Here is a 576716-nt window from a genome sequence, read left to right as displayed (position 1 = left end):
ACACAAGGTCAAAGACAAGGAGGATAAATTCCCCGGGGCCGTTTCCAGCGCAGCTCTGTCAGGAAATGTTCACCAAAGATGTCCTGATGAAAAAAGCAGAGCAGTTGTACATGGGTATTCCTGCAAAATGTACATAATTCCTCAGGCTTCTGTCGGTCAATGGTGAGCCTTGAATCAGAAAGAAAACCAGGGTAGATGTAGGCCTGCAGCGTGAGGTCAGAGGAGGGAGGAAGGACTATGAAAGTGACAGTCAAGGGGGTCTGAGGAACTGGGAAAGTTCTCTGCATAAGGATGACTTTATTACTGTCCCCAAAATATGAGGGACGTGTGTCCCGAGAAACATCCATTCTGTTTTTCTGCCTGTGTGGACAAAGGCAGTGACTGGACATTGTGCGCAGTGAGGTGTGATATGGCAGGAGGCGTAAGGCTAGGGCCAATGGAGAGATGGTGAGACCCGAGGTAGCCCTCTTATATTGCTTTGCCAGGACACTGGGATTGTACCTTACAGCCTGAAACATGAAAATTAAAAATAAGATGTCCAGGGGCACCTAGGTGGTACAGTTGGTTGAGGGTCGACTCTTAGTTTTGGCTCAGGTTGTGATCTCAGAGTCATGAGACAGAGCCCCGCATCTATCAGGCTCTGCCCAGAGTGGAGACTTGAGACCCTCCCTCTCCCTCTGCTCTTCCCTGCTGCTCGCTCTCTCTCTCTCTCTCTCAAGTAAATAAATAAATCTTAAGAAAAAAAGATGTCTGCGTAACATGAAAATTACAAATGAAATGGAGCTTGAGCTCCAGTGCGTTGGAGAAGTGTCAACCCTTGGGGCATCTTGGAGAAGGCGAATAACAGCTTTTCCGTTTTGTAACAAAACATGGCCTCCGATAAAACTACACTGCCAAAAGTGGGAAAGAACCAGACTGGAAACAGTAAAAAACAAAACAAAACAAAACAAAAAAAACAACAACCCTGAAGAACTCATGGTGGAAAAAGCACAGGACCGATGTGCAGTGACTGGGAAGGGAAGGGAAGTGGAAGGTGATACGCACGCGGACTATATGGGCAACCTGAAGAAACATAAGATTGTCCAGAGCTTGTTGAAATATTTCTTACTTTTCAGAAACTGGGTAAAGAAAAAGATGGTACAAAAAGAACATCTTTATCTGCCAGTGAATCCGATAATAGCAAATCAGAGAAGGATCTATTGCTGACAGAACAAGAGGCTTGTCAGACGTCAGTCAAGGATCTCAAGCGAGTAATGGGCACCACAGTCAGCAGTGGAGACTTCATGTTTCTTGTGAAATGGGAGATTCAGATGAGGCACACTTAGCACGGATAAAAGAGGCAAGTATGAAGTGGTGTCAAATTGCAATCCCCTTTTATGAAAAGAGACGAACTTGGCATTCTTGTCTGGAAAATGAAGTTCAGTAATTGTTCACAACTACATACGTAATTATATTATATAATTATTTATTCGATTCTACATAAAATCTGGATCTTGAGTTTTGATTTATGAGTGTGAAGAAATAACTACATTCGAATGAAAGCCAAACTTGGTATCTTTGTTCTGAAATAGTATTGCGGGAGTTGGGATTTTATCTGTAGCACTGGTCGCTTTGGACAAATAAATAAAGCTTTCTTAGTCGCTTCCTTTATCAGGAAAGAACATTTGATACCATGGTATACTATTTCCTCTGCATTAGAGAATAGCTTTTTCTAAATGTTGGGGAACATCTCCATAGTCATTACTCAATCAGAATTTTTGTTTAACTCATATATGCCTAAGGACCGTCTGAGATTTTTTTTGTTTGTCTTTTTGTGGGAATGCGCATAAAATACGCATATAGATGGCTTTCTTTTTTTAACTTTCACCAAAGCCAAAACAAAAACACCCTTTCACAACCATGGACAAACCTGTGTTTTTGGAATGCCATCACTCAAAGCAACCTGAGAAATAAACCACTTCAAACTACGTTGAAAACTTTTCCTGATGCCTTAATATTTCTAATTAAATAGATGATTCTGTCATTAATTGAACAATTTAAGTGTTGTAGGCAACTCAAATTGGACAATTTAAAAATGGCCTTATCAGAATTCATATCTGTAATTACAGTCATATAAATGCAGGTTTATTTGCATAACCCCTAACAGGAAAATTTGGTCAGTTCCAACAATCTCCCCTTGCCCCCAGAAGAGAAAAGTAGGCAAATTCTGGTGCATTTTAATTAGCCACACAAAACTTAGTCAAATGGACATCTAAAGGTTCCTTCTAGCAAAACTTTCCTTTACAAGGAGTTGAAATCCCTGGGCTATATCGACTAAAAGGTTAATGTGTAAGACTTTGTTCATGGAAACCTAATCAGATGGTTAGAGATGTTGGCAATTTGAGATCTGCTGGAATGAATGATTGAACAAACTTTTGTAATCTAAACTATTGATCTGCATGTTTTTCCTTACCCATAGCTCATTCTTTACATGTGGGCTCAATCTTTTCAGTATTTGGGTTATGGGGTCAGCAGAAGCCTGGAAAAACATAGCTTCGTAGTAATGAGAATGCTATCCAACTGTGTATTGTTTATTATAAATCGTGGTGAACAGTGGTCAATAGTTCTATATTTTAAAAAATGAATATGTGAACTTTACTTTTGAAAATCATCAGTAGTTTCTAACATTTTAGCTTTTAATGTCCTCCTTTGTTAATTATTTAAAGAACTGTAAGCAAACATTTGAAAATATATTTCTTCAAATGTTCCTGGGACCCATTATAACACTTCTGCTATGGGAATGATTTCATCCTTTAATCTATCAGCTTGCAAATTTATCTTTAGGTGGTTAAGTATTCTGTGTGTGCCCCCTCCCCTAAAATTTCCCTAGAATTTTGAGGAAAACCACTGGTTACTCCATCATAGCTCTTCAGCCTTCTGGAGTTTACCCTTAGCCTCTGTACTTTCTCAACTGGATCATCAGGCCATAGAGGCTACCATCATTGGGAAACTATGGGAAGGCAGTCCCCATTGCCTGCCTAGGGTCGGGGCACCAAGTGGAACAGGGAGTAAGAAAAGTCTTCTACCTAACAACAAAGTTTTAGTCACCACAGACAAGAATCATTATAGATGTGCTTTTCTTTGGGAACATTGTCATACATGTAGATTAAGTTCTAGAATGCTAGGATGATAGTGTTTAACCATTTATTTGTGGTTAAGTGAATTTTAGTGGCTCACCTGGGGACTGAACTTCTTTGAAAGTTGTTATATACATGTGCATATATGTTATATATCTATTATATATCTAGTTATATTTTTATATAAAACTTCTGTTGAATAGTCATTTAATCTGAACCTTTGATTAAGAACAACATATTGCCAATTACACTTGATGGCAGAATTTGCCACATTTAAAATTGAAAGAATGAGGTGATGTAAGAGTTACATGTTCAGAGAAAAATAATGTTTTTTTTTTAATTATGTCACCCTATTATAAAATCTGGGCATTGGTCTGAGTTCTTTCATCTTACAAATTGTCCTTAACATTTAGTTGAATAACAGCTAATGCATGGTTCTCTCTACCAGGCTCTTACTGAATCATTCAATTTTGTATGGGTAAGAGTTGTTTCACAAATAATTTAAGTCTTTTCAGTATTTAAAAAAATGGTTTTGTACCTCAGGTGAGTTCCACACATTTGTGAATAAATAATTAGTGAAAGTCTGAATGGGATATTGATTAAAATATGTTTTTAAGACATTCTTGAAAATTTGAAGACTCTTGGTAGTATCGGTATTCAAAAATGAGATGTCCATAATTACTTTGAGGAGAAGATTTTTCTAAAGTCTGCAACAAAAGAATTTAGGAACTCTGAAATAAAACCTGGGCAATGTAGTTCTTGGAAATGGATTTTAGGATACATTTAAAATGGCATTTTCCACACTTAAATCCTAGGATTTATTTCCAACAACAGTTTATTAAGGTATGCTTGTCAATAGATCATTGTTCTTTTTAAACATAGTTTTAACCCAGGTGAGAAGTTGATTGTTGCATTAGTTTTTGAGTTCTGAGGATTACAGATATGTGCCATTTATACTCTCTTGCACACATAGAGGAAAAAAGTAATTTTGAAACAGAAAACTGCTTCATTCCATAAGCATGCCATTAATGCATGATCCAAGATGTCATAGTTTGGATGAGATAATCAAATTCCTAGATGAATCAACTGAAAGCAGCTGCTTAGTTTAGAAATGATTTGGAGATACGTAAATTGAAGACAGTTGATTGAAAGAAAAAAATGAGTAAGTGTAAGGTTATTACTGAAAATGCAGAATGTTTAAAAATCATCATGACTGTTAGGTCAATTAAAAAATGTTATGCTCATTCGTCTTTCAAAGAACTGCCTCCAAATGAAAGTACAGCTCTAGTTCTACTATTAACATGTTTGATATCGACAGATGTACATGCCATCATTTTGAGACTATGAATTTGAAACCCTCGGGAATCATCATAGAATGAATGAACTAACATTCTTTGAAAATACCAGTCCAAGAAAGTTTGCTCACAATAATAATTCATGTTTATAAGGTGCCTTTCATTCAACTCTTAAGACTCTGTGTATAGATGTGTTTAAATATGCATGGTCATATATCACTGTCTTCATACATCACAGCCCAAATGTTTCAATTCCATGGACATAAAGCAACTCTTTATTTCGTGTGTGAAAATGCAATCTCTACCCTTGCCACACAAATTCTCTACAAATGGCACCTTCTTATTTATGCTTCGATATTGCTTGTGCTGAAGGATTGTTAATGCAACCTTTTCTTAAAGCAATTCTTAAAAACTTCTTTAAAAACAAAACACCTGTGTTTTCTGGCAGGACAACAATGTATCAGCAAAAATAGCTTTATTTAATGACTGAGTGTGGTTAGCTAGCGCCCCATAATTCATTTCATAATTGGAAAAAAATGTAACATTTGCTGACATCATCTGAGTGCTGATCTGGACCCATTGAACAGGGAGTTTTCCAACAAAAATGATTTAATTTTCTACTTCACAATTCAGGAAGAATTTAGGATTAGGGCATTCATGGAGTCCAGAAAGGATTTTCATTTTCAGGATTATAGGTCAAAATTTGGACAGGAAGGAAGACTAGAACATAGTTTAATTTCCAAGGCAAAATTTCATCTGTAAAATTTCACTTCCTTTTTGTATACTGATACCAGTCTGAGATCAAACATATTAAACTCCGAAGGAAAAAAAATGTTAGAAATGGATGAGGAGAGATAGAGTTACACAAAATTCTATTCTGAAAGAGTTTCTTAAACAAATATGTACTCACTTGATTCCTGTCTACCCAGATCTCCAGTTTATTTTGGAGTTGGCAGTGGAAAATACACATGAATTGCATCAATGATTATTTAAAAGTGATGCATTATCAGTTGTAGTGGCATTATTTGATATTGATATGGCAATGGGTTCACAATTTTATATATTACACTGCAAATATGGGTAAAGAATATCTAACCTAATCTTCCTTAAGAAAGCTCATCTTTATATCAGAGAGGAGGCAGAGGAACTTATTTCTAAAGTTGTCATCATCAGTATTTTTGTCTCATCTCACCTAAACACTGTCTTATGAATACCCTTAATTCTCTGTCTACTCTTGGCTGGACTTGTCTTCCAAAGTCATGACCTGGGTTAAATCCATCTATCTGCTGAGGCTGTGATGGCATCTGAGCAGCTGAAATGGCTGGGAAAAAAAACAAAAACAAAAAAACCCACAACTGTGTGTCTTGGTCTCTCTTGAAGTTCCTATGGCCGCAAATCTAAGCTGGGCACTCAACATGTCCAGAATCTCACTCAACTTTAATAATATTTTCACCTTCCTACATTCCTATCTTAGTCTGCTCAGGCTACCATTAAAGAATACCATAGACTGGGTGGCTTAAACACAGAAATAAATTTCTCACAGTTTCAAAGGCAGGAAATCTAAGATCAATGTTGGCTAACTCCATGTCTGGTGAGGGTATCCTTCCTGGTTTGCCGGTGGCTGCCTTCTCACTGTGTCCTCACATGGCACAGATTTTCTCCCTCTTTCTCTCTCTCCCTCTGCCTCTCTCTCTTGTTATAAAGCCATAGCCCTATCATGTCAGGGCCCCCTTTACGGCCTCATTTCACCTTAATTAGCTCCTAAAAACCCTATTTCCAGATACAGTGACACTGATGGTTAGTGCTTCAACACAAAAATTTGGAGACACAATTCAGTCCATAGCAATTCCCAAGTGATCATTTCACTCCTTCTCTTTGAAACTGTCACTCAATCTCTCCATGACCCTCGCTGTTCACTATAAGTTTATATTTATTAGGAAAGTTGAAGCATTTAGACAGGAACTCCCTCGTCTTCTCCCATGAAAACCTGCCTCATGACTCCTACAACTTCCTGATCTTTACTATGGATGATGTGTCTTGGCCCACGTCCAAAGACAGCCTGGTCAAAGACTTCCACGGTGTCCCAGATCCTTGCCAGTGACTGTTTCTATAATTATTTGCTCTCAGATCCCGCCGTTTGAATTTCTGTTCCATTTTTCTGCTCCTCTTCATTGAAATTGTCTTCAGAGTTATCTAGAATTGTTGTCTTTACTCTTTCAACTCACATTCACTCCTAACTGACCTCAATTGGACATCTGTCCCTATAACTTCCTTGACTCTGTGCTTGTCTAGTTATGGATAACCACCGTAAATTAAACATTAGTGGCCATTCTACCATTTTTTTCTTGCTTGCCCTCTCAGCAGTATTCAACAAAGTTGGTCAACACTTCCTTCCTTTTTCTAAAAAAATACATGTTTATTTAAAAAATTTATTGCAGGACTGCTTGGGTGGCTCAGTTGGTTAAGTATCTGCCTTCGGCTCAGGTCATGATCCCAAGGTCCTGGGACTGGGCTCCCTATTTAGCAAGGAGTCTGCTTCTCCCTCTTTCTTTGCCCCTCCTCCCCCCACTTGTGCTCTCTCTCTCTCTCTCATGCTCTCTCTCAAATAAGTAAAATATTTTTAAAAAGTTTATTGTGGTAAGAACACTTAACACAAGATCTACCCTCTTACCCGATTTTTAAAGTATACAATACGGTATTGTTATCTATAGGCACAATGTTGTACAGCTGATCCCTAGAATATATTCATCTTCCTTCTTGAAACAGTTATTTTCTGGGAGTCCATGACACCATACTCTCCTGGTTTCCTTTTATTTCACCAGCTGCTTTTCTTAGTCTCCTTTGGGAACTCCATCTTCTCCGTTATGTGAATGCTATAGGTATGAGCAATCCAGGGCTCTATCTTGGTCTTCCTTCTTTGCTCTATTTATGCAGTTTTCAAATCAACCTCATTAATCCCATGGCTTTAAATACTGTATGCTGATGATTTCCAAATCTTTATGTTTAGCTCCGACTTCCCTTCTGAGCTCCAAATTATATATCTAGGTCCCTGTTAGACATCTCCACATTAATTTTAAATGGGTATCTTCAATTTAACATGGACCAAATAAAACTTTTATCTTTCTTTCCCAAGTCCAACCCCACTGGGTCTTGTCTTTCAGTATATGGCATCAACATCTACCTAGTTGTTGAAGCCAAAATTCTAGGAGTCAACATTGATTCTTCTCCTTCTTCATTCATCTTCATATCTGAACCCATTTTAAGTCCCACTGACTTTACCTCTAAAAGTATTCTGAAAACTTTCACTTTTCTCTGTTTCCACCATATCCTTTTATCCAAGCCACCAGAATCTCTCTTCTGGACTATTCCCATAGTCTGCTAACCATACCAGGGCTCTCTCCTATTCCCTACCCCCAGGATAAATGGAATCCAAGTGGAATGGCAATGTGGTAGAGTATTTTTTAAAAGTAAAAATCAAACCGTAACCCTCCCTTGCTTGAAATTCCTCTGATGACCTCTCATCGAGATTAGAATAAAATCTAAAATCTTGACCTAGAAAACTCCAGGGCTTGCAGCATTTTCAATGTATTCTTTGATGGAATTATGGTTTACAAATGATTTCACCACTAAGTATGATATTAGCTGTGAATTTTTCATAGATGTTCTTTTTTTTTTTAGATTTTATTTATTTATTTGTCAGAGGAAGAGAGAGAGCACAAGCAGGGGGAGCTGCAGGCAGGGGGAGCTGCAGGCAGAGGCAGAGGGAGAAGTAGGCTCCCCACTGAGCAAGAACCCCGATGTGGGACTTGATCCTGGGACACTGGGATCATGACCCGAGACATAGGCAGACACCTAACCGACTGAGTCACTCAGGTGTCTCTATAGATGTTCTTAATCAGGCTGGGCAAGCTGCCTTCTATTTCTAGTTTGTTGAGTTTTTCTTTTTTAATCCTGAAAGAGTGTTGAATTTTGTCAAATACTTTTTCTGTATCATTTCAGGTAATCATGTGGTTTTGTCCTTTCTTCTACTAGTATGATGTATTAGATTGATTGATTTTTATATGTTGAGCCAACCTTGCATCACTGGGATCCATTTTATTTCATTACAGTGTATAATCTTTACATGTTGTTGGATTTGGTTTGCTGGTATTTTTGTTGAGGAATTTTTTGTCTTCTCATGAAATCTTTGTCTGGTTTTGGTAGTAGAGGAATATTGACCTTATAGAATGAATTTGGAAGTGTTTCCTTTCTTATTTTTTGAAAGAATTTGTGAAATATTGGTGATAATTCTTCTTTAGGTTCGGTAGAATTCATTAGTGAAGTTACCCAGGCATGCACTTCTCTTTGTAAGATATTTTTTGATTACTAATTCAATCTCTTCACATGTCATAGGCCTGTACAGATTTTCTATTTCTTCTTGAGCCAGTTTGGTAGTTTGTATCCTAGAAGCATTTGTCCATCTCAACGGGGTTATCTGATTTGTTGACATACAATAATTCATAGTATTCCCTTATAATTCTTCCTATTTCTATACATCAGAAACTAATTACTATTTTAAAATCTTATTTTGGAGGCACCTGGGTGGTGTAGTCAGTTAAGCCTCTGACTCTTGGTTTCAGCTCAGATTGTGATATCAGGGTCGTGAGACTGAGCTCTGTGTTGAGCTTCACATTCAGCATGGAGTCTACTTAACTCTCTCCCTATCTCTCTCTGTCCCTCACCCTTGCACTCTCTCTTTCTCTCTAAAATAAATACATCTTTTTAAAAAATCTTATTTTAGTTATCTGAGTCTTCTCTTTTTTTGGTTGTTTGACTAAAGGTTTTTCAGTTTTGATGTTTTCAAAGAACAAACTTTCATTGATTTTATTTGTTTTTCTATTCTTTATCTCATTTATGTTTGCTCTAATCACTATTATTTTCTTCCTTCTGTTTTCTTTGCATTTAGTTTCTTCCTCTTTTTCTAGTTTCTTGAAGTGGAAAGTTAGGCTATTGATTTGAGACTTTTCTTTTTTAACCAGTGTTTATTGCTATAAATTTCTCTCTGAGCATTGCTTTACCTCCATAAATTTTGGCATGTTCTGTTTTCACTTTCATTCACTTCAAAGTATTTTTAATTTTGCTTTTGGTTTAGTCTTTGACCTACTGATTATTTAGCAGTGGGTTGTTAAATTTCCACATATTTGTGAATTTCCCAAATTTTCTTCTGTTACTAATTTCTAATTTCAATTTATTGTGGTTAGAGATCATCCTTTGTATTATTCCAATCCTTATTTAGATTTGTTTTGTGCCCTAATATGGAGAATATTTCATGTGTACTTGAGAAGAATGCGTATTCTGTTGTTGTACAGATTATTGCATAGATATATAATAGTTCTATTTGGTGTATAACATTAAGTCTTCTATTTCCTTGTCGATCTTCTATTTGTTCTATTTATTATGTAAAGTGGGATATTGGAATCTCCAATTATTATTATTATTAAACTGTATTTTTCTCTCTTCATTTCTGTTTTTGCTTCATGTATTGGGAGCTCTGTTATTTGGTGTGTATATATATATATGTATATGTATATATGTATATATATATATATATATATATGTATTTTAAAGATTTTATTTATTTATTTATTCGACAGAGTAGAGACAGCCAGCGAGAGAGGGAACGCAAGCAGGGGGAGTGGGAGAGGAAGAAGCAGGCTCACAGCAGAGGAGCCTGATGTGGGGCTCGATCCCATAACGCCGGGATCACGCCCTGAGCTGAAGGCAGACGCTTAACCGCTGTGCCACCCAGGCGCCCCTGTATATTTTTAACATAACTATATCTAACTTGTGCCATTTCATTTTAAATGCAATTTTCTTATTTGAAAAACTCTATAAAAACCACGATACTTTTTTGAGGTGCCTGACTAGCTCAGTAGGAGCAGCATGTGACTCTTGATCTCTGGGTCATGAGTTCAAGCCCCACATTGGTTTATTTATTACTTAAATAAATAAACTTAAAAAATATTTAAGAAAAAAACCACAATACACTCATTCTTATGTTGTATATCTGATCACTATGGTTTCCTATTTCTTATTTAATAAACTCTTAGAAAATAGTCATTAATGGGTAGTAAAGCTTAAGTCTTTTACATTTCCATCTGAATTTGTAAACTTTGAATTACGTTTCCATTTTGTTTCTTTGATTGCTGTCATTATGCACTGTGTTTTTTCCTGAAAACAAACAAAAATTGCCCGAATCTGGGAATCTAAACAAAGTCATCTAGATATTCATTTTTGTTCTTTCTCTCTCTTTGTATCAATCTCTCTGTCTTTCCTTTTTCCATTTATTCCATCTTGGTGTTGGCTTCTTTTTTCAGGTGGATAAATTTTCCTAAATCCAGAGGAAAGAGACCTCCTCTTTCCAATGGTTTCAACATTCCAGGATTCAGTTTTACACCTATCTCTGAACCAATCAGTGTGACCAGAGGTATTGATAGATTACAATGATTGAACAGGCCTGGGACAGAGACCCCCTATGGAGCTGGTGGTAGAAACAGCCCCGACCACCCACAGGAGCTGAGAGCTGGGGAGGAGGGCTTTCTCAAAGGAAAACTGAGGTGCTTTTATTAGAAGAAAGAAGAGATGTCGAGCAAGCAGAAGCAACAGATGATCGATGTCCCTCATGTGTCAGATCATAAGAATCACCAGAACAAGTGTTGAAAACAGAGATTCCTGGGTGCTACCCCATTCTTATTGAATCAGAATCACTTAGAGGAGTTGTCTAGAAATTGGTATTTTTAATAGTATTCATGACGGCTCCCCTTTTGTCACTGCTTCTACTAAAATGTAAACAAGTACTTGGAGTGTTCCCTTTCCATCTATCTTGAAGATATACTTCTCAGCTAGGCTACACACCCATGCTAAAGAGGAGTGAACAATTACTGGCTGCATTTAAGTTGTGTAGATGTGCCCTTGAAATTGGTATGGGGATGATCTGAAACAGATATCGATACTTCTCTAAACCATCAGGGAATTATTCATTCCTTTGACTTCTGTGGTCTAGAACCAATGACATGTTTTATTTTTAAAATAGGACAAATGAAAACAAAATAGAAAACTCTTCTAATTAATTTTTTTCTCCCAAAGGCACAATAGATAAATGGCTGTATTCTGGATTTGTTAGGAGGGGAGGCCATATTTTTCATGTCTATAATTATACCTACACTCCTTATTACTAAACATCTGTTTAATCCTCATCAGTAGAAGACATCCTCAGTAGATTGAAAAGTCATAGTGAGCACCAATGAGTTACTTGCTGGTCAGCTTTGTTAGTTGATTTAAGTGTGTGGTATGTGAAGTGGCTCTGACAGTAGAGGTTCACTGCCTCTCTTGTGCTTTCATGAACATGCATTGCCTTCTCTGGATTCTATGTACCTTGTGGATCTGAGTTTAAAGCCAATATGTACCAATGCTAAAGAAACTTGAGCTACAATATGTACATATGGACAATTAGCACCATGGAACTCAGGCTTTAAAATGTCCAACAAGAATAACAGTAATAACAACAATACCAACAGCATTAAATTGAAATTAAAATAACATTTACTGAGTATTTTCTTTTTTAAAAAAGATTTTATTTATTAATTTGGCAGAGAGAGAGAGCACAAGCAGGGGGAGCAGGAAAGGGAGACGCAGGCTCCCCACTGAACAGGGAGCCCAACACGGGGCTTGATCCCAGGACCCTGGGATCATGAGCTGAGCCTTACAGACTGAACCACCCAGGTGCCCTATTGAGCATTTTCTATGTACCTACCTTTGTGTTAAACACATAACATGAATAATCTATTAAATCCTTACAGCAACCATATGAGGTAGTTGCTATAATTATCCTTATTTTATGGTGAGGAAACAGAAGCACCAAGAAATCTACATAAGTTCACATAGCTATGAAATGGCTGAGACAAATTTAGTACAATCTGTCTCCATCTATATCTACCTACCCTCTCTTCTTAGTGAGTAATGGATATACAATGCCAGTGGGGATAGATATGTTTGGTAATAATGTGTTTATTTGACACATAGGAGGACAAGGTTAGCAGAATCATCTTATGTATATCTGAACTAATGACCTTGACTTCATTAACTCAGTATTTCACACAGCTAAATGAGCTTAGCACACACTTGGGTGTTTTAGAACACTTGGAAGTGATTAAAGTCTTGCCTCTAGGTTGAAGCTCCTGGGCTGGAAAGGAATGGACTTCAGGAGGCCCTGCTGTCTATTGATGTGGGGTAGACAGATTAGATTCACAGAATAAAGGCAAATGAACGTTCAAGTAGAAACCTGCACCGTTCGAGTTCAACGAAAGCAAGAATGGAACTCGTTCATTTATGGCCACCACCAAGAAGTCCTCACTTATTCAACCTGTGTCTCCAAGGAAAATTTTTGATTTTTTTTTCATAAAAAAGTTATTTCCACATTCATTTTATTTCTTCAAAAATGATGGTCAATTTTTTTCAAAAACTTCTTAGTCTTTTTATTAGCTTCTTGGAAAGTTAGAAGTAGCCCCGTTATATCCAAAATTGGTTTGAATTAGGTACACAATTAGGAGTCCATCAAGCTGGAGAGAAATTTGAACTTTCCAACACCAGTTTATCATCCTTTTTTATAAAACAGGTATCAACAAAAGAAAAAGGGAAAGCTTGCCTCAACAATCCAATGCAAAGAACCTCCCAGTTTGTTTTTTCTTTAATTATTGTCAGTCCTTGAGAAATGTACATATCTGTTGCAATAAGCAGGAGTTGTGGCATGCTCTGTGAAGATGGGCCAAGCCTCCTGCGGGACTGTGTGAATGGAATTCAGTATACATTGCAGCCTAAAAATATTGTAAGAGCATTCCATTCTTCTCATGAGACTTTCTTCCTTTCTTATTCAGCTGCATTCAGATCTCTGTGGGGAGCAAGTGAGAGTCTGTGGATTCAATGAAATGTAAAAGCAGAGGAGACTTCCAGAGAGCCTTCTTTCTGTCCCTAAAGGTCTTCATTTGTCTACCATGCTTGATAGATCAGTTTAGTCCAGAATTCACTGATACACGAGAGATATTGACTTGCCCTATTGTGTAAACATAGAAAGCCCCAAATCGAAACCCCTGCCAGTGACCCCAAGCCCCAAGCTTTAGGAACTATGGGATTGAGACAAGAAATTGTGAGAGTCAACAATGGCACTGACAACCATACGTTATTGACTCAGACTGATTAGAAATTAAAGCACCAACCCCAGAGGAAAATTTGCAAAGAAATCAGGGAGTGCTCGTGTGCTCTATATTCTCAAGCTCTTATTTTTGTCTTGACCGAATCATTACCAACAGAGGCAAGTAGAAAACCTGCAAAGTACTTTTGTAACTTCTTTCCCTTTAAAATAGTTGTCATTGACTAATGCCCCATGTGAAAAGCGGGGATGGGACTTGGATGATTTATATTAAATTTTGCCTCTACTTCTGAATTGATGTGACTATAGAGAATTCATATCACCTCTGGATGCCTCTATTTTTTTACAAAGAGCTAGGTAATCATATCTTCCTCCTTTCTAATCCACCAAGACAGTTATCAATCAGGCTATAGGCAATGATGTATTGAATTCTGAGCAAAGAAGGCTCTGATGAAATTCAGGGGAATACTTTTTCACCTTCCTGTTGTATTTTCCCTTCATTAAGAATCAGTGTTGTTTCTTTGCATCCAACAGACAGCAGAGAAGCACAGATATGTCCTGTCTTGTTCCTGGTATCTTCCTTCTCTCCAAAACATTATCAGTGATTTCACCAATAGGAAAGCAGAGTTTGGGAGGTTGGATTTGTCAGTTAACTTGTACTCCCTCTGCTGGTTGAATGGCTCGTATTTCTCCTGCCATGACTCCCAAGCTCTAAGATTAATTAATTAATTAATAATTGACTTATTTATTTACTTCAGTGAAGTTGAAAATTCCATGCATTTTTTAAGAGAATGACCAACTTACAACACTATGTTTCCTAGTACTTGGAAGAGTTGTCATCTTACTTAGCACAAATGAGAAGGATAGGTTCATAAAACTAGGTTTTAGCAAAGTTGTGTTATCAAGGATTAGCAAATCTACCCAACTCCAACCTTCTGATGATACATACAAGTAAAGACATAGGCAATTAACCATTGCTTTTAAAACACTGGATGGGTAGCTTGGTACACATGGGAGCAGTCTGATAAAAACAGCCAGAATCATCAAATATGTTTAAATTCATGGGTTCATAATAATATGAACAAAACCCCTAATCAGTCACCTTTAAATGATGATAAAGAATCAATTAATTATTTTGAACACTGGTAAAATAAGAGGAAAGAATCAAGCAATTATCCTGTCTTTTCTGTATGAATTATACTACTTGAGTAATTTAAAGTAGATGAAAGAAGTATTTCTTTATATAAGTATTCCCTCCAATAAATGTAAAAGAAATGATAAAGTTAGACTATCACCATCTTTAAATCCCTAATCAATTCATGTATCTAGGCATCAAGCATCAAAGGCTACTTACATCACAGAAAGAGCCAGATCATGTGCCTCCTGATAAAAGAATACATCACCACCTATGAACTTGCCAAAGGCGTATAACCTGAGTCTGATCAAGCCTCTGGATCCAGCTGCCAATTTGCAGGAAATATGGAGGGCAGAGGAAATGCTGAACTACATCATGAGTGTGCAATCAGCAAAACTCAGACTATGGGAATCTTTACAGGTCACATGCCCTGGGTTCTTTGGTAGATAAATTGCAAAGATAAGAAATGGATAGAGAGGAAATCTCTACACTAAAAATGACTTAAAAGAGATACCATTTTTTTTAAAAGAGCACATCTTAACTGGAGTGTTTGAGGTACACTCTTGGGTAATAAAAATATGAAGAAACAGAGGAATGGTTATGATGCTAGTCATGTTGGTGCTTACCTCTGGAAAAAGGGAAGGTGTTGAGATTGGAATGGGACAGGTGAAGGTGCTTCAGGATGTTACCAAAGTTCCATTTCTTGACGTGGGTGGTTGTTACAGGGTGCTCACCTTATAAGAATTTACTAAGCTATGAATTTTGGTGTGATTTTGGTTTCTGTGTTTTATTTTATCATAACAAGTTTTTAAAACAGGCATCCACAATGAGAAGAGTCCCTATTCGCTGCTCACTCAGTCCCCCTTCTCCCTGTTTCCTACATTTCTCTCCCTCTCTTCTGTTTCTCTGTCTCTCTGATTATTATCATGATTACTCTTCCCAGTTCCCGGCTCTCACCACCAAGCTCCCTCATGTGGCTTTTTTTTTTTTAATAAAGATTTTATTTATTTATTTGATGGAGAGAGAGACAGCCAGCGAGAGAGGGAACACAGGCAGGGGGAGTGAGAGAGGAAGAATCAGGCTCCCAACGGAGGAGCCTGATGTGGGGCTCAATCCTGGGACTCTGGGATCACGCCCTGAGCCGAAGGCAGACGCTTAACCACTGAGCCACCCAGGCGCCCCATTTTGTGGCTTTTTTAGATCCAAGTTGAAGCTCTTGTCTGCTTGTTGGTTTTGATGACTGCCTCTGCCTAGTCTAATGTCACAGCCAAATGGAACAGCTGGGAAGAGAAGAGAGAGTGAAAAATTCACTTCTATTCCCTGATTTTCAAGCTCTGCCACAAAAACTCAATTTCATCAGAGCTCATGTTGCATTGTGCTTGCCACTGTATAATTGGTACATTTACATGATTTCATATTTTTTTAAAAATCTGGCTTATCTTGTTAGTTTTTGGTAAATTTAACTTAGATTTAAATGGTAGACTCAAAAAGGATAAATCTATTACACAAAGGTGTTTGAGAAACAACTAATTAGTTTTGAGTACCTTCCATAAGCCATTCACCAGGTTTCTTTTCTTTATAGAGGTTATAAAAAATAGTAGCTACCATTTATTGAGTATCAGGTATGTGCTAGGCAGTTTACAAATACTGTCTCTAATCCTAAAAAGGACATATCATCTCTACAAAGTGGGTATCATTATCTCTATTTTACAGATAAGGAATGTGAAGTTCTGAAGGGTAAGATGATTGGTTCAAAGTCATACAAATAGTCACTTATGAAAACAAAATTGAACCCATACCCTTCTGGCTCCAGAGTTTGCTTTTTTTCACCCTGAGACAGTGACTGAATATTGACCTACGGACATGGAAGTTTTCATTGTATCTTTAAAGTGTCATTTTCTAAATTAACCTCATGATGAAGTATGGCACTGGACTTGAGTTTTCGTATGAGCTCTAAGATCTGTGGAAGATGATGTGTTGGGGGTGGCTGTCCTTCCTGCCACGAGTGTAAAGCACAACTGTCATGGCAAATAGATAAAATCACAGTTGAGTATCATAAATTAATGCTAATTTGAGAGAAGACTTCCTGATTGCCCTGATAACTGTCCCTTTTCCTTTTCAGAATCTGGCACCACCTTCCTTCATTCATGATTTCCTTTTCTCTTACTACCGTGTAATGGAAGCTTGATGTGTTGATCATACACTGTTGATTTCTTGGTAAATCAATGGAAAATGACCTTTCTTCTGGACTGCTAGGTATTGATAAAGAAGTAGAATACTTAAAGGAAAATTGACCCCTTATTATATTCAATCTCAGAGCTCTTTTGCATTTGGACACACAGGAGATGGTAAAGAAGATCAAACTAAAAGAGAACATACTCGTTTTATTGTAAAATTTGTTCTTCATATGACTTATTCCTCACTTAGCAAAAAAACCACTTGGTGCTGGGAGTTTTCTATTCTGGGGATTTGCACAATCCAGTTTATTTTTTGCACAGAAATAAATATGCATAGACAGGGGAATAAGAACTTGGCTGAGTTTCTTGCTTAGTAGCAGTTTTATGAGGAAAAAAAAACCTTTTATTTCATTAAAAAATTCACCTTTAAAATTTTTCTCTTATAGCTTTTCAGATGGAATTTGAAAAGGTTTATGATGATGGTGGGGGAGAGAATCATTTTTTGAGTTGCTTAAGCATTAATGGATTGGCACGGTCTATTTAATTAATCTGCCACAAATGGAGCAGAGCTGCATTAAGACACACTTTATTTGTATGACTCTTACCTTCATAAGGCTACATATTTTTTCATTTTTATAAAAGTGTGGATGTTGCTGATACTGTTTTCTTCTTTTTAACGAAATCTAAATCACACAACACACATTTATGTAAACCAAACAAAAACCTGTGTTTTTCTTACTGAGTTTCCTTGAAAGAAGAAGCCCTCTAATATCTGAGAATGAGTCTTTGGTCATTTTTTTTTTAATGCAACTAATGATAGATTTTTAAAGTGCTAAACACGGACTTGAAAACTGTTTATATATTAACACCTGGACTTACTGAATATTTCCAAAACAATCAAGTTATATATCTTTCTTTTGAAGAATCTGGCTACCACTAGAGAAACTCACATTCCACGGACACAGTAATGACATGTATACCTAAAGATCACTTGAAAAACAAGAGTTTCAAGTTTCTGACCCTACCATCCGTAATGAAAGTTATTTGGCCAAATGAGAGGCTTAAGTGAGTTAAGTTAGTGGGCGACAGGAAAGAATATCTCACAACAATGAAAACCCAGAGTTCTAAAAATCGGAAATCCCTCAACAGGCAGTGGTTCTTAGCCCAGCTATCTATTAGAATTAGTGGGAGGGAGTGTGTGTGAATGCTTTCAATAAATACTGATGACCTGTCCGTCCCAGGTCTTTAGGTGTGGATCACAGGCAACAATATTTTTAAAAGCCCTCCAGATAATCTCCATGTGTGGCCAGTGTTAAGCACCACAGATCTACATGATAATTTCTCAACACGTTGCAAATTCTGGGGAGTGTGGAATGATTTATTCCTTGATCAGAAGGTCTGATTTAAATATGGAAGGCAGTCAGCAAGGTTTGCTCACTGGCAATTCCTGTATTTCCTGAAGAAGGCAATGCTGCATGGGGGGGTTTATGTGAAGGCTCCATAGATATTTTGCCAGACGTCTGTGGCACCAGAAAGTGTGGAAACTTTTCAAAATGATATGTTCCCAGACTACAGAAGGTTTATTCACTCAGGAGCCTGCGAAACAAGTGTTTCTGGGGGTCTGGGAAGCTTTTTACATAAGGGCATTGAGAGCAAATGAAGCTAGGGAAGGTTCCTTGCCTGCCTTTCTGTTTTTATTTTCTGAAATTTGTCAGTGGTACCTGGACTGATCGAGATATAATGACAATCACATGAATGACCTGGAATGTTGTTTCCCCTGATGAAGGGCAGTTTGGTAAAAGCCCAAAGATCACACTTTACATCAAAATCCTGATGTTCATGTTCTCCCAAGCCGTCTCTCCCATTGATAATATCTTCCAGTTTCTTTTGATATAGTGGGTAATTTGCTATGTTGGGAGGTATTTTCTTCGCTTAGCTCATCTGATCTGAAACAAGGGTGGTGTGTGGGGTGGAATTGCTTTCTGGACACTGTGGCATTTTAGGGGAAAAAAAAAAAAAAGACCAGCCTGTGTGGCTCATTCTAATTTATCAAAAGCTGCCAGGCTTGGCTACACTGCAGATCTTGCAATCTACTTCAATGTAAACATTTTAATTACTATTTCTAACATTTGGCTTTCATTAAAAGTCAGAGAAAAACTTAAAAAAAAATTCATAAAGTAAATACTGGAAAACCCCTTTAAAAAGCCCACCCCCCATCACACAAATGCGCACACACACACACACACACACACACACCCCACACGGTTTTGATTTAAAGACAAAAAGAAAACTCTATAAACAAAAGAAGAACAAGAAAAAGAAAAAGAGTGGGAGAGAGGGAGTGAAGGAAGGAAGGAGGCAAGGAAGAAGGAAGGATTATAGAAAAGGAAGATAATAGAAAAGAAAATTATGTACCCCTATCTTAATACCACTCATAAAAATTAACTAGAAGTGGGTTAAAGAATTAAGCATAAGAAAGAGCTGGTATGTAAAACTCCTAGAAGAAAACATAAGGAAGAAGCTCCTTGACACTGGGTTTTGGCAATAAGTTTTTGGATATGATATCAAAAGCATAAGCAATCTGAAAAAAAAATCAACAAGTGGGACTACATCAAACTAAAAAGCTTCTGCACAGAAAAAAAATAGTAAAATTAAAAGGCAGCCTATAGAACTGAGACAATATTTGCAAACTACATATTGGGTAGAAGGTTAATATCCAAAATATATAAAGAACTCATACAACTCAATAACAATAACCAAAAACTAATAATCTGATTAAAAATAGGCAGAGTACCTTAGTAGATATCTTTCCAGAGAAGACATTCAGATGGTCAACAGGTACATAAGGATGTTCAACATCACTAATTATCAGGGAAATACAAATCAAAACCACATTGAAATGTCACCGCACACCTGTTAGAATGGCTATCACCAGAAAGATGAGTTAACAAGTGTTGGGCAGGATATAATTGTTTAAGTCACTATGGAGAATATTATTGAGGTTTCTCAAAAAATTAAAAATACGACTACCAGGGGCACCTGGGTGGCACAGTTGGTTGAGTGGCCCACTCTTGATTTTGGCCCAGGTCGTGATCTCTGGGTCGTGAGATTGAGCCCAGAACCAGGCTCTGTGATGGGTGTGGAGCCTGCTTGGGATCCTCTCTCTTCCTCTCCCTCTGTCCCTCCCTACTCATGCTTTCTCTCTCTGAAAATAAATTTTTAAAAATAAATAAATAAATAAAAATACAACTACCATATGACCCAGCAATCCCATTCCTGGGTAAGTATCCAAAGGAAATAAAAACAGGATTTTGAAAAGAAATCTGGACTCTCTGCTCCTCTCTGTTTGACAGACAGCTGCATCTTCTGGTGCAGTACCAGCCACATCCCTGAGACAGTGTGGTGAAGATTAGAGTAAACGGATTTGGTCATATTGGGCGCCTGGTCACCAGGCCTGCTTTTAACTCTGGCAGAGCGGATATTGTCACCATCACTGACCCTTTGTTTGACCTCAACTACATGGTCTACATGTTCTAACATGATTCCACCCATAGCAAGTTCTATGGCACAGTCAAGGCTGAGAATAGGAATCTCGTTATCAATGGTAAACCCATCTCCTTCTTCCAGGAGTGAGATCTGCCAACGTCAAATGGGGTGATGCTTGTGCTGAGTACGTTGTGGAGTCACTGGGGTCTTCACCATGGAGAAGGCTGGGTTTCACTGGAAGCATGGGGTCAAGAGGGTCACCACCTCTGCCCCTTCTGCTGATGCCCCCATGTTTGTGATGGGAATGAACCATAAGAAGTATGACAACTCCCTCAAGATTGTCAGGAATGCCTCCTGCACCACCAACTGCTTGTCCCCTCTGGGCAAGGTCATCCATGAGAACTTTGGTATCCCTGGGGGGGACTCATGACCACAGTCCTTGCCATCATTGCCACCCAGAAGATCATGGACATCCCCTCTGGGAAGCTGTGGTGTGATGTCCCACGGGCTGCCTACAGCATCATCCCTGCTTCTACTGGCTCTGCCAAGGCTGTAGGCAAGGTCATCTCTGAGCTGAATGGGAAGCTCACTGGCATGGCCTTCTGTGTTCCCACCCCCAACATGTCAGTCATGGTTCTGAGCTGTCACCTGGAGAAAGCTGCCAAATATGAAGACATCAAGAATCAGGTGAAGCAGGCACCAGATGGCCCCTTCAAGAACATCCTGGGCTACACTGAGGACCAGGTAGGTTGTCGCCTGCAACTTTAACAGTGACAGCCACTCCTCCATCTTTGATGCTGGAGCTGGCATTGCTCTCAATGACCACTTTGTCAAGCTCATTTTCTGGAATGACAATGAATTTGGCTACAGCAACCAGGTGGTGGACCTTATGGTACACATGGTCTCCAAGGAGTAAAAGTAACCATCAGACCCAGCAAGACCAAGAGAAACAGAGAGGCCCTCAGCTGCTGGGGAGTCCTTGCACCAACTCATCCCCTACATAGTGAGAATCTCCCAACCTCCATAGTTTCCCTCCCAGACCCCCTGAAGAAGAGGAGGGACGTGGGGAGCCATACCTTGTCAGGTACCCTCAATAAAGTATACTGTACCTAGTCAAAAAAAAGAAAGAAAGAAAAAAGAAAAGAAGAAGGAAAAAAAGAAAAGAAATCTGCACTCCTGTATTTATTACAGTATTATTCACAATAGCCAAGATATGGAAACAACTTAATGTCTATCAGTGGATGCATAGATAAAGAAGATGTGGTATATGTACAATGAAATATTATTCAGCCATGAGAAAAAAGAAAATCCTGTCATTACCAACAAAATGGATGGATCTTTAGGGCATTATGCTTAGTGAGATAAGCCAGTCAAAGAAAGAGAAATATTGTATGGTATATCTTATATGTGGAACTTGTAGAACGGACAAATTTGTAGAAACAGAGAGTAGAATGATGGTTACCAGGGGCTGGGGGAACTGGGGAGATATTGTTAAAAGATACAAACTTGCAACTAAAAGATGAATAAATTTTGAAGATCTAACACATAGCATACGGATTATAGACAATGCTGTATTACATACTTCCAAATTGCTAAAAGACTGGATCTTACATGTTTCCACCACAAAAAAAGAAATGACGTGTGTGTGTGTGTGTGTGTGTGTGTGTGTGTGTGTGTGTAAATTAGTAGATGACTCTGTCCCTTCCCCCCAAAAGAAGCTGTAGTATAATTTGATGAGTTCTTCCCATCTAGCTCTGAAGGTCCCTGTTAAGTTTGATTTCACAGAATGTATGTTATTGGATAACACAAGATACAACTTCATTTATCCTCCTATACCAGGAGTGTTAGTTTCAGTTGACATGTGTTTCCTGTTCTGATATGCAACTCTATGCTATATGGTTAGTCTTAGTTGAAAGACTATATTCTAGAAAGTAGTAACATATCAAGATCATAGTAATTCTTCACAAAGCCGAGAAGGAGCAAAATAGGTTCAGGAGGTAGTGGAGGATTATAGTAGGCTGTAAACATTGGATATTACCTTGAGTGCCATGAAAAACCACTGAAGGGGTCAGAGTAGAGGAGTAAAATAACCTGGCTTATATTTTAAAGAAACCACCTTGATTATTGGGTTAAGAATAGACTATAGAAGATAAGGACAGAAGCAGAAAGATCAGTTGAGAGAAGACTGCAATAGTCCAGGAAAAAGATGATGTAACTTGGACCAGGATGATAACGATGGAGGTGGAAAGAGGTATAGGTATACTTAAAACATAGATGCAACAGGATTTGGTGATAGATTGGACGGCAAAGAGAAAGAGGTTAAGGAGTCAAGAGTATAAAGTTTTGTTTTTGGAGCACTTAAAATGACAGTAGACATTAACTGAGATGAAGGAGATCACTGGAGGAACAAGTGTTAGGATGGAGATTTGGGGTTTCCTTTTGGATGTGTCGTTTGAGAAAACTATTGAGCTCCTGAGTGGAGAAGGCAGCATTTGGTGGCATACAGACTCAATTCCTCAGGGAGTCTGGAGTTCAGGGGAGAGGCTGGGGCTGGAGATAAGAATTTGGGTCAGATCCAAACAGTGTAGCATGTCGTGTTGCTGTAGAATATTGGAGAAGGCATTGCTTATAAAAAGGTGACTTTTAAGACTATTATATTATGTCCTTTTGAGTTGTCTTTTTTACTTTAGACTCTTAAGCTATTATAATTTAAAGGTTTTAGCTTTTTTATTTTCATCTTTTATATGTATTTTCTATGACTTATTACAAATATCTATGCTTTATGTATCTCCAGATCTACTCTATCCCGAGAAGTGATCAACACATATCTGGTAACTGCATGAATTTTATGTTTTTGTGTCATCTTTAAAATGGAATCTGAAAGGTTTTTTATATTGCTTGGTATGATTTGTGAATATCTTTAATGTTGAATTTCTCCCAGAAAAGCTAATCTCTCACATTATATGAAAGGTATTGGGAAAATAGGATTCAGAACCTTGAGCAATCTATCACATGAGGAAAACTGAAGCCAGAGGCCACTATTTAACCTCCTTCCCCCACTCAGTCTGGACACCAGTCATGACCTAATGCAGGACCTAGGTTCTGGTAGTGTGTGGGATGGAAATGGCCCTAAAAATTCTGGCTAAGTTAGCCCAAATTTAACTACGTGAATGCTCAAGAGGCCAGACTATCATAGCAGGTCTGGGGGCAGGTACTAGTAACTGATGTCTTTAGAACTTCTGGACCAAGTGTAACCAAAAGAACAAAAAAAAATGTCCACGCAATTTGACTGATCAGCCCAGGTAAGGTTGAAATAGTACTTCCTGTGTTCTTCTGGAATGGAGAAAACTTAAGGTTTGGTTGGTTTTCTCAGGTCTCTTGCAGGTGGCATAGTCATCTGCTGAGAGATACAAGGAACCAGAGGTAAGTTGGCACTTGCTTAGATACTTTTGGCATCTTATATTTTATACTTCTGAAGACATTAAAGTCAGAAGAAAGATGGGACTTAAACAAAAACAGAAAGGTTGTAACTTCACCACTTGGATTTTGGCTTTCTGTGCACTACTTCACTCAGTGATGATTTATTGAACCCCTACTCTGTGTTGGGGGCCGTGACTTATAAATTGGGTTTTATTATTGTTCTTGTCAATTGCAATGTATCAGTTTATTAAACAGTAGAAAATAATGCCTTTATGACTGTTAAAATTAATAATTCAAAGCAGCGGGGCACCTGGGTGGCTCAGTCATTAAGCGTCTGCCTTCGGCTTAGGTCATGATCCCAGCGTCCTGGGATCCAGCCCTCCATCAGGCTCCCTGCTTCACTGGGAGCCTGCTACTTCCTCTCCCACTCCCCCTGCTTGTGTTTCCTCTCTCGCTGGCTGTCTCTCTCTCTCTCTCTGTCAAATAAATAAATAAAATCTTTAAAAAAAATAATTCAAAGCAGCTAGCATCAGTAATAGAATTTTGACAGAATTTAACTACAAGCAAATTCTTCACAGTGAAATAAAAATATTCAGTGAAATAGGATATTAAAAGACAATAAGTTGGAAGAAAAAGTTTTGTCCTTCATACATGGCAAACAAATGGATCTTCTTTGTAGAGAAATATCATATGCATTGTTTTTATTATTTTTAAAGGTTTTTTTTTTTAATTTGAGAGAGAGAGAGAGAGAGAGAGCACATGAACAGGTGGGGAGGGGCAGAGGGACAGGGAGAAGCAGATTCCCCACTGAGCAGGGAGCCCGATGTGAGGTGAAGTTCAATCCTAGGATCCAGAGATTATGACCTGAGCTGAAGGCAGACACTTAACCAACTGAGCCACCCAGGTACCTCTGCTTTTATTTTACTTTATTTTTTCATATGCATTGCTTTTTAAAAACTGTAAATATAGAAAAATAGATAAAAGTTAAATAATTATTCAAATAAGAAACATAAGCAGCTGATAAACATGAAAAAACTTGAATATTACTAGTAATAAGAATTTTTGCAACTACAAATAACAACAAAATACTATTTTTCCCCATTAACTTTTTATGAATTGGGTTTTGAAGGCTGCATGTAAGTTCTATCTATCTATCTATCTATCTATCTATCTATCTATCTATCTATCTATCAGATGAGTTGAATGTAAATTAATGAAGTGAACAAGAGGGTGAGGATCCAAGAGAAGGATCTAGAGTACTTGAAGTCTGAAGTAGTATTTTGTGTTCAGAGATACATGAAAAGTTCAACACTGCTGGAGTTTACTGTGCAAGAGGGAGAAAAAGTATGTAGAGTGAGGCAAGGTGAGTATGAAGGGTCAAGATTATGGAAGACTTTGGGTAGGTAATGGTGAAGACCTTGAATGAATCAGGAGGGGATCAGGAGCGAGTGAAGGATAGGGGAAATCCCAGGTGGATTACAGTTTTTAGGGAGAGCACTTTGACCCTGCAGGCAGGGTGAGGCTGAAGACCGGATGACCCCTCAAGCATTACAGGTGTTCCAGTGAGATGGGGGAGCTTGAATCTAGCCAAGAAAGAAGGGCTGGAGAGATCAACCAGAGCAACCAGCAGTTTCTGCAACACCTCTCCTCCAGTTTACAAGGATTAACTTGTGATACACACTTACATTCAAAGGAAAACACCACCAAGGACACAATTAGCCTCTTCTCAATTTTAACATAGGTTCACCCTTCAAAGTTAACATGCCCCTCCCTCTGTTTCCCCTAGAATGACCATGGGATGGGGATAGAAGGCTGTTTGTTATTCCAGAGCCGGGTGTCGCTTGTGGTCAGTGAAAATTGTGGGCTACTTTCTGCGTGTCACTGTGGTTAGCTGGTCCTCACCCGGGCTGGAGGTATCTGATAAAGCAAGGATTTGGACTCGAGTTTTAGGTACCTCCTATCTTAAGGCTCCTGCCCAGACCCTGGGGAGTTTCCTGGAACACTGAGCTCTATTGCTATACTTTAATCAGCTCTCCTTGAAATGGCAACCAGGAAGAGATGGGCTCTGAGGAGAAAAGAACGCTGTAAGTCTCAAGAAAGACTGAGAGGTTTTCAAATTCGTATAAATGGAATGTATTTTTTGCCTTTCCATGAACATACTATATCTGGTTATTGCCGTCCTAATTCATCCTGCATAGAATGAGGATAACTAACCTAGTTTATAGCTAACCCTCCTCTAGCACTCCACTTCTTCTTTTTAAAGAAAAAATATTGTCAATAACTTCATAAGTTGACCAAGAAATATACAATTTCAGTTTTAAATTATGAATTATCCTTTAAAACGTATATGACTTACATTTTTATTTATTTAAAAAAATTTTATGGCCACTATTTTTTAAATGACAGAGAACAGTTAGTGGATCTAACTATAGCTAGGTTAGCAGATCTATAGCGAATATTCAGAAATACGTAGGAGCTGCTTCACGTTAAGTTTAAGCTGAGCCCCTTGGAGTTAGTAAGAAAGTATATGAGTAGAAATTTGGCAAAATTAAGAGTCAAATACTAACTAAAGTAAAAGCAGTTCTCTGCTGGGTGATTGGGAATGAATCAGAAAACCCATAATGTGAGGATGGGTGTTTCAGAGGTGAAGGTGTACAGAGTACAAACCGGAAGGGGAATATGTGTTCTCTAGGTATTTTATAAGTAAGGAATTTGAAAGCTAAATCAGTTAACTGCCTTGGCAAGGTCACATACTTAGGGGCAGAGCCTGGATGAACATTTATCTCTCTTGACCCAAAGCCCATGACTTTTTCCAGTATCCTATGTTATCCTGTGATGAGGTATGGAATTGGAGATTTCAGTGTCTCTGGAGCTACACAGATAAAGTCACCAGAATAGAAAGAGAGGTAAGATTCTATGAGAAAATAACAGAGACAGAGCTGCAAAACTAAAATCATAGGTCTGATTGTAGAAAACGACGGCTGTCTCCCCAAGCATGAAGAGAGGAGGAGGGTGGGATTATTGACAGAAGGGCGCTCTGGGCCTTATTTGGTGTTTAGCCCAGAAAATGGTGTAAAAGTCCAACTTTAAGAAAAACCTTCAGGTGATATTTTTCACACACACACACACACACACACACACACAAATAGTAAAGGATGTAAAGGTCCAATTAAGAAGCTTATCTGATAGAAGACTCTAGCGCATTGTTAAATAATTATATTGCTCTTCTAATTGCCAGGGAAGAGGGTGGAGATCTGTTAAACTGTACAATAGACAAGGCACTACAAGGAATCCAGATAACAGCCAACAGAACTGGTTATAAAAAGATTAGAAGCTCTTGAAGTTAACCAAACAGAAGGAGCAGATAACACACATCTGCAGGTTCTAAAGGCATGAGCAAGGGAGGGGTGAACCTTAGGACTGCAGCCTACACAAATGGAAGGTTGAGGAAGAATCTGACTCACTCAGGTGTCAACTGTCTAAGATATTTTGGTAAAACAATTTTCTTTTCTTTAGAAAGAGAGAGAGCAAGCATGTGCCCATGGGGGGGACGGTGAGGATGAGGGGCAAAGGAAGAGAGAGATTTTTTTTTTTTTAAGATTTAATTTATTTATTCGACAGAGATAGAGACAGCCAGCGAGAGAGGGAACACAAGCAGGGGGGAGGGGGTGGGAGAGGAAGAAGCAGGCTCATAGCGGAGGAGCCTGATGTGGGGCTCGATCCCATAATGCTGGGATCACGCCCTGAGCCAAAGGCAGATGCTTAACCACTGTGCCACCCAGGTACCCCAGAAGAGAGAGATTCTTAAGCAGGCTCCACACCCAGTGCAGAGTTCCAGCAGCAGCTCCATCTCACAACCCTGAGATCATGACCTGAGCCGAAATCAAGAGTCAGACACTTAACCAACTGAGCCACCCAGGTGCCCCTAGGTAAAACAATTTTCTAAACAAAGTTGGTCTGAATGATTGGTCTTCAATTTTGGACAGTCTTCTGAAACTGAATCACAAGACTTTTTAAAAATTTTTTAAAGATTTCTTTCTTTTTCTTTTACTTTTCCTTCCTTCCTTCTTCCCTTCCTTCCTTCCTTTCAAGAGCATGTGAGCTGGGGTCAGGGGAGAGGGAGAGGGAGAGAGAATCCCAAGCAGAGTCAAGGACAGGCAGGAACCCAACGCAGGGTCGGGGGTGGGGGCAGGTCTCATGACCTGAGATCATGACCCAAGCTGAAATCAAGAGTCGGAAGCTCAACTGACTGAGCCACCCAGGCACCCCACAAGGCTTTTATGATAGGTGTGGGAAAGAGCACTCCAGGGATCTATGACTCATAAAACTTAAGGGTAGTGCTCAAACAAAAAGGAAAATAAAAATTTAGATATAAAGCATCTCCTATAACAGGTGATCGCTAGAGTCTTAATTCTAAGACCCTGCCTTGATGTTATCCCTATTGTACAAACCTCAGAAAGGGTTGATTGATTTGGATGAGGCCATCCTGCTAATAAATAAGTGATGGATAGGAATTATTCCTGGTTGTGTCTGATGCCTGTCAATTTCTCATAATAGCACAAAGTAGACCAATGGGAAGAGTTACAACTCCTCATTTTCTCCTCTGTCAAGACTGGAGCAGAGGGAGCAGCAGAAGATGCTTACAGGAGGCAGGTCAGTTCACCCTGTGTCAGTTAATATGTGCCTGGAAATCATATGCTACAACATTTTCCAGGTAGTTTTTAAGGGAACTTAGAAAGAGGTTCCCAGACTCAGGCCCCCAAATACTGTGCAGATAGCAATCGTTCCTCTATAGCTACAGGATAAAATTTAGCATCCAAACTCTACATTTTGGCATTCAAGACCCTCACCAGTCTGCCTCTAATCTAGCAATTTTGCCTAAACATTTTTTTTTTATTGTGAACTATACCAAATGCTTAGAAAAGTATATAAAACATATATGTACAGTTTAAGACATGGTAATTATTAAGAGTAGCTATTATATTCTAGGCACAGTGATCACAGTGCCTTCTTCCTATTATCATACTTGATCTTCACAAAATCTTAAGGTATCCTTATTGTGTAGACTCTAAGGGTGGGGGGTGTGGTGGAGTTTAAGTAACTTGTTCAAAGTCATTATAGCCACACAGCTAGTTAGAGAGAGAGAGGGATTTGAATTCTGGTCTGTCTGACGACAATCATGTACTTCCTGTCTGGCAGAAAAATGTCTTCCCCATGCTGTTCAGGCACATCATCAACTTTTTCTTGCCCCATCACCATTCTCATCAGACTCAGCCTCAGTCACAGAGTCTGTTCACCATAGTTGTCCTGAGCCTAGGTGAGGGAAAATGTTCATGGGGAAGAACAGTCATGAAGTCAAGATTTATGCACGAGGTTGGTGACCATTTTGTCATTGCTTATTTGCTTTAAGGCAAAAAGAAAAAAATCTTTACAGTTGTGAGCAGGATATTGTTTGATTCCTAATAGTGTTGACAGACAAGCTGTCAGTATAAATATGTTCTAAATATTTCATGGGACTAAAAACTATATCCTGTTTATCTGAAATCCAAATCTTATTGTGTGCACTGTATTTCATTAGCTAAATCGGCAATCTCTGAGGAGAAAGGCTTCCCATTGCCTCCCATTCTCGGAGTAAAAAATAAATGAAAATAGCTAAAGCAAACATAGAGCCAGAAGTAAGCAGTCCATGCTCCCTAATTACATGGAGCAAAACTCTTCTCCCGCAGACCTCCCTCAGCCTCTGCTACGTGGAGCACTACCACTGAACGCAGGTGCTTTAGGAAACGGATCTGCGTGAACTGGAAGTTGGACTTCTAACTTTGCGTAAGCTTGAGCAATACACTTAATCTCACTGAATCTGGTTTTCTCACTTGTAAAGTTAAAACACTGGACAAGATAACCTCTGAGGTCTTTCCAGTTCCAAAAATATTCTCCTTTTTCTAAAAGAAGTGAAAGGAAATAAAAAATTGGTAAACATATATGGAGTGCCTGGTATTATACAAGGTATTTCAATATCTTATTTAATTCTCAAAATAATTTAGAGAAGCAAATTGTATTATTCTTGTAATAATACCATAGTGGTGACCTTCATTGTCTCCTACTCCCACTCTGAAGAAGGACTAAGTGCTTAGATGCCTTGTAGAAATGGGTTAAATTGCATCGCACATTAACTAGAAATGGATAGCTCACTGAAGATTTGGTGGATGACAAGTACCACCACCACACCAGATCCTTCTATTCTAAATTGTGAAGTTCCAATCTGGTACCAGCTATCATCTTCTCAATTCTCAAGTTCCATTCTTCCCAAACCTTATCAATCATATTGTCCCCATTTGTCTTCTTTGGTGGGATTAGACTCAAAAACAAGGTAGAAATCAGGGCATTTTCAAGGTGGAGAGAGGCTGTTTGAACTGGCCAAGAACTAATTTTAAGCACTGAACATCTGATAGTAAAAAGCTTTTGGCTGACTTTCAGAAGAAGCTCTTTAACTTCCATTGATAAGCAATTTAATCAAGGAGAAAACCACAACCACAACTATGAGTTTAACCAAAAAGAAAATGCACACAAAAACCTTGCAGTCTGCAATATGCCTCTTTGTTGTGTGGCAATTTTAATTATGTTAAAGAGGCTAAGTTCAGAAGCACAAAATCATATAGTAGGAAGCCTGTGGCTTTTACTCAGCACAAAGCTCTTGAGAACTCACACCATTTTGCATATCAGTAGTTGGACATTTTTTATTACAGAGTAATATTCTATTGTATGGAGGTACCAAAATGTGTTTATCCATTCACCAGCTGTTGAGGGTTTAGGTTGTTTTCAGCTTTTGGTGCTATGACTCCACCTGTTACAGACATCTGTATATAGGTTTTTGTGTGGAGCTACTTTATTTCTCTTGGGTAAATTCCTAGTAATGGAATTCCTATATTTTATGGTAAGGTTATGTTTACATTTAATGTTTAACCACTAAACTCATTTATTTATTTATTTTTAATATCTTTTTTAAAACATTTATTATGTACTGCTAAACTCATTTAAATATGGCTGTGTCATTTTACATTCCCACCAGCACTGTGTGAGAAATGCAGTTGTTCCAAAGCCTCAACACTCGCTATTGAAAAATTTTAGCCACTCTAGCGGTGTCTGGGTGGCTAAGTTGAGTAAGCAACCGACTCTTGATTTTGGCTTAGGTCACGATCTCAGGGTCATGACCTCAAGGTTGTGAGATCAAGCCCTGTGTGGAGCCCCACACTGGGCTCCTCGCTCTGTTGGGAGTCTGTTTCTCTCCTTCCTCCTCTCCCTCTTTCCCTCCCCCCTGCTCTCTCAGTCTTTCAAATAAATAAGTAAATAAATACAACTTTAAAAAATATTTTAGCCACTCTGATGGTTGTAAAATGGTATCACATCCTGGTCTGTGATACTATTTGTATTTTTGCAACGACTGACACTGAGCATCTTGTCATATGCTTATTTGTCATATTTATATTTCTTTTTTGCCATAAACTTTATTTCTTTAGTGAATTGTCTATTCAAATCTTTTGCCTATTTTTTTAATTGGGTGGTTTGCTTTCCTACAAATTTTGAGGGTTTTCCTATACATGCTGATACAAGTTCTTTATCAGATATGTAATTCGTAAGTATTTTCCCCAGTCTGTGCCTTGCTTTTTAATTTCCTTAACGTTGTGTTTCAAAGAGGTAGCATTTTTAATGAAGTGACTTAATGAAGTCCAATTTATCAATTTTTTTCCTTCACGGTTCATGATTTCTGTGTTCTAAGAAATCTTTGCCTAACACAAGATGACAAAGATTTTCACCCATTCTTTTTTCCCAAGAAGTTTTATAGTATTAGCACCTTGTTTAATTCTTTTAACCATTTTGAGTTAATTTTTGTATATGGTGGCAAAGATCAATGTTCATGATTTTTGCATATGGATATCAATTTTTCTTAGACCATTTATTAAAAAGACTGTTTTCCCACATTGAGTAATCTTTGTCAAAATTAATCAGTTATAGGGGCGCCTGGGTGGCTCAGTCTGGTTGAGCGTCTGCCTTCGGCTCAGGTCACGATCCCGGAGTCTGGGGATCAAGGCCTGCATCAGTCTCCCTGCTCAACAGGAAGCCTGCTTCTCCCTCTCTCTCTGCTCCCCCCACCCCGCCCCACTCATGCTCTCTTTCTCTCTTACTCTCTCACTCTCTCAAATAAATAAACAAAATCTTTAAAAAAAAATTAATCAGTTTATATATGTGTTGATCCATTTCTGACTGTCTTCTGTTTATCCTTATTCAAATACCACATTGCCTTAATTACTATAGCTTTATCCTAAATCTTGAAATCAGATGGCAGACAACCTCCAGCTTTCACTATACTCTTTATAGAGTCATCAAATTTGGAAATTCCGAGAGGGGAACTTTTTCTCACATAATTACTCTGAACACTTGTACATATTCTGGAAGCATCCCTTTGCTTATTATAATAATTTACATCAGTTGCTATTAAGCCTTAAGTATCCTAAGAATTCATTATAAGTTCTTGCTTTCATGTTCTCTTGCGAATGAACCCCTTAAATGAATCACTTCATGTCCGTGATGTGTGTGATTTGTCATGGAGGTCACAAATACCAGGTCTCCACACCATGGGAGGCAAGTGGGCGGCATTACTGAACAGCTCTACTTTTCAGACTGTCAAGTTATCTTGCTCTCCCATGGTCTCCTGAGGCACGGGAGCCTGGCACGGCACTTCAGAGGTTTTGAAAACAGGTTGTGCAGGTTGCATTTGAAATGGCAAAGAGCTCACTCTTAAGTCTTAGGAATTCCAGGGAAAGTAGAATCACTTGCACCAATTCAATCCATGGAAATGAGGAATCAAAAACATTAGTCATGCAAACTATTATGTCACAAAGCAAGGGGATTTATGCTGAAGACAGAGCCCTAGCCTTGTCTTTCCAATGCAGGAAACCTCCCCTCTGTCACCAAAGGATTCTTTTGGACAGAAACTTTTTTTTTTCTGGCTAGAGTATTTTCACAGTGAAAGAAGTGTATATTGTATCACACTTAACCACTCTATAATTATTTTCCTATCTGTAATTTTCTCTCCCCAAGCAGTGACAAACAAAACTTGATAAATGTGACAAATGTCTTTGTATACTAGCAGTGCGTTTTTCTGGCAACATTATTGAAGAAATGTAACAAAGTACCAGCTTCAAAACAAAACATTTTTTTCTAAAATGAATTGTACGCTCGTCTTCATAATGAAATATGCTGAACAAATTTAATCTCGCCTGGGAACTCAGGCACTATTGAGGATGTAGTGTTGTTTGTCCTTGTGTGAAATTATTGTACTTTTTACTTCCTGTGTTCATTTAATAGCTTCCCTCCCCTCCTGTTTGTATTGGCCTTTTATATTGCAAACTGCTATCTTAGACATGGGATAATTGAGCTTGCTGGAGTTGTGAGAGAAATAAGAGCACATGGGTTCTGTGTGGGGCCCAGAGGCTTCTCCTATGAGTTCATGATTTCTTTTCATTAAACTTTGTGACATGTTTTGCCTCCCCGGGTGACTCAGATGATCTTGGCTTTGTAATAGATAGTGAAAATCACTAGAAATAACTAATTATGTGTGTGTGTGTGTGTGTGTGTGTGTGTGTGTGTGTGTGTGTGTGTAGGAAGGTCTGGTGTGGTATCTGTGTGCTAAATATGTGAGAGGTAAATACATGGATATATATATACACATGTATTTTAGGTTCCTCAAGAGTATCTCTACATGCCTGTGTCTGGTATAAGCTAATCCCTCAATAAATGTTAGTTGAATTAATGAAGAAACGTATAGACTTGACATGTATTGATGGGTAATAGTCATAGCAACATTGACAATTTTATAATTCTTTCTGCAACGTGGGAAATGTGCTATATCACCCTGGAATGATGCCCCAATTCCTTTTGGAAGAGGTGGTTATTCTGATAGCATTGTAATGACCACTGGCCACACCAGCTTTGGGGGCTAAACTTCCAGGCAACTAGCTTTGTGTAGAAGGGTGTTAACTATTCCATTCATGCCCACCCAGCTCAAAACCCCTCTCTAGGGACCAGGGGCACCTTCAATCTAATTTTCCCTCAAAAAAGAAAAAGCTTATTTGTCACTTTCTAGTTAATAAAATGTTATTTAGAATATTAATATCAAAGGCAGTTGCAGCATCAAGATTTTCATACTGCTATTGGATTGAAGGAGAGTGGATTCTTTAACTGCTAATGCTATTGAGTCAAGAAATGAAAGTAGAATGTTATGGTTTAAAAGCAATTAGCTGCATTTTCCTCCTGGAATCAACCAGTAAAACACAGTTGGTCTGAGACTGGAGAAGGATCTGGAACCCCACGTCCCACTGATTTCATCAGTGATAAATAATAAAATTAAGACTAATAAAATTAAACTGTCTCTACCATAAATTATGTATTTGATTTGACAGAGTCTTGCTTAAAAATTATTTCCATTATTTTTTATCCTTTTTTAATGACATTTGGGGGTCTTCATCCATGAAGAACCAGTTATTTCCAATGGTATCTGGAATACTTCTTCTTTTAATGTTTATTAGATTGGTTTTGCATTCACATCCTCTTCTAAATTATACTAATGTACCTTGATGCTTAAAATGACTAGTTTTGCTCTCCAAATTGCTTGGAGTTGATTCTGATTTTAATAGACTTACTTTACTGACAACACATTGTATCAGCTGCCAGCGACCGCTTAGATCGTACTGTGATCCCTTGGGAAAAGATTACAGGGGAGGGAGAACACAGAAGAATACAGCATCTCATGAACGACTCCACCACGAAACCTTGGATGATCTCTTGGTAGGCTCGGATGATCTGACCTTCAACAGTCCATATGTGCTTGTCCTTCTAATCGGAATAATCCCAAAGTTGTGATATCTGCTGGGACTCAAATTCGAGATTAAGTGCCCCCACCCTGTCAGTTGGAAAGACATGATAAAGAGGTAACTTTAGGATATGCAAGTGTTAACAGGACCTGAATCTTTGTAAAACTGTAACAGACCTCCTCCTGCAGAGACATAGTCCCTCATGAGTCTGGGCATTGCGCAACCAACTCAAACTGTGTTCATGCGGCATTCATCTTGTAGGAGAAAGATACTGTTACTAGTGGTGGATGTACTGGTAAGCCAACTAAGCTTAAATCTCAGGGCCCCTCTCTTGCATGGGCCCCTTCTAAATAAATCATCACATCAATATATAATTTTGTATTTGTTAAATTATTTTTCTGAAAGAAGGCCCCAATATTATGCAAGCATCTCATCCACAAGACGTGGCTTCGCCCAGCTGTTACTAACGGGATTTCTACCTTTGGAAGATGTGACAGAAAGGGCAGATTTGTGAGCAGCGGTCTTCTCCACACCACGCACATCTCAACATTACCCTTTTGTTTCACTGTCTGACTTGATTTTGTTTCTGCCTCTACTGTTGCCCCCCAGTCTGCAATTATCTTCACACCATCCAAATAGCATTTCCCTAAGTCAGAGTTTCTCTTTGTCAGACCTGTCTCCCTGCCTCTTAGATTTCAGAGTAAGTCACGAATCTCCCCCGCAGCTGGCAACAGCTCAGGCGTTCTGCTCGCAGCTGGTCTGGGGCAGATGGGTGACAGCCTCCTGTGGGGTTTGGTGGCTGGACTGTGACACATGGGAGACTCGCACGTATCTGCAAATCTCCAGTGCTCCTCATCCTTGGAGCTGTGCCTACCCGTTGCATAGAATTTGCAACTGTTTTTCTCTGAGTCAATTGTCCCTCCAAATATTACCAAGTACACTGTTGCAACTGTTTTGTGTATTTCAGTGTCATAGAACCTCTAATACTATAGGATTTCTGGGGTTAGACTGGGAAGGCAAAAGTTTGAAAATTTAGGGCAAATTATTTTGTTATGACAGAAAGCCAGGGTTTTTGTTTTGTTTTGTTTTTTTAATAAAAGTGAACACCTTCTTTCTGATCTTGCAGACCCAGCTTTTTTTGATGATTTAAAAAACTTGGGAGACATTGAAAGCTGTGCAAATATTTGAAAATTGTATCACCTTCTCTGAATTAAGGGAATTTTAATACTGCCAGTTTAGGAGGGTGCTGGTAAGATTCATTCATAATCGTGGTGGTGCTGTGATGTTGCTAGCAGTTTACAAACATACTTCCCTATCTACCCGATGGCCAGTGTCCCGATAGAGGCGAGGATTCTCTTCCACATTGCTTGGGCTCAGCACTCCAACAGCTGGCTTTTCAAGTGCGGCTGAATGGAACAGAGTGTGAGAAAACCACTCTTCTGGGCTGATTTGCAGAGCCATTAGAAATGGTCAGAGTGCCTCTCCCTGCTCTGCAGGCTGGACAACAGCTTCCTTTCACCAAGACAATCAGTAAGGACAACCACTTTGAAACACAGCCCTCTGGCTACAAACTATAGGAAGTTTCTTGAAAGTTCTGAATATGCTCTCCAATTAGAGTCAGCCACCGCTGTCCCTTCTTAGACTGAATGTCCCTTGAGTTCTGTGGACATTCTGCCTGAAGGAAGTCTCTGGGATTTGCTTTTAAAGAAGTTTAACATTTTAAATTGTGAAGTCTGAGAACGATCCTCACACCCATCGAATGGCTCCTTTTCTTTTCAGACTCCTATGAAAATGAGGTGTCTGTTATGCCCTAAGTATGGGATGATAAATAATTATTAAAATAAACAATTTTATACAAGGGAGAATTATTTTTGTCCCCCTCTTCGCCCATTTACTTAAAACCCTTTCTGAGCCTACATGGCACATCCCAAGGCTCTTCTCCAAGAAAGATTAAGAATTAAGTCCCTACCCTTCCCATCTGTTTCTTCTTCTTAAAAAAGTTCTCAGGCCTTCTTCCTGCCACTCTTCTGGGCTCATGACAAAGGTACACAGATGAAGATTGATTTCAAAATAAGCATGTGGGCACAAAGACATGAATAAAGAAAAACCGAATGGCGGCCTGAAAGAACGCGGAGGTTTACAGAAATGATGTACCTCCCGTAAAAATCTTAACTGCTCCGCGAGTCTCGGTTTCATGGAATGCCTCTCTGGAATGATTTTCTTTTGCAGTGGCTGCAATACATAAAGGCCCCTGAAACTTGGTGCTACCCTCCCCCTGCCTTTTATAAACCCCTCAAGTTCGGGTCAGCTTTCATGCATCTAAGCCCGGGTGGCAACCCTGGTTTAAATGCCATTTCATGCCTGATAAAATTTCATTAGGCATTTTAACTTTTAATTTCTTTTATTGACTTATCGTGCAGATGGAGAGAAATGTTTAGAAAGGGGAAAAAATTTAAACAGGGATTTACTGAAGTCATGTTTCAGTAAGGAAGGAAATACCATTGACTTTATTACAGCCGCCTAATGTTTTCCACAAACTGTAGAAATAATGCGTTGTATCTCGGTGACCTACAATAGCAGCTGACTGCTTGCACATGATGGAAATGCAATTTTGGGTTTGCTAAAAATTAACTATTTAATGCCCTGGTGTCTGTGTCTTACTGTATCTTGTGTCTGGTTTGTTCTACAGGCTATTTCAAGTTGTGGACAGTCATTGGCTGCAGGTTTGAAGGGGGTCTGCAGCTTCCTAAGAGGCGGCTGGGGTCGCATGGGGAGAGCCCACACCAGACACCCATGTGTCTGTTTGCTGTCCCTACATGGTCCTCACAGCTGATGCGAAGATTTCCTCTGCCTTCTTCCTGTGCCCCCTTCACCTGCCCCCCTCCCCAGTGCAAACCAGCCAGACCCCTCCCTCACTCCCTTGCTCCCTCGCTCCCTCCCTCCGCTGGGCCTTATCTGGTATGTTCAGTGATGCGATAAAACAAAAAGGGAAGTTTTTGATTGCACGAACACACCCTTTGGAGAGATTCCAGCTAGAGAAGAGTCCGTGAAGGAAAGCGAGAGCCGTGTAGGGAGGCCTAGGTGCCAGGACCGAGGAAAATGCAAGCTTAGGAGGAAAAAATAATAACATGCTAGAATGGCAGTGGTGGTTTCCAGAGGTCTGGAGGGTGGAGGGAGTTCAAAAAGGAACTTGCCTAATGAGGCCTCTCTGAAGATTTACTGCTGTGGCCGCTGCTGAGAAGAGGATCCGGAGAAAAGATGTTCTGCCCTGACTAGCTTCACAGGAAGTCAGACAGGGCTTGTGTTCTCCGGCAGGCAGCGAAGAGACACTGCTCAGCCAGCAGCATCTACGGACTTCTAGTTTAATTGTTTTTAAAGAGCCCCCTTCCATGCAGCATTCGTGACCCTTATACATGCAGTTCTCAAGGCAGAAAACCAAATAGAGAAACCATTCTGGATGAAAGCCTCTCCCATTTGTCCCAAGGATGACCACATCAATTCCCGGGGTACCACTTCCTCCCCTAACTGCACCTCTTGGGGGGCTCAGGGCTCATCCTAGTGGCCATTAGTTTCTTGGCTGAGAGGACACAACAGACCATCCACGGAGGTTGGAACACTGTCTGTCCTTTGCCCAGTGGACTGGGGGCTGGCCTCTCCCCTTTCTCCTCAGCAGAACCCAAAGCCCCCCCTCACTTCCAAGGACTGGAAATGAAACTCTGCAGTGCAAATTCCACAGCACGGGGGCCTGCACTCACATGGGATGCTCTCTGCACACTGACAGAGCTACAAGGATGAAACCACTCGTGGAAAATACTCCCTTTTAGGTGAAAGAGCCCCGGCTCCCCACCTTTGGAGCTGATCCCATCACTGCCATTTTACTTACAGGGAAATAAGGGCTTAGTGAGCATCCGTGATTTGCTCAAGGACGCAGAAATATTTGGCCTTAGAACACCCCTATCCCATTTGACCCCCGGAGGCCACATGCACCCTGCTCCCTTGGACTGGCTGATGTCATCTTGAGAACTCCTTCTGAGTAATAAATCAGAGGGCTTTGAGGGGAAGAAAGATAAATGGGGTTCTGGGTGTTTTCTCACAAAAGACAGGAAAGCAGCCCATCTGGTTCACCGTGTAAATCCCAGTACGTGAGGCAGAATATGGAAAGAGATCCAGAGTTTGGGATTCCAATCCCATCCTACAGATAGGCTGAACTGGCTTCGAACAAAGCGGTCCCAGCTCGGGGAGCTCAGGTGGATCCCAGGAAAGGCTGAGCACAGCCATGGTGTGTGCTAGGGGCGGGGGGGGGGGCGCAAAGGAATCCTCCAAGACAGAGAGACGGAGAGGCAGGAGGAGGGGAGTCTCCCCTCCTTCCTCCAGTGCTATGTGGCAGCAGATGGAATGTTCTGTGAGGGCAGGTGTGCTTGGGGCAGGTGAATGTGGGTGCTGGGTTCTGTCAGCAGTTCTTGAATCAGCCTCAAGTGCCTTGGCAGTGTTGTGCACATGTGCGTGTGTGTACATTGTACGTGTGGGGGTGAGCATACGCCTGCTTATGAGGGAGACTAAGAGGCAGACAGAGAGAGAGAAATTCACAAACATATGGAAGGGGGTATTTCATATACATGCTTCTGCCTTCTTGAATGGATAGGTGTCACAAAGAACTTCTTCCCAAGGAAACCTCAGCAGAAAACAAGTGCTTCATCAACATCTGTTCTCATAAAAGATAAAGAAGACTGTCAGTTGCCTACTGAACATGTTTTTCTCTTCTTCCTTAGTGACAAAAACCTGATTTTGGGGGGTGTGAAGGAAGCAAGTTGCCTAGGAAGCTTTTATTTCTCTACCTCCCTTGTTGCTGAGTTCTGGCCAATAGGATGTAAAGTGAATTTATTTGGTGGAACATCTAGGAAAGTTCCTTAAAAGGAAAACAGACAGATGGCAGCTCTCTTGCTGTAAAGTACAAAGCTAGGTGCTGAGGATGCCAGAGCAGGAAGGTAGAAAGCCTGTGTCTCTGATGGTGTCTTGGTGGCTACATAAAGAGTCTGGGTTTGCCTTCCCAGATTTCTCTTACAAGAAAGAATAAATCCCTACTTTGTTTAAGCCACTGTGACAGGATCTGTGTTACTAGCAGGCAAAGTCAATTCCTGACTGATACGGAAGGCAAGCTGCTTTTTTCTCAGTACAGGGGTAGTACACACGACACGAAGAAGTGAATGTCCAGACCGTAAAGTAAGTCAATAAACATAAGGGATAGGTTCGAACTCAGTGCTATTAACATCCACCCTTTAGATGTGAATGTCATAACCGTTAATGTCATAGACCCTTTTGAGAAACTATAGGAAGCTGTAGACAATCTCCTTAGGGAAATGCTTATGCATATTTACACAGAAAATCTTCACACACTATCTCAAGCATTTTATGGAATCAGCGAAGCCCATCCACGAAGCCCTTGTTAAGGATTTCTGCATTAGGTTACAATTCCTTCAAAAGGCAGAGAAGAAGGGACTAGATCTGGCTTGGCTAATGGTCAGTGCCTTCAGAGTCTTTTTCTCAGGGAAGCTCAGGGGTAAATTGGGTTACCTGGGTAGTCATAGACTTCCCAGGAACTTCTTGCAAGAGCAACCTGAATCTTTTGGGTTTGGAGCTGGATGGTGAGACCATTTGGTGCAGGAGAAATCAGATGTCACTCTGAGGCCTGGTAGGCCCTCCTAGGACCAAGGAGTAGGCCAGACCATTACAGGGAGCTTCAAGAGCTTTTGAGGCTAGCTGTAGTCCAAGGTGAAATAAATACATAAATAAATAAGCAGATTCATTCTGTAAACCTGAGCAAAGGATGTTGGAAAGGGCTTTGTGACTGAATGTGAACCATTTTGTACAAGTATCTTGTTCATTGGATTTTAGCAGATTTTGAATAGTTTCATGGGACTTTGTATGTTTGTGGGACACACTGACAAGGCATTCTGAACAGCTGGTCGCTTAACGAAAATGTAACAAGATATTTTACTTATAGAGCAGCTGTTCCAATGTTTGGGCATTCCATGTCAAGCTGCTATGAGCTGATCTAGTCCAAAGAGGCTTTACTGAAAGTATGTTGTAATAACCAGTGTTCACTGGGTGAATTTGCCTAAATAGTTTTTTGTGTATTATGTCTGTGGGAAAAGACATATGATATTTTGAAAGCTGTGTTGCTTTGATTTCCCAGTGAAGTAATCCTTCTCTCACAAATTCTAATTGTATGACGCTGTAAGAACAGGCTTAATCCAGGTTGTAAAAATGTGTAGGTCCTACTTTATTAATCCCCCTTTGGAGGATATGTACAATTCATTCCCTTAGATCTTTGTCATACACGCTTTCCTCTTCGACTATTTGCATACCTTCCGCTCCTTAAAAAAAAAAAAAAAAAAGCTTCACAAACAAAACAACAAATATCCTGATTCTATTCATTTCAACCTCTAAGATTATATGAAGAACATGATAACATAGTGTTTGTGGAGCATTTTCTCATATTTTTATAGCAAACTAGGATATTCTGGGGCAGTTGTTCTCGAATTTCGGCGTGCAAAAGAATACCTGTGGAGCATGTGAAAATGCAGATTCCAAGGCCCCTCGGGGCTCTCATTCAGAGGGCCATGGTAGAGTTGGTAGTTGTTGTGCTTTAAGACAGCTGTAGTTTGTATTATAGAACTGAGTCCCTTTCGATGAAAGGGTAAGATTATGGGCTTCCTTTATTTGATTCTTTCCACGGGAAGACCTTGGAACACAATGCACAAGCTTTGAAATAATCTGGTGCCAGACAATAATGGAAATAGCGACATCAGGGAAAAACCAGGAGGCAAAAAGTTTGGTTCTCATAACTGCTTTGCCTGGGTAGGGTACAGGGTGACATTTGACAACACATGGGATGATGTGTATGCCAGGAACCTAACTGATGCTCAGTCATTGGGGTGAATTCTGAACTACTCCATGATTTCTGTGGTGCCTCCTAACACCATGTCACCTGAGGTTTTGAAAATGTCCTTCTCAGAGCACTCAAGTTATGACTGAATTGATGACAATATCAGGAACAGAAACTTAAGCCCTTCTCAGATACTGTTCCATCTGCTTCACGTCATAAATCCACAGATGGTCTCTTCTCTCTTTAGGGGACTTTAACATCCTTGTTTTACAATGTTAGGAATTATAATATATACAATATGCTTCTCTGAAAGTGTCATTTATGTTTGTAATATACTGTCCTTTAACCTAGAAGCATGTATCATGTAAACTACAGATGTCCGGTTTTTTTGCTTTTATGCGGAGGGTCTCAATTACTTGCTGTCTGCTTTCACTAAACCTTAGTGTGGAAAGTTTTTCTCTATATGTTTGATTCCCCTTGTGAGAGGCAGGACAAAGTGAGGCAGAGGAATGGGGATCCTTCTGAGAGGGGCCAACACTGGGGAGGAGTGGAGTAATCCATAGTCAACAGTGCTCAAGAAAGAGAAAGATCAAAATGGGAGAAGCCCAGTGCATCCATCATCAGGGAAGAGTGGAGTGTGGAGAGCCCAGGACAAGAAGAAGGGCTGAGATGATAGCAGGGGGCAGGAGTTAATAAGAAAGGTAAGGAAGTGAGAGGGTCCAGGTCATTTTTCTATGAGTGGGTCTGGGATTCTCAAAACTTATTTTTAGTAGCATAAAATTCCATTTTCTGGATAATACAAGCCCTTGTGTGTCCCATTTTAAGTCATCATTCCGGGCATTTAGCTCTTTGAACTACCTCCAAACACAGAATCTTCAGCAACTTTGGAATTTATTCACAGAAGGCTGTGGGGCTATTTAATGGGAACTCACACCCAATATACTCATGTGATATTTCTATAGCTTCTCTGTTGGTTTCAGCCATCTATGAAGGCATTGAAAGGTACCACCATCCCAAGGCCAACTGATGCTTTTGGGACAGAGGTCTCTCAGTGCTTTTCAAGCTGCCAGTCTTTAACGTGCCAGGGCAGGTGCAGTGCCCTGAGCTCTCTGTGAAGGAGAGAATGCTGCCGTATCTAACCTCCCAATATGGAGAGAATGGGTCTTCCCACCTGACTGTTCTACTTGGCCACCAGGCCCTAAGCAGTATGGCTCCTAACTCCAGCCTCACGGAGTTTCTTCAGGTTTGGCCTCCTCGGGCTCAGATATGAGTCTACAGGGCTGAGGTAAGGAACTAGAACCCATGACACACACTACATTCTTCTCGGCATTCTCCCTTCAAAAGCCCACTCTCTCTGTTCTTCAGACACAAACCCTCATCAAACAAATTCCTGGGACCTGTTCCACTGCTTCATTAGACACAGCTAATGCGCCTATATCCCACTTTGTGGAAAGTCAGACCCTTCTGCTTCTGGGGTTTACGTCCATATCATTCACTGGCTTGGTTTAAAGCCTCAGAATCTGTGTAGACAGCAGGAGACACCTTGTACTCACTACTCTAACACATGTAACTTTCTAGAATTTGCCTTTGCTTTCTCAGAAGACTGGGAAGCAGCTGCGGTAAGCCATTGAGTCAACTTCAGCCATAGGGAACATAAGATTTCCACATTATGGCTAATCCATACTTGCTAAAACACGTCTGTATCTCAGGACCTTGGTATTTCCCACACAAATCCCAAGGTTCAGTGATAAGCCTCCAAGGATGAGCATGTCGCCTAGTATCCTGGGTTGTCCTAAGTGACTTTCAGTCAGAAAGAGTAAAACTGGAAAAGTAAACTCTATGAGTAATAATTACCTTCCCTCCCGAATGGAGTGTATTCTAAACCTTACGACGTAGATGAGGTTGGTGTGGTGGTACCACCAGCTTACACCTCCCTTTGCTCCTACCCCCACTTCATCCCGTCCCGGGAACCCTCTGCTCCCGTGGAAGTAAAGGCCAGAAGTATTGTGACCAGAGACAAGGCTTTGGGGTCAGAAAACTGTTTCAAAGTTTAGCCTTGCCACAGATCAGCTGCATGACCTTGGGAGGTTCCTTAACCTCTGCAAGCCTCAGTTTCTTTATCTGTCCAATGGAAATAACCTCATAGTGTTGGCATGAAGGTTAAATGGGATAACGTCTGTTCCACAGTTAGAACTCAATAAATGAAAGCCATTATTATGATTAGCTTTCCCTTGTATGATTCTCTCTCCCAAGATGCTCTGTGTTCCTAGACACGCCCTTTCCTTTCCCCACAAATAACCCCTGCTCTCAGAAAAACGATTCCTTATCTATAGCTGTTAAGTGCATTGTGCAGAAGGGACTCGAATGGTTGTGGCGCATAGTGGACATCTAAATACCTCGAGTCCATTAAGGTTCCAGTGACGGATGTGCAGACTATATTATTACTGAAGGTATTTGCATTGTTAAATCATGGTAAGAAATCTAAAAGTGTCTCATTCATTCAACAAACTCTTACTGGGCACCTGCTTTATGTCAGGTACCGTGTTAAGTACTCACTATATGTATCGTAGTATTAGAAGCTGATAAAAGCTCTGTACTTGAACTTTGAATCTAAAACTAAACTAAAAGATGAAAGTAGTGGGATTGCAAATACTGGCGACGGTGTAGCATATGAAGGATGCCTCACGCATCGTCCTACTCACAAATCACTATATTTTATTTCGTAGTTTGTTAGGGATGATGGAGGAGAGAGTTTTAGAGGAATTAGGAAGAAAGATGGTAAATAATGGATTAAAGGAGAAAAACTAAGTGAACAATTTGAATTCTAAGTAAAAGATCATTCTGACAGGGTGAGAATGATCACATACAAGCAGCCCTAATGTCAAATCCTCTCTTGATTACGATTCAAGATTGCACACTTGCTCCCCAAAAGTAGTTGGGTCTCAAATTTGGTCAAACACACCTTTATGACCTGAGGACTAGAGTCATTCCACAAAAATGAATATTCTGGAAAAATGAAAATTGGCTTGTAAGAACTTGATTTAAAAAATTCTCTTCTTCAGTAATCAAATGAATGTACTTTCTTTTCCCTCTATTATTAAATTAGGATATACAAAAACCTAATGAAATTACAAAAAAACACAAAATTATTCAAACTTTTATCAGTTATTTTGTATAAAGCCACCATACTTCACTTAAAATGGTATTATATAAGAACAAAATCTTTTATTATAAATTAAAATTTTGGAGCTCTGGAGGGGCTAATCATTTTTCGTGCAAGTGTAGTTTTATTACTCTCCAAATGAGATTGTTTTTTAAAAAGGATTTACACTTCATAAACACTATTGGCCCCTCCCACTGTGGACCAGGCACTGTGGTAGACACATTTATAGAGTTTTTCTCTTTTAATCTCATTTAATCATTGACATCACCCAGTGAAGTAGATTTTATGCTCATTTTACCAATAAGAAACTGGGGTTTAGAGGGGTTAAGAGAGTGGCCCAAGGTCATCTGCCTAGTAGGTGGGAGAACCAGCATCTGTACCTCCAGCCTAGAGTTTTGTTCACTAGACCAAGTGGTGGTACACATGTCTCTATGGCTAACAATCCTGGCAGTTTAGATTTTCCCTTTTATCTGAAAATGGCTCCTAGTTTATTCTCTGATGATTTATAATCTGCAAAGGATGGGGATGAAGTTATTCCATGGAAGCAATCAGTCCGATTGTAAAGGGAGTTTGAACCACCTCTGTGTGGCAAAACCATAAAATCCATTATGATGTGAATCCTGGGTTGTAAGAGGAAGAAAAAAAAAAGAGGGGAAAGGTAGACAAAGAGCAACAAGTAAAGAGAATAACAAGCTTTTGGTGTAGCAGCAAAGAGTAAGGTTCTCCTCTGATTCCCACGAGAAATTCCTAAATGAGTGAGGAAGAGACCCGTGCTCAGTCCTTTAGGACCTGGTTACCTGCCTAATGTAGGTTCCTGAAGGCCTTGTAAACTTTTATACTGAGAATGCAGCTAGAGTGGTATCAGGACTCTTCACTGGGAAAAGAGTGGGCATTAGAATTCAGATTACTTCTTACAGCAGGAGGTTAGCTGAAACTTAATACTTTGTATTCATACTCCTACACAAACTAAAGCTGCTAAACACAGTAAGATTCTAGACAATTCCTGGAAATAAATGACACTTAGTTTCAAGTATGTGCAAACAGTAACCAGTTAATTTCCATTTCTATCCAATGCAGAAACTAACGTGATAGACCAATTTTATCTTAGATATATGTCTAGACCTGTATTGTATTTTGATATGCCAAACACTACACAAACCAGGAAAAATAATAAACTAAAACCTACTACAGAGGTATTTGAAGTCTGAAATCAGTATTGACGGTATAGAAATGATCCAGGCTCCTGCATGACAGGTGATGGGCAGTTACTTGGATTTGAAGGATACTACCCATTTGGGGCATGTATACTTTCAAAAGTAGGAAAATATGAAATATAAATTTGAATTTTCTATGTTTAAATTCTCATTAAGATTTCAAACAAAATCTTTTTGTTTTTACAAGAAAGTAATACATTTATAATTTAAATTCTTTTAAAAGTTAGAGCATATCTGTTGGCAAGATTGTACGTTATGAGTGGATGTCCACTTTTACGCGCCTTCTCCAAAAGTGCATTGCGTGTGAAACTGGGTTTGCAGTGCCTGACTTTATCCCTCGCTCAGCGGTTTCCTAGCATCTGGAATCTGCCACTGTCATTTTCTATGGGAAGCGTAGAAAAGGCAAAAAGGAGGTAACATGATTTTTTTTTATCATCATCCAAGCTCTTGCTGGTGGAAGGCCTCATACTTTAATATTCCAAAGGGCTACACTGGCAGGCAGGAGAAGCTTTGGGCCAACTTGCCAATGGATGACGAGATGCAATGACCTGATAACAAACGTTATTACATATGATGAGTGAAAACTTCATGTGTGACACAAACACATACTGCAGACCACCAGCCAGACTTCATGGTTGCTTCTGAGAGGCACAGGGTTAAGACAGATGGGTTTTTCCACTCCCACTCTCATCCCCCAGTTACTGGGAACATAGTTACTGAGAAACATGCAAAGCTGAATTTCAAGTTATTTCACAGGGACAGTTTTCCTTTTTTTTTTTTTTTTTCTTTTTCTCTCTCCCTACTTTCAACCCCATCAAGGAGGGCTTTCTTGTTTGTGGGTTGCTTGACTGCAAGATATCTTTATGTGAATTTCCCAAGAATGCCATCAGGAATAGATAGGTTATAAAAACACATATGGGCCTGCTGCACTTTCCCAGATAATCTGCCTTTTTCAGAAATGCGTCCATTCTTTCACCCTCTTTTTAAAAATTCATTCATTCACAGGAATAAAAGGCACAGCATAGGGAATAGAGTTAATGATACTGTAGTAGTGTTGCATGGTGACAGATGGCAGCTACGCTTGTGATGAGCACAGCATAACACAGAGTTGTCGAATCGCTGTGTTGTACAGCTGAAGCTGATGTAACATTACGTGTCAACTGCACTTAAAAAATTCATTAATTCATCCATTCATTCATTTCTGCAAAGAATGAGCCCTTCTATGTATACACATGAGCTCACATATGCACACATGTGTGCAAGCGCGCACACACACACACACACACACACACCGGTACTGGGATGGTGCAGCAGGCCCATGCAGTCAGCCACTTACTACAGAAACCTAGGCCAAAGAGAACTGTGGTCCTGTAGCCCTACAGAGGAACTCATATGTGTCCCCTGCTCAGAATCTGTGCAGGCACACAGTCACTGTGAGGGTGAAAGGCCCATCTGTAAACCGATCTCACACCAGTTCTCCTGCTGCCCCAGCAGCCAAGCACTGGAGCCAGTGAGACCAGGGAAGCGCCTTCCCCTGAGGCCAGCCAGGCAGAGACTCAGTAACATAAAACACATTCCAGCGGTTGGCATCTGAGAGCACAGCTGCCAGGAGCAGCCAGTGTGTGGCCTTGAGGCCTTGGGGTGGGCGGTGGGGGGGGGGGGGGCAGGTCCCCGGCCAAGGCCTGCAGAAAGCCGCCTGTGGGCCAGTTTGGCTCTAGAGGCTCCAGCCTCGTTACTGAGAGTAATAGTTTTATCTAGAAAGTGTGCTGTGGGAGGTTGGAATCCCCCCTGAGGGACAAGGGCGTGGGGGGAATAACGTTGGCACGCCTGGGGCTATGGAGCGGAGGAGGACTCCAAGTACCTCTGTGCTCTTGACTCAGGCCAAAGGGAAACCCCAGAATTACCACAAAGCTATCCCAATTCTGGCTTGGCATCACCAATCAGCTAAAAGCAGTTTTTGGAGGATGCTTTCATCTAGCACTTAGGAGTGCATGTTTGTGTCCAAGTACGTGTGTATACTGGAGGCCTGTTTTTAAGAATGAACTCTCTTGAATTTAATTTTTGCAAACAGAATGGGAGGGGAATGCCCTAATGCCTGTTAGAACGTCAAGGGGTTGGTTTTCAAATGAGAGAGCTTCAGAAATGAGAAATTGTTGAAATAATCTGGTAGCAGCTTTTGAGGGACATTTACCATGTATTTACTTTCAAAATCTCATTTCATTTGAACGCTGGTATAGTTAAATTAACCAAAATTTAAATTAAAAAAAAAATTCCTTGATTCTTCCAGACCTACTTCACATCATCAAACTAGGCCCCCGCTGGAGGCCCCATTAAAATGGCAGCTCCCACTGAGAGAGAGACAAAAGCCCCCTCTCTGAATGGGGATGCTGAAACAGTGATGGGCTCTCAGAACTGCTTTTTTTTTTTTTTTAATCCATTAAAAAAAAAAGTTACCTCTGCATTGACTGTGAGAGAGTATTTATTTAGCTCTCCACACTGTGGGAAACAGGGGCGTTCTCCCTTATAAGGACACCCAGACCTTCTTGGGAGAGGAGAGAAATATGAATCCATAACATGGCTGAACAAATTCCTCCTCGCAACTGAATTCATGGAATGTTTTGGATGTGAACAGCTTAATTTTGGTGTGGTCTGGGACAAATTAATATGACTTAAATCCCACCTCACACAGGAAGCTTCTCCTGATGATGTGGGTGGGGTTAGCATACTCACTTCCCTCAGAATTGGAACAGTCCTCTCTATTACATTTAAATGTGGCTCCCCCTCTGCCCCAGCAAGAAAAACTTAAGGAATAGAGAAATCAAAAAAGGAATAGAGAAATTAAGAACAAACTAAAAGCGTATCTAAAAAACCTAACTGTGCAAAGTGTTCAGTGTATGTCTGTGATATTTTAGGCTACATGAATGTTATAAGAGTTTTCATGCAACAGAATAAAAGCTCCTAGAGGGTGGTCTAGCACCTTTGTATCTAGGGAGTAAAGATATTAAACACAAGGATTGCCCTTCCAGCATTTCTCATGAAGCCCTTATTCCAATCACACAGGTGTAGGGACTAACAAGGAAGTATCATCCTCCTCTTCCAGAAGATGAACAAGGCTTTCACCTTAACCCTTAATCAGACACTTCTGTCATAGATGTTTCAGTCTCTTTAGCAGAGAAGGATGATTACCTGCATCTTAAAATGAACTTTGATGTCAGCCTTTCTAGAACTACATTTCTTTACTTTTGCACATTGGGAATAAAAAGAATTACTACCTCATATGCGAGTAGGTTCTCAGGTGAAAGCTACTGCAAATATCAGCTATGTGCTTTGGATTTGGGAACCCACTTGCAGATTGCTCACACACTTTACCTCTTTAGTTACCATGTATTTATAGAAGGGAGTAGTGAGAAAGATTACTTCTTGATGATCAATAATAGAAATCACTTGTATTTGGCTTTGAAATGCATCATATGCTTGTTTGTTCTGTAGACATATGCACATAAGTATGTCTGGGTTCAGTAAGTGTTAAAAGTGGATTACTTTCCCTGAATAAGTGATCATCAAAGGAAGGTCTCCAAGAAGCAAGATGGGTTGTTAGACACTTAGGGGTGGAAGCCCAGGCAAGATGCCATTTTTGAGATGCCCTTAGACTAATGTAACTAGATGAGGGTGGTGAGACTTAGAGACCATGAAATGTGGACAGAACCCAGCTGACAATAGCACTTGATGGGACCTATCTCTGTAGTTGCGGAGGGGTGTAAAAGCAATCTAAGACAGGGCTCCTATTCCAGACTAGGCTTCTCAGAATGCATGTCTCTTTCCATATGCATCTATAATACATAATTTTTCTATCAGAATAGTATTTTGTCCAAGAATAGTACAGCCATGTAATTTATTATCACTGATAGAAGCCTCTGAAAAATGTTTACCAATAAAAGGTACAAATTTATGTGTTCCTTTTTTACTACAGGAATTACAGGCTTTTGGAGATAGAAAGAACATCCTTGAGAATGGGTTTTCAGATGCTTTTTCCCCTAGTAGTAGATTCCTTTAAAAAATAAAATAAAAATAAATACAGGCCTACATGGAATTCTAATATGTAAAATAACACCAGTGCATCTTATTGAATGAGGAAAAATTTAAGGTTCCAGAAGCTTGTTTTGAAAACCACCATGTTAACATGGTTTTCAAACTTCCTGAACAGGAAGTTGCACCAATCACCTGAGAATGCAAAAGGACAGTAACAAACAGATGTCCTCATATATCAGGGAAATGGGGTCATTGTAAAATAAGAGCACTTAATACAGAGATGGAGAACGAGGGATTGCAGCAAGTCGCCAAAGGGTTACACAACTACTTTGTGACAAACCCAGGACCCAAATTCATTTTTTTTCTCCCACTTGCAAGCCACCGTACGATGCTGTCTTTGGAGTCTGGAATGCCTTTGAAATCAGACTGTATGACACTCTAATCAATTTTAATGATCTACAGCTTTTAGAAGCTGGTAAAAAAAAAAAACTGATAGCAAGAACAACTTTTTACATTTTTCTTTGCTGCTGCAAAGCTGATCATGATTCTCAGAGATATTTTTATGTTTCTTATATTTCTTTGGTCTGGTGTGCACGGTTTAAACACCGTCACTTGCATTCTGGAGTTGGACATAGGACATGACATCCCTGACCAGTAAATCCCTTGAATGAGTGCATTTTCCCCCTCTGTGCATGTCTCCTTCTCGTCCATTGTCTGTCTTCTTTTCATGCCTGTCAGGCGGTGGCCATGACTGTGCACTTATAAAGGTCAGTGACCCAGCAGAGAGGGCAGGCCCTGCAGAAGGCCTGTTGATGAAGCATTTCAATGCACACTGAATTTGTTAGCTCTCTGGCTTACTCCCAGGGGCAGGGTACAATTGTTTCCTGTGTGGCATGGCACCCACCCGGAACTCTTATGGTATGGACCATTCCAACTGGGAATCTCTAAACCACATCCTACAAAAGAAACACCCGATATTTCCCAGCTTATTAAATTCTTTTACCTGGCTCTCCTTCCCTTAATTTGTCTAGTATACCTGGTAAAACAAATTAAAACAAAAGCTTCCCTTATTTACATAAATGGTCAGTCATAGAGATGTTTTCAAGGGATTATTTATAAAACGGAGAGGCCACATGGACAGTAAATACCCATCTTTTAGGCTGAAGAGTTTAGAAGGCTATTGTCCTCAGCTTCTCCCTATTACAAACACTAAATTAAGCAAAAGCAGACTTGGTATTTCTTTTGAGATTGTCTCAAGGAAGGCAAGCATTTATTTCTCTGTTTGGAGCATATACTTTTTAGTAAAGCAATGATGATCCAGGTGGAAACCAGTGATTGAAAAACAAAAGGCTCATCCCAAATTTAAAACTGCTGCAATCTTTGCTACAAGTAAAGAAGGCAGCTCATACTTGGGTGAAATCAAATAAAAAAGTTATGGGCTGTATGTTCTGGTTCTGGTCATAATGAAGTACCATGTATAGACTTTCCTTCCTATTGACAGCAGTTAATAAAGTCTAGACAAAAATATTAAAGGACAGCTATTTAAACATATTGGACAGAGACCAAAGCAGGCAGAAACCAGAGGGAATTTGATCCTTAAAGTAAGGAACCATACTGGATGAGCATGATATGTTTATGGATTTTCCTGAGGATGCTCTAGGGTCCACTTGGTACAAGACAACTAAAACTAAAGCAGAAAGTAATAGTCTTACTGGCCTGAGGATTTGGGGAATGGCGTTTGGGAGCTATCACAGTGACTGGAAATTGAGGAGTGAAAATCCCAGAAAGAGGGACCACAAAGGGAGTAGGCCCCAAATCTACTTATATCATCCTCTCAAACCCTTGGCTGACCCCTGAATTACACACATGCAGGGGAGATTCCAAGTTGCCCCATGGAAAACTATAGCTGGGAGGTTGAAAGAACAGAACAGAGATTTCAGCTCCTGTCCACTGCATGGAGACAGAGTATAGAATCTGAGTCATGCCAAGTTTGAGGAGCTTTGTAATTTTTCAAGATTTTTACTTAAACTCTAGAAAGTCATACCCTAGATATAAAGACTAGATGGTATATTTAAGGGGTTTGTCATAGGCCTAATGACAAAACTGAAACAGACCCCATCAAAGCCTCAAACCAAGTCTTTCCAAGTTCAGGGTGATCAACCAGTAACATAAGTACCAACTAGAACAAAATTCAATATTGCTCAGAGAAAAATAACAGAAACCAGAGTCTATAATGAATCCTCTACAATGTCCAGTATATAATAAAAAATTACTAGACATACAAAGAAACAACAAAAAAAATGTGATCAAATAGTAAATGATACAAGATGACCCAGCTGTTAGAAAAGTTAATGTAGCTATTCTATATTTGTAAAAGGGCTTAAAGAATAAGATAATAATAATGGGCAGACATGTCGGGAATTACAACAAAGATATGAAAAATTTAAAAAATGAACCAAATGGAAATTCTAGAACTGAAAATTATAATATTTAAAACAAAATTCAAAGATAGGCTTAAGAGTAGTTGAAAAGGTCAGGAAATTTGAAGACATCAATAGAAACTATCCAATCTGAAGAAAAGAGAAAAAAAATGTTTTACAGGTACGTGAAAAGAACTTCAGGGTCCTGTGGGAAAATATCAGTCTAAAAATCATTTAATTGGGTTCCCAGAAGAAGAGAGAGAAAAAGAAAAAAAAATAAGAAATAGATGCAAATCACCCAAATTTGGTAGAAAACATCAAGTTATAGATCCACATAGTTCAGCAAAAAGCCCACATCTAGGTTCAGTTTAGCCAAGTTTCTGAACACCAATAAAGAGAAAATCCTGAAAAGCTGTCAGAGGAAAAAGACATCACATAAAAGGAGAGTGATACAGATTATCACTGACTTTTCAACAGAAACAATTGAACATCTTTCAAGTGCTGAATGATAAATTTAGTTCATCTAGAATTCTACAGCCAGCAAAACTATCCTTCAGAAATGAAGGTAATGTCTGCCTTCCTAAAGGAAGCAGAACAGAAACAATAGCAGGTACAAAACTCAGATCAATGGAAGCAAGAAAGAATACCAGTAATAGTTACACAAAAATGGATAAATGAAAAATATTTTTTTGTGCCAATAAAAAAAAAGAGCTCACTGTTTGAAGCAAAGTATGTAATATTGTATTTTGGTATTTATAGTACACATATATGTAATACGTAACTGGGAATTAATGGAATTTTACTGTTACTGGATTTTTATATTTTACCTGTAGGAGTAAAATATTCACTGTAAGGCCATGGTAAGTTAAGAATGAATAGTATTATTCCTAGAGCAATAACTTAAACAACATAAAAAGGTGGATTTTAAATCCATAGAGAAATTAAAATGAGTATTCTAAAAGTTGATTAACCCAAAATAGTGTAAGGAAGGAGAAACAAAGGGAAAAAGATAGGCAAATAGAAAACAAATAGAAAAATGGTAAGCCTAAATTCAACTATATCAATATTAAATATAAATAAACTCAACACCAATTAAAAGACAGATATTGCCAAATAGCATAAAAAAGCAAAATTCAATGATATGCAGTCTATAGGAGCTATAAAAAGACTAGCAGGTTGAGAATAAAAGTGAAGAGACATTCATGCAAATTGTAAGCAAAAGAACTATGGTGCAGCTATTTTAACCCAACCAAATGTGAAACTTGTACAAAGGGTATTACTAGAATTTAAAGGCATTCCATATTGATAAAATGCTCAATTCAATTGAAAGACATAATAATCAAATGTTTATGCAGTTAATAATAGAGGATTAAAATACATGAAGCAAAAACTGACAGAACTAAGGAGAAAAATAAACAAATCCACAATCACAGAGACTTGAACGGCACAATTTCAGTAATTGATAGAAAAACTAGATGAGAAGTCAAGAGTATAGAAGATTTGAACATTATCAACCAGTTTGACCTAATGGACATTTATAAAATGCTACACCCCAAAACTTCAGAATACATGTTCTTTTCAAGTACCCATAGGATATTTATCAGGATAGACCATATGCGTAAGTCAAATTTCAAAGGATTGAAATTTCACCAAGTTATTTTCTTAAACAGTGGAGTTAAAGTAAAACTTAACAACAGTAAGATACCTTGAAGACTGCAAAAGGAACTGTGGGTCAAACGAGAAATAAAAAAGGAAAATTAGAAACTATTTCAAAATAAATGAACATATAACATATCCAAAGTGTGGAATGCATCTAAATCAGTGTTTAGAGGGAATAAACATTAAATGATTATATTTTAATAAAAGAAAGATATAAAACAAATGATGTAAGATTTCACTTTAAATTGCTCTAAAAGAAGAAATTAAGCCATATATATAATTTCCATATATAAAATTTTTTAAAAGAACAAAAATCAATAAAATAGAAAACAATAGAGTAAAGTTAACAAAAGCCAAAAGAAGTTACTTTGAAAAGATTAAATAAAATTTATAAACTAGCAAAGCTGATCAGGAAAAAAAGAGAAGCACAAATGATCAATATCAGGAATGAAACAGAGAATAATACTATTGATCCTATAGACATTAAAATGATAAAAAAAGAAAATAAGGGAGTATTATACCTTTATGCTAATGAATAGTACTGGAACAACTGGATAAACATATTGAAACCACAGGAACCTCAGCTCCCACCTCATACCACCCACAGAAATTAATTGAGATAGTTTTTAGATCTAAACCTAGAGTCTAAAACTAGAAAGTTTCTAGAAGAAAACATGGGAGAATATCTTTGAGACCATGGGTTGGCAAAGATTTTTTTTGAGGAAACAAAAACATGAAACATAAAAGGGAAATTTATAAATTGGACTTTGTCAAAATTTCTGAACTTCTGCTTATCTAAAAGACCCATTAATAAAATAAAACAATAAGCCACAGACTGTGAGAAAATATAATGCACATGTCTGAGAAAAGACTTATATAGGGAATACGTAAAGAACTCCTACAAATCAACAATTAAAAACCAAACAAGAATTTAAAAATTCACAAAATACTAGAACAGATAATTCACAAAAGAAAAGATATATATAAGAATAAATAAACATCTTTCATTGTCACAGAATTGCAAACTAAAACCATAGAAATATATCATTTCATACTGAAGCTTGGTGAGATTGTGGAATACCTAAAACTATCATACTGTGTTAGTGGAAATATAAAATGGTACCATCTATATGATATTATCTTAAGAAGTTACGTATATAACTACCATATCATTCAGTAATTCTACTCCTAGGTACTTACTCAAAGGAATTAAAACTATGTCCAAAAAAAGATGTGAATGAGAATATTCATGGACTTTTGGATTTACTGGAAGTGGCTGACATGGAATTTTCTGAGGTGATACAAATATTCTCTATTACAGTTATCAAAACTCATTGAATTGCACACTTTAGATATATGAGCTTCACTGTAAATGAATTTTTCTTCAAAAATTTTTTTAAAAAGCCAACATTGTCAAAATGTCACTTCTTCCTAAACTTGATCTATAGATACCATGCAACCCCAGAAAGTTCCAGCAAGTTATTTTGTGGACACTGGCAAACTGATTACAAAGTTTTTATGGAGATGCACAAGACCCAGAATAGCTCACACAACATGGAAAAACAAATCAGAGGATGGACCCTACCTGGCTTTAAAATTTACTAGAAAAGCTGTAATTATCACAAGAGTGTACTATTAGTGAGAAAACAGGCAGATCAGTGGAACAGAATAAAGAGGCCAGAAGTAGATTCACATAAACAGAGCCAACTGGTAGTTGAAATAGGAGCAAAGGCAATACAATGGAGAAAAGATAACCTCCTCAACCAATGGTGTTGGAACAACTGGACAACCACATGCAAAAAAAAAAAAAAAAATCTAAATACTACCTTCACAAAAATTAACTCAAAATGGATCAAAAACCTAAATGTAGGGGCGCCTGGGTAGCGCCGTCATTAGGCGTCTGCCTTCAGCTCAGGGCGTGATCCCGGCGTTCCGGGATCGAGTCCCACATCGGGCTCCTCCGCTAGGAGCCTGCTTCTTCCTCTCCCACTCCCCCTGCTTGTGTTCCCTCTCTCGCTGGCTGTCTATCTCTGTCAAATAAATAAAAATAAAAGAATCTTAAAAACAAAACAAAAAAACCTAAATGTAAAATGTGAAACTCTAAAACTGAAATTATAAAAGATAATATAAGAGAAAACCTGGAGGACCTTGGGTACGGTGATGAATTTTTAGATACAATACCAAAAGCATGGTCCATGAAAGAAATAATGGAGAAGCTAAACTTATCAAAATTAAAAACATCTGCTCTGTGAAAAATAATGTCAAGAGCATGAGAAGACCAGCCAGAGACTGGGAGAAAATATTTGCAAAAGACACATCTGATAAAGAACTATTATGCAAAATATACAAAGAACACTTAAGTAAGAAAACAACCTGATTAAAAGATGGGATAATACCTTGACGCCTCACCAAAGAAGCCATACAGATGGCAAATAGGCACATGAAAAGATGCTCCATGTCACATGTCATTAGGGAATTGAAAATTAAAACAATAATGAGCTATCACTACACACCTATTAGAATGGCTAAAATCCAGAACACAGACAACACCAAATGCTGATGAAGATGTGGAGGAACAGGAACTCTCATTGAGCATTGGTAGGAATGCAAAATGGTACAGGCATTGTGGAAGACAGTTTGGTAATTTCTTACAAAACCAAACATAATCTTAGCATATGATCCAGCAGTTGCACTCCTTGGTATTTACCCAAAGGAGCTGAAAACTTAGGCTCACACAAAATCCTGCACAAAGATGTTTTATTCATAAGTGCTAAAACCTAGAAGCAACCAAGGTGTCTTTCAGTAGGTGAATGGATAAATAAACTAGATACATCCAGACAACAGAATATTATTCAGCACTAAAAATAAATGGGCTATCAAGCCATGAAAAGACATGGAAGAACCTTGAATGTCTATTACTAAGTGAAAGAAACAGTCTGAAATTGACTACACACTAATGATATTCTGGAAAAGGCAAAACTATGCGGGCTATAAAAAGATTACTGGTTGCCAGGGATTTGGGGATGGATTTATAATGACGGATATTTATCATTTGCTCAAACCCATAGCATATACAATGCTAAGAGTGAACCTTAATGTCAGCTATGAACTTGGGGTAATTATAATGTGTCAGTGTGGGTTTATCAGTTGTAACAAATGTACTACTCAGTTGGGGGCTATTGATAATGGAGTCTATGGGGTAGGGAATATTTGGGAAATCTATGTAATTTCCCCTTGATTTTGCAGTGAACCTGAAATTGCTCTGAAAAAAAAAAAAAACAAAGTCTTTTTTAAAAAAGCCGTTATCATATGGTTTCACTCATTTATGGAACATAAGAAGTAGGAAGATCTGTAGGAGAAGAAAAGGAAGAAGAAAGGGGGGGTAAACAGAAGGTGGAAGGAACCATGAGAGACTATGGACTCTGGGAAACAAATTGAGGGCTTCAGAGGGGTGGGGGAATGGGATAGGCTGGTGATGGGTATTAAGGAGGGCATGTATTGCATGGTGCACTGGGTGTTACATGCAAGTAATAAATCATGGAACTTTAAAAAATTTAATTAACTAAAAAAAAAAGCCAAGACACAAACCAATTTCGTGCTTGCCACTCTTTCTTTATGAGATAAAGTAACAATTTCATAAAACATTGAAAGAAAGACGTAAAAGGTTTCTTAAATGATGATCCTTTAGCCTTTGTATATTCTCTATTCACCACTTCTAGTTGCTTCTATTTGCTATAAACCTGTAACTTCTTAGAGACTTGGGAGGACACTTTGACAGGGCCTATCAAAGCTGTACCTGCTGTACCTTTGACCCAGCTATCCCCCTTGTAGAAACCTGTCCCTAGAAATATTCACATTCAGTGCAAAAAGATATATGGGCAATGACCTCACTGTAGCAAGGCTTGGAATAAGAAGAAATTGGAGACAGTTAAATGTCTATCTATAGGGCCATGGTTAACAAATTATGGCCATCTAGGTTAATAAATACTGTGTAGCTGCTACAAGAAAGTACAAATATTAGATGCGTATGAAATACTTTCATGTTAAAGAACTGGGCTATAGAACAACATGAATAATATTTTGTCAGTTCTGTAAAAATAACTCCCTTCTTTCTCTTTGCTTGTCTCCTTCCTTTTCCTTTGTAAATGCATAGGAAATGCCATAAAGGATACACATCAAACTATTATGAGTGGAAGGGAGTGGAAAGATGGCAGGTGAGAACTTTAAAGTTTTTTTACTTTCTATATGCTACATAGTTTAATTTTTCTTCTCAATGAATGTATGGTTGTTTTGTAATTAACATTTTTTTCTAATTTTCTCGAGATGTAATTGACATATAACATTGTATTTGTTTAAGGTGTACAACATAATGATTTGATATATGTATGTATTGCAAAATGATTTCCTCAGTAAGTTTAGTTAATATCCATCAGCTCACATAGTTACAACAATTTTTTTCTTGTGATGAGAACTTTCAAGATCTGTTGTTTTAGCAACTTACAAATATACAGCACAGTATTATTTACTATAGTCACCACACTATACATTACATCCCCAGAACTTAATTTATCTTATAGATAGAAGTTTGTACCTTTTGACCGCTTTCATTCATTTCCCTATCACCCCCTCTTCCTGGCCCCACCTCACCTCTGGTTGTTTCAAAAAGAAAGGAGGAAAAGGAAAGGAAGGGGAAGGAAGGAAAGAAGGAAGGGAAGAAGGGAGAGAGGGAGGAAGGAAGGAAGGAAGGAAGGAGACAATAGTTATCTGTACTGCAGAGTCAAAGGACCCATAATTCTCAGTGTTCATGATTGACCAGGACTTAGAAGAATGACTTCAGGTAGGGCCCAGATTAGATCCCAATTGCAAATATTTCTTATTTTTAAAGACAGAATATTAGATCCCACAATTTCCCTTGGTAACCATTTTCATTTGTTTTTTTAAATTTTTAAAATGTTAATTTATTTTAGAGAGCGCGCGTGGGGGAGGGGCAGAGGGAGCGAAAATTCCAGCAGACTCAGCTGCAGGGAGCCCTCAGCTTGATCTCACAACCCTGAGATATGACCTGAGCCAAAACCAAGAGCCAGATGCTTAACTGACTGAGCCACCCAGGCGCCCTGGTCACCATTTTCATTTGTAATCGTCTTTATAATGAGATATTACTTTCTTATATCTGAGTACCTCTGTCCCTAGTGTAGAAACAGAACAGCTGATTCGCATATATTAACACACAGTGTTAACTTTCAATTACCCATATTAAGGTTAAGGGAGGAGCAGTGACTTGGATAAGAAAACCCATCCCCACTTCCTATTTTCATGTTTCCTTTTTTAGAGCCCATCACTATAAAGCGTAAGAACCTGAAGAATAGAGGTGCACTGCACAGGCACAGCCTTGGAGGCCCACACAACTGGAAGTTCCGCTCTGTCTCCTACCACCTGTGCGCCCTTGGGCAAAGTAATTAACCTTCCTAAACCTCAGTCTCCACATTTGGAAATGCTTATAATCATAATGGTAATGGTGATGGTGATGGTAATGGTAATGGTGATAATAATCCCTCCTACCTTGCAGACCAGTTGTAAGAATTATAAGAATGAATTAAAGCATCTTGCTTGTAATAGGTGCTCAATTGGGATTACATTTAATCCAACCCTCTAAGGTAACCTAGAGTGCTAGTGGAGCAGAGTGGAGATAAGAACTCACATCTCTTTAAGTCAAGGATAGGTCTCTTCATTACAGGGTTTCTGTTAGAGAGTCTCTTTGAATCCGATAATTTTTGGGCTATTACTACCTTACCTGACCGTTGCTCATCGCCGTCTCCCGTGTTGAGATCCACTTTGTAGTTGAGGAGAGCCTTATATACAGTAGTCCTGGCTTATCTGCCGCTTGGCTTTCTGTGGTTTCAGGTTCCCGCCATCAGCCGGACAACCGAGATCCGGAAGCAAATGATCCTCGCTCTGAGGCACGCCGTCGCAATGCTTACGTCATTCCCTTCACTTCATCTCATTCCGTAGGCGTTTTATCATCTCACATCCTCATAGGACGAAGAAGGGAAAATACTGCATAAGAAGATATTTTGAGAAAGAGACCACATTCACATAATTTTTATGAGAGTATATTGTTATAATTGTTCTATTTCATTATTAGTTATTATTTTTAATCTCTTACTGTGCCTAATTTATAAATTAAATATTATCGTAGGAATGTACGTACAGGAAAAAACAATATATATAGGGCTCAGCGGTATCCACAATTTCAGGAGGGTCTTAGAACGTATCCCCCATGGTTAAGGGTGGGAGGACTAATGTACACGTATTCCAGAATGTAAAGGGTTATTTTCTACATGTGGATGGTGGGCAGTTTATTCCTTCGACCTCACTAGAAAGGTTCACGCTAAAGGAAATGGGATTATTTTCACCAGGAGGGATTTAGATTAGACGGGAAGAAGAACTTCCTGACTGATGATTTCCTTCCCTGCAGTCCTTAAAAATAGAATAGTTGCCCACTTTTTCAGTTTTTAATATGCAGGCAGTTAGAATAGATGATTTTTCAAGATCTCTTTTAATATTAATATTACTTTTGTCACAGGCTGTGTTTCTAAGAGGAACTCGCTTTATGCACATCTATGAATTAAAGAATATGGAGGGTATTTGTTCCCAAAGCAATGCGAAGTACCTCTTTTGTCTTGATGTTGTCTCTTTAAAGGCCTATAAAATTATACACAACAGTTTTAGCAAGCTAAAAACTAAGCCATGGGAAATACACAGAAAGAGATTTAGGAAAGCATTGTGTGATAAAAATTTACTTTTGTATAGCACATTAGAATTATTTATTATAATTATTATTTTTTATAGGTATTTGAAGGAAACCTCAAAGGGCTCTGGACTGAGTCTGAAATCTAGTTCTTTGGACTAGGTGGTCTAACCTGTAATTTGACGCCACCATGTGGGCAAATGAAAATAAATATAAAGTAACACTGACATCTAGTGGATTCTCCTTGTTACTGCCATTGTTTGAGGTGGAGCTTAAACTCAAATTTAACTCCAGTGTCTTAGAAATCCGACTGGATAGGACCTGAGAGTCCCTTCTCCTCATTTTAAGAGTATATTTTTAAAAAGTTTCCAAACATATGTTAGTACCTAAGAATTGTTATTTTATTGTTGTTTTTTTAATTTAATTTTATTGTGGGAACAGAATGTGATCTGTGTGATGGTGACTGAGAATTTGTTGAGACTTCTTTTGAAAGCTAACCTGTGCTAGCTTTTTGTCATTGTTCCATGTGCTTGAAAGGAAATATACTTTTGTTTTATTTTGTTTGTTTTTGTTTTTTGCAGCGTTCTTATATATAACTGTGCAGTCTAAATACTAGTTTGGTTGTCCAAGTTTTCTATATCCTAAGGATGGGGCAGGGGGCATGGTGAGGGAGTTACTCAATTTATTATATTGTGATACAAATAAGATAAAAATCTTCCTCCATGATTGTGGTTTATACAAATCTCTTTACGCTTTTGTTAAGTTTTTTTGCTTTTGTATGTACATTGTTAAATGCACATAAATTCATGGCTTTTAAATCTTCTTAGTGAAATGGTCTTTTAAATTATGTAGTGTCTCTCTTTATCCCCATTATTGCCTTTTGCCTTAAGTTCCATTTTATATTTCGTTAGTATTGCTACAATAGCTTCCCTTAGGAAATAATTTGCCTGGTATTTCTTAAGTCCTTTTATCGTTATTGACCTTTCTTTGTCCTTTTATGTAAGTTATGTCTCTTGTAAGCCTTCCATGGCTGGCTTTAAAAAAAAAAAATCTGACGATCTCTATCTTTCAACAGAAGTTATTCTCTTTACAAATACTGTGATTTCAATAGTGAGTTTATTCTCTTTAAGAATACTGATCACTGATATATTTAAACTTACTTCCACCACCTTATTTTGTGTTTTTTTTATTTACTGTTTTTTCTTTGTACTTTATTTTTCTTTTTCCTATGATCTTTTGGGGGTATATATATATATTATATTATATATATTAATATATAATATAATATTTATATATAGATAGATATCGACAGATATATAGATAGATATAGATATAGATATAGATATAGATATATGTTCTTTTCTCTATTATTTTAGGATACATTGTACTACTAGTTTTCTTTCAGCTCTCTTTTTTAAGTAGGCTCCATGCCCACTGTGTAGCCTGATGTGGGGCTTGAACTCATGACCCTGAGATCAAGACCTGAACTGAGATCAAGAGTCAGGCACTCAACTGACTGAGTCACCCAGGTGCCCCTCTTTTAGCTCCTTTTTTTTTTTTTTTTAAGATTTTATTTATTTATTCAACAGAGATAGAGACAGCCAGCGAGAGAGGGAACACAAGCAGGGGGAGTGGGAGAGGAAGAAACAGGCTCCTAGCGGAGGAGCCTGATGTGGGGCTCGATCCCATAACGCCAGGATCACGCCCTGAGCCGAAGGCAGACGCTTTAACCAATGTGCCACCCAGGCGCCCCCTTCTTTTAGCTCTTTTTATCATGAAATTGTTCAGCTATAAATATAGCTGAACCCCACGTGCCCTTCTCCCAGGTTTAAGAAGTTTTAATAATCCTAGCATTTGACTGTAACTGCCTCAAGTTTATTAAATAAGAAAAAAATTACAAATTCAGTTAAGTCTTTGTGTATCCCTCTTCAATCTCATTTTTCCTTCTCTCTCTCTCTCAAGGATTCACCTCTATTATGAATTTGATGTCTATTAATTTCACATATGCTTTAAAATTTCATTTTGTATTTTCTAGTTTTAAGTGTTTTTTTTTTCTGGTTTAAACAGCTATATGAGAATATCTTTCTTATCAACACTATGGGTACATCCATTTGTGTTCTTTGGTATGCATCCGTTTCACCCCTTTAATTCCTATATAGTAGTATTTCATTTGTTATACACACATTTTAGTTCTCCCTATTCTCCTGTTGATGGATAATTAGTTTTTCCCTAAGTTTTTCTTATTTCAAGCAATGCTAGAATGATGTTCTTTCACCTTTATCCATGTGCACCTGTGAGAATTTTTTAAAGCAAATTTTTTTGTCTATGTACCCCTAAAATGACAAACATGTAATTTCTTGCACATTTTAAAGATAGTATTTATATGTTTTCATTTAAAATATGAATAATGGCAAATGATGTGATTTTCAGTTTATTGTAAATATCAATATTTTAAAATACAACCATTCAAGATATACAAATGTCAAAGCAGGTTGATAGGCACCATTACCATCAATATAAAGAAACATAAGAAGTTGTTATACAATCTGAAATTTTCACATTGCTCCTTTTCTAGCTTCAACTCAGGTGTCTCATGCACTCTGCAGAGTTTCATCCTAATACATTTTTTGATGTTTGAAAATATTTTCTCTATTGCCCTATCATACTTCTCTACAATGAAGTGTACATCAAAAATTTAAAAATGTTTTTTCTCTGTGATCAAAAGACTCTGAATATTAAAACATTTTACTCTGAATGGAGTTATCACCATTATAAGCAGTACAAAATTGGTCAAGGCAACATAATAATTATGTTGGTGAATGGTTATTAAGCAAAAATATTAAAATTTTACTAAAAAGCATATTTGATAAAATATATTTGAGTGTTTTTTCAGTTAGTTTATGTATCTATGAAAAATAATAATTATTGCTAGGAAGTTGTGACTTCAGCATCAATCTTAGTCCTGCTTTTTATTTTTACAGCTGAAGCTGTTGAGAATCTTGTTGATATAAAAAAGTGGATGAGAATGGAGTATTTTGCTAAAACTATGTCAATTATTTGAACTTATGATGAATTATACTGTAAAAAATAATGTAATTTTCTGTCATAAGTGTTAATGGTCTGTCAGCTGACAACTCGATTAGATCTGCCTTCAATTTTGTTGAAACCATAGATCTGGAAATACCCCGACTTACAAAATATTTTGTCATACAGATATTATAGTCATCTGCTTTCTCAGATTTTGGGAAATATACCAGAAAGTCTTTAGCAGTCCTATGGAAAAATCATGCCTGTTGCTGTTTTACTTAGAGGCATCTTGTTTAAACCCATATAATCAGAAAGTTCGGGGAAAATAAATATATTGTTAATTTCAATACAGCTTTGCTAATATAATTTTTTATAAATAGCTATAATTTCATGTTTTAAAGATATTTTCATCAAAATCTTAGAGCTGTGGATTTATCTACTTCAAGTCATTGAAAATGGCAGCCTGGAATTTAATTTGCAAAGCTATCAGCCAATTAAAGCTTCTGTTAGAAAAAATGTGACTTCATTTTAAAAAAATTAAAAGTGTGTTAATACACTTTTCAAGGTATATTATGAGAGTCAATCAGAAATAAAAATGCATCTTGTAAAATAGACTAATAGAAGAAGAGGAGGTTAATGTGATATATATATATATCACTGTGATATATATGGGTATATATAAATATAGCTCTAATATAAATTATTCTTTTCATAAGTCATAATATAAAGTAGGACAGTAGCGATGTTTTTCATTATTTATTTTGAAATAACACAATGTAACATGTAGCCAAAATAACATGATATATGTGAAAAGGAGTAAGCAAAGACATGGAACCTCTTTTGGTAAGAAAGAGTGTGTGTGTGTGTGTCTGTGTGTTGAAACTCCCATTTTATCTTCTGGAAATAATTAGGAATCATGTAAAAAATTAGAAATAATTTTAATACTTTCAATAAACATCGTATCTTTTCTCTCTATTAAAAACATAAGGATTGGGGTGCCTGGGTGGCTCAGTTGGTTAAGTCTCCGACTCTTGGTTTCAGCTCCACACTCAGTGTGGATTGGAGTCTGCTTGAGATTCTCTCCCTCTCATTCTGCCCCTTCCCCTGCTTGCTCACACTCTCTCTCTCTCAAATAAATAAAATCTTTTTTAAAAAAAGGGTATATTTCCTGTAAATACATTGAACCACACAATTTAATAGGAACCAGAAACATTTTATAAGGTGACATCAGATCATCTTATATAATTATTATTATATAATTATGTAAGTGGTATAAATAATTCATAATACAATTTGATAAATATACTTTATCTTATGGAATATTTATTTACTAACTTATTTGTTGTTTAATAGAAAATAGTGTTTATTCTGTTCCAAGTGCTCTGCAAATGTTAACTGATCTCTTTGTCATAACAATCTTATGAGATAGCTCTTGTTTTTATCCCTTTTTTATAGCCAAGGAGACTAAGAGACAGAGAAGTACCTTGAACACTTACACAGGTAGTAAGAGTCACAGTAAGTTTATACCGAACAATGTACATTGAATCTGAAAGATAGCCATTCAATTGTCATTCCTAATTCCATGCAGTATATTTTGAAATATCAGGTAGTTTAAATATCTTTCCCGTTTCTTGTAAATGAAACAACATCACTAACTTGTTCTGCTTCAGCTGTTCAAAGACTCATTTGTTTTCAGATGAAGGCACTTCCTAGGATTTTGAGACTAGCTGATAGGAGTTAATTACATGTGGGGCTCCTGGGGGGCTCAGTCCATTAAGCAAATGACTCTTGGTTTCGGCTCAGGTCATGATCTCAGGGTCCTGAGATGGAGCCCTACTTTGGTCAGCATGGAATCTGCTTAAGATTCTCTCCTTCTCCTTCTGCTCCTCTCACCCTCCCACCCCTTATGGTCATGTGCGTGTGCTCTCTCTCTCTCTCTCTAATAAAATGAATAAAATATTTTTAAGAAAGAGTTAACTTCATGTAAATATGTGAGAAAACCCTCTTTGGCACTCACTATTTCTTACTAATGGTCTCCTTGCACTGCTCTTACAGGACTTTATTCAGGAAGGATTGTGTGCTAATGGGAGCGAGCAGGACTGAAGAGATGAAGTCGTCAAATGAATGTCATTTCTCCCATCTTCCTCCGCCACAATTTCAGTTCACAATATCCCAGCATGGGCCAAAATATCCTGTTCTTTACACTCTGCTTCTCTATCTTAAAACAAATATGTATAAGGCACTAAAAGTCCTTTGGGTTATGGTACATTAGTCAATCATTAAAGAAGAAACCAATAATTCAAATTGCTTCTTTGTTTGGTGCTCCTGAGGTTTTTACATTGGCGCCAGACACCATATAAAGTTTAGAATGGGAAGAGCCTTGTCCCTCTATCAGCCAGGATAGTCAATTCATGCTGTAGTAACAAGCAACCCCCACATTTCAGTGGCTTAAAACAACACAGTTTCTCCTCCCGCATTCCATCTTGGGTTAGTTGCGCTCTGCTGTACATTATCCCCACTCTGGGCCCCAGGCTGATATAGCTGCTTCCATCTGGGGTGTTGCCAGTTATTGTAGCAAAGGAAAAATTGCTCTGGAGTGGTTTGCTTTGGTAAGTCAATGCTCCAAGCTTTCTAAAGTGGGAAGGATATTTGTAAAAGTCAGAAGAACAGGAAAAATTAAGTGAGCCTTAGAGTGGATGAAACAGGCATTGCTTTTAGGTAGATCACTTTTAGGAAAGAATGGATATGAAAATTGAAAGTCTAAAACAGATTTCTTTTCTCATACACCCTGGTATGCATTGAAAGGCTTCCATATACCCTCAAAAACCACAAGTACCCTGGTTTGAAGATCCACAGGTCAAGGGAATATAATTAGAAGTGGAACTGCTTGGGGCGCCTGGGTGGCACAGCGGTTGAGCGTCTGCCTTCGGCTCAGGGCGTGATCCCGGCGATCTGGGATCGAGCCCCACGTCGGGCTCCTCTGCTGGGAGCCTGCTTCTTCCTCTCCCACTCCCCCTGCTTGTGTTCCCTCTCTCGCTGGCTGTCTCTATCTCTGTCGAATAAATAAATAAAATCTTAAAAAAAAAAAAAAAGAAGTGGAACTGCTGGATTAGAACATGCATATCTTCAACTTTGTAGTATATTGCTAAACAATTGCACTAGTGTTTGTTCCAATTTTCACCTCCGTTGGCAGTGAACCAGCATTCCCTTTGTCCTACATCCTTGCCAACACCTACTATTGGAAGTCTTTCAAAATTTTTGCCAGTCTGGTAGATGTGAATTATTATCTCTTTGTTATAGTAAGATTCACATTTTTCTCCTCGCTACTGAGTTGGAGCATCTGTTCATGTGTTTGTTGGACGTTCACGTTTCTTCTGTAAATTGTTGTTTCTTTTGTCCCTTTTTTCCCGGACTTTTTATTTTTTTTGCGGAGAGGGGTCTCTTTCTTGTCAATGTGTAAAATATTCATGTATTATACCTTTACATATATACAAACATATATATGGCTCATTTATGCTCCTGCTTACTCATCATCTTCACTTGGATGTCTTTCTTTTATATGCATCTTAGACCTACTATGGCCAACATGGAATTCCTGATCTTCCCTCAATACCAACTCCATCTGCAGTCTTTCCCATTTCAGTTACTGCAAGCTCCATCTTTCCAATTTGGCTAAAACTCTTAGAATCATCATTTACTGTTCTCATTCTCTCCCAACCTATATTGCATGTGGTAGCAAATTCTGTTGACTATACTTTAAAAATACACCAGAAATCTGACTACATTTAGTCGCCATCATCTCTGGCCTGGATAATCACAGTAGCCCAGAGCTTGTCTCCCTGTCTCTCTCCCTCCTTGTTCCTGTACACTCTCTTCTCTAACTCTAGTCTACTCTCAAAATAAAGGTTTAGGAAAATAAAAAAGATAGGTAATTTCAACAAAGTTTTGCTAGAATGATAATTTTTGCTAAAAGCAACCAGAGACTCTCAATGGTTTCCATCTTACCCCGAGTAAAATCCAATGTCCCACTGTGGCTTATGCAAACTCCTCAGGGCAGGCCTCTGTCTACCGTCCAACTTCATGCCCTGTCACTTTCTCACTTGCTTACTCTGCTCCAGCTATGTTGGCTTCCTTTTTGTTCTTCAAATATCCCCAGTCTGTTCCTGCTTCATGGCCTTTGCACTTATTGTCTCTTCTGCTTGATAGATTCCACATGATCTGCTCTCTTATTTCCTTCAAAGCTTGGGTTCAGTTACATTAATCACCTTTTCAGTGATGCCTTCCGTGAACACCTTGTTTTAAATTGTAATGAACCTTCCACCCATACTCTCTGGCCTGCCATTCCTTATGCCCTTTCTTTGCTTTATTTTTCTCCTTAGGTTTACCCTAGGCATATACTAAATAATTAACTTGTTTATTAACTGACTCCTTTTACTAAATTCAAGTTCTGAGAGGCCAAACAATTTTGTGGGTTTTTTTTTTTTGAGATGATGGATATATTTATTATTTTGATGGTGGTGATGGTATCACAAGTGTATGTGTATGTCCAAATTCATCAAATTGTATACATTATATGTGTGTAGCATTTCATGTATTAATTATGCCTCCAAAAAGCTATAAAAATACAATATAATTAATAAGGTAGATAATATAAATATATAGCAAACTGTAAACCCTAATAACAATTAAATCTTATTTTTAATGTTTTGGTTATTAATTATTTTCTCCAACTTTATTCTTTTTTGAGGATTTATTTATATTTTTAAATTTAAATTCAATTAATTAACATACAATGTATTATTAGTTTCAGATGTAGAGTTCAGTGATTCATCAGTTTTATATAATACCTAGTGCTCATTGCATCATATGCCCTCCTTAATATCCATCACCCAGTTATCCCATCTCACTATACCCTCCCCTCCAGCAGCCCTCAGTTTGTTTCCTATGATTAAGAGTCTCTTATGGTTTGTCTCCCTCTCTGATTTTGTGTGTATTTTTCCCCCCATTTCCCTGTGATCCTCTGTTTTGTTTCTTAAATTCCACATCTGAGTGAGATCATTTGATAATTGTCTTTCTCTGATTGACTTATTTCACTTAGCATAATACCCTCTAGTTCCTTCCATGTCATTGCAAATGGCAAGATTTCTTTTTTTTTTTTTTTTTTTTTGATGGCTGAATAGCATTTCATCTCCCTATCCATTCACCTGTTGATGATCATCTGGGCTCTTTCCATAGTTCCGCCATTGTGAATATTGCTGCTATAAACATTGGGGTGCAAGTGACCCTTTGGATCACTGCATTTGTATCTTTGGGGTAAATACCCAGTAGTGCAATTGCTGGGTCATAAGGTAGCTCTATTTTCAACTTTTTGAGGAGTCTCCAGACTGTTTTCCAGAGTGACTGCTCCGGCTTGCATTCCCACCAACAGCTTAAGAGGGTTCCCCTTTCTCCGCATCTCTGCCAACATCTGTTGTTTTCTGACTTGTTAATTTTAACCATTCTGACTGGTATGAGGTGGTATCTCATTGTGGTTTTGAATTGTATTTCCCTGATGCCAAGTGATGTTGAGCATTTTTTCATGTGTCCGTTGGCCATTTGTACAGCTTCTTTAGAGAAATATCTGTTCATGTCTTCTACCCATTTCTTGATTGGATTATTTGTTTTTTGGGTGTTGAGTTTGATAAGTTCTTTATAGATTTTAGATATTAGCCCTTTATCTGATAAATCATTTGCAAATATCTCCTCCCCTTCTCATTTGTCTTTTGGTTTTGTTGACTGTTTCCTTTGCTGTGCAAAAGCTTTTTATCTTGATGAAGTCCCAATAGTTCATTTTTGTCTTTATTTCCCTGGCCTTTGGAGACATGTCTAGCAAGAAGTTGCTGGGGCCAAGGTCACAGAGGTTGCTGCCTGTGTTCTCCTCTGGGATTTTGATGGATTCTTGTCTCATATTTAGGTCTTTTATCCATTTTGAGTCTATTTTTGTGTATGGTGTAAGAAAATGGTCCAGTTTCATTCTTCTACATGTGACCATCCAATTTTCCCAACACCATTTGTTGAAGAGACTGTCTTTTTTCCATTGGATATTCTTTCCTGCTTTGTCGAAGATTAGTTGACCGTAGAGTTGAGGGTCCATTTCTGGGTTCTCTATTCTGTTTCATTGATCTGATAATTTTGTGTTTTGTTCACTGTTATATTCCTAGCATCTAGGACTGATGCAGAGTAGGAACTCAACAATCCTAGAATTAGTAAATAAAAAATATTTTGCTTTTATACAGGCAAACATATGCATATTTTCTTTTTTTTTATTTATTTTTATTTTTTTTAAAGATTTTTATTTATTTATTTGACAGAGATAGAGACAGCCAGCGAGAGAGGGAACACAAGCAGGGGGAGTGGGAGAGGAAGAAGCAGGCTCATAGTGGAGGAGCCTGATGTGGGGCTCGATCCCAGAACGCCGGGATCACGCCGTGAGCCGAAAGCAGATGCTTAACCGCTGTGCCACCCAGGCGCCCCCATATGCATATTTTCTTTCATAGTTTCTAGTTTCCTGTCTTAAGATTTTCTCCCACTTAGATTGCACTTTTACTCTCATAGACTTTTTTAACATTTTTATTATTTTGAAATTCATTTTTCTAAATATGCACCTACCATCAGAGCACCTAAAGTTATTAAGCAAATATTAATAAACCTGAAGGGAGAAATAATACAATGATAGTAAGGGACTTCAATACATCATTTTCAACAATTGACAGATCATACAGACCAAATGATAAGGAAACATTGGACTTGAAATGTATTTTAGACCAAACGGACCTTACAGACACATACAGAACATTCCATTGAACAGCTGCAAAACACGCATTCTTCTTAAATGGACATTCGACATTCTTAAGGATAGGTCATATGTTAGGTTACAAAACAAGAAGACTGAAATCATAGCAAGTATCTTTTCCAATCCAAATGGTATGAAACTAGAAACCAATAACAGGAAGAAACTGGAAAATTCACAATAAGTGGAAATTAAACAACACAACTCCTGAATAACCAAGAGGTAAAAGAAGAAATCAAAAGAGGAATCAAAAAATATCTTAACATAAGTGAACACAACATACAAAAATTCAAAGACTCAACATGCAAATTCAAAAATATAACATGCAAAAATTTAAAACTCATGAGATGCAGCAAAAACAGTTCTAAGTGGGAAGTTTATAACAATAAATGCTTATATTAAGAAGAAAGAAAGATCTCCAATAAACAACTGAAGTTTACACCTCAGGGGACTAAATAATGAAGAGCAAACTAAGCCCAACATTAGCAAAAGAAAGGAAATAACAAAAAAACAGAGTAGAAATAAATGAAATAAAGACCAGAAAAACAATAAAACAAAGAGCTTTTTCTTATTTTGAAAGATAAATAAAATGGACAAACCTTTAGCTATACTAAGAAAAGAAAAGGAAGACTCAAATAAATAAAATCAGAGATGAAAGGGGACGTCACAACTGATACCACAGAATAAAAAGGGTCATAAGTGACTACTGCAAACAATTATAAGCCAACAAATTGGATAACCTAGAAGAGATAGATAAATTCCTAGAAACTATGAAAACTGAATCATGAAGAAATAGTCTGAACAGACCATTAATGAGTAAGGAGATTGAGTTAGTAATCAAAAACCTCCCAACAAAATCCAGGGCCAGGTGGCTTCACTGGTGAATTCTACGAAACATTTCTAGAACTATTAATGCCAATTCTCAAACTCTTCCAAAAAACTGAAAAGGAGGTAACACTCCCAAACTCATTTTACAAAGCCCACATTACCCCGATACCAAAGCCAGGTAAGGACACTATAAAAACACTACAGGACAATATTCCTGATGAACATAGAAGCAAAAATTCTCAACAAAATATGAGCAAACCAAATTCAACAGCACATTAAAATAATCACACATCATTATGAAGTGGGAGTTATCTTTAGGATGAAAGGGTGGTTCAACATACACAAATCAAAAATAAAATATACCACAATAATAGAATGAAAGATAAAAATCATATGAGCATATCAATAAATACAGAAAAAGATCCATTTGACAAAATTAACATTATTTCATGATAAATATTTCAACAAATATAGAAAGACTGTACCTCAACAGGCACAAGACACTTAAAAGTTGTTAATATAGCAAACCTTAAATATTATTAGCACACACACACAAAAATGGAGTTCAGTTTCAGTATGGCCTAGAATTTAAACACCACAAGACTACATGAAACTGAAAAATTGTTTTCTGCACTTTGCTATAGTTCCTACTGCCACTTACTCAGCAAAAATTACCATGGGGAAGGATTCACGGGTTGAACAATTTATTTTTTTCTGCTTTTGGAGGTCTTCCAGATTCAAATCTGTCCTCCACATTGTCATTGAAAACGTGACTGGTTTCTCCTTGTCCTTGGAAAATTTACTTCTCTGACTATGCCTGGCCTAATCACTTTCCACCAGGTGTGGAAGCGACTGCTCTTCTTTGCTCACTTATCAGGGGCTTGTTCCTCTGAAGAATGTACTTCATTAAGAGTAAGAGCATCTGTTGCTCTTTATAGTTTTAATAAAAAGAATACTCTTAAATTTATCTCGTGTTTTTCTGCTACCACGTGTAGGATGGTTTTATATATCCTACATCTAAACTGGAAGTGGAACTCCCTTGCACCTTTCCCCCCTTAAATTCAGGGTTAAGTGACACACAATTAACTGTACACGTTTAAAGTATAAAATTTAATGTGTTTTGTCTGTTTACATTTTTGACTATTCATTTTCTCTCCTGTCTTTTTGGATATCTCTCCCACATGAATTTAAATGTTCCCAAGATTATAAATCATATTCTGCACTGGAATATACTTTCCATAACGGACAGGTCTTCATCAGCACTTAATCTCAGGGCTTGGAAGAATGTCTGGTATAAAGGAATGAAGAGTCTATATGACCTCATAGAAGGTATACAGATTTTGATCTGGAATCGATGTCTGCTAAGCCACTTACTAACTGTGTGACCCTTACAAAATATTTAGCTTCTTTGAGTGCTGTTTTCCCCACCTGAATACTAGGATGAGTGTATCTACCTTGTGAGATTTGAATTTAGATATGAATATAGGACAGGAGTTACCTGGCTTTGTAAGGATTTGCATGAAAAAGATGTGAGTGTTGTAGTTGGTTCAGTATCAGTCAGGATGATGGTGTGGACTGACTGCTAAAAAAGAAGGCAGGTATACTCTTGGTGACATCAAGAAGTTCAACGACTGTATAGCAAGGTAGCTTGTGGGTTCGACTGGTTAAAACATGTCTCCTGAATTGCGTTTTATACCGAGCATGAATTTTAGGAGTGAAATGAACACTGGAGTACAGCCAGGAAAGAGCTACAAGCATAGTGAGGAGTCTAGAAACTGTCTCGTGTCCTCATAGTTTTAGATCTGGTGATGTTGGGTGATTTTTGTGGATGATTTTAAGTGAAGACATGATTACCTTTGGCTAATATTTAAACTGTTCTGTGACTAAGGAGGGGACCTGTTCTGTGTTTTAGAGGGAATGCTTGGTAGTAGCTGGTGTCATGCACAGAAACATACATTTTGAACTTAATAGAGGGATAAACTCTCTCACACGTGGAGTGCCTGGCAAAATAGGGCCTTGCCTGTTACCTGTAACCATTCAGATAGCTGAATGACCACTTGTCACAGAAATGAGAGCAGGGCTTCTAGCAGGGAAGGAAAATTGGGCTAGATGGCCTTGACAAACCCGTTCCAACTCCAAGTTTCTGGGATTCGACAACTCACAAGTTGGAAGTCACTGAATTATACCACATGGAATGCTGAAGGCTGATTACCACTTAGGTAGGGTTCCTAGAAGAAGATAAAAATAATTGGATAAAGATCAACTCAGCTGGAGGTCAGGATTTGTAAATAACCAAGGAGGCATCCCTGATGACGAAGAAATGGATCATCAGAGCTTTTGAGTGGCTGTTCCTAATAAGCAGCCCCTTATGAGACATAACTTGAAATACACTGGACTGGGAAAACTTGACTCTAAATCTCTACATTGTCACCAGATACACTGTTACATAAAGTTCTACCATTAAAGGTTTCTTTTTAAATCTTAAAGAGTTTTGATTTGTCAGTGGCTACCTATTTGAGTTAAACCAGTGCCTAAATTTTTTTTTAATTGGTGAAATGAAATTTTTTTCAAATAAAAATTTATATGGGACAATAGCATATACATTTTTAAAAAATGAGAAGTGTTCTGGATAAAATGGAAAGCTCCACCTACTGAGGTTGTCTTCATTTTTGCTGTACTTTCTTCTTCAAAGACCCTCCACCAAAATTTTGGGTTCTTCAGGACAAAGATGAGAAAACAGTCCATAAAATTACTGTCAGCAATTAGTTAAGGGAGGGTGATACAGAATGTCTGACCTGAGGGGTGGGGAGGAGGAAAAAAGCCAGATGCAAATTTTTCCTATTTTCTCATTTTGGTAAGCCTGAGGCTCTAGGCTTCTTAGTACCAAGAATGAGACTTTGCTTTAAGGTTTGCATCCCTTTTGGAACTGCCTAACCTCATTCCAAGTTAGTCATATTCAGCCCCTAGGAGGTGCTTCAGAGCAAGGCAAAGAGTGTACACGCATCAGTAAGACCCCAGCAGGAAATAGGTGACACATGCAAACTAGGATAATTTGGGGGAAGATTATTAAAGGGAACATATACAGAGGTGTTAGTATAGGAAACCATAAGCACTGTCCTGGACTTAATGTCAGTGGAGCTGTTCCCCTTGAGGCCTAAAGAAATGAATACAGGGGAAGGTTTTAGAACCCAAAAGAAAAGAGTCTTGTCAAGCAGGCTCACTGGAAAGTACTTACCTTTAGCCAGGAACACAGCCAGAAAGGTGACTTTGCAAAGAGGAAGCAGGGTAGTAATTATCCTTACTCTTCACCTTCCCCCTCATTTCTTATTGAGGTGTCTTAACAGCCAACCCCAACTGGAGGGGTTGGAGTGGGTGAGAGTATGCCTGTTGATGTGGTCCATACAGGTGAGTATCTTGGGCAGAGAGGAGGGTGAAGAAGGTGGAGAGCAGACCCATGGGACAAATGGAAGTTATCAGAACAATAAAAACCTTTAGAGAATAAAATCTACTGACTAATAAACAGGGTTTGAATGCTGGCTAGGACAAAAAAATGCACTAAATATAGAGCAGAGGAGGAAATTTTCCAAAACCTTCAGCAATGATTCAGATGAGAGGACTTCTGGGCTTTGGGGTGTTGACCAGTGGACTCTAGCTTCTACAACCCTGCAGTGACGTGAGCATGCTATTCTCCTCATTGCATCAGTAGAGCCTGGAGCATTAACTAATCCCTCAAGCTTCATCGTTACTGTTTTCCTTCTAAGTCTTAAATGCCAGAAGTGTGATAGAGGGAAGTGGATCTTCTTCTACTGTATCCCATCCAAATTTACCACAGATGAAAGTAACTGCAGTGCTATACCATTCCAGGGGCTAGTAACAGTTATTTTAAGTTGTATGTATTATTCATGCATATATTCCATATATATTATACATGTGTGATACACACACGTATGTGTAATTATATACACATTTATTCATTTACTCGAGCTTACCTAAGTTATAGAAAATCTACAAAATTGACTAAAAAAAGTAAGTTTGAAAAGTCTTATGACCATTAAGGAAACTGAAATCATGGTCTTAAGCCTTTCTACTAAGACAACTGATAGGCCAAATAGGCTTACGTACAATTTCAGGAAATTATAAATTAAATACATATGTATATGTGAATAAGTTTTGTAAATATAAGTTTATATATACAAATTTATTAGTTGTTTTCAAAGTTGGTGTAAATTAATGATAGTACTCTCTTAGCTTTTTTAAATTAAAAAACTCTGGAGGGAAAGATTATAGATTCACGTGCAGTTGTTAAATAATACAGAGAGATCCAGTGATATAGTCAAGATACAGATAATTTTATCTCTATAAGGATCATTACCCTTTTATAACCCATTTTTCTTTCTGCTTCCCCAGACTGGGACTTAACTCCTGGCAACCAATAACCTATTTTCCAATTGTATCATTTTGTCATTTCAAGAATGTTACATGAATCGAATCACTCAGTATATAAGTTTTTGGGATCAGGTTTTTAAAAAAATACTCAGCCAATTCTTCAAGTTTTTGAGCATATAAATAGTTTGTTTCATTTTATTGCTGAATAGTATTTCATAGTATGGATATTCTATAGTTTGTTAAGCTATTTACCTGTTGAAGGACATCTGGGTTATTTCCAGTTTGGGAATATTATGAATAAAGTTGCATTAAACAATTATGTACAGGTTTGGGGATGAACATAAGTTTTTGTTTCTCTGGGATAAATTCCTAGGAGAGCAGTTGTTGGATTGCATAATAGTTGCACAGCTAGATTTTTAAGGAACTGCCCAACTGTCTTCCAGAGTGGCTGTAATCATTTTATATCCCATCTGTGATGCAAGAGTTTCTCTGCATTCTGCCAAGATTTGGTGTTGGCACTATTTTTTTTTTATGTTAGACATTCTGATATGTATGTAGTGATACCACATTGTAGTTTTAGTCTGTATTTCCCTAATGGCTAATGATGTTGGGCATCTTTTACGTGCTTATTTGCCATCCATATGTCATCTTTGAATGAAATGTCTCAATGTCTTTTCATGTCCCTAGACTGTTTCTAATTGGAATGGTGTTATTTATTTTTTTTAAAGATTTTATTTATTTATTTGACAGAGACAGCCAGCGAGAGAGGGAACACAAGCAGGGGGAGTGGGAGAGGAAGAAGCAGGCTCATAGCGGAGGAGCCTGATGTGGGGCTCGATCCCATAACGCCGGGATCACGCCCTGAGCCGAAGGCAGACGCTTAACCGCTGTGCCACCCAGGCGCCCCTATGTTTTGTTTTTTAACAGTTGAGACTTGAGGGTGCTTTATATATTCTGGACAATAGTCCTTTGTCAGATATGTGGTTTGTTAATATTTTTTTCCATTCTGTATCCTGTCTTTTCACCTTCATATAGGATCTTTCATACAAAGTCTTTTTATTTTAATTACATCCAATTTATCAATTTTTCTTTTCACGGATGGTGCTTTGGATGTCAAGTCTAAAAATGCTTTGCATGGCCCTAGATACTAAAGATTTTCCCCTATGTTTTTTTTTCTAAAGGTTTATAATTTTATAAAGATAAATATTTATTATTAAACCTGAGCCTTTGACTCATTTTGAGTTAATTTTTGCAGAACTTATGAGGTTTAAGTTGAGGCTCACTTTTTCAGCTTATGGATATCCAATCACTCCAACACCATTTGTTAGAAAGGTTATTCTTCCTTCATTGAATTACTTTTACAACTTTGTCAAAAATTTATGTGGTCTATGTACAAGTTCTCTATTCTGTCCCATTGACTTATGTATCTATTTCTCTGCCAACACTACATAGCTATGATCACTGTATAAGTCTTGAAATCAGATATATTGATTTCTCCCACTTTATTTTTCTTTTTAAAAATTGTTTTAGCTATTCTACTTCCTTCGCCTTTCCATATAAATTCTACAACAATCTTGTCTGTATATACAAAGAATCTTGGCAGGACTTTGATAGAAATTGCATTAAAACTATATATGAATTTGGGAAGAATAGATACATACATATACTATGTTCAGTCTTCTAATCCATGAACATAACGTATCTTTCCATTTATTTAGAACTCTGATTTCTTTCATTAGCATTTTGTAATTTTCAGCATAACAGTTATGCACATGTTTTGTTAGACTTACATTTAAGTATTTCAGTTTTTTTGTGTGATTACAAAAGGTATTGATGATTTATTTTAGTGTCCATGTGTTAATTGCTCATATGTAGAAAGACAATTTTTTATTTGAATATAGTTGACCAGGGTGATATTATTTTCAGGTACAACATAGTCATTCAACATCTCTGTATGTTATGTTATGCCTACCACAAGTATAGCTACCATCTGTCACCATGCAATGCTATTACAATATTAGTGACTCTAATCCCTGTACTCTGTCTTTTATTCCTGCAACTTATTCATTCCATAACTGGAAGCCTGTGTCTTCCACTCGCCTTTGCCCATTTTGCTTATCCCCTCATCAGTTTGTTCACTGTATTTATAGGTCTAATTCTTTTTGTTTATTCATTTATTTTGTTTTTTTTAGATTCCACATGTAAATGAAATCATGTGGTATTGGACTTTCTCAGTCTGATGTATTTTGCTTAGCATAACATGCTCTAGGTCCATCCATCTTGTCACAAATGGCAAGATCTCATCCCCTTTTTACATCTGTGTAGTACTCCATCATGTGCATATACACTGCCCCCCCCCCCAACATCTATATCCACTCATCTATCAGTGGACATGGAGGTTGCTTCCATATCTTGGCTATTGTGAATAATGCTACAACAAACATAGAGATGCATGCATTTTTTGAATTAATGCTTATGTTTTGGGGACAAATACCCAGTAGAAGAATTATTGGATCATATGGTATTTCTATTTTGAATGTTTCGAGGAACCTATATACTGTTTTCCATAGCAGCTCTATCAATTTACATTGCCACTAACAGAGCATGAGGGGTTTTTTTCCTCCACTTCCCTGTCAATACTCATTGTTTCTTATCTTTTTTATTTTAGCCATTCCGACATGTGTAAGGTCTCATTGTGATTTTAATTTGCATTCCCCCAATAATTAGTGATGTCGATTTTTTGTAGGTTTATTTTGTATCCTGTGACCTTGCTGAACTCACATATTAGTTCAAGATGGGTTTTTTAAAATAGATTCCTTTGGATTTTGTATGTAGAAAATCATGTCATTCTCAAATGGTAACAAATTTATCTCTTCCTTTCTGATCTGTATGTTTTTATTTGCCTACTGCATTAGCTCAGACTTCTAGTTTAATGCTGAATAAGACTGGTAAGAGCAGCTCTGTTTGCCTTGTTATCAGTCTTAGGGGGAAAGGATTCATTTAGTCTTACATTAAGTATGATGTTAACTGTAGGATTGTTTTGTTTTGTTTTGTTTTGTTTTTGTAGATGATCTTTATTAAGTTGAGGAAGTCCTCCTCTATTCCTAGTTTCCTGTGAGATTTTATCACAAATGAATGTTGACTATTATCATATACTTTTTCTCTGTTGGTTGATATGATCATGTGATTTTCTACTATAGCCTGCTAATAATGGAAATTGATTCTTTTTTTTTTTTTGGTAGTTGATTAATATTTGAGTATTTAATCAGTCTTACATCCCTGGTATAAGTCATACTTACCATGGTATATAATTCTTTCATACGTTGCTGAATTATATTTGCTTATAATTTGTTTAGAATCTTTGTGTTCGTGTTCATGAAGAATATCAGTCTCTAGTTTTTGGAGGAAGGCGTTCTCTCTGGTTTTGGTGTTGGGGTAATTTCAGTTTCATAAAATAAATTAGGAGTCTTTCTTTTATTTTCTAGAAGAGCCTGTTTAGAATTGGTGCTAATTCTTTTTTAATTTCTTGGTAAAATTCTCCCAGTGAAACTATCTGGGCCTAGATAGAGACTTCATTTTGGGAGTTTCAAAATTATACGTTCAATTTCCTTAGGAGTTATAGGGTTATTCAAATGATCTATTTCACATTGAGGGAGATAGGAGTTTGTGCTTTTCTGAGAATTGATCTGCTTCATCTGAGTTGTCAATTTATGTGTTCCCTTATTTTACATGTATGTAATATTCCCTTATTATTCTTTTGATATCTTCAGAATATGTAGTGATATGCCTCTTTCATTCTTGATATAGGTGATTTATCTCTTTTCTCTCCTTTTTTTCCCCCCTTTATCAGTCTTGCTAGAGTTTTTTCCATTTAATGGAACTTTGTTGGAAAATTCTAATCTTTGGGGCACCTGGCTGGCTCTATTGATAAAACATGCGACTCTTGATCTCGGGTTCATGAGTTCAAGCTCCACATTGGGCATGCAGCCTACTTAAAAAGTGAAAAAGAAAGAAAGAACATTCTAATCTTTTTGTTATCTTGGTGTTGACATCAATCAATTGCAGTTTTTCATTCATGTTAATGTTTCCCTGGTTCTCAGTATGATGAATAATTTTTACATTAAAACCTGGTATCTGGGTACTTTGTCCCAAGGCTTTAAACCTTATTTAAACCTGTTTTAGTTGGCTTATTGTGATACCACTCTGTCAGAGAAAGGGGGTGTCCCTTGCCTTATTATTCCTAAGTGGGGATGGAGATCCAGCTTTCCCACTTGGTTTCCGTTGACACTTGATTGGGGGCATTACTACTGAATAAGGTGAAAGTTCTGGTTTCCCAATAGGTGCTGATAACACCCTGGCATTGTGTTACTTCTTTGATCTCTAGGTGTCTACCTTTCTTCCTCTACCTTTCAGAGCCACCTTTCATACTTAGTGGAGGAATAAGAAAAAGTATAGTTTATTCCATCTTCCTAGAAGATGAAATCTATCTTTTTCACTTTAACTGTAATTCTGTATCTTCTTCATTCATTGTAACTTTAATAATCTTTGATCAATCATATCAGAATTTTTCCTATTTTATTAGTTTTTTCAAAGAACCAGTTTTTGCCTTATTGAGCTCTTCTGTTTTCTTCTTTTCTGTAACATTAATTTCTGCTTTTATCTTTTTTATAATCTATCTTTTATTTTCTTTGCATTTATTCTATATTTTATAATTTCTAAACTTTATACCTAACTGATTACTTTTCATTCTTTTCTTATTATTTGGAATAAGTAATTAAGGCCATGCATTTCCTACTGTGCAATACTTTTGCTACATTTCACAAATTTTTAAATGTAATGTTTAAATTTTTATTCAGCTATAAGCACTTTAAAATTTCCTTTTTGATTTTCTCTTTACCTCATGAGCTTTTTTTTAACTTCCAAATATATAGTGGTGGTTCTATTTAGTTATTTTTATTATCCACCTCAAACTCTCTTGCATTATAGTCAGAGAATGTGAGTCTCTATTAAGCTTATTACTTGAAGTTGATTAAGACTTCATCTTTAGACAATAAATTACCACAAACTCAACCAAATACTAGCCCTAATTGCAATTTCCTTGACAGTTGTGGCATCTTTGCTAGAGAAGATTAAAATTACCTCAGGCATTTTAGCTATTACCTATTTTCTAGCCCTATCAGAAAGAAGGATCAGAAATGGACAAGAGTGTACATTCATAGTTTTGCCCCAGATTATTCAATGAGAAAAGTATATTTGTTTCCTGTATATTCCATGGAGCCTATAGCATCTTCTTCACTTTCAATAAGACATCTATCCCACCAGCCCAGAAAACTTGTCTGCTTTTAAAACTTGTAGACTTCTCTGATATAGTTCTACTTGAAGTGGCAAACTAAGCCTCAATTTGAGATCTTTGTTTTGTGCTTTCCCTAAGGGACCAAATATATCTGCAAATTTCTTAAAATATACAGTCATCTTTCTCTGAGTTTTGGCCTGTTCATTTTGTTTAATGTCGTTCCTGAATTTTAGAAGGACAAAATAACCATCAAAAAAATCAAAGGATTCTTTCAAAGAAAATTGTAAGTTAATTAGATAAGGAACAAAGTTCTTAAGGTCTAATTTAAATTCATTCTTTGGATCTCCAGGAATATCACTACTGATAATGAAATTGATCATATTTCTTTTAGACATTTCATTTTTATTGCCAAAAAAAAAAAAAAAGGAATGAGCTGAAGAATCTGGATTATGTAGAGCCCAACTTCTATTTCCCCTTGATATCCAACTATATCGTAAGTTTTGTACCGTATTTTTGACTTCTGAAAACCTTTCCTTCACTCCATACTCTCTATCTTCACTTTGCTGTTGAGATTCTTTGAATGCACTGGAGGCATATACAGCTACATCCAGAAGATCAGTTAAATCATCAAGTGAAATGTTGTTTCTTCCATTATCCTCTATTCCCCATCTTATTTTACTTTTGTAGACTTGACCCAGTGTATCTGAGGTATAAGAATTCTCAGGTTCTATTTTTTTTTTTTGCTTGATTTGCCTAATTTAGAGTATTGCAAAGTCCTTCTCTTTAATGTGGAAGTATCTTGCAAAGGCTTGGCAAATGAATGTATTTTGACTGAACCAATGAAGACCTTCAAGCAATACTTCTTTAACTGACACATTTCCCTCATTTCTATGTAGTGCTTTAATAAATGGGGGAAAATCAAGTTCCAGTTTTACCTTCATGTTCATTATGCTCTCTGGGGAGCAGCAGTGTTTGCATATCTTGGAAAAATTTACTTTTTCCTATACCCGTATCGTAGAGCACATTTTCTGTTTGCATATCCAGCATAATATGACTTTAATCCAAATGATAGCTTATCTTCAGTTCTTCCAGTGAGCAAATGACATTCAAAGGGTGAATAATACATATTACACAGTACTTCCCACATTCTAATTTTTATCCGAATTGTACAGTTAGTGCCTATCTTGTCTTCAAGGTTTTCTGTTCTGCAGAAAGGCTTCTCGTTTGTGATTCCTAAGAGTTTTTCACACTATGATAGTGAGATAGTGGTATCAGGCATATATGAATTAAGAAAAGCCAGTAAAGAAAAGAGTTTTGTTTCCTTGGTGGAAGTATTTTGTCTTTTCAGGATGTTCCTGGCCACATTTTCTTTTTTAAATTTCTTTTTATTTTTTTTTTCTGGCCACATTTTCTAGGTATTTTTATTAAAAATTGTTTCTCATAATCATGAAGAAATAAAAATCTTTAAATGTTTTATGTTGTCCATCAATATTTTTTCTATTTAAGCTCTTTTCTTTGGGAGATAGTTGTTATATTAGGATGTTATCATCTGAAATCTTGGTACTTTTTTCAGGAGTCTATGATGTCATGCAAATTAGGAGGATCACTGGAGGTTTCTCATATTGAATGTACTTAATAGAGGCCTTGAGAAGACAGCCATTATTTTGTTCTTTTTATTTTTTTTTAAGATTTTATTTATTTGAGGGAGGGAGAGAGAGAGCGTGCACACACAAGTGGGGGGGTACAAAAGGAGAGGGAGAAGCAAACTCTCTGCTGAGCCAGGAGCCCAACGCGGGGCTCAATCCCAGGACCTGGAGATCACGACCCAAGCAGAAGGCAGATGCTTAGCCATCTGAGCCACCCAGGTGCCCCTATTTTGTTCTTTAAATCATCAACAAGGAGCCGTCCAAGTAAGTTTTCCTAATGGTTGGTTGCCCCGAAGGTGATTAAATTAGTCACTGTTCTCCAATTTCAGAAAAATCCTGTCTTGGGGCGCCTGGGTGGCTCAGTTGTTAAGCATCTGTCTTCGGCTCAGGGCGTGATCCTGGCATTCTGAGATCGAGCCCCACATTGGGCTCCTCCGCTGGGAGCCTGCTTCTTCCTCTCCCACTTCCCCTGCTTGTGTTCCCTCTCTTTGCATTCTTCCCAAAGAATGTGCACAGCCAAGGTAGTTCCACCACAGCCTGGATGATGATATGGATGAATAATTTTGGCACGTGTTGGTTTAGGAGAATCTGCCCAGTTTTGAATCATTGCTTCAAGTTTTTCTTATTTATCCTTTCTGATAGAAGAAAAATTGAAGTTCCACCATGACACTTTACCACCTCGATAGAAGTCTTTTTCTTTTGATGCCAGAATTCAAATACTTTATTTTTGTCCTTCTCTAAGACTGTACTTTCATATTCATTTTTACAGAGACTTTCCAGAGTGGTCATGACAACTTCTTCCTTTTTCAGAAGAATAGTTAGATGAGCCAATGGATGGCAAAAATCTCTTTAAAGACTGAATGACAGATTTTAGTTTAAGAATAGTGCCATTTATCTCTTCAAGATTTAAGTCAGAAATGCATTAGCTTGATAATTCATTTTGCTGGTTTGTTAATTTTGCTTCAAGTTGAACTTTTCATCCCTGACATATGTGTAAGTGTACACAAATACACAATATATTTTACATTCCTTTGAGATCTTGGTAGAAACACATAAGGTCTCAAGGAGAGATCTCTTGGGTCATCCATGGAGGAGAGTAATAGAGTAATAGAGAGTAATAGTTTTTCTCTTTGCCAGGATCTTGGATCTAAGGATTTATATTTTTCACTGTTAAGGTCTAACCTGCCACTGCTGAAAATCCAGCTGCACTGTTAAGAAACATTCAGACTAGAAATCCTTGCATTTTGTATAGCTTTCCCTTCCACATATAGACTTGGAAAGTGAAGGTTTGCTACTTGGCTTTCTTTGCAAGCTTTGACTGCCCCCTTGCTCACAGATGTGGGATTAAACTCCAACAGAGCAATTTAATTTCCCTTAGGAGATCTAGGTGTTTTATTTGATTCAGACGGCATTTATTTGTTACAAGAATGTGTACCAGTTATGGTATGAATTATCAAACAAATCCTGATTTCCTTTCAACAATTTAACAAGTGTTGGTCCCCTACTCTCCTTTTTACTCGTTTTTATTTTGCATTTTCCTTCTGCTGCTTTTCCAGATCTGCCAGTGCTTTTATATCTAATTTAAATGCTCTGAATCGGCATTATTTTTCATGATGTCCTTAGACCTGCCCCCCTCTTGCATGAAGACTAAGTATTTTGGATTTTGTTTCCATGTTGTTATTGTGATTTTGCATTTTAGTCTGGAAATAATCATGTTCACATCCAGAGTACTTTGGAATGATATTAACTTCAATAACAAATCTGTCAGAATACTTACTGTTTGGCAGTAAAATGTCTACAAATCTTGGCTCTTTCTTTGCTTTTTGGACCTGATGGTCTTCAAAATACGGGTGGATCATCAGTTTGAATGGTCAGTGAGAGCTTCCTTGGTGCAACTGGTGACTTTCATGTCAATGGTTTTTCCATGGAGTTTGCCTTTGACTCCAAAATGAATGATGCCATTGGTAGGTGAATTTTCACACAAGCTGAAGCAAATTGAAAAACTTCATCGCTAAACTTCGCCTTAACATTTTTTCTGTGGCTGTTTATTTGTGAAGGCTTTGAATTCATGTATTGGATTAATGAAATTGAGTAGTGGTCCTGTTTCAGGCTGTAGACTAAAATTCAATTTGTAGGGATATGGGTCACAAATTCATCAAAAAGGTATTGATACACATGTCAGTTCTCTGGATGGCTGCTTTTCCTTCGTGTCATCTATTTCATCTTCCACAAACTTAGTTTTTAGTGGCTGAGAATCTTTAGTAACTGTACTCATTGTAGAGGCATTAACCATAGCTGATTTCTCTTTATTGCTTTTGCTTTGAAGGTGCTCCATTTTCCTCTTGCATCAAAGGTTGTATTTTAGGAACAGTTTTACTATCTTTTTCATCTTGCATATCTGAATAGGATCTTCAGAGGAAGTTTTCTGCAATTCTTTCAATAGCTGTTCTACTTGGTTAGCTCATCCATGTGTTATGCCCATATCAACAAGGTGATTTTTAGTTAACCACTTCAAGATTTCTCCATGCACATCTTTTGCAGTCAAGGTTTCCCTATACTTTTGATGAATTCTATGATTTTCCAACCATCGATTTACATCTTTTTTTGTCCACTCATCGTATTTCCTGTCAGGTTCAATGGTGCTGCTATTCTAATACTTGTATATAAAAAAGAAAAATGATTTAGTATTTTTATAAGTAAAATGTCAAATAATTAACTAACTTTAATAGGTTATATAAATTAATATATATATAATTATACAGTTTTCTTATAAAATTTAGAATGTTTAAAAAGATATACATGCCATCAACTTATCCTCCTGAGAGGAAATTACCATTACCGGTTTCTTTTGTATCCTATCAGAAAAATACTTTCAAACAAATACATAAGCACTTTTTTTTTCACACAAAGGACAATATGCTAGACACAATTCCCTTTCTTGTTTTATTCACTAACTGTATCTTGGTGATGCTTCCAGTCGATACACAGAGAGAGACATTTTATCTTCATTAATGGTTGTTTGCTATAATGTGCGCTAGCTGTATTATTTGAAAATACTCAATTCAGTTATGGAAAATAAGAGAAACAAAGGAGGACATATGAAACTGAATAGAGAAGGTTGTATGAAGTAAGGAGAATATGGAAACTAAGTATAGAAGCAAATAGTTCGTGAATATTATGGTAGATGTAGATAAAGTAAATAGAGCATATGAGTGTTAAATATAGTTAGGAAGGGATGGAAGTGCCATATAGATATCAAATTTTCCTAAGACACACTTGAAGCATTTTATATTTTTGAGGTCTTAATTGGGTTACCCATTGGTGACAACCATTCTGATCCCTTCTATCCTCTACTCGAGGAACATAAACAAGATCCACAGTAGCTTATCAGGCTAATTGATGCATTATATCTGTGGTCAGGCATATGTGCCTCTCTGCACCTCTCTGATTAGAACAAATGTATGCATTGACTTCCACCTGTGGAAACTCCTTGGACAGACCTCAACTCTGGTTCTCAAAATTACACAATCAGTGGAGAATGCTGATACAACAGAGAGGGGAGAGAGGATATATGAACTTGCATAACTCAGGTAATAAAATTCTTCTACCCTTCTTGTGCCTTATCCAAAGCATGTTACCCATCGCTTCCCCTCTACTTTTTGCTGTGTATTTTTAATTGATTTAAAAAAGCATATGTCTCCAGCATCTTAATTTGGTCTGTGAGCCATTCTGTCCCATGACTTCTGAGATAGCTTCTTGGGTAGTGGTCTTGGAGGCTACTACTATATCAGAGTAATTTTTTCACATAATAACTGATAATGACTGATTCCTGGGCAATATTTGGTTTGTAAATTGGCAGTCTACTCTTTGGAAAATTAGTGGCATTCAGGGTTATAGAAACATAGCAATGGTTAGAATAAACAAAATCCAAATAGTAATAGTTAGCTTTAAGTATGATCCAAAAATGGCTAAAAAAATATGAGCTATTCCAATGAATCAGTCATGAGAGAAATCAAACTAACAGAGGGCATAAGTCTGGAGAATTATGGCAAATAGATTATAAAAGCTCACTTCCATGAAATAATATATAGGAATATTGCCTCCTAGTGGTAGATACAAATTCAGATCAGGATTTACCTTCCTTTCCAGACATAAAGGTGACACAGCAATGGTCCAAAGTTAAAGGGCATTATTCTTTTGATTAGTAAATCCTGTATGCATAGAAAGGGAATAAAAAACATACCTTACAGCTACATTAATGCCAAAGAAGCCAAGATATGCAAAACTGGTGGAAATTTGATTCCCTACAATACTAAGACAACCAGAAACCTAGAAGATGTAATGCCTTCTAAAAAAAAGTGAGTTGGGTGAAATTTCTTTCAGTAATTTGGCCTATAGAGATCAGGAGACTCACATTTAAAATAGGTTGGGAAGAGAAAAAAGAGAATGGAGGGAGGCAAATTGCTTTAGGTATACTAATCTTTAAAGTAAATCCCTTTTGTAGGACTACACCAAACAAAGCCTATAGTAAAAACACAACAGGTGAATGGATAAAGATGTGGTTCATATATACAATGGAATATTACTCAGCCATCAGAAAGGATGAATACCCACCATTTGCATTTTCATGGATGGAGGGGATTATGCTAAATGAAATAAGTCAAGCAGAGAAAGACAATTATCATATGGTTTTACTCATATATGGAACGTAAGGAATAGCATGGAGGACATCAGGGGAAGGAAGGGAAAACTGAAGGGGGGGAAATCAGAGAGGGAGACGAACCATGAGAGACTATGGACTCCAGGAAACAATCTGAGGGTTTCGGGGGTGGGGATGTAGCCCAGTGGTGGGTATTAAGGAAGGCGCGTGTTGTAATGAGCACTGGGTGTTTACGCAGATAATGAATCATTGAACACTATGTCAAAAACTAATGATGTTAGTGACTAGCATAACATAATAAAAAAAGAAGACACAACAGAATGAAAAGGCAAGCTATAGAATGGGGGAAAATATTTGCAAATTATATATCCGATAAAGGGTTAACATCCAGAATATATATATATATATAAATATATATATTTCCTACAACTCAATAACACAAATAACCTAATTAAAAATAGTCAAAGACTTGAATAAACATTTCTCCAAAGATGATATACAAATGCCCAACAAGCATATGAAAATGACCAACGTCACTAATCATTAGAGAAATGCAAACTTAAACCACAACGATATATCATTTTACATCCATTATGATGACTCTTATTAAAAAACAATAAATAATGAGTATTGGTTAGGATATAGAGAAACTGGAAGGAACCCTTATGCACTGTTGGTGGGAATGTAAAATGGTGTAACCTACACAACCTGCATTAAAGGAATGGTTAAAAGAAGCTCTCTAAATGGAAGGGAAATGATAAGAGAAGGAACCTTGAGGGGCACCTGGGTGGCTCAGTTGGTTAAGCGCCAGACTCTTGATTTCAGTTCAGGTCATGATCTCAGGGCCCTGAAATTGAACCCCATGCCAAGGCTCACGTTGGGCTCCACACTCAGTGGAAAGTCTGCTTGAGGATTTCTCTCCTTCTCCCTCTGCCCTTCCCCAACCCTCTCTCTCTAAAATAAATAAATCTTAAAATGAAAGAAAGAAAGAAAAGGAAACTTGAAACATGAAGAAGGAAAAAAGAACACACTAAGCAAAAATGTTGGTAATTACAATAAACTTTCTCCTCTTCCATTTTCTAAATTATGTTTGTTGAAGCACTGTCTGACATGGTTCTAAATGTATGTAGTGGAAATATCTAAGATAATTATATATGTGGATAATTATAAGTGGATAGGGTAAGGGGGTAAAAAGGGAAGTAAGATTTTTACACTTCATTCAGGCTGGTAAGAGAATACCATTAGACTGTTGTAAGTTATGCATATATAATGTAGCATCTACAGCAACCACTGGAAAAGGCTCTATGAAATCATACACTCAAAAACACTGTAGATAAAAGTAGAAATGTAAAAAAAATTTCAAGCTACCACATGAGGTCAGGAAAATAAGACAGAGAAATGAAAACCAGAAAGAACAAACAGAAAGAAAAAAAATAAAATAGTAGACATAAGTCCCAACATACCAACAATTATATTACATATAAATTGCCTACATACAGAAATTAAAAGATGGAATTAGTAGAGGGGATTAAAAACATGATCCAACTATATCTTTTTTTGTAGGATAGTCATTTGAAATATAATGATATGGATAAAGATATGTAACAAGCACAGGAGTGGCAATATTAATGTCAGATAAAGTAAACTATAGAGCAAAGAAAATGACCAGAGACAGAAGAATATTACTTAATGATAAGTCAATCCAACAAGATGACATAGCAGTCCTAGAAGTGTGTATGCCAAAGAAGGAAGCTGCAAAATGTTTGAAGGAAACAATGATAGAACTTGTTATTTTAGACAAATCCACAATTACAGTTGGATATTTCAGCACCTTTCTCCTAACAATTGATAAAACAACTAGACAGAATATAAGTGAGGCTATAGAAGAATTTAATATCATCAACCAACAGTTTCCAAACCACAATTATAGAATAGTTCATGCAACAACAGCAGAAAATCATTTTTTTAAGTGCCCAAGATAGACCACATCCTAAATGATAGAACAAATTTCAACAATTTAAAATAACTGAAATCAAGGGGGCGCTTGGGTGGCTCAGTCGTTAAGCGTCTACCTTCAGCTCAGGTCATGATCCCAGGGTCCTGGCATCGAGCCCCGCATCAGGCTCCCTGCTTTGCTGGGAGCCTGCTTCTTCCTCTCCCCACTTCCCCTGCTTGTGTTCCCTCTCTCGCTGGCTGTCTCTCTCTCCATCAAATAAATTAAAAAATAAAAAATAATAAAATAAAATAACTGAAATCATACAGAATATGTTTGTCAATCATGATGGAATCTTATTAGAAATGGGAACCAGAAAGATACAAGGAAAATTGCTAAACACTAACACTACACATTCCTAAATAATTCATGGATCAAAGAAAAGTCTCAAGTGAAATTAAACAGTACATTGCAATGAATGAAAATGAAAATACAACATGTCAAAAATTGTGAGGCACAGTTAAAGCAGTTTTGAAAGGAAAATTTATAGTGATAAACCAGATAGAAGAAATTAGATAGATAGAAATTAGATAAATTAGAAAAGAAGGAAACTTGCAAAACAACCATCTAAGTTCTAACCTCAAAAACCTAGAAAAGCTTGAAAAAGAAGAGCAAAATAAACCCAAAGCAAGCAGAAGGAAGGAAATAATAAAGATAAGAGCAAAAACCAATTAAATTGAAAATAGAAAAATAATGGAGAAAATCAATGAAACAAAGATTTGCTTTCTTGAAAAGATCAGTAAAATCGACAAACCTCTACTAAGAATGACAAAGAAAGAAAAAGGGCAGACACAATTTACCAACAGCAGAAATGAAACAGTGGGTATCATTTAAAACCAGGTAGGTATCAAAAGGACAATAAGGGAGTACTATGAACAGCTTCAAACACATAAATTTGGCAACTCAATTAAAATAGACCAGTTCCTCAAAAACCACAAGCTTCTACAACTTAACTCCCTCAACTCACTCAATCTGAAATAGATCCTTTGAATAGTCCCATAACTTCATAGAAAACTTTTTTAAATTAAAAAAAAAAAAACTTCCCCCAAAGAAAACTCTCCAGGCCCAGATAGATTCACTGGAGAATTCTACTGAATATTTATTTATTTATTTATTATTTTTTTTTTAATGATTTTTTATTATATTATGTTAGTCACCATACAGTACATCCCCGGTTTCCAATGTAAGGCTCGATGATTCATTAGTTGTGTATAACACCCAGTGCACCATGCAATACGTGCCCTCCTTACTACCCATCACCAGCCTATCCCATTCCCCCACCCCCCTCCCCTCTGAAGTCCTCAGTTTGTTTCTCATAGTCCATAGTCTCTCATGCTTCATTCCCCCTTCTGATTACCCCCCCTTTCTTTATCCCTTTCTTCCCCTACCGATCATCCTAGTTCTTATGTTCCATAGATGAGAGAAATCATATGATAGTTGTCTTTCTCTGCTTGACTTATTTCACTTAGCATTATCTCCTCCAGTGCCGTCCATGTTGTAGCAAATGTTGAGAACTCGTTCTTTCTGATAGCTGAGTAATATTCCATTGTATATATGGACCACAACTTCTTAATCCAGTCATCTGTTGAAGGGCATCTCGGCTCCTTCCACGATTTAGCTATTGTGGACATTGCTGCTATGAACATTGGGGTGCATATGGCCCTTCTCTTCACTACGTCTGTATCTTTGGCGTAAATACCCAGTAGTGCAAGGGCTGGATCATAGGGTAGCTCAATTTTTAACTTTTTAAGGGACCTCCACACTGTTTTCCAAAGTGGCTGTACCAACTTGCATTCCCACCAACAATGTAGGAGGGATCCCCTTTCTCCACATCCTCTCCAACAATTGTTGTTTCTTGCCTTGTCTATTTTTGCCATTCTAACTGGAGTAAGGTGGTATCTCAGTGTGGTTTTGATTTGAATTTCCTTGATGGCTAATGATTTTGAACATTTTTTCATGTGTCTGTTAGCCATTTGTATGTCTTCATTGGAAAAGTGTCTGTTCATATCTTCTGCCCATTTTATGATTTGTTTATTTGTTTCTCGTGTATTGAGTTTGAGAAGTTCTTTGTAGATCTTGGATACCAGTCCTTTATCTGTAGTGTCATTTGCAAATATATTCTCCCATTCCGTGGGCTGCCTCTTAGTTTTTCTGACTGTTTCCTTGGCTGTGCAGAAACTTTTAATCTTTATGAAGTCCCATAAATTCATTTTATCTTTTGTTTCTCTTGCCTTTGGGGATGTGTCATGAAAAAGGTTGCTTTGGCCGATCTCGTAGCGGTTGTTGCCTATGTTCTCCTCTAGAATTTTGATGGATTCCTGTCTCACATCGAGGTCTTTCATCCATTTGGAGTTTATTTTTGTGTATGGTGTGAGATAGTGGTCAAGTTTCATTCTCTTGCACGTAGCTGTCCAATTTTCCCAGCACCATTTATTGAAGAGACTGTCTTTTTCCCACCGGATGTTTTTTCCTGCTTTATCAAATATTAGTTGCCCAAAGAGCCGAGGGTCCATTTCTGGGCTCTCTATTCTGTTCCATTGGTCTATGTGTCTGTTTTTGTGCCAGTACCATGCTGTCTTTGTGATCACAGCTCTGTAGTACAGCTCGAAATCCGGCATTGTGATGCCCCCAGCTTTGTTTTTCCTTTTCAACAGTTCCTTGGAGATTTGGGGCCTTTTCTGTTTCCATACAAATTTAAGGACTGTTTGTTCCAGTTCTTTGAAAAATGTCCTCGGTATTTTGATCGGGATAGCATTGAAAGTGTAGATTGCTCTGGGTAGCATGGACATTTTAACTATGTTAATTCTTCCAATCCATGAGCATGGAATATCTTTCCATCTTTTTATGTCTTCCTCAATGTCTTTCAAGAGTGATTTATAGTTTCTAGAATATAGGTCCTTTACGTCTCTGGTTAAGTTAATTCCAAGGTAACCTATGGTTTTTGGTGCTATTGTAAATGGGATGGATTCCCTAATTTCTCTTTCTTCGGTCTCGTTATTTGTGTATAGAAATGCAACTGATTTCTGAGCATTGATTTTGTATCCCGCCACGTTACTGAATTGCTCTATAACTTCTAATAGTTTGGGAGTGGCTTCTTTTGGGTTTTCCATATAGAGTATCATGTCATCTGCAAAGAGAGACATTTTGACTTCTTCTTTGCCGATTTGAATACCTTTGATCCCTTTTTGTCGTCTGATTGCTGTTGCAAGGACTTCTAGTACTATGTTGAATAATAGTAGCGAGAGTGGGCATCCTTGTCGAGTTCCTGATCTTAAGGGAAAGGCTTCCAGCTTTTCCCCATTGAGGATAATATTTGTAGTAGGCTTTTCATAGATGGCTTTTATGAGATTGAGAAATGTACCTTCTATTCCTGCACTCTGAAGGGTTTTAATCAGGAAAGGATGCTGTATTTTGTCAAATGCTTTTTCGGCATCGATTGAGAGGGTCATATGGTTCCTGAGTCTTTTCTTGTTGATATGCTGTATCACGCTGATTGATTTGCGAATATTGAACCACGCTTGCATCCCAGGTATGAATCCCACTTGATCATGATGGATAATCCTTTTAATGTACTGTTGGATTCTATTAGCAAGTATCTTGTTGAGGATTTTGGCGTCCATATTCATTAGGGAAATCGGTCTGTAATTCTCCTTTTTGAGGGGGTCTTTGCCTGGTTTGGGGATCAAGGTAATATTGGCCTCATTGAATGAGTTTGGTAGCTTTCCTTCTGTTTCTATTTTTTGAAATAGCTTTAGGAGAATAGGTATTATTTCTTCTTTGAATGTTTGGTAGAATTCCCCAGGAAAACCATCCGGGCCTGGAGTTTTGTTATTTGGAAGGTTGTTTATCATTGACTCAATTTCTTCATAATTAATTGGCCTGTTTAAGGAATCAATTTCTTCCGGTTTCAATCTTGGTAGTTTATAGGTTTCCAGGAAGGATTCCATCTCTTCCAGATTGCTTAGTTTATTGGCATATAGCTGTTGATAAAAATTTCTAATAATCCTTCCAATTTCAATGGTCCTAGTCGTGACCTCTCCTTTTTCATTCATAATTTTAATAATCTGGGTCCTTTCTCTTTTCTTTTGGATAAGTCTTGCCAGTGGTCTGTCAATTTTATTGATTCTCTCAAAGAACCAGCTTCTAGTCCTGTTGATCTGCTCTACTGTACTTCTGGTTTCTGCTTGATTGATTTCAGCTCTAATTTTGGTCAACTGCTTCCTCGTGCGTGGATTAGGCCTGTCCCTCTGTTGCTGTTCCAGCTTCTTGAGGTGAGAATATAAAAACTGCATTTTAGATTTTTCTATTCTTTTGAGTGAGGCTTGGATGGCTATGTATTTCCCCCTTAGGACTGCCTTTGCAGTATCCCATAGGTTTTGGACTGTTGTATTTTCATTCTCATTGGTCTCCATAAATTGTTTAATTTGATTTTTGATTTCCTGGTTTATCGAGTCATTCCTGAGCAGGATGGTTCTTAGTCTCCAAGTGTTTGAGTTTCTTCCAAACTTTTTCTTGTGGTTGAGTTCCAATTTCAGAGCGTTGTGGTCTGAGAATATGCAGGGGATAATTTCAATCTTTTGGTATCGGTTGAGACCTGTTTTGTGTCCCAGAACATGGTCTATTCTTGAGAATGTTCCATGGGCATTAGAATAGAATGAGTATTCTTTGGTTCTGGGGTGTAGTGTTCTATATATATCTATGAGGTCCAACTCGTCGAGTATGGCATTCAAAGCCTTTGATTCTTTGCTTAGTTTTTGCCAGGGTGTCCTGTCTATTTCTGATAGTGGAGTGTTGAGGTCCCCTACTATTAATGTATTTTTATTTATATGTCTCTTTATTCTGGTTAAGAGTTGGCTTGTGTATCTTGCTGCTCCCCTGTTGGGGGCATATATATTTATAATTGTCATATCCACTTGTTGACTACTTCCCTTAAGAATAATATAGTGCCCTTCTGCGTCTCTAACTATAGTCTGTAGTTTAAAATCCAATTTATCTGATATGAGAATTGCTACCCCAGCTTTCTTTTGACGTCCATTTGCGTGAAAGATGGTACTCCATCCCCTTACTCTCAGTATGAATGCATCTTTGGGTTCGAAATGAGTCTCTTGTAGACAGCAAATGGATGGGTCATTTTTTTTTATCCAATCTGCAACCCTGTGGCTTTTATGGGATGGTTCAAACCATTTACATTAAGACTGATTACTGAGAGATATGATTTTAATAATGCCATGTTGCCAGTAAAGTCTTTGTTTGTATTGGCTGTGACTTTCTGTTCTGTATCACTCTTGGGGCCTTTTTACTTTTATAGAACCCCCCGTAATATCTCCTGTAGGGCTGGTTTCGTGGTTACAAAATTGGTTAGTGACTGGTGATTCTGAAATGTCTTTATTTCTCCATCAATTCTGAATGACAGCCTTGCTGGATAAAGGATCCTTGGCTGCATGTTTTTCTCTGAAAGAGCTTTAAATATGCTCCCCCAACCCTTTCTCTCATTCCAGGTCTGTGTAGACAGGTCTGACGTAATTCTGATGCCTTTGCCTTGGTACGTGAGAAATTTCTTTGCCCTGGCCGCTTTCAATACTGTATCCTTGCATCTAATATTTGCAAATTGCACTATGACGTGACGTGGTGTAGGTTTGTCGTGGTTGAGCTTGGGAGGGGTCCTCTCTGCCTCTTGGACACGAATGTTTGTTTCCCTTGCTAGATTAGGGAAGTTTTCAGCTACAATTTGTTCAAATATCTCTTCTAGACCTCTGTTTTTCTCCACCCCCTCGGGGATGCCGATGATTCTAACATTGGATAGTTTCATTGAGTCAGTAATCTCCCGTAACCTACATTTGTGGGTGTGGATTTTTTTAAGACCATCTTCTATTTTCATTTTTTCCTCTATTAACCCATCCTCCAATTCACTAACCCGTTCCTCTGCTTCTGCGACCCTGGCCGTCAGAGCCTCTAGTTTTGCCTGCATTTGGCTCATAGAATTTTTAATTTCTGTCAGATTCGTTCTCATTTCTGTCCTTAGGGATTCTATATTCTCAGTAACCTTTTTATTAATAGTTTTTTCAATTCTACTCATCATTTTGACCATCGTTACTCTGAATTCCATTTCTGATAATTTGGTTACATCCATATCCATTATTTCTGTGGCAGAGGCCACAGGCTCACTGTCTTTTCTTTGCTGGGGGGAGGCTTCTCCTTCTTGTCATTCTGATGAGGAGAGGTTGCGGGGTTTCCAGAGCCCAAATTATTGACTGGGTCCCAGGCCGTGCCCCTTGTTTTATAGGGATCTTAGGGATGTGGGCTTCTTCTTAAAGATTTTATTTATTTATTTATGTGGCAGCCAACCAGCGAGAGAGGGAACAGAAGCAGGGGAGTGGGAGAGGAAGAAGCAGGCTCCCAGCGGAGGAGCCCGATGAGGGACTCCTTTCCGGAACGCCGGGATCACGCCCTAAGCCGAAGGCAGGCGCTCAATGACTGCGCCACCCAGGCGCCCGGGTTGTGGGCTTCTTGATTTTTCAGCCTGCCTTCTGGGGGAGGGGCCTGCCGCGCCGATACTCAGGCAGCCCTGTTTGGGTAGAGTCTCGGCGTCCCCTGCGAGGGGGGATGGGGATGGGCACTCTCTGAGCCGGTATTTCCCGGCTTTTGTTCTCTGGCGGCTTTCCCTGGCGGTTTGCTGTGCCTCTTCTGAGAGTCAGAGCAGCAGCGGCCGAATTTCAGCCTCTGTCACAGAACAGAGGGATTGCGGCCCGTTCTCTATTAATGTTCTGGCCACTTTAAGTCTGTTACTGTTGGTGCTGCTCAACCCTGCAGCGTCCCGGGATGTGTGCCCCACACCCGGCATCCCAGCCCTCACTTCCAGGGCCGGCGCGTCTCTGTCCTTTGTGTTTCTAATGCCGCCAGCCGCCAGCCGCCCCGCGCGCGCTCCGGGAGCTCCGGGTCCCAGTCTGGATCCAGTGAGCGCACCGGGATTCCGGTGTTCCGCGAGATGCCTGGTGGCGCGCGCACCCGGCTCACGGTCTCAGTCTGCTGTTTTGCGGGTGCTGTCCGCGAGCCCCGCCTGCTCCCCCGTGCAAGTGGCTACCGCTTCCCGGCGCCCGAACGCGGCAGCTCCCTCCCCCTTCCGTTTATCTTCCGATATCTGTGCACGGTTTCATGGCTCCCCACTTCGTACCTCAATACTCAGCGCTGGAGATGTTCATTTGTAGAGATCTAGATGCGTCTTCCTGCGTCTCAGGCTGGTTCCGTGGTTGTTTAGGCTGGTCTGGTACCTATCCAGCTTGACTCGGGGGACCGGCTGAAAACGGTGTCTCCTACTCCTCCGCCATCTTAACTCCTCCTCCTCTCTACTGAATATTTAAATAATTAATGCTGATTCTACACAATCTCTTCTAGAAAACAATAAAAGAGGGAATATTTCCAAATTAATTTTATACTGTAGTATTAATCCTGATAGCAAAATCCCTGCAGACCCAGCCTCCAGGAGGGCTTCCACGGACCCAGGCTCCTGTCTCACCCCAATGCCAGGCCAGCTCCCATGGACTTAGGCACTCTGCTTGCCTCAGTGTGGGGCCAGAGCCCATAAGACCTCGAAACTGGCTCCCATGGACCTGAGCACATGGCCTTCCTCAGCACCATGCCGAATAAAAAAAAGAAAAAACACAAGAGACAGCAAGTGTTGGTGAGGATGTAGAGAAAAGGGAACACTTGTGCATTGTTGGTGGGAATGTAAATTGATACAGACACAATGAAAAACAGTATGGATATTCCTCAAAAAATTAAAAATAGAACTACCATATGATCCAACAATCCCACATCTGGGTATATATCCAAAGGAAATGAAATCAAGATCTTGAAGAGACATCCATACTCCCATATTCATTGCAGCATTATTCACAATAGCCAAGATATGGAAGCAAACTTACTGTCCACCAATAGATGAATGGATAAAGAAGATGTGTTATGTACTACTCATCCATAAGAAAGAAGGAAAGAAGTCATTGTGACAACAAGGATGAACCTGGAAGACATTATGCTAAGTGAAATAAGCCAGAAAGAGAAAAACAAATACTGTATGATCTCACCTTTATGTGGAATCTAAAAACAAAACAAAACAAAGTAAGTTTCTAGGAGTTTTCATAGAACAGTGGATACCAGGGGTTGGAGGGGGAAGGGATGGGCAGAGGTAGGTCAAAGGGTAAAAATTTGCAGTTCTGTAAGATGAATAAGCCAGAGATCTAATGTACAAGCATGATAACTGTATCTGATATTACCACATTGAACTCTGGAAATACCCTGAGAGTAGATTTCAAGTACATTCATCACACATAATAAATGGTAACTGTGAAGAGATGATATGTTATTAGCTTGACTGTCGTAATCATTTCACTATGTATATATATATCAACTCATGTTGATTACTCTAAATATACACAATTTTAATTTAAAATGCTGCATTTGAAAACCTGTAAAATACAGTGCCACCAATACTTGAAGGGAATTTATGGCCTAAATGCTTTTATAAATTTAGAGGAATAACTGAAAAGTCATTCAATTGAATGAACTAAATGTCAATTGAATAAATTCAGAGAAGAACAGAATAAACCCAAAGGAAGTAGAGGAAGAAGAAAATAAAGGTAAGAGCAGAAATCCATAAAATGGGGGGAAAAGTTACAATAGAATACAAAGAACCCCAAAGTCGTTTTTGATAAAGAGTAATAAAATTGAGATGCACCTGGGTGACTTAGTCAGTTAAGCATCTGCCATTGGCAGGGTCCTGGGATTGAGTCCTGCATCGGGCTCCATGCTCAGTGGGGAGCCTGCTTCTCCCTCTCCTCCCCACTTGTGCTCTCTCTCACTATCTCTGTCTCTCTCTCAAACAAATAAAATCTTTAAAAAAATATATTTTAAAAAAGAATAATAAAATTCACACATCTGTGGAAAGAGTAACCAAGAAATAAAAAAAGATGACACAACTAACCAATATCACATGCTGTAAAAATTCTAAGGATTAGAGGATATTGCAAACAACTTTATGAATAAATTTGAAGACTGAGCTGAACTGAAAACATTCCTTGAAAAATAGAACTTACCAAAACTGACCCAAGAAGCAATGGAAAGGTCCCACCTCCCAGTGTGATATCATAGATCGCAGCAGACCACACACACTCCCACTGCAACAGCTAGAAAAAATCAGATAAATTATAAAACTTATGTTTGAAGTTATCACAGAGTTGGAGCTGGACTTGATGACACGGACTGGATAAGCTAAAATTCCAGAGAGGGGTGACCCCTACCTAGGTAAGCTATGGAGCATTTGTTGATTCTGGACTTGCATTGAGGACCAGACTTGGCCTACTGGGTGAGAGAGAAACCAGTGGGGTTTTTGACATCACATGCATGGATATGATGGATTGGAATCTAGAAGTGCTCCAAAATCTTTAACTATTATGGAAATGCAAAGTAAAATTACAATGAGGTAATCCTACATACCCAGCAGAATGGCTGAAATTATAGACTGACAGTACCAAATGTTGGTGACAATGTGGAGTCAGTGGAACTCTCACACGGTGCTGGTGGGAATATAAATTGTTTCAGCCAATTTGGGAAATGATTTGGCAGTTTTAATAAAGTTAAATGTACACCGACCCTATGACTCAGGAATTATAAAGAAAAAGACTAGAGTGCTGATAAAGGCAACAACAAGGAAGAATCTCACACGTATGATGTTGAGTGAAAGAAGCCAGTAACAATAGAAAACATATTGTAGGACTCCATTTACATGAAGTTCAAGAACAGGCAAAAATTAGTCTATTGTTGCAGAAATCAGAATAGTAGCTACCTATTGGGAAGAAGATATTTTCTGGGAAGGGACACAGGAAAACTAACAGGATAAAAATATTTATGTCTTAATCTGGTCAGTGGTTACACTGATGAATACATGTAAAAATTTTGTAGAGCTGCACCCTTCAGATTTGTTCCTTTCATAAACATTATACTTCATTTCAAAGGCAATGATGCCTCCAAAATGCGTGATAAAATAAACAGATGAATAAAATAAAAGAGGTACTTGCATAGAAAAAAATGATGGTGTATTAGCAATCAAGGATAATGATTAATATAATTCGGGCATCTGAGGACTAAAAGTTTTGCTGGAGATTTATAATTGCAGCCTCAGATTATATGCAGATAAAATTTTGGCCTCAGAAAGCTTTTGGTTTCACATGCCACTGTGGATTCATATCGGTCTTATAGTTGTCTTTTTACCCAGCCCTCCTCCAGTTGCTCTGCTATCTAAGTCATTTTCATGTGTCCATCTGCTAAGTGCCATCTACTTCACCCCATCAAATACAGCTCACTTCAGTTGCACCCTCACCACTGTAACACCTAAACCTTGGGGCCTGATCACTCTGCTGCCTGATCAGGCTCCTGCATTCTGTACACCCCACCTCTTGCCGCATCCTACCAGTATACGTCTCTTGGGGTCTCCGTGACTTTCTCTCCGGAGAAATTGTATGAGCTCAGCCTTTACGCACGAGCTGCATATCATACACATGTAAAAATAAAAAGCCAGGTTCTCATATAAGGGTTGGGCAATGGGGAGCTAGGCCTGCATGTTTGGTTGGGAATGTGAGCAAATGAAAAAAGAATGGCTTTCAACAATTTTCTCTACCAGATTATGGATCTTTACATTGTGATCGAACAGCTTTCACTTTCACACTGCTTCCCTCTACAGCCTTTGCCAGAGTCTTGATAGCTGTACTTTTCAATAACTTAACTGTTCAAAAAATTGTTGAAGATGCCACTCTGGGTGAATATACTGTACAAGAGTGACTGCTGTCTAACATCTGGTTTTTCTCCATTTATGCCACCGTTCATAGGTATTTCACATAGTCATGGTCCTTTATACCCTCCCTTGTCCCAAAGAGAGTTTTTATATAATTTAGGAATCGATATGGGATCGCACATATATGAAAACGCTTGGGTAATGAGGTCAGGGGAAGGCTAATGGGGGAAAGTAGGAAGGAAAAGAAAGCCATGGAGTAAAGTGAGTACCTAAAATAACTGTTTGCAATTCTATAAACTTTACTAGAAGTGGCCTGGAATTTTGGGTCTGAGCTTAGCAACCAGTATAAAAAAAGGAAACACAGTTTGTTACACAACTGAATCCACATACATTCTTTTATCTCTAGTGCTAACTGTAGGGTTTGCTAGCTTTTCTAAAGACAGTTGAAGATCAGGCCTTTATCTAGAAATGTAATCCTCTCACCCCCTTGCATTACCTTGTTCCTTGCTTTGGGGGAAGTTAGACATAAACCTAGGATTTTACCAGGAAGAGAAAGCTGCCATAATTTCAAGGACTTCCTGTAGTAGTCTGTCTCTGTCTCTGTCTAACTCTGCCTCTGTCTATCTGTCCCTCTCTGTATATCATCTGATCGTAACATCTGAGAAGCTATGGGGGAGTTTTATATTCTGGCAGCTGCCTACTCCTTAGAGTAGATGGTGGAAGATACATTTGATCAATGTGGAGTGCATCTTTAAATATTCATCATATGTTCTTTCTGAAGATGTTGCTAATGCTTTGGGGGATTTCATCAATAAAATTGTCTCTAGTTTTCAATGACATCTTTTATGGAATGTTATGACTCATTTTTCAACTAATGCAAAGCAGACTCCTGTCATAGTAATGAATAGTCTAGAATTTCTAGGCTTAAAATATTATTTTTTTGTTTTAGGGTGTATTTCAATCTTCTAATTGAGAAGTAGACTCCTTCCTACTCAATGAAATGCTGTAATAGTAACAATAACATTAATAATAGATATTATACTCATCCAGACTGTCTTGCAAATTTCTTCTTCATAAATAAGGGGGAAACCATGTACGTCAGTGCAGAAAACATCTAACATCTGTGTTTCTCCCTACAATGTTAGAGGAAAATATTTTCTTCATTCTAGTTTTTATGAAAGTTTATTTATCCTCTGCTTTTAGGTCAGTTGGCTTAGAAACTATAAGGTGTGTCTCAGAAATGAGTGTGCTGAAAACTGGCAGGTGGGGGGAATGAAGCCTGCAGATCTGATTTCAGTTTTGGTTTCTTAGATCTGAGTTTACAGAAGTGACTTTTCTCTATGAAATGCTTTTTTAGTAAGTAATTAATTACTCTGCCCCTGTCTGGTCTGTTTGGTCAACATCCAAAGTTTTAAAATCTGTTCTTTGTTTGAGAGTTTTGAGGACTGCAGAGAGCCCTATTGTCTTGGCTGCAAACTCCCAGGTATTCTGAGTGGATCCCTTTGGGATAATGATTTTCCTTGCCATTGGGAGCCTGCGGAGCTCCGGATAGGGAACAGCATATGCTGGTTTATCATTGGCCTTGCAGAGTGGACTAATCATCCATCTCCGTTTCTAAGTGTAAAGGAATGGCTTTCGGGGACTCTTATGCTAATGGCCTCTGGGTTAGTACTGTAGGGCAGACCAGGGTTAGATGGCCACATTGCAGGGATTTCTCTTTTTAAGGTCAGTCTCAGGGCCAGGTAGAGAATGGCCTGAGTGAGTTTTGACTAGCAGCAAAACTAGTCAATGTTTTAAAGATTAACATCAAGTGCTAGCATTTATTGTGCATGCTCAATTAGCTTTTGGTTTCCACATTCCACTGTTGATTCACATGGTTTTATATGGTTTTTAAACGCTTATCTTGCACTTACTATGTACCAGGCACTGTTCCAGGGGTTTTATATTAACTTATTCACTGCAATAATCCTCTGAGGTAGGTGCTACTATTATCTCCATTTTATAACAGAAGAAACTGAGGCACAGAGACGTTAAATAATGTGATTCTCTCTCTCTCTATATATATATATGTTTAAATGTTTATGTATGTGTGTGTGTGTGTGTGTGTGTGTATATATATATATATATAACATATATCTATATTGATATATCCTATGGGTTATGGGTTCTGTTTCTCTGAAGAACCCTAATACAATCAAGATTATAAAAATTAATGTCTGCTCTGCTCTCCATGCTGTTTTATTCCAGTAGCTTATTTAGTTGCTCAGGCTCCCTGTGAAGCCAGGTCCTAGGCCCTCAGTATGAGCGAACCCCCTCTTCTGTCCTGTGTCTCTTTCCTTATGCTGCCTCTCTGACCACCAGGCCAGTTCTTCTCAATTTTTTAAAAATCCCATTATATAATCTCAATTATATAAAAATCCCTTAAGGAACAACCTAGTTGTTCCCCTACCCCCTTGAAATTTTAATGCTGCAGATATACTGTATATCTGTGCTTTATAAATGAAAAGGAGAACATCATATGTCATCAGAGAATAGCAAATTAAAACAGCAAGATACCACTACACATCTATTAAAATGGCCAAAATCCAGAACACTGATAACACCAAATGATGACAGGTATGTGTGGCAATAGGAAATCTCATTTGTTGCTGTTGGGAATGCAAAATGGTACAGACACTTGGGAAGGCAGTTTGGTGGTTTCTTACAAAACTAAACATACTCTTACCATACAACCCAGCAATTGCACGTCTTGGTATTTAGTCAGAGGAGTTGAAAACTTACAAAAACCTGCACACTGATGTTTGTAGCAGCTTTATTTGTAACTGCCAAAACCTGGAAGCAACCCAGATGTCCTTCAGTATATGAATGAATTAATAAATAAAATGTGGTGCGTCCAGACCATGGAACATTATTCAGTACAGAAAAGAATTGATCTGTCAAGCAATGAAAAGACATGGAAGGATAGTAAGTACATATTATTAAGTGAAAGAAGCTAATCTGAAAAGGCTGCTTACTATATGATTCCAATTATATGATATCCTGGAAAAGACAGAACTATGGAGACAGCAAAAAGATCAGTGGTTCCCAGGAGTTAGGGGAGAAGGGAAGGATGAATCGGTGGAACACAGAGGATTTTAAGATAATAAAATTATTCTGTATACGATAATGGTGGATATATGTCTGTACATACACACACACACACACACACACACACACACACACGTATACATATATATATGGTATGTATTTGCCAAAACCCATAGAATATACAACACTGACAGTGAACCCTAATGTAAAATATGGACATTGTGTGATGATGATGTGTCAGTGTACGTTCATCAGCTATAACAAGCATGTTGCTCTGGTGCTGGATATTAATAGTGGAGGAGGTTGTGTGGGGGGGGGGCGGGGTGGGCAGGCAGAGGGTATATGAAATCTCTGTGCCTGCTTTTCAATTTTGCTGTGGACCTAAAACTGCTCTAAGAAGTAAGTCTTTCCTTTTTTATAACTCAGTGATTTTCCATTGTGTGTGTGTGTGTGTGTGTGTGTGTGTGTGTGTGCCACATCTTCATTATCCATTTGTCTATTGATGGACATTTGGGCTGCTTCCACTTCTTGGCTATTATTAATAACGCTGCCATAAACATAGGGGGGCATATATCTTTTTTGAATTTGTGTTTTCATTTTCTTTGGGTAAAACCCAATAGCAGAATTATTGGATGACATCGTATTTATGTTTTTAATTTTTTTATGAAACTTTATACTGTTTTCCACAATGGCTGTACTAATTTACATTCCCACCAACAGTGCATGAGGGTTCCTTGTCAACGCTTGTTGTTTCTTGTATTTTTGATACTGGCGATTCTCACAGGTGTAAAGTGATATTTCATTGTGGTTTTGATTTGCATTTCCCTGCAAATTAGTGATGTTAAGTATCTTTTCATGGGTCTGTTGTCCATCTGTATGTCTTTTTTGGAAAAATGTCTATTCATGTCCTCTGCCCATTTTTTAATAAACAAATAACAGAGTCAGACCTATAAATATAGAGAACAAACTTATGGCTGCTGGGGGTGGGGGGATAGGGTGGTGAGAGGATGCACAAAATTGGCAAAGGGGAGTAGGAGATCAGGCTTCAGTTATGGAATGAATAAGTCATGGGACTAAAATGCAGGCATAGAGAATGTAGTGGGTGGTATTGTAATAGCATTCATTGCATGGTAACAGATGGTGGCTCTGCTTGTGAGTATAGCATAGGCTAGAGCTGTTGAATCAATATGTTGTACACCTGAAACAAATGTAACATTGTGTGTCAACTACACTAAAAAAAAAGTCTATAAAAAAAGGTACAACATTTTTTTTGCTCCCAAGAACCAATTTTCACTGCCTTGAAGGTGACAGTGCTCCAGTTGAGATGCATGATCTAGATTTGCATATATTGACTATTGGGATTTCTCATTATTTCACCCACCCTGTTGGCTCAATCCTGCTATTGCATATGATTTTCTTGGGGCAATTGTTTCCTGAAACAATCCTGCAGAAAATAGAAGCCAGTGATAAAGGACATGTTCAACTATTAATGCTTGTGGGTCCCGCACCTGGGGTAACAAGGAAGCTTGGCTTTTACATTTACCAAGGTCAAAATGACTCCGCAAAACCTCAAAGCATGGGCTCTTAACTCTGCCCCAAGCACACATTGAACATCTGCTTCATTAAAGAAAATAACCAAAAAGGAGTATTTTGAACACAAAAGATAAGAAAAAGGAATAAACTTCCTTCGTTCCCAGAAGATTAAAGTCATACAACTCTGAATATACTAGAAACTTAAGATAAGAACTGCAACTTTCTGAAATGTCCTTTGTCTAATGATTTGCAACGTTTTATGTAAAAATGTATGTAACCTACACCAAATGTTCCCTTACCAGAGCACTCCCTTCTTTTTTAAAAAAAAATTTTAAAATTTAAATTGAGATAATTAACATATAATGTATTATTAGTTTCAGAGGTAGAGGTCAGTGATTCATCAGTCTTATATAACAACACCTAACACCCAGGGCTCATTTATCTGTAAATGGAAGGAAGAGGGCAGAGGGAGTGCAAGCTTGTGACTACTTTGTTTTCTGTTCTCTTCCCCTTCCTGAAGCAAGGAGATGGGAGAAGGGCAAGGAGTACAAGGAATTGTGTATGTATATGTATAGGTGGAGGGGTGGATGGAGGAAGAGAACAAAATATTTACCTTCCATATATATTTATTGATACCAAGATGAGGTAAGTGGCACATTGGTGTGGCTCCCTCGGTTTGATTTCCAAAAACTGAGGCGAGGCTTTTCCTTCCATATTCATCTTATTTAAATCTCTACTTTCACAGTGAATAAAGTAATTCACAATTCAGTATATTCGTAAGGGTGATAGAATTAAAACAGATTTTATTGATACATAACCAGTTATGATGTGACAGTGGATACCGACTGAATATGTTAGTCTGAAAATGCATTTTTTAATTTATAATAATATTTTTTTATTATATTATGTTAGTCACCATACAGTACATCCCTAGTTTTTGATGTAAAGTTCTATGATTCATTACTTGCATATAACACCAAGTGCACCATGCAATACGTGCCCTCCTTAATACCCATCACCAGCCTATCCCATCCCCCCCCCCGAAGCCCTCAGTTTGTTTCCCAGAGTCCATAAGCAAAATATATATATTTTTTTTATTTTTTAAAGGTTTTTTTTTTTTTTTTTAAAGATTTTATTTATTTATGTGACAGAGAGACAGCCAGCGAGAGAGGGAACACAGCAGGGGGAGTGGGAGAGGAAGAAGCAGGCTCATAGCGGAAGAGCCTGATGTGGGACTCGATCCCGGATCGCCAGGATCACGCCCTGAGCCGAAGGCAGACGCTTTAACGACTGCGCTACCCAGGCGCCCCGCAAAATATATTTTAAAACATTAAACAAGCAACCCTGTTGTGTGCCAAACTCTGTGTGTAGACGCATTTCATGCCCTCAAAAACCTTATAATTCATTCAGCGACATAAAAGCAAAATCTGTGATTTACAGGTAAGCCAACAATGTTATCAAAATGCCATGGGATAGACAGAGGGAATAAAATCATAGATCATGAATAAACATATGTGAGTTAATGTAGCTTCTTAAATTATTTCTATGTCATATGCTTGGGGCCCTTCAATGGAAAATCCTAGGTAGAAGGACACTCTTTCTATGTTCCCACCACTCCTGAGTGGACCCGAATAAACAGGTATCACTGGTATTTTAATTTTTTTCTCTGTTCCATATTCCATAGAGATTAGCTTGCCTTCGGCCTGACCAGTTAGACGACATAAGAGGTCTTTGACTTCTTTTTTTTTCCACACGTCTCCACTTGGCAAGAGAGAATTTACATTTTGTGCTTTATTGAAGTATTGCTCTGTCTCAGCCTTGCAAACAAGACTGTGGAGCCCCTTCTTCTTCCCCAGGTAAAACAGGGTGCTTGCTTGCTTGGACCTGCACATGCTTCTATACTGCCTCTTGAAGGTTCTGTTTAAGGATGAAACATACTTTTCCATGAGTTTGGAATCTTCATCTAGTTCTTGATTTTCTGGCCAGAACAGAAGGCAGGCCAAAAAATAAGGGTCTGGATATTGATAACTTGGTCCTATGGATAGCAACGCTTCTCGGAGCAGTTTTTTCAGTATGCTAAGTGGTTGGATGGACTTGGAGTGGGGTTTTAGACAATTAAGAATAATGTTGGCTAAAATGAAATTTAGTTTCTCCTTTGTCAGCTGCTTATTTTGGTTTTGCTTCAGGAGGAAAGAATATTTGTTCACTATATTTTCCATGTTGGTTGCAGCCTCTCTGTGATTTGGATTAAGATATTCCAGGAGTCCAGAAAACCTATCTGCTCTCAAAGCTTCTAGACCTTTCCTGAAACTCTCCTCTTGGAAAAACTGACTCTCTCTACTTTGTAGCAAACCCAAATCCAAACAGCAGAAAAGTTCCCCATATTTCCTGAAACAACGAGTGATTTTCTTGTTTAAGGAGATTTCTACTGTTTCTTTTTGGGTGTTCCTCATTTGCAAAAGAACAATATAATCATTAAAAAAGTCAAAGCACCTTTTCAAATCTGATTGTAAATTTTCTAAGTAGGATGTGAACTTGCTAAGGGCCAAATAATACTCACATTTTGGATTTGTGGGTGTCATCCCCTTTCCTGATAAAAAGTCTGCCATAGCTTTTTTAGATAATTCATTTTCTTTGAGGAAACAAGGTGTGAGCTGGAGAATCTGAATAGCATAAAGACCAACTTCTATTTCACCCACGAAACCGGCAGTGTTGTATGTGTCATATTTTCTTTGCAACTTCTGTGGTCCCCAGGGCTCCGTTTCGCAGGCTTTCCTCTCGGCTTGTTCTTGGGATTTTTTAAAAGCTTTTGAGGCGTTTTCAGCGGCTTCCAGGAGGCATATTAGATCATTAACTGTAATATCCTTGGCATTTTTCATTTCATCCAACCGCCATTTGATTCGACTTTTGTAGACTTGACCAAGTGTATCTGAGATATAGGAATTTTTAGGTGCTTTCTTTTTGGCCTCGTTTGCCCAATCTAGAGCAGTACTAAAATTCTTCTCTTTAATGTAGAAATATCTTGCTAAGGCCTGACAAATGAACGCATTTTGTGGGAATCGAAGAGTCCCAGCCATCAAGACCTTTTCAATTTCTTCGTTCTCTAAAGCTTCGATTAATGGGGCAAACAAAGTGTCTGTTTCATCCCCATACTCCTTGCGCTGTCTTGTAAGCAGAAGAGTTTGCACATCATGTTGAAATTTTTCTCTTCCTATTCCAGAAACATAGAATAAATCCTCCTTTAAGATCTTCAGTGCAATTTGACACTTATTCAAGTTATAGCTGTTTTCCAGTTCTTTCAGACAGAAGATGGCAATCAAAGGATGAATGATGCGCACACCTGTGTATCTCCCAAATTCTGCGACTTCTGTGTTTATTAGAAGTGTAGAATAGGCTCCCATCTTGTCGTCTAGGCTTTCGGGTTCCCAGGGGGTACTAGTGTATATGATTCCCAAAAATATTTCACACTGTGATACTGAGATTGTAGAATCAGTAACATAGGAGTTGAGTAAAGCCAGGAAAGAAATGAGCTGTCCTTCCTTGCTGTCCACATTCTGTCCTTTTAGGATATTCCGGACTACGTTTTCTATATATATTTCATTAAAATTGCTTTTCAAGATCATGAAGGAATAAAAGTTTTCACAGTTCTTGTGTTCCTTCTCAATTTCTTCCAGTTTGGCCTCAAAAGCTCTTTGTTCCTTGGGAGAAAGTTGGTAGGTTAGGGCAACACTGTCAGCTAATTTTGCAGTTTCGTCAGGATTCTGGGATCTCATGCAGTTTAGGATAATCACCAGTGTTTTTTCATATCTCAAACCCTTCTCTGCTAAAATGGAATCGATGGCATTCTGCAGGACATAAACGTTTTCCTGGTCTTCAAAATCATCCACAAGGAGAAGTACAGGAAAGTAATCTTCAGGGCTGGTTGCCTTATAGGTAATTAATTTGGTCACTTGTTCTACAATTTCTCCAAAATCCGTTGTTTTGTTTTTTAACACAGCACATCTAAAGCTTTTCTTTAGGTCCCAGAGAACATTCATAGCCAATGTAGTACCCCCACAGCCTGGATGGTGATAAAGATTGATAATTTTTGCAAATACTGGTTTAGGAGAGTCTGCCCAGCACTGGATCAGATCTTTAAGCTTTTCATAACTATCCCTTTTGACAAAAGCTGAAGAATAGTTTTCAGAAGAAAAATAGAAGTTCCACCAGGATACTTTGCCACCTCGATAAAAGTGTTCCTCTTTTGATGTCTTAAATTCTTGGAATTTAGATTCATCTTTCTCTATGTCTGTGTCTTTACACTCATTTTCACAGAGGATTTCCAGTGCAGTCAAGATATCCTCTTCCTTTTTCTCTAAGATAACTGAAGCAAATCCATGGGAGGGCAAAAATCTTCTTGATGACTGAGTCACTGGTTTTAGTTTAAGAATAGTACTGTTTATCAGTTCTAAATTTAAAGTCGAAATACTGTGGTTTGTTAATTCATCTGCTGCTGTCAGTCTTGTTTGTAGCAGATCCTTCCATCGTTGATAAATCTGTGAGTTTACACAGATACACAATATATTTTCCATTCCTTTGAGAGCTTGGTAGAAAGCACAGAAAGTTTCAATAAGGGGATCTCCTGGGCTTTCCACTGAAGAGAGTAATAGAAACACTACCAAAAATTTCCCTCTTGTCATTATATTTTCATCTGTGAGAAATAAAATCAGCTTCCTGACTTCAGAAGCTCTTTCTCTGTGCCATAAATGTGGTTCTAGAGGCTTATAGCTCTCATTTTTCAAGTCTGACCTGCCATTGCAGAAGATCCAGCTGGGCTGCTCATAAAGATTCAAACTAGAAATTTTCTCCCTTATGTTATTTGACTTTTCTTCAAACTGATTTGGAAAGTGAAGATTTGCTACTCGGCTTTTTTTGTAAGCTTTGACCACCCCCTTGCTCACAGATTCGGGATCAAACTCCAGCACAGCAAACCATTTCATTTCCTTTAGAAAATCTAAGTTCTTTGTTTGATTTGGATGGCATTTATTTGTTACAAGAATGTACCAGCTGTAGTATGAATTATCCAGTGAGTCTCGGTTGCCTATGAGAAGTTTCACCAGCTTTTGTCCTTCACTCTCCTTCTTATTTGCCTTCACCTCATATTCTTCTTCAGCCACTTTTCTAGATGCTGCTACTGACTTAAAATTTTGTGAAAATTCTTTGTAAGCTATAGCCCGTTGCTTGACATTGGCCAGGATATCCTTAGAGCTGGGCCCATCTCTCACAAACAGTGAAAGATCTTGGTTTGGTTTCCATGTTTCGTTTTTACAACTTTGCATCCTAATTAAGAAATATTTTTCTCCACATACAGAATATTTTGGAATAACATCTACTTCAATGACAAATCTGTCAGATGGTGTATTGTTCTGCAGTAGGACTTCCACAAACCTTGGCTCCCGAATGCACTTCTTGGCTTCATTGATCTCATTTCCTTCAAAGTATTGTCTGATCATTACATTAAAGTGGTCAATGAAGGCATCCTTACTGGTGACTTTCACACCAACAATTTGTCCATGGGGTTTGTTCTTGACTCCAAAATGGATAGTGCCATTGGTGCGTGAATTCATACAAGCTGATGCAAATCGGAAGACTTCATTGCTAAATTTCATCTTAATGTCCTTTTCTGTGGCTGCTTCTGTGTTTGTGAGGGCTTTGAACTCATGTATTGGGTCTATGAGATTGAGTGGGCCAGTTTCAGGTTGTAGAATACTATGTTCTATGTAACGTTGGCTGTTATGAAACTGATCAAAAGGATATGGCATACAAGTCAACTGTTCAGTTTCTGGCCTATCCTCATTTTGGTCTTCAGTGGTCACTCCTTCATTTAATGCATCTTCTTTCATAAGAATCGATTCTTGTTCTTTGGTATCTCTCATCTCTCTGAGATCATGATCATTATTGGATACCACTGATTTTTCCTCTTCCTTTTTCATCTTTTGTGGGTTTTTTGGGTGTTCTTTTTTGGAGGGTTTGGTATGATCTAATTGTCCAGAATCCTGATTGTTACTTTCAGAGGAGCTGTTATTCCATCTGTTATATGTACGTTTTATCAAAAGTGCCGGACCCCGTGGTAGCCCCATTTCTCTAAGATCATTTTCAGTTAATTCCTGCAGAACTAATCCAGTTACTTCTTCAGTGAGCAGAATCTGCCCATATTTTTCATCAATCTTAAGGTCTTTTGTTACCCATTGTTTCACATGCTCTTTGGTCCAGTCGTTGATAATTTCAGGTAGATTTACTTGTTCACTCATTTCAACTTGCAATTTTCTTCCTTAGAAAAAGTAATACAATAAGTATTTTAGTATTATACTTTATCATGGAAATCACATAGTCAATTACGTATGTAATTTGATATAAACAACACATACAAAATATTGTTCAAGGTTGACTTTTAAAGCCACTTGATACTTATTTTTAATGTTTTATAGTCCCAGTTAATGTCCTTATTTCCTAGATGATTATAATTGTGATTATGAAATGAGCAGTAGCTTCTAACTAGGGTGACATATATATTTTTTCATATAGTAATTTTCCTGTATAGGCTTAACTTGGTGAAAGTTGGGTTTTTGTAACTTAAACCCAGTATCTTAAGTAACACAGGCATTGGTGCCCATGGCTGAATATTGCAAATAAACTTTAAAATATAAAACTGGACAAGTGGGGGGGTGCCTGGCTGGCTCAGTCGGTAGAATGTGTGACTCTTGATCTCGGGGTTGTGAGTTTGAGTCCCAGATTGGGTGTAGAGATTAATTAAATAAATCTTAAAAAAAAAAAACTGGATAAGTGGAGGTGGGTTGGGGAACAGGAACCTCCTTTCTCAACTAGGAAGAAGGCCATCTTTGTTACATAGTGATGAAGCAGCCAGTTAACTCATCACTCACTGTCTTTTGGAACTCAAGCTGTTAGGCTACCAAGGTGGAAAGAGATGTGGCAGCAAAATGGCACGATAATCAATTTGGTTGGCTAATTCTTGTGGCTCTCAGAGGTACCAAAAGAGTTAGCTATAGTTCAAACAGGTCTGGCCTGAGTGAAATTAGATAAGAAAAATAGTATGAGTTTTAAAATTTGTTAAAACCATTTCAGCCTATGTAGCAACATTTTCCTAGATATGTCTTCTGAGGCAAGTGAAACAAAAGCAAAAATAAACTATTGGGAATTTATCAAAATAAAAAGCCTCTGCACAGCAAAATAAACAATAAAAAAATTTAAAAGATAACCTATTGAATGGGAGAAGATATTTACAAATGACATATCTGATAAAGGGTTCATATCCAAAATATATAAAGAGCTTATACAACTCATTACCAAAAAAACAAATAATCTAATTAAAAATGGGCAGAAGACATGACTAGACATTTCTCCAAAGAAGACATACAGATGGCCAACAGACACATGAAAAGATGCTCACCAACATCAGGGAAATGCAAATCAAAACTATAATGAGAAAGAAGAGAAAGATGGCAGCAGAGAAGGAGGACTCTAGGTTTGTCACATCCCACAAACACAACTGGATAATTATCAAATTATCCTAAATACCCCAGGAATCAACCTAAAACAGCAGAATACACATTTTTCTCAAGTGCATACGTAACATTCTCCAGAACAGATCACATATTAGGTCACAAAACAGATCTCAACAAATACAAAAAGACTGAAATTATACCATGCACCTGACCACAACATTATGAACATAGAAGTTAACCACAAGAAAAAAACTGGAAAAACCACAAATACATGGAGGTTAAACAACATGCTACTAAACAATGAATGGGTTAATCAGGAAATCAAAGAAGAAATTAAAAAATACATGGGAACAAATGAAAATGAAAACACACAGTCCAAAACCTTTGAGATGCAGTAAAAGTGGTCCTACGAGGGAAGTATATAGCAATACAAGCTTATCTCAAAAAGCAAGAAAAATCTCAAATAAACAACCTAACCGTACACCTAAAGGAGCTAGAAAAATAACAACAAACAAAGCCTAAAGCCACCAGAAGGAAGGACATAATAAAGATTAGAGCAGAAATAAATGATATAGAAACTAAAAACACAATAGAACAGATCAATGAAACCAGGAGCTGGTTTTTTGAAAAAGTTAGTAAAATTAATAAATAAAATGAACCTTTAGCCAGACTTATCAAAAAGAAAACAAAAAGGACCTTAATTGTTCACCATGATCAAGTGAGATTTATTCCTGGGTTGCAAGGTAGTTCAATATTTGCAAATTAATTTGCATGATACATCACATTAATAAAGGAATGGATACCTGAGGCAACTGTGTGGCTCAGTCAGTTAAGTGTCTGACTCTTGATTTCAGCTCAGGTTATGGTCTCAGGGTTGTAAGATCCAGCCCTGCATAGGGCTCTGAGCAGGCATGGAGCCTGCTTAAGATTCTCTTCCACCCCTCCCCCTACCTCCCCCCTCCACAAGAAAGGAATGGATTAAGAACCATATGATCATTTCAATAGATGCAAAAAAGCACTTGACGGTGTACAACATCCATTCATGATAAAAACTCTCAACAAAGTAGGTTTTGAAGGAACATACCTCAACATAATAAAGGCCATATATGAAAAACCCACAACTAATATCATCCTCAAACTCTCCATGGTCAGGAACAAGACAGGGATGTCCACACTCACCACTGTTATTTAACATAGTACTGGAAGTCCTAGCCACAACAATCAGACAGCACAAAGAAATAAAAGGGATTCAAATCTGTAAGAAAGAAGTAAGACTTTCACTCTTTGCAGATGACATGATACTCTATATAGAAAACCTGAAAGACTCCACCAAAAAACTGCTAGAACTGATACACGAATTCAGTAGAGTTGCAGAAATCAAAGTACAGAAATCTGTTGCATTTCTATACAGCAATAATGAAGCAGCAGAAAGAGGAATTAAGGAATCAATCCCATTTACACCAAAAACAATAAGATACCCAGGAATAAACCTAAACAAAGAGGTGAAAAAATTGTACTCTGAAAAGTATAAAATACTGATGAAAGAAATTGAAGGTGATACAAAGAAATGGAAGACATTCCATGCTCATGGATTGGAAAAACAAAGTTTGTTAAAATGTCTATAATACCCAAAGGAATCTACACATTTAATGCAGTCCCTATGAAAATAGCAACAGCATTTTTCACAGAACTAGAACTAACAATCCTAAAATTTGTATGGAACACAAAAGACCCCAAATAGTCAAAGAAACCTTGTAAAAGAAAAGTAAAGCTGGAGGCATCACAATTCTGGACTTAAAGTTATATTACAAAGCTATAGTGATCAAAACAGTAATGGTACTAGCACAAAAATAAACACATAGATCAGTGGAACAGAGTAGAAAACCCAGAAATGAACCCACAACTATATGGTCAATTAATCTTCAAAAAAGCAGGAAAGAATATCCAGTGGGAAAAAGTCTCTTAAACAAATGGTGTTGGGAAAACTGGATAGCTACATGCGAAAGAATGAAATTGAACCACTTTCTTACACCAAACAAGAATAAATTCAAAATGGATTAAAGACCAAAATGTGAGACCTGTAACCACAAAAAATCCTGGAGGAGAACACAGGCAGTAACCTCTCTGACATCAGCTGTAGCAACTTCTTTCTAGGTATGTCTCCTGAGGCAAAGGAAACAAAAGCAAAAATAAACTACTGGGACTTCATCTTTCACACACTGAAGGAAACAATCAACAAAACTAAAAGACAACCTACTGAATGGAAGAAGACATATCTGATAAAAGGTTAGTATCCAAAACATATAAAGAACTTACAGAGTTCAACACTGAAAAAATGAATAATCTAGTTAAAAATGGGCAAAAGACATGAATAGACATATTTCCAAAGAAAACATCCAGATGGCCAACAGACACATGAAAAGATGCTCAACATCACTGATCATCAAGAAATAAGTTTCAAAACTACAATGAGATATCCCCTCACACCTGTCAGAATGGTTAAAATCAACAACCCAAGAAACAGGTCAGGATGTGGAAATAGGGGAACCCTCTTAAAACGCTGGTGGGAATGCAAATTGGTGCAGCTACTCTGGAAAACAGTATGGAGGTTCCTCAAAAAATTAAAAATTAGAACTACTATATAATCCAATAATTCCATTACTGGGTATTTACCCAAAGAATATGAAAACACTAATTTGAAAAGATAGATGCACCCCTATGTTTATTGCAGCATTACTTCTAAGAGCCGAATTATGGAAGCAACCAAGTGTCCACTGATTAGATGAATGGATAAAGAATATGTGTGTATATGTGGTATATACACACAATGGAATATTACTTGGTCATAAAAAAGAATAAGATCTTGCCATTTGCAACAACATGGATAAATCTAGAGGGTATAATGCTAAGTGAGACAAATCAAAGAGAAACAAATACAATATGATTTCACTCATATGTGGAATTTAAGAAACAAAACAAAAGAACAAGGTAAAAAGAGACAAACAAAGAAAAACAGACTCTTAACTATAGAGAACAAACTGATGGTTACTAGAAGGGAGGTTGGTTGGGGGGAATGGGTAAAATAGGTGATGGGGGATGAAGAGCACACTTATCATGATGAGTGCTGAGTCATGTACAGAGTTGTTGAAAATTACTCTATTATACACCTGAAACTAATGTAATACTGTATGTTAAGTATACTGTAATCAAACTAAAATTAAAAACAAACAAACAAATAAACAATTTCAGCCTAAATCATTGATGTGAGAGTAATTCAGGTCCCACAGTTACATACTTTGCAGAGTTGCAAGAACTTAGTATCCCGGAACACCCTGGAGCAGGGATTCTCAACTTGGGCTGAGCATTAGAATCACCTGAGACTCCACATCCTGATAATTTAATTGGCTGAGAGAGTGGGAGGAGAGTTCAAGCATTAGTACTTTTCAAAATCTGTTGGTGTCATTCTCTTGTGCAGATGAGGTTGACAGCAGTTCTCTACACGTAGTGTCCAGATCAACAGCATTAGCACCACTGGGAAGCTTTGAAAAAATGTAAATTCTCAGGTCCCACCCCCGACCTAGTGAATCAGCATTAAAAAGGAAATCAATAGAGTGGTTTAAATAAAGGAAAACAAGAAGTGAAAATATTATAAGGATAAATAGATTAAAAGCATTAAGTATCAAACAAAACAAAAATATTAAACTATAAAGAGAAAATACAAACATTTTAAAAGATTTGTAATTTTTTTAAATGAAAGATTTGAAAGATCCTAGTTTAAAAAAAGATCGTTTTACATGAAAGATTTAAAGATCCTAGGTTTTTATATAACAAGTCACAAAGTCTAGCCAAACTGTAAATTTGACCCATCTGTGTTTGGGGTTTCTTGCAGAAGCTTTTCCAGAGGGTTTTCTTGGGGTCATATGTGAAGGATGAGCTAAACTGAGGCCTCAGCCTATAGCCTATACCAGCCAGAGAAGAAACGCATGCTAGTCATTTATGGTGTGAATACCATAAACACTTTAGAATAATTTATCCCGTCTATACGCATGCTACTGCCGGGCATAGCAGCTTCTGCTTGCTTGCGTAAAACTTTCCCAGTGCCTTAGTGTCTTGAATCCTCTTAGTCACTTTGGCTTCATTCTGCAGGACACACCTAGTCCTGAGCCAATTAGCAGAACTATAAGCAACCGGCACAATGAACATTATAAACATATTTCAGATTATCAATTCCATTCACTTACAGTGTAGTTGGAAGGGGTCTTAGAATTAGCATACATATCACAACCAGAGATAAATATCACTTGTTTGTTCACTTGACAAATATTTATTAGGCACCTATCAGGCATCATGCTCAAGAAAACTAGTGGTGACCAAAAGAGATGTGAAGTTCTTTCATAGGACTAAAAGTCCATTGGGGAAAATTTTAAAAAGAAGGAAGAACCATACACACATATATTCAAAACAGTTTATCATGACAAACTGTGATAGTGCTTTGTGTAAGAAACGATAAGGGGCAAAGGACTGGGATCTGTGAGGAGGAGTGTCACTAGGAGGAAAGTGGGGACACTGGGCAGGTGAAGTTAAAGTGGAGCTTCTGGAGTAGGGTAGGAGGAAGGTAGAGGGAGCAAGTCTGGGGGACAGAGTGAAGGGAATAAGGAATAGTCTACCTGGTAGAATTTCCAAAGGCCTATCTAGTGGGTCCAAGGAGATGGGTGAGGTGGTGCTCCGCAGTGGGCTGTCCCTGCGTCTGCCCCCAGAGCCAGGTGCTGGGCCTGCCAAAGAGAATTCCTGGGCAGGGGGAATTACCAACCAGGACATGACTCCTTGAACCCAGGAGCCTGGAGGCTCATCCCTGATCCTCCTGTCTCCTCTGCAGAGTCCCTAAGTGTCACCTCAGATAAGACTGAAGGAGAGGTTCTGCCTTACCTCTTTACAAACACTATATGGAGCCAATAGGATAAGCAGTTATTAATAAGCATATTCTTAATGAAAGATTTTTTGAAGTCACTTTGGAGAAAAGGCTGAATAAAAAATGATTACTGTATTATTTTTAAATTTAGTCTTAAAATGTTTCATACCTTAACAATTTGCTGAATACTTGCTTTTTATATATTTTAATATATTTTGACCTGCTTTCTGCAGGCAGCTGAGGGGAAGAGGCACTCATGCCCTCAGACACTATTCTCATCACAATTTTTGGTGGCTCCATAGACACCTAGATGATCCTTCAATATACTGGCATTTCTCCATCATGACTGCTTCTCGTCCAATGATCTTAACCTCCCCCCCAAATCCACTGCTATGGTCACACCATTGACCTTATCACAAACTGTCATGCGTTGATTTGTGACCCCCTCCACACAAACTTATGTGTTTGTGATAGGTGAAATGGGGTCATTTATGTCAAGGGGTTTAAGATGGAGCCAGGAGGCCATTAAGGAGATGGGCCTTATGCATGTCCTCACTGGTAGAACCATGAACTTTTAAACTGGGCCAAATAGAAAATATTCCAAGGACTCAGTCCTAACACTTGCAATTTGCTACTTGCTAGCAAGACGTTTTCTTAGTGATAGCCTTAGCAATCAATTATATTCAATCAAGATGAGTTTTCTGCCCCAACACCAATCAAAAATTCTTTGTAAGCAACGTATATAGGCATTCCCTTTTTTTTAAATTAAAGATTTTATTTATTTATTTGACAGAGAGAGACAGGCAGCGAGAGAGGGAACACAAGCAGGGGGAGTGGGAGAGGAAGAAGCAGGCTCACAGCGGAGGAGCCTGATGTGGGGCTCGATCCCATAACGCCGGGATCACGCCGTGAGCCAAAGGCAGATGCTTAACGACTGTGCCACCCAGGTGCCCCTAGGCATTCCCTTTTTGCCTGACTTTTGCTTGGTGGGACACTATCTGGGTTGCTACCCAAATCTGTGTACCCCAAATTGCAACTCTTTGATCCCAAATAAACTCTCTTGCTTAATGATCACCTCCCGCCAAGTTTAGGTTGTTGTGATGAAGTCCTAGCCCCAGTACCTTGGAATGTGACCTTTTGGAACATAGGGTCATTGCAGATGTTAACATGAAGCTGTTAGAATGAGCCCTAATTCAATATGACCAGTATCTTTATAGGAAAGTGAAATTTAGCCACAGAGGTTCACACACATACAGTGAGAATGCCACGTGCAGAAGAAGGCAGAGATTGGGGTGATCTATAAGCCAAGGAATGCCAGAGATCGCCAGCAAACCACCAGAAACTAAAGGAGAGACAGGGAATTCTTCTCTTTCACAGCTCACAGAAGGAACCAACCCCACCAACATCTTGATGTTGAGGACTTCCAGCCTCCAGAACTGTGAGACAATACATTTCTGTGGTTTAAGCCACGTAGTTTGTGGTACTTTGTTACAGCAACCCTAGCAAACTAATAGAATCACCAATGGCTACAAGCCTTCCAGCATCTCAGATTCAAATATCTCCCTCACCAGGATCTCCTGCCCCTTAGACTCACTATGTTTATTTTTTTTTTTAAGATTTTATTTATTTATTTGAGAGAGAGAGATAGAAGGAGCAGGGGGAGCAGGGGGAGAGGGAGAGAGAGAATCTCAAGCAGACTCCGCACCTAGCAGGGAGCCCCACATGGGGCTGGATCTCACGACCCTGAGATCATGACCTGAACCAAAATCAAGAGTCAGATGTTCAGTCGGGTGACTGAGCCACCCAGGCGCTCCTAGACTCACTGTCTTTAGTGCTCAAATTCTAATATTTCTTTAACACCAAGACCCATAACTCAACGATTCTAGATTCTATTACTTTCTCACTCCCGTCCCCCTGCCCCTGCATCTCCTCACTGCCTCTCCCTTGTAACTAGCTTGATTTTTTTTGTTGTTGTTGTTCATTCATTATAATCACTTGCTTTCTCCTCCCTCAACTTGTACTCTGCCCATGTCAGGAACATGGCTGGACAATGACCTTCTATACCCGACTGGTCTCACTTTAAAGTCATGACCACTGTCTTCCAGCAGGCTGTTAGTGCTTTGAGCTACCATACTGTTTCCTGCTGTATTCATTCTCTCATTGTCCTAAACTATTTTACACATTCTCCTCTCTCATCAAATCTCCAACACCTCCTCAACATTGTCACTTTCCGCTGTAACCCTACTTCCTACTGCAGCTTGGAAATTGAAGCAATCAGAAAAGAGCTTCCCTGAGCTCTTAAAACCATATCTACCCCTGTTCTGTTTCTTGACTTTTCTTCTGTTACTAGGTCCATACATTCTATTTTAGTTTCTGTTCTCTTAATTGACTGTCCGTACCTCTTGCTCTGGAGAGGAGGCCTCTTCTCTGGAGATGCTCTCATCACTCTCCACAGACTTGTTCTGTCCAAGTCTGTGGCAATATCTTCTCTTAGTCAGAGTCCTCTCTCACCTTGTCCTCTGGGTGCCCCAAATATTGTAAGGAAGAGCTGTAGATTTTCTCTTCTGATTTAGCCAGTGATTACAGCAATTCCACTAGACCCCAGCACTCTCCAAGAAGGAACACATGAAGGGTTTCCTGCTTATCAGCTACTACATGCCCAGAGACACACATGTGTATGTGTAATGTGGGGATGGTGGAAGGGCTTGTCTTTGTGGTACCTCCCAGGGAGGTGACGTCCCCCTCATTTCTCTTAATTGTTTGAATTCTGTCGGAACCACAGGGAGATGGGAGCACTCTTCTCAAATTGGAATGGCATTTGTTCTCCCCAAATCTGTCTTTTTATCTCTATTTCACAGGTTGCCCCATTGTTCAAAGACGAAGACCCTTTATAACATCAAAACATTTCTTAGCTGCTAACTGCTATGATGGGAGCTGAGAAGATACATAATGATTTGAAGTTACTATATATTTGGTAACACTTTCACATGAATTTTGCACTCTGTCAGTTATACAAGCATCTTATAGAGTCTATAATCCATATTTGGCTGGAACTATGTATTTAATTCAAGGCGACCATTATTTGGGCAAAAACATTTTAATAATGCTTTAGTATAACTCTGTGGCCCAATCCGTGTCTTCAACCTTGTTTGGGGTGATGATTTGTAAATATTTATATAGAACTTTAATGTATTTCACTGTTCTGAGGCTTACAAAGACCTTTCATGAACATTCTTTGATAGATTTACATCCTGGAATATTGGCATATTTTTTAAACATGAGGGACATTTATGTTTGGCAAGAGGCTACATAGTGTAAATAAAGGGGGAGGGGTTGTGATCAGGAAAACAGTATCGTGATTAAATGTGTCTCCTCTCAGCCAACCTGTTTTCATTGTATAAGTGCATGAGACCAGAACCAGTGTTGTCTTGGTTGGCATTTGGTTTTGTTCTGCTTCTTCAAAAGAAAAGCACATGAAACCTGTATGTCTAAAATGGATAAAGGTGTTGCTCTGCTTTCAGTTGGGGAAAAGACCTCTACCTTATCTCCTTTATTCTGTTCTGCGAAAATTTTGAACCCTGGAGTTCTCCTTATGAGTACTTGATTTCAGACCCATTCCTTAAGGACTTTTATTTTCTTTCTTTGGGGCTGATTAGGAAGGCTCAAACCAGCAGCTTTTAGGGCAAGCACTGGTGCCTACTCCAGGAAGCTGGGCCTCAGCAGCCCACAGGTATCTTTGCCTCTAGGAAAGAAGGCTCACAATCGGAGACCAGAAGGCCTACACCTGTTCCGATGTTCTTCAGAGCTGAAACTGCCAAGCAAGTTAGTGACATTTTCTGGAAGTGCATGTTGAAATGATGTATTTCTTCCCATAGTCTTTGTACAAGCTTGTTGTGAAGGAAGGCCTTAAATAAAATAACTGATCTTTAACATTTGATATCATCTTGAGTTTATAGGACAGTTTGCCATAGCTGCACACGGTTACAATTTTCTACACAGATTGGTATGCTTCAAGTCCTGATCCTCTGATCTACATTTTACTTAGGTCTTTCTAGCCTCATCTCCAGAGTGCTCCAACTCTAGAAACACTCTGCACCATAGTTGCTAGAAGGTTTCTTTTTTTCTTTCTTCTTCTTCTTCTTTTTTTTTTTTTTTAAGATTTATATATTCATTTGACAGAGAGGGAGATCAGGGGAAGGGGCAGAGGGAGAGGGAGAGAAGGAGTCAGACTCCCTGCTGAGTGAGGAGCAGGACCCCACCCTGTGACCCTCGGAGATCACAACCTGAGCCAAAATTGAGTCCAACACCCAACTGACTGAGCCACCCATTTTTAAAGACTTCTATGGTCAGTGCAAGTTACATCTAATGATATATGTGAAAACGGCAAGATTCTCGTTCCTTTTAGAATCGTTCATTAGAAATAGCTCAGGTACACTTGAAAATATATTCACTTTCAAAGTTCTGCTTTAGTTTTTAGAATTCGTTTTTAAAGAAAGCTTTTAAAACAAGTTGATGAAGCAGGTATCTATAATGATTAGAAACTTACCAAGGCTTTTCTGAAAACTTCCTTTTTACATCAGCAACTTGAAATAGGTCTTTATGAGGTTCTTTGATCTCAAGCTGTTAGATTAGTTGCCTTTTCTTGAAAATTTGCAGGAGTCATGTCCTGGAAATCATCTATGTATGAGGAAGTAAAGATGTAGGCAGAACAGATCTGGCCCTTTTCCAGTTTTGCCTTTTGTTGAGAATCTGTTACCTCAAAAAAAAAAAAAATGATATCACAGAAGATTAAAATGTAATTGATTGGACTGTTGCTTAGGAAGTGTTTATGAGACAGATTTTCCCAACTTTCTATTGTGAAAAATTTCAAATATATAGAAGATTTGAAAGAATAATGAAAAGAACATCCTCCACAGAGATGGTATCTCTTCCTATATTTAAATACTTTTTAATATTTAATTAATTAAAAAATTAATATTTAAATACTAAATAAATTAGATAAACATCCAAAAATATGTTGCAGGCATTCTCTTTCCTCCCACATTCCACATTCAGTGTGGAGCAAGTCTGTAGGTAGGTGGTCTCTTCAAAACACGTCCCACGTCTGACCACCAACCACCACCTCCACTGCTACCAACCCGGCCAAGCCCCCACCTCTCTCCTGGATGACAAGAGTGGCTCCCTCATTTGTTTCCCTCTTGCTATTATTGATCCTGCTGGGAACTTCCCCAAAATAGCAGCCAGAGTGACCCTGTCCAAATGTAAAAAAAAATGCCAGTATTCTTTCAATCCCCCCAGTGGCTTTCCATTTGACACAGAGTGAAAGCCCAGCTCCTTATTATAAACTATAAGGCCTCACATTACCTGGCACCCTGCTACCCCTCTGGTATTACATCTTGCTTTCATTTCCCTTTCTAAAGCTGGTCCGGCCCCCTGGTTGTTCCTTGCAGGCAGAACCTGCTTCTGCTTCTAGCCTTCTGCTCGGTTTGTCTCCCTGGGAGGTCCCTGGATACCTGTGGGGCTCCTCCCTCCCTTCTCTCAGGCCTTTCATCTCCTATCTTCTTCTCACTGAGGCATCTTTGGCCAGCCTGCAGAAAACTTCATTCCATCTCCAAAGTTTCTGATCTCTCCTCTGGTTTCTTTCTTTTTTTTTCCCTTCCTTTAAATATATATACTTAGGATTTATCACAATAAAGTATTCCACATATTTCTACCTATTTATCTTGTTTCTTTTTCTGTCCATACCCATTATTCTGTGTACTTCAGGAGGACAAGGATTTTGTTCATTTTGTTCACTATTTTACAGTGCCTAGCACAGAGTAGCTGCTTAACAAAAATTTGTTGAATGAATAACATTTTCTCAGGGTAGTTTAAAATAAGGACTTTTTGAAAACTCTTGAGTTAGCAATGTCTGGACAAAAGGACCAAAGGATTGTGCTCATTTCACTAGGGCAATTCTTTCACTTGGCTTGAATCCCAGACAGAAATCTAAGAATATTTGTTTACTGTGTCGCTCATTAGGCAAGAACTAACTCTAGCTTCAATCATCTGGTCACAAAGAAGTGAAAGGAAATTTTGTCAAAAGGAAAGAAAACTTAATAAATATGTGTCTCCTGCAGTCCTTCTAGGCACCCCAGTTTCACAACATCCTGTATCATTTCTGCTGTGTCACTCACAGTTCCCAAATAAGGTCATTTCTCATAACGGGCTGGGCCTCTCTTCTGGGTCCTCAGTGTCAGAGCCTCAGCACCTCTGCTGTTCTCATTTGCTGCTGGTGCTCTGGAGAGCTGATCTCCTGGCAAGGGCCTTACCCATTTCCACAGACGTGCTCTGTTCAGCTCTGCTGCGAGATCTTCTCTTAGCCAGAGTCCTCTTGCAGTATGTTAACCATCTACCCCCTCTCTGAATATCCCTAAAGACCAAGAGGACAGACTCCAGAGTCTCTCTTTTGTTTTAGACAGTGTTTATAGCAATTCCAATAAGGCCCAACAGTCTACAGTTTTTGTTGTTGTTGTTGTTTTTTAATTTTTAGTAAGCTCTACACTCAACGTGGGGCTCCAACTCCCAACCCAGAGATCAAGAGTTGCATGCTCTTCCAACTGAGCCAGCCAGGTACCCCTTTTAAATTTGTTTTAAAGTTTATTTATTTCATTTTTTTAAGGCTTAACATGCTAGAAATGAAGCAGCACATCAGGAATTTCCCTCTGCAGCTTTCAGGCCTCTATACACAGCCAGTGACTCACTGCGTGCTGTGTTCAGTGCCGCAAGGGGGGAGTTTTGTGCCACCTAATAGATGGCAGCTTTCTCTCACTTCTTTTTGTTCAGATTCTACCAAGAGATCCCAGGGAGATAGATATACTCTTCCCAGATAAGGTCACAGACATTTATTCCCCAAATCTGGAGTCTTCCTTTGTTAAATGGAAAAATCAGCAATACCTTGTCTTAATATGATATACTAAACTCTTTAATAATGTCCTTGGTCTATTAGAATGTCAAAAGTTTCTCAACCTCCCTCTCCTGTTCATGACAGCAGTTGTGAACATATAACAATTTGAACCTATTATATTCGATAATATTTTTAAAGTAGTTTATACTCTATCAGTTATAAGAGCATCTGCATATATATTGTTGGAGCTAAGTAAAGATCAAAATGACTGATGTGGACAAATTCTGAGGCTAACTTGACATAACTCTTGGCTTCCTAGGGACCCCCATCTTCCTGTTTTGAAACAATTATAAACACACATCTTATTAGTAATAACATTAATTATTGGCAAAGGAGTTATAGGATGCCATTCTCCAGCAACTACTCCGGTTTTCTCTCTTTAGTTATTGAACAAGAAGCACCGAATCATCCAAACACGGTCGAGCACTGGTGCCCACCTACCCTCATCTCAGGGGGGTCCTCCGAGCACCCCAGATATCAATGCCCTGAGGAGTTCTGTTCTGCAGGACTCTTAGAGCTGATGCTAGGGGAGAGATGTTGTAGAATCCTGATGTTAGTCTGGGAGGGCTATACACACCCCCTCTACAGGTCTGACGAAATGAAACTACACACAAGCAAGTTAAGTTTCATTTCCCGAAGTTAAGTTTCTATTTCAGTTTTTAACCAGATTGCTGTAAAAAATGAATGTGAAGGGAATTCTAACAAAGAAAAATAACACTTCGGAGAGTATTATCTTTGACTAACCATAAAACTTCTAATAACATCTTAAGTTATGGAAGACAGAATTTTGTATAATTGCACATAACCACAGGTTCCTTTACAACCTTTAACGTTTATATTCCTGAACTTTGCATTGTTTCTCTGTTGTCTTTCCCACTGCCCTATACGACCCGGAAAGCTCACCACTCCAAGTACACGTAACGGTACATTTCTTTTTAGAGGAACATTCGCAAAGTTAGCCTCAGTTTAATATGTTGGTACACATGTGTTTATATAAAAAGTACAGCTGGAATTTAAAAAAAAATAGCTGTCCCATAGGCAGAAAATATAAAGGTTTAATGATGCAGCAACTTACCAAGATTTTCCTGAAAACTTCCTTCTTTTTATATCAGGAAATTGAAGCAGTTGATTTTAACCTTCGTTTTCTTAATCCTTTCCTGATGGCCAGGAGACAAAAGATTGTAAGATCCTTTTGAAAAACTAAGCAATTAAGTTGTGGAGTTCTCTGGTCTCCCGATACTCTGACTCCTCTGAGGGTGTGTAAGCTCTGCAGTGAAGAAACAGAATGAGGAAGTAGAAATGCAGGGAGTTTCACTTTTGCTTAAGAATGATTTATTTGGATTTGGAAGGATGTAAAATATCAGAAAGTTAACATCACAGAAAATTATCAAAAAATTTGAACCATTGCTTAGAAACTGTTCATCAGACAGAATTTTAAGTCATAAAAGTTAAGAAATTGCAGTGGGAAAACACTTACAGAAAAAAAAATAAACATTAAAATCTCAATGTGATCTAAGTGCCTATTATGGGATGAATTGTGCTCCTCCAAAATTCATATGTTGAATTCCTAATAGAATGTGACTGTATTTGGAGATTGGGTCTTTAAAGAGACAGGTAAATTGAAAGGAGGACACTAGGGTGGACTCTAATCTAACACGTCTGGTGTCTTTGTAAGGAGAGATTAGGACACAGACGAACAAACAGAAACAGAAAAGACCACGTGAAAATACAGGGAGAAGAGAGCCATCTATATATCCCAATGTTGTCACACGAGTTTACACTCCATTTGTAGTGTAATTACACTGGATTAAAAATTCTCCTTATTGGATTAAAAATTCTCATTTTACATCCTTGCAAACTCTTGGTATTATGAGACTTTCTAATTTTTGTCATTCAAGTCCATGTGAAATCACATCTTGTTTTGGTTTTATTTCCATTTCCCTCATTATTAATGAGGTCGAAAATGTTTACAATGGTATAAAAGTGATATGCTTTCAGTAAAATCCATAGTTGGGATTTTGAAAAATTTTCCTATGTTTAGGGCTGTTTATGTTTCCTCTTCTATGAAATTCCCATTCATTTCTTTTGCATATTTTCTATTAGATTGGTCATGTTTTTCCTATTTATTGTAGGGTGCTTTAATATATCAATTCATACTAGAAAATTTCCAGTGATTTTCCAGCTAAGACTTTATGAAAAATTTTGAAGTATTTCAAAATACTTTAGGAAAAATTTCAAGATATTTATACAAAGATGTTTACTGAAGCGTTTTGGTAATTCCAAAGAAAAATTAGCAATAACCTAATTGGCCATAAATAGAAATTGGTAATATAGTCATACAACTGAAATATAGCCATTAAAAATAATTTTAATCCATCCCTATTGAAATGGAATGATTTCCAGTATCCAAGGGAAATAATTCAGGAGTAGAATAGGATTTATTGTATAATCCCATTCATGTAAAAATTTTTTTTGAAGAATTTAACAGTATGCAAATATAGACTCTGCATACAAACATGTACACATAAGCTGGTATATGCATGAGAACTTTTGATAGATAGCAGGAAATTACATGGTTACATCTAAGGAAAGGGACTGGTGCTTAAGGGTAAGAATAGATTTACTTTTTTTTTTTTAAGATTTATTTATTTTAGAGAGAGAAAGTGTGTGCATGCATGAGCTGGGGGAGGGGCTGAGGAAGAGGGAGAGAGAGAATCCCAAGCAGACCTTGTGCTGAACACAGAGTCAAATGCAGGGCTCAATCTCACGACCACAAGATCATGACCTGAGTGGAAATCAAGAGTCAGAGGCCTGACTGAGCCACCCATGCACCCTGAGATTTACTTTTAATTGTATTTTTTTTCTGTTCTATTTTTTTTATGTCATGTATTACTTTATATTTTATTTATTTATGAAAAATTTGGACTTGTTAGAATGCATGATATAGATATACATGTGTGGAGGGAGGGAGAAGTCTTGGATCATTTCTAAATTTTTAAATTTGAGAAACAGGTTGAATGGTGGTCCAACAAATCAAGTAAGGGAATACAGGGGAGAAGCCTCTTAGGGGGTCAAGATTATGAGTTAAATTTCAAGATTATTGCAGGCCTGTGTCAATTGTCCTACCTGTTGCTTCTTTTATATGTAATGTTCCCTTGAGAAAAGTTTATCCTTGAGCTCATCTTTTCATAGCAGTTGCATCAGGGAAATAAATTGTGGAACTTCTTGCCCACATTTTGTGACAGAAAGTATAGAATTTATTATTTATTTAGTTTTGTTATTTTATTTTGTTTTATTTATTTAATTAAAATTGATGGATTAACATATAGTGTATTATTAATTTCAAAGGTAGAGTTTAGTGATTCATCAGTTGCATAGAACACCCAGTGCTCATTACATCAAGTGCCCTCCTTAATGCCCATCAGCCAGTTACCCCATCCTCCCACCCACCTCCCCTCCAGCAACCCTCAGTTTGTTTCCTATAGTTAAGAGTCCTTTATGGTTTGTCTCCCTCTAGATTTTGTCTTATTTGATTTTTCCTTCCCTTTCCCTAAGTTCATCTGTTTTGTTTTTTAAATTCTATATATGAATGAAATCATATGATATTTGTTTTTCTCTGACTGACTTATTTTGCTTAGCATAATACCCTCTAGTTCCATCCACGTCATCACAAATGGCAAGCTTTCATTCTTTTTGATGGCTGAGTAGTATTCCATTGTATAAATATATACCACATCTTCTTTATCCATTCATCTGTCAATGGACATCTGGGTTCTTTCCATAGTTTGGCTATTGTGGACATTGTGGCTGTAAACATTGGTGTGCCCGTGCCCCTTTGAATCACTATGTTTGTATCCTTTGAATAAATACCTAGTAGTGTAATTGCTGGGTCATAGGGTAGCTCTCTATTTTTAACTTTTTGAAGAACCTCCATACTATTTTCCAAAGTGGCTGTACTAGTTTGCATTCCCACCAACAGTGTAAGAGGGCTCCCCTTTATCCACATCCTCACCAACATCTGTTGTTTCCTGAGTTGTTCATTTTAGCCATAGAATTTATTATTAATGACAGTGTAAATTAATGCTGTTGTATCAGATAGAACATTAGTTCATTTGCTCAAACTGTTACCCAAAGTATCAGAGGATTAGTAAGGATAGAAGTTTATTTATTTTTCTTTTCATATAAAAATCCAGGTAGATATACAAAGGCTGGTATGGAAACTCCATAACCATCATTTTCCAAGCTTCTTCCATCTTTTAACTCCGTCATCCTCAATGCATGGCTTCCATTGTGGGACCCAAGTTGGCTGCTCTGACTGCTGCCATAATGTCTGTTATAGCCATGGTAGGTGGGAGAGGGAAATGGCAGGCATTACTTTATTTTGAGAGCATAATAGAGAAGTACAGACATAGGGTCACATCTAGCAATGCAGCTAAATATTCTATTGCCATATATCAAGGGACAATAGACAATTAGCCATGTCTTCCACAGATGTCTATTCACAACTCTGTGATTGCTAAATTGCATATATTCCCTTAAGTGAAATTGGAATCTATGAAAACTACCTTCCATATGATTCAAAGTTTTCAGATCTAATATGCTTGTCTACTGCAGTAAAAAGTGGGATGAGAAATAACACATGAAACAGAAGTTGGGGTTTGTACAGTGAAGTCTTTTAGCATGTGGAATGGTAAAAGAGAATAGAAGTACTGGTGGCTTCTGTGAAGAGGGAAGCTGGGAAAAAATGGGTGTTTAAAAATTTTTTTTAACTTTTGTCATTCGAGGATCGTTGATACACAATGTTACATTACTTTCAGAAGTACAACATAGTGATTTTCCCAGTCTAAGCCTTATGCTATGTTCACCATAAGAGTAGCCCCCATCTATCACCTTACAACACTACTATTGACAGAATGTTTTTACATTTCACATTATGATTATGATGGGCCAAACTCAGACTCAATAATACAGTACATTGAGGACCAATAGCTAGAGTCAGGTCTCAATACAGATTGAGCAGGAAAATTAGAGCCTGAGAATACATACCCTGCAAAATTATGTCATATTTACCATCAGAAACCTGGGTAACACACGTGATAGTAGATCTTAAGGGCATTGCATAGTGGTGTGAGAATGGCAGAATACAAGCCTGACTGGGGAAATTTATTGCCAAGGGGACACTTTCTAATTCTAGATTTAATGTCCTGGTCAAGATCCATCTTATACCATAGTAAAACAGGTAGAAATGATGGAATTACCTTGGAAGAATATTGAAAAAGAGATCACAAGGTTCACAGAGAAAATACATTTATTATATGATCCTAAAGAACCCACTATTTGTTTATTTTCCCTGGCAACTTGCTAGAGGTCACTCCTTTAATTAAGGCAATATGGAATGCATTGCTAAAGAATTTTAAGAACTCAGTGATATCTATCTGCTGAAAGCCAGCATTGATAGGAGGAGATATAGCCATAGAACCTGGCTCAAGAAAGAGGATGGTGTTCTGGAATGGCAGTGTCCCAGGGGCAGCACTTATATGGAGAAGCAAGGTGGAAAAAATAATAGCAAGCAGCAAGAACAGAATGGTATCTAGGGTCTGTTGTTTGTTTAAGAGATCAGAGTATGTTCCTAACGCATGAGCAACCCAAAACTATGATAATTATGACAAGTATAACCAGACTTGCATAATCCAGAAGATTAGCAGCTGGAGAGCAGATGTCAGTCAGCACATTAGACAATCATGTTCCTATAGCCAGTTTTGAGATCTAAGCCAACTCTCTCTTCATAAAGGCCCTGCAATGCTACAGCAATAAATAGGATAAATATTTTCTCAATTCTTCCCCACAGGGACCTGTACACATTTACCTGAATGTGCAGTGAAGAAAGGGGGATTACCTAAACCTCATGAGGATTGTTGGATGTAAGTTCTGAGCTGACACTGATGTCAAGGATCCTAAATGCCACTGTGGTGCTCTGGTTAGAGTGGGGGCTTATGGAGAAAACAGATTAATAGGGTCATGGCCCAAGTCCATCTCACAGGTGGATTCAATGCATTTGCAAACTCACACTGGTTATTTCTCCAGTCCTGAGTACGTAACTGTGATAAATATTCTTATCAGCTGGCAAAACTCTCACACTGGTTTCATGACCTATTGAACAAGAGTCATTACAGTAGAATGGACCGAGTAGAAGCTCCTAAAATTGCCCATACATCCTCCTGCCAAGACAGTGAACCAGAAGTGATATGTCATCCTGAGGAGAGTTGCAGAGATTAGCACTCCTATCAAAAACTTAATGAAAGAATGAGTAGTGGTCTTTATTTCTCTATTCAAATCTCCTAGATGACCTTGGCAAAAGTAGATAAATCAAGCACTGCAACTGATCAACGCAACCTCTGGGACTTGATATACAGCTATTGATCTGGTTAATGTATTCTTTTCAATCTCTATCAGTAATGACGATCAAAACCAGGTTGCTTTTACACTGGAAACAGTGTGAGCAGTACATATCCATGCAGTTGCTCCAAGGTTATAGTAAGTCTCTTAATGTAGTTTTAATATTGCCTATGAGAAACGAGATCATGTTGCTATTTCATAGAACATCACATTTGTCCACTGTGGTAACATCATGCTAATTAGACTTAGTGTACAGTAAATAGCAAGTACTCCGGATTCCTTAGTAAGATGAATACATGCCAGAGGTGGGAGATATACCACACAAATTCAGCACCCTGTCACATCAACAGTTTAAAGGGATTATATGGTCTATGGAGTTTAGAGGAAGAAGGAGCTTGGCAGAAAATCCAAACTGTGGTGTAAGCTGTTCTGCTATTCAGGCCATGTAGCCCAACAGATCCCATGATGCTAGAGCTATCCATTGTAAATAAAAATGCTCCATGGAGTCCCTAGAAAGGCCTAATGTAAGAAGCACATTGTAGATTCTCCAGGGTTGTGGACTAGTAGCAGGACTTCTGTAGCAGAGAACTATTTGATGTTTGAAAAAGAGCCCTGGAAGACACTGAGTGACCACAGGATATTGAGTGATTATGTGACCAGAGTTTCACAACATAAGATATACACCATCTGATCCAAAAAGTCATGAGGTCAAGCTGATGAAACAGCACTCGGTCAAATGATAGAATGGTACACTTAGATCATATCCAGAGGAAGTCCAGAGGTCACAAGTAACTACAGACTCAGGTGTATTAGTATCAGAAATAAGCCCAGAATTCCATATCATCATCTCAATTGCACTGCTGCCTGTCCCTTAAATTATCTTTATGACATCATAGGGGATTCCTCATGACAAACTGAGATAAAAGGTAGAAAATAAGGCTCAGTCCACAAATGAGTTGGCTGAATATATTGGGCTAATCATGAGTCAGCTCAATATATTGACGCTAATCAAAAATGGACTGACACCACCCTACAGCTAATGTAATCCTGACAAAAAATAATGAAGAAATCCTTCCAGTGGGCAGAGCTATAAGCAGCACAGCTCGTCATTGATTTTTATAGAGGGGGGAAATGATGTTAGGTATGACTATACATAGACCCCTCCCCACCCCGAGCAGTGACAAATGGCTTAGGTGGCTATTCAGGGACTTGGAAGAGCAAAATGGAATATTGGAAACAAGAGAATTTGAGGAAGAGGCATATGGATGGATCTTTGGGAGAAATCGGAATCTCTGTGGATCCTTTTGCCTTACATTATGTCCACCAGGGAGCATCTACTGAAGAGAAGGCACTGAACGACCAAACAGTCCTACCAGACAGGGCAACTCATGTAAGTTCTTCTGTTCTCAGCCACTGCAGTGCTTATACAATAGGCCCTTGAATAGAGTGGCCATATGGCAGGCTTGGAGGCTATTCATGTACCCAATAGCATGGACTCCTCTTAGAAAGCTGGATATAGCTACCGCCCCTGCTTATTGACCTAACTGCCCATAGCATAGACCGGCGCTGAGCCCTCAATATGACACCATCTGTCAAGGATACTACCAGGCACTTAGCAATAGGTTGATTATATCAGGCCCTTTCCACCCTGGACTAATTTATCCTTCTGAAATTGAAACCCTTTTGCATAGGTGTTTGTCTTCCTGACTAAAGTGCCTCTGGAGTTCATACCACCAGAGTGATTACAGAATGTATGATTTACTGACATGGGATTCCACACAAAAATGCATCAGACTCAAGAGATCCATTTAAAGACAAAGAAGATTTATTGTCCTGGAAAGACCTAAGAAGTTCTGATCCAACAATATACTAGTCTTGTGATCTTGGCCAAGTTATTTAATCTCTTTTTGTCTCAGTCTATCCATCTATTAAGATGAAGATGACAGGAATCTTGTTAAGATCACGTGAGATGAAGCCATGTGTAAAAAAGCCCTTCAGATACCATCATGTGTAATGATAGGAATGCATTCTGGATGTGGAGCTGTGATCTACAGGAGGAGCTTGTGAGGGAAGTGGTATTACATGTTACAGGATTTGCCATCTGGTAAGGGAAGGAAATGTGCCTGCAGCAGTTCCTATGGCCCTGAAATCCTGTGGTTTCTTCTAGCATTTAGAAGCAGATCCCAGGTGGACGCAGCTTTTTGCTTTGTTTTCTCAGGCAACTTTCAGGTATAGTAATCATTCCAAGTTGGTGTGCTCCTTTTGTTTTCTCTGAATACCTGGACTCTGTCCAGTTTCCTGCAAAAGAACTATCTTGGAGCCTGTCTGTTTCCGTTGTAAATATAAACTTTCTCAGGGATTCAAGAATTTTGGAGCTTGAAATTGATTGGCTGAGTCATGAGCCTATGAGAATCAGTGTTCATAGTAGAAGTTCTACCTCATTCAGGTTGCACAGCAAGTAGTACTTCTGGGGGATCTGACCCAGGTCTTCCAAAGGACAGAGCCTATGAGCACCAGAGGCTCCTAATGACCATACCCCTCAGTTTTGCAGCTCCTTAAATAGTCATACATGTGTCCTTCTTCCTGAATTATCCTTGAACATACTGAGCAGAAAAGTTTTTCGTTAGATATGTATTAAACTTTTTATGTAAGCTTCTGTGTAGATTTTATTTAAATGGCACAGAACAACTATGCAGAAACAAATAACTAGAAAAATAAAATGATCTGTTGTATTTTTATTCCTTGCATCATACCAGCCAAATTATTATCTATGGAGAAAAGGGGATCTATTGTCACTGTTTTCTGAGGGCATATGTTGGTGGTAGTGGTTATTAGAACCCAGCAGTCAGTAGGTACTACTCACTGTATTTTCAGTATTCAAAAAAGTTCAATTTTCCTGTGTCATACCTTGAAGGACAGTGCAGACCCTTGAGAATTTGAAAAAGATGGGATCAGGTAAGACTATCTTAAAAAATTACCCTGCTGTGGGATCAAGGTTGCCTTGGAGTTTGGTGGGAGAAGATAGTGTAGAGGTTGGAGGAAAGAGCCTGAGATACTCTCAGTACAGTGAGTAAAGGGCAGTGGGAAGCTCCCTCCCACTCACTAGGACAATAGGGGTGGAGCACAGGACATGAGGATTGGTAACCAAGCAGGAATAGGCTCCAGTCCTCCAAGGATCATAATTTCAAGAGTTGTGAAGTGAGCTGGCAAAGGGTTCCATAGTGTCAGTGCCACAAGTGATTTGGTAAAATAAGGGATCACACTGGGGGATGAACTCAAATCGCCCAAAGAGGAAGGAGTCACTGAAATGTTCTGAATCACTCCCACCAGGGAGTTATGAAGAAATCCCATAGGCCACTCTCTAGCCAACACAGAATCACCCATGCAGCAAGAACAGGCCACAATCATTGGAAAGCCACTGCACATTAGGCAGGAATGTGGTCAGTCATTCTGTGAAGCTGGGCCTATCATCTCACAACCAGGAACCAACCAGAAACTGAAATGACAAAACTGACTTAGGACTCCTGCAGTAACAACTTCAATAATACAATAGGAATCTTGAATGCCAAGTGGAGGCAATTGCAAGTCTGCCAAACTGGGACTGGTAAACTGGTGAAGAGAGAAGAGAAATCGAGAGTTAGAGAGGGAGGGTGAGAGTGAGGGAGAAGGAGAATGAATTCACTTGAAGTAAGTTCACAAACCCAAATTCCATGACGAACCAAGCAGCTAATGTCAAAAAGATAGACAACAAAATTGACTATGAATCTATGAATTCATTTCAAATAAAAGTAACTGAAATTTTGACAAGCATCTTTAGGATTGTTAAAGAGATAAATGAAGAAATACTATCCATAAATGCAACAAGAATTTATGAAAAAGAAAAGATAGAGAGGAAATAGTTCATTGAAAATCTTGGAAATTACACACACACACACACACACACACACACACATACATATGTATCAATATATATTATATAAGTAAATACATAAATGTAATACATTTGGCAATTTTGTTGTATATGTACATTTTATGTTATACATGATCTACGTATACATGTTACATATGTATTATACATAATTGAATATGCACATACATTTAATATGCATATTGTGTATATTTGTGTTTATTCAATAAACATGATAAATTCTGATTATAGTAAAAAAGAAAATTTGTGCATTGAAAGATACTTTTGAGAAATTTCTTCAAATGAAGCACAAGGAAAACAATAAATAAAAATATATGAAAGAACCATAAAAATACATGGTGAATAGTTGGAGAGACTTCAACATACGTCTAATTATTCCAGAAAAACTGAAAAGAGAAAATAATGGCAATGTAATATTTACTGAGATAATGGCAGATACTTTCTAGATTTTAGAGAAAAACATGACATCTTTGGTGGAAAATAAAGAAAAATAACAAATAAAAACAGAAGAAATAAAAATAAATCCATATGCTGGACATAGCATAAATGAAACTGAAAAACATTAAGTATAAATACAAAAAATATAAACTCCCAAAGGAAAGTCTCAAATAATCTACAAAAGGCTGAGGACAGGACTTTCACCAGAAACATCTGCTGAGAAAAGACAATGGGGTAACATAGTCAATATTTTGAGAGAAAGTAGCCATCAGCCTGGAAACGTACACTTGGGTAAACAATAATTCAAAGGTAAAAATGAAATTAAGACATTTTTCAGACATACAATTTCTAGAGAATTTGTCATTAATTGATTCTTATTGAAAAAAAATGATTACATAGTGAATTATAATATAATAGTAAGAGAAGTAAACCTAGAGGGAACACACATGACTTAAAAAATTGCAGACACATAGGACATTGAGAAACATATAAAGGCACACAAATTGATAAAATATGCTGAAAATTTAATTCTCTAACTAAAACTCCAGCCAGCAATAATAAGGTGTGTGTGTGTGTGTGTGTGTGTGTGTATGTGTTCTGATGAAGGAATATTAAAGTGTTGTATTTTTGAGGGAGGGCTATAAAGAAATGGATTAACTTCAATTTTTTAAAAAAGTGATTCAAAAAATATAGGATACCACTAAGGGAAGAGAAGTACATTCTACAGCTTCCATGAGAGTAGAGGATATAAGAAATGCAGAAAACTTTATCAATTTAACAAGAGACAGGGAACAGAAAAAAAGAACAAAGAGAAAGGATGATAAGCAGAAAACATAAAATATGAAGAGAATATGCAAATATATACTGATCACAAGAGAAAATGCAAATATATACTGATGACAGTAAATATGACTGGATTAAACTCAGTGAAATTCAGTCTGGCATGTTGACTATATGTAGCTTACCAGAGACCCAGCTAAAATAAAAATCACACAAATTGAAAAGAAAGTATTTAAAAATATACCAGGAAAATAACTAAAGGATATATCAATGTTAATATCAAATAAAATAAAATAGAATGTAAGACAAAAGACTGATAAGAATGAAAGAAAGAGAATATAATAATCAATTTGTGGGCATCTAAAAACAACCTTGAAACATATAAAGCAAAAACGAGATTACATGGTGAAATTTACAAAATGCAATGTAGTTGAATTAAAAACCTAAACATGTAATGAGAGGATTTCAGAAAAATATTTAAAATGTGGTACTTGAAAAAGGATTTTTGTCAGAAAGCACAAAATCAAAACCATAAAGGAAAATATTACATTTTTTTTTTACATTAAAAAAGCCTTGTTATAACAGAAGATGTAACCAAACTCAAGGGGTTCACCACTTGGGGTACTTTGAATTGAACACAACCCAAGGAAATATTGAAAGCAAAGAAATTTTTTAGTACTTGTTACAAGCAAGGGGATAGGAAGATAGCTCTCAAAGCACTATCTCCCACGGGGTTAGTATTGGGAGCTTTTATTCAATGTATTAGAGGGTGGGTGCAGGGAGTTTGCACAAGCACTTCGGTTTAACGTGCATGCCTAGCATGTCAACATGCTAGTGCATACATCATATATTTTAAAAAATGGCAGAAAACTCTGCCCATGGGAGGAGATCTTAGTATTATAATGAGCTAAAGGTAACTTCAGGAGAACTCAGAGAGGCTTCTGTACAGGTCCTCAATTCCAATCTGGCTCAAACTGGCTCATATAAGGGGCTATCAGGAAGGCTATCAGCAAGGGGTGATCAGGTGAAACACCTACTTGAGGTCTCCTCAGCTGCAACTATTGGTTCTGCAAACCAAAACACACTCCTTCCGTGCATTTGTCACTTCCTCTTTCTCCCTTCTGCTTAGAGCTTTCAGACCTATTATTTGAGTAACTTTCCACTGTACCCTAGCTAACAAAGATAACATATAAGAGAGAAAACACAAGTTACATAATCAAAATAAGATTATAAAATCAACAAAGGACTAATAACCAGTATGGAAAGAGCTTCTACAAATCAATAAAAATGACATCTTATTAGAAAAATGGACAAAAGATGAGAAGAGGAGAAAATCTGAATGGCCGATAAACATAAGAAAAGATTTCATCCTCACTAGTAATCAGGGAAATATATATCAACACTATACAAGGTACTATTTCACATCTATTACATAGGAAAAATAATATAAAGAATTGGTGCAACAAAACACTCATAGGTTCCAGAGCATATAAGTTGTAAAGAGAGCAATTAGTCAATATTAGAGAAGCCAAAGATTTCCATGACCCTAAGGTGGATTTTCAGCTTCTAGGTTTATACAATAGAGAAACTCTCACAGAAGTTCATGAAATAAATGAATGAGAATTCTTATTGTTCTAGAGAAGAAAAGAAAACATTCAAACATCCTACAGTCAGAGGAAAGATAAATACATTGTGAGATGTTCATACAATTTAATATTACACAATAATTAGATGGGTAAACTAGGCCTATATGTATCAACGTGAATAAATTTCTTTTTTTAAATTAAAAAAAATTTTTTTAAGATTGTATTTATTTATTTGACAGAGATAGAGAGAGCCAGCAAGAGAGGGAACACAAGCAGGGGGAGTGGGAGAGGAAGAAGCAGGCTCATAGCAGAGGAGCCTGATGTGGGGCTTGATCCCACAACGCCGGGATCATGCCCTGAGCCTAAGGCAGACGCTTAACCTCTGTGCCACCGAGGCACCCCCAACATGAATAAATTTCTAAAATTTATTACTCAGGATAAAAGTGAGTTGGAAAATATCTATAATATGGCACCATTCATTTAAAATTTAAAAACTTGAAAACAATACTATAAATTGCTTGTGATTACTGTTAAATAACAAAAGTTCAACTGAACGAATTTTAAAGATATAATTGACTTTATTAGTTGATTCATGAATCAAGCAATAAGTATCCCATCTAGAAGTAAAGGGGGGGTCTTATCATGCAGATTACCTCATCTTCCTGGGGAATGAAAAGGCCCATGTGATAAACTCACTGGCACCCATCCAAAAATTTCTGACGGACCAATTAAGACTAGATTTTGGGGGGAGTTTGAAACTGAAATCAGATTACATATGAAACACCAGCTTGGGGACTTGGCCAAAGAGATGCCATTTTGGACTTGTGGTTTTCTTTTTAACACTATAATCTTAAACAAATGTAAGAAATTTTAAGTGGGGTGCCTGGGTGGCTCAGTCAGTTAAGCATCTTACTCTTGATCTCAGCTGTGGTCTCAATCTCAGGGTTGTGAGTTCAAGCCCCATGTTGAGCTTCACGCACAGGATGGAGCCTACTTTAAAAAAAAAAAAAAAGAAATTTTAGCTGTTGTATTGTGTTTAAAATATTATTCTGATTTTTTTTTTTAAGATTGTATTTATTTATGTGACAGAGACAGACAGCCAGTGAGAGAGGGAACACAAGCATGGAGACTGGGCGAGGAAGAAGCAGGATCCCAGCAGAGCAAGGGAGCCCGATGAGGGGCTCCATCCCAGGACTCTGGGATCATGCCCTGGGCCAAAGCCAGACGCTTAACGACTGAGCCACCCAGGTGCTCCTCATTATAATCATTTGAACATTAATTTCTTTTAAATAATACCATAATAAATATTCTTATACATTTCTTTATCTCTCATCATTTCCTAAACACAAAATTACTAAACATTTTTAAAGTCTCATAATGCATATTGTCAAATTGCCCTCCAGAAAGATATTCAGTTCATTTAGTCAAACCCCAAAGGCAAAATGTAATTGAGTGATAAGTATGCTAATTTAAAACCAGAATACTGTTTCCGGTTTCTAGAATTTGTTTTCAAGGAGCACTTTCTAACTTGGAACCATAGGTGGCACTAAAGCATCAAGGAATGGAACCTAGGATCCTCGGTTGGCAGGGATTATGAATGGATATCTCAGCCACCCTTTTATAGCAGGCAAGCTATATTTCTAGAAACAAAATCCTTTATGTTCTTAACATTATCTAAAAACCACCTTCTAATCTTATACTTTCAGTCTTAAATGACATACTTGAGACTCTCTAACAATGTAAGCCTGTTTGCATGTATCTCATCCTCTAGTCTGTGCGGTACACTTCACCATGCCATTTGCAAACTATTCCTTAAAATACCAATTGTCTTACGTGGCACTTTTCATTCTTCCGCTTCTATAACTTTTGTTTGTTCTAAGAAGGAAACAGGTCATGGGTCAGAAAAGCAAAGAAATCTCACATGATCTGGTCATGATGATTAGCACTGTACCACTCTGAATATGAATTGATATGACATATTTAATTTCCTAAATTGTATAGTAACCCTCTAGTTTTGCGGTGTGAAAATTGTGTTTTAACAAAACATAAAATGCCAAACTGATGTGTCTTGGTAGAAATGGTTTTGCATGTTCCCACTGTCCACTGTTGACACTGGTACTGGGAATTGCTCAGCTATTCTTGCCATCCATGTGAGTTCTGACCCAACACTTCTAGATTTCAATAGGCCAAAGACTGAGAAGCAAACAGGCTTGCCGAGCACCCGCTTTTCTTAGAAGACCAAATGGCTCCTACTGATAGAGATGGGACATGCATTAAATACTGCTTGCCTCGACTTAGTTTGAAATGAAAATCTTGTAGTTGGCTTTCCCTCTCTAACTTCCTTCAGCAATGACAGTAGAAAATGGTTTTATCATCCCCAGTTTATGGTTGGAAGATAGGAAGGGAAGAGAAGCAATAGGAAGCATTGTGTTAATGCCTTTTTGAAGATATGTCACAAAAAGCTAACCCTTACTACCTTGCCACTTACAATAAAAATGCATTAGATTCAGAGGATACAGGAATTGAGTCTACCTGTTAAAACTGCTTTACACTAGTTTAAACAAGTACCCACTACTTCAGAGATCTTTCAGAGTCACATTAAATACATACACATACACACATCCTTCAGCTGGGCCCTCTTGTTTCTATATAAATAAAGGTCTTACTGAAAACATTCTGGGAGCAGCTTGGTATCAGAGATATAAGTTAAAATTCTGGGTACCCAACTCTAGAACTTTCAAGAACACTGCCTTATATTTTTCTCTTTGCAGATAAAGTAGTTTACTGGTCTGCCTCGCTGCAGTGGAAACATTGCCTGAATACATATAAATATGTATATAGATGATTATATATTGAAATAAATATATTTATATGTATATGTGTATGTATTACATACATAGCAAGAGAGATATACTCCTTTTGATTATAGTTTGTTGATTCTGCTTAAAAATTTTTCATTTTTTTAATTTCTTTCTGAAAAGTGAAAACTACCTGAGCACTGAACAAATTAAACAGTTGATTAAACAGTTCCATAACTGTTTAATTCCAGAGAGTTTAGAGGCTAGAGCTGGGGACATTGTAAATAAACACATGGCTTCATGAAGTCTCTCATACAATTTCACAAAGCAGTCTTTGCTGGATTGGCTGAGAGGGAGCTGAGAGAGACACAGACATTTACTCATCAGTTAATGCCATTGGATGGGTGACCTAACTTCCCTGAAACTCAGTTTGTTCATCTATAAAGTAGGGATAATGTTATCCTGATGATTAAGGGAGAAAAGTTCATAAAGTTATTCTGATGATGAAGGGAGAAAAAACATACATATATGTTAAAATATATGTATATATGTTGTAAATATATATATAAAAATATATATATTTGCCTTTTTAAAATTGAAGTAGAGTTGACACACCATGTTATAGTGATTTAACAAGTATGTAGGTTATGCTGTGCTCACTGCAAGCGTAGCTACCATCTGTCACCATACGATGCTATTGCAATATCACTGACTATATTCCTTATACTGTGGCTTTCATTCTCGTGACTTATTTATTCCATAACTGGAAGCCTGTACCTCCTACTCCCCTTCACTTATTTTGCCAATTCTCTCCTGCCAAAGTTTCTACTTTGTTCATTCATTTTGGTTTTTAGATTCCACATGTAAGTGAAATAATATGGTATTTGCCTTTATTTCACTTAGCTTAATACTCTGTAGGTCCATCCATTTTGTTGCAAATGGCAAGATCTCATTCTTTTTTGACAGAGTAATATGTATATATACACACACACAGACACACACATGCCCCATGACTTCTTTATCCATTCACCTATCGGTTGCTTCCATATCTTTGCTATTATAAGTAATGTTGCAATAAGCATAGTGGTGCATATATCTTTTGAAATACTGTTTTCATTTTCTTTGGGTAAATACCCAGTGGAATTACTGGATTGTATGGCATTTCTATTTTTAATTTTTGAGGAATCGCCTACTGATTTCCACAGTGGCTGCACCAATTTACATTCTTACCAACAGGGCATGAGGGTTCCTTTTGCTTCACATCCTCTCCAACACTTGTTATTTCTTGTCTTTCTGATGTTAGCCATTCTGACAGGTGTAAGGTGATATCTCATTGTGGTTTGGGTTTGAATTTTGGGGGAGAATATATTTTAAGTAACTAGCAGGGGTTGGCATCTATTGCAACAATAAATTAATTGAATCTATGAAAGACCTCTTCCTCAGGTTCGTCTTGTGGATCCCAATTCAGTGTTTCAATTTAATTTTAACTCAATTTAGTTCAATTCACTTCAATGACAAACTTTCAGCCATAAGAAGCAAGACCCCAGTGATTTTATATTTTTCACTAACCCTCTGACTAACCTTGCAATTGCCTTGGTAGCGAACATCCCATCCTCTCTTGGTAACAGAAGCTTCTTTACTCCAGGTTTCACCCTTCTTCCTTCTTCTATGGTCCAGTAGGAGAAATGACCAGGCCATTAAAGCCAAATATCTATACATTCTGTTGAAGAAAGAAAATTCTGGGTTTCAGCAATAAAATTTTGTTTTAAATATCTTATTGCTGTGGTCTGAATCTTGATGTCCTTCTGGTCCTTCTGTCTTGGGCACAGTTCCTCTCAGGTGGCCAGAACCACATAATTAGTTCAGAATCCTCCATTCAGCGAACCCTCTATGCCCAGAGCCACCAGCTGACACAAATGTCCCCCATGCACACTCTCTGATTTCTACCTTTCAGGGATCTAGCTTGGGGGCAGAGAGAAAGGAATTAAAGGCAGGAATTAAGGAGAAATGAAATCAGGAAAAAAGAAAAAAGGAAAACTATGAGGAAATGGACAAGGAGAAAAAGAAAAGCAGGTAAATGAAAAGGACGTAACAATGTTGAACAAATGGAATTCCAGTCAAATAAATGATTTAGAGTATTAGGTTCTCCTTATATAAATGTTTTTGTTTTTTACTACTGTAAACATATATATCAAGCAGTACAAATTCATGTAAAGTAAAAAAGAAAAAAAAATATAAGCCTTTCCATCTACTCCTTTCTTCTCTCCAATGATTACTAACCATTCATACTTTAGTATGTTTCCTACTGAATATTCTCTTCACATAAAGAAATAAAATTTTTTATTCACATAAAGAATCATAGCATAAAACTGACCTGTGACATATTGTTTTTCAGCTAATAATATGTACAGGACTCCCCCCCCCATGTATTACATATAGATTTATCTCTTGCCTTTTAATAGCCACAGAGCACCCGAACTCTATTTGATGAGTATTTACCTGGTCACCTGTTGGTAAGTGTTTAGGCTGGTTTCTTGTTCTCTTCCTATAAACAGATAATTTAAAAAGGAAAAAAAATCCAAAAACATTCTAGAAAACGTTTAAACATTTTACTGACATAATAACTTATTATGAGAATTACTTATCAGTGCCTCCACTGAGTAGTGGGCATAAAAATGATAAGGGTACGAGTGAGGTGACATGCTGAGTTCTCAAATGAGAAAACACATTTTATGTCCAGTTCCTGGTTCGGTTATTTAAGCAAAGGTTAAGATTTGGATCTGACAATATCTGTCTGCTAAGAAGATATAGATATTTTTAGTAAGTTAAACAAATCATAAGCTATGGATGGAATTTAAGGAAATTTAGGAGCTTGTTTGGTCCTACCCTCTCACATTAGAGATTAGACAATGGTGGCTGGGCACAAAATAACAGTGCTTGGTTTTGCCTGGACATATACACAGTTATTTTGCTAATATCATCTAGGTTTGTAACCTAGTAACTAAATATTATTTCATTCATGTAAAATTATTTCATCCATTGTCTTGCAGGGGTAAGTAGACATATATGACCAGTGCTCCAACAGAGTTCTGTGGGTAGCACTATGTGCCTACACAAGAGTCCTGGGTGTTTACTGGGGCAGCTGCACAGCAGAGGTAGTATTGAAACTGATAATCTTGAAAAATAAACAGGAATTTTCCAGAAGGACAAGGAGACAGATCATGGAGGTTTTCCACGTACAGTCATTTTATCATGGGACATTTATTGGGACATTTTTGAGAGTAGACAGCTTAAAACAATGCAATTTTAAGTGTGTATGTTGGAACAGTGGGGAGGTAATGAACAATTTCTTTCATGAGATGGGAAACTAAATCAAGGTTTGAGATTATTTGATGGATATAGAATCAAGCGAATATCTTTGTCTATCAACATCCAATTATGACCACTTGGCAAGTTAGTCTCTATTACTGAGGGCTTGAAACTAAGAATCAGAACTCTCACTTGGTAAATTTCTTAAAATGAGAAGTGATAAAGTTAAAAAATTAAATTAAAAAAATTAAGTTATATGTTAATTAGACTAATAAAATTTCACTAAAATAGAACTGAGAAAATGTGGTTTTAGGTGGTGGTCACTGTAAATCCAGGAACTTCCTTCACTAGGACAAAAATATAAAGGACCACCCTCTTTCTTAGATATTTATGGATATGCAATGATAAAATTTGTGTTTAATTTCTCTCTCTCACTGCCTTTTAAAGTGTGCCCAGATGATCCTTAATGTTTCTTGCCAGGGTGCCTGGGTGGCTCAGCCGTTTAAGCATCTGCCTTCAATTTATGGCATGATCTCAGGGTCCTGGGAACGAACCACGCATCGGGCTCCCTGCTCGGCAGGGAGTCTGCTTCTTTCTCTCTCTCTGCCCCTCCCCCGTCTGCTTGTGCTCTTTCTCTCAAATAAATAAATAAACAAAATCTTTTTTTAAAAAAGTTTCTTCCCAAGTTCTCTTGCTTCTTAACCTTCCTTGGCTTCTCTTCAATTTCCTAAAGTTGGTCTTTCCAAGGGTGTTTCCCTCCTTGTTTGCTCTTGATCTCATCCTCTTGAATCCATTTCCACTTGTTCCTCATTTCCATAAAAAACTTCAATTATATTTGGTGGTCCACTCTTCCTCCATCCAGCCATGTGCTTCTGGGAGTGTTGACGTCATCTCCATTCCAGGGGATTAAATTCTGATTATTACATCAATGTAATCTTGTACCTCTTGCCACCCTTCAGCAATTCCTTGTTGCTTTGAGTGGAACCATGCTCTAAGACAGTCTGTATATTTGTATGTGAGAGAGCAATACAAAAATGAGAGGAATTACAAGTGATTGAAAAGTTTGAAAAATAAAAATATGTGTTTGTATTTCCTTTAGGAGAGGGCATGTAGCATAGCCAAGGAAAAACTACTAGAATTCTGGTGGAGGCTGCTGGGAAAAGTTTCTTTATACATAAGAAAGCGACCTAAGAAAAGGTGGTTTTTTCCATATTCTGGATTTTGTGGTGTCTAGATATAATTTCTGGAACTGCTGCAGCCATCTGTAACCATAAGAGTAGAGTGGAGAAATGGAAGAGAACTGAGATTCTTGAAGATACAGTTGAGTCATTAAATTAACCAATCCTGGAGTCTACCTTGCATTTGAACTTCCTGTCATTTGGGATAATAAATTATTCTAAGTCAGTTTTAGTCAGAGTTTTCTGTTATTTGCTGCCAAAGGCATTGTAAGTATATAAAAATGATTCAAATTTATTTCTTAAACCCAGGCCTCTCCTCGAAGTTCTCATGTTGGATATACAACTGCTTATCAGGCATTTCTATTTGGAGTCCTGACAAGTGATCTGTGGGTCATAAACTAGTTATTTTATAAGTAATAAGGATAAAATTTTGTGGTTACAGTCAGTTATAGTCAGACCCTGATAACTTTTCTTTCTGAAGAACAAAATAGTCTGATAGGGTCTCAGTGAACTGCAGGAAAAATAGCTCCCAAAGTTATCAAGTGCCCCTGAGAATCAGTCTCAGAGGAACTTGGTTACTGCAAACATGGTATTATTTGCCTCCTACAAATGGAGTCTTCATTAAATATAGAGAGGGCAGGTAATCTAATTCAGTGCAGTTCAAAAAACATTTATTGTCTGTGTTCTTAAGTATATATGCTGGGATGGATGCCATATGGGACACTCAGAAGAGCATGCTATCTTGGAGGTCTCTGAATTCCCCACCTCCTGGGACAACTGCTTTATGTGGAATTTAAGGAACTGACTGCTCTGAAGCTTCAGAAACCTTGTCATTAACCTAAGGTGGAATTCTGCTGCAGGGAAGATGCAATCTGCCAGTTTATGCCCTATTGTATGGCAAGCAATTGAGCTGTCATCTTCCCTAGGAGCTTATACAAGTGAGAAAGTTCTCAGACACAAAAACAAATAAACTGTTCGCTGGAGGCCTAGTGGTATTTGAAACTAATGAAGTTCCTCAAGTAGGGCTGACAGAAGAAAAATTGGTGTGCACTCCACTCCAGGGTGGCCTGTCCAGAGAAGTCATGTGGTACAGTGGAATAGACCCTGGACTTGGAGCCAGAAGCGCAGCTCAGGGATCGGCTCTGCCACTTGGTTTGATGATTTTCAGAGTCTTTTCACTTCCTGAGTCTCTGTTCATCTATTAAATGGGCATGCTTGTTCTAGCCCACAAGGTTCTTGTGAAGATCAAAGCCGGTAATGGATATGAAAATGTTTATAAACCTCAAGGTTAACATGGTAATGCCAATAAACACTATCTTGGAGATGAGAAGAAAGGAGAGTAACAGTGTTAAATACAAGTGCTATGCCTGATTTCCATGTCTGCTTGTGAGAAAGAAACCTTTGCTTTCTTACTGTCTCATGAAACTAAAACACACACATTCATGTATATTTGAACATGAACTTTGGAGGAATATATAAGAATAACTGATGAATTCACAGGGATACACAGCAATATAGAAACAAAATACAAACTTTCTAAAATAAGTTAAATCTTTAATACTATATAAACTATTAACCATATGTCATGTACTGTGTTATCACTCAATTTTATTATTTTAACAAAACTTTATAAGGTGCTATGATCTTGTAAAACTGAATGATCACATGGACTATCTTTGAGTGTGTGTATGCAGTTTAACTGAAATTGTCTTACTAACATGGAAGTGCACAAATGTCAGAAAAACAAGGGAAACTGTTTTATTCACAAATATTTTATTAATTTTTGTTTAAAAGTCTATCAGCAGGATATATTCTTTAATGAACACTAGGAATACAATTCTATTACAAGTTAGAAGCAGTAATAGAAAGTTAAAAATTTTAACAAGAGCTCAGTCAGCTAAGATTATGTTTAGTAATAAGAAAAGAACTTTCGGCTGGTTTTTAAAGATTAATTTGTTAATTTGGTAAACATCTGGGTTTGGTTCATCACTTCCCTTGGAAACCTTGGTTAATTTATGAGGATTTCATCCCCATATACAAAAAAAGCAGTGAGTCACCCGGTGTTACACACCATTGACAGCAAAAGTTAATTGGATTCTAGATCCTTTCACATTTCTCCCTTCAGCAATTCCTTGTTGCTTTGAGTGGAACCATGCTCTAAGACAGTCTGTATATTTGTGTGTGAGAGAGCAATACAAAAATGAGAGGAATTACAAGTGATTGAAAAGTTTGAAAAAATATAAATATGTGTTTGTATTTCCTTTGGTTTGTGGTAAGATACTCTGGAGGGATACACAAAATTAGCCAAACCAAAAACCAAAACCAAAAACAAATACAAACAGCTGTCTTGGCACATTTTATAAGATTTTGATTGTGAACCATGTGAATGTATTGTTACCTATGTAAGAAAAGGCTGGGATTGAAAGTGTTCTAGAGTTGGGTCTTGGAAGGGGAACACAGAGATACAGCTGTAGCTCATTGTAGTTAATCTTCTCTCCAATTAAGAGATACAATGGCCTTAGGGAAGGAGGGAATTCAAGATTGAGGAAGGAGAAGAGAGGCAGATGGAACTTCGGTGAGTGGTGGCCAGGAAAGCTGACCTGCTCTTTTCCAGCCCTGTGAGGAGATTGCAATCTTTCTTTGGCTCTGACAGTTACAAACTGAGTTCAGTTTAGAAGTCCCTCCTTAAGACATCCACCTGCATATGCCGTGTGATCTTGGTGTAATAAAACAATAGTCAAGAGATGAAGGGGAATTCATCATACTGGTTATTAACCTCATTTCTGCTTTCAACTTGCCTTTATAAACTCTCATTGTTCCTTCATCCTGTTTTCTTTATCAACTTTATTTTTTGGGTGTATTTTATCTTGTTATATTATGCATTTATATGAGCTACCATAAATCCTTTCTGGAACTAGAAGGTGTATGAGAGAATACATGCATAACTAATCCAGGAAAACGTTAACAGGTTATTTCTGAGAGGTGAGAATATGAGTGATTTTATATTATTTTTCTAGCCTTATTGAGATATAATTGACATATAACATTGTGTAAGTTTATTTTTTTTTTAAAGATTTTATTTATTTATTTGACAGAGATAGAGACAGCCAGTGAGAGAGGGAACATAAGCAGGGGGAGTGGGAGAGGAAGAAGCAGGCTCCCAGCGGAGGAGCCTGACGTGGGGCTCGATCCCAGGACTCTGGGATCACGCCCTGAGCCGAAGGCAGATGCTTAACGACTGAGCCACCCAGGAGCCTCTAACATTGTGTAAGTTTAAAGTGTGATGATTTGGTACATGTACATATTGTGAAATAATTTACTACAATAAGGTTAGTTAACACAACCATCACCTCACATGACTGCAATTTTCTTTTTTGCTGTTGTGAGAATGTTTAAGATCTCTCTACGGGTGATTTTAATTATCTTATGGTTAGCCATATGCATTTCCAAGTATGTATGTATATATATTATATATTTATTTACAGTGGGCATTATTTCCTTTTCTGATTATATATATATAATCTCAACATATAATCTAATTATATTACATAATCTAATTATATATAATCATATATATGTGTATATGTATATGTGTGTGTATATATATATGTGTATATACAATGGATGGTCTATATATATACACATACATATACATATACACATACATTATACCAAATACAAAAGAAAATGTTTGTGGTAGGACTAGTGGACTTTATAGCAGAAAAATACATAAGGTGATAAAGAAAGAAGACCAGAAAGGGGTTGTGGGACTTAGTCTTAGTTTTCCTTTCACCATGTACTCTGTGAAAAAATGGGAAGTACAGTGTAAATACAGTGGTTCATTTGAAATACTTTGAAAAAGAAATGCTATTCTTTTGATTTCTTTCTTGTGTATAAAATAATAGGTCATGAGACATTGTCAATAAATACAGGTGTATATCTTCTTTTTTAATAGTTGCAGTGTGAACCATTGTATGGATCTAATGTCACTTAAAAATTCCCTATTGTTGAATATTTGGGTTGTTTCTACCTTTATTTGGCCAGAATGAAATCCTAAAGTGTGGCACTGTCAGGTCAGAGTGTTTGTAGCCAATGTCATTACACATAAATATTCATCTTTCGTCTTCAAGATCTACAACTCAGATGACCATTCAGTGCCCACTCCCTGGGCCTTCTTGTGTCCTGCACAGTTGCCTTGTGCTACTGCATACACCTGCTTCTCTCTAGGTCTCAGACCACCTTCCCTTCACAGAGTTTCTGCAACCTGATCTTTGGTCATCTAGTTTTATCTGGTACTATTTATCTAGCAGTTTTGGCTAATGATGACTGTGACCTGAATCAGTTATTTCACCTGGAGGTTGTAAAATGGTGTTTTCTAATTCTACCACTTGGTATCTAACTGATTTTTTATACAGCAATATACAAGGAGGGAGACCTTTCCCAGAATCAGCAATTCAATCAAGTAAAACTTTCAAGACTGAAAAAAAAAAATAGCCATGAAAGAGCAAGATTCTTATTTTAGTATTTCTCTATAATCTACACTTTATTGCACACTGGGAAATAAGGATAAAAAAATCTAATTGTACAATCTGACTTTTATGTAAAATTTTTGCCCTACAAGAAAAAGAGTCAAGGCCATATAAAAGCAAAACCAGAATAATTTATTTGAATCCATCTTTCCTTGAACAAAAATAAAAATAAGACTTTAGTATGTCATTTCCTTCAGGGTTTTATGTCTTCTCAAAAAAGCCATTGGTAATTGATAACCTAGGAGAAGGCAAGCCTTGCTGTTGTGAGAGCCATCCTTATTGTGTGGTACAAATAGCAGGAAGAAAGTTTGGGAATAAAATTATAAAAATTAATATAGTAATTTAACAGTAATGAGAATTAAGAAAACAAAGCCTACCAGAAATTTTACAAATATAAAGTTTCCACATTCATAAATTAGATAGGATAGTCAATGTTGATGAAGGTGAAAGTATAGATTAGAACTAATCGAGCTTTTTAGAGAAACTTGATATGAAAAGAGTAATTGGAAAATCCCGTCTTTTTTTTTTTTCCTCTCAGTCACTATGATAAAGACTGTCCACTGAGGACTACTTCCCCACCATGTTCCTCTATAGCACAATGCATTGTGTGTATGCTGGAAAACCTTCAGTACAATTTTTATAAATGACCCTATTCTGCATTTAAAAGGAGTAATGAGCAAGAGGTATTGGGCTTGATTTCTTCACTGATTCCAGATGAATATACATTTCCACTGTTTTTTCTCAAAATGTTCCTTCATTATTTCACTCCAATGCACTGCTTTACCCATGAATGCTCACCTGGCAAAGAGATGTTACAAGATATGTAAAATATTCTACAAATTTCCAGTTCCACAGGTAGAAGAACCTTAAATTCTTTTATTCCTTTCAATAGCTGCAAATAATAGGAATGTTTTGAACTAGTTCAAGAAAATTACTTTTATAAACCAATAAGTATAAGGAATAAGCAATCACTAAATTCTGTAGATAATTTCTTTTTGAAAGTAAAGGTTTACTTACTCCAATGTCCTGATTTTAAGATGCTAACAGCCAGTCACAGGTTCAAAACAAACTGTGCCAGGAGCATTTAATGAGGTCAACAGATAGCATTTAAAGAAATGCGGCCATAAGTTCAATAACCAAATAACTGAGCAGAGTACTAAAATATGAAAACAGGTCAACTTACCAATTTGTTAAACAGCAGTCCAATTAAGTAACAGACACATGCAGTAATGAAAACAACACTGTTAGAATAGTCTAAGAGCCAAAGAAAAGAAATTTTTGGCTGTCTTTCCTATCTCAGAAACAACTGTCAAACAGAGGTACAAGAAAGCAGAAAGTTATTATTCTTTACCCAGAGCTTGCACATTCACTTTAGGAAGCAGGGAGGAGAGACATTCACTAGCCACCTGTAATACTGCATTATTCATAAAATTGATCTTTGAGTTTAATTGGACTTAAAGAATAAAGCCATAGGCAATCAGGAGAGAAAAATGGCCTCTGCATGTTTAGGGAATATTTAATTATTGAGGAATAGTTATTCTACCAAGGACTGCTAGTCTTTAGTTATAATAAGCAAACAAGAGCCCATTAAAAATGGAATCCTTAAAAGACTCAGACTTACTTAATTTCTACCTCTAGCAGATAAAGTTCTGGAAATGTTTGTAGATTGACTGTAAATAAAATAAGTGCAAAAAGGAAAATTTTAAGAGATTTTAGAGGGAAGGGAGATTGTCTTCCAGAGAGAGAAGAAAAGAGAAGGAAAGATTGAGAGAGGGCAGATATTGAAGGATGGAGGTAAAGGAAGAGAGAGTCCTTGGAAGACAAAGACACAGGCAGGGAAGCAAAGAAAGACTAGGAGGACAGGGAAAGAGGTGAGCTGAGGCAATGGAGACAGAGGACAAGGACCGATGGTGGGAACTGGGGTTTTCAGGTTGCTGCCCCTTGAGGAAGCATGTCCTCAATAGCAGTTTTGAATAGTCCTTTATGTGCTTAAAAAATAACATTTCTGCTTTATTTTCAACCTTCCAAGTTTATTTCTAAAATAAAGTCTTATATTCCCAAGAAATTCTAAAGATATTACTCCTATCTGAAAGCAGTCTAGTTTCAGAGAGTGCTTTTCTTTTTTTACTTAGAGAATCATGTTTTTGTTTTTTTTTACATGCAAAACCAACTTGATCACTTTATTTTGTGTTCTGAAACCATAGCTGTCATATTCTACAGCTTTATAAATAAATCAGCATTTATTTTATTATTGGAGGCTTTAAACGATTAACCGCAAGTTTTCATTTGGTTTGTTTATATTCTAAATAAAAAACAGATAATGCAGTATAAATGACATATAGAAAAACATACAAACTTAAATAGGATAAAATTCTTAATTGGATATTATCTTAAAATTGGGAAACAGACATACTCTCAAAATTCTTTCTATTCCTTACATTTAACAACAACAACAACAACAACAACAACAACAACAACAACAAATCCCTTAATTTTCTATTCCAGAAGTAGAGAGTTAAGTATCATTTTAGAGAGGTGTTTTTGTTTTTTTTTAACTGCCATGGAATAATATTTCACTCTTGTGTTCTACTAGATTAATAATATAATTCTTCTAAGATTTTATTTATTTGAGAGAGAGTGGCACAAGGGGGAGGGGGCAAAGGGGGGAAGAGGGACAAGCAGACTCTAGGCTCTGAGCAGTGAGCCCTACCTGGGGCTCCTTCCCAGGCCCCTGAGATCATGACCTGAGACGAAATCAAGAGTAGGACGCTAAACCAACTCAGACACCCAGGTGCACTAATAAAAAAATTCTTTGAAACATTTTCTTTTCTTTTCAAACCAGAAATTCCCAGCTCTGTCAGGGTCTGCTCCTAATTTACCTGACTCCCTTTTCTCCAGGCTCCCTGGGTCAAAGATGATGCACTGATGGGGTTCTCTGAGGTGTCCTGCCACTTAGCCCTTAAATGACTGCATAGTCGCCCCCAGGACTGGGTCTCCTCCCCCTAAGATGATTTCCCATGCATTCATCCACTGCTAGCTGTTATTTTTGGTATCTATCCAGAGGTATGCATGAATTACTTCACTAGACTGTTTCTTTTGCCAGAGGGGAAGTTCCTGTGTGTGGTTATTGATGTTCTTTTCAAAGTCAATAAATGACAAATAAAAAAATGATGGAAGATGATTTGTGGCAGTTATGCCTGCAGGCAGCTATAGCACAAAAAAGGGAAGTTCATTTCATTATTTCAAAAGGCTGTAGGCTTAGTTTCTCCGTGGCTGGGAAGGGAGGGCAACTCCTTAGTGTCAGCCCTGAGGTTAACTGGATAAGTAGTTTCCTGGCTTTGGCCTCAGCTCAGATTTTATCCTCTCTGGGTGTGAGGCCAGTCCATGCTGTGATTCTGTTCACTTGAGAGTAGACTGCTTTGAATCTGCAAGAGGTTGGACATTTGATGGTGACAGTGCTGTGCATATTTTGTAGGTTTTTTTTTCCTTGTCCTATTTGTAGTGACAGATCATTGGCTCTAAAATCACCACAGTCATCAAGATAACCAAGATGGCTTGAGAACCGGCCTGCAAATCTCTTTCATACCCAGACTCACTGGGGAAAAATGCTGGATTCCAGAATTCTACATCTAGTCGCAAAGGCCCAGGTGCACAACCCTAGAAGATTTGTGTGTTTGTCTATTTTTTTCCCTAAAATTATTTTCCAGTGGGGAAGTGTGTTCAGATGTGCAGAAGCTATAATTTCCTATTTTAATATTTGTCTTCGGAGCCTTTCAATAAATTCTGGGGAAAACAGGGGCTGAATATTCAGCCCCTCCAAAGTAGCATCACCAAATGCAAGTTCATACTTACTCTGGACGGTCATGCTGTTGGGCAGGGATGTGCTGAATGACTTCGTAAATTGTACTGTGCAAATCTTGTCCTGATACACCATCAGAGGTTGGAACAGACCTACTTGGCATCTAGAAAATATGGCACATTAAAAAAAAAATTAGCGGGCTAGTAAACAGTATATCTACTCTGCTGCATAGTTGAAAACAACTGGAAGTAGTGATGATTAATCTGTTTATCCTCCCTACAATGTCCATTTTCTCCTTGCTATAGTTTCCTGCACTTACCCTATGATAGTTTGTGCAGCAGTACAGCTATGAACTCAGAAGAAGAATAACTTGACAATGCTATCGCTTTTTTTTCTCCATTTAAGAAAAAAGCTGGCAGTACTGCAAAGGAAATATAACAGAAAAAATAGCAAAAGAGAATATATCAGGACAGCTTAGAATCAGATAGCATATGAAATTATCTTTTATATTATATCTCAATTAGCTTTTTGATGCTATTTGCCAATTATATGTGCAAGGATGGTTGAAAAGAAAGACTAATGTATAGACAAAAGCCCTCATCACACTGCAAGTTAATACAGACAGTACCAAGAAATACAGAACACACAAAAGGAGATGTTTGGTTTAAATGCATTCATTGGCTCTAACTAAAGGCTTAGAAGAATGTGGGAAGCACTGCAAAATATTTCTGTCTGGTAAAAACCAACATGTATTTTACTGAAACTGGCATTCGTGTTTTATTAACTACCCTTCCTTGTATCTGATAATTTTCTTCTTCTTGTAAACACTGCCTTCCAATTAGTTAGCTAAAGTCTGGTTCCCCTCCTCATCCCAAGCTCTTCCAATTTTCATCACACTTCCAATGGGTCACTTTCAGTTCTTTGTATTTATAGAGCATCACCTAGAGGACTCTTTGCCTTTGATAAATCATCTGAAGAGTTTGTTATCTCATTCCAATTTAATGTGCTATGTTGTATTGGAACATCTTAGCTTTGTGTTTTCTTTGGAGACAGTTTCCATTTCACTTGCTAAAGTTCTCACGTGCAGTCCTGGGATATGTGATTCATCCTATCATTTTTGTGCCAAGGAGATGTGGTTTACAGTTTGTACAGTTGCCCCTTGAACAAATTGGGTTTGAACTGCACAGGTCCACTTATACATGGATATTTTTCTATAAATATAAGACAATACTGTAGATGTATTTTCTCTTCCTTATGCTTTTCTTATCATTTTCTTCTCTCTAGCTTACTTTACTGTAATACAATATATAATACAAATATGCACTAACTGACTGTTGATGTTATTGGTAAGATTTTTGGTCAACAGTAGGCTATTGCAGTTAAGTTTTGGGGGAGTCAAAAGTTATAGGCAGATTTTTGACTGGGTAGTCTTGGCACCCCTAACTACCATGTTGTTCCAGAGTCAAGTATACTTAAGACCAACTATTGAGTTTCTTTGGTATGGGGGTGTTCGGGGGCTATGATAAAAGCAATCTATAGGTAATAACTTATTCACCTAAGATCATATCAGAGCTGGTAACAAGTAATAAATTTGTTCATTTCATGCCATTGCTTTCTGTCCATTTACCTAAAGAGGTGTTAAATGGACAGTAAAATCTACAGCAAGTAGAGAGAGGAGGAGGATTCCACATGTCCATGTACCACAAGCTGAGAGATGATTCTTATTTTTAAAAACTCAAAAAGTTAGTAATTCAATTTATTTCCCTTCTTAACTTCAACTTTGAGATCTTGGCTTTATTATTATTTTTCCTTTTCTTCTCAAAGCCATTGCATTTGAGGGCTAATCTTCACACATAACTGCCATGCTGGCTTCCTCTAACGCAGATTCTCCTACACATGTCCTGTTCTTCACCCTTTTCCTTCCATTGTTGGTGTTGATTTCTCACTTCTTCCCAAAGCACCTGGCACCACCAATGAAGAACTTTAGCTGATTCCCTGGGAGTTTTCAGCTTTGAAGATGGGCATGGCTCCAAATTAAGTTATTCTACTTATGACAGAAGTAAGTGGGGCATCTGATATGTAATCAAAGTGCTCATTTCTCTGCCCCAAGTTCTTGAGGATGATAGCATTTTGAGCATACAGGTCCTCCCAATAACATCTTGAAACTGAGTACTAATTAATCACAAGATTAAACTGAAAGTTTCTTACATAGATCTCACTCCTTTCTCATGAATTCCTAGGAATAAAAACTGCATTATTTTAAATAAAGAAACTCCCAGCTTCAAAAATTCAATTCTAAATCTTACCGGCTCTTCAGTTTCCTGCTCTCCTACTTAAAAGCCACACCTGAGAGGGGGCTTTATGCTGTGGTGAGAAGCTGTTTGAAATAATTGATCTACAAATATTTATTTTTGTCTTTTTCGTTGTGGAAGTGAAAGGTGAGCCAGTGCTATCTGAGACTGAATAGGGCAGTGTGAAGCTTTGCAATGCAGTTCCGCCCTTCATCTGTGATGATGGTGCTACCAGTGTACCCTTAGGAGGATGAAATCCAATCAGTCTCCCTCTATTACTCACATAGCATTTGTGAAGTCAAGTCTGTGGCTAGGAAAATTACTCTATGAACCTTATGCATTGATAGAATTCACTGAACAGGTGAGGTAACCAATCCCTATTGACAAATAGTTCTTTAAAAAAAAAAAAAAAGGAAATGAAAATGCCCTGATGCAAGTAGTCTGTTTATGGCCCTTTCCCGAAGTGAACTATCATAAGGGAACAAGGAAGCAGAGGTAAGACTGGCCCTACAGAAATCTATAAAAATGCTAATGAGCTGATTAGCTCAGAGAACATTCTTTAGCCTGTTAAACAAAACAGATTGTTTTAAAAGACCTTGTCTTTGCAAACTGAAAAAATGTTTCATAGGTGTAAAGGTTCCCCTTCTCACATCTCAGGCACCTTTAGGATAAAAAATAAAGATGTGTACTTGCATACTCTGGGTTTATACGGTACCTTTCTTCTGAAGAGCATAAGGGCATGATTAAGGGTATGATCAATAGTCTTCGCAAGCTGTGAGGGGAAGGAAAGGGAAAGTGAGGAACAGAGAGAGTTCAGTGAAGTGACAGGCTGCAGCCATCAAGGTGATGCAGAATGATTTAAATCAGGGTCCCCTGTTCAGTTCTCTTGAACTTCAACCTAGTTAGTTCTCTCTTCACTGAGTTTACCAGGTAAAGAATGTTTACGAATTAGTGTAACTTCCTAATTCGTGTTAGCCTTACTTATAAAGGCCAAGAAAGATGATTTAGCTCCTCAGATCCAGCAACATCATTCACTACAGAGCGAGTAAACCCTGCTGAGGGTAGCACAGCCATTTGACCACACTGCCCAAGTGCTTAACTTAATGCCGCTTACACCTCTGGTTAATCAGCCACTAGGAAAACCAACCCTGGGAACACCAGAAGCATCTGGAAAAGCAACAAATTCATATATTCCGAAGTCATCCAGAGCATCTTCATGGCCTGAAATGTAAAACAAATACTACTTACAAATCAAATGCCTCGAATTGCTATTGTATTTTTTTAAGCCTTTGTAAAATTTATATTTATTGTTTGCTTCAAGTGATACGTGTATAAAACCAATTTAATGTTTCCTAATCTCCTGTAGTCATATTGCTACTAAGCAGTGTTGGAAACCACTCCTTCTGAAGCTGAGAATTGAAACCGAATTGGGACAATTATTCTTAAAGCCTGATGTGGGAACAGTGTATTCTATATTCAAATGATCATGTGTGGGCAGGCTTATCCTTTGTAACTCTCAGTTACCAAAGAGCACACCAAGACTTCAGCCTGGGAGTCACAGCATCTCTTAATCTACACACAATACGTACTGCACCCTACCAGATCTAAAACAGAGATCATCAGAACTAATAAGAACACATAATTAAATATAGCTGTCCATGTGTCCAAAATATAATACAAGACAATATCAAAATCACCCAAACTATCATCTGTAAAATGATGGGAATGGGGTGGTTGGGAGGAACCAGATGGTCTCTGGGGCTTGATAAGAGGAAGCAGACTCACATTCACTAAGCAGCCAGGCATATTAGGGACTCCACCTACATCATTGTATTTAATTCTCATAGCAACCCTGGTGTGTGTGTGGGGGGGGCCTTATCTCTATTATATAGATGAGGAAGTTGAGGTCAGGAAAAATTAATTAGTTTTCTCTAGGTGACACTGGGAAAAAGTGGCATATATGGCACTGAAACGCAGCTCCATGTGACTCCAAAGCCTGAGTTAAAGCCCCATTGTTAGTTTATAACAACTCTGTAGGGAGTCAGTAGTGAATGGCAATGAGGGGCACGCTGGGGACAAAGAAGCAGCAAAGCTGTCAAACCTCCCTTTCCTCTTCTCCCTGGGATGGAGCTGCCAGCATTGTATCTGCTTTAGGAATGAATAAATTGAGAGGGTCCTGGGCATTTTCAAAATAATACAAGGATCAATGGATTAGGATTCAAAAGAACTCAGTGATGGTGGGCAAGTGACTTAATCTCCGAGCCTTGGTTCTCTTGCCTGTAAAATGGAGTTGAGTGCCTTTCAGGATTATTTTATAGACTTGCATGATTTATATAAAATCAATACAAGGGATGGCACTTTGTAAAGGGAAGGCACTATTCAAAGGTAAGGGACTGTTAGTATTATATCAATATTAGCTTATGGGAATTCTATTAAATCAATAGTACATTATATATAATAATTAATATCAACAATATTAATTCATATCTATTAACATTGATATTAGTCCCTTTCAGCATGGCCATTACCTGAAAATGTTTGAGCTTTCCTGTATTCTGTTTCTGGCCTGAAAAGACAAAAAAGGCATTTCTGTCAGTGATAATAATTGAGGATAAAGCATTCAGGAAAAAATTATTTTTGTAGAAACATATGCATTACCTGCCTTCTAGCTTCTGTTTTATAACTAAAACCAAGAGAAAAAAAAAATAGTAAGGTACTTTTTAGTACACATATAAAACAATTTGTTAATTTTCTAATTTTAACCTACCTTTGTAGGGTTGATATTTTTTCCATAGGAAGAGAAGACACATGGATATAATCAAAAAGAGTGATATTCCAGTTATACTTGCTAAAGGGGACAATGATTTCCCTTTTTGTGCAAGCTTCTCCAGTCCTAAATAAAAAGACATATCTTAAATATTTTTATTAAAGATCAATAATAAATTACTATATAGTTTGAGTTGTTTATGTTTTATCTGGGGACATTACCACACCTATATATTATATATTATTTCTTGTGTGTGTGTATATGTATGTGTGTGTGTATATATATAAAGAGAGAGAAAGAGAGAGAGAGGGAGAGAGAGTGTGCGTTAGCAAGTGAGAATGAGAAAATCCAAGCAGAAGGAATGTACTTATTTTAGAAAACACAGCCATTTGACCACAATGGCCTAAACTCTCTAAAGATCTCTGTGATTGGAAATGTGGTAAGCTGCCCAGGATAATACTGATGTGCTGTACTAGATGTAGCAAATAGCTACGTCATACTTTCCAACAGTGTTCGCTGTGTTCACCACCATTTAACTTAGATCTGTTGATCTCATTGTATGAAACAACCCTAGTTGCTGCATTGTTCTCTTTCCTTCCATCTCACTCTTTCAGTATAATTCAGGTACGTGGATTTTCTAGGCAGGTAGTATGTAATTAAAGTGCCAAAGTGGAAGTGTTTATTTCAAATACCCTCTACTAATTTTTGACTAATAAAGAAATTTTAATTCCTAAATTAGGATATGTGTGATTGTCAATAAAATATTTAAAGTCCCATGCTGTAACTAAAATTCACTTTGTTTTGTAAGTCATTCCTTTTATTAATATTCCTATATAAAATATGGGGTAATAGCTAACATCTGCTGAGTGCTCGTAATACATCAGGCTCTGTTTTAAGAGTGTATGATATATATTAATCCACTGAATGTTTGCAACAACCAATAAGGAAGTAGTATTATTATTATCATCCTCTTACAGATGAGGAAGCTAAGGCTTGCCCAAGGTCACTCAGCTAATAAGTGGGAGGAGTCCAGATGTGGCCCAGGCTCTTGACACTTTGTGCTGCCTCCCTTTGATGTTATTTTTTTTTTGAAGATTTTATTTATTTATTTGAGAGAAAGAGAGTTCACAAGTGGGTGGGAGGGGCAGAGAGAGGGAGAAGCAGGCTCCTGGCTGGGACCTGAGCCTGAGCAGAAGGCAGTTGCTTAACTGACTGAGCCACCCAGGTGCCCCCCTTTAATGCTATTTAAAACCAACTTATTAACCATGGCTACATTAACACCACTTTTAGACTATGATACGTTTAGTCATAGAGTTAATCTATAAAGTGGCAAGTAGTTGTGACCTGCAACAAATGTGAGTAATAGATGTCTTCCACGAATCACGTGAATCAGGTATTGATGTGGAAATGAATTGTGGCAGTTGCCCGTCCCAGACCAGCTTAATGTGGGAGTCAATGTCATGGGATATTGCTTCCAACCTGGAGTGGTGAAAAAAGCCTGGATAAATTTGGGTGCAGTGAAGAGCTTGGTGGCCACCGAGCTCTGCAATAAATATCCAGGCTATACTGTGTTGTCTTCTCTAATAAAGGCTCTGCTGAGGTCTCTAACAGCAAAGATAAGGAAAAAACCTATTTCCCTTCTTTCACTGTGGCCATATACATACCTAGAACACTTTCATCTTTTAATCTTCCCAGAATTTTCTCATAATATCATATAGATCACATATGCCAAATTCCAGTTAAAAAGTCACGGAATCAAATTTTCTCTTCTAATTTTCTTATACAATGCTGTTCACATATTCCCCTTAAATCCTTAAGAGTTAAGCTAGGTTGTTTTGCATTATCACAAATCTTAACTATCTCTGATGCAAAGTTTATAAATTTCTGATACACATTCAGAGAATTGTGTTCTTAAAATGTTCTTTCTGTGGGATTACAATACTGGTGCAATATTTATTGCTTTTAAACATATTTTAAATTAAACTCTTAAGCTTTGGATGGAAGAAATAAATGCAGTGCAAGGTGGTTTAAAATGAATGAGAATGGCGATTTTTGGTTCTAGATTTCCACTGGAACATCAAAAAACTTACTAGAAAGATGATTTTTCCTTCTTTTCTCTGTTAATAATTTATACTTTCCCACTGTTGGAAAGCTGACCTTTTAGTTTGGAACTACTTTAGCATTTGGGTGATCTCTTTGTGATGTCTGAGCCTTTCTTCAGATACTCTGTTCCTACTTCAAGGGTTTGTCCTTTCTAAAGAGCTGGGCAACACTGGGTGAGTCGCTTGAGTCTGACGGCCTTGATAGTCACACTAGTGAAATGAGGAGGTTAGAGTGAGGGGCCTTTAAGTTCTCTTGCAGCTCTAATATTCTAGAATTTGGCAGCCAGAGAGTTTTACATGAAGTATATTATGTAAATATGACACTAGCCAGTGGGTCCACCAGTAACCGAGTCTCAAAAAAAAAAAATGTATGTGCATATCTACACACAAAAGTTACAAATTTTAATGATAAAAAGTGTAGCACATAACTTAGAATATGTGTTATGTAAAATATGCAATACTCTTCATTGTTAATTACATATAGCTAACTGATTCTCATGAAATGCATTTGTTGATTTTTGCTGAACTCTTATATTTTCCACCCATGGGTGAAATTAAACCATATTTTGAAAAAATTAGACTTCAAATAACTACTATGATTACTATGCAATTGAGCAAAGAAATAGCTTACATCATATATGAACAAGTATAGTTTCAACATGGATGTTGGTTGATACTTAACAAGATGAAAATGAAGTAATGACACACATTGGAACTTCATACATTCATCAATGACGTGAATAATAGTTTTTGATGCTGGAAGAATATGTCCTCAATTTTTTGTGCCATATATAATGTAATGGCTACAGACACAATATACTTTTAAATTAAATCTGTATTTTTTCTTCATCACTTTCTTAAGTGTAGACAATTTTACTATAGAACAACAACTCATGAGTTTTTCAAAAGTAGTATTTTCATGATCATTAAGTTCAAAATATTTTATAATTTTCACTGAGATTTCTTATTTGACCTATGGGTTATTTAGAAGCATGTTGCTTAATTTCCTTAAGTTTGGAAGTTTCCTAGTTTTGCTTTCTGTTGTTGATTTTTAGTTGAAGTCCACTCTAATTAGAGTGCAGACCCTGTTTGATATCAATCATTTGAATGCCAAGATTTTAGAAAAATGACCATAGACATGGTCATATGAACAGAGGGTATGTTCTACAGTTGTTGTATGTTATATTCTATATTATTGGAATTAGGACAGATTGTTTTTCTCTATTCCTACTAAGTTTTTGTCTATACATTCTATCAGTTACTGAGAGAGATATGCTAAAATCTCTCTGATTATGAATTTTTCTTGTTAATTTTTGCTGTTTATTAGATGTGCTTTGAAGCAATGCTAGTAGATGCATACAAATTCAGAATTTTTATATCCTCATGCTGGATAGACCACTTTACTCCTATGAAACATCCACTTTTTATCTAAAGTAATACTTCTTACCTTAAAAAATATATCTAATTCTTACCTAATTTGCCTGACACTAGTAGAGCTATATCAGCTTTCTTTTGGCTATTTGTATGGTTTATCTGTTCACCCTTTTACTTTCAATCTTTCAGTATCCGTACATATAAGGTGTATATCTTATAAGCATCAAATTATATATTTTTTGCTTCAAATAGTATTTTTAAATCCAGTTTGACAACATTTGTCTTTTGGTTGGAATATTTAGTACATTAGCATTTAATGGAATTACTAGTATATTTCATTTGTATCTACAATCTTATTATTTTTTTCTATATTTCCTCCATTTTTATCTCTCCTTTCTTGTCCTAACTTGGATTAATCAGGATTTCATTTTATTCCTCTTTTATTCTCTCCTTACTTGGTAGTTGTACATTTTTCTTTGTCTCTTAGACTTTGGAGATTAAAAAAAAAAAAACTAACCAAAATTAATACTTTTATTGCTTGCCACTTCCACTGGCCTCCAAAACACAAGAATAAGTTCCATATTAAAGATTAGAAAGCTAGGACTCCAGGATACAAAGTTGAACACAATAATGTCTGACTATAATTCTGTGCTCTTTCCAACACTTCCTCCTGATCATTATACAAGAAACAGAAGTCCTTCCACTTATTAAGCCCAAATCTACTAACAAATCTTTTTCTGCATGATGCCATCTCAACTGTTTATTGAAATTCTCATGTCTCCCCTGAGAATTCTCTTCTTCAGACTCAATATCCCCAGATGGTTTATTGTTCTTTGTATGACTGATTTCCACATTCTCTACTGTCCTAGAGATAGAATTTCAGAAATTCAACAAAAGCTAATCTATTTTACTTCTAAAATATAAATTCAGAAGGACCCATACTCTGGTGTGGTTGTTAATAAGATAAAGGCAAATAGAATACTCTTGAAACACCACCAGGGATAGAAAAGCAATGTAGAAGAAGAAATACTAAATAATAGAACAGCATAATTTAAGATATATGATTTGGACATCACTTTTAGCAAGTAAATTCTCTATTTCCTCATTTTGGATCCAATATTAAAATCAAAGCTAGCCAATTTTCAGATATGCACAATTAAATGTATAAGCATTATATGTATATAAAACCAAATGCACATTTTTTCCCATTTATTGGTATAGATGTATCATTTCAGTAATAATGTAAATAATTTAAAAAAATTAAAGTACCATTTATAGATACAGACAAAGAAATAGTCTCAGAGAAACTAAAATATTTGCCATGGTCAGTAAGTTATAGATCTAAGACTGGAACATAGGTTTTTTCCAACTGGTACATAGGTTTTTTTCCTGCTGCAAGTTCAATTTTTTCCTGTTAATTCATAATCAAAGAATGGTTTTATAATGCAGGTAGGCTCCTATATGTCCAGTTTTACCTCTAACCTTTTCTAACACCAGACTTGATGTTTTTCAGCTCTCTCACTTCTTGATAGTTTGATTGCCTTCACCAAAATTCCCCTAGCCCCTCAAAAAAGTATTGAGTGCTAATTTATTCTTGTCAAGTTTCTGCTATGTGCTTTACCATGAGAAAAACTGCAGAAAAACATTTTAGTACAGTCTTAGTTGCTTTTTCCCCCTTAAGCTTGAAAACATGCTAATAATTATTATTTCTAAGTACTTCTCATTCTAATGGTGAAGTTACACTCTTGGATACATCAGCTCTTTGCCAGGCACTTCTGTGATTCTGAAGCTCAGTAGTTGGTTTAACGTGAAATTTGCTCCCTTTCACAAAATAAAAAATGCCAAATATGTTAAGGATCAAATCAAGGGGCACAGTTGCTGCAGTCTCAGTTCAAGGCAAGTGTGTTTTGGAGAGATGGACTTCCAGACCCCAACTTGAAAATAAAGCGGCAGGGAAGTTCTGATCTTATTGCTACAGAGAATGTATAGGAATTCTGAATGCAGCTCTGGACACCCACAGGAGTCCCATTCTTTCTTTCAGAGAGTTTTCTACTGTTTAGCTCATAGCATGCCATTCTCTTCATTATTTAAATATGACTGACTCATTTACCAAAGCCCTAGTGCAAATGCTATTTGCCCCCTCCTTAGGCAAACAAATAAAATGAAATAACATATTAAGTGCAAATATGGGCAAGAGGTGTGGTATCCATGGTATCACAGCCCTGCTGTTTGAGAGACTGCACCCAGAACAGGGAACAGGACAGCCATATGCTACCAGTCTGCCTGTCTATTCCTAGATCAGAATGGAGTTCTGAGATCTCTCCCATCCAATCTGTTTGCTGATTATGGTAGCTGATTCATGTCGCTATGGAGATGAAAGCACCATATTGGGGGGTGTGCTATTTCTTCCATACTCCTCCATGGACCCACCCGACAGACACAGTTATTCTGTGTCCAAATGCTCATGTGCTAGATGCTCATGAGGATGTCACCTGAGGTCTTAGGGTCTGGAAGTCAGGGCTGTAGTTCTTTCTCAGCCATTTTCTCCAGTGGCCCAAAGTGAAATACATATCCTTAAATCTTAAACAGAAGAAATTCTAGATACAAGAAATTAGTCAATTCGTTTTCCTGCTTTGGGTCATTTTTTCTCTTCTATATGAAAATATGCACAATAGAAATAAATATAAAAAATGATAGATTTCTCAGGATCACATGAAAATTTGAGATATTTCTATTATATCTAAATCTCAAACTACAGCCATGTAGCTCTTGGGAACTCCAATAATTTATATATTTGAATGTCTTCATTAAATGTGAACACTTGAATTCTGATCATAAACATTTTCGTTTTGTGTATGTTGCATGTTACAGTACTGATTTAGACCCCATTAAAATTTAAAGCATGGACACCTGCATTCAAGGAAGTCCTTAATCAAAGAAATAAAATCATTGATTTTTTCAAAATACAAGTGGTAATTGATCATTTTAATTGCTAGTCTTTCCTTGAAACTTATATTCTAGATATGATTTTTAGTTACAGATTTTCATAATTTCCCATTAATATGAAAGCATACACATGTCATGTACAAACCAGAGTATCTCTTTGTATACAGTACAAAATTAGTTAAGGTGATGAGAAAATACACACTATCCTATATATGAGATCTATCTTTTAGAAAGACCAGTCTTGTTGATATTCTCAATCAAGACTGTCAAGGGAGGCAGTTTATATAGTGATTATAAAAAGGGATGTGAATTCAGATATTATTTTATCACTTACTAGCTGTGTGACCTTGCCTATTATCCCTGTTTTCTTTAGTGTATCTCCACTGAGACAGAAAGGTCAATTAATATTTCAAATTAGTTGTGAAAAATCGCCCATGAGGTGGAAGGCACCATCAGGTTGAGTCCTACCCATACAAGAAACATGGAGCCAATCATCATGTTCTCCAGCCTTCCTCTCCCCAACTAAAAGTACCTAATAAAACTTTTGATTATTTCCTGACCTTGTTATTTTCTTTCCTTATTTGTGGTCTTGGAGTCATCTCTGACTCCTTTGTTGCTCTCTACAGCTCATTGCTGAGACTTTTTGGTTGGCCACATTATTTGCCTCAGTAAAAACAAAGAAGTTCGTCTATTTCTTACTACTGGACTCTGGTTACATCAAACACAACTTGGTTCTGAAAATATCTCAAAGGCAGGTATCTCATCCCTCAAAATTATTTCAAATTCTCCACCGATCTTTTTTTTTTTTTTTTTTTTAAGATTTCATTTATTTATTTGAGAGGGGGAGAGACAGAGCACAAGGGGGCGGTGGTGGAGAGTCAGAGGGAGGAGCAGACTCTGTTGAGCAGGGACTCTGATGACGTGGGGCTCAATCCAGGGACGCTGGGACCATGACCTGGGCTGAAGGCAGACACTCAACTGATTGAGCCACCCAGGTGCCCCATTTTCACTGATCTTAATATAGATTGCTTATCAGAGTGGATGATCAGTCAGTGCTCAATTGGTGATTTCATTTTTTCACTGTAGGTTAGTGTACACTTAATCTCCAGTGCAGAGATTCATTAAATTTGGAAAACTTTAAAAAAAATCAGATACATAAGACATATTACTCATTTACTTTGCCATTTGTTGCTGTTTGAATTAAAGTTCTGTGGACATATGGGGGTTGAAAAATAGCTCTAAAAACCACAAAGAGGTCACTAATGTTGACAACTCTGAATCCCTCTGAAAAATAAGCACCTGCTCTTCTTATTTACTATACTAACAAATACCTAGTCTTTGTACAGGTCAAACAGGTTTTTTTTATATTTTGCAAAAGGCAATTATTTGATATAAAGACTGTAGCTGTCTTTGGGCCTTGGTAATAAGATCTTAATCAAATATTGGGGGCTTCTGATACTGTGAAAATACTATGGCTAAATATTAATGGAGAAAGCACCTAATATGGGCCAAATACTGGGATAAGCATTGAGAATGCCAACTGAAAAAAAAATTCCTGCTAACAGAATGATCACAACCTAATATGGGTAGCAGGCATGTAAACAGCTAAGGTGTATCCTTTACTTTCTATTTTACTAAATTTTTAATAGGCTTAAGTTTTTTACCTCAGTGGCTAACCAAAACATAATTTTAAAGCAAGCCATAATTAAGCATATAAAATCGTTTAGTAGCAATCTGGTTGTCATGTTAGACATGTTCCTCATGCTCATTGCAAGTGAAAACATGGCTACAATATGTGCTTATATATCTCACTGAAACCTTTCACTCTGCCTGAACTTTCTCCATTAATATTTAGCCATAGTATTTTCACAGTATCAGAAGCCCCCAATATTTGATTAAGTCAAACGTATCAAAACTGAACCATCTTCTTTCCCCCCAAATTACTATTCTTTCTGTATTCCCTATTTAAGTGAATGGCCTTACTATCTACCAACCTGAACCAGATAGCTAAATGCCACTCCAGACCCCTTTCTCTTGCTTATTGCTCTGTCCATCATCCAGTCACCAAGTTTATCCATTCTCCTTCCTTCCTGCCTCTGACTTATATGCTGCCTCTGGTATTTCAAATTGGAGACACCCAGAAGGGAACTGGGTATACAGTTTTAGAGCTTTAAAGATATAGATTTGGGATGCACCAGTGTTACATGAAACCATGGGAGTGAATGAAATCATATAGGAAAATAAAATTATACTGTAGAGAGAGAAGAGAAGACTCGGAAAAATGAGAATTTGGTGGACACACACAAGTAGTGATACTTAACTTTTTGTGGATCGATGAGCTTTCTGAAAGTCAGATGATTTCTAAAGAATGCAAAATTTCACAGACTTACAAAATGTTATAGTTTCCAAGGTGTTGAGACTCCTGTTGAGAACTTCCAAATTTCAGGTGTTTAAATGATGAAAAAGGAAGGGAGGCCCATGAAGGACGTAAGAAGAGGAATCAAATTAGATAGTAGGAAAACCAGATTTCCAAATCATGGAGATTTATTCACCTGAGCTAATGCAATAGCAGATATTAGCCAATTTAAATGAGTAGCCTGCTTCTCTTCTATCCCTGATTTTAAAATCAGGAAAGCATAAATGCATATTTAAGTCATTTATTGAATTCTCTTTTTCTTCATAGTTCCTCAGAGTTAGTAATTGAAGTCTCTCTCCATTCTGTTTTGGGGTTTCTTTCTTTGACTCATAGAAGCCATGGATTAGTTAACTCAGGAAAGAGAATTTCTTAGAGTTTATCAACAATCCACAATAGTTTTCTCTTTCACACAGGTATAAAATAGGGCTAGAGCAAGGCCAGCTTGCATTTGTGTTTCCTTGGGATGTTGCCTTCTATGTCACACTTACCTACAGAAGTGATGATGACTGTGAAATGAGCTTCATCTCGCCGTCCAGTTACATTGTTGTAAGCACAGCACACATAGTCAGTTGTCTTCTGGGCTACCTTCTCAGATGCAACTTCCAAGCGAGGCCCGTGTTTAATGACATATGTTGTATTGTCAGTCCTCCGGATCCAGGAGTAGGTGTTGGGGGGATAAGAATCAGCAGAACAATAAAACAAGATGGCCTCTCCAATGTCAACAGTGAACACTTCCCCTACTTTTAGCCCTTTGTCAGAATTAACTTGAAGTCCATAAGGTCCATCTGCATTGATTGAAGAAAGAAATAAAGGGATGGCATAAATACTCACAACATAGTTATAGAGTTTGGGAGAGCTCAGCAGCATTTTATTTTCTATGAAAGTCTTCAAATTAAACTTGGGCAAATAGGTCCTCATTTAGGTTCCCAATAAATCATGAGAACCTAAAAATGTGTTATTCTGATACCCATGACAATGGAAACTATTTGAGATGTGATTGAACTTATCTGAGTTAGTGAAAGCCCTGAAACCTAGCACATAATTTTAGAGACACTGCCATCATAACTGTATGCTAAGCCTTTTTTTTCCATTATCACTTTTTTAAAAATTTAAATTCAATTAATTAACATATAATGTATTATTTGTTTTAGGGGTACAGGTCTGTGATTCATCAGTCTTATATAATACCCAGTGCTCATTACAACACACACCCTCCCCAACATCCACCACCCAGTTACCCCATCCCTCCATGCCCCTCCCCTCCAGCATGTATGCTAAGCTTTTGAGTAATTAATGTATTGATAAATTTGCAAACATGTTAGACAAGTACCATCTTTCTGAAAACATAATTGCACTTGAAAGCATATTAGAAATATATTATGGCCATTATTTTCTCATTAACAACCATACTTTGAGTATTATCTGTTTTTCTTTTCAGTTCTTGGGTAGGTCATGCAAATATTTATAAAATACATAGTTTCACACGGAGCACAGATTTGTGCAAATAGATACAAAAGTGTCTCATATTTTCATGACACATTAACAATTAAGGAATTTTAAAAATTTTTCCTGCAAACCAAGCTTAGAATCCTGTTTGGGGGGCGCCTGGGTGGCTCAGTCGTTAAGCATCTGCCTTCGGCTCAGGGCGTGATCCTGGCATTCTGGGATCGAGCCCCATATCGGGCTCCTCCGCTGGGAGCCTGCTTCTTCCTCTCCCACTCCCCCTGCTTGTGTTCCCTCTCTAGCTGGCTGTCTCTCTCTGTCTGTTAAAATCTTTAAAAAAAAAAAAAGAATCCTGTTTGGAAAAAATATATCTTCATTATCATTAACAAATATTCATTGATCATCAATAAACTACTTAATCAGGGATATCTCATGGTGTTTTTCCTTACTGCAATTTTCTTGTGGCATTTTGCTATGTCTATGGCACCAGATTGCCTGCAGATGAAGACGTATTTCGCATTGCTTTCTTCAGAAAATAAAGACAGAGATTGAGAAAATTTCCCAGCTAGATAAAGTCTTTCTTATTCAGTCTAAATTCTGGTTTATACTCTAAAAACTTTAAGGCTTAGACATGATTGTGTTCAGTTTTCAGCTGATCATCCCCAACATCTATTGGCTACTTTCCATATGGAAGCACTTTAAGTACTTATACAGACACAACCATATTTAATTTTTAAAGCAACCCCATGAGGTAAATGTTATTATTCCATTATAAGATGAAAGAAGAGACATTTAGAAATTAATTTTCCCATGGTCCAAAGTTTTTACATAGCAGAGCTGGAACTCTAAAATATATGCTTTTGGTCATTCACACTACCTTCAAAAAAAATGTATGTGGTATAATTTTCTATATCAGAATATTTTCTTGTTGTGTAACTACAGTATTAGCTTTATAAGTTAAAATTGTCTAATTATATATTAATTCTGTACTCGATCAAGTAATCAATCAACAAATACTTGTTTGAGAGATACTATTAGACAATATATTTAATATAAGAGGAAAAAACGTGTAAGATACAGTTCCTACTCTCAAGGAATTAATACAATGGAAAAAGCTATGGATGGTTTGCTCAGTAATACCTAATCTCAAAGGTTCTGTTTTTTTTTTTAAAAAGTACTATCTCTCATTATAGGGATTAATATGATATAATGATTACACAGTAGTCATTATCAGTTATCACTAATTAAATCCTGATTTTTCAATATTATTTAAGTGTTCTTCAGAAGTCATTTAAACTTTTAGGTCTCACTTTTCTCACCTTTGCTACAAAAAGGCTGACTGGACGAATGGCTGCTAAAGTTCTTTCTCCCTTTGAAATACCTCTGAATGCTTGATGCCATGCTAAAGCTATTTTGGATACTGGCAAGCCAACCTTAAATTTGCAGATTCCCAGAGTGGTTCTCTTTTATGTCAGCATTTTCTGACCAATCTACCATTGAGGAAACACATTTCCTAAGATAAAACAGAAACTGAAGATGCAAAACAATAAATTAAATTTAGCTAGGGAACATGAACTTTACACGTATTTACTTCCTAAAGATACAAACATCTGCAGGGAAGCTATAGATTTACATTAATATGTATACATGAGATGATCCTGATTTCAGAAGGCAAATAAAGACGTTAGTACCTTCAAATTTGAAGTAATCAGGAACAGGAGATGGAAGATTAAAGTGAAGAGAAATGAATGCCCTTTCCTGCACTTGCACTAGCTGTACTAGAACCCTGTCATATGGCTCTCTCATTTCAGGCTATGATACAATCTCTGGGGAAAACCACTCTTTCAGAACTGTGTACTAAGTGGAACCCTCTTATTCTGAATTCCACTAAACAGTAGGTTGTGTAATGGGAATGAAGAGTTTTTTCACTCACTCATCCAAAATCAATAGAGATGTTATTGTGTGCGTAGTATTGTTCTAGGCATTGTGAGGGAATCCAAGTGTCACAGACACAATTCCTGTGGTTGTTCTCCCAGGCCCCGTGCAGCAGTAGGGTCCCTTCAAGTTGTCACCATTGACAGAACATTAAGACCACCAACTGGTAGGTACTGGTTATGGTTCACATAGTAGGAAACCAAGAGGAGGAATCAACTAAAGTTTGGAATAACAAGAGACCCGAGTCTGTGCACAAAAACTAAGGTCTGAGAGAGATTTTCTTCAAGCAGTGATAAACAAGAGAAGTGTGGTCATAAAAATACAGCCACTCAGTTTAAGTCTCTGCCTTCATTGGCTTTCAGGGTTTACAGAATGTGACTATAAAAACAAACTGCTTGATAATTTGACACACATAAAAATGAGTAATATTCTTTTCAGCGTGCTGACATTACTCAAAACTTTTTTGGGAACTCCTCAATTGGAATTGCCTTAGGACCCTGCAACATAATGGAGTATTCTCAAAAGTAGTAATTCTTTCATTTTGGAGAATGAGCTCAATTTGTAAAGGAAGTCCGCATCACTTACTGCCAAATTTGGTGAATAAGGTTAATTATCTAATTTAATAATATTGTTCCAGTTTAAAATAAAACATGCTTCTAAAGAAACGAATCTCAGCTTATCTTCCCTATATGCATGCATATTTTGATTTCGCTACTTCCCCATTTGCTGGGTTTCATGATTGGCATCAACTTTTCTCCTCTGTCTTAATTATGTGCTATATCTGGTTCTTCAGAGTTAGCTTCAAATCCATCAAACTTTCCCAGCCCCCATACAAGCATTTCTCCCAGTTCTTGGAGCCTAATACCTTGAAGCATTTAAGCTCCTTGCTTCTGATATGATTTCTTAAAATATAACATACTTTATCTGATTATATAAGAAATACATGTTTATTGCAGGAAACCTTGATATTCAGAGAATCACAAAGATGGAAAGAAAATTCATTTATAATTTTACCATTCGAAGAATGAATATCCATATTTCAATGTATGATCTTTCAATCTTTTATACTTCTCTCTCTCACACACACACATCTCCTTCCTTCCTCCCTCCCTTCCTTTCCTTTCCTTTCCTTCCTTCCTTCCTTCCTTCCTTCCTTCCTTCCTTCCTTCCTTCCTTCCTCTCTCTATACACTGCTTACAGTGTTTTCTTCTTACTACACTATGATGTTATTTCCTTTTTAGCACTTCAGTCTGACCATCTCTTACTTTGAGGTGCAGCTGAATGCATTATTCATGAGAATGGACAATCCAATTGAAGACATTCAGAGTGATTCAACCAGTGTGGCCTCTGACATTGAAAATGAAAACAGAAGGATAATTCTATTTTGACTTTGGATTATGGTTCAGTTTCTTGCCTGTGGCAGAGAACTCCCAATAGGAATAAACCTTTTGCCTCAGAAATGGCTGTTTACTAAGTGACTTGTAAAATTACATATCATCTGTTCTCTTTAACAATTTATGGCTGGGCGGGAACAGTACCGAAATTTCCATCATGATGCTGCTTGCCACCCTGCTTGGGAGCAGATGGTAAGTATTTACTGTGAATGACCTTTTTTTTTTTTCTTTAATTTTTATCACTTAGAGTACTTCCCTGCAGCAGTGCCATATGTTGCACACAAAATGCAGTGGTTACTGGGTTATTATTTACCACAGAGCTGGAATGCATATACATTTCATGGACTAAAAGTAGGTATTTGTCTGAATTACTGAGTTGACGTTATATTCAAAACAAGTCCATTACTAGGTTATGACATCATAACCTCATACATACATGGCCAGTCTTGATAGATTGTTAAACTTTTTCTGCCAAAATAAAAAATAATTCCTGCTTTCATGAAGGAAGCTGTCACAGAAACAGTGCCTTAAGAACAGAGTCGTTGATTAATGCTGAAATTCTAAATTATGATGTGGACCTCCATGGGGGAATATTGGAATATGACACTTTTATTGAGAAACTTTGCTAAAGATCAGAAACAAAAATAAAAACAAAAAATTAAACGAAAGGCCAAAGCACTATAATTAAGAAGCTGTTATCTTATGATGGGAATTTAGCCTTGCACCATCAAGTAACACTGGAATCTGAAAGGGATATGAAGAAAGATCATCCGTTCCATTTTAGTCAGGTTCAAGAAATCTGTATTGAGTTCTTAAGTATTGCCCTAGGGATACAAAGATGAATAAGGAGAGCTCCTATTTGGGGTTGGAGACCAAAGCAGAAAGACTCCAGTGCAGTGAGTATCAGGAAAGAAGATGCTAAGAAGATACCAGCGAACCTCTCAGTCACACTGAAGAGCTGAAACAAGGTCGGGGCAGATGAGCCTTTCTGGAGAAGATGATACTATGAAGGAAGAAGAGGGTATAGTCAGGTGAAGAAGAGAAGTAGGAACATCAACCAAGGCATATATTCCCAGTTTATATAGAATGATAAAGATTGCAAAAATGTTGACACCACATCAACAGAAAGGATAAATGGCAAATCCTTACATTACATACTTTACTTAATTATTGTAACCCCAAATTAAACCAAACCAAACAAAACCAAAAACAAACAAAACAGGGCAAAAATAGCAATAGAAAGAAAAATGTAAAAATTAAAGAGTTTGAAAAAAGTTAATGAGTCTGGGTTGTGTTTCTATATGTTATGTGATAAGTAATAATTGTTTAGCACAAACAAGACCAGGATGTTTGATTTTTGAATCGAACAAACTAGGAGCACGAGTGACTAAGTGAATGAATGAAGGTCAGTAAGATGAGATGTTGACTAAGTGAAGAGTTTTGCATTTGAATGTAAAAATAGTCAAGAAAGTAATTTAATAATAATATATTCACAATTATCACTTAATAATTGTTGTTAAACCATCTAGATAATTCATCTTTACAATGTGTAAGTAGAACATACATTTGTAAATTTTCCAAATGTTGTTCTTCCTACTATCTACTGTTAGTTAGTCTTTACTCATGACTGACGTTTCTCTGTGAGATTTCTGTAGGCTATGCTCTAAAAGAATGTAAAGAAAAAAGTTCAGTCCACAATAGAAGACATATTCTGTGAAATCTGAATTTATTTGGATGGGGATATTTTCATTCTTTAAAATAACACAGGATAAGAAAGAAGATTTAGGAATTTAAAGCATAATATTTAATATTTATAGGTATGATTATGGTTTTTCCCTCATTTTTATTCTTTATACCCTGTGTATCACCATATTCTATGACAATAATTGGACTGGGGGATGAACTTGTTAAAAGAAAAATTGGGGGCGCCTGGGTGGCTCAGTCGGTTAAGTGTTTGACTCTTGATTTCAGGTCAGGTCTTATGATCTCAGGGTTGTAACAATAAGCCCTGCATCAGGCTCTGTGCTAGGCATGGAGCCTGCTTAAGATTTTCTCTCTCCCTCTCCCTCTGCCCTTCCCCGCCTCCTTCTTGTGTACACACACACATTCTCACTCCAAAAAAAAAAAAAAAAAGAGGGCACCTGTGTGGCTCAGTTGGTTAAGCATCTGCCTTCAGCTCAGGTCATGATCTCTGAGTCCTGGGACTGAATCCCACATTGGGCTCCCTGCTCCTCGGGGAGTCTGCCCCTCTGCCCCTCCCCTGGCTCATGCCCTCTCTCTCACTCTTTCTCTCTCTCAAATAAATAAAATCTTTTAAAAAAAAGCCTTAGTCTCACTTTGTCAGATTAAAATAAACTATATAGCCAAATAAAAGTGTATTTAAAGATGCAAATAACTTTCATGTACTTGTAATTGTTTATATGCAATTTCCCCCAGGAATTTTTCATTTAAATCTATGGCTAGAGTTTAAAGATAGGCAAATAGATGGAGAGACAGAAAGATGTAAAAAAAAAAAAAAAAAAAAAAAAAACTGATGTAAAGAAAATATTTTCATGTAAACAAAATAATGTTAACTACTGGTAACGTTTGGAAAAGAAAATGTTCTTCTCAAGGTATTCTTTCAGTTTTCGCTTTGGAGGCATCTTGTAAATGATCCAGGCTCTCCATAACTTCTTGCTGCCATGTTCCTGATTATGTCAGCATAGTTTTGGCTCACAGGGAAAAAGAAAAAAAAAAAAAAAAAAAAACCCAAGAAAGAAAAAAGGGGGGGGGGGGGAAGAGCTAAGATCATTGAGTTCTTCCTATGTGCTACTCACTGACCTCTTTATTCATAAAAATCTCACCTAATTCTCCCCATCCATCTTGAGACAGGTATTAGACTTATACCAAGGTCAGTGGAGATAAAGGGAATGAGGAGACTGATGCACAAAAAAGGGGGTCACTTGCACATACTGCTAATGGCAGAACCAAGGCTTTAGCCCAGGCAGTCTCAATTTTTAGCTCAGGATCATAACCACTGTGCTCTCCACTGCACTCCCCAAATGACATGATATTAACTAGAATTTAATGTGGTTGAAACAAAAGATCAGCAGTTAACAAGGAATGCTCCAGCACAAGCTCACTGCCTGCTGTCTCTCACCACACTGAATGACGGGTTCCTTGGGATTAATATTCAGTAGATGATATCTGGCTGCTTTAATATCTTGTTTTGCATTTGTACCTTCTATGTGAAGGTAAACCATTTAGACCAAGTAATAAAGAATAACATAAAGATGTATCTACATAGCCCTAGATTTGATTCTCTTTGCCTGCTCACATTTTTTTTTTCACTGTGTTTAAATAACTTCAATACTTAGGGCTTGTGCTATTTGCAGTTGAATGGAAGTGTTAATTCATGTCAGAATAAACTTATTCAGTCAAGAAGATAACTGCATTTATAAATAGACCGCACCAAATCTGAATTTTTCACTCCAATACATTAGTCATACAGATAGGCACAGTTTATACTTCCTTTTTGAATCTATTTCTCAGTCAAAGCATTAAGGCAGACAGAATATTTTCACAATGTCATCTGAATATAAAATTATATAGAACTGTAAAATTATAGCTAAAAGTTCTGCTATAAAAATAATGCCATTGTTAAACATAATGTAATTAATGACTGTAACAAAATCTCAAGCAAGTTGCTTGCAGTGTGTGGTGTTCTGGTATTTCTTGGTGAAAAAATGTAATTTCCTCCTTGTTCAGCATTTTTAATATAATTTCTTCTGTTTCCACACGGAGGGAATGGTTCATCTTTGAGACAATGAATTCTGGACTAGGTTGGACTAGGAGATAATCCTCTTTGGTTCTCTTACACCAAAAATGGATTATATAGTATATGAAGTTTTTTCTATTTCTATGTGGATAATACTTTTCAGGAAAAAGGTATTTTCAAATTGCTCTTAAATATGTTTAATCACTGTATATAGTTCAAAATTGGTGACTTTTCCTTTCTGTATTATTGGTTAATAAAATATATCCTACTTCCCTTTTTTCCTTTTCTATATATACCATTTCTATAATTGTATGATGTTTGTGATCTATCTTGAAAATGTGCTCTCTTGACATTTTTTTATTTAGCCTAGAATATGTGTGTCTAAGTTTTAGCTTATAAACCATTTTCTAGTCTTTTTTTTATTTGAACCTTCGTTTAAAAAATAATTCTTCCTCATTGTTTACCATATAAGGCCTGGTGTTCAAAGCTCTCCAGGATTTAACTCAAACATCTATCTGACCATCTAGTCTACCATGCCCCTGTCTGTATCCTTTAACTAAACTGGACCATTTACCTAAACTTTGACCTCTGCTTTGGGTTTGGGTTCCTGCTGTCCCCATTGCCTAAAATGGTTTTTCCAGACATTGTTACTTGCCCCAGTCATGCCCATTGTTCAAGATTCATCTCAAATGCTACTTTCTACAATAACCATTCTCTCTAGCCAGAAGTACTGTTTTCCTTCTCTGAATCTCCAAAACCTCATAATATTATAGTGATAATAATGGCTAATAGTTGTAGAGTACTTATTATGGGTCAGTCACTGTTCTAAGCAATTTACATGTAGTAACAGATTTAATCCTCACAGTAACTCTGTGAAATAGGTATTACTTGGTATTATAATGGTGTATATGGATGAAGAAGTTGAGGCACAGATAGGTAGGGTAGATCCAGGATTTGGACCCAGGCCTCTGGCTCCAGAGTTCTTATTCCTAGCCATTACAATCGTTTGTAGACTTCACTATGGTATTTATGACATTCTATTTCATGCATTTTATTGTGCACATTTTCTCACTTCTGCTTAACTATAGGACAGCTTCCAGTTTCAAGATTCGATGATTCGATTTTTCTTGGCTTAATTTTGCTGGTTCAAGCAAACCTCCCCGGATACCTGAATCACACTATTTCACTCCTCTCCCTGTAGTTGCTTTTCCTGCCCCAATCCTGGAGCTCAGTTTTACTGTTGAGCTTTATCTAGTTGCAAAAACCTACATTTTGTACATATAATGGTGCTTTTTTCCAAAAAGTTAATAACATACTTTCTCAAGAGAACTCCATCAATTTTCTATTGAAGAAAAGAGAATCAATAATATAAAACAGAATGCTTGCTTTGTGTCAGTCATTGGCTATTTTTCAGACACCTTATCGAGCCACAGCAATGTGGTGAGGTATTTTTAACTATCTCCATTTTATAGATGAGGCTCAGAAAGGTCGAGGAGTTTCTTAACATCTTATGGGTAATGATAGAACCCATCTCCTCTGTCTACCTCCTAAGCACCTAAACACTAGGCTTTGGGACCTTTCCTAGTATTATTATATAGATCATATTTGACAAGTAAGTAGATACAGTTAATTCTGCCTAATGGTTCATCTAGCTGAAACCTCTACCCTCATGCCACAGGGTTGAGAAGTTTTCCTTTGCCGCACCCTTGTTGTTACACTGCTATTGTGGCTATGCTCTAAGCTACATAGTGACTGATGAGAAGACTTCCCAATGTGATAGGTCATTGTTTTCAACTAGGGGAGATTTTGCACTCCCAATAACAGGGGACATACGGCAATATCCAGAGACATTTTTAGTTGTCACGATTGAAGGTGGGGAGGTCAGAGATGTCATTAAGCATCCTATAATACATAAGACAGCCCCCACAACAAAGATTTGTCTAGCCCAAAATGGGACTAGTATGGACCTTGAGAATCCCTGTGTGAAGCTGAAATTAGACTGCAAAATTAAACATATTAGAGGTGGTACTAAGGAGTAGAGAGGACTGAGAAAAATAATATGATAAAGAAAGAAGGATCTTGCTTGGGCTGGGATGAGAATATGACACAAACTGAAGAGTTTGATGAATTTAACTCTGTATATGAGATTAAATGATAATAACAGCAAAAACAACGGAAAAAAATAATAATTACCCATCCTCTGGGAACCTTAATACCTTACTGCAGAATAATTAAATTTTCTCTAAAAATGGAGCTGAGAAAATAGGCAGAGAGAACAGCTATGCCCTGGGATGTAGTACCCATGTATAATCTGGGAACATTCTTTCTCCCTGTGGTCAGCTATAGAGCACCCCCCTCTCCCAGTTTATGATCACCAATTCTTCATCCTTAGAGTAAATAAATTAGTGCCTTCTGCATTGGTTCTCTGTTCTTAAAATTGAGGTTCCTACTTTTCACTGGATATAAGGTCACACAGCAGACCAAATCAGAAAATGTATCCTAAAAGGCTCACAGCCAGTATCTCAACTTGATTTTCAAGAAATAGGGTCAAGAAACTAGCTATATTTCATGACAAAGACTGTGTATAGGAAGTAAGATTACAACTAGTACTCTATTAAAATGATGTAAAAAACAAATGATAGTTTGTGTTGATATTCTCTGGGACTACCCTTGTGTAAACTTCCCAGAAGAAAAGTCGTGAATATACACTTTTTAAAAACTTACAATATATGGTAGGCATAATGATGTCACTTTCCATCTCACTGATAGGATTTTTCACCAGGCAACTGTAATTCCCAATATCTTCTTTGGTCACTGGAGCAATATGAAGGGTATTGTTTTGCAGAGAAAAGGAGGTGGTGGAGCTGGTGTGGACAGGCCTTTCATTTTTTAGCCACTGGTAAACCAGCCGGGTGCCCCCTTCCACGAGGCATGTCAGGGTCATGTTCCCCACATACTCCACAGCTCCAGAGGAAGGCTGAGTCTGTACCACTGGTTTTGTGACAGGATCTGCAATATCAAAAGAGATAGAAATGGTTTTTGCCACCATGGAATTATAATACAAGTCTGTGTGGTCTTTCAAATATCAAATCCTGGGGAAGTGATCCTAAAATTTTACATTTTTGTAGATGTAGACAGTTCAGAAAATAAAGAAGAGAATAAAAAACAATTAATGTAAAATGATAAAAATATAAAAATATCATTTATAGCAGGGATAACCAAATTCTAGAATGTACTCTTTAAGGATCTTCTAATGAAAACCTTTACTTTATAGATAATGCAGTTAGGGTAGAGAACACTGACTTCCTTATTTCCTGTTCAGGGTGCTTTTTCCCACACCATAAAAGTATACTTTCATGGGCAAAGTGTACATGGCATTCCCCTCTCTTGATCTGTTCTAGCATCCCAAGAATAGCTGCTTGGGGTAGATGAACCTAAATTTTTATCCACCATCTGTAAAATATAAGGCTCATATATATTACACTTGTGGAATATGGAGAGAAAGTTTTAGAGAACCACATTTTCACCAGTTACTTTCCTTTTTATGTAAGTGAACTAATTATATGTTTTAATTGCTGTGCAATTGCAACATTATGTTAGCCACTTTACAAACCAAAGCCTATATTTCAACACTGATTCAATTTGAAAACAGGATAAAATGTGTTATTGTGATTACATCCCATTAGAGAGACAAAAGACAAATCCAATAGTAATACCTGTTGGAACTTCAAGCAACAGGAAAATAGTTTTATCTCATGAATCTGGTACACGGTGCTATTTGTCAAATGAACAAATCTCCAAGAATGAGTAAATATTTCCTCCCTGAGTTTTAACGGTAAAATTATTGGGTAAGGGTTGGAATTATACAAGTATCCACAAACATTTTCAGCAAACTTCATTAATCTTTGAGGTTCTTGGTTCTATTTGATAAAAGACAGTGACTTGACCAGAGTTACACAGCAGTCAGTGACAAAATGAAGAGGGCTTTATATCTGGCAATGTTTCTCTCCTGCATTTTGGAGAGATATATGTTTAATAATCTCCTTCTATGCATCATCACAGGACACAGAGAGAGTGAGATGATAGCTAAGTGAGAAATGATTAGCTCCGATATTTAGGTTTCAATTTCCTACCAAGCTTTAAATTGGGGTTGATGCATCTCTGAAGGTATATTCCTCTTGACTCATGCACTCATTTTCCTACACGGAAAAACGTGCTTTGGGGAATAAACAGACTCAATCCTTTAGCCCAGAGAATATAGGAGAAAATGAAAAATAAGAAGAAAGGAAACTGAAATAATTTGCAGGGGACTTAAGGAGTTCTGAAGTCTCCAGTTTTTCTTAAGGTGGGTACAACCAACTTGTTCATTCAATTTAATCTTTTAGAGTCCCTGGCAAGAACAAAGGATGTGAAATAGCTTTTGTTTACATTATTATGACTTAAAAAGAAAAATGAGTTGTGTACATTTATTACACAGGAAAAGCTTATGTTTCAAATATCTCTCTGTGTTGAAACAGATGTGGTATGGCATAAGTCAAATAAGTAATGTCAAAGGTCTTCTACGGGAAGAACCAATCAGAATAGGCTGTGATTATATACCTGCCTTAAACAGTGTGACTCACATATGGAAGTTTCCTAGGAAGATACTTTACATAGGCCCTAAACCCCTATTAAGACTTTTTACTTGCATTTCGCCAAACAGATCCAATTTTACTAGATATTAACATGTAATGAATGTTCCATTAAGTTTTAGGGAGAGACAGGATGCTACCCAGGAGAATTTCATGAACATTTTCCCCTTTTCTCTTTTCATAGTCGCTCTATAGGCATCTGCTTCCACATCCTATGCCTTTGCTCCCCTCAGTCTTTCTGGTCTTCACTCATTTACTCCACACACACAGTTACTGAGTGCCTACTAAAGGCAGCATCAGCTTTTAGGTGCTGAGGACAAAGCAGCAAGCAATATAAAGTCCCTGCTCCCATGGATTCATATTCTAGGTGGGGGAGAAAAAAAAATCAAATAAAAATATATAATACATCCAGGTGGAAATAAATGCTGTGAAAAGAATAAAGCAGAACTCAAGATAGATAGTAACTCTCTCTCTTTGTTTGGGGGAATCTCTCTCTCTCTGTTTGGGGGAAGGAGATTATCCTTTATAAGGTGGTCAGGAAAACCTTTACAGATAAAGTGACATTTTGGCTGAGACCTAAAGGAAATAGGGGAGGGAGCCATGCTATTCACTCGGAGAAAAGCAGTCTAGGTAGACTGACTAGCAAGTACAAAGGCCATGAGGTATAAGTGTGTTTGGCCTGTTCTAGGAAAAACTAGGAGGCCAGTGTGGTTAGAACAGAGTGAATGAGGGGTAAGGGAGGTAGGAAATGGGGTAAGAGATGTGCTGGGTATGCTGGGAGGGATCATGTGGGGCTTTGTAGGACATTGTTAGTACTCTGGCTCTTGTTCTAAGTGAGACAGAAAGCCATGGGAAGGTTTAAAGCTATAGGAGGTGGGAGTAGAAGCAGGAGCTGGGTAGTAGGCTATTAGGGATAGTCCAGGCCAGAGCTGGTGTGGGGCTGAGAGAGGAGGTAGAGGGGGTGGTAAGAAGTGACGGAACTCTGTAAAGGTAAAGCTGACAGTGATAACTTGTGGACTGGATGTGGGCTGTGAGAGAAAGAGGGGGTCAATGGTGATGGCAAAGTTTTGGCCTGAGTAACTGATGGAATGGAGTTGGTATTTACTAAAATGGAGGAAATTTTAAGTAATAACCTGTTAAATAATCAGGTTTAAGGGGAAAAATCAGAAGTTGGGATTTGGACAAAGAATATTTAAGGTATGCTACTTATATACCTCAGTAAGGAAAATAAAGGTCTGAAATTTAGCTGCCTCCATAATCCCTCAGAGGACATTTCCAGCACCTTCTATTGTTCCTTAAGTACAGTCCTTGAACAAATCTCATCCTCCCCCAAACGGTGTATCAAAATAAAAGGTATTCATCTGACAGAACAGGGCTCTTCCCAGGGTGTATTCTGACACTGAGAAAATAAAATTTCCTCCATCTTATTGTATCAGCAGCTTTACCCTTGATAGTTTCCAGGCAAACAAATAATAAGTTCTGCTTACTACTTGATTACCTTTCATTGGGCACTATGCATATACTTTACATGCATGTCTTATTTAATAGAAAGCCTCCTGATATATATAATGTAATGTGTGCCATGAAACACCGAGGCTTTGAGGGTTTATTAGTCTGCCCAAAGTTGCAGAGCCAGGACCTAAAGCCCAGGTAGTCTAATCTCCTGAGCTGTTACTAACTGCCATGCACCCCAGTGGCCTAGGTCACTTATAGTAGACTCACCATCAACGGTCACTTGTATCTTCTGACTAGCTGATAGTGTTCCATTTCCCTGAATGTTGACCTTCACGATGTAATTTCCTTCATCAGTGAACTGCAATGGATTGATGAGCAGAGATGCATTGGGCGGCATCATGGTGAACTTGTGTTGGTATTCCAAGTCAGGAACCACAGACTTGTTCACGGAGCCCAGTAAGTATTTGGGCATCGTGTGGGGTCTCTCAAACAGCCATATGATCTGGATGTCCGATGCTGGAGTGTGGAATCCATAGTGCACGGGGAGGTAGAGGGCCTGACCCCTGATGCCATGAACGGTGTGTGAGGGCACTGTCACTTTCAGTCCCGAGCAGGCACCTGCTATGAACGAAAGGAAAGTTGTAATGATCCTGAGCCACATTTCACAATCTAAGGGGCAATACAGAGAGAACCTGATCGGGTGATAATGCTTACAAAGGAGAGAGGCTTCTAGGTACTGATTATTCTAGTACCTGGAGAGGTAAATATTTGTCTCTGAAACCTTCTGCATTTTAAAAACTCCACCCAAAGACTATGTTGATTGATTGGCTTCTTTAAAGGCAAGATGAAAAGGAAAAGCAGAAGTTATTATCTATGGCTGTTAAAGATAATGGGAAAAAGAGAACTAGGAAAGATTATTAGTTCTAAAGTCCAATGAAACCTCTAAAAATTATGAAATTGTGTTTGAATCATATCATATCCCAATTAAACTTTTTAAAGAAAAGTTTGAGAAACATTGAGGGGCTACTTCCTCCTTAGAATCTCCCTCCAAAGTCTTCTGCAATGGCTTACTAGTCCATTATTGGAAGTTTTCCCCTTTAGCCAAAGGCTTGTCACACGGAACTATCCCAAGAAGAATGGCATTAAACCATTATCATTCATGATCAGTCATTCCTGCCCAGAAGCAGGAATCTGGTTGGTGTGTTTGAGGAACAGCAAGAGGGAGCAGACTAGAGGAGGGGGGGAGTGTGGTAAGACAGGTTAGCAAGGTGGCTGGGGCCAGATCAAGCAATGTCTTAGGGTCATGGCAAACTCTTTGGCAATTTTACCCTGAGTGAGATGGGGATGAAACTAGAGTTTTGTAAGCAGAGACAGGTATGATCTTTCTTCTTTTTTTAAGGTATACTCTAGCAACTGTGAGAATAGACTGAGATAGAGGCAAGAGCAGGAGCAGGGAGACCACTGAGGAGGTGACTGCAATAAAGTAGGCAAGAGATGTTTGTATGACAGACCAGTGTGGTAGTAAAAGATATTGTGAGAAAGGCTGGTGGTGCTAATAGGATTTGCTCACACATTGGGGTGAAATACAAGAAAGAAAGAAGAGTCAAGAATGATTCTAAGGTTGTTGACCTGATCAAATGAAAGAATGGATGTCATTTATTAATGGACAACTAATAAATTAACCATGGGGAAGACTGGGGAGAATAGATTTTTGTGGGGCAGATTAGGAGTCAGTTTTGGGGAATAGGATAGGCTGGTGATGGGTAGTAAGGAGAGCACGTATTGCATGGTGCACTGGGTGTCATACGCAACTAATGAATCATCAAACTTTACATCAAAAACCAGGGATGTACTGTATGGTGACTAACATAATATAATAAAAAATATTATTATAAAAAAAGATATATATACTATATACCTCTTTCGTATATTTATAATAAAATATATAAAAATGTGAAAAAAAAGGAGTCAGTTTTGGACATGTTCATTTGAGATGCCCACTTGACATCTAAGGGGCAATACTGAAAGGATACACTGGGCATGAAAGCCTGATTAATGTGGGTTTAAGACAGAATAAGAGCCTGGAAGGCCTTGGGGCATGGAGTTCTGACTAATGCATGGCCCTGGCTCACAGCCTCCTTCCTGCCTGCCTGTGTTGTTTGGACCCATGCACTCACTGCTATGTCTGCAGGTTTCTTCCTATTTTTTGGCACCTGGAGATTTCCACACCTTTACCTTGAGCCATGATATATATTTTAAATTTTTATTTAGTACTTTTATGAATTTGCAATTAAGAAGAGACTCCTCCTTAGTTCAAATTACCATGTTGCTTGAATTCTAATTAAAAGCTTCGACATCATTTTAAAAGGGAGCAGTATACTACCAACAGCCTATGAACATTTGAAATAGGGAGAGAATGGGGGGATTCGAATGTGAAGTATTTTAAACATTGAGGGGAAAAAAGAAAGAATGGTAACTGTAGACAGAGAGTATAGACAATGCTGCTGGGGAGTTCTGCTGTGAAGGGGAGCAGAAAATGTTCTTTCTTCTCTGTTTCTTTGGATGGATGCTGAACATTATGTTTGTAGCTACTGAAATGATCCACTAGAAAGAGAAATATTGATGAAGCCGAATACAGATGAGTGAAGGTGGAATAAAATCCTCGGTAAGAAAAGATAGAAATTTGGGAGATATCTTACAAAGAGAGATATCTTACAATTTCAATTTTCTCATATAAAAATGGTTATTGTCTTTAATTGCTTTTCCTTTTCATCCCTGCTAGAAAGAGGCTCTTCAAGGTTTATCTAAGTGATGTTATAAAAGGCCATCAATATTAGGAAAGGGGAGGTATAAAAGGTCTGTTTGTGTGATGATTTCTTTGGGGAAACTGAAAGATGTAGTCTGCTACTATGAGGAATCAAATTCTACCAACAGCAAATATCTCTTTTACTTCCCAGGTTGGAGGTGAGAGTAAAGATCATTTTGGTCCTCAGTTAGCTGTTGGTAGAGAGTGAGACCTGGGTCTGGCAGACAAGTTAGAAAAGAACTCAGGAGAAAGCACAAAGATGAAGATCACATGACGTTAGAGGGAGAAGGATCTCCCAGATGTTCACCTGAAACTGACTGTTCAGACTGAGTATTTAGGTGACTCTATGGGCAAAATAAATATGTGCCTCATAGTATCCTTGGACTCTGCGTGTATTTGTAATGGACTTTGTAATCTTTTTTTTTTCTGAAAATGGGCTGTACCTGCACATTCATTTTAGTGATTTGGTTCATAACAAAGGAATTACAAAGGTATGAGGATTTGCTTCTGTTTTCTTTTCCGGCAAGTGCAAGAATGTTAAATTTGTAGTTGTTCCTAGTTTGAATCATTAGAAAAAGAAGGAACTGGTGCTGGGAATTCTAAAGAGGAGATAAAGTGGACTGCAGAAAAGGAGTAGTGGTTTCTGCAAGGAAATCATAAGACAGAGAAAAAACAAGAGAAGGTAAATTGAGGACTTAAACCGACTAATGTCTGTGATATGTGAAACAGGGGCCAACAGAAGACAGTAAAGTCCTTCAAGTCACAGACTGAGAAAGACATTGGGCATTTGGATGGGGGACCAGTAAAGGAAAAGAATCCTCTTAGCATATGCTTAGCATGCAAAAAACAACACGCATTACAAGCTTTTCATTGAAATTGGGGATAGGAAGCTCCTGACAAATTCCCGGTAGGCAATAAATAAAAACTTATTTTTTAATACCCATTATTACTAACTTAAGATACATCAAACGTAATTTTCACTGTATTTATGAAGTGTGTTGTTGTCTCCTTTTATACTTCAGTGAATATGAAAGTATTTATGAGGTTTCATGGTTCACTCTTGATCTTGGACTTCCTTGTCCTATTCTCACCATTTAGTCATAAATTCATCACTTATAAATTACCTTGAAATAAGAGATTTTAGGAACGTAATCTCTAAATTTGCAGAGAGATTTCTGTATTTGACACTTTAATAAAGTTAAAAATTGACTGAAATGCAAGGTCTTAGTAAAGAACACACCCTTGGGATAAAATGGTGATTGGCCAGTTACGTGGCCTTAGAAAAGTCATTCTAATTCTCTGGACCTCAGTTTTCTCATCTGTGAAAGGAAGGTAATATTAGATGAGGTCTAAGTCTCTCCCTACTTTTTATGTTTGTTCTTGACATCCTGAGGTGCTTTTCTCAGAAGGGTAGCAGCTACCTTACTTTTGAAGGTGAAGGCCCATATTTAATTGAAAGGGCCCACAGAATTTTGAAGTATTGAGTCTCAGGTTTTAGTCCGCTTAAGTCACAATCCCTGGATGTCCTTTACTAAGGCAGTTAGTCTGTGTTTTTTACCAAGGAACCATGGGGGATATTGGGATCCACATCACTGCCTTGAGAATGCTCTGGAAAAAGCTGCATGGCTGCTGACTTAAAAGTCGGTAGTTGCCTTTGACAGTGAGCTATAGATATAGATGGCCTGAATGCAATTCTGGCCAATCTGTTCTTGTTTGGGGAAGTCCGAAGTCCTTGTTTAGGTTTTTTTTTTTTTTTTTCCCTTTTGTTTTGTTTTTTGGAAAAGGGGAAGAACTGTTTTTCATCTACTTTTTTTTCTTTGGTAGTTGTAGTTTAAAGATTAACTAAGATTTTAATAGTCAGAAAATGGTTGGGAAACACTTTATTACTATGGAGTGCTAGTATGACTAGAATAGAAATGTTGGTGGCTTTTGGATCTTGAATCAGAATATTGAATCTTAAGTATGAAAAGACTGATTGGAAAGTCTATGATTGAAGTTATGGGAAGTAAATTTTATTTAATGCAAGGTTAAATACAATACAAATATTGCAGCCCAGAAATAATGAACTACTTTAGAAGAAAATAACATTTTACATGGTACTGACAATAATTGTTTAAGTGGCGTGAACTAGTTCTTTGGGTTATTTTAGAAATTGTGTTATGTAATAATGCTTTAAATAATACATTGCTATCAATATCTCTGAATGTATTCAATGTTTATAATATCAAATCATATGAAATCATATCATTTAATTTTTTTCAAATATATGTTTTTTCAAATATACATATGATAGTGAGAGATAGCACAGCCATTAGAATAGCTTTTTCCTTAGATTGCCTATACCCTTTTATCAGATAAATTACAGATAACAAGTTATAAGAATATCAGCAAAGAATGTAATTTTCTTTATACAGTATCTTATCCCAGCTACTAAAATTTTTTCATTCTGCAGAAAAGAATCTATTGATGTGATGTAATCCTTACTTGTAGTGAACTTTGGTGAATAAACAGATGATTAGATACCTCCTCTACATCTTAAAAACACACTCTTCCGCCACTGCTGTATTTTGCACTACAGATGTGATGAATCTATGCTGTCCTAGAGTAGTGTATTAACTTTAAAAAAATTAGCTTCATTTTGAGAATTTTTCAAGCTCTCTTTTCTAGTTGTATGAGAAAACCTAAAGAACTAAAACTATTGATTTTAAAAAGTCAACCTCTGTATGAACAAATAAACCTTAAGAAAATAAATTTTAAAAACTGATGAAATTTAATTTCCTTTTGATATTTCAAATAATTGGGCTTAAATAAAAATTCAATTTTATTATTAGATTCACCAATACCTATTTTTTTAATATAAAAAGGAAAAACTCTCAGACTTTTTGCATATAAGGTAATCACATTAACTTGGAGAAATATTAATAATCTAATATACAACATTATGGCAATAATCTCCCTTTTAGAGACTCCCTTAAACTGTATAACAATAGCACTATAAAGGAATGTCCAGTGTTTAGAAACACTTGAAGTCATACTGTAAAATTTATCTGTATTCCAGAAACAAAAGACTCCCTAGACCAGTTTCACTGTATTGAATATAAACATCAGACTTCACAAAGTGACCTCTAGCTGCACTTCAAAATAGTTGGCATTTACTTCCCCTTTATCATGTATGATATTAGCAAGCATAACACAACTACTGTTGACTGAAAATAAACTCCTGCATCTTTAGAGAAAATAGAAATTATGAAGTTGTACTTTGAATAGACTTCACAAACTACATTTTGGGCTTCAAAATTTTTAAGATTTTTTTTTTCAAAAAGAAAAACAATCAGATATCCAATATTCTAAAAACAAAAAAATTTCCACATTACATATGGTCTTTACAACACACAATCAATGGAGAAAAGTGAATTTGCGTAAGAAAGATTAAGGGATAACCATCTTAAGTACTTAGGAACATGCTATCTATTTCTATGTATTAGTAATTTTAATTTTATTTTAGTCAAAGTCCTCAAATAAATTGTTTTTAAGTTCTTAAAGCCAGCTTCAAATATATTACTTACAAAATGACAGCATGCCTATTGTTATAAAATTAAAAATAAGTGGGGGCACTGACACACAGGATACTTTCAGACCCCAGAAAACCGCACAAAGATAAAAAGTCAGTTATGGTAATTGTTGATTTTTTTCTAAAATTTTCAAAAACTAAAAACCTATATAGGTTTGAATTTGACAACATAATACTGGAATAATCACCAACTATGGGAAACTCAAGCACTTTTTAGAAAAAATTACAAACTGAACATTTCAAATACATGGAATATATACAACATTATGTATAAATTTGAATAATAATCACATTTACAGTGAAAACTATAACAAAAGATACCAGTGAAAGCAAGGCTCTAAATTACTGCAAAAGGCTAAGACTTAAATTGCTTATATAGCTAATCTGTTCTTAAAATTTAAAGAATAGCCTTTTTTGAGACCCTGTCTGTTGACTATAGATAAAGCAAGAAACAAACTTGACTTTTAAAACTGATAAATAGGAAGGATGAAAAAATGAACACCTGGTGAAAAAAAAGATGACATAAAAACATTGGGAATGTTGGAGAAAGACTCTTAAACTCTAAGAACGAAGAGGAGAAAATAGTAAAGTCAAGGGGAAAAAAATGTAATTGGGTTAACCATTGGGCAAAGAGAAAGGCTAAAGGTATTTTGGAGAAGTAATACATTTTAACACATTTCTTCCTACTGTGTATACAATATTTTTTGTAACTTTGGAACTTCGCCTTTTTCCACATTTCATGATAGGTAATTTAAAATGAAGCAGAGCTGACAGTTTACTACAATATCTTTAATTAAAGCCATTTTCATAAATTGTTATGAGTTTCATTAAATTCATGGCCTATGTGAATATTTGCCAAAATAAAATGTGTTAAAGACTATTAAATCTGTATGTAAACTCTGTAAAAAAAAAAAAAAGAAATTCATCAGGTTTTTAGAAGGTCTTAACTTTCTTAATGAGTGCTATTGACAATAATTGCTGTTCTAAGAAAACCACAATCATCTGTTTATTGAACCTCATTTCTCCTAAATGTTCCTGCTTCTTTGCTGGAACAAAGTGTGTTATTGTTTAAAAGGTTCTGAGCCATTCTTCAATTATCTGAGTGAATCTACAGCTTAAAGCAAATATTTAACTCATGCCCACAATTAAAAACAAAACAAAACAAAACAAAACAAACAACAGCTGAAACATAATTCATGCAGTGCCTTACCTAAAAGAAGGAGGTATATTTTGCACTGAAAGCCCCCAGTTGTGCTGCTGAAGGACTCCATGAAAGCATCCTGTACCATGCATACAGTGCCCTGTTCCCGGTGGCAACTTGGTTCATGGACCAGCAGCTGCTGGTTTATTTGCTAGGGAAATTAGCAGTGAGGTAACAGACCCTATCCTGTCTCTTGCTTCTGTGATTTGAATACAGAATGAATGTGTATACAAAGGACACAGGGAGTGGGAACACCTGTTATATACTCTGCAAGAATACAGGCTTATGACTTTAGAATAGCTCCTTAGCAATTATCAGACTATGGGTAATTGTCAGTGTATCTCATGAATCATTCTTGGTTATTAAGAATCACATGAAGGAAAACATCCTTTTGGGTGACTTTACTGAAAAATAGTATGCTTTCATAATGAGAGCATATTGTGAAATTTCCCAAAAAAGGTAAGTTGGTTTCCTATCATGCAAAATTATGCCATTATTTTGAAATTAAAATTATTTTTCTATGAAAACTGAAGTATTTCATATATCTGCTAAAGTTACAAATCATCATGAAGTCACTAAGTAACATGTAAAAGTTATACCAAAGAATCAGAGCACCTGAGTACCTTTAAAAATGTATTTTCCTATGTATTATTTTCTATTATAAACATCTGGTATGGTTTTGTTGAATCTATGGATTCATGTTATTTTTAAGAGCAAACCGCAGGTGTGTTTCCAAGCGACAGTGAATCATGGACCATGCATAATTATAATGAAAACAGATAATATCCAAAGCCACATTTTCACAGCCGAAGCATAGAGGAAGTAAACCAATGGCCCAGAGAAGCTCTTGTCTCTACTGTGGTGTCTGGGCTACAGCTTTTCAGCCTGACCACTTCATTACCATGGGAGCGGGCAGTCGTAGCACTTCCACTTAATTTACTAAGTTATAAGTTAACTCCCATTTAATTTCATTTATTGCAAGAAGGCTCTAGTCTAAGGCTGTCAATATATAAGTTAACTCCCATTTAATTTCATTTATTGCAAGAAGGCTCTAGTCTAAAGCTGTCACTATATAAAGTATGCCACTATGTAAAGTATATAAAAAACATATATAACATGAAGCATATAACATAAGGTATGTAATAAAATCGGCATCAAATCCAGCAAAATTCCTTGCCTAAATCATTTTTAACACTAAAGGCTCACTGAAGGAGTTCAATGATAATAGGAAAAAAGACTATTCCTCAAGTGTAAAGTAAAAAAAAAAAAAAGATAGTTATTTTAGCATCCAAATTTGGAAACAGTTTTTGCAGTATGGCTCCCAACTCTTCCAGTAGTGCTTCTATAGGCCAAGAGAGTGCTTTTGGAAAACCTGAGGCCTCTTCAAAGGTCTTTATAATCTCTCCATGATTCAGAAAAACAGCAAGAGCTTCTCCCCAGGTGATTACTATACCACAACTTTCTCCGTGCAATCTCTAAATCTTGGACATACATCTATTGCAGCACTTATCTCACTAACCTCAATTAATTTTGTTGCATGTTTATTTTTGCTCTGGGCAACTCAAATACAGAAACTGTTCTAATTAATTATGGATCCTTAGCACCTCACTAGTGCTTAACTAGTGTTTTTGTTAAGTTGTTCCCCCAGAAATAAACCCCAAATGCTCCTTGGCCACTGTCTTCTGATTCTCAGTTGATGTTAAGAAATGCTTATAAATTCTTTTTTTTCATAATATTTTTATTATATTATGTTATTCACCATACAGTACATCCCTGGTTTTTGATGTAAAGTTCGATGATTCATTAGTTGCGTATAACACTCAGTGTACCATGCAATATGTGCCCTCCTTACTACCCACTGGTTTGCCCAAAACATGATTCAGAAATATAGACATTCTACAGATACCACATAGATTCCCCTCACATGTTTTAAATCAATTTTAATTTCTAATCGCCTTTTTAAAATAAACTCTTTTCAGGGTTTTTCAAACCCAGCGCTGGCTCATGATGAAGCTTTTGGGTTCCTAGGCAAATTCGTGTTATACTTTAAAATGTCCTTTCGTGTCATACTTTAAAATGTCCTTTCTTTTATGACATAGGTGATAATGGACACTACATAAATAAATGCCAAAATGAATCAGAGTTGTGATCTTTTCACGTCATGGTAAACATGAAAAAATGACAATACCGGTACCAAACGCCTTGGGAAAGTGCTACGTGGCATATCGATGACAAAGCGCCCTCTAGAGGCAGGTGGCCGGCATAAAATTTTACCTGCAGGAGTAATTTCTGAATTCAGGATGTTTACGCAGGAAGCCACACGAGGTAATGCTAAAAAAAAGAACTTCAACTCTTGTCAGTTTTTACATGATTGCTAAAAATGGTTTAAAGTGTTTTATTATTATATGAGAAATTTCCCACCATCATATCTCACATCTGACTTGTAATCTACAGAGGGGTTCTGCTCTACTATACTCTTCAGGAGCCCATTTATTGATCTTAGTTATATTTACATTTAAAGTGAAAAGGCTGATTAATTTAAGCAATCCATATCTATGGTGATTAAATTTCAAGCAATGAAAGGAGCTGCTGTGGGGGGGGTAGTTTTTTTTGAGGGGGCAGGCTTTTTTGTCACTTCCCAAGTCACACTATTTATTATCTAGTTTGTTTAAATTGTAAGATTGGTCTTGTTTCATAAGGCAAGCAGTCTGCTACATGCATTTTAAACACCTACATTCATTATTTATTAGTAGCATATGAATATTTTGGAATGGTAAGAAGAATTGGAAAGGTGGTAAAATGCCAATGCCAAGGTCAACGTAGAATAGTGGGGACTAAGAAATGGGGAAAGAAAGCACTGTCTTATGTTGTAATTAGACAGATCCTAGGAAAGGTTACAGTTTACACGTTACTGGGAAGAACTGGCTTGTAGAGGTGGCCATCTTAATCGCCTATGCCTGTGCTAGTGTTCACTCCTTTATAGTTACGTCTACAGTGCTACCTCTGAGGAGCCTGGATCTACTGATGTGGCTGCTAAATGACTATGTAGCGTCTTCCTTCCTGGGCTCCTCTCCAGGTCACCGCTTTACCTTCAGCAAGTGTTTTGTTTTCTGCTACTGCTTGCTCAGAAAGTGTAGTTACCCCATCCTGGAGAGTCCACAACTTTGTGCTACTTTGATATTTATTTATAGGATGATTTGAAACATATCTTTCTAATCAAACCAGCTTTTATTTAAGTTTCCACAGGTTCCTTCGATTTGGGCCCTTATCCTACTTTACTGCTAATGCGCTTCCTTGAATCAGAACAACTTAAACTCCTAGCCCTGATGTTTCGATCTGCAAAAATGGGGCTGGCAGTCCTTTATCAAGGAACAATCATCCGGCAAGCTTTCCTCAACACTTGTTGGCAGGCCATTCAAACTTTCTGCTAGTTGCTCTGGCCTATCACTAACAGCCTTCAGGCAAATGTAAAAGTCCTAAATAAGCCTTATGTGCATATAGTTTATTCACACAACAGCAATGATTTACATGTTTTTAATATTATAGTTACAGACTTTGAACTTTTAGAAGACTAAATTGTTCATTTTTAGTTTATAAGAAATAAACTAAAACTTAGAGTATTAGAGTAAAACAAAGTTTTAATGCTTTCTTGACTTTTAAGGGTTAAATAGTTACAGAAAATATTAATTTCCTCAATTAGGCTGATAGAAAAATACAAAATAAACATGGAATAAAAACGTTTTTTGTTTTGTCACTTGTAACTTTGCGTATTCACTGTATGAGGGGGAAATTCTGGGTTTGGATCTAGGTTCTAGCTCTGATTCAAGCTCTAATTTTAAAATGTGTGACCTTGAAACCTTAGATGGATCAATTTTCTCATTTCTAAAGAATGGATTTGAAATGCTGGAGCAGGCTGCCTGTAAGAATCACTGAAGATCTTAAACAGAACCAAAAGAAAACAATAACAATGGCATACTCCTCAGGTGCATTTAAATGTCAGGTTTGAGAATTACTGGTTTTGGATCAGCTCTAATAAATGCTTTTCAACAAACTGTAAACTCCCTGAGGACCAAAACGCTATGTTACTAATGTAAAGTGCTTAGTATAGTGTTGCCTAGTGCCTAACAATCAAAAACTGAATTGGGTTTCACTTTATATGCTAATATAGTCAGCAGGTTGTTTCTTTTGATGCTTTGAGGGACTTTTTTTTTTTAAGATTTTATTTATTTATTAAGATTTTATTTACTTACTTATTTATTTTAGAGAGAGAGTGTGTGAGCAGAGAGAGGAGCAGAGGGGGAGGGTGGGAGGGGGAAAAGAATCTCAAGCACACTCTGCACTGATCAGAGAGCCTGACACAGGGCTTGACCCCATGACTCCAAGATCATGACCTGAGCCGAGCCGAAACCAAGAGTCCCACACTTAACTGACTGAGCCACCCAGGCACCCCTTCAAGGACTTTTAAATATTGAATATTTTCACATAATAAAAACTGCCTGGCAATAAAGACTGGAGCAGGTAAAGATGAACTAAACTAGGACTGCCCAAAAGTGCCTGGAATTTTTTATAGGGTTAGAAATAACAGAGAAGCATATAGGTAAACATATATTTTTCAAAAGCAACTGTTAAGCACAATGATAGAAGTATACCACAAAGTGGTTCTGTTGGAGCAGTGAACTGGGCAGACTTGTGACTGTAATTCTTCATAATTGTAAGGTGATTTACAATTTATAAATTGCATTCACACACATCATCTCATTTATCCTTGCAAAATCTTAGGTCAAATATTACAACCTTATTTGTAAAAACGAGACAAAGGCAAAAGACAAGACTCAGAGGTCAAATGACAGAATTTCATAATTGGAAATAACCTCTATATAATGTCCTCTAAACTTCAGTCATTTGCAAACCACTTTTTATTATTTTTGCCACATCTTTCTACTACCCGTACTATGGTTTACCTAATATTTTTCATTAGTTTGGCACACTTTAACACTTTTTCAGTTGTCCTAAGAAATATTTTTGAAGTCACGGGTTTTCTAATAAACATCAATTAAATGTAAATTTAAAAAAACTATTGGTGCCATACTTCACGACTCACTCTTCAACACCATACATGAAACCCTTACTTAAAACAACATTCGGATAATCACTCCTTCCGTTTCTGTTTGCATGTTGTAGTAATCTTAGACACATTACTTAATTTCTCCATACCTTAGTTTCCTCATCTTTAAAATGGGGATAAAAGAAAAAATAAATTGGGGATAATTGTACAACCCCATAGGATGCTTATGTGGATAAATGAGATAATATATGTACAGCAATTAGCAGAGTTCTTGACATGTAGTAAGTTCTCAATAAATGCTACCTGTGTTAACTCTGGATTGCTTTTTGTTTTCCCCTAGTATTCTCATAATTGGAAAGTTCTTTTTTTCTTTTCTCTTTTTCTTTTAAGAGATTTTATTTTTTAAATAATCTTTACACCCAACATGGAACTCAAACTCACAAACTTCAGATCAAGAGACGCATTTGACTGAGCCAGCCAGGAGCCCCTGGAAAGTTCTTTCTTAAATCAAACCCCTAACACCTTTCCTATTACTTTCGTCAGTTTAATTAAACTGCTAAAAGTTGAAATGAGAACTTTACAGTGTCATATATACTTATTATTGTTACATTTTCTATCTTGACTTGCCTTAGATCAGGTGCGGGTTAAATCCTTGGGTTTTACAATTTCTTGCCGTGGATGTCAAGACTGAGGAATAACAGCCCTAACCCTAGACCGCTGTCTCTTGGACCACACCTCTCCTCAAGCCAAAGCCCAGAGCCAGCTGGAGAGTCCCAGGTTCTCTGGTCACTTCTGGGAGAGTGCCTTTCTGTGAGTTCCTGTCATGTCAGTCAGTCTCACGTCCTCCTACCCCGCCCCTCTGGACCAGGTCGGGTTTCCTCATCTACACTCTGAGGGGGAAATCACGTCAGTCCGGTTTATATACTGTCTTCTCAGTGCTTGTTCCTGTCGCTCAATGCCTGGTCACCTATGAGTTAGCTTTTCGCCTTACCGAAGCGGGCTGACCAAGAGCAAGTACCTCCGTAAAGTCGGGCGGTCGCCGTGGTCACTCAGAGCAATAAGATTTACCGGCTTAACTGAAGCGTCCGCTGTTTTGCTTCCTGGGAAATGTAGTACCTGAGCTGTCCTTGTCTGCGGCGACCGGAAGACTACAGTTCCCAGCATGCTCAGCGCAGGAAAGGATGACCAGGGTCAGCAGCTCCACGTGACTACTCACTATGGCTTCTCTGTGTCCGGGCCAGCTGTCTGGTGGTTCGGCGTGATTTGTTAGTGCTTTGCCGCAGGATACCGCTCTCACGATTTCGACATGCAAAAAATCAAATCTCTTATGACCCGACAGGTATGTCGCGGAGGCTGAAGCAAAGGCCTCCTTCGTCTCTGCTGGTGGAGGAGCATAGATGTTCCGTCTCTGGGCTGGGGCGGGCGGAGACCTAAGGTATGGCTGGTGGCAGGTATCGGGGGCACTGGGAAGCCGGGGCACACCCTGGAAAACTCACCTGAGTCACTGTGATCTGAGCCCTGCTCAAGCGGGTAGCGGCGTCCCAGAAACATTCCTTTACATAAGGTCAATAAGCGAGTTTCAATGAGGGCTATCTTTGTCTCCCCTCCTTTTTGCCATCGTTCCAGTGACAGCCCCAGCTACCCTGTAGGCCTCCCTTTATCTAGGCTGTGTGTCGTCTGTGAGCAGGTGGCCTGGGCAGGGAGGTGAGGTCTGTGCAATAGAGATGACTGGAAAAAGTGAAAAAAACGGATGAGTTGACAGAATTGGTAGCTTCATGACTTTGGGCAAGTTCACAAACCTTGTAGCTTAAATTTCCAGATGTGAAAATGAAAATAATAATTATTTTGGTTAATCTTAGCTTACAGTTCTATTGTGAGAGTCACCAATAAGTTAATGCATGTGAAATGATACTTTAAAAAAATCTTTGTTATGGCAAAATAGGCCTTTTATTTTTTGCTGCAATGATAATTCATGAGTAAAAACTTAAGCTGTTTTTTTTTTAAATTCCATCTCAGAAATGTTAGGGACTTCCTAATGATGTCGCAGCTTCCTTCAAGGAAGAAGTGGCAGAATTTCCTTTTACACACTTATTGGTTATGACTTGGTTTTAGATACCCTTACTTATTCAAATTTAATATTTCACCACAACTAGCCATTCTTTATTATCTTTATATGAGAGAAGTATAATTTAGAGTTTTAAATCAGAGAATTTTGAGAACTTTGGAGAATTTGGAGGATAATCATTTAGTGAAAGGTTCATTTGCGAGTTTTGTTGTTGTTGATTAGGAGATTACAAATTCCAAATTAAACTCTTATTTGAGAGATAATCTGAATAGGTTACAAATGGTAGATATCTTGTGAAGAATACGAGTCCTATGTGATTATTTTATTCCTTTTAAATTATATTGTTAATGTCATGAAAATAAAATTTAAAAGTTCTATGAATAATAAAAGATTTAAGTAAGTGGTGATCCCTCACATTTGTTGAGTACTGGTGTTATGGTTCGTACCACTTGTTACTTGAGGATGTTTGGGTCCTGCTCCATCCTGCCTTAGTTATGTGACCTTGAAGGAGTCAGCAAACTTTTTAGAGCATTTGTTTTCACATCTTTAAAATAGGAATAGTAACGTGTATCTCATGGGGTCAGCCTGGTGGTTATGTTCATATGATATGATGAAGATAAAGAGATAAAGGAGTTAACACATCTCCTGGGTCTTATCAAGGAAGTGCTTGATCACAGAGGTCTCCTAAATGTAGTGAAATTGTGAAAATGGTGACTCTTCAGCCTCAATCAGTTGCTTATTGGACTTGAGCAGGTCAAATCAGTGCTTGGTTGGTATAGAAAAAAACTGAAAAACACATACAAAAAGCTGGAACTATACTGTGTAAAAAGTGAGGTAAAATTAGGAGTTTTACACAGATTTTTTAAAAAGGTTTTATTTATTTATTTTAGAGAGAGCGAGAGCTCGAGTGGGGAGGGGCAGGGCGGAGGGAGAGGAAGAGGGAGAGAATCTCAAGCAGACTCCGTGCTGAGTGCCGAGCCCAACGCAGGGCTCGATCTCGTGATCCCAAGATCATGACCTGAGCCGAAACCAAGAGTTGGATGCTTAACTGACTGAACTACCCAGATGCCCCTACACAGATTTTAGAAGTCATCCTAATTATGTTTGTTTATGGCTTGACTTCCACATGTTTAATCATTACTAATACACATTTCATGAATTTTTGAGGTATGAAAGTGGGGTGCTGCCTGGAGTTACATTGGAGATTTTTATTTAGTACTGTTTATTATTGGGTTAAATATAGTAGTATTACAAATAATGTATTACAAAGTATTACAAAGATGTTTCTTTTTTGTGAGGCTAAAGAATCTGCTGATAATACATTAAGATAGAGAGATATGAAAGGTCTATGAAACTTAGGGTTTTTGGCATTTCAGCTCTGCAAGGATCTTGGTTTGGGAAAGAGTGGGAGGGTGGGCTTTGTTAGCACTCTTTATTTAGATGAGATCTGTTCAGCTTTCTCTATGATGCTGGCCTCTGTTCTTTCAGTTCATTCAACAAATGTTTACAGAGCACTGTGTGCCAGGCACTATTCTAACTTTGGGGGTGCGGCAGTGAACAAAACAGACAAGTGCTCAGGCAGACATAGGGATTAATGCTTAGGAGGAACAGGGGATAGGGAGGCCTGGGAGTGGTTGGCAGATTCGAATCATTTACAATTTTAGATATTGTGGCCATGGAAGGCCTCACTGAGAAGGTGACGTTCGAGTAAAAACCTGAAGAAAGTGAGAAAGCGAACTATGTGGGTATTTGGGAAGGAGCATTCCAGGTGGAAGGAAGAGCAAATGCAGAGGCCTTGAGGCAGGAGCATAGCTGAGGAACAGCCAGACGCCACTGTGGGTGGAGTAAAGTAAGTGAGGAGAAAACAGTAGGAGATGAGGTCTGGATGAGGTCAGAGAGCTGAGAGCAGGAAGCCAGATCACACCTCATTCACACCTCAAAATGAGCCAGGACCTCATTTTGACCTCATTTCCTACTACTTTTCTTCTCACTAATAGCAAAGCCATGCTTCTATTTTGATTGAAATAGCAAGCAGAGGATTGATCTCATTTTACATTTATGGACTTCAGAAAGTTCTTTCTGGTCTCTTTTAAAAGAATAGTTTGAAGAGGGGAAAAGAGCAAAACCAGGAAGAACAATAAGAATGCTATTGCAGTAATCCGAATGAGAGAATGTGTGGGCCTTAACCAGAGTGGTAGTGGTGGAAGGGCTGATAAGACATTGGATTGTGGATATATTGTAAATATAGAGTTGACAGGATTTCTTGGCAGATCAGATTTGGGCTGTGAGAGAAGAAGAAGCATCAAGGTTGATTCCAGATGGTTGGGCCACAGCAATTGGAATTGCCATTTAATGAAGTGGGTAAGGCTGAGGAAGGAACAGATTCAGGGAAGGCAGGAAGTTTTTAGACTTGCTCATTTGAAAGCTTCTTTAGATATTTAAGTGGCAAGATAAAATAGGCAGTTGGCTAAGAGTCTCGATTTCTGAGGAGAAGCACCGGATAGAGGTACAAATTTGGGACTTACAAACACATATAAGGTATATAAACTGTCTAAGATCACCAATGGAATGAAACAGAAGTCCCGTCCACACTTGGAACTTTTGAGATTTTACTGTTGCAAGATTAGGGGAAGAGGTGGCTCTAGCGAGGCAGATTGAGAAGGACCAGCCAGTGAGGGAGGACTGCAGCGTCTCAAGGATCACCTGTCCCGTATCAGATGCTCAATAAATATTTGTTGGATACATGGTGGATAAAGAGAACTACCAAGTAGAGTAGGTCCCAGAAGCCAAGTAAAGAATTTAAGAGAGAAGGGAGTGATCAGCTGTGCTAAATGCTGCAGATGGGTGGCAGAAGATGAGAATGAGCCTTTGGACTGAGCAGCATGGCGGTCATCAGGTACCTGACAGCAGCACTTTTCATGAAGTGATGGGGAAGGAAAGCCTGATTAGGGTGGGTTCAAGAGAAACTGAGGACTGAGTATAACCAGTATGTTGAATTTTGCTGAAAAGAGGAGGCAGAAATCACCTCACATGCTCATTTTGATCTTTGGGACGTAAGTTGCTGTCTCATGAATGGAAATAGAAGATTCATGTAGACATAACAGAAGTAGTCTGAAGTGTTAATCTGCTTCGAGGAAAGAAATGAAGTGCAGAGACAGGTAATATTTATGCTGAATTTTGTATAAATTTAAACTGGAGAAATTTATCAAAACAAATACCAAATACCAGAGAAAATCAATAATGGTTAATGATTACAGTGAAAGTGTCAATTTCGTAAAAGCAGAGTACCACAGTCATAACCATGACTTCCTGCTTTAGAGAAGTGAGGATAAAGATCATGACTTCAGGGGCGCCTGGGTGACTCAGTGGTTAAGTGTCTGCCTTCGGCTCAGGGCGTGATCCCCAGGTCATGGGATCTAGCCCCACATCGGGCTCCATGCTCCGCTGGGAGCCTCCTTCTTCCTCTCCCATTCCCCCTGCTTGTGTTCCCTCTCTCGCTGGCTGTCTCTATCTCTGTCAAATAAATAAATAAAGTCTTAAAAAAAAAATCATGACTTCATTTTTGTCAGTAGAAATTTGTAAAATTGCTAATCAAAGGGTTCAAGATCTATAATCCTGAAATACACGTGTCAGATGTGCTCTGAGACATTTATATAATTCTTTATTTCTGTTTTGATAAAAGTATTTCTCTGTGATCACAGTAATATTCAGAATAATAGTTAGCACTTAAAGAATGCTTGCCATGTCCTGGGCACTGTTTTTGGCCTCTCGCATACGTTATCTCCTTTACTTCTTATTATTGACCTCTGCATTATTGTCATATTCATTAGAACATAAAAACAGGCAGGTTAGATAAGTTGTTCAAGACCACAGAGCCCATTCCTTGAATCACTGAGCTCCCCTACTTGCTGACATGTAATAGGGTTTCCAGTTTTTACTACTTTTATTTTGTACATTTGGTAGAAAGTTGCCATATATGAGTAGCAAGTTATGATTGCATGGGGCGACTAATTTGGAGGTAAGGCCTTTTCCTATATATTGATATACATCACTTCTTTACATTTTAGGCATTGGTTTCTTTACAGAGTAGCTCTAGGGAGAAAGAAAATTACCTGTGGTAATATTCCTCCAAGAATTTCTGTTAGATTGGTTAAACACATCTATAGTTTTAAAAATGTTTGTTTGAAAGGCATGGCAGGGGCACCTGGGTGGTGCAGTAGATTAAGCGTCTGACTCTTGGTTTCAGCTCAGGTCATGATCTCGGGGTCATGAGATTGAGCCCTGTGTTGTGCTTTGCACTCAGTGTGCAATCTGCTTGGGACTCTTTCTCTCTCTCTCTCTCCTCGTCCCTCCCCCTCTGCATGTGCCTGTGCTCCCTCCTTCTCTCTTTCTCTCTCTCAAACTTTGTCTTAAAAAAAAAAAAGGCATGCAGTTATGTTTTAAAAATGTTTTTTGGGGTGGTCATGATTTTTAATCAAATTATGAAGTTTTGCACTCGTGTATGTGTATATGTGTGTATGTGTGTGTGTGAGAGGGAGAGGAAGAGGGATAGAGAGAGAATATGAGAGAAAGTGAGAGAAGCCTGGGTGGGGTGTTCTGGGAGTAATGGAATAATTGGGGGTGAGGCATATCTTAAAAAAAAATTGTAGTCATGACTGGTTGTATCTTATAATAGGGAAGATAAAATACAAAGCTCTATAATTTAAAAATAAGTCGTGCTGTAAGTCTCAAATGGTCAACCTAAGTATGCCGTATGTTTTAGTTACTGAGGACATCAAAGGGCCAATATAGGGCATCTAAAGGACAAAAACACTCTTCAAATTTATGTTCCAGCTAATTTTGTTTACAGACTAATATTACAGGGACTTTACATATCTGCTTTGAATAGCCTATATTTAAAAAGAGTCCTATCAAAGCAAAGTGAGATTACTAACTTCTTTCTCCCTTGATAACTTTCCTTGGTTCAAATGAGACTTTCAGAATCCCTCAGTTGATGTGAATATAGAAATTACCGGGTACCAAGGAGCTAAAGAACAGTAGAAAGCAGCAAGATATGAGATTTAAGTCCCAGTTGTACAGTATAAATTGGGTACATTGGTGAGAAATAATCGGGTAGAATCAAGGGTATTTATGTATTAATTAAACAATTCGCATTATTTAAAAGTCTTTGGTTAGCTCAGCTGGTTGGGGTATTATATCAGAGAATCATAATACTTGGTCCTTCTTACCAGGTGAATTTGGTAATGATTAATATATAAGTGCTCTTACAGAATGCTTTTTGTCACCAAATTTTCTTTTCTTTTGGTTGTTTTTAAACCATGGCTAAGTTAGACGTCAACCATTAGTTGTGAAGCTGCCATATAATACTTTTATTTTAAACTTCCAAATGTACATCTTTACTTGATTTAATAATAGTACTATATGTATTAAGTGACATTTGTTTTTAGAACATATATTCTATATATTTTAAAGCAGGAAATTTTCTATTTTTAAAATGGTGATTTCTATTTTAGTAAGTATGTTCTATCATTTTACAGTCCTGCAGTATAATTAAAATTCTTTTTATTTTATTATTATTTTTTTAAGGGTCTGAAGAGCCCTCCGGAAAGCCTTGGTGATCTTGGTGCCATTGAGAGTCTCCGGGTCCCTGGAAAGGTATGGATCTACATGTGTGAGCGTGACTTTTCACTTCCTTAAGAAATAATATTGCCTTTGGATAATAATTGATTCACAGAAGCTTTTCCTTCCCACAGGCAGATGGTAGTTATGATAAAGCTAGGTAAATTTTTATAGTATAGTAGGCTTAGGGCTTGTTTTTGCTTTCATTACTCATTGGGATGCAGTATGGTTTATTATAGTGGAGCAGAAAATGTAAAATTGATAAATTTTGAGTTTATTATTATATCAGCTTCTTAGCCTGAAAGCAGTTTTATATACGGACACACACATACACACGCACATATATATGTATGTATGTGAACTTGTTTTTTCTGCTGTAATTTGGAGAAATAAAATGAAATAATAACACTGTGAGTCAAAAATCATTGTTAATTATGTTTTTTTATGGAGCAGAATTTTGAGTAAGTAGCTAAAGCATAATTTATACTAAATTGTAGATATCTTAGATTTTAATCCCCTGATTCATGTGAACGTCTCAGTTTACAGTTTTAATAGGTGTTATTCGAAAGCTAGCTGGCTTTCCCTCAGGAGAATTATTAACCATTATAAAAAATAAATCAATAAATCCGTGCTGTTTCTCACCGTGGGGTGTTGCCACTTGGAGCTGCCTCTCTGAATAGTAGCTCCATCACAGATCAGTGTCTTCTTCTGAATGTCTGCTCTTTTGATTTTCAATTTTGAGGATCATATTTGAAAGTACTATTTGTTCTTTCTGTTTGGCATCTTAGTACATAGGGCTTGTTTCTCTTCGTCAGCAATCATAAGGCCGTCGTGACACCTCAGTGTCCGATGCTCAGGAAAGTGATCTCCCACCCCTCTGAGGAGCCTTACCCCCTAACATGAATCTTGTATTTATAACTTAGCTTTAATTTGGGTCAGACCCAAACATATTCTCCAAATGTGATAAAATTCTAACCAGGCAGTTTGCATGAAATGACTCAGAGAAAAAACTTAAAGAGGCATTTTGAACAGTTTTGTATGATGTTATAAAAGATTGTTGCATCTGATGAAACTGGGAACTAAGTGATAACAGTAAATCCTAATTGACAAATAATTCTTCTTATTTCTTTGATTCAAGAAAACAGATCGTGCATTATGAACATGCCTTGAATTAGATTGCATTGGATGTTTCAGAACCAGTGTAAAATTGATGAGTGAGCCTCTTTAAAAAATACATGAAAGTATTGCATAAGAACTTTCTGTTATTTTTAAACCTTGTGCGAACTTTTGTTGTCTTTGAATGATGAACCTTGATGTTTTTCCAGCAGGGGTAGGTGGTGAATTTATGATGATTTCATTACCCCATCATCTCACTGACCCCCCACCCCAGCCCCATCTGTGGCCTGCGGTGTGTGATTTGAGATGACTGGCTCTGGGTAGAGAGGCCAGTCTGGGATCGCAAGGTCAGCAAATGTAAATACTTCAGGTGATGGTTAAGCTTGGGGTATTAGTCTAAGAAGCTAAGTTGTTAAATTATAAAACGGTTAATAGTAAAATTAGTATCAATGCAATCAGCTTAAATGTAGCCTCACGCTAAGAAAGCTCATAAGCTCCTTATGCTTGTTCTGTCTGCATTCTCTTGAAACATCCCAAGTGCTATAGGGTGAGTTGTAGTTTTGATTTACATTTCCCTGATGATGAGTGATGGTGATATATATTTTTACATGATTTGTTTTTATACAGTTGCCTTAAAATTGATGTTCTTGATAACCTGAACTTCTGTGGCCTCAAAAAATGACCTTTATATTGAGTTTTTCAAACCATTGAAAGTATTTCAACAAAGTCTAAAACTTTAATTTGAAATGATTATTATTTTATTTTTATTTTTTAAAGATTTATCTATTAGAAGGAGAGAGTGTGCACGAGCAGGGGGAGAGGGAGAGGGAGAGAGAATCTCCAGCAGACTCCCCGCTGAGCACAGAGCTGAAGGGTGGGGGTGGAGGGGCTCAATCTCACAACCCTGAGATCATGACCTAAGCCAAAATCAAGAGTCAAATGCTTAACTGACTGAGCCACCCAGGTGCCTTGAAATGATTATTTTAAAATAACTTTTTCCTGTAATAAAAAAAATAATATATACTGTGAATAGAAAACACAGTAAACAGAAAAAGATACCTAAAAAAAAAATCACAAAATCACCAATATAGTCAAGGTTAACATTGCCTTTTGGTCTTTTCCCTATGCATATTCAAAAATTTATTGAGCACCTGTTTTGTGCTGGACATTCTCTAGGGACTGAATATAGCAGTTAAAAAGACAAAACTCGTCTGTTGCTAGGGAGCTTAGCTCAAGTGGAGGGAAGACAGGCAGTAAACAAGGTGTTTGCAAAGTATGACAAATACCATAAAGTATTAAATAAGGTGATGAGTTAAACTCTGAAGCCAGAGCTCTTTCACATGAAGTAGTCAGTGTAGGTTCCTCTCTCCTCCATTTTTTCTTTTTCAAAAATGGTGTTAAATTCTATAAATTATTCTGAAGTTTGGGTTTTAAACGTAGTAAAATGTATTGCAGAAAAAAATGCTTACAGTATAGTACTAGGTTTGAAAAGCAAGCTACCCAAAAGTTTGGCTTAGGTAGATATTTTTTTAACTCAATTTATACCTGTTATATTGTTTGTTATCAAAAAGACAAGAAGTAACAACAAGTTGGTGAGGATGTGGAGAAAAAAGAGCCCTTGTGTGCTATCATGGGAATATAAATTGGTACAGCCACTATGCAAAGCAGTATGGAGGTGCCTCAAAAAATTAAAAATAATAATATATAGAGTTTAACAGAAAAAATTATAAATATCATTACTGTATGATCCAGCAATTCCACTTACAAAGAAAATGAAAACAGTAAGTTGAAAAGATATATTCACCCCCATGTTCATTGCACCGTTATTTACAATAGCAAAGACATGGATGACATAACCTAAAGTGTTCATAGATAGATGGATGAATAAAGAAAGGGTGTGTGCCTGTGAACGCTCGCATGCTTGCACACATAGGATAGACCTTGAGGGCATTTTGCTGAGTGAAATAAGTCAGAGAAAGACCATATGATCAAATACCATAGGATCTCACTTACATGTGGAATCTAAAAACAAAACAGAAACCAGCTCATAGATACAGAGAACAGATTGGTGGCTATCGGAGGCAGTGGGGAGGGGGCAAAATGAATGAAGGGGTCAAAAGGTATAAACTTCAAGTTACAAAAGAAATAAGTCATTGGGATGTAATATACAGCATGGTGACCATAGTAATAATACCATATTGCATATTTTAAAGTTGCTAAGAGAATAGATCTTAAAGTTCTCATCTAAGAAAAGAAATTCTATATGTCTGGTGATGGATGTTAACTAGACTTATTGTGATTATCATGTTGCATTGTTTACAAATATTGAATCATGTTGTACACCTGAAACTAATAATTTTACATGTCAGTCGTACCTCTCAATAATTAAAAAAAATGCCTCACTGTCTTAGTTTGGGTTTCCCTGATATTCTAATGCAGGAAGTAAAAAATAAACCCAATTTATGCTATTTAAGTAGTCAATGTAAATACTTGTATAGCAAAACTTTTAAACGTTAACTTCATCTAATAGCTCTGACTCAAGTATATGTATGTAGAGCATTAAAAAAAAGGCATCCTTGTTCTTTAGATATGGACCCGTTTCTTCTTCCCTTTCTTGTCATAATGTCTAAGTTGTAATAGGAATTGAGATTTCGGTGGGGTTATCAAGAAAGAAATACTTTAGCTTGGGTTGTGTTATGTTAAAGGTTCTGGTATAGGGGCACCTGGGTGGCTCAGTTGGTTAAGCGTCTCACTCTTATTTCAGCTCAGGTCATGAACTCAGGGTCATGGGATCGAGTCTCGAGTTGGGCTCCACACCCAGTGGAAAGTTGGCTGGAGATACTCTCTCTCTCTTTCTGGCTCCCTCTTCTCCTCCCCCTGCTTGTGTCCTCTCTTTCTCAAATCTCTCTCTCTCTCTCAAATCTTTTTAAAAAAATTCTGGTATAAAAGATAAATAGAAGAGAAATATTAGGATGAATCATTGGAAATGGCTGTTTCTTCAGGTTAAAAATAATCTAATACAAACAAATTTCATATGGTGTAACTCATTAGAAAGAGGAGGATGGTGAAGGAAAACTGAAGGACGTTAGGTGTGCTTGAGAATCCAGAAAGGACTATTGATTGATTTTTTTTTTTTGAGAACTATATAAATTCTGAGTGGGAAGAAACCTTAGAAATCATCTGGTACAATTTCTGCATTTTATGGACAGGATGACACTGTATCCCATTTTAAGATACGTGAGTCAAATAATGATCCATATACTGGAAATTTGGAATTTTGGTAGAGCAAATAGAAAAAATATTAGGTATCTTTTCAGAACTTTCTGTAGAAGAGGAAACTTTGAGAGAGAGCTCAAAAATCTTAACTTAAATTGTTCAGAGTCAATGTCAGTGGTGTACGAGCTTTGCTGCATATTAGAATCACTAATAACCAGGCCCTACCCCATTCTAATTAAGTCACAGTGTGTGGGGTGGAGCCAGGTGTCAGCAGTAAAGTTTAGTGATCTTCAGGTGATTCCCGTGTGGAGCTGAAAATAACATTTTGCAAGTGGAGGACGTGATGACAAGAATGGAGAAAGGGGAACTATAGGAACTGCTGCAGAAAAAAAATTTGAAGTTTTATGGACAGGTTTTGTGGGAAAAAGTACTTAGTGATGACCTAAAATTTCATTACTGGAAAATGGATTCTGTTATACTTCAAATTAATGGGATTTCCATGCTGAGGTAAGGATATAAGAAATTAATCTTTATAGTATTTACTGACTAAATTTGTTACCCATTTAAAGAAATTTATACTTTTTGAATGATGTGAATAGTTTTTACTTAATTTAATTGGTTATAAGACTTATGAAGACTTGAGACCAAAATTTATTTTAATATATAATAATCACAGTAGCCACAGGGTTAGTAGTTACAGAATTTATTAGGACTGTATTCGAGAGTATGTGTTGAATCATAATTAAAAATATCAGTATTCAGAACCTTATAAATCTGTGTCTTGACTTTAAGTAAACACTTTCCATAGTTCTTCTGTAATGGTTATATATCATAAAAAGTGCTGATAAAAAGAATACTAATATTTATTTTTTCTGAACTGCCTTCTGATAGTATTCTTTAAAGATTAAGGTTTTTTGTTTGTTTTTAAGACCCTGATTTTACAAACTCATAAATACAAATAGGATTCAGCTAGGTTTACTATTACATGATTGGTTTAGCCATGCCTTTGATTTTTTTCATTAAAGAAAAATACAGGCCCAGGGAACAAAAGAAATCTGTTTCAGTCAAAACTTGAAAATATATTTGTCTAAATATAAGAAAGTATTTTTGTTTGCATACTTAATGCATTCCACAAATATTTATCGAGTACCTTCTCTTATATAACATTCTGGGAGTTTGCCCAGAATGTTTTCTTGCTTGTAAAATACTTCTGTGATGTAAGATAAGTGGATTTGACTTGACTTCTTAGCATTCATGAAAAGAATCCTAAAAACACAGTAAGTACAGAGCTTGGTTTTCAGAACTTTTAACAAGATAAGAGGAAAGTATGCTGGGGTAAGAGTCGGAGAGGTAGTAGGTTCAGGTGTTGACGTAAAGATTCAGCTTATGAAACGGAATTGCGTGATTAAAAAGAAGATAAGAACGTGAAGTTTAGGTTAAATTTGAGAGATTTTTAAAAAGCAGAAGTTAGGACTGAGGATTTTATTGGATGTGGAAGTGAAGGTATTGGAAAGACTGGTTTCTAGACACTGAGGTTGAAGGTGTTGTGATGTCTTTTCTCAGAATACATAGTATTCTTTTGGAGAGTGGGTCTGATGAGATGTTAAAACTAACAGAAAAACAGAATCCAGACTATACACTGAACTTCTCTCTCCTTACTTCAATTTGTGACGTGCCTTTTTTTAGTATTAGCGTCCAAATGGACAGGCATGTGGCAGACAGCTTGGTGTTTTTCACAGAAGTTGAGAAATTTTTAAAGATAGATTAAAAAAAAAATATTTGGTATCTCTAAAGTTACTGTCTTTAATGTTTTCCTTTTCATAGAAATAAATTTAGAAAAATACTTGTTAAAAATATAACTGTTGAGTAAGAGAAGTAAATAATTTGGCAGAGTATCACATATGAAGGATTTGCTTTCTAATTTTGTGTTTTTGGTATATGTTAATAGGTATATTTCTATGAATAAAATCGGTTCTTATTCATGATCTTTTTCTTTAAAAACAAATATTTATTTATTTGGATGCTTTTTTGTATAAAAAGTGATTCAATACGTTATTTCAGTCACTTAAATGTGTTATAAATCTGGATTAAAATAATGCCACTTTAATAACCTTCTAGAAAAATCTATAAATCATTTTATGGAAACCTCCCTTCAAATTGTAACCTCACCAATATTCCACTAGATGGCACTGAAAGCCTGAAAAACAACAACAACAACAACAGGTAGGCTTTAAAGGCTGTGTTTTATTTAAAACACACAAACACAAATGGATGATGAGCCCGGTGCTTTGATGGATCATTATTGTTGTTCTAGTGGGATTTTAAGAAAATGTACCATTTCCCCCACGTAATCAGACATCTGTCAATTCATTACAAATTTACATGGTGTATGTATGGTTTTAGGTTATCTGATCTTGAATCCTGTTTCATTTGAAAACAAAACCAATTTTTGTTCAGTGATTTATGATTTTTATAATACTGATTGAGTATTGAAAACTTCATGTTTTTATTCTTTCTTCTGTATAGATTTTGGTAGCTAAACATTTTTTGCTCATTTAAAGCTCTAATGTGATATTAACTTTGATAAGACTATAATTTTTAGAATTTATTATAGCAGAGTAGCTTTTTTGTGTTGATTGACAAAGAAATGCAAACAGTAAGAAAAAAACCTTTGATAAGATTTCTCTTGGTAAACCCCAATACATGCTTTACAAGAATAAAATTTCTTTTTTTTTCTTCCTCACTCCCTCTCAACATAATGCATTCTGCCATTCAGGGTTGTAATGTGAACTGTAGTCTGTTAAACTACATACAGAAATGGAAGTTGTTTTGCATTTCATTTTTTTAATTCTATACATTTTTTGTGGGGCTTTAAAAACTTGACCTATGAAATGAAGATTTTGCATTCATCTTTTTTGTTTGAAAAAAAAAAAAAACCTGCTACCGAAGATTATAAGTTTCCAAGCTGTTCTGTTCTGTGAGTTTAAAAATTACGTTAAATTGCTTTTCAAAATTAAAGAGAAAATTGAGTTTAATAATGATAAGGAGAACTGTGAAGTTGTCATAACTCACTTTTTACACTTATGAAAGTGAATAGAACTGAAAGATTGGAACTTGAGTTGGCATTTTTAATTTGTGTGGTATTTTGTATAATTTAAAAGTAGTGGTTAAGTGCAAAATTTATAGTCTTTTTTTTTTTTTTTGTCCTAACCTTGAATACATTCCCTTAAGAGATGAACTCTTAAGTGGGAAATTGCTTTGTAAAGTTATAGACTAGTTCCTTAGAAACCATAAATAAACTGGAAATGTTTTAAAACGCCTTACACTTGAGGGCTTCAATTGTTTTATAGACTTGAATCCCCAGTTCTCATAAAACCTTTTATTGTTTATGTTGAGAGGAAAAATGACTTGGCTAAAACAAAGATGTTCACTTAAATTTCTGTTACGATTGTTTTTCTTCATTTTTCATAAAGTTACATTTATGATGTGCATTTTATATGTATGTTCATACAGCTTTATCTCAGAGCTGATCAAAATGGAAAAATATAGGCTAGGTAGAATTAGATATAATCCTACAGTGTATTGTGACTGCTGAAAAGACAGCCTCTAAAATATTGACTAACTTCTTTGTTTTCTACCACTTGCCTAAACTAATCCTGCTTGGGTCATTATGTTAAGAAAATATTGAATATTTATGCTTACTTTTTTGATATAGCATCTGGCACGGTGATGTGTGTTAACGTATTTTTAGTAAAGGAAAAATATGGTTCAGGATATATAAAAATATATTGGATTAAAAAAAATCTCTATTGTTGCATTTTATTGCCTCTTGGTGTCCATGTAGGTGCTCCCCCTGACATTTTTCCACCCTGTGAAGCCACCCTCTCCCGTTTAACCTGTTGCGTGCTTTCCCACTACAGTTTTTACTCTTGCTTTGCTTTGTATTTGTTACCTTATTTCCCCAAATTTCTCAAATTTGAAATTTCACCTGTTCTCTCTTCTCTAAGTGGCACTTCTTCCATCAAATGTGAACTCACTGCCCTTTGATGCCCTAGGTTTTATTTGTTCTCCCTTAGGTTCTGCCTTGCAGGGGCATTACTTATGCATCTGACCTCTCCTATTACTTCAGCAGCTATTTTTTTACTCACCTTTGTTTCTGTATGGCCTAGGATAGGGAATTCTTACATAGTGGGAATTTTTTAAAATGTTAAATTGAAATATGTGACTCAATTGAGAAAGGTATGATAAGAGAGCTTTGAAAGTAGGTGGGCTATTTCCTAATGATAGTATGGAAGAGAGACTTGATTTGTTCTTTTTTGCCATTGGATTTTTATTTTTATCCCGTTTACAATTAAATTCATTACCTTAATTTTAATTTTTCTTCAGTTTTAATTTTCGGGTAAGCAATGTACTCTTTCTTTAAGTGTAATTGTGGCGAATTTTGATGGTCTATAGTTGTTGATATATTGTTTTTGGATTTTCAAGTTTTATAGAACATTTATACCACTTAATGATAACATGTACTTATTAGTTACTATGTGACTTAAAATTTACTGTAAAATAAAATTCTTTGAAGAATTTTTATAGTAGCAGTCTGTTAGACTGAAATATTTGATTCTCAAACTTAGCTTATCAAATATTATTGTAACTCGAAAAGAAATCACGTATTTTAATATGGTATAAGAAGTTTCATTTGTTATTCTGGTCCCCTGATTTTGCCTTTTAAATTTTTTTGTAGGAAATCTTTCGTTCATTTTGTTTATGTAAAATTTTGCCTCATACATATATATTGGCTTGCAAAATTGGGTTTAGGTGAAAAATTATGTATTTTTCTATATCTCCAATTCGAGGAAACCAGTTTATATAATGGCAGAATTATGGGGTAATTGTGGTAAGAATATACAATCTTGCTGTTTCTGTTTATTTTTCTAACTTACATGCTTAAAGTATCCCTAAAATCACTTAACATTTTTTGTTATTTCTAGCTAGAAGAGAGCTTTTATTAAGAGTTCGTAGGAAGTTTTGATTATCAGAACAACATAATGTCTTTTCCTTTCTTTTTTTTTTTTATACAGCTCACTGTAAATTTTAGTTAGATCATTGATTGTTATCTTCAATGTATCTTGGCACTACAGAGCATAATGATGGAGAGTAAGGAGAAATCTCAGTTCTTAAAAGGTGTGTTATCAGATTGAGCAGGGGGCACTAACCGCAGTGAAACATGTAGGGAATGATCAGGTAGAAGCAGAGTCTTGCATCAGGTGCAGTGGGATTCAAACAAACAAGGTGGTCAGAATCTAGTTAGAATGAAATTTGTCTAAATGAGTTCAGGTGTGTATTTTCACACAGGAGCAACTAAATTGTCCGAAAGGAGAGGTATTTTATGGGGAAAAATAGTTTGGGCATTTGTTTTGGATTGAATTCTACTTTGTGTGCTATGTTTTTTTCTCTGCCTTTCTTGGTTTTATCCCTCTCCTTAGTCTAGGTTACTTCGAGTGTCAAGTGTTATGTGTCTGTTCTTGAAATTATACGGGTTTGTCTGCTGTCTGTGATATATTTGCTTAGTTCTCCAAGAAGAAATGGCACTTGACCTTTTATATACATATACAGATTGTACTCTTTTTACAGATTCATTACATTTGTGAAATGTAGACTTGCGAGATATTTATAAATGAAATAATGTTTTCCCTTTGACATTCTTAATAACTTTGGATATTTGTTTCACTGTGTGTGTGTGTGTGTGTGTGTGTGTGTGTGTCCTTTACAGGTGAAAAAAATGAGGCACAGAGAGACTAAATTGCCCAAGTTAATACCAGAGTCACAACTAAAACCTAAGGGTTTTAGATGAATTAATTAGGTAGTGTATGGAGAACCTCAGCATGGAGTTATATGTCATTGGCATTTCTATATTTAAGATGAAAGTGTTCATTTATTGCAGTCTATTTGAATTTTTTTGCTTGATTTCGTACTTGCTATTTTCAATCTTAGCAATTTTTATGATCATTCTTTTTCTTTTTTTTTTTTTGGAATGGTACCGACTATATTTGTTTGTTAGTGGTGCTGTGAAATTCCTAGGGAGGCAGCATTGCCATATCCTCACCTGGGTCTTTTTCCCTGCCTCAGCTCGCAGCATCTGAAGCTGGTGTTTCAAATGCCTGTGGACTCTTAGGGAGATTGCCAGGAATTTCTGATCTCGTTTTCCATTTCATGTCTCACTCATTTCAGATTTTATTAAATGCTTGGAGGTTGCCCATGAGTAGTCAAGTTGGAAACCTTTCTGTAAGTGGTGTGGTTTTAACCCAAGTCTGTTTCTTAGTGTCATTGTCCAGGGTGCAGTGCAGATTAGTCTGTTTGTTGTCGATAACCACCCCCCCTACACACACACACACACACACACACACACACACAGAGAGAGAGAGGAACACAGCTCCCACTGTTAGGACACTGGATTTCTTACTTTACTCATAGTATTTGATTGCATGTTAAATCACTGATGACTGTATATTTGATCCCCCCCCCTTTTTTTTGGTTAATATATTTTATTAGTCGAGTTTGGTACAGAAGAGGCATTTTCTTTCCCATGCACTTTCAATTATGTAGATTTGATTTTTGTATGACTTTGCCTTCTCTTTTAAATTTATTGGAATTTTAAATATAAACAACTATTCTCTTGAGTTTCAGATTTATTGCTCTAATATTTTCTTTTAGCTTGAATCTAAGAGGAGATAATTTTATAATTAATAATTTTACATATTTAAATTATAAATTAAAGTCTAAAAGATCTATAAGCTAGGTTCTTTTTTATAAATGGAATCTATGCCCTGCAATAAAATAATCTGGAGTATTTCTATTTGGAAAACAATATTCTCTAATTGACATTATAATTTCTATGTATTTAATTAATGATGATTTATTAAAGATTCTTGTTACTATTTTAATGACTATAAAATTATTTTAAATATGAGTTTCTTTTGTGTTCTTAAATGTATTTGAGATTAATATGAATAAAAAAAAGGACTAAATTGTTATATGTCTCTAATAATGTGTTGATTAATTAGTATGGCAGAGAGTGGCTGTCTGAATTAATGAAATTTCCCAGTTAACTAAAGGTTTATCCAATTATGCAGTGAAATTGTATAAGATAAGAATGCTGACATGAGGGGTAGGGATTTGTCTGTCAAGTTCTTTTTAGTTGTATAGATCTATAGAAGTTCCATTCTGTATCATTAGAAAGAAAGTGTTTCATCAAATACAGAGCTTTAGATTCATAATTAGATCATTAATTGCATTATCAGCACACTTTGAAGGAAGCCTCATAGGATTACAGAGCTAAACTTGTGAATCTTTTCTGGAGCCAGTGTTTCTTAGCTGAGCAGTGAGATTTCCAGCTCAAGGAAGGATGTCTTTCTGCTCAGGGTTTTAATGCTGATTGTGACCTGCAAGTCATTGAGATATTCCCTGGTTATCTGTGCTGAGACAGATTTTAGAATGTTAAATGATGGAAAAAATATATATATATAGTATGTATGTATGATAGATACTACATAGTCACTTTGGTTTTTCCTTTTGTTAAACTTCTAAGTTCTTTCACCTACCAGTTGGCACACACACAACTGAATTGAAAATAAAATCTGAATCTTCAAACTGGCCAGTTTTTTTTTTTTCTCCAATAGATGAGTAGTTTTTAGTATCTTAGTGTTTTAGTAGTCCTAATTTTCCATGAACCCTCCTGTTTTCTGTCAGTTTATCTCCTTGCTTGGAACGATTCCCAAGAGATTTGTGACTGTTAAGACAGATGATTGTTTATATCCATGCAGGTAGAATTATAACCAGTACAAGTACTCTAACTGCGATTTTTTTTTTTCTTAAAGGAGGAATTTCGAGAACTTCGAGAGCAGCCTAGTGACCCTCAAGCTGAACAAGAACTAATTAATAGTATTGAACAAGTATATTTTTCTACGGACTCATTTGATATTGTTAAATATGAGCTGGAGGTAAAACAAAATTCATTAAAACCATTTAAACCCTATCTTGTTCAGTGACTGAATTGGTGGATGAGATTTGAATGCTTTTTTAGGGGTGTTCATCTGTCCTTCCTTCCTTCCTTCCTTCCTTCATACCAGGACTGGTTTATGATGACCACATTGCGATTTACTGAACTGTCCACATTGTTTAATGATGAAATTATTTTTAAAAATGTAAAATTAAGTGCAGCTGTAGAATATTGGTCCAGGAAACATTTCTATATTTTTGGTTTTTAACTGCTAGCATACAATATGTTGGTGTGCTGCCTCTATCTTATTTTATTTTGTCAAAATATGTTTAGAGAAACTTCAAGACTTTTAATCATGAATGTGTCTTTACATAATTGTTTAGCCATGATAAAGACCTCTATGCCATGATGTTTATAATGTTGGCATTTTAAATTTTAAATTTATGGGAAATTCAAAAAAGAATAGTAAAATCTGGTTTTAGAGGAAACCAAATACAGTATGCGTACATACTTTATATGCACTGTGTACACAGTCAGCCCCTGCTCGTTTTGAGTTTCATCAATCCATTGACTGAAACTTGGAGTTTCTAGTATACACAGTGGTATGCATTTTTGTTAGTTTTCTATCTTCTGAAAGCTGATGTGGAATCTAGAATGTACTCCAGCAACTGTTACTATCACACTGTAGCGATTAGTTACTATTCCTAGTATTTCAGAGGGGAAATATGTTTTGAGTTCTGTGGTAGAAAAGTAGGGATATACCTGTGGCTGGTAAAGGGGGAGGTTAGGATGTGGGACTTTCTCCTGTTCTCCTGTCCTATATCGCTGGGTGAGGGATGGAACTTGAGCCCCAGAGGGTTGGGCAACAAACATGTGGAAGCTTTTGTGTCTGAAGTCTAGTGGGGAAAGTGGGGAGGCCAAGAGGAGTGGGTGGGAATGGGTGAGACTATTTTACATGCACAGAGTATAGTAAGTCAGAGTTATGCAGGTAAATGAAACCAAATTAAACTATTTTTTATTCTTTATTTATGGGTATTTTTTAGAAGCTCCCTCCTGTTCTCAATTTGCAAGAATTAGAGGAGTACAGAGACAAACTGAAACAACAGCAAGCTGCAGTAAGTAAAAAACACCTTCCTTTCTGATACAACTAAATGAAACAGCAGGAAGGTGTAATGTTTGCAGATTTTATGTTTTAACTTAACATGTTAAACAAATATTATTTAACATGACTCAGACTCAATGATACATTTATTTAAAAATTTAATGCCTATTCAGTTTCCCTCACATTACCTTGATATAGATTTGCTTCTAGAACTGAGGGGTTTTTCCTCTGGAATCCTGAATGTGGTCAAAGATTTTTGAACTTTTTTTTAGATTGCTAAGTATTTTTAGGCTCCTTGTCACTTCCCTACTATAATTTCTTACCTCATAATAAAGGCCCCCACTTCTAGTTGAAATAGGTCCAATGAGAAAAGAGAGCTAAGATTCAGAATGTTACAGTTGTAGTCACTGATTAATTGTCTGGCATTGGACAAGTCACTTAGCCTTGCTAAATCTGTGAAGTGACGGGTTAGGCTTGCATTTTCTCGGATGCTGTAAAATTCTGTGATTCTGTGATTTTCCTTGCACTAGGCTGAGCTCCTTTAATAAAACTCAGATTATACTGTAGAAGATTAAATAATGTTAGTACGGGATCTTGTTAATTTTTTTAATACTAGAGGAGCAGTAGTAATTTATCTGTTTGAATTTAAGATGTGATTTTTAATAATACATCTGACAAATAAAGGAAGCTGTACTTCTCCTTCTTTTGTACTACACTCCGAAGTCTCAGTGGGTGCTGGGATCTCCCTGGGGGTAGCAGCAGTGGTGTGGGGAAGGGACTTGGCCAGTTGAGGGCTGTGTGGTAAAAGTATATTGTGCTTTTGGAGAACTAGATTCCAGTGGATGGTGACGTCTTTTGCCTTCTGTTGGTTTCAGCATGTTTAAATATGTACATATCTGTCTCTGTGCTTGATGTGGTAGTATTCTTTAGGGAATGAGCCCCATGACAGGGGCCAGATAGCACAGTGACCTTTGGAATTTGGAACACCTGGGCTTGAATCCGGCGTTGCTGTGGGGGCTGTGGATCAGTTACTACTATATTTAAGGTCTTTCATCTGGAAAATGAACCCATTTTTATAGATTGTTATGAGTACTAATTGAGATAATGCAGGGAAAGCACTTAGTACACTGCCTGACACAGTGCAAACTAACAACTATATTGTCTATTTTAAACTATTTTAAAAACGCAGTTTGATAAAATTAGGTCGGTTTCTGTCTATATATAAATTCCTATCTATACAAATTCAGAGGAGTTAAGAAAATATAGAAGGATTAATGCAGTAGTTGAATGTGTGTGTAATGCTTTGTTCTCAGTTGTTTGGGGAAGGGGAAGGGAAACTGAACTAATTGAGTTTTTGGAGCAGAAATTCACTAAATGCTTTGAATGTGTCATGCTCCATGGTACCTGTAGGGTAGTCTAGCCAGGTGCCCCTGAAACTGAAATGAGAGCTTCATATTCCAAATCGTTATAATTCTTACTTACACTAACATTTTTCATGGAATTGACCAAGGAAACCTTAGGTATGTTCATAACATTCCAAAAAAAGTCCCCCAAAAAACACGTTTTCAAGTTTTCAGAAGTAGAGGACCAAATTACTCTTTGTCTTTTTGTGTGGTACAAAGTTTCTAAAGGGTACAGGATGTTCTCTGTTTCCCAGATACTGTGTCCATAAATTCAACTGATTATTTATCTTACAAGTTCACATTTTGTAAAAGCAAATCTTACACCCTTAAGATCTCACACCTTGTGCATGCTGGCAATCAGATGATTCTCCTATTATTAACAGTCATAATGACCATTTATTGAGTTTCTATTAAGGACCAAGTATTATGCTGTCTGTTGTATCTCTTTTATTAATTTCATAGCCCAGAGCATGCCAATATCTGCTGTAGAAGTTATTCGGAAGACCTAGGAATATTCTTACAAAAATTTACAATGTAAAATGGAACAGGAAGTATGCGGCTTTTTCTTTTACTTCCTTTGTTTGATTGCATGTTTTATAGGTCTCTAAAAAAGTAGCAGATTTAATCCTTGAAAAACAGCCTGCTTATGTAAAGGTAGGGTGATATTTGTTATTTTTAATAGGAAAATTTAAAAAATGCCTAAGTGACTTATACTTGAAACTGTTGAAGTAATTTATTCTCTTGTCTGTAGTTCTATAGCAACGTATTGACTCTATTTGGGGTGTGGGGGGGGCTATATATGTATGTTTTTTTCTCTCATTTGGGGGAATTTACCAAACTGATGAAGTGAGTTTTGTAATTGATTTTAAAGTAATCTCTTCGGTTTTTCCAAACTTTAGAAGACTCAGTGAAAATTCCTTCTGTGTACTTTGTAACATGTATATCATTAATAATGACTGCTCAATAGCAGTGTAACAGTCTGTCTTTAAATATAATAAAATTAGAATCTTATAACTGAATCTGTCTTTGAATCAGAAAATCAGAGACTCCAAAATCCATTGAAATACCTACCAGTGTTCAAATGAAGACATTTGTTGTCAAAGCGTCTTAGCAAACAGAAATCATACTTGTCATATCCTTGATTATCTTCTGAAGTTCTGTTGGGTAGAGACATTTCAATGGATGTATTATTAGTATTTGTTTATGCCTGTATAAAACAGGTTGGATCTAGATTTCCTTATAAGCAATCCTGACTAAATATTTTATCTTATGTCATTGTGAAAATCATTTGAAAGTTGACATTTTAAATCATTTTGTGAAAGATATACCAACAGTTTTCAATTTTAGCTATCTTTGCTGCTACTTTGTTTTCCAAGAAGGCTTTTCTTTGAAACCCACTAAAGTTTTTTTTAGAGTATCATATGAATAATAAAGAAAAATAAAATGCCTCCTCCACAATAACCTATACCTGATTTTTCCATAGGAACTTGAAAGAGTTACCTCATTACAGACGGGTCTTCAGTTAGCTGCTGTTATCTGCACAAATGGGAGGAGGTATTGCATTTGATAAATATTTTGTTTTTTAAGCTGGAAAATATTTCAAGAAAAATTGTGAAACTGTCATTGATAATTGATTTTTTTATTATGACTATGGTTTCTAGAATACTGTTCATTAACTGAATATATATTATCTAAAAACTGAGCTAAGAAAGTATGTGTGAAATGAAATATCTGTAAATCTCATTATGGCTTTAACATATGACTGTTTTTATATTGTTTAGATTAGTGCTTCTCAAACTATAAGGATCAGTTTTTTTTCTTTTTTAATTTCCAACTTACAACAGACTATTTTTGTAAAATGCAGTAAAAACAAAATACTAAGAAAATAACCAAGGGCATAGTGAATATAGTCTCAATTTTTTTTGTTATTAATTCATCAAACTTAAAAGTATTATGTCAATTTTTGCTCTAAGTGGTTTTTTTTAATACTTATTCTCCATTTCTGTACTTTTCTTGTAATGGATCAGTAACAGTTTGAGGACTGGCACCAGTCCACCCACCATGCTTTGAGTAATGCTGGTTGAGATTGAGCCGTTGAATAAATTTGTCAAGTAGTAGTCGCAATTCCTGTTTTTAAGAGTAATTGAGGATACCACCTCGTCAGTTGCCTAATTGTTCTGTGAATAGTGTTCTTAATATAATAGAAAAATTTAAGTATTCTTTTTTTTTTTTGCAGACACTTGAATATTGCCAAGGAAGGTTTTACTCAAGCTAGTTTAGGCCTTCTTGCAAATCAAAGGAAACGTCAGTTGCTGATTGGACTTCTGAAATCTCTGAGAACTATAAAAACATTGGTATATACAGGTTACTATTTAAAAATGAAGACTTAATTTTATGGTTGAGACAGATTTTACCTTTGATTTTTTTTTTTTTTTTCCAGCAAAGAACAGATGTGCGCTTAAGTGAAATGCTGGAGGTAAGTAAACAAAGTTTGGAAATTTGGTGATCCTGATACTATTAAATAGAAAAATTATAGTGGAAAACATTCAGATGTGCATTTCTTTCAAATTGCTACCTGGTATAAAGAACATTTTTAGACATGTAAAGGTACTCGCTCTAGAGCATTTTTCTATTGACATATTTCATTTAGAAAAATTTATTTGGGGAAATGTTTACCTTGTAGCAATGTGGGAATGTTAACTTCAGTACATTGATTGTATTTGCACCCAAATAGCAATAAAATTATCTTTTGTATAAAACATGTAGGAATAATTTAAGGAATATGTCATATTTGAGTTTTGTTTACTATTTCATATATTAATTGGTTTTCTGAGTGAGCTGTTTTCTCTTTGATGCTTTGTTAGCATTCTCTTTGTTAGACATTTGTTACTGCCTACTTGTTTTATAAAGCATAATGTAATGTGCGTGTTTCCCATAATACTTGAGGTCCTTCAGGTAGGTACTTTGTCATTATTTTAGCATCCCCTGGTTTGAAGTACACCTATCCAATATAGAGATGAGCATAGGAAAATTTTTTTATGGTTTTCAGTAATCACCATGTGACTTCTAACTTAGATTTGAGAAATGCATATGAAAATTTCATTTGGCATTAAATTACTGTTTAGATGATAAAAACATTCCAAGGCTATTAACGAATGTTTCACTTTCTCCCATCCAAGTACTAACCAGGCCTGACCCTGCTTAGCTTCCAAGATCAGTTGAGATCGGGCGCATTCAGGGTGGTATGGCCATAGACTGAATATTTCACTTTCTAACAACTTTATTTGTTTTAAAATATTTATTGATATCTCGGTGGTAGAACCCTTGAGTGTTGATTACAAGTGGAATTCATACTGGTTTGGAACATTTTATATAAACATTAGAAAGAAGATATATTAACAGTTAAAGAACACCTTCCCTGTGAAGCAGCTTAGTATTTTGTGTAGGCTTTATCCACATGTGATGGTCTTACAGGGCCGTTACTGTGTATACAAGGGAAAACTATTTTTTCTATGCATACGTTTTAGGCTTGGAGCTAGTGGTCTCTTTATATTTTATTAATTATCATTGATATTCTAATCCTTAAGAGGAATTAAAATTTTCTGGTTCTGTAACTTTTGGATGGAGAATGAACAGAGATTTCTTTTTTTCAGGGACTTTAAGAAAAATGTTTCCTTTTTAATGACTTTTGTTGTTATCTTAAGGAGGAAGACTATCCAGGAGCTATTCAGTTGTGCCTGGAATGTCAGAAAGCCGCCAGCACTTTTAAACATTACAGTTGCATAAGGTAAGGTAATATAAAAATTTTAAAGCTGACTCTGTTGTCAGTTTTTAACATATGAGCTGTGTAACATACAATGTTAACAAACATTGAAAATTAATATTAAGTGCTATGTTCTAGTTTAACATTCTTGTTCATAAACGGGCAGTACAATGAAATTAGAAATAATAATTCTTAAGGTGTGAGAGATCAGATACTTTTTAATCCTACCCCTTCTTTTCACCTCGTTGAAACTTTTTTTTTCATATTCTTTCCAATTTATAGAGTAGTAGAGAAGAATAAATTTATCTGTTTATGTTTCTCTTGCATCCCTTGGGAATTTTTCTTCCTTAACTTTCCCCGGCTTATAAATATTGAGAATGTTACTGCAGTTTGTTTTTCAGATCCAGACAGTTCAAGTGTTTGGCTCTTCCTGATAAGAATTATTTTGGAAAATTTAAGTGTGATTTAATTTTATGTAATAATCATCTCTGTCATATTTAAGTGATTATGTATTTGATGTGTTACATCTTTCATTTGTAGTTATTTATAAAATGTACAGTGTAAAAATGGCCATTACAGCCTTTGCTATTAGTTCTACTTTATTAATGGGTTTTTGGTCTGCTTAAAATGAAGGTTTTGCATTACTGGTGGCAGTCCCTTGGGGAGGCTCAATCCCCAGGTATAATTTCCATCATTCCTCTAAAACCATCTCAGGTAAACATACAATCTAAGTAAAATCGTGTGCTTGCCAAGCAAACCCAGTTTCAAATTAAATTCATACCTATCCTAGAACATAGCCGCTCAGTCTGTCCTGTATGGAAATTCTGGCAGTCAGTAAGCATGATGCACCCATGGTGTAGATGTCGATTGTTAGTATCTGAAAAATAAAAGGATTAGGAAGGACCAAAACATTAATGCAGATTTAATTAATTTTTTTTCTTTTAATATACTCCCACATCACAGGTCTCTACAGGATGTACGATAAGAGCTAGCTATTTTCCCACTAGAGATGCTATTTAATATTTATGGTATTTTTTTCTTTAGGATCGTGCATACTGAATCAACATACTTTTTATTTGATTAGGAAATGTGTAGTTGGGTAGTTCCAGGGATATTTTGTTTTGATCCATTGTGACACTGATTAACTGTCAGTATTAAAGACTTGATTAAGTTATTTAGATTTTTTTAATTGAGTAAATAGAGAATTAGCTCTAATATGTTGAATGTATTTGAAAATCTCTAACAGGGGCCTTCTGGGTCCTGAAGAGACCTAGCACACATTTAGTTTGTTTTGTGGTGCTAAATCAGTTATCATGAGAACAGCTTATATATGATTGGGTGAACATAATTCAGGCAGTTGTACATTACTGAGTGTGTGTTATATGCCAGGTGCGTTGCTTTAGAATTGGCTGAATAGTGTTGGACTATGCATAATGTAATCATTATAATTCTGGTTTTCTAGATTATGTAGGTAATCTATCAAGAAGGGCTTGGATTGAAGAAGGCAGAGTGAGTTGGTGGGATGGGGTCTTAGGGAGATGGGTGTTGAGCATACAAGGGAAGCATTGGGATCTAACTCTCCTTCGGGGTCAACATTAAGGAGGACTTGAAGGAGGGGCATAGGAGTTAGCTATGACAAGGTATGAGGGTTGTGGATAGGAGATTATGGGTTATCATGATGGATGAAGTCTCTTTTGCAGAGATAACAGGCAAAATGAAGACTGAAAGTATCTATCCATTGGATTTATAGCAAAGAAATCATAGCTGACTTTGTTGGGACAGGTTTGCTTGAAGCATAAGTATAGGATGAGGAAATTTTATAAAGAGGGGAGATGTGAAATTGAGGGGGAAATTTGCATATTTGAAAACCTATGGGAAAGTGAGAGTTTGAAAATAAAATAGAGGACATAATATTATGCTAAGGCTTTGTAGGGATTATAGTAGAGTTGACTTTGAAAAGGTCACCTTCTATTGTAATAGGAAAGAATGGATGTGGAAATTTGGTGGCAGGAATTTGAGGTAGCAGGTGACATATATTGGCACTTAGTTTTCTCTCAATAATTAAGAATTTGGGCTGTGCTAAAGTATCTACTTGATGAGAGTTAACTATACAAAATGTTTTTTAAAGGAATTTTTATTTGGGCTTCTTAAAGTTAGTGTGAATTAGCTTCTGAGTACTTTCTCATTAAGATATTTCGGGGCGCCTGGATGGCACAATAGTTAAGCGTCTGCCTTCGGCTCAGGGCGTGATCCCGGCGTTATGGGATCGAGCCCCACATCAGGCTCCTCCGCTATGAGCCTGCTTCTTCCTCTCCCACTCCCCCTGCTTGTGTTCCCTCTCTCGCTGGCTGTCTATCTCTGTCAAATAAATAAATAAAATCTTTTTTAAAAAAAAAAGATATTTAAGTGATATGTGGTGGAGAAGCTGTGACTACAGTTATCTGACCTGGTGAAAAGATTGAAATTGAAAAAATCTATAATGGCGACTTAGAATAATAATTGCTTTATTTTAGGGAGTGCATCATATAAGAGGCATGCTGTGTTTACACATGTGAATTGTACATGTAATAAAAAGAAAAGTTTGTCTTATCCTCTGAAAATAGGTAAAAATACATGCACAAATATATTAAAATGTCCCAAGGAATTAATTTTACCTTCGTCTTGGCAGGACCTCTGTTAGAGTTGTGTTTCTAACTTGGTGATGTAGCGACAATGTCAGCGTGGCTCAGAGAGCTTTGCTATTAGTTGGAATTGTTTGATGGCGATGCCAAGTCTTCCACCGGAATTCTTCCTCACATACCAGCATTTTTTGCTCTGCTGACCACCATTCATCCTGCTTAACCCAAACCCCCTTTCCCTTTTTTTACACTTTTGTTCCTACTTGGGACAGCATGTGAAATTTGCTTACTTCCTGTAGATAATGGGATATGAGATACAGTGATAGAGGTAGTTGACGTGTAGGTGAGGTTGAGTCCACAAAAATGAAAGGAATTTTATTCTATCTTCCTTTTTTGTTTTTATTAATTGGATGTACCTTTTTTATTTTGTGCATTTATTTTCCTTTCTTTTGCTCATTTTCCTCTGGTCTTCTAAATATAGTACTCTACCTGTTCTTGAGCTCTCTGGTTGGGACTGTTCAGACATGATTCGTCAACACTTTAAAAATTCATTTAATTTATCTGGAGCTGTGGAATTTAACGAAAGGCAGATTTAATCTTTGCTTGGACCTGAGTGAATCAGAGTGAAAAATCATTTGACATTCTGGTAATCTTAGGAATAGTAATTAATTTCCAACTGTTTATACTCTCATTTTCTTTAACATTTAAATGTATTTTCATTTCTGTTGATGATTGGAGAATCTTGAAGTACATTCCCTTTAGAAATGTCCATAAGAGAACAGCATGTGATGCAGAGCATTTCTGGATTCTGATGTAATTTTTTTTAAATATACTTCAGGCAAGTTCATATGCACAATGTACGTGCTTGTCCATGTCTTAATTTTTCCTAGGTAGAGTGTATGTTCCTCTTTTCTTTGCTAGTCACAATTGCTCTTTTGTTGGAAATAAGGGTTTTGGCAGATGGCAGAGACCCTGTGGTCTTAGCAGTAGATTACATGGGGCAACTGAGGGCTGAGTCTTAAGATTCTGAAAGCATGAAAACAGAATTCATGTATTTGCTTCTGCACAAAGAGCCCTTGACTGTATTGTCTCAGGTTATATGACTGTGTAGTTTAATACATAAAGTACCAAGTAATAGGATGTCCCCAGTTGATTGAAAACTGAAAGAAAACTTGTACCCCTTCAATACCTTGTATTTTCCTTGAGATATGGTATGTTTCGACATCTTTAATAAAAGATAGAGTAGCACCAGTTTTGTTCACTTTTATAACTGACAGGGAACATTTTTACATTATTTGACATTTCTTGAGTTGATCGACAGAGTCATGTATTTGGGATTTACTGGGAATAGGAATCAGTGTGTTTACGTTAAAGTATGTCTGCGAATGAAGCATTTAATTTCTTTTTCACTTGAAATTTATCTAAATTAGTTTCAAGAAAAGTTATTTTTAAAAGTCAAAACTGCTTTATTGTTTTTTTATTTCATTTGAAAGAAACTACTTGAGGGAATCTGAGAGCATTCTGGATTATGCACTCAAAAGTTTGTATACCACTGGAACTAGAATATCTTTTTTGTGTACTATACTTTAGCATAGACACGTGTATTTAATTTCTCATAATCTTCAAAATACCTTTCTTTCCCCCTCAGAATATGAACTTGGCAGTGGAATAAAGTTGTAGATTGTAGAACTTCTTTAAATCATAGAATAATGAACACAGGTTTTTGGTACAAATACAGCAATACTAGGGACTATGCTTCCCCTGTTGCCCTTGATTCCCTTCTAGCAAGATGTCATGCTCTGTCTTTGTCTAGGTTCATGCAAGGGGAACCTAGGTAGGAACACTGCCTGGGGTAGTGTTCAGGGCAGTGAGTGTTTTGGCTGGATTACCAGGCCAGCTACCTAGACCCATGAGTAGATCTGGAGTCCTTGTTGCTCAGTCTGTGTGGGCGGAGTTATTGACAGCATGGTATTCGCATACTGTCTGCAGTCCTTATCTTTTACTTTGATTTGTTTTCCTCAGTCTCCCTCCCCCATGCTGCACCATTTTGAAATAATGTAAAGTAAAATCTGATGGCAAAACATAATATTTAAACAAAGGTGTCTTAAACAAAAGGTGAAAGTTTCTTTCTGCCTTACCCACCATTCTCTTTCCTACTCCCTGGAATAAACCATTTTTATAGCTTATTAGTTTTTTTTTTCCAGTAGATTTCATTGTAATTTAAAATACTGTGTTAAAATATCTTTTTCCTGATTCATCACTGTAGATAGTTGTTGATTCTCTGACTGTTTACTCCTCCTATGAAAATATCAATAAAAGATAGAATTTGGTATACTTTCTTTTACTTTTCTTCTCTGTCTTCCAGGATATGTTAGTGAAACTGTTATTTTTACTTGGTCAAGTTCGTAACATTTATATTCTTTTTGCAGCTATAATTAAATCTGTGTTTTCTCCATAGGTTACTTCTAGAAAAATTAACCTAATAGAAATTGTATTTACTGTGTAGTGATTATATAAATATTATCTGTAGGACTAAGTAGAGTTATTGAACTTATAAAAAATGAAAAGTAATCCTTTGTCTCTACATGAAAATCAAAATCCATTGGTGTTTTTTTTTATTTGTTGAACATTTTTCACCTTTTTTAGGTCCTACTCAACTGCTACCATTTCTATAATGTTTCTTTTTTTATATGTTCCTCTGTTTTGTTTTGTTATAGTTTTGTTACAGTTATCCCTTTGAGAATTTTTTCTAATATGGAATATGTGGGAAATCAATTTTCAGATTTTGAAATGATGTTGATTTAGTCCACACCCGTGATTGAAAGAAAATTATTTTTTTTTTAGAAAATGGAATGCATTGTTCAGTTGTCTTCTGGCCTTCTGTTTATAGGACAGGGTCAGATGCTGTTCTCATTCTCATAAATAATGCCTTTTTTTTTTTTTTGAGAAACTTTAAAGATTTTTCTCTTTTTAATTGTTGTTCTAAAATTTCCTACAGTAGTTGTGTAGGAAAGTCATCTGTATCAGATTCTTTACTCCTAGATGATAAGACAAGAATGAAGTAGTATTTAATCCTTGTCTGCATGAGATGCTGTGTTACTTCTTATACCAAGAGCTTTTGAAATGTGTTTGTTCTCTAGGAGCTTATAATAACAGGCAGTTAACAGGCAGGACTGTGGGATAATATGCCAGTTAAGAACACAGAGTACATAAACAAAAGACCATCAGAAATGTTCATGCTGTGAATGGCTTGCTTCTTATACCCCTACAGGAATAGAAATATTGACATGCATAAGAATGTGAATAGAAGCTAGGCATTGTTAGCTTTGACAGCATTGACTGTACAGTAACTCTAAATTAGACTTTAATAAGGTTTTTTTCACTAAAGCTTCATATTTTAGCTTTTATAAATTGAATCATGATGGTGGTCATAGCGACAATGGTTGTGATAATATTTAACATTTTTTGGACTTTTCTGTGTGTCAAGCACTGTGCTAATCATTTCCCTTGCCTTTTCTTATTTGGTATTGACAGAACATTACACAGAGACATTATTATCATCTCTATTTTATAGAAGAGGAAATTGATGCTTTGTAAAATAAGTGGCAGAGTCAGGATTTAAACTTCGGTCTCCTGGAATGCAGAGCTTGTTGCTCTTAACCACTACTACACTATACTGTCTGATAATGTAATAACTGTTATATACAGCGGAAGCTCATGGCGAGGAGGCCGATTTTTATTCATCTGCTCCAGTAGCTGAGTTAATTGTATTTTTTTCCCTAAACCTGTTTCTACCAGTTGTGTTTGTTACTGTATTTATGTTGTTTAAGTAAATAATGAAACAGGTTTATGAAAGTAGGTGAGACAACTCATAAAAATTGGGGGACATAAGGGAACTAAATGTGATTTGGCATTTGAATTGTTTTGCATTTCTCTTTAAGTTCCTACCTTATCATAGAGAAACTGAAACTTGAAATTATTGACAATTTATGTATGATTTGGCTTATATAAAACCAAGAAGTTAAAGCTCCACTCAAATGAGAAGATTTTGGGTCTAAATCAGAAATGAGTAAATGAAGTACGGCTATACAATTGTACTTAAAACATTCAATATACATGTAAACAGACATGCACACACACACGTAAATATTTTCATTTTAACTTAGATCAGTTGACCATCTGAAAGGTCTGCTGAACTTAAGCACAGGGTGGGCAAACTTTGTCATTAAAGAGCCAGATAATAAATATTTTAAGCTTGTGGGCCATAAGGTCTCACTTGCAACTGTTCAGCTCTGCCCTTGTGGCCTGAAAGCAGCCGTAGATAATATGTGAATAAGTTCACGTGGCTGTGTTCCAATAAAACTTTATTTAGAAACATAGGCTGTTGGCTAAATTTGGCTCCTGGGCCTGATATTTGCTCTAGATTTAGAATTCATAATGTTTGGAAATGTTTTGAACATCTGTAGTATTCTTAGTAGTGGACTCTGATTTCTGAACAGAGTGAAGACAGAGTGGTTCTATTCTGAATAGAGTAGATTCACTGTGATCTTAGGAGTTCTTTCACGGTCTGTACATGGTTTGAAGGACCATGTGGACACTTCATGGTATCTCACCATTGTTGGTTTAGCTTCAAAGTATTTGAAAGTCAGGTTTGCTCTGAAGAATGTTAATAAACTCTGTGCCAGCTGTGACTAGATTGAAACCACTGGAATAGATCTCTGATCTAAGTACCTGGAATATCCAGGGTCAATGGACATAAAAGTATAAACTTGGAAGTATAAATTTTACTTTAGCTAATTTTATAAGTTTTAGCACTCTTCTGAATCATATACAAAGATGCAGTAATTGGGTAACTGATACTTAGCCTGTAATAGGATCTTGAAACTTAAGAGTGGGAGACAGCCTTTTGGATCTAGCACACTTCTGATGCCCGGGAATATTAAGAGACTTAAATCACATGACTCATTAACAACAGACCAGGGAAAGAGCGTTAAGATGCTAATTACCTCTGTACCATGTTGCTTTTCTGTATGGTCAAATTGTTACAAAATTCTGATTTATATGCAACCTTTCCAGGACTCATTTTATGAGCGTATATGTCCTAGATCAGCTATTTAAAAGAACAATATTAGTTATTTATGGATATGTTATATTTAATATTTTCTGTAGTGATGTTAAAAATGCCCTCCAGAATTGTTTGCTTGATTTTATTCAGCTTGCAGATAGCCTTTAATAGCTTTTAGCCTTGCATCTTAGAACTGGTAATTTTTTTTTTTTTACCATAATGTAGCTTTTATTTATCCAAATGTTTATGTGTAGATCCTTTTAGCATACTTTGATTAATTGACTGAAATGACTTGAATTCGTGTTTCTAAATGATGGCTAAAGATTTCTTTGAAGGCTGTACAGTTAATATATACACTCCTTACTCACATAATTGTTATATATGTATTTTCAATTAGTACTAAATTATTGTCAAAATGCAGTTGTAGATTTCAAAAGCATTTTTTTTTAAGGAGGGAGAGAGAGGTGGGGGAGGGGCAGTGGGAGAAGGAGAGAGAGAATCTTAAGCAGGCTCCACACCCAGCATGGGGTCCGACACAGTGCTTGGTCTTACAACCTAGCCAGGATCAAGAGTCAGATGCTTAACCAACTGAGCCACGCAGGTGCCCTTTGAAAGCCAAAATGTTTGATTTATAGATATTATATTTAAAATATTATACATACTATTTACATTACTATGTTTACATTAACTCTTAACACATGGATCTAGAGTCATTTTAGTCATAAATAATAAAAGCAGTAAAACCATCCAGATTTGTGATAATTTTATAAACACTAAAGCCCGTTTTTTCCATTTGAGGAGTTGAAGAAATCATTACTCTCAACTGCGAATGAGCTTAAATGTATTTCTTTTTCCACCAAACTCAAAATACTACCTGTAAGAATATGCTTACCAGTTCTAACCTAGTTATCATTCCAGATATTCTTGCCTTTCTGTATCTGTATCTGTATCTTCAGCCTTAGGTGAACTTCTCAGTCCTATATGATAGAGGAGTGGAACTGCTTTAGTTCTGCTTATCTCTCTTTTCCTCTTGCTAAGGCACCTGTAGACCCAGAGTTCAATGCAGTTCTTTTTCTTCTAAAAGATGCTCCTTTCTCTTTTTCTATCTCTGAGTTTTATTTATTGAGGTAGAAAATAGGGGCTAAAGGAATGTGATGGGGAAATTTCACCCTTTTTCTTCGAATCACAAATTTGACCAGTGAGTCAGGCAGTGAGTTTAGTTAGTCCTGGGGAGTCCTGGAGAATAAGTCTCTGATTAGGGGTACAGTCACAGATACTCGCTTCTATCATGTGGGATTCTAGAAACAGAGCATTGTGAAACTGAGCAGAACAGTCTACAGGGGAAGACTTCCCAGAAAAGATGACATTAGGATGGGCCTGGAAAGACGGATGGACATTTGTGAGTGAGAAAAGGAGAATGTATGTTCTAGTTCTCATGAACATTATATAGAAGAACAGAAGGTGTGAAGGTCTGGGGTTCTTAGGGGAATTGCCCGTAGTCCACATGACTAAAATGTAGGCACTGAAAAGTGAAGGGGAAGTTCATTTTTCATGTCATTGTTAAGAATTTTACACGCCATACTAATTTGGGGCTTATCTTTGGTTTATTGGGGGAGCCACCAAAGATTTTAAAGCAGTGGATTAATATGAATTTATTTCTGCTTTAATTAGGAGCTGCAAACTCAGATGTTTGTGGAGATAGGCAGGTAACTTACACGAAGCTGCCAGATGTGAGATAGCAGGAAATGGTCAGGCCTACAGGACTGATCTGGCTTTTCCTGAAGCCTTTCACATAGAAGCTAGAGGAAAAACTGTGTCTGCTGGGTCAAACAGAATACTGAGACCCCTGCTCAGAACTATCCCTGAGAGCTTTTTGGAGGATGTTGTACAATGTTTGGTATATGGTAGGTTGATGGTGTTTGTCAAATAAATGGATGACAGATTGAAGGATGGGTGTGGGTGTTGTGTGCAGAGATCCATTAGGAGACCATTAAGATAATTCAAGCAAAAGGTGGTAATGCTTGAGTTAGGACACACAATTGAGAAAGGAGAAGCATAGGTGAGTATGAGAAATAACTGAAATGGTAAAATTGTCAGTATTCACTTCAGTTAACACAAGAAGAGAGGGAAGAATCAAAGATGACCTAGAGATTTCCAGCTTAGATTGAATGGGTGGTGGTGATATGAATCAAAAGAGAGAGAATGTGGGAGAAAGAACAATTGCAGGAGAAGATACTGATTTGAGGGTGAGGGTGTGGAGCTGAGGAACTTATTATTTCTAAGTACTAGGGTACTTATCATGACCATCATTTTTGGTGTATTATTTTGGGGCCTTTAAGTCTCATTTTCATTCATTCATTCATTCATTCATTCATTCATTCATTTATTGTTTGAACAGAAGTTTTCCCAGAATTATTATTATTATTTATTTTTTTTTTTTTAAGGAAAATCTCAGTCCTTCCTACAAGTATTCCCTTAACCCATGTCTGTGGCTGTGGATGTTTTTCAGGCGTAAGTCCTGGTTAGAGACCTTAATTTTTCCAATAAGATATCAACTCTGTATTGTTGATTGTCAAAGTACATAGTTTTGCTCACTCTCAGTTTTTACTAGAGTAATCTCCAGTTCTCAACTTTAATGAAAAGTGTGCTTATGACAAGTAGTATTTGTAGCAAATTGTCTAATTCCTCCATATGTTTGGACATTTATCCCTGAGACCATCAAAAAATGGGTACTTGTATTACTGGCTTTACTTTTCTGATACATTGCTTTATATCCATGTATCTATATCTGTATCTATATATATCTCATCACTCTGGTGTTATTTCCTCAGCTTGCATTAAAAGTTTCTGTAAGAAGCAAATGCAAGGAATCCGTGACTCCATTATATATTTTGTAAGGCTATTGTCAAGACTGTTGTACCTTAGGAGATAAAAGGTCATTGTTCCCTTTTTCAGGACTCTGGTAAAATTTTCTCCCATTGGTTTTTTTGTTTTGTTTTTCCCTTGAGTGCTGGTATGTTTTCATATTATGGACACTAAATTGTGTACTTGGACCCTCCCTATTTGTTTTGGCTGCTAGGACCTTGAGAGTCAAGTTCATGACAGATAACAGTTGTAAAAAATATCTTGTATAATTATACCTTTCACTTGTTCTATTTTATTTTAGTTTGCCTTAATTTTTTTTGTTAAAATATTTTCTCTATGCTTGTATTTATTTTGTTAGATATCACAGATCGTTTTCAGTAATGGAATACTATAATTTAAGTAATGTCACTTCTGGTTTTTAATTTTTTTTAACTGACCCAGGGAAAATTGAAGAAAATCAGATTCAACTACATATCCTAAGTGTATAGTAAATATATTTTTACAAAGTGAACATAGTTGTGTAGTTACATCCCAGAAATGCAAATAGAACATTTCTGTTAACTCAGAAGCTTCCTTCATACCCAATCTCAGTCCTTATTCTCCCAAGGTAACCTAACCAGTGTTCTAACTTCTGTCACTAAGGTTAGTTTTGCCAGGTTTGAACTTAATATAAATGTTATCATGTAGTGATTCCTATATAGTGGACTTCTTTTGTCAATTTGTTTTTGAGATTCAGGTGATATATTTTCATTGCTGTAGTATTTCATCATATAAATATATCACACTTTATCCATTTAATTATTCATAGACAATTGTGTTGCCTTAAATTTTGCCTGTTACAAGTAATGCTGCAAAGGTTGTTTAAGCATTTCTGTAAGATATGTATCTAGGACTCCTGGAATATAGAGTAAATGTATGTTGAGTTTCAGTAGATGTTACAGTTTTTCAAAGAGGTTTATCAATTTCCTCCAACATTGAATTCAGTGTTCCATTTGTTCTGCATCCTTGCCAACATTTGTTGTCATTTTTTTTTAACCTTTAAAAAATATTTTTAACCATTCTGGTTGTTATGTTCTTATTGTAGTTTCAATTTGCATTTCCTGAATGCCTACTTGGAGTGCCTATTTTATGTCAATTGGCCAATTAGGCATCTCCTTTGTCAAGTATCTGTTCAAGCCTTTTGCCCTTTAGTTTTATTCTTTTTCTGTTGATCCGTTTATGTATTCTTCTGTTTGTACTACACTATCTTATTGCTGTGACTTTATTACCTTTACCTTAATTTTAGTAAATGTCCTCCAACATTGTTCTTCAAGATATTCCTGCCTATTATTAATCATTTGAATTTCCACATAAGTTTTAGAAGCAGCTTGACAGTTTCCATACATACACAGAAAGAAAAACCTGCTGAAGTTTTAATTAAAATTTCAGTTATTTTAGATCATTTTGGTGAGAACTGATATCCTAATGATATTGAAAGTTATACTTTGTTTCCACAGTATTTCAGTCTTCTTTATTTTAGCTCAGTTTTGTATTGTTTATTTTTTTTTAGATTTATTCCTAGGTATTTGGTTTTTTGAAATGGTATTTTAAAAATTTTCATTGTCTAATTCTTTGTTCTTGGTATATAGGAAATTGATTTTACTTTTGAAATTTTACTTTTTATCTATATTATACTTTTTAATCTTTAAAACTTGCTATCAATTTGGAATTCTTGAATTCTTAGTTTTTGTCTATCGATTCGTTAGGAGTTTTTATCTATACAATTCTGTTGCTGCCAGTTATGACTCTTTTATTCTTTTTTAATTCTTTTCTTTTTATTTTTCTTGCTTTATTGCACTGTCTGTAGAATCAGCATATATTATCACTTATACTATTTGTCTGTGAATTTATGAATTATTTATTCAGCTAGAGTGTATTTATTGAGCACTTTGTCTCTTTTAGAGAGTCACATATAACTCTGTTTTATTTGATAGTGAATTGAATTCAAAGCTTCAAGATACTTTGGAACAAATTGAGGTAAGGATTACATCGTAAGTTAAGTGGTTTTCTCTTCTCAGAGGTTTTTGAATAGTACATATGCATCTTATGTTTTGATTTTTGTGTTATTACCAGTGTTCTAGGTCACAGCACTTTATTGTTTTTCTTTTATTTGGGATATCTGTGCATGGTCGAGTTAATGTTCATCTTCTTGTAAACTCAATAATACTTTTGGAGTTATGGGATCTGAAAATGGTATTTTGTACCTGAAAACAACCATATCTAGAAAAATCCCAAAACTGTTAGTCATAGATATGTTTTCATGTAAATTATAGCCAAAATATTTACCATGTATTAATTATTTTTTGATTATTAACTTTTTTAGTTCAGTGAGTTGATTTAAATAAGAATAATTATTGGCTGATGAGCCCTCCTAAATTCCTAAACCTTCTAATATTTCATACAGTTCATTGAAAACGTAGAAATGGAAAGGAAAAGATACGTCATTATGAGCATGCAGTATTACTTTTCCTCCTAGATTTATTCAGAGTTCATCTCTTGGCAATCTTTGCAAAGCAGGGTATTCATTTTAATAAATGTAATAAGAATTGTTATTTTCTGGTATTTTAGTTTATCATTTTTCTGATGAGAGTACTTAACAAAAATTGAGGCTGGACTTTCAAACAACCTTTTGTGAAAGTAGATTTACATCATAAATGCAATTATTTACCAATTGGAAGAGTGGCATGTTTATTTGTTAAACATGTTTATGTTTATTTGATAAACATAAAGATGATACTTTGAAAATCCTTTAAGTAAACAATCACTTGAATATTGAGGACTTACTTTTGAAAGCTCAGTATTTCTTCACTCTCAACATGCAATATTATTCTGTTGATTTGATAAACATAAAGATGATACTTTGAAAATCCTTTAAGTAAACAATCACTTGAATATTGAGGACTTACTTTTGAAAGCTCAGTATTTCTTCACTCTCAATATGCAATATTATTCTGTACTTATGTAGAGAATCATTTTATTTTGAAATGAAATCATTGAAATAGAAATCCTTAAACAAAGGGGGCGCATTTAGATATAAAAGTACATATCTTGAGGTATGTCCTTTTAAGGTCAACGTAGTTTTGTTGAGAATTACTTTTCAGTGATTGTAGAAGGACTGTTATTATATTTTAATAGTCCTACAAATTCAGTTCATGTAATTGTAAGATTTTAGCAGGTGCTTGAGGAAATGTAACCTAAAAATAAAAAATAAAATTCTTTTAGTAACTCTTATGCTTATTTTGTGTCCCTTGAAACACTAGGCATGGGTCTTTAGATTACTCCTATTTTAATGACATCTTAGTAAACTTGATTATAGTTGGTAATACATGAGAATTACAATCTATTTATATTTTTATTTAAATTTGTTTTTGACTCCTAAATCTAGTGTGATAGTAAATATCTTTAGATATTAATTAAAAATGAAAAATTAGTCTTAGTACTTTCTTATCATTGCCTTGAAAACTTAATTCCTTAATTGCTTCTTGCCTCTTGTTTTAATTCCATAGGAACAGTTGGATGTAGCTCTTTCCAAAATCTGCAAGAATTTTGATATTAACCATTACACCAAGGTTCAGCAAGCTTATCGACTTCTTGGAAAAACACAGGTTGGTTTTGAAAGAATGTTTGCTTTTTTCTTAAACAGGAATCTGTTGATCCTTATGAATGCTCAAGCCTGAATATTACTAATGTCCTGTCCTTAAAATGTTTCATTAAACAAAGTAAATTTTTATGCCATATTAACATAGGTTCCTATAGTCTGAGCATATGGAGTGTGATTAAAACATGACAGAAGTTTGTTTTGAGCTATGAAGTGTTTGTCAGGTTTAATATTTTCACAATTTTATGTAGTTTTTCTTTAAAAAAGTGTTATAAAAGATAATTCCATTGGAGGGGTTGTGTAGTCTTTTACCTCAGTTCTTGGTCCTGAATGAAAACTTCTTAATTTGTTTCCCTGGAAGTGGTATGTAAACTTTTGTGTAGTGTGTATGTTTATCTATAAAGCAGCTCCATTTCATTTATCAGATTTTTCAAAGGATTCTCTTGCTCTCTGAATGACCTCGCTACTCCCACGTTGCGTGGCTTTACATTCTCTTACTGCTCAAACGCTTCCTTGAAAAATTTGCAGCAAGGGTAATTGTTTGAAAGTTAGTTGTACCTTCCGTAGGTACAGGATTATACATTCATCTATAAAACAGCTAAATGTGGTAGATGTAAATGTTTTCTTCCCTTAAATAGTCTCTTCTCTTAGAAGGAGATCTAAGAATTTACCAAACCATTGAATCTGTTTACATTTTAAAGTCTAAATAAAGAAATTTGGTTGTCTACTATACTTAATTAATTTGCACCTTAAGCTGCCAAGGAGAAATTACATGATGATAGACACTTGGCAATTTTGGACAATTTTAAAGATCTTTGAAAATATGATTATAACTTCTAATTATTCTCATTAGACTAATTCTTTTACTCATTAAATATTTAGTAGCCCCCACTGTGCGCATTGCTCCAGGCACCTCGATACGGGCCCTCATCTATCTTCTAGTAAGGGAAGCTAACATTAAAGAAATAAATGGACGGGGTGTTGGGTTGTAACAAGTGCCATAAAGAATTGTATATCTGGGTAAGTAGATAGAGTCATGGAAGGTACTGATTTATACAGGGTAGTCAGGAAGGGGTTCTCTGAGAAGGTGACCATTGAGAAACATCCTGAACAATGTAAGGGATTCAAAGGTGTGATTATACATGACATGTCTAAAAAAGAGCAGGATGGATACCAATCATAAATACGAAGCAACAGAGCAGTGTTCACGATTCAGATTTATTTTTAGGGATATGATGTTTTGGTTATTTGAAGGGTTATTTGCAAATAACAGTACAATTAAAATTTTATGAATAATAGTGACTTTTTAATGTATCTGTAGTTGGTAAAGATTTTTCCTGTTTTCAAATCCTTTGAAATTTATTTATTTTAATAACATGAAATTATGTTGTATGTTTTTTTTCTTTCCACAGACAGCAATGGATCAACTTCACATGCACTTCACTCAAGCCATTCATAATACTGTGTTTCAAGTTGTTCTTGGTTATGTGGAACTATGTTCAGGAAACACAGATACAAAATTCCAAAAGCTGCAATATAAGGATCTCTGTACAGTATGTAGTAACTTAATGCTATTCATATTGCCTCTCTTTTAGTTTTTAAATTCATATTCTTTTTCATTGCATCTATTATTTGAAGATCCTACTGACCTAGAAAGAAATATGTTTGCCAAAGCTATTTTTTCTCTCATATTGTTCTTTTTCTCATAATGGAAGATTCAGTCACACAAATGGTAAAGGTTGATGAGATGGTACAGATTGATGGAGTGCAGTTGCTTCTAAATGGACTCTTTACTCTGTCATAGCTTCTTTTACCCTTTTTTCTCAGGCTCTTAATTCTCTTCTGTGATTGCATCTAAGGTTCTTCTAAGCAATCATCTTAGCTGGTTTCCTGTATACACTTTCAGTCAGTCTTTCTGTGTGTATAAATGCTGTTTCTGTCAGGTTTGTAACCAATTTCTTTTCATTCTTAAAGAAACAGAGGTCTGTAGGTAATATAACCACAGGGGAGAAGTGAACTGAGTTGGGCTCTGTTTTAGAATTGGTCCTGTTGATGGATTAATGTAGGGTGTGAGGAAAAGAGAATGATGAACAACTGGGGGAACAGTGAGTGGTGTCATTTGTGTTTACAAGGAAGACTGATATGTAGTGAGAGGCATGAATTCTGTTTGATAACTGTTAACATTCAAGGGGGCTGGTTGAGGAGGCAGTTGGATAAGAGAACTTATGGAGATGAGAGCTGAAGTGATAGAGTCATCAGAATCTAATTGTACTTAAAGCCATGATACTTGATAAGAAGACTGGGGAAAGGAGTGTAGATAGAGGGGCCCTTGGGCCTTGTGACATTCAGGGATTTGGTAAGGAGTAGAGGCCAGGAGAAGGGCCAGAGAGAGAGCAGCGAGCTGATGGGGGAAAAACTAGGAGATGGTGGAACAGCCTATGGAAGGGAGTATTTCAAGAAGAATTGACTGTAAACCTATGTCAGATGCTTCTGAGAGTCTGCATATGGTGATATTACTGAATTGACCACTTGATTTGACAATGTGGAGGTCATTGTTGACCTTGGTCTCTTTAATTCTGGCTCAAGAATGTTCTGTGTCTCTCACTGGAGACATTCTTGAATTATTTGTAACATCAACTCAGAAAATAACAGTTCTAGAAAGTGGATATGTATTCTCTACTGTAATTATGTCCAGGAATTAGTATAAAATTAAGCTAACCTTCATTCTTTAGTGAGTTTGTCAGAAGTGCAGGTTATATATGTTCATTGGGATCTGGAGAAATCTTTCTTGAGTTATAATAAATATTTCAGGATAATGTGATTATATATGATAGATGAAGGATTAAGTTAATAATGACAGTGGATGTTTGTTAATATAGCTAAAAAATGTCTTTTTAAAATCATTTCATAAATCATGAGGACTCTTTCACAAATTTAATGATTATTAAAGTGCGATATAGTTGCATAATTTTATTTTTGAATATCCAGTTTTAAGTACAGCCATCATTTGTTAAATTTCAGTGATTTTGAAATGTGTTGTTGTCCTTATTCATATATTTTCTTAGGTTGATAGTATATTTTTTAAATTAAATATATAAGCAGTCAATTTCATTTTTTGATACTATTAGTGTTGCTGTCATGAAGAAGATGATTTAAATGGTGAAGGAATTTATTACAAGTTAGTGATTTCTCTATTACAGCAGAAAAATAACTTTTAATAATTAAAACAAACATTTTTTAAAAATTAGGCTTTTGTCCTTCAATCTACTTTGGTTAAATCCGGTGTGTGTTTGTGTATGTGCATAGTGTACTTTGTTACCATTAAACTTTTATATGTTTTTGAAAGTCAAAGACATATTTGTGCTCCTGGATCTTGAGAAAATCTTCTGTACATTTATGTAATACTATGCTGAAAGTTGTACTTATAAATGTTTATGAACAAAAATTTGTGCTTAAAGTGTTTACCATAGGTTTTTTTGGGGGGAGAGTTTCTTTCACTTTTTTCCTTAAAGCTAACTTTTGAAGTAGCTGTATGTATACTTAAATTATCAGATAACAAAGGGTTTATCTTTCTTGATTTTGAGTTAATGCTTGTTAAAATTACTACAAGAAACATCTGGTAATTCTTTATAAAATTATCCATCTCTGTGTGATAGTAGTGAGGTATATATAATTAAATTAAGGAAATAAATGAGTTATTGGTATACTAGAGCTTAGTCATAGAACCCTCCCACCCAGAACAGCCGGCACATGTGTTATTATTCACCCAGTGCAGTTATACACTTCTGGTTTATAGTCAAGCTGTGCTAAAACATTCGTTGAAGGAGTTTTGAAGTGGTGAGAATAGTAGCAAACGTTGATGATGGCTTCATGGAGGAATTTCGTTTGAGGAAAGGATTTAACAGAATTAGGTATGGTGGGCTCTTTATGTTGAGAGAACAGGCTTAGGCTTGCTGAATAACGAGGTGAAGCATGGGATGCATTTTAAGATGGCCCATTTTCTTTGGCACAATTCTCAATAAAAAAATTAAAGTTCAGAAATTACCCCAGGCCTCTTAGAAGTATTTAAGTCAGTGCTGCCACAGGCACACAGGGATGTGGCTATCTCTTTGAAACCTAAGTTTTAATTTGTTTTATAATATCGAATTCTATTTGACCTGTTTAAGCCAGGGAAGATTAGGAAGAAATTATTTCTCATCAGATTTGTTTATTTATTAGTTTAATGAAAAGATGTGACCTTTTAGTAACTGAGTTCTATGAATGAAGCTGATTAGCTCAGGAGAGGAAAAATGGAAGCAACCCTTAGAAATTTAATAAATAAACTGATGAAAGGAAATTTCAATATGTTTTCCTGGTGAGAACACATATAAAGGATCTGGAATGGCACAGCTCAGGCAAGGGAGATGATTTGTGAAGGAGTCTTGTAGTAGAATGAATGTAAGGTTCTTGATTTTTCAATATGTAGCATTTGGGAATCATTTTAGCCCTGATTAAAAGTAACTGAGAATACTTACTGAGGATGTGCTAGTGGGAGAGTGTATGTGGCAATGGAACGTCAGGTAAGAAAGAAGCAGCAGAGCCCTCAGGAGATGTGTGAGGTGTTGACCGATAGATTTTAGAAATGAGAAGAAAGAGTTCAGGCATTTGGGCAATTGGTTTTCTCTGTATAACAACAATATTTTGAAGGAAGTCCTTAATCATAGAGTTTAAATATAACATTAAAAAATGAAATACATGAAAGTATACTCATCAGAGTTGAGAGAGGGATGGAGTTCCTATAAACAGGAACAATTGTGTTTCCTTTAAGTGGAAAGGGATTGGAAATGAAGAGTCTAATCATCTGCTTGCCCTTGTTCATAGTATTATTTTAAACCACTCATATCTGTCTATTACTAAATGGGCTAGAATGAAATTGAACTAAATCTTTTGATATCTCTTGATACAAAGAAATCCGGGGCAAAATTAGTGTTCTGTTTCTATTTACTCTGGTAAACCGAGAACTTCAGAGTTCTTAAGGGCGGCAGCATCCTACCCCATTATGACATTTCTGCCATTTGTGTCCTGTCAGCCATTGCTCCGAGTTTAAAAGTTTAGTTGGTTTTGAGCTTTTTGAAATTATTTTGTAATTGAATATACTTACTTTTCTTTCTTTACTAAACAATGTTTTCTGAATGATTTAATTAGAAGCACAATTTTTCTTTTTATAGTATATCTTTCAGTCTGGTTTTCCTGTTTTTCTTGAATGTTTTGGCGTACAGTTGTTAGATAAGTAATTTAGGCTCTTTTAAAAATGTGTACATTATTTTGAAGCACAAATAAATGACTAATACTTAGCAAAATTTTCAAATGAGAATTAAACCTCATTCATTTCTAGAAAGGGCCAATGTAAAGGGGCTTAGTGGTCATTTTATTTACTTTAAAAAATTAAGCCTTGTTTGTGATTGCATGAACGTTGATGTACCCCTACATGTTGATACCAGTCTGTGGAGAGATTTATAGACACCAAGTGGATGCTCTTTATTTAATGACCTTGCAGAGAAACTTGTTGTAGGTCATTTGAAAGTTTATGAAGTATGCATCGGTTTAAAAAAAATTTACAACCTTCTTTGGCAGGCTGTTGGATTTCCCTGGGAAGCTTATATTAAGATGTTAATTAGGATGTTATTGATTAATTTTATGATAATAGAGCTGGCTAAAGCTTGCTGAAGTTTTCCCATTTTTCAGTTTTTCATTTCCAAATGAGCTTAATGAGTTTTGCGTTCTGTTTTTGAAATGAACTTGATAATGTAGTAATAACTTTGGTGGAAAATGGAGTTTTTTAGAAAAAACTTTTTGAAATCATTTCAGTTTATGTTTTCTCAGAGTCTGGCACATTGGAGGTGTTTAATAAATATTTCTTGAGTAAATTGGATTGCCCTCTTTGTCTCTAATTGGTATGGTGTTGACACAGTTCAAATTTATGTTAAGTATGAGGGAAAGAAAACCAACATTTTACACCTTTTGTGTTCCAGGTACTTCTTTTTTTTTAAGATTTTATTTATTTTAGAAGGGGGGGGATTGTGGAGTGGAGGGGCAGAGGGAGAGAATCTCAAACAGACTCCGAGCAGAGCACAGAGCCTGACTTGGGGCTTGATCTCACGACCCTGAGATCAGGCCCTGAGCTGAAATAAAGAATTGGACACTCAGCTGACTGAGCCACCCAGGCACTTCTGTGCCATGTACTTTTACAGATGCTTTAGGTGCATACATCATAGAAAGACAAACTGACAGCTGGTCTAACGTTCTATTCTTCTAGGCTTTAACATTTTTATTCTTATAAGTAATATCTCTTGATACTGGATTCAGTGTCAGGGGTTTAGTAAATATCTTTAGTAAGATCTCTGTTGAACATATAGTTTATTTTGATGTTCATATAGAAACCTAAAGACAAATTCCTCTTTTTAGTCAAAAACATGTTTCTAGTCCCAAATTCTCAGGGCATTTTTTGTTATGAAGAATATACTGTCTCTCATCAAACAATCTTGTTTTTGCTTCTCTATAGAATGAACTGCCTCCTTATCCTTTTGCTGACTGTTTTCTGACTTAAACTAGTTCTGTATTTATATGTTCTTACATTATTTAGAGTCTTTATAGAGTTAGACGGAATGTAGATTGTATAAATAGTTGCATGAATTAAGCAATCATTAATTAACGTAATGTTTACTCTTAAAAATATACGTTTGAAATCCTACAAGTAAAACATTAATTGTAGAAAAATATACATAAGCAAAAAGAAGAAAATAAAAATTAATATTTATACATGCAAAGCTGGTTCTTTTAATGTGTATGTAAGCAAATAGTTTTTAAAAGTAAGATTATGCTGTACACACAGTTTCATAATACTTTTCCCACTTTCTATGTTATAAATAATTTTTCATTTCAGTAAATATGCTACCCACATAACTTTTAATAGCTTGACAGTATTTCAGTGTAAGATCTTATGGATTAATTAACCAGTTTCCTCTTCTTAGATATTTATTTAATTTCTAGCTTTTGTCATTATGAACACTGTAGTAAATATTCTTAAAGCTAAATCTTTGCACACATCTTTATTTAGGATAAGCGATGAGAAATGAAATTGCATTGTCAGAGGCTTTGCATTTATAAGGCTCTTGGTTCATTTTTCCAAAATTGCCCTCCAGAAAGTGTGTTTCAATTTATACTCCTCATCAGTGATGTCTGCTTTTATCCCTTTCCCTGTACACATGAATGCTGATTATTTTGTATTTATTAGCTTAATTGTCAGATACCAGAAGGTAGCATATCAAGAATAATTTATGTTGTTTATCACTCAGGCATATTTAGGATGTGAAGGAAATTAAACTGGGACATTTAATTGATCATTGGGGTTAATTTGGTTGACTTGTTGGATAGGTGAGTAGACCTTTTCTCTCTTCTTGGAAGCTACAAATTTGAACATTTGCTCAATGAGGTGTTTTCAATTCAAATAATAATACTATATACATTTACTTGAGTTGCTTCCTCAGGTCACTTTTAGAATATTACAAAGAATAAAGCTGTCAGATTTATTATCACATATTTGTACCATCACCATGCATATATTTTCTTACATATGAATATATATTGATCTAAAGGATCTATGGAAGGCAAAACTATTTATTGTTAAGAGGAGGCTGCAAGTTTTGAGGGTCTTGGATTTCAGCAGGCACACTGTCTGCTGCTGGGTCTTGGGGGTAGTAAGGAAATCTGAACAATGACAGGAGAGGAGGAGAGCATAGGGCAGGTGAAAGGAACCGTAGGTTGTCTGGGTAGGTTTAACTGGATTCTCCATGTGAAGATTTGGTTGTTTTCAGTGTTCTCTGGGACTGAGTGCCTCTGGAGTGCATGCTTTGGGCTGTAGTTTTCTGGGTAGCCAGTCTTCCCTCTTTGGCTGGAAACGGAGGGGTTTCCTGGTCACTTGAAACTGGCTCAGGTATGGCAAAGCCCCTGGCCTACCCAAGTCTAAGAACCTGTCAGTGTAGTGTAGACTGCTGGGAGGTGTGTGTGTGTGTGTGTGTGTGTGTGTGTGTGTGTGTGTGTGTGTGTGTGTGGTGTGGAGGGTTGGGAGTAAATGTTGAAGAACCAACCTGTCTTTAGAGCGTGGCATGACTGCCAGCAGAAACAAAAAATAATTTACTGGTAGAGAGCCATTCTTGAGACCTGTCAAGAAACCCTATTTTTAATTTGAAGGTGCTTTTACATTTAAAAACTGCCCTTTTTTGGTGATAATCTCAGTTTAGGGGTTCACAGCATTTTATCATTTATAACTTTAAAAGATAAATTATGTAATTCTGATTACACCTGCTTTGCTTGTTTTATGTTTGTGTTTTTAAATAATGAGTGAATCTAGTTTGGTACGAGGAAAGTTTTGCTACAGTTTATGTGTATTGTCTTCGGAGAGTCATAGTGTTTATTTTTTCATTTTATTTTTTTTTAAAAGATTTTATTCACTTATTTGAGAGAGAAAGAGAGACAGAAATAGTGACAGAGAGCATGAGTGGGGAGGAGAGGGAGAAGCAGGCTCCCCGCTGATCAGGGAGCCCGACATAGGGCTCGATCCCAGGACCCTGGGATCATGACCTGAGCTGAAGGCAGATGCTTAACTGACGGAGCCGCACAGCCACCCGAGTCATAATGTTTAAAGCTTCATAGAGAATGTAGGTTATTTGCTTTATCCCTAAGGGTGTTTAGATCAATGAAGCCGTATTATAGCATCATGACCAAGTAAGTCACAAAGTTGGGCCCCAAGCCCAAACGTGTGCTACCCACTCCACTATACTGTGCACATCTCTGGCTTCCAATGGCTAGAAAGTACTGAAGATGTTCATATTTTGTACAGCTTGGCCCTTACAGAAGTAATTAGAGCTTGGAGAGATCTTGTAATTGCTTGGCCCAGCCACTTATATAGGTCCAGAGGTCAGCCTCCCCAGAGGTGTTTTTGGCTCCTGGGCCTAGTGCTGTTTGGATCTGCAGCATACTTCCTGAAGCCTCCCGGACAAGCAGTGGTCCTCCCCACCAGTTTCTGGTGATAGAGCTCACAGTGCTAACAGCATTCATCTAAAGGTACTGCTAACTCTTTGTTGTTTTTTGAAATCCATCTATCAGCGTGTGTATGAAGTTGGGGATGGGGGATGGCAGCGCTGGGAGTTTTGGATCCCTGTGAGGATGCCAAGACATCTGTTCCCTTTATGTTTGTCAGGATGTGATTAGAGTGCTAAATCAAAGTGAAACAAGAACAAAAAACACCTTAAGGATACTACTAAGAATTTTTATTTTGACGTTGTAATCTAAAAATCATCTTCCTGAAATTCGTGTAGGAATTTGGTAATAGAGATTTCTGATAAGCATAAAAGCAAATTAATAAGAATTAAAAAGCTAAATCTAGAAGTCTCCTTTTTTCATATTTACCACTTAGCTCTGCACTTAAGCAACTTTTAAGAGATGGTATTTTTTTTCATTGTGTGCTTCAAATTGGGAAAGGCTGCTCATATTCATTTCACGTTCTTTGAAAATGGCCTCTAGATTCTTTTTGTTTGTTTATAATTAAGGCTGAGATGTTGCTGGTTTTACTAAGCTAATTTCATCCTTTTTATTTTAGCAGGTAGGTTGGTTGAGGTAGATAAATAGCAGAAATGGAAGGTGCAAAGTGTTACTCTTAGCTGACAATGATGAAATAAGATATCTGTGGATTTTTTTTTTAAGATTTTATTTATTTATTTGACAGAGATAGAGACAGCCAGTGAGAGAGGGAACACAAGCAGGGGGAGTGGGAGAGGAAGAAGCAGGCCCATAGCGGAAGAGCCTGATGTGGGGCTCGATCCCAGATCGCCGGGATCACGCCCTGAGCCGAAGGCAGACGCTTAACTGCTGTGCCACCCAGGCGCCCCATATCTGTGGATTTTTTAAAGTGTTAATCAAAATTTGATTAAGATGCATATTTTGATGTTTGAATAGTGAAGCATAGTGGAAATGCTATGTTGGGCTTTTTACATTATAACATCCAGATTTGTGAATATTCTCTAAATCCTGCCCCTTAGAATATTTGTTACCTTTTATAATCCTCAGAGATACTAGACATGTATGTTATCTGTATAGAGGTTGTGGATTTTTAAAAAAATATAATTTTTTATATTACTTATAATATTTTATATTTTATATTAATTTTATAATTTTTATATTTTATAATTTTATAAATTTTAATAAATTTTTAATTTTATTTTTAATAAAATTTTTAATTTTATAAATTTTATAATTTTTATTAATTTTTATAAATTTTATAAATTTTATATTATTTTATAAAATTTTATAATTTTTATATTACTTATAATATAATATAATAATTATATTACTTAAAATATTCTTTCTTTTCTGCATGTTTTTTGAGACATTTCTAAAATACTTTCCTTTTTTTCTTTTCCGCTCACCTCACAACTTTTGCTGGATATGTTGACACTACTGGCTTTCAGACAAAGAATGGCAATGGAGAATAGCCCTAGAACACAGAAAAATATTTGATAATTAAATTTCTATTTCCCATGTATTCTTAATTTTTAAAATAGAATTTAAAGACATGTTTTAGTACTTTGGGGTGTCTCACTGTGAATATTTTCTAAATGGATCAATTCAAGACTTTCATCACTATTTATAGGTGATACAAACATGGAACTGGAATTACACTGTGGCAGTCCCCTGCCTTAGTATTTCTGGTCTTATCCTGAATGAATTGTCCCTTAATTGGGACTTGAACTGAGATGGAAGTTTTAGGTATTTAGTAATTAGTGGGTGGATTAAACTTGTAATGAGGTAGGCAGATCCAGGAATCTCTAGTACTGTTTTATGAAAGGTGAAACTTCAGTCCCCAGTGGTTTTGTTGTGTAAGGGCATGTAACCCCTATGTTGCGGAAGTAGTGCAGGCTGGGCCCAGGGCTTCTAGTTCCTTCTGTAGGCCTCTTTCTATTATGCCCTGCTGGCGTGAGAAAGAATAGATGTCTGAGTGGAAGTTTCAATGGGCTGTTAATTCAGAAACTCAAATTCGCTTCTTGGCCTTTTATTTTTTGGTTACTTATGCAATTATTTGTTTTATATGCTGGTTTCTTTGAATTTCTTTTGTTATAGTTATGGTTTACCCATGTCCATGTGATAAGATTCTCTACTTAAAATTTAGAGGTGATTTTTGTAAATTGATGAGAGAACACTAATTGCAAATGATTTTAGTAATAAGGTGTTAAAAGCATGAGAAGCATTTGTTGCTATGAGAGTTGACATCAGTTGGTTGCATGGTACAGAGGAAAGTGGTTTTTGGAGTCCAGTTTTAAAATGAAATGACTCTTTTAACTTATTGCCAGTATGGTCTTCATCTGCAGAAGTTAACACATCTGGGCTTAAATGTATTGAAAACAATATTTTTTATCTATTCCACCTTGCCCTCTTTCCTTAAACTATTTACTGTATATGTATTTAGTACAATGAATCTCTACATTTGTTTCTATTTTAGAATATAAATTTAGGCAAGAATCATCTTGTTATCTGGTGCTCAGTACATCATAGTCTTATTTGTGAAGATAATGCAATTTGTGTTCTTTTGGAAGACTTTCAGGCATGTGCAGTGGTTTAGCTAGATTTGTGAATTATTTACACTTGTATCCGTTTGGTGAGAAAAAACTTGCTGTAACTTCAGTAATTTCAACTTTTTTTGGAAAAGAGTTTACATATACATCTTTGTGTATCTCATCCAAACCCATTACATTTCAACAAATCATCAAGAGGTAACATAGTAAAGAACCTCCTTTTCCTCAAATAAATAGGCAAATAATGTAGCTAGACTGTGGCCGGGTAGAAAATAGAAGGTAGTAGTAGTTCTAAGGTTCAATTTTCTGGTTTGTTAAACTGTCACAAGTATAATAAAAATTAATTGGTGAACTATAACACAGTTATTTGTATAGTTGTAATTTTTCTTTGGGAAGAAATAAGACTAACACTGTCTTCCTTTTATCTACCCGAAAGAATGTTGGGAAATAATTAGATTAAATTTATTTGCATGAACTTATGTAAAGTTGAGTTTATGAAGGTGAAAAAAAATTGACTTGTAAAAGAGTACCTTTATTCAGGTGAACGATTGCTGAGTTACAGCCCAGAACTTTTTTGTAATTTTTTTTCTTCTCTTTGCCCTCTGCTTTTAGCTTTTTCCTGACCTTGTGCATCAATATCAAGTTTTTATTACATGTGTCTGCTATAAGAGATATGTAATGGTGGGATAAAAATAAACCAAGGAGGGAAAAAATTCAAGACTGGTTCATTGTAAAGGTGGTAATTACAAAAATAAACATGAAACGTAAACATAAGAAATTACTCCAAATTATGGCTTAAGTATGAAAAAATATTTTATATTAATCTCTGCAAGCCATGTGTAAATCTGGATGGTCATTCTAATTCTTCTGTGAATACGTACTTATAGCCAATGTGGTATATTTAGAGAAGTGTCCCTTCTTACATTTCTTTCATTTCGTCCCCAACCTCACCTTGTAAAGGTACCTAACTTCAGTGTTTTCTTGTTTATCTTCCCTCTGTTTATTTTTGTGATATCAGATATATGCATCGAATTTTTTCTATTTCTTATGATATATATATATATAATTTTAAATATATATATTATATATATATGGTACATATAACATATATTATACATATAATTTAAAATTTTTCCCTTTCTCATATATGTATGTCATGAAGGGGAAGTTTTTAAAAAATTTTAATTCCAATATTGTTAACATGCAGTGTGTTATTAGTTTCAGATGTACAATATAGTGATTCAACAATTCAATACATTACTTGGTACTCATCAAGATAAGTGTACTCTTTTTTCTTTTTTTTTTTTTTTTGAGAGCAAGAGAGCATGAACGGGGGGTGGGGGGAGAGGGAGAGGGAGAGAGAATCTATTGCAGGCTCAATCTCATGACCTGAGCCAAAGAGTCGGGTGCTTAACTGACTGAGCCACCCAGGCTCCCCCAAGATAAATGTACTCTTAATCCCCTTCACCTATTTTACCCATCCCCTTACCTACCTACCATCCTGGATGGAGCTTGAGAATATAATGCTAAGTGAAATATGTCTGTCAGAGAAAAAATTTATGTGGACTTTTAGAAACAAAACAAATGAACAAAGTTAAAAAAAAGAGACAAACCAAAAAACAGACTCTTAACTATAGAGAACAAACAGATGGTTACCAGGAGAAATTTTTTTTAATTAAAAAAGTGTAAATATGCATGTATCAGCTTATTATTTTTCATAGTTGTGTAGTACTCTTTTGTGTGTATGAACAGTAGTTTATTCAGCCAGTCTCCTGTTTGGACATTTAGATAGATTCCAGTATTTCACAGTTACAAATAATCCTTCACAATGAATAACCCTGTGCATATATAGTTTCGCATTGTTTGAGTTGTATCTTCAGGATAAATTCCTAGAAGTAGGATTCCTGGGTCAAAGGGAATATACACATGTAGTTTTGTTAAACAATGCCAAATTCCCTCGTATAGGGTTGTATCATTTTTCATTTCCACCAGCAATGTATGATAATGGGTGCTTTTTCACAGCCTTGACAACAGAATATATAGAGTGTCAAAGATAAACAAAGCCAAATATTAAAGTTGTATGAACAGATTTTAGCCAGTAACATGCTATCGAAATAGGGAAAAGAATCCGGTGTGAATGAGGCTCAACTTCCATTTGTACAGAGGTGACTGGGCATTTTAAAGGGAGGAGGATGAGGTGGGGCTCAGAGTCAGGGATTGAAAAATTACAGAGAACAGGAAGTGGTGGTTAGTCCCTGTGAAGTCCATCTGTGTTTGCTAACTGGGGCTTACTTAAGTTAGACTCCCATTCTCTCCCTCAGAGGCTGGGAGACGGGGGCCCTATCTTCAGGTGTTGGCTGGAACAGACAGTAAATTCTTTTGGCAGGCTTGAGTTTTCTCAGGGAGGCACTTTAACGGGGACTAGGGTCAGCCTAGGGATGCAGCCTTGAGCTGTTAGAAACTATGTTAGTGTTTTGTTCAAGTCTTTATAGGCCAAGAATGAGGACTGGCTGAGAAGAGAGCTTAGAGGATCTTGGCTAGATCTTGCCTAAGTCAAGGAGAGTATTTTTGTTAATGGTCAGCTTTAAAATTCCCACCAATCTGATGAGTGAGAATTTGTGTCTTATTGTAGCTTTAATGTACATTTGCCCTATTAATGAGTGACGTTGGACATGTTTTCTTAGGTTTAATGGCCATTTTTGTATCTCGATTTGTACAGTTTGCTTGTGACTTCTTCCCATTCTTGTATAGGATGTTTGGTCTTTTTCTCCAAAACTTTTAAGAGTTCTTTATAAATGCAGGATATTGACTCTTTGTTGTGATATATGTTGTGAATATTTTTTCAGGTTTGTCATGTCTTTTGACTTTGCTTATGGTGTTTTGTTTTGCCATGTAAATTATTTTTTAATGTACTAAAACATATCAGATTTTACATTTTACTACCTCTAAAGTTTGAGTCATAGTTAAAAAGCCTTTCCTTGTATCAAGTTGAGAAACGAATTAACTCAAGTTTTCTTCTAGTGCTAGTATAGTTTTATTTTTTGCATTTAGATCTCTTACCATTTGGAGCTTATTCTTGTGTATGGTATGAGGGGTGTATTGTTATTTATATATATGAATGCTATTGTTTTTTGCATTAATTTTATATCCTACTTTACTAAATTATTTTACTGAGTTAGTTATATTATTGATTCTCTAAGAATTATATTCTAGATATATTATGTCATTTGCAGATAGAAATAGTTTGATTTCTTCTTTTCCAGTTTATTTGCTTCTTCCTCTCTTCTCTAGTCTAATTGCATTGGCTAATACTTCCAGAACATTGTTAAATAGTGGTGGGGATAGTGGGCATCCTTGTCTTGTTCCTGACCACAGTGGGTATGCCTTAGTTTCCTTATCTTAAAGAAATATCCATCCATTTTTTTATAAGTTATTATTAGGAACAGCTGTTGAATTTGGTCAAAAAGTTTATTCCAGCTTCTATTAGGATAATCATTTGGTTTTTCTTGTTAGACTATTACTATGGTGAATTATATTAATAGATTTTGTTAGATTGAACCATTCTGCCATTCTTGGCACGAAGCCAACTTGGGTAGTCTGACTCCAGAGTTTAATAACTCCTTTATTTTACTACCTCCTAGTTGAGTTTCAGAGATTTGACATGCTTGCACAAAAGTGAACTGAGCCATACAAGTTCATGTTTTTATTAATTGCTTGATGAATGTTTTAATAAACATGGAACTTAGAGGCGGGAAAGATCATTATGGAGAGAAAAAATGTTTTGAAAGAGAGGGGACCACTACCAACCTGTGCTATCTTAAGCATCAATCACACCATAGCTATATTTGCTATGTAGCTTATTTCTACTAGCTGTTTACTTGGGAGGGCTTAATATATACCTGTCTTACTAGCCTTTCAGTGTTTTATCAACATGACTGGTTGTGGTAGATTGATTACAAAAGGAAGAAATGCTACAGAATCTCAAATGATGAAGCAAATGCTCCGTTATGACAGACAGAAAGCCTGCCAAATAGAATGGAGGCATCACTCTAACTGTGGGGAAAAAAGGGCAGAATGATAAGCTGGTAGTTTATACAAAGGACAGAGAGGAAAAAAATCTACTCACTTTCATTAGGGAGATTTGAGACTACATATTGTTTCATAGCCATGTTATGTAAAACATTATTTTTAAATGTTATTAATTGATACGAAATATTTATAAAATATCCCCATGGTTTCTAGAATTTAGACATTGTCAAAGGTACTTAACACAAATGACATGCTGGATTGATTTCCTTTTTGCAAGTTGTGATAATTTTTAAAGTTGGGTTTTCTCATTTTCTTCAGCATGTTACACCAGACAGCTATATTCCATGCCTTGCTGACCTGTGCAAAGCACTGTGGGAAGTTATGCTCAGCTATTACAGGACTATGGAATGGCATGAAAAGCATGACAATGAGGATACTACTTCTGCTTCTGGTAGGAGATTATTTTAAAAACAACTATAAATATGCTATATTTCTGGAATAAGGATAAAAAAAAAAAAAGGATAGCCATTTCAGGAACTTTAGTGACCCATAGGTAAAATATTCACCAAAGAAAGTCATTCAGCTTCTATAAAAGCTCCATTACCTTTGGGGATTAACTGGGCCAAAGGACTTCTTAAGTGATAGATATTACCAGTTTTCAGGAATATGTGGTGATGGCTTTAGACCTAAATTATTAACAAAGGGCTTTTAAAAAAATTAATTGCAAATTAGGTAAGACTTTAGTCTGTCCAATTTACGCTTATGTTTAATATTAAATCTATTTGCTAATTTTCAAGTTGTACTAATAAAGCTAGATTCTAAGAATTAATCATTATACTTTTCTGGGGTGCCTGGGTGGCTCAGTCAGTTAAGTGTCTGCCTTTGGCTCAGGTCATAATCCCAGGGTCCTGGATATAGCCCCATGTTGGATTCCCAATAAATAAATAAACAAATAAATAAAGTCTTTTTAAAAATTAAAAAACATACATACTTTTCTTCCTTTGAAAACACAGTAGGACTTAAAATTTCCTTTAAAAAAAGGCTTTAAAATATTAATCTTTGAATGGAAAACACAACTTTAAATGACTGTGGTATAGTCAGCTACATAAAGAACAAATCTTTGAGAAATTATATTAACTAGACATTATATTTAAATTACTTCATTTGTATAATTATATATCTTAAGTGATTATCCTTGAACAATAGATTAAGTATTCAAAATACTTTTAAGAGTAATAAATATTTTTATCAGCATTCTGTTTAATATGAACAAAATAAATTATACTGCACAGGTTTTTTGTATTGCATACAATTTAATGTAGCTAGTCAATTAAATTATTTTAGTAACTTCTAATTTCTGAGGTGCTTGGTTTCTGTGTTTGGGTGGGTGGAGGAAAACATATCTTAATGTAGGATTCTGGTAGTATAGAAGATATAAGTTTAATATTTGTCTTGACTCATAAGAAGGTGCTTATTAATAGAGATAGTAAATATAGATAGCAAAAAATAACATAGGAAAATTCTATAGAGGGCTTTTCATCCTTTTAGAAATATTGCTGGAGAGATGGTAAAGGAAGGGAAAGAGGAGAAAGCAGAGAAAAGGGGTGGGCACTGAGCCATGTTTCTAGGCCAGACTGTTTTTACCCAGCTCCTATACTCCCATCCCTGTACCACCTCTGCGAGCATCGGCATTGCAGTCAGAGATACCTGGCTTCAGATTTTGATTGCCATTTTCCAAAGATGAGACTGTGAAGAAGTTTATCTTCTCCAGGCCTCAGCTTCCTTCTTAAAGTGGGAGGTTAAAAAAATCAAAACAAACAGCTCCATAGTGTAGTAACTCATCTACTTGTAGGTTTGCTGTAAAGTTTAGGGATAATGTAAAGTGCTTACACTGGTTGTTGTTAATATCAAAGGAAATGGGTCCAGAGACAATGATGATGATGATGAAATGTCCACAGGCTTTTTTTTTTTTTTTTTTTTAAATCTCAAGTTACTTAGGGAATTGCTGGACTTACTGGGACTCCAGAGCTTCACAAGTTTATCCAGTTTTGGCAACCTTTATTTTTTTCTAGGTGCAGAAACTATTAAGACATTTCAGCATCTCTTTTCCCTTTTCTAGTGCATTATTTAAGGAGAAACCAGAAAGGAAGTTTGAAACAAAGTTAATACACACTTTAGATATAAGAGTTCAGGGGACGATACACATTCATCATAGTGAAGTTTGCTTTTTTGCTTCAGGCTCATAGTTCGCATGTATTGTTTTATATATGTATGTATTTTCACTGGGGTGTAGAGTCAAAACACTGTTTGAGCCTTATATACTTAGTACTGTTTGCTAGAATTCCTTAACCTGATTCTGGGTATCTTAAGAATATTCAGGACTCTGATTAGCCTAACATCTGACAATATATTGAATTTGAAAAAGTCATTTATTCACCTGAAATTATTCCTTTCATATTCACATTAAGGAATACAATTGTGGGAGTGTGTAATTTGAATCTTTTTCTTCACAGAACTTCATAAAGCTGATAGGGTCTCAAGAGGTCATCTGCTGTAGCACTACAGTGATACTACTGATATCCTAACACTTTACCATTCTAAAAGAAAACTCAAAAGCTGTCATCCAGGTGCACTGTCCTGAGCTTCTGGGTCCATAATAGCCAGACCATACAGACAGTAAAGTTTAAGCCGTTGGTCACATGTACACGCGGCATGAATATGGGGCCTGGCCTACGCAAGGGCCTTTTGCTGGTTACCATCGCTCACCCTGCTAGCCTAAGATGAAATAATATCCTCGGTTGTTCCACACAGTTTATTCACAAAAAGGCATAATCTTTTTAATAAACATATATATACATGTATTTTCAGTTGCTTTTAGGGGGAAATTTGTTTTCAAGCAAGTCATTGCTCTCACCTATTGAACTGGACGTTGTTAGATTATTTGTCTAGACTGGATAAGACTATTCTGGATCATGAAAAATATAAAACATGTGCATCATTACCTTACTGCATGAGCAGTTCTGCAATCTGTACTCTTGTTAACATGCACGTTAACTGATAATTAGGTTAATGGGTCTTGTAATGCCCCGACAGCAGGTAGTATATCCCATCTCTGGGATCACACTATCCAACTTGGAATCCCAGCTCCAATCGCATATGTACTGAGTGGTCTTAGGTATAAAATACTTAACATTTCACGGTCTAAGTTTATGTATGTTTCGAATGCGTTTAATCCTAACACCTATTTTTGACATTGTTTTGGTTGTATAAATATTGAACATATTTTCTATATTTTACAGAGGCTTACAATACATGAAAGTTAAAATGATTTCTTTTTGGAAAACAAAAAAGTTGTGAAGCAAATCTGAAAATGTGTATCCTCTTTTATTTTCAGAAGGGAGTAATATGGGTACTGAAGAAACTAATTTTGATCGTGGCTACATAAAAAAGAAATTAGAACATGGACTTACACGAATATGGCAGGTTTGGCTTTTTTAAATTATTTTTTTTACAAAAACAATAAAAAGTTTCATGTCTACGTTGTTTTAGAAATTCAGTGTTTGAATTTTCTGTACTTACTTGCGTTCCTATAGAGTTAATTCTGTGTTAGTTTTTCTTTGGACTAAATCTATCCTTTAATTTCTATAATTTAGTTCACAGTTATATTTGACTATAAATCTTTTAATTTGAGAATCTCCATTGGATATATACATATATTCCTTTAATACATTTTTGCTTTTAGTGTCCTAGCAAATGTATGCTTTCCTAAATAAATTCCTTTCTTATTGAGATACTGTTTATTTCATTCGTGTTTTCTTTCCTTTTTTATTAATTTTAAGAAAAGGATAACTAAATAGGTGACATATTTGGGCTGAAATCTAGTATAGATGAAAAAAATATTTTCTCAGTCAATGATTTTTGTGCCTTGAGGGCATCTCATGTGTTTATCGGCTGAACGTATCTTCTTTAACTTTTCTTTTGCATAGTAGCATAGTTGTTGTTATCAGATAATTAAATTTGTTAATTTGTTAAAATTTATTATTTCCTAGATAAAAGTGTAATTTCTTTGAAGATAACTCTTTTTTGTTCTTTTTGGACTGCTCTTTCGGATCATATGGTAGTTCTGTTTTTAATTTTTTGAGGAACCTCAATCCTGCTTTCCATGGTGGCCTCACTGATTTACATTCCTACCAATAGTGCACAAGGGTTTCTTTTTTTTTACATCCTCGGCGACACTTGTTACTTCTTGTCTTTTTGATTTTAGCCATTTTAACACTTATAAGGTGATATCTCATTGTGGTTTTGATTTGCATTTCCCTGATGATTAGCGACATTGAGCATCTTTTCATGTGTCTGTTGGCCATCTATATGTCTTCTTTGGAAAAATGTCTGCTCAGGTCCTCTGCCCAATTTTAATTGGATTATTTGGGTTTTATGGTGTTGAGTTGTATAATTTCTTTATATATTTTGGGTATCAACCCCTTAAAATTTTACATGGGCTTACAATATATGAGAATTAAAATGATTTCTTTTTTGGAAAACAGAAATGTTGTGAAGCAAATCTGAAGATGTGTCCTCTTTTATTTTCGGAAGGGGACAACATGCATTTGCAAATATCTTCTCCCATTCAGTAGGTTGCCGTTCCATTTTGTTGATGCTTTCTTTCACCATGTAAAGTTTTTTATTTTGGTCTAGTCCCAATACCTTATTTTTGCTTTTGTTTACTTTGCCTGAGGAGACATATCTACAAAGATGTCGCTAAGGCTAATGTCCAAGAGATTACTGCTTGTGCATTCTTTTAGGAGTTTTATAGTTTCAGGTCTCACATTTAGGTCTTTAATCCATTTTGAGGACTTTTTTTTTCTTTAAAGATTTTATTTATTAATAGAGCGAGAGCACAAGTAGGTGGAGGGAGAGGGACAAGCAGACTCTGTGCTGAGCCCAGAGCCCAGTGCCAGGCCCCATCTCAGGACCTGGAGATCATGACCTGAGCTGACATCAGGAGTTGGATGCCTAACTGACTGGTTATCCCACCCAGGTGCCCTTAATTTGAGTTTTTGTGTATGGTTCCTCAAAAAATTAATGAAACTGTGGTGGTCCAGTTTCATTATTTTGCGTGTATAGCTGTCCGGTTTTCCCAGCATCATTTATCAAAGAGACCGTCTTTTCCCCAGTGTATATTCTTGCCTCTCTTATCATAGATTAATTGACCATACAAGGATAGGTTTATTTCTAGGATCTCTCTTCCATTCCATTGATCTATGTGTCTGTTTTTGTGCCAGTACCATACTGTTTTGATTTTGATTTTTTGATTACCATAGCTTTGTAGTATATCTTGAAATCTGGAATTATAATACCTCCAGCTTTGTTGCTTTTTCTCAAGATTGCTTTGGGTATTTGGGGTCTTTTTCATGGTTCCATACAAATTTTAGGATTATTTATTCTAGTTCTGTGAAAAATGCTATTGGCATTTTGATAGGGATTGCATTAAATCTGTAGGTAGCTTTGGGTAGTGTGGACATTTTAACAATATTAGTTCTTCCAGTTCACGAACATGGAGTATCTTACCATTTGTTTGTGTCATCTTCTGTTTCTTTTGTCAGCGTTTCATAGTTTTCAGAGTAAAGGTCATTCACCTTTTTGGGGTTAAGTTTATTCCTAGGTGTTTTATTCCTTTCAGCACAATAGTAAGTGGAATTATTTTCTTTATTTCTTTTTCTGCTACTCTGTTATTAGTTTACAGAAACGCTGCCAATTTCTAGGTATTAATTTTTTGTTTTACAACTTTACTTGAATTCATTTATTATTTCTATTAGTTTTTTGGTCAAGTCTTTCAGGTTTTCTGTGTATAATATCCTGTCATCTGCCAGTGACAGTTTAAGCTCTTCCTTACAGATATGGATGCTTCTTCTTTCTTTTTCTTGTCTGGTGTGGCTAGGACATCCGGTACTGTGTTGAATAAAAGTAGCAAGAGTAGCATCTTTGTCTTGTTCCTGATCTTGGAGGAAAAGCTCTTGGTTTTTTTACCATTGAGTATGTTAGCTGTGGGGTTTTCATATATGGCCTTTATTATATATTAAACTACTTTTTAATTTACCATTAATTATGGGTTTGGGCTGACTTTTTTCTGAATATTATGTATACTGGAAAGGAAAATCTCATTAAATATACATCTCATACTCATTTAGATATACATCTGAGGTCAGATATGAGTTGTTTCTGATTTAATCTCCTGATTTAGTCTCCTATTAATAGACACTAATTGTACATAGTTGAAATTGTAAAATCCATGATAGAATTTCTGGTAATTCTGTGCTTTGAAATATTGACCTGCTATTTTATATAGCTAGTTTCCATTCAGTCTGGCAACTTTATGTCATTCCAGATATAGGAAAATCTGCTAAATATGAGGTTTAGTAAAACCATTCTCACTTAAGCATTTGGCCGGTTAAAGGACGTGATCATGCTTTTGACTATAGATTATTGTGTTGTAGATTTCAAGGCTTTAGAATATCTTCATCTCCACCACTCCCAAGTCTCCTTTGCCCCCCACCCAGTTCTCAATAGTTCTAAAATAGAATTTTACATACTTTAGGAACTCATTGAGTATTAATTGAAATTATAAGGCTTAATTCAATTGAAAAAAGCAGAAGCTCTGAAAAACAAATGTTTTTGATAACACATTCAGCAGGCAAAACCTCACCTGATTTGAATTCATTCAGCAGCAGAACCAGACCTGTATTGTCATTAAGCTTTTTTGTAGTATTTATTTATCTCATTAAAGTGAACATTTATATGTTGCAGGAATATTAATGTGTTTTGTTTTGGGATATGCCTTAGACCCCATTGGGGGTATTAAATGTGTATGCTATATGTGCCATAATACATTTCTAACATCTGAAATCTTGAAATCCAAAGCACAAGTTAGCATGTGACAATTTATATACATTTATTATAAATTTATTATAGAGATAATAAAAAATGGAAAGCATAAGAAGATACTTAACTTTCTTAACATAAAAATAAACTCAAAATCAGAATGACTGTGATTTTTGATATGAACATTTTTAGAATATTTTCCATGCATTTTGACTCAAATAGAAAATCTGTAAGAAAAAAGGTTGTATCACTTGTACCGTTTGGCGGACACTGTGGATTTAAGAACATGGTGGTGAACCCATTGGTACTTGACCTTATGGAGCTTACAAATCTAACTATATGAAAGTCTCGATCTTCCAAGATTTTCATTTTCATCTTTATATATTTGATATGTAAGAAATTATTCATATTACTCTTACGCTTCTTATTTCTTTTTACTGTAGAGCATTGGGGTTGCAATAAATCTACTTTTTGTGAATTTGGGATTTTCTTTATATCCTAGAATGCCACCCACTTTAAAAATTTTTGCTTGAAATCAGAAAGAATGAGTTCTCAACATTTGCTACAACATGGACAGCACTGGAGGAGATAATGCTTAGTGAAATAAGTCAAGCAGAGAAAGACAACTATCATATGATTTCTCTCATCTATGGAACATAAGAACTAGAATGATCAGTAGGGGAAGAAAGGGATAAAGAAAGGGGGGGTAATCAGAAGGGGGAATGAAGCATGAGAGACTATGGACTATGAGAAACAAACTGAGGGCCGCAGAGAGGAGGGGGGTGGGGGGATGGGATAGACCGGTGATGGGTAGTAAGGAGGGCACATATTGCATGGTGCACTGGGTGTTATACACAACTAATGAATCATCGAGCCTTACATCGAAAACCGGGGATGTACTGTATGGTGACTAACATAATATAATAAAAAATCGTTATTAATAAAAAAAAAAAAAAAAAAAAATTTTTGCTTGAGCATTTGGAAAACAACCGTGTATTTCTTCTTTGTGGTAGGAGTTAAGTTCTATGTGTATATTAAAGCAAGCTTATAATTAATTGCATTATTCTAATCTATCTATATCTTTATTTTTTCTTTGTTTCCTTGGCCTTTGTAATTCTGTGGGAGGAGTTTTAATCTTCCAGAAGGATTGTAATTTTGTCAGGTTTTTGTTTTATTTCTAACGTTAGCTTTTGCTTTTTATACTTGGATGCTATGTTGATTGATGCTGCAATGCTAATAACTACTTTACCTACCTTCTTTGTATGTAATTCCCTTCATTAATTTAAAAAAATATATAGTTCTTTTGTCCTGAGGCATTTTGCCGTGAATTCTAGTTTGCTTTATTATTACCATTGCTGTATTTATTTTGTTCATATATTTTCCTTTGAGTGTCCCTTTATTTTAAATGCTTTTGGATCATGTTTTAGTTGTGTCTTCTATAACGTAAAAGAAATATTTTTTTGAGAGAGAAACTTTATCTTTTAATTGGGCAATTCAATTTGTTCATATTTTTGTTAGTGTTTTAATTCATAGTTCTTTAATTATTAGAGAAGCTGAACATTTAAAAATCATTAATTATTGATTTGTGAATTATTTGCTCATGTTTTTTGCTTATAGGTGATTTATGTGATAATGATTTATATGATAATGGGTAATCTTTTGTATGTCATTTGTCTGTCTTTTTTCACTTAACTATATTTTCAATGTGCAGATGGTCAGCATTTTTATGAGGTCAAACCATTGACCTTTATCCTTTGTGACTTATGCTACATTTCTTCTTTTTTTAAAGTTAAAAATTCCTTAATTTTTTATTCCTGGTACCGCTACCACAATTTACAGGGCTATCTACCTGATGTAATGAAAAGAGAAAGACAAAGCTGTACAAGATGAAAAACCCCGGGAATGTACATCTAATTGACACTACATTGCATTAATCAATAGCTGTGGCTATGGCCATCCTAAACAAGCAGGCTTTCCTGTTTAAGCTGCAGTAACTTCTCTGACTGTGGATCATTGTTCCTTCTGTGGCAGATTTTTACAGTTCCTCTAATGCATTTGGGACGACTGTCTCAAAGTAACCTGCAGCTTTCCTGACAACTCCTTGCTCTCTCTCCTGCTAAGATCTGTAGCCCTTTTCTTCTGAATTATTTTAGAACCCGCTGCTACCATATCCACCACTTCCACCACCAGATTCAAAACCACCACCATAGGGACTGCCCAAGCTTCTTCCACCAAAACTGTCCCCCTTCATGGGTCCATAATTTGATTGCTGTTGTCCACTAAAATTTCCAAAATCATTGTGGTTCCTACCACCACCATAGTTACCTCCAAAATTTCCTTCTTCATTGTAACCATCGATCCTATCCTCTACCACTGCCACCGTATCCACCTCCTTACTGTCCATATCCTGGTCTAGCACCACCATCGCCTTCTCTACTACTATAACCACCACCATAGTTGCCACCATCAATTCCAAATCCATTATATCTACTACCATCACCTCCTCCATAACTACCTCTGCTGCCACCACCTCTACCACCATAGCTACCTCTTCTAAAGAAGTTTCCACCACAACCCATAAAGTTGCCAGAGCCACCTCCATGATGTCTTGTGGTCCAGCAGACGGCCTTTTTTTTTTAGAAAGGGTCTTTTTCACTTCACAGTTATGCCCATTAATAGTGTGGTATTTCTGAACAAGAATTTGATCAACTCTATCATGATCATCAAAAGTTACAAAAGCAAATCCTCTCTTTTTTCCACTCTGCCTGTCTTCCATAATTTCTTTGGTTTCAGTCCTGCCATACATTTCAAAATAGTCTCTCAAATTATATTCTTCTGTATCTTCTTTAATGCCACCAACGAAAATTTTCTTCACTGTGAGATGGGTGCCAAGCTTTACAAAATCATCTCTAGAAATAGCTCTCTTTGATTCTGGTGCAGGCCCATCAACCATGTGTGGTCAAGCACAGGTTGCTCCATCCACCTCTTCAACACAAACATAAGTCATAAAACCAAAACCCCTGGAACATTTTGTTTGGGGATTTCTCATCACCACATACTCCGTAAGTGTTCCCCAGTTTTCAGAATGTTCTTTTAAACTGTCATGTGTAGGTTCAAAGCTCAGACCACCAAAAAAACTGTTTTCTTGACTGCTCTGGTTCCTTTGGATCTTGGTCCTCCTTCCACAGCGGCAGTGGTGATGGCGATGGGGGAGGGTCGGGCTGGGGGCGGACTGGGCAGCAGTGTTACCTCTGTTTTGAGACCAGACTTGCCTCTTCCAACTTGAGTTCAATTATCTGTGCTACATTTATTCTTAAAATGCTTTTTCCTATGTAAAGCCAACATTCATCTGGTAATATAGATATTTATCTAAACTTTATATTAATTGCTATATCCCTAATACCTGGAATATTGCCTAGAACACTGAATAAGTACTCAGAAAATATTTTTGCTTTATTGGATTAATTTTTAATCTTTTGCAAACATACGAAAACAGTTATCTAATCCATTTATATGTCTTTTGGTATGGGATATAAAGAGAGAGAGGAGTTTCTCCCCCCCAAATCTAGTTGATTTTTCCTCTACTACTTTCTGAATAATCTTTTTCTTTGTGTCTTTATGTGTGATGCCTCTTCATAGCAAGGTCTAGTGGAGTGAGGAGACTCTGAAGGTAGAGAGACCAGGATTCAAGTCTTAGCCTTGTCATTCACGGGGCATGTGAATTTAGGCAATTACTTGACTTGTGTTCGGTTTTTCTTCTCTTAGAAGGTTAATAAATGCCTGTTCAACAGAGCTGCTTTAGGATTAAAGATAATATGTAAAGTTCTTAGTATAATGCTGATTAAAAAGTAAACAATCAGCAAACAGTAGTTTTTACTGTTGTTTATTAAACTGTTGTATATATATTAGCATGATTTCTGAGTTGTTTGTCCTGTTTTCTTGATTCTTTGGGCATTGGTAGTACTCTTTTTTAAAAAGTAGTTTTTAATAAATTTAGTACAGTTAGGACAAGTCCTTCAACGTCATTTACAACTTTTACTCCATCTCTTCAAAGCTTTATATTTTAAAAAGAGGTTTTTTATTCAGGGTTGTTTCTTATTTCTGGTGAATTTTAGAATGATTGTTCATAGGAAAAGTTTTTTTTGTGATTTTGGTTAGAATTTCACTGAGCCGCTACATTAATTTGGAAAAGTTGACGTCTTTACACTCACTCAGTCCCTTGACTCTCATTTTATTGACATTTCTTTTGTATCCTGTTAGAGTTATTAGCTTTTTCTTACAGGTGTAATGTTGCCTATTAAAGTTATTCCTAAGTATATTATATTTCTAATATTTATTTTAAATGGAGTCTCATTTTAAGATACTATAGCAGAAATACACGAAAACTTAATTTTTATGTATTGCACATAATCATGTAGTTATCTTATTCTAATTATTTTTGAATTGATGATTCTAATTATTTTTGAATTGATTATTTTGGGGTTTCTAGCCTACCAAGCCACACATAAATGATGATGACTTTTATTGTCATATCCAAGACAAGGATATAATTTTTATCTCGCATATGTGTATGTATTAATAGTGATGATTGTCACCATTACTATTTTTATATCTGTTGTTTATGGAATTTTCTTTGTGCTATCACTGTAAGAATATTGATTATTGGACTATATATTCTTAAGAATGTATTCCTGTCTCATTTTAATGTGTAACTATAGAATAAATGGTTCTGGGAACTTATAATCTATATTTTGGGTTTACTTGAAATATTTTTTTGTTTTGTTTTGCAGGATGTTCAGCTAAAAGTAAAAACCTACTTGCTTGGAACAGATTTGTCTATATTTAAATATGATGATTTCATCTTTGTTTTGGATATAATCAGCAGGTACTGTGTGAGATCTTATTTTATTCTTTAGTTTGAGTCATTCAACGATGATAATCAAAGAAATCATGAATCAGTGAATTATGTATAACTTTTTCATGGAAATGAAGACAATTGAACATTAATTTCTGCTGGAGGTGTTGTGAGTGTGTTTAAATATTTCTGCCCTTTGGGTGTCTGTAAACCATAAGGAATTTGTAAATGTTAGAATTTCTTCGAACATCCATTTTTATGGTTTGTTATCTTTGAAGAAAGATGACCTGGACTACTTTTGTTCTGTAATAAGGATCTTGCTGAAATTTATATAAATCTTTTTATCCAACTAGGTTGATGCAAGTTGGAGAAGAATTTTGTGGTAGCAAATCTGAAGTTTTGCAAGAGTCCATTAGAAAACAGAGTGTCAATTATTTTAAGAACTACCATAGGTAAGAACTGTCATAAAATATGAATAGACTTATTTAGGTAATAAGAATACTTTGTCTAATGCTTAAACCTTATAGCATTAATTGGTTTAAAACAATTACTTTCGAATTTGAAAGAATTTGTCCTTTGTAGCTCTTTTTGCAATGGTTAAGGACTTTTTTTTTGCCAAAAATGTCATAAAATACTCTCATTACTTAATATTTATTGTAAATTTTAATAGATTGTCCTGAGAGATTCAAAATGTTGAACTAAATATTGAACCAAGTTCTTTATGGGTGAAAGATGATGATTATGTTGGAGTTCACCGAAAGATTTTGGCCACTATCCTATATCCGCATATATGGTGAGAGCTAGTAAGGAAGTTAAAGTAGAGGCAGCACTCAGTGAGGGGTTACTTGAAAGCATCTGCGTTTTAGGAGTAAGAAGGCTTCTAAAGAAGACGATATGATATTCAGAATCTAGCTACAAAGTTAAGATTTTGTATTACATTGCAAAACAGTTACTACTGACTTTAGAAAGGGTGATCAGGAATGGTTTTGGGAATGGAGGAAGGTGGGAAAGAGTGTTTAATTAGCAATGTGATTGTATGCTTAAAGCCTCATTAAATTGAGAGAGCTGTTTATTAGACCTTTCCTGGTATAAGGTGGAGACTATCCTATATCCCTTATATATATTTCATCATTTGAATTGTTATATCTTTTTATTCTACATTTTTATTTTTTTTTAAATTAAGTTTTGATTTTGTTGTTATTTTGTGCCAGGGAAAGTGAGGATTTTATTTATTTATTTTCATTTATTTTTATTTTTTTAAGATTTTATTTTATTAATTTTTTTCTTTCTCAGTGATTTTTATTTTTGTTTATTTATTTATTTTATTATGTTCAATTCTGCTTTTCCTTCTTGTTCAGAGTCAGTACCTGGTCACAGTGATAGGTGCCATGTCAGAAGAGAGATTACTAGACATCAAACCAATGATTAATTAATTATTAAATATATTTAAGTACAAGTGTTCTTTGTTATTGTGAACTATTAAATATGTTTTGAAAGAGATTTAAATTGATCCTGTACCAAAGCAGAGCCTTTGAGTTTTGTAGTTGAATTGAAAAGAATGTCTAGAAGATTAACAAATATTTTTTTCTTAATTGATTAAACCTCAGGAAAACAGTGGTAAGGGGATAGCATGAAACCCTAGCACTGCCTTTATTTGTATACTTTTTTTCCTGTTAAAGCTTAAGCCCTGCTGAAACAGATGGCCTGGCTCATACACATTGCTGTACAAAAGGGGGAGTTTTTAAATCATAAATGGGAAAAGATAAGGAACTATGAAGGAGCCAGAAGCCTCACTTACCTGTCAGAATGAAAGCATGACAGATGTCCATTTCCCAAAGATTACTTTTAGTCAGTAAGACAAATGGGAAACCTTGTGGTGTTCCTAGTGACTGCATAACGTGTGTGATGAAAAAAACCAACCCATTCTACGTTCTACTTTACTTATTATCAAAAGGTGTCTGTCATCTATGGCAGCCAGGTCTGAGCATTTCTAGACTATGACCATGATGGAGATTCCTCACCAAAGTTTACCTTGATGAAATTAGAGACTATAGAAATGAATTATTAAATGTTTCCAAAATACTCATCGTTTTAATGGACTTCTCTTAGAAATATGTGTGAAATTTGTTTCCCATTGAAGAGACTGTACAGTACTTTTAGAAGGAGAGCTGGACTGGGAGATCATAGGCTTGGGTTCTTATTCCACTTTTGGTGCTTGCCAGCTCTCAGACACGGGACAAATCATTTACCTCTCTGGCTGGTGGTTCTATCAGCTGTGAAATGGGCTAAGTGGGGTGGCTAAACGAAAAGGTCTCCATAAGTGTTGCCTGTAGATCTTGCCTTTTTGTTGCTGTGTTGTATATTGGAATATTGGAATAGGTTAAAAAGTGAAGATTTAACTTTTCTAAAAGTATTCTTCTCTATCCCCAGTATCAAAACGAGTCCAGCTTATATACTGGCTATGGTCACTATCTCGCCAACAGCTGCTATTTGGAAAATTACAATAAAAATAATTTGGTAAAGTTAGTGCCAACCATTAATGTGTTCTGAAATAAATCTTTGTCTTTATAAAGCAAGATAAACTTAACAGGTGGTTTAGAAATGACAAACAGGTGGCATCATTTCTAAGAGGTGGTAAAGCTAGTCACATCACATTAATGTGATGAAAGTCATCACATTAGCTGGGGATGAATCTAAATCTGTTAAATTCCAATTTAATATCTTCTTCACCAAATCATACTACATAAATATTTAAAAGCAGTATGAAATATAGATCAAATGGGTTTTAATTTTGTTAATAAAAGTGTTAAAATATGCTTATAATTTGTTTCATGATGCTGTACTGCCAAATAGAGCTCCTGAGAGTCAAGAAATGTTTAGACCAAATTATTGTAACTTAGAGTCCACTTAGGCTATGGGTTTAAAGATAGCGGCATAGTTAAAAGGTGGAAATAGAAGCATTTTACTCTTTGGGTGGAACATTTATTTATATAAAGTGTACTCATGTTGCTTGTGTTAGTTGTATGAAAGTCTGTATGCCATTATCTTTTTCTAGGACAAAATTAGACAAAATAGACAAATTCCTATATGTTCAGTGCTGAGTTTGTATACATCCAACGCTATCATTCTTCTGCCAAATGTTGCAGAAGCCCCCAAAGCACAAATTATATGATTTAAACAGTAATGACATAGAAATTATGTAGAATATGTAATTGCCAGAAATTCTATTTAACAAGTGGACTTTAACTTGTAATTACTCTAATGATCAAATCTTATAAAATATTTTCGAGGATCCTAAAGGTACGCAACTGGTGTTAAAAGAGAGGAGAGGTCCCGTGTCCTTTTAGGGAGGAAAACTTTCCCATTGCCTGAGTGGGAAATGTGTGTTTAAATGGGTGTCTCTAACATCAAGTTTAAAGATGTGTGTTTCTAGGATCAAGTTTATTATGTATATACTTCTCTTTGTTTTCTGTCTGGACCAAGTGATTTAATCTTTTTTGTTTTTTTGAGTACTGGGCCTTATATCTTCTAGAAGTCACTTGCTTTTTCTCCCCCCATATATTCTCTGCTAAGTACGTGCTTTTGGTTAAGGTTTCAGAGAGGGCAGTAAATAAGTGATCCGTAGTTTTAGTTTTTTTATGATAGATCTGAGATTTTTTTTTAAGGAAATAATATAACAAATGTAAGGGTTTAAATTTATAAATATCCAACTTATGTTTTAACTTCTATTGTTGTGTAACAAATTATCCTGAAACTTAAGGGTTTAAAACCATCATTTTATCACTATTTCATGTAATCGGGAATTTAGGAAGAGATGAACTGAATGAATCTTCTGCTCCTTAGAGGATTGGCTAAGGTGACTGAGTAGCACTCAGCTAATGGTAGGGTTTGTCTAGAGGATCCAGGATGGCTTTGCTCGCACCTTGGTGGAGATGTGGCTAGAAGGAGGTACACAGCTGAATTTGTTAGCCAGAGTGCCTGCATGTGGTCTTTCCAGTATGATGATCTCAGGGTGGTTGGACTTCTCTTATTGGTACCTGGCTTCCCACAGCACTAGTTTTCCAAAAGACCCAGCCTTTTCCGATGTAGGTTTAGAAGTCATGCAGTCCTTCCACCATATTCCATTGAATGCAAGCATGTCATGAGGCTACCCAGATTCAAGAGGAGGAAAATTTGATGGGGGGAGTGGTAAGATCATGTTGTATGAGATAATGTGCGTGGGATAGGAGATAATTGTCACAATTCTTTTTGCTATATTCCTTGGGAAAATAGGAGAAATATTTTTAGAAAACAAATGTTCTTGGACTTGGTGGTAATGGTACCAATAAATTATCTTTAATATTTTTTTATATTTTTTAAAATAATATTTTAGATTATTTAAAAGTAAAAATGTTTACATCTCTCAACTCTACAATAGGGCTTAAATTTTGGAGTTAAAATGAGAACAAAGTCTTATGGTATCTATCTGATGTCAGACTAATTTCCTCTGCCATAGTATATGATAATAGTACCACTCTTAAACTCCTTTTAGTTTATACTGTTGTTATTGATTTCCACTTTTCTTCCTGCTGATGAAGTGTTTGGGCCAGTGTGGTAGTATCAGTGGCCTTGGGTTCCTACCTCTGTACTACTTACTAGCTTTACCACCTCTGTAATTAGGTTTTCTTATTTCTCCGAGCATCAAGTTCCTTCTCTTTAAATGTGACAGGCTTGTAGTGGAATCTTTACCTTCCTTGAAGTGTTTGATTTTATCATTTGTTTTTAGAACCTGACTTTTATTGCAGCAAGTCTTTTATCAGGTTAATTAAAAGATCTGGATTTCACACAGTTCCAATTGGTGGATTTTTTTTCCCTTTAATTAGTAGGTCAGCATATTTGAGATGCCTCTTAGATTGGTTATTGTCTTCTTTACTATATTTGCCCTTTAAAATCTTTTAAATTTTATTTTAATTGTACCTATTCTTTTGTACACCACAGGAGCTTCTTTGTAGCCTATTTGTATCTTGTTTCTTAAAGACATAGGGGGCACCTGAACTGCTTAAATAGTAAAACTAGGATTGCTTTTCACATAATATGTCAGCATTCATTTCTGTTATTCAGCATCTGATTGCAGTTTGTAGTTTATGTACTCACTGCTTTTTCATCGTAACTGTTATTCTTTATGTGTATTAATAGAGTCAAATAGAAGAAAAAAGTAAAATGCAAATCTTCCAATTTGTGTAAAAATGTTCTTGGGCAAAGAGATGTAAAGGAAGTTTTCCGTGGCTTTAATGAATCAATTTGGATAATATTAACGAATTTATCATTCACAGTCACAAAATAAGTCGATTTTTGCCTTTGACTATATTTTTCAACAGTGGTGCAATGAAAATAACAGGATTTGGAAATCAGGGCCCCTCTGCTGTCTACTAGTCGTGACCTTGTGACCCTTCACTAGTGGATTGATGTTGCCTAAGGCCCTCTGTGGCCGTATTTTTAAAACAAGCCTGCCTTTATTGCAGACAATTTAGTTAGGGGAATGAGAAGATTATTAAAATTTTTTTTCTTTTGAAAAAATATATTAAAGTGTTATATAAAAAGTACACACATCTTAATGTACAATTCCATAAATTTTTACATATATGTGTACCACATAAACCACCCAGGTTAAGATACAGAATTTATGTACCCTGGAAGGGTACACTACCCTGGAAGGATCTGTTGTGTCCTTTCTCATTCAAAACCATCCTTAGCGATAACTGCTATTTTGACTTCTATCACTATTGATTAGTCTTGCCTGTTTTTAGTATTGTATAAATATTTTTTATGCACTTCTGAATTGTTTTGCTTTTTATTTAAAGTTTCCAGATGTTTCTTGCACATACACATACCTGTATACACATACAGATATATGCCTATTTAAGTTGATTTAGTATGTTGACCTGAAATTCCTGTGATTTGGTGGTTAAAGCATTTTATTAAACCTAATAGTTGGGAGATTCTTTTGAATTTTCTATGTATACAGTTATACCATTTGTGAATAATGATGGTTTTATATATTCATTTCTAATCTTTGTACTTACTGGTTAGGACCTCTGGTACAATTTTGAATAGAACTGGTGACAAGGGGTGGTCTTTATTGTGCAGTACTTGGTCATTAGGTATGATATCTGTGGTAGGCTTTTATAGATACTTCACGTCACAGTAAAGACATTCCTAAGAGACAAAGTATACTTTAAGGCAAGAAGTATTGCTAAAAATAAAGAGAATACTTTCATAATGATAAGACAGTGTTCACTAGGAAGATATAACAATCCTAAATTTGTATGCCTGTACTGACATAACTCCAAAACGTATAAAGCAAAATATTCAGATTAAAAGGAGGAAGAGACAGTTCTATAATGATAGATTTTTTTGTATGCCACTTTTAGTGATTGATTGATAAAGGAAGCAGAAAAAAAATCACTGAGGATATGTGTTCGACTAACATATTTAATAATATTTGCTTCTTTTGTATGTGCGTGTGTGTGTGTGTGTCTGTGCGTGTGTGAGAGACACAACAGTTGCAGAGTACATATTTTTTTCAAGAGCACACAGGAAGTTTATCAAAATTGATCATCCACTGTGCCATAAAGCAAGTTCTTTAAAAATGTCAAAGGATTGAAGTCATAGAGCTTACATTCTCTGACCACAGTGAAATTAAACTAGAAATAAATAACAGAGATAACATGAAAATGCACCAGTGTTTGGAAATTAAACAATCTATTTCCAGTGGTCAAAGAAGAAATCATATTGGGAATTAGAAAATCTTTTTAAATGAATAATAAAACCGTGGCATCAAAATTACAGGATTCAAAGCAGAGGGGAAGATTTTTAGCTGTAAGTGCATTTTTTGGAAAAGAAGAAAGTTTGAAAATCAGTGCCCTAACCTTCCATTTCAAGAAGTTACAAAAATGACAGCAAATTAAACAAAAGGAAACAGAAGGAGGAAAATTACAGAGCAGAAATCAATGAAATAGAAAGCAAATGTATAATAGAATTCTATAAAACTACTAGCAAGGCTGAGCAAAACAAACAAACAAACAAACAATATCAGAAGTTGATGTATAGATCCTAGACATTAAAAATGTGATAGTGTGTCAACTATCCTTCAGTTTAAAAAAAGAATACAGTGAATGTGTAGTGATATAGATACATAATAAAATGATAGGAACACCTTTATGCTAATAAAATTGACAATGTAGATGAATTGAACAAATTTCTTATAAAACCAAACTTAATAAGCAGACAAAATAAAATTGAGAATATCTGATAGACATGTGTCTTTTAAAGAAATTGAATCTGTACTTTTTAAAAAAAACATTTCCATCTCTAGGCCTGCTGCCTCCCCTGGTAACACTTAAGGAAGAAATATCAACACCAACTCTTTCAGAGAGTAGACAAAGAGGGAATTCTTCATAACTTATTTTATGAAGGCAGCATAACACTGATACCAAAACATAGCAAGGACATTACAAAAAAGAAAAATTATAGGGGAGTATCTCATAAGAACATAGATGTAAATTTTCTATACAAATATTAGCAAATCACATTCAGTGCTATCTAAAAAGGATAATGACGTCACAAACAGGTAATGTTATAGAAGTACAAGTTTGGCTAAATATTTAAAGTTAATTTAATTTACTAATTAACAGAATATAGGAAAAATCCTGTAAGAATCATCATAGTAGATGAAGAAAAAATTTTGATAAAAAAAATTCCACCCTATTTCATAATTGTAAGAAATCATGCTTGTGTATAATTTTTACTTTCAGTCTAATTATGGCCTTATATTTAAAGTGTGTCTCTTGTAAACAGCATATAGATAATCTTGTTTTGTTTTGTTGTTGTTGTTTTTAAATCCAGTCTGATAATTTTTGTATATTGTTTGAACTGTTTTTTTTTCCTATTTCCATTTAACATATTTATTGGTATAGTTGGGCTTAAATCCATCATATTGCTGTTTTATATCTAAGAGTGTTATTCTTTTTCCATTTATATTTTGTCTTCCTGTCTTTTGGATTGATGATGCATATTTTTTATTTTAATGCTATTTTGTTTCTCAGTTAGCTTTTTAAAAATAGAGTCTTGTAGTGGTTACTGTCTTTTCAGTATACACTCCTGTTCTGTTACAGTCAACTGTAGGTTAGTATACTTCCAGAATAGTGCAAGAACTAACTTTGTAACTGCATTTATCTTTTCTTACCCTTTTAGTGTTTTTATATGTTTTTATCATATACTTTTACTTTCTATCTTGTTTCCTGTATACTCTTTATGCAGAGGGTTGACTAAGCAGCTTTTGTCTGTGAGTTGGTACCTTTTTTCACTGTAATAGTTTTATATTATTATGTAATAAATTGACATGAGCTTAACAGCTTAAAACAACATCCATTTATTTATGTCACAGTTCTGAGGTCAGAAGTCTGGATCAGTTTGTTTAGGTGCTGAGCTTTTCGGTGTTTCAAAGGGCCAAAATCAAAGGATCAGCAGGGCTGGGCTCTGATCTGAAGGCTTTGAGGAAGAATCCACATCTGAGCACATTCAGGATGTTGGCAGAATTCAGTTTCTTGTGGTTTTAGGACTGAGATCCCTATTTTCATGGTGGCTATCAGCTAGGGAACATTCTCACTTCTGGAAGCTGCTCTCCAGTCCTTGTGCGCAACCATTTCCATCTTAAAAGCCAATAATGGCACATGGAGTTTTCTTATTGAGAGCTTTGACACAGACAGGGGGATTTGACACAGATACACGGGAGAAAATATTGTGAAGACTGGCAGAGATTGGAGTGCTGAGGCCACAGGCCACAGAATGGTCGTAACTGCCATAAGCTGAAAGAGGCAAGGGACAGATTGGTAGATGATGTGCAGAGCTTCTGGAGAGACTGTAGCCCTGCTGGCACCTTGACTTCGACCTAGTGATACTGGTTTTAGACTCTGGCCTCCAGAACTATAAGAGAATAAATTTCTGTTGTTTTAAGTCACTGTTTCTGGGGGTTTGCTACAGCAGCCACAGGAGACCAATACAAAGTGGAATTGCTGGTAGCTCTACGTTTAACAATTTGAGGACTACCAAACTGTTTTCCAAAATGTTTCTGTCATTTTAAATTTCCATCAGCATTATATAAGGACTCTAATTTCTCCAAATCTTTACTGGCACCTGTTAATTGTCTGTCTCTGATTATAGCTATCCTAGTAGGTCTGAAGTGATGTCTCATTATGTTTTTGACTTATATTTCCCTAATGACTAATGATATTCAGCATCTTCTTATATGCTTATTGGTCATTTGTATATCTTTGCAAAAATGTCTATTTAAAGCCTTTGCCCATTTTTCAGTTGGGTTGTTTGTCTTTTTATTGCTGAATTGTAAGAGTTGTAAACTTTTACAGTTTTAGTTCTTACATTAGGTCTGTGGTCCATTTTAGTTAATTTTTGTATATGATGTGAGATCTGGGCATAATCACTTTTCGGATAATCTCTGCCATTACCTCTTCAAAACTGCTTCCATTCATTCTGTCTTCTCCATTCAGTTGTGTGCATACTAGGTGTTTTGACTGTGTCTCATGTATCTTTTATGAGCTTTTCTGTCGCTTCCATTTTTGTTTTCAATTCGTGCTTCAGTTTGGATGATTTCTATTGATCTGTCTTGAGTTCATTAATCCTGTCTTCTGCTTAACCAAGTTTTAGATTTGAGGTAGTTGTATTTTTCAGTTACAGAATGTCTGATTCTGTTTTTGTTTGTTTTTATTATTGCAATTCTTTGAACTTCTCCTTTCTATTTGTACATCTTTTTCTCTATTTTATTTAACTTAATTATAATAGTTATCTTAAAGTCCCCTTCTGTTAATTCTAATATTTGGTGCAGCTTTTGCTTCTTACAAAGTTACCCATTTATTGCCTCTTTACTTTAGAAATGTGAATTTAAAAAAAATCTAGATTTTGTTTTTAGCAGGTTAGTAATAACAATGAAGCTGTTGCAAGAAGGGGAAAAGTAGGGCAGGCACTGGCCTTTTGTTTTCTGGGTCAACTGGAAGGAAGTAGTTACTTTTCTAGAACTGCCTACATAATGTACTGATTATTCAGGATAGACAGTAAACCACAATAGCATTAAAAAAGAAAGAAGATATCAATGTGATGTAAGTGGTTAGTGCAATGCTGGCTATGTAAGTGCCGTACTTGGTAATTTAATTTGTAAGTGCTGTGTAGAGATAGGCCCTGAGCTAAATATATTTGGAGAGTGATAATTATCTTGATCTTGTGGCTTAGTAAGTATGATTAAGATCTTTGCTATTTAGCATAAAGCATTTATTAGTATTAATGATCTCATAAACTTTGTAAATTGTTTCTCTGTTTTTTGGCATTGATATATGATTAGCTAGGGATATTTTAAGTACGTGAGTCGGGGAGTAGCTTTTAGTTTCATCCCTTAATAAAAATATCATTTCCTGTACATTCATTATTTTTGTAATATAGTAGAGATATTGTGAGGTTAGTAAATATTTGAGAGTTTTTTCTCTTAAAGATGATAAAATATTAAGTAAAAGTAGATGTGTTGTGTTGGTTTGAATGGATTCTCAAAGTTGATTATGATTATGATAATTCTATAATGTATTTTATTTTCTTAATTCTTGTGTGCAGTGTACTTTTCCTCTAACTTTTTGGAATGTTTGTTTCCTTTTTTTAAGAACACGGCTTGATGAACTGAGAATGTTTCTAGAGAATGAGACCTGGGAGCTTTGTCCTGTGAAGTCAAATTTCAGCATCTTGCAACTTCATGTAAGTGTCTGTTAGGAACAAATGACTCTGTCTTTTATTTAGTTGTCTTTAAAAAAAAAAATCCAGATATTAAAAAATCATTTATAAAATCATTAAATTAAAAAATGGCTCCTTTCCTTCCTTGCTTAAAAGTGAGTAATAGCCAGTCTCTTTTATAAGAGTGATCCTTTTATGGATGTCAAAATCTGTCTCTTTTTACAAATTCAGTTTATATACTTCAGGAAAACTCTTTTGCCTAATCTTTTTCTTTTAATTTCAGAAAGAGATCTGCTTTATTTAAATTTTGCAGAAAATTGATCAGTTGTATTTTGATGGTCTTTAATGAAAAAGCTTATAGTCGCAGAATGCTTGTGATTTCTTGTTTGTTTGTCATTTCTCAAAGGAACTAGTAGGCTCTTACTTTATGTTGCAACTCATAAATGTGCCTGTAGTGAGACAATGCCTCAGAAATAAAAGAGGCACTTTAACAAAAAATACTCTTAACTTTTATTAGTTAACTGATTCCTTGAATCCTCACAGAATATGTAATCTGTGAAAATATTAACTGATTCTTTTTCCCTTGGTTGAAACACATTGTAGATAAACACTCCTTGTGTGATAGGTGGTGTCCTACAAATACCAAATGTCAAAACACAATGTATAAACTTAGGTCCCTATATAGAAGGTCCAGTATGTTCAGATTTTGCCTTTGGAAGGAATAGCTTTCTAGAAGCAACTTTCTTATTCTAGATAAATGTAAAGAATACATGATTAAAAGTTTTTAATAGAGATAGTCTTTGTGCTTATATTGTATAGTAGCTTACTTATCCATTCTATTATATTCCTTTCCTAATGTGGAGATATTAAATACAGTGAAACATGTTGATTAATAAATGCTTTAGAGACAGCAAAATTAACATTGATTTTAACATTGTTTTTAGAATTCTTTTTTTTAAATATTTATTTATTTTAGAGAGAGAGAGAGAGCTAGCGTGCACGGGGCCTGGGGGGGGGGGCGGGTGGAGAGGCAGAGGGAGAAGGGGAGAGAAACTCAAGCAGACTCCACACTAAGCTTGGACCCTGACCCAGGGCTCAGTCTCACAACCCCAAGATCACAACCTGAGCTGAAACCAAGAGTTGGATGTTGGCACCCCAACATTATTTTAGAATTCTTAAGTAAGATGATTCCTTAACATTATTTAGAGTTCTAACATTGATTTTAGAATCCCTATAATAATTTTATTTGAATTTTTATTTAATCATCAAATTACGTATGAGCACATATACTTGGTATAACTATCAAACAATTTTTTACAAGGTACATTTGAAATATTTCCATCCAAGTGAGCATTATCTCCTGTAAAGTAGTTACCTTGAATTTCTAGTAGTCAAGGTGGAGAAAGATCTACTGTACAAGATTTCGCCTATAGTTAACAATACCATATTATGCACTTAACAGTTTTTTAAGAGAGTAGACCCCAGGGCGCCTGGCTGGCTCAGTCATTGGAGTATGCAGCTCTTGATCTTAGGGTGGTGGGTTCCAGCCCCATGTTGGATGTGGAGATTACTTAAAAATAAAATCTTTTTTTTTTTTTAAAGGGTAAATCCCATGTTAAGTGTTCTAACAACAATTTTAAAAAGTATTGAAAACTATTCACAACTGAGACAGTGTTCTCTTGACACATGTATTCCTATAGATTCGGTTTAAAAAAATCATTAACTTATAGTTCACCCCTTGTTTAGAATCATAAAAATAATGGCATCATTTTTGAGCATTATGATGGATGTGATTTAATGTGTAGCTGCAATTTAAAAATAAACACATCATTTGGAACTTAACAAACGTGTAATTTTTAAGATTATCTTTGACTATGAAAGATTTTAAATTTGAGATTAATATTAAAAAGATTAAAAGGTGTAAGAAAAATGTGTACCAAATTTTTGTGAAAAATCATCAAGAGTTTTGTAATTCAAAGGAACTTTATTTATTTATTTTTAAATATTTTATTTATTTGACAGAGAGAGTACAAGCAGGGGGGAGCTGCAGGCAGAGGGAGAAAGAGAAGCAGGCTCCTCACTATGGGGCTCCATCCCAGAACCCTGAGATCATGACCTTAGCTGAAGGCAGACGGTTAACTGAGCCACCCAGGCGCCCTTCAAAGGAACTTTAGAGATTATTCCATCTCTTCCACTAATGAGCAGTGTGATCTTGAACTTGGCACAGAATCCCTCTGGACTACCTTGGCTTCCTCATCTGGGAACAGCTCTTTGGTTTTAGCATTGTGGTTCTTGTACTAGAGGTTGACTGTCTCCTTTAATTCATGAAGAAATTGAGGCACAGAGAAGCCAGGTGACATTCCCAACATTATATAGGAAATTAGTGGATTAATGGCAGACTTTAGGTCTAGAAGACATATCATCTGACCTCAGCATGTGTGTTTGTGTTGTCTACTTCTAGGTGTATGAAGAAAAAGAAATGAAGGTTGATAGACATCAATATAACAAGGAAAGATTCTGATGTGTTTTTACAGAGTACCTTAAATGGTGCAAACATATAATTAATTATTATTAACAGTGATTAATTTTTATTGTGGTCTTTTTATTGCCTAAAACCATATTCTGGTGGGTCTTTGATGCTATGCTAAAAATTTTAGATTATTCATATTTAAGTTATTTTCAAAAATTTTCTGTGCAGTTCCATAAACTAAGCCAAAAGTAGCTTGATGCAGATAATAATTTTCAAAGTGATATCAGCAACTGAGTTGTTTTTAGGGAAACCTTTGAGCACATATTTTCAAGTTTGTGCTTTCAGACAACTACCAAGATTTAAAAGTGAATGACCTGAAGAGTCAGGATTAATTTTTTTTCACTAACTCTACATTTATATTGATGGAATGCTATGTACTTGAATTTTATTGTTGTCGCTAAAAGGTATCTCACTCCTTTTTTTAATGTCTAGGAATTTAAATTCATGGAACAGTCTCGTTCCCCATCAGTTTCACCTAGTAAGCAACCAGCTTCAACATCCTCAAAAACAGTGACCTTGTTTGAGCAGTACTGTAGTGATGGGAATCCATTTGAAATCCAGGCTAACCACAAAGATGAAGAAACAGAAGATGTCCTGGCTTCTAATGGGGTATGTAGTATTCTATTGTGGAACATAAGTGAGATTTTCTTATTGAAAAGTGTTCTACCCAGTGAGCAAGGTAATTAGCTAGATTTATTTATCCATTTACTACCCACCTTCCTACCTATATGCTTATATACCTGTGATACCACACTTGTACAGTAATGGCTTTACAGCATGCTTTGTTGAAAATGTCGTTTTGAAAAATACGTTTTGCCTTTACTTTGTTCTCTTATTAGATTATTCTATGTTCTTAACTAGATTACTAAATCGGGTAGGAGTATAGTTTCTTCACTGCATATTTCTGTGATTTGTTGGATAGATGGATGAGGGAATAGATCATCTGCACTTAGTTCTCAACTCCACTCTTAGGCATCCAGATCATTTTGTTCCATGGCCCTTTATCGGAGAGAGAGTAACGTCTTGCCTGGTTACCCACGAGGGATATTTTTAGGATTTAGAAGTACAATGTTTTAACACTTTGAGCAGCTCAAAAAACATAGTATAAACCACAGGTTGTGTGAGTTAATGGAAAGGATTTGGAGGCAGTTGAATGAGTCACCTTTATTAACTCTGTGGCCCTTGGCAACTTATTTTAACTCTGTGACCCTCAGTTTTCTTATATTTACAATGAGTGAACATTTACTCCACAGTTATCTGTGTTTTTACAATATTTAATATGGATAGGTCCTTCTGGTCTTCATGATTTCCAGGGTACCCTGTATGATTTTACTTTAGACTTGATGAAGCTGAAGTGAAAGCTGTTCAGATTTGATGAAAATCTGTTGAATTTGTATATGTATTTTAGTTTTGGCATTTTCTTTTTTGCTTGGTCAAGATAAAATTTTTAAAAAATTGTCATGAAAGTATATCGTTGTCATATTTTATCATGAAGTAGAAATTATTTCATAGTAAGCCATATTTACAAATATAATTTAGTGATTCTTAGTGACACTTTGCCTCTCTAAAGTAGACTAAACTGCAAGGAATTTAAAGTCTTTTCAATATTTTTGAAATAATATATCCCTCTGTACTGGTAATTTGCTAATTTAAATCTCATAGCATTCGATTCTCTTTATTTGTGCCAGTTGTGTTCTATAAAGTCCCTTTGAACACTGAATTAGCAAATGCAGAACCATTGTTCCTAAGTGAAATACAGGATTAGGTTCCTATGAGCCTTTGATCACAACATTTTCATCAACTGATCATTGTATAACCTTGTTTTATGTGTGTTTTTGCTTGAAGACATCTAAGTTAATATATAGTATTGAACCTTGAACTCACAGCCAACGGCATTAGAATTCTAGCCTGAATGAAGCTTATCTAACACATGTATTTTTGCCATAAGACATATTACAGTCTTGCACTTAGGAACACTAGATAGAATTTTAGTCCTACACTTGGGGGCCTTTCTAAACAGGGAAACCACCAGCAAAAAGTGCAAATATTTTTTTAAATGTGACACTGGACTGTGACAAGGATATTTAAGTAGGAAAGCTGAAGCAAGAAGGTAGAGCGTCACCTTGTTTGCACTCAGCTAGGAATGTGCGTGTTAGATAACTCAAAAGTTGCTCCATACTCTGTACATATCCATGATTGACTGTGAAAGTGTCATGAAATATTAATGTTGGGGTTACAAATAATATTTAGCAAGTATGGAAATTTGCAAATACAGAATCCTCAAGAATAAGGATCTCTTGTACTGTGGAATTATGAAGCTCTTTGTTAAAAACCAGGAGAGCTTGGTTTGTGTCGATCCTGTTTCTGAATGTTATCAAGATCACAGTGTGTACAAGTGGATGAGAATGCCTGGAATGCTCATTTGCAGTTATTAATGTGTAATCTGATCTTTCCAGGTACCGCATAAGTCCTTGAGAGTCAGGGTCCACATCTAACTACGACCTGTCACACTGCTTTAAGCTCTCAAAAAATGGTTTTTGTATTAGGAGACTAACTTCTTTTCACGTCTTCATGACATGGCTCCTCAACTGGCATATGGGATAAAGCTTTGTTATAGAATTGTTCTGAAGATTCAGTGAGAAAATTTATGAAAGCACTTAGCACTTAACATTAGCAAAACACTTAGCCATGATTTAATCATATTAATTTATAATATTAAGCGATAATGCTGCTGCTGCTTTCTTTCCTGTGCATGGACTCCACTGTCCCCTGGCATGGGGCCATGTTGCCATGAAGATGATGACAGAGTTAGGAAGGCAATCTTCCTCTCAAGAGGAAATATGCCATTTTCATCCTTGCTCTCAGTAGTCCCTCAGTGCTCAGTATAATTTTCTAAGGCTCCCTTGGAATTAAATCTCATCATAATGAATTAGGACATTGGCATGTGTGTTTTAAGAGTTTATTACACTGAATTAACATTTCCACGGTACCAGAATTGTATACTCAGCCTCTTTACAGTGAATTAGCAAAATGGAAGTAAGTATGATGAAACCACTTGGAGGGAGAGAAGATTTTTTTGTTGTTGTTGGGGTTTTTTTGGTCAAATGTACACTCTTTTTCATCTCCGAAAGGCCCAGCACAATGTTTATGTTTGTTTGTTTGTTTTCTTTACACGGAGATTTGACTTTTGGGGGAGACATTTAGAAGCTTTTGTAGGCATAAAATGTTTGTATTTTATTTTCCTTTTTTTCTTTTGAGCTGGTTAAGATGGATGAAGAAGAAGAAAATGGAAAGTTAATATTCTTGATGGCAAAATTAGAAATGAGTTATTAAGAACTTTCTTCCCTAAACTATTTCTTAAAAATTGGATACTCTTATTGTGTTGAAAGACTCCAAGAAAGGTTGGCTGTTCATACTCATTGTTGAATATACTGTGTTTTCTCCAGTATGAATCTGATGAACAAGAAAAAAGTGCCTATCAGGAGTATGACAGTGACAGTGACGTTCCTGAGGAGCTGAAACGAGATTATGTGGATGAGCAAACAGGTGATGCACCTGTGAAAAGGTAATTGTTCTTAGATCGTATGGTATTTCGTATTTTATATTTTGCACTTAAATAAAGGATTTCCTTTAAAGGCTAGGAAAAAAACAAAAATTAAATATTTCTGTAGCTTTTGATGTCATGTGACAGGAGTCAGCATGTTTTAAAATGATTCCTGAAAGGTTGAAAATGTAGTTTTTTGATATTGGGCATAATCAAAGAGCTCTTAATTTAGAGAGCAGTGGTTTTTGCATAAAAACAAACTTGCGATTTATAAAACCAATACTGCCTTTGGAGGCGATTCCTGCTTCGCATAGGTTAGAAAACCTCAAGGAAGAAAGTAGTTACTTGTTTTGTATGTGGAATTCCTGCCTCAATCTAGTAAATACAGAGTCTCCACTCATCTTTCCAAGGCCAATTACATTTACTCTTTGGGCCTCCTGTTAAGGTTCCTTCTGTTGTTTTGTTTCTGTGATAAATCGTCCTCTTCAAAAACTATGATCATTATGTAAGAATTTTTTGTCACCTTCTCCCTGTTAAATGGCCCTTATATGCAAGTGAGTTAATTTCATCACTAAGTATTAGACATTTAGTGACCACAAATATACTTAATTTTTAATGAGAGACTTAAGTACATTTTGCCCTACCTTTTACTCCCAAAGTACCTAGTTAGTACCTATTTAATTTGAAACCCTGATTGATATAATCTCCCTCCTCAAAAATGAGCGACTCATGTGATTGTAGATATTTGAACTGGGAAAAACTGTTTCCATTGGTTTCGATGTATGTGTGATGTTTAAATCCATCTACGGTCCATTATGAACAGAACAGAACTGTTTTGTTGGAGTTCTTCATTGGAAGTTTTGGGTATATTTTGGCTGAAAGAAAAGCTCTAACTTAAATGAACATGTAAGATAGTGTCTGCCAGTATATGTGTATATATTTGCATTTTTGGTAAGGTTATGCAGACAGTTACTCTCCTAAGCTGTCATAACTTACCACTAAGACCTATGAATAATATAAACACAAACTGCATTCAACCAATTAGTATCAATTCCTACTTCAAAGTGTCTCTTGAATTTATCAAAATTTCTTGTATTTCACTGCTACCATCCAGATTTATGCAAAAATCATCTCTGTGCCAGATTATTGGCTCAGCCCCCTTACCTTGGCTTTCTGTCTCCAGTTTTGCCCCCTCCTAATCCCTCTTGGATACAAATTTAGATTTTTTTTTTCTCATATACAAATTTGTTCATGTCATTTTCCTGGTTAAAATTTGCGTTCAGGGTTAGGTTCGTACTCTTTAGATTTGATTGCCTTCAGTGGTCTGGCCTTCCCTTACCTTTTTTCATGTCACTTTTCCCTCAGCCCACTCATTCTCCATGTGAACTCTTTGTGCTTCTCTCAGTACCCTCGCTTCTACCTCTGACCTTATTATGTATTGTCCCCCTTTTTTTATGTACTTACCATATAACTTCAATTTTTTCTTTGAACCTGGTGTCGTCCCCAAACCCAGACTCTATCCTCTTCCCTTATACTTTAGATATTAGAGATTCTACGGAGGGTGTTTTTTCATATTTATAAGTCTGAAATCAGGATACTTGATACATTTGATATATAATCTCCCTGGAACATCTGTTCTTTTTAAAGTGACATAGCTTCTTTTAATGGTTGATAATGAATGTCTTAGAATCAAAGAAATACACTATAGTACTTTATTTCTTTGCTTATGAATTTCTCTTTCCCTCTGGACTTGTAAGCTCTATAATTGCTGTATCCCCACCTGACACATGGTAACAGTTTCAGTAACTAATTCGTGAACGAAGGATAGATGCTAATCAGAATAACTTACTGATTTACTAGTTGACAACCCTAATTGCAACTCTGTTTTGTTTTTCCATATTAAGCATTTCTAGAGAAACTCTAAAAAGCAGGAAGAAGTCAGATTATAGTCTAAATAAAGTGAATGCACCCATCTTAACAAATACAACATTGAATGTAATAAGACTTGTTGGTAAGTAGTCACCTTTTTAAAAAAAACATTATTAGTTAAATTAGTCTACTTTGTTACTTTATTGGGGTTTTCATTGTACACTCCAGTGCGCACCACTAGGAAGGTTTTAAGATTGTGATATGTCAGTGCTTTCTCATCATAATTGTTCAAATAGAATAATACTAACATTAATGTTAGTTTTTCTTTTTTCAGTTAACTACTTAGTATTTGTGTCTTCTGCTTTTTCTAAAATATTCCAATTAATTGAGATGTAGTGAAAAATCCTCTATGTGAGTTGGAGGTATATGTAGGATGACGATAGTACCCATTTTACATTTACACAATATTTTGTGCTCTATTGTTTCATTGATCTTCACAATCTTCCTGTCAGATAGGCAGAGTGAATAGTGATTCTCTGGCATTTTCAGACACAAGAGTTCTACAAGCTAAATGTTCACACCCTAGGAAGAGTTGTTCTTATTACAGATAAGACCTTTATTGATGATTTTGTAGAAGGCAAATAACATGAAGAAATGCCATTTAAAATATTTAAGTTTGAAGATGATGTGGAATTTTTAATGTCAGTATTTCAGCATTTTATATGCCATCTTAACCTTTATATCTCACAAGTCAGTCTGTACATTTGACAAATAAGTTATAGAGATATCTTCTCAAATTAATTAAGTCATCTATACTAGTCAGGAATTTTAATGTGCTTTATAAAAAAAAAAATCTCTGTATTCTGTTTATATGGAGATGATAATGTCCTGCTGCCTAGTTTGATTACTCTTGGCTCTGATAAAATGGTCTGTGTTCTTGAAGATAATTTCTAAATTTCATTAATGAACAGGGTAAAGTAGACAAAATGCTTCTTAGAAGCCCCACTTTCTTTAGGAAAAATAGTGGAAAAGAAGTAATGAGTTGGGAGGAAAAGAAAAAATATACATTATGATGACACACAGAAAAATGACAGATTCTAAAAAGTGTTTTTTGGCTGACCATTGCCAGGGAAATTAACTTTTCTTCTTTATCCAAGAGAGCTAACTGAACATAACATCATGAGTTACTGTATGGAATTTATAGAACCGCAACTGGAAGGGTTCTGAGAGTTCATCTGGTATAAATTCCTATAGAACTAGGATTTCTTTATCTAATGCCCCTAAGTTGCGATGGCCAACTAATCTTTGTTTCATGTCTCACAGTCCCTGGATAGATATTATTTTGCAAGACTGTTCATTTCACTCGCTATTAGACTGATTTAATTGGTAGAAATCTCCTCCTTATGATAAACCAGAATTTCTTTTTCTCTGTAATTCTGTCTGTTGGTCTTAGTTATACCTTTAAAAGCAAAAAGAGTAAATCTATACTTTTTTCTCCTATTCTCCCTGTGATCACTTTTTAGGTATGGGCGGTAGTTATACTGTCCTTCTTCCCTTATGCTCCCCCAGTTCATTCTTCAGGGTCACTGTGCTCATTATCCTTAAGTGGTTCTTACTGATAAATGTTTTAAAATCCTGGTCATCCTCCTCAGCCTTTTGGACCCACTGTAGTTTTTGGTTTCTGAACACACTGCTTGGGATGTAGTTTAATGAATTCATCTTTTGCCTGGTTATGTTGAAGGAACAAACCACCCTAGCACGCGAGTGGCTCTCAACCACAAAAGTTTACATGATGCTTATTGGCTCCTGATCACCTTAGTTCTGTTCCATGTGTCATTCTGAGATGCAGGCTGAAAAAATAGCACTGGTTTGGAACACGGGGAAAAGAGCAAGAGCCAAACCGTGTTATGACTCTTAAGGCTTCTGCTCTGATGTGGCACCCTGACTTCCTCTGCTGTAAGTCCCTGGCCATGGCAAGTCGGGCTTGACTATTGGAGAGAGAAGTACACTTCTGCCCCAGGAGGGCACTATAAGTGCAGGGCATTGGACAAGGAGGCATAATCTTTGGGTAGAGATAATGGGGGGAAAATAGTACAATCAACCGCATGGAAGTGGTAGTTTATATTTTTTTACCTCACCTAGTTCAAAAGGAGCTAGAGGTCATCATGTCATGTTGCTTTTACTCTAAAAGACATATATTTAGTAGAATCAGATCAAATCAAATCTATAAGGCTAAAACAATATTGAGGAGGGGGAAAATCATGTTTCATTCAGTTAAATGCAGACAACCAATTCAAATCTTCTTGGTAGACATAAAGAAATGAAAAAACAATGCATTCTGCTGTTCATTATGTAAGAAGGGGATCAAATAATGATAGAAATGTGCTATTGGTGCTAACTTCAGAAGTCAGTAACAAATTCTTATCTAAGGATTACTGATTGACATAGTGGACATTGTTTTCTAATAGTGGATTTAAGCAACTGAGAAAAGTTGCGTTCTTATGGGCCTTTGCTGTGTCAACCCTATAAAGCAGAACAGTCCTGAGTAAACCTTACTCAGTGAAGAGATTCTAACCATTGTGATTTCAGCCTTCGCCACCACCAGATGTTTTACTAGAATTGCAATTAGGAAACAATGCCTCGTATGCTTTTAATTCTCATGTCTTCCCATTTAGAGCTGGGATTAGGTGCTTCCATTATTCCCTCCAGTAGACTTTTATCCCTACCGCATTCTCTCCCTGGGATGTCTTTATCTTCAATTTGTACATATTCATAAAATAGAACTTTAAGAGAACCACTCGCTAAGGGGTCTCCAACCAGTAAATGCTATTCTATGCCCTGTTATTGCATAGAGGTGCTTGAAGATAATAAACGGGCAGAGGTAATGTCTCTTCTTAAAAAGCCAGAAGTACAGTTGTGTAAATAAGATTGATTAATTTTGGGTGCCTGGGAAGATGAAGGAACTAATTATTCAATAGTTGGGAGGCACATTTTAGAACATTAAAGGCATATTTAAAATGTCCTTTTCAAGTAGTATTTATTTGGCAGGTAATTAGGAGAGATTAAACAAAAAAGTGTTAATGGGGCTTCCCAGCCCCAGGTGGTACCTAAATCTGTTAGAAAGGCCCAGGGAGCCATTCACAAGTGTAGAGAACTAATCAGAATGCTTGCTTGTATAAAGAGAAAATTCTATCAGCCTGACAATTTCTTGCAGACAGAGGCAGAGAAGTTTTAAGGAATGTGTCTCATCACTGAAATAGCCTTGCTATTCAAGGTTCTGTCTCCCAGAGGCAGCTCTCACTTGAGCAGGTATGATAGGTCTGAGAGGAGCAGAAGATAGGTTGCCAGAATCCATGCTTGTAAAAACTGTAGACCTTAGGACAAAATTATTAGTTCAGCAACTGAAAAAAAATAACACACCAGCACATCATGCATCCAGATTTAACATGAAACCAGAATAGTTATCTTTTAAGAAACTTAATATTTTCATATGCAATGTTTTAAGGAAAAAAATAATCATTGTTTAATTTAGATTACATTCCAGTATGTCTGTTTCTCTAAAAATACTTATATTTTAGGGGGTGCCTGGGTACCTCAGTCGGTTAAGTGTCTGCTTTTGGCTCAGGTCGTGATCCCAGGGTCCTGGGATCTAGTCCCACATCAGGCTCCCTGCTCGGCGGGGAGTCTGCTTCTCCCTCTTCCTGCTGCTCTGGCAAATAAATAAATAATCTTAAAAACCCCACCTTATATTTTATTTGCCATTTATATGAAATATTTTAAGCAGTTTTAAAACACTTTCTGAGCTGGTTAGCTGTATATACAATATGATATTTTGAGAGAGTGATCCAAGAAGTGTCATCCTTCAGTACGATATACAAGAAAATGATATTGGAGATTTGGGGAGGCTGATAGAATATACAAACAATAATAAAAAATAACAGAATACAGTGATAGGATAACAATAAAGTAATAGAATAAAAGCTCTCAAAGAATGGAATAAAAGCTAGGGACTTAGGTAACAGACTTATTAATTTTTTACTCTGGTCCTTACTTCATTGTTCAATGCGTTTTTCTAAATTGTTTGAGCTGAACTGACTTTTCCTTCCTTTCCTTTATGCCTCATTTATAGCATTTCCAGTTCACCTTTCTGTGCTATTTATATCCATTGATGATGTCTCAACCTACTGCACTGTAATAAGAATAATGAACATCCTTTCAGCTTGGATTCTGTTCTTGCTCTTCCCCATCAGATTGTCAGCTCCTACAGATGCAGCATATAGAGCATCCAGCCAAGCACTTTTCACTTTCGTAGGTGCCCAATATACTGGACTGACAAACCTTAGTTTTTAACACCTTGACTATTGGAGAAACACATTTTCCTCCTCTCTTGTCCTGATCCACAGTGGAGGAACACACACTTTCAGCCCCTTCTCTGTACCTGGTATTTACTCCTCTGCGTAGGAGTGGGGCTCACCAATTGAATTTCCCCCGGCCACCTCTCAGGTGGTGATGGCGTGTCTCTCTGTGCCCCCTGCTGATGAGCTCCAGGTTCCTCTGGAAGAACTACAGTTCTCCTCCATGCTGTTCTTTGGTTGGTTTCCCTCTGTGGCTTCTCCCCATGAGTGACTCATGGTCCAGATTTTAGGGTAATAGTTTTAACAGTGCTTCCCTTGTGAAACTCCTCATGAGGTTAGGTTTCTTTTACATAGCATCTAAACTTCTCCATTATTGCGTTCATCATAACCATAATTATTTTAAAATAACAGCAGTAGCTAAGATTTCTTGCTCCCTTGTTATTGGCTATGTAAACACTTTACATGCATTTTCTCATGAATTCTTCATAATACCCTTTTTAATGCACCAAATCTTTAAAGCCCAGAGATAAATAACTTGCCTTAATGTCACACAGCTGCTAACTGGTAGAACCCAGATTGTGCCTAGAACCAGTAAGCTTTTTTCATGCTTCATGATTAGTAGAGGACATCAGGAAAGTTAATTCTTACACCTAGACAAAGTTCAGAGCGGTTACAATATAGGTTGGAAGCAAGAATAAGAACTTCTCACAGATGATCATTTGGAAAGAGATGCTTTTCTCAGTTATCTTAAGGCAGGAGGGGAGGGAAGCTTAGCAGACAAATTCACCAAAGCAAAGCCATTTTGGTTTTAGGCTGAACCTTAACCTAAAAGTCAGTAGGTCATGAAGAATCATAAGATCAGACTCATGGAAAACCGTAAGACCCACTCCCTCTGGCAATAAAAGCCACACAGCCTGGACATTCTTAAAATTGCTTCCTGTGGGTAATTTCATAACTTTAAGATACGGAAAAACTAACTGCCTAGTGTGAATGATAAGCCCAAAGTTAAAGAGTAAACCCCTCCCTACACCGTTAGCTAACTTAAATAAAACGTATAAAACCCTTTATTAGAGGCAAAGGGGAGGTCCTCTTCCTCACCTGGGAGAAGAGACTGCTACTTTGTCTATGAAGCAGTTGCCTTCTTATTTCTATGCATAATAAATCCTTGTCCTTTCCTCTGGATGGCTTGCTCCTGAATTCTTTCTTACATGAAGCCAAGAGCCCTCTTAGCAAGGGGCCAAGGCCCTCCCTTCTGGGGTGTCGGCCAGCCTGGCATCAATCTGGGTATTAAATAACCTTCCTCCATGTTCTCAAAGCACACTGTGTGTCCACTCATCTCACCTCTCCTCTCTAGGGAACTCTAGAAGGGAAGAAAGGGAAGGTGAAGTGCATCTGAATGAACCACAAGCTAACTTCAGAGCCATGCTTCTACATTTTTATTAAGGTAGTATTTTCACTGTAACACAGTGAATAGTAAAGAAAAGGTCGTGATGAAAAACAGCATTCTCCCACACCAGGTCCCCCTGCCAGCAGCCTACCTGCAGGCAATTTCTTGGTCTGTTTCTGCTTGCCTTTATTCTAGTTAAAATTTCCAGAAAAGGGTGATAAGAGGTACAAGTTTTGAATTCTTGTCAGTCTGAATATATCTGTATTTTCCCATTTCACTGAATGACAATTTAGCTGTATATAGAATTGTAGATTAAACATTATTTTTCCTTAGAACGTTGAAACTTCTAGTGTTCTGTTCATTTTACTGTAGATGAATTTCTTTTCTCTCTCTCCCTGGAAGCTTTTAGTATTTATTCCCTTAATGCTTCGGAATTCTCTGGTGATCTGTCTAGGTGTGAGTTATTTTTCATTAAGTGTGTTGGGTAGTTCATGACCCTTTCAGTCTGAAAGCTCTTGTGCTTCTCAGTTGTGACTACCACTACTATTTATTTGATGATTTCCACCTCCCCATTTTCTCTACCCTCTTTTTTCTTTGACTTCCTGTTGCTCAAATGTTTAGTCCCTAAGATTGGCCCCTTCCTGTCTCCCGTGTTTTTTCTCCATATTTTTTGTCTTTTTGCTGTACCTCCTAGAAGACTTCCTTTTTTTAATTTATTTTCTTTAATTTTTAATGTTAAAGATCACTTCTAAAGTCTTAAAGAGCCCTTCCATATTCTCTGTTTTTCCCTCCCGTATTTTCCTGCTATAGGATTTTATATAATTATTATATTTGTTTAGCTTGAGTAGTTGCCACAGCATACAAAGCCTAAAACCACGTACTCTGTTCCTTTACAAGAAGGGTTTGCCAACCCTTGGTTTAGAAATTTTTTGAGATTTCTCATTTTCTGTTGATCATACCTACTCACCTTTACCTCCTCATCCCTTTGTCTTCATAGATACAGGCTTAATCCACTGTAAAATTCTTTTAATTCAGTAATTCTGAGGAGGTACATAAGCCTCCTCAGGCCTACCAAGGCCTACTGTGCCCTCTTGAGCTGGCAAGACAGAGTTCTTATTCTTATATGTTTTAATATGTTGGCAGCCTGCTTATCAGTGGCTGCCTTCCTTATATGACCATCTAAGGGACTCTATCTAATTCCTTGTGTCTTAATGCAAAGCCAAGGACATAGTAAGCCCTCAAAAAGTCTTTGTTGAATATTAAATGAATAAATGAATATAAATATGTTTAAAAGTTTTTTTAGAGTGATGGGTTTTATCTAGATTTTTTCTTTTGAATGCAACATTTAAAATAGCTTTTACCTATTAACTCATTTATATATTCTTAAGAATAATTATATGAACAATGGCTAATCTTATTATTAGTAATGGAGAGGAGCTTTGTGTTCTGGATATGTATCAACCCAGATATTTGCATTCTACCTCATTTTACTTATTATCTCTCTTTTTTCTTTTACAGGTTAAAATAGTATAACATAGTATTTTTCCTTTTTTTTCCACAGTGTCACATTATTTTATGTGTGAATAGTTGCAGTTTAAAAACTGCATGTTTGTAGTTGATAAAATATCTGCATAGTGATCCAGAATGTTCTAGGAGCATAATTTTCAAATATTTTTCAATTGTCATTTTTAAAAATGTCTGTGTAAAATAATTATAAAAGATGATTCTGAAACAAAAGACTTGTAAATAAGAGTAAGAATAGAATCTGAGTTGAATGGTTTCTACTTTTGGTGTGTGTATTTCTCTTCCTGACTATCTGAGTATTATTTAGAATCATTGCTCATGTAAATTAAGACGGCTGTACAGAGTTCTTAAATAATAAAGAAATGGTTTCGATAGTAGACATTTCCATTAGAGTAAATTTGTCATTTTTTTCTACTGCAGTTAATGTGTTTCTCTTGAGTCATGGTGTCTTCAGTAGTACCAATTTAAAATTTGTAACAGTTGCATTAAGTAGAGTGAGCACCTGAATTATTTGCTCATTTGGAAATTAGGCAAGTGGCCTGTTTTAACATCTGCAGAAGAGCATTTTTTATGAATGTGCTCCTTTCTCTTTTATTTCCCATGAAACAGAAACACATTTAGGGATGTGTTATTATTTATTTGATTCAGCCCATCTCCCATGCACCCTTCAAATACATTAACAAGTTTATAAATGCAGAAATTTTGGTTTAAAAAAATTTTTTTGGTGACTGTATCATATGTTTAGAGAAAAGAGAACGTAATATGGGCATCTCCCAAAGGAAGGAATGAGGAGGACATTTTCTTGGCACTTTGAGAGTCTTGAGCTCTTGAGCGATATGGTGATAAAGAAATGTCCTAGGCCTCTGACACAAGACTTCACAGGGCTAGGATTCAGGGGAATAGGAAGTGCCTTCCATGTATCCTTTTTGTTCTTCCTTTTTTACTTTTGCTATGTGTATATAAACTTATGGGGGGAAAAACCTGCTTTTCTCAAGTACATTGTCTTTTGTTTTATTATACCTAAGCATTTTTGAGGAAATTATTTTAAATGGAATCTCCAAGAATGTGGAACTGTGTTGTGTGTTTGTGCAGTGTCGTTTGTAGAAGAGTATAGATATTCCATGAATATTTGACATGTAGTAAAATATAATGATATAAAAACATTTCTGTAGGTAGTATGTATGTCTGTGCTGTCCAATATAGTAGCCACTAGCCACAAATGATTATTGAGTACTTGAAACATGGCTAGGGACTGAGGAATGTAATAGTTCATTAAAAATATATATTTTGGTAAAGTGTTTTTTTCTTATTGTCTCTTTATAATAATAGACTAACATTTTAATTTTTTTCTAATTTTGATTTTTTTTTTCTTTTCAGGTAAATATATGCAGATGATGAACATTCTTAAACCAATTGCCTTTGATGTTATCCATTTCATGTCTCAGCTATTTGATTACTACTTGTATGCAATCTATACCTTTTTTGGTCGGAATGATTCAGTAAGTCACCTTTGGAGAGAAAGTCTTATTTCTTTCAAAATATATTTATTTTTAAAATATAAAGTTTTTCATTCTCTTGGTATAAAATACACAAATAATATTATTTTGAAAATGATCCATCAGAAATCTAACAAAATTTTTGCTGTCAGCTTTTCGTCTGCCTAATTACCTTATATATATTAATTTTAACCTTTGAAATGATAAACATATTTTATGTTATTCAGATTTTTGGCAGAAAAAGTTCAGCATCTGTTTTTAACCTTGACATATTTTGGCAATGAAAAATGTGTGGGTTGCCTTGTTTAAATCCGGCCCGGTGTGTAATTACTACACAGTAAATGAGACATTTTAAGTATTGGCTTACAAAACTTAGCAGGCACTACTACATTCAAAAATAATGGCAAATACTTATTAAAATAATTGAAAACCTTTGAACTGAACCTTCTGGCTGCTACAGAATTGTTTCCCGTATCTCCTTTTTGTGTTTCCAAAGCTCTTACTGATTTTATCTTTTTCTACTCCTAACGAGAACAACACAATATTAGGTAACTTATTGGATATTTAGTAATTATTATGTGGCTCACCTAGATATTTGATAGATTTCTATGTAAAAGGATACTGTAGGGTCCTATGATTATATCATAATACTAAGTTTCATATGCTATATTATGTATCTTTTTAAAAAAGTGAATTTTAATGGTAACTACATTTATTATATAAATGTTCATATCCTTGCTGTGATTACAATTACATCAAAGACATGATCTTTTATTTAAAGATTTCATTTATTTATTTATGTATTTATTTATTTATTTGAGAGAGAGTGTGTGAGCAGGGGAAGGGGCAGGGACAAGTAGACCCCTGTGCTGAGCAGGGAGCATGACACAGGGCCCAGCCCTATGACCCTGAGATCATGTCCAGAGCCGAAACCAAGAGTCAGACACCTAACCCACTGAGCCCCCCAAGCTCCCCAAAGATATGATCTTTTAATAATAGGATCTGGGGGCGCCTGGGTGGCACAGCGGTTAAGCGTCTGCGTTCGGCTCAGGGCGTGATCCCAGCGTTATGGGATCGAGCCCCACGTCAGGCTCCTCTGCTATGAGCCTGCTTCTTCCTCTCCCACTCCCCCTGCTTGTGTTCCCTCTCTCGCTGGCTGTCTCTATCTCTGTCAAATAAATAAATAAAATCTTTAAATAATAATAATAATAATAATAGGATCTGAATTTCTTGTTCTTAAGTCTCTATAATATGCCTTAGAAAGAATACTAACAAAATCAGAGTGTTGCTATAGAATTTAGGTTACTATAAAATATGTACTAATTCATTGCTCTGAATTTGGAAACTCGATAAATAAATATTAGAGAAGAAAGACAATCTAGAATTTTAGCTAATTGACAGAATCTTCTAAGTCTTCTAGATGAGCCTTACTCTCTGTTCTGAGCTGAGCCTCCAGACCAGCAGTGTCCAAGAGAAGTTTTGCCGTTGCTGAAATGCTCTTAATTTCCACTATTATGGTAGCCACTAGCCACATGTGACTGTTGACCACTCTCAATGTGATTAGTGTGACTGAGGAACAGAATTTTTAATTGTATTTAATTTTAGCTAATTTATCTCTAAATATAAATAGCCGCATGTGGCTGGTGAATATCATATTGGATAGAACACTTGTGGACCACATTGTTGATAAGATGTGTTAAAATAGGGTCCTTTGGAAGCTTTTGGGAACTGATGCTTTTGGACATGACTTTCTAGCTGATTATATACTGGCACAGATTTGTTTACATACAGTGGAGTTCACTAGGACCTGAGAAAGTTAGCAAAGTATAGTTAGGTGTTTATTGTAAAATATGCTACATATTTTATTTAAAATATGTCATGTTTTAGAGAACACGTTAACCTTATATATATTTTTTTCCAAATCTTTTTTTTAATGTTTTTTTTATTATATTATGTTAGTCACCATACAGTACATCCCTGGTTTCTGATGCAAAGTTCAATGATTCATTAGTTGCGTATAACACCCAGTGCACCATGCAATACGTGCCCTCCTTACTACCCATCACCAGTCTATCCCATTCCCTCACCCTCTTCCCTCTGAAACCCTCAGTTTTTGTATTAAAAGCATTTTTAATCTTATCACTGTATTCATATAATTAGCTGTCAGTTATAAGCATTTCTGTCCTTAACCTGGGTGTCTACACATATGTCATATTAGAAACATTTTGTATTATATGAACCAATACAATGTGCCTATGCTTGAGGATGTGTGAATAAATATAGCACTTATTCTACCTCTTGTACTTTTTAAGAAAAACTTTTTCTATAGAGTATGCTTAGTAATACTAGTTTTTATCTACCATGTGAATATTGAAAATATACACATCTTCAAATAGAACAATTTACAATTCGGACCCTACTATATTCGATTCTGCAAAACTGAAGGAAACACTATTTAAAGCAAAACAAAGACTGAATCTCTATAAAAAGGGGTTTTACAAATTTGTAAAAAGAACCACTCTGTCTTTCTACCCATATTTTGCTTTGCTTAATTCTTTTAAAGATTTATTTATTTGAGAGAGAGAGCTCAAGTGGAGGCTGGGACAGAGGGAGAGAGAGAATCTCAGCAGATTCCCTGCTGAGCGTGGAGACTGATGCAGGGCTCCATCTCACACCCTGAGATCAGGAGCTGAGCCAAAATCAAGAGTCGAATGCTCAACTGACTGAGCCACCCAAGTGCCCCTTGCTTTGCTTAATTTTATATATATTTAAAGTTTTGGGGGGTTTTGCCTTGCAAGATTATATTTTTAATTTGCTACTTTAATTTAAATTCCTTTTGGAACAAGACAATCTAAATAGCATAAATAAGCATATACAAGTATATAAGATTGAAATGGTAACTTTTAATTTGCTAAGAAAATACCTTCAAGTCCATTAGAAATCCGAGAAATTTTGATCTTCAGATATGTACATACAGGCATACATACATACATACATACTCCAAATTGCCCTGTTAGTTGTTGAACTTTAAGTGGTAGGAGGAGAGGAGTAATTAGGTAATTGGTAGAATGGGAAGAATACAGTAGTACGTGATTGCTCCTGCTTTTCTTCCAGGGAAGAAAGACACTCCTATGAGTGAATTTAGATGGATGCTGCCTGTAGAAGAATAAGCATATGTTTCTCAGGGTTTCTAGAAAGTTATTGGCTGGGGAGCCATAGTGTATGCAGTAGGGTAAGGGATTCTTCGTGTTCATACTAATTCCTTCAGAAGTTCTTGCTCTTCACTGAACTGTTTATAACCTACTACATCATGCTCTATGATATATCTAATCCATTTGGCTCTATTATAATAATGTTACTTATAGTGTTGCTTTATTTTGCCTTGCCCCCAGCCTTCCATTATTCACCTCTTGAGTTATATTTTCTATGGTTCTTCCTGTTTATATTCTCTCCTGAAGAGCATTCTGTATCTTACGTTAACACAGTAGTAAGCATATAGTAGATTCTTAGGACACATGTAGTGATGTCCTAATTATTTCTTATCCAAGTAAATCTGATAAGTGTTCTTACTTAAAAATAGTTTGTGAGCATCATTTAAAGTTACCTTCATTAATGAGATGGGATTTTTTTGTTTTGTTTTTTGAGGTTTTTTTTTAGAGAGAGTCTGTGATTCCGTTTTTAAACTTTTAAGAATGAATTAACTTCTGCTTCTGGCTATGAAGGACTAAGATTTTACTGGATAATAATCCCTGAAGAAAATAATTATAAAACCTAACTGTTATACAAAAGGCAACTATCTGAAGATACCGGAGAGTGAACAAAGCATATAGATTCTGAGGGTGGTAGGGGCGCAGTTCATGCTAGTATGTAGGTTGTGGAAAAAGGAGCTATAAAAATAAATTCTGTCTCCATGGCCTCGTAGCCAGGATTAAATACAGTTCACACAGCACAAAGGTGGAGGCAAGCATAAGAAAACATTCAGTCTTTATGGATTGGGGAACCAGAAAAGTGAAACCAGGAAACTGGGAACACTGAAAAGTGTAGGGGAAGTTCAGAAGAAAAAGAGGCTGAGAGGGGATCCCCAAAGTCTTTTCCTCTCATATTTGATTAACCCATAACCTGTTTATATGAAACAGATTGACTGGAGCCAAAGAAAAAAAATATCTAAACAGAATGAAGCTGTTCCATAAGAGACAGTTTGTAGTACAAGCCCAGCCGAGAAAATTACATAGTGAAAACAAAGGAAACAGTGTCCAGTGGAGAAAAATATCAAAATCCAAAATCTTCAGAATTAAATTGATGATACAGTCTAACTTTACCCAACATACATAAAACCAAAAAAAGTGGAGTACATCCTTAAGTAAAGAGAAAATCAATTTAGTTTAACCCCAAGATGTTGGAACTAAGGGGTAAGAATTTTAAATGGGCTACTATACATCCCAAATAAAGTAAGACAAAAGATGTTTTAAATGTATGAACATCTCTGTAGAAAAATAGGAAGTTCTAGTAGAAAATTAATTTAAAAGGGAAATCCTATAAATAGAATTTCAGCAATTAACAAAAAATTTACTGAATGTACTTTACAACCAAATAGACATGCCAGAGGAAAGAATATGTGAACTTGAAGATTAATCAATAGAAATTATTCAAAATGAAGAACATAGAGAAAAAAGATTGGAAAACAAAATGATCAAAGCCTTAAGGACATGTTAAGTTATATCAAATGATCAAATATACATGTAATTGGAATACCAGATGGAGAAGAGAGAGAATGAGGTAGAAAAAAAAATATTTGAAGAAACACTGGCCAAAAATTTGCAGATACAAGACACTAAATGAACAGCAAGCAGAGTAAGCACAAAGGAGCATACAGCATGATAACCTCATGTTGAAACTGTCCCTGGAAAACTACAATAGACTTTTTACATAAAGGGACCAATGGTCTGATTCAGCTGACTCCTCATGCAAAACTGTAGAGGCTAGGAGAGAGTTAATACCTTTAAGGTACTGAAAGAGAAGAAAAGAATGTCAATCCAGAATTTATATCTAGCAAAACACCATTCAAGAGTGAAGGTGAGGGGCACCTGGGTGGCTCAGTCAGTCAAGCGTCTGCCTTTGGCTTGGGTCATGATCCTGGGACCCTTGTATTGAGCCCCATGTTGGGCTTCCCACTCAGCAGGGAGCCTGCTTCTCCCTCTTGCCCCTGCTTGTACTCTTGCATGATCTCTCTCTCTCAAATAAATAAAATCTTAAAATAATGGTGAAATTAAGACATTTTTAGATAAAAAGAAAAAAAAATCTAAGAGAACTTATTACCAACAGACATTAATACTGAAATGCTGAAGGAATTTTTTTTAGGCTGAAGGAAAATGATACCAGAAAACTTGGATCCTCAAGAAAGAATGAAGAGCATTGGTAATGGAAACTACTTGGGGAAATACAAAAAATTATTTTTTTCTTTTTCTGATTTCTGCATAAACCATATAGCTGTTTAAAAGTGAAATCATAACATTATTTTCTGGAGTTAATAATATATGTAAATGTATTACATATAACAACTATAACAAGATATGCACTTATAAGATGGCAAGATTTCGATATATTATGTTAAACAGAACATCTTATTTATTTATTTATTTATTTATTTATTTATTTATTTTTATTATATTATGTTAGTCACCATACAGTACATCCCTAGTTTTTTATGTAAAGTTCCATGATTCATTACTTGCGTATAACACCCAGCGCACCACACAATACGTGCCCTCCTTAATACCCATCACCAGCCTATCCCATTCCCCCACCCTCCTCTCCTCTGAAGCCCTCAGTTTGTTTCCCAGAGTCCATAGTCTGTCATGGTTCATTCCTTCTGTTTATCCCCCCCTTCCTTCTCCCCTTCTTCTCCTACCGATCTTCCTACTTCTTATGTTCCATAAATGAGTGAAACCATATGATAATTGTCTTTTTCTGCTTGACTTATTTCGCTTAGTATTATCTCCTCCAGTCCCATCCATGTTGCAGCAAATGTTGAGAAATCGTTCTTTTTAATGGCTGAGTAATATTCCATTGTATATATGGACCACATTTTCTTAATCCAGTCATCTGTTGAAGGGCATCTCGGCTCCTTCCACAATTTAGCTATTGTGGACATTGCTGCTATGAACATTGGGGTGCATATGGCCCTTCTCTTCACTACATCTAAACAGAACATTTTTAACAGCAAATGGGTTGTGAAATATCAAGAGTGTATATTGTAATTTATAGGACAATGACAAATAATATTGAAGACTTTAGCTCTTTTGCCAATAAGAAAATTAAATTAGAATTCTAAAATACAATATTCATATAATCAGAAAAGGCAAGAAAAGAGGAACCAAGGAACAAAAAAGAGATAACCTATAATGAATGGTAGCTTTAAATCCAACCAACAATCACATTAAGTGTTAATGGACTAAACACAAATTAGAAGGCAGAGATTGCCAAATGATTAAAACAACAAAAGAACACTTTAAATATAAAAAAACACACATAGGTTGAAAGCAAATGTATTGAAAAGATATGCCACGCAAATATAAGTGTTTGCTTTCTTAAGAAAGCTGCAGTAGTTGGGGCACCTGGGTGGCTCAGTTAGTTAAGAGTCTGCCTTTGGCTCGGGGTGGGGGAGGGGGGACTGGTCCAGGGATCAAGCCCCACATCGGGCTCCCTGCTCAGTGGGGACTCTCCTTCACTCGCTCCCTCTGCCCCTCCTCCTGCGCATGTGAGCACGTGCTCTCTCTCTCTCTCATTCCTTCCCTCCCTCTCTCTCTCAAATAAATAAAATCTTAAAAAAAAAAAGTTGTGTAGCTATGTTAATATCAGATAAGATAAATTTGAAACAAAATGTGTTATCAGAGATAGAGGGATTCATAATAATTTAAGGGTCAATTCATTTGGAAGGAATAGCAAGCATAAATGTATATCTGACTACTTAACAGAGCTTCAAAATACATAAGACAGTAATTGACAGGATTCAAGAGAAAAAAGAAATTCCATTATAGCTGGAGATTTTAAAACCACACAGTAACTAATAGAACAAGTATATAGAAAATCAGCAAATACATAGAAGATTTGAACAACAGTTTCAACCGCCTTCAGTTAATTGATGTTTATGGGACAACACACCCGACAGTGGCAGTATATACATTCTTTTCGTGTGCACAAGGTATACCATATTCTGGATAGACCATATTCTGTGGGCCGTTAAGTATGTTCTAGTGAATTTAAAAGATTAAAATCATACAGAATATGTTCTCTGATGACAATGTAATTGAATTAGAATCCAATAACTAGGAAAAATCTAAGTGTTTGGAAATTAACACACTTCTAAATAAAGATTGGTTTAAAGAAGAAATCATAAGAGACATTAGAAAATATTTTAAAGTGAATAATAATGAAAACTTTCCACAATTGTGGAATGCAGCTAAATTAGTACTTAAAGGGAAGTATCAAGCTTTAAATGCCTGTAGTAGAAAAGAAGAAAGTCTCAAGTTAATGATAAGCTTCCTCAAGAAACTAGAAAAAAGTGTAAATTATGTGCTGTGTTTCTTCTTAAAAGGGCACCAAACCTATTATGAGGACCCCACTCTCATGACCTCATCTAAACCTGATTACCTCCTAAAGGCCTCATCTCCAGATACATCTCATTGGAGGTTAGGGCTTCAACATACGAAATTTGAGGGGACAACAAACATTCAGTCCATAAATGGAATAACTAGAATTTACATACATTGCTTGTGGAAATGCAGATTGGTACAGCCATTGGAAAACAGTATGGCCTTATAAACTTAAAACTATGCCTATTACATGAACCAGAAATTCCACTTTTAGGTATTTAACCAAAAGAACAGAAAATGTATGTCTTCTCAAGGACATATACACACATATATATATAAATGTTCATAGTGACATTATTCAAGTAGCCTAAAACTGGAACCCAGATGTTCATCAACTAATAAGTAAACAGATTGTGATATATCCATGTTATAGAATACTATTAATAAAAGAGCAGGAATTACTAATAGGCTTACAACATGGATGAATCTCAAAAGCATGTTAAATACAAGAAAGAAGTCAAACACAAAAGACTATACATATATGAGTCCGTTTATATGAAATTTTAGAAAAGGCAGAACTGCAGTGACAGATCAGGGATTAAGGATGCAGGGAGGGAATCCATGCAAAGGGCATAAGGACATTTTTAAAGGTGAGGGAAATTCTACATCTTGATTGTGGTACTGGTCATCAGACTGTATACAGTTACCAAAATTTAGCAAACTATATACTTGTAATGGCTGCATTTAAACATACAAAAATAAGACCCTAGTGAAAAAAGGGAAAATGAAGTAATACAGTTTATAAAACGTAATGAAAATAAAATGTATTTAAAATTACCATATCAAATGAGTTCATGTTTTACTACACCATGCCATCACACAACTACTTTAGCTTGAGGCTTTCCGTCACATGATGTGTAAGTAATTCCTTGTCCTCATCTTTGTCTCAGATAGGGAAGGATGAGGAACAGTAAATGTGTGTGCATGCCACGTATCCATATCCATGTGTGTATGTATGTATATATATATATATATATATATATTCTGTGAATGAATTACTGAGACAATATATTTTATGTTTACTGTTAACAATGTTTTAAATTTTTTGGCTCATTTAGAACATTTTAACATTTTTTCAGATGTCTGTATTTATGATTACCTCTAAATTAAATTTCTATTTATCAATTGAATCATCACCAATGAAGGGCCAGCTGGCTTTTCACGTCTTTTTTTTTTTTTAAGATTGTATTTATTTATTTGAGAGAGAGAGAGACAGCGCACAAGTGCACGGACAGAGAGAGGGACAAGCAGACTCCGCACTGAGTGCAGAGCCCAGTGTCAGGCTCTGGATCTCATGACCATGAGATCACCACCTGAGCTGAAACCAAGAGTCTGATGCTTAACCCACTGCGCCTCCCAGGCACCCCAGCTTTTTTTGTTTTAACAGTTGAGTGTCCCTTCTCATTTATTTCTTGCGTGAGGATGTTTACAAGTGCTTTGGCTCTGATGTAGTAAAGCGAATTCTATACTGTGAAATGTTTACTGAGCCTAGTAAAATTTTTTAATTTTTGGACAAGGACTTGGGATATCTGTAATTTGTGTTAGAAAATTTAAAACAGGGGCACCTGGGTGGCTCAGTCAGTTATGCATCTGCCCTCGGCTCAGGTCATGACATCAGGGTCCTGGGATCGAGACCCCACATTGGGCTCCTTTTTCAGAGGGGAGCCTGCTTCTCCCTCTGCCTTTGCTGCTCCCCCTGCTTATGCTCTCTCTCTCTCTATCCCTCTGCGTGTCAAATAAATAAATAAATCTTAAAAAAAAATTTAAAACAGTCTACATTATGGTTCTACATAAATACGACACAGTGCACTATCTTTAAGTATCTGAAATCATAAGTTTTAGAACTAAAAATAATAACTCGTGGGAAAGAAATACTGGTGAACTCTCTCCTGATAAATTTATTAGATTGACAGATGCTAGTGTGACCTGTAAATGCAAATGTGTAAGTAGTTCTCTTGTTCCCTTAAGGGCTCAGGTTTGACTAATAAGCTTGATGTTTTGAAGTTTTTAAATACAGTTTGGAGACCCTCTGAAGGCTAAGTATCTGAGTGAGCACTCATCAGATTCTTAACTTTGGTTAATTTGAAGTTATAATGTATGAAAGATTATCTCCAAAGTGATGTAGCATAACTTTCTTTTTCAGCTGGAATCAACAGGACTAGGCCTTAGTAGTAGTAGACTAAGAACAACTCTTAACAGAATTCAAGAGAGCCTTATTGATATGGTAAGTAACCAACTGGAATTAATTCTTCTGGGTTAAGAAAATAAAAAGTAGCCATCTAATCAACTACATGTAAATGTATGTCTGTATATATATTGTGTGCCTCAGTCCTCGGTATTACACTGTGTTATTGTAAGGAAGTAAGTAGGGGTTTCTTACAGTCTGATTGGAGAGAAAAAACTGGTATCATGGAAGAGTATGATGTTGGCTATACATCCAGTACAAGTTCAAGGGGAGGAAAGGTTTATGTGGAAACGTGATTTCAGAGAATGACTGAAGGAAGAAGTGAGATTTGTGCTAGTCTTTGAAGAACAGGCATGGGGTTAGTGGGAAAAAGAGAAAGATCGGCTTTCAAATGAAGGTTCAGAAGCTGAGAAAGGGCCTTGAGGTGGGAGAAGGCCTGGCCCAAAGTTTGGCCATCTTTGTGATTGGGACACTGGAATATACTGAGTAGTCAGGTTGCAGAGTGTTTAGGACCACTTTATAAATGGCCTTGAAATTCAGGCAAGAGGTTTGGGTTAGTTCACTATGCAGTAGGGGCTCTGGATTCTTGACTGTTGAGTCACATGATGTAATGTGTATTTTGAGAAAATAGGTTAGGCAGCAAAACAGGGCTGAGCCTTTGTAGTGCTTAAGCCAACATAGGCATCGAAAGCAACCAAGTGTTTTTCTTGTGAAGGGTCACTGGAGCCAGAGATTGTTCAGCACATTCCCCTGCATCTACATTAACCCCAGGATCCTCTGGTCTTTCCTCACCTACCTAAACAAGCAGTTGTTTCCCTCTTTTCTCTTAAGGTCTATTATTATGTACATACATCTGCTATTGAAGTTTTAATAAAGCAATGTAATCATTCTTCTAAGAAATACTAATCGAAATCATATTTGCTGGGTGTGGTAGTAGTGTTGGGCATTCATCAGTGCACAGAAGAGGTAATTCCTGTCTTGGAACTTATATTTTATTGAGGCAGAGAGACAGATAAACAAATATGTAACATAGTGTCAGATACTGGGAAGCGCTAAGAAGAAAATGAAGCAGAGTGAGAAAACAGTGGTCTTTGAGCAGAGATGTGAGTAAGATGAGAGAGGCGTGTGTTCATATCTCGAGTGAGCACCCTTTACACAGAGGAAATCACCTGTATGCATCTCATCCATCTCCCTCATAATTTGAAGATCTTTCTGCCCAGCACATATATGTGTATATTTGCACATATATCAGCAAACTGCATTTCTTTAGTAAATGTTCTTAGAATAAATGAATAAACTCCAATCCATGAGTTTTCTTATCTTCTGGCTTAACCTGGCTTGTTTTCTTGGCTTTGCTATCCATTTAATTCTGATTTTCATGTTCAGAGTCAAGGCTCCTTGTTTGGCCCAGCCACTTATTTATTATTTTTTTGTCTTTGTTTTGTAAAATCCATTGACTTTCAACTTCGTAAGAAGTTATCCATGTTTCTGTTTTGCTTCTTCTTGACCATCATATCTTGTTTTCCGTATCTTAGTCCACAGCTTGAGTTTTTCTTGTTTCTGGCTGAAAGCCTTGAAATTGATGGACTGAATGGTCATGATCAGAAAGTCCAGAATGGGGTATAGTTACCTCTAGAACTCATTACTGTTAACCTAATCTGGCCTTCAAGACAGTTGTGGCAGTGGATTCCTTAATAATAAAATCATCTTCATCATCATCATCATCATCATCATCATAATAATACAGTTAAAATATTGATAAGTCAGAATTTACCACTAGAATCATTCAGTCTGATGTCTCTGTCATCTCTGCTGGTTACTACCTCATGATCGTCAAACTGCAGTTCCCAATTTGACCCTTAAGGCATGGATTTGATGCTTCAGATTTTGCCATATAGTGTGTAATGAAGTATCATGATCGACTAAACAGTGGGACCAAACTAGCTGTTCGAACCAGCTGCCACCCACCAATGGATAACAATGTGTCTGTCGCACCTGTCTGACAAGTTCTGTGTTCGTTCGGTTACGTTTTTCCCAGAACTAGTAGTCAGATTTAGAAATATGTTTTTAAAAACCCCTCCCCAATAAATGAATAGATAGATATGCCTGCTTTTTTTTTCCTTTGGCACCTGGTCTTTTAAAGATATCTTTTCTTTAAGTCCTTATCGTTACCATCTCTTAAAGCAGACTGCACCTCAGATCAGAAGGCGGTGAGAGCAGTTGTTCCTTCTTCTGTTTGTAAGTAGTGCTGAGCTTTTTGACAGGACCTCCCCAGAGTCCTTACTCCTACAGCAATACAGAAGTTTTTCTCGAATTTTCTGTTGGTTTCCACTGTTACATGTTAAATTATTACTCATACTGATAAGCGTTGGTTTATTATTTTAGAAAATATATTTGTCATTTGCTAGACCTTGATCTCAGGTTCTTGTAAGCTGGTATATTAATTTTTCTTCACTTCATTAATTTGCATCTGCATTGGCAGAGAACATTAATTGGTTTCTTGCTATTCAATACAGTCTTTGGCTATTAAAGTAATTTATAGCCTAATCAATCTGGAATCACTAGATGAAAGTTGTACTTTCTCTTGTATTTTCCCTATGTGTTGCTTTAAAGTTTAATAAGCACATTTCTGGTAATTTCATTTTCTTTGTATATATCTTCTAAGTTTTGCTTCTCTTTAAGCTGTAAAAGGCATCAAGGAATCATTATGGTCTTAAAAATGCCACCTGAAATTGTTTTATCATATCTATTCAATGTAAATAAGAAAATTTGACACATCAAATAGAAGTTCAAGAAAAGGAGTCTACTAGGGGAAAGAGGAAAGGGAAGCTGGTGTAGGTCATAGTGGTACCAGCACTGTGAATTTTTAGTTATGTACTTGGTGATGCTAAATTGTTTGCTTTAAGATCTTTGACTAATTTGAAATCTTTGACAATAAAAATATGTTTTAAATTGGTGTGGAAAAGTCCATAAAAATGACTTCTCTTTGTAGTAGTAAATTATTAGTGGCAGAAGAGATTAAACATTGTGACTTTCACTGTGAAACTAAAGATTTTGATTAAGGTTTTATTTTTCAAAGTCTTCAAAGGGTTTTGTATCTGTTCCTGATTGTGCTTGTGTAATCTGAAACCCCGATCCAGTTTAGGAGATTTTCCATTGAACTGTGAAACAAGCACATACCATTTATTTATCTCAGCTTGACATTTTTGTGACTCTCTTGCTCTCTTCAAGCATATTTCCCTAAGTGTAAACACAGAACTTTAGCCTTTAAGCAGATAATTACCATAATTTAGTGCCCAAAATGTCAGTGTTAACTAGGAACAAAGAATGGCATCCTAATGCAAATCCTTTGAGGTGGGGGCAACAATTTCAGTGATCACTGCAGGAATGTTTTTGTGAAAGAGCTCTGTGAGTAAAGGGAGTTCAGCACATTTGAATGGCAGGTAGGTAAGAAGGAGGTGAGGAGGTAAGGATGGAGTGGGTGAGTGCTTGCGGCCTTTCCCCTCATACCCATTCATTTCTCTCACGCTACAGATGTAACTTCTCCTTGCCTTCTGTCACCTTCTAGCACCACCTCCCGCCTCTCTCCTAAATTAGCTAGTTAATATCTGCATTCACAGAAACTTTTAGTTTTTAAAGATATTTTTATTTTTTACATGTGTGTGTGTATGTGTGTGTGTATATATATATACACATATACATATAGTGATATCTAGTCATAAAAGAATGAAATTCAAAAGTAATTCTGCTAGTATCAATGTGTGGTATTCATGGTTATCCTGGAGCTATTTTGAGTTTGAGATTGTGCAATATTAGCAGAAAGTTCATGTCAGTTTTTGTCAGTACGAAATATTTTAAAAGAGGGTGTGTTTAGGGCCTGGTTGGCTCAGTCAGTTATGCGGCTGCCTTCAGCTCAGGTCACTATCCCGGAGTTCTGGGATCGAGTTCTGCCTCAGACTTCCTGCTCAGTGGGGGAGTCTGCTTCTCCCTCTTCCTTTCCCCCTCCCCACCGCTCATGCTCTCTGTCTCTCACTCGCTCTCTCTCTCAAATAAATAAATAAAATCTTTTAAAAAAAGAGAGAGAGAGAGTGGGTTTGATGCTTAGAATATACTTGTGGGGTGTAATTCTCCAAGTTTCTACTCATAAAATCAAAGAAGGAAACTAATCTGTGTTCATTTAACCTACAGTTTTTATACATTCTGAGTAGCTGTCAACTTCCAATCCAACCTCTTTCCAATAGGAAACTCATAACCCTCCCTGCCTTATACTTCTGCCTGATAGAAAGTGCTTTATTGTGAGGCAGCCAAATCTACCTCTCTGGAATTATTTTCTGTTATTCCTGTTTCTACTCCATTGGGGCCACTTTGGCTAGCTTAGCCATCTTGCCCAAGCCGAGTTATCTCTTCCTAATTCCTTTATTAGCTTTTTTTTTGTTTCACGGTTTCAGTTCTCTTCCTCACCATCCTTTGACTTGCTGTGAGATGGATATTCACAAGGAGAAAATACAGAGGATTAGAGGAGGTATTGGAAGGATAGTACTGGAAGTAGATGGGAGGCAAAGAGCTATGTGAGGAGAGTATAAGACTCATGGGGCGCCTGGGTGGCTCAGTCGATTAAGTGTCTGCCTTCCGCTCAGGTCGAGATCTCAGGGTCCTAGGATCAAGCCCCGCATCAGGCTCCCTGCTCAGTGGGGAGCCTGCTTCTTCTTCTCCCTCTGCCACTCCTCCTGCTTGTGCTCTCTGGTTCTATTTATCTGTCAAATAAATAAATAAAATCTTTAAAAAAAAAAAAAGACTCAAGGAATACACAACAGTTGGATAGCTATCTCTATTATTAATTCATTCAACAAACACTGAGTGCCAAGGTACTTTGTAGAAGACCAGTGGGTGGTCCTTCTGGTAGAAGAGGCAGATAAGAAATAATGAATATCCAATTTAATGTCAGATTGCATCAGGAATTACAAAGAACTAGGAAAGGATAGAAAGAGGGGAAAAGGGGTATGATTTTGTTTAGGTGATCACACATGGCCTGTCTGGAAAGGTAACACTGAAGTAGATCCCTGAAGGAAGAAGTAGAGGAGTGAGCCACGTGGATGAGAATTCATTTATTTAACAACATGTATTTAGTGCCTGTTTATTGAACACTTTATATATGATGCTAGAGGATACAGTTTTGGTGGAGAGAGAGCAATCTGACAAAACTCCCTACTCATGTGCAGCTTGTTTGCTAGTAGAGAGGGAATATTTTGGGGAAAATGTCTCAGGTGGAGGGAACAGGGAATGCAAAGGCCCTGAGATGAAACCATGCTTGACCTATTCTGGGAACAGCACAGAGGTGAGTATAATTAGAATGAAACAAGTAGGAGGGTTGGTGACAAAACCAAAGAGATAGCCAGAGCCTACATCATGTAAGGCCTTTGGATTTTACTCTAAGGAAGACAGGAAGCTGTTGGAAGAGCTTTAGCAGAAGAGTTGACATGATCTGACTTAGTTAGGTAAAAGAGAATTATTTTCACTATAGTGTATCACAGTTAAGGAGAGAGGTAAGGTGGCTTATACCAGTTTTAGTGAAAGAAGTAGTGAGACATGGTCAGATTCTGGATCTGTTTTGAAGGTAGACCCATCCAGATTTGTTTATGGATTATAAGTGGGGTATGACCCTGAGAGGAGTCAACGATGACACCTAACTTCTGGAGAATGGAGGTGCCATTACTGGAGATGGATAAGACTTTTAGGAAGGACACATTTGAGTTCAGCTTTCAGATAGGTTAAATACGCTAAAGATGGGAGAGATGTCAGGGCTAGCATGTAAATTTTGAGCTCTTGGCATATGGATAATATTTAAAATGAGGGATGAAGTCATCTAGGGAGTAGAATTTGAGAGAAGTCTGAGGACTGAGCTCCAGGACACCCCAGTGTTTAAATGTCAGGGAGAAGAGGACAGACTAGCAAAGGAATGTGAGAAGTGGCTGGTGGCATAGGAGAAAAACCAGGAGGCTATGGTACCCTGGAAACTAAGTGAAGAAAGTGTTTCAGGATTAGCCAATGTAGGGTGCTATAGTAGTTTAAATGAAATAGGTATTCAGAATTGACTATTGGATTTGGCCATAGGGCACCATTGGGGACCTTGATAACTGTTTCTTTGGAATAGGGCAGACAAAAGCCTGATTGAAATGGGCTTGAAAGAGAGTAAGAGGAGAGGAAGTAAAGACTCTCTTATCATCTCCATCAATTAAACTATTTGAGGGCCTGCTAGTGCCAGGAGGCATGCCAAGGTCTTGAGATACAAAGATGATGAAATTGGTCCCAATGTACCCAGGAACTCACAGTGAGGTGGAGGGGTCAAGAAACCACAACTGACGAAGTGCACTTCATGCCATATACAGACATAGGTATATGTGTAGGTAACATTAACACAGGTAAGATACTGGGTGCCCACATGGCTCAGTTGATTAAGCGTCTGCCATCAGCTCAGGTCATGATCTCAGGGGTCCTAGGATCAAGCCCCACATCAGGCTCCTTGCGCAGCAGGGAGCCTGCTTCTCCCTCTCCTTCTGCCTGTTGCTCCCCCTGCTTGTGCTCTCTCTCTCTCTCTCTCTCTTTCTCTCTCTGTCAAATAAATAAATCTTTTAAAAAAAAACACAAGTAAGATACTAATTCTTGGGAGACTGAGAAAGTAATAGAAAGGAGGTAAATATGACCTCAGACTTAAAAGATGAGGAGGACAGAGCTAGGCAGACAAGGAGCAGGGAGCTGGTAAGAGAAGAGTGTCGGTAAGACAGATATAACAAGTAGTCCAGTGCGTCTAGACCTAGGGACATTGAAGATTACTTGGAAATGAAGCTGGCAAGGAGGCTGGTATCGCTGTAAAGGAGTAATATCATGGTGATGAGTTTAGGCTTTTGTCTGTAGGGAATGGATAGTTAATTGAGACTTTTAAACTCTGGAGTGGTGTGATCAGTCTCCATTTTAGAAATATCACTTGGGTATTCTAGAAAAATCAGCCAGTGAACTGTGTGCAAAGTGAAGTAGAAATAGGAGAAGCCAGAGGGAGAGGTCTCTATTTGGGGACTCTTAGTCCAGGTAAGAATGCTGTGGGGCCTTGGTCCTGATGAAGCAGTGACTGGAAGAAGTGAAGGAGAGGTGTATGCTTAGGCATTATGGAGGGGGGAAGGAAAGGGGAGGCACGAATGATTCCAGGGTTCCTCATTTGGACAATCTGGTAGATGGTAATTACACAACCACCGGCATTAGATGAAATAGCACAGGCAGCCATACCAAACAGTATGTAATTTTGTGACTGTGTGTGTGTGTGTGCAGTAGGGGGGTGATTATTTTCCTTTTTAGTAGAAGGAAATAAATAATGGATCAGTGACATTGATTAACTCGCATAGTTTCCTTATCCTGATTCTCCCTTAGAGAAAGCACAGTTGTTCCCAAAATAACTTTTAAATGCTAATTGAGTAATTAGAGATTGAAGAGAAACAATATCTTTTGTAGAAGATAGGGTATAAAAAAGAATTAAAGAAGAATAAAACCATTTTCTCACTTGGAAGGTTTTATAATGTTTTAGTTCCATTTTGCTAAATTTATAAACCTGTTATGCTCCCAGAGTCCTGTGTATTTGATGTCTCTTTCATTCATAAGGCAAGTGTTGGAGATTTGTGACTATGTAATTGATTTAAGAAGTAATCTAGATTTATATTTTGTACACTTTTAGATTTGTTTGTGTCCAATTTTTGTGCCATAGTTTTCTTGGAGGATCTTTTAAAGGTCAATACACTGTGCTCTCCGGCCATCCCTTTCTTTTATTCCCATTAACCATCTTCCTTGTCATCAGTAACATGACCCCAGACATCTACCAATACAGTTAGCTTAGTTTCACTTTATAAGTGCATTCTAGTCCTGCCTTCTTGAGATTCTACCAAAGTTATCTTTATTAAGGTGTGGATGTGAAATGGTTAACCACACCATAATTTTGGAATGTGCCAGCTCAGTCCTCCGGAGGCAATCTCTCTCTTTTCATTTACAGGTTCTCGAAGGGCATCTCACTGTTGTCTCTATGAAATATCTGCCAGTTCATAAAGATTGCTTGTGTTGGCTGATTTTAGGTCATACGCAGATGATAGCATATCGAGTTGGATCATTTTCACTTAGTATAAAAGGGAAATTTCCAGTAGTTAGAAAATGTAAAAGAAGGAAAAGAAAGTATAGAAAGTAAATGTAATTAATACATATGCCTACGAGTATTTTAATTACAGGTACAGTTTTGTAAAACCACATGGTTTATTGCTATTAGATTTGATTTCAGGCTCTGTGTACATGTGTTGTATTTTCAGGAAGTTTCAGCTGATCCTACCGCCACCCTTACAGCAGCGGAAGAGAGAAAGGAGAAGGTACCAAGCCCACACCTCAGTCACCTAGTGGTTTTGACATCTGGGGATACATTATATGGGCTGGCGGAAAGAGTGGTAGCCACAGAATCCTTGTAAGTTGTTAAAAACCGTTGCTTTGCCTTTAAGTATTGAAGGAAAGTTATAAAAGTAAGCATTGTATACTTAGATTTCTAGCTGTATCGTTCTCCTACTTCTGTCACTTACATATTTCTGAGAAGTTTATCCTAAAATAGATTACCAATCGATTTTTAAAACTGCTTAGTTGGTTTTCAGTTACATAAATGGAAGAAGGGAAATCTTTTAAGGGTTTCAGTCTTTAGCAGCATGATCCTTGTTTTAAAGTAAAACTTTAAAAAAGACCACATTATAGCATACTTTGTATTTTCCTATGAAATGTGATTCTTGAGAAACTAGTTACAATGTCAGTTTAGTGTTAAATATAGTCAGCCCTTGACATCAGCAGGAATGCTTCCCGACCTTTATAAATCCCCCCGTTTTTAATACACCTAAAGCACATGAGTTCTTGCATAAAATGTAGTCCAGTATAAGTTAAGAGTTTTTGTGTACTTAACCGAAAATAGAGAAAAACAGGGCAGCTGCTGGCAATCCTCCCGGCAGATGAGTGCACTCCCGCATACCAGCCTCCTGACCTGAAGTTCACGTGTATGTCTCAGCCAAGTTACAGTTGGCTGTGTGAGGTTCCTTATGAGAAATGCCAGCCAGATGTTAAATCTGGGGAATTCAGCTATCTGTTCTGTATAATGAAATGGGATCCTTACAGGAAATCCTTTCCAAAAGAACGGTTCCATTTTTTCTTTGGTCTTTTCTATGATCTGTGCTCCCGTGTCACTCGTGGAGCAGCGTAGCTCTACACCTTGTGCTTTCCAGAGCCCTTTATTTGAGGTCTCCTTCTTCCAGCTCTGCTCACATTCTGTGATAAGCTCAGCAGTAACTTTTGGATAGGCTGTAAATGAGCTAATACAAGGTAGTTCACTCAAGCAGAAAAGAATTTTAATGGTCCAACTTTTGCTTAGAGATCTTAAAGATGACTTATACAAAAGTATGGACAGACAGTGGATCCTGCACTCTGCTTTCACGGTGGGTTCTTTATTTCCTTTAGGGTATTCTTGGCTGAACAGTTTGAGTTCCTTCAGCCCCATCTGGATGCCGTGATGCCAGCCGTCAAAAAGCCCTTTCTTCAGCAGTTTTATTCTCAGGTCAGAGAAACTCTTGGATGTCATTTCAACTGTGAGCACGTTATTTGGGGTTTTTTAGCTAGTGACCAGTCTCCAAATTCCAGGAGAGCAATTAGCATACGTTTATTCACTCATGAATTCCTGTATTAAGTAAATACTTACTGAGCACCTCCTCTAACTTTTAGTCTGATGCCCATTACAACTGTATTTCCAATGAAGTATGATAAGGGAAAAGAAACAGCAGCAGGGAATTTAACCTTGGCTGGAGGAGGAAAGGATAGTGTCATCAGGAGCAAGTTGTCTAGAAAGGCTGTCTGGAGGAAGGATGTTTAAACCTTCCGGGGCAGCTGGCTACAGTCGGGAGTGTATTGCAAATGGAGGGAATGACTTACATGAAGATGAGGCGGCGAGAGAGAGCATGGCGCGTGTCAGCAGCTGAGGAAAACTCAAATTGTCAGAGCTAGTGGTGAGAAAGATGGCTGGAGGAGGAAGCAGGGGCCACATGGTATGCAGTGCTCTCAGCCAAGAGGAGGACTCTATTTCGAGGGTACGGGGAAGGGACTGGAAGATTTGAAACAGGTAAGTGGCATGGTCAGTGTGTGTTTTAGAAAGAGTAGTTGGCAGCAGTAGATGGCAGGCCTCCAGGCAGGGAGACCAGCTTGAAGCTGTTACAGGTGTACATTTGAGAGATGATGAAATCTTGAGATGGGGCAGTTGGAGTAGAAATGGAGAGAAGTGAAAAAACATGAGAAATATTTGCTCGTCTCCATGAAAATCTGTGGTTCTTTTATTGTCATGGTACCGGTGGACTCAAGTTGACTGTATGTTTCAAAATTCTATTTTGAGTAAGTCCTTTGGCAATGAACTAAAATGTTTTCATAATTTAAATCTCCAGATATATATGTTTTATTTTTAGATGTGATGTATACTAGAAAAAGGCACAAAATATTTTTTTATAAATTTGATAGTTTTAGAAAATATTTGTTTTCCTTTCTGTGAAATGTATTTCAGACAGTCTCAACTGCCAGTGAACTACGCAAACCAATTTATTGGATTGTAGCCGGTAAAGCTATTGATTATGAACAGATGCTGCTTCTAATGGCTAATGTGAAGTGGGACGTAAAAGAAATTATGTCACAGCACAACATCTATGTAGATGCGCTGCTAAAGGCAAGTACGCGAAACACCTTTGTTAGAGAGGAGTCTACCAGGAGAACTATTCCTATCATTGCACTTGGTCTAAAGCAGTGAGACTATAGTTATGACCACATTTCTAGCATCATGATATTAAAGCCCCTGAATCAGAATAGACTTGCTTTTTCAAATTTTGTGTTCTTTTAGACCCAAGAATTCTTCGTAGATTTTTTGTTTTTGCTCACTAATTTCCCATCTTGAATTAGAGTTTGATTGGCATGTCTTGGCTGACTTTCATATTAAGTAATTTCAATAACCATGACTGTGGTGACAAGGAGATATTTCTATTTAATTAGAAGATATTTCTATAGTTGTAGATTTATTAGCAAGAGACCAGGCCCCTGATTATTCTTTGTTGTTGTTGTCGTTTTTCCAGAAGTCACATTACTTTTCCAATGTGTCATGCAAATACCTTTGCATTTAAAACTTACATTGAAAAGTTTTCTGGAAAAAACTATGCATCAAGAGATATTTGTAGATCACCTACATGTGCCACGCACTGATCTAGGTGCTGACAACATAGTTATGAGTTAAGGAACTTACATGCCCTCAGGGAATTTACATGCCAGTACAGAGATAGCAGTAGACATAAGTTATGATAAAATATGTCAGATAATGAATAGCCCTGTGAAAAAGTAAATAAGCAGCAGAAGAGGGATAGAGAGTGTCAGGATGTGAGTTGGGGGCAATATTGTTTATTTACGTGTGGTCAGAGAAGGATCCTGGTGAAGTGAGAGTTGGGGAGAGGCCCGAAGGAAGCAAGATGAGCCATGTGGATGTCTGAGGTGAGGAAAGGGCATCTGAGGAGATGAAACCCGCTTTCAGAAAAGTCTTGTTTTTCGCATTTGTCAGTGAAAGGAAAATTGGCCCTTCTTAAGCTCCTGACTTTTATCTCGTTCACACAAACATTCTTACCTGCTTAGTCCAGGGCAACAGATGGTAGCCGGGGACACTTGGGAACCAGTAAGCAAAGCTAGAGATCAAAACAGAGATGGCGGCAGAATTCATCATCTCTCTGCCTGGTGCCCTTCTAGAGCTCTGTGATGGAGACTGCGAGACCCTCCCCAGACTCCAGACCTAAGGGGGAGATCAGTTAGCAGTGTCTAGGGGTTACTGTCGGGTCTGAGGAGAGAGTGACAAGGGTGCTCTGTAATTGCCACCCTGGGAGAACTTTGATGTTTAGGGTCCCCACGAGATTTCAGTTGGGAATTTTAATTTGGAATGTGATAGACAAATGTAATTTATAAATAATCATATATCCTTTTATTTTTTAACAATTTCGTTTTTGAAAACTTGATTTTATTTTTTATGGCATGCTAACCATGATACTCATAGGGATGCAAGAAGGAAGAGATTTCTGCACTCAGTGAATATATATACTAGAAGGACCCCACTTGCTTTAGTTCTTCTTGTTTTGTTTTGTTTTTTTAAGATTTTATTTATTTATTTATTTATTTATTTATTTATTTATTTATTTGAGAGAGAGCACGCACCTTGAGCAGGGAGAGGGAAAGAGAATCTTGAGCAGAGTCAGCACTGAGCTGACACAGGGCTTGATTCCACGACCCTGAGATCATGACTGAGCCAAAAACAAGAGTCGGATGCTCAACCGATTGAGCCACCCAGGCGCCCCTAGTTGTTTTTAATTGTAAGAAACATTAATATTGTAAGAAAGAACGAAGGTTTTTCAGATTATTACCCTGAACCCAGTTTTTAGCAACTTAAAATCTTCTTTCCTAAAGAAGCTTTTATATAACTTTTATCCGTGCTATTATTTTTCCAAGTCCACACCTTTAGGTAAAAAGCAATCTGCATTTTTGCCCCCCAGAAATCTTAGGTAAAATGAAATGGTTTTATTGTTCATTTAACAGCAAACATTCTTGAACATTGAATTTAGCAATGAGTAGAATGACATTGTTTACAGTTAGCATATAACTTTATGTTTTTAAAGATTTTATGTATTTATTTGAGAGAGAGAGTATGAGCAGGAGGGAGGGAAAGAGGGAGAGGGAGCAGCAGACTCCCTGTTGAGCAGGGAGCCCAAGGCGGGGCTCCATCCCAGGACCCTGGGATCCTGGTCTGAGCCACCCAGATGCCCCAGCATATAACTTTATTTTTAAAATATTTGTGGAAAGTACTGAATCATGACTGGAAATCTAAAGCAGAGTTTACTGCAGTGAAGCATAGATATAAATGCAGTAGCAAATACTAGTGTTCTACTAGAGTCATACAATGAAAAGGATGAAGAGCAATTATTTATTTAACTTTGATTTTCAGAAGTAAGCTTAGTGGATTGAAAATTCACTTTTTCATAAATAATTAAAAGCAATTAACTGCAAAAAATAAATTAAAAGATTGTGATTAGCAAAAGAGCAAAAGGATAATAAGTAATCATGTGGTAGCTTGAGTGGTGATGATTAGGGGTCTTTTTTCCTCCTGTGTGTTATTAGAGAATTTGAATACATGTCAGTCTTGACTTGTTAAGCATTGTGTAGCTGCTGTCTTGAGGAAACTAAAGAAAAAAATGTCATTTTAAATGTTAAATTTGTTTGAATAAATTTGTTAAATTTATTTGAAATGTATTGTCAGGGAAGAAACGATAGCATTTACTTTTGTAAATGAACATATTAAGATGACAGTAATCCAAAGAAACTAGAAATACATGTATTGAAGGGTAAACTGCTTTCTTGTAATGGTTAGAATTTGTCTAAATTAGTTACATATATTTTTATTTTTAGTAAAGAGGTATCGTAAAAGTTCCTAATAAGTAATAAAAATACTCAGTTTTTCTATAGGAATCGGGATGTATTTTATGTTTTATTTTTTCCTTTGCGTTAAAAATTTGCAGCTATTACATGACTTTCAAATCATTTGGAATATAATAATTTATTGACTTTTAAAGAATGTTTAGAAAAGAGGATAATTTATCCAATTGTTCTCTAAGGAGTATAGCCTCAAATTCTAAATGATTCACAGTTCACTCTGAGTTGAAAGCTTACCAAAATATTTTTTTAAACTGGGTTTCTTGAAGATAATTTTAAAGACGTATTAGGTTGTTAAGCTCTTTTAATCCATACCGACAGTCATAGAAAAATTTGAGATGAAGAAGCATTTGAACATTGTTATTACATTGTTTAATCTGTTAATGACACTTATTTCTTTTTGAGATGAAATGTAGTGTCCTCTGTATCACAACATAGTTTATTCAGTGTGAAATACTTTAAAAGTCTGAGTTTTCTTGTGCATTCTCTCTTTTTGTTTTACTCGATTTGATTCTGAGTCTTTCTAAATCTTCTTCTTTGCTGGGAAGATGGGAGAGCAATGTGGCATTATAATTATATCCACATATGGCCATGATTTTGTCTTCTTAGGAATTTGAGCAGTTTAACAGGAGGTTAAATGAGGTTTCTAAGAGAGTTCGGATCCCCCTGCCCGTGTCTAATATACTTTGGGAACACTGTATACGTCTGGCCAACAGAACTATTGTGGAAGGGTAAGTTTTAATGAAAGCATTATCTGAGTCTTCAATGATAAATCATAATATACAGACCACATTGTATGTTGTTGTCATTACTACAGAGCATAGGTAGAGAAAGTCATAGATAGCAGACAATCCTACAATAATTCAGGTTTGACTTTAGAACATAATTGAAGAAACCTTAAACCCCTCTGTTCTTCCTCTGTGCTTTCTTTTCTCCGTGGTGACCTAGAACTAGCTAGTACGGGAGAGTGGAAAGTAGCATCTCATGGTTATGTGAGAGTTAAACTTGTAATAGGTATTATTACTTAATGATACAATTATTATTATGATGATTATGCATAACATTATTGAGCACTATGTGTCATTTACTGGATCAAGCACTTCACAGGATTCTTTCACCAAATCCTAACCTAAACTCTTTGATAGAACCATTATTCTCTCTGTTTTATCAAGGAGAAAACCTAGCCTCAGAAAATCAAGGCTTAGAGAGTTTAAATAACTTGTGCAAGTTCACACAGTTTCACACACCAAGAAGGTTTATGAACTTCTAATGGCAAAATCAGGCCTCATAACCACTATGTCTGTTAGTGGTATCATTATTAGATCATTGTAAACTGTATAAGTCTTTCATATGTTGAGTTTAAAGATCTATCAGTACTAATTTTCCCACTTAGAGATGGTACTTATATCTGGAATATAAACTATCTCTGGAAAGCAAGCCACTGTCTGGAATTGCACATCAGTTGAATTTCCACACTATCACTTATCTGATTTCTTTTCAGTTCTTCTTTGATACAAAGAAGAATGTATTAGAGAGTGGGAAGGTGACAGTGACAAGCTGGCAACAGTTTTGGCACTCTGTATTGAAACCAGCAGTGCTGGAAATCACAGAACAGCTCTGTGTCAACAGTCACGACTGAAAAGTATTTTTAATAAATTTGTTTAATAAAGTAGAAAAGTGAATAATGTTATATATCTATACAAAACACTTTTTATTAAAAAAAAAAAAAAAGCCCAGTCACTTCAAATAATATGCACTTCAGTGTCCTTGCAGATTTCCTTAGGGGAAGTACCGCATTCCTAGGGTTGATTCTTCACATTTTGTATTGTTGAAGGAATGAGACACTGACTTATGAGTAATAACATGTTGTACTCTTAGGGTTAATACATTCTTATTACAACTCCACCTTAGAACACAGTTTCTCAGTAGTGTGGGGTGTCAGAACAAGTCTGTAAGGTTTATGACAAGTATGTATATCCTCTTTTTCTTATATGCTCCCATGTTTCTTAGGTTCAGCTCACAGTCCATGGGGGAAATTACTTCATTTGTTTCCTTTGCATCCAGTAGTTACAATATTGAACAGTTTTATGAAATTAAGATTCCTTTGGAGTATTCATAGCTCACTTTTTATAAATAATTCTTGGCAGTCAGATTTACTGGGAGACCACTTTAACTTTCTTACAGATGATTATGTTAATTGACGGGGGGGGCGGCACTGTAGTCTGTGGAGCAGCAAAGAACCTCAGAAGTTACTCAATCTCTTTGCTTTGTAAATGAGGAAGCTAAGGCCCAATTGGCAGTGACTGCTGAGTGCCAGGGTCCCAACACAGCCCAGTCCTGATCCAAGGCTCATGTGCTCTTTTTCCTAGAATCTTCTTGTGTCTGGAGAATCTGTCCAGGTATGGGTTAAAGAAGAGTTTAAGTACCTACAGGTTTCTTTTTCCATCCCGTCATTTCTGTTTTTTTATTATTGTGTATCTTAGATATGCCAACGTCAAGAAGTGTAGTAATGAGGGTCGTGCCTTGATGCAATTGGATTTTCAACAGTTTTTAATGAAACTTGAAAAACTAACAGATATTAGACCCATTCCTGATAAAGAATTTGTGGAAACCTATATTAAAGCCTACTATCTAACCGAGAATGACATGGAACGCTGGATCAAAGAGCACAGGGTGAGAGCTGAAAAAGTTAATTAAGTTTTTATTCCTTTTCCTTTGTGCTGTTCTTGTCTGGTGTATTATATAATTCAAAATCATGAGAATGAAATATAAAGCATCAGCTGATTCTTTACCATATTCACACTGTGTCTATGCAGTGCCCTTTGCGGTAATCAGATTCTCTTGAGATCTTTCTGAACTGCAACAGTAATTATCTGGAAAGGTAGCCAGAGTTTGAACTTCAGCTGTGTTTATCCTGCAACTGTGTTGTGGGAAAAGGCTGAAGTTGGTTAACATCAAGACAAATTGAAGACAGCAACATTGAAGTGATTCACGAGCTAACGTCTATTATATAACTTAAACCTTATAGCTCTTAACAGTGAGTTGGTGTCATCCTGACCACACTGACATGTATTAGTGATGATTGAATATATTAATATTTAAATGACTAAATTTAACTTCCTCCGACATTAAATTTTACCTCGAGTATAGATGTGATCATTTTTCTTTTGTGTGGATATACAGATAAGTAGAGAAAAGTATTATTTATTACGTGTATTTAGGATGCTGAATTTTTGACACAGTTAAACTCAACATCTATGACCAGAGCATGCTCAGTATGGGGAGCTTTCCTATATGATTGTTCATCGCTTGTCTAGGTAGACAGAATGGGAAGACAGATTTAATGAAAATATGGGAAGTATTAAAATTATCACCTTGTTTTATTCCTTCAGTAACTCTAGTGATCACATTTACTTATGCTGTAAACATCGTGGGTAAAAACTAAGTAACTTTTTATTTCATTTGACTGGATAAGGAAATAAGGAATTATTTATATTTACTTTATCAGCCTCATCCAGACTGGTTTCGATACTCTAGAAAAATGAAATGAATATTGCCTGAGTTTTGTGGAAATGTGCCCACTGTGGGTCAGTTTCAGATCTTTAGGAGCAAGGTAGAAATGTACATATTATTTTCAACGATTTTGATCAGTACAGCAGAATTGAGAAAAATGTCATCCCTTTTAGTCCCATTGACTTCTGACATTTGAAAACCAGAATGCTAAACCAGGAACAGATGGACTGCTGAATGTTGCTGGAATCCATTTAGTAAAGTAAGCTGTAAACACTTTGAGGTTGCTACTGAGGAAGGAGTTCAGGGAAAGAGTTCAAGTAACCGAGGAGAAAAAGCACAGCTCTCAGATATCCATTATTTGATGCAAGAATGATACCCATTTTCCAGTTTCCTCTTGTAATATAGTGCACCAAAATTTTCAGCTTAGCATTTTGTGAGAACTTTAACTAGCTGATATTTGTACTTCAGTGAAATTTTCTCAGGAGCTGACTATCCTGTCTTTCAGGACAGTGTTTAGCCCCATGCTTGATGACAGTGGATTCTTGTTAAATGTTGACTGATTAAGAGAATTTATCAGATGCTAACAGGTGCTCTCAGAGCCCAGATACACAAACTGAACAGTTTGCTGGGTTTTTTTAATGGACTCTTTCTCATATTTTGGAATTATCTTTAGTGCTATCTTTAGTGGTTACCTCCAGTGAAGACAGATGACTTTTCTAATTAGGTGGTAGTATAGAACTCTTTTTCCTTATCTGAACTCTTGTTATTCATCCTCCAGAACCAGATCAATATGCAAACCTTTCTGGTGAATCCCTATTCATTCTTTTCTTAGGAACACGTTATCTGAAATTCAGGAACCAAGTAGGTTTGTGCAGCGTACAAGACTTATAGTCTTAATTTTACTTACTAGCTACAATGACAATACGGTTTCAAAGCTGGTAGCTTTCTGATCCTTGTTACCTTACTCATTTATCATATCTCAGAAAATTGTTCTGTTAGAGATTTTTTTCCTTTCACCTAAAATGTTTGCAAAATATAGAGTGCCAGAAAATAATTATTTAGTAGCATTTTAAAAATTTGAGAGGTCAGTGTATTTTAATAACTTAATAGAGACTGTCACAGAGACAAGCATAAGGTGTGTGGTCTTAAAAGTAACAAAAGCATAGGCATGTCAGATTACTCTGCCATATTGAAGAGATTCTAGTCCTTTCTGTTTTGAGGTATCCTGCAGTGTCCTTGGCTGAGTAAACAATTTGCTTCTGTGTCTCAAACTATAATTTCCTCTGCTTTTCACTGATTTGTAGTGCCCGGTCACTGTCCACTGAAAACTGAATATCTGCCTGTTCTTTCCTTGCATTGATCAAATACGTGTCTTTCAGCATATTAAATTTGGATCTTTTTTTTCCCCTCCCGAGCAGGAGTATTCAACGAAGCAGCTGACCAATCTGGTAAATGTTTGCCTGGGATCCCATATCAATAAGAAAGCAAGACAAAAACTTCTAGCTGCTATAGATGATATAGACAGACCCAAAAGATAATGAACACTTTCTTTTTTCTCAATGGCATTGATCTTCTCTCAACATATATGACATGAAAGCCAATTTTTCATGCACTCCTGACTATTGTCTGCTAAGAAATCTTTGTGCATGTTCTTTCCAACTGGAAAGTGGAAAACACTGAAGTTCGTGTGGTGTTCTCAAATGACTTTTATATGCTCTGGTCCTTCTCTTCAACTTTTAGTCTCATTTATTGTATTCTTTTTCTGAAATGATATCATTGCCTTGTCATAAGTATTGTTATGTGACTACAGTTACACATTTTACTGAAGAATGCACTGTAAGTATGTAATTAGAAGGAACAGTGATAATGCATCCTTAGGCAGTTTTTGGAGAATGAATTTATGTTGGTATTTTTTTACTCTCTCTGCTTGGTTCTTAATACATAAATGAGAGGGTTTATGTACAGTATCTTCTAATTATGAGCACTGCATGAGAATTGAAAAGTACATGTAAGCAAAATAGCTGAAAAATCAGTATGTTCTCTGTGTTTTTAAATGTCAGAGTTTAAGTGAGGGTTAATTTGGTTATAACAGTGATCATAAGTGATGAAATTGAATAAATATTGTACTCTAACACGATCCGCCTATGTGAGACTAAATTTTGATATTTTTCCACAGCAGGCAGAATTTATGAAACTATAATGGAATTTTTCAGTGTGTTCCAACAATTTTAATGATCTTACATCCTGGTACCAGTGGTGAAAAGTAATTTCATTGGGTGTACCTTTTCAGAGCCTGAATAGCACCCAGAATAGTGATTATGGGATTTTTCCCCCTTTTCTTTTCTTTTTCTTTTTTTTTTTTTTTTAATGTGGGACATTTTTTCACATAAGCATTGCTTTCTTTGAATTCTGCTTTTGTCTTAGGACAGGAAAACCTGGCTTAGCTGACTTAGGGAGAGAACTGTTAGTGGTCAAGCATAGGTTTATGGTCATATGTTCACCTTTCTTAGCAATCTGCTTTGTATCACAGATGTAAAATAACATGAGCTGGCTAGGGATAAACTTTGGAACTCAGTTAATTAGTCTTTAGTAACTGTACTTTGCTTTGAAACCAGAGATCTTCTATCAACATATACAACATAAAAATCCGTTTCCCATGCACTCCTGCCTGTTAAGGAATATTTTGCATGTTGTTTGTGACTGGAGAGTAGGAGACTCTTCAGTTTGTGTGGTGTTGGTCCAGGTGTACTGGGCATGACCTGTAACATGAGTAGCTCCCAGAATCCTGAAGCATCATCTCATGAGAAATGGGCCTTGTGTCCTGTGAGTCTTCTGGGAACTGAGATGCGCAAGTGGAGGGCGAAGGTGGCATGTGATCAAGCATGGAGGCGAATAAGGAGGTGATTGCCACTCAGTGTCTGCCTTTCCCTGCAGATATTCATAACTGGCGCCGTATAATACAAAACGCTTTTAGAATATATCTCTGTGTGGGTGTTAGTATGTGTGTCTGTATGATGAGTTTTTGTTTTCAGCCTCTCACTTTGCAGTTCGTTTACTGTCAATATTGCTAGTAAAACTTTCCTCTTGTAAAAAAAGGTGTGAACTTGATGCTGTCATGGTCTGCTTATGGCATTAGAATGTGTACTGGGAAGGCAGCTTCCGCCAGTAGCCATTATCCATAGGCAGCCACCGGAAGAAGACAAATACGAAATAAGCTTGGTCCTTGTGTTTAAATGACACATTCAGCTGGGACATAAAAAGCTAATCAGTCTCATTTATTTTTCAGTTGATTATGAGCTGCCTCTTTCTTCTTTTTTACATGGACTTTATAGTTGGCTTTCTTTAGTCTCTTGTTTGCCCTAGGTGGTATGAACAGCAATTGCCTACCCGGTGGAGTGTTTTCCCGGATGATAGGAATTGATACAAAAGAATTACTTGTTAGGGAATCAGCCATGCAGTCAGACAGACCTTTTAACTTACCTATACTCTGCTTTGATAAATAATTTTGAAAAAGCTTCCCCCCCTCCCCATTTCAGGGTAGCTTAATAAGTGCTCATTAACATCAAAATAGTAACAGGATACTTGAATTGTGAAATTACCTAATAACAAGAGAGTTCAGACATTTCTCAAATACATTATGCAGGGATAATGAATTATAACCATATAACACTTTGTGAAACTAATTTTAAGATAAATAGAATTGAAGAGCTTGAGAATATAGATGGAATTATCTGTGTTCCAAAATTTTTACTGTTACAAAAAATTTCTTTTTGTGTCTAAGTTTTCCTTGACATTTTATACGAAAGTGTCCTATGAAATTCAGGATTTTAAGTTGATATGGGAGCATGGTAAAATAACGTCCCCTGAGAAAGAATGATTATTTCTATAAATACATTGTCTTGCATTAAAAAATGCTAGGGAGATACATAGCGGTTCAAATGAATTAGTTTTTCAGTTTATATAGCCGACAGAGATCTCGTAAGTTCATTTTGACTAGTAAGCTCATTTGCTCAACTTACAAAATGAAAGAGAATTTTGCTTGAAGCCAGTAGCATATGGTATTTTATCATATCTTTAAGCAGAATTTCCTTTGAAAATTTCTATTTAGCTGAGTGCTAAAGTGAACCTTTAAGTTAGATTGAATAGCTTTTTCTTTACCTGCTCACTGAAATTCAATTCACTTTGAAAGACTTGTAATTCAATTCACTTTGAAAGCATAGTTATCTTTTGTAATGAAAAAGTGGACCTGAAGATGAAATACAAAATATGCTCCAAGCAAAATGAAGTCCAGAGGAAAAATATTTATATTTCTATATTTATTTTTTGGAGTAATTTTAATACATACTTAGTAGTTAACACAAATGATATTTAACTCTTGAGAATGATTAATGACAAGAAAATTATTAATACTCTGATATGATCTTTATAAATATTAAGACCAGTGCAGCTTTCTGGAGATTTTTCTTTTTAGTATTATGGAAAATATTTGCTCAATTCTTATAATCCACAAATTTTTTTTTTTTAAAGATTTTTTATTTATTTATGTGACAGAGAGACAGCCAGCGAGAGAGGGAACACAGCAGGCAAGTGGGAGAGGAAGAAGCAGGCTCCCAGCAGAGGAGCCCGATGTGGGACTCGATCCCGGAACCCCGGGATCACGCCCTGAGCTGAAGGCAGACGCTTTAACGACTGTGCTACCCAGGCGCCCCTATAATCCACAAATTTTTAAAGGCCATCAGAAAGTTCAAGGTGCACAGCATTCCCAAGGACAAAACTATGCCAGATTTTATACATGAGAATTCTTAACTTGTTTGAAAATAATGGAGAAAAATAGTTCATAACTCTGATAGACTTTTTTTGATTGGTGCATCCTTTTGTGAATATTGCGAAGTATACCTGCATCTTTTGTTCAGTTTGAAAACAAACCCATAATTAAATTCTCTCCTTTATTTGCTAGGGATGTTGGGGGAAGAGGCAGGAATTTGGGGAAGAAGGATAACTAGTCTCTCTATGGGATTTTAGTACTTTATTGATATGATTTATTTGGAACTTTTTTTTGTTTTGCTTTTTGTTTTTGATGAAGAACCATTTTTATGAGTTCCTTTGGTGATTACTTCTTGATTTCAAGACTGATAAGACCCCACCCAGCTGAGGATCTCCAGATTCGCTCTTTACAGAGTTTTTCACAATGAGCCGAGCCTTTCAATCCAGAAAAGAGATCTTTCAAAAATCTACAACCTATATTTTATTCTGTTTCTTCCCCCATCCCTTGTTTCTTGATTCTGCGTACCAGCAACTGAAAGGATTTATGTTTTAAAGAAAAGACATTTCTATACTGTGGGCATTTTGGTCCAACTACCACAAATAGCATACTAATCTTTGCCTTAGCTTTTTAGTCAGGGTTTCCATTTCAGCAGAAGTCCCTTCTGGAGCCTCCATTAAAGTGTAATTACACCCTTGGGTAACTATTGGAAGACAGTTTTTGCTACTGCCTGCTGTCTACCTTATCTTATTTCTACTTCCTATCATAGTTCCACCTTTAAGAACCCAACCAAGATGCTGTAGTTTCTATGAAACCTGTCCTTCTCAAGAGTAGGTGCTATGGGGAAGAAGTAATAGGGAATGGTGTTTGTTGTGGTGGTAATAGAATTTTAACAAGGAAGATTGCAAAAGATCTCTCTTGGAAGGAAGTGAGGAGGCCAGCCACGCAGTTATCTCAGGTAGAGTGTTGCAGGCTGAGGGAGTAGTAAATGCAAAGTGAAGGCTTCGGGTGAAGGCTTCTGGTCTGAGAACTGTAAGGAGGCCAGCATGGCCGGCACAGCAAGTGGGAGAGAATAGGAGTGGAAAGAATGTGACAGGAGTCACACAGTGTGAAGGCCTGTGAACCATGGAAATGACTTTGGATTTTACTTTCAGATAGGAAGCCTTTGGAAGATTGTGAACAGAGCGGACTTAGGACTCTTGATTTCTGACTTAGGTTTTTAGCAACATCTTACTCTACCTGTGTATTGAGAAAAGGCTGTAGGGGACAAGGACTGAAACAAGGAGACAAAGTAAGAAGCTAATACAGTAAACCAAGAGCAACATAATGGAGGCTCAGCCTGCAGTTTTGGTGGATGCAGTGAGCAGTGATCAGAGTCTAGATGCATTTCAAAGGTGGAGACAGGGATTGTTGATTGGTTGTTTTGATGTTTGAGAAAAGAGGAATTAAAGATGATTCCAAGACTTTTGCTTGAGAAGGTAGAAGTCTCTGGGAGAACTGGGTTTGTGAAGATGATCAAGAGAACAGTTGGACAGCTGAGTTCAGGAGACCTTGAGAGATACCACTGAAGGTATAGAAGAAGCATCTGTGCTCATGAATCTGGAGAAGTCAGGGCTGTAGATTTAAGTGTGGGAGTCATCAGGATATAGCATAAACCTTTCTATAGGAGGCATAAAAATCATACTTGGCCCATGAATATTAATAAGCATTGGTCATAGAGGTTTTGTCCCTTTAGAGTTGCCATCTGCCTTGCAGTTGAGCTTTCTCAGGGAAGAAGAGGCTTTCCTGGGGAAACTCACAAGCCTGGGAGAGCAAAAAGAGCAGGCATTGTCTCCAGGAGAGGTGAGACAGGGCTGGGAGCCTGCAGAGATTTTGTGTGGGGGTGTGGGGGTGGCAAGATGTTAATAGCAAATGTGAGAACAATCACCATCTAGTGACCTGAGGCCTGTGGACATTGTAGTTATTTGGCTGGGAAGCAGAAGCCATCTCCTTGGAGCAGATGATTTCCGGTGCAGCCCTTTCCCTAGCTAGCTCATCATTGAGGCAACCAGAGTCAGCTCCAGAGTCCTGTCTTGTGTCATGCACTGGCTGGGCTCTAGTGGATTGGACAAATGGTTCCTGTCCTCAGGAGTTTAAATCTAGTAGGATAAACAGATGTAAGAGAAACATATTCCATTCTGGGGAGTACTCCAAAGGAGAATTCTGGAGTGGGAGTCAGGAAAGACTACGCTGAGGAGGACATGCTCAAGTGGAGACTGAAGAAGAACAGGTGTTAGGAGAGAAGGCTGACGGGAGAGTGTGCTTAAGGATCAGAAAGGGCAGTGTGGTTGGCACACAGAAGGGGCAGGGAAAGGGGCACAGAGAAGACGGAGGAGATGTGGCGAACTCAGATACCTTGTGCAGCCAAGCAGGAGACGCAAGTGAGTAAAGCAGCAGATCTTACTCAGTAATGCGTGACAGGCATTTTGAGATGTGGGCAGTGTGGGCCCAGCTCTACCGACAGGCACTCCAATTCGAATTTTAATCTCCGCATGCAAAGGAATGAATGAGCTCCACTCGCCCATCAGCTACGGGGAGAAGGGAATCTGTATAGAGGAGGGAATTTCCCAGAACATCTATCTGTGTGTTCCCCTGTACACCTTGACAGCCCTTAGCACACAATCTTACTTCTCTCAGAACTATATGATGGATGGAGTGGTCGAAAGGAATGCAAATGCTCAGGCCCTTTGAACTAGAATTCCTCCCTAAACTGTCTGAAGTGCTGCTTGGTGTCTCTGGGGCAGGACTGTCGCAAGTGTGCTTCCTTACACCCCACAGCTCCTTGTACTGGATCAGACATGTAATTGCTGTTTATTTGTTGACTTCTCAGTATTGTGGAAGGAGGATTAATTACTCAGTAATTGTTGAAGAGAGGTGCACATGGGCATTGGAAGCCAAAACATTAGCAGTTTAAAAAGAAGCAATAACTCACTTCAATTCCTTAAGTTTTTATCACATGCAGACTGCCTGAGATGAAGCTTGACATGTTTTAATAGACTGCCCTAGACCTTTAATAGACTGCCCTAGACCAGTGGTTCTCAAAGTATGGTCCCAGATCACCAGCCTTAGCATCATCTGGGAACTCGTTAGACAAGCAAATTCTCAGGCCCCACCAGAGACCTGTGGAATCAGAAACTCTTGGGGAGGGGGCTGCAATTGGTGTTTTAACAACCCTGATGCCTACTGAACTTTGAGAACCACTGACTTCAAAGACACAATGAGATGAGATGATGCAGAGAAGGTGTTCACCTGGAACTTTCTTTCCCCTCGTGGGGCTATAGGATAGCTATTCCAGACTGCTGAGAAGCCCCCCCCCCTTTTTTTAAATGTTTTTAGACAATATTTAGTGTTTGAACAGGCCAACAAACATGTGCGTCTCCTTCACATTGACTTGTGTGGGAAGAGGTTTTTCCCAGGAGATTTTTAATTGGTTTAAGAGTCATGTGCAATGAGACCGTAGAACTGGAGGAATAATGTATCATTTTACAGAGATTTGGTCTTTGATTCTCTCAGCAACTAATGAAATCAGATGGAGTGAGAAGCCAGTTGACTATTTGATAAGGGAAGCTGAATGTGTGTTGGTGGCTGGGGTTCTGTTGAGTTCATATTCTTGCACCTTGCCTAGTCTCGAGTTACTCTTTTGTTCCATCATTTTTTTTTTTAAGATTTTATTTATTTGAGAGAGAGAGAGCACAAGCAGGAGGAAGCGGTAGAGGGAGAGGGCGAAGCAGACTACCCCCTGAGCAGGGAACCCGATGTGGGGCTTGATCCCAGGACCCTAAGATCATGACCTGAGCCAAAGGCAGACATTTAAGCTACTGAGCCACCCAGGCACCCCATGTGCCATCATTTTAAAGAGTATTTCTGTATCTCTAAGAGGGGAACAATAATAGTACCTACTTCACAGGGCTTTTGTTTTGTGCAGGTGGTTACTGGGGCCTAGGAGGCTGCAGCAGTTTTCCCAAAGTCACACTGCAAGGGACGGGATCAGAACTTGAGTCCAGTGTTCTTCCTGTCACTGCTTCTAGCAGCCATGTGATCCACACGTTGGCCCCTGACAGACCTCATCACATTTCTTCGGACTGCTGGTCTGCCTGAATTGCATCCCAGTAGCAGTGCCTTGGCCATACATTTGCTTGTTTGCTGAGGAGTTATTTGGCACACTGCAGAATGTGTGTGTCCCTGGTCCTCATTGGGATTCCTTACATTTTTAGTGCTTCCAGATTTAATAGCAGAGCCTATTACTGGTGAGTGATGGGTCTTGATTTGGGGGAGTGAGAATCAGTGTTTATGCCATTATGACAGGCAAATGCTCAGGAGTATTCTCCTCTATGCATTCTCTTGGTAAACCATCCAAGGGACCCTTTTCTGACTCTTGAGGAATTCAGGTGTGATTCATGTGACAGTGATAATGTTTCTGCTGCCATATCAGCTTCTAAGGAAATTCCAAGTCTTCTGTTCAGTTCCACCTCAGGTGTAGGGAAGGTTTTCTCCATGTGGGGTCTTAAAGTCTGGGGATTTAAAGCGATAGGTGCCCCACAGATAAAAGAAATGTCCACACGGGGCAGTTCAGCACTTAGTCTCTTCTCTCCTCTCTTGCCCTTGTGCAGAATTGCCTTCCCCCTTTTCTGCTTACTTCTCTCCATACCTTCCTTTTCCATCCCAGTCACCCCATTGCGACCTCTTTCCCTAGCCCCAATCTTAGCATGTTTTGGGGAACAGAAGAAGAGTTCTGTAAGTGGGCACATTTTTGTTCACACTTTAATTAGGAGTTTCTTAGACTCATTAGTTAAGCTTCTTTGAGGATTGAAGGAGAAAAATCGTATTTGGATGTGTGAGAAGCACAGAAAACCAACAGAGGCATTAATGGAGGTATAACCCTGCCATTTATCAGTATCTTAAGATTGTCAGGAGAGTATTCTCAATTCTTGTAGTAGATTTCTTTGTCGTTTGTAAATTTATAAATGCAAGGACCTGATATTTTCCTCTCCAGGCTCATATGTTCACACACATCTCCCTGTGCCCCCAACTTCATTGACTAAACAAACAACTGTACTACGGTATCTGTTTCTTCAGATAATGGAATGGTTGTTCTAAAATTTATTTGGGCTGAGGTCCATTGTTTACCTCTTCTCAGTCATTAATCTTTGAGACAAGGCTTTTTCCAAGCAAACTACCTGCAGTTTGGTCCCTGAAACTTAAGTATGTGTCAATAATAAAATTGTAAATGAGATTATAATTAGCACACACCAGGGACTGAGATTTGGCAGTACCTGATACACTTTTCTCAGTAAGTACTTTATCTTTATGTTTAAAAGCTCACTTGTTGGAAGCTGGTTTAAATGCTTTTCTAAGCATCTTGTAGAGGAAAGCCAAGGTGATCCTCGTAAGTGAAGTTCCATCGCTCACCATGAATACATTACAGCAGTTTTCTACATGTTGGCGATTTGAAGTGTTGTTTGGCTGGTATTTAACCATAATAATAGGAACTTGGCTCCTGTGGTTTAAGGCATTTTGATGGCTGCTTTTTTCATTTTAAGAGGAAATGCTCTTTTTTCTTTGACTCTTCTTTTGCTTTTAGCTCTTAGAATTCATCTTCAGGAGATTATGAAGAGAAACTTTGGGACGAGATCATGATGTAATCAAAATGATGGTGGCATAGAAGACTTTGTGCTGGGGTTGGGGTGGGCAGGTATTGACCAGTTGGTGTGATGAACTGCTCTTCCCTAAGCTTCAGGGACACTGCGTAAATGACAGAACTGTAGAATTTGAAATAGGAAGATTTAGCAGTGACAGCATCACACTAGAATTGTCCATCTAGCAAGGTAGAGTTGGAGAGTCAAAAATAGTAAAAACAGGGAACAGTTGAACATCCAGAAAAAAGACAAACAGAGATGTCTTCACCATGACTTGGGGAGTCCACAGTGGATCTGTAGAGTTGGGAAAGTGACAAGTCGGCAGGAAGTGTCCAGGAGTCTTTTGTAAACCCAAAGTCCAGTAACACCCTGTTCACCCAGGATCCAGTGAATCTGCGTTGGAGGCAGCATATGGGCTCAGCAGCAGGGAACTTAGTATGTAGCTCCAGGAAATAAGAAGACAAAGTGCTGAGAAGCTTCCAGAGTAAAATCTAACAGTTTTGAAGGTAGTAAGGAGCTTAGAGGTCACCTAGTGCAACCATTCACTAGGAGAGTTACGGATGTCTGTAAACTGTGGGTATTCACATGGGAGGATATCCTTCACTGCATTCCTCCTCACTCCTAGCTACTTCCTGAGAATTTCCAGCAACAGGTAACTCACTTTTTTACAAGCTCCGATCATCAGAGATCTTCCTGGATCTGAAACTACACTCCATGGGGTCTACTCTCATTGTCTTCTGTTGTGCGCTGTAATCAGGGAGAATGTAGAAATGCATCTGTCATATCAGATAAATGGCTAGTATCCAAAATCTATAAAGAACTTATCAAACTCAACATCCAAATAAACCAATCAAGAAATGGGGAGAAGACATGAACAGACATTTCTCCAAAGACATCCAAGTGGCCAACAGACACATGAAGAAATGCTCAACATCTCTCATTATCAGGGAAATACAAATCAAAACCACAATGAGATACCACCTCATACCAGTCAGAATGGCTAAAGTTAACAAGTCAGGAAATGACAGATGTTGACATGGATGTGGAGAAAGGGAAACCCTCTTAAGCTGTTTGTGGGAATGCAAGCTGGTGCAGCCACTCTGGAAAACAGCGTGGAGGTTCCTCAAAAAGTTGAAAATAGAGCTACCCTATGACCCAGCAATTGCACTACTGGGTATTTACCCCAAAGATACAAATGTAATGATCCGAAGAGGTGCCTGCACCCCAATGTTGATAGCAGCAATGTTCACAGTAGCCAAACTATGGAAAGAGACCAGATATCCATCAACAGATGAATGGATAAAGAAGATGTGGTGTGTTACTCAGCCATCAAAAAAATGAAATCTTGCCACTTGCAATGACATGGATGGAACTAGAGGGTATTATGCTAAGTGAAATAAGTCAGTCAGAGAAAGATAGTTATCTCACTGATATGTGGAATTTAAGAAACAAAACAGAATCATAAGGGAAGAGAGGGAAAAATAAGACGAAACCAGGTAGGGAGAAAAACCATGAGAGAGTTTTAACTATAGGAAACAAACTGAGGGTTGCTGGAGGGGAGGTGAGTAGAGGGATGGAGTACCTGGGTGATGGACATTAAGGAGGGCATGTGCTGTAATGAGCACTGGCTATTGTACAAGACTGATGAATCACTGACCTCTACCTCTGAAACAAATAACGCATTATATGTTAATTTGAAAAATAAAGATTATTGGTTGATAATAAAAAAAAAAGAAATGTGTCTGTCTCCTCTCCATTAACGCCACCAGTAGCCACATTGACTGATAACCAGATCACAAGCAGAATGTCAACTGACTTTGAGCTTCTAGTGAACTAAAGATCTGAAGTTATTCAGTGCTGTTAAAATCCTGTCCTCATCAGCATTTGTATAGATTGTTTTAAATGCCAATATAAGATCTTATGTAATTTTTATCTAAAAAATGTTACTTTGTTACTTTGGACCTTGTTGCAGCCTAGTTGGATTTTTTGGTTCCAGATTCTGTCATTTAGAATGTGAAGCATGTCCTACTTTGCTGCCCAAGCGATAAAGTATTTCTTGTAAGTCTTCAGTCAAGTGGACAAGAATGTGAGTGGGACAGAACCTAGGACAGAACTCTCAGCCAGGGCACAAGGCAGCTCCAGTAATCAGAACTCTTTGAACAAGTGTATAGAGCCATGGGTGCACTACCTTTCATCACTTTCCCCATGTTTTTCCAGTTCGGCCACAAGGTAATATGAAATTTTGTGAAATTCTTTGCTGGGAATATAGTACTAGGAATACCCTCAAAATGGAAAGTGAAAATATTTTGATATTCTTGTCCTCAACAAAAGCCTCACATAAAGGCTTTTGATGATGACATTTTAAATTTTATATGTGCTCACAAGCTATTTTTTAATATTTTATTTTTGAATTCTGCCAGGTATTCTATGGTAAGCTCACCAGACGGTTGTGTGGGAAGCCTAATTTCTTTCAATATATTAGAATGTTATTCACCTAATTCCAGGCTTCAGACATCTCTCTGCCGTTCATATAATTGTGCAGAAATTTCTGCTAATTCTTGTTCCTTTCTCACCACAGGAGGAAAACTTGAATTACGTGTTTGTGTACTTTGGGATATTATCCATCTCTGATTTCCATTTGTCTTTTTTTTTTTAATTTAAATTCAGTTAATTAACATATAGTGTATTATTAGTTTCAGAGATAATTTAGTGATTCATCAGTTGCATATAACACCCAGTACTCATTACATCAAGTGCTCTCCTTAATGTCCATCACCCAGTTACCCCATCCCACCACCCGCCTCCCCTCCAGCAACCCTCAGTTTGTTTGATTTCCATTTATCTTAATCATGTTTGTGTTTCCCTTTCTTACTGTAATGAACATACTTAAAAAAAACCAACCTAATTAATATTACTCCATATGCTTCAAGCAGCGATGTGTTTTCTTCCTTCTTTCTGCTTGGAACATATAAGTAAAAACCCTCAGAGTTGTCCTGAAGCTTCTTTTATCTCAGGTCATACTATGCTTTAACCTCCTGAAAGGTCCATTGTCACTCTTGTATTTCACTGTGGTTATGCACCTACGTTTCTTTTCATCTTTTGTTATTTTTAGCAGTGTGAAATGAGCAGAATATTCCTTGGGAAGACACCTGATCATCTTCAGACAACTCTGTCTCCTTCCTCAGAATGATTGCTGGGAACTCCATAGTCAAATTTTCGGTCCTTTTGTTTTTTTCGTGTTTTTTTTTTTTTCCTCTCTCTCTCTTTTTAAATGTTCTTCTAGAGCTGAATTCCCTTTCAGTCTCTGGACACAGGGCTGTGATATCTTTTCCTGACCATTTTCTGACACCTGCTCTCTTTTGGGGGAGATAGTATATAGGATAGTGGTTAAGCAACTCAGCTACAGAGTCTAACATGCTAGGTGAACTCAGACAAGTTACTTAACCTCCTTGTGCCTTAGTTTCCTCATCTGTAAAAGTGGAATAATTGAATAATATGTCACATTTTGTGGAGGATTAAATGAGATAAAATATGTAAAATTCTTAGTAAAATGCCTAGCACAAGATAACATACATTAGTTATTATTGCCCAGGGGCCACTTTTTGACCATGCTACCATGAGTCCTAGGCATTTGGTTCTGTTTTTCTGGCATTCTCATCATCTCCACTTTATTAATCAGTTCTTGAAGTTAAAAAAAAGCTGCCTCCAGGGCTGCGTGTTGTGCCCTACACAACTGCAGGGGGCAGCACTCACATGGACTGCACTGGGAATAGAGCCTCCTATAGTAGTGCAGTGCATGCACACTGGTCCGTAGTCCTTCCTGAATGATGAAACCATCAGCAAGGTAAAGCAAGAATTCCTCAGGGGCCTCTGCCTTTAGCAGAATAAGCTTTGAAGAGTATGTGTTCCATTTGAGGTCTGCTTCTATGGTATAGTTTCATTGGAGCAAGTGGAATCCAAATTGGAAAAAGGAAAGGATGGAGTAGATGAAGGATGAACTGGAATGTGGGATATATGTACAAATAGAACCTGCAGTTGGAGTTAGATGTTTTCACCTCCCTTGAGCACGTTGCCTCCTCCCCAAGTGTGCTTTGATTCCTACTTGGTCACCTCAGCCTCTCACACTCAGGCTGTGCAGTTGAAGACGTATGGGATGCTGTATGTTCCACAGTCCTGCGGCTGGATAATAATGAGTTTAGCTGGCTTTGCGTCAATTTCCTAGACTTCTCTAAAAAGAGCCTGTCTTTATGGGAAATGAGTAAGCCCTTATGATGTCTCTAAGATGTGTTACATTTTTCTGAGTCACATAATAAACACTTTTAACCTTAAGCCTGTGTAGGCTTTCTCTTTGTTTTAGGCAGTCTCTATATTTTTCATTGGCATGGGAGAACAGAAGCTTCCACCTCGGGCAAGGTGTTCATACTCCATAGTGCACCAGGTCAAAGAGATGACAGGTTGGAAGGACTCATCATATTTGCTCTACAACAGTCATTATGCAATTTGATAAAAAAAAAAAACAACAGTGCTTTAGGATTTATTCTGAAAGCAAGCCTTATCGCTAGTAAGTTGGTATTATTATTAACTGTTAATTGGGTGTTGGTTTTTCTTTTTTCCCTTTAACCTGATTTCTATGTCAGTAAATTGGAAAATAGACTTAGTCACTGTATGAATTGGTAATAGAGCAAATAGGTAGCACAAGACTCGATGCCTTGACCACTTGTGATGTCTTAGGAATCTTACAAGGCAGACCAAAACCCAACCCTAAATTGCCTTTGTGTTGGCATGTTTCTAGAGCCTGTCCAGGTTTGTAATGTAATTGTACCTCTGGCTAGTGAGGGAAACATAGCCCACATGTAATTTCTTCTTTAGCCTGTTGATGTGTGGATTACATTGATCTTTTGAAATGCTGAACCAGCCTTTCATCCCTGGAATAAACCCCCCCTTTGCCATGGTGTATAATTCTCTTTATATATCATCAAATTCTATTTGTTATTATTCTTGAGAGCTTGTTTGGAGGTTCTAGCAGGGCTGTGCAGTTACTCATGTACCTTGACCGAAGAACAGTCCTCTATCACAGAAGGTTGTCCCCTTCGACCCAGCGTGCAGCTTCAGGAGGGGCACACACAGAGCAGTGAGGGGGGGAAGGGGCACCTGCCTAGCGAGCCAGATCAGCTGAACCGATGCTGGTGATCAGTGAGGTGACATGTCACAGCCAGATCGCCCTCACATCCTATTTGTTAATATTCTTAAGGATTTTTGTGTCTATGTTCATGAGGAGTATTGGTCTATAGTTTTCTTTTTTAAACTTTGTAAAGCGTTGATATCAGGATAGTAGTAACTTTATAGAATGAGTTAGGAAGTATTTTGTCCTCTTATATTTTATGGAAAAGATTGTTTAGAATTGGTGTTCATTCTTCAGTGAAACAATCTAGGCCTAGAGATTTCTTTTTTGGGAGATTTTAAATTACAAATGCAATTTCCTTGACATATATAGGGCTATTCCAATAATCTGTTTCCTAGTGAGTTGTAATAGTTTGTGTTTTTGAGTATTTGCTTCATTTCTTATAAACTGTCGGATTTATTTGTATGGAATTCTTTGTAACTTTCCCCTTATTAGTCTTTTGGTGTCTGCAGGGTCTATAGTAATACCTATTGTTTCATTCCTGATTTTTTTTCTTTTTCACTTTTAAGTCTTGTATTAAGATTTGTCCATCTTACTGATCTTTGCAAAGAATCAGCTCTTTATTTCATTGACTTTGTTTTTCTGTTTTCAATTTCATTGAAATCTACTCTTATTTTATTATTTCTTCTTTCTGTTTGCTTTCATATGACGTATTTTCATTTGGTTCAATTTATCTTTCGATTTTCTTTGAGAATTCCTCTCTGACATAAAGATTATTTAGAGATATGTTGGTTAGTTTCCAAATGTTTAGAGATTTTCCTATTATCTTTCTGCTTTTGATTCCAGTTTGATTCCATTGGAGTCAGTTCAGTGGAGAAAGGATAATGCACAAAAGCATTTGAAAAAATGCATCATTCATGATGAAAACTGTCAGAGAAAGGAATAGAGGGGAACTTACTCAGTTTGATAAAGAGTATCTACAAAAACACTGTAAATAACATTATAATTAATAGTGACAGACTGAATTCTTTCCCCTAAGATTGGAAATAAAGCAAGGATGTATGTTCTCAATAGTCATTCACTTTGACGTCAAGACTTATTATATAACTGCAGTAATCAAGATGGTTTAGTAGTGCTGTCAAGATAGACATATAGACCAATGGGACAGATTGGAAATTCCTGAAATAGACCCACACATTTGTGGTTATATATTGATTTTTAACAAATCACAGAGGCCATTTATTGGAGAAAAATAGTCTTTTCTATAAATGGTGCTAGTAGAGCCATTGGATATCTATATGTAAAACAAAACAAAAAGAATTGATCCATAGCTTGCATCACATATAAAAATTAGCTCAAAAAAGGGGGCACCTGGGTGGCTCAGTTGGTTAAGTGTCTACCTTCGGCTCTGGTTACGATCGGGCTCCCTGCTCACTGGGGAGCCTGCTTCTCCCTCTCCCTCTGCCTGCTGCTCCCCTTGCTTGTGCTTTCCCTCTCTCTCTCTGTCAAATAAATAAAATCTTAAAAAAAAAAAAATTAGCTCAAAATGGATCCTAGATCTAAATACAAAACCTAAAATTTTTAAGGTTCCAGAACAAAACATAGGAAGAATTCTTTGTAACTTTGGATCAGGCAAAGATTTCTTTTCTTTTCTTTTTTTTTTTTTTTTTTTAAAGATTTTATTTACTTGAGAGAGAGTGTGTGAGAGAGAGAGCACAGGCAGGGGGACAGAGGGAAGGGCAGAGGGAGAGATAAAAGCAGACTCCCTGCTGAGCAGGGAGCCCGATGCTGGGCTTGATCCCAGGACCCTAAGATCATAACCCGAGCAGAAGGCAGGCGCTTAAATGACTGAGCCACACAGGTGCCCCAGGGCAAAGATTTCTTAAATTCAATACCAAAAGCATGATCCATAAAAGAAATGTATAAATCATACTGCATAAAAATTAAGAACTTTGAAAGACGTTGTTAAAAAAAAGACAAGCCTACAGACTGAGAGAGCATATTTGCAAATCACATATCTAATTAAGGAATTGTACCTAGAATATATTAAGAACCCTCAAAATTCAATAATTAGGAAACAAAATTCCAATTAAAAAGTGAACAAAATATGTGAATATATACTTCACCAAAAAAGATATGTTGATTGCCAATAAACACATGGAAAGATGCTCTAATTCATTAGCTATCAAGGAATTGTAAATGTAGTTTATTGCATCAATTTTGCTCCATTAAGCTATTAAAAAACTTAAATATGTTTATGTTCCCACTTGGCAAGATATTAAGAAGTTTGGTTTCAGTTATGTTTCCTGGGGCCTTTTTTTCTACTAAGGTCGTGGAGGAATTATAGGGTCTTGCATGGCTCCTGGAAAATGGGTTAAGGTCAGTTGACCTTGGCCACTACAGATGTTCCTGCTACACTACAGTTTGATTCTTGGGTCTGTGTTCTTGGACCTCAGACTCTAGTTTACCTCAGAGACAACCTACTCACCTTTTGTACAAATCAAAAGCTCAGACCCGGAAGCCTCCACAGCACCTATGGGCTCTGTAGCTATCCTCCATAGGCTCCTTGCCTTCATAGCCCCATCCAGAGTCCTGGACAAAATTGGGACATAAAGGGATGCTCTCCTCTTTCACAGGTGAGGACATTTCTTCCTTTGTGTGTCTGTGGAGTCCTTTCCTCTTTCGGAAAGTCAGCTTTTTTCCCCTGCATGAGCCTGAGACCAAGCAAAAATCCCATGAACCTTTGTTTTTTGAGAACAAGCTAAACAGGAAGACCTTTAGCTTGCTACACTCCCGTATGTCATCACATTGGATATCACTGAGGCCTGTCTGACTCTAAAACTCAAACTGCATCTCTGAACCCTTTGGGCTCAATATTTATTGACAAGATATTTCTAAGTATCTCAGTGTAGTAAATGCACACTCGTTGGTAGATAATTGAGGGGTTTTTGTTATTTGTTTGACAATGATTAAAGACGTTGTAGTAACTCAGAGTCATCACTCAGAATTCTCAAACATGTCGACATAGGTGTAAGAGATCAACTGTATCTGTCTTCTCTTGTGGGTTGGCATTTTGACTAAATGTCATGATTTGTGCTTCATTAACTGTATTTTGTTTCTTCTAAAAAATATTGGAAAATACTATTTAATCAAAGCTTCTGGTTATTTGAGATATTACCTTATGGTGTGTTTTTTTATATATATAAGGTTTTATTTATTTGAGAGAGAGAGCACGGGGAGGGGCAGAGGGAGAGAGAGACACTCAAGCAGAATCCATGCTGAGTATGGAGCCCAATGTAGGGCTCAGTCCCTGGACCCTGAGATCATGACCTGAGTGGAAATCAAGAGTTGGTTGCTTAACAGACTGAGCCACCTAGGTGCCCCTAGGCTGTTTGGTTCTTCATGAAGGAAGTTTACACGTTTCTTAAAGTCAGGGACAGTATAAAGATCCCCAGTTTCAAATAATCTTAATGTCTCAGTTCTATAAAATTTCATGGTGTATAATTCAGATTGTACAAAAAAAATCATAACCTAGAACTTCCAGTATTTCCGAGGAGCACACTTAACCGTCTGAAAATGTCCTGAGTCAAGTTGTTACTGAGCTCAAACTTGTCCGTGTACCTGAGGCTCAGTAAGCCAATGTCTGAGATGCTGGTTTTGAAGCAAAGAAGGCTTTATTATCAGAATTGCAGGGGATTACTCCCAAAGCTGCCTGGCCCCGTTGAGCCTAGGGACAGTTTACATACATGAGAGGGGGTTAAGGGGTTTCTTGAAACCTTGGCGGGGAGGGGCCTTGAAACAATAAAGAGATATGCATTCTTCTGGACATTCTTCTATTTAAGAGCTGATAAGATCAGATACATCAGATAATTTGAAGACAAATGTTACAGTCCAGTCCCCATTAGGCTTCTACAATGAGTAGGTACACAGAGGGTAAGGGGTGAAAAGGCAAGGTTAATGATTGTGCATACGGTTAAGAGGTGCATAAAACAAGTAGGGACCACAACAGAATGTGGAGCTAAGTTAATAATGCGACTAATTTAACTATAGTCCTGCTTACGCTTTCAAAACAAGTCCCAAAACCAAGTGTCCAGCCTCAAAGTAGCAGTAATTTTTGGGTGAAAAAGGCAAGCCCCTGGCTCCATAACCTCCATCAAACAATTAATTTGGGGGTATGGCTTAAGATGGTTGTATTTGTAAATGTGATGGTCAATTTTTTGTGTGAACTTGGCTAGGCCATGGGGTACCCAGATATTTGGTCAAACCTTATTTTGGGTATTTTTGTAAGGTCATTTTGGGATTAGATTAACATTTGAATCAGTAGATGGAGTGAGGCAGATTGTTATCCCTACAATAAGCTGGTCTCCTGTAATCAGGTAAGGTCTGAATAGAACAAAAAGGCTGACCTGCCCTCCAGGAGGAGAGAATTCCTCCCATCTGACTGCTTTTGAACAGGGACGTTGGCTTTTTCCTGCCTTTGGACTCAAACTGAAATCTCTGCTCTTCCTGGGTCTCAAGCCTGTGGGCGTTTGGTCTGGAACTAGACCATCAGCTCTCTGGGGGCTCCAGCTTGCTGGTTCGCTCTGCAGATCTTGGGACCTGCTGATTTCCATAAGCACTTGAGCCAATTCCTTATGATCAATCTGTGTGTGTGTGTGTGTGTGTGTGTGTGTGTGTGTGTGTGTGTGTGTGTGTGCAGATCTCCTGCTGGTCCTGCTTCTCTGGAGGACTGTGACTAATATAGCAACTTTTCCTTAGTTTTAATATATCCTGTTGGACCCTACAGAAATATGAATATTGACTAGTTTCTCTGGTCTCATGTCTCCTACTAAGTGCAACTACTTTAACATCTAAAATAAGCAGTTTTAGGAAAAGACTGGTGATTTCAGAAAATCCTTGCTTTGACTAGAGCCTCATCTCCTATGTTAGGTGCAGAAAGGGTTCCCATTCAGAGTAAAACCAAAAACTTCATGACTCACCTAGAAAATAACACATTTTTCCATTGCCAGAGGTGGTAAGGTATGTCTCTTTTTAGACTGATAACACCTTTCATTTCTATTGGGGTAACCAGGAATCTCTTAATAATCAAAAAATCGGAACTTAATCTTTGTTGGAAACTCCTAGGTTGACAAGCCACATCTAGTTGGGCCACAGCCAATGTAGGACATGTTCTAAAACAGGTTTGCAAGTTTGGGAAGAATGCTTTCTTCTGCTTTGCTAAATATTCTAAGAGGGCCCCTTGAAGATTCGTGGTTAGGGGATGTCTTGAATGGGTGGGAGGAGAAGGGGCTAAAGAAGGAAATTGGAAGGAAAAAGAGAAACTACAGCAGTTCCTGAAAGTAGTTCCTTTGGAGTTCATTCAAAGCTTAAAGTTAGGGTATCACGTCCTTTTCCAGAGGGATACTCTCTGGGATTTCCTTTGTGTCTCTCAGATTGTGAAGTGACTACCTCTCTTTCATAGGAAGCAAAGTGTTCAGAAGAGCACATGGGAAGGAATGCCATGATGCTAGATCTCCGGGCAAGCCTTGTGGTGAGGCTTTCTTCCCCTGGCCTTCTTTTCCGTTTCCGTTGGTGTTTAGTTCACCCCCATTATGTGAGGCATGAGTTCAAAAAGATCATTCACTGTTAAGTGGGGTCATGCCTGTTTCCCCTGCATGATTCGACGGTTTTTCACACAGCAGCATTGTTCATGATGATTATGTACAAACGGAAAGAGTTCCAAAAAGCCACAAAATGTTCAGCAAAGAATGATATCTTCAGCAAGAGATTGGTTATGTTCTAGTCTTCCAAGTAAACTGCCCCATATCATCGTAAATGGAGGGAAGAAAACCTCGCAGTCCACCTTTGGGATTTACATTGGCTTCTTCTGTGTCTCCCAGGCGGACCTGTGCCAAGGCTGCCATAGGCTATTATTATTACACTAGCTTCACTTCTTGGATTCTTGGGACAGTTTGTGCTCAAGGTCATGATCTCTCATTATTAAAAAAACAAAAGCAAAACAGTTAAAAATGTACAGCAATATGGATTTGCTTTTCATATAAGGTTTTTTTTAATGACAATAAATATGAACATCTGAAAAAATATCCTTAGTAGAGCACTGCCCTGTTTTCGGAAAGCATGGTACAACTTGGTTCTCTGATGCCATCCGTTGAGTATGCCCTGTGCACCTCTCTGGCCTCAGCTGAGGCTCTGGTTTTGCTCAGTCTGATCCAGCCACACTGTTCTCTCTGTTACCCACACGTATCAACCTCTCCCTCCGGGGCCTCTGCCAATGCTATTCTCCCCAATCTTCCCATGGCTGGCTCTTTCCTGTTCGTCAGGGCTCAATGCAGATGTCATTTCCTTAGGCATGCTTTCCTGGCAACCCTATCTACTGTATCATACCTCCCTCAGCCACCTAGTTTTTCCCCATTCCATCCCCTCGTTTTGTGTTCTTTTTCATAGCATTATCACTGTTGGAAAGGTTTCCCTTACTGTTATTCTTGTCTACTGCTTGTTTTACTCTACATGAATATAAGGTTCTCAAGAACCAGGACTCTGTCGTTCTTATCTGTTGCTGAACCCCTAGAGTTTAGTATCCAATACATAAATTTTGAATGAGAGTGGACATTCAAAAATAAATATTGAAAGAATTAATGAATTCCAGGCACTGTGTTTACTTGACAGAGGATTTTTAGCCTTGGAGAGTCATGACTTACCAGAATTTCTTCATTAAGAGGATGACAAATCTGAGACAAAGCACAGTCTTCCCAGAGAGCTGCAGCAGCCCCTGGAAGTCGGCTAGGGAAAGCCTGAGTCTGGTAGTAGAAGGAGCTCTGCAGTTGGGCACGCCATGGGTTCAAAGGTCTGTGGCCTTGGATGAATTGCCGGGCCTCTCTATACCTTGGTTTTCATAAACGAAAACCAGGAATGCTGATGACAATAGCTCTAACACTGACCATCTCACCAGATTACTTTGCATACTGGAGAGAGCAACATAAATTTCAGCTTCTCATTGGGTAAAAATGGCTCTTCGGTTCTTTCTTCCTTTTGTGTCACTGGGAGTTTTATAGAGTTTTTTGTATCAAAATTTGATACGTATTCTTTTTTTTTTTTTTTTAAGATTTTATTTTTAAGTAATCTCTACATCCAGCGTGGGGCTTGAATTTACAATCCTGAGATCAAGAGTCACAGGCTCCACCGACTAAGCCAGCCAGGTGCCCCTGACACATACATATTCTTGAGGTAAAATAGCTTCTATTGAACCATGGATTTGTTTCTCGACCTTCCCTGATATAGAAAAACTCCTGAAAGGTCTCCTAACTTGTGCTGTAATAGGAATGACTGGGCCTATAAGGAATAAGATGTAGCATCTAGAAAAACATTTTCTGGTTTGATATTTATAAATATCTAAAGTATTTTAATATTGTATTTTGTTGTAAAATATGCCCCGTCATGCTTCCAAAAGTAATTTGAAGCAGTCTATTAGTAAAATCTACATATAAAAAGTAAATCAGATATCATATGAAGAGAGAAAAGAGCTGTGCAGTTTCACTTACCAGAGAATTACTGAAATGATACAGAAGAATTTGTGTCATCTTTTTGCCAGCAAAGCAAAAGGGAAAATAGGATATGTCACATTGATACCAAGTCTACTTTCAGGCTAGTCCAGGTGCATTTACAGGTACCAGAATAAAGTTGTACTCATTCCCTCTTAGGCAACTTTTTTTTACAAGACAGCTTTGTATTGAAAGATAACCACTCCTTGCAGGCAGGGCACACAGAAGAGGCCTTGGGGAACCTGTTCATTAGAATACATTTACTACAGTGTTGTTTGTTTGTTTATTTATTTCCTATATCTGCTTTTGGAGATATGGAAGGTATAGGGACCATAATAGAATAGAACCTTGTCATGTGCTGTGATAAAAATCTGGACATTTACTGTTCCATTTGACCTGCCTTCTTTCCCTTCTTTTGGCTCTAATTACTGGATCAATCAGAGATCTTTCCTAGGATTTTGAAGTCTGAGTTCAGAGGGTGCCAGCCCAGTACTCTTTCTTGGGTGAGGTTGGGAGAAGAGATACTAGGAGCTGTAGGTCACCATGTTTCCAGCATAGAGGAAGTCCAGTCTGAGAAAATGAGACTGGCACTCAGAGAGAAGCACAGAGATGGAGAGAGAGATGGACCTGGCAGTATCTTTTGTCCTTGAAGCCCAGCTGTTCTCCTGCTCTGCCCGTGGTTTAATTTTCTGACCCAAAAGTCTCCATTCATTATCTAAGTTAGAGCTGGGGTTGTTACATGAACCAAAGGGTCCTGACTACTTTTGATAGAGATCCGTAGGTCTCGCTTGCCCAGGACCCTTCTCTCCTTTCCCGTAACAGCACTTTGATTTTCCTTTTGGGAACCACCCTACCTTGGTCTTTGTAGATGGGGTCACACAGACTCTTACTCACATACCCCTTCTGGCAAGCATGGAAATATGATCCAGACATGACAAGTGAAACTTATTTTCTGGGTTTTAATTGGAACTAGGGAGAAAGAGAAGCTGGAAATGCCAGGGATTATTAAATGAAGAGGGCCTGCCAGTGAACAAAGCTAACTAACACAGAGGAAAGCAAAAGTCAGAGAGGAGAAAGGAGACTTAGTCCAGATGGTACCTTGAACTTCTGGATCTTTCTATGCCTAAACCTGATCCAACCTTGGCTTCTTCAGCTATATGAGCCAATCATTCCTTTTTCCCCTCACACTGGTTTGAGTTGGCTTTCTATCACTTGCAATTAAAATCCCTGGTTAATAACAATATCTGAAGTCAGCCTTACATTAATTATTAAGTGACTGGGAAGAGAAGCCCCAAAGCATCTTTACTCCATACACAAATTTAGGAATTTTCTTATGCTGGTTAGTCCACAAGCCGAGTCACCAAAAAGTAGAAAACCAGATTTGAATAAACTGGAAACTAACAACATGGAATGTTATTGATTGATGTCTACCCAGAAATAAATACTTTCAAACTTCCTTAGTGAGAGTGCCAACAATAAGCCACTTAAAATTAGACTGTGCTATTTACACCGTCCATGGGAAGAATAAATTAATTGCAGTATATATCTTTTTTTGTCAAAGACACAGGAGTTACATTACTTTCTACTCAAGTCTTTCCTAGGAGGATGATTGGTGATAATCCATTTTTATTATATTTGATCTATTTGGTAATGAACATAGAATATTCTGAAAACTTTTGGCTGCAAAATGAGTCAATGCTTCAGTTAAATGAAATGAATCAATGTTGCTCTTTGGCAGGGACTGACCTGTGATTTATTTTTTTTAAAAAAGGAAAAACATTCCCTGCCAGATCTATGTAGACAGACATTTTTCTAAGATAATTTCTCCTTTATAAATAATTTCTTAGTCCTCATTCACTATTGATAAATATCCTGAGTTCATTATCCAGAAGTGCCATTTGCAAACGTTTCAAGTTTCGATAATGACAACTTTTCCTTATCACATCACACCTTCTTGTTTTTGAGAGTTCTTTTTGTGGTTTTAAGACCTTTTTAATGACTGTGTGTTTCCTTACTTTTGGTAAAACTTCGGTCTTTGGTGGACTGATGTTACTCTGGCTGTCTCTGCTGCCTGGATGGATAAGAAGGTGTTTATTTGTTTGCTTTTTGTTTTAATGGAACCGGTGGGTTTTTTCCATGTTTACTATGGCATATAGAATACTTTCTTATTCTTAAAAAAATCAGTAAGAACTTATATCCCTTTTGAATTCATAATATTCTTTGTAAAATTATTTTTATTGATTATTTTACATTGCCTAAAGATTCTAAAATTATATGAACTTCTGTAATTCAGATCGTCAGGAATAGAATAATCACTCTTAGGTATGATACCCTCGAGAACTTCTTTCCCCAGCAAGCAATTGAAGACTATGTGAATTGCAGAGCACTTTGTTATTTTGATGCTATGTCAAAGCAAAAGCTTAATTATTTTTAATTCTGTTTTTAAAAGGTAATCTTTAGGAATTTGTTATGTAAATAAATTTAGTTTGGCACTCTCTAAACCAGATGATTTCTGATAGGGTATTCCTAAAAGACTTCACTTTTTAGAAAGTACTTTTTAATTTTCACTTATGAAAAACTTAGGTCATGTTCAGATTGAAAAATACTTTTTGAAAATTGAAAATTGAAAAATTAAGAATATTGAAATGATACAAATGATATGATACTCTCTAAAAACTGAAACCAATCCATCCAGAGAAAGACTTTCACAAATAACTTTTGAACTAGAAAAATAAACCCAGAGAACAAAAATCCAATTGAAGTTATTAGTACACAGAAAATTATATTAAAATCTTAAATGGGAGATGGATTCTTTTTTTTTTTTTTAATTATTAAAAAACATAGCCCAAGGAATTCAATACTTTTGGGAGGCAGTATGTTCCTTCCATCCTACTCTGGCGAGTAATATGTTCAATCCTGACCATCTCGTTACCAGAGAGATATAGGCAAAATTGGAAGGAGTTCATAGATAAGTGGCAGACATGACCAAAGGGCCTTGAAAATCTTATCCACAGCGAAAAATAGAGCAAAAGCGTGCTAGCCTGCCTGGAAAGACTGGACAAGTGGTTTGAGCAGACACTGGGGTGATAATCAGGGTCATAGCAGGAAGCAGCAGATGGAGGAAATAAAGTGCAGTGAGCCAGACCCATTAAGTCTCAGAATGGGAACCCACTGAGATTGTGGAAGGGACAAGACCGAACAGTTATACCTGGATAAATGAACTAACAAGCATGTGAAGGACTGTTAAAAGATAAACTTGGGCACATTAGGAAATTTTAAGAGCTTATTTGAACAGAAATCAATTCAAACCAGGCAGCTTCAAAACCAGAAGGGGTTAGGAGCACTCCCCAGACAATAGCGGGGGGTAAGACTTGTACAGAGAAAGTGCTAGGTCAAAGAAAGGAAATTATTTGACTGACTAGAGCTTAAAGCCCAGTTTGCTGTTTGTGATTGGTTGTCCTTAGTGTTTTGATTTTGTAACTTTCATAACCTAAGCCATTTATAGCCTTAGATGTTGGTCTAATTACCATGGCAGTGGAGCCATCAAGGGAACTTTACAGTAATGTACCCCATTTATTAATTTTTTTTTTTTTGAAAGTGGAAGTTAACAGCATGTTTTTTCTAAACACCAGATTTGCTACATGTCTTTGTTATAGGCAAGACGACCTACTGCTTAGTTTCCAAAGTGCGTGGGCTAAATGAGTGTCAATTTCCTGTCTTTTCAGCCAGCTTGGAGTCAACTCCGTACATTCAGTTTCTGTTTGTTAACATGATTAAACATGATCCTGACTTCAGAATTCTTTTTGACAGTTGAGTAGCTCTCTTTGAGTGTCCTCTCAGTTGGAATAAAAAATTGAAGCCCAAGCTTTGTCTTTTGGCTCTTCTCAACTGGGTTGTCTTCCTTCCAATTTGGGTAGATCTGAAATACCAACAGAATTTTCCACTCCCTCCTTCAGACGAACAAGACTTGAGTTAACATGAAGTTGTCAGTTCAGCCTAATTTTCCTTCTTCTCTTGAGGGCTACTCTGTTGTCTTCTACACAGCCACAACAAGATCTAATGTCTGCTGACCCCCTGGGGTGATACCCCACTGGTCCCTGCTCATCACAGAATTCTTGCAGGACCTTGGCTCTTGCTCTTTTCCACCAAATTTCTCTGTTCTCAAAATTCTCGTGTATTTATAATTAAATGCATGGTTGTTTAGTATTGTGTTAACCTTTCTCGTTCACAAATTTGCATTTGACAATAGTCTTCCTCATGCAGAGTCTTAATACAAAATGACTTACAAGGTGGGAATTTCAAACAATATGGCATATGGACTACATTTAGTCCTGTACCAGCTAGTTTTTTAGTCTCTAAGAGGAGGTAGTTTTCAAACAGAAAAATCCAAGGACTGTTTTCACAAGGGACTTTGTGAGACTCAGAGCACAAGCAGAAATATTTAGGTCCAGGTACTGGATCTGTTAGGAAATGCTCAAAGTACATTGTATTCTTTTCTTTACCTAGAGAAGGACATTGCATCTGTCTGGTTATGTATCACTTCAGTGACTATGTCATGTCACAACTGAAAGTTGACTATATGAACAAAAAACTTAGTATTTTTAAAAAATATTTTTAAATAATCTCTACACCCAAACTCACAACCCCAAGATCAAGAGTTTCATGCTTTACTGACTGAGCCAGCCAGGAGCCCCAAAACTTAGTATTTTGATCATTATCTTAGGGGGATTTCTTACTGATTAAAAAATCTTTAAGGAACTCTCCAGGGAATGCCGAAGTAGAGGCCTTTTTAAGTAACGTAATTTATCTTACTATAGTTTCTTAGCTCCTTTCCTTCAAGATGAAAATGGGATGAAAGTGTAAAGAGCCAAAAGTTAGTGGTTTGGGGAAGGAATGATACTTTTTTTGGGGAAATCAATTCTCTTATTAATTGGAAATTTATTCACTTAGGAAGTGAAACTTCCTGGGGGTAAAAGTGTCCTTACAAGGGATGCAGGAAATTACAGACCTTGGAACATTCTTACAGATGTGCAGATACAGCTATGTTTATTATTGATCTTGTAGGAACAGTTTTCAGTTATACAGTAGACCCTCGACATGGTAGACTTTAAAACATGCCATTTGGACCACTCACAAGCAATCCAAAGGATCAGAAATGTATGGTTCACTGAGGCACACATTTGAGTGGTTTTCTACTGGAAGGACGAGTGAGGAAGGGTATCCCTTATCTTTGTAGGTAGATTAGCAGACATTCAGGTTGAGGAAAAGAAGGGGAGAGTTAAGTTATTCGAACACAGGGCCTCAAAGGAGAGATACTCCTGCTTACCTCTAAAGGTGGTGCTTGGACCTCTGGGGTGAGGGCTCAAAGGAGTGGTGCTTGGATCTTCCAAGGGGAAGAACTCAACAGGAGGCGTGCTGTGTGGCGGGTGCTCACGGCTCTGGGGCCCACACTGCACAGTGCTTGGATCCCTGATGCAGAGCAGCTGGCTGGTGTTCTGGAGGGTCTTAGTGTAGCAGGTGCTAGGGGGGAGTGCTGAGAGAAGCTAGAGCTGGAGGGTCACCTGCAGTGGAGGAGAAGGTTGGGAAAGGATGCTGAGAGTATCTAGAAACCTTCTAATCACCAGCCAGTGACTCCTACTGACAAATCTTAGTAGGAATCCAGCTGGCAAGGAATCTGGAATATGTAGACTCAGCACCCCAGAGCAGAATACAGCTGAGAGCCTTGGTCTGAAGAGGTGGTTAGCCAGTAACCTGTGCAGTAGTCCACCTCATCTGTAGAAATGTTGGCTAACTTATGTAAAATTACAGCTGAGAAGTAGAAGGGTTGGGGTTCTTGGGTGAGTATATGGGATGGAAGAAGCCATTCTCTTTTCATGATATCAAGCTTCTGAGTGAAGAAAGTGTTTTGCTTTTAATTTGTTTTTCTGAGAAGAAGTATCAACCACATTAAAAATGTAACGTATCTCAATGGTGGCACAAATGGCTATTACTAATATATGTACTTTATTACCGGGGTTGAATAGGGAGGAAATTTTTCATGGATGCTATGTAATATATATTATTGAAAGAACTGTGGTCCACTTTATTTTTCAAATTTGAAGCAGCATTTTATGAATATAAGAGTAATATATGCCTACCGTGAAAATTCAGGGAAAAACAGAAGTATTTAAAGAAGAAAATAAAAATCCCTAAATAGAGGTAACCTCTGCTAACTTTTGGTAACTATTCTTTCAGTATGGTATACTGTCAAATGAAAACAATCACCACACTTATTTATTAAGTATCTATTTAAAATAACATGAACCCATTGCATAACATAAATAACATATTATCTAACTATATTTTCCCAAAGAAAACAGTTTAGTGAGAAGCGCAGCATTATTATACATTTTTGCGTTATCTCCCCTGTGACTAGCTTAATGAAGACAACTGAATTCTTATATCTGCTTCTTCATTCAACCTGTTGAATACATTGTTTTTGGTTGAAGTATATAAAGAAAACCTAGTCTCACACAGATATGTAGTAGAGAAAGGAAGAGTATTTTAATAGCTCTTTTGGATAATTGTGGCTATTTGATTCATAGCCTAACATCTGAAAGGTTAGGTGCTGCGCAATCACTGTGTTCATATTTTTTGAAATTTTATCATTGCTAAGGAAAATATTCACACAGTCTAGAATTATAAAGCCAGAAGGAACTTCATCTCAGATATGGAAATCAAGACATAGTATGTGACAGAGCTAGGTTGAGAACACTGGTATTGGGACTCCCAAACCATGACCCTTTGAACAGGCTGCCCATTACCTCAGGTTTATCCAGCATGGTTTTTTGACAAAAGAAATCTTCGTTTTTCAAGAAAATGAATATATTGGTAAATTGTATTTTTTTAAATAATAGATACTAAATTTCATTTTTCATGTCTGCTTCCTCCAAGTGATTCAACTTTCTGAAGGGAGCAAGAGAGTTGGTTGAGTATTGCAGACTCTGAATCAAGCTTTTAGGGCCCTCGTTTCTCCAGGAGATGAGGCCCCATGGTGCAGTACCATATTTTAACCACTAGTAGGCACTCAAATACTTGTCAAGCTGAATAAGTCTTGAATAAATAACGACTGAAATTAACACCTCAAAACGTTTTTGTTTTTGTTTTTAAGATTTTATTTTTAAATAATTTCTACACCCAACGTGGGGTTTGATTTACAATCCCGAGAGATCAAGAGTCGCACTCTCCACCAACTGAGCCAGCCAGGTGCCCCTGCAAAATGCTTTTCTGCTAGAGTGCATTATGAAGTTAACTTTATTCTTTAAAATTCTGTCAACTAATAATTAATTTAACAAAAGTAGAAAAATTTTGTGAAATTGAGAATATCTTTTAGTTGTACTATTGTTCAGGAAGAAAAATTTAAAAACATCTGGATTCTGCTTTCTTGACTTATGATAGTAGTTTATTGTGTTGCTTTATTATCTTTAAATGGTAAAATAGTGATTCAAAGAATAGGATAAAATACAAATGTGACTCTTCTTTTAAGTCTTACTAATAGAGAAGGGGATCTTTTGCAGATTTTTTTTTTAAGTTGTATTTATTTAAGTAATCTCTCTACACCCAGTGGGCTGCTGAACTCATGATCCTGAGATCAAGAGGTGCTCGCTCCACCGACTGAGCCAGCCAGGTGCCCCTCCAGAATTTTAGAGGCTAGATCATTCAGCAACGTTTTAATATTTAAGATTCAGTAAAACTCAATTTGTGTTTGGTTTCATACTTCTATTTGTAATTTTTGATGTTGCATCCCTTTCAGGACTAATGTGATATGTATGTTTGATTCATGAGCATTCAAAAATGCACAAACATTATAAATTAATAAGTATGACAGAATTTCAAGCATGAAAAATATTTCTATTAATAAAGATAAGGATTTTGCCTTCAGTAAATAAAGTATGGCATGGGCTTACCTCCCCCAGAATCTGTTCAGAAATCTTAGAATTTGAACACTTCATTCTCTCTTTTGCTTCACATTCCTTTTGGGAAATTTCCTTGAACTACAATCTAAAGAAAGTGAGAAGTGAGGTAGTTTTCTCTTCAGACTGGTTATATTTTCTTCCATTTAGTTGATTTTCAAAATCTTGATTGGAAATAAGAATAACTGCTCTCTCTTAGTCAAATGTCTCCTGCCACCTACTGGTTGCGTGTCATTGAGCAAGTTAGCTGGCTGAGCCTTACTTTAGTGATCCATGAAATGGGAATAATGTCTTCCCTGATAGGGAGTATGAGGGGATAAAATGAACTTATGTATTGCACTTAGCATAGCATGTGATCAAAGTAAAACCTCATTTGTCATTATTGAACAAACTCTCCTGATTTTCCAGATGAAACTGTATTCTTCCTTTCCCATGTAAAACACACTAGCAGATGCCCATGGCATGCTGAATGCTCCTGGCTAGAAGATACTCAAGAAAGTATGGTCAAGGACTAACAGCATAGGGATCACCTGGCATTGCCTTGTTAGAAATGCAGATTTTTAGGGGCGCCTAGGTGGCCCGGTTGGTTGAGTGTCAGGTCATGGTCTTAGGGTCCTGGGATCAAGGCCCTGAGTTAGGCTCCACGCTCAGTGGGGAGTCTGCTTGAAGATTCTCTCTTCCTCTCCCCTTCCCCTCTCCCTGCTCACATGCTTGTGTGCGCCCTTTCTCTCTCTCTCTCCCAAATAAATAAATCTTAAAAAAAAAAAAAAAAAGAAATGCAGATTTTTAGGTCTCAACCCCATACCTGCTGAATAGGAATCTATATTTTAATGACCCTCCCCCCTTCCCCAGGTGATTTGGAAACACATCCAAGTTTAAGAAGCACCTTGACAAGGACACCCGCTTAACAAATGTTTGCTCCCAAATCATGTGATACCAGTTGTTCTTGCTTTTGTAGTTATATAATTTAACCAAGCATCACATAAAGCTAAATAAGCATATGAAAAGAGAGTACTGTCTTTAAGAAAACTAAGTTAAATGCTTTGAAACAACAATAATGATGAGTCATAAAAATTGCCATTGAAATGAGTGGGGGGGTGAGACAACTGTAAAGATTGGAAAATGGTAAAAAAAAAAAAAATGAATTTGAGCTTTGCGTTCCTCTCTTGCATGTGTTAGCTTCTAGACTTCATTTTAAAGAAATTGAGTCATTTAGTCAATTAGCCATTGGCTAGGGCCACTCTGAGAAGAGTGTGTGCTCAGCTCAAAAGATAAGGAGGACCTGGAGTTAACAGCTGGTGGCTGCCAGCTCACCACATGTGTGGGCAGCCAGTCCTTTCCTAAAGGAAGAACCAAACAACACTCGCAGTGTCTGCCACAAGCCCAATCTGTTTCTGTTTTTGCTTTTAAATCTGTAAACTGACGGATACATGCATGGTGTAAATAATAAGCCTGTGAGACCAATGTCTTATATACGTTGTTGGGCAAAGACTCCTACAAATGTGCAGACTTTGAATATCCTGAGTGCAAAAATAATTATGCATTTTAATGATGGGGTTTGGAACCTGACCAACACTCAGTCATGCTCTCTGGATACCAGTCTTTATAAATATAGTCATTAACAGCTATCCCCAGAGCTATGAATTCAATCGTCACAGATTTTCAGATTATTGTGAATTTAATAATCAAAATTCTGCACACAGATGGGCTCACTCAGGACGCATGATACATGTCTAAACCACCAAGGAAATACCTGAGCAGAGTCAGCAATTTGTCTTCCACCATCTCTACTAAGTTTAATAGACCAGGAATAGCCAGTGGAGAAAGATTTTATGGATGCAAATGACATATCTGATAAAAGGTTAGTATCCAGATTTATAAAGAACACCCCAAAACCAAATAATCCAGTTAAGAAATGGAAAGAAGACATGAATAGACACTTTTCCAAAGAAGACACCCAGATGGCTAACAAACACATGAAAAGATGCTCAACATCACTCATTATCAGGGAAATATAAAACAAAACCACAATGAGATACCACGTCACACCTGTCAGAATGGCTAAAATTAGTGACACAAGAAACAACAGGTGTTGGCAAGAATTCAGAGAAAGGGGAACACTCTTGCACTGTTGGTGGGAATGCCAACTGGTGCAGCCACTCTGCAGAACAGTTTGGAGGTTCCTCAAAAAGTTAAAAATAGAACTACCCTACAATCCAGCAATTGCACTATTGGGTATTTACCCAAAGGATACAAAAATACAGATTCAGTGGGGTACATGCACCCTGATGTTTATAGAAGCAATATCAACAATAGTCAAACTATGGAGACACCTCAAATGTCCATCGACCAATGAATGGGTAAAGAAGATGTGGTACATATATACAATGGAATATTACTCAGCCATCAAAAAGAATGTAATCTTGCCATTTCCAATGATATGGATGGAGCTAGAGTATATTATGCTAAGTGAAATAAGTCAGAGGAATACAAATATGATCTCACTTAAATGTAGAATTTAAGAAACATAACAGATGAACATATGGGAAGGGAGAAAAAAAAAAGGAGAGAGGGAAACAAGCCATAAGTGACTCTTAATGATAGAGAACTGAGGGTTGCTAGAGGGAGGTGTGTGGGGAATGCGCTAGATGGGTGATAGGTATTAAGATATTAAGGAGGGCACTTGTTGAGATGAGCACTGGGCGATGTATGTAAGTGATGAGTCACTGAATTCTCCTGAAACCAATTTGAACTGTATGTTAACTAACTAGAATTTGAATTTTAAAAAACCCAAAAGAAATAAGAAGGAGCTATGTGCAACATCTATCACAATCTCAAGCTTTCTCACATGAAGGCAAACTGATGTGGCAAAAATAGTGACACTTAAAGTGAGAAGACCTGTGTTTGAGAATGGCCTCTGTTATTTAGTCCCTGACTTAGTGTCATTAGGAAATGATTGATCAGTCTTTACAAATTGGCTTTGCACAGGAAAAAACACTACCAAATCAGTCTGGCTAGAGATTCTGGAGGCCTCTCAAACCTTTTCTGTTGGTGTGTGTTTTCTGGATTTGTGTGCATAAATTCCCAATTAGAGGGATTTACTCCCCCCCCCCCCCCCCAGGAGTTTGTAATCTCTTCCTCCCTCTGGTGTCTGTCTGCAGTACTGCAGGTTCTCTGGAGCTGCTGCAAACCTCCCAGCTTTCTTTTGTTCTCAGCAGCCCCCAGGCTCCTAGAGTATTCTGGTCCCATCAGTGCCCCTAGTGCGTGACACAGAAACAAGTCTCTCGGGTATTCTCTGGCCCCAAAAGCTGGAACATTAGAGGTATGCTCCAACTTTTTCCTTTCCCAGGGAGTAGCCTCTAGCTGAGTTGCTTAATGACTTTCCCAGAATAATTCTGCCTTTGGTTAATTTTCAGAGTTCTGAAAATATTGATTTTGACAGATTTTGCCAGTGTTCTCATTGCTTTTATGGAGGAGCAGATTTTTGGAAGTCCTTACTCTGCCGTTCTGGATGTGCCTCTTCTCTATTTTGCCTTCATTCTTAAAAGATCCTTTGAATTTGTGCTTAATCTAGATTGACATTAATTTTATTGTATCTTATTGATTCTCTCATTCTACTGTCATCCATTATTAATGTTGAGAACTAACTAATTTGCTCATTAGGAAGTTAGTCTGTTTATTGTCATTGGTTGCTTTTTAAGAGTTCCTATTTTTGGATTTCTGTGAATTTAGTCTGTATGACTATGAATTTCTTTTTATTTACTCTTCTTGGCTTTTGTCAGGCTCCTTATGTCTGTGGATTGATGTGTCTCAAGTTTATAGAAAATTCTAAGCCATTATCTCTTCAAATACTACTTGCAATTCATTCTCTTTCTTCATCCTGTTTGGAGCTCTGATTAAACAGATGTTAGACCTTCTCACATTTCTTAGCTTCTCTTCTACCTACTTCTTCTATCAAATTGTGTGAACTACAGATATTTTCTTCTCACTCTTCTTTTAGTCCATGAATCCTCTATATCTCTGCCTTATTATCCATTAAACTCATATACTGTCTCAAATATTATTTTATTTTTCATTACTGAAATTGTATTTGATTCTTTTACATACTATTTATATTTTTTATCCTCTGTAGATATCTTCATTCTTTTTATATGTTTAATATAGTCAGCAAAATTATTTCATAGTCTACACACAGCAATTTCAACATCTGGTGTCTTTGCAAGTCTATTTCTTTTCCTGTTCTCCTCATGAAACCTAGTTCCTATGTGCCTAGTCATTTTTGACTGTGTGCTGCACAGCATTATTTATTTATCTATCTATCTATCTATTTATTTATTTATTTATTTATTTATTTATTTACTATTGGCAAAACTTATACTTAACATTTAAAAAAATAGAGCATTTGAGTTTGCCAGAAGGTTTGGGTTTGCTTTTGCTGAAGCACAAATGGGGAGCACAAGTGTTTCTGAAGAACATAAACTAAATTCAAGAGTTGAAATTCCCTAATTTATCCTGAAGAGTGGGATGGAATGCAGTTCCATAAATTATTTCACCTTAATTCACCCTCATCCTGAATTCTGACAGTTTAACCTTTTGGCGATGATAGCTTATTGTGGGGAGGGATTTCTTTTGTTGGTTGTCTGTCTTATTTGTTTGTCAAAATTAAGGCTCACATCAGCAAATGACCTCAGTGTGTGAGTGGCTTCTGAGAGCACTTATCATTTTGGGTTATTATTTTCCATTCACTTTTGATTTTGTGCCTTGGGTTTTTTTCTTGTTTTCATTTTTATGTTTTTAACAAGATGATTTTAATATTTTATCAAAGTTTTTAGTTGTTTTCTGGAAGAATTAATCTGAACTACCTAAGGAACCATTAATAGAAATAAAAATTCCAGGGGTGCCCGGGTGGCTCAGTCTGTTAAGCATCTGCCTTCAGCTCAGGTTATGATCTCAGGGTCCAGGAATCAAGCCCCATATTGGGTTCCCTGCTAACAGAGAGTCTGCTTCTCCCTCTCCCTCTGCCCCTCCCCACCCCACTTGTGCTTGTGGTCTTTCTAAAATAAAATAAAATAAAATAAAATAAAATAAAATAAAATAAAATAAAATAAAATATAAAGAAATAGGAATTCCAGTTGAGCATATTTCTTCATAATGTGCTGTATCTCAGAGAGCTTAATGAATACCATGCTGATTTCTTTAGATTCTTTTTTTCCCTTCCTCATTAGGTCCATTATTGGTTTTATAGGCATATCAATCATTTTTCCATATCTTTTCAATATTTTATTCTGGTCTTTCAATTCTTTGGTAGTTGAGTTAAAATATATGTATATGTATGTTTGGCATCATTACACACACATGACATCACATCTTTCTATTGTTGGCTCTCCAACTTTCTGTAACATCTGTGTGGTAGTACTTCTCTTATTTGTGTTAACATTTCTGATTCGCTTTGTTACTGCCCCACTTCACATTGCCATATAGTCTTTGTAGGATAGAAGAATTATTTCTGACTTTCCTCCCAGATACTTTTCCATGAAACATATCTTTTCTTCTTCGGTTTACTTTATTTGGCATACTGGGGTCCTCCAGAGAAGGTTATGGATCTATATCTGGGCACTATTACTCCTTTTATTTTCATTTTTCAGTTCAAACATTTTTTGATTTCACCAGAAGGTTTTCTGCCCAGTAGAATCCTCTCAGCCTTTAGATAGAGCAGGCAGGTCCTCAGCAGAGACTCGATATACTGTTGTAATAAGATGCAGAGAACCAAATTCATTTTTCATTCATATCCTCTCATTTTATCTTCTTTCCCTGACAAAGCTGCTACCATCATTTGGGAGAAGAAATGAAAAGCATCTGTGCTTCCATGACCCTCAGCTTCTTACCTAAAACCCTCTGACAGGGATCATTTTTTATGACATTACTATTCGTTCCTATAGAAGTAAGAAGAGTATGTCTGGTGCATTTAATGAGCCTTGGCAAGTTTTGTTCAGGGCTTAGACATATGTTCTAAGAAGCCAATTATCTTAGGGCACATTGTGATATTTGGACAGGAATCCACTGAAACTATTTCAAGGAAAAGAGAGATTAATTGTAAGAATACATGGCAATATTATAGAATCCAATTGTTGGAAATACAGCCAGGTCTCCTGAGAGATAGAAAGCAATCAGGCAGCTATTTTTTCCATTTCTCTCTTCCTCTCCCCCCTCCCTCCCTCTCGGCCTCTCTCTTGTCATGGTTCCTTGTCTCTCCTATTCCCTCAGCTATCTATTTTGTTCTCCTGATTCTCTTTCTTATTTATCAATGTATATCTGGTTGAAAATGTCTGCCAACTCAGAATTTTTGTGAACTTTTATCTCCAAAGTCCATCACCATATAATTAATAGTGTTTATGTTTCTTAGTTAGGATTCCTGAGACAGAATTTCATTAGTTCAGTTTAGGTTAGTTATCTTCTCATGGTCCAATGTGCTATGGCAAAGACAGTGAGATCATGTGGTCTAAACAGCTGCCAAAGCATGGGTGGGAGACAGATTCTCTTAGACAGTGTTGTGAATGGAGAGGTGATGATTGGCTCATCAATTCATCAACATACTGTTCTACAATGGAGATTTATCTACTTTTTAAATGCACAAAGTATCTTCTCTGATTCAATTATTTCAACATATGCCAAGTACAGGGGTAGGCACGTTATATCTTGTTATTAATTGAGTTTTAGATTGGTAGGCTTTTCAGTTATCATTGCTAATTAAATGCTTTATAGTTGTCATATAAATCAGGTCAAGAGTTATCTTTTTTTAAATGTGCTTTTCTAGTCACTAAGTTCCAAACTTTGGTTCTGCTTCCTTTCTAGTCTTTCAGAATTTTTTCCTCTTTTCTTGCTAGCCTTCCAATGAACTGGAGGAGGGTTGTTTTCCCCCAGTACCTGTCTGGTCCTAAAATGGATATCATCTGTGAAACTTCTGAGTCAGTAAAAGATAATGCCCACTTTGCAGGTTCCCCTCTCTCACAAGATGAGCTACAGACCTTGGTGGTTCTCCCTGGAAGTAGTCATGTTCCCATGTCTAATAGTGGCCTTGTTGTTCTAGTAAGGACTTCTCTGCTAACTGAGGGGTCTGTGCGTATCTACATATACTTTTTAACCTCTTGGATGACCTCTTCTGTAACCTGCTTGTGCATATCCTATGCCAATATTTTTCTTGTTGATTTCCTGAAGTTCTTTTTATGTTCTAAATATTAACTCAGTTTTATCTTCCATTCTATCATTTGCCAATTAAAGATATTTATTTAACAAGGGACACTATTCTTTGTTGACCAGGTATTTTGATATTGATGTAAACAAATTCATCTTTTTTTTTTTTTTTTTTTGCCTTTCGGTTTATGCTATTTGTTTAAGAAATCTTTCCCTGCCCTCAAGCCATTTGCTTATATATTCTTTTCATACATGCATGTATTTATCTTTTATAGTTAGATATTTAATATCCCTGGACTCTACTTTTTTATGTAGGATTAATAAGAGATCCAATTTTATTTTTTCCATGTTGTGAGCCAGTTTTTCCAACACCATCTATTAAACTAATCATTGTTTTTTCTTGATTTGTGGTACCATTTTTGTTATATATTTTGGAAAATCTTGTACATTTGGAGAATATTTTATGGTAGAAATTAACAATTCCTCAACAGATTTGATGTAACTTATCTATAAAACCATCTAAGACTGTGGTTTTTGACTAGTTTATTCAAGTATTCTATTTTTGCTACCCAATTTGTCCATTTTTATGTATTTTTTTCTGGAAATTTAGTTGTCTCACTTAAGTTTTTCAAATTTGTTAGTGTATAGTTGTGCTTTGAACATATACATATAGACATTATAATGCTCTTACTGTTTTTATAATCTCTGTGGTGTCCTAATTATTCATCATTTTATTATGTTTTTTAAATTAAGCATCTCTCTTTTCCTTGATCAGTCTCATTAGAGGCCTTTTTTAAAATAATTTTTTTTCAAATAATCAATATTTGATTTTGTTGCTCTTCTCTTTTTTTATTCTTTATTTTATTGACTTCTGCTCTGAAACTTATATCCCTCTGTAATACATGTTTGGTAAGTTAGTTAGAACGTTCAATTCTTCCATAGAAGACAAGGAAAGTAAATGAGAGGTATGAATAATAATAGATTAATAACCTGTGAGATATACTAGATGTAGAATAATCTGATTAGCACATATGTGTGTTTAACATAGACTATAAGATATGGAGGAACCACAAGACACCAAGTATTTATGATATACTAAAGATACCAAAGCATACAAACCCCAGTGTTAATGATACACTACATATGCATGAGGCTTCTAAGACAAGAGATTAGTCGTGGGATAAGATATACCACCCATATGACATCTATTCTAGTTCCTGTGTCCTCTGCCCAAGAAATACAGATAAACCCATAGCTGTTAATTATGGTAGTTGGCAAGCTGCAATTGTAGCCATGGGTACTTAGTCCTGCATCTCCCTGGTAGAGCAAGCACAATGTATTGGCTCTAGGCCACTTCCATCTTCTGTGCTCAAACCTCAACTCTGGTCCTCATATCTATGCCTTCAGCAGGGAATATGTGGCCTATAGAGGAAACGTGAACACTATCTAAGGATTCATGTTGTATGGTTAGTCTCTCCTGCTATACTCTACCCTAAGGTCTTCTTCTCCAAGCTTCTCACTGAGTGTTGTCAGTTGATTAGATAAACTGCACGATTTGAGCATTGTAATTTGGTCTTTATGTAAACCTTGGCAGGCCATGACTTCCAAGATAGCTTGCCTGATAGTGTACTTGGAGAATACCATCTCCTCAGAGAATTTTTCACATAACATTTTCCTTCTTATGTTTTTCTGCTTTCATTCTGTTGCTCACCTTCTTATTTCTTCTTGGCTAAATATAGCTAAAGTTTAAGTGTCCTGCCACTACCCAGTGGGGCGCACAGCACTGATTTGGACCATGACTCTGCACACAGGCCAGAAACGTACACGGGACCTTAAGCTCACCTTCCTTACTTGTATCAAATGACGACCAGTATACTGATCTTCCATCCCTTTGCTTAAGGCAGGAGATGGCTTAAATAAATAACTTAGATTGGAAAAAATAAATAAATAAAGTTTAAGTGTCCTTCAAGGAGCTGCTGTAGTATGTCCTGTAAATTTAGAGATGTACTGCTAACTAGCATTAATAGTTAAAAACTAATATGACAGTGATGTAAGACAGTCACCATCCTATAATTTTTCATATTCTTTTAAAAGTAAGGGTTATATTAAAATATTTATTATTTCTAACATCAGACTGCTGAACCTACAATTTTGTTATTAATTTCTAATTTTATTGCTTTATGGTCAGAGATCTTCTGAATGGTATTAATCATTTGGAATTAATAGAGGTTTTCTTTATGATCTTAAAGATGACTGTTTCTGTAAACATTCTGCGTATACTCAAAAAGAATGCATATTTCCTGTTTGTTGAGCATAGCCAATATTTTTTCAATAGCTTGAGTTTGATCATTGTATTTTCCAGATATTCTTATAACACTCTTAACATTTTATTTGCTTCACCTATCAGATTCTGAGGCAGGTGTGTTAAAATCATCAGCTACAATTGGGGTGCCTGGGTAGCTCAGTCAGTTAAGTGTTGGACTCTTGATTTCAGTTTGGGTCATGATCTCAGTATCATGATCTCAGGGTCATGAGATCAAACCCCGAGGCGAGCCCCATGCTCAGTGGAGAGTCTGCTTGAGATTCTCTTTCCCTCTCCCTCTGCCCCTCCCGACCCCTCTAAAATAAATCAATAAATCTTTTTAAAAAATCATCAACTACAACTGATAAATTACATATTTCTTCCTGAAATTGTTTCAGTATTGATATGTTTTAAAACTGTATTTTAGGGTGCATGTGAATTTATGATGATTATAATCTTCTTGTTCAATTATTACTTTTCTAGTACATAAGGTACATTTATTAGAACACAGTACATTTCCTTTCTGTTCTTTATGATTTTTTTTGTTTTAAATTCTATTTAGTCAGATATTAAGAGACAACCCCACATTTCTGTGGGTTCATATTTTCCTAGCAAAACTTTTTCCATCTATTTTCAATCTTTCATTTTCTTTTTGTCTTACGTGTATCTCTTGTTGCCTGTATGTTGGGGCTTTATTATTTTTTTAATCCGAGATTCTCTGTTTTAATTGGTGACTGCAACCACTGTACTATAATTAATTTAAGACTATTTCACACATATTAAGACCCATATTCATGTTTATTTACCCATATTGCTTTCTTAATTTTCCCAATCTCTATCCTCTCCCCTCCCCCCAAAACCAGAAAAGCCTTAACCTGCTTGTTTGTCATGTTGATCTTGTCCCCAGTCTTGTCAGTATCAACAAGAATTTTAGTTTGGGGTATTTATTTGTTAACACTTGAATTTTCTTATTTGAGGTCTATTTCTTTCATTAATTAAAAAATGTATTTCTTCAAATATTTACCCTTCCCTGTTTATATGTTTTTCGTCTCCTTCTGGGACTCCTGTTGTCTGCACATTGGCACTTCCACCTCTGTTTTCTATTTTTTGTCCTTTCTGTTTTCTACCTCTTTACTCTTTTCTGCTTCCTCTGGGGGAGATTCCTAATCAGATCTTCTTACTAATTCATTTAGAAGCTGTGTCCATCTTACTGATTAACTGTTATTCATTGCCATTATTGCATATAGATTTATTTCAGCTATCGTATTTCTTCATATACAGTATTCTCCCGTGTTCTTTTGTATTATTTCTTGTTCCTTTCTGTATTGCTAATAATCTTTATGTCCTTCAATATATGTTTTCAAGCTTATTTGGAATTTTTCATCAGCCTTTCCTAATCACGCCGGCGTATTGTAAACTTTGTTTCGTTTGTTGGCTCTCCTTTGGAATGGTTGTATTCCTGAGACGTCTAATTGTCTTGGTCTAGGAGCTCCTGCCTTTGGAGTAATTGGTCTCTAATGTCTCTTGGGGAGTGGCCAAGGGCCAAGCCGTGGCTTTGTGGATCCTGGTGAATTTAAGGAGAATGGAGGGAATGAGTCCCAGGGTAGAAACCAAGTCATCTTGGGGTATCCTGGATACCTTCCGGGGCTGCTACTCCACAGGAACACTTACACCTGGCTGCTGGTGTGAAGCATCGGGATAAGACACTCCCCTCCCCATCCAAGTTATAATGCACCAGTTTTACAGTGTTGGAGAAGATTCGAAGGGCAGGAATGGATGCCCAGGGGGGCTGCTTAGTGCAAACTTATTTGTTTTCATGAACTCCTTACTCCTTTAGGGCTTTTGTGCCTCCCTGAGAGTATTCTGTGGACCCTGGGACCAGCAGTGGGGCCTGTGGCTGTAGGGGAGGTCCCAGAGCCCCAAGAAGGTGAAGAGGAGAACACAATACAACTCTTTCCTCTGTCCTATGCTTTCTTGCTGTGGCCTCCAGCGGTTTTCTAGACCCCCTCCTCTCTCCTCAAAGTACTCACTCATTCAAGAAACTGAGAGTTTCTCATTTTTGTTTATTTCTTTTTTCCTTTTCCTTTTTTTCCCCATTAAATACTAATTCCTGACATGCATGTGTACCTTCTTTTTCTGTAGTTTCGCCAGGGTTGATTTCTGGAGTTGGAGCTGGCAGTCCTACCTACTTTGCCCCCTTGGCTGGCCCTGCAGTTCCTCGAGCCTTTTCCTTCTCCGCTCTGCCTCTCTTCATCACCTGATGCCTAGTTCCGTGGGTAAGTTCGTGTTCATGGTCTTTATTGTCCTATCTGTGTAGGCCTCCGTTCTTGAAAATCACTAAGTGGAAGTCATATTACAAACAGCACTAAAATCAGCCCTCCTTCCTCTTCTTCAGCTCTGCCACAGGCCTCAGGTTAGGCCTGGGGTGTCCACTGAGAGTTTCCCAAAGCATGTTTTGTCTCCCAAATGTCTGCACAAAGACCACATCTGAAATGGAAAAGCTGCAAACCAGCACTGTGTGTGAAAAAAAAATCCCTGGGTAGAAAAAGAAGTCATCACTATAGTAAGAAACCCTCTAAGCTATAGAAAGCTGAATTTCATCTAAAGACCCCTCATTTTTGAAGGAATCTACGGACCATGAATTAAATTAATTTGGGACCAGAAAAGATACATGTTGCAAACCACCTCTATCCTCTCGGTCAACAGGCGACAATGATCTGGTACCCTTTAGAGCTAAGAAGGGAACAGTCTTACTTTGAGAGTAAAGGATGGTGCAACCATCCAACCAAGATGGCAATTTAAAAAGCAAAGGCAGTGGGTACCCTTGATTCAAATCCTAGCGCGGCCACTAACTACTAATTGTGTGACTGTGGTGGGTGCATTATTTAAGTTCTCTTTCACTTAGTTTTCTCCTCGTTAAAATGGGATAAAAACAGTTTCAGTTGTTACAAAGAGTAAGTAAGCTAGTGTCTAGGAGTCTCTTCATATTGGCTACTGTGTTTCAATGATTGGTGTTCCTAGCTTTTTTTCTTCTTAAATCATCTCTATTTGAGGGATACTCTCTGTAACCCTAACCATCATGACAATACCCCTCTTGTGATGACAGCATGCAGAAGCTGTCATGCTTGGGCACAGGAGGGAAATGCTTGCAGCCCTGAGAGTAGCCACCCACCACCCACCGTGCTGCGTGCACATGTCAGGGGTTTGCAGCTGGGTGTACGAATCGGTGCAGGGCCTCTGTGTGAGACCGGTGTGCTAGCCTTGATTAGCCTGTCTGGCAGGGGTGGATGGACACTGGTTTCCGTCTATTCTGAATGCATTTTGTGCCCTCTCCTCAGTAAAGACATCTCAACTGGTTTTACTGAATTTCCATTCAGCACTTCGCTTATAATACCCTGAGATTTTGTTTGGAAGCAATTTTTCCAAATTAAAATAAGATAAGAAGTCTCTTAAGTAGAGGAGATGGCAGTGACATGCAGCCACATTGCTGGTCAGTCAGCCAAGAGGGTTTCTGGAAAGTTAGAGAGAAGGCATTGAATTTCTCTAAGTGGAAATTTCTGTAAGTCTGATCAGTGACCTGAGAGCCTGGCTGGTCAATGCTTAAGATAATGGAAAAATCTCTGAAATCTTTCCGAGTTGCTCACTAATCCAAATGGAGGACCATATGCTATTAGAAAATCTTCCTGACCTGAGTTAGACTGTGTTTTCGCTCCTTCAATGCTTCATATTATTCACAGGCAGTAAACAGGTGTTAGTCCTACATCCAGAAGAACAGAAGTAATCAGAAGGTTAGTTCTTACTACAAAGTGGTTTCTCCACTTTGCTTGACTCTCACAAGCACATATCATTCTTTCTTTTATGTTTCTAGTTATTGTTCCCCCCCTTCCCCCCCTGCAGACACGTAAATTATCTACGGATTAGTTCACTACAATCAATTTTATGTAAGCTTAAGCGAGGAGTGAGGCATCTTGTCTCCCCTCTCGGAATAATAAATGGGGCTTCCTTCTGAGTTTACCTGATTGCTTTTCTAAATATGGCTTCTGATCTCCCCTTTTCACGTATAATAACCTTATTTTAAACTCTAAAGTGTTAACTCCCCCGATAAGCCGCTGAATGGTAATCTAGCCAATGGAAGAATCACTGTTTTAGACCTTGTTTCTTAAGGAAAATGAGTCCTCGCTAAGTGTTTATGTGGAGATCTTGTTCTGAGAATGTTTCTTATAACTTGGGCTGTCCTACCAAGCACTAATAAGGAGGAAAGGTCACATTCAGCTACCCGTTCCAACCACATGGACCCTTCGTTCTCCCACTGCAAAGATATCAGTGGTTATGTTTTTAGGGTAATGGTTCACTTAGTAGGTTTTGATTTGTACCATTGACACAGGAAAGAAGCAGTCACCACTGTAAAGAAACTTTGCCATGATAATGACTATAAATAAATATTTGTCATGGAGCTAAATGAAAAGTGTATGAAATGTCTGTTGAATCAAAGATAATGAATGAAGGAATGAATGAGCAAGGCTGGAGCTCCATGACGATAGTGTTTCTGTCATTTCTTTTTCAACATCTTTCCCTCTTTCAAGAATGGTGATATCTATGTGTACCAAAGGCCTGTTTTGTAGTGGCGATCAAAGCAGGTGGGCAACTGACCATCTGAGTTGAATTTGCCCTCTTGAAGAATCAGGTTTTTTGGTATGATGGAAAATTACTTTTGTTTTTCAAGATCACAAGGGTAATAGTTTCTATCTGTATTGCCTACTGGGGCATAAGGGGAAAGATGTAGCCCTTATGTATCTTTTCTGAAAAAGTTCTTCAGCTCTCACGAGGACAATAGTTGAGTAGTGTGTGGAACCTACAGATTGTTCTCTTCCCCTTTATTAGCCTATCACAGTTCTCATTTAATCCTCATTTTTTCCATTTCATGCTTTCCAGATCTGAAAATCTTTCCAATAGTGGCCTTTATGCATTCTAATGACATTTAATTAGTTGCCTTTTATCCCGCCTTAGTCTCTCTCCCAGACTATATTAAAAATCAATGATTGTAACATTTCTAATGATCTGATGTGATGTTGGACAGTTCAAGTCTGGTCCCAGAATAACGAAAAAAAAAAAAAAAAAAGGCAAGAACCATAACAGGATGTGATACTTCTTGCCCTAGATTTCTTTGCTGTGCTTCCCAAACTTACACAATAGACATCAACAATTGTGTGTGGTTTTTGCATTATCAAGGGTATGAGAACTGTGCTTTGGAGTTTATAGGAAAGTTGAAGATGGAAGATGATTATACTGACAAAGACAATAACCTCGATGTTTTTGCATATGGTTTTCCAACCTCTGCTTTTGGATTATCTTTCCCCCTCCTGCTACCCCAACTAAATGGGATGTTAGCCACCCATGGCTGAAATGAAAAAAATGAACATGGAATGAGCAGGAGACAAGATGAATGAATGAAAGATGAGAATATATTTCTTTAGAAAAATATGCACATATACATCTTTTTGCTTTTAACATACTCTGTATTAATTTATACATATACATAGCGTAAGCAGTTCACATCATTTGGCACTATGTATAATTCTACGGTAAGCTGTGTTGTTTCGTCAGCCCCTACTATAATAGCACAATAATGTCTAGAATATTTAGCAATATATTATCACATTTGTACTAGAGCTGCCTCAAATACTCTGTTTTCCATGTTTGTAAACAAAAATAGGAACACCACTACATAAACACTGTGATTGGAAAAATACCTTCTTTTCAATTCCTCCTTTACGTTCAGTAAGGAAACATAAGTCACTTTAGTATCCAAAATACATTTTCACTGAAGGAATATAATTTTCTTTGGGTGCACTAAATATGTAACCAGAACAAATAAACTTTTTGTTTTTCCACAGCTAAATCACCTCTGAAAGGCAGTGGCATTGACATAGACGAGATCTGAGATTTGGAGGGTTTCAATGGATCTCCCCATTTAGCACAAAATCAAATGATGGTAACTGTGATTACTGTTGCAAATTCACAAATGAACTTCAGGTGCCAGTAATGAGAACTGGTTTATTCAGGGATTTCTGGAGATTTTATACTGAGGGTGTACGGAGAGATGTGGGAATATAATATTGGATTTTAATAAGAACCTCTACTTTTATTTTAAATGAACTGGTAGATGGTTCAACTCATAGCAGTTACTTTTCCTCCTCCCGTTTTGCTAATAGCAGCAAACAAGAGGTCAACTACAAACCGATTTCTAATTAGCCCTACTGAATCTTCCTGGAAAAGACCGAGATCTTGTTAAGCTTTGAAGCTGGATGGAAGGCAGTTAATGGATTTATATGGAGTCTTTTAATTACCAGTCTTAAACAAATTTATCTTTTACTGCTAGATAGCACCCAAGGGCAAGAGGTAATCTGCTTTATAAACCTTAGAGTGACCTGCTTTATAAATCCTGGAGCTTAAGAAAGTGGAAAACTCTCTTTAAAGAGAATATTCTCTTCCACTAGAAATTATAGTTTTGGCAGTTTTGTGAAAAATTTAGTGATGGATTCTTTGTGACCTCCCAATTTATAAACGTCAGTGACCAAAGCACATTCAACGTGAAGGCCGGTTCCTTATGGCAGTTAGGGCCCATTCAATGGACACCACGCTGAGCATACGATATTAATAAACCAATTAACAAATTGGCCCATCTAATGTTTTGAGCAAACTGACTCTAAATTTCTTTTTCATTCAAAGCATTACATCTTCCTGCCAAATGCAGGTCTCCCCCCCCCACCTTCTTAGTCACCTCTATATTAGAAAGCCACCTGGTCTTGCAGAGGTCATGTAATTTGTGCGGTTTACATTGTGTGGATGGTAAAACATCTGAGTAACGTCAGAATTGATTGAAATAAAAAAATTAAAAATCAGATCCATAGCCAAATACAGAAATATTCTAATTCAAAGTCTAGAGTTAAAAAGAAAAATAGTGACCGTGATTTTAATTTTTCAAAGTTATAAATGGCTCAAGATTAACAAGGAGCACCCTGTTTCTGAACTAGGTCAATTTAATTGTGTTTTTCTTGGATACTTTGCTTGCATTACTATGACATCTGCATCTCAGTCCTGGATGAAAGATGGAGTTCACAAGGGATGCAGTGGGAGACCCCATTCCTAGACTGTCTCCCACAGCAATAGTACCAAGGATTACTTTCTCCAGAGTTACTATGGACAAATTCACTTAATAATTCTTCACAAATGATATGCTCAGCTCCTGGGAGGATGGGAATCACTTTAAACGCATGGTCGGTCTGTCTCCCAGGAAATGAAGGCTCAGTGATCACAATGCTGCGTTAGCTTCACATTCAAGCGGATGACTCTTGCTCAATGATTTCCAGAGCAATGACCTCGGCACCCTCCTCGCCCAGGTTGTTGGCGGCTTCGTTCCTCGGCTCCTGATGGCAGATGTAAACCGGGATGTCCCCGGCTTCGGCAGCGGCGGCAGCGGCGGCGGCGGCGGCGGCTGCGGCATTGGCTGCGGAGCGGCGGGGGTTCCTTCGCCCCCAGCGCTGGTCCCACTGGGTTTTAAACTGGGCCCACTGGCGCTTCACGGTGGTTTGGACCTGGAAGAGAAAAGGGAACCTTGTTTTCGTATGGCTGTCAGAAACGACCGGAGCCAAGCTTATGGGCACAGTTCGTGTTGCTTATCAGAGGTTAAAGGAGGACGAATTGTAATTCTGATCCAAAGGACCATGCAGTATAGACGCTCTGGTTGGGGAATATACCATCTTGGAAGAACTTGCAAGTCGGAGAAATGAGTTGCTTGCCTAAGTACTGGCAAGGTCGTTTGCTCTTTTGAGCAAAAGTCTCTTCTTTAGCTCTTCTCTCCAGTGAATGAAATTTGCCTTGGTTTTATACCCAATATGGTATATGTGTTCTATCAGAGGAAACAATTTTGAAAAGTTTTTATCTGCTACCACCTCTGATAATGCAGAAGCTTTAATCTAAGCCTGCACATTACTGGTCATATAAAAAAATATATATGTAAACCACAGCACAGTTCAGGGTTTCATGATAAGGGCTTCATACTATCGATTTTCCTTTCTCCAGCACGGCTTGAGGTGGGGCACGCTGGATGAAACTCTGGTGAATGGAGTGCCAAGTTTTAAGAATAAAATGTCAACCTCTTCCTATGGAAAAACTCATAATATGTAAACAAACTTACCAAACTTGCTTTACAAATATGATAAACTGTATAATAGAGAAGGAGAAGACGCTAAAGCCAGGAAGCTCTAAATACGAAAACTGTGATAGCCACTGCGGAAAAGAACACCATGGGCAGTAATGCTGCTTGTCCAGCTCCAATTTCTCCAGAACTGAATTCAATTTAGTCATTAATTCATCTTCCCTGTCATCTCATAACATCTTGCTTTTCTCTATAGCTGAGCAAAACTAAAATGATTAGAGACTATTGCTATAATATCTACTCTACATTTCTGAGTTTCTGTTGCTCAGTACATGAGACAAGCTTTTATACAAAATATTTGCATCGACTTATTAATACATCTTTCGTTACTTTGCTACTGAACTTGGATGTAAGACCTAATCGTTATGGGAGCACAGGACGGGAAATCTGGAAATAGTATGACATGAGATAAAGCATGTGACAAGTTAATTGTGAAAAGCCAAATTTGTATGAATAGAAAAGAAAATATAAATGATAGCACAACCTATTAATGTTATAAAGAGATATGCCTGATAGAAGGCTGAATAATTTCTGTGGCAAATACATTTCTGTGTTTCATAGCAGAACAGTCTTTCCAAATAACTGTTAGTATTTGTCATATCATTTTAAATATTTTACTCAGAAAAAGGCAAAACAGTCAAATGATTCATTGAAGACAAGAGGGTATGAACCTCGTAACTGGAGAGGTTCCTCTTCAGATAGCAGAGCAGCCATCAAGTTCAAGATGACAAATGGCAGAGGAATTTGGTAATCTGATCATTTGGAATTACTGCGGCAACAAACTGTTTTGTGGTTTTGGTTTTTCGGAGGTGATGAGTGTGTGGGTGTACTCTCTAATGTGTGTCTATCTGATTTTATTTAAAAGAGACAAAGACCAAAACTTTAAGTGCCATGGTCGAGCTGTGTGCCATGCAGCTGAACCTTGCCCTGACAAAAGACGTACAGAGGACTGCGGAGGGGATGAAAAGTTGTAGCTGTTGCTGTTATTTACTGAGGGCTTACCACGTGCCATTTTCCAAGCTCTTGATAGTATGAACTTACTTAATCCTGTTGATTTAACGACTACTCCCCTCACTTTACATATGGGGACTGAGCTTATTTAATGTGTCTAGGGTCAGACAGTTGGAATGTGATGGAACCACCAGGCCGGGGGAAGCCTGTGGCTCCTGACTGTGCTGGTGGGCCACAGCATACACTATAGAGAGCTGACCATCAAGTTTAAAACTGAACTGAAGGTAGGATTTGTTTCTTGTGGTCATTGCATAGGCAGGAGGAGAGCGTTAAGTGTTAACGCATCTGCTCCGAAGACTGTGCTCTTTGGATTTGGGTCCCAGTTTGTTTCCTGCAGGTTTTTTATTTTTCTTTCTTTCTTAGATTTTTCTCCTTTGTAAAAAGGAGTTCATGACATGAATTCAGAGTTATGAGTTGGATTTACTGAGGTTATTTGATTCACCTCGTATGGTGCTGGTGCATAGCAGTAATTCCCTACTTTTTCTCCTATTCTCTCCCCACGCTGACCCCACTCCCCACACCACCTCCAAGCTTCTTCCAGTCAATGTGGCTGGATTTGTGAGAGTCAAGTAACTCCCTTTTGATAGTCTGGCACCTTCAAGCTCCTATCTGGGCTCGTTCTTTATTAGGGCTATTTACTGGTTGAAAATTGATGCATGTAAGTGTTTTGCCTCCTATTGTTTCCTAAGAGGTACAAATGGAAGGTGTAATGTAGCTAGAGGGGACAGGATGGATTGGAAGAGGCAGAGCTGAGGAAGAATGAAAAAGTAAAGAAGGAAAGCAATTAGGACAGTTTATCCACATTTAGTGAATAACTCAGCACTGACTAGTTTGTTCACCCTCTGAGACATTTCTATCTAGAGGTCAAGACACAAAGAGAAGACAAGTCTAAAGGATTAGGTCCATTTTTTGTCTCTAACTGAAACAATGTGCTCTTGCACATACCGGCTTCTTGTGCTCGGCTGCTGCCATTCAAAACAGCAGAGGGTGACTTACTCCAAAGGGGCTGAACTTGACCAGGGTTATTCTCTTCAGAAGGAATTCAGTCCACACCCAAAGTGACCTGAAATCTTGGTTTGATGGTTTTGTCCTTCAGCGATTAACCAAAATGCCTCCATTTCAGTCACCTGGCCAGGCACATATAGAAAGGATTTGGGTCCTGTAAGAGCACTTAGACACCAGGCACAGAGCTGCTGTCAGGGGCAGGAGTGAAAGATTCCCATCATTCTACTGCTTTTGTCTGAGTTGGCTCATATCTCTGCCAGAGTGGTTTTTAGCCACTTATGGCCCTGACATGAATTTTCCAAAATCAACAAATTGCTTGTCTCCCTCCACCAGCTATATCATTTCTTCCCCTCAGGCCTCTCTGCTCATATTACTCCCTTGTACTGGAATGGTCCTCTCCCACCCTTCAGTGATGCCAAAACTGGTTTTTCAGGACTCAACTCTGCTTCCCCAGGAACCTTTTCTTGACCCCCTGATACAGAGTCAGGAGTCTCTTGTTCATGCTCTTGTTGCAGTAACCTGTATTCCCTATTGCTCTTACTATGTTATCCCATCGTGACTCGGTATATCTCTCTCTCCTCCTGTACCTGGAAATTCTAAAAAGCAGGAACCATGTCTTGTTCATTTTTATATTCCCAGAACGTGTCATGCTGTTGGGCATATAGCAGTTATTCAACCAATATTTGTTGACTGATTGTCAACATCCATTCTAGAATGAGTTCATAACTCTTTCAGCCAAGAAAATGATCACTAATGACCATAATTAGTGCACTGGTATCCAGTGGTACTAGGGTGGGGAGCTGAAAGCATCTAGGGCAAACATAATGGAGAAATGGGAATTTTCTTTCATGCAGACATGAAACACTGGGTTTTGATACGAGACCTAGAATCAATGCTTTTCGAGAACTTGACTTCCTTCTGGAGGTGTCCTGTAAGCCACTGGGTGTTAGATCATCTACAACTGTTGCTAGGTCTTCTCTCATGCCATGGTGTGTGTTTTTGGGAACTGCTCCTGAGCTCCAATGAGTTGTACTTTTGGAAATGATCAGAAGCAGGCACTTGTTATACTGCCCAGGCAACCAGCTGGGCGGGAAAGGAAGACTGTCATTGGGTAACATCACACCACCTTTCTGTTCTTTTTGCACCTACAGCATCATTTCACCGGGTCTCATTCAATGCCATGAAAGAAAGGGCTGAACTTTGGGTCAAGAAACGCACTCTGCCCACATTAGCCCTGTAATCTTGGGTAGGATAGTTAACCTCTCTGAGACTCCTTTCTTCAGTACAACTCTTCCACCTCACCTCGCTGTTGGAGGATTAAATTGTGACAGTATATATCAAAGTGGCGTCTAAGCTTTAAAGTACCATACAGGGAGGCTACTGTTATTATTGCTATTTCCGTACTGTTATTAGGGCTGGATGTTGACCTCAAGTCTTCAGACTAAAATGAAACTCTTCTGTCATATTCTTTTTTGGAGGGTGGTGGTGCTAAGAAAATACGAAGACCCCTCAATGACACACATAGTTTCTGATCTCATACATTCTAAACTAGGTCTCCACAGAGTGCTCCATGGCCCAGGCTTGCTTCTTCCTGGATTTTTTTTTTTTTTCTGTACAATTTATTTTTCTGTAGGGACTAGCCAAGAGATGGCATGGTTTTATTTGGGTTGTACTATCTATTAAATGTAGGTCCTTAAATGCTTTAAATGCCAGGTTTATAATCTAGGAACCATCCAATGCCCTGTTGAGGAATTAGGAAATATACTGCTTCAGCATATTTTTGGAGAAGCGATGTCCCCAGACAAAGGGATCTGATAGTTTCCGTGGATTCAGCATCTCTCAAATACCAACACTGTCTTTATAGCTAAAAGTTACACAGATATTTAGAGGTATCCAAAGCAGACAGTTTAAGTGTAGAGTGAGTTTATAAAAGTGCCCAGCAGACCAAAAAAAAAAAAAAAGTCTTTGTTTCTCCTCACCTGTTCTTTTAAAATAATCCCCATTGGAGTATACATGCATATTAATGAAGTACCCTGCCCGGCATGAGGCCAAAGGGTTTGAGGCCTATTTTATATTTTTAATATTGTTATTACAGAAATGTTCATAGCCTTTTATAATTGCATTCCTGAATTATAATCTATTCTTCTGTGTGGAGATGGCAATCTGCTTCAATTTGTAAACCACACATAAGAATAGGCCCTTAGCAGGATGTAGAAGACACTTGAATAATTATAGTTTAACAGGGCAATTATCTCCTACAATACCACAGGTTGAGCTTGATGCTGCTTTGATCACTAGAATAAGGGCATTGAATCTGTTTGGGGAAAAAAACAAAACAAAACAGGGAGACTTTTTATTGCTCCTGAAAAGCATCAGAAATGTTAGGAGTTGCCAATATAACACACCAAGTTTTGAATTATATAGATTCATCACTCATTATAAAAGCAATTAACACAGATCACTTTACATTTTCCCTAATTATATCAATTTATTTATTACCAAGTTCAAAAAATAGAGCCTGGTCTGATGGTTTGAAGACGTAATTATCACACCTGGCTCAATTATTAACCATCTATCTGAGTATCTTGGTATACTTGGGCCTCCGTTTCTACATTTGTGAAAAAGAAAATCAGGTCAGAATCTTCGCCATTGGCCTGGAATGCTTTTATCTTTGGCCTTTGTTTTCCTGAAGTTCGGTCCAGGCACCAGCAGTTACATACTGTGGCACGGAAGGCGGGGTTCATCCCCAGGAGTGCTGACTCAATGGATAGATTTGTCAGACCTGCGTCCTCACACCGTCACTTGGTGTCCCACAGCTCGACAGGCCTACTGCGGTGCAAATTTAAGATTAAAAACCACGAGTTTTATAAACACGTTAAATCCACTTGGAGGTACGCTTTAAATGCTTGCATATCACTTTTTGAAGCGGAATCCCTATTAAACTCCATTAATTAGATGCTGAAGGATACTTTGGAATATTAGTCATGAAGTTGTCACTGATATTTTTTTTCACCCTGTTGGAGCATGATCTTTACTGGTCTTTATCTTACAGAACGTACATGCCTGACAGTTTGGGGTGAATTGGGTACTTTATGATTAGAAGATCAAGGCCTTCTAATTCCCTTTCACTATCTACCCCCCTACGTCTGTAGAAGCTTTCCTGTTCTAGAAGACAACAATAAATAAATATCATCTATAATAAGGTTAATATTTTTGAAAATATTTAACTATTGTATTTCCTAAATAACATTCCCCTGCAACACCCTCATTCATTAAGTCAAGTTCATTCACTGCTTGAAGAACAACTTGGATTTTGTCTAGAGTAGGTTCTCAAAGTGTGTTCTCTGATCATCAGCATCAGCATCACCTGGAAACTTGTTAGAAATGCAAATTCTCGGGGCGCCTGGGTGGCACAGCGGTTAAGCGTCTGCCTTCAGCTCAGGGCGTGATCCCGGCATTATGGTATCGAGCCCCACATCAGGCTCTTCCGCTATGAGCCTGCTTTATCCTCTCCCACTCCCCCTGCTTGTGTTCCCTCTCTCACTGGCTGTCTCTATCTCTGTTGAATAAATAAATAAAATCTTAAAAAAAAAAAAAAAGAAATGCAAATTCTCAGGGCACCTAGGTGGCTCAGTCGTTAAGCGACTGCCTTCGGCTCAGGTCATGATCCCAGGGTCCTGGGATGGAGCCCCTGCATTGGTCTCCCTGCTCAGTGGGGAGTCTGCTTCTCCCTCTGCCTGCCACTCCCCCTCCTTGCCCTTGCTCTCTGTCAAATAAATAAATTAAAATCTTAAAAAAAAAAAAAAGGAAATGCAAATTCTCAGGCCCCATCCCTGTCCTACTGACTAGGAAACTCCCCTGGGAGGGGCCAAGCACTCTCTGTTTTAGCAGACTTTTCAGGCGATTCTGATGCACACGAAAGTTTGAGAATACTGGTCTAGAACAAAGAAATAGTTGCTTAGCTTTGAGTCTCAAAGTTGACTTTCTTAAGTCTCTAGAAGGACAACAGCTTTGAAAACCAGGTTTTATTGAGTGAGAGAAAGAATTTCTAGATAGAAAAGCTTATCTTTGCATATGAAGTGAAAACCATACTACTCTGGAAATAGAATTTTACTAAAAGCCATCGTGTAGAGAACATGCAGGATATGGCATAGGGAGAGTTCCTGCAGATAGGAAGGAACAGTGGTGAGTACAAAGTCCTTCCACTCCTGAGAGGGAGGGCGAGAGAGCTACAGAGACACAAATGACCTTGCATTTCCCATTCATGGTGGAAATACTTGGGAAAATGGAGAAGACAGAAAGCAGGAATAATAGAAACACCCCAGTATAGCAAGTCTTTCTCTGATTCTGAGAGCACAGGTCTAGAAATTGATAGCCATGTAAAGAAGTCCCGCATTTGGCCTGCTACCATGTCCAAGTTGGTGCCTGAGCAGTGGAGTGGGAATGGCTGTGACATGTGCTGAAGACAGATTCACAGGCCCATCACGGTGTAAAGAGAGGAGGCTGACTCTCCCGGCTCCTCCGGTGGCTTGGAAGAGAGAACCGATGTAGCAGAATGGGGCCGGGGCCTGGTCAAGGAGGCTACACAGTAAAAGGATGTCTAGGCTCCTCAGAAGTGAGCGGAGCCTCTTCAACAGGGGCTTCCAATCGCACCTTTGGATAAGGGCTTTGGAACTAAATATTTTCTAGAAAGAGACTGCTGTCTCTTAGAAGCCGGTGGGATGGGCTCTCTAAAGCAAGATAAGTTACAACAAAGAAAACTAGTTGTAGTTTCCATCCACTCCAGTCTGTTACTGTTAAATTGAGATCTTTCTGATCATGCTACTTTGAGCGATGAACGATTTTACCCACGATGCATGGACAATAGCAAGAAACAAGAAAAAGGGAGAACATGTACTGTGTTGTTGGTGCTCTCTCAATTTTTAAGCTGCAGCTTGGAAACGCGGGGCATCTTTACAGGCATCATCATCTTTTCGAGGTCCCTTAGATAGTTAATTATTTACTGAAAGGTATGGGTGGTCAATGTCCACACTCTTGGAAGACTTGTAGGAATTACATGACCCATAAGCACGCTCTCATGGGTGCTTCCTGATTCCTACTACTGTCATCCTCCAAATTCCTTCCCTGCTTCTAGTCTACCTGTTAACTATCTGATCCATTTCCATAATCGCAATCACTGATAACATACAGGTAAAAAATGAAAATGCAAGCCCCAATCTGCACTGTCTCACTGCCATCTCAGCCCCTAGGTCAGTGCTAAAACTCAGTGTGCTGCCAGCGCAGCCCAGTCCCCGCTCTGCGGCAGCTGCCGCTGCAGGAACATCCTACAGGCCCGCGCGCCCTGCCGGGTTCATGGGGTGTAGACAGCACCTTCACAGAGGCCCAGCTGTGATGTTATATTTGGCGCAGTACACACTTTCTACCTTATTAGAAATGTCACACTTGTAGCTTCCCCCGGTAATGGAATCTTAATTAAAATGGAGATGGTTTCTTGACTTCGAAAAGCAGAGATAACATACTCAAATGAACTAGAGACATTCAATTGTTAGAAGGACTTCTTGGCTTGCTTTCTATGCCTGACGCTTCAAAGACAGTGTCATGGCTAAAACACAGGAAGTACTGAGGTATTTTTACAAATGCCTGCAAGCCTCTCATGTTTTCAAGGTATGCCCCTTCTGAACCTGACTTTTATATTAGCCCTATATAGATATTGCTTTAGGTAGAAAAATTTATTTGTATGAAACATTTTATTTGTATGAAATTTTATTTGTATGAAACAACTCAAAAGACAGAGATATATGTTCACAGAAATTGATATAAAGATGGGATGACCTAAGCCCTATTTATTTATTTAGTTTTTGCTATTCTTAAAACAAACAAAAAAACCCCAAAGAGACACTTTAATAGCTGGCAGCAGAAGGCTGTCTTTCCATTTCTATCCCGAGCCTTCAGTCTAGCCCCTAGTGATAGTGAATGCACAAGATACTTCTGCCGAATGAAGGAATGAGTTTATGGATAAATGGATGAAGGGAGGGATAACGTGTGCCAATTGAAAAGGAGAATGAGAGCGACAAAAATCTTGCAATGCAATGACAAGGCTGGAGATAAAAAGATCACAGAACAGCAAAATATTACAGGTGCTCCCTTTTTAACTGAAGAAATAAAGGGTAGAGAATCAATTAAATATCAATTGATTCTGGTTAGAAAACCTTTCTAATTACTAACAGGAAAATCATATGTTTGTTGATCTCTTAACCAAATGTGATTTTCCTTGGTATAGAATTATTCTTAATAGGAATCAATGTAAAATTATAAAAAATAATTGTACATTACAATTCATGTGGTATATAACTAGAGAAAGTATACTAACAAAGCTCCCGGGAGGAATCATAGACATATTACAGTGCAGTGGAAGATCTAGTTAATTTCATTAAGAATCAGGAAATTTGGGTTCTTGTCCTGGTTATATAACTATGATTGTGACATTGTGCAAGTCACATGTTCTTCCTGGAGTGTAGATTTCTCACCCGAAAAATGAGGGAGCTTACATACCATGTTTCATGAAGCCCTGGACATTGTTTGGTACAAATTTAAGCAGCTCCACTTTTTTTTTTAATTCAAATATAATTAACATATATATTGCAAATGGCAAGATTTCACTGTTTTATGGCTGAGTAATATTCCATTGCATGTATATACCACACCTTCTTTATCCATCCACCCATCAGTGGATGCTTGGGCTGTTTCCACATCTTGGCTATTATAAATAATACTGCTATAAACATAGGGGTGCAGATATCTCTTTGGATTAGTGTTTTCATATTCTTTGGGTAAATACCCAGCAGTGGAATTATCGGATCATAGGACAGTTCTATTTTTAATTTTCCAAGGAGCCTCCGTGCTGTTTTCCACGGTGCCTGCTCCAGTTTGCATCCCCAGCAACAGTAAGCAGCTCCATGTTTCTGCTTCACAGTTAGGGTCCCAGGCAAGAAGATTTCATCAGAAGAAAGGGAACTCTGGCTAAACCCCCCTGACAACACTGGTCATATGGATCGCTAGATTTTACTGAGCTAAATATTCAGATAATAAGTTACTTATTTGAGAATCCTTTTTGGGTCTTAACTTCAGGGGGACTGTCACAATGTTGAAGAAGTAGTATGACACTGGCACCAAGCAACGGGACAAGAAAGCAGTGAACCAGTACAAACTGGCTGGATACTGGCCCCACGCCAGTGAGGAGCTGGGTCTTCCCAAGGAATGGCAGCATGACTTCTCTTTCTATGGGAATCCAGAATAGCTCTCACTCTTGCTGCTCAAGGGACTGATCGGTTTAAGGTGCCATCCAAGGAAATCAGAACTTAGCTGCCAGTGTGGGTAATATCTACAATTCTCCCACAGAAACATAGATAAGATTCGGCCTGCAGTAGTGGAAAAATACATGATCCTGTATGTCACGAAACCCTGCGAGGTCAACTGCAGAAGTGAGAGCAAATGAAATGTGTCCAGAGGCCCTTTGGGAACTGTAAAGTGCTGGCTTTATATCAACGAGTGATGGTATTATGTGAAATGCATGCTTACCTCATTGTTGCAGAAGCAGTAAATCACGGCGACGAAGAATCCCTAAAAAGAGGAGGAAAAATAGAACTAAGGTTATTTTTGGGTGCATGTGTTGTTTAGGAATCAATATAAATAGCCTGGAGAAGAACATTTCACTGTTGCATTAGCAAGTCAAGGCTCAATGAAAGACAATTACTAGCACACATATTCAGTGCTTCACTATAAGAATATCCTAGTTTAAGAGGGATATAGCTTCCAGCTTGGGGTCCAGTGGAGGCACTTCCTACTGATAGGAACATCTGTCTCTCTGCCCTGTGTTTTCCTGGCTTTCGTGATTATGATGCTAGCCATCCAGGTTGGGAAACTGGCATTGGTTATGTTGATCTTCAAAACTCCCCTTCATGAAGATAAAACAAATGTGGCCCTCAAACTACCGGATAAGGGAAGGAAAGGATGAGAGGATGGTGGGAATAGAAACTCTGTCCTCAGCACTCAGTACTGTGCAGTGGGTCCAGCTCTGGACAAAATATTTGTCCTCAGAAAGATGTGTTCTCAAAGCTCATACTCCCCCTGTTTCCTTCCTCAGTTTTGAGATTTAAAAAAAAGAGGGAAACAGGCAATGAGGAAGAGAGAAGTTTTATCCCTTCCAGATTACATATATTTGGAAAGGTCCTTCTGATCACAGATGGGCCTTAGAAAATGCTTCACCCTATGTCAACTAGCTAAGCCAATAGTAGAATAAATACACCACCCGCTTCTTTACCTGGAAATGAATCAGAGAGTGCATCAGGTAATCATATATCTTCCCAAGCATCTTGTTGGAAGGCCTCCAGGGAAAGACGACGAACTGGATTCCCAGCAGGGGCACCAGGATCAGAGTGGCCCTCACCGCCTTCAAGTACATGTGGGATTCCGCCTCCTGGGTCTCCCTCATCTTGCTCACGAGCACCCGGACAATGTTGAGCAGGAAGAAGAAATTGACCTGCAAAGATACGATGTTATAAGCGAATCATCCAGGTTGGACCAACTTAGGGATGCCCGCTTTCCTTGGTTCTTGTTTATCTCATTCTGGGAGCAGATGTCACCCTCACAGCACAGAAGAGATGGCCTGTGAGGTGGTGTAATTCTCTTAGCATTGCTGGAAGCATCCGTACAACCAAAGACCAGCCCCAGACCTGAATTAACATTTTTGTCCAAATGAGAAAATATTTTTTTCCTGTATAAGTAAATGTATTAGGTTTGATTCCAATGAGGGTGTTTATTCTTTACTTTGATTTTTATGATTTTTACAAAGGAGGGTCATAAATTACACTGTTAGATCTTGCTTTCTGGTCATTTCATTATGAAGATTTTTCCCCTTAGGCAGGACTACTTCACAGAAAGTGAAATGAGGACTGAAGAATTTATCTGTAAAGTTTATGTAGTGGAGACAGCTAACCCAGCCTTCTTTTCTTTCTAATAACATTTTTTAAGGGAAATAACTTCATTGAGGTATAAGGCACATTCAGTAAATTGGAGATTTTAAGTTTATATTCAAGTTTAGAGAAACGTATGCACCTGGGTAACAACCACTCCAAGCAAGAAAAGAGCATTTTCATTACCCCAGAAAGTTTTCTCCTGCTCCTTTGCAGTCAACAACCCCCTCCCCTCCACTTTAATCAACTACTAATTTCTATTACCATAGAAGTGGGGTGTTATATAGTATGTACTCTTTCTTGTCTGGCTTCTTTGGTTTGACATATTATCTGTGCGATTCATTCATGTTATATATATTAGCATTTCCTTCATTTTTATTGCTGAGTAGTACTCCATTACTGTGGATAATACACATAATGTGTTTATTCATTCTAGTGTTGGTGGAAATTGGCATGGTTACCAGAATTTGACTATCATGAATAAACACGCTATTAATATTTGTATACAAGTCTTTGTGTGGACTTACATTTTCATGTCTCTTGGTAAGTACCCAGGAGTAGAACTGCCTGTTGATATGGTAAGCGTATATTTAACTTTATAAGAAACTGCCAAACTATTTTCCAAAGAGGTGGCTTCATTTAATGTTCACTCCAGCTCTAGTTGAGAATTCCAGTTGTTCTCTCCCTTGCCAACACTTGGTATGGTCACACTTTTTAACATTAGCCATTCCAGTGAGTCCCAAACTACTTTTGGCTGTGAAGATTAGTTCTGAAACCAAAGTCGTTTTTAAAATTTAACTGGTGATTTATTTTTAAGTGATCAGAATGATTTTCCTGCCCGGAATAGAAGTCAATATTGTTGCCCTCAAAATTCAAGAAAGGAAAGAGACCTTTAGTAATAATTAAACTCTTATGAGGTACTAGAAACATTCAAGAGCCACGTCAGTGGGTCTTTGTGAGGACAGTTGGGCTGGTTTGTCGTCACTGCTCCGGGGGAGGGCAAAAGAAACCGACTGTGCACTGGAGAGACTGGGGCAGTGGGAACTCAGGCTGGATGATGACTCGGTTTGATTGGTTACTAATGGAAAATTCTTCAATACATGAGCAGAACATGGTTTATGGCTCAGATTGTTTCCATTTTTCTTTTTCCTGCCCAAAGAAGAAACACTGTCTTTGAGGTTAGTGGGAAAAATAATGTCTAAATATTAAATGTGATGGTTGTAAGGCTGGCTACCGTAGAGTAAACTTTGGGTCAAAACAAAGAGCTTGGAAATAGATGCAGATGGTCATATTCTTCCCGACCCCAACTTCTCACTAGTCATGTGATTTGGGTGTGAGTTTTTCTAATGAGTAAAAGCAGTCCTGATGTACTCTGAAGGGTTGCTGTTAGGAACAGCCTGGCAACGTATGTGAAGGGCCTGAAATACTTTTAAGTGCATGCTGAGTGGTAATTCCGACGACGGCTCAGGGACCAAAGATGAAATGAAAGATGGTTTTGTTTGGCAGAGATCAGGGCAAAAGGTGCAGAGGGACTGGTTTTTCACTTTCTTTATCAGTCACATCTTCTTACCATTTTTCAGCCCCTTGGTCTTTACCTTTAATGAGGAGCATATAGGTATGGCATTGTTTAAAGAAAACCGTATTTTTGTGATGGCGGGTGTAGAAATGAACTATGCCCCTTCCCCAACTGTGTTAAATAAAAATTATTTTTTTCATTTGAAGACCCTCAAATCGAATTGTTACAGATGATCTCATTATAGATCTCATTACATTAGCCCAATTTTGAAGTTATGATACATATGTGACACAGAGCCGTCTTCACAAAGAGATAACACTTAATAATGGATTTAAAAAGCAATTCTCAACAACAACAACAAAATAAATAAAAAGCAATTCTCACCACCAGTGCTGCCATAACGGGGCCGTGGATGATGTAAAGCAGATGGGTTTCCACACTCAGCCAGCAGCTGAAAAAAAGGAGGAGGGGGAATATATAAATATGAATGCATCTTTTTTACAAATATGTTCACTTAAAAACCACCAAAATACTTACTTGTCATTGAAGTACAGCGCCCTAGTAATCGCATGGATAGTGGTTGGCACCAGTGGGAACCCTAAAAATGAGAAAAAGCAGAAATCACGCCTGATTTCTTGGTCATAAGCCACAACCATGATTCCATGGAAAATGGTAGTTTATTTTCAAAAACTGTGGCAAATTTTAATATCTCTGTCAACATACTTCCCTGACATTTTTACACAAACTATTTTTGGCCAAACCAGATAAAAAGCTCTTGTTTAGAACATCATGTGCTTTCAGAGTTTCATTAAGAGCATCCGATAATTGAAAGCCTTTTACAAATTACCCAGGATGGTAGTAGGTACCTTATTACTCTCGCTATGATCATTATACCACTGTTTCGTCTGTGGTGATAACGATGATGATGATGACGGTGACTATTAGTTGAGACCAGAAAGCTCTTCACTGCGTGTGAACTGAACTTTGTTATAGAGAGGAGTTGGGTCACCACGGAGGGAAATGACCTGGGACAGCTTGTGGAGACAACAGGCTGACTGCTCTGAAAGCCTGGTGATGTTCATTGTATTGTTTGTAGGCTTTTTGTTTTCCTGTTTGTATCACGTGCATTGGTCCTGTTTTCTTTCCTTAAGAATACTTCAGGGTGCAACTGCGTTCCCTACCCTCTGTAAGTTCTGCCTGCAGAGCCTCTACTAAGGCAGCTAGCCATCCACTTCCCTGACCAAACTCCAAGTGCTCGTAAAAAGCAACTTTGAATTTATAAACGAATGACAGGGGTCGTTACCGGCAATGCATTCTGTCCCTCTTTTTAATCATTTTTCATTCTATAAGTGTCATCTAGAATAACGTTGTGATTCTTGTAAAATGATTTTTTTTCTCAGATGTACCCCAGCCCAACAGAATATTGCTTGATTTGGTTGAGACATTTGTAGAAAGAGCTTTTAAAATTATCATCAGATTAAGAAATGTATCTCAGAAGTGAGTTAGATCTCCACACTTTTATTTTCTGTGAATTATGCAAAAAGAGAATGCCTCAGAATATTGAGTTTTCACCTGAGAACAACCTCAGCTTCTTAACCCATGAAGCATATAATTCAATAGGGCCAGTGATTAAATGCTTGGCCTGAGAGAATTTTGAGTTAGACTCTTCACACAAAACATAATTGTGTTTTAGTCACAGCAGTTTTAACGTATCATTTCCCCACTTGGGTTTTAGAAACAGAAATTATTTTTTTTTTCTCTCGATTTATTCTGAAACATACATTTTAGAATTAGACAGCAGAAGAAGCACTCCCACCTCATCATTTTATAGAGAGGAAGATGTGTTCCTTAACGTACAGAGGAGTGCAGGCCCTGTATCTGCTCATTTCCAGTGCTCTTTGCCTTGCTCTAGCCACAATCCCTCTTTTGATGCAGTTTGTTTCCCCTTCCTCTTCCTCTCATCCCCCAGGCCCCAAGAGCCAGGCCTTCCTGCCACTGAGGTTGGGGAGGGTAAAAATAATCCCTTCTCCCTAGGATTCTTTTTCTGGGAGGAGAGTACTAGATAAATTCTATGTGTTTGTTATAAAAGTCCACGGGGGTAATTTCCTTCTTTGATTTATAACAAGAGGGGAAACAGCAAGCTGAAGAATCAATCTGGAGAGGGTTGTAAAATAAATGATTTTTTCTGAGAACTAAACTTCACTATTTGAAGTTGCCTCTGTTTGAGAGAAATCAACTAGTAAGTGGCCCATGCAGAATTGTAAAGGGAGTAACTATCGAAAGAAGCATTCTTTCACTTTCTGTTGGGGAGAATTGTACCACTGGATACTTTTCTCCCAGAGGGTGATGTTTCTCATGTCCCTTATAATTTTTAGGATCTGTCCCAGATCCTGAAGCAGGTAATATTATTCACAGCTGAAGTGAATGGTTGGGATGGACATCACCTGCAAACAAAGTTAGGTCTCAGGACATAGCTTTCTTGGGCCAAATCTTCTGCTGTCCCACTTTTAGACTCTTTTCAAAGCCCAGGTTATGCCTTATTTCATGGCACTGTAAAATTTAGGACCTATCATACTTTTTAGGTGTGAAAATAATTTCAAAAGGACAATAAATACATTATCCAGTAGAAATTTTTTCTTCTTCTCTGCGCCATTAAATTCTTTAAAGATTCTGTGACACTATTTTTCTTGAGGAGTTATTTCAGTTGTACTTTTAGCTGTTTTCCTCCCACCCAAAGATAATGCTTGCCCAAAGTTCTAAGACAGAACTGTTGCTTCAAAACACATCATCGTGGCTGTCTCTCAGTTTTGTTCTCAGACATGGTAAAGAGTTTAGTGGAATTTTGCAGCATCTGTGCGCACGCATGTGTGTGTAGGGGTGGAGAAAGATAGATTTAGGTCTGGCCTCCTAAAAACTAATTACAGGTTAGAACTACATTGGTTGACTATCTGTCTTTCCAAACATCTGTCTAGGGGGAAGTGCAAATCCTCATTCTTTAAAGTTTATGATTCCATGCTTACCTTACTGAGTGCAATGTTCCTTAGGAGCCCACTTCAATCATACTGATAAAGTTTTAAGTCTTTTCTGATTAAGAAAGGTTAAGGTATCATAAATATCTTTACTTATTTTTATTGCCTTCTTTTTGATACAGCTGAGCAGCTCGTTCCTCTTCCCCTTTGAATTGTTCATGTGTGTTAAGCAAATGTCTTCCTCGAACTATCTATGATGATGTCAAAAGTTTTATAACTAATTCACAATGCATCAGAACAGAGAGTAGTTACAAATTGTTCCTTCCAGGGTGCCCTCATCTCTGCTGAATGTCACAGGCAAGAATAAATTTATAGCCTTTTCCTCCATGGAAGATTTTCCAAGTATGGCAGATAGATGTTTTTGAATAGTCAAAACCAGTATAAGAAATATGCCATAGATTCTATTTTAAAGGAAATAAGTAAAACACATCAGACAGAATGGGGTGTGGTGTGTGTGTGTGTGTGGCAGGCCAGGGGTGGGATGTTATTTTCAGGTCTTCAGTTGGAAGGCATCTGACTAGCACCAATCATTACTATTGTGATGATGAGAATTACTACTGGGGGCATTGAACTGTCTTCAGTTGATTCCCGGTATGATTAGCTTCGGAGGACTAGAAATCTCTGACAAGGTACGTGTGAGGCTGAGAAGGTCAGGGAAAGGTAAGATCAGCCTCTTGTGGAAGACTGCGGCTAAAAGAAAACAATAATAAAAGGCCATGTTGATCTTTGTATTCTGACCTGTTTTTAGGATGAGGAAGAGCAAGAGAACCTAGCACTGGATGTGACACTGGCAGGACAGTGACAAGACTGCTTTCTAATCTCGCCAGATGGTTAAGGTAACAGAATGAGGGGGTCATGGGGGAACAGTGGTGAGGTGGTTTGGGGTGTATTCTAGATGGGCTGTCCAGTTCACAAAGACCCCTCTCCCATTCTTTCTGGATGGGTCACCCATCTCCAGACATGTCTGCACTATGTGATAATATCCCTCTCAAAGTCCTTGGCCATGATTCATTGAACCATGGCTGGCCTCCTGACTTCAGCTGGACCAGATTCTCTTGTCCTGCTATTCAGAATTGGGACTTAAAGACAAGCACTTAGTCTTTTTATGTACCTGGAACAGAAAATTGTGAGCTCAGGAAAATTTGGGGTAGCCTGTATTGACCATTAGGATTGGGGAAGCAGAGACCCTGTGATCTATGGTCTGTAGAGAAAGAGAAGGGTTAAAACAGATGCTTAGGGGGGAAAAAAAAGATAGAGACAAAAGATAGCAGGAGAGTGCTCCTGGCTTTCTAGTCCCAGAGTACAGCCCTTGTAGTAAACTTGGCAGCATTTCAGCCCTTGACTTCCAAGAGATACTCTAGATTCTGATAATTTCTCTCTTCTTCGTTAGAGAATCTTATTCTCTGTTACTTGCAACCAAAGAGACATAGCATCCTCATTTCATTGATGACACAATCCAAATATCTGCCCCACTAACCCACTATTATAGATCTGTCCTATTGGTTTTGGGTCATGTTTTCTGTTAAAGTCTGTATATACCTGTTAGGGAGGGTCTTATGGAAACAACTATCGCATAGGGCCAGTCCTGGTATAGACTGTGAAAGACTTTAGGTCACTGACATGACTTTCCAGACATATTTCTATACAGTTGGTGACAATGCCTGTTGAGTAGGGGTTTAAATACAAAGGTTGATGTTTTCAGAAAGCCTTTGGATTATCTTCTCTCCTCATTAACTCTTTCCTCTCCTATCAATATTTTTAGGGGCTCTGTAAAATGTTGCATTAAAGAGCAGGCTTAATTGAGGGTAATCCACAGCTTCTGCTCCAAAGGCCGTTGTCACCCTATCAATGGAGAACAAGGGCAAGCCTTTGGCTCTACAATCAGGATCCTCCTCTGGTTTGGGAGGCTCACAGGATATGTCTGTTTTTGATAAGGCAGCATGCTTTTTTTGTCCCAGATCTTTTTCCCTCTCCCTGCCTCACTACCTACCTAGTTTCCTTCCATCAGAGTGAGCTAGACTTTAGCATCCCCTGGGTGAAGGGGAGAAATTCTAGAGTGGCCCCATCTACCTCAACACCCTACCTTAGTCAATCCGTACAGAAGCAGCCATGGTTTAAGCAGCCAACCACAGGCTTTTCAAAGTCATTGCCATTCACTATGGTGTCAGGTAGGCTCCACCCGGAGTCCCAGGAGGTTATTTATGTCTATTGTTCAGTGGGATTCTACCTCCTGACCTTTCACTGGAGGAGTCGTGCTGATGGATTACTAGGAAGGAATGTTTTTAAGGGAGGGAAGTGGAGCCTAGATAGAGGAGATACAGAATTCAAAATGTGAAACTCTCCTTTGCTCCACAAACAGGTGATAAATAAAGCTGAAGGGAGGGTCTAATCAGATCTCTCCGTCAGGGCACATTTGTCCATCTGGTAGCGGAGAAACGCATAATCACACCCCTCCTTCTCTGCACGGACTCCCATGCTGATCACAATCCATAGGAACTTGTTAAAGGGCTTCTACCAAGCTCTCTTGGAGACTGAACTCTTGCTCTCACCTGTGTCCCATCATTCTTCACAAGACCTAGGCCCCTAATCATTTTCTGAGACCAAGACTAGAAGGAGACTGTAAATATGCAGACAGAGGTGAAGGTGGCTCAAAACTCAGCTGGGAAAATACATACCCCAGCCCAAGAGATAGTACCACCGCAGGTGCTGTTCCTCAGTGAACACGGCCACCACGATGAGTGTGTGCAGATAGATTCCTTCACAGAGCATCCAGAAATAGTTGCATGCCATCATGTACTGGTGAAAGAAATGCAGAATCTTGCAGCTCAGCTGTCAGAAAGAAATGGAGAAAGTCAGTGGAAGATATTGGCAAGGATGTAACAGTGAACAGAGAGTAAATGTGAAAACGAGCCAAAGCATTTGCAGTCAGCCAGCGAGGGAGTTTCCCCAAGCCATCTGTGGACACGTGCCACCCTCTGTACCCACAAATCAGAATGACAGTGCATAGAGCATTAGTATTACAGGTAAACAGCCATCTAGGGCAATGGAAGACTTGTCCTCAAAATGTTCTCTTCCTGTTACATTCTGGTGACTTCTATAGACTAGACAGGTTGATTTCCCTGCAATGTTTCTGAGGCCCATAATTTCTGAGAGCATCCAAGGATTTTTCACATGACTTTTATGGCCCTTTTTCTGTGGCCAATGAGGCGAATAACCCAGAAATTGTTAATGATGCTCCTAAAGTTCATTGATCTGTCGGTGACGTCTTGTTAACCATACAGAGGAGAGGACCAAGTGATACATTTCTCATATATGAGGCAGGAGTTAGGCTGAACCCAACTGATGTGAGTGATTTTGTTTTCATAGGGGAGGCTTAGCTTCTATATTGGGATCTAAATGTTTGGTGCACAGAGATTAGGAATAGCATCCTTGTTTAGTACTCAATGCAGGTGTAGGAACCACATCTCTGGGGAAATCAGATCAGCTACATATTGTTGTCCGTAGAGAAATAATCATTGCTTAAACTGCATAACTGAATACCCTAAATTATTTTGTAGTCACTTTTAGAATAGGGCTTCTCGTCTTGGTACTACAGATATTTTGGACTGGATGATCTGTCGTTGTTGTGAGGTGCTGTCCTGTGCATTGTTGGGTATTTAGAAGTATTCCTACCTCTGTCCATTAGACACCAGTAGCAGCCCCAACCCATTCATGAAATCAAAAATGTCTCCAGACATTACCAAATATACTCTGGGGAGCAAAATATTCCTGCCTGAAGATCAGTACCCTAGGATATTTAGCTGTGCTTAACTCTCTCTAACAACACTGACAACAACATTTACTAATCAAGACGTGAAGTATTAGAGATGATTATTTGTATTATTATTTTACCAACTGCCCTGCTTTATGTTATGTTGCTCCCTATTGCATTTTGAATCTGACTGATTTCAGGCTTTCTTTTTCACAAAGTAAGAGAGCCATAACATGACCTTCAGTGCTGTACTAACCTTTTCAGGACTGCACATTTCTATTTAATGCATAGCAGTAATAATTTATTTACTGAGAATCCAATGTGCTCAGTCCTTTTGGGACTCATAGAACATAGGGAAAAGCCAGCTGGGTCCATAAGAAGGCAAATATTGCATTTTCAGAGACAGAAGCAACTTCTGATTCTGACCAAAGTGGAACAGTAGTGCAGAGAATTCAAAATATCAGGTAATCCAAAATAATTTATATTTGGCTTAGGAAGGCACTGACTTTTTTTCCCCATCTGAATACTTTCCTGGTTGGAATTATTTGATTTAATTTTATATTAGTTTGCATTTGCTAAGAAAATACTTGCTAGGTGCACATGAACTCAAACATATAAGTGAAATAAGAAATTCAGTTGATACTCTGCATTCATTCTGAAGACTACTCTTCCTTGAAAGCCCTATACCTTCTGGGTCAAGAATCCCAGTGTAGATGCTTAGGTGGCTGCCACTTGTAGAGGAAGGGATAGGAAGAAGATAAAGATGATAGCCCTGTGCAAATATGTGGCTATTTGTCATCCAGAGCAGTCTGGCTTCATGTTTTATATATAGTCAATTCTCATTATTTTCAGTAGTTATGTTCTACAAAGTTACTGCAAAAACTGAATTAGCAAATACTGAGCCATTGCTCCTAGGGAAAATACAGGGTTAGGTTCCTATAAGCCTCTGGTCAAAATATTTTCATCCACCAATCAATATGTAACTTTTATTTGTTTCTGTTTAAAGATACCTTATTAATATATATTGTTGATTTATTAACACTGAACTCATGGCTAACAATACTATAACTTCTGCCTGAGGGAAACGTATCTAACATATCTATTTTTTCTGTAAGGTACATCATAGCCCACTTGTGCTTAGGAATATGACAGCTCTTAGACATTGTGCTTGGGGGCTATTTTAAGCAATTATATCACCAAAAAAAAAAAAAACCACAAAAATGTGAGGAACAGGGCATTAAGTAGACCATGAAAAGGACATTTACACTCTGAGAGATGAAATAAGAAGACAGAGTGTTGCCTTGCTCAACCTCAACTGGGAATGTGTACATCAAGTGACTCAGTGTTTTTTGCTACTCTGCATATCTGTGAATGACCATGAAAGCACCGAGAATATGGATTTTGGACTTACAAATAAATTTTAGCAAGTAGGCAAATTTGCAATATGGAATCTGTGAATAATGAGGATCAATTGTATTTGGGTTCAGGGTAAGATACTTTTTGAGGAAAAATGGCTCAAAAGTTCACAAAAGTTCTGAAAATAACCAGTCTGTTAGTTTTTTCCCAATATATCATGGACATAATTAGATACATCTAGATCAGGATGATTATTAAAATTTTTATAAAATTGGTCACCACTTAGATCAGTGGTTCATAACTAGGGCTGTTTGTCAGTATCACCTGGGGAACACACAAAATACATGGAACCAGACCTCATCTCCCTTGTGTATTTTCAAAATATTTTAGGAGTTTCTAATGTAGGTTTCTAGTGAAGAGTCACGTGCCTGAGATATTTAAGGTCATTCAGTTGCATTCAACAAACATTTATGGAGCACCTACTGTGAGCCAGGAACTGTACTAACTCTGTGAATATCAAGATGAATAAGGTATAGTCATATAATCTCTGACTTGATTACAACCTTTCCCTCAAGGATAGAGTAAACCAGGTATTCAACAGAGAGACAAGGCCTCTTGCCTAAGGTTAGTCCTTCCCATCATTCTGGGATGGTTTTCTGCTTAGCAGCATGAGGTAATAAGAGATTAACTCTGAGATCAAATAAGCTTAAATAGCTTTTTGACTATTCTTCTAGGAAGCAGTCATAATACTGTAATTTTGTTTAGAGTAATGATTTCCAAATTGCAAGAAATAATCTATATTCAAATATAACTAGATCACTCCCAAGTAAAACAACAAATGCTCCAAGCCAAAAATATACGGAATTTGTGAATTATGCTCTATTTTATTTTCTTCATTAATATAGGCAACAAAGAGATAATTCTACTGGGAATTATCGATATGTATCCTAAGAAGTAAAAGCAATGATATCCACTTTGGCTTCAGATGAATTTTATCACCATTTAGTGTCTTCATTATCTGTTTGTATTTCAATAAAACATAAAATTTGTTGAGCAATAATGTCACTTAGCAAGAGAAGAGATCCTGTAGTTTTCTTGATTGGGTATACTCATTAGACAAATCTATGGTTTCCATCAAATGGCATGAAGAGCTTTTATAGTAATTTGATTAAAAATGGAATTATAGAGCAAAGATTTTGTTTAGTCTAATGAATTAAGTCAACCTCAAAATCCTGTAGAATATTGATGTTCAGTTGTGGATTTTATTCCGATTATATCTCCCAACCACACATAAGAAAATTCTTCTCATCTGTATAGCATGGAAACTATTGTGTGTCAATGTGTTTAAGAACCATTCAAAGGGGTGCACTTGGGTGGCTCAGTTGGTTAAGCATCTGACTCTTGGTTTCAGCTCAGGTCATGATCTCAGGATCATGGGATTAAGCCCTGCATCAGGCTCTATGCTCAGCTTAGAGTCTCTTTGGGACTCTCTCTCTCCCTCCCTCTGCCCCTACCCCTGCTCATTCTCTCCCTCCCTCTCTTTCTCTCTCTCTCAAATAAATAAATAAATCTTAAACAAAAACAAAAACAAAAACTATTCAATGGGGGAAAGAATGCCTCCATATGAAAATTGCTTTGGAATTTTTTGGGTTTTTAGAAAAGACCAACCTTAGAACAGGTGGTCAGTGTTTTGAGGTGTTCCTCTGTTGTGCTGGGGACAAGGGAAGGATTTTGGGATGAGAAGTAGAAAGGAAATCAGCACAGATCTATGGAAGCAATGCAGGCAACAGTAGGTCACAACATATATCCTACCTTTCAGCCATTGAAGAATCTACCATGAACCATTCTTGGTACCATTTGCCCTATGGGTATGTCTAAAAGGTCTAAAAGGGAGCTAGGGAATACCATCTTGCCTCCCAGAACTCATTCCACCATCTTCATAATGTCTGAAATGCCACATGATTTCATTTCTTTAGCTTAAGACTGTTTTCCTTATTAAAATGCCATATCTCTGGAAAGGATTACACATTTAATCCTATCATTCACAAAAACCTCAGAGTGGAAGGACTGGAGAAATGAAAGGGAATGGGGATGGAGGACCATAGGAAACACAGATATGGAATGTGGCATAACAAATACTTATTAACCTTGTACTGGAAGCAGGCGTTAGTCTGGAAGATTAAAGCTGTCAAACATTGACTGTACTCCCAAGAAACTTAGAGTCTTAAAGGCCCTGAGAAGTGCTGCCAAAGGTGAGCTTTCCCCATTGGAGACCTTTGGCAAGGGCCAAGGCAGCGCATACTTCATCACATAGTACGTTTTGTATGTGACCAAAAACTCTTCTCTTTTACAAAAAATACTTGCAATTTCTCCCTTTCATTGGTAAAATGGAATATCAGGTGAATAGGTTCAGCTTCTATATTAATTCTGTCAAGTCAAAGCTGCCAGGTTTGTCATGTTTTAAAGCAGAAAGTTTGCTCTGGGTTCAGAGTGATTTCCAGTGATTAAGCATGATTATTTATGTTTCCCTGAAGCTTCTAAAAATGTTTTCTCATCAGCTCATTTTAGCACAGAAGGAAGAGTGCAAAGTTATATTTATTTGAGCCAGGGAAGATGAATCGATAGGTCAATCTCTACATAGTTTGCTTGAAGGAAAAGATATTTTTAAAAACCCCGAATAATAAAGACTTCTGGTCTCCATTGGTTAAATTTACCAGGGTAATTTCTTGTTACATTTTACTTAATGGACATTTAGATTCCATATGGAGTGAACATGTAATTGCTGTTAAATATGTGTTTGCCTGACCATCTTTTTGTCTCTGCTGTTTCTCCTATCGCGACCCTCAGAGTTTAAACCCAACAATATTTATACAGAAGGTGAGCAGTAGATGCTAATTAAGTCTAAATGAATATGGCTTTGGGTAGTGTTTATAATGCTGTTCACTGAAAATAATTTTATTTTATTATTTTTTTAAAAGATTTTATTTATTTATTTGACAGAGATAGAGACAGCCAGCGAGAGAGGGAACACAAGCAGGGGGAGTGGGAGAGGAAGAAGCAGGCTCCTAGCAGAGGAGCCTGATGTGGGGCTCAATCCCATAACGCCGGGATCACGCCCTGAGCCGAAGGCAGATGCTTAACCGCTGTGCCACCCAGGTGCCCCCCACTGAAAATATTTTAACACCTAATTTGATTATTTCTCAAGAACCCGAACAAGAGCTGCTTAATCAAGATTTGACAGATAAATTCCAGGGTCTTTTTTCCTAACAGACCTATGGTTCTTGCAAATGTCTGAAGGGGTCAGACTACTGGCACCAATAATAAAACTTACAGTGCCGGGCAGGATCCCTGGCAGGGGGGCCCTCCTGAGTCTCTGCCATGTTCTTCTAAGTTTTGGTATCTTTAGAAGGTAGCATTCCCAAGGTCAACAGTTCACCGTCATTTATACCCTGTAGCCCTGCTAAAGCAGCTCCTTCTCTTTGCACAGAGGTCTTCAAACTGGGCATACAAATTCATCTTTCCGAAAATACTTCCAATCTTCATGATTTGCAGTTTATCTTAATACATTCCCAGTCTTGAGATAATGATTAAATAACATATTTAAAAATATAGTCACCTATAAACCTGGGGTAGTTTAATTTTGATAATACATCTGCTTTTTACTCTGTCACAATGGTTCACATTTTTTAATTATTTACACTGCATGCAAATCATACAGAACTTTTCAAGGCCTTTGAGCTTATTACATGTAAAATTCATAATCACTTTTTTTTTTCTCATAAAGGAGAGATGCAAGACTTATTATCAGCTGAATTCAATTGCATGTGACAGGAAGATGGATGCTCCCCATTGAAGTACTATTTATATATGCAATTGAAACATTTTTCTACAATGGCCATCTTTATATGAGGCCTATTTAAAAGTATGTCTTTTGCTGCTTCCCTTATCATTTCAATTAAAAGAAAACAAGCTTTTGTCTGAGTCAAATATACTTAGTATCTCTTCTCCCCACCCCATCATTCCAAACAGCACTTCTTTAGAAAACAGAAAATCAAGAGCACACATGCTCTTAAATGATTGAAAAAGGTCCTACTCTATGGGGCCCTTCATCAGTCTGCCCCCTATTTGTGAGAAGGAATTTTGATTTCGGGCTCATTTTAAAGTATTCTTATTGGAGAGGGTTTTCATAATTAGCTTTTGGTTTTACGTGAAAAAGTTTACAAGTGTTCCCTTTCTCTGTGATACGATGGGGAATGTGTGTTTATTTCTCATTCATTGTAAACACTATTGAACCCAGTTATAAGACCAAAACAAAATGGGAGATACTAGATCAGAGACAAGGGATGCTGAGAAGAGTTTTATTTCCCTTACTTAATTATTTGAGGTTGTGAACTGTGTCTGGAGACATGTTATGGGAGAATGAGGTATCTGAATATTTTGGTATATAACCAAAAGAAGGTAAATTATTTTACATTTTTAGAGTCAAGGACTTACTTTTTTCATCTTTTCTATTGCTTTTCTTTCCTTCTAAAATAGTATCAGTTTTACAATGTTTCCAAAAAGACTTAGCAAAAAATTAGTGATGTTATTTATCACTGCCATTTTCTCCCTTTTGTAAGTGGTCCCTTATCATTCTGGAAACTATTTGAAAGCAAGGAACTCATCATTCCCAACAGAGAAAGTTGCCCAGAAAAACAACCCAAAGTATCCTCAAACTTCTGTGTGCATAAGCATTTCTGTATAAGGAATGTATATTGTACTTGATAGATGATTTAAGGGATTTCTGGAGGACAATTTTGATTATTCGAGAATTTTATTTTTATATGCAAATGTTAACACCCATCACCCTTAGTATCATACAACTCCACAATACTGTTTCTCTCTTTAGGCCTTCATTTTAAGGAGAATAATTTGTAAATTTATAAGCAAAACTTTATATTATTTATTTTTTAAAAGATTTTTGTGTATTTGAGAGAGAGAGAAAGAGTGCATGTCCACATGGAGGGGAGGGGCAGAGGGAGGAAACAGACTCCCCGCTGAGCAAGGAGCCTGACGTACAACTCGATCCCAGGACCCAGGATCATGACCTGAGCCGAAGGCAGACACTTAACCGACTGAACCACCCAGGCGCCCCAAAACTTTATATTCTTTAAATCAACTTCTTTATTAGGTGACTGATTATTTCATGCTGTTAGGAATGTTATCTGTTTCCCCAACATATCAACCATTGAATTGTATTCCAAATGTGCAGAGTTCAGAGGGAGAAATGAGAATGTTTCTCTGGAATGTGATATATTTATTTCAAAGGTAGCTTACATCTGGCCTGGTGCTTCATACCCTCAAATTTCAGGTTTCAGTGAAGATCTTCACCTTCTTGTTTTCATCCTAGGTTTTTCCTATCACATGTCTGCTTTTCAGACTAGCATTTACCTTGCTCTAGTCACAGGAGTGTAATTTTCTTTTCGGAGGTGTTTTTATTTCTAAATGATATTTCTAAATCCTCAAGGTCTCTTTATCTTCCTATGAGGGAGATTTGTGATTACTTTTTTCAGGGCAACTTCTCTTTAGAACTTTTTGGGGAGCTGCAATAGTGCTACTCCGGAGAAGTGTTTTGTGTCATTCACGGGTGTCTCAGGATGTTGTGTGAATCAGGAAATATCTGGAAAGGGCTTCTTCCATTTTCTCCAGGGAAACATGCCACCCTGGGCCTAGGTGCAATGGAAGACGTATTTTATGCTTTCAGAGTCAACGTGGGGTTTCCTTTGGAAAAAGCAGTCAGGCCTGTAGGGGCAATGCAGTCTCCTGTGAATGACTGCTTGGATTAGGGCTTTGTCCATGTTCTAGTCACTTCCACACAGACCACCAGGATTGGTCACAGGTGAAAACTGGGATGAAACCATCCAGAAGAACTAGGAGATGGGGAGGAGTGGTGGGTAAACATGTAGAGAAGAAAATCCTCGTGGGAGAGAGGTAGGTTAATCACAACTAAAAGCCAAAACAAAAAGGATTCTGATCTTCCAGTTGATTTTGCTGGAGTCTGATAAGCTTCTGGAAATCACGTTTTTGTTCTTCTGTGAATGTTCCAGGAAGAGCTGGCCAGCATATATATGTACGTCAACAACGCACCAGCCGGCACTATGTCTCCGGCTTGTTCTGCCTCTTGTATGTACATGATGTGTAGATCATTCTGTTTTACGTGGGCACAAACTTTTGGGGAATGGAGGCTGCATCTCCATGATCTTCCCTGAATTATTTGGAACTGGAGTGAACAACACAGTGAATTTGTGGGCAAACATTTTGTTTGCCCACCAGGGAGGATGGATTAAATGAGACTAACATTTAGTTAGGCTGGTTATTTCCCCAGCTCTCGTCTATTGAAGTGAGAGGGTTATTTTGATACATGGAGAACTAAAATGGAATATTGTGTAACTTTTCCTCTCCATCCCTCCACTTATCTTACAAGCTTGGAAATGCCCTTTAACCTACTCCTTTTTTAAAAAAGATTTATTTATTTATCTTACAAGGTTGGGGGTGGCAGAGGGAGAGAGAGAGAGAATCTCAAGCAGACTCTGTGCTGAATGTGGAGCCCTATGTGGGGCTTGATCCCACACCCTGAGATCATGACCGGAGCCAAAACCAAGAGTTGGACGCTCAACCAACTCATGCCACTCAGGCGCCCCTAATCGACTTCTTGATATTAAATTCTAAAAGGGGTGGCTATGGTTTACTTACAGGAGTCTGAGTTCCTGAAAGCATTTTATAATGCATCCCTCCAAATATGTGTGGTTCAAATGTAAATAATAAAGGCATCTACAGTAATTATCTTCCTATGGGGGTGATTTTCTCAAATTTTAGCATGCATCAAAATCACTTGCACAGCCTGTTAAAACACAGGTTCTTGGGCCCCGGTAGTAGAGATCATGATTTAGAAGGTCTAACGTGGGACCTGAGATTCTGCATTTCTAGGGAGTACCTGGGGTCTGTTGGTGTTGGTCTATGGGCCACTCTGAATAGGTTTAGAGTATGGAAGGAATTTCCTCAATACCTGATTTCTGTTTTGGTTACTTGCTGGCCTTTCAGGGCTGATAATCCTAATTGTCTAAGTTCCAGTAGACTCACAGTACAGTGGGAACGTCCTGACTTTGACTCACATGTATACTAAAACCTCATGAGACGGAATTACAGTACTTTTTGTCAAGATGCCAGTGCAGTTGATAAACGAAGGAGCAAAAGGCACTCATATCAACTTGAAAATTGTCAACTTGTACAGTCTTTAAAGCTAGCTGAATGAAGGAGAAAAATTCCCCAGTCAGAAACTCAGCACTAAACAACTTCGTAAGGAAGTACTGCAGTCTTTCTCCAGAGGAATTAAGGATGTAACATTTTCAATTAAATGTGAGTCTGTCATGCAATCCTGAGCTGATTTCTGATAAAGCCTCAGAGAAAATGAGCTTCAATCTGTGGAACTGTAGTCATGATTTGGTGTGTTTGGGGTGAAAAAAGCATTGGAGATAAAAGTCCCATGTAAGATAAGAAAGTTGGAAGATGACTTACAAATTGGCAAAGGAAGCACTCTGGAAGTGTTCAGAAAACAAAGCCACAGTAAACAGAAAAGCAGGATACACACAGGATGGAAAAAAAACCTGTTAGAAATGCAACAGGGGAGGGGCGCCTGGGTGGCTCAGTCTTTAAGCGTCTGCCTTTGGTTCAGGTCATGATCCCGGTGTTCTGGGATCCCGCCCCCATCAGGCTCCCTGCTCAGCGGGAAGCCTGCTTCTCCCTCTCCCACTCCCCCTGCTTGTGTTCCCTCTCTCGCTGGCTGTCTCTCTCTCTCTGTCAAATAAATAAATAATATCTTAAAAAAAAAGAAATGTGACAGGGGAATATAAATTAACAGCTTGCTACGCTCCAGAGTCCTTCTCTATATGGTATAATGAGGATATTATGTCACTTTGCACTAGAGGTTCTCAAGCCAATACTGACTTAGTTTTATTTTCTCAGACCACCGCCCTTTTGGTCATTTCTGATTTACTAACCTCTGAGTATTCTCTGCATTGTGCTTTTACACTTGGTCCCTTTTGGATTTAAGCAGTTTTTTTTGTTTTTTTTCAAATGCTCTGAAGTTTCCAAATCTATGCTGTGTAATGCAGAAATGAAACTAGGTGCCACCGTGAGAAAATGACAAGTGCTTGAGGCCTAACGACAATGGTAACAACTAGAATGTAAATAATAATAGCTAACATTTGAGAGTTGTTATGTGCCAGACTGTTCTGAAGATTTTAAGTGTATCAGTTCACTTAACCCTCACAAACGACTCTACGAGGAAGGTGCTATTATCACCTGCACTTTACACATTAGAAAAGTGAGGTTAAGTACGTTAAGTTGCTTAACGTTGCAGAATAATCTGTAAGTAAGGGTAAGAGCTAAGGATTTGAGATTCTGTAAGATCAGTAAGATCAATGCCATAGTATCTGGAGCAATCCCGCTAAGCACAGCAAATCTCAAACTGACTTGCTCCATAGCTTCCCAGCAACGAACCAACAGCGTGTACCACCAAGGGAGAACACAAAATTCCTTCTATTTCAACTAGAAGCTTTTTGAGAATGAAAACAAATCTATAAGAAATTCATGATAGCCTTTTCCAAGCAGGGGAAGCTAGCTGCAAACGTTGACATGAAGCCTCGCTACATAAACCATCTCACAAGGTACCATTTGTAAGTCACTCATTTCCTGTGCAGAGGAACCACCCAGATTGGCCAGATGAGAGAAGCTATAGGTTGGGCTGAGGTTTTATAGCCATTTTAGCAATAAATTCTTCAAATCCATATGGGAAAGTGGTCAGTTATAAATAACAAATTTTAAAAGAAATAAGGAAATCCTCCATACTTTTCTGCACCATATGATCTTGGTTAAAATACCATTTATTGGTTTTGATGTATAAGTAAAGTGAAATGGCATAAAAGATCGGAATAGGATATTTCCTTACCATCATTCTCTCTGCATTGTCCCTCAAATCCATCATACTTTTTCATTCCCAGTCTAATTTCTTCCATAGACTACTAAAGTGGGTAATTCCAATCTACTTTTACCTGCACTGATCTCTCTCATCTCAAAAACTCTGCTGTCCCTGTCATCTCTCTCACACTGAGATGCCCTCCCTTGCACCAGCCTCCTCTGGGCTGGGTATGAGGAGTCCAGTTTCCAACCCTGGGTTTCATCTGTCTCTGGTGTCTCAGTTCTCGGTATCCATTCCAAACTGATCTTCCTGCGATAAGAATGAAGTTCTGACATAGTCTGGTAGCTCAACTGTCCCAAACAAATTAGAATTAGAAGAAATTTACTTTGTTTTTCCCAACTTGGGACCCATCTGACTTTACTTATATAAGAGGCTATAGAAAATGTGACTGGCTTATTTTGGCTTTTGAAGTGCAAAGGGCCCAGCTTCCCGGTAAAAACTAATTTCCCTCTATTGTCCCTTTTAGACCCAAAGAAAAGGTGCAGAGAGACATTTCTTTCTAGAAAATGACAAATATGCTGCCAGCTTCCTTTAGATGCAGTAAGAACAATGCTTTTAATTCTGCCTCCTGACTCTCTACATGAAGATCATCAAATAAGCAGATAGAACAAGAAAATGAAATTTTAGATATTATGGAAATGAAATGCTCAAATGACACAAATGACAATGGGCAATTTTCACATCACTCAATAAACTGAGGCTCTATTCAGCCCTTATCTATGCCATGAGTTATTCTGAGTTTAACTTTTTAAAAAAGAATGTCAAGGAATGAAATTCTCACCCTTGGTTTTACAGGAGAGAATCTGCCTAACTAAAAAACTTCCAAGGGAAGAAACTAGCTACTTTGATGGGAAAGGGACCACAAACCCATGGGGATTCCCTACTGAGGAGTGAGAACATTGTTTTCTTCTGCCCCCAGCAAAATAAACTCTTATAGAAGTAGTGCAACAGCATTTGGGATGATGCAGCCTCCTTTTACAAGAAATAACTTTCTTTTTAATATATTCCCTTGGGCACTGGGAAGGAAAATCTTTCTGCCTCTTAACTGCTGATTCAGTGACCTGAGAATTGGGTCAAAATGAAAAAATAATCCACAACTCTGCCTTTAGTTTGCATAAGAGAAAAAGTGTCTTTAAAAATTATATATTCTGTTTTTTTAAAGGAGACACATACCTGAATCATAGATAAATGGAATGCTGATAAATATGCTTTAATTTATGGCTGCAGTTATATACTTGGTATATATATATATATATGTTAGTTGTAACTGCAATTGGTACTTGTAATTGACAATGTCCAATAACTTCCCCTTTTCAAAAATTTCTTGTGGGGTTGTTTTTTTTTTTTTTTTTTGGTCTTTCCTTGGACTTTTCTTTATTAACTCCACTCTTCTTGGCTATGGATAAACCTTAATCTAAGTTTTCTGGAATGTCACTTTTTCAAGAAAAATGCAATATTTCAAATAATTCATTTAAAGTAAATTTTAAATATATAATTTTGCATGTGACTTAGTAATATATTGATGACCTGAGTCTCAGTGTTGAGATATTATTTTGTCTGTCTCTTTAGAGGTGGAGAACTTTACTCTTAGGAAAGATGGGGCTTTCCTACTTAAACTTTTCCTACTTCTTGCTTATCCCCTATACATTTAGCTATATTATTACAACAGGGAAAATTTCTCCTTTCTTGATGCCTGAATTTATAGTTTCAATTGCAGTTCACTTTCAGAGTCTTCTGGATGGGAAGTGATACTTAACAAATAAATTGGGCTTCTATGAACACATTTATGACAGAATATGTATTTTCAAGGTGAGCTATAACACAGATTTCAAGATCTGTGTCTCTCTCGGAAATAAGCAGTTTCAGGGATGAATAACATATAAGACACATCTACTCGAGGGTTCTTTCTTGCCCTTTCTTGAACTGACTTAGTTTGCTTAGAGACAGCAGGTCTGTGTTGTTGGCATACGGAGGGTTAGAAAGGAGATTTAGCAGCATCTCACTGGAAGACAATGACTGTCGCAAACAGAAAACGTACTAAACACAAATGACCTAGTTTTGGGGGGCCAAGTGCATTATGCTTTACAATTTACAAATATGAAATAATTTTTGTCATTGTAGCCATTTCTTTTTAGCCGACACTATTTATATGTATTTGGTAGAGGGTGCAGATTTCCAAATTTTGTCTTATGGAATAAAAAGACTTTTGGAAATGTGAAAGAGGGCACAGGGTGTTCACACATTATGACCGTTCCCTGTTTCCCACTGTCAGTGGCTTATTATTGGTGGCTTATTCTCATTTTGTCTGCCCTCAGAGGAGACGAGGCTTCTCTTTCAGGAACACAGTCTTTTTGCTCCTTTGTTTTCCGTTAAAAAAAAAAAAAACTTAAAACACTTGGAAATAGGTAAACAAAGGGCTGAATCCCCCATGTATGGTTTTGAGACATAGGAAACCCTGTGCGCATGAGGTGTGGTCTATTTCTAGGGATTGTGAAGGGAATGTCATAAATAGCTATGTTCCCCAAATTCTATGAATTCAGTTCAGCTTAAAGACTAAAATTTGAGTTTGGGGCACTCAATAAACACTTGATTGATTGGATTAAAGTCTACCTTTCAAGATTTTACTATTTTTCCCTAGGAAGTTTGTTCTCGCATAGCTAAAAGTAACAAGTCCGTTAGGTTAACAATATATTGATTGGCAGCACCAGGTGCTAGTCATGCCATAAAGATAAGCTTCTTTCCTGTTTTTCAAACTTAGGTCATTTTGAGAGTGCCTAATGTGTGCGACAGAGCCACCCTCACTCCTCCATGAGAAAGCTTCCTGTTAATATCTCTGGCTCCTCTATGCTCACACCCTTCATTCTCCCAGGAGATCAGCTGCATGGTGGTTGAACTGGGTCCCTGGACATCTGCTTACAGGCTTTATTATAGGTTTCCGGGCAATAGAGAAGCTGCAAGGCAGAGCCGGGTGGACCTGGTGATGGCTAAGAGGCAGTCTGTGCATGGTGACTGGCAAAGTATACAGGCACGTCTGCCCCTAAAATATCTATAAAAGTGAAAAGACCCCATGATGATAACTCATGAGACCGTTAAGAGCAATGAGTAGACTAATATAGATGAGTTAGGGAAGCCAAGTGCAGAGACCTAGGGCGTTAGTTGCAGGGCAAGAGTTAGCAGCAACCCTGTGAGCAATCATTTGCAATATTGCGCCCTTGGGAATTTTTAAAAGCTTTATGCTTCTTTTGGGACTCCAGGACAAGCTCTTGGAAGTAACCAGGGCAGTTTTTATTTTCCTCGTTGATGGATAAGGTTAAATGGCTTCTGTAATTGAACAGCAAATTCAGAAAAATCCTGAATTTAGACTATTTAGGGAAGACCATACTAAACTAGTATGGTCTTACCCAATGGATGAGAAGCCCCCTTCACCCTACAAGCCTCTAGAGAGTGGGCTGGTGGAATGACATGTGGGTATGAGACCCCCACAAGAGTGATGGGAGAGAGCCTACTCAAGAATTTATAATACTTTACAATGTGACTGAACACCGCATTGATTCTTTAATGACTAAAGTGCCATTTCCTGTCCTCCTCCACACAGTTAGTAACTTTTTCAGGATTTCCACACTTAATGGGGTATGGGAAACCAAAAATTTGAGTCTTTTCTGCTGAGAAATGCTTAGTTAATTACTTCTACATCTTCGTAGGAGTCAGCTTCCCTAATTAAACATAGCGTATGTATCCAACTATGGACAATTACCACTTTGGAATGGCTCAGCCCATTTCTTTCTTTCTTTCTTTCTTTCTTTCTTTCTTTCTTTCTTTCTTTCTTTCTTTCTTTCTTTTTTTTACTTTTTAAAAAATTTAAATTCAATTAATTAACACATAATGTATTACTGGTTCAGAGGTGCAGGTCAGTGATTCATCAGTCTTATATAATACCCAGTGCCCATCACATCACGTGCCCTCCTTGATGTCCATCACCCAGTTACCCCATCCCCCCATCTCTCTCCCCTCCGCCAACCCTCAGTTTGTTTCCTATGATTTCTTATGGTTTGTCTCCCTCTCTGATTTCATCTTGTCTTATTTTTTCCTCTCTTCCTCTATGATCCTCTGTTTTGTTTCTTAAATTCCACATGAGAGTGAGATCATATGATAATTGTCTCTTTCTGATTGACTTATTTTGCTTAGCATAATACCCTCTATTCCAGCCACGTCGTCACAAATGGCAAGATTTCTTTCTTTTTTTTTTTTATTGAGCCCATTTCTTTAAGAACACATCTTCCTCAAGAAATAAATCAAGAGCACCATGTGGTATATAGGAGACAGGATGGGCTTCTGAGTGAGACATGTCTGGGTTTGATCCCATCTCTAAATTACCACAGTAGAGAGGACCTGTCCCTTTACTGAGCCTCAGTTTACTCAGTTAATAATGGGAATAATATCCATCCTTTGCTAGGGTCTTGGGAAGACTAGATGAAATGAAATGATTTTTATTAAAATCAGCTGACATTAAAAAAGAAAACTCATCAAGGTAACCCATTGGATCACATTCTGCAGGTAAGATAAGACTGTCTCAGATAACAGACACCATGGTTTTAAAAGACGGACCATAGTATCTTTCTGGATATATCCACATTGCAAAAATGATTAACACTGTGGATTCCTTAGAAGCCAGTTGAGCTGCTTTCCCATGCCATGCCACTGCCACGCAGGATGCACGCTCTGGGCAGATTTCACGCATTTTTGTCTTTGGGTTGGCAGAGCTATCAAATGCCAGTTTTGAAAGATGAGGCTATCTACAGATGCTTGCATAACACAGTTAAGCAGAGAAACAAGAATGAAAATATCCCTTGGTCATTCATTGTGTGCTAGATAGCTTCTGTTTGTGCTTTAAAATGCACCCTCCATCCTGCTCCCACTGCCCTGGGTCCAGAGAAACCCATCTGTACATCTCCATCAGGGCTTCCTTGCCCTCGGTTTATGGCTGAGCTCAGTCAATGGGGATCATCAGCAGAGACTGGGAAATGAGAGTGAGCGAGCTCGGGGTATTTAAACCTTTTTCAAGTCATGCAGACATAAACATGACAGTGTTTATATGGCTTACCACAGTAAATGCATAGCTACTTATAGGTCAGTTGACTGGTGCAAGCCCAGCCCCGTGTCAGGATGCGAAGGGGATTCCTATATAGGCTTACCTGTAACCCATTAGTGACACATTGAGGCATTGTCTTAGTACACCTAGTATTGCCTATGTTTACAAGATGTGCTCAGTAAACTTCCCATGGATGTGAGTACATTTTTGATCAGTAGTAAAAGTCATGATTTGTTATATAATTCTTATTTGGTTATGACTGAATTATTCCCAGCCCTTTACTGCACATAGCAATTACTTCCGATCACTATACAGAAATGATACACCATGCTTTATGCAAAACTCAACTGTAAAAGTAAATATGATCACACATATAAACAGCTGTTTGAGTCAGACAATAGCACCATGGTCACTATTTATAGATACTATGTCCTTAAGAATAAATCACAAGCAAATCATGCAATGCTCACCGGATCCCTTCTCACGAGCTCTCCATTGGGTACGACTTCAACCAGGTGGATGATGATAATCATAGAATTCAGGATGTAAGTCAGAAACATGTTCTTGTGCAGAGTCACCCTTTGGCAGCCAAGGCTCCTGGAAGAAAAAGTAACCGAAAGCAGTAATCAGGGCCACAGTGTTGAAGTACCTGGAAAAAAACCAACAACATGTTGGTAATATTTGTAATATTTCCTTTAGCAATAGATGAGAGACCTATAAGAAATAAGTGAAGCCAGTCCCATCTTTAAGACTCAATACCACTTTTCTGCCTGATTTTTAAAAACAGTTTTCCCGTCACGGTAGCTCATAGTTTTCAGTCCTCAGGGTGACTTCATACAGTAACTGAAAGAGTGAGGGATAAAATCACTTACAATTATAACAAATGTCGTGAACTTGATTAAGAGAAGGACTCTTACAAGAGCAACCCTTGGAATTAGGGTCTGGAGTGTGCTTCAGATGAAAAGTCGAATATTCATTGATGTAACCAGGCAGAAATCGTGTGGCAAACGGGATAACAGAGCATGAAGTCGGGACCAAGGCTGCCCTTGACAAAGTACTGAATTCGTGTCCTTGACCCATCCCAGACCTTATTAAGTCTCTGTCATTCTTCTCTTTTGCCATTTCTTCTTTCATCTTCTTATTTCTCATATTCCAACTAGAATCAACTCTGTGGTTCTCCCTTTCCACATCCTCCTGATGGTGGAGCTCAGACACAGTCAGAGAATTCTAAATAGGCTCAAATTTGATCTCGTTAGGAGGCACAGTGTGGTCTGCATCTGATGAAACCCATCCAAGCATTGCCGCTTGTTGGCATAGCCATTTCCTACCTTTTGGACACTAAACAATTTGTTGGATTTTTTATTCCTTTCTCCTCCACTCCATAAGCTTGTACATATGTATTTGTGTGAATAAGCACATACATAAACATTAGTTTGAATATCCTATTTCACTTTTTGATGCAAATGGAGAGAGCCCTGCAGGATGGCTATAACAAAATTGGAATGATTATCCCTGATGAACAAAAATCTTGCATTTACCATAATTGATCCAGTCAAAAATGTTCAGCATAATGTGAAAATTTAAAACATTCAGTTAATGATGCCAATGATTAATCACAGTAACTATTCCTTAAAAATCTTCATGGAATAAAGTTAGTATTCCAGGAATTTTGAAAAGGGAATTCCGGGGAAAGATGAAATAGGAGAATGGTCTGGGTGTATTTACAATGCTTTCCTAAATTTCATATCAAAAGAAAATGCAATTACCTGTAGTAAAAAGTAGATTTAAGTCATGAGGGCATCTGTTAGAGCATATTTTGATTATTGTAGCTATGTCTTTCAACTCTCAGGAAGCATAACCATTAGTAAACAGTCAATACAGAATATTTTAAAATTTGCAACTTGAGCAGGGATGGAATGCAGAACTTTATATCCAGGAAGGGTTTAGAGAAGAACTTAAACACACACACACATACACACACACATCCATGTACTACTTTATTTGGCAGCAGAAAGCTCTGTTAAATAAACCAAACCTAATTGGTTTTATAATAGTATTATAAAAGTAGGCTGCAAACTTAAGGCTTTAAAAAGAAAAAAATATTTACGTGAAACATCATACCCATTTATACTGCATAAACTCTTCAGTACTGCAACTGCTACATTAAACCTGTGACCTGCCATTTTCCATAGAGTCATAATAGCATTTTATAACTCTTCTCACTGGGGGCAAATATCTGTGGTCTTATTATCGGATTCAGCCTGGCTTAAACCAACAACAGTTGACATTGTTGAGTATGATGAGTATGGTACGATGAGTATGGATGAATGCATCAAACAGAGCTGCGATTCTCATGTCTGGTTTTCTTTTGACCAGGTAGAGTTCAATAATCTGCCGACGTACGACATCAGCTTAAAGAACTGGTTAATGCTCAGTCTTCTGTGTAAATCAAAAGTATACGTCCTCCACTTCTAGCTTATTACTCCCTGGCCCTCTTATCCCTGCTTTATTATTTTTTGTTCTTAACACCACCTCCTGACATATCATCTATCTGTTTATTGCGTCTTATTTTCTCTGTTTCTCTCACCAGAGTGGGGGTGCTAAAGGAATTCGTTTTGTCCACTTAGAAGAGTGTCTGACACCTTGCAGAGTTTGATACTCATGTTTTTAAATTACAAAACCTTTACATAAGAGCAGTTTACTTTTTCAAGCTGTGACCAGTAAACAGCTCTCCAGTATATCAGAGAATTACATTAAATGCTAGATTGTCTCATATCTTATACTTTGTATCATACTGAACATTTGCCAAGTTCTTGCTATAGGTATTAACTAACTAACATTGGACATTATGCTGTTGTTCAACAGTAGTGAAAACCGATATCCAGTGCAGTATTATGTACATAATGAGAAAATGACCTGGTTTAAAGCCGGATAAACTGTTAGGCTCCAAAGGAAGAATATGACTAGTATAGAATATGAGTTTCTGTGTCTTGAAGTTTCAATATAATTCCTGCTTATTGAGTTTAAGAAATTTTATTACACTTACTTGATGACATTTACACTCAGCTTTTTGAAGCAAGTTAGAAGTACTTTAAGTTTATTAAAATTCATTCAGTAATCCAATGCATATTACTGTGTACCCATTTAATAATCCAGCACACATTACCATATGATTCAGACCTTCTGGTAGATGCTAGGGATATATGGGTGAACAAAACAGCTTCTGTCTACAGGGACCTTATATGCTACATAATTGTTTATTTACTCTCATTAGGATAACTGTTCTGAAGGAGAGGTGTAGGGTGCTAAAGAGGTTAACTGAACTTAATATAAGTAATTAGGTGTTCAGTTGTTCTCAATGCAAAAATGTCTTGTTGCTTGAATGAACAGATCTGTCAGATCTGAAATGTCGTAAGCAGAAAATAGCACAAACCTGGGGTTAGCTATACCTCATTCCTCTTGATGAAAAGAAATAGCTATTTAGATAGACAGAACATTGCTTACTTTTGAGAACCCCAAGTACTATAGATTCTCTAATAGCAGGAGGAAAAGACAACCCAATCTATGTCTGTCTTGGCCCAACCAAAGTGTCACTCGTATGTGAGGAAGAGATAATGATTTACTTCGGTATGAATCTCAAGATGCCATATTTTAAGGCGAAAACTAAATGTTATTTTCATGGTTTTAGTTTATTTGGTGTAAATCTTCCACACTAAAAAATGTTTCAAGTAATTGGGACCCTATGTATGTATGTGGGTGATCTGGGGGAGCTTGTAGTTATAAGAGAAGGCATTTAATATTTGCCTTGAGTTTTGCAGATTGCATAAACCAGTTTGATATCACAGGATAAGGAAGAGCAGTGTTCACTTCTTTAATAAGACTGTAATGATAGTCACATTCAAAGTAAAGAAGGAAAGAAGCAAGTAATAAAACAAGTAAAAGTTGTTTTGAGTTTACCGTGCATGCGAAAATATGCATTGGAATGACTGCTGTGATGGGTACAAGCAGTTGTAGTTTTCAGCGTTTAACTCTAAGGTTTCCTCTATCTAGCTACCGTATCTTGTTCACAGTGGACAAGGCAAGTGAGGGGAATGGAGGGAATGCAGAATGGATTGCATTAAAACTCCTAGGAAAATTCGAAACCCAATATCTTATATAGCTTTCCTCTCCAACAAGAGACTTTATACCCTGGGATTTAGCACAAAATCTTTATCCTTAAGGAACTCCTTTTTCAATAATAATTCTTGCTTCTTTTCCTATTACTACTGTTCTATGAGTGAACAGTTTTCCAAGACATGAGCGACAGTTATCTTTTGTGTCCTGTCATGTCAAGGGAGGGTTGGGAGATAGGAGGCTATCTTTGGTGCCATTGACTTAGTGGCTTTTCTGGAGCACTAGGAAGGCAACCAGAGATATATAATAGTGGCTACTATACAAGTTCAAGACAAAGTGTTATCTACCCATCCACTATGTAGGTGTGACAAAGAAAAACAGTGCATACTGAGTGAGTAGAGAGGAATCAGTATTGCTTCTGAAGGTCCCTATGGAAACCCTGCTTTTGTGCTGATGTGGCCAATGTAATAATGCAATGCAATAAAAACACCCCCTGCCTTCCAACATATATCTCTATTCATTTTCAGGCAAGAGTAATTAATATTCAAAATTTAATAATCAGTAAGGCATGAGTATCAAGCAGTCAAAATGGGTGTTAATGAATGTTTGACTGTGGTGCTTTCTTGAGAGAAAACATTGAGATGTTTTAGTAATTTAGGACTATTCCACAGAAATGTCAATTGATAAATTCTAAGTGGAACTGATGGGATAAGTGAATTTTATTGCAAACTTGCTTAAAATGGTCAGGGAACAAAAACAAATAAGTGGCCACTTATGTGACTTTCTCAAGACAGTCTTCCCTAAGGGTATCTTCATCTTAACTCTCTTGTTGACATTTACTATTGGCATCTAGTAGTGAGGAGTCTTGCTGAATAAATTTGATGTTTCTATTTAATCCCTCTCTGTATTGTTGCTCCTAACTATTTTTCCTGTGAAGAAAATGAGTGTATATATGAGTAATTTCCCAGATTTTTAGCAGCAAAGTATTGGCAGTTCCACAGCCTCCTGTATATTTAGTAACTTTAAATTCCTCTGGAGGGTTTCTTAGCCTGCTGGTTTGAGGGGGACACCTGCAGGGTTATTCCTATTTATAGACCCTATAAGGCACATTTTATGCGTTGAGAGTGAGATTTCAATGGGATGATTATGAATGGGGGCATTAGGTCTCAAAAGTGGAGCTGGGTGTAACTTCTCATTTTGGTTTCATGAAAGTTTTATGAAATTGATTAGATTTTGCAAAATAACTCAAGCGTGGGAATGTAGAATTAAGCAAGGGAGTGATGATTATATTTTTGCTCAGGTTTCACACAGATGATGCCACTTAAGCGCATAAATCATAAAAGCTTCCGTTGTAATATGCAGTAAAGACCTTAAGGGTGATGTTGAGCATTTGAAAACAATTCTGGGAAAATGTTGCTAATTAAAAGATAAAATCCAGTGATAGATCAGAATTACCTTTTATTTTTCGCTCTTAATATTTATGAAATGCAAATGTACAGGAAAAAAATCTGAAGATTCAGAAACATACTTTAATTTTTTTTCATACTTTGAAGAAAACGGATGCCCTTGATATTTTTAGTTTGGGCAGTTTAAGATAAAATTAAGAACAAGTATAACACTCAGATGTGACTGCTTTTAGATCTGAAGATTTGATATCTCAGCATGTGTGGTTTTCATATCCTATCCATCTCTGGTTGTGTGCACTCTGCAGAAAGAGCTATTGCAGTCTCTGTCTTCCCGTTACCATATTCAGATTATAGACCAATATGACTTGATTTTCCTCCCAAGAGTTAAGTTGCTGTTTGGTAGGCCTTTGGAAATGAGAGACAGTAGGACAAAATTAGGTGCTGCCCCCAAATTCTCTCAAGGGTTCAACCAGATTAATTTTGTTCTGGGTCTGACTGGAGTTGAGAAATATTTTACTTTACTTATGTGCTGCACTTTTAAACACACATCTTCAGTGGCTTTAATACAGAAATGAGTGTTGAAGGAATATTCTTATTTTCTTTGCTGATTTGGCTCTTACATCACTTATTTAAGTGGCTGCAGAAATAAAGAACGAAGAAATGTCCTGTTGACATTTTTTTATCTTTAAACTCCTGAATACATTTATTAGTTGCACCATTACAAATTTGGGGGTTGTTTCTTTCCATTTTTTTCCTTTCAATTTTTTTTATGGTTATATTAAAAATTTTAAAGGTTAGACTCTTAGTGACAGACTTTTTAATCAAAGTTGTACGGGAGCCATGATGATGTATTTATTCACCGTGGTCAAGTGCAGTTGAAAAATGAACAGAAATTCCAAGATTAATCATGCTGTGTGTTTACTCCCCCATATTCTGATCATTATAATTGAAAATACTCTTCTATTCTAATTCTAGTAATTAATCCCTTATGTCTTGTTGCTTTGTTTATATCTTTCTCCAGTTAAACCATATATGGAGGGAGCTCATTCTCTGTTTATTTAAATTATTATTTATTTATTTACTATTATCTAATTATTGTTATTCAGTCAACAAAAAATTGCTATTCAGTTACGTCGCGTGGTCAGAGTAAGAATCTTGACTACATAAGATACAGACCTACTGTGATAATGGTATAAGATGAAGACAAAGATTAAAAAGGATCAAGGGAACAATAATAATAGTAGTTGTGTTCAAGGTGTGCTCACAGGTGATTCTCCCCTTGGCTTAATTTTTAGTAGTATCATGATAATGTTTTAACAAAAATCAAATTAAGATTCTGTTATACTATGTATGAATCACAGATATGTACGATCAGATCTTTGAAGTGTGGAGGATTATTTGTAGTCTAAGCCTATGAAGGAGCTTTTCTTGACCATTTGTATAATACCACAACTAAAGAATACATTAGTTGAAGGACACAGCCCAGTAGTACAGAAATTAGTCAGAATTCTCATGAAAGGGTAATGTAGTGCCTCCTGCCTTTGATTTGAAGAAATCACACTAAATTTAGGACATTTCTAGGACTGAATTTAATATACATTACTGTCTCACATGCATGATGAAGTCATTCCTGAAAAAACAGACTCAATGTTTCAAATTCTCCATTATTACAAAATCAATATTTATTTCAACTTAATCATTTTGCCGTAGATAATGTAATCAAGTGCATAGACATGGCCTTGGAATAGAAACCTCACTGGGATTTTACTCCTCAGAGTGTTAGAAGGTAACTGTGGTTGACAATGCTCCGTTTGCAAGGGCAAAACACTGACACTTAACTCTTCTTCCAGAGATTCTCCTTGGTCCCAGCTGAGTGAGTCGGGACCAGAAAGGAGCCTTACCTTCCTTCTATGGCCAAACACTATTCTGGGCTCACTAGCCATGCTTCTCTTCTGGGCAAATCCACCTGTGGTAAGCTCATAATTAGGCAAGGTGCATTTGAGCTTCTGGCCATGGCCTCCATATTTTAGGATGAGGGTGAAAGAAGGAAGAGGAGCCTCTCCTCAGTACTTCCTGCAACCTTAGCCATGGTTAAGTGGAGCTTTTCACATGTTAACACAGTGTACCTATGGGCTCACAGGACTGTTTCATTTTGGGAAGGAGCCATGTTGCCTTTGAAAATTATATGAATCCATCTTATTTTCCTCAGAGATAGGGTTAAAAAGTATGTTTTAATTAATTTCATTTTCCTTGCTACCTCATGACTCCCAGTGTTGCATTTATCTTGTGGTTTACAGACCACCCTTCCCCGAACTCTTGCAGTTTACCATTTATTTCAGTACCTTGAAGAAGAAAATAAAAAGCAGATGCTATGAGGGTACTTACTTGAAAAACACGAAAATCCCCAGCGAAATCACCAAGGTGAAAATTGACAAAGAATGGCCCACAATAGCCAAGTAGTACAGGACGTATGCATTCTGGAACAACAACAACAACAACAACAAAACAGTTATAAAAATAAACAGGCAAATAAATGATAATAGAGGAGGGAAACAGTTTCTGTTTTTAATGTCTGTGTAAATCAACAACTGTTCTCGTCCTTTAAAAAATCTACTAAAATTACAACAAATGTTTCAGAGAATTAGATTATATTGAATCATAATATTTGGGGTTAACAGGTTAAATATTATAAGATTATCAGTTATACTAGAATATTCATGATGTGGTGGGAAGAGCATAAGAATGGATTCATCAATGCTGTTCTTTACTTGGGATACTAAACATTAAGTCTTTGTGTGACTCTTATCAGTCAGTCACTTCACCCCTCTGGATCTCAGTAGTCCTCATCTCTCAAATAATTTGGTCAAAACTAAATGATTTTTAAAACAATATATGCCGCTTATAAGAAACAACGTTAACTACCGGGATACAGAAATACTGAACATAAAAGGACGGGAAAAGATGATATGTAAACACTAACCACAAGAAAATTGGTGTTATAGAGCTCCAGATGTTAAGTCAGGAAGACAGAACATTTTTTCATTTCTATTCACCTAATAATATAAACTCAAACCACATAAAGCATAAAGCAAAAAGTGACACCGCTTAGTAATCAATAGAACATATGATACAAATGCAAGACATGTCAGAATAAGTTGGATCATTTCTATGCAGTTTTTTAATTCCTGGGAGAAATGTGGCATTTATGTACAAATCATTACGCTTCAACACTTGATTCTTGTCAATTTCCTTGTGAAGAGCCTGATATGGAAGCACTGATTCTGCTAAACGGCTTTCGAAGCATGCAGAGTCTTTTGTTTGGTGATGTGCATTAATGCTGGACAGAAACAAATACTGCCTTTCTAGGCGTTAGAATTTCAAAATGAACTAATCAAGTCCTCCTGAATTGTGGCTGTTGCACCACCGGATGGGGCATCTACATATTATTTGCACTTTCATTGATAACTACTCTCCTAACAGCAACCCTTTTATCCTTACAGAAATGATGACAATGTTGGAATAGCTGGTTTATAGCTAGAGCTGATAAAGACTTCAAAATAGCTTATACTCCCTTTCTTAGAAAGTATTTAGGAATCTTTGCAAGAAAACTAATACTCAGCTCCTGTCTTTTCTCTCACCAATTCCTTTTCTGGCTACTTTTCTAACTTCACCACTAGACAAAACCAGGAGTGGCACTTTCTAAGAGTTTTCCTTTTAAATAGTTCACCATATAGAATCCCCTTGCCATTTAAAATACTGTTTTTAATTTGGATATATAGCCATGCCCCTAACCTCTGTCACTTTATTTTTATCTCTGTATATTTTATTTCTAAGAAAACTTTATATAACCTAATTCATTTTCTTTCAGTTGCCTCCAGAATACTTTAAAAAATATTTATTCTTCTGAAATAAAGTTGTCTAAATGTGTAAGATTAAACCAACAGCTCATAATTTAGTTGCCATTCTTGGTGTCATTCTTAAGACTGAGAAGTGCTTCTTCTTCTTTTCTTTTTTTAATAAATTCTAAGTTGGTTTCTTCAATTTTTTTTTTTTTTGCCTGTATATAGCTGGAAGATTTGTGCAATGAATTTTAATCATTATGTTAGGTGCTTGGAGGGGAACATTTACTCTTAAAATACTTTATTTCTATCTCAGACATGGCCAGAGAGAGAGGTCAAATATGGCAGCCTAGGAATTATTTATTTGGATTTGCACTCTTTGTAACAATTCATTTAATAGGTTTACAATTTTTTTTCTGTAAAATTATAATCAGCACTGATTCAGGAATTCCTTACTTGGTGACATGTAATTTCAATCAGATCTTATTAAGTAAATAGCTCTCCATTAGGATGTAGACATGCATCTGATTCTCAGGGGGTGACTAAGTAATTTGTGAAGAGGTAACAGGCTTTGGTGCCCCCAGCCTATGCACGTGACAAGATATTCCTCTGGTCTTTAGTCAACTGGTCTCTAAGCTACCTATTCATCTTGTTTGCTTTTTGTTCTTCCTTGTTTTGTTTTAAATAAAAGGAAAATTTTCTGTACTCCTACATCTGCTCTATAGTGTACAGAAGCACTGATGTGCTTTCAGCTTCCAACTTAGTAATTACTTAGCACACAAGCCTATCTTTGAAGGAAACAATAGGCTTCCCTTGTAGCACCAGGGCTGCTCAGGGATAGCCTGTGTGGTTTAATACTGACCGACTGCTTCTCCCAGCAGCATGGGGAGAGGAGGCTGATTGTGGGCTTCGTGATTTTTTTTCAGATTTCTCCATGCATTTGGAGAGTAGGTGTCTGGCTTAAATGTTTCTAAGCAGAAATGATATTATGAATATTTAACAGGCGGTAAGACACAAATACTAACAAATCGGAACAGACTAAACTGCCACACCTGTATCAACACGTAGATGAGAAGCCTCATTCTAAGGGTTCCTTCAAGGCCTGATAGTAAAACTATAATGGGTGTCTTGGGGCGGGGAATGGGGGGCAACTGTCACTTTGTGACTTGGGGCAAAAAATCTGCAATTTTGGAACTCTTCCAGTAGAAGAGAGATCTTAGAGCGTCCCTGGAAATGCTGCCTAAGATCTGGCATCATGGGGAATCCCATCATCTCTTCCATGGACACTGTTTCCCTCGTTATAAATGGCCTGATTCTCATGGAACTCTTGACACTGAGTGCCAACCAGAAAGTAAAATGTCATTTCCTCTAAGGCTACTTCAGAGAGTCCTTAGAACTCTCAGGCCATGATCTGATTTCCTTCTTTGGAATAGGCTGGCTTCTTGGTAGCAGGTATTTTAAAGTTATGCATACATTTATAAGTGAAGATAATGGCACTCTCACCCAATACTGAAATTTGAAATAGAACCTACCTTCAGTTTCTCAGGAGTGAAAGCATTACACATAGTGTAGTTGGACCAGGTTCGATTGTTCTCAGGATGTTTATACCAATCCCCATTCTCGTCACAGTATTTTGTAACCTTTTCTGTTAATGAAACAGTTATTACATTGCCATCTCAAAATACCAAGAAGGAAAAATAAAGCTTAAAACCATTCCACAGTGTGAATCACTTTATAGAACATGAATGTGAATATAGGCCAACGGAGACTACCGTGAATCATGCATTTTACAAGATGTTTTAGTACGTGTTGTTTCGTTTTGTCTTCAGCAAAGCCATGTAAAGTGACGTTGCTAGCTCCGCTTTACAAACAGGAAGCAGAGAGTGAGAGAGGTGACAGAGTTTGAAGTCACTAGATAGTGGGTCAGCTGGGATTTAATCTCAGGTCCGTTGCACTAAAAAGTGCTAACTATACTGTGCCTCGTATTTTTATTTATTTATTTATTTATTTATTTATTTATTTATTTATTTATTTATTTATTTTAAGATTTTATTTTTATTTATTCGACAGAGATAGACACAGCCAGCGAGAGAGGGAACACAAGCAGGGGGAGTGGGAGAGGAAGAAGCAGGCTCATAGCAGAGGAGCCTGATGTGGGGCTTGATCCCAGAACTCCGGGATCACGCCCTGAGCCGAAGGCAGACGCTTAACCGCTGTGCCACCCAGGCTCCCCTGTACCTCGTATTTTTAAACCAACCTTACATTTCTGATTTTAGATGGGAACTATGTGACAGTGGCAAGACCATACTTTTCTTCGTTATATGCAATTTGTATTTATTAGGTTGAATGTATGAAACTGCAGATTTTGTGGGTCAGATGGTCAAATACTGGCAATTTAATACAGTTAAGTCCACTAGAACAAAGAATTCCTAAACTAAAGGATGTATCTAGAAATCATTTTCACGCTTCTCAAAAAGATTTCATTTGAATCTTTTCTGTCGGTCCCACAGAAGGTATATTAGGGATTTAAAGATTGCGCCTTTACTATTTACTTCTTGAATCAACTCTTTGGTGATAGTGAAATTTGCTGATTTGGCTGGATTGGGATATTAAAGATCTCTACCTTGCTATGGGCCAGGTGTTGTGCTAAGCACTTTGCAGAATTGTCTTCTTCAGTGTTAATAATGACCCTTTAAGATGGGTACTGGTCTTTTCATGGTACATATGAGGGGCTGAGGCTCGGAGAAGTTAAGTGAATTCCCCTTCCACAGCTAGCAAGTAGGAAGGCCAGGGCTCAAATCCAGGTCTAGTCCACTTGATTCCAAAGCTATTGTGGGGCTACTAAGCTCTGTATTAAGCCTCACAGTCCAGTGGCAGTTACCTACACTTCACTCAGTGACCCAGAGAATCATAAATAATTTGGTTGACTGCAAGATAGTATTCAAATTTTAATCTGATTGGCTACACAATTGGAAGAAAAAAATTATATTGAATTAAATAAAATACAAATAATGAACAAGCGAACAATAAAATGAATGCACTTGCCAAATTTAATCTGAGTTGTTCAGACTTTCTCTAGTTCTCCAAAGTACCTCTGCAATGTGTTTATGGCCTCAGACATCATATAGTAACCCCAAATTGGTATAATATGCAAACAGATTCAACCCTCAAAATTTTTTGATTTTTTATAATTTCTTGGCAAAAACATTTTTGAAGCATTTTTCTTCATTGGAAAAGGTAAAGAGCTGTCACACCAATGGATAACCCTTTTATGTACGGCTTTTGGGTTTTTTTTTTTTACCAGAGATGTGGAAGTCTGAATCACATACTAATATTTGGAGGATACTGTTATTGTTTTAAAGGCTAAGAAAACAATTCATGTAAAAAAACTTGTCTGAAATATCACTGACATTAAGCAATGATGATTCTAATAGGTTGTGTGAAAACATCTTTTCCTTGAAAAATGTGTTTTTTCAGCCTCTTGAAATAATTGTTGGAGTACAGTGTGGAATACATATAAACAAATCTACAGTTTTAAGTTTGAATCTCGTGTTTAGTTTGGTAGTACCTGTTTCAGTCATACAATGAAAAATTTTGAATTACACTTAAAAATTGCCAAAGATAAAAGAATTTTCATACTAGCTGTTAGCATATTGATTGACTAAGCAGAACTACTGATAGAAAATTATTTTAAAAATTATCAGACCTCAGTGGTATTTCAGACAAGTTTTTTTACACGAATTGTTTTTTACGTGAATTGTTTTACAGATTCTCTGGCCCAATCCCCAGAAATTCAAATTTGCTTATCTGAAGAGATAACCAGGAATCAGCATTTTAAAAATCAGCAATTCCAAAGGGTATCAGGGTTGAGAATCATGGTCCTAAACTGTATGTTGACCTTCTTGACTCTGTGCCAGTAAAGTTCAACATTAAGGGCATCGCCTTAAATACATCCTTGTTAAGTGTGCTTTTTACTTTTTAGCATATTCCTTCACGCTACCAGCCTTTTTTGAATTTCAATGCTGTTATTCCCTCTATCATGACCTGTCTTTTACCCAACACTTCCTCTAAAATGAAATCTCTGTCATTTCATTAAACTGTTTTGTTTATCATTAAAATATAGTGTTGGGTCAATGGTAAAATCCTAAACAATTTAAGTTTGTTGATACAGGTATTTTCAAGATGTGTTTTTCTTTTGAAGCGTATCTGTCCCCCACTTGAGAGGGTTCTTTCTAAAAATCAGGCTGAGAAGATGGATCTATGCCTGGAAATCCCTGTTTTGCTGACCAAAAACTTGCCCTTTAGTTAGTGATTATAGCCACTTTGGCAAGAGCCCGTTGCTGCTTCGGAATGGCCTTGTAGCCTCTATTGCAGAAAAGCTCTTTATGCCAATCAAGTTATCTCTAAAGTAGTTGTCAAGTCAAGATGAATGAAGCATCATTTATTGGGAAGAGTCATTAAAGCCAGAAAGCTGATCATCAAACAGCATTCAGTTAGAGTTTACAGGAAAGTAGGGCTGAGCAGGGCAGGGCTGAGTAGCCCTTCTCGTTGCACAATGAAAATTTTCAGAAGTGGCTGGCCTGAACTGGTTTTTAAAGTAGCCCCCCACCCTACTCTCATTTTCATTATCTCTGTCTTACTGGGGTGGAACTTTGGATCTCATCCTTATTGGGAGCACCAAAGCATCTCTTAAACACTGACACGGGGTAGACTAATTTCTCTGCTCTAATCTGGATTCCGGAAACTTTCTTGTCTAGATTTTACCATTTGACGATTGTTTTCTCACTTTCAGTCTATGTGCAGTAACCTCTTGTCATTCATAGTCAGTGAGCAAATGTAAAGAGATGGGCTGGTTGACCCTGAAAGGTGGTAGAAACTCTGACCAAACAACTCTTGGAAAAATCTGAAAGTCAAGGTTAGTTTTTCATAGTCTTTTAAGCATGAAACAAACACTGATTCCTCTCTTCAAGATGCTATTTCTAGTCCAGACCAGATAATTCAATGAAGATCCGTCTTGTCAGAACCTTGGCATTCCCTTCCACTGACTGAATCTTCTCTCTTCCATGGAACCACTTCCAAAAGGATACTGAAGGAAGGAGGAAAATGAGCACTGTGGGGTGTGGAGGGATTACTGTGTTCCATTGTATCACATCTTGTTAGAGGAGGTCTAGAGCTTGAGATGGAATGATCTGCTTACCTGGGGTCCTGGCCCACGGCCAGCCAGTTCAACATCTGGAGCCACTTAAACACTCAGCAGCCTCAGGCTCACTCCACTCTCAGCAACAAACCCCTCCTGCTAACCAGGGCTTAAGTGGTGTGCCTGTAGCTTACTTTCAGCATCTGGGTCTCTTTTATAACTAAGATTAAGTGCTCCCTTTTCAGCATCTTAATCTCAGTCAATATTTCAATGGGACAGATTTTCTATCTAGTTTCTTGGAACAGAGTTTTTCTGGCCCCAACACCTGTGGTCCCTGAGGCTAGGTGGCTACTGCTTTTTACCCCTCTGGTACCCACATTCCTCCGTTGTCTGGATCAGTCTCATCTGATGCTGTGTTCCACCTCCTACTGGCATAGCTACTTGGTATATTGCTTGAGCTTTTCTGGTATCCGCCACTCTCTTATTTGGACTTCCTTTATTACTTAACACATTTTCATCTTGGCTGCACATTTTGTCACAAGCAGAACTTTAAAAGATCCTCATGCCCAGGTTATACTCCCAACTAATTAATTCAGAATGTCTGGGGTGGTACCAGGCATCAGGATTTTGTTAAGCTTCCAAGGTTCTTAGCCAAGTTGAGAATCACTCACTACTAACACCTATCCAAATCCATTCCACTGACCCCCGTGTGTCTAGTCTCTGGACTGAGGCTGTTACACCAACTCAAATATCTCTTTACACATTCCTCGCTTTGCTCCTGACCACTAACCACTGAGCCTCTTGGATCCCAGACCTCAAATTTATTTGGATAGCTGATGTTTCTGAGATACATCCCATCAGCCCCCTAGGTTCTTACCTACTCCACTTGGTAGCTGGTACTCCTAGACCTTTACCCTGCCTACGTACGCATCCTAATCCAACTTCCAATTATACCAGTGTGGCTAGACTGAGGCCTGAAGGAAAAACACGTCTTCCCTAGGAAGTTCTAAAAGTACTTCAATCTGCACAAGTGTGTGTGGGGATTTAGAAATACTGTTTCTCAAATGCTTTTCCAAGACTGTTGATAAAGAGAGGGTTAGGTAAGAGCTCCAGAGACTTGGTTCACTTGCAATTTTGTGTCAAATATTGTGTGAGTATATAAATTTAGATAATATATATGAAAATGTTTTAAAAAGTAAAAAATGATACTCAATAAGAAGTATTCCTATGTTATGTTTATAACTAAAATCAATTTGGTGTCACTTGTTTACCTAACACACATTTGTTGACTGCTCGTGTTGTGCAGGGCGTGGAACTGGATGTTCGTATGATCCGTTCATTATAACATTAGTCTTATTTACTGATCATATATTAATAATCTACTGTTGGAACAGAAATCTAGCAAGTGTCTAGAGTTACTACCTTCTGACTTAGTTCCCTTTACACATGACAGTTTTATATAACTTTCAATGTTATCTAAAATTTCCATTGTGCGTGCTCTATCAGTCCAGTATACCCAAAGTCTAGACCAAATACTTGCGTAAGTTACCAAATGTGTGACAGTTGAAAACTGAAAAACAACATTTAAGTAAAACTTCACACAGTTAAAAAAATTCATTTAAAATTTTAATAAAATTTAATATTAAATATTTAAAATATATAAAAAATTAACTTTCATTTAGAACTGAAGACCAATGTGCACAATGGACCAGTAATGTGACCTAAAAAATAAGGAGGGCTTGAAATATTTGTACAACTCGGTGATATTTCAAGTAAGGAAATGCTTCAGAAAGTGCTGAAACATGTAGAGAGTATGATTAGACAGGTATCTTTTAAATCTGATTTTCTTCAGAACCATTACAGTTCTAAAAGCTTCATAGCAAAATATGAAATAAAAAGAAGTATTTTACCTGATGGATCAAAGTCTGGAAAATAATCTGGGCAGTACTGCTGGGACAATACTCCAGCCGGTGTATCATCCCAGCATAGCCATCCATCCCAGGTGCGGTTGCAATATGGACCTGATGATTCAGGAAGAAATTAATACTGATGTTGGAAAAAGTTGCAGAATCATCAGCAGGATTTAACAGTGTTCAATAGGATCTAACTACTTAATAGTTATTCTGGAGATCTCTCCGTGCATATGGAAATATTAAAAAGAACAGCAGCAGCAACAAAATAAAGATATTAACTTTACCAACTCGAAATCAAATTTAATTTTTATAGGGTTTTCTCCATTTGCTCTTTAAAAGACATACATGTCATCTGTATGGAATCTTTCCTCCAAAATCTTTCCTTTAAAATATCTCCAGAAATGCTGCAAAGAAATCTTGTGAAAGTAAATGCAGTATCAGCCCTGGATAAGAGGCTTACTTTAAAAAAACTATATGGCTTTAGAACATATAGATCCTACTAACCATTAACCTTAAAAAGGGTTGCCTAGGATGGCTCTATTCTTTTTTTTTTTTCCTTAAGATTTATTTATTTATTTGAGAGAGAGAGAGAGAGAGAGAGAGAGCACGCACAAGAGCAGGGGGAGAGGAAGAGGGGGAAGGAGAGAGAAAATCCTTAAGCAGACTCCCTGCTGAGTGTGATGCTCCATCCCAGGACCCTGAGGTCATGACCTGAGCAGAAATCAAGAGTCAGATGCTTAACCGACTGAGCCATCCTGGTGTCCCTTGGATAATTCTATTTTTAATCCAAGGGTTTAAAATTAAAATTCCTATTGGAGATGCATTTGTAGACAGTTAATAGATTATGTATAAAACTAGTCTTATTATTTTAGAATCACACTTTGTTAGTGGCTAAAATAATGCTCGGTTTGAGCAGTTTTTGTATTTATCAGCATTGGCTCCAAGTAGTTTCTCACGCCTTTCAAAATTTAATTTACCCTAAAACATAAGGTAAGATTTGCCTCTATAAGGCTATTCAAAAGAATAAGCCTCAGGCTTTGAAGTCAGAAGAAAGAAAAGAAAAGAAAAGAAAAGAAAAGAAAGGAAAAGGAAGGAAGAAAGAAAGAAAGAAAGAAAGAAAGAAAGAAAGAAAGAAAGAAAGAAAGAAAAGAAAAAGAAAGAAAGAGAGAAGAAAGGAAAGGAAAGAAGAAAGAAAAGAAAGGAAAGGAAAAAAAAGAAGGAAAGAAGGAAGGAAGAAAGGAAAGAAAAGGAAAGGAGGAAGGGAGGAAGGAAGGGGGGATAGAAAGAAAATAATAGAAAAGAAGAGGGAAAAAAGATTTAAAAAAAAAGAAAGAAAAAGAAAAGAAAAAAGAAATCTTAAAATAATGATCATAGTACAAAAGTTCAACCTCCCAAAATGATTAAGACTGAAGTGAAGGAGGCTGCTCTCACTTCACCTCTGAAAATAAATTTTATGTTTCTATCGTTTCATTTGCTTCAGAGGAATGGTTTGTCTTTGGGCAGACCTGCATCTAACAACTTTTCAGGTTCTTAAAAAACACTGAAACTACTCCAGACGGAAGAATAACATGTATCTGTCTTTTAATTATCTTAACTTCTGTTTAAAGGAAAATGCTAAAAATAGGAACTAGAAATTAAAACTTTAACTATTTGAAGGCAAACCATGTGTAGAAATAGAATATACTTAAACAATATTCCACCCTACCAAGCGGTGTTATCTTAGAATATACAAGGGTGGGGGCGCCTGGGTGGCGCAGTCGTTAAGCATCTGCCTTCGGCTCAGGGCGTGATCCCGGTGTTCTGGGATGGAGCCCCACATCAGGCTCCTCTGCTGGAAGCCTGCTTCTCCCTCTCCCCACTCCCCCTGCTTGTGTTCCCTCTCTTGCTGGCTGTCTCTCTCTGTCAAATAAATAAATAAAATCTTAAAAAAAAAAAAAGAATATACAAGGGTGTACACGATCTTGTTGGGACTTTTCAAATGCTTTAGGGGAGAGGGGAGAGAACTGAAATCGATGTAGTAATGTTTGGCCATCTCATAGTCTTCTATAGCTAATAGAATGTGCTTGGCCCTGAAAATATTTCAACAGTCACATAGAGTATTTTAGAGAAGGTGATAGATATACAATGCGTGCCTAGGAGCGAGCTTTTACTAATTCCTCTGGGAACTGAGGTTAGAAAAGAGGAAGGAATAGCAGGAGTTGGCAACCCACTGACAGTTAAGGGAAGATACTGCTTAGTTAACCCAACCGAGACAGGGTTTTGACAGGATTCACCTGAGGCTAATTCTCTGCCCACTATTTTCCATTTCCCTTCCTGCCATTTTCCAGTTCCTCTCCATTACTTAGCCCTGTATTGTTCCCCCTTGCCAGGTGTGAATACTGAGTTATTGTAGTAATTTTGTCATAGGTGCAGCCGTTAGCCCAAAACCGGTTGGGTAAACTTGGGCAAAGAAAGTAGACATGTCTCCAGCATGAAATACACAAACATACCATAGTTTGAAAACCACTGTTAAAAATGCTGGCATATTAAAATTAGTCAACACATATTTATCCATGGAAGAAAGTAAGCCTTTAATGATGTTTGCAACACATATTTGCATACATCCTTCTTTTTACCTTCTCCTTGGTATGGGGGTAACTGCTGCATGCGGTCATAGCATTTGTACTGCGCATCCGACATTTTCTTTCGTCCTAGGACGTACAGAAATGGCTCGGACTCCATATTGGGAGGATAGGTGTTATTCGAAGTGGCAGGAAGAATTGGGGTTGGGTGCTGTATTAAAAAGAAAAGTCAGTTACTTATACAGAGCGGGAATGGGTATATACGGAAATAAATGAAACAATCAAAAAGTTTGAAAACATTTTCCTTCATGAGCAACAATTACAAATTACAAATTATCCTACGAATGTAGGATATTTTTCTTCATAACTAAAAAGTATATTTATATTTCATTTACAATTTCTACCTACAAATTTCATATTTACATGCATTCCATTCACTACTGAAAATGTATAGCCCCCACCCAAACTCATGCACCTCTTTATCATATAAGATTGCTTTAATTTTATTATCACGGTAAAATTTAGAAGTAAACAAAACAAATAAGCTAATTTCCAAAAAATACTAACATTAAATCAATTTTGCCTTCTTTGGAACTTCTAATAATCATGAGTCACGCTATTAAAAACAGATATATTAGCGCACTAAATAAGATTTTATATTAGATTATTTCAGCTTTTTAAAAATCTGTGCTTAGATTATGTACACTGCCAAAAATTCACCTCAATTATTCCACAGAACAAACAAAATCTCTTCTTCTGAGATATTCTGTGTTGGATGATTGGCCTTAATATCTTTAAATTGGTTTCATCAGCAGATGACCTACACACGGTAATTTATTTTCGCTGCTGAAAAACCAATGTAAATCTTAAATATTTCTCCAAGCGCTTCTGCATTTTTGATACAGGCGGACATTGGTCATGATCACTACCTAACACATCATCCTAAATTGTGTTTACCTAGATTCCAGTCTCTTTTGTGGCCATGATGTTTTTGGTGGTGCCTGAATCTGTGATTCTCTATATCCATGTTCTGCATAGAGACTTTATTCGGAGAAGACTGCAAGCTTCAGCCTGCACTAACTTTTCTTCTTCTGATTAAGAACACTCTCTGCTTTCTTTCTATCACACCTGTTAAGAACACTTTTTATTTGGCTTTACTCTGTCTAAATTATTCTAAGATTAAAGTTTCCCCAAATATATCAATGGCAGAAATAGTGTTATGTACTTTTCTCTATGCCTCACAGTCTCTAAAACAAACTCATTTTTATTAAGTTGACCTGTATACATCAGGCTACTCATAGTAGAACTGCAGTGTTTTCCAGTGCATGTCATTGTGTAGAGGGGGCATCCTGTCCTCTAAGATGGCATGGCGCTAAAAGCTAAACTGTACAATGCATGATACAACAACCAGTCAGAACAGACAGAGGGCATAGAGCAAGAACGGTCAGGGACAACTACAGATACAAGGTCGAATGAGATTTGGACTTCGAGTGCCTGCACAGACAGAGGAGAGGGAAGGCTTTCTGGATGGAGGGAAAGGAATGCGTCTAAGTCCCAGAGGCAGCAAATGGCATGTGTGAGACACTGTAAGGAAACCATCCTTCCTAGAGGGGAGCATTTTGGGGGATTAGTAAGAAATGGAGTCAAGGAAAATCAGGTAATACAGAGCCCTGAGAAAATGAATACAAAGTGAGTGGTGCAATGAAAGGCTCAATACATTTTAGCTAATGTTATTACAACATGACAATAAAATAAAGATGTCACGCAGGTTTTTGACCAGTGAAGTTTGCGAAAGGAGACTGTTAGTAAAATTCATGTGGTGGGCATCAGACATCCACAGGTCAGAGCTGGGGAGGGAGCCAGGAAGCCGAAGGCATGGACTAGATCACTGCATGCAGGGGGAGCAGGGAAGCACAGCCCTCAGCACTTTCTCAGATAAGAAAAACATGTATTTGAATATAGGAAAGGAGAACAGTGATAGTCAAATAGCCCTGATATTTTAACCCATATAATGGAAAACAATGGGAGTGCCCTGAGAAGGGAGAAGTTGGGAAAGGAAAACCTTACTGGGGGAAGAAAGTGAATTCTCTTTTGTACTTGTTTTGAAGGTGCCAGCAAGCCATCTAAGTAGAAATTGCTTACAAACAGAAGAGGGTGAATACTTAACTACTATTGTAACTCTAGATGGATACTTACTGTGAATATAGCTGACACTACTCTTTAAATATTAGGATTATTTCTAACTTTAATGCCTCTTGAATGTATGATAATGAAAAGAGAAATTAATGTACTGACAGAAATTATTTAAAATGTACAAATCCTTTACCAATGTAGTTGAACATCATTCTGTTGTCATATGACCCTTTCTTACTCGTTTTAAGACCAATCGGCAAATAGTCATTGAAACTAGTAAGTCAAGCATTATGCTAGAAGCTGAGGAAACAGTGCTGAATAAAACAAGCATAGATCCTGCCCTCATGGAGCTTACAGACTAACAAGAAAGACCGACATTATAAAATATTTCCTGACACCAGAAATTGTGAATGGTAAAGAATCATCAATTACTGAATGCTCAGATATTCCTTCAGGAATTGGAATGTGGTTTGGTAGTAAAAAAACACATTTTTTTGAAGAGATTTCATGTTAAGGCTTCATTTTGGATTGTACGAGCCTACATTTGTACGAATGCACGTGTCTGTGTGTGTTTTAATAATCTCACTACAGATCACATAATCATGGTCTTTAATAGATCACTGTGTCCTCACAATGAGAGATATTAATTATAGGCTAAACTTGTGCATCTATTTTAGATTTCTTGTGGCTCCATTCTTAGAATCTTTCATTGACATGAGAATTATCATTTGTTATATTATTTATTTCTGGGCCATTTTCTCACCATATTCAAATCAAATTAGAAGATGGAATGTGATGTCTTAGATAAATATTTATATTTTAGATATTAGGGACTATTTTAAGTTTGTCATTCCTTCCAGAAGTAACATTCTGAATTCCATCTTTAAATGGACTGGGCAGCCAGTTAAGAAATGTTCCTGGGAGCCATGGGGAGGCATTATGTGCAAGGATATCAAGAGGAAAACCCTGTGCTCATATTTTCAATTACAGCATTATTTGTTTTAATGCAGTTTTAACATCAGTAACAGTACAGATACGACCATCTGAAAGAGCAGGTGTAGTTCATGCAGACGATAGTAGCGTCAATCTGATCATTCTTGCAATATTGAAACAAACTCCAGTGAACTTGGTTTGGAGCCTGGTTCAATAGAGATTGTTTCAACACTGAAGGAATGAGAAATTAGAACTTCTGTCGTAGATGAGCCATAGTGATCTGAGTCCGCTCCTTGTCTGGTTCGTGTGTGAGCACTGATGATGGAATTTTTCCAGTGGTAACTGAATGTTTCAGGGACTTTCTTCTGAAAATAACATACACATTGAGGCATTCTGTCTATGTATGTGGACATAGACAGGTAACTATTTTATATATTATTATATATTATATATATATAAAATATTATATATTATATATATATAAAATTCCAATAATGGAATTACTACTGCTTGAAAATAATATTTATACAAATTTCATAAAGTTCATTGAACATATAAACTTTTTTGCTGATGATTTCATACCAATAAAAATAGCTAGTGAGGTGGTATAGTTTTCAGCAATATAGAAGCCAAATAGAAGCATAGTGGTTAGATAAGACTACCAAGCAATGTGAAAGACTTAAAAATATTTTACTTGTCATAAGTATTATGCTTATATTATATATTTGGGGGGGCGTAAATAAATATTTTATGCTCACATGAGGATAGAGATGAGATATTGAGAGCACATTGCTTTTGTGGATAAAGATTGGTGTTCAAAGCTTTGCATACAAGCCATCTTACATGATTTTTCCAAAGCAAAACAAAAAACAGCCCCTTAATTGTTGTCCTATGTAGCAGTTTAGCCGCCGTATATGTGATGTCACTCCTAAAGGTGCAAGTAAATGGCGCCACACATACGACCACCAAGCTGCCACCAATACCTGTAGTCCTCAGCTGAAACACCACTGGTTCTTTCAGGTAATAAATAATTTGCTTCCCACATGCCAGGTACTGTTCTAGGTGCTGGAGATGCATCAGTGAACAAGACTGGCAAGATCCCTGCCCTCATGGGGCTTACAGTCTAGGTTTTGTGCACACTAATCATGGAGTCCAGTGGAAGCAATCTGGGTTGAATGGTCATGTAGTCAAGCAATTCCTACTTTGATGTAAGACAACCAGCCTACTTTTGGGTTACAGGTGGTTTCTAGAAGCACAGAGACAAAATAATGACAGGACTGTTCTGTGCAGAACTTTAAGGAATTGTCCATCTCTGCACTGCTTTAAACCTAATGAATGTGGGAACCCATGCTACAGTGCTGAAGGGAAAGATTCCTAATGATTGCCACGGACAGAACTGCTCTAAAAGGAACATGATTCTAGAATCCACAAATTGATATAACCAACAGGATTTCCTTAATACTGACAATGTAGATGTTGGAATTATTTGTAGTTTTCAGTTACTTATACTTTTCAAAATAATGAAGGATAAAATAGAACTTTGTAAAGTGTTAACCCTGGTTCTTCCAGGTAGGATCAGATGGTTGGTGTCCTACGTACTTTCTACTCAAGCATTATATAAACAACAAAACTGCTGCATAATGATAAATTCTAAGCAAAGAAGGGAATACAACTTAGTTAACAACAAAATGCTTCTCAGAAAAATCTAGTTTTTGTACGTCCATCCTCATCATCGTTGTTACAATTATCCTCATCACTACATTTTTGAGTGTTCACTATGTGCCAAGCACTGTTCTAAGCTTACTGTGTTACTGCAGATAAGGGAGAGGAAGTGAGTGGGTGGTTTTGCTCAATGTAGATTGAGGCTCATGGAATGTGGTGACAAACTGATACTTTAAAGAGTGTTTGGAAATCAGGTTGGTAGAATTCAACAAATATACTCATAGTGGTTTTTCACACTAATGTATTTAAGAAGTAATATTGTATAGTAATTAAAATCAATATCACTTTTTGAAAAAATTTAATTTTCTTGGAGGAGTATCCATGTGGAACACAGTGAATGTTTTAGAAGGAAACTGACATATCAAAAAATTTTTATGGAAAAATTCTCCAAATCAAATATATGCTCCAAATACAGGATAGAGAAGCAAATTTCTGTTTGTCACAGCAAAGAGAACACTAAGCCACTCAAGTGCCCTGTGCAGTATGTTTGCTAGCAAAGAGATGCCCACAAACCATAAAACATTTCTGTCCATGGCTCAAATATATGAAATTCTTTTAATGTCTGAATTTTAAGATATATTGGGTAAAAGTTTTGAATAGAATTGATTTACTTTAGTTTTTTAACACATCAAAAATGATCTGTAGTCTTTGTAGTCTTTGTGGTAGTACTCAAACGCTCTTATTCATACCTAGTAAGTTACTATAGCTTTTCTTCTGTCTAATGTAATTATATGGTTTATGAAATAAACTTATTTAGAAATATTTACATGTAATTGATCACACAGGATTTAATTTAAGCTCTAAAAATAACAATATCAATTACAAATAGAATATACCGCTATTTCTGCAACTATAGAATCTCATATAAGGCTTGGGCCTTTAGAGACAAAATAAAATATGCTAGTAGTTACTACAATATTTTTGTTTAAGTGTTTTTGTTATATTTACAATGACATGAAGTTACCTACATTTCCAAATACTGGATTACTTTTAGCAAATTATACTGTATTTTATCCAAAGATTAAAATAATATGACAATATTACATAATAAAATAGACTATATTCAATATCCAAGTAGATACAGAAGGGCTACATTAACAATCATACCCATAAACCATTTATTTGATGTATAACATTACAAAATAAAAATTCCCTTAAAAATGAGATGAACATTTTTGGAATATTAGTAATATTTTCCCCTGAATAATGTTAAAAGAAATAGTTTATGCAAACTTGTAAGCCTATGACTACTCATCGATTAATAATGTAAATCCTGGAACCCTGGGCAAGTTTTGTTTGGGTGAATATAATAATATCAGGTACTGACTGATTTTTATTGCCTTATAATTCACTGGCCAATGTTGTTCTGATGAGCTAGAAAGGATAAGGATCAAGACAACTCCTAATTTATTTATGTAAAATTTACTCATCTCTCTTTCATGTGTTGTTGAAACTGATATGATGGTGGGTTAGCAAAAACACAGATAAACAGACAGGCCCCAGCAGTATTTCCTAAGATAATTGCAGTTCTGACTACTTGCTAACCATTTAGGAATAAAACAATATAAAATCACATAAATTGAACATGATTGAAAAGGTTAGAGAAAGAGTAATGGAGTGACATTGGTCTGTTAAGACTTAAGATTCTTAGTTTTTTTGAGAGATGCATTTAAAATCAATAACCTGACTGAAACAGTTCAGATGTTTGAAAAAGACAGAAGCCCAGAAACTGTGTTTCAAATCCACCTGTCTAACACGAAAAACATTTTACCCAAGAACATCATTAACCTTCCATGTTAATTTCCGGATAATTAACTTGAGATATCTCAAGTTAATGGTAAATTTTTGTAAACAAAGCTCACATTTTTCAGTGAAACATAACACTAATCTAAATTGTGAAACTTCAGAGCAGGGATCCGTTAACAAAATATCAAGGAAATGATAGTTTTGAGGAACTTTTGGCTTATGGAACTTAGCTTTGGCAAGATGTCTACCCTTGCAAATGCCCATTCAATCATATGCTCTATTTCAGCATTCCTGATTAATGTAGCTTAAATGATGTTTTACTTACATTTAGAAAGATGAAGAGTACCAAGCACCGGCGTGTCAGTGTGAACTTCATTTTTGGTTTTTGAAGATGATCTTCTAAGTCCTAGAAAAATATACAAGTAACAGAGACATTTACATTAATAAATACAGCTTTAATATTGCCTATAGTCAATTTCTTTTTCTTGTCTTTCTATTTGACTGGGAGAGGACCATGCCCCAAGACACCCTACATAAAATTCATGTACATAAGCAATATGCTGGTGATGTAAATGCAGTTCAATGTTCCATTGCCCTTCCTTTCAGCCAGGAACGACTGCTGTCTGGTTGTTGTCTAAAGTCCTCCTAGTAAGAAATTCCGGAGCCATCTTTCCATATCAGGACCAAAATAAAGGATTCAGAGAAATCAAGAGCAACCAACATGGACTTCAGTTACCACATGGCATCAGTAAAACTGCTGAAAATTTCAGTGGAAACATCCACAAAGAAATCGCTTCACTGGACATGAACAAATACAATCTATTATTTGTGAAGGATTGTTAGTCATGCCCTCTAGGTAATTTAAGACCAACTTTGGGGGCGTTCCAAGATGGCAGAGGAGCAGGAGACCTAAAGATGGTCTGGTCCCAGGAATTCAGCGAGAGAGCTACCAAACCATTCTGAATACCTGTGAACACAACTGGAGAACGAAGAAAAGAGTAGCAGAAACTCTTTGAACAGACAAGCGACCACTTTCTGCAAGGAGAAGAAAAGATGGCGGAGGAGTAGGAGACCCTTTCTCAGCTGGTCCCGAGTCAAGCAGGATATGTACCAGAGCATCCTGAAAACCCACGGAATCAGCCTGAGATGCAGGAAGATACGTCTGGATCTCTACAAACAAACATCTCCAGCGCTGTATATTGAGGTACGAAACGGGGAGCCGTGAAACCGCACACAGATATCGGAAGATAAACAGAAGGGGGAGGGAGCCGCCGTGCTTGGGCACCGGGAAGCAGTAGTCACTTGCACTGGGGAGCGGGCCGGACTCTCAGACCGGCATCCGGGAGAGAGCAGACTGAGACCGTGAGCCCGGGAACGAACGCGACCAGACTGAAAACCGGAGCTCTGGAGTGCTCATTGGAACCCGACTAAAACTGGGAGCTCGGGAGCGCGTGCGTGTCCAACTGAAAACCGGAGCTCCAGAGCACACATGAACTGAAACAGGGAGCTCGGGAGTGCACGCGGGAACTGGGGGTGGCTGGCGGTGTTAGAAGCACAAGAACAGAGGCTCGCGGGCCCTGGAAGTGAGGGCTGGGACGCCGGGTGTGGAGCGCACATCCCGGGTGGATGCAGGGTTTTTAGCAGCACTGACAAAAACAGAGTTAAAGTGGCCAAGAGAGCTCAATGGAGAGCTGACTGCGATCTCTCTGTTCTGAGACAGAGGCTAGGGTTCGGCCACTGCTGCTCTGACTCTCAGAAGAGCCACAGAAAACTGCCAGGGAAAGCCGCCAGAGAACAAAAGCCCGGAAATAGCAGCTCACAGTGTGCCCATCCCCATCCCCCCTCGCAGGGGATGGGATAACTCTACCCAAACAGGGTTCCTGAATATCAGCGCGGCAGGCCCCTCCCCAAGAAGGCAGGCTGAAAAATAAAGAAGCCGACATCCCTAAGGTCCCTATAAAACAAATGCACACTGCCTGTGTCCTGGTCAATAATTTGGGCTCTGGGCATCCCCACAACCTCTCTTCATCAGAATGACGAGGAGAAGAAATCCCCCCCCAGCAAAGAAAAGATAATGAGTCTGTGACCTCTGCCACAGAACTGATGGATATGGATATAACCAAATTGTCAGAAATGGAGTTCAGAGTAACAAAGGTCAAGATGATGTGTAGGCTTGAAAAAACTATTAATGAAAATATTAACGAGAATATAAAATCTCTAAGGGCAGAAATGAGAGCGAGTCTGGCAGAAATTAAAAATGCTATGAATCAAATGCAGTCTAAACTAGATGCTCTGAGAGCCAGGGTAAATGAGGCAGAAGAACAAATTAGTGAATTGGAGAATGGGATGGTAGAAGAGAAAGTTAAAACAGAAACAGAAAAATGTAGATTATGGGAGATTACTGACTCACTGAAACGTTCCAATGTCAGAATCACAGGCATCCCCGAGGGGTTGGAGAAAGAAAGAGATCTAGAAGAGATATTTGAACAAATTGTAGCTGAGAACTTCCCTAATCTAGCAAAGGAAACAAGCATCTGTGTCCAAGAAGCAGAGAGGACCCCTCCCAAGGTCAGTGAGAACAGACCTACACCACGTCATGTCATAGTGCAATTCGTGAATATTAGATCCAAGGATACAGTATTGAAAGCAGCCAGGGGGAAGAAAATCCTTACATACAGAGGGAAAAATAGCAGAATAACGTCAGACCTGTCTACACAGACCTGGCAGGCCAGGAAGGGTTGGCAGGGTATTTTCAAAGCTCTATCAGAGAAGAACATGCAGCCAAGGATCCTTTATCCAGCAAGGCTTTCATTCAGAATTGATGGAGAGATAAGGACTTCCAGGATTGGCAGAAACTGAAGGAATTCATAACCACCAAACCAGCCCAACATGAGATATTAAGGGGGCTTCTATAAAAGTAAAAAGGCCCCAAGAGTGATACAGAACAGAAATTTACAATCTATAGAAACAAAGACTTCACAGGAAACATGACATCATTAAAATCATATCTCTCAATAATCACTCTCAACCTGAATGACTTAAATGCTCCCATAAAACGCCACAGGGTTGCAGATTGGATAAAAATACATGACCCATCCATTTGCTGTCTACAAGAGACTCATTTTGAACCTAAAGATACATCCAGACTGAAAGTGAAGGGATGGAAAACCATTTTTCATGCCAATGGACCTCAAAAGAAAGCTGGTATAGCAATTCTTATATCAGACAGATTAGATTTTAAACTAAAGACTGTAGTTAGAGATATAGGAGGACACTATATTATTCTTAAAGGATGTATCCAACAAGTGGATATGACAATTATAAATATCTATGCCCCCAACAGGGGAGCAGCTAAATACAGAAGCCAACTCTTAACCAGAATAAAGAGACATGTAGATAATAATACGTTAATAGTAGGGGACCTCAACACTCCGCTCTCAGCAATAGACAGATCACCTAAGCAGAAAATCAACAAAGAAACAAGAGCTTTGAATGACATACTGGACCAGATGGACCTCATAGATATATACAGAACACTACACCCCAGAACAATAGAATACTCATTCTTTTCAAATGCACATGGAACTTTCTCCAGAATAGACCATATACTGGGTCACAAAACAGGTCTCAACCGATACCAAAAGACTGAGATTATTCCCCACATATTCTCAGACCACAATGCTTTGAAACTGGAATTCAATCACAAGGAAAAATTTGGAAGAAACTCAAACACTTGGAAACTAAGAACCATCCTGCTCAAAAATGATTGGGTAAACCAGGAAATTAAAAATCAGTTTAAACAATCTCTGGAGACCAATGAGAATGAAAACACATCGGTCCAAAACCTGTGGGACACTGCAAAGGCGGTCCTAAGGGGAAAATACATAGCCATCCAAGCCTCACTCAAAAGAATAGAAAAATCTAAAATGCAGTTATTATATTCTCACCTCAAGAAGCTGGAGCTGGAACAGAAGAACAGGCCTAACCCATGCACGAGAAGGCAGGTGATCAAGATTAGAGCAGAGATCAATGAATTAGAAACCAGGAGCACAGTAGAGCAGATCAACAGAACTAGAAACTGGTTCTTTGAAAGAGTAAATAAGATCAATAAGCCACTGGCCAGACTTATTCAAAAGAATAGAGAAAGGACCCAAGTTAATAAAATTATGAATGAAAGGGGAGAGATCACAACCAACACCAATGAAACAGGAAGGCTCATTAGAAACTTTTATCAACAGCTTTATGCCAATAAATTAAACAACCTGGAAGAAATGGATGCCTTCCTGGAAACCTATAAACTACCAAGACTGAAACAGGAAGTAATTGATTATTTCAACAGACTGATTAATTATGAAGAGATTGAAGCAGTGATCAAAAACCTCCCCCAAAATAAGAGTCCAGGGCCTGACAGATTCCCCGGAGAATTCTACCAAACATTCAAAGAAGAAATAATACCTATTCTCCTAAAGCCGTTTCAAAAAATAGAAACAGAAGGAAAACTACCAAACTCATTCTATGAGGCCAGTATTACCTTGATCTCCAAACCAGGCAAAGACCCCATCAAAAAAGGAGAATTACAGACCGATTTCCCTGATGAATATGGACACCAAAATTCTCAACAAGATCCTAGCTAATGGGATCCAACAGTACATTAAAAGGATTATCCATCAAGACCAAGTGGGATTCATCCCTGGGATGCAAGGGTGGTTCAACATTCGCAAATCGATCAGTGTGATAGATCATATCAACAAGAAAAGAGTCAAGAACCATATGATCCTCTCAATTGATGCAGAAAAAGCATTTGACAAAATACAGCATCCTTTCCTGATTAAAATACTTCAGAGTGTTGGGATAGAGGGTACATTCTTCAATTTCATAAAAACCACCTATGAAAAGCCTACAGCGAATATCATTCTCAATGGGGAAAAGCTGAAAGCCTTTCCCTTAAGATCAGGAACACGACAAGGATGCCCACTCTTGCCATTATTATTCAACATAGTACTAGAAGTCCTTGCAACAGCAATCAGACAACAAAAGGGATAAAAGGTATCCAAATTGGCAAAGAAGTCAAACTGTCTCTCTTCGCAGATGACATGATACTCTATATAGAAAACCCAAAAGACTCCACCCCCAAACTACTAGAACTTATAGAGCAATTCAGTAATGTGGCGGGATACAAAATCAATGCTCAGAAATCAGTTGCATTTCTATACACGAACAATGAGACTGAAGAAAGAGAAATTAGGGAATCCATTCCATTTACAATAGCACCAAAAATCATACGTTATCTCGGAATTAACCAGAGACATATAGGAGCTATATTCTAGAAACTACAAATCACTCTTAAAAGACATTGAAGAAGACACAAAAAGATGGAAAAATATTCCATGCTCATGGATCGGAAGAATAAACACAGTTAAAATGTCTATGCTACCCAGAGCAATCTACACTTTCAATGCCATCCCGATCAAAATACCAATGACATTTTTCAAAGAACTGGAACAAACAGCCCTTAAATTTGTGTGGAAACAGAAAAGGCCCCAAATCACCAAGGAATTGTTGAAAAGGAAAAACAAAGCTGGGGGCATCACGTTGCCAGATTTCAAGCTATACTACAAAGCTGTGATCACAAAGACAGCATGGTACTGGCACAAAAAAAGACACATAGACCAATGGAACAGAATAGAGAACCCAGAAATGGACCCTCGGCTCTTTGGGCAACTGATCTTTGACAAAGCAGGAAAAAACATCCAGTGGAAAAAAGACAGTCTCTTCAATAAATGGGGCTGGGAAAATTGGACAGCTATATGCAAAAGAATGAAACTTGACCACTCTCTCACATCATACACAAAGATAAACTCCAAATGGATGAAAGACCCCAATGTGAGACAGGAATCCATCAAAATCATAGAGGAGAACACTGGCTGCAACCTGTTTGACATGGCCACAGCAACTTTTTTCATGACACATCTCCAAAGGCAAGAGAAACAAAAGAAAAAATGAACTTGTGGGACTTCATCAAGATAAAAACCTTCTGCACAGCCAAGGAAACAGAAAAAAAACCTAAGAGGCAGCCCACAGAATGGGAGAAGATATTTGCAAATGACACTACAGATAAAAGACTGGTATCCAAAATCTACAAAGAACTTCTCAAACTCAATACACATGAAACAAATAATCAAATAAAAAAATGGGCAGAAGATATGAACAGACACTTTTCCAATGAAAGCATACAAATGGCTAACAGACACATGAAAAAATGTTCAAAATCATTAGCCATCAAGGAAATTCAAATCAAAACCACCTTGAGATACCTCCTTACACCAGTTAGAATGGCAAAAATTGACAAGGCAGGAAACAACAAATGTTGGAGAGGATGTGGAGAAAGGGGATCCCTCTTACACTGTTGGTGGGAATGCAAGTTGGTACAGCCACTCTGGAAAACAGTGTGGAGGTCCCTTAAAAAGTTAAAAATTGAGCTACCCTATGATCCAGCCATTGCACAACTGGGTATTTACCCCAAAGATACAGGCATAGTGAAGAGAAGGGCCATATGCACCTCAATGTTCATAGCAGCATTGTCTACAATAGCTAAATCGTGGAAGGAGTCAAGATGCCCTTCAACAGATGACTGGATTAAGAAGAGGTGGTCCGTATATATAGTGGAATATTACTCAGGCATCAGAAAGAATGATTACACAACATTTCAGCAACATGGACAGGACTGGAGGAGATTATGCTAAGTGAAATAAGTCAAGCAGAGAAAGACAATTACCATATGGTTTCACTCATTTATGGAACATAAGAAATAGGAAGATTGGTAGTAGAAGGAAGGGAAGAATGAAGGGGGGGTAAACAGAAGGGGGAATGAACCATGAGAGACTGTGGACTCTGGGAAACAAACTGAGGGCTTCAGAGGGGAGGGGGGGGATTGGGATAGGCCAGTGATGGGTATTAAGGAGGGCACATATTGCATGGTGCACTGGGTGTTATATGCAAATAATGAATCATGGAACATTGCATCAAAATTGGGGATGTACTGTATGGTTACTAATATAACAAAATAAAAATTGAAAAAGAAAAAGGAATATAAAAAAATAAAAAATAAATAAAAATAAAAAAGACCAACTTTGATTTAAGTAGTCTTATTTAGAGCCTTGATTATTTTTCTTTCCTACAAAATTTTCTACAAGCTTCAAGTTGCTATTAAGAATAAATTTCAATAGAAGGATTGAATATGTCACCAAACAGCTCATCATTCCTTCTCGAAAGCATACAATAGTCAGAAACATGCTGCTGTATCACAAATAACAGTTTTTCATGACAGTGCAGATCATTTTACACAAGGAAAGATTATAAAAGATCGAAAAATTAAATTATATATATATGTGTGTGTGTGTATATATATATATATATATATATATATATATATATATAATTTTTTTTTCATCTGCGGGATTTGTGTGAGACTGTATTTCACCTAAGGGTGAGTGGTTATGATTGAATCATATGTCTTATACTTACGTATTCTGCTAGGCAAAAGTTAGTATCTACATTGTTTGCCTGATATACTTGCTCCCAAAAGAGTAATTTGTGTTCCATTTATATATCAATACTGTGGGAAGAGAAAATGAAGAAGGAGAAATCAAAGTTTTCTCCCAGCTTGCTAGCATGGGTACAAGGATGGATAGTGAAGGAATTCAGGAAGGGAAGTAGGGGAAAGAGAGGGAGCTTTTAATTTGTCTTCTCCCTTAATGGAAAATATTACTACCTGAGTATGGATGAGTCTTATTTCTGGGGTGAAAGGTAGGACTTTTGAAATGTATTATGTGCACTCATGAAATTAACACAGCTTTCCTTAACTTGATCCTGCTTTTTTAGAAGGAAATTACAGACATACATTGAACTTCTAAAGGTCTGCTGCTTATGGTGGTCCGGTGATTTAGCCTCTGAGAGAAGCAGGATGTGTGGAATGTTACAGGCACCAGAATTAAAAGACAGATCTCTTCTTCAGATGAAAGTCCTACTCGTTAATTCCAAATGTGAGGGCTAAACACAACGAGAAGTCAGCTTCTCTATGCAGGTGCATACGGGGTGATTAGGTAGTTAATTGCCTTGTTCTATCTATGTCATATATTTGATGTCATTTGATATTTTATAAAGTATAAGTTGCTAGGTTTTGGCTTAACAGTATCACTACCATGAGGAGCATTAGAGGCTGTGGGAGAATTGTCCCCCTGAAGGTGAGTGAGGCTGCACAGTCATTTTGCTATAGGAAAGGGAAGCCCCATGGTTTCAAAGCCCCACACACTGCTTTTACGATTGTACCACGAACAACTAAGGTGAATGAAAATGGATCTGAGAATGAACATTTGGAAATGACAGAGGCGTTTAGTGAAGAAACAAAGTTCTTTCCTGTTTCCTATTAGGTGGAGAGGCCTATATTTTTAAATACTCTTGCATTATTTTGAACTATAACAAATTTCTCATGTGCAACTTTATGGCAGATCTGGGCTGCACCGAACCTGCCTCTAGTCAGAAAAGTTCAGGTATAACTCTCCAGGGTTAAACAGTACTTTGCAGATATGCCACTCTTTAAGAGAAGTATTTTGTGGGAATCTGAAGAGGAGAGAAAGAACATGTAAGTAGACCTCTGAAGAAAGACAGGGCTTTATGAATTTAAGGGAGAAAAACATGGCAAAGAAGAGAAGAATCAGTATGCAGAATGAAGTAATTCAGCTTCACTAAGATTCTTCCAAGGAGAGAGAGAGAAAAAAAAAAAAGAATGAAGAAAGTTAAAAAGAACAACAGACATGGAGAACCCAAAATGAACTAACAGAACCTATAGCTTGGTTGAATGGATGATTAAAGAATGGACAGACTGCAGGACAGGATCTAGGGAAAGGCTAACATGGAATTTCCAATAGGCAGGGTTCAGAATTCAGTGACCCCGAGGAGAACAGTTTTGACCTAAGGCTTAGAGAGTTAAACCTGCAGTCAAACAAGAAAGGTCAAAGTCAGGCAAATGGCAGTTAATGGAGATAAAAATGGAACCTGGAAATGTCCAATTTGGAATGGGTACAGGTGAGACAGGTAGCCTGTGATCAGTCACCTGGAATACCTAGAAGATGACTCAGAGAAAACCAGAACAAACCTTAACTTTACCATTAGACTATTTATTTGTTTACTTCCTGATGTTTTCCCTATTCCTTCTCTACAGGAAGGACTTTATTCAGTTTTGTCACCCAAGAACCTAAGAAGAAATCTGGAACACAGTAAGTGCTCAGTAAATGTTGGTTGCTTAGTTTAAGTGATGATGTAGGGTCAGAATTTGGTAAGGCAGTAAGCATTATTCTTTTCCCAAAAAGCCCTAATTGTAGAGCCAAGAGATTCTAATTTCTGCTTTTGCTTTTATTATTTCTTTTATTTTGGGCAAGAAGCTTCACCTCTACGCCACTTTCTTGTCTATAGAAAGACTCCTTGGCCAGTCCTCCTTGACTAGGAGAAGAACACACTTCCAAATGTGAAGCATATTGATCCCACTGGATCTGTCCAGCAGTCTAGTTACTTAGGGCAGTGGTTTCCAAGATGTCTTTTAGCCACTTTTTTTTAAAAAAAACAAAGCTCTTATGGGAGCCCCATATATAAGCCAGATGAATGTGGAGTTTAAAAACTTGATTGTGCAGTCTGATTTAGAACATGTTAATGAAATAACCTTGGACAGTGGTTCAATCACTGGGTGAGACAACAGAATCTGCACTGCTTTGAATCCACAAATGAGCACTCATCACTAATCTCCTCTCTAGAAAATTGTATTCCTTTGTTGCAGGGATGAGCTGGTCAGTGGAAACCACTTCTATTAATACACACAGTCTAACTCACTAATTCAATGATGATGATTGAATAGAATAATCTTCATTTAAGGAGAACAAATTTCCTTGACATGTAAAGTTACATTATTTTTATTTATTTATTCTTTTGTGGAAAGAATATGAAATGTCAATGTCTGAAAATAATGTGTCTATTCTCATAGATCAGCATTTCCAAAAGTGTATTCCATAGAATAGCAGAAATCCCATGAGAAGCAGCATGAAATAAAGTTTCCATGGCCAAAAATGTTTAGGAAATTAAGCATTTCCTATATTCTTCTTAGAGATCTACCATAGACATTAGCACTTTGAAGTACCTAATTTTCCTGTACCAAAACCACTAGTTTTCTTTAAGTTTTCATTCTCCAAACCTGTTTGACTATGAAATTTTTTTTTCAATCACAGTTATTAACCCATCTACAGAATATACTTTGGAAAATGCCCTTTTGGCTCAATGGCAATTTCTAACCCACCATAGTCTATTAAGTTTGCAAGTCATGAGAAAGAGCTGCCCTTTTACTTAAAAATTTCTTTTTTTCTTCTCCATGGAGCAAAAGTGGAATTTCTGAGGTCTTAATATTCCCCAGCCTTGGTACAAAGCCCAAAGCTATAAAAGGCATCTCAGAGGCAACTGCTCCTTTGGAGCATTATTCGTTAAGAACCTCTCCCCTAATACCCTGGCTATGAGAACAGGAGTGGGATGAGGGTATGGGCAAAGATCAGGAAAAAGAAGAGACAGGCACTGCTTATCTCAGAATAGCTATAGCCTTTTGTCACCCAAGGCCTAGAATGTGTTTCAAATTTGAAATTTGACATTTGTTTTGAAGACAGATCTATCTAGTAAGCTTCTGTAGATACAGTCCAAGTGAACAGGTAAATACATTTTGTGAAACCACAGGGTCTGCCGGTTTGTTGCCTTAACAATGCCTTCTGTTTGGATAACTCCTTGATTACACAATCTATGAGAAAATTGTTCTTCATTACTATAGAAACTCACTTGCCACAATATAATGTTGTCATAAACCCAATTTATGTTGACATATTGAGCAAAGCAGAATCACATTTTGCTCCCCATCGTGAGTTTAAAATGCTCATCTGACTCCAAACTCCAAGTTTAGTTAGTGAAAACTGATATCTCTGCACTAGGGAGCTGTTTTTGGTAAACAGGTTGGCACATCATGTAAAAGAATCTCGATGAGAAGGGCAGCGGAATAAGAAGGATGGCATATTGGGAAAAAACGCCTTTTTCTTTGACTCTTGTGAAGAACCTGACATAGTAAGTGTTCAATAAACATTTATCGAATGAAGAAGATAGATGGCCTCTAAGCAGTTGGCTAGGCAACATTAATCAGTCGGAAATCTTGGAGAAGGGGTTCAGGATCATGTGCAGTTCAAAAGTGTGACATTACTCAAATGGATACTATTAATGAATAATTAGATAGGATTTCGTTAATTAACACTAATTTGAGGAAAAGGCATTGTGACCTCATCCATACTTTCTAGTACTGGATCTCCAATAGCAGCCATGATAGAGAAAGGAGAGATAGAAACTGTTTGGTTCAAATCAATTTAATTAAAAACACATCATGCACATATTATGTGTGTTTTAATACCATCTCAAGATAAAGTTTAACTTCCATATGTGAGAGGTTGGGAGAAAAACAGTCTAGTCTAAAGGGTCAGGATGAGCAAAGATGAGGATGTAGGAATCACTGAATATACTGAAGAAACTCTAATTGGGCTGATTTTGAAGTTCATGTTCTTAGTCATTACATATATACTGCCATCTGACATGAAAGGAATAAACTCAGCTTTGGACAAATGGAATTTGAGTTGTCAGCAGGGTCGTTCACATGGAGAACCTAAAATGCACCTGATTGTTTTTTTTTTTTTTAATTAAGATTTTTTAAATTTATTTGTTAGAGAGAGAGTGAGCACAAGCAAGGGGGTGTCGCAGACAGAGGAAAAAGCAGACTCTCTGCTGAGCAGGGAGCCCAATGCAGGGCTTGATCCCAGGACCCTGGGATCAAGATCTGAGCTGAAGGCAGCCGTTTAACCGAATGAGCCACACAGGCGCCCCCAAAGGCACCTGACTGTAATTAACATGTTTGCTGCTTCTGTATAAGCTCATAACTTTGTAAGCTCATGGTTTCTGTTGAGATCCGCTATGGTGAGTATGGGCAGAGGAGTCAGTGCAGTGCAATGGAAAAAAAAAATCTTGGGCTAAGGAATACGGAATCCATATTCTAATCCTAAAACAACCTCAAACTTATGTGATTCTTAAGCATGTTACTGCACCTTTCTGGACATCAATTTCATTATCTATTAATTAGACATAACTAAGGGTTCTTTTCACTCCAACATTGGCTCTAAGTTGAACTGCAATAAAATATAAAAAAACACCTTTTGGAGTAAGAGAAAGCATAGCAATTAGATAAATATTGGGTCTTTCTGATCCTCCAATAGAAAATAAACAAAGACAGCATTTTCCACATTGTGTTCTCCAAAATATAATCATATGATCACTCATTTAATAATGAAAAAGGAAAGAGTAGTTCACCAGGACAAGGTTTGAGAAATGTGGAATACTATGTGGTCTTTTCTGGAAAAAAAGTTATGTTTATGTTAGGATACTAAAGGTTCTGAGAAGTCCTGCAACAATGGATCCTTTAACTAAATTCATTTAAGTTAGCTCTTGTTATCCATTACTTTACCAATAATAACATGCAATAACACTCAAGGAATGGATAGGGAAGTTTAGCTAACAGTTAACTTCCACTGATTTCAGTGAATGAAGGGTCTGTTGCTCTCTCCTTATTAGCAGAAAAGACTGTAGTTACAGGCAAATGTTGCAGATTTATTAGCATTTCTTTATTATACTGTAATAGAAATGACAGGATTTTGCCACAACTTATCTAGATTACTGCAACTCTGATGAATAGATGACTGAGTTAAATATGTTGGTGCTATTACAGCATAGGGAATACAGCCAATAAAAAAAATATGTTGGTGCTTTGTTTTGAAAGTCCACTTTCACAAATACTGATAATGTGAAAAGTGTCCTTCTCTCTTACCCAGGAGACTTCCTGTGAGGTGCTATATTGGTTGATTCAAATTATAAACTTTTAAGTCAAACTTTCAAATATTTATGTAGAATTCACTATCAGATGCACATCAAACCATTCTATAAATACCAACAGGAACTCAAAATTGTGGGTTTATGATTTAGTCCTTATATACACATTATTCTATCCTTATACACCTTTGACAAACTTCTTCTTTCAGAAAAAGATATGCCTGATTTCACCGGATGATGGAATTGGAAGAGACTCTAGAATTCAAATTTTCCAAAGCCTCTCACTATACAGGTGAGTGACGAAAACCTACTGAAATGATTTCCCACAAATTGGTTAGAAGGTTGGTGGGAGAGCTCTAGTTAAACCCCTATTATATTCCCAAACGAGTGTACACCATCAACTCCTACGATGCCTCACCTCAAAGGGTTTTTCTAGCGGGCTTCAGCCTACCGCTAGCAGAGCCTGTAAGGTCTAGTCTAATTGGGATAGACATAAACCACAACCACAGTTCATCCTTTTGCCCAGTTTGGTTCCTCTTAATCACCTTCAGGAATTCCATTTGGTTCTGATTTCAAGGATATCTTAGGGTAGAAGATGCTTAGGCCTGAACAAAGTGGATTAAATAAAGGAATATCCTGTGGTGTTATTCAAAATGCTTAACAGTGGCTGCCTACTTCCACATCCACCAGTCAGAACAATTGCTGGCTATTAACCACAGGCTTTACTGGGCTGGTGCTCATCAGCTGTAAGCCAGCCTTGGAGTTCTCCACTTCCCTCTTCTCTCCCATAACCCTGGTGTTCATTGTGCATGTATCTCTGTATGCCTGTGTTTGCAGAAATGAAGGTGGAGTGGAATGAGGCTGAGAGCTCTCATTGTATTTATAAATTCACTCATCAAATATTTACTGAGTCAGATGCACTTTTTGCTCTTATGAGCCATTATGTACTACAGAGAATGCCTGAGTAGGGGCTACTCTTATGTACCCCCTTTATTTAAACATACTTCCCAATCCCTTCACCATTTCTGGGATTCTACACAAAGATATTTCACTGAGAACCTTACAAGGGACAAGTCTGTTCCTGTTTTTCCAATTCTAGTAGCATATATTTACTAATAGAGAAAGGTGCTATCAAATATAATTTAATCATTACAAAGCTTTCCTTTTCTTCCTATTTAATTATTTAAGGGTCCATTTCCCTGAAATTTGAGTGCCTTGGAAATTATCCTTTCTGCATGGCTATGTAAGCAGTTCAAAAGTTTCTGTAAAATTAGTTGGACTCCCTTGAAAAACAGAGATTAAGTGAGACTAATGACATCAGGGATGGCCAGCCAAAGCTGGAATCCTCAGTGTCAGCCATGATGATGCAAATAGTTTTCATCATAGCAGTTGTCTCCCACCATGACCCTAACAGCTAATATTCAAGACAGTGATCTAAGGAACTTGTCTAAAATGATGGTGTCAAAGTCAATTTCAGTGTGGCAATTTAATATTTCAGGTGAAGCCAACATTTTGCAACCTTCTTTATTAAAGGAAGCTTGGTATTTCTTTACTTTTTTTAAAAATATTTTATTTATTGATTTGAGAGACAAAGAGAGAGAGTGGGGAGGAGCAGAGGGAGAGAGAGAGACAGAGAGAGAGAGAGAGGCAGACTCCTTGCTAAGCAAGGGCTCGATCCCAGGACCCCGTGATCATTACATGAGCCGAACGCAGACGCTTAACTGACTAAGCCACTTAGGAGCCCTGGTACTTTCTTTACTAAAAGAAATCTTGCATATGACTCACTTTGTCAATTCACTTTTTTAAAAATTATATATATAAAGAAGTTTCGGTCTGTAAAATAAGACTTAGCCAATCGTACATTTAATTAGGAATACCAAAGAAGTAATCGTAACGCATGTGATTTGCTTTGGGCTTGTAGATGGGATAATAATTGAGAAGCATGCAGCCAAGTTCAGCGAATTCACAATGTGTCTGGGAGGCATCTAGATAATCGCCGTCCATAAGTAATCCTTATTCATATTGTCCCAATCTCTGACTGAATTTCTATGACAGCTCTTCTCTTTGTACTTGCCCTGCCTCCCTCCGGTGGTTTGCATTCAGTGATAGGAGCTAAAGGAAACACTGGGGAAGTAAGTGCTAGAATTCTCGTCATGCCATTGAGGTGAACTGGAGTAACTGAGTTGACCAAGAGTTTACTCGAACAGGACCTGTGACTCTTTCTAAAGGAAACTTGACTGGCAATTGCTTCTAATGTAAGTTGACTAACATAAGTTCACTGCTCTGCTGTTGCTACTGGGCAAGGCAGCTGATGCGCAGGACTTCCCAGCAGCTGAACTAACCGCTGGCAGGAAGGGGACAGGTAATAGAGCTCTTCCCTTAGCCTCTCTGTTCTCTGCTGTAGTGAGCCTTTGAGCTTAAGGCTTTAGGCTCAGGAAAGTTTTGTATTCTTTGGAAAGATACAGATGGAACCTAATGTTTATCAAGAAAACCTATTATTATCATGGCAGATTGATATACAGGAATATACAGTAGTCTTTAGCCAAATTAAAATATACGTTAAAATGGACTTTTTTAAAAAGAAAGAACTGATGGGAAAGGAAGGAAAGAAACTAAAATGAACTGAGTGCATACTAAGAGCCAGGTAATTATATTTATTACATTATCCTCACATCAAATGCAAATAAACATTATCCCCACTTTATGCATAAGGAAATAAAAGTTTGCAGATGTTAAGTGACTTTACCAAGTTCTCACAGTCAATGAGGGGCAGAGACAAAATCTGGAAACAGTTCTTCAAAACCATGCTCTTTTCATATTTCACACTGATTCTAGAAATACATATATTTAAAATCAGTATTAGGTAATGACAGTTTGAAAATAAGTTGTCAATGATTTTTCTTTTTAAAAAAGAATTGTCTGTGCTTAAAAAAGTATGTGAAATTTTGCTTTGGAAAACATATAGAAGTTTGGTAAACATTTATTGTCTCTTAAATGGACAATTTGAAGATTGTTAAATATGTTAAGCAGATTTCATTCTTCCTCTTGGTTAATAGATATTTGACTTTATATTTTTATAGAATTCTAATTTTTCATACATTTTTAATAATTAATTACAAATAATGACAATATATTTCCCTTTAGAGTCTCTTCATGAATATTGCTTGTTGAAGGGTTATGGGCTAATAAGGATTCTTAGTTTTCATTAGTAATCCATTATAACTACCAAAACCTTCAACAAGGACCAAATCTAAAAGGCATTAAGAGATTTATGACTACTCATTTTAAAATCATTAGATGGGACACCTGGATGGCTCAGTCAGTTAAGCATCCAACTCTTTTTTTTTTTAAAGATTTTATTTATTTATTTGACAGAGAGAGAGACAGCAAGTGAGAGAGGGAACACAAGTAGGAGTGGGAGAGGAGGAAGCAGGCTCTCAGCAGGGAGCCCCATGCAGGGTTCAATCCCCGGACACTGGGATCATGCCCTGAGCCAAAGACAGACGCTCAACGACTGAGCCACCCAGGCGCCCCAAGCGTCCAACTCTTAATTTTGGCTCAGGTCGCAATCTCAGGGTTGTGAGATCGAGTGCAGCATTGGGCTCCATACTGGGTGTGAAGCCTGCTGAAGATTCTCTCTGCTCCTCTCCCTCTGCCCCTCCCCCGCAACAAAACCAAACTATTAGACAAATATGACTTTCCTAGGTCAACTGTATTGACTATATTGACTTTTATCTAAATCATACAAGTAAACTAATAATCATACTTTGGAATGATTATCGCTTAAAGACAGGTGTAAATTATTTATATTCTTTTTTCTAACTTAACTGTATTGAAGCAATTTTTCACAAGCGCTTCAATGTCAGTTTCAGAGTTGCTCTCTGTGGAATCATGCTAATTCTAGAGTTGGCCACCAAGGTGAATATTGGGCTAGATCACAACTAATACTCCTTGATTAACTTCTTCAATATTCTTATAATATGTAATTTAAAAATGCAGTACAATATTCTCTCCTTCTATCGGCATTAAATGTAGAGTCTATACAACCAAAGATAATTAAGATCAAAATCAACATACTCAATTCATCAAGGATCTTCTTAGCCCAGTATCAGTGGTGAGGCTAACGTTGATCCCAGGGCTCTCCTAAACCAAAGAACTGTGGGAAATAGAGCCAGCCAAATGTTTCCATCTGGTCCATATTAACTGCTGTTTTAGAGTCAGCCTAATTAAGCATTGGCAAGAAAAATGCTGAAATAATTTAGAAAGGTGTAAAGAGAAGCCCATTAAAACAAATAAATAACAAAGGAACTTTCAAATATAAAAAGCAACACTTTTAGGAGTGGTTTGCTCATATGGCCATCAGTTAATACTTCATTAAATGCCACGGAAGTTCATTGTTCATGGCACTGGACTAATTGCAGTTCAATTCTAATTTGTCTCCCTAGAACAGAGATGTTTCTCATGGAGTTTTGTGTATATCAAGTTCAAGACTTGAAATGGGCAGCAAACATCACTGTAAAGTGCATAAGCCCACCCACCCGACTCACTCTCTCTCTCTATATATATGTACATATATATATGCATATATACACATATGTGTATATATATATATATATATATATATATATATATATATATATATATACACACACACACACACACACCCAGTTGACAAGGTAAACCACATGACCCCGTGGGCTGAAAATATTTACTAGAACAGGAAACAAAATTAGTAGCACAATTGGAAACATAGCCTAGAAGCTGTTTCCTTGATTTATTTTTAAGACTAGGATATTTATCACAGTCATTCCAAAATGTCATTAAAGTTATTTTTTAATTAACACTCAGTGTTTCTTGAAAAATAAAGTAACAAGAGTCCTATTTTATTATAAGAAGACAATATAGAAGAATTTGATTGTCATATAGACGAGTCCTATGGCAAAATGTGCTTTGCTGCTATTTTCACACAATAGTATCAAAGACAAAAATTCAACAGCACCCCATTTAAGAGCAATGACAATATCCTGCTCAGACAGCACATTCTTCCTTGTAACAACATAAATATTAGATGCTTAGAGAACAAGTCAGAATATGTCTCTTTTGGCTAATTTAGTGGAAGCAGGAAAAAATACTGCAATATAAGAGTTCATGCATTTTAACATAATCTTGATGGGATTTTACTACAGGAAAACTTAAATATTATAAGCATTATACTCATGGGGATATATAACTATCTTCTGGTAAAGTTTTGCTTTACTAATTGCATAAGTTTGTAAACTATGAACAATTTTATAATATGTGTTAAAATCCTTAAGACACAGAGACCCTTTGACAGTGATTTTTTCCCCTAAAGATATAATCATAAATTGGCTGATATTTAATTATAGAAATAGTCATTATAATATTGTCTACTGTGGTAAAATTTGGAAATAATCTAAATGCTCAAAATAATGGATTTGTTAAATAAACTTTAGTACATCTACACTATGGAACACTGTGCACCCATTAAAAAGTGTATTAGAATATTTAATTACCTTATTACATAGATATTTATTACATTAACACTTTTAAAAAGGACTACAAATTGAATGCACTGTATAATCTTGTTTTTGTAAATATATATATATATATATATATATATATATGCACAGAAGAAAGGCTTAAAGAATAAAAGAAAATGAATTTTTCTTATTAAGCAGTGGGGACTATCAATGTTCCTTAGTCCCCTTAGTAGTCTTTCTATGTAGATACTGTTATTGTTATTGTAATTTTGTAGCTGTGGAAACTGAGTCTTAGGGGGCTAGGTAAAATATTAGTCAGATTGGCTGTGTAACAAACAACCTCCCCCAAGTCTCAGTGGCTTAAAAGAACAGATACTTATTTTTTTTTTGCTCAAGTCACATGGAGCTATGGGGCAGCCAAAGCCCCCTCTGTGGATCTGCTTCCAAAGACTTTTCTTCTGTGACCAAGGCTGAAGGAGCAGCACTGACCCGAGCATGTTTCTCTCCTGGCAGGCAGCTGTCAGGCCAGAGGAGCCAAACTACAAAATGGCATTTCAAACTTTGCTCAGATGGGGTAAGACACAGGGACTCAGTCACATCCCTTGACTTAAGCAAGTCACAACATGAAGCCCAAAGTCAATGTATCAGGAACAAATAATCCTTCTCAGAATAAAGAGAAAGTGAATAATTAGAAACACACACACACACACACACACACACCCAGGACAACTGCACAAATTTTCATAGCAGCGTCATGGCAAAGATGATACTAAAACCTCTCCAGGAGGTGGGTTTGCAGGTGATTTTCTTTTGCTTATCTGCATTTTCTAACTTTTATAACATGTAGGAATTGCTTTTGAAATATAGAAAAGGGAAAAAAAAAGACAAAATAAACTGACTTGCATTTGTTCTGGGTTTCATTTGGTGTTGCTAATAGGAATGTTCCCTGTGGTGTAGATTTGGAGTCGAGAATAAGAAAGCTTTACAGGGGAGAAGGGAAAGTTATACTCATCTCACCCTAATTGTTTGGCCCTGCTTTTAATCTGTCTTCTGGTAACTGGAAGAATACTTAAAAAAATGTTTGACAATAATCCCTGATAAGGAATACCCCACAGATTAAAAGAGGGCACTTAAACCAAGTGGGAGTGCCATTTCAGAGCGGTCCATTCTCTATAATTAAAGCTTCATTCATGATACCAACAGCAAGTTGCAATAAAAAAAAATGAGTTAGTACTAAATTAGCAATACGTTTAAGACAGAATGTCTGCTGGTCTTTCTAATTACATCTCTTAAGAGTGCCCTGACGGTGATTAGCTGTTAAAAATATATTTCACAAATGTAATTACTAAACTATAAAGGGAAATGAATCTCACTGGCCAATGAGGAATAGTCATAATATACCCATAAAAACAACTGCAAACAAAGGCGGAACACGTTTGGTGATATTATAGAAAATTGCCCAAGTTTTCCATTTCACCTCTTATCGCCATTTTGCTTCTCTGGAAATTCCCACCAGCAGGAGAAAAGAACAACATATCCTATCTTACATTTCATATTTGCCTTTCCTAATGAATGCTATGGTAACATTACTTAAATATGGCTAAAAATAGTTAAATTTTGCAACATCTGTGCTTGAAATAAAGGCAACACCTGACTTCAAAATAATAGACCTAAGATAGTTAGAATATCTAACCTCAGCAATATCTGGTACTCAAAGAATGCCAGCAGGAATTCTTTAACCATGTATTATTTTCTCCATCTGGCAATATCTTTTCCTTTTTCTCACTGTATGTGAAATCTGTGATCTGCCGTCTTGGGCAGACACTCAAATAATACTTGTAAATAAGATAGGCCTCTATATCTATCACAGTCCTTAAGGTTTTAAGACCAAAGAGAAATAAATGTTCAAAATGCTCAATGACTAGGCTTGTGATATATATTGGACCCAAAAAAGTATGCCCCATTGGCAACTCTGTGTAAATTACACCTATGGTATATCTTGAAATGGTATTTTTTTAGCATGACATCTCTCAGAAAGAGAGAGGCGTTACAGAAATGTAGAAAACACAAAACTAAACAAAACAGCCCTCAACAACACCATGAAAAAACTGCATTAAAAAATAAGCAAAGCACCTGAATAGAAGTGTCTCCAAAGACGAAATACAAATGGCCAATAAGCACATGAAAAGGTGCTCAACATCACTAATCATGAGGGAAATGCAAATCAAAACCACAGTGAGATACCACCTCAGTGGGAACAGGGAGGAGAGGTTACTCTTTAATGGGTACACAGTTTCAGTTTTGCAGGATAAAAAAGTTCTGGAGATGGACAGTGGTGATGGTTACACAGCAAGAGGAACGTACTTAATACCACAGAACTGTGTACTTAAAAATGGCTAAGATGGTGAATTCTATGTTATGTCATTTTACCACAATGAAAAATAAAAATAATAAAAAGAAAGACAACAGAAGAAGAAGGAAAAAAAGAATCTCTGAATGACTGGTATCATTTCGAGTGCATCACTGACATGATGAGAAAAGATGAAGTAACTGGCTGGGGTGGAGCTGAGGGGTAAGAGCAAGTGCTGGTCTGGAGACAGGGATTCAAGCCCCAGCCCTGCAATCAGCTACGTGTGGGAATTTGGGCAGGATGAGGACTATGGATGGGTACAGTGAGAAACTGCACTGTAAGCCCTCTAACTTCCAGTAACTCTACAAACGTATGAAGATGGAGAATGATGAATACAGAATTGAGTATTAAGCACTGCAGTACTTAGGGATCGGGACAAAGGAAGGAGGAGGGAGAAATTTCCTTATGGAAAACTGCGTTCCAAACAGTGGTCAGGATCTTAGGACCTAGAGGATACATTGCGTACTCTTCTCTCTCCCTATGGGGTAAGATCATTTCTCGCCTCTGGAGGGCAGCGTGCCAAACACCGAAAACTCAGTTCCATGACACTGCTTAGAGAGGACCAGATGCCTTGCTTCAGTAGAGAATGGTTTGGAAAGAATCATGAGAACATCCATTCCTGGATAGCTCCAGAATGTGGCCAAGAAATAGAAGACATTCAATCAGGGCTATTAGCTATTTTAATAGCTCTTCTCTTTTCCTTGTGGGCATTGCACAATTCCTAGTGAAAGTGCAGTGACAGCTGCCTTGAGCTACCATCAAAAACAGAGTGCTGTGTCATCGAAATGCTTCACGAGAGTGGTTTTGCCCAGTTAATAAGCATATCAGTGGTGAGTGCTGAAATCATCATAAAAAAGCAAAAAGAAGGAGCATAAAACAAAACTGATTCATAAACTAAGACAAACAAACAGATGATAAGATTTTCAACAGAAACTAGTCAAATGGCCAGAGGTCACGAATAACCCTACTAACAATTATTACAGATGTACTGCCTGTGTGGAAACTAAATAAAGTATATCATTATGGGACAGATACCAGATTTTGGTCACAACTAGAGATTTCTATGTTAAGTCTCTGATTTCTAACTCAGGGTTGTAGAAACCCCAAAATGTATATCATTTCCTAATGCTAAATTTTGTTTGCTTGGGTATGTGCATACATGAACACAGTAAACTTTTGGAGTCACTTCATTTGTTCAAACAAAAAATTGTATTTGTTGACCTTTTATTTCGCTCCATATAGTGTGCTAGATCTTGGAAATACAGTAAACAAAAATACATGAGATCCTTACCAACATGGCACTGGTTGAGAAGACAGGTTATAAGAGAACTGGGAGAATAAATGCAAGATCATAATAAGTACTACAAAGTGGAGAAAGAGCTCTCAGTCAGGCTGAAACAATAATGTAATGTCCTATGCTGTGAGGGAACGTGATCAATCTGACTCGTATGAGCTAAGGGGAGACACAAGGCTGGAACGGTGAGTTGGGATCAGATTACACAAAACCCACATGTTGTGGGGCTGAACTATGTGCCACTAAAATGCATATGTTGAAGTTCTAACTCCTAGTACTCCAGAATGTGACTATATTTGGAGCTCGGCCCTTTAAAAAAGTAATTAAAATTTCCTGAAGTCATTAGGGTAGGCCCTAATTTAATGTGACTGATCTCCTTATAAGAAGGGACAATGAGGACACAGACACACCGAGGGCAAAGATCCTGTGAAGACACAGGGAAAAGATGGTCACCTACAAGCTGAGGAGAGAAGCCTCAGAAGGAAATCGATCCTGTCAACGACCTGGTCTCTGACTGTCAGCCTCTAGAACTGTGAGCAAATACATTTTGGTTGTTCAGGCTACCCAGTCTATGGTACTTTGTTAGGACGGCCCTAGCAAACTAATACGCCATATAGGTCCCTTGAAAACTTTGACTCCATAATCTAAGACCCATGGAAAAGACTTTAAAGTGTTTTAATGGGGGCAGAGGGAAGGGTGGTGACTTGGAGGAAACTTGGGAACTTGGAGGTAACTTGGAGGAAAATTTGGAAGGGGGTGGGAATGGAAGCAAACAGATCAAGTTAAGGAAGTGGTTGCAATTGTTTGGGGGAGAGACACTGCCTATTTGGAAATGATTTAGGAGGTAAAATTGACAGGACTGATTGTGGATTAAATATTGGGGAAAGGGGGGGTGAGGAAGGTATGCAGGATAAATCCTAGGCTTCTGACTTTTATAGCATGACTGATGGGGGTGTCACTTAACTGAGATAGGGTACATGGGAGGACAATCACGTTTTGTCGGGAGGCTCATAAGTTTAGTTTAGGACCTGAAGTGGTTTTTATTAAAGACCAATTTCACAATTCCTTAGCCATATTCTCCTAGAGACATGTGTTTCTTGGGGGCACACTTAGGGCTACATTACCAACTCCTAGTGACTTTTAGAGCAGTCACAGAGACGGTGGTTAGTATACGTTAGTGTGTTTCCTTAAATGTCCTTTAAAAAGATATATACTACAGAAGAAAATTGCTAAATGGCCCTGTAGGAAAGAAACAGGACACTGTTGTTACTACTACATGCTCCAGCTGGCTCAGCTGTTTGTTGAATCATTTGGCCAAAGAGTTGTCTATGGTGATTGGTTTTTTCTATCTCAGTTGGTGTTTGAGGCATAAGGTCTGGAGAGCCTCAGCTTCCTAGCTTACTTTCCTAAGCAAGGACTCCTGCTCCAGGAAGTGGCTAATAATCAGAAAAGAATAAAGTCCCAATAAGTAAAATTAGGGTTAATTTAGTCAGAATGAAAGGTAAGCAGAACACTTCCTTGTTGAACACACACAGTGAATATACTAATGGGGTGAGGAAGTGGTGAAAAGGGGGCACGGTATGCTGTTATAAGTCAGTTAACACCTGACTAAGAAAATATTAGTGTAATAGCAGCGTTTCAAAAGGACAACCAGCCAGCAGAGCAATGAAGAGCAGGGGGTGGGAGGTAGTAAGCCAGCACCGAAAGGGTTAGGGGCATGGTCAGCTAAGTCGGGCTCATATGGGGCCTTAATACTGGGGTTTTTGAGACAGCCTGGAAGTTGAATCAGGTCGCAAGGAAAGGAACAATGACTGAGAAAGAAAAGTGGAAGAAACCAAAGAAACCATCTCCTACGTCACTGTACAGGACTGGAATCAGGCTGATGGAGTCTGCATTCCCTTGTGCAATGGTTCACATAGATAAAGTGAAGCTGACTACCTCTTCTCAATTTTCAACCGTAAGAATCGATGCTCCCAATCTCACAAAAGTTCAAATTTTTGACTAACTTATAATTTCCGGGATCAAGTCTACAATATGTCATAGGATACCCTCAGAGAATCTTATGGAAGCATTACTACATACAGTTAAAACCTCTATTGCCATTTGGTATATACGCAAAGAAAGATAGGTGTACATTTACTGCACAGATACTGACATGAGAGTTATATATATTGGGGATTTTACCAAAAGCAAATCTCCAATGTGCTTAGTCAATAAAAGAGAGGAACGAGTCAAAGCAGGATGTAATATATTTTCCAGTTGATATATTGAAAGTGTGGCTATCAGAAGGCATGTGGACTGACAAAGGAGGGTGGGCTTTTTTTAAACATAGTACAATTAAAGCATGAAATGCAATCATTTTTAATGCAATTGAATTTAAACCTTAATTCTGCTTCTACTGGCATTGAATTCTCATGTAGCAATAAACAAAATGAAAGTCGTAACTGTACATAGTAGTTGAGTGGTCTAGTAGGCAGGGTCATTGAAATATTTTACATTCACCCAACCTGAAATGAAAGTCCATCAAGGGCATCACAGGTAGGGTGCTGCCCTTTAGCTACTTGTATGGTAATAACTGTGTGCCTAAAGCAGTGCTTAAGGCCTTTACTTTCATCACCTGAATTAATTAACTCAACAACGGAAGAGGGGAGGTTTGCAGACAAGAAAGTGGCAGATCTGGGATTCAATCAGATCTTTAGATCTTGCAGCTCAGGGACCCACTGAATCTGTAGTATACTCTCCCTGATTTTAATTTCCACAGAGCTGGGTTTGAAGTTGGGAATTTGGGTTCCTCTTTCCTGATCCCTTGTTCAAAATTAAACAAACCAGGTACTCAATACAGAAAAAACCTGGCTATGACTCTTCTACTTCTCACTAGTCACAAAATGACTGACATCCCTGTGCACTCAGCAGTCAGGAATATTTGGAAAATTAACTTCAAATAGATTGCACTTGCATTATGCCAAAATAAGTGCCCGAAGAGAGTAAATCAATTGATGAAGTGAAAATTTCAGACCAACTAGGAATTAGATATTAGGTAGATATGTGGTTCTCACATTTCCAGTTTATAGGTGACTTGAGTGGCAAAGGAATTCAAGGATCATTTGCCCCACACATTTATGTCTTCTGCTGCATGTGTGTGTACACAAATGTGTATTCATTATTTATATATTCTTTTTTGGAATTGACAAGAAAAGGATGTTATTAGTTCATGCTAAGAAATGAAAGTGTGGACAGTGATTAGAGACCAAAATTTCATAAACATCAATGCTACAAGAAAGAAGGTCATGAGCCATCTAAAAAGCCTTGTGACCTTCCTTTATAGATGAAGAACACTAAATATTTTCCCAAGCAGGTCATTAAATTTTAAATACACCATAATTCTAGGGACTCTGATAACAGGTGATAAGAAACATTTGATATGATCTAAGATTTTCATTTTTATAGGATATAATATATAATAATTATCATGATTGAGTAATGTATAAAGCTTTCAACATTGTCTTTATATTACAGCATCAAGGAAAATTTTATACATGTACTTCTTTAGGAATGTATTTTAGAATTAAATTAGTTTTAAAGGACTCTTCAGTTGAGGTTTGACTTAAGGGTCATTCAACTTATGATGCTTGAATCAAGGACTCAAGCTGTCCCAGCTACATTTTTAACTCAAGGACTATGTTTCACATTCTAAAAATATTAGAAAATGATTTCCAAAATAAATTGATAAAGTTTCAAAAAGGACTTGGACCATCTACTTGTTTAGTGGTTAGGAAGGATGAATTAATAAGGATGTTCTCCTTTTGGGACCTAGACAACAAAATATGTTTGACATCAAATTGAAAGGATTAGAAAGATTTTTATCTTATTTTTTAATACTGTGCCTTTATGCATGTATTTAAGTTATTATATGCAATATAATGAGAGATGGTGAAATAAGGTAACAGTGGCTCCTTGTGTCAGTAGCCAAATTGCATTAGCAGGTCAAAACCATTTGAATCTACTAAATTATGTTGATATTTACCCAACGATACCAGTTGCTGGTAAGGCTGAAAAAAACAGACTATTTTCCACAACAAGATGTCATTGTAGTAAGTTTTAAAAATAAAAAGTAAAACTAAGGTTTTCTATCATGAAATCAAATTAGCTAGATGATTTGAAATGCTTTAACTTTTGTGGTTATTTTACATTAATCACAGTGGAAAATAATATGCTGTTGGGTTTAAAGTTTGTTGATGATTCCTGTCTTTCAACATTCAGATATATATATTTTTTAATATTCTAAAATAATGAGAGATTTTCTAATATACCTTTATATAATAAGTTTCTCGTGGGTTTGCACTATGAACCTGCTTATTCATATTGGAAATAAAGCCAATAAAATTCTACTTCTCTCCCATGAATAAATAGGAAGAAAAAATTACAATGATAATAAAAAGAAGTCTTTTGATATTTTTCAGCATGGACCTACTCTGCAATGTTTCTGAAAGAAGATAAAATGGTTTAGTATGTATATTGACATATATATGTTGACATATATCAACATACATACATATTGTGCTAAGGACTCTGCAGGCACTAGAAATGCAACTGTGAGTAAAAAAGGCACAAGCAATTCCCTTTCAGAGCTACATTCTATATAAAGATACAGAGAAGAAAAGAGGAAGTTGTAAAATATATGCTCAGGAGGGGTAAATTCTAGGTTCTAGGAGACATTTAGTTGCCTTACTCCACATGATTGCCCAAGATATATTGTAATTATTTCCTAACTTGTTGAGAGTCCATATGATGGGGCTAAAGTCCCTCTCATTTTCCAAATGCTGTGGAGAGAAATTTGAGAAAATCGTTGTTCATTTTTTTTCAAGCATCTTACTTAACCATTATTTACATAGCATTAATAAGCCAGAGCATAAAGCTAGAGCATAAAATCAAAACACTAAATGTGGAGGGTATATAGTGTGTATATGTGGGGTTTTTTGAGGGGGTATATTTGCTTAAGCATGATTGGCTTTAGGCTTTTCAGAGATATGTTCTTGATGGAGTTGTGCTCTCTTGCCTCATTTATATAAAACAGTGATGGATATGGTTTTCGCCTTGTACCAGGCTCCCATAAATAATCTCTCACTCGTGGCAGATTATGTTCTCTCAAAGATGGTGGCTCCGATGGGACAGGTATATCATCCCACCTCATCTTCTTACAATGTGATGTGGACACTCTTCCAAGAGCTAGGGGCTATGGTCCCTCCTCTTGGACCTGGGTACTTTAGTAACTGACCTGGTCCTCAGAGTGTGGCAGAAGTAACCTTCATGACTTTCTAAGCTCATCCATTTTCCTTGGCTCCCTCTTTTTCTTGAGACACTTGCTCTTGAGCTCAGCCACCATGCTGTAAGGAAGCTCAGGCCATAGCACATGGAAGGGCCAAGTGTGGGTGTTCTGATCACTGGTATGAGCATCAGCTGCCACACATGTAATGAAATAGCCTTCAGATGATTTTTGCCCTCTCCCTATAAGACTTCCAGCTGAAGCCCCAGACATCAAGGGACAAAGTCAAGTTGTTCCCACTATGTCCTGTCCAAATTCCTGGCCCACAGAAATGGTGAGATATAATACATTATTTTTATTGCTTGAAGCTACTAAATGTTAGGGTAATTTTTTATGCAACAATAGATAGCCATATTACAATATGGCTCAAGGACTCCAGGTAAAAGATTAAGTAAGAGTATTTGGGTCTATTTCTAGCTCTGCCACTAACTAGATGTTTTAGTCTAGTGTAACTAGTTTTGCATAAGCCACAATACCCTCTGGGTCTGTTTTTCCATCTTCTAGTTGGTAAAATTGGAACAGGTCCCTTTCAGCCTTAGGATCCAAGATTCTGTGATGGGGGCATTCTAAATAAGGGAGTATCAAGAGGTGTACCCAATGGGTATTTGTTGAATGAATGAATGAACAATTTAAAAATAAAATTATATAATAGCCATTAACTAAATACTCTGGAGTGAATGGAGTGGAATCAATATATTGATCGTCCTAAACACAACAATGAACATTTACAACATCCTCAAATGGAATGAAATGCTATATGGAAGATAAATGTTTTTGCTTGTGGTTTTCATGATGAAAGAAAGACCAGTTGTCATTATGCGCCACCTCCATTTTATAGATACAAAAACAGGATAAACAATATTAAAAGTCACACAGGTAATATGTATAGCAAGTGCAAGCTGAGGACACAACAGGTATTCGGTATTGTGTCCTGACTGGAAACTCCAGGGCTTCTCAAGCCTGAATACAGGTTACAATCACCTGGGGAACTTTCAAAGCACACTGGTTTCCTGGCCTCTCGTTCCCGGCTCGGCTGCACGGGGTCTGGCCCAGGTGTTGGTAAGGAAACATCCTCTTAAGTTCCCGGGGAGAAGTCTGGCTAGAACTAAAATTAACTTTTAGCTCTTCATTTCACTCTTGCCTTTCATTTCTCCTGAGATCTCTACCTGAAGAGAAACAGGGAAGAGAGGAAAAGGGAACTTCTCTGTCAGGAGGAGGCATTTGGTATCTTTTTTATTTTTAGAAACAAAATGATCCTTTAACAATTTTTTTAAAAGATTTTATTTATTTGACAGAGAGGGAGAGGGAGAGCACAAGCAGGGGGAGGAGCAAAGGGAGAGGGAGAAGGAGGCTCCCTGCTGAGCAGAGAGTCCGACAGGGGGCTGGATCCCAGGGCCCCGGGATCGTGACCTGAGTTGAAGGCAGACGCTTAACCGACGGAGCCACCCAGGCGCCCCCAAAACAAAATGATCCTTAACTGAAATGAAGGAACTAGTTATTTTAAGGGGAAAAAATTATATGAAAATCCTATGATTCCTCTTTCTTGATCACAGAAAACCCAACTTCTATGTTAAAAATCCTGTGTGGCAGAAACGGAGGAGGACACAAAGGAAAAGACCACAAGTGTGAGGCTGTGACTCTGCTGAACCAGAAAGAGGATCTACACCGGGTAAGTGGGCATCAATTTGTCATTCTCAGAGCCACCAGCCCAGGAAATATGACCTTCAGCAAATCAGACTGAATGTTTCTGCTTGAAAGATGACCTGGCTTTAGTGAGAGAGCATGAAGTTTTGGTTCTAGGAGTTGGACTCTGCCTGTGGGAGATCTGAGACTGAGCTGAGGGCAGAGCAAGGCACAATGGTACTGTGTTGGTTCAGTTGAAAGCATGGCAAAGAGGAATCCCAGAGATCTGAGGAAACGAATTCTGCCTCTAGATTTGTAGGCAAAATTCTTTTCCCCAAATCTCTAAAATTGTCCCCAGCAATGATCATTTTTAGGCAGGAAATAATGAAGTGTTATCTTGCACATTTCTGAAAATCTAATTTGGGGAGCCATTCTCTCAAGAGTTGCTGGCAACTCTGGGACTTGAGTTATTAGAAATGTGATATTGTAATCAGGGTAAGAGAAGATCCTAATAGGGTATTTAAGAGCTAACAGGCTTCCTAACCTCATATCATATAAATAAGCTAATGCCCTAGGTCCTTTCGGACCTTTTAGTACGTATGACAAAAACAAAACAAAATGAAAAAACTTTCAAGACAACTCAGCAAAAAATTCCAATTTAGAATCAATCTAAAACTTTGGAGGTCAACTGCTTTCAAAGCAGAAACTGGCTTTATTTTCTTTCTAAAGACTTTGGTCAAAGCAATGTTTGGAATACTCACATTTGGAGATTAACTTTTTGCCAAATACAGAAGTTCCTAGTTTATTTCCTCAATGGAAATCACCCCACCAAGTGAATCTTATTTATTCCGGGAACAGTGTTGCATTTGTAGACTGTGTCCCTAAGGACTCAGCATCAAATAAATAATATATATGGCCTCAGTATGTCGTGAAAGTTTAAATACAAAGCTAAAAAATCTCTCTGGTAAAAGTAGTAATATTTAATTCTAATTAGAAAATGTGAATATGTATGGTCTGAAAACATAAAAATATAGTTTGCCTACATTATTAGTTTGACTTAAAGCTTCCCTATAGTCATATAAATTAGGCATTATAGTTATAATACTTTTACTAATTTTTTGATATAGAAGGGATCCTCAGAGCTGATTTGGAATGATCTGTAACTTAAAAAAACAAAAGCAAAACCAAAAGTGTTTTCCAAAGGCTTTTGAATTGTTTTTTTCTCCCTATAAATTTCCCTGTCATAAGCAAGGGCATTTATTTATATTATTTCACTCATCAGGGTGGAACTCAGAGTGGAGTCATGAGTACTCTATAGTTATTTACAAGGATGATATAAAAATGTGTCTTCCCTTAAAAACTGTATTTTGAAGTCAGAGCAGGTCAGCATTTCTCTGCTCCACATTTTCCTGGTTCAGAGTAATATGAGCTAAGACCTTCCAGTAGGAGGCATTCAGCGATTAAAAAAATCATGGAGAGCATAAGTAGACATTTTAGAAGAACAAATAACAGCTGCTTTCCAGGGGGGTAAGGAAATGAAGTGAGATGGGGGAGGAGTCATAAGGTACTGCTCATAATCTTCTGAAACACAAAACTGTTGGAGACTTGGTATGGCCAGGCATCATGCTATTTACCTTCCCAACTACCCTGTGTGGAACATGGCGTCTTCACTGTATCGAGGAGGACACTGCATCCCAGAGAGATTAAGAGATTTATTCAGTCTTCCATTTAGGAAGAGGCAGAGTCTAAATTCAAACCCAAGTTTTTCTGATTCTACAGCCCATGTTCTCATTTTCCCAGTACCTCACAATGGTTTCCTCATTTTAGAAAAGCATTTCTTTTGTTTTATGGTACCACAATTTGTAGTAAAAGTAATTCAGAGCCTTAAAAGTATACATAACATGAGACTTTTTGTGCAACGTACATGGGATCCACAGTCATTTGGTGAGTATAAACATGGGGGGGGGGGGTACCCTCTTAATTAAATCCAGCTGGAGATCCTAAAATATTTAAGATAATTATATTTTTGATACTATGAGATACTCTGACTTATACAGACAACCTGAAAAGTCTAATTAAAAAGCAACTCTCGGCATGGAAGAAGAGGCTCTTCAGCAACTCTTCAAGGGCTCCATGCATTTGGCAGCATCTGCCCCTTACGCACATAAGAGTATCATATGATTCCATAGAAAATTATCTGGTGCTAAATAGCACTCATAAAATTTTTTCCTCAATAAATGGCAACACTGACATAATTTATGATAACTACTTTCCTTCCAACATATGATTAGTGTACTTAGGAACTGGCATCTAACTAATCAGGCAGTAAGCCTGCCATGTAACAAACAATTAGGGCAAACCAGAGGCTCCATGAAGGTCAGGAGCGATCATTAACACTCTCCAAACACATGTCCACTCCCAGACCCAGACCCAGAGGTGCTGCAGGACACTGCTCCTCCCCACTGCTCTGTGCTCCCTGAAAGCCCGTGACTTGCCTTCACCTGCATATGGAGCCTGACTGCTCCCCTCTCACTGTGCTTCTGGGATGGTCTTAAAGTAATACTGCTTTTAAAGGAAACGGGGGTATGAGTAATCCCCAAAGACAATTAGAAGTCTCAAATATTCCACAGAGGGTGTGAAAAAAATTATTTATTTTCACAGAAGATCAAACTGATCATTCATGTTAATACAAGTTAAAATGGAAAAAAATTTTTCTAACAACATCCGCTCAGAGTAAAAGTATGTATGTTTTTATGTGCTGGGATACTTTGTTGCATACTGCAATGCAGAACCACAGGTTTCTTACAGAACAGCTGGTTTAAAAGATATTTCTTCAGTTTTCATATTTCCATTCATTTGAATTGTTCTCTTACATTTTATTCTTTATATTTCTATATATGTTTTAAAAGGTAATATTTTCTAGAATGTTGTGTTTTCAATAAAACCTCTTAAAGTTTTCACATGGCATCATGAAATGACCAACAAGGTTTGAGTCCCCGCTATGGCATTTATGAGCTGTGTGACCTTGGGAAAGTCAGTCAATCTCTCTGAGGCTCCATTTTCCTTATTTGAAAAATGGGGATCATAATGCCTGTCTTGCAGTGTTAATGTGAACTTCAAGGAGGTTGGATCCCTAAAACATTTGACATGCAATAAGCATTCAATATATAGACACATTTTTATTGTGACCTGAGCCTGTTCTATTTCTCTTTGAGAATAAACTATAATTTAAGAATGTAGCCTCTATAAAGCCTAATAAGTCAGGGAGAGAAGGCCCAGATACAGAGAAGTAGAAAGTCCTTAGAAGGCATACAGAATTGAGATAGTAACCTTTATCTCTTTGTGCAGTAAGATTATTAGGAGAGATTCACACATTTATGGGATTGTTTTTGCGTATTCCTTGTAAATTTTTTCCTTTCATAACCAAATAAAAGTTTACACATTAAGAAGAAAAGTTCTGTTCATACACATACTATCCTCTACACCATCTTATATCATTATAATGATAAGGAACAAATTTCAATGGGATCTTAAAATTATTCTGCTGTTAAACCAGCTTTTAAAATAATCTCAAATATTCTATTGAGGCTATTTAGCCAGATTTTTCCATGTGCCCTGTGAATAGCCTTGTACCTTAAAAAGTGGTATCTTGGGGCGCCTGGGAGGCTCAGTTGGTTAAACGTCTGCCTTTGGCTCAGGTCATGATCCCAGTGTCCTGGGACCCAGCTGGGTGTTGGGCTCTCTGCTCAGCGGGGAGTCTGCTTATCTCTCCCCCTGCACGTGTTCTCTCTCCCTCCCTACCTCTCAAATAAATAAATAAAATCTTTAAAAAATAAGTGGTATCTCACTGACACTGTCTAGAGAAAGGATTTAGCAAATAACAATGGTGGTCATAATAGCTAATATTATTAGCATTTGCTATGTGTTAGCAATGTTCAAAATGCTTTACATACGTTGTCTCATTTAACTCTCACACTAATAGATGGGGTAGGTACTACTACTGTTAATCCCATTTTACAGATTAAAAAATGAGGCACAGAGAGATTAAGAGAAGGAGTAATTGACATATGTCCTGAGAACATCAATATTAAGGCATGTTGCTCTGACATTCTGGAAGTAAAGGGGCAAAGACCTTTCAAATTAAAAAAATTAGGAGAAAGGGAGCGTGACAATGAAAACAATAGAACACAGCATTCCTATCCTCCTCCTTCCTCTCTGTGGAAAGCTTTCTCTGAGTATATAATCCATATGTGGAACCAGTGCTGTATCCTGGGCGGATGGAGAAAGCATTTTAGGGAGTGCCCTAAGTATTCATGAAGTAGTGTTTATAAGTAAAACCAGAAGGAGACTTACAAAATGTAAATAGCTACTAGAGTTACAAATGTTAATATTCAAGCGATATTACTGATCCATACTTTTGTCCTGGCTTTACCACTTACTGTACTTACATCAGCTCAAGGCTAGTCAATGCACTGCTCTAGTTCCCCATCTATAAAATGAAAGGGCTTTATTAGCTGCTATCTAAGGTCCCTTGAAACTTGACATTCTCTAGTTCTTATAACAGCTCAGGAAACTTCATCCTAATCTTTATATGATGTTCTGATCTTTAATATATTTTAGACCAAGGTCCTTATCAAATTGCACTTGACCTCTACCCACAAGGCCAGCTTCTTGTCTTAGTCATTGAAACTAAGGCATGAGAGATTTCATTTGCCTTGAAAACAGGGAAAGTAATACTGACATCCTATAGATCTAATCTGCTCCACTCTGTCTGCTGACTGGGTTATTTCTGCCGTGATACTGGTCTGATAAAAAAATTAGTAAGTTCCAGTTGTGGCCAAGACAAACAGGACCTACCTTAGGAGAATTATGCCCACCTTTGACATAATGAGAATAAACTATTGGTTGTTAACTCATAGTGCAAGGGAAGAGATGGAAAACTTCTTTGTTATTATATGTTATGATGGAATTTTATTTTAAAGCCCCAATGTTCCTACAGAATAATTAGCACATTTGCTTGTGTTAATCTCAATCTTTTCATATACCAAGAGTAGATCCCTCACATCAAGAGATGTGAAAGGTACAAGCAGGATTCATTTGAAGACTAGCATCCCTAAGTGCATTGCTCCAAACCTTTGAATCTTATGCTACATTATATTTTGCAATTGATTACTACATACATGATCTTAACTGTACCTCAGGACAACACTTAATGGGGAGAGCAAATGGAAATATATTCATTTTATAGATAAGGAAATGAGGCTTAGATAAATGGAACTTGCTCATGTTTTACCATATGCATAAACGCTAGATATAGCATTATTACCCAACTTATAAGTGCTAAAGGCAGGACTAGAACCTAGATCTTTCCATTTGAAGGCCTGTTTTCTTTTGCTCTATCATATGTGTATATTTGTATTGTGTGTGTGTGTATATACAGATTAAGATTGTTTATCTCTTTTTGAAGGATGATAGGTGATGTTTCCCATAATGCTACCTATTTTCCAACAGGAACTATATATTCCTTTTATAATAAAAAAGTAACAATCAATTACTAAAAGTCTTTCATAAAATACAAATGGCCCTGAAGAGAGTATTGTGTTGCATCATTCTTAAATTATCATGGGTTTTGGGAGACCACTTTAAGATGCAGAGCTGTCAAATCACAGCATTGACAGTAAAAAGGAATTATGAATCAGAGCATGAGAGTAAGTCCAAGGAGGACTGGCTTGGGCAGGACACTGTGATGTTTTTTTGCCCATTAGAACCAGGAGAACATGAAATGTCTGGTGTTTGAGAAGAGGATACTATAAACCTGCCAACAGGGTATCAAGATTAGCCATTATTCACAGCGTTGCCTCTGCCTAGACTGTAAGGGGCTTCACGAGTCATTCGACCTTAACATAATGAGCTGGAACTGAGGGTTGTTTTTTTTTTTCCTATAACCCAATGTCTTATCATAGTACCAGGACATAGCCCAAACTCTGCAAATGCTTCTAAACTTAGGAAATTTGAAGTACTGGAAAGAGCTTTGCATTATTACTCTGCAAAGATCTGGGTTTGATCTGGGACCTCTTTTTGTTATTTGCTAGCCATACATTCCTGAGTTAATGACCTATATCTCTGAGACAGATATCAATCTGATAAAATTTAGATGATATTCATAATTATCATGCCTCTTCACATAGTTGGGAAGATTAAATAATTATATATGATAAACTATGAATGATTAGTGTACATAAATTATTACTATTTCTATTTTTCAAAAAGACTTTTAAAATATAGCATAGTAATTCATAACAATGCTGCCATCTTTTTAGAATTCTGAAAGATTACAAGACAAAGAACTAAGAGCAGATGGAACTATATTATAGCGAAAAGACAACTTTAAATTATTCTTATATTCAAGCTACTAAAACTTTAAGGATCTGAGATATTAAATACACACACACACACACACACACACACACACACACACACACCACACTTCTCTGTATATAGTTACTGTGAAGGCAGCCGGACTCATCGACCCCTTAGGATTACTTTCTATCTTCTAGCTATAATGAGGATGTATTTTCTATCTAAGATAAGGAAATCTTGTTGAGTAAAATACTGACCCAAGGAGAACTTTAAAAGGGATTATTTCAGTATAACTACATAGAAAATCCAGAAATAAGTCCAGCTCCACATGGGAATTTATTATAGGGTAAAGGTGGCATCTGATGTTGGTCGAGAAAGTATGGATTACTTCATAAATGGTGCTAGAACAACTGCAGAGCCATTGGGGAGAAGCTGGGTTCTTCTTCCTTCCCTACATCTAAATATATTTTAGATAAATAAAATAAGTAAATGTAAAGACATGAAACATTAAAAATAGCAAACATGAATGTTTTTATAATCATGGACTAGAAAAAAATCCCTCCAGGCATGTCAAAGTCAGGAGGCATAAAAAACAACATTGGTAATTCAGACAAGACAGAAATTTAAAATTTCTTTACGATACCACATAGCAAAACATAAATAAGCAAAACATAAATTAGGAACTAGGGAAAATATTCACAACATATATGACAGAAAATAGTCTAACACCTTTAACAAAAATAAAGAACAAAATCAGCAAGATGAAAAACTCGATAAAAATGGACAAAACAAAATACAAATGACCAATTCAAATATGGGCAAACTCCACTCATAATTAAAGAAATATTTAACCCATTAATAATTAATTAACTTTATTCATAATTAAATAAGTGCAAATTAATATGAGGAACTTTCCCACCTGTTAGTTCAGCAAAGACTAAAATGTCTTATTCTCCAGCACTTTTCTTTATTGGTGGGAGTGTAGGGGTACAATCTTCTTGAAGGGCAATAACTATAAAAATTTAACCCAGCTAGTTCCAGGAATTTTTCTGTAGGGTTAACTAGTACTAGCAGGTGTAGAGCATCAGGGATGTTTGGTTACAGCAGTTTTTGCAACAGGCAAAGTTTGGAAACAGTCTAGAATAGTTATTTTTCATCAGTGAAATGGAGCATTAACAATTAAAAAGGATGAGCTCAATCTCTATGGGATAATATGGAAAGACCTTCATGCTGCACTAAGTTCAAAAAAACTATATAACAGTATTTATATTTGATCTCATTTATGTTTAACATAAACATATATCTGCATTTACCAAAAAAGTATCCAGAAGTGTACAAAAGAAATTGTTTACAGTGGGTTCTTCTGGGGAGTTGAGTTGTAGAATTGAGAGAAAAAAATACTTTTATGTAAATCTTTTCTATTATTTACTTTTAGATAATGACCATGTTGATTTTATAATGAGAAGCTTAAACCATGCTAAATAAATGTGAGGTATGCTCATTAACTGCTATTCATAATCTTCTCGGTGTCTTCGAGTCTTATAGGAAGACATTTCCTATAGACTTTAAAGACTTCCAGTCTTCAGTCATACGTACCAATCTTTTCCTCTGCTTTATCTGTTCTATGAATTTAATCTTTATAAATTTGGTTGTCATTTTATCTAGAATTCTTTATATTGTCACAATTACCTGATTGCTTTAATATAAATTAGCCTAAATAAAAATTGGTATCTACTATCAATATAGTAATTTTAAATAAAATGATTTTATAGGGCAATGATTCTAGAATTAGACTTTCCAGATTCATTCTCCAACTCCTTCATTTGTTAGCAGTGTGACCCTAGGAAGGTTACCTAACTGCTCAGTTTTCTCATTTGTACAATGAGGTGAATAGTGGTCTTTATATTATAGGGCAGTTGGGGGATTAGATAAATACATATAGAAGATTTAACAGTTCCTGGCACTTGGTAAACAATTAATTTTTTGAGATTATCATAATTTATATCATTATTAAAATACTTTGAGAAGAGATTTTCAAATTCAGTTGTTACAATATAGTCTGGTCTTCAAGTACAAACAACCTCAGAAGTATGTTTATAAAGATAGAACAAATTGTTATTAAGCAACTGTTTCTCATTTGTTGAAAACTATCAGAGTTTCGAATATTATCTTTAATTTCTCAAGCAGAAATTACTGAATATGCAAAAAATGAAGATAGAAAATGAGATGAAGATCGATCCTAAATCAAAATTGTCAGAGGGTTCACAAAGAAAAAGGAAAATAATGTCATTCAACCTGGTGGGTCAATGAGATTATAGATGTATATGAGGACTCAGTTAAATTAGTTATTTTTTTTTAAAGATTTTATTTATTTATTTGACAGTGAGAGAGACAGCCAGCGAGAGAGGGAACACAAGCAGAGGGAGTGGGAGAGGAAGAAGAAGGCTCCCAGCGGAGGAGCCTGATTTGGGGCTCAATCCCAGAGCACCGGGATCACGTCCTGAGCCAAAGGCAGACGCTTAAGGACTGAGCCACCCAGGCGTCCCCTAAATTAGTTATTTTTTACTCTATTTAGATGTAAAGTGCAAACAATGTGTATAGCATTACCCAGATATTTTCTTTACATTTCACAGACATAATTTAATCATTCAATGGAATATGTTGCTTGATTCAACTTGGAGAAATCAGAAAGCTATAACAACATTCCTGGACTTAATAATTTTCAGTGAATTCTGCCTCTCATTCCTCAATAGTTTTTTTTTTTTTTAACTTTTAAACAACAGTTCCAAGAGAATATCCCAAGTATAAGCATATTAATGAGACATTGTGTGTATGTTTGTAGTGTACCTGAGCAGGATTTTTTTTTTTTTTAAGTAGTACAAAGCATAACACTCATATCATGGAGGGAGCCAGATACCTCATCAACTTAAAAATTGAGTATATCTTTCTCTAGGTGGTAAATCTAGCAAAATAAAAGAAAACAACCTAAACCTCTCAATGCTGCTATTCATTTATTGATTTGTAAAGCATTTGGAACAAGATTTATTGTCTTTCATTGAACTGGATATAACATGACTGTTGACTTTAGATAATGTATGAATATCAACTATTTCTTTATCTCCTTCAGTTTTTGTTCCTCTGGGTCCTTCAAGGACTGTCAGAACTGAAGACTGGAAGTGCTTGTGTGAGTACACACACACATACACACACACTATTCTCTGAGCTAGCAAAGATATCTGTAAATATCTGCTGTTCTTTTAATTTCAGGACCTACAGTATTGATAAAATGTTAATGATTTTTCAAACAGAAAATTTCAGAGTGTGCCTATGCAAACAAAAGTGCAGTTTTCTGGAATGACATACTATAAGTCATTCTCGAAATTCATCAGAAAGGTTTCAAACTGTACTTCTAACAATTCAAAAACAGATCTCATTAAGTGCAGAGTCATTAAAAAGAGTCAAGACGGATTATTGATTATTAAATTGACATGCATATATACCCAGGAACCTTGAGGAAATAATACAACTAGGTATGTGCACTTTGGTGAATTATCAAAACTTTGGAGATGTTAACTAAAGATGGTGCCATTCACTGAAAGCATTTAAAAACTGACATCAGAAGTGAAAGTATGGCCTCAATTTTCTTTGATGAGATATCTTAAGCATTACAAGAAATGAGAAAATAGGACATGTGTCATAAATAAATCTCCTGGGGCGCCTGGGTGGCACATTGGTTAAGCATCTGCCTTTGGCTCAGAGCGTGATCCCTGCGTTACGGGATCCAGCCCCACGTCAGGCTCCTCCTCTATGAGCCTGCTTCTTCCTCTCTCACTACCCCTGCTTGTGTTCCCTCTCTCGCTGGCTGTCTCTATCTCTGTCAAATAAATAAATAAAATCTTTAAAAAAAAAGAAAAAGAAAGAAATCTCCTATCTGCTTATGGCTTTTTTGCTGATATATGATTCTGTGTATTGTGCATACACATACACATATGTACATGTGTGTATGCATGTACACATAATACATGTATGTGTGTGCATGTATGAGATTGAGAGGCAGAAAAAGAAAAAGAGCAATAGAGAGAGAAAGATAAAGGGTGGGCCTGGGTGGCTCAGTCCGTCCAGTGTCCAACTCTTGATTGCAGCTCAGGTCATGACCTCAGAGTCCTGAGATCCATATCTGTGTAGGGTTCCGCACTCAGTGGGGAGTCTGCTGGAGATTCTCTCTCCCTCTGCCCCTCCCCCCGCTTACATACTCTTTCTCTCAAAAAATAAATAAATCATTAATTAATTTTAAAAAGAAAGATAAAGAGGGAAGGAGAGAGGCAAGGAGGGAAGTCAAAGATGGACCTCATGAAAGTGAAGTATTTTAAGCAGAAGGGTAATTCTTTCTACAATTTCCTTCAGCTCCTCCTATTTTGAAGCTGAGTGAACTGAGTCAAAGGTATGCACAAGATCACAAGCTGACCTGAGGCCTCGCCAGGAGGGGCCCTGATGCTGCCTGAGGCCCGTGCTTGCCTTGACTCCATCATCCCATCTTGTTTTGTACAGTTCCTCTCTTGTGGTTATGAAGATACAAGTGATTAAGAAAAAGACCAGTATTTAAGTAAATATCAGCAAAATTTTTAAAAAGTGTGTTTTCTTACGCCACTTGCAAACCTTTTGGGGGCAAAAAACAAAGGATAGAAGAGCATCATCAACTTATTTTTAATTAGCTTACTCCTGTTTTGTGTAAAATAGGCTAAGAAAATTGAGATGACTCAGCCATTACATTATTAACGTTAATGTTTTAAATTAGCATTACTAAAAATGTTGCTTCACAATAGTGATCTCTTTGAAATGTAACAGAATATAGTAATTTAAAATTTACCCCTTAAAATGAACCCTAGAGAATACTTCATCCAGGAATGTGTCCCTGGCTTAATCAGGTTCTTCATTTATCTCGTTTCTTATCACTTGAAACCCAGAAAAATTGCTTTGAATTTTTTTCTCCAGTAGTTTCAAATACAAACAGTTGCCTACTTCATTCTACATAGCAAATTCCTCTCCATAAGGACCTAATTTTGACATGCTTCTATAGCCCTCACTTTTGCTTTTGGTGGTGTTTTTGGTAGCTGCACAAAGGATGCTTAGTGAAAGCTTTAAAAATGAACTAGAGATAAAAGGATGGATAAATGAGTATATTTGTCCCCCAATCACTGGATTTCCTATCTAGCTGTTCTACTTGACTATGATGTTATCTACAGCAGACACTGCTTCCTGTTGACCACTGTGTTCCCATCATCTACCAGGTATTCAATAATGCGTGCTGAATGAACCAATGAATCAAGTCTATCACTTTTATGTCTTCAATTTTTTCAGCTTTTATTTGGGTATACGTCTCATGTCTTCAACTATCCCAGGAGCTCTTTGAGGGTAGGACTCATATTTTATTGGTCTTGGGCTTAGCAGAGTGCCTTGAATAAAGCAACACTTCAAAAATCAATGCAAAATATTCCCTTTGATTGCTTTTTAAAAGTTCCTATATTTTTAAGTCTAAGCCATTATAGTGAAATAAAATTTAGGTCAACATAAAGAAGTTTTCAATAAGTAGATATTAAAAATCCAATATCAAGCTCCAATATCTAATATTTTGATAATGAGGTAGATTTCCTTTTGAAGTCATTTATTTTTAAGATCTCAAATCTAACAAATATGCATATTAATGCCTAGAAATTTCTATAATGGATGCCCATACTTTATAGAAATTTATTTTAGATAATATATTTATAACTCTAAGACTCTCTGATTATAGCACTCTGTAATTACATTTCCTATTTCCATACTTAAATATTTTTCATCATAGATGTAACAACCATTCATTAAATAAAATGGAAAAAATATGTAGAATGAAGAAAATTGGCTAGAGTCCCACCACCTCAACAAAACCACCTCCAATATTTTGGTCTATTTTTTCCAATTTATTTTTTGTACATATATTTATAATTTTCTCTTCTAAGTTATAATCAAATTATAATCTTATATCTCATATATTTTATTTATCGTTTATTTCTGCTTAAGGAAAAAAAATGCTTTCTAGTACTAAGTAAGCAAATTTAATTCCAAGTTGTTCCCAAAACTTTCTGATTGTGTTCTTTTCTCCCAAGAAGCTCATATATGCAATTAATCTCAAAGAATTATCAAAACATTAGAAAAACAAAATAAATAAAAATGAAAATTATGTATGTCAGAGAGTGTGTATAATTTTTACAGATAGATGTATCTTTAACTCTTTGTCCCTAAGTAGATAATGAGACTACAAACTTTTTTAGAAAACTAATTCCAAAGGTACCCACAATAAAGTCTCTTTTAAAGAAAGTGAATTTTATGTCCCTATTGGTTTTTACTATAGAACTGAAATTTTTAGGTTAAGTCATATTACCTCTGCAAGCATCAGTCTCTTCATCTTTAAAATAAAAGGCTAATATAATCATTCACCTTATAGGTTTGTTTGGAGAAGTAATTAATTCTTGCAATGTACTTAGGGAAGTGCCTGAACACATAGAAAGTGCTTCGTAAATGTCAATTATAATTATCATTACTGGGCTAGTTTTGTGGTCAAATAGTAATCTCAGATCTTGAGACTGATTTTTTTTTTTTCTTTTCCTGGCTTCAATTAAGTAGAAAATTATAATCTTTTTTTTTTTTTGTCATAATGCTCTTAGAAATCACTTAAATATCCTTCCCATTCTATACTTTCCTATCTTCCCAATTTAACCAATTCAAAAAATATTCAAAAACATGACCTTTAACACTGACTCTCTGCTGTAATTTTCTCCAATTGAATTTCTTACAGAATCTGGATTTAGTCTAACAGAAGTTGCTAGGCTACTAGGGATTTGTAAGCTATCTCAGAAGGTACCTGTTTGGATTTCTCAGAACTATGTTCACACTAATAACATGAAATAACTATCCCATCAAAGGTAGAGAGCCTTTCAAATTAAGGTTGAGAGCAGAAAACGATATAGAGCAGATCATAGTGTATACACTAGACACAAAGCAAAGGAAACGAGGAGCCAGGAACTCAAGTTGTGTCTGTGTTGCCACATGGCAATCTAACCCTTCTGGTATCAGTACCACAGTATATTCACTGATACCAAGGCTGGGGATTTTACTATAGGGATTTAAGTCAGTAATTCCGTCAATTTGAAGGTTTAGGAATTTAGTCCAGTCAGGAATTAGACTGACAATAGTTAATCAGTGTTAATCCTTAGGTTGTTTTCCTCCCTCCCTCCCTTCCTAGCTTTCTCAGAAACATCTTTACTACAAGTGTCCCTAACACTTCTTTACGTGCATTACGGAATGTGTATTAACTTCCTATCAGATTATTTCTTTGACTATGGAATATTTCAGTAAGGTTTCAATATTTCTTTTGGTTAATGTTCTTTATGTGTTTAGAGACTTGTGTCATATTAAGTTAATTCAAAAGTGAGTGCTCTTTGGAAAAGAATTATTGTGTGCAGGGAAAAAATCAGTGCTTAATCTTAGTGGAATATGTTAGCAAATTTGGAATTCACATTTTTGCTTTCATGGTCACTTCTAGACATAGGAAATGAACCAGGGCAGATAAAATGTGATTGGAATCAATGGACATTTCTCAATGAACTAATTTGATGAGGAGTCAATATAAAGAATAGAAACAACTATTCCAAAAGGATTCATTGGCAGTAGAACACAGAAAGAGACTTTAGCACCTATGTATGTGAATTGGATTGTTTTTTGTTTGTGTAGGTGAGAAAACTTGGACCCTGAGTGATGAAGCCATTTTCCCCAAAATGACACTGTTATACGGTAGCAAGGCATGGTAGAGACACCACCTCCTTTGGCATTTATTCTTTTGTTTGTATCAATTCATCACACTGTTATTGTCCTTTAGAGATAAATGGACAATACACTCTGTAGAACAGTGTAAAGAAGGGGAAAAAATAACATATTACTGATATTGATACAGAGACAAGACAAAGAAAAAAATTAGATTGCGATTTAAAATGAATATTTTGAATTGCTTAGATTTGTATATGGGTTATATTGAAGTATGGTCATAAAGAATGTTAATAAGACTTTCAGGATACGTATATAATATAAATAATGTAAGATAATAACTTATGAAATTTTATTTCAATTACACAGATCATACAGTTTATACTATTGCAAAAAGAAACAAAATGACTCCATGTATTTGTCAATACCAAGAGAATACAAGATGTTAGTTCTTATAACTATGTAACTTTTTGAAGTTTATTCAACAGCATAGCTCCTTATGGCTTAAAATTTTTTCTAAACAGTAGAGACAGTCTATGTTTGACAGTATAAATTTACGAGCAAACATAAGATACCAAAATTCTAGCTTTGGGTCACTCATTCTCAGAATACATGAAAGTAGATTAGCTATTCTTTTGATACGAGCTGAACTAAATTGTTCCAAAATCATAAAACTATGAATCAAAATAAAATAGCTTTGAGAAAAAAAAAATCTATTCTTCATGACTGCTCTCTTTTTCCCAAATTTGGATTTGTATTGTGGAATGTATTTTTATTTATAAGGAGTGATCATGTACAAAAGTAGCTCTAAAGCCAATAGCAGAACTTCAAATTCACCCAATAACGTATCTTCCTCATTCTCTGTCAAATAGATGGCTTGGCAAATGAGTACATTTCAAGAATATATATGAATATAAAATATATATCAATTTATAAATTTACACAAATTTATATATAATTTTCGTAAGTTAATTTGTAGTATATACTATGCATTAAAAAGCATACATTTATGTTTAAATTTTATACCTAAATATTGTTTATCTATCTATTTAAAGGGTGTCCCAAAAATCTTCATAGAGTTTTAATCACTTCTAAACTATAAATGCTACAAACTTAAGAAAATAACATTTGAAAATTACTTAAATTTATTTTATACTTATTTAGTACTGTGATTTTCAAGTAATAAATTTTTTACCTAAAAATTTTTTTTAGATCCTCTGATTAAAGATGACAAACAACTAAAGTAGGTAGACACCTTCAGAAAATGACTGATTCTTGAAAAAAGGCCTCCAAAACAAAGTATACCCACTTCAAAGCAACGTCTAGGGTTAGCTCTGTATATAAGCTTCTGAGACAAAATAATGGCCCATGGCCATTATAAAAGATAAACATAAGTAACAGAAGCACTCCACTAACCAGAAGCCCATTTCATGGGGGCAGAAATCTATACTTCATGCAAGTTTGCTCTAGTGGGGAAGGAAATACCACCTTAGGGTCAAAATGATTAAAGGCGATGTATCTTTGCAGGAAAAAGACCGGCTCAGTTTTAATAACATATGGAGGTTTTGTTGTTCATTTCCTCAAAGTGAACATTTTTTTTAAAGATTTTATTTATTTATTCGATAGAGATAGAGACAGCCAGCGAGAGAGGGAACACAAGCAGGGGGAGTGGGAGAGGAAGAAGCAGGCTCATAGCGGAAGAGCCTGATGTGGGGCTCGATCCCATAACGCCGGGATCACGCCCTGAGCCGAAGGCAGACGCTTAACCACTGTGCCACCCAGGCGCCCCTCAAAGTGAACATTTTAAATTTAACTTAGTAAGCTTATTAAAAAAGCACAGTGGTCTATGGCTTATTTGAGGTTCCAGAGTATAAGATACTACTGTTACTGCCCTGAAACATTGGTCTTTTTTTGTTCAAAAAGTCTAGAACTGCTCAGTAAATACCCTGACACCAGTGATTAGTCCAAAAATTAAGTCTGTGTTCAAATAAATTCTGCAGGTTACAAACAAAAATTAGCACTAGTCTCAACACTTTCAGGCACCCCTCCAGACTCCACTCATTTCTGCATTACCAGCACCTTGCTGAATGTTTGGTCCAAAGTATACCCTCAAAAACGTTTGGGAAGTTGCTGTGAAATTTTAGATTTTATGATGTAATATAAATAACTCCTAAAACAGTATTCTTCATTTAAGTTTATCAAAACTATTTTATCGGAAGAGAGAATTTTAAAAGACTTCAATGGGGAAAGAATGAGAAACATATCTTACTCCTATTTAGCCCATAAAGAACAAATTAAACCCTAAGGAAAAGCCACACTGAAACATTCTAGTCAGAGTTCCATAATACTTATTTTATCCTAAAATACTTGCCCCAAAGAAAGCTTCTGATTTACCCTCACTTATGTTGCTAACTTAGCCTAAAACTGATATACATAATACTTAACCAACTTTATTGGAGATTTCGTGAAAGAGGAATGTTTGGCTTTATTTCTGTGGGAAATGATGATCTTCAATTTCTCTTGGAGGGATGTTGTGTTCTTTAGTTGTACGCACTGGCCTGAAATACGATCATAGGCAAATTAGTTTATTTTAATGCCTGTTGCATGCATGGATAACTCTATTAAGTGAATGATTTGACAAGCAGATATATGATAAAGATATAAGTATGTATTTCACATAGTTTCAAAGGAAAGCAACAATTTGAAGAACCACAAAACTGCATATTTGATCTGATTTTTCACTTACTTTAAATCATCCCATAAATGACAGGTATCTTTTCATTTGTTTTCTTTCTTCCTTTTAATTTCATGTTTGAATATCTTGTATCTGGGATTTATATAGTAACTTCGATTAAAACCTAGGGTCATGGCACAGTTTTAACCACAGTTCAGATAGAACACCAAGTATTAGTATTTATTCAATGAATGAATGGATGAATGAAAAAATGACTAAGGTTTGCGCAAAGTCAATAATGACCACTCTAAAAATACTTACAGTGGTCACTGGAAAGATAGTACAATAAAATTAATGTATGTGAAGGCAAAATTTTCCTCTACGTTTAGATTAATGGTTCAATTTGTGCTCCCCTTAAAATAGCAAAAGCCTCACAAACGTTACTATTTCTACATGTGAAGCAGAATTCTTTTTTTTCCCACTACTCTCTCTCAGTGCTCATGTTTTACAGCATGAACTCTCAGGTAAATTGGTTTATCAAATTGAGCAAACATATAGTAGTAATAAGTGCTCTGACCATTATTTATTCTAGAAAGTTAAGTTCTGAAAGCAGCTCTTTTCTATTAAAAGTGTTCTCACAAAATTATGGGGCAGGTCAACATAATTGTCCCTTGTATGTAACTGGGGAAATACAGTGTTTGAGAGGTTAGCTGATCCTCATTAGGAAGTAGTGGCAGACAGAGGAAGTAAATTTATAAATCAAAATATTCAGATTTTTGCTTAGTTTAAGCTATGACCGATTCCATTTTCATAGAAACATTAGGTATGTGCTCTCCTGCCAGTGGAGAACACTCCCTAGTCCCTGCGTGCTAGACTGAACTGGGGACTCAGCAGGTGGACCAGTTTTTTCATTCTAGAAACTATACAGATTATGTAACTATAGACTTTATTCCCACCTTTTAATTAACTTTAATGCCACATCATACAAAAGAGTTGGCTCAGTTTCATCTATTTGGATCAGTATAATATATTAGACAGGAGGTCCATAATTTCCTTTATACAAAAAGTGCTTAAGATCATCCACAAGTGGTGCATTTAAAATTCATTAAAGATCTCTGACATGTTCTTCTATTAGCAAGGTTCCAGAGAGCACAGATGGCAATTAGTCACACAGGTGTTTGGTGGTTAACTTCTTTGATTGAGGAGAGCAGCACCATCAATGAAAAGAACCTCTGAATCTCCAGAAAGAGTCGTGGTATTAGATGCTATTCAAAGCATCACCTAGTAGTACTCTAACTTTCCTAGATTCTTTTATAAATTCTTTGCTTATTAATCAACACACTGTCTACCTTAAATTTATGCAATGTTATATGTCAATTATATCTCAATCATGCGGAGAAAAACAAGTCTTTATTCATTTTAGAGCTTTCAAACTGGATGATTGATGGAAAATCCAATCCTGGCAGGATGGATGGTCCTTTAAGCCAGTGGTTCTCCAAGTGTAGTCCCTGGACCAGCATTATCTGCATCACTTGGGAGCTGGTTAGAAATGCAAATTATTTGGCCCCACCCCAGGCCTACTGAGCCAGAAACTGGTGATGAGGCCTCGCACTCAGTGCTTTTACAAACCCTCCAGATGATTCCCATGCAAGCGAAAATTTGAGAACCCCTGCTGTAAGCTAGTTGGAGGTGCCTGGGAAAAGGGCTCTCCAGAGAGAACACAGTGGAATGTAAAAATTAAAGTATTATTACAATTTATATTATATTTAAATTATAAAACATTATTCGGTCATGGATAGGATGTTTTTTATCTTTAATTTCTTCATTTTGAATTCATTAGAATTAATGTATTTGAATTAATAATTGATATACATAGCACTATATGGATGGTAATGTGACTTCAGTGTGTGAAGAATCTGCTTTGGGCAACGGTGGGATGGAAGTCAGTATATGTGGGAACCTAGACGGAGTGGCTGTTAAAGTCTTTACACATTGGCAGGGACCTGAGATGCTAAATTATCACCTTTGGTGTTCCATGCGTTCCTCTTTGCAAGCCCTATGACTTCAGGAATATTTCCTTTAATTGTACATTGCCTTTACATATCACAAAATAGAGGTGAAAATTTAAAAAAACCCAACATCTTGGAAGATGGAAAAATTAGCAAATTACCAACCTAGACAGCCAATATGAAAAAATATTTCTTTTCCTTGAGTTTATTTTTACATATCCTACAGAGCAATTCCAGAACTCCATGGCAATATGAATATATGTGACCATACAATTATATTTACATTCTTTTAATTCTTATTTCTTTTACTCTGTTCATTCTTTGTACTGGTTTCCAGGTCAACAGTGCCAACTGTGAAAGCCACCGCTATGGGAAGCTTAAGAACAAACAAACAAAGGACTCCTCTAGTTTTAGGATAATTGAAACAACCCCAAAGCATGGTGGCCAAAGTGTTAATCAAAATTCAATGTGTAGCTAAAATTTTAATATGATGAAATCATCATCAACAAAATATCACAGGAGTTGTTTTTAAATTATAGCTAAAGAATATTTAATATACCGAATAAATACATCAACAACACTCATAATGCTGTTAATATTCACACCAAATTAAAAAGATCACTCTTTCTGAGATTTTATTTTTATTTTTTAAAGATATTTATTTATTTGATAGAGAGAGACAGCCAGCGAGGGAGGGAACACAAGCAGGGGGAGTGGGAGAGGAAGAAGCAGGCTCATAGCGGAGGAGCCTGATGTGGGGCTCGATCCCAGAACGCCAGGATCACGCCCTGAGCCGAAGGCAGACGCTTAACGACTGAGCCACCCAGGCACCCCTCTTTCTGAGATTTTAAAAAACTACTTAAATAAACTGTAAGATGAATAGGAGTTTTACTGATATAGTCACTACTGAGTACTTTCAAATACTATCTACAGATAGCCATGCAGAAATAATGATCATAACTATGTGCTATGAATAAAAGAAAGAAGTGGTAAAAGAATCAATATTCTCACTACTTCAGAACTTCCCTCTTTCTCAATTTTGGGAAAGATACAGCATAATTAAAGTCTATCTAAAGGCAAGTGCAGGCTCTATAATAAATAGCAATACCTACAAGCCCTGAAGAGATTATGTCTGCTGTTGGAAGGGTGTAGCTCCCAGGGTGGGACGTTGCTAAAGACAGGAAGAGAACTCTCGTCAGTCTTTCACAAGCTGCTCCACTATCCTCTGGTCACTAATCTGTCTTTATAAGTCCTTCGGTTGCATGTGTTGGCTGTTTGCTCCATCGCCTTTTACCGTAGGCAGAGTAAAATAATATTCAGGAGGCTATGTTAAAAAAGACCCCAAGCAGCAGAAAATGTAGTTTATTGACAGGACGCTTTACAGATGGATAATGATAGTAATGAGAAAGCTGCATAATTGCTCTTTGTGGTGGGCCAAAACCTCAGTCAATGGCTGATACACATGGAACAAAATTATTAAGGCACTTTATTTCAGAGTTGGAATGGATCCCAAATTAGAACAGACCCGCTAACAGTCCATCTGGCTAGCTTTTGGAATGGTAGACAGATTGCGGCCTATAGATGCAATTCTTTAGAATAAAAACAAACGGCAGAGGTGCTCCTTTGCCAAAAGACCCAGAGGATTTTGCAGGGATTTAATACACATGTACATCATACAGCCTTGACTGCTCATGTCCAAAGCAGAAAAATGTCAGCAAAGACATGAGTATTCAATGTCATTGGTGTGAAAGATAATTTCCCATTTCCTGGTAAATGCAGAAATGCTTGGCAAACTAGATATGAGATCAATTTATTTGGCTTGCATGCTTTACAAAAGATCAACATACTGCCAAACCAGTGGGAAAAAATGGCGCTCCGGCTTTCCTTCGTATGATTCTGGTATACACAAGAGCCACAGAGAGTCAAGACTTGTTTGGATCATGGTAAAAATTAGGGCTGGCCTTAAATTTAGGAAGAACATGATCATATGTTCCAGTTGGTTAACTGTCAACTCCTTTAGTTAGTTTTGCCAATTTCAAATAGTACCTTTCTGCTCAAAGAAAGCTTATGGAATAAAAGCCTCCAAAGGATCTACAGTTCCATATCAAAGAGAAGAGCTTTGATATTTTTGTTTTGTTTTGGTTTTTGTTTGTTTCTTAGGCACACGCAATCCAACCCAGGGAACACAGCCCAGGGAGGATTCACCCTGTATAGGCTGAGGCTTCTGAGCTTTGTGGTGCAATGCAAACTGGAGGAACCAAAGCCCTCCCTTCTCCCTCCTTGGTCAACTCATGGCATTAGTGTAATGAAGGGTTGCGCAACCCCTTTTGCTCTGCTATACCAAGGCCAAACAGAGAGGAAAGCCCAGCAGCACTGGATGGTAGGTGACCTGGCTCACAATAGACATTCAGTAAACAGTCCACTGAACAGGATAAATTAATTCTAGTCTCAGTTCTGTTGATAACTACCTATTCAACCTTAACTACTTTTCTTTTCTGAGCTTTCACAAAACAAGGATGATAATGGTGCTTACCTCCCAGGACAAGTATGAAGTGGGACAATACCTAGAAACACATCTTATGAAGTCTGAAGGATTAAAGATAATACTTCTTTAAAAGTCACCCAGGAACTAATATTTTAGAGGATAAAAGTGATGCTGATTTACTCATTTCTCATTTTATTCAATAAAATAGGTAATCTAAATTGAAGAATATTTCTTTCTCATGGGACTCAGTTATGTCATTTTCATTTTGCATAAGCAGAAAGTATGTCTGATAGACACTTTTGTTTTTCCTTGAATTAACCAAAATGCCCAAGAGATGGCTCAGCACCAATTATCCAATATTATTTTATTTTTGCAGGAAGTTCTAATCATCTTCCTAATCTGGCAATCTTTCCTCCAAAAGCCTGACATGTTTTTAGAACAAATTATGTTTCATGTTTCCAATTGAAATATCAGCCTTTGACCTCTGTTGAAATGCAAAGACCAATGGGAGGGATAAAGCACTAAGCTGCTATTGGTTTTTGTGTTTGGTTTGGTTTGGTTTGGTTTGGTTTGGTTCTTTTTGTGGTAATGAAACATCAGAGGTGAGGTTTCAATGAGGAAGGATATTGAAGAAAATATCAAAAAGACTTGGCACTGCTGGATGCAGAGACATGGACTGGGAAGTAAAGGTGGGGAGACACACTGAAATAAAAAGCTGTTCATTTCTTCCTTTTACTGTGGGGTCACCCTGATTGAAGGAGAGTGGAAACGTGAGTCCTTTGCCCACAAGTTTAGTAGCTAAGTAGATCTAAAATGTAGAAAGATAAGCTATTAGCATTTTATGAGTCTTTTTCCCCCTTGCCCAGTAAAGTCAGAGAGTACTTTCTTTTTTTTTTTTTTTTTGCTATGTTATTTCTTGGAGAAATAAATCTCCAAGATTATTGCTCATGAGTTTGGCAGCAGTCTGCTTTGATCTTCCTGATGTTTATTTAGCAGTTGGCATACTCTTATCATCCTAGAGACCTGCTCCCTATCCCACATTTCAAAGTGGAAAACAAACCAAGCACCTTGGTTAACAAAAGATCCCTTTATCTAACAGAGGGATGATTTTGAAGATGCTACTTTTAAAAGAATGATATAGGGGCAGCTGGGTGCTTCATATGTTTAAGTGTATTCCTTCAGCTCAGGTTCTGATCTCCAGGTTCTGGGATCAAGCCCCACGTCTCTTTCTCAAACAAATAAATAAAATCTTTAAATAAATAAATAAATAAATAAATAAATAAATAAATAAATAAATAAATAAATAAATAGAGAATGATATAAAAGAGAAAGCTAACTATGAATGTTTTGTCAATGTCATAAAGTTTTGTATCAAAATAGCTAAAAATAAAACCAAGAAACATGATTTTACCATATCAAATGTTTGGCAAGTATTGAATATTACCTGTAATATTTTCCACAGCCCTAAAAAGTATTAATTAGTAGTTTCTGTTGAAACAGTAGAAAGTGAAGCTGAGCAAGGCTAAGAAGCGTGGTCCAAACTGCACAGGGAATAAAATGGAGGAGCTGGGATTTGTAAACTAGAGGAATCTGCCTTCGAAAGCCCATTTGCTTCCCACTATACTATGCTGCCTCTTACGATATGACCTCTTCGGTTCCAAGTGCACAGATTTGCTCAAAGATTGCAAACTTGACTCATTAAAAAAAATAACTATCTTTCTTTTGAATAAAGATGCAAATGCAGGAAGACATTCTTTCTGTTTCTATCCATGTTAGCACCCCTTCCAACAAAATTCCAAAGTTTTACAAAGTATGGTATAAAAAGAAACCATTCTTATGAAGAATTTGCATTTCTTAGAGTGATAATGAGGAATTATTAAACTAACATGTAGCAGTGGCTGCAGAACTGAGGATAATATTTTTGTGAAACAAGTTTCATTACATTGTTTCTTCCTCCCTCATTTTTCAGTAAAATTGTATCAGAAGGCTTTACTGAAGAGAAACACAGACACTATAAGAAAAATTCACCTTTACACAAGTCCAGAGAGCATACGATATTTAGAAACATATAAATAATTCCCTATAGAACCATTTGTATACTCCTACAAAGAGATAACATTGCTAAGTTATATTAGGTATTTTATGCATAGGGTCAATCTATATAAAAACCAAGGAGAGACTGATTACTACCCTCACCTTACAGATGAGAAAACAGATTCAGAGAATTAAAAATTTGCCCAACATCGCTAATTTAGTCAATGATAGAGTTGTAATGCTAATCTTAATTCAGTAAATTGCCTTTCAACATTATTTACAGATTATTTCTATGGCTATTCACAATAATTCTCCTGTAATTATTCATGTGAATATACCAAAAAAAAAAAAAAGAGTGTAAATTTCACTGTCATTGAATCTTGCTGACCTTAAATTTTTAACTCTATACTTATGCTCTATTTTTCCAAGTACAATCAGCCTTTCTTCTAATCATAACATATGGCTTATATGAGACCCTGGTAATTGTATAACTGAAATCTACTAAATAATTCATACCAAACAAGCTGAAATGCAAATTTTATTCTTCATATTTTAAAAAATTCCACCTCACTGGGTATTTCACCATGCAACCTTATCCTAAGTGCACAGGGCTGTCTTATTTAACATTTTATTCTTGTAAGCACTTCTAAAATGGAGACATTGAGAATCTCCGTCTTGCAGGAGTTAAGTATGAGGATTACATGACATTATGTATGCTAAAGTCTTTTATAAACTGAAAACTAGTATACAGATAATGATTATTATCTTGCTGCTGCTTCCATCAATAAGCTCAAGTTTACAGCTTTTGAATGAGTGAATGAATGAACGAATGTTCTCACAGAGGCCAAAAGTTATCTCTCTTTGGCTCAGTAGTTTTTCACTTGAGATATACAGAAAATTGCCAAAGAATTTCAAAATTGAAAGAATTCTATATTGAAACCCTGAAGTAAATAACCCTGGCTTATCTACTCAGGGCTGTAAATACTCTTTGAGCACTTGCTCTTGGCCTAAGAGGCAGTGTGATCATTTATCTGACCTCATTATGAAGCTGGATGCAGTCTGAGTGACAGTGTGGGATTTTTGGAACTACCAAAGCAGACTGAACTCTGTTAGCTAATGCCATGATATTTAAAGTTTTCTGGTTAGAAACAGAATTTTCAGTTTTTAAAAAACCTTTAAACTTGCTATTTGCATCTTCTCAAACCTCAGTCTTCTTAACCTTTGTTGAGTTGAATAATTTTACCCATCTGTTTAATATCATATATGTTTATGTGCATGTACCAAGATAGAAAATTCCTTTAGGTTAGCATTTTGCTATTCTGTCTAAGTAGGAATAAGTTAATTGGCGAGGCTGTTCAGAAGTTCTTTCTCGCTTCTAGTCATCGATTTTAAGTGGTGAGTGCATGGAAGAAGTATAAGAGCATTTTAAAAGTGCAAAATAAATCCTGATAGCTGTTTTCTATGCTAAATGCTTTTTTGCCCCCAAGGAAGATACGTGCTATTTCATGGAAGTGAGTGGCACATTCTGTCACCTGTCCTGGGCATTAATTTTGTTCCTGTTCTATTGATCAGCTTAAAGAGATCTGTCTTATTGTGCCATGCACTTCTGTTTAAGAAAGATTAATGTTTCCTGGTTAACTGGTTTTGGAAAGAAAAACCAGAGATTGTATAGAAAACTCTGAGCTCTTATTACATTATTAAAAAAACCCAAATCTCTAAAAATCATAGAGAATAGTAGAGAGCACCATTTTTTCCCCAAGAGTAAAGCTTTTTTTTTTTTTTCTTTTAAATGTCTTTAGTGACTTCTTTATTATCTTGTATATTTTCAGAAAGTTTCTTTTGGGTCATTTTTGTTATAAAGAATTAGTGATGAAATTTAAATATGGACTATGGATTAAATAATAGTATTGTTAAATAAATACCACTATTAAATGTCTACATTTTGAGAACTGATGTGTGGCTATGTAAGAGGATATACTTATTTTTAGAAAATACACACTGAGGTATTCAAGGGTAAAGGAGCACAGTGTTTCCAATTTACTCATAAATGGCCCCAAAATAATTATAAAAAATGGTAAAGAAAATGGATTGGTAAATCTGGGTAAAGGATATATAGGAGTTCCTTATATTATTCTTGTGACTTTTTTGTTAAGTTTGAGGTTCTATGAAAATAAATGAAAGAAATTCACTGATACTAAGAAAAAGTTGTGAAACAGTTTTCTTCATTTCACATGAGCATTTGTAAAACATTTATTAAGCCATAAGTAATGTAAAATTTAGTGAAGGAATAAAAAGATTTTTTTTTTTCTCTTCAACTCTGTTCCAGGTTTCAGGCTAAAGTGAAATTCTCTCATTGACAACATTTTCTATTATGTTTAGCGCTTTAGGACCACGGTTTATCAGAAAAAATTTAAGACAAAAGCTGGTGGTAGAAGTCAGATAGAGCTCAAGTTTTGGAGTAGGTCATTCTTGTCCCTTCACTATGCTGCAGTGGACAAGGTCCTGAGTGTTTGTGTATTATCTGGTATAGGGTTTTATCAGTCTAGTTCTACATCATACATTTTCTACTTTTCATTCCACTTTTCAACCTTTCTCCTTGATATTAATACAATTAAATGAAATTAGATCAAACATTCTAAAACATAAATGAAAACTTACAGATACAACTATCCATCTCATCCTTTTCTTAAACTTTGTAGAATCCCATAGCTTTTCAATAAAACAGTGAAAATGTTCTCTCCATTTTTTTCCTACGTCTAGTTTAAGATTAGTCTATGTAATTAGCTTCTTATTTGATCTTTTTTTTGTAATTTCAAGAATTGACAAAAAATAATTCTATCAGTCATGTAACCAGCTCTTTACAATTCTTTCAATGAATCACTTTCTTCAAATATATATACTCAAACCATTTGAATGAAAAATCAACATTTTTGTTCTCTTACATAAGGTCAAACAACATGTTTGATAGATTTTTTCTTACCAAATTAATGAAGTTGACTGGTTAGCCAAAGCCCAAGATAATATATACTTTTCCACTGATAAATGTACATTTACTTTATTTAGAATGGGTACTATGAAATAGAAAACTTTTCACATCTTTTTCAAGTAGAAAATTAGCCAGGCAATACATGTTCAAGACATGCCTTTTAAAATATCACTAACTGATCCACTAAACTGTAGCACTGATCATTTTGCTATGATAATGGATAAATAATGAAGGACATAAAAAACATAATAAGAGACTGACTTAAAATTTAATTTTTAATAAACCTAAGCATTCAAAATACCTTAAATGGCATAAAGTTTCTTCCTTTATTAGGACCATTGTGGTTACTGTCATAACAAAAAACAGCCAAAAATGCATAATTCTATTTTCTGCTGAAAAAGCAGACAGACCCGAATCATCAATCTTTTAGTGTGTCTGACTTTCTGGATGGGTGATTATCTAGTTTATTCCCACCCTCTGGGGTATTTCCAGCAGTTTTAGTGTGAAAAAGTATTTATTTCCTGTCTCAATTCCTCCTGCTACAGTTTTATGATACTTAATTCTTCTTCAGTAGAGGTGGTGAACATGTGGTCAGCATCATCATCCATCTAACATCACTGTGAGCTCAGACCCACCCTCAGGTTAGTGTTCTAGCCTGGGCTAGATAGTTCTGATCCCTGTAACATTGAAAACACTCCATTTCTCTTTCTTTAAAATGCCTTAGCCTTCTCTCCTATAGTCTGGTGATTCTTAATAATTTTTTTTTTTTGATCGCACACCTTCTTAAGAATCTTTTTTTTTTTAAAGATTTTATTTATTTCTCAGAGAGAGAGAGAGAGAGAGCACAAGCAGAGGGAGCAGCAGGCAGAGGGAGAAGCAGGCTCCCCGCTGAGCAAGCAGCCCGATGAAGGACTCTAACCCAGGACCCTGGGATCATGACCTGAGTCGAAGGCAGATGCTCAACTGACTGAGCCACCCAGGTGTCCCCCTTTTGAGAATGTGATGGAAGCCATGGAGCTTCTCTCCAGGCAGATAGGCACACATGTTTAAGACTTGGCTCGCTGTTTCAGGATCTGTTCTACCTCGTAGCCTATATATGCACCCTTCCGGAGAGCGGTTATTGAGATAAGAATGTCCTCGGGTGGTTGTTTAAATAGTGGGTTCCTCAGACCAACTCTCTGAGATATTAACTGAGTACAGCCGCAGAGGGACTTAGCATCTGCATGTTAACAAGCTCTCGGTGACGCTGATGCCCACCCTAAGAAAGACTCCTCTAGAGTCAAGGAGCCTCAGATGAAGAATCACTCTGCCCTCTCCAGGTTTTGTGTTTCTTAGCTCCTAGAAGAAGTTAACCATATAACATGTTGTTGTGTTTCAAAGGCTCCCCAGATGATTTTCTTTTTTATGTAAAAAGTTCATTCAAATCCCCAGCATAAGGATTTATGAAAACCCAATCACTTACATCAAAGTCCCATTTCCTTTCTGAGGTTTTCTGAGAAATTTTCAGCTCATAATGGTCTACATTTATGGACTGTACCACTTGTTCGGCAAGTGCATTATGCTTTAGGCATTCTAGATCTTAACTGCTATTTGGGGGAAGCATAGGATTATCTTATTTCCCCCATTTTTTAAACTGAGATAAAATTGATATGTAACATTATATTAGCTTCAACAACATAATGAGTTGGTATTTGTATACAGTGCAAAATAATCACCATAATGTCTAGTTACTATCTCTCACCATTCATAGTTACCAGTTTTTTTCTTCTGATGAGAACTTTTAAGATCTACCCTCTTAACAACATGGTGATTATAGTTAATAATACTAGATTACATATTATTTTTCACATTTTGATCATGAGCTTTTGGATCTATATAACTACCAATTGCTCAGCCCAGTGTACCAGGATGTGAGGAACTTAATAAGTCTTTGTTGGTTGATAAATGCATGATTAAAGGAAGAAATGTTCCTCTGAAATCAGTAATTCTCCTTAAAAGTCTATGACAATGTACTCTTTGGCCAATGACACCCAATGAATCATTTCTACATGGCACAGGTCTCTGGAGTCAGACATATCTGACCTAGGATTCCATCTCACCTGTGATACTCACTTGTTGTGTGTTGTTAGGCAAGTTAACGAATGTCTCAAAAAGGCTCAGTTTTCCCATATGTAAATCAGGGATAATAAGACAATTTCCTTCATAGAATTGTTGTACCAAAATGAACAGAAACAAAATGCACAGAATAGTGCTGAATATGGCAGGTAGTCAGAGTTCATTATTTGATTTCTTGGTGATGTTAGCCTTTTTTTTTTTTTAAGATTTTATTTATTTGAGATAGAGTGAGAGAGAGAGAGCATGAGCTGGGGTGGGGAGGCAGAGGCAGAGGGAGAAGCAGACTCCCTGCTAAGCAGAGAGCCTGATTCGGGGCTCAATTCCAGGACCCGGGATCATGACCTGAGCCGAAGGCAGATGCTTAGCCAACTGAGCCACCCAGGCGTCCCCATGTTGGCCTTTTATAGCACATAGTAGGCAAAATTCTAAGATGACCCCCAAGATTCTTGCCCCACTAGTATACTGTCCCAGTATAATACATGCCCCTTGATTGTGAGCAGGACTGTGAATATATTCTAATTCAGTCCCATGATTAGACTGTGCTATATGACAAGAGTAAAGAGTTTTTGCAAATATAATTAATGTTTCAAATCTGACTTTGATTTAATCAAATGGAAGATTTTCCTGAGTGGGCTTGAGTTATTCAGAAGAGTCTTCAAAAGAACTGGGCCTTTCTAGAAATCAGAAATTGGAAGAATAAAAGGACATAAGACAGGGGTCACATGGCAGGGAACTATTGGCAGCCTCTAGCTGCTAAGAGAGGTCCCTGGCCTATAGCTAGCAAGAAAGTTGGGAGTTCAATCCTACAACCATCAAGAAAACAGGAATTCCTATCCTGTAATAACAGGAAACTAAATTCTTCCTACAACCTTGAAACATCCTTGGGAAAGAACCCCCAACTCTGATGACACCAGAGCAGGGCTGATACCATGATTTCAACCTTGGAGGACCACGAGCAGAGTAGAAAGCTAGCAACAGAAAACTAATACATTGCAGTAATAAGCCTGTGAATGCTGATTAAAGTTGGAAAAATCACAAATTATACCTGAAATTTTCAAATCTAATTAAAAAAAAACTTATAAATAAGAGAAAGAAATAGGTAAATGGACCACTTTCTCTTTCTGTGTTTCCTTTAAGATTTCTATTCTAATTTGGCATTGTAAGTTGATCTTCCTAATGCCAAACTGAGTATATGTTAGTCATTTATTGTATATAAACAACATCATAGTGTTCCATTAGGAAATAATTTATGGTCACCTTTTTCTGTGGCACATAAATACATTTTGAAGCATTTTTCTATGTTTAATACATTTTCATAATTTTCAGAATAAAACATATTTCTGAAAGCACTTCTATAGTGGAATCCTGACATTTCTTTGCTGGGTGTACAAATCCAGTCTGTACTTAAAGGTTCCATTCTTTTTCAGTGCAATACAGTAAATAAAATTTCTAAGTATGGGTCATTACATCTTATTAACCACGAAAACCAAACTCAGAGTTAAATTCTTGCTTTGCCATCTCAGTAACTGGCATTTAAAGGCATTTACATCAGCCAAACAGTACAGCTTGAGTTTGTCTTCCACATTAAACTGAAATAAATTGAGGTGGGAAGCATTGACTAAGCTTGCACCAGCCTTTATGAAGCTCTCTGAGTAGCCACCATCTTTTAGAAGGGGGACAAGAAGCAAGAAAATGTTAGAATATATAGCAGAATGCCTGATATTTAGTGAAGTGTCTCTGGGTCCTTTGCCTGTGTGAATTAAGATATGCATCACCCCCAAAGTAGAGTAGTTGCGATTTTAACTAAGTCTTTAGAAAAGATAGCATGTATGGGTGTAATTTAGAGCTGTGGCTATGTATTTTGGCCACGACTAACTTAAAAATTCCTTTCAGTGCAGCAATTTAATAAAGAAAAGCATTTACTGTGTTTGACTTTACTGAAGAAACAACATCAGAGTTCACTGAGAAGTACTTCCTCCAGGAACTTAATGTATATAGTTAGGTAACTTAGGTATAAAGTTAGACCCTCATTCTATTCGCTCCTGCCATCTCAGATATTGAATGTCCAGCAAAATGAATGAGAATGCAAAGGATGCCATTAAAGAAAGACCACAAAAGCCCTAAAGAATTTCCTTAGGTCCTTTAATCCTAATTATCAAGAAAAAAAAAATATCATAGAAAAATTGCGCTAGAACTCAATTTAGCTCAGTTTTGATTCTGACCATTTTAAGTGTCTGAGTGGGTATCATTTTCTTTCTTTGTTTTCAAATTATAACTGACAACTGTCATTTCAGGGTATTTCTCAAATATTTTTGCTAAATTAACAGACATACCAAAATATTGTGGGCTGTTTTTCCTTTTTTATCATCAGGCAATATTGTTTTCCAAAAAATGCAACTGACCATTGATAGAAAATGGTCATAAACAATCCCAGGTGTCACTAAAACCTCATGGAGGAACAAACAGGGAAAAATAATGATGGGAATTTCATTGATAAAGAAAAATATCACACAGCAAACACACAAAGAGAGAGCGATGAGTAATATATTTTAAAAGTAAAAGTAAAAGTAATATATTTTAAAAGTAAAAGCTATAATCCTGAAAGCAGTATTATTACTTATATTTAAGTGTTTTATAGGAAGATTATCACTTGGCTGAGGTGTGTTAGACTTAACTTTAAAAATCTGATGGACATTGGTTCAGGTAATTTTTCTCTTTTTTAAAGATTTTGTTTATTTGAGAAAGAGAGAGACAGAGCACCAGGGCGAGGGGAAGGGGCAGAAGGAGAGGGAGAAGCAGGCTCCCTGCTCAGCAGGGGCTTGATCCCAAGATGCTGGAGACCTGAGCTGAAGGCAGACGCTTAACCGACTGAGCCACCCAGGGGCCCCAGTTCAGGTAGTTTTTTAATTATATTATTTGTCTAGAGTAGATGCAGAGACTACGTTTGAATTAGATTTTTACTGAAACACGTAGGGGCAGATGTGGCCATTCATAGTAATACAGAAACCATGAATAAAAAGAAGGAAAAAAAATCAGTAATCAATCCTGAGAAAATATGTATGAGATTGAAAGAAAACTTTTAAGAGCATTTCCTTTAAGTTACCTCCTTATATAAATCATTTGGGAGCATTTACTATCCGGAAAAATAAAATGGCCAGCCTGCAAGAAGGCCACTGCAGTTCTCAGCACCATCTTGAGCTGAATTCTGCTGTAGCTCCAGAATTCCATTCAGCTCATTCCACTCTAATAGAAAGAACCTCAAAGATTTAAAACATTGCATTAGGCATTTCTGCATAGCCACAAAAACAAAATGTGCCACAGCCAGTTCAACTGTTTCCAGCACCTTCCAAATTGAATCCCGGGGACTGGAAAAGTAGCGTAAATGTCTGAATCTGGCCTGTGTGGAGTGCTAATGTATTAACATTTACAAAAAGATAATTAAAAACTCTACCAGTCAAAAGGTGCCAAACCTGGTGTGCAGATTACTTTGTTCTACCACCTTTTTGGAGGGGGGAGGGTGATCTCATTTTCTGTCATAGCCACTCTTCATATTCTCCGTGTTTTGGGGGACACTGGCCTTCTTTCAGTTCTTCAGATGTACTATGGAGCTGGTACATATTCTCATTTCTTTGGATCAGAACCCTGACTCCTTGTCCTTCAGGGCTCAGCTGAAATAACTCCTCCTCAGGTAGACCCTCTCTGACCACCTGAGCCCCTCCTATTACTCTTTATTCTATCAATTTCCTCTCTTGTATTTATCATAATGCATACTTATATATGCCTCAGAGACCAAAGCTCCATGAAGGAAGGGACCAGTGTTCATCTAGTACCCAGCACTGTGTGTGTGACACATAGTAGCTATTCAGTAAATATTTGTGGAATGAATGGATGAATGGTTTATGAATTAAGGGAAAGTGTGGAGGAAATGACTTTTTTATTTTAAAGATTTATTTATTTATTTGACAGAGAGACAGCCAGCGAGAGAGGGAACACTAGCAGGGGGAGTGGGAGAGGAGGAAGCAGGCTCCCAGAGCAAGAGCCTGATGTGGGGCTCGATCCCAGATCGCCAGGATCACACCCTGAGCTGAAGGCATATGCTTAACGACTGAGCCACCCAGGCGCCCCAGAAATGACTTTAAGTCAAAAACCCAAGGATCCCTAAGAGTTAGCAAGGCAAAGGGATGAGTTGGGGAGTTGGGGAAAAGGGGAGCATTCCATGGTAATGGCTATGATGGGAAGAGAGCATGGTATGCTCTGGGAATTGAAAGAAGCCTTCCTATGACAAGATTCCAGAGAGTAAGAAGAAAGAGGCAGTCCATATCCTTTTATGGCCTGAACTGGAAGACCCATGTCAAAGAAGGATCTGTGGGACAATTGTCTCCTGCCATGGACATCACAGGTTTGCAGTGGAATGAAGCACATAAGCAGAGAGCAGCAGAGATGAGAGCTAGAGAGGCTTCCTCAAAGCTTTGGACATCTAGTTCCATGCCCTAGAGCTGGGGGGGGGAGGGGTGGTGCAGAAAGGGGGATTAGAGTAGCTGCTTTCAGTTTCTATAAGCTGCCCTATGACCCTTCCAACAAAACACCAGTGGCTAAGGTGACTGCAAATTAGTTTCTGTTGGTGTGAAATAAAAAACACTGATTAATTCAACAGGATTTGAGGGGCAGGTAGCTCAATTTTGGACTTGGTGAGTTTTCAGTACTTGTGAAAAAGTTGCATGAGTACATTAACTGGGAAGACAGGAGTCAACTGTTAGGATATGGTTCTCTTGTATGCAGGTTTTACTTAAATACAGTCACTCTATCTTCAGTAAAGTTGGTTGCAAATATTTTGTGCTAATGCTCAACATTTTTCGTAAATGGAAACATGATCAAATTTTGTTTGAATTGAGATTTGGCAAAAAGTTTATCTTTGCGGATATATTTCCTAACTATTTTGATCTCTATGTAATTCAATGTGTTTATTTGTATTTAACTACAGTTAAATTGGATGCAAACTTAGTACCCAGCGCTAATCAATTTATTTTAAATGCCTAGTGAACTCCACTTTTTCTTATTCCTTTTAAACAATTTGTATTATTTTACCCCAACTGTCCCGTTTTTAAAATATGCTCAAACTTCAAGACAACTCTAAAGATGTATGTATTCATTATATTTAAGTGGTATAACAGAATGGGAATATAAATATCAGCATTCCTCTATAAATCAACTTAATTCAACTTCTCTCTCCATCTATAATCAATAAGGAAGGATTCAATGAAAAATAGTTCAATATTGTTAGCAAAAAAAATCTATTTCATTAAGAAAAATGACAAGCGATTTGGTACTAAAACTCACTGTATGTATGTAGCCTTATAAAGAGTGTAAAATTTCAGATGTGTTTGAGTTTATAATTTGTACCTATGATTGCCATGCAAATTCACTCCACTGGGCTGCACAATAGATACAAATTGGATTATAAACTCCAAAGTAACAAAATCAAATTATGGCTTTGTAAATGAAACATGAAACTGAGCACGGAATTCTTTTTAAGATAAAAGAGCAATAGAATTGAAACTAAGCGATAGAAGCTGGGAGAAGTTACATTCACTGCTGCATTTGTATTAAAAATTGAGTTTAGAACAATACGTTGCATAGTTTTATAATTAAAAAATCAGTTGCTGGAGTATTTTGTTTTATGTTCTTTTGGCATATGTTACACAGTCTGTGGGCTAGAGGGCATCTCAAGGTTGTGATCTGTATAATAACATGAGAACAGTTTGGCGGAGTGCAGGTCAAGTTCCATCCCATCCATTTGTCCATCCACAAATACCAAGCTTACTGTGATCTGGCCACCCTCCTTAAAGGGCTTTGCCTGGGACCATGAACTGCAAACTGGGTCCCTGGACTTCTAATAAGTCCCTATAATCTGCTACATGGTATCAGAGAGTTTCTGCTGTTTTTGCTTTCTGAGAAGCTCATTGCTTTCTGAGAAGTTCATTGATAAGCATGTTGAAATACATTTTAGTGGCTAATTTGGGATTATAAGAATAGTATGAAGTCATTACATAAATTTGGAAATTTTTGAAAAATGCAGTAGAGAAAAAAATACCCATAACTGATAAATAGGTGACAGTCATTGTTGCCATTTTGATGTATTTACCTCTCAGTCTTTCTTAAATAAATACTGTAATATATATACATGCACACATACATTTGGGATCATACTGTGCTAGTTTTTTTTTCTTTTTTTTTTTTTTGCCAAGTTTTGATTATATTGTGAGATTTTTTCCATGATAAAATTTTTAAAAAATAAAATGTTAGTAATTACAAAACATTCTATCAAATTGTTAAACCTCCTATATTTAGTCTTTTTTTGTTATTGGTTATTTGTATTTTTTTCTATTAATGGCCTATCATTATTATAACTAGTAATTAGTAATATTCACATGTGATAGTAATTACTATAGGACTTCCAAATTTTAAATTTCAATAGAAATTAAAACTAAACAAAATACAGACCGCATAACAAAAAAAGAGAAAGAAAAAGAAAAAGAAACAAAGAAACAGCAGAGTAGAGAGAACTGGAAAATTTACAGCAAAACTTATGATAAATCATGCCAATTATGACAATAAACATAGCTAGAATATATTTCTCCACTAAAAGCCACTAACTTTTAATTTGATTTTAAAATCCAACTAGATCCTGCTTATATTGATAAGAAACTAAATAAAATGATGCAAAAAAAGATAAAATATGGTCTGATTAACCAAATAAAACGGAAAAAGTTGAAAACTGGAATCAAGAGGTACAGAATCTCCCCTTTCCACATTGGACTGGAGGCTAGATGTTATAATTAAAAAAAAAAAAAAAACATGTCTTCAGTTTTATGGGCAAGTATGGCAAATATATTTTTATATTAATTTACCTATCTCTCAGTATTAGTGAATTTCACATATTTTAAGACTTTTCCCACCCTTTTGATGATTTGCTTTCCACTTTCTTTGCATAGTTTCATATCAGTTTAACTCACTTTTTGAAAGAATTTTAAAACACTTTATATAGTTGTGTTGTTAATAATTTGTCATACAGATTTGTCTATGTAAATTTTTGTGTATGGAGTTTTTTTTTTAACACATAAAAGATCTCAAGAGTTTGTGGTCCAACATACCTACTAGTTTTGCGCTTTGTGATTTTTGTTGTTGTTGTTCTTTTCCTTAGAATGGCCTGAGATGCGTGCTCACCTTTCTCTAATTCTTTTTCATGAGTCCTTTAATTGGAAGTTGGGATGAGACTCATCAAGCTCCCTGGCCACGTTGTGGCCTGAATGACCATTTCTTTATAAAGGCAGACTTGGCCAGGAGGAGCTTGTGGCAAATCTTCCCACAGCCTTCTTCCAACTGCGAAACAGCAAAGATATTTATGTCACTGTGAATCTCTACACCTGTGGTCAGTGATTTCATGCTGCTCATGGCTCATTTCATGCAGAGCAGCAGGAAAGGCTGCTGTACAGCTTTCCCAGGGCTGAACATGAACTCATCTTCTCGTGAGCTGTCCCACACTCTCCCTAGCCTGCCAGAGAAGGGCTGAAAACATGCTGCATGGGGCTGCTGTCTGGGCTTTCTCTGTAGGCTGCTCCGTGCACGAGGTTGGACCTGCTGCGTGTTAAATTGGTGGAACTGAAAGAATAAAATGCCCATGAGATAATGGATCTTGGCTTACTTTGTAAACTGGGAGGCCCCGATATTATTATCAGGAAAAAAGGCGCCTATTAGGCCCTTCAGTAAAAATGTGACTTTCGTGTATGCTGTGGCTTTTTATGTCACAGAGCCTAAAAATCCTGTCCTCTTGCCAAGTGTAGAGTGCTAGTTTGTTAAATTTAGACTTAGAAGGGTGAGGTAATTTTGATGGTAAATATTAAAAGAATGTGAACTATGCACTGTAAATTCTGCTTCTAGATGCAGAGGCTCAAATGAAGCAGACATTGGCTAAGAAACTGCATTTACCAGAAACTTAACGTGGTATCTCCTAGTACTGGGATTATACTGAACTGAGAAATCCAGGTCTGAAGGTCTTGCCTGCTGGATTTCGATGGTGTATTGCCAAAGAAATGATGGAAGCCCCATCTTTGGGGCAGCTGATGCTAGGCTGGCCAGGACCTTGAGAACATGTTTTTAAAAGACCCTATGCTGGCAAGAGGTATAGAGATGACTTCATGGGACTTCTGAGTCTGGAATTTTTTTGCTTCTATTACCAATTATTTTTGCTAGATTTTTGACACAGTGTTTTTAATTTTTAAAATCTAAATAAAAATAACGGTCAACTTCCTGAAGTTAAGCCTCAGTCCTGCTGCTGGTGTGGGCCCGACCTCATATCACCCTTCTTTCATCATCAGACAAGGGTGGGGATTGGAAGGAACACAGGGAGGCTCCTTGCTACACTCCATGCTTGTGTTTCTCTTGCAAAAAGTGAGAGTAGGTAGGTGCTAAATAAGTGAGCACACTTTCTTTCCCCTTGTTTCCAAAAAACCCTGCTGCAAAAGAACAAACTCTGAAAATAATAATAATAATAATGGAAGAGAATGCCATATTCTCAGAAATTTTTTGACCATAATCCATCAAGCCATTCATTAGTATATATTAATAGCTCATTCTAGGAAGATATCAGGCATCATGCTAGGTGTCTTATGATAGAACAATCCTATACATCCTCTATTTCCCAGGAAAGTCCTGGCTTTTATTTCTGTTGTCCTGATGTAATTATTAATAACATCCCTGTTCACTCACAAAAGTATACCAGTTTGAACGATAATTTATATAGTCATATTATCTATGTGACTTATCTTTTCTCTTAATAAGAACCAGGAGAAAGATGCTATTATTATGATCTCCATTTTGCAGATGAGTTACTGATTTATAGAAAAGTTAAGTAATTTATCTGAAGCCACACAGTTTGTAAGTGGCAGAGGCTCGAAATCAAACCCCAGCAGTCTGGCCTCATAGCTTGTCAGGGTGGGTCCCCAAGATTTGTCCCGGAAGTGGAGTGACTTCTAATTTACAGTGTATTCCTAGAGTGGAGAAGAATCTCGATTCAGATCTGGGTTCTCTTCATCAGGATAAGCTGCTGTGTGTGCTTTCATGCTCTTCTGTCAGAGAGTGGTAAAATGAGAGGACAAGCTCTCAGGAGCTCCAGTCGGCCTGCCCCCAGAGAAGAAAGTACAGAACGAGAACGGAGATACTCCCATTTGACCCTAGCAATTTCCAGGATGTAAGGAAAGAGACCCTGATCTCCTGGTACAGACCCCTCAGGAATGGTTATGTGGCTTATGGGAACTCTACTCTTGAGGTATTAGCAGGCCGACTTGGATTAAAAGGTCGAGTTTGCACATTTTGGCTGGTAGTTAGGGCACCCAGCGAGTGCAGTATGAGGACAATGTGTGTTAATTTATAGGACACATTTTCTTTGGAAGTTTACGTTTTTCATAGCAGGACAGATACGGCTACTTTGTGTTGATATCTGACTCCTGAATGCAGAAAACTCTTTTAAGTATATAAAGAAAAAATGGAGAGTACTAAGTAAATTGCATTTAAAAAAAATGTCAGTTATTATTATGTTAACTAGCTTACTTTTTTGATCCTTAAAACTTGGGTGCCTTAAAAATGAGGAGCATAATATTTTATTGTAATAGTTTTCATTTTGTACGTTTTTACCCATGACAACCACATTTGTATTATTCCTCACTCAAAAACGATTTGAAGTCGGCCGTAATTAATTAACTCCTCTGTTTTATGGACAGGAAAATGAAGTTTAGTGATCTACTAGAAGTCACAGAGATCAATCATGTGGAATTTGAATTAGGATGTGAATGATCTTCTCCCAGTCACAGCACTGGCTAATCCCACACTATTATGTTTCATTATATTTGAAAAGTCACACCCGAGTATTCAAAGCAAGTAATTGGTCCCATAACTTAATGTTCTGGAATTAGCCATTTCTGGATCTATTTGACCCCTGACCTACGGGTTCTCAGGTGTTCCATCTTATTAAGATTTTACAACACTGTGGGAGGGAAAATCTGCTTCTAAAAAAGGAATTTGTGGAATTGCCCTGAATGCTAAGTATGAGAACAAATGGCTATTTCATGGGCAGACTCCTTTGGCTCCAGAATGTAGCTCACCCTGAGGCTTCTCTACGTGGTCTTCAAATGGGTATACGCATTACCTGGCAACATGAACACATTCTAAGGTGGAGTGCCTATGAGTAACTTTGACTATAAATTTCTACGTTTTCAATCTCTATACATCCTCTTTCCTAAGACTGATAGGCCTTTGAATTTGTCTTACGTGTGCCAAGTTCTTCTCTAACCGCTTTTCACAAACACCCTTCTCCCGCTTTACAAAAGAACAAATGAACAAAAAAACCACAAAGGCCCACCTGTCACCCATCCCTAGTACATCCTTTGGGATGTAAAGAACTTCCTGGCTCCAAATACTGGTGTGGTGCTGTTAGAGTGAATGACTATAATGATTAACTAACAAATCTTTCTGCAAGTCAGGTGGAGTCCCTTCTTTGCTTTTCACAAAAATTATAGGAGGATCTAAATAAGTTAGGCTGAAAAATGATTAGACATAATTCTTATTTAAGGATCAATTATCATGTGATTTTTGATATAACAAGGGAAGAATTCAAAGAATTCTTATAATAAAACTCCTCTATCCTATCTACTTTCTAATGTAAACAAATTTTCTCAGCACTTCAGCTGGAAAAGCCAAAAATATGAATAGAATGGATGCTGAAATCTGTATACTTCTATCAATATATAATCTTTATATATTATATATATGATATATTATGATATCAAATATAATATGGATATATGAACTAATTAGAACAAGAAAAACAGAAAAATAAAACCCCACAAACAAAATACTTCATCCATCTCATTCAGAGAGGCATTTGCAATAGAGCTTTACTGTAGATATTTAGTATTATTAAAATTCATGATATACTTATGTTGTCTTACACAACTGTAAATTGATAATACTTGTAATTCAATCCAGAAGAAATTATTTTCATATGTGTATATTTAAATTTTTATTCCCTGGGATTCTTGTTAAGATTTAAATTTGTACATTTCTTTTTCTTCAGAGATCATAACGATGTGATTATCACAATTTTCAAGTAAAGATTATTTTCAAGTAGGAAAAGTGTTACACTGGGTTTAAGTTATTTCCTTATTTTCAGAAAGTGAAATGGAAATATGAGTTAAAGCATAGGACAAAAATAAATGATGTAGAATTTCCAATTGTTAAATTTCTACCTATTATTCAAGGAAGGATGTCTGGCTGATCATGTGTTCTTTTTGTGCCTTCATTTTCTCATGTTTACAATGAAGGGGTTGGATGAAATTCATTTATTATTTTAGCTACTGAGCTCTTAATTCAGATGGAATTTTAGGTGGAGAATAAAAAGCTGAGTTGCTCAGGTGGAAGCTGGCCATAGCTAAGGCCCCTTGCCACTCCCCCTCACTGCCACGTAACCTTTGAAGAGCGGCTGAAGAATTCCTATGGAAAAGGACTCCACTTGGAGACCAGGGTTTCGACAAGGCCTCCCTGACTCAAAACCTGTAACTAAAAAGCAATGAGTATTTCTAGCCTTCAACCTCATGTGCAGTATTAAATCAGAGCATGTTTATGTATTAATTGGTGCTGTGATCGGCCCTTTTCTTTACTATGCAAGGATGAGAAGTAGGATTTAGTAGATTCTGGGGTGGGAAATTTGCTTTGGGTGACGGCAGATATTCTAAACGTTGACCACTTTGGAGTCTTCTACTTATATCTAGGGAACACAGGGCTTGCTTTTGGTAAACCTTATTGGATCTGCCAATGATTCGTTACAAGAAATATGCAGTTTGATGTAACTGATTTAATTTGTCTAAAACATTTATAATACCATCGTCTAGCAAAAAGTTACTTTTAATAGTCTACCTTTAATTAAACTACTTGCTGCTCTGCTTCCAGTGTTCAATGAGACAAGACCACGACACCATATGAGTATGAACAGTCACCTGAAGCTTTATGTCAGTATTAGAGACTGAAGGATGATGAGGTACTTTAAGGCCTCCTGTTTTCTATATTTAAGGGCAATAACATTTTTTAAGTGATTTTTGTAATTCTCAATTCTATGCCCCTTTCAACTGGGAAGGGTGGAGAGAGAAAAGGGGAAATCTGGTAGAAAAGAAAGAACGAAATCTTCTCAACTACTGAATTTTCCAGTTTGTTTCTTGAGGTTCTCAGCTTGTGGACCATTTCAAATACCCAGTTTAGGAAATGGACATTAGATAATATGAAGACAGTTACTCTGGAGGCTAAAGATATTCACTATTTGTCATAGAAAGTTTCCCAGAAGAATTTTAAGATTTGTGGTTAGGGTATTAATATGTAAAGATCAAAGTAAAAAAAAATTAAGAGGTTGATCTTAGAATTCATTCAGACCATCTGACTAGATAAACGCTCTGCAGATTGAAGCCTTGCTCAAGATCTTATTAAGTCAAGTTAATGGGAAATGCAAAGCTAATGCAGTTCTTTATCTTTGTAACTCAATTGAGGTGTAAAGACCATGAGCAGTGTTTAAATATTATTACAATGACAAGTACATTCAAGAGGGCCTATCCAGGAGCTAATCTGTCCCAAACTTCCACATGCTGCTGTTGGACCAGTGCTTTAAATAGGGCAAATAGGCAATTCGGTTTCAATGACTAAAAATCTTATCTTCTGGAGAGATCAGATTGGCAACATAATTAAATGCAATGATTTGCTTCAGAACACAATTACAGAGTTCATCATTTGTTGCACTTTAGCTAAATACAACACTGTGTCAAAATGTGAGGTGGAATCTTTTTTATTTTTCCCAGTACAGAATATTTAATCAGCTTTGTTTCTCAAAATAATGACTTAATTAGACAGTGTTTACTAAATAGTGTACTATGTGGTTTCATTTTCTCTTTAAAGACAAATTAGTGGAGAAATTTGTCAATCTGCTCAAGGTTGGCAGATTATAGTATCTTTAGAATTTATATTTACTGTAAACAAGAACTTCCTTTTGGACTAAATACACTTGAGAAACGGGATGTGGGACCTGGAACAATCGGTAAAGAGTGTTTAGATAAGTACAGTATCTGTATGGATTAAAGATGGCAAAACAACTAGTTGAAATATTCAGAAATCCACTTTCAATCTGTATCTGCTTCTACTTAATTCTATGGAAAAAATAATTAGAAGCGTATAATATAAATATTTGGAGGAAGAAGGCATAACGAATGCGTATAAAGTTAACAAACACAATGCAAACATGATACATAAACTCAAGTATTTAATCTTGAAATGTATTCCCCAAAATGAAATAAGTATTACGCTTGTATGTTTAAATACCATAAATATACAGCAAGTCCTTCCTGGGATTGTTTCTCAACCAAATTTAAGAAAATTTCTTTCAACACGAAAAGCCATTAACAGAGTGTTAACACTCTGCCACCTACTGGACAACTTGTCAACTCCCAAGAAATGTGCTCAAGAACTTGAAATGTGTATTTCAACAGTGAGGTTTCTGAAAGCCTTAGGTAGGAAATAAAGCTCTGGGATATATGCAGGCAAACTTTTCCAGCTCATCTGATAGCAAGCTACTTCCCCATTTGTTGCTGAAGGCTGTTTGCTAACGTGATTCATGTATTCAGAATCTGCCTTGAACACAACCACAATAACCTCCTGCAGTCGGTTTTTGGTGCCAGCTAGTTTAGCACCAGTAACACTTTATCTGGCCAAAAGTGACAGCAAAAGTGAGGAGTCTGGCAAAATGTTGCAGGCACTTCTATCCCCTCACCCTTTGGGAAAACAAATACAGGACCATCCGTGTGGAGTGGCATCTCCTGGATGGAGGGGACAGAAGGGGCGGGTACAGAAGATGGAGTGGAGAGGCTTTCAGCAAAGTGTACCTGTAGCTGGAAGCTTCAGATGTCGAATTCTATAATATTCAACTTTATTTCACAGATACAACAAATGTAAAATTAAATCATGGTGATATGGTATATGTAGCCAACACAAGTAGAAATCACATAATTTGGCAAGTCTGACTGAAATAAATGTTTAATACAGATAATACGAATTAAGAAAAAGGCCAGCCAGCAGTGAGGTGGATACTACTAATAATAGAATAGGACATCATATTTAAACATTTACACTGAAATCAAAGAACATCAAAGTTACAAAGGATATAGGGAGCCTGTGGACCTCACTTCTACAAAGAAGTAAACTAAGACTCTGGATATTAAGTGATGGAAACAGTTCAATGCAAAAAATGGCTGTATCAAACCCTAGCTTTGTCATTTTCCAGGTGGATGATCTTGGCCATTGTTAATTAGCCTCTCGGAGTTTTAATTCCCTCATTTGTACAAGGTACATGTATTATCTAACTTACAAAATGGCTATAAAGACTAAATGAGATAAAAAACCCAGCTCAATTTCTCAAGGCCAAACAGGTGCTCAATAAACATGTTACCCAAAGTCATGAAACCTATTGGCTAGAACCCAGGTGTCCTGACTGTTGATTCAATGCCTTTTGCAAGGCTGCACTGTTTTGGGGCTTACATTTAAGTAATTTTAAAACTAAGATTCAGCTCCATCCATGTGTATGTGAATAGGCATATAAGTATGATTTCAACTAAACCAAGGTCAAGGCTTGACCTTTCTAAATCAATTGACTGGCTATATTTCATTCAGTCCCATCTTGGGAAAGTCACTTCCATGGCCTGAAGTAAGGGTCAATCAAGTTTGATATTAATTCTTTATATTAAACTACATCTTTGTAATTATCTCTCTCTGTTTCTATCCTCTTAGGAGGACATAATTAGATTAATTTCAAAATTAATCTTTGATAATTAGCATTATCTTCATATATGTAGTATGGGACATTAACAGACTGTTACATCAAAGAGAATTTGTGAATCTCTAACAATAAGCAATTGAGGGACATCATAAGAAGGAATGCTCAAGTAGAGCTCCCCTCCCTATATAGTACCCCACCCCCCAATGAAAAAGAGACTACTTTTGTCCAGTTGGACAAGGTGGATCATATTCAGTGGAGTATGACAACCTTGGGAAAAACCAAAGAAGTTCTTCCTCATTGGGTGGGATAAGTAGAGAATCTGTTTCTATGGTAATAGCAAAAAGTGTCCACCTTTTTAAGCTACTGAATAGAAATATAAACCCTAACCACCTTCCTCTTCTTTTGAAATGTACAGTATTGGTTTAGAAGGAGAATGTTTTTAAATAAAGTGGCCTTTCACTAAATTTTGGGTTGTTTTTAAACTCTGCCTCTTTGCTTATCAAATTTCACTCATAGTGGAGAGACTTTACTGATAAGAAAGACATTGACTGCCTATCTGTGGAAGAGGGTGTAGACTGGTTTGCTCCACAGAGAACACAAGTAAGGTCAAAGGTGTGACTCACAGGAAGTAAGTTTGGGCTCAGTATGGCAAACGTTTTGGGGGGCTGTTCAGTAAGGGGAGAACCTGGAGATACTCAGATGGGACTGGATACTAGGGACTGGATTTTTTAACAGGTGGGAGTCTAGTCCCTTCCCACACTAAGATTCTATGATGGTAGGTTTACAAAATTCATGCTGTAGAAAGGCATTTATGAAAATTTACTCTCTATTGTTTTTTGCACAAAAAAAACCTTGGAGGTATATTAGTATAGTAGTAAAGACAGAGTGTGGAACCAGACTTCCTGACAGCGCTGCCAACAAGTTTTGCTCATTATTAGTTGCGTTGCCTTAGGCAAATTACTGATGTTTTTCGGTGCCCGAATGTCCCCATTTGTAAAATGGTGTTAATAATAGCATGTTACTTTTTAGGGTTATGGTAGCGACTCAATGAGTGAATACAATGTGAAGTGCTTTGAATATTGCCTGATTCAGAATAATTCTTGTCCCCCTCCCCAAATGTCAGTGCAGCCTCTCTTTCTACAAAATGCACATCATACTCTGACTACACTAAGGGAATATACGTGCCATCCAAAATCAAGTAGGTAACTATGAGATACAAATGTGGCAAATGTGTGGTCCAAATCCCATCACTTTTCACTCCTATAGCCATGATAGATATTAATCTTCCAGCATGGCACTCAGTGCCACTATGCCTAGATGGTACCTCAGTGTCCTCCTCAATAAGGAGCTCTAGAGTAGACAAGTGAGAAGAAACACATTTTGTTCATGTATTCACAAATGTCTGAATCTAAACTTTAACTGTAAAACTTGTCAGGATCCAAAGACAAACTTCAGACACATCCACTCCACCTGTCGCTTTAGTATGACACTTTTCATGATGGCTTTGGTAAATTGCCACAAGATTTTGGTTTTATCTGTTTATTTTTTCATATGAGAAGATGTGCATTTTTAACAAACCATTATGAATACTGGTGTATAAAAATGTGCTTTTGTGCTTTGTTAGAGGCAAATGCTATTAGAAGTCATCTGTTTGACAGTATATTAGTTTCTCATGATATTCTACTTTTCAGGGATTGGAAAGAAAGGTTTCAACACTTGCTAGAAGAGACCTGTCCCTATTCCTTATAAATGAAAAACCATCTTAGAGATGCACACTTTTCTCAAAGAAAAGAATCTACATGCACAGAGATCAAGAGGGCAGGGGTGGTCTAAATTACTGAAGATGACGCTGTCATAATTTGTTTCCAAAAAGAGATTGATCTTTATCATTGGCCTTTGCTAAGAACAAGATGGCTAAACCTAGGGGAGTGAGGGGTGTAAAAGAACTATAGTCTATTGGGAAGAGCGGAAAGTCTAGCCATTCTGTCCTCTCTGCCCTAGGGGTCCCACTCCTCCCCAATGGTTAGAAAGCTCAGCTAAGAAACACTTTATGGAAAAGCAGAAAGTTTAAGACCAAAGAGCAGCAGGCTATTTCTAGCATAAGCCAAGCAGTCTAGTCCAAAGGGAAGTCTCAGCTGCAGGGATGGGACAAATGGCAGAATTCTGAAGGCAGAGCTAGTGAACAGTCCAATTGCCAGGCCAAATATATCATAAGTACATGTCATTTTATAAAATACATAATATCATTAATATTTGAGCACTTATTCTGTACCAGATACTGTGCTAAGAGTCTTACTCAATCTTTATTGATGCAATAACTCTGAGAGGTAGGAACCAGTATCCCTATTGAATGAATGAAACAACTGAGGTGTAGGAAGTTTAAATCGTTTGCCTCAGGCCATGTTGCCAGTAAATAGGCAGGGTTAGGACTTGATCTTAGACTCCTTGACTCCAGAGTCTCTGTACTTAATTACACTGAGGGTCCTTGTGGTTATGGGATAAACTGCCAGGTTCCATCTTGCTAGGTCTCAACGGCTAGTGGGAATTTCTATGCAGGCAGGTCCTGGCCAGATGACAGAGAATGTCAAACACAACTATTACTCAGGTGTCAATACTCTGCATGGGGCTGGAGAAACTTCTGGATGAATAGAAGGTCAGGAACTTGACAGTCAGAGAGGATTTTGATCTGATGAAGCTCCGGCAATGCCCCATGCCCTCCGTGCTCCAAAGCAAAGCAGACATTGTTAACTCAGGGCCCTTCGGGACTGTGGGTGGGCTAGAGAAAGATGGACTTATTATCCTCAAACTGGCTGTAAAAAAGAAATGACAGGCCTGTATACCCTTGGGATCATTTGGAATAGCCCAGATGGGACTAGGGCTGGTAGTCCCAAATAAATTTGATAGTGGTTTTAGCAGCAAAAATCACTTATGAAGCACATTAAATGCAACCATTTAGAATAATGTCTCCCTTCAAGTAGTTTTGAAGGGACAGGCATTTATCAAAGGGGAAATAGGGTATTCCAAACTCATTAAATAGTTTGATACAGGTCAATGACTATACCAAAGTGGCACAGATTAACCACAGCACTGAGCTTATCATAGGTTTATTAAAACAAGTAGAAACATCAAGCTAATGTCTAATCTGAAATCTTATCTTTAAAAACAGGTCTTGATAAATAAGAACTAGACAGTGAAGAGACAAAACTAGAGGCTGATGGGTAGACAGACGAGGTTTATCTTATTCATTAATGAATGAGCATGTATTTCTGCTCAATTTTAATCTAATTAAAATGTCCCATAGTCACTGAGTCCTTTTCACTGATCATGAAAAGAGTGAAATTGATCTGTAACACAGAGGTGAGTGGCCAAATGCTAGGAGCAGATAGTTCATACCGCGTGGCTTGCCTTAACCAAATAGTACATCCTGCAAACAAAAAAGGAAAATTAACATGGGCATGTAATTCTTTCTGCATCCGTTAAGGTTATCCTTATGTCACCAAGGTATCTGGGCATAGTTAAATTTGTGTTTGGTTGGGTTTTTTTGTTTTTTTTTTTTTCCCCAGGGCAAGCTTTAGTGTTTTGTAACAACAGAGTAGGAATGGAGGATGAACATGGAAATGGAAGAATTTGGATGGCTTTTATTATCAGTGGCTTGGAAAAGTATGAAAGCAAAGCATGGCACTCAAGGGTATTGAAATCCTTCAGTCAGATATAAATGGGAAGTATTTTCCTTGCGCTCAGAGATCCTGTTCAAAAGGAAAGGGTCTATGCTGTTTTAGTTGGAATGTCTTTGATATTTTTTTACTTTTTAATTAAAATTTGTTTTTAAAATATGTAAGTTAAAGTTCTCCCTCATAAACATCCTACTTTTCCAATATACTTGCTCAGAATTAAGAGCCATTAACAATTTGAAGTTTACCATTCTAGATACTTCTATGTGCATAGAGATGTTGAGTAAAATGTATAATTTTACAAAACAGGATCTATTTATCTATCTAGATATATTCTCCTGAAACTTCCTTTTTTCTTAGTATATGAAGAACACGTTTTCCTGTTAGTGCATACAGATCTACTTCATTATTTTTTAATGGCTATATAGTATTGCCCAGTACGGCTATGCCACAATACATTGAACTATTCCCTACTGGTTAGTGTTTAGGGAATACCAATCTTTGAAGTATTACAAATAATACTGCAAGGAACATTAGAGAAGTACTGAAGGATACGTACAGAAAGACCATTTCTCTACGGTAGATAATAAATAGAAATTCTGGGCCAAAGCATATGAGCATTTGTAATTTTGACAAGTAATACTAAATCGCCTGCTTTTCCTTGATCGTTAGTGAGGCTGAATGCCTTATTATAATGACCTTGGCCATTTGGTTCATCTTCCACGGATTTATAAGCTTTTGTCATTTAAAAAAAAATGAGTTATCTTTCTTTTTTCTTTTGGATTTATAGGAGCTCTTTGTATCTCAATGTTTAGTAACAAACTCTGGAATCAGGGAGATCTGAGTTTAAGTCCCAGTTTTGCTTCCTTCTTACTAGATGACATTGACATTTTTCTAAAGTCTCCAATCCTCAGACTGTTTATATATAAAACAAGGATAATAAGACTACATGCATGAAAGGTTTTTCTTGAGTTTTAAAACTAATACAATGTTTGTTAATTTTTAAGATGGTGCTTGGTACAGAGTATACATGCAAAAAATATTATTTGTTCTTTATGTTGCAACTACTTTTCTCATGTTGTTAGTTGACTTACAATTTTATTTGCAGAAATCACCACTTTATAGAAATTTAGCATTTAGATATAGTCAAATCTTTCACTACCCCTCCTGTCCCTTTGGGCTTTTGGGTTTTGTATGTATAATGCTTAGAATAACAATATCTAGATTATGAACAAAACATATTCTCTTAAATTCCTCAAAGCACGTTTACAGTTCTAATTTTTACACTTAGACCTGAAATACATCACTATTTGCTTCCAAGCATGGTGCCAGGGAGTTAGTTCTGTGTTTTGAATTTCCCATCATTTTACCACTGATTTGAAATGCAGATGTCATCATCTACCAAATTCCATGGTATTTCTGCACTCTTCATTCTATTCCATTTACCTATTTATCCTTTTCTGTGTCGATACCGTCATATTTTAGTTACCTGTCTCATGGTATGTTTTGACCCTCATAAGGCAAGACCCTAACTCTTTTTAATCTTTTGGTTTTATTTATTCATCACCTATCTTTGTCATTAGAACGTTTCCAGAGAAGCATGGCCTTATTTGTCTTTCATTGTTGTATCTCCATTGACTAAAACAACACCTAGCCCAGAGTAGGCACCCAATATATGTAATTTGAATAAACAAACTTAAATCTAGTAGTCTTTTTTACACCCACACATTTTTTTTGCCTTTTTTAAAAACGTTTTCATTGTTAAGTAAATACAAAAACAACGTAAAACAAAAATATAAACACCCTTGTAACTACTATCCTAGATCTAATTTTTAGAAAAAAAAATAATAAAGCAACTCTTGCCTTCTATATAATTACCACACCAGCTATAGTAGTTTTAAAAACAGTCATATTGGTAAGATCTTTATTTCTTTGTATATGAAGGTTTGGCAATTGTGTATTTATTTGTACTAGTTAAAAGGATATTATTTACTCTGTTATTTGTTTTAGGAAGGACAAATAGCTACTTCCTGGAACTTCCACACCTTTATCTTTCTGTATCTCTCAAAGACTGGTGAGATGTTCAGAGGGGAGGGCAGATTTCATACGTCTTTCTGTTCCTGATAATTTTTTAAATAAAGATGACTTGTTTTATTATATTAACATTTAACTGGAATGAAGAAAAATAAGGGAGAAAAACAATTCATATTTCCTATTCACCTGGCTATTTCTGATATCAATGTGGAAATATTGTAAAAAAGGACTGGAAATATTGGAAGGAAAGAAAATATCAGGAACATGGGCAGTGAAGAGGCAAAGCATCTGAAATGCTTCACTCAAAATACAGCTTCATGCTGTTGATGCTTCGCTGACACTGGCCAGGGAAATGCTCAGAGTGATATACGGCTAGACAGACATGGGCATGAAGTAGGCAAACTGAAAACCCTTGAACCTTGGAAGGGATGGGGAAGAGAGCCTATTGAAAGGGATAACTGAGAGGTCTCTGTGAGCTTGATAGCTGGACTAAAATCACCTGCATCACCTTCAAACTTCTTAGAAATGGAAATTTGGGGGCCCCACCTTAGACTGAATCAGAGACTCTGGGGTGGGAACAGCAATCCGTGTTTTAACAAGCCCTGAGTGACTCTGTCGCTGGCTGAAGTTTGAGAACTACTGTTTCAGTGCAAAAGAAGGGGAGATGGGGAGTTAAAAAATCTGACAACTAATAAAATCCTTGTCCCCGTCATCAACTTCCATGTCATGAGGATAAAGGAGAAGTTGAGATGAATTATTTGAGAAAATATGGTAAAACTGGCAGTAAATTGTAACTTTAGTAATTGGTAGGCAAGTTAGGTACTTTCTATAGCGTCTCCTTCTTAGAAAGATTCACATACACAGTCCATAGGGCAGAACTGTTAAACTGGATTCTAATAAACCAAAACTTTTCTGCTTTCTACCTCCAGCCCTTAAGACGACAAACCATGCCCAGGAGTGCTGTATAGCAAAAGTAGGCCGTCATGGTTTTCCATAGTTTGCCTACTGAGAAGAGCCCTCTAACATACAGCATGATGACTATAGTTAATAGTACTGTATTGTGTACTTGAAATTTGCAAAGAAAGTGGATCTTCAGCATTCTCACTACAAAAAAAAAAAAAAAAAGGTAGGAGGGCACCTGGGTAGCTCAGTCAGTTAAGCGTCCTGCTCTTGATTTCGGCTCAGGTCATGATTTCAGGATTATTAGATTGAGCCCTGAGTCAGGCTCTGCCCTGGGAGTGGAGCCTGCTGGGGATTCTCTCTCCCTCTCCCTCTGCCCCTCCCTGCTCGCACGCTCACATGCTCTCTCTCTCTCCCTCTCAAAAAAAAAAAAAAAAAAAGATGATGAGAGTAGAGACAAAAAAGAAGTGCCTTCCCCCATCCACATATCCACATGGGTTATGTACCGAGGCCATTGCCCTTTTGTGGCTTAGCAAAATGATTTATTGGTATTACAAGTCAAGTTGACTGTTTCATCTAAAATATTTCCATTACCTGAAATCAACCTGCAAGGTCCAAAACTATATGCTCTGACTCTCTCCCCTTGTCACTTTAGGAGTGGTGGTGAGTTGCTGGCAAGATAGTCAGGTACTTGAAAAAAAAGGTTTTTTTGAAGATTTCTACTCATTCCTTTTAATGAAGGAAAGTTAATCTTCAAAGAAATATGTTGGACTTTGAATATACATATTTTCAAGCCATTTTCATAAATCGATTCTCAATATTATCTCCTGCTGTCCCACACTCTCATTGGTGTCCCTGTCTCTTGTATAACTCTTAACTTCCCCTTTGGAGATCCAGCCTTGTTACTGTCCCCGTCTGGTGGCTGACACACCATGTGACAAGCTCTCTGCTGCAAATTTGTACCCTAAATCACAGGAAGATATGAAACTCAATTAATACCTGTTACATTCTTTAAGTTCAAGATATGCATTCTCACAACACAGTGTATATTCAGTCTACACTTGTCTCTGAATATATTAGAAGCAGCTATTTAAGATCCAGATTTCTGATGAACTCAAAACAAGAGATGGAACTCTAAATTAGAGTGCGCTATATTAAGAGAAAATCCCTCTGAAAGAAAAGAAAAGGAATTGGCTTTCCTTCCTCATTTGCTGGCCTCTGAGGGCTGAAATATGTCATACTTCTCCTTTCTCTTTAAAAAGACAGAGACTTCTTATTCTTTAGGATTATAATGAAAACAAAGCTTTTTTGACTAAGGAATCAATGAGATGCCCACTTTTTCTAATCTTCCACTGACAATTAAAGCCATGCTCTATCCCAGGGAGATGAAGCCACTTTTCAGGTAATTTAAATAAAAAACAAACAACACACTGACTACCAGTGTCTTGTAATTTAGGAAAACACATCTGCTGGTATGCACTAGTCACACAATGAGCCCTTCTTATAGGTATAAAAATTATGGGTCCACTTTCAAATTTTCTCTTCCCAGTAAACTGATGACCTTTAGCTACTGCCTGCTTTCTGCACTGCAGGATCTTACTCTTCATATCATCTGGTGATCTTTACAATTTCCATTCCGACTTGTATTTGTTTTAATGTTAGTTTTATTGGACTGATATATACAATAAATCATTTGAAATCTCATCTGATTTTCCTTCTGAGAAGTGTATGTGCTGTGTCCATAGGGACAGCATCATCTACGGAATGACAGAGGCACATTTAAATCAAAGGGGTTTCTCAGGTTTTTACCATTACTGGAACTGTGGTGTGGGATAGTGAAAAGAAGGTTTGGGACTCACACAGAATCTCAGGGGAGAAATAATCCAGAGAAGCTTTGGGATATGGATAGAAGTGGGTTCAAGCCCAACGCCATCATCGAACTACTGAACTGGATGAGCTATGTTGGCTCATTTCAATCTGAGTGATAGTTTTCTCATCCATAACATGAATATCATAATGATCATAAGAATAAACAGCAGTTATTGACTACTATACGCCTTACACTATGTGTGGCACTTTTCCTACTTTATTAAAAATCCATGAAATAGTCCTTTGAGATAGAAATAATTCCTTTCCTAGAGGAAATTGAGGTTAAGAGAGGTCGAACAATACTAATAAGTAATATATCTTGTTGTGTCCTCTAAAGACAACACCCTTCCTATTAATGTGGTACTGGGGTCGGGAAGTCTGTGTACAGGTCAAACGAGATGCTGGATATGAAAGCATTTCCTAGACTGCGTACATACTAGTCCACGAAAGCTCAGGTATTTTGTGTATGTAGTGTGCTATTCTAGAAAAGTATATCTATACACTGATCATTTTAAGAGTAACATGCTTCTCTGTAAATTCTTTAAAAACTATATGAACGTAAGGGTTAGTCGTGGGCAAATCTGTAGTTTGCTTCATGTACCACCCCTCATTCCCAAACAGCATGCTTTTCCTTTTTTAAAAGAGCCCCAAATTTTAAATTTTATCAATACATAAAATTCCTTTCCCATTGTCCCTGATGTGAGGTGGGGGGGGCATAGGGTTGATCAATTTATGATTTTAAAATAAAGAATGTTTTTTAAAAAGTATCATCAATTATCATCATCATTAGATAAAAAAGAAGGGATTTTTTTTTAAAAGATTTTTTATTTATTTATTTGACAGCCAGAGAGACAGCCAGAGAGAGAGGGAACACAAGCAGGGGGAGTGGGAGAGGAAGAAGCAGGCTCCCAGGGGAGGAGCCTGATGTGGGCTTGATCCCAGAACGCCAGGATCACGACCTGAGCGGAAGGCAGATGCTTAACAACTGAGCCACCCAGGCACCCCAAGAAGGGATATTTTTGCTCCAGAAAAGGAAGAATGTAATCTCAGAACAAAGTGTGGTCCTTTAAACTGAATGCACTTAGTGGTAGGAGAAACTTTTGACACTGTCTTTCATCTTTTTATTTTGCTGCCAGACAGGGAAACTCCGTCATGGATCAGCGTGGGTCATCAGACGAAATTTGAAGACCATTATTTTAAAAGCCACGAGGGATGCTGAAAAATTATGGACAGGAAGCAAACAGACCTAGGCGAGAATGCATGTTTGCTTTTAGTAGTTCACAATAGCGATTCACACCATGGACTCCAAATTTAGGCTGTCCAGGCTTAAATCTTCCCTCTTCTTCAAGATATATCACCTTTCCTTAAGCTCCTAAGTCTCACCATTCTCTGCAGGTAAAATGGGTATAATAATAATGCCTGTGATTATTGTGAAAATTAAACAGGATAATCTGTCCAAGAACCAACATAATTAGCCCTCAAAATTTTTAGTTTTAAAATTAACTTATTGTTAACATATTAACAATCATTATTATTTTATTCTTATTTCTTCTTATATTATTAATTTACTTAGCTTCTTTGATTTTCAGTTTTCCCATCTGTAAAATGGAGATTAAAAATAACTAGCTTGCAGGGTTGCTGTGGAGCCTAAATGAGGCGATGCATGTTTGTACACAGATTGGCATATATCAGAAGCCCGCAAAGTGGTAGTCATTGCTATTTCCTGTGATATTTCCCCTCCTTGCTCCCTAAAGCATTCACAGTTGTCACACTGCCTTTGGCTCCTCCCAACCCCTCTTTGGTGCCATACTTGGAATTCTGTCCCAAGCTCTACCCAACCCCCCTATCATGTTACCAGTTCCATTTATTTGTCCCTTAAAGTCCTGAATGCATCAACATCTCACCTTGGGAAAGTTTTAAACAAGCACACTGAAAAATCCTAAAAGCAAAACACATGCAGTGATGATCACTTAAAAAACTCAGTCATGTCTATTTTGGGGCTCTGCTTAAAAAGTATTATGAAGAGGAAAGAAAACAAGATGAAAGCTTTACAATAAAAAAATCTCATTGGATACAATAAGTAATGGTAAGACCACAAGCTTGCTTGCTTTCCTACCTAAATGTATAGTTTTAGGTGTTCATCAGCCTGGACAACTCAGGGAGTCACCCAAGTGGCTGCGTATCTCCCATACCTTTTGCCCACTAGTCACCACAGTGGTTATGTCTGGATCCTGACCCTTCTTTTGATTAATTTAGGGTGGAGTCTGAGATTCTGGACAGTGATGGACTCAAAAGGAGGGATAAATAGCCTATATGGCTATAATCGTGGCTCCTCGATGAAGAATGTCTTATTTTCTTTCTAACACACATCGCTCTATTCAAATCTAAAATTGTTTAATCCACCATGGGATGGAACTGATATACCTGTGTGATACTGGAGAAGTCCTGTCTCTTTTATTTCTTCATTTATATGATGGAGTTGGATTAGGACCTCTAAGATCTGCTCTAATCATCTATAAGAATGTGTGTACTAAGGAGTAGGGAATGGTACAAGGTTGTTTTAGAAGACTACAAGTAAGTGACTGGGAAGAGGGAACATGATTATGTTCTTTTGAAAATTCCTCAAATATACAAGTAGATCATGGACTAACATAAATTAACATGGGTAGAACTTAAAAATCCAAATAAAGGCTGGGAATGGGTATGCATATGTAAAGCTGATGGTGAGAGATAAGTTTTATTGGCAAACCCTGGTGTATTAAAACTAGAGGTTTTATCCTGAATTTTGAGGTGTGCTCTTTTAACAAATATGAAGAAGAGTGCAAATGTATTGTTCTTGTTATGCTAAGAAGGGGCATGGGGGGCGAAAGGGGGCTTAGAAAAATCCATGACTGTTAAATCAAGAGAGAAGTAGCAAAGAAAGTAGGCTCTGTCTCATCTTTCGAGGTTCAATGCTATCACCAGTCAGTCTGCTCTGAATCATAACCTTTCCAAGTTTGTCAACTTTGGATTGCTGGAAGGGAAAAATTTAGGCAGGGTATAAATGAATTGTATAATGCAATGTTTACGAACCTTTGGGCTTCTGCTAAATTGATTTGACTAATTTACTTGTTTGAGGATTACCTAAACTGAATGGAATGGTGACCTGTCCTCTTCTACTAGGGACACTGATCAATCTTCCAAAACATTCAAGATGAGTTTCTGTGTTAAGCACCAAGTGCTTCCCCCCCCCCCGCCCATCCTAAAGGGATATTTTGCATTATTGAGAACAATATAAATATTATTCTGCAATATTCTGAGGTTGAGAAAGGGCAAAGATCCTGAAGTGCTTTTTTCTTTAGTGCTTAGAATATAGCATCATGTCAAACTGACAGAAGAAATGTTAAGAGTAGATTTTCTTTTCCAACTATGGTGAAGTAAAACATATAAAAGTATCTCCTTGTGCTGTGTACACATTTTTTCTTCTATTCTTTTTCTCCATGAATTTGATTACCCTTTCCTGCAACTTTGGAGGATAAAAGCTTCTCACTTTCTGTGCATTCATTTCCTGGCCTCTACAATGATAATCTACTGCTGGAAAAATGACTTGATTCACAGGGAAATTGGATAATCTAATGTAAAGCAGTTAGGTTCTAGATCAATATTCTGTGAAATATCCCTGACACACATGTTTTCCTATTCTTTCTTTCATTATTCTTAAAATGAGCTGTAACAGAGGAGGGGGAAAGAAAAGCTTTAGAATAAAACACATTACACAATAGAATGCATGAAAAATGTAAGAGCAGTAAAGAAGAGCACTATAATATTTGAAAATAAAATAGCCTCAGATATGGTAAATAAATTAAAACGGATTAGAGATGGTAAATAAAAATCACTTGCAAACGGCTGAGCATCTTGAACATGGAAGTACACACAGATTTTCCTTTGAGTATCTGATCAGATCTCTCCCGTTGCACAAGTACTCCGAGTGCCAACATAGTCATCGCATAGGGAAATGAGACCACTTAGAACACATGGAAAAGAACTGGCATGCTCCAAAATAGATCTTGGAAAGTTTATCATCTCCAAGTGAGTGAATAGGAAACTTGACCATTTTTAGACTAATTAAAATTTGATGTATTTGTACTTGCCATTTTTAGACCACGTTTTCCCCCCACATCATTAAGGCCATATATATCATGGGTTTCTGACTAATTTTCAGTAAGTAATCAAAACATAGTTTGGAAATTCTATTTTAAACCACATTTTTGTTAAGAGGTGTGTTTTGCATTTTTGCAGCAGAAATTGTACCTTTAAAAGAATAAAAACAGATTAAGTTTTTAAATTTGACTCTGCTTTTTATGAATGAGGTGTCAACTTGGCAAAGTACAATTTCCTCTTCTTGTAAACCATAGGGCAGAGTGGAATACTACTAGCATGGGTACATCTCATGACCGCTGTAGAGATTCATATTTAGAACGAATTAGGAAAACCACTATTTAATTCTTTGAATTTTCTAAGAAAAAGAGAGAAATCCATGGATCTACTGTTGAAAAACATGCAAAAATGCAAAACTGAAAGACCCTTTACATCATAATAACAAACTTTGTCTGTTAAGCTTTTGAAACATAAATTTATAATAAGCACATTCCCCTTTTCGCATTTACTTACTCTCTGGAGCCAGACCTCCTTGATTTCATTTCCAAAGCTGTCATGGATTAGCTGTGTGTTCTTCCATAGGTTACTTACCTCTCTGTGCTTTAGTTTCTTCATTGTGTAAAGAAGATAGTTAATAGTACCTACCTGAGAGGGATGCTGTGAAGATTTAGTATATTAATGTCTATAATATATTTATATTTTTATATATATTTATATAATACATGTAAGATCATCACTGGCTCATAGTAAGTTCTATGTAAGTGTTACTATTAACATTATTACCATTATTAAAATATTTCAATCTATTTTTTATCCAAGTTTCCTAGAAGATTTTTTAAAGATACTTTTCTTAAAAACTGGAAATTACACTGTTGGGAATCTGATATTGATCAAAATTTCACATTGGGCTCTATTTAGATTATGGTCTGGTCAACCCCAACACCATAACTTAATTTCTAAGACTCTACAATGTATAAATTGGTTATAATGAAGGGGTATCCTCATTCCAGCTAGTTTTGCATACTGTAACTTGAAATACTTATTTAAAAAAAATCTCATTTGAACCAAATAATTTGTGAAAGTTCTTACTTAGAAATGCCTACCTTTATATACAGGCAAGAAGGCAGCCAGGTGAAATACATAGTTGGGAAAAACTTCAGATTCAATAAAGGCCATGAACAGTAGACATAGTTACAATAACTTACAAAAGTGATTTGGTTTTTAAAAACTCCATATCTTCTAAGGGTGATATAGATTAAAGTTAGCTTTTATAAGCTTGGGTATGGTTTTGCCTTAGCAGGAACTGGCCCCCTTTCATCTCGTGGATATGACAGCAGACGGTCAATCCTACTATGAAAAGTTTCATGGAGATTTGAATTTTATCAAAAAGGCTCACCTGCCCCCAACTCACATTTGCATCAGTACTTAAAATACCTGCTATTATCTTCACTTTCTTTCAAAAAGGCAGATTTTCCAAAGATTTTCAGCTGGATATCAGGAGTTGGTATGCCATAAAAGGGTCTTAGGTCACATAAATTGAGAAATGCTGTGGATAGGACAAGATTTAATGGATGTATTCCTTCAATTTGTTGAATAGATATTTATTTAGAGTGCTGGAAATTAAGAGTCAAAAAGACAGACCTCGTGGAATTTATATTCTAATGCAGGTGATACAAAAATACAAGAAACAAACACAAAAATAAAATGCTTACGAACTGTATCGAAATAAGCAAGTTGCTGAGATAGAGATTAGTAGGGCAACACATACTTCAGAAAGCGCAGGGACTGTGGTGGGCCTCTTTGAGGGAGCCACAGTTAAGCTAAGGCCTGAATTAAGAGACACAGCTAGCCATGTGAAAATGGGTGAAAGAACATTCCAGATGGAGGGAAGGGCTCGGGTGAGGGCATGAGGGGGAAAGGGCGTAGTGTCTTCTAGTGAATGGATCAAGATCAGCGTGGTGGAGTGTGTGGTCCAGGTAGATGAGGCTGGAACAACAGGCTGTGGCTGCCAGGTCACGGAAGAACAAGAGGCCACGGTGCGGTGACAAGTGTGAGTGTGGCTTCAGGTGTCCTTGGAAGCTGTTAAATGGTTGTGGACCAAGGGGAAACCTGATCTGGGTTACAGCTGAGGATTCATGTTGGGTGCTGAGCAGAGAACATGTTGGGGAGAGGCACAAGCGCTAATGAGCAGGCCACATAGGAAGCTGCCGGGGTGGCCTAGGCAAGAGATGACAGCGTGGGGTCTATATTACAAGTGGTGGATACGCAGCGAAGCCCACTTCTCACAGTTTTCAATAGGCTGATGTGTAGTGTAAAGTTTCAAGTTTGGGAATAAAGATCCAAACTGATTTGATCGAAGAAAACACAGCAGGAAATGCCAGGTTCAAGAATTAGCTCCTAAGTCATTGATAATGCAATTTTTTTTTTTCTGCTGAAAGGAATAAAGGTTTATTCCACTACCATATTACCTGCAGGGAACAGTGTTTATAGGAATAGAGTAAAAGAAAAGCAATTGATTTTGGCGAGCAAGAAGAAGCTGAGGGGTAGGTTGTGGAAAGACTCAAGTAGTGGGGTTTTTCCTTAGGAAAGTAGGCTTCTGGAATAAATGGGAATATTGAGTGGAAGGTGTTTGGGAAGCTAAGAGAAGAGAAGAGACACTAAAGTCAGGCTCTTCCTCTCATGCAATATAGTTTGGGGCTTCTCTTATTTATGTGTTCAACTTTCCTGTGGTTATGAATGAGGACATTCATGCGAATTTTTTTTTTTTTTTTTTTTTGCGAATGTTCACGACTCCCTGCAATTCTGCAGGCTTTTCAAGGAGAGCACTGGACTTGGAGTCCAAAGGCTGGAGTTCTCAAGGCAGCACTGTCACCTACTGATAGAGAAATATGTCATCGCTACCTCAGTTCTTCTTTCATGAAAGGACTGGATTCCTGATCAATAATAAGGATAAAATATTAGTTACCAAGAAAATGTATGACTACCTCAGATAAGAGGAATGCCTCTTTAACAAATTAAAATGCAGCTCAACGAGGCTATTACTTCCAGTTTTGATATTTGCTGACTCCACGTTGCTACTCCTCAAATTTGCCCAGATTATTAATATTTTAGTAGCTAAGAAAAAATGCCAAGTTTCTCATTGACCTTCTATTTACTAAAATAATATATCTAATTTGCAAGAATATACATTTTCCTCATTGGATGCAATAAAACCATTTTCATTTTGAATGGGATGAAAAGCAACCCAGTAAATTCTTGCTTTTCCTGAATTGGCCCTCGAGCAACAATGATCATTCACCACTTTGCTGGGATTTTGCCTTAATGCCATCTTTGCAGTCTATATGATGTTAGGAATGAAAAAGTGTTCTAATATTGTCCTGACCTTTTAGCCCTGTAGTAGGCCCAGGGAATGAGGTGCTAAAGCAATTTGCATTATTGTGTTCTTTGTGTCATGAATTTCTTTGAATCTTGGGCTAAAGAGATCCCATCTCAATGTCTGTAAACATCGAGGTTTTCTACAATACACCCTTCATGCTTGCAAGAATTCTGTCAGACTTAAGGTTAGAAACAAATAATTATGCTGAAGTTTGGGTTAATTAATATATGAGTCACGTCCGTTTGAAATTTAAATTTGGCAGCAGTGAAATTTGCCTTTCCTTTTTCCCTTGCTGCCCCAGTTGACTTTATGAACACCCCACTAGAGAGGAAATTTCCTCTAACAGCAGAGCTTTCCTTTAACAATTATTTAACAATTATTATTATCAAAGAGGTTTTCTCTTGCCCCCCCTACAATAGTCCTGCAATAAGTGCCATTACTTTTGGGCTCCAGGAAAGGATAAATGTAGCTTTCATATTTGGCTGACACCAAATTCATCTGCGTTTATAATAAATTAATTTAATGTCTACTTCAAAGAACGAGGCTGGGGTCAGGCAAGAGAGCCTAAACTCCTAGAACTGTATCACTTTTCTCATTTTTATTGCGGTGCAGGACGTTCCTGCACGTGTGTGTAGCCCTCTAGAACGTTCCCTTGTTGCAGAGCACGAGCCTAGACCACCGCGGGGTATTCCAAAAGGCTGGGCCGTGAAGGTCAGTGTTACAGCCACAGCTCCCACAGCCCCACTGGGTTGGAAAGCCGAGCTTAAAGCTTCCAGACAGATTGTCTTAAAAGTCCATGGAGAGGGGCTCCTATTTCTGTTATTGAAGGCTTGATCATTCAGGACAATTAATATATACAAATTATAATAAAAAAGACACCCAAATCACCATCAAAATGTCATTTGACTGCAGTAACGGAGCACAGTCTTTGGGCATTGAGCAAACTTAGGTTTGAATTCAAGCCCTGGTGCTTCGGAGATGCATGAACCTTGGTGCGTCACGTAAGCTCTCTGAGTCTGTCTCCTCATGGAATGAGCTGGATAATTCCCCACATGATTGCCACAATAGCGACTGAGCTTCGCTGTATCCAGCACAGAGTCAGGGCTCAATGAAATGTAGCTGTTTTTGTTATTATTTTAGTTGTATTCCTAATGTCTCGGAGACATTAACTTGCTGACCATCAGTTACTCAAACAATTTAAGATTAATTGCTTCCAGGGCTTTGGTCCACACTGGGAATATGAGAAGGAAAGTCCCTTTTTTTCCCCCTCCCTACAGAGGTATAAATACTAGCAAGCTAGCTTCAGGCTAGTGCAAGAGGCACGGGAGACACAGAGGTATATACTTTGTGCCTAAGAAAGTGTAAGGGGGGCAGTTGGAAAACAGTTCTGCAGGCTTAAGATGAATACAATGTTCTGAATACATAAGCTATGTTTAATGTAATATGTGATGTTTAATTTAATGTAATATGTGATATTACATCCTGCCTGGGGGGGGGGGGTCACTGACCATTCAGGTAAGGCTTGCTGAAGAAAACAAGTTGACTCTTCAAGTCAACACCGACTCAAGCCAGAAATAACAGTACCAGGGTGAGAAATGTGCATGGAGTACTGATTTGGAGGATGCCAGAGAGAAGGGGCTGAAATCTCTGGATTAACAGCTAGTTGATGCCTTAAAAGAGGAAAAATTTAAGGCTTAATGTGACAAAAAATAATTTCAGAAAAAAAAAAAAAGCACCATATCTAGGGCAACATTTAGGTAAGTTTAACTCACTTCACTAAGAGAAGAGAAAGTCTCCTCTGTGTGCTGTGGAATATGGGATAAAAGGATAACTGTGTCCTTTTAAATCTAGTAATGAAATAACAGATCTCCACAACAGAAAAGGGAGAATAAAGTGCCAGAAGACAGGTATAAAATGGCATAATTTGTGATTCGAAGGTGATATTCTTCCCTGAAAAATCCACCCGTGCAACTTCTGAGTGGACAAACATTCTAAGAAATATTTGGATGCTGAAATACTGGGATTTCTAGATTGTAATCCCAGAAGGTAGGGGTTTATGAAACCCATCTTTTCCCCCCAGTACACTATTATACTAGATCAAGAGAGTTTATTTCAATGAATGAATGACGAAAGGGAAGACTACCACACACACACACACACACACACACACACACACACACACACACACACACAGAGATGTGCACGCATGGTGCCTCTAGAGGCTCTAAGGAAAGACACATCGTGTCAGGATGTGATATTCCATCTTGCCGGGGGGGTGGTCACTGACCATCCGGGTAAGGCTGAAAGAAGGAAGCAGCATTTAAGTTATGCTCTAGCGGGCTGTAAAATTTCAAAGGGAGATAAAGTGAAGAGTCCATGCCCAAATGACTGAAATTATTGTGGACACTTGGTGTCTCCATATCCTCCCTTGTCCTTTATTCCTCAACCCACCACTGAAATTGCTCTTAATTCAATCCAACTGCGATCTCACTTCTTATCCCGCTTGATTTACTTGTGACGTCCTGCTTAGGTGCCCACTTTTTTCTCCTCGGCTTCCACAAAACCACTTGCTCCCTTTTCTTCCTTTCATCTAGCCTTTATGTCCACCTTTTTTGCAGACTCTTGTCCCTTAAAAAAACAAAAACAAAAAACTGGTGTTCCTGGGATTCTGTCCTAGATGTTTTTCTTTTTTAAGAATTTTTCTGGTTTTGTTTTTCCCCCCTTCCTTTTTCTTTCTTTTCAGTTTTTACTTCTCCAAAGGTGAAATCCTCCATTCTTATACCATCGGCTGAAACAGAGAGACAGACTTATGCCTCCCAAATCCATATCTCTAATACAGAATTCTGTCACCAGCCACAAATTTCTATATCTACTTTGACTGGACATCGTCACATAAGTTGGATGCATCACATTCCAAATTAAATTCTTTACTTTCTGTCCCTAAAATATTCCTTGTCCAGACCATGTGAATGGCATCCATCTCTCCTATTATTTGTGAAAGAAACCTAGAATTGATCATACTATTGGCTATTTCTCTTATTCATGCCACCACCAATTTCTACCATTTACCTTCTTCCATCAAAGCTATCCCTACAATAATCTCGTGATTGTTTTCTTTCCTTTTCTATCTCCCACAAGGTGACCCTAACTGTTTCTCCCCTCTGTTACTGCAATAAGGCTCCGGGCTTACAGTTAATTTGTATCCATTGCTCTTTCAATCTAATATCCCCCCTACCTTCCTGTTGCAGTGATCTACCAGAACGGCAGATCTGATTATTTCAGTCTTCTACTCTAACTCCTTCAAGAAGCCCCACTGTCTTCATGACAAAATGTAAATTCTTTAGCGAGACAGGCTTGCAAGCCTCTTGGTGATCCGTGCCCTGCCGACCTCGCCAGCACCAGCCCAAAATCACCATGTTGTTTCAAACCTCCAGGACTTTTTAGAGTTTCATGTCCTGCCTCTAACACACTTCATCTCTTCCCTTCCTTACTCGGCTCATTCTGTCTTGTCATATCAATGCCGAATCATGTCCCCTTTAGGGTCATCTCCCTCAGAAAGCTTCCCAGATGCCCCACTGGCTGCTATTCTTCCCTGCTTCCAGAACATTCATGACATTTCTTTATTGGAGTACTTACCACACGGTTGTGTAACTGTCTGTTGGTCTGTGTCCTGCAGTCCCGGGAAGCCAGTAACTGTAACTTGTCACAATATCCCCTGACTAGGACATAATAGGCATTTAGTAAATATGTACTGAGCTTAAAAATATGAACAAAGCTCTAAGGATGGAAATTTGTTGGATGTGTTACGGGAGAATGAGTAACACATTTTGCAGGATGGAGGAAGGTAAGATTTAAAATGCTGAATTTCAAACTAGCAGACAAGTAGAAGGCAGGGAGGGGCATAGGGTTGTGGGAAGAAAAATCAAAGCTACGCAGTTTCACCACTGAACCTTGGATGGAAAGCCCCCCCACCCACCCACCTCGGTTTTGAGGCAATAGAATATAAACTGAGGTTGACAGGCAAGGGCACAAGGGTTGAAAGTGAAGGATGGACTCCAAACCTGGAGTCAATTTTTGCAGCGTCATTATGGCTTCAGAACTGGAATCGGAGTTGTTGTGGTTTCCCACTTGACTTGCATGGGAAAGATAAAATGGAATTATATCATGAAACATCTTAAATGCCAGGCTAAAGAGGGGTTCTAAGTCTTCTGGCCCTTCAGCTATTACTGAATAATTATGAATCGAGGGCGACAAGATGGGAGCTTAGAACATAAAATAAGTCTGACTGTGTTGCGCAACACTGAATGCGTCACAGAGGCTGAATGTGACCACAGATTAGGAGAGTATTTAATTATTTTGTTAAAAATAATAAGAAAAGCTCCTGATAAAGGGATGGCAGTGAAAGTAGGAGGAAGAAAAATGTAGCATCCATGGGAAAAATTGGGAATAGCCTTGGTATTGGTAAGAGAGAAGGAATATGTACATTTGCAAACAGAAATTTCAATGAGATAGAATGGTTAAATATTGATTGCAAAAACAGAAAACGTTTCACCGAGCTAGGTCCTTTATTTCTTTGAGAAATAACTCCTTAGGTTTAGAGTACTGTGTTCTTCTTTTACAAAGAATGCCAATTTATATACTATTTTTAATAAAGAGAGGCTTCTCCTTTGAACAAAGACAGACGTTTAGACCTCAAGTGTTCACAGGTACCCTGGAGGTATCACGACACAGGGCAGTGGCATGGAGCCGCAGGCACAGTGGTAGAAGAAGTATGGCCAGCTCCAATGAGATACTCTTGCCAAGCCAGCCCGGTGTTAGAGACCTTTCACTGTACTCCTTGCTCAATGTTTCCTACCCTAAAATGATTTTACAAAACAAAACGCCCCCCAAGAACCCTAAACTACATTCTAATCAGATAACATTCTCTCCAGAAAACCAATTCAAGAAAATGGCATTTAGAAGTATTGAGGAATAGTTTCCGAGGACATTTTCTACCAATTCTTTGCCTCTAAATTATTCACTTCTTAAATAAAATTTTAGAGACCCCAAACCTTTCCATATTACCAGTTTTCTAAACTGATAAAGTAAACCCAGAAACAGATGTTAATTAATATTGGTTCCTATGTTTTGACAGAATTGAAAACAAATGAATACCATTGTGACAATACAACATATTATCAATTGGTTTCATAATACTCATTACATGGAGCCCTGAAAGATCATATTAACAATGAAAAGCACACAGTTGTCACACAAAATAATGCTTTTGATTATAATTAAACTGGAAGAAAATCTCAGACCAGAGTGGAACAATTATTTATGTATTGATCATTCTCTATTAGACACAAAATCCTTGAGTATAGGGGCATGACTTATTGTTTATGTTATCTTCCAGGCTTTATGCAATGCCCGGCATATAATAAACAATCAAAAATATTTTTTAATGAATGACATTTTAAAAAATATAACACTTACATAGAACTTACTATGCACCAGGCATCTACCCAGAGTGACTTACAAATATTAACTCAGTTAATTCTCATTAGGGAAACCTCCTTTTACAAAGGAAATTAAGGCACGGGGAGGTTAGAGTACTTGCCCCAAATCATAGAGCTTCTTAGAAAATGATGGAGCTGGGCTTAAAACACAAGCAGAGCCATTCTAGAATCTGTGCTCTTAACCAATATTGCTTTTTAAAAAATTCTGCCTTTAAATTAAAAAAAAAAGTATATAAATATATATTTTACAACAGTATTGAACTTAAATGAGAAGACCCGGGTTCAAATACATGCTAAATTTATTTGGTTTGTGGCTTTGAGCAAGTTCATTAACCTAATGGGTCCTTAATTTCCTCATATGTAAAATCAAAATAATTGCTGGTACCTCACAAAGCTATTGTAAGCCTTAAATAAAATAATTTATGTGAAAATACTAGAACGTAGTTGGCACCCAGGATATGTTAGTTGGTGTGCCAAAGAGAATGGTAGCATTTTCCTCCTTCTATCCTTCAAAAGGGTACATATTTGCACATTACACATCATTCAGGCCTTAGAAAAAATGAAATCAAATTCTATGTTTCATAAAGCATTATTTCCAACATCTCTTAAAGCTAGAGCTAATTTACTAAAGCATTTTCTGGATGGTCAGGTAAGCTTCAAACTCAATAGCTTGCTTTCTGGAGGAAAAAAAAATGTTTTTCCCGGAAGCTATTATGGTTTAAACATCTACCATCAGGGAAAAAAAACCCTCTTTTTCTTCTAATTGGGAAATCAAATTAGATATATTTTTTTAAAGAAAAAAGATTAGACCAACAGTAGAACATATGGCATTTATTTTCACGAAGACCCCCCAAAATTAACGGGCTCTACCAAATCCGATGGGAACCACTCAATCAGTGGTTCCAAATCATGGCTGCACATTAAATCATGTAAACAAAAATAAAAATAAAAATGTGGACCCCCTTCCTCAGATATTCTGATTTAATTGGTTTGGGGAAAGGTCTGGATAGACTTATTTTTTTGAAAGCTCTCCCATTGATTCTAATTTGCAGCCTAAGTTGAGAACACTGGTTTAGGTTATCATTGAAAATATCACGTCTCCTATTTCCAATTTATTTTTACTGTAATAAAAACCAACAGTAGATAATATCTTCATTCATGTCAACATTTAAAGAGTCTAAGAAGTTCACCAAGAACAGAGCTGCCACAACACCACTATGCTAACTAAGATTTAGCTCCATTTCTTTAACTGACTGAAGCAAATCCTACCTTTATCCATCCATCATCATTCATTATCTGGAATTCAAAAACATAACAAAATCGGAAACAGAAGCCGTATTTATATCAGCTAATTTTCTTCAACTCCAAGCATCATGAAAACAATACAACTCTAAGATTATTTATGTGTTCTTGTGAATAAGTTATAATAAGGATTTCATGTTTACTCAGTGTATTGGTGTGGTCAATAAATAATCTTAGAGCATTTTACAATAGGACTGAATATTATTCTTGTGGCTATAGTTCCTAAAATTAACTGTAGATTAGAGGCATTGAACCAAAACAAATCCCAGCTGACGCATGTTTTCGGCTATGTTAAAATATTGAGTAGAAATGAGTGCCCACTGAGAATACTGACTTAAACTGCAGAGATGTTTGCAAATCCAATCACCTTAGTTCCCTTCATAGTTCTAGTGTAGAAAACCAGCAATTTCCACTTTTAAAAGCTGAGTTCTTTAACTGAACACATAGTAGGCTAGCAACATGCTATTATAAATCCCACAATACTAAAAAGCATTCCTACTTTGTCTTACTGATAAGCCAAAGTGGCCCAAATGTATAAAATATTTGCTTTTTCTTATTTAAGACACACTCAAACTTGGACACTCTGCTGTTTAAAGATTAGTTTCAGTAAATACATGGTCACACTTTGATTTCTTCTGAACATTTCACTTTCCATCACCCAATAATTTCAACAAATAGCCTTGAATATATGTCTTGGTTTAGGCTACCTAGAGCCACCAAATCGTTTGGGGTCTCCCGAAGATCGGCAAATGGAACCCTGCCTTCTAGTCTTGCATATGCCATATGATGTTAGGTAAAGCTTTCAGACAGAACTTTTCTTAGGTAGGTTGGCAAAGTAAAGCCTGAATAATGGGTTAAAAATCTAACTGGATTCTTGATTTTTGACTTTGATTGGATTTCCTTGTCCCTCAAGGAAAATGACTGTTTTGGGAAGAAGAATTAATTTGTTAGAGCTTTTCTTGATGCCTTTCACCCAGGCTTGGAAAGAGCATCATGAAAAAAGAGTACCCTTTTGGAAACTACGCACACAACATATTTTTCCTAATAGGTGTGAAGAATGGCTGCTATGCATAAATGATTGTTGGAAAATAATTCTCTGTAAAACATGACTTAACAAGCAACGCCATTCACCACTGTAGTCATTTCCAATATCCAGAACAACCATGACACATCACATAGATGCCGATATTATCTATTTGTTAGCTAATAAACACCTCTTGGAAAAAGTCCACAACTCTCATCCCCGTAATTTTCATACCCAATAAGTTGGAAAATAAAACTTTTGAGAGAAAATTGATTTTAGTAACATAGATTAAGTCTCAAAAAACCAGGAGTCTTCAATATGAAATTCTAAATTGTAGCACCTTTCCAGGACAACGATCTTTTCTCTAATCAAGGGTAAAGTGAGGCGGCTGAGACTAAGCTGACCCTACATCTGAACTTCAAGCACCACAATCAAACTGCAGTTTTGCAATAAAAAAACAAGGTATCTTGTGCCCCTCCACGGTTAACCACCCCCCGGAACATCCCAAAGCTTTAAGTTCCGTTCATTCCCAGACCCTCCTTACCTGGGCTAGTCTCAAAGGGCGGCTGGGCACAGCTCAGCAGAAGCGAAGGACATTCGCAGGTGGTGGCTCCAGAGACTCAGGAACTCAAGCTACAGCGCCCATCTCCTGAGCAGGAGATGTCAGCCGCTGGGTGAGGTGCGGACGGTGCGCACCTCTCCAACCCAGGAAGGTCCGCGAGCCGCGCGGCGCAGCCCACCCAGCGTCTGGGGGGCTGGCTTTCCTAGTTTGACGTGAGAGCAAACTGCGTTAGTTCAGAGCCCTCCTTCTCCTGTGCCCCTCCCGATTTCCTGACACTTTACTTCTGCTTTAAGTGATGGTTTAAACCTAGACCCAGCTTGTATTATAGGCTAAAAGGTAACTGCTTTTCCCCCATGCGTTCTTTCTACCTCCCCAAAGTCCAGGAGGCTCACCTTCCGGGCGCCTTCCTTCCCTCGCCCAGCTGTGAGCTGTGCGCAAACTTCTCCTGACTTAAGAGTCTTAATCCTCGCCCGCGCTCCCGCCCCACCCCCGGCAGCCTCCCCCCAGGCTGCAGACGAGGTGGCAGCGGAATTGATGAGCGCCAGCCCCCCCGCCCCCGAACCCTCCCGCCCCCGCCAGCCCCCTCCAGTCCCTGGAGAGGGAGGGGCGAGCAGGAGAGCTCCGAGCGCCTTGGTGCCAGCCCCTCTAGCGCCGGCCCGCAAGTGGGGCTACGCCCGCGGCAGCTGCCCTGCTCCGGTCCCGGCTGGGGCTCACCCCACGGGTCCCGGAGACTAAAACGCGGCGTAAACATGGGGAGCGGGAGAGGGACTCGAGTTAGACCTTGGGTAGGGAGGAATGGGTGGGGGGGCGACAGTCTGGGATGGGAGGTTCATAGGCAGTCCCTGGAGGCAGCTTTCTGGGAGCCCTGTCCCTTCCCCGGAGGATGCAAATTCCGGAGGGAGGTGAGTTTCCAAAAGAACCCACACCCAGAAACCGTGCCACCCTGGCTCCTTCAGCCACTACTCGGGGGACAGCACCACCTGAGAGCCTGTGGAGAGAGGGTCGGTAGTGGGCGAGGTAGTGAAAGTGAGATGAGGATGGGTGGAAAAACGGTTGGCTAGGAGCTGGGGTGCTGAGAGGAGCAAGAAAAGGAGCCGGGAGACAGGAGGTAAGAAGAGGAACCATGGGGGTCCGGCAAACCCTGGGAGAGCGTTCGGAGTTGGATAGCTGTCCGGAGCTGGGGGCGCCGGCTGCATTTGAGGGAACAGCGCCCTCCACACAGGGGACTGATGGTGGGCACAGTAACCTAGGGTGAGTGAGCGCAGTGAGGACGGCGCTGGAAGACGGGGGTCTGGAGTGCCAGACTTGGTACTGGGGACTGTGACTCCTCTGTCTTCCCTCCTAAAGCCCTGGATGCCAGGGGGAGCCCGGGAAAATCCGATTCCAGGCAAGGCGCAAACCGGGCTGGCTGGAGCGCCCTGGGAGGCAGGCAAGTTGGTTCCAAGGACGCACAACCCTTAACATCCTTTATCCCACCTCTGGATAGAGCGAGGCAGCAGCGGACACTTTTTTCCTAACTCTGTTGAAGGAGAGTTGGGCTAAGAAAGCGGCATCTCGCGCGTCCCGGGACTGCAAGGTGGCCATACACCATCCAGGTTACCAGGTGCTCGGCAAAAGAAGTGATGGTAAAAACAACATAATAGGACGGGAAGAAAGCCAGACGGCAATACAGCACACTTTCCTGGTAGTCCGAGTTTCTCCTAAGCACTCAGGAAACAGAGGTGCTCTGTGAATGGGACTGCAACCTACACCCATCCGTTCTCCGATCCCTTCCCTGGAGAGGTTAGTCACTATAGGCAAAAGGTGTGTGTGTCTCTGTCCTATTTTGAGCTTCCACTCTCCATCCCAGGGGGACTTCAAGGACCCCACTTTTTGTGTATGGGGGTTTTCAGGGAACCCAACAGAAGACAGAGTTCTGGGCAGGTCAGCTCTCTCACTAGACCTTCCAGGGGTTTTGTTTTTCCAGGCTGTCTCTTCCCTCCATAGCCCCCCCTCCTTCTTCCCTGCCACCTCCAGTCTGGTGACCCAGAGGGCTGTGTGTGACTCACCATGTATTCAAACCCTACAGCACAGCCCCAATGCAGGGGAATATTCTACAGTCCCTTCATTCCTGTTATCTAAATGGGAATGATGTTAGCAGTAAAAAATGTGACTAGGAAAGGAACCCAGGCAATGGGAGAAGTATCCTGCAAAGAAACATACACACACACACACACACACACACACACACACACACACAGGCAAAATAAAACCTGTACAAGAAACCTTCTGAATTCAGGATTTAGATAAGAATATTCATTCTGTGCTTTGACATCTGTCCTCGGTTTAATAGATTCCTGCATCCCAGTTGCTACTAACCAGCCTACATCTGACCATGCCCTCCCTCAAGAATTCTCTTTCAGAACATTAATTACCCTTTTTTTGTTGTAAACAAGCAGAAAATTATTAAAGTTATTTGTGTATCTACTGTGGTCAATTGCTGGGGGGCCAACCATTGAGAATTCCTCATTGTAACAGAAATCATGGAAATAACATTGAATCAGAGAGATTTTTGCCGAGTGGAGGGTGCCACTGTCCTCTGCATTGTGTGACAGAGCAAGCACAGAGATTTTTCAGAGGGAGGTTAATCCTAGGGCATCCTACATCACTGATTGACAATCAGTATTCAGAGAACAAGACGGGCTTGGTTTGGTAAAGCTACTGAAGATGTGTGGGACACAGCCCTCAACCATAATTTAGAGACAAAGTCTAGAAATCAGTGAGAAAAATAGCATAAGTATGTTATAAACCCTAAACTGGGTGCTGTATAAGCATCTGAGACCTAGACTGATTAAAGTGCTAGTTTTATTAGAGATAATGTTAGAAGGAGAAAAAGGAGAGTTTTTTTCTGTAGGCAGGAGATTTCAGGGAAGGTGACATGGTACAAGTGGGATGAAAGATGAGACCCTCCTGTCTTTCAAGAAGACAAAATTAACTTTATCAGCATCAGACATTTATTGACACCAAAAGGGTCTACACCTGTTAGAGGCACTTGGGGTTTACAGAAATTTAACTCTATTGCTGTCTTAACACTATCAAAATATTTTCTATGTAGAAACGCTGTTGTAGATCCTTGCAGGGTAAATATTAACCTGGGGATGGTCTAGTAAGAGTAATTAGCATTTTTGGAAACACCATGAGACCTATTCATGGGTTCTGAAATCAACGTAGTGGGTACAAGCTATATTTTAAAAATGAAATGGAATAGAAAATAATAGAGTTTATCTCCCGTGGCAAGTGTGAGCACAGTTCCTTGAAGCTTAGTTTTGTACTAAATATGTGTATGTGTACAGACATGCAAAGTAGAGTATATTTCTATGACTCGCAATCAAAAGTAACTTCAGATTCCTGGTTATAATAAGCCACTCTTCAAATAGAATACCTTATATTTGCAGGTAAGCCTCTAAATGAAATTAGTTCATCAAAGGGACATTCAGGGAATAAGCATCTTAAAATGTGGTAACACACATTTCTGGTATTTTCACAGATCACTTAGGACTTTAAAATTCTCTGTCTTAATGAGACTTTGCCCCTTCTGTCCCTCTTCTATTTAAAAATTTCCCCCTTTCGGCAGATATTAATTTAGGGAGGACCCTGTTGTAGCTCTTGTATTTCATGTTCGCATAGTAAAGAACAGCCTTTAGATGCAAACTCCACTTCCATCTTCAAACCCTCCATTCTCATTGCTAAGGACGTGAAGTCCTCCCACTAACTGCAGAAAGGTTGTGTGACCTCTCAACTCTGTCTCTCCAAAACAAGGGTTACTCATCTGCAAACCCAGGGTTCAGACCATATCACTTTAGTGCCATTTATGGTTCTTGAATCCAGTGACTTTTCTATAAAATCATGATGTTTTTGAATTACAGTGAGTAGAAGGAAGATTGCCCTTTTTGTTAAAAACTAACTCTACTACAACTTGTTCTTGTTAAATATGGTAATGTGTGGGAAGGTCATATTTTGGAGGGACTGAGAAAAGTCGTGCATAGAAAAATGTATCCATTTTGTTATATTTGGGGAGAAGATCACTTATCAGGATAACTGAGTTAGAAGTTTCTCCTCTTTTGAAAAGAAATTCAGAGAAGAAATTTCTGGCCTCTCTCAGGAACCTGATTTCTAGCTTTAGGTAACTCCCTAATCAGGAATTTTTCCTTGCATTGAAATAGAGCCCAATCCCTCACATGCATATGCAGGCAATTTAATGCATGCTTAATTATTATCTTACGTCACAACACCTTGGGGTAGTCATTCATGGGGGACCCAAAAATATATATAAATTGCAGCCCTACTCTCAAGGAACCCACAATCTGTTTGAAGGCATTTGTTTCTTCCTCTTGTAGCCTCTTTCTAAATAGACAACAGCTGGTGATTATCTTTTATATATTACCCTTCACAGATTTACAGACCTCACCCTGACAGAATAATAATTTACCTTGGTGAAAAATAAATATTTTCCTTTTGAAACCATTTGAACTTCCCTTGGATAGATCAAGTTCTCTTGAGGGTAGTCTCCTGCTTCAATTTTCTGCCTCTTTTCCAGAAAGAGGAGCTGATGTACTTGTAAGTCTCTCTTCCCTTTTCATCTTTCAAAGGTATAACACAGTTGTGTTCCTCTACAGAATATGTCTCCTGGCAGGAAAAAGAAAATTCTGCTTAAACTAGGAAGTGTCTTTCTAGATTGTACTTACATAAACTTCACTTGGGTTAACTGTTAACTTTACGAATAAATAACTCAAGGTAGGAGGGGATGGCAGGGGCATACAGCATTCAGTAGTAGCAATGGACACTAATTGTTCCAGCCTTCATGAAGCTGGGAAATATCCAGATTATATTCTAGCTTCTAGAGAGAATTCTAGAGGGAAACTCAGGAACCAGGAGAAAAACTGTAGAAGCATATCAATGCATATATCCATTCATTAATTCACTTAATAATGAATAATTGAGTTTTTAAAAGTTTACATTCTAGTTGAAGGATAGAAATAGATAATAAACAAAATAAGAACAAGTTGTTGATTTCAGATGCTGACAATGCTATAGAGATCACAGACAGAGGACTTAAAGGGAGGTGTGGGTTAGTGATGCCCTAGGGTGATCAGGGAAGGCCTTCCTTGAGCTACAATGTGAATAAGAAGGAGCCAGTCATTCTGAGCTCCCTTATAAAATTCTCATACAAAGCTGTTTCACCCCCACCCCCCATTAAATGAAAATAAATACCAGCACGGTCTGGAATCTACTCTTTTTGTAAATTGTGTGTGTGTGTGTGTGTGTGTGTATGCCTTCGCCAAGTGCTCTCTCTAATATAGTCCTATTTAGCCTGTGATCAGGAATCTGAGACATGGGAGGTTTCTGGCTTGTACCAAGTGGGATAGGTAGGGGTAATTTCAGTACTTTGGGGGCTGGTCCATATGAAGTTAAATTAGGAGAGGACCCTCAGATGGCAGTAGCCTTTTGGCTTGGACTGTGTCAGGATATGTTGGCAGAGTGCTAAAATATAAGACAATATACAACTCGCCTCAGAACTAAAGCAAAATTGGACTTGTCTTTAATATCCATTATTTTTAGATTTCCATTTTCTGATTAAAAATCAATAGCTTTATTGATTTTTGCTTTAGTGAACACATACCACCTACTATATGCTAGGCATTGCATTAATCATTTTCTCGTAATTCTGTGAAGTAGGTATAGTTATTATCCCTATTGTACAGATGCAGAGACTGATGTTCAATGGGTTAAATGATTTGATTCTATGATGATTCTAACAAAGGCAGCATAGATACTAATTACATATATACTAATATATATTTGACTAGCCTTGATTCAATAATTACTCAGCAAGGATATATATATTTATCTATTAAAAATAGTGAGGCATAAGATTATTTTAATAGGCAGTTCTATACAGATTCACATATTTTTAAATGACAGCCAAAAAAAATCTTTCAACAAATAATTTGTTTCAGCGAACCACAGACTGAACACCTAGCCATCTGAATTACAGTGGATTTTTGCCTTCTAGGCACAGTATAGTCTAATAGAGGCGTCAAACCATTTAAACAATTAATAATAATTCAAAGATCTGCAGCAGAAGTATGTTCCAGTGCCCTGGGAGCTCAGAAGAGAGGGGATTAATTCTGCCTGGGAAGAGATTTGTTTTTACTAGTTATCGTCTCTCTGAAATCTAATACTCTGGCACTAACAGACTCTGGTGTGGGTGGGCATGTGTTAGAAACACGGAGCTTTACGTGCCCCAGAAACAGAATTTTCCTTTTTCAGTATAAAATAAGAGGTGACAATTTAAATTACATGGTAAATATCCATGAATGAAATCATGTAACAGTAGAATATATTGTCCACACAACTTTTCTTTGGTTTTTGTGTTTAACCATTTATAACAGATTCTTTCCAGTTCACAGTTTAAGCAAAAATGTTATTTTGATGATAATTTGCATGGCCAGGGCATGTAAAGGGTAGAAAATAAAATGAAATCAGGATAAAACAGTGAGAAAAAGGTATTTAAAGGCAAAATAAAAATAGGGAGAGAAACGAATTACCCAGTTGCTAAAGTTGAGGCCTTAAATGCACGGCAATGTTTTTATAGAATTTGGAATCTGCTGCCCCACCAGTACCAATCCTGGGTGGCAGGTGAAGACGGGGGAGACAACGGAGACACCGCTTTCTAAGGAATGAAGAATCTGATGGACTGCTTTACAACAGGTAGGCTTCTCTAATTTCCTAAAATCCTGATTCAGTGAAGGATAGGCCCATGGTAGGCATCTATACAAACTTCAAAAATTGATTTTAATTGCATATATGTTATTCAGAGAGGAAGATGATAACGAGGGTGCACGAATGTTTCAAAGGTGGAAACTAAAAAGATAAAGGGGAGTTTCAGCATAAAGAGAAGGAGTATGACCAGGAGCAAGGATTAACAGAGAGGAAGGGGCTAAGAGATCAGGTATTTCATCCCTGGGGTGATTCTTAAACTACCCTAGTCACCGAGGTTGTTGTTCTTAAAAATTGACTACAGAGTACTAATTTGATTACAGATCACTAGATACGGCGGGGCGGGAGTGAAAAACACGTCTTTAGAACCTCATTAACAGCCTCTGCCACTTTAGCGTCAGCTTTTACCAGCTTTCCCTTCTCTACTTCAAAGGGGGGCAGCATTTTCCCATGTCCTCTTTATTTCTGTTCTATTTAAAGAATGTTTTCTCTATGTTATTGTTTCTTTCAAATAACTGGTCATGTTTTACCTTGTTTTTTTTAACCCTTTTCTAATATTGCTTTCCCATATACTCAAAATTTCTCCTCTTAAAGCAGCCTGCCTTCCCCTTTCTAAGAAAGAATACATGTTTTCGTTTCCATCAGTGATCAGCCAGCTAGATTCTTAGCTTTTTAAAAACAGCTGTATACTATTATTTAAAAGTAAATGTTTTTATGTTCCTTATGAGTCCAAGTGAGCTCTTCCAAAAAAATGGACAAATAAAAATCACCCACTGCTATATGCAGACGGATAGATTTGATTAAAGGGATTTAGGGTGGGGCTTCTCTAATTCTACGGTATTACAGATCACCTGGGGCTCCTGTTAAAATGCAGATTCTGGGGGCGCCTGGGTGGCTCAGTCATTAAGTCTGCCTTTGGCTCAGGGCATGATCCCAGCGTTATGGGATCCAGCCCCGCATCAGGTTCCTCCGCTGGGAGCCTACTTCTTTCTCTCCCACTCCCTCTGCTTGTGTTCCCTCTCTCTCTGGCTGTCTATCTGTGTCAAATAAATAAATAAAATCTTTTTTAAAAAATGCAGATTCTGATTTATCAGATCAAGGGCCTGAGACCCTGCCTTTCTAATATGCTCCCATGCCCATGATGCTGGTTTATGGATCGTCCTTTGAGTAGTAAGGCTTCAGAATCATTTCCCTTAAATATTCCCTTCATCTTATAAACTTATTCTTTTAAAATTTAGAAATATCCTTTATCTATAAAATACATTACCGTATGGCTCTGGAAATAGAATTAATTCTATCTTCTTGTTCTCAAAATATCTTAGCAACTATTTGTAAGACAGTTGTCCTGGGAAGGGGGTGTTCTTGATGAGGACATGGACATGTCCCTTGTATAGGAGAAATTTGGGAAAGAAACATATTCTTAGAAGATGATATAAATAGAAATTATTTTTTTCTGGAAGAATATTTGGTCTAAAGACACTAGTCTTCCTTAGAGAAGAAGGTAATACTGGTGGTGAAGGTGCTTAGTATTAGTGGTGGTATTGGTGGTGATGGTGGTTGTGGGAGTATTGGTGATAGTCATTATAGTAGTAATAATGTAGTAGGAGGTGGTTGTGGTAGCCATAATGGTGATGCTGGTATTACTAGTGGTTGTAATGGTGGTGGTGGTCAAGGTGTGGGTAGAAGTGGTACTGATAGTGGTTATTATCGGTTTGCACAAAATAACAAAGCAGCAAAGATTGGTTTTCAATCCCGGTTCAAGCTATTTAACATCTCTGTATACTTGACCAATTACTGCTTCCGAGCCTCAATTTTCTCATTTCAAAAATGGTAATAAATAAAATACTTAGCTATGAGTATGCTGTGGGGGTTAATCAAAGTAAAAAGTGTAAGGCATACAGCCCATATTCAATAAACGTGTTGATTATTTATCGGTGGAATTGCTTGACTCCACATTCATTCTCAACTTGTGATGGTCCAACTAGGTTGAATTCAGACCGTTTTCTTTTTATTTCGTTTATGGGTTTTCTTCTTTTCTTGTCTTTTTTTCCTGGACACATCCTTATTTGTTCAAAATGAGAAGTCGTAGATTTGACATTGACCTTTAGATGATAAATGATTAAAGGCAGTTCAATAATTTCCTATTTAAAAATTCCTTTCTATAATTTTAGCCTTTAAAAAATCGACACTTCCAGAATATAATAATGTATCTTTTCATCCAGAAAATTCAGCATTTTGTAAACTGGGAGGTCAGAGTCAGTGTCCTCGTAAATGGATTTGGATTATTTTCCATACATCTTTATTATTTAGGCCAGGATCCTCCCTCAATACTATCTTCCCCCTGCCCACCACGTGAGTGCTCATGAAACTCAAACAAGTTTAATACTGACTATAGACATACAAAATTCCCTCCTTGAAAACTTTAAGTAACTCCATAAAAAATCCAAATTTTCTGGCCAGACACTTAAGATCTTCCCAAGTTGTATCCTTCACCACCTCTGGTGCCAATCACTGTCCACTTCTCACGCTATCCTGATATGCTTTGGCCAAACTAGGCTATTCACCCATTAGTAGAAATAGCTTTAGTTACCCACTACGTGTCAGATACTGTGTTTAGCATTTTACATATCTTTATTTGATCTTCATTTTAACCCTACAAGGTACATGCTGTTATCCTAAACTTACAGATAATTAAAGCTTAGAGTACTGAAGTAAATTTATTCCTGTCACAAAATGAATAAATATTCCAACTCTTGTATTTAGATCCAAGGGTGTACTCTTTCAGGGATCATATGCTGCCTCCCTAAAGCTCTCTTGCTCGCCCACTTCTCTGCCTTTGCAACATGGTGAGTTTCCATTCTGGAAAGTACTCCTTTTTTCATTACTACTTATAGAATCCTAAAAATCTTTCAAGGCTACACTTAGATGGTATGACTGGGGAGTGCCTGGATTTGAATCCTAGTCATGTCACTTTAAGCGATTTATCTTTCTGAGCTTCAGTTCCTCAGCAGAAAAATGAGACTGATAATAATCACATTTGTATTTTAAGGTTAATATGAGGATTAAACATACATATGCCCTTATTCTATATATCACACATGCACTATCTTTATATTTATCTATAGCTATGAAGGAATTAGATCAGTTCTTACATGAAATACTATATCAGTGTTTGTTATAAAAGCAGAAGTTACCTTAGAGATCATCTGGGAAAATTCTCCTAATTGGAAAAATGATGAATCTAAAACTCAGAAAGGGTTTGTAACCCTGTCCTGGGTCACATAGTTGCTGGGACAGCCAACTTTAGAATTCATAATTTGCATTTCAGTTACCAGAATGTTTCTTTATATCTTTTTTTTTTAATATTTTATTTATTTATTTGACAGAGATAGAGACAGCCAGCAAGAGAGGGAACACAAGCAGGGGGAGTGGGAGAGGAAGAAGCAGGCTCATAGCGGAGGAGCCTAATGTGGGGCTTGATCCCATAACGTCAGGATCACGCCCTGAGCTGAAGGCAGACGCTTAACCGCTGTGCCACCCATGCGCCCCTCTTTATATCTTTACACTGGAATACTCTGCCCCATAAAACCTTTCTTAATTTGCCCCTGAACTTCATTGTGCTGTGTTCTTCTCTTGTGAGGAACATTGCATTGTAACTATTTGGGTATATGTCTTATCCCTCTAACTCAATTGTGATGTTCTTGGGTGCAGGGAGACTTTCCCATTTATCTTTGTTTCCCACACAGCACCGATGCTCAGTGTGCACTTAACATAGCATTTCATGAATTGATTGAACATCTGCTATTACAATGATAGGAACTGATTATTCTTCTGCTAGAAATTGAAATCCACGTGCTTTCACATCAATTTTCAGTCCTCTCAGCAGCTCTGAGCGATGGGTACAATTTCACAGAGGAGGAAACTGAGGTTCAAAGGCTCAGAGAAGAAAAGATTGTAAGGTTAATTGCACAGGTATTCCAAATCTCACCAAAGCGAAATTGAACACTGGGTCATTTGCTCTTTAGGGGAGCTATGTCTTTGTTGTCTTCTTTTAATGCGGATAAATGAGAACTGTTGATCTATTATTTGCTCTTAATTGCCGTGCCACGTTGATTTTCCTCATATTTTTCATTCTACGTGTTTTCTTTATTTAATCGAGTTTTTCAGGAACTTGAACTATACATTTTTTACCTGTTTTCAAAAGTAATAAATGTTTGTTGTAGAATATTTAGAAAATAAAAAGGAAGAAATAAATCACCTATAACTTCACCAGTCAGAGATAAGCAACATTAACATTCCGGTTCTTTTCTCCCTAGTAGTTTTTCCATGTTTGAAATATTAATTGTATCTGCTTATCTTTCTCTTATTTTAAATTACATTTAAATTGGGATTGTAATTCTTTTTGCAACTTACCTCCTCCAGTCATCATCTAGGATCTGATGAGTGAAACTGTTTTATATGAAAATAGCAATGAAGTGAATTACTCCAAACACAGGATGTTATATTTAGGGTGATATATGATAGGAACTTCAAAGTATAGATTACATGATTTTTGTGCACTGGGGTGACTCTTTTCAGGTTTTGCCCAGTCTGGAATCTGTTTTTTTTCAGCCCCAACTATGGCAGCCTAAATAACAACATCAACTGCCATCATAGTGGAGTCCGTGTAGAAACAACACTAAACAACATAGCTGAACGGAGTTTGTTATTCAGGGTAATAAGCTCAAGCATTTAGGACAAAGCACACTGACATTTCTACCCTTTGAGTCTACTATCGGTATCAGTATTAATCAGAATTAGGGAAATAAAAGGGCTAACGTGTCTGTATAGCATTTTAGATCTATGCTTTTGAACAGTTGTGGAGAGGAGATTGATCCTTCCTTTGACATTTTTTTTTAACTTCCTAAAGTAAGTAAATATGATCGATCCCTAGGCCGGTTCCATGGTGAAGAGATGTGAACAATGCGGAATCTGGCTGTGTAGAGAGGAGACTCTGTTACACAAGAGTATTGATGTTGGGTGGACCTGAGGAAGCCAAGTGCCTACTGAGTAGGCCTGAAAGTTACATCAGTAGGAATCAGGTGTGGCTGCATGAACCTCAAATAACTATGATTAATAATATTAAAGTTTTTTTTCTCTCACCAGAAAGTATATTGAGATGGGCATCTGAAGGATAATATGGCTAATAGGATCTGTTCCTATCAAGTTCCCAAGGACCTTCCAGTTTGTTGCTCTCTCATTCCTAGGGTGAGACTCATGCCCTCTTGAGCTAAGACAGAGTTCCAGTGATTGCAACCATATTTCAAGCAGCAGGTTGCAGGGAGCTTAAGAAAAAGTATCAAAGGGTGTATGCCAGCTTTCCTTTAAGGAAAGTTCACAGATGCTGTCATGTGACTCTTGTACTGAGAGCTTATAGGGTACAACTTAGTCATATGGCCACAAGTTACAAAGAAGTATGGGAAAATCATATGGGGAAATCACTCTTTTCCAGACCACCATGTACTAAAAATTGTATCACTATAAAAGAAGGGGAGAATGGATATTGGAAACAATTTTTATCTCTTTTGGAGACGTTATTGCAAGAACGACAGAGAAAATTACTTATAGCTTACTCTAAATATAATTGTGTTTTAAGTAACTTTAATAAAATTAAATAGTTCAATCTAGACTGTCTAGTGTAGGGGTCAGCAAACAACAAGCTGTGGGTCAAATCTAGCCTGCCATCTGTTTTTGTAAATAAATTTATATGGGAACACAGCCATGCTCATTCATTCATGTGTCGTCTGTGGCTGCTTTTGCACTACAAAAGCAGAGTTGAGCAGTTGCAACAGAGACCTGAAATATTTACTAACTTGCCTGTTTACCTAAAAAGTTTGCCAACTTCTGCTCTAGACTCTAGCATATGGATTCACAAATTTAAATGAACCCATTCTTTCTTGTAATTGTCAAGTTCCTAGTTAAAAGAAGCCCTTTATATTTTTATTACATTAAGGTACATCCATAAATTAGATATGCCACTATTTTGTGTATTTCTGCTTAGATGAGAGAAAGGGAGAAAGGATGGGGAGTGGGAGTTAGGATATCAAACAGTTTGATTTCTTAAACAAATCGAAAGTAAATTGTGACAAAATATTAACACCTGTCAAATCTAGATGATGGTTATATGAAAGGCTAAGTTATTTTCTGTATTTCTCTGGTATGTTTAAAATATTCTATAATTACATAATACAAACTGTTTTTTAAAAAAAATCACAGCCCTCTTAAGAAAAGGAGAAGTTGTAATCGACTTTCAATGCCATTCCAATTTGGATGTCCAGAGGAAGCCACTTACAGAATGGTGCACGAGCAGATGGACTCCTACTGGAGTGTGATATTTTTGTGATTGAAGCTCCAGAATCATATCAGCAGTTCCAGAGACTCTGCACATCTGTAAAATGTGTCTGCCTCTGCTCGTGGACTCCAAAAATAGCACCTGCATCCAAAAACAGAGAGGAAGGCAAATTTCTCCTAGAAAGGGAACACACTGTGTTGGAATTAGTATATTTCTGAGATGGGAATGTTTGAAGTAACAAGGGCACTGCATTTTTTTGTTGTTAGGATAAAATCCAGATCATTTACTCATAGTAGGATAAATTATTTAGGAGGTCCAAAACCCATGCTATAGACTTTTAATATTTATGTGTTTGGTTTTTTTTTAAAGGTACTTTTAATCTATAAGCATGTGGATACATAAAGGAAGGAAATAACAATTCTCTAAATTATTTAAGATTTACCCGTTTAGAGGCAATAGATCTCATTGTTTCCTTGGGAGAGCCTTCCTGTATTAAAGAAGTGATGTTGCCATGTATTTAAGAAGAGAGAGGAATTTGAAATTTCTACTGCTATAGAAATTGTATCCAGTCAGCCTTTAACACATATACATACACGTAGAAAAGCTGCTTATCTACCAAAATTGGAGAGCTTTTCCAAATGCAAGTTTAATTAACTGGAAAAGAGAGTTAAATTTTAATAAATAATTAGGGTGATTATTAAGCACTATGATGAACTTAAAACGTGTTGTATATATGCAATAGTAGTACAAGTATCTCCCAGGTTTGATTCCCTGCTCCTTTCAAGTCATTACATTTTGAGAATACAACTAAAGTAATGGATTTTTTTTTTTCAGGGAAAGAGGGAAATGTATAAAACAAAAAACAACCTTTATTTGGGTAACATGACAGTATATTTTATATCAATTCGGAAAAATCAAACACCTACTATGTACAAGATAGGGTGTTATATATTAAGGATATAAAAAGGAATAAAATAAGATCTCTGCTCTCCAGTGGTGGAAAGGGAAGTAAAAAATTTAAGTACCACACAAGGTATAAGTGTTTTTAATAGATGTGTGTACGAAATGCTTTAAGAGCATAAAGAAGAAAGAACAATTCATTCTGGCAGGGAAGCACAAAGAAGGTGCCACAGACGCCCATATACAGGCAGTATGAATAGCAGAGAAGGGATGGAAAGGCATCCTCAGGCAGAGGAAAGAGCACCAGGCAAGTCATAAAGGCCCCAAGTGCATATCTTTTTTGAGGAAACATGAATTGCTTCATGTCATCGCAGTATAAGGTCATGGGAAATAAGTGACAGGAGGTAAAAATATAACGGTGGTAAGGGATGGATTGTCACTGAAGACTTTTTCAGGAGGTTAAGTATGGTCAGATCTGAGTTTTAGAAAATAAACTGTCTTCACTTGAAGGGGGAAAAGGACAGGAAGGATGGAGACCAGTTATAAGGATGTCCAATGGTCCGACAGATTGGGGCGATGGTGGCTAATTTAGATCATTAGCAATGACAATGAAAAGGAGGAAATAACTAAAAGGAACCTTGCAGGGGGAAGATCATTTGGGGATGAGAGAGACCGTAGGTAGAAATTGGTAGTAACAGTGATGACATTAACCAAGGTAGACTATGTGAGTTGGGAATAGGGCAGGGGGAGAAAGTTACTTTCCATTTTTAATGTCTTTGGGTTACTGATGCCTATTTGACATTCATATGAAGATAACAGTATGCAGGTCTAGAATTTAGGGCAAAAGTGGTGCCTGGAAATAGACATTTGAGACTCATCTGTAAGCAAGTGATGATTTGAGGTTGTGGGGTTAGATAAATTACTCTGTAATAAAGCATAAAACAAGAGAAATGAAGATACAAGTGATACTTTCTGATTAGTGTGACACTTTCAATGGATCTATTTCTTTTTTGCCAAGAAACTTGCTATTTGGAGTTCCCTTCTCCATTTCCTGACAGAACTTGATTCTGATTATCTACATCCTATCTCTCATTAATTATTATTTTTTCATTCTCCCAGTAAACAAGAAGATTTTAAAACTATGCCTGCTGTCCCACTTAGTATTATTCCATAGCCCTTTCTTTCCTTGTCTCTTTCCTTCTGGAAGTACCGTATCGTGTGATCATACCTCTTGGTGTATTTTTTCAGTCTGGAATTATGCAGTCAGGTGAGAAACCCCACATAGGTGATAACACAAAAATTATAGCAAAATTTTGGGAAGAGATTTTAGCAAGCATATTCATGACTTTCACAATCTATTTCTTTTATTATTAATCACATGTATAGTGGATTATCATAAGATTTATATTTAAGAATCATACTACCTTTAAATATGGCACATTTTCTTCAACAAAATAATAGAAAAGTGTAAAAAAAGAAAGGTATAGATACTTCAGTGCATATTGGAAATTAAAATGAATTCCTGCATTTCTGTTTTATTTAAACATTTTCCTTTTATCCTAAGAATGGTAATTATGTATGGAAATAGTCCAAACACTTTGTTGTCTTTGTTCCTTATGCTCTGTGTGTGCAATACTGGAAATGTAGAAGAAATTCAAGACAACGTTTATCTATTATTTCCTAACTTTGACTCATTCCTCCTAGATCAGCTTTCAAACAATTATTATATTCATCTTCATGGACCAAACTCAGCTATAAATTCCATTTATAAATTTTAATTACTTGAGTCATCTACTTATCACTATTTACTTCAGTTTTAACTTGAGATTACCTAACATTTGACAACAACTTAAATCAATGATGGCTCAATCTAATTAGTCTTATATTGGTTAGAATCAGATTTGGTCATAAAAAACGGGAAAACACAAACTAATAGGAGCTTAACACACAAAAAAGTCCTAGCTCACTCATAGTGGTGGCTAGACATAGGCAGCCCCTGGCATGTGATGACTCCAGGATTATTAAGGATCTAATCTCTCTTTATCTTGCCGCTCTGTCATCCTTAGAGTCTTCGGAAGCAACCTGTAGTTTCTCAGGAGTCTCACACAAGTCTTTGGCTCACATCTCATTGACTTGAGCTATATCTTTTTACAAGAGAATGTGCAACACGTCGTCTTTTAGCTAGTAATGCTGTCACCCAAATAAAATTGGGTTCTTTTTGCTAAGGGTGAATGGAAAGAATAGATTTGAGGGAAGACAATTAGCAATGCTCTCACAGTCAATATACCAGCACATTCTTATATTAATATAAAATATAAGAAAATTACTAAGTTAATTTCCAAGCCAATGATGGGAATTTATAGTATCCGGTTCTCCAAATTAGTGCATTCAGGAGATAATTCAGTTTACAAAATAATGTAGGTTCTTGTTTCCCAATGGCAGAAACTCAGTGCAGTATAATCTACAAGATTACTTAACTCAGAAAAAAAGGCATTGATTGTAGTATGGCAAGAAATCCCTAACTCTTTGGCAAGTGCCATCGAGAAAAATAATTCCTCTTTCAAATCACACTATCCACTTATAAAACCCACTGCCAAACTTGTCTACCTTCTAATTGAATACCCCACCCTCTCTCACACAAACCCTGCCCCCACATTTTCAATAACCAGTACGTGACCCAGGTCCACTGACTTCCATGACAACTTCTGCCTTTATCCTCTGGATTTTCATCATCTATTTTCTGATCTACTTTCATCAATTTTTGGTATGTTCAATTCTGAAGTTCTCAGTCTCCACTCCACTTTGGTCTGTAGTCATCTAAATGGCTCTTTAGAATTTGCATTTTCCTGGAAACACCACATTTCTAAGATTTCAAACTCTGAAAAAGTATGAGATTTAGAATTATGCAACTCAAGGACCACATGTTATCATTTTGCTCTTGCGATTATAGGTAAGTAGATCAATTTCTCTCAGCCTACATTTCTTCATTCTGAAAAACAATGATGAACAACTTTACCTCACTGAATCGCAGAGAGAATTCACCAGCGTATCACAGGATACTGTACCTGTCCAATAAATATCTTCCCATCCCAAGGATCTCTATGGTAGTTGTCAGAGCAAGTACAATGTCTTATGTAATGACTCTCTAGGAGATTTTCTGGTAACAGATAAGCTGTTCATAAACAACTGCTGTAGAAAGGGAACTTCTATCTTCACATATCCCATAGAACATGCGAATGCTAGTACCCAGAGGCATAGCTGGGTTAGTCAGTCTTAAGAGATCATGGTTCAAATCGAGGTCCTGCAACTTGCAGCCTGTTTGACCTTAGGCAAGTCATTATTTCTACATGAATCTCAACTGGAATAATAACACTTGGCTTCACTTTTTCTGGGAGGAGATATAGACGGAAATCATTTTATACTTCATTATGGTGATGCAGTACTCTGAAAAAGCATTCTGAAAAAAAAAATCTAGTACTTTTTGACAAACCAGAAATATTATTTATCCTCGACTATTTTTTTAACTTTCTATACTCAGTCGATGATCATGATGATGATGATGATCTGCCAGACACTGTGCCCAGAACTCACATTATTTCAATTAATACTCAATACTCCTATCAGAAATTTACTATTAATATCCCTATACTACATATGAGGAAACCAGGCTTATAAAGTTTAAGATCCTGCCCCAAGCAACATCTGGGCAGTGATGGACACAGGATTGAAATTTAGCACTCTGACTCCAGAGTTTGCAGTATTAGCCATCACATTATAAGGCCTTCCAGTTGATTCTATCTCTTAAATATCTTAAATATTTACCCTCCTCTCCACTTCTATTGCTACTACCTTAGTTCAAGGCCTTATTTTTTTTTTCTCACCTGGGACACTGGTAGTCTTTTAACTTGTCCATTTCCCCAGTTTTCTCTGTCCTCCATATCTCTTCAAGCTATCTTCCTAAATACATATCTGAAAATGCCATTTCACTGCTCAGAAACCTTCTATGAATCATTATATGTTAAAAAAAAATAGTCCAAACTCTTCAGCTTGATGTACAAATCACTCTAGTTTGGAATTTTCTAGATTGAGTTCTCACAGAATTTTTCTCTCTAGTGTACTATTCATCGTTGCCTTACTCTGAAGCCTGTGTGAGAGCCATGCTAGTCTGCTTAGATGTTCTTACTAACACACTCTATTCCACTTTTGTGCTCTTGCTCAAGCTTTTATTCCTGCTTGGAATTTGGTTATTTCACTGTTGCTTCTCAAAGTCCTTGTCTTAGTTTATGTTCCCCTCTCCCCCACCCCCCAAAGTAGAACTTGAGACAAGGACTTGGGTATAGGTGGTTCATCTGGGAGATGGTGCTGAGGAACAAGAGTAAGGCAGCTGGGACAGGAAGATGCAGAAGCAAAAAAGCCAATATAAGGACACTTCATCATTTGGGGGGATATGTGTATAATAATTCTATTATAAATTAAATATCTAATGCTTCCAAATGTTCTTAATTGCTGGAAAGCCACTAATTGTTTCTTGCATCCTTTTACATTTGCCCAAGAACCCTAGGATTTACTCAGTTCTAGTAGAGTGAGATTTTAATCCTATATCCAAATGTCAGACTGAGAGACAACTGAAATTTTGAGTCCACTCTTGTTCTTGCTTCTTGTTGTACCTAGTGACACTGTACATGATAGGTCACGCACAAGACTTAGAATGCTAGTTCCACTCTGTAGAGATGCCTTTGCCAGCCCTGTGGTGACCATAGTACCAAGAAGTTCTGATTTAGAATAACTGCATGCTCAACCACTTCTTTCCCAAAGCAAGCTGGCTGGGTCCCAAAGGGCTTCCAGCTCCAAACTCATTGTGCTATAACCAGCCCTGGCCTGTTTCCTGTGAACCCCGAGGTTCCATGTCAACAGTCCAAACTGCCCTTTCCCACTTGGTTCACTTCTTTTGGGGATCTTTAGAATCCATTTCTGCTAGTGGACCTCAGAGAGGGCAACTCAGCCTGTTCTGCAAATTTTCCTTAATTTGAGTCTTGGAGAACAGAGGTTAGGTTTTCAAATTTTTCTTTCCCAAAGGGTGTTATATTTCTTATGCTTATTGTCCATTCTTGGTGAGCTTTGCATACCGGAGATGTCAGAAAAGACAGCCCGAATTGATTGAAAAAAGGTTATTTTACATCCTTCCCACGCTAGCTTGCCTTGCAAATATATGCTTAATTATTACCTCTTAATTATTACCTCTTTGCATTAAAAAGAAGGCTTATTCTAGTGGCTTCTTTCTGAACCAAGATCTTATCAATGCTGCCTCTATGATTAGACATGTCCTCTACTGGCATGATATTTACACCTTAATCGACACACAAACACATTGGCAATATTATAATTTTCTACAATGTTTTTATAGTGAAATGAAATTGGAAGATTTCCTAAATATAAAGATTATAATTTATACAGAATTGTTGAGTTTTAGTTTAATCATTAAATAAAATACTTAACAATATTATTATGAACTATTTGATACCAAGCTAGAGCATTTATTTATTTATTTATTTATTTATTTATTTATTTATTTAGGGAGACGGGGCGGGGGGCCGGGAGGGGCAGAGGAAGAGGGAGAGAATCTTAAGCAGGTTCCAAGAGAGCCCCGATGCAGGGCTTGAGCTTACAACTCCGAAATCATGACCTGAGCCGAAATCAAGAGTCAGACGCTTAATCGACTAAGCCACTCAGGCGCCCTTAGAGCATTCAGGTGGACACCTGAATAGGTTATAATGTACTGGCCATCCTCTGACTGAGCGATGATGGGTCTCTGAGAACGTATCCAGAATGCCAGAATAATACCCTAATCTGTCTCTTGCAGATTCAGTTTTATCTGGGCATGCTCTGAGGGTTGGTTAGTGGACCTGTCAGGGGCTATTTCCATGAGGTACCAAGGAGCCTGGTTCCTGAGAAAACCAGTGCCCATTCTAAGGGGCTGACAGCCAGCCCTGCTCAGTTTTCCCTGATTGTCATAAGGCCTGGGGAAGAAATATCTTCATGACATGAAGAGAGCGCACTTTCATTTTGTCATGGTGAGGTGATACTCAGATTGTCTAGCTAGCTCCCTCAGGCTCAATGCCAGAGTTCTAAAGCAAGAAGGAAATAATACAGAGTCAAACAGCAGATGTCGCTGATATTCCTGCTCAGAGCTGAGGGCTCAGAGCAATGTTATCTTGTGGATTCAATACCAGAACAGCTGATGTGGATAGGAAAACCATCTGTTCAATGATGCAGGTAAGGGAAGAGCATTTTACAATGGCTTCACTGGACAATAACGATGGGTACAGCGTATAGATTTTCTCTTGGACGCTGGGAACTATTAGTCAGGACAATGACCACAGTGACCTGAGACTGTGTTTTGAATGTGGAAGAAGGTGGCAATTTTGAGTTACACAAAGAATATCTCCTGGATACCCAGGTTTGAGTCAGAGAGAAAGGATGGGAATTCCTGTAATCCATGATGTTAGAGTCAGAGACAGAGAGACAAACAGATGACTATTATATTACCAGGCTGGTTGCCAGGAAAAGACTTAGTAAATAAGTATTCTTCATTTTTCTCCTTTGAAATCACTAGGTCCTAAGTATTCTCATGAGTGAAATCTGGCTGTATTTAATAGTACTTCAGTATTTTCAGGGTTCTTTCCTGTTTGAGATACTACAGTTGAGGTGGTTAGGAATGGACATTCTGGGGTCAGCTTACCTAGATTTGCCTCCTGACTCTTTCATCACTAACACATTTAAATTCCTTAAGCCTTGGTTTCCTTATCTGTAAAATAGGAATGATAATAGCTCATTTTTAATGAAAATTAAATGAGATAATCATATAATGCATTTGTATATACCAGACACTCAAAGCATACTTTTAATATATAATATTCACTTTAGACTGACTAGAGCTTTGCTTTTTAAAAGTTCTTTTCACACCAAACAGAAGATTTTGTTAATCATGGCAGTGATAACTCTTGGGTCTTTTTTTCTTCTTCTTTCTCCAAGTGGTTAAATTATTTCACAGCTTATCAGCTGTGATCCAATTCCACAGTTCATACTCAGGCAAAACTGCCTCCTCAAATAATGGGAGTTGGGTATGGAAACTACAAAATCGGGACAAAGGATGTTAAATTACTATTTCCAACGTGCCTTACTTTGAACTTGACACTGCCTTCTATTACAGTGCCCAATTCCTGCTTGAATAAATCTGTATTTCCTCACATTTAATAGAGCATTAGCCTGACTATCTGACAATCAGAATGTCTAGGCTGATGACACTGTTTCTGTTTCTTAACTTGATACCCCAATTAATGCAAACAATTACACACTTCACTTAGTTGTATATGAATTTTAAAAAACCTGGTCACTTAGAACCAACTAACATCTGAACCCTGCTTCTGCCTCTTTCCTTGAAAGTCCCAGAGATACATATGTGCAGAAATAAGGCAAAGTGATATTTCATTCTTGGCTAGGGTTTTTGCTTTAGAACCTGATGTAAAGCTGTAATAGGTAGATTGAGCTTCAAAGAAAAGCTCTTTTTCCTTATGCATGCGTGGTAGGTTCCAGAATGTCAACACAACCCAGGACTATAGCATTTATTTAACTATAAATATTCCCAGAATCCAACAAGACCCCAAAATCTAAAAGTAGTAACTTATACTTTAAATACTGATTCTCTTATACAGTAATAATCCCCAAGCAAAGGAATCTCCCCAAATTAGTACATATTAAAATCTAGGTCCAGACTGAAGATGATAGCTAAAAGAGCATTACTTTAAGAAATAAAGTAGACAGCAGAAATATATAGAAAATATACAGAGAGTCCCTCAGTTTCAGCTTTTCCAGGCTGTCAATCTTCCAGATGTTGAGATTTGAGAGAAATCTCATAATAAGAGGTTAAGTGTACTATTGTCTGCCCTTCCCTACAATCTTTTGGAAGCCTGAAGAAGCTTGTCAAGTCTCTGTTGCCAAAAATCTGTGCACCTACATACTTCCCTCAGGAGACAGGTTCCTCAGGGCCCAATGAGAAGCAATATATCCTCTGCCTCATGTTGAAACCCTACTCCTTCACGTCTCCTGAATTCCTGTCATCTCAGTTCCTGAACTCATCTCAACTCTCTTGGACTATGAATGAATTTCCAACTTCAGCAGATCAGGTGCTCAATTAGTATTTGTTGAATGAATGAAAAAAGCATTTTTATTAGAACACAATATTCTTTTTCTACTACATTGTCTTTTCTAACTGGAACACAACCTGACTTCCCATATGGAAATACGAAAAGTTCACAATGCTAATTTTTTTTTTAATCAACAAATAGGGAAAACCAAAACAAAATAAGCCAGGTTAGCAAAATACCCAACACCAACGAATGCCCATGTCTCTCATTTGGACTGAAGCTGCCTTGACCCTAGAAACAAAGTCTAGCCTTCAATACCCACTGAGGATTTAAAATGAGTTCTGCTGACTCCATGTGGTATCTGGGCTATAAGAACAAGAGCTTCCCCTTTGGTCTGAGGCTTAAGAATCTGTTCTCTGTATTCCCCCTAAGCAAATCTTAGTTCTGGCCACGGCCAGATACCTGTTCCTTCTAAGTGACTCTCAATAAGCAAGTTTTTAAATGGTCTAATACCTTAAAATCCCAGAATTTTCTGGATCCCCAAGGCTATTAATATTAGAAAAGTGCACTTTCATTTTGAGATTTAAAAAGAAGCCATTTCTGGTATAGGAATCTGTCTATGCTGGCTTACTGAAACAATGCCAGATGCATAATTTTTGGGCTCAGTGCTAAACGTAGTATTTAGTCCAAACACCCCTAGACCCTCTTGAGCTCCCAAAAGGAATCCAAGGAGACAAAGTAGACAATAGGCAAAATAGATATTTTATAATAACTAGGGTTTTGTCTCAAAATCCAAGAGTTCTAGGCTGGACTGTTTGAAGGAGTCCTTTTTCTTAACCCCATGAACCCAAATAGCTTCAAGCCAAAGGAGGCTATGAGTCCTGATTGGTCAATTCCTCCATCTTCCCAGAACTAGCCACTCCAATGCACTGATATGCCATTCTTAGCCCCAAAGAAAGACAAACCAGTAAAGATAGAATTTTAGATTCTATTCTAATACCTACTGATTTGGATTTGCTTAGACTTCAAACAGGTCTTCTTAGAGGTCACATGGAAATGTCTGAACAGAGCTCCTTGACCATGGATCATTTATGGCAAATGGCACATGTATATTAATGTTTCCTGTCCATTCAATAGGTGCCTTTTTATGATACTAATAAACAGTATGGTTTACATAGTCTAAGAAAATGAGCAAAACTTCTATAAGTAAACTACTTTAACAGGTAGCAAATGTAGATATTCTACCAAGCTTATATCATAAATATTTGTTAATGATAAAAGATAAAGGTTTGCAGCTGGGAGATTTTTAATTTGAATTTTTGGTCTGGCATTCAAAGATTAATAATATAGACCTATAGTATTTGGAACTGAGTCACACATGACTTGAAGTGTCTTTGTGAGAAATGATGTAGGGACTCCTTTAAGACTAAAGTAATTAAGTTTGTTTTCAATATCCAGTTAACTCTAAGACTCTCAGCATTACTATTGAGAAGATTTAGCTTCAGCAATATTAGAATTGCTAAGGATATCTTTAAAGATTGCTCATTTTACATTATAACAGTCACACACACACCACAGAATGTATATATTTAAAGTATAAATTCACATCAAATACATATTTTTCTTATCCAGATTAATTCCAATATTATTACAGTAACAAGTAGCTTTCAACCAAATGTATAATAAAAATTTGGATGTGAAAGGATATAAGATAAATATCAAGTTACTTGTTGAATAAGTGATTATTTGAAATGTGCTTAGGGTTGATTTGACTGAATTATACCCTTTTAGATATAAAAATTTTAATCGCAAATAAAACATATTTCTAACAGAGGTAGTCTACTAAAAGATTAAAAAAAAACAGCAAAATGATGTGGTTTCTGTATCTTATTGAGAGATGAGGGTACATTCATATCCTAACCATCTATCTATATGTGGCTTCTTTTTAATACTTTCCTAGTTTATCCCAAAGAGAGTATAAAGTTGTGCAACAAGATGATCTTGGTGTTCACATAACTGTTTTCAGTTGATTAGAATTTTAATGCGTATCAAGCGTATTTGTTTGGAATGACTGGACATTTTTGTATTAAATTCTGTATAGCTTATGTTATTGAATTTTCTTGTCTCTTGGTCTTTCTTCTCTGCACATTAGGCCTACTGGGAAGAAGAGATTCTCTTTATTTAATATGGGTGCATTAAACCTTTGGGGATCTAAAGCTTTCTCTTCAATATGTATGAAAACTTCAAAAGCCTGAATAAGACAACGTAGTTCTAAAAAGTTGATCCCTTTACTCCCTTTTTGCTAGAATATAATCCATAGTCAGATAATGCGTAATGCCAGACAACGGACCATATCAAATAAACAATGCCATCAAATCTTTACACTGACCCTGCAAATAATATTTTTCCCAGAAAAAAATATTTCAAATGAGGAGAAAATCTTCTAGTCATGCTGTTTTATTGCCTTTTCTTTAGGAAGAGAAGAAAAACATTGTCTTCTGTGCATATTTTTTCTTTTGAAGGTCTTCAGAGGCCATAAAACTTTAATATGTAATTAAAAAGAATATATATGCACATATATATGATTAAAACAAAGGCAGCAAGCCTGGGAACTTGTGGTATAAGAATAGAGTGGAACACTAGAAAAAAGCAAAGGCAAATTCAAATGAAATAAATACTAAGAATTTTAGGCACTAGGAAGATGCTCCAAATATGCTTTTTTGTCATAAAGATAGTACTGGTAGGTTTTAGAACTACGAGATCATCTTGCCTCCATCAACAATCTGCAGTAACACCCATCCTGTTTGACACTGGTATTAATGTCACACTGTTGATAATAACGTCACCATATCAGGTTCATACTGGCACTTTCCAGGCCTTAAGATTCCCCTTGTTCTTCCTCAAGCCCTTATTCCCGGCAAAGAGGCAACTTCATTTCTGGAAGCAATAAAGAGGAACTGCCTGGTTAATTCAAGTGTAGTACTGTAGAGTTCCCACAACATTGTGATGTTCTGGACTTTTGCCATTAAGCTTTAAGGATTATCAAACGGTAAATGGTAGAGTTAGACATGTCCTTGTGCCTGAAACATACCTACTCACTTGGCTTAGTAGGTTATCTTAGAGGAATGAGCACTTTTTTTTTTTTTTTAGATAATCCATCATCCCTATGAGAGAGCTCCTTTTCTTGATTTCTTCCCATTCAGAACAACGTTCTAGATAATAATTTGAGATCTTCAGAGCAGTGTTTCCCAAATTGAAGGACGCAAGCTATAGATGGGTTGCAATATCAATTTGGTAAGGTCTTTTGTTTTAAAGATTTTATTTATTTATTCGACAGAGATAGAGACAGCCAGCGAGAGACGGAACACAAGCAGGGGGAGTGGGAGAGGAAGAAGCAGGCTCACAGCGGAGGAGCCTGATGTGGGGCTCGATCCCATACCGCCGGATCACGCCCTGAGCCGAAGGCAGACGCTTAACCGCTGTGCCACCCAGGCGCCCCCAATTTGGTGAGGTCTAGATAAAATATAGCTGCTTAAGAGTGACCCAACTACAATAGAATAGAGAATATTACCTGTATAGTAAGGGTCTTTGTTTTGATTTTATTTATATACATATGAATATGTTTATAGGACCATGGTGAAAAATGTATTTTTTTAATTGAGTTGTAGTAAAAAAAAAAAAAAAAAAGTCTTGAAAAAGTGTTTTATGGTGATATGATTTCTATAAATGTTATGCCTTACAAAAGGTTCAGTGATTCAACTCAAAAAAATTGTCATCATAACTGAACAGACACACAGCTAAGTGCCAAAAGTGTTGTAAATATTAGTTTCCTGTTTGTAAAGAGTTTGATATACCAGAGTTCTATCAAAGTTACCAAGAAGGAAAGAAAATGAAATATGCCATTATCTCAGAATACACATATTCTGTCTTCTACATGCCTATTGGATATAGCACAAGCTGGTCAGGATGTCACAAAACGAAATTCTCTTTCAGAGAAAGCATATTCTCCTATCACAGGCATCTGGTGGGTGACTGGGAGTGATAGAAGGTCAAATGAGAAATTATGGTTACTTTCTCAAACAAGATTTTAAACTGTTTGTTTTCATTTTTATTTCTCGTTCATTTTTTCTTTGCAATCTTCTGACCTGTCTTTAGCCAATGTAAAGCTTAAAAAATTCTATAAATTCTTTTTATTTTGAGTACATGAAAGAAAGATTAGGGCATTTACTCTTTTGAAATAACTTCAAAATGTATCTTATTCCTCCATGCTCACCTTATTTTTTCTGTTTTGAAATTTGGATAGTTTCTTAGAAGTAGTAAGCATCTCAGACACTGTTCAGGGGCCATTAATGAGTCCTTTTCATCATGGGTGGCCCCTTTGCATAGTTGGAGACTTCACCAAATTATCTATTGCTAGCAATAAACCAAAATCAGTTTTTACATGAAACTCACTTCTATGTAAATCCTGTTATCTGATAGAGAAATGATTACTGATATGGGACCATCTACATAGTGGATATGTATTGCATACCAAATAAAATCTTTTAAAGCTTTTTTTTTTTTTTTAAGAAAGTGTGTGCGTTGGGGCGCCTGGGTAGCGCAGTCGTTAAGCGTCTGCCTTCGGCTCAGGGCGTGATCCCGGCGTTCCGGGATTGAGTCCCACATCGGGCTCCTCCGCTGGGAGCCTGCTTATTCCTCTCCCACTCCCCTGCTTGTGTTCCCTCTCTCGCTGGCTGTCTCTCTGTCACATAAATAAATAAAATCTTAAAAAAAAAAAAAAAAAAGAAAGTGTGTGAGTTGAAGGGGAGGGGCGGAGAGAGCGGGTAAGAGAGATTCTCAAGCAGACTCCAAGCCCAGTGTGGAGCCTGACAAGGGGCTCGATCTCACAACCCTGAGATCATGACCTGAGCCGAAATCAAGAGCTGCGCTCAAATGACTGAGCCACCCAGATGCCCCCAAAATAAAATTTTTTAACATAAATTTAAAGAGAACTAGAAATGAGGACCATCATTCCATTTTAATAATTATAAACCATTTTTTCTTTCACTGTTTTTTTTTTTTGGCAAGAGAATGTGAATTTTAATATGTTACTATACTTTTTAGTCCTACATGTATAGAGCTTTGCTGAGATGTTAAAAAATATGTATACATGCCTTCTTCATTATTCCTACATACTAATAATTTATACTGGTGGCCCCATCTTCAGACTACATAGTCATGCAGCTGGTATAAATAAAGATGCACTGATTATGACATTGGTCATAACAGCATTCTGATTGGTCAGAGCCCAGGATGTGATATTTATCATATGTTTCCAATATCTACTCCCCTTTTTTTATTTTACTTTTTTAAATTTTAAGTAGACTCCATGCCCAACGTGGAGCTGGAACTCACAACTCTGAGATCTAGAGTCACATGTTCTACTGACCAAGCCAGCCAGGCACACCCTTCAACATCTCCTCTTTTTACGTTCTCACTCTCACTACAAACCTATTAAGAAAAAAAAAAAAAAAGTTGATCCATGCAAGGAATATTTACAATAGAGCCAATTTTAGAAACATATCACCAAATCATATTTCTAAACAGTTCTGGTCTTGAGAAGGTTTTCAGGAAAGAGAAAAGAGATGACCTATCAATATAATGTAAACAAAAGATGAATTTAATAACCTATGAAAGCAAAATCCCTGTGGTTAATATCCAATCTTCAAATTTCCCTTATCTCCCCTTTCTACGCCGTATGTCATAAACTATGACACAGAATTATGATCCCAAGGTGTGACGAACAATATTTAAAAATGAAATAATGGTGTGAGAAATAACTGAGAGACAGTATGGACTAATATGAATTCTGCTTTCTCAGAAGCAGTTTGGACAAAACCTAAAAACTGAGGTTAAGTCATGAAGTAGTCAGTTAAAAATGATCTATTTTCTGTCTAGACCCATTACTTTGTTTCAAAGATTTAATTCTGTTTTGATTAGAGGAATATATGCTCTGAACCTGCTGGATCTTTGGCTAATATTCCCAGTTTCCCGTATTAGAGAAACGTGCTATCTTTTACTATATTTTGATGATTATTTCTGTGGTAATGTGGAGGCTAGTAATATCCATCTATTCAAACAAAAACCGAATGCTGAATATGTTGATGTAATTTGGCAAAATTGCTGAATTTTGGCTTCTTTAAAGAAATGCTCTCCATCTTTTTTTTTTCTCTCTTGGTTAAAAGTCAAGGTTTCTATGTGAAACTTGAAGTGATTGAGAAACATAGGAACTCTCTAAAAATGCATAAAACCATTGCCCAATGTGTAGAAAAGAAGAAATCATTTTTCCCTTTGAGATTACAAATTCAAAAAGGTGGACTGAGATAAAATATAATTACTTTCCTTTGAATTGAGCAAGGCACTGGGGTCAGCAATGTCAATCTCATGGGAAGTGTAATGAAATCTCTAATGATCACAGAAGGTCTGGATCTTCACTTCACATTTCATTTAGAAGATACTCTACTAGTATTGGTGGAAATGAATGGGATTATTAGAAGCTTAACACATGTACTTCCTTGATATAATAAATTTTTAGATATCTCGCATGGTGTGGGAAATGGAGAATCACATTAGCCAGATACATTGGTTAGCAGGAAGGTAGCAAATAATGGAGATTGTTTCCATTACTCTTTGATCCTTTCCAAGTGCAATGGCTGGGAACTCTTCCTTTCCTTATTATCATTTCCTGTATAATTATCAAGGATGTACACTTGATAATAGAAAATAGGTATACTCCTGGGGAGTGCAGAAGAGTCTCAGCATAGTTGCAGGAATTGCTTCTTTTGCTGGCAATGAAGGCAGCTGTGGATTAAGGGCCCTATAACTTAAGGGTATGAATAGATAATATGGCTAATTGTACGGGAAACATGTAGTGAGTACTAGGATGATAAGAGTCCATCTCTAGGTGTAAAATCAGGCCTTCTCTGACTCACTGGTAAGGTGACAGTGGGATAGGGAAACCCCCAGATCTGATGCCTTCCCCTCAGGCCCTGTGAACTCCAATTTTAAACCCTAGCACTGCCTTTCCCTCAGAATCAACCCTACAATGCCACTATCTCTCCAATCTTTCAATGTGGCAAAAACTCCAGGCTCTGCTTTCTTTAGGATTAGGCTTTGATCTTTAAGAGCTATGGTCATCACCAGTTAGGTTCACCAATATCTAGTTACTCTCTGTTTCACACAGGTATTTCTCTTCTTGGAAGATGGCAGAAATGCACTTCTTAGTGATGTTCCCTTAAAGATGTTTGGGGTCAGTAACTAGTTCTGGATATGAATTATGAACATACACAATGTATGTCAACCAACGACTGAAGAGATGTTATTGCATAAATACTCTGTTCTCTCACACCTTGGGTAAGAAAACTCTGAGATACGTCTTCCCAAGTTTCTAAGTGCTGTTACACTTCAGTTGCTTACAATGGTAACTTACTTGGTAATATACCCTTTACTGGATCTTTTCTTTCTCTGACTGTTTGTTTTACTTTCTTCTCTCCTTTTGGTATTTCCTAGGACTGTCTTCCAATTAAATTATTTGCACTAAAATCCTTTTGGAGCAGTTTTAAAATATTCTCAGAACCCTTAAATACCCCTTCTAAGAGGTGGAACCAAATTCCCTCCCTTAATTCACCTAGACTTAGTAACTTATTTCTAACTAATAAGGTATGGTAAAAATGCTGTTTTGTATGTAGGGGTAAAAGTACTCCTTACTGTTTCCCTTGAGTCACTTGCTCTGGAGGAAGCTAGCTACCATGTTATGTAAATGCTCACATAGTTCTATGGAGAAGTCCATATGATAAGGAACTGGGGTTGCCTGCAAACAGCCATATGAGTCAGTCATCACAGAAGCAGATCTCTTGCCCAATCATGCCTTCAGATGACTTCAGTCCCAGTCAACATCTTGACTGGAACATTTTGAGAGGTCCTAACACAGAATCACACAGTGGCTTCATTCTGGAATTCCTGATTCTCAGAAATTATGTAAAATAATAAATGCTTGTTGTTTTAAACTGCTAATATTTTGTTGCACAGCAATAAATAATTTACCTTGTCTCAGAGATTGCATCTAGGACACATCAAAGCTATGACAACTCTCTTGTTTGAGTAAAGTGTACTGAGACCACGTGGAAAATAGAGCCCAGGCCTAAGTCCATCTGACACTGGATTCAATGGGTCCATGGATCTACCTGTGGTTATTTATCTAATATTTATGTGCTTAAAAGGATGGATATATTTAGCAGTTGATAACTACCCTATTGAATCCTTGACCTTTGGAATAATATCCATTAGAGTGGGAAAGGCTATGTACAAGCCCCTGAATTTCATCCCACAGTGCAAGATAGTAAACCAGAAGCATCCTAGGTAGAAGGAGAGAGATTAGTGCCACTTTCAAAAACTAAAGAATGCAGATATTGCTTCTGCAAAAAACCAAAATGGACCGTGGTGAATAATGGTACACTTCCAAAATCCCGACAAAGTGGTAGCCCCAATTATAGCTGCTATGCCAGATATGATGTATTTATTAAGCTAGATCAATACAGTTTCTGGCACATTGTGTGAGACTGATGATCTGATGGGAGTGTTTCTTCCAATCCCAATCAAGAAAGAGGACTGGAAGCATTCGCATTCACTTGGGATGAACAAGAATTTATAGTCTTGCATCAGGGATATATTGTCAAACTATGTAATGTGTGGAGTCTCTCGTAAGCCTCAATAGAAGAATTGCATCGCAGACCCTTAACATTGTGGAGTAAGGTCATGCTATATATAGCAGGGAAAATTTTCCCATCCAAAATCAGTTCCTGATGTAGAGCATTGATAGAGACCATCATTCCTATCCTTAACAACAAAAACATGTCATGTAAGCTACTATAAAAGTACAGTCTTTCGGAAACTCTTCAGAGAGCTGAGGATGTAAAGAAATCCAAATGAGTCTCAAAACAAGTCCACACACAGCCACAAATTCTTTCCCATGGGGCCTTCAGTGAAATGTGGCAATAGTGTGTGAATGCTAGGTACAGGGAAAGAAGACTAAGAGATATATCCCCCCAGGTGCCTAGAGCCCTCATCAGGTGCAAGGAAGCAGGCTGCGAGAGGCTGAGGGCAGATCAGGAGAGCTCAGAAACATGACTCTGAGGTGGATGTAACCTTCACCAAGCATAAGACCATGGAAAATTAGGGCCAGGGAAGCCATGTAGAGAGTAAGAAGGCAAAGAAGACTCCCCAGCACTACATAATGCTAGCAGTTGGGCTGTAAAGAAACATCTTTGGCATCTTTCTGTGTTCAGGAAATACCTGAGCTCATCATCAAAATATCTGAATCCAGTGGTGAACTGGATCCAGCTAACACTGCAAAACCTGTATTTTTGTTCAGAATTTTTTTTTTTTTATCAGATTAAGAAACTAATTTAAAAAGAAAGTGACTTATCTAAACTAACACAGATATCTAGGGGCAGCACCAAGGCTAGAGTTGGGTCTTCCCACTTCTTAGTTTAATTCCTTGTCTGCTGTACCATGTACAAGACTATAATTAAATGAAAAACACTATTCTATATATCATCAATCTCCTTGATCTTTTCTCAAAAGTTTGAAGTTGAATCACAATTGCCTGAAATTCTTTTCAAAGTCTAGAAATATTGAAAATGTAATCTTTGATTTTTTTTTTTTTTGCTCAAAATTTTTAGAAAATTCTAAGGTGGCATTGTTTATGTATATTTAGCTATGCTCAAATACAAGTAAGTCCTGTGGATGTGTAAGTGAGAAAATCAAGACAAGATAGATAATGTTAATCATATAAAGAAGACATATGTGCAATGATTAAATCCAAAGACTGTGGAGCCAGATTCCTTTCATTGGGAAAATGGCCTAGCCTGTCTGCTTCATTATTTGCAAATGGGATTAATAATAGTGTCTACATCATTGGATTGTTGTGAACATTAAAAAAGTTAAAACATGTGAAAAGCAATTAGAATAGTACTTAATAATATTTTCTGTTTTATGTCCATCTGGTTGAGAAATAAAGTTAAGATGTCAGGAAATGGTTTTTACAGTGACCAAGTCTTGGGTTTATATCTTGTCTGAGTAATTTTTAGGGGATATTTACTTCTGCTGTATGATTTTTTAAGGATGGCATAAAGAGTTGTAGGAGAACTTGTTTAAAATCTAAATAAATTTTCAACTTAGAAAGGATTAGCAGATATCATGGTTACTCTAATAGATATAACAATAACTGTCTTCCTTCATAACTCTCCCTTTCCCATATAGGCTAGAGCAGGAGAGATGAAATTAGTATCCTTTAAACATAAATCTTTTCTTCACGACATAGGGGTATAAAATGACAATCACTAAAAAGGCGTTGGGCCTGTTTGTCCTTGTGTTCTGTCCCAAAACCATGTTAAAAAAAAAAAAAATTCTAAATAGGAATGTTAAATGCAGGACCAGGAAAAACAAGACACCATTGGATGGGGAGATGGATGTTAACCAATGGTGAAGACCTGTCCTAAGTAAGCCTCAGTAATGGGAATTTATTTTTTTAAATAAAAACAGTATCAGAAAAAACGAGGTTTTTAAAAGATGTATTCATGAACTTTTAGCAGAATGATGCAAAGAGGTCTGATGAAAAATAACTCCCTTACATTCCTGCCATAGAGCCTGGAATGTTCACCAATCTGTGACAACATCTTGAAATGAATATGGACAAGGACTAGAGAAAGGCGTAAATGAAAAAGTCGAGGATTGCTGGTGAGGGTGTGGACGATTATTTTTCTTATTTAGAGTTTTCTAATGTGCTATAATATGGTATGTGTATTTAAATAGTCAAGACCACAAAGTGCATTTAAAACAAAGTTCATTCACAATGAAAAAAAAATATAAAACAAGGTTTAATAAGGTTAATTCATTTACTTAAAGGAAGGATATATGCTAGAATTAATCTGATGTAAATAATCACCGAAGTCACCAATCCCTCATGCTGCCTCCAAGTAAAAAAATTAAATGTTCACAAAGATAATCAGGTACGGCTTACTAAAAGAAATCTTTAATGTTACCTTAAGACCATAATCATTATTATGGTAAAGGAAGAGGTAGTGGTATGTTTTAAAAAGCAAAGTTGTTTAAAATTACTTATTAAGGTCATGTAATCAAAAGATTGAAAAGGTGATTTTTAAATATCTTCACATGATTATGGGAAATGCATGCAGAGGTTTTGAAGTTAGAAATTTTTTGTTTTTAAATAAAACGACAATTGTTTGGTTTTAATATAACATGGGGAACCACTGACTATATCTGTTAAGTTTGATAAGCAGCAACTGAAGAAATAAATATATTTTTGACGGGCACTGATTAGCAAAGTCCATGAAATATTGCAGGAGAGCACAAGAAACACGAGGATAACCTATGATATTCATAGTTATTCACAATATATATATTAGAAAGTAATGCTGTATTTGGTAAAGCTTATGCATAGCTCTTTAAGAGAGATCTTTTCTAAGGCAAATATTGTATTTTAAAAGTACAATATTAGAATATTAAGGCCAATACATATTCTGAAAATGAATGTGCATAAGGATTGGAGGGTGGCATAAATGAAAAAGTCAAGGATTACTACTGAGAGTGGGGAAGATGATTTTTCTTATTTAGCGATTTTCAAATATGCTATATTGTGGCATGTGGTTGAAAGCCAGGCCCTCAGGCAGCATTTTTTAAATTATACAAGTGTATACAGTCCTGTGCAACTGCAAGCAGATGTGCCTGGTGATCTAGAGGTGTTCCCTGGGCAGTAGTTGCCAAAATTGGGTTTCCAGACCGGTGTATAAGCTCCGGGCTGGGAGACAGAGACAAGCCGCCAGGAGGAGAGCGAGCGTCAAGACGCAGTGCGCACCGGCCCACGTCCACGCTGTTCCTACGCTCGTGGGGGTACGCCACACCCGAAGCCCGCCCTCAGGCCAAAGCTCCAGGAAGTGAAAACAGGCCTTTTTCACCGAAGGAATGGGGATGTGTTTCAGTCTGTGCAGCGCCCTAAGGGTGGTGGCCTGCCGAGATCAGTCTCTCTGATAGTTACAGTCCCGTGGGACCCCAGAATACAAGCCCCTGGCCACCAGAGCCAGGAGCGCAAGGGGCATATCCTAGGCGGCACGTGGCAGTCATAAAGACCAGGACACAAGACGTATGTAAAAGCTCCCCTCCGGGGAACAGTGGCACTCTGGAGTGTGGCGGAGAGCGAGCCAGCAAGCATGAAAATGGCGCGCACCGTTTGGAGTGAGGCAGAGGAAGCGCTTAGACATGGCACCCGTACAGAAAGAAAAGAGAAAAATACGAGAGAAACAGAGAGAGAGAGAGAGAGAAAAGAAAAGAAAAAAAAAAAAAATCTTGAGTTAAATAAAAAAAAAAGTGCCCGCAGGTTGGAAGAAGGCGGTGGGAGAACTCAACTCGAAGATGGCACCCTCCAGCCTCTGTCCCTGGAGAGAATACCAACAGGCCCCCAGAAGTGTGTCAAATCAGATGTCTGTCCCTCGGGCCAACGCTCCCAGACAAGCATATGAGCCTCTCCCACACAAAGGTGGGCATCCCTGGATTGGCAGCTCCCACACCAGGACCTGAGGCTGGTGAGTCCGAGCGCGGGCCCTTTAAGAGTCCAGGTCACTACAGCCGCGTGGGTCTTGTGGCCTCCAGCCCGAGTTGGTTTTCAAAGCTACGTGTTTGGGAGCTTGTCTCTCAGCAGGTTTTAAAAGTTGGGGGTTTCTGATGTGGGGGTGAAACCCTTGGCTCTCCAGTGAGAAGTTGTGGAGTTTGAGATTCCCCTCCACTGTGGGTCTCCGCTAGAGAGTTGTGGGGGATGGTAGGGGTGGTACCGGGGTTTATGGCGAGATTGTGTCTCAGCCTCTCCTACCTGATTCGCGGTGGAACTTCTGTCATTTGCCTCAGGCTAAGAGTGGCTCAGACTGTAATTTTTGCAGAGAAAGTAGTTCTTTATGTAGCGGCAGATTCAGTGTGCTGCTGGGAGTAGGTGAGTTCGGGATCCTCTTTCGTCGCCATTTTTAGCCGGAAACTCATAAATTTGTACATTGAATTCAGTCCCTAACAGAAATTTGAGTGTATATTGATAAAAAAATTATAATTTTAATCTTTGCTTCTTGTGAATCTATGACAGAAGGGTTGTCTTCATTTCTGAAGCAAATAGGATAAAGGAAATGTTGTGAGTCTGTGAGAAGTTCATTATATTACGGGTATCATGTCCCAACTTCATGACCAAGACTCATAATAAAATGATTTCATTATTAAAGGAGTCTATCACACTGACTCCATGAAATCTTTACTCAGAGATATGTCTCACAAGTGAAATCAGTAAGGGGCTGAGAGTATGTCTACATGCATGAGATATTTTCATAGTTTTTCAGCTTGGATTGTGGGAATTATTTATGATCTATTATTATCTCTTAGCCTCCAACTTAAAGAGTCAAAGTGAAGGGCAAATTTTGCAAGAAGTAAGACCATTTTGAGAGACCATTCCATTCAGTATTTGCTACAACAGAGCCCAACATCTGTCAAAATTGTTCTCATCTCTTGGTTTTAAGAAATCAGAATTATAAAAAGTATGATGGTGAAATCCAGGCATTATGGTATATTTAGAGGCTGAAGGCAAAGTGCTTGAGGTTACATTGTATCAGTTATAGTCTTTCAGCAGTTTGGCACACAAGTTGGATGTTAATCTTATAAATTAATAATTGACAAAAACACATTTGAGATTATTTTCCTCAAAGGGTTCCTCATAAAATTTATCTCAGTGGAACCAGGTGTCCTTCAAGATTACAAGACAGTTTCTGCTTGTTTGTTTATTTTCCTGGAAGTTATGCTTTAAATTTGCAGTGTAACTCTAACAGAAATGAGTTTACTTATTAGCAGAATAGATTTAAAAACCTCTTGAGAAGGAGTTTGTTTAAACCAGTAGAATCAGTGTCCCATACAACTGTATATGACATGAACTTCTGAGGAATATTCAAAATGTTCATATCATGTGGTGGGTGAAGGGGAGAGGGGGAACATCTTGTAGTACTGTTATCCAAATGTAGCCATTGTACCAATTCCCTTGGATATCAAAACATAATTTTCTTTTGCTCTAAAACTGAAGTTTTCAAATTGAGTCTGTTTCCTTGGTGACATATGGCAGGATTTCAAGAATACCCAAAGCTGCTTGATAAACAGTGTATAGCTCTTACTAAAATATTTTGGGGGTAAACAACACAAATTATACAAATATGGATAAATAATAACTGCAATACAAAATCTCATGCTTAAGGAGGATCACTTTGAGCTGGGCCATCAGAACCAACAAAAGGCATGTATACATATTCTCTGCCATTTGTAATGTTAATTGCATTGAAATGCTTTAGAGGTAATGCTCTAAGAAAAATAGGAATTTGATGAAGAATTTCAGTAGTTTCACCCCTGTGATCACCAGGGCTAATATTTAAAAATTGTTGTTAGCCTAGATAAAAAGTATCAAAGAAGAACCCAAATGAATAAGTAGCTGTTCATTGTTTAGTCATAATGATGAGGTTGGGGAATATAGGTGAGGTTCAGTGGGGTGGAGTCTGGAGCCCACGACCAAGAAAGAATTCTTGAGGCGTCTTTGGTGCAAAATTGGTGGTTTATTAAAGCACGGGGACAGGACCAGTGGGCAGAAAGAGCTGCTGCCCTGGGTTGTGAGGGGCGGCTGATTATATACCATGGGGTTGGGGGAGGTAAGGAGAAAGGGAGGTTGAGGAAATACTTTCATATGTTAAAGAAGACTCACAAGATACCAGAGGCCTTGCCAATGTCAAGTTAAGGTAGTTTTTCCCTCTTGGAAGGCATTAACATTAAGATGGTTGGGAACTTCCTGGGGGCTGCAGATTATAAGGACATTTAATTGTATCTACATTCCCTTCCCGGAAGCTAGGTTATTGGTAGAAATGCTTCGTTCTTGTAAACTGCTAAGACATTTGTAAACTGAGGGAGACTTAAGTCTTGCAGGATTGTGGTATCTATAGGTTAACTATTTCTTTGTCCTTTAGGGCAGCCAGGAGTGCCTGAGGAACGTCACATATATCCCATGGGCTGGGGGGGGGGGTGTTTCAGGGTGTCAGTTTCTGCTTTGTCCTCAGCTTGCCTTCTGTTCCCTCATCAATAATAGACTACTTAGTAACTGTCTCTACAACTTTATTCCTCCTGCATATGATACCATCACTACCTGTGGGTCCATCTCCATCTTTTGCTTCTGAGATCTGCCCCATCTTATCAGGGAAGAGATTTCAGGAAATATAGATCTATGTTTGGGGCACTAAAAATCAAGTCAATTTTATTGTTAGTCTTGATTTGACCCTGGCTCTTTAGTTCTAATACCTGGGCTTCTGCTCTGTTCTTGTATTTTAAACACCAATTTATAACAAGTCCTTATTTTATTTAAATTACTTGAGCCCTAACATCTTCCCAGTTTCTCAGCTCCTAAAACACAGGGTCCATGTATTATTTTCCAAATGCCCTTCTCCAAGGTCTTTCTATTGTCTCATCCCATTTCTTTTTTTACATTCTACTGTTACAAAGCTATCACTATCTTCTGTCAGGAATGTATTGTACTATTTGTATATTCCCGGTGCTGACACAGACACTAGCATATATGTAGCAGGTTTTCAATAAACTTGTCTCAAATGAATGTGTCACCCTAGATTTCTGCTCCCTTACTGTAGAAGACAAGAGTGACTAAATCCATCATAAAACCATCTTACTCTTAGCTAAGCATATGCAAGACATCCTGAAGAATGTCTAAGTAGAATAGTCTTCTACTTCAGGTTCAGATGTCATATTCCCACATACAGGGTGATGGATATTCAAAAGTGGTTTCTCTCACGCATTTAGTTTATCCCCATGCTTTTGTCATCTGGCTTTCATTATTAGTTTTATATTCTCCTTATCGCCCCTTCTTTCTGTCAGCTCCTAGAGCCGCTCTGTGATTTTTAACTTTTTGGTTTCTTCCTGAAAAGTCTATCATCTAGCCTGGGTTGTTAGTCCTCCTCAGTCACTTCTAATTTAGTCATTGGGTAGGGAGGGGAAAAGAGGGTTTTCAAATCTTGAAAGGAAGATGGGGAGGCACAGAAGCCTCCACAACGACAGTGCCAGTGCCCTGGGGAAGTGGGGAATTTGAAAGACTGGTATTACTTTACTGTTGCAAATAGAGATTGTCATTCACTTCTTTATTATGTTAATCAATGAAAGAGCTGGTGAGGTGGCATTACAAATGTATCTTCCCTTAAGGAGCTATTCTCTTCTGTGTTTTTATGTTGAAAGAACGTCTCCTAATCCACTCTGGGTTGCATGATGAAAGGTTCCTCCTATATCCTCCTTTATAACTTTGCTCCCTGTACTGTAGTTTTTCCTCTATTACTCCAAACATTGTTGGTGCCAGGTTATAGAAAACAGTCAAGTAGAGGTGAGATGAATGTTTGGACTTGTTTAGTATTGCTACTGATGCCTGCCGACACATATATTTCAGTTTGCTCAGCTCTTGTCTTGCTAAACTTCTCAGATGGCAACTGCTTATCTGGACACAACTTTTTTACGTGTCACCATATTTTTTTTAATCCTGTGCTGTTCTTGACAACAAGGTTCCCATCCGTTCCCATTCCTGCCGTCAGTGTTAGCCCTGTTTTAGCGGTTAAATATATTTTTCTCGGTAATGTTCTTTAAGTACTCATACAACATTTAGTCTTTTGGATCAAGATAAATTCTTAAGACAAGAGAATGAGAACCCAGATTTAGGAATCTAGTGCATGAAAATACAGAATCAAACCTGGTTTCCTTACAAACCAAATTTGAGCTCTTTGTTGACTATAGCGGACGGAACGTATTTTCAGTCTCCTCTGGTGATGAAACTTTTATTTTCTTGTTGGAATTTTGCTGTTGTTGTTGTTGTAATTATATGAGGCTAGCTCTCTCCTTTCTGTCTGTGGAGGGACAGGGAACATGGCATAGGCCAGGCAAATCGAAGTAACCAGTCTCCCTGGCCACTGATACTCAGTGACAACCTATTCAGGCTACTTAGAGACTCTCAGGGAAGTTCCAGCCACAAATACAGTAAGGATATCTATCAAAACAAAACAAAACTACTGGCTTGTAAGTGGGTAACATTGATAAGGGTAGCCATTGATAATCTTGTCCATTCTAAAGAAATCAAAGAGAAAGCCAATAGAGACAGAAGGTTCTGAGAGATGGCCAGAGAGGCAGTGTCCTCTGTCTAACCAGGCTCGAAACCTCAGGACCTAGCTACATTTCTGAACTTTCCAGTGGTAGGCATTCAAGCATTAACTCCTTTTCTTCCCAAGCTAGCTTGAGTGGGTCTTCTGCCACTGGCAATCCAATGAGTCCTATTTGACATGGAAACACAAATTGAACCATTTATAATGTTATTTACTATCTGAGACCAGGGAGTTGTCTTGCTGCAGATAAAGGAGTAATATAGGAGACATGCGTTTGTATCTGAACTGGCTAAAATAAAGAAATCAACATAGTAACAAGGTGAATAAAGAAATATTCTTTCAAGAGACTGGAACTATAGTGACAAAACCAATATCTCTATATGCTTTTTCCTAGTGACTTCAATTATTACATAGCCAAGGAAATGCAATTATTAACTTCATTTAATGGGGTATACTACGACAGTCAAAATCATTCTGAAACAAGATATTCAGATTTAGATGGGGAGGTAGATAGGAAGTACAAGGATGAAGCAATGTGGATCAATCGGATATTAGTAAGGAATTCTGGTCTATTAAATAGAAAAAATAATGATAACCATTTTTATTAGCTATTACGGCTATCAGTGTCTTCTATATGCATGCACAGCACATAACTCTATTCCTTGCAAAAAGGCTGCGAGTATTAATAATTGTATTTTACAGGAAGGAAAGTAAGGCTTACAAGGTTGGCAAAGGCTGTAGAGTTAAGGCATAAGGGTTAAGTTTGAACTCAGATCTTTTAAATTTCAAAACCCAGAGGGCTTCCCTCCCTGCCACTCTACCACCCTACTCCCTTGAAACAGGGACACCAAAGAGTGCAGTGACTGACAATACATTGACTTCATCAGGTTTTAGCAGAAGACCCCAAGATGGGCAGGAAAAATCACTGAAATGGCAGTCCTATTTTTGGATAGCTCCTTGGGCTAAAAGAATATGTCCATAGAAAGGTGATCAGTATAGTTTCATAGTTTAGGAATTGGACTATGGAGCCAGGGTCCCTGGATTCCAATTATGACTGCAGCACTTGCTAGTTGTTAAATATTGCACAAGCTATATAACCCCTTTGTATTTCAGTTTCCCCATTTTAGGAATGGGGCTATTAATATATACCTCTTAGGACTGTTATGATAATAATATATATTAATGCTTATAAAGCTTTTAGAAAAGCACTTGCTGCATAGTAAGCACTACAAAAATGTTTATTAAATAAAGAAAAAACCAAAAGGCTTTTTTTCCTGTATTTTAATTTTTGAATTGGTTCCTCTATATCAGGGTTTGACGATGTTTTCATTTTGGGCTGGATTATACCTTGTTTTGGGGGGCTGTCCTGTTTAGTAGCATCCCTGGCCTCTACTCACTAGATGTCGTTAGCACAGCAAACCCCCCCCTTTGTGACAACAATAATTTTCTCCAGACATTAACATATTTCCTAATGGGAGCAAGGGGAGCAAAAATTGTTCCCTTTGAGAATCATTGCTCTTGATGTAAGAATTAATAGCCTATAGAAATTTACATGTTAATTATTAGTAGTTACAAAGTTATAAAGTGGAGCCCATTGCTACATGTCACTACTACTACAGATGTTTCAAAGTTAAAACCCAGAAATTTGTTGGAAAAGTTCTTGAAGGAATAAGATGTTGTCATCAGCTTGTTATATAGTCTACTCAATTTCATTGCTTTTTTCCCTAAATATTATTTCTCTATTCAGTATATTCTGGTCTTTCCATTTGTGTATTTCCCCTCTGTGCCCTTCTCTGTGTAGCAACGCTGCATGTCTACCAGCAGGTGGTATCCATGAATAATGTGATCTACATCTTTTCCTTTGCAGGCTTGATCAGATTACCTTCCCACACTGCTGTGCCGAGGTTTAATGGCGAGAGCTCTGTAGGGATATTCTATTTCTTTCCTCTAATTTTGGGGGGGTGGGAGGATGTTTTCAAAAAGACTTTCGGAGGGCTGCTTGCTACACTTTATGTAAGAGCGGATATTATGTATAACTCTACTATTTGAGTTGGATGGCATTACTTGTTAGCAGAATACTAGAGGCATTTGCTTTGCTGGATAGTCAGAATTCTGCTACTTTGAATACCCAGATTATGTTATTTCACTCTTCTTAACTGACCACCAATTATTGCATTCCACAATTACATGTGGCAATATGGAGATTGACTTAAGAAGATAATAAAAGAAGCCCAAACCGTAATATCTTTATCTTCTGCAGTTTAAATGCCCATAAAAGCACATCATCTCCTCTTCTTATATTACAGTCATAATGCATTTCAATTCTAGTAATGAATCATAATCATGTGGAAATAAATAAGCATTTTCATATGTCAGGGGGTATTTAAAGGTATCTATTCATTATAAAAGCTTTCAGATTTCAAAAAGATATATATTAGATAGTAATATTATGGTTTATATTATATTATATTATATTATATTATATTATATTACAGTTTTGTCCCTTTGCATGCAACTATCTGAGTCTACCAAATTTTCCTTCTCTGGATTTTACGTTCTGGTTCTTAATTCAGCATAGGGGAACCTACATCCCTATTATTGTATATCTAAATAGATTGGACCTGCTCTTTGGAAAATGGGTACAGGAAACCTTCAGAAATAATGTAGTCATTTTTGAGCCGCAAAAGGTGAAATCAAAAACAAAACTTTTTCCTGGAAGTAAAGTAGGAGATTAAAAAAAAAAAAAAGTTGAAGAGTAGCTATCTAAATTAATTTAATTCGTCTGACACATTGGAAGGATTTTGCAGTTTCCCTTCCCTTGGGTCACTTCTGTACTTGCTGTGGAATCAAATTGAGCCAATCATTTCCTCCAGCTTCACAGTCTATATCTGGACTTGTATTCCAATCAATATGGTAGTGATTGGTATTGATCTTGAAGAGTTGAAATGACTGGCTCAAACACGCTTTGGTTTGATCAATTGTTAAGTATAGACCTAGTGTTAAGAGTTCTGTTCCTGGGGCGCCTGGGTGGCACAGCCGTTGAGCGTCTGCCTTCGGCTCAGGGCGTGGTCCCGGCATTCTGGGATCGAGCCCCACATCAGGCTCCTCCGCTATGAGCCTGCTTCCTCCTCTCCCACTCCCCCTGCTTGTGTTCCCTCTCTCGCTGGCTGTCTCTGTCAAATAAATAAATAAAATCTTTAAAAAAAAAAAAGAGTTCTGTTCCTCATGAAGTTGTGATCAAACAAATGACCCCTAATAGAACTTTGACAGCTTAGTAATAATAGATTAACCTCAATTAGTAAAATAAAGTGAGGCTTTATCAACAAATATGTGCCAGGTAATTTTAAACATATTTCCATATTAAAAATTATTAGACGTTTGGAAAATACATTTTCATATTACAGGATTTTCTACATTATGAAAAATTTGAGCTATCTGTCCTCATCATCATTCATCCTTCACTCAGGTTTGTCAATCATAACATTTTGTCATATCTGTAAAATATATAGAGATATAAAAAATATATATGTGTGTATATATATATGTGTATATGTGTGTGTGTGTGTATATATATATATATATATATATATATTTTTTTTTTTTTTTTTAAGAAACTATTGCTGGAACTCCCTATGTATACCATCCTGATGGCATTCCTATTTATCCTTCTGTAGTCATTCTCCAGAATTTAGTGTTTATCTTCTCATGTAAGGTTTTTCTACATTTGTTGTTATTCTGCCTGTTTTATAATAAATGGTCTCATAGTATTTCCTCTGACAGCTTGTTTTTTAATTAAAATTAAATTTTGTGAGATTCATCCATACTGATGAAACTCTTACATAGATGAGTAGAGTGCAATTTATTTATCCAGCCTTCAATTGAAGAACATTTAGGTTGTTTACAATTTGTCTGTCTTACAAGTAGTACTGCTACGAGCATTTGTGTACATGTCTCCTTGTGTATATGTGTGAGAGGGTCTCTAACAGAGAATTGCTAGATCATAGGAAATGCATCTTCAAATTTATCAGATGTCCAGATTGTTCTTAAACTTACGCTTTCTCTAGCTGTGTATAAAAGTGTTCTTCTTATTCTATAATCTCATCAACGATTTGGTGTTTTTGGACTGTATTTTTATTTATTCTTTGCCAGTCTGGAGGTATGTATCTTTGTATCTTACTATGGTTTTATTTTGCATTTATGTGATCACCACTGTGTGCTTGCTATTAGTTTTTGTTTTTCTGAAAGATTTTTTTGTTCATTTCCTTTGCTATTTTTTCTCTTTGGTTGTTTGACTTTATTCTTATTGATTTACAGAATATCTGTCTCCCATCTTAACCCCCTCAACTTCCGATCTTATTTTGTTATTTGTAATATCACATGGTTTTGTAGGTTATTTTTTAAACAATTATATTTAAATTTCATTTCCCTCATGTTAAAAACAGTTACATTTTCTTCAGTATTAAATTAGTAATATATCTTTACATTACAGTATTCAAATGATACACACAAATATAAGAAAGTTAGATTTCCTGAAATTTCACCATCCCTACATAATTACTGCTAATATTTTAGTTAATCTTCTAATGCATCTTTTGTGCATTCACCCATATTCCCAGACACATACTTTTATATGTAATTGGATCACATAATTGTCCTTCTTTTTCTTCCTTCCTTATTCTGTCCCCCATTTCCATATTCTGCTACTTTTTTCCCATTTCCATATTCTGTCACTCCAGGTAAGACATGTTAATAACCTTGATTCTCAAGGCAGCAATGACATATCAAATCCTTCTCACGGTTTGACAATCTGCATTTCTCTTCTGTGACCAGTTGAAAAAAACTCTCTACTTCTAATGGCTCATATGATTTGGCCGGACACACCTGGATAATCTTCCTATCTTAAGGTCAGCTTTGCCTATAATGTAATCACTGGAGTAAAATCTGTCATATTCAAGGTCTCGAGTATTATACAGGGCATGTACACCAGCGGGGTAGAAATTCTTGAGGTGTATCCTAGAATTCTGCTTACCACAGTCTGCCATCTGGCCCCCAAAGATTCAAGCCCATGCCAAATGCACAACACATTCATTGCCTCCTGAGGATTCCAAGAGTCTCACCCCATTACAGCATTGGCTCACATCCAGAATCTCCTCTAAATCTCATTAGCTCCAAAGACTAAACTCTCAACATTTAAGTCTTCTAAATCTTATGCAGATGAGGCTCTTGGGTATAATCCATTAAGTATAACTCCTGGGGCATAATTAATCTTTGTCTGTGGACCTGTAAGACTAAAGGTAAAACTTATATGACCCCAACACTCCCTATATACAACTATAAGATAAGTATTGTTAACAGTTATAGGCATTCCAATTCAAAAAGGGCAAAATGGAAGGTAAAAAGGAATCATTGGTCCAACACAGTTCTGAAATTTGGCCAGGACAACTTTTTAGCCTGAGTTCCTTGATTAGGTTTTGGGACTTGGAAGTAATCCTTCACAGCTTTCTGCTCTGCCCCCTGAGTTCTCATTTGTGGCTTGAGGGTGTTGGCTGTGTTCTATCCACTCTTGGTTTCACCCTCTTAGTCATATTCTCTTTTCTTTCTTTCTTTCTTTTCTTTTCTTTCTTTCTTTCTTTCTTTCTTTCTTTCTTTCTTTCTTTCTTTCTTTCTTTCTTTCTTTCTTTCTTTCCTTCCTTCCTTCCTTCCTTCCTTCCTTCCTTCCTTCCTTCCTTCCTTCCTTCTTATTTTATTTATTTATTTGGCAGAGAAACAGCCAGCAAGAGAGGGAACACAAGCAGGGGGAGAGGGAGAGGAAGAAGCAGTCTCCCAGTGGAGCAGGGAACCCAATGTGGGGCTCGATCCCAGGACCCTGGGATCAGGCCCTGAGCTGAAGGCAGACGCTTAATGACTGAGCCACTCAGGTGCCTCATATTCCCTTTTCTATAAAAGGTAGTATGTGTGTATATCTGAGTAATTGTACCAGCCTGCTTCCTTCCAGTAGAAACTGGGCATCCAACAGCTTCTTTCATTTCCTTTCATTTGTATTCTTTCTGTTCTTTTATAATTTTCTTAAAAACTTTTGTATTTTATATTTATTTTTTAAATTTCTATTTTTTGAGGGATATTGTTCTGTAGTGTTTTTTTCTTATAATATCTTTGAATGATTTTTGATATCACAATAAAGTCTCACCTCATAAAATAAGTGGGGATATATTTCTTTCTCTTCAATTTTCTGATAAAGATAGTGTGTAAAGTTGGTATTTCTTCCTTAAATATTTTGTAGAATTCACCAGTGAACCTGTTTGGGCCTGAAATTTTCTTTGTGAGGTTTTCAAGTGTGGATTCCATTCTTTAATGTGTATAGACTTATTCAGGTTATAAGGTTATGTATTTTTTCTTGATTGAACTCTCATAATTTGTGGCTTTCAAGGGATTTGTTCATTTAATCTAAATTTTCTAATTTATTGGTATAAAGTTGTTCACACTGTCTCAAGATCTGTAGCGATTTCCTTTATTTCATGTTTGGTATTGCTAATTTGTGTTTTCTTTTTTGCTGATGAGCTTTAATAGAGGTCTTCAATCTTATTGATCTTTTTATCTTTTATTTTTGGGGGTGGGGGAGCAGAGGGAGAGGAAAAGAATCCCAAGCAGGTTCCCCGCTGGGCTTGTGGTTCTCATCTCACAATCCAGAGATTATGGTCCAAACTGAAATCAGAAGTTGGACGCTTAATCTACTGAATCACCCAGGTGCCCCTCTTATTATCTTTTTAAAGAACCAACTTTGGTTTCATTGATTCTATTGATTGGCTTTCTTTTTTTTTTTTTTTTTTTTTAAAGATTTTATTTATTTATTTGACAGAGATAGAGACAGCCAGTGAGAGAGGGAACACAAGCAGGGGGAGTGGGAGAGGAAGCAGGCTTACAGCGGAGGAGCCTGATGTGGGGCTCGATCCCAGAATGCCGGGATCATGCCCTGAGCCGAAGGCAGACGCTTAACTGCTGTGCCACCCAGGCGCCCCTATTGATTGGCTTTCTGTTTTCAATTTCATTGGTTTCTACCTTTGTATTTATTATTTTCTTCCTTCTGCTTGCTTTGGGTATAATTGGCTGTTCTTTTTCTAGTTTCTAGTAGAGAAGATTAGATCATTGATTTGAGACCTTCTTTTCTTATATAAGCATTTAATGACTAAAATTTTCTTGTAAGTACTGCTTTAGCTACATCCCAAAGATGTTAATGTGTTGTGCTTTTATCAGTGGTTCAAAATATTTTCTAATTTTCTTTGTGACTTCTTCTTGACCCCTGAGTTATTTAAAGTAAGTTTTTCAATTTCCAGATATCTGGGGCTTTCTAGATGCATTATTTTTTTGATTTGTAATTTAATTCCATTTTGCTCAGGGAACACATTGTATAAACTTTTGAATAATTGTTTTTATTTTAATGATGACAGCAATGCATGTATATCACAGAAACTTTGAAAAATAATTTTATTTTATTGATTGATTTTATTTGATAAACACATAATGTTTACCCTGTGCTGGACACTATTTTAAGAGATTTCTTTCCAACAACCATATAATAAACTTTTAATCTTTTGAAATATTTTTAAGATTTATTTTATGGTCTCTTATGGTCTATCTTCATGTACATTTTATGAGCACTTGAAAAGAATATACATTTTCAGTTGTTGAGTATAGTGCTATACAGGTTAATGTAGTATAGTCCTAATTACTTTAATGTGGTTATTTTTTCCCCCAGGTTTATTGAAATATAATTGACAGATAATATTGTGTAAGTTTAAGGTATACAACCTGATAATTTGATACATATATATTTCAAAATGATTACCATAATGTTAGTTAACATATCCATTACCTCACAGAGCTACTATTTAGGTAAATGTGGTTATTAGTGTCATTTGATCTTCTGTATCTTTACTGATACATATTCACACCTTCACCATTTTGGGTTTAAAAATTTTTTTTTTCTGCAGACTCAAGTTGCTTTCTGGACTATTTTCCTTTAGTATATCTTGTAGTACAGATTTGTGAGCTATAAAATCTGTTTTTATTTATATGAAAATGTATTCATTTCATTTTCATCTTTAGAGTTTAATCTTTTCTGGATATAAAATTCTTAGTTGACAACTTTTTTCCTTCAGGCCTATAAATATGTCATTTCAATGTCTTTTGACTTCAAGAGCTTCTGATATGTCATATGTTATATGATCATTGTTATTCTGCACATAATATGCCATTTTTCTCTGGCTGCTTTCAAGATTTTCTCTTTATTTTTGGCTATCAGCAGTTTAAGTATGTGTCTAAAAGAGCTTTTATTGTTATTTTTAAATCTTGCTTGAAGTTGGTTGACATTCTTGAATGTATCACTAAGTAGGTTCTTTGTGGTGACTGTTAGCTTTTCCTCTGTGTCCCATGAGATCTACCCCATTGCTCATAGTGTCATTGTTACCAGTGATTTGGGCAGTTTATACTCTGAATTTTGCTTTTTCTTTCCTTTGGTTTTTACACTGCCATGATTTCCCCTTTATATAATATTCTTTCCCAGGTCTGAACTCAAGATTTCTAGAACTTTTACCTGATAAAGCTGTACTTTCTTTTTTTTTAATTTTGTTTCCCACTGTCATTTTCTCCCTCTACCACATCCTTTTGGGACCCCTACTAACTTATAATAGGTTTTGTCTTTATACATTCTGTATTTCCTAATTTTTAAAATATTTTCTATACCTGACTAGTTCAATATCTAGCTTCTAACTTAAAACTATTATTTCAGCTATGTCTATTTGTAATTTAACTTTTCGCTAGGTTTATAATTTTTTTGTACTTTTTTCTGTTCTTTTTAAAATTGTTATGTCTTTATTTTAAATATTTATTTTGTAGTCTTGATTTGATAGTTACAATGTCTGATGGCTTTGGAAGGAAGAGTCTCATCCCAGTGTTGTAACGAGTGACATATCTTTATACAGGGTCCTCAGCCCCAGCTTTTTCTTTTGCATGATGCAAAAGCCTTTTCCCTCCTGAACTTTGAACTACTAGCCACTTGGTGACAAAACCCAGCATTGGCCAATTCTGTAAAAAAAACTGAGTGCTCTTTAAAGACATGCAATGTAGGACTTGTTTTCTTGTTTGAAATACAACATAGAATCCTGGAAAAATATATCCTATAATACATATTTTGAATTCTGTTATTGGCAGTGACAAGTGATTTTGATCAAAACTTGATTAAATAGTCATAGTTAAGTGGTTATTACTTTTAATCAGAGTTCAACAGAAGCAAATGACAATCTCATTTATAGTCAGAACAACAGAAAGGAAATTAGCTCCTCATCTAAGACTTTAGGAAACGAAGCCAAGTAATTATTGTAGAAATAGGGATGAAGTGTCAGTTCCTGTTTTGTCCAATATTTCTTCTCCTAAATAATTATTCTGAGATAAAATGCTTAATGAACTCAAAAATCCTTCAGACACAAATCTTTCTTGGAGGAAACAAGCTTTAATTTGTTTGTGGTTTATTTGGGGCTCCCATTCTTGGAAAGGATAATATATCAATTTGCATTTTCAAGTTTCCAGACAGACTTACATGTATACAAATGGCTATCAATATAGATTTTATATTCTTTGTAACTTGTCTTTTGTTCTGTGCAAATAACATTAAAATTTAACTTTAGCTTGGTCAATAAATTGCAAATTAAATTTTACATATATTTATTGGAAAAAAATGCACACAACCAATCTTTTTTTTTTTTTTTTTTAAAGATTTTATGTATTTATTTGTCAGAGAAAGAGGGAGAGAGCACTAGCAGGGGGAGCAGCAGGCGGAGAGAGAAGCAGGCTCCCCACTGAAGAGAGAGCCTGATGCGAGACTTGATCCCAGGAGCCTGGGATTGTGACCTGAGCTGAAGGCAGACACTTAACCGACTGAGCCACCCAGGCATCCCACAACCAATATTTTTAATTATTAAAGTATTTTCCTTTAATTTAATCAGTTGGGTAAAACAATATATTTAGATTCAAAAAACCTACATCATACTTTTGGCTATATTGCTAGTAACTGTTAGCAGTATTTTAACTTCTCTGAGTTTCCTCATTGTAAAATTAGAAGGACCAAGAAAGAAAATCAATAATGTCCCTACTAATTTTAACATTTGATATTAGGGACTTACTTTAGATGAGGAAAAAACATCTCAGTAAGTCACACAGACTTCCTGAGTGTAAAACACCTATGATTATTCTTAATTCAATTGTAGCTTCCCACACACTTTCTAATTCTTTCTCAGTGCCCCAGAGATCCAAACAGTTCTGATTCCTTTTCTGAACTCTAGGCCACCTGGACTGGTGACTCTCCAATTATATACCTTATATTTATCTTTGGAAGCCTGTAAAGTCATTGGAGTTATGAAGAAAATGTAAATCCTTGAATTCATCAGATATTTTCTATAGACTGAAAGTGGCTCATGTACTTTGATTTTTCAACTATAAATAGATGTTCCTGTGGTAAGTAAAATTAAAATAATTAATTTTAAATGTGCATCAATTTAAGGAAAATATGTTAATGATTAAAAAGATTTTTTGCAGTGCATTTTCCCCTAATAGATACATGTAAAATTTAATTTGTAAATTATTGACCAAATTAAAGGCAATTTTTTTTGCCATTCTTAGTTTTCCAAACAATGTAAAATTTAAGTAAAACTACTCTCATATAGAGATATTTTGAAATTTTGGTTTTTGATAATGTTAGTAATAACTGATCTTACATGTTTCCTTCAATTTATTTTATTTCAATATGAATTGCCTCTGAAATAAATTCAGTTGTCAGTTTTTGTTAGGCTGTCTAGAAAATTACTATAAGAAAAAGAAGGGGTAACAATTTGATATCTACTCTATACCCCATAGCACTTTATATATACTTTCCCTTCCTTTCTTTTTCTTTCTTTCTTTCTTTCTTTCTTTCTTTCTTTCTTTCTTTCTTTCTTTCTTTCTTTTCTCTTTTCTTTTCTTTCCTCTCTCTCTCTTTCTTCTTTCTTTTCTTTTCCCTTTTCTTTTCTTTTCTTTTCTTTTCTTTTCTTTTCTTTTCTTTTCTTTTCTTTTCCTTTCTTTTCTCTTCTTTCTTTCTTGACACTACATTTGATTCTGTCTATCTTCCTAACTGGATTAGGGATTACTTGAGGATGGTAATAGTTGCTTACTTACCAGTGGCTTCTCCCACTTTGTCTACTATGTCATGCTGCATAGATAGTAAGCGCTTAATAAAAGTTCTTTGAATTAAATTGAATGATTCTGTGATTCTATCAGCAGATTAGGAAGCTGCCAATAGATCAGAAAGTGAACAGTCCCCTGTTAGTGAGAAAGTAGAAATGACCAAAGGACAAGACTCCAGATTACAATAACATTCAGTAAAGATCAGTATTCTCAGCTACCTCAAGAGCCTTCCTGATACTCAGAGAAGTCAAAGGACCCTGGGTAGATTAATCTTATTCTCTGGGGTTTGCATGTTTAGGTGATCAGATGGAAGTGGGGTTGAATCTGCCTACAGAAGTTACAGGCATCAGGAATTTGTTACATTTGTTTAATGACTTATAGCTTTCACAATGCTTTAGCTAATATATATTTTGTTTAGGTGTTGATTTTATATAAAACCTAGATTCTATTTACAGACTTAATGTCTAAAGAATTAAGCATGGAAGAGTTGCAGAAGATTACTTGGGTCTTTAATGATTTTAATGTCCTAGCAACAAGCCTAAATGTATATCCAAGAAGAGTATATATGGGAATACTGATTGAATGATTGAGTAGTGTTTTAATGAAAATTAGGATGACTGAGTTAAAATATTCAGATATTCAGAATAGATCTCTAGAATCCATCCCCTTTCCCAGAACATCTGTCTACTTCATGGTCTGGCTTATTTTGTAGTGTCTCTACCTCTTATGTATGTTCTCTTACCAAATCCATATCTCATGTTGTTTCTGGTTATTCTTTTAAACACAGACTTAATCATGTCTGTCCCATGTTTGGAAACTTCCAGTGGTTCTCCCAACCTGAAGAATAAAGTAAACTTCTGTTAGCATGGTATGAGGAGATGTAGTCAGTCATAATATCTTAGATGGTTTTCCTGGGTTGTCCAACTAAAGGACTAAGGTCTCCTGTTCCCAGTGGGAGAGAGTGCCAGTATCTCCAGGTGGTAGGCACCTGGCTTTTCTACTACTCTTCTGAGCAGCTGGCATTTAAGCTCAGACTTTCTGATGCCAAAGCAGTTCATTTTTACACAAATTCTACAAAGATTAGCTCAGCTTACCCCCATAAAAAAGAAAAGCAATGTGGGAGTGGAGCAGAGAAGGAGTGGCATGGTTTCTCTGCTAAAGCATAGCCACATGGCTTGTCCTTTTGCACCCAGGGAGCTCTGCATACGATGCCATAGCATGCTGAGAGATGGAGGATCTTTGAAATCATTGCACTTCTGCCCAAGTTTCAGCCTGTACTAAAGCCTTTGCAGTACTCAAGGAATATGAGATTCTTCACCATATATTTCAAATATGCCTTTGTAGCCTCCCAAATTTCATGTTGTTTTTCTGTTTTATCCCAAGCTGCTTGCTGTTCCTCCCATATTCTGCACATCCATACTTCATTACTTCTGTTGACAGTAAATCTTCTAGCTCATTTGCCAGGCAGCCCTACTGTCCTTGGTCACCATAACAATTAAACAGAACTGTTCCATATAGTTAGTGGCTGTCTACAACATGAAAATCCCGTTTCAGTTAATTGTCCTTTTAAGGAAGCAAACCGTTTTTCCCCTCATCTTAAAAACTGTCTTTGTAAGCATACTAATTGGTTGATAGTTTAGTTAATGAAAATGTGATTTACTCACATTGACATAAGCAACTGTGTCAGTAACAGGTCTATAGTATCACAGAGTTCTAAATAGCATGTTTGAATTTTTATATTTTTGCAAAACTCCAACCCTCTTTTTGTTCAATATATGTTTTTTATTCTACCACGTTTCCACTCAGCTTTCACTGAGTTGTCTATACAGGCTGTTCCCTAAGGTGGTTCCCAAAACTGTCTACTTACATGCTCAAATTAGATTTATAATTCGGATCAGTGAACTATCCTGTCATTCTAAAATGAATAGTCTAATATTTGAGGCTATTGTGTTTGGGCCTGATGCAGTTCTTGCTTGCTGATGATTTTTAGGCTAGATGATTATCTACCATGTGTATACAAATTATATTATGCTTCTTTGATCAAAATTATCCAAAGACTCAAATATTTACTTTCCATTTTATCTCACATAGATGCTCTTACCAAAAAACAAAAACAAAAACACAAACAAAATCCTATAGAATGTATTCAGTGTCAAGGATGGGGTGTAGAGTGATTACTTTGGCTGAAGCATGAATGAATTATAAGAGGGGTAAGAATAAGTATAGACACTGTGGTAGGCAGAATTTTTAGATGGCTTTAAGATTTTTGTTCTCTGGTGTCCATATACCTTCTCCCAGTTATTCAGTCAAATACTAATTTTGATATTCCTGTGAAGATATTTTACAAATGAATTAAGTCCTCAAATCTGTTAACCTTAAAATGGGTAGCTTATCTGTGTGGATCTGATCTGAACTAAAAATCACCTTAAAAGTAGGGAATTTTCTTTAGCAGGTTGCAGAAAAGGAGGTCAGAGTTGCATAGCATGCGAAGGATTTTATGTGTCATTGATGGCATAAAGATGGAAAGGAATGAAGTAAGTCTCTAGGAGCAGAAAGCAGTCCCTGGCTAACAGGCAGCAAGGAAATAGGAACCTCAGTCCTACAACTGCAAGGAACTTAATTCTGCCAATAACAAGAATGAGCTTCAAAGTAGGTTTTCCCCCAGAGCCCACAGATAAGAACTCAGCCTACCTGATACCTTGATTTCAGTTTTTTGATGCCATAAGCAGAGAACTTATCTATGCTTACCCCATGTTGGACTTTTGACCTACACAATTATGAACTACTAGATTGATGTTGTTATAAGACACTAGGTTTGTGATAACTTGTTACTTGGTAATAGAAAATGACTACAGAAGAGGTTATAGTTATTAGAGTGAGAGGTAAGGGCAGCTTGGACTATGAGGGTGGCAGTGGAAATAACAGAAGTAAGAGATATTCAGAAGCTAAAATTGGTATGATTTTATAACAGATTGGAGGACAAGGGGGATGGGTTAGTTAAAGCAGATGTTTGGTTTATCACTGTTCGTCCTTTGTCACACATTAGAAGAGCACCATGCTAAGTAGATTATAAAGTGGTCGTGGGAGGTGAAGAAAATGAATTGGGTTTTAGATGTGTAGAATTTGATGTCTTTGAGATAATAGGAGATGCCAAGTATGTGGTTGGGTATGAGTCATTGTTATCTTGGTGATAATTAAAGTCATACACATGCATGACATCACTTATTTAGACTATGACATGAGAAGAGGATGGAACTTTAAGAATCTTAATAATTTAATGGCCAAGTGGAGGTCAGTAAGCCCACATAGGAGACAGAGAGGTAATCAGTTGTGAAAACAAAAGCAATATTGTATCCTGGAAGCCAACAAAACAAGTGTTTCAAGGAAAAGAGCATTGTCCATGTGACAAATGCTCCCCAGATGTCATGTAAGAAATATTTCTCTTGGGGTTAGTCAAATGAAGTTTGTTGGTTACCTTTAAGAGAGCTATTTTCATGTAGTGATGGGAACATAAACCAGACTAGAATAAGATGAGTTAGAGTGAGGAAAATAAATCACTAAGCATAGAAAACTCTGAAGAAGTTTGCTTGTAAAGGGAAGAAAGTCAGAAAGTGTCTGGAGATGTTGGTTTATTTTATTTTTTCTATAGGAGACACAACATTTAAAAGCCAACTAGAAGAATCCAGTTGAACAGAGCTGTTGAGAGAAAGAGAAATAGACAGTAGTTTTCTGAAAGTGTTGGGGAGCTGAAATCCAGAGTACATTTGGAGGTTAAGTTCCTTCAGTGTGACAGGAATGAAAGGATACTGTTAGGTTTTAGTATATACAGATTCACATATTAGGAAAAGTGAAATTAATTGGTTCTAACGTGATGGCTTCTCTTTCCTCCAAAACCATGAAGCACTGTTGTCTTTTGAGAATGTGGGGTGGAGAGGAGGCACTATAAATGTGAAGAGGGATGGATAAAGTTTAAAGTAGTGATTGTGGAAAAT

The 576716-nt window shown here is 37.1% G+C and overlaps 4 protein-coding genes and 3 pseudogenes across 13 annotated transcripts; 2 read left to right on the top strand and 5 right to left on the bottom strand.

Annotated features, from left to right (window-relative positions):
- The first annotated feature begins 15387 nt into the window (after positions 1-15387).
- On the top strand, positions 15388-21309 carry LOC123789605 (glyceraldehyde-3-phosphate dehydrogenase-like; annotated as a pseudogene).
- A 59792-nt stretch (positions 21310-81101) lies between these two features.
- LOC123788698 (sterile alpha motif domain-containing protein 9-like) lies at positions 81102-99919 on the bottom strand (annotated as a pseudogene).
- Positions 99920-105651: 5732 nt separating this feature from the next.
- Positions 105652-121960, bottom strand: SAMD9L (sterile alpha motif domain containing 9 like). The gene is made up of 2 exons (XM_045793248.2): positions 121823-121960; positions 105652-111175 (listed from the first exon to the last, which is right to left on the bottom strand). The coding sequence occupies exon 2, from the start codon at positions 111153-111155 to the stop codon at positions 106398-106400; it is 4758 nt and encodes a 1585-aa protein (XP_045649204.2). The 5' UTR covers positions 111156-111175; positions 121823-121960; the 3' UTR covers positions 105652-106397.
- HEPACAM2 (HEPACAM family member 2) lies at positions 121822-189256 on the bottom strand. 7 transcript variants are annotated; one of them, XM_087861077.1, is made up of 12 exons: positions 189062-189253; positions 181742-182095; positions 178113-178397; positions 167348-167644; positions 158022-158147; positions 157913-157937; positions 157783-157820; positions 156402-156475; positions 153017-153126; positions 141730-141868; positions 125298-125489; positions 121822-122025 (listed from the first exon to the last, which is right to left on the bottom strand). In XM_087861077.1, the coding sequence occupies exons 1-11, from the start codon at positions 189138-189140 to the stop codon at positions 125331-125333; spliced, it is 1686 nt and encodes a 561-aa protein (XP_087717203.1). In that variant the 5' UTR covers positions 189141-189253; the 3' UTR covers positions 121822-122025; positions 125298-125330. The 7 variants fall into 7 exon arrangements, 6 of the variants coding, with proteins under 6 accessions (XP_087717203.1, XP_045649208.1, XP_045649206.1 ...); XR_015724015.1 differs by lacking the exons at positions 121822-122025; positions 125298-125489; positions 141730-141868 and adding exons at positions 149276-149962; positions 153283-153384 and having other exon boundaries at positions 189062-189255; XM_045793252.2 differs by lacking the exons at positions 121822-122025; positions 125298-125489; positions 141730-141868 and adding an exon at positions 149276-149962 and having other exon boundaries at positions 189062-189252.
- A 6064-nt stretch (positions 189257-195320) lies between these two features.
- Positions 195321-434601, top strand: VPS50 (VPS50 subunit of EARP/GARPII complex). 4 transcript variants are annotated; one of them, XR_006778775.2, is made up of 30 exons: positions 195321-195456; positions 201769-201837; positions 214005-214127; positions 215170-215241; positions 217232-217285; positions 218115-218185; positions 218868-218985; positions 219072-219107; positions 220336-220418; positions 232916-232958; positions 234488-234586; positions 235992-236132; positions 250533-250665; positions 253609-253697; positions 261884-261978; positions 262302-262400; positions 272649-272739; positions 275678-275854; positions 278692-278810; positions 280694-280800; positions 289302-289423; positions 299216-299296; positions 307597-307745; positions 308774-308870; positions 309861-310019; positions 313415-313536; positions 315289-315478; positions 359003-359136; positions 381360-381447; positions 434547-434601. XR_006778775.2 is itself a non-coding variant. In XM_087861076.1 (29 exons), exons 1-28 carry the CDS (start codon positions 195424-195426, stop codon positions 381411-381413), a joined length of 2826 nt encoding a protein of 941 aa, XP_087717202.1. In that variant the 5' UTR covers positions 195321-195423; the 3' UTR covers positions 381414-381447; positions 434547-434601. The 4 variants fall into 4 exon arrangements, 3 of the variants coding, with proteins under 3 accessions (XP_087717202.1, XP_045649201.1, XP_087717201.1); XM_087861076.1 differs by lacking the exon at positions 359003-359136; XM_045793245.2 differs by lacking the exons at positions 359003-359136; positions 381360-381447; positions 434547-434601 and adding an exon at positions 317737-324781.
- On the bottom strand, positions 259243-261657 carry LOC148110410 (heterogeneous nuclear ribonucleoproteins A2/B1 pseudogene; annotated as a pseudogene).
- On the bottom strand, positions 364191-425728 carry CALCR (calcitonin receptor). Its single transcript, XM_045793246.2, has 12 exons — positions 425652-425728; positions 418847-419003; positions 416229-416339; positions 410714-410826; positions 407728-407819; positions 400294-400420; positions 383287-383440; positions 378120-378180; positions 377967-378033; positions 375415-375633; positions 374673-374714; positions 364191-364455 (listed from the first exon to the last, which is right to left on the bottom strand). Exons 1-12 carry the CDS (start codon positions 425700-425702, stop codon positions 364198-364200), a joined length of 1452 nt encoding a protein of 483 aa, XP_045649202.1. The 5' UTR covers positions 425703-425728; the 3' UTR covers positions 364191-364197.
- Positions 434602-576716: the final 142115 nt, after the last annotated feature.

The sequence above is a fragment of the Ursus americanus genome, chromosome 3, assembly GCF_024610735.1.
Source record: "Ursus americanus isolate L20-20 chromosome 3, mUrsAme1.1.p, whole genome shotgun sequence".
In the NCBI taxonomy this organism is placed as follows: domain Eukaryota; kingdom Metazoa; phylum Chordata; class Mammalia; order Carnivora; family Ursidae; genus Ursus; species Ursus americanus.
Note: the sequence above shows the minus strand (reverse complement) of the source record. Positions and strands in the feature narration are given on the sequence as shown.

What these genes read in the sequence shown, in the direction of transcription:
- SAMD9L (XM_045793248.2), bottom strand. Translation starts at nt 111,155, where the DNA reads ATGAGTGAACAAGTAAATCTACCTGAAATTATCAACGACTGGACCAAA.
- HEPACAM2 (XM_087861077.1), bottom strand. Translation starts at nt 189,140, where the DNA reads ATGGTACAGGATGCTTTCATGGAGTCCTTCAGCAGCACAACTGGGGGC. An exon ending in GAAAGCTCAAACATTTTCAG is followed by an intron (nt 156,476 to 157,782) that starts GTAATGGCCATG and finishes TTTACATTTCAG; the next exon opens with GCCATGAAGATGCTCTGGAT. An exon ending in CAACAGCATGACCGTCCAGA is followed by an intron (nt 141,869 to 153,016) that starts GTAAGTATGAAC and finishes TTTCTTCAACAG; the next exon opens with AATGTATAGATATTTGGCTT.
- VPS50 (XM_045793245.2), top strand. Translation starts at nt 195,424, where the DNA reads ATGCAAAAAATCAAATCTCTTATGACCCGACAG. An exon ending in GAATGTAATAAGACTTGTTG is followed by an intron (nt 280,801 to 289,301) that starts GTAAGTAGTCAC and finishes TTTTCTTTTCAG; the next exon opens with GTAAATATATGCAGATGATG. An exon ending in ATGTAGATGCGCTGCTAAAG is followed by an intron (nt 310,020 to 313,414) that starts GCAAGTACGCGA and finishes TTGTCTTCTTAG; the next exon opens with GAATTTGAGCAGTTTAACAG.
- CALCR (XM_045793246.2), bottom strand. Translation starts at nt 425,702, where the DNA reads ATGAAGTTCACACTGACACGCCGGTGCTTGGTACTCTTCATCTTTCTA. An exon ending in ACCCCCATACCAAGGAGAAG is followed by an intron (nt 416,340 to 418,846) that starts GTAAAAAGAAGG and finishes CTGAATCATCAG; the next exon opens with GTCCATATTGCAACCGCACC. An exon ending in GGGATTTTCGTGTTTTTCAA is followed by an intron (nt 400,421 to 407,727) that starts GTAAGTACCCTC and finishes TTTTTCTTCCAG; the next exon opens with GAGCCTTGGCTGCCAAAGGG.